The sequence below is a fragment of the Phacochoerus africanus genome, chromosome 10, assembly GCF_016906955.1.
Source record: "Phacochoerus africanus isolate WHEZ1 chromosome 10, ROS_Pafr_v1, whole genome shotgun sequence".
Classification (NCBI taxonomy): Eukaryota; Metazoa; Chordata; class Mammalia; order Artiodactyla; family Suidae; genus Phacochoerus; species Phacochoerus africanus.
In genome coordinates, this window is record NC_062553.1 from 32,336,521 (window position 1) to 32,905,101 (window position 568,581).

The window sequence follows — 568,581 nt, forward strand, 5'->3', positions numbered from 1 at the left end:
GAAAAATTCATATTTAGGTTAGCAAAGGCAGAGGAAATATCTTGTCCTGTCTCTGGGTCAATGTGGCGATGGACGAGAAAAACCTTCTCTTGCAAAATCTAGGAAAGCCATGCTGACATCCTTTAAAATATGATTTGCTACTAAGTAGCATCTGGTATGTATCAGAGAACTTCTGCCTTGTGTTTTATAACCCTCTCATTTGAGGTTTTGATTTAAAGAAGCACCAAGATGTAACACCCCATTATAGTCTGGAATATTTCTCAAGTACATCTCAATTCCAGGTTGGTCTTCCCTCTTGGCTGCAAGCTTCAGCTCTTCTCCAGGGATCTGTTGGTATCTGTGTTTGACTGTTGTTACATATGACTGGTACAGAGGATTTAGAATTATGTTACCTAAAAAACCTATCAACACTTACAAAGGTTTTCATTGGCCAAAGGCATTAGTGACGGACATCTCTAATAACCAGTCCTGTGAGACCTGTGCCCTTCCCACTACATGGCCACAGTGGGAGATGCCCTTTTCTTACAAGACCCCACCCCCCCTAAACTGAGCTGGGCCTCTTCCTTGAATTCATTGCAATATGGGGAAAGCCAGTCTTCAGTGACAGCCAATAGAGCCAAAGTGGAGAGACTGAGTGACCAACAGAGGCAGGGACCCTGGTTCTAGCCTTAGGCTCGGCCACATCCCTGCTGGGTTTGGTTGTTCTAACTCTTCTTGGGTTCTGCAAACCATTAAGTTCTGCTTTCTCTCTGTGTTGCTTAGAAAAGTGTTTCTATCACTTGAAACCCAAAAACACAACATGAAGAATAGTTCATGGTCACCACCAAGCAAAGTTCTTTCTCCAGAATTTACTTGAATGATTGGTATCTCTAGACTCTATTTGGTTGCTAGAAACAGTGTTATCGGAGTTGCTCTCTTCATTAGAAGTTGCTGATGGAGATAAAATGCGAGAACTAAGCTCTGTGAAGATTAGTTATCTCTTAATCCAAGAGAAGAAAGATGTGATTTCAGGCACATGATAGAATAACTTTTTGAATAACTTTTCTAACACAATTATAATTAACTCTCATCTAATTTAAATAAAAAGCCTACATGGACACCTACTATGTGCGAGGCACTGCACACACAGAGGTAAAAGGCCAAGGCCTCCTGTACGAGAAGTTCATGGTCAAGGGCAGTAGTGCTCGAAGTGTGGTCTTTGGGTTGGAAGACTCAGCATCACCTGGGAACTTGTTAGAAAGCCATATGATCAAACTCTGGAGGTGGGCCCAGCAGTGTGGTTTAACAAGCCCTCCAGGTGATTCTGATGTAGCCACAGCTGGCCTGGGACTTATTAATATACCCCCGATTGTCCAATCTCCCTTCTCACCAAGGGCACAGTTTGTGACTCACCTGAACTGTAATTAATGCAAACCCGTGCCTCACCCCTGATTTAAATGATCGAAAATGGAAATCACTTTGAACTTTTCTGAACAATAAAAACCCTGGGGAAATCTCTCTTCTCCTTGCTCCAGGGCCAACAAGAAAGGAAGGTATGTGCTCTAGGCCTGTCTGAAGTGGCTCCAGTTTATCATGGCAGATTAGACAACATCTGGAAATAACTGTGAATGGTTAGTTCCTGCCGGCCTGGACTCCATCCTGGCACTGCCTCACTCAAATCCAATCTATGAGCAGGGTCTGCGCCAGAGCCTCTGTGGGGAGGTATCTGAGAAAAGTCAGTGATACTGGCCCCCAAACCACATCACAGGGTTTTTCATCCTCTATGAAAATGTGCCACTTGGTTCAAAAAGAAATAGAGGGATAAATTTAGACCCAAAATCAAATTGTTTAGAGAATGTAAGAATTCTTCTACCTTGATGTGAGTTCTCGTTATGGCTCAGCAGAAATGAATCTGGCTAGTATCCATGAGGATGCAGGTTCCATCCCTGGCCTCAATCAGTGGGTTGGGAATCCAGTGTTGCCGTGAGCTGTGGTGTAGGTTGAGGATCCTGTGTTGCTGTGGCTGTGGTGTAGGCTGGGGGCTACAGCTCCCATTCAACCCCTAGCCTGGGAACTTCTATATGCCGTAGGTGCAGCCCTAAAAAAAAAAAAAAAAAAAAGAATTCTTCTACCTTAAGAACTTCTACTTTGTCTTTCTCAAGATTCTGTCTCCTTCTAATTTTTTTTTTTTGTCTTTTCTAGGGCCACTCCCAAGGCATATGGACGTTCCCAGGCTAGGGGTCCATTCGGAGCTGTAGCCGCCGGCCTACACCACAGTCACAGCAACGCCAGATCTGAGCTGCATCTGCAACCTACACCACAGCTCACGGCAACACCAGATCCTTAACCCACTGAGCAAGGCCAGGGATTGAACCTGCAACCTCATGGTTCCTAGTCAGATTCGTTAACCACTGAGCCATGACGGGAACTCCCAGTTGTTTTCTATCCTTTTGCTTTCTTGGTCCTTTACTTTTCTACATCCCATTGCTCAATACACCATGAAGACCTATCATGCTCCAGGCTCTGGACTAAGCACAGTGAGAGGAAGAATATTAGTGCCTCTGAAACTGTGGGTGATCACTAGTCAAATCCTTTGCACCTACCTTCACTCGTCTGGGTCGTTCTACTAGTTGATACAGAAGAGCTGCAGGTTCTCTCAGCAGCATGGAACCGAAATAATAAGTTTGCCCAAGTTGTTTTCCAGGAAGTTGGAGTCAACTGTGTCTAGTTCAAGTTGACCTGGTTAAGACTGGACCAGACAGTGTGGGGCGTGGCGGGGGGGTGGGGTGGTGGGGGGAGCCTCCCACTGTGCCTGCGTGAGTATCTGCTCAGTGATCTCTTGACGTCAGAGGGCCGGAAACTCCACCCTCGATCATGCTAAGTGCTTCCATTTTTAAATGTACAGCGGCTTGTAGCTCAGTTACACCTGTGCAGAAAGGCAACCACTATGCTTTTTTCCAGTCACCTTTCCCCAGCTCCCCACATCTCGGATTGCCCTACTTCTTTACTCTTTACGCCATAAACACTCCGCTGCTCCTTGCTTGGCTTCCCCCTCTTTGCTGCAAACCTCGCCTCTCAGCATCTTGGCTTGCTGGGTGGTGGGCAGGACAAACATTTCGATAACGTCAGCTCTCAAGGAGCACGGAGTTGCAATCAGCCGCCAGTGATGGCCAAACATGTCAGGCACTGGACTAGGTTCTGGGGGTTTACAAGTGAATACACCGTGGCCCCGGCAATGAAGGAGTTGGTGAGCAGGAGGAGAGGGGCACCAGCCAAACGTGGCAAGGGCTGTAGTGGAGACAAAAGTGGTTGACTCTCTCTGAAGGAAATGAGGAGGGCTGGAAGGAGAATTTACCCTTGGCTTATGTGAGGTGGGGTAGAAGGGAGAGGCATGGGACAGCATGGCGTGACCAGGGTAAGGGCAGATGCTTGAGGTGGCTAGGGTGCAGGTTTTGTGATTGATGACTAGGAGGGACCAGTAAGCAAGGGCTGGATTGCGAAGGGCTGCACATGCCACATGCCAGGCTAAGGAGCTGAGACCTGAGGCTGTGAAGAGAAGCTCATCAGGATTTTCCTAAGCAGGAAAGAGGGTCAGATACAGGCTTTGGAAAGAAAGATGGGATTGAGGGGATACAGGCAAGATGTGAGGGGTTTTTGGTTTTGTTTTTGTTTTTTGGCTTTTGTCTTTCTAGGGCTATATCCATGGCGTATGGAAGTTCCCAGGCTAGGGGTTGAATCCGGAGCTGCAGCTGCCAGGCTACACCACAGCAATGCCGGATCCAAGCCACGTCTGCGACCTATACCACAGCTCATGGCAATGCTGGATCCTTAACCCACTGAGTGAGGCCAGGGATTGAACTTGCATCCTCATGGATGCTATTCAAATTCATTTCTGCTGAGCCATGATGGGGACTCTGAGATTTTTTTTTTTTAAGTTTTATTGAAGTATAGTTGATTTACAAGGTTGTGATAATTTCTGCTGAACAACAAAGTGACCCAGTCATACATATACACATATCCATTCTCTCTCAGATTCTTTTCTCACCTAGATTATCACAGAATACTGGGTAGAGTTCTCTGTGCTATACAGCAGGTCCCTGTTGGCCAACTATTCTGTATACCTCAGTGTGCATATGCCAATCCCAACCCCCCCACCCCCATCCATCCCTCCCCCCACCCCTGTCTCCTTTGGTAACTGTAAGTTTTTCAAGGTCTTTAAGTGTGTTTCTGTTCTGCACATAAATGAGTGTTTTAATTCTTCCTGTACAAAAATTGATGCCAAATTTAGTGAATTAGAACAATAGTGACCTGATACTCATAATATTGTGACTTAGTTAGGTGGCTCTTCTGCTGGTCTCACCTGGGCTCACTCACGTGGCAGCGTTCAGCTGGTAGGTCAGCAGAGGGCCGGACAGGCCTCTTTACCCATATGGTCCCCAGGCCTTTCTCTCTCCTCATGAGTGGTTGGTCATCATTTAGCATTGAGGCCGTATTTTCTTACCTAGTGGTGACAGCACTCCAAAAGGCAAAAGCTGAAGCTTCAGGTCTCTCGAGGTCTGCCTCAGAGGTTGCTCAAGATCATTTCTACTGCAGTTGACTGGTCAAAGCCATGTGGAAGGGGACTTCACAAGACAGGACTACAGGGAAGCATGGTTTATTGGGGGCCACACAATGAGGAAGTTATTTCTAGAGAGTAGGCAGTAGAAAATGAGAGGCTAAACTAAGTTAGCAGTTGTGTGAGTGGAGAGGAGCAGATATATAGTAAGTTTAAGAATTAGTCGTAAAATTGGATGTTGTATTAAAGCTTGGATGAAAGTTATAGGCAAAGTGCTACGGCCAAACAGGTCGCAGGTGTAGGGGACCTGAGTGTGTGCTGTTGGTGCTCCCTCCCCCATCCTTTTCATCAGCCAACCCCCCATCATCCTCTAGCTGCTGCATGTTTTGGCCGAGAACAACCCACAGCTGTCTCTTTCTTTGGGAAATTGCTCTTGGCTGAACAGGAGCTGTCTTCCAGAGGGGGAGACGAACCCTAGCTGTTGCCTAAATGGCGCAAGGTGCAAAAGGCTGCCCTTTGCTTCCAGGATTGACTCAGTGGTGCAGTTTGTGCCCCAGAGCCTTCCTGTGGGATGAGACTCAGGCACATATCAAGTGAGATGACATCTTTGCTTAGCTGCTCCCCCTCCCCACCCACACCCTATGCTTCTTCCCTCGCACCCCCCCCCCCCCCCCCGCTTCTCCTGAGGGCATTGCCTGGATCTGCTTCTAGGAAACCCAACCTAAGAAGCAAGGAGAAAGTATTCAAATAGGCACTGGAATTTCTGATGGGCTTTGCTCCTCTATGCTCTCTTAGTTGTGCTATTTTCGCCATCTAGTTTCAGTTTATGTTTCTGTTTCTACTTTCTGTCTTCTCCCATATAAATTAGTTTCCTTTCTTCTTAGCAACATTTTTTTTTTTTTTTGCATAACTGGGCAGATGTATTTAAGAATGCTTAAATGAGTCTGTGAACTTGTACAGAGCTATCTGCAACAGATATGGCTTTTATAGAAGTAAAGCCAACAAGATAGGATAAACCTAAAAAAAATTAATGACCTCAGCCTTATAAAGTGGTGGTTGTCCCATGGACAAAGAATATGGACTATGAGTTTGAAGACAGGCCCCAGTAGACATCTGTTATTTTTGTTCTTTAGCATCCATTCTCCCTCTGGCAAAAGGCCTGATTCTTCCCCTAGGGACAGACAGCTTTCCTCCCCCTCGCCCCCCTACCCCCTCCCCACCAGCCTTAGCCCTTAAGCTCCTGTTCTTCAGGCAAGGCTGCATTTCCACTTCAGAGGAGAGCCATAGAGCCTGGATATGAACTAATCAGAACCTGGAGTCAATGATTGGCTCACAGATAAACAGCTCAAGTCAGGCTAATCCAAGACAATCAGACTGGATTCAGGGCTTGTCCTTGAGTTCTCAGAGGCGGTTTCCACTTTTTTCCCCTCTGTGGTTGTGAATCATGAAGCGTGTAACTCAGGAGCTACTGGCACCTATTGCTTGTTGGCAGGGGAGACTCAAAGCTGAAGGGAGTCAACACAGAGGAAACGGAGCTAAGAAATGGACCAAGTGGCCCTGATTCAAGCACATGGGCTCCTAGCTGTGCCTGGATTCTGGGTTGAGTTGGGTCCTGCCATGTGCAACCAGAAGAAACTAAAGCTCCAACGAAAACACAAGGAATTTTTTCTTTTTTTTTTTTTGGTCTTTTGTCTTTTTGTTGTTGTTGTTGTTGTTGCTATTTCTTGGGCCGCTCCCGCGGCATATGGAGGTTCCCAGGCTAGGGGTTGAATTGGAGCTGTAGCCACCGGCCTACGCCAGAGCCACAGCAACGCAGGATCCGAGCCGCGTCTGCAACCTACACCACAGCTCACGGCAACGCCGGATCGTTAACCCACTGAGCAAGGGCAGGGACCGAACCCGCAACCTCACGGTTCCTAGTCAGATTCGTTAACCACTGCGCCACGACGGGAACTCCCGGAATTTTTTTTCTTAATGAATCACTTGGCTTATTATACTCAGACATCTACTTTCTATTTGCTGAACACGTGCAGTGGACATGACGAGTTTATATGGATGTTTAAGTAGGGCTACAGCTTCTTATGTAGCCTATAAATAAAAAGAAGACAGTGTTTGCTGAAATGAAGGAAGACTGGCTGGTTGCGGAGGAAAATGCATGGATTCTTATCCTGATCTTGCCACAGAATCACCCTCAGACTGCTGGTTCAGGGTCTATCTTATCATGTGGCCACTCCATTCTAAAACATTTCTGTGCTTCTGCTCTACTTGCTCCCTTGTTTCTATTGAGTCTTTTTTTTTTTTTCTAATTAAAAAAAATTTTTTTTTTGGTCTTTTTATGGCCTCACCTGCAGCAGGTGGAAGTTCCCAGGCTAGGGGTCGAATCGGAGCTACAGCTGCTGGCCTACACCACAGCCACAACGCCGGATCCGAGCTGCATGTGCAAACTACACCACAGTTCACGGCAACGCTGGATCCTTAACCCACTGAGAGAGGCCAGGGATTGAACCCACATCCTCATGGATACTAGTTGGGTTCATTACCACTGAGCCACAATGGGAACTCCTCTTTTGAGTCTTTAGATATTTTTCCTCCTCCTTTCTTTTTAATCTCTATTCAGGGGATGGAGCTCCAAGTTTAAGGCATTCATGCAAACAGTTAAAGCCCTTAGCAAATATGAAAGCTCTGCTTTTCACATTCCTGGTCTTGTTTCAGTTATTTATCCTCAAAGTGCTCCCCACACTTGACCGTGATACCGCCGTGCACACAGCCTGCCCCACCAGTAACTTTTGAATGTTTTCACAGATGACCATCAATCCATGCATATTAATGCCTTCAATTCTCAGAGCAACTTGCAGAGTAGGTATTTCCGTATCCATCTTACAGGTGAGATTAAAGTTTACAGTAATTTGCCCAGAAAAGATGCTAAAAGCTGGTAGGTGAGAGGACTGAGTGAGTTCTAACTTCACGTACCATGTTCGTTCTGTTCCCTTCCAGGAGAATTTAATTGGTGGGATCTGGGTAATGTTTTATTTTGTGATCTAGGTGCTGTATAAAAGATTGTATCCTTTTAGGATTTGTACCCATTTCTGCCTGTATACTTCAGTAAAAGTTGGAAATGCTATATGACTTAGTTGGAAAGAAACGTCTGAGTTGGGATTACATGAATAATTTTCTGATGAGCTCTTGAAATCACTAGTGTATTATCTACTGCCGTTAACCATTATTCTAAAACTTAGTAGCTTAAAACCGCAAACATCATCTCACACAGTTTCTGAGGGTCAAGAATCTAGGAGTGGGTTAGCGGGGTTAATTCTAGCCCAGAGTCTCTCATGAGGTTGCATTCAAACTGTTGGCTGGGTCTATAGGCATCTGAAAGCTTAAGCGAGTTGGAGGATACCCTTCCCAGCTCATTCACCTCGCTGGCAGGTCTCGGTTCCTTGCCAGCTGTTGTCTGGGTTCTCAGTGCCTCACAGTGTGGCTGTTTCCATAGGTTGCCTGAGTGTCCTCACAACACCACAGCTGGCTTCCCCCAGTGTGGGAGAGCTGAGGGAGAGTCCATGATGAAAGCCACAGTGGTTTTTTAATGACGTAACTGTAGAAGTGACACAGCTCACTGCTGCCATGTGCTTTGGCCAGATAGATCAACCCTAGCACAGCGAAAGGAGATCACCCAAAGGCATGACCCCCAGGGAGGAGGGATTCTTGGGGGGCATCTTGGTGACTGGTACCCTCGCCCATCTTCCTCCCCACCTCTTACTAGAATATCTGTAAAAATTCCAAGATTCCCCAACTTGCTTTTTCTCCTGTTACAATTTCATCAATATGTTAGAGTTCCCGTCGTGGCTCAGTGGAAATGAACCTGACTAGCATCCATGAGGACACGGGTTCGATCCCTGGCCTCGCTCAGTGGGTTAAGGATCTGGAGTTGCCGTGAGCTGTGGTGTAGGTTGAAGATGCGCCTCGGATCCTACATTGCTGTGGCTGTGGCCGGCAACTACAGCTCCAATTCAGCCCCTAGCTTGAGAACCTCCATATGCCTCGGGTGCAGCCCTAAAAAGACCAAAAAAAAAAAAAAATTTCATCAATATGCACAACAATCTCCAGCTGCTGCTTTCAAACTGGTGACTTCAGTGGAAGAACTTGCAAGTAGGCGTGAGGAAGGGGGACAAGCTCTACCACTGCTGTCCCAGGGGACCTCTGCACTGTGAAGATGGCCTTTCAGGGCTGTGATTACAAAAATTCTACAAGCAGGCTTCCATGTCCCCATTACCTCGACATAACTTCTTTTGATCACTGATGCCTGAAATGTACCAGCAGCAAGAGATGGTGCTTTCAGGCTCAGTGCAGGTACATGATCGGAATAGCACAGCTGTTTGTTTTCTCTCCTGGCTGCTTGTGATCATGCCTTGGGAAGCTGTTAAAAGGACCAACTCCTGAGTCTACCCACATCCACCGATTCAGAGCTTCCAGAGCTAGGCTCTCAGAGTCCGGTTTTTTTGTTTGTTTGTTTGTTTTGTCTTTTTGCCCTTTGTAGGGCTGCACCTGTGGCACATGGAGGTTCCCAGGCTAGAGGTCTAGCCAGAGCTGCAGCCACCGGCCTACACCAGAGCCACAGCAATGCAGGATCTGCGACCTACACCACAGCTCACGGCAACGCCGGATCCTTAACCCACTGAGCGAGGCCAGGGATCGAACCTGCCACCTCATGGTTCCTAGTCAGATTCGCTAACCACTGAACCACGACAGGAACTCCAGAGTCCGTATTTTGAGAAAACTTCCCAGGAGATTCTGGAGAGAGTTAGCCAAGCATCTCACAGCGGATCCTGCCTTGGTGCCTGGAAACCACTGCTGTCCACCATTCATGTATGCGGATTTCAGAACCTTTCCAGAGAGCGAGTTTCAGGGAGAGGAAGCCGTGTGTTCACAAAGAGCCCATTTTCCTTGCTCCCGCCATCTGCTCGGTGTGTTAAGTGAGATAATGTTTCTCTACCCCTTGGAACGCTTTGTGGTTCCACCGCCTCACTGTGGTTCCCATCACGTCAGCCTCGAAGGTGGAGTGGCCTGTCAGCACCATGAACTTCTGCGTGGAGCCACGGAATCAACTTTATCTCCTCAGCTGCCGACTCTGCCGTGTGAATCCAGGCTAGGAGGGTCCCCAGGGCTTATGGTTAAGAGGTCGCATGGCCATCGCTTGACACGGCCAGGAGATGTTTCCTCTTTAGCAACAGAAGGACACAAAGCCTCCTAGAATTGCTACTTAATATCCAGGAGATGACAGTAAGCAGACAGGATGAATCTAGAGACTTTTCTTACCTATGGGAAGCTTGGCGAGGCATGTGAAAATCCTGTAAACTAAGTTTAAAAACAAGGGTTTGTTTTGTTCATTCATTCCCTTGACAAACATGTATTGAGCATCGCTGACCTTACCCTCTGCTCTCTTGTTTCTTCCATTTGAGCCACACTGTCCTGTTATTGTTCTTAGAACAAACCAGGCACCCTCCTGCCTTAAAGGATGGGCTCTACCTGATCCTGGGCGGGGAGCACTCTTACCCAGGTCTGCGAGGCTGCCTTCCTTTCCTCCTCCAAGCCTTGCTCACATGCCGCCTTCTCAATGAGACTTAACCTGACTACCCTCTTTAACTTTTTTGTTGTTGTTGTCTTTTGAGGGCAGCACCTGTGGCATAAGGAAGTTCTCAGGCTAGGGGTTGAATTGGAGCTGTAGCTGCCAGCCGACACCACAGCCACAGCAACGTGTGATCCAAGCTGCATCTGCAGCCTACACGGCAGCTCACAGCAGTGCAGGATCCTTAACTCACTCAGCAGGGCCAGGGGTTGAACCTGCATCCTCATGGATACTAGTCAGGTTCGTTACGGCTGAGCCACAACAGGAACTGCTATTTTGCTTTTTAACACAAGCAGCTTCCCTTCCTGATCTTGCCCTACCTTTTCATTTTTCCCTGGCACTTTTCAACTTTTAACATACCATGTACTTTAATTTAAAAATTTTTTTAAAATGGATGTATAATTGATTTACAATATTGTGTTAGGTTCTGGTGTGCTGCAAAGTGATATATATATATATATATATCCTTTTTCATATTCTTTTCAGTTATGGTTTATCACAGGATATAGAATATAGTTCCCTGTGCTATACAGTAGGAACTTGTTTATATGTTTTATATATAGTAGTTTTTTTTTTTGGTCTTTTTCTTTTTTTAGGGCTGTACCTATGGCAGATGGAGGTTCCCAGGCTGGGGTCTAAACAGCCACAGCTGCTGGCCTATACCACAGCCACAGCAATGCCAGATCTGAGCTGCGTCTGCGACCTACACCACAGCTCAAGGCAATGCCGGATCCTTAACTCACTGAGCAAGGCCAGGGATCAAACCCACATCCTCGTGGATGTTAGCCGGGTTCATTAACTGCTGAGCCACGACGGGAACTCCCATATAGTAGTTTTTAATCTGCTAATCCCAAACTCCTAATTTATCCTTCCTCTTTACCCTTTCTCTTTGATAACTAGAAATTTGTTTTTGTGTCTATGAGTCTGTTTCTGTTTTGTAAATACATTCATTTATATCATATTTAAATTCCACATATTTATCATATGGTATTTGCCTTTATCTGACATACTTAACTTAGTGTCATAATCTCTAGGTCCATCCAGGTTGCTGCAAATGGCATTATTCCATTCTTTTTTATGGCCGAGTAGTATTCCATTGTGTGTTTGTGCATCATACCTCACATCTTCTTTATCCTACCATGTTATTATAGTGTCGATCATTTATTATTTGAGTTATTGCTCTCAGCTGTAAGTTTCATCAGGTCAGGAATCTTTGCTTTGTTCACCAAGCATCCCAAGCAACTAGCACAGTGCCTGGCACACCAAAGACACTCGGTAAGTATTTGTTGAATTGGTAAGTTGGGTACGGGAATAAGGGCATACAATACAAATATGACCACTGCTGTCACAGAGCTTATGATTTATTGGCGGAGACAATAAATAATTATAGAAATGCTTATTTAGTGATCATCGTGATGGCTAGGATGGAAATATATGGAGTTCCATAAGACCATGTATGAAGGGTCTGACCTGTTAGGGTGTCAGGGGGTGGTTTGCCAAGGGAGCAACATGGAGTGGGAGCCCAGGAGGTTGAGTGGGGCCACCCAGCTGAAGGAAGGAGGGAAGGCAGAAGAAAGGACCATGAATCTTCTGGAATCCCAGATGTCAAGTAGTTTACAGTAGCCTCGCTTCTTCTAACAACTGAGTATGCCTGCAGCTACCTCATCTGGAGATGCCTCTCTTTTTTCCTTCATAGCTATCCAATTAAGTTTCCAAAGAAATCTGTAAACCATTTCCTCCACCTCTAGCATCCACATCTGAACACCAACGTCAGAACATTTCTCTTGCTGGAGATGGATATTCTTTGGCGAATAACATGCTTTATCTTCTGAACTGCTCCTTAATCGGATGAAAACATGTAAGTAAATATATTTTTACAATTCATAGATCAGTCCATTGAAGAAGTCAAGTTTAAATATGCTTGGCGATGAATCAAGAGTTTCAGAGATGTTGTCTCAGAAACAAAAGCAAATAAAGGCTGAGGTGAACGTGCTTCATACTGAGATGAAAGCCTTAGTTGATGAGATGAGTAATTCTCCAGGTATTCGTTCAAGCACTTGAAATAAAGTACTTTGCACAAGGCAACTGAACGAAAATGTCTGTGGGGATTCAAAGGTCAAAGTTATAACAGTTAATCACCTGCTGGAGGTCACCTGACTGCATGAGGCAATTTTTTTTTCCTTTTAATGTCTCAGAAGACCAAACACATTCACAAGAAAACACACAAGTATGGAATAATGAGTGTGTGGTAAATACTGTGAGAAATATTAGAAAGGCCCATGAACACTTGTAAAAATTATAAAAATTCACTTGTTGGCAAGGATGTGGAGAAAAGGGAAAGCTTGCACATTGTTGGTGGGAAATGAAATTGGTGCAGCCACCATGGAAAACAGTACGGAGTTTCCTCAAAAAGTTAAAAATAGGAGTTCCCGTCGTGGCTCAGTGGTTAACGAATCTGACTAGGAACCATGAGGTTGTGGGTTTGATCCCTGGCCTCGCTCAGTGGGTTAAGGATCCGGCGTTGCCGTGAACTGTCGTGTAGGTTGCAGACGTGGCTCGGATCCCACGTTGCTGTGGCTCTGGTGTGGGCTGGTGGCTACAGCTCCGAATGGACCCCTAGCCTGTGAACCTCCATATGCCGCAGGAGCAGCCCAAGAAAAGGCGAAAAGACAAAAAAAAAAAATTTGCTAAGAGAGTATGTCTTAAAAGTTCTCAACACATTCACAAAATTGTAACTACGTGTGGTGATAGATGTTAATAAAGTTATTATGGTGATCATTTCACAATATATATGTATATCAAATCATTGCGTTGTACACCTGGACTAATATGTTATGTGTCAGCTATATCTCAATAATAAGAAGAAAGACGAAGAAAAATCCACTTGTGAACTCACCTCTGGGAACTCAGTCTTGTAAATGGATGCAGGAGGCAAAACAAGAACCCTTCTTGAGCCTGTGTTCCCAGCTTCAGAGATGCTCTTTTGATCAAGCCATAGATGAGATGGTACCTGGGAATGAGGCTTCACACTTGCAGGAAGAAGATGTGGGATCCTCCCTCAAGAGGACCATGGCTCCATTAGTAAATTTTCTGAGGACTTAGCGTTCTTTTTGCTTTGCTTCTATTTTATTTTGTTTTTGCTCAGGTAACCAGGTTATGGAGAGGAAAGGCATAACTTAATTTGAGGTTCTGATGGTTGTGATCATTTCAAAGGAGGCGGTACTTACCTCATGATTTCCCTCTGTATCTGCCAGGAAAGGCTAAGTTATGCTGCTGTAACAAACAAGCCCACCATCTCGAGGGCTTAAAACAATTTTTCATATCACATAACATATCTGTTTGTTGGGTTGGGCAGAAGGGATTAGCTCATCAAACCTAGGATCTTTTGCTGATGGAGCAGCCCCTGTCTCTAACACTGTGGGTCCACAGACCAGAGGAAAAAGAGATCTGGAGCATTTTGCATTGGCAATTAATTGGTCATAACTCATTGCCCCAAACTAGTTACATGACCCCACCCAACCCCGAGAGGAATAATAGTTACACTCTTACCATATTCCTGGAAAGGAAGAAAACAAGAAATTTTGGCAAACAGCTTTAATAGCTATCATGCCAATCCTTGGGTGTAAAACCCTCTCTGAGATGGGAGTGATTTTTGCAAGGGTCAGAAAGAGCCTGGAAATTGTTGTCCTTCTGGCCTTAAACGAGAAAGATGGACTAAGTCTCTGCCAAGTCTTGGAGGGAATAACTGAAGGGGGATCCATCGTGAATCCACATTCTGTTTATACCCTTGTTTGTTTCTGATGAAGACTTGTCTTATGTTCTGGTCACCCATCCTTTTCTTAATATACTACACTGATTTTGGCCAGTTGCATCTGTCAGGCTAGACTTAGTTTTGCCGTGGTTATAAATAGTTTCCAGATCTCAAGTGCTCACTGTAACAAGTTTATTTTTCACTCATGGGACATATCCACTCTAGGCATGGCTAAATCTGCTCACCTTAGTCACTCAGAGACCCAGGAGCTCTGAGGCTGCATCACACATATGTTTCTACATCACCCTGCAGTTGGAGAGGAAGATGGTGATTCCCAAAACTGCTCTTCAAATTTCTCCTTGGAAGGGACACACACCACTTATGCTCCAGATTCAGTGGAGACACCAAGTCACGTGACCATGTCTGATTTCAAGAAGGAAGGAAAGTGCAGTCCTATCATTGCCTAGAAAGGGGGAAAGCCAGGAAAGTTGGGGAGCAATCCCACCAACTATGCCACCGACCAGACACAGAAAAAAGATTAGAACCCCTCTGGGATGGATTTGCTACATTAAACTCTAGGCAGGCCAGGATTGGTGACTCAGACATGGAGTTGAGCAGATGAGGAAGAACTTGACTTTCCCAAAGCATTGTAAAGTTCAGAACTATTTTCATGCTCCTCAATTTCTGTCTTTACAAAGCCAAGCATGAATTATTATCCTTATCTTAAAAGAGAGGCCTAGAGAAATGACATATTTTTCCAAATTCCACACAGCTTCAAGTGACAAAGGCAGAACAACCACCAGAGCTCTGATTCAGAATCATCTCCCCTCTCTCTGTGCCAGCCAGCGGTGACAGTGACTCCTGAGCCTTCATCTGTGTGCTAAAGGAAGGAGTGATGTGGGAGATTGGAGGGAGTGTCTAAGCAATAAGACTGGCCATTAGTTTGATGCTTTAAGTAAAAAGATGCCTAGTTCATCAAAAACCAAATTAGAATTCAATATTTAATATAGATTTTTAGACTAGCTAGGCATGGTCATTATAAACATTTGGAAAATATAAAAAATATTCAGAAGGAAAAAAAATTACCCACCCAGATATAAATACGTTTTTCAAAACCTTCTAGTTCAAACAAGAAGTTCCCACTGTGGCACGATGGGATTGGCGGTGTCTCCACAGCACCAGGACACAGGTTTGATCCCTGGCCAGGCACAGTGGGTTAAAGGATCTGGTGTCGCTGCAGCGGCAGTGTTGATCTGATCCCTGGCGCAGAGCTTCACATGGCACAGGGCAGCCCAAAAAAGAAATAAAACAAAATGACTTTCTTGTTCAAATAAAAATTTTAGGCTTGTGAAAATATGAAAGAAACCCAGGGGTACTGCCATGCAGCTTAAGAACAAGTCATCTTGGAGTTCCCGTCATGGCTAAGCAGTTAATGAACCTGACTAGTATTAATGAGGATGTGGGCTCAATCTCTCTTGCTCAGTAGGTTAAGGATCTGGCGTTGCTGTGGCTGTGGTATAGGTTGGCGGCTGTAGCTCCTATTGGACCCCTAGCCTGGGAACCTCCATATGCGCGGGTGTGGTCCTAGAAAGACAAAAAAAAAAAAAAAAAAAGAACAAGTTATCAATTGGTGATGCAAACCAACTATACTTTAATAAAAGATAAAAAGAACAAGTCATCATTGTAACTGCAGTTGAAGCCCCCCCCCACGCACCTTCCTCTCCCTTTTCCTCCAGAGGTAAGTAGCAGCCAGAATTTGGTGTTTATAAAATTCTCTGCACATCCAAATGTCTACTACATATAAATATACTCATAAAAATATATAGCACGATTGTTCATGTTTCCAACTTTTATTTAAATGGCATATGATACTAATTTCTGGCTACTTATATTTTTTTCTCCAAAGATTATGTTTTTAAGAGTTATCCAAGTTGACACAAATAGCCCTAGTTCATTCGTTTAAATAGAACAGCACTTCTCAAACTTTAAGGGGTGTGAAAATTATCAGGGGATCTTTTTAAAATACAGATTCTGGGTGTTCCCACTGTGGCTCAGGGGGTTAAGCGCCCAACATAGTGTTGGTGAGGATATGGTCTGATCTCAGGCCTCACTCAGTGGGTTAAGGATCCAGCATTGCTGTGGCTCTGGTGTAGGGCAGCAGCAGCAGCTCCGATTCTACCCATAGCCTGGGAACCTCCATATGTCCCAGGTGGGGCTGTAAAAAGACCAAATAAATAAATTAAAAAAAAATAGATCCTGTTTGGGTGGGTCCGGAGTTCTCAGGTAGAGCAAATGAGACTGGTGAGGAATCACATTTTGGGGTACAAGGCTATATAGCAGTCCTCTGAATGCGTGTGGCGCAGTGAATTCATCTTTTCCCCTGTGGATGGACTTTCAGCTTGTTTATATATATATATATATATTTTTTTTTTGCCACTAAAATGTTCAAGTGAGCATTTTTTTGGGCACAGCCCTTGGTACACCTGTGCAAAAGTTCTCCAGGCTCTATACGGAGGAAAACCATCACTGGGTCCCAGGGTCTGCAGCTGTTCAGTTTTATTAAGTACTGCTGAGCTGCTCTCCAAAGTGGTAGTTCCCATTGATCACGACCCGCAGCTCAGAAGAATTCCTTTGCTTCCACATCCTTGCTGCACATGATATTGTCAGCCGTGAGTTGTCTTTTCATATATTTTTTTTGGCCGTTTGACATCTTTTTGTCTTTTGTCTTTTTCCCAATCATGTGGTGGGTACTAGTCTTGTAACTCAAAAATACAATTTTCTTCACACAACTGAATTTTAATTTTGAACTTGTATTTTGGAAGACCGGTCGAACATGGATCGTGATCAGTTTGGGGCTCTCTCATCACTTCTTCCCCTTGAGTTTAAATCTAAATTCCAGGAGGTTGATGTAGTTCCAGGGGGCTGGGGGTGGACTCCGGTTCCTATCTCTGTGTTGACACTGAGAGGTTCCTCGTTCCTGCAACCTGGTCCTTCTGCATCAACTTTGAGTGCAGCTGAACTGTGGGCTCTTCTAGCCGTACTGGGTGAGGAAATGTACTGGGTGAGGAAATCCAGGGCCCTAGATTCTCCACGTAGCAGTTTTCTTTTCCCCGGAGGCTTTTGGCATCTTCTTACTAAGGAAAACATGCTGCCTATCCAACAGCCCCCTTGGATTGTAACTCCCAGTAACTCCCAGTAGCCGTCTTCTTAGCTCTTCTCTCCGGTCTCTGGCTTTCTCACCCACCCTGGAGGAAACTTCTCTTTGTGTCGAGGATGGGGTGGAGTTGAGTGAAGCGAGTCCTCTTTCTCTTCTCTTTTGTTGGTCCTGCCAGTCTTGACTGGTCCCCCAAGGGTGTATGCTTTTGGAGACGAAAGTCAGGAACACTCTTTTGGTTTTTCTTTCAGCCCTCACATCCTTCCCCTGAAGCGATGGGAAAGGAAAGGCTTGAATGGAGGGGAGGAGGAGGGGAGGTGGTGGCCCTGTGGAATGGTGCAGCCAATTTGGAGCACAATTTGGCAGTTTCTCAAGAGGGTAAACTTAAGTAGGGTGACCATGTGACCCAGCAATTTTTCTCCGGTGCATACACCCAAGAGGAATAAAAATTTATGTCCATACAAAACCAAATATTCACAGCAGCATTATTTATAATAGCCCAAAGTGAAAATAACCCAAATGTCCATCAGCTGAAGAATGGGTAAATAAAATAGTTTCTGTCTGTACAATGGGATATTATTTGGCAATGCAAATGAATGGTGAGATGCTACATGCTGCAATGTGAATGAACCTTGGAAGCATTATCCGAAGCGAAAAAAGCTCGACCCATAAAACCATGTTTATATGATTCTATTTATATGAATGTCCAGAATAGGCAATTCTATAAAGTATGTTAGTGGTTGCCTAGGTCTGAGGGCCAAGAGACCGGTGAGGAATGAGGAGTGACTGCTAATGGGCATGGGTTTCCCTTTTAAGGTGATGAATGTTCTAAAATTGATTGGGGTGTTGGTTACATAACCCTCTGAATATACTAAAAATCATTGAACTGTATGCTTTAAAAGGGTGGATTGTGCAGTGTGTGATTTATATCCCAATAGAGCTGCTAAAAAAAGTGAGCTGATTGAAAAAATACTGGTTACTCCCCACCAAATGATGTATTTTCCAACTATACGCACATCATATATATTACAGATATTTTAAAAATTGGAAGCAGATCCTATATACAGGTTATTCTACTTTCCCTCCTAAATATATATTCGGCGCCTACTTTGATCAAAGTACCATGGTGGATGCTGTGGAAATACAAAGATGGATAAGGCATGTCCCTTCCTTTGAGAAGCTTACAGTATGATTGTTTCCATCCGCCTCACTTCTAGCTGCTGCCGTCTACAGGTGGTGTCACTTATTCTTTTCACCTGTCCAAATTAACATCACAAACTTGAGTGAGTTCAGAGCAGCAGTTAAAATAATCAAGAGGATAGAAGGATTCTGTAAGAAGTCACAGTAAAAAGATTTAAATTTTTTCAGTCCATAAAAACAGATGTGGTGAAGGCTAAGCTGACTTGAGCTGCAGTGTATGCTCCCCGTCTAAGAATTCTCCACTTTGGAACTGTTGAAGAATCCCTGTTGCAACCTATATTCATTAAGCCGGACTCTGGGTGTGAGACACAGGCAGAGGTGGGTCTTTAAAATGTCTAAGCTGATTCTAACATGCATGTTGGAAACCACGGGCTTAGATGCTTGAACCGAGTGGTTTGTTGTGAATAAAGAAAAGTGCTGCATTATGAAGGGGAGGAGCAGGTAACATGGGGAATGCATTACCCACCAAAGAGTGTGTCTGAGGGTTAGGCTGTACTCGGTTGGACTTGCCTGGGTGAAGTGGTGATGTAAATATAGAAGATAGCTGCCAACATCCTCTTTGTGATAAAGAACTCTAAGAGGGACATGGGTGTTTACAAAGCAAGAAATGGAACCTTGGGTTGCAGTCCAGAAGAGACGATCATCCGACCATTAAACTGGAAAGGCTAAGGCAAAAACATACATCGAAGGATGTTCAAGAGGAATTGAAGAGGAGGAAGTAAGAGTAGCAGGATTTTCAGGAGTTAACTCCTTGAATGTTCTGTGATGACTCTATGTGTAACCCCTTGTAATCTGGCTGGGTCAAAGGTAGAAGTGCTATGTGACTGAGTTAGGTACGTGAGCACTTGTAGGCTATAATTAAAGGCAATTAGATGTATTTGGGATCTAGCAATACCTTTTGGGCTTAGATGTGAAAGACAACTACACTGTTCCTTAAAACACTCATTAATGTCCACTCTTAAAATATTGGGCTGATTGGATCTCCTTCTGGTCTGGCTCAGTGGTTCTAATATTCTAATGTCTTTTAATTTTCTATGTTTTCAAAAAAGGATCTATTTGTCCAACATGAGAAGAGAATTATAACTGGAAGTCTTTGTCCGCCATACAATAAAGCAAGCACAAAGGTTTCTGTGTTTGCTCAAGGCTCTATGCCGAACAGGATGCACTTTAGACATCATGGCTTTTTGTAAAGCATTATTCCTTTAGTAGCAGTGGAATTAAACACAGAATGTCAAACTCCATATGATTGTGGTCTTGGCATTGGAGTTATGTAGTCTTGGCACTAGGAGCCATTTCCTGGTACAGGAACCTAGAGGAGCTGCTTTCCTGTTATGTTTCAACTGTCCAATTTGTCTATCTTCTCTTCCAAAGGATCCATAGAGGCAGCCTAACTCAGCTATAGGAAAACCCCACCCAGGTTTTTGCACTGATAGGCAGAATTTCCATGGTAGATAGGGCATCTGCAAAGCCGGAAGAGTCCAAGAGAGGGTCTAATTGGAGAGCTATGGGGGACTCTGGCATTTACCTGGGAAGCCCCAAGGGCATTTGGATTAAGATCAAGTTAGCATTTATTCAGCGTCTCTGAAGTTAACCCTACATTGAATACCCGAAGCTGTCTTACAGGGGAGCCATTTGATAGTTCATTTCTTTCTTGACTGCATTTTGTTTTCTTTTTAGGGCTGTACCTGCAGCATATGGAAGTTCCCAGGCTAGGGGTCAAATCAGAGCTGCAGCTGCTGGCCTACACCACAGCCACAGCAACGCTAGATCTGAGCTGCGTGTGTGACCTACATTGAAGGTCATGGCAATGCTGGATCCTTAACCCACTGAGCAAGGCCAGGATTGAACCTGAATCTTCACATGGATATTAGTCAGGTTCATTACCACTGGGCCACGACGGGAACTCCCATCTTTGATTGCATTTTAAAGTATATTTTTTACCCGCGTTCCAATTCCTTATAGGATTTAGCTCTGGTACTTTGAAAAAGTCAGAGTATTTGAAATTTTATTTTTATTTTTATTTATTTATTTTGTCTTTTCTAGGGCTGCATCCATGGCATATGGAGGTTCCCAGGCTAGGGGTCTAATCCGAACTGTAGCTGCTGGCCTACACCACAGCCAGCCACAGCAACGTGGGATCTGAGCCATGTCTGCGACCTGCACCACAGCTCATGGCAATGCCTGATCCTTAACCCACTGAGCAAGGCCAAGGATTGAACCCACAGCCTCATGCTTCCTAGTCGGATTCATTAACCACTGAGCCACGACAGGAACTCTCATCTTTGACTGCATTTTAAAGTGTATTTTTTAACCCATGTTCCAATTCCTCATAGGATTTAGCTCTGGTACTTTGAAAAAGTCAGGGTATTTGAACTTTTAAAACCCACGTGCTGGGAAAGATAAGGAGTCCTAGATTTTTAGTTCTGCTAACACTGTCATAAGAGAAGATTGTACTTATCGCAAAAGGAAATGAAGTTTTGATTGGCTTGATTTTTGATATTAAAGTTGGAGAAATGGGTGAGATTTTGATATAAGAGACACTGGACTTGTGTTATTTGTTCTAATATTTTTGTTTGGCTACTGGTCAAATCTTTGAGCTGGAAAAATAGTCGTTAAGAGTTGGTATTGTCTCAGTTTTGTTCTTACTTTTATATGTTGACACTATTTGATTAAAGCAGTTGCACATTCAGTTTATTTTCTTAATTGTCTTGTTATATAAGAAACCAAAGTTCTGCAGATTTGTAAATAAATTATATCTAACTGTACATAACCTGGGTTACATTCTTGGGTGAATCATGTCAACACTGGCAGAATGTTTAAATAAACATTCTCGAGAAGGTTAAACAGAGGTTAAACAGTTTATTCTCCCCTTCATACCAAATTCCTTAGACATTTGAATTCACCCTTAAAGTTTTTATTTTACTAAACGAAAATTTCAAGATCAAAAATTTCAAGGTCAATTTTAGTAAAGAACACTTTGATATGAAAACATGTTAATCTTTCACTAATAACTCAATTGAAACAGATCCTTAAAAAAACCCACAGTGCCCCCCCCACCACAATGTCATAAAAAATATTTGCCATAGAGATATTCTCACTATAACATCAACAGGAGTTTCAATTTGTAATAAAGTGTATATGGGTGGAGTGGGCATTAGGGTAAAAGGGCTTAAATAAATGTTAGAACATTGGAATTTCTTTGTGTTTCTAGTGAAGTCCAGGATCCCTAACTTCTTTCTATAGTAGACTTTATCCCTTTGAACACGGGTGTTGACACAAGACATTTTGGTCCCAGCGTTCAGTCCAATGTAGACATGTGATCCAATCTGGACCTTCTTTGAAATTTTCTAGCCTAGCATTGGAAATAATCCTTTTCCCTCTTGGATCAGGGAACTTTGGGGATGTAAGTCCATCACCATGGGCCTCCATATTCCTCTTTGCATGGAGAATGAGATTTTAGAGTGGGGGAGAATGAGAGCAACCGGCACATAAAAGCAGAGAGAAATAGAGATGGATGTGGTCATAGGAGAACTGTAAAAAATGGGAGACGCCAAAGTTACTGAGGTCCAAATGGCTGCCCGCTAGGAGTGTTGGGAATGCCAGGAAACTGTTGTGTGTATTATTTGGAGGCCACTGAAGATACTTAAATCCCTCACTGTACTCTTTGTAAAGGAATATACTTCCTACTCCTCCTGTTTCCTTGTGGAGAGAGATCCCTACTCTCACACTCCTGGCCTCTCTCGGCACATTGGACTCTTGACCTTGACAAGAGAAGTGCCTGGTTTAACTGTGGAAGGAGAAGCTGGGTAGAGTCAGCCAATCTCGTCCCCCTTCTCTTTAGGGATCAGTGTGCTTTGAAGAGCCTGTGTTCTGGTTTGGTTTGATGCTATGCATCGATCAATGATGCTGCTATGGGAGGGTGGCGGAGAAAAAATAAGATGGATAGATAGGATAGACGGATGCTTCATTATAGAACAAAGCAAGAATGGTGAAGTGTTCATACAGTATTTAGGTAGTGAATATATGGGTGTTGAATGTAAAATGCTTTGAATTCTGCTGTTTAAAATTTTTTCAAAATGAAATTTTGGGAAAAAACCAACAGGCACTATGATATTGTAGCTGGATACAAGCATTGAAAAACCTTGAGAAGCCGGCAGCGATGATATTCCTTAAAAAGAGCCTGGCACCAGATACTAAGTTTTGCAGATCACATTGGTCTTACAACCAAGTGCGTCTAGTTGTACAGCTTCAAAAAGTGGCCAAACAGGTCATACTAGTGATTTTCCAGGGGCAGCAATTCTTCCTCACTTGGGAAAGCTGTTGCTTTATTCACTGGCAGCAATTTTGAAATGCTACTCTCCTTACCAGAGGCAAAGTAATCGAAACTGGATATTTGGGTACTGGATGGGAGGTGGGGGGTGGGGTGGGGGAAAGACATTTTGTAACATGATTAAGACAATGCTCATAAAGTGCTTAACCTAAGGCCCGAATAAGTTCTCAGTCAATGTTAGCTATAATTATATTAGCTCCTTATCTACAAAGAAAACCATACCTAGCTGTAATCATATGTAGGTTGAATTATGCCTGTCCCCCAAAAGATGTGTCCAAATCCTAATATACAAAGTACCCCTGGTACCTATGAATGGAACCTCATTTGGAAACAGGTTCTTTGCAGATACAGTTAAGTCTTGGATAAGGCATGCTGGATTTCTGGGGCATCTTAAATCCACCTTAGTGACAGGTGTTCATCTAAGAGACAGGAGAGAGAGACACACAGGGAAGGGTGTGTGAGGATGGAGGCAGAGACTGGAGTTACGCTGCCGCAAGTGGAGGGAGGGCAGAACCCCTAAAAAGGAAGAGGCGAGGAAGGATTCCACCCTAGACCCTCAGAGGAAGAATGGCCCTCCTGATATCTTGAGTTTGAACGTCTCACCTCCAGAATGATGAAAGAATACATTTCTGTTTTTTTAAGACCCTATATGTGTGGTGACTTGTTAGAGCAGCCCTCGGAAACCAATGCAAATGTTAAACCAAGAAAAAGGATGTGATAAGTCACTGTATGGTTTGGTACACCGGAGCAGTACAGAGGGGACAGTGTCTGGGGAGACATACTAGAATCCCCTGGAGGAGGTGTCAAGTGCCACCTTTCCAGGGAGGGCAGTTCCAGGAGGGGAGCAGGTTCTGCTTGAAAAACCACTGCCTTGTTTTGGGGAGTCCACGGGGCCCTCTCGACTGGCTCTGAATAAAAGCAGGAGAACCAGCAGCATAAATGAGAAGTGTGGTATATCAGATGGAGAGCAGATAACTATCACCTAAAAGACATGCCACTCCATATTCTGTTGCCTGGGCAACGGAGGCAAAGGAAAATAAATTATCTGTCTTTTTAACTATGTACATGAGAATAAAAATGTTTAGATAGCGACGACTCTGGTATTAATTCTCAAGTTCTCTGGGTGCCTGCTGAATGAACTGGTTCAGTCATTTTTCCAGTTATGTTGTTTCCTGGGATGTTGAGAAAAAAATAAAAATAAAAAAAAGCCTATGTGGTGGATATGGCAGAACAAACGCCAGTCTTTGAGCTCTTGATCTGATCCCTAAGTTCTTCTTCATTTCCCACCCTTGTCGCATATCCATGGTCATCGCAGGTTTTGGCCTTCCTCAACTACTTTCTTTTTTTTAAAAATAACATAAATAGTAACACAAGTACTCCATATCCACTGCAAAATAATTAGAAGATATAGAGAAATCAAATGGAAACAAAACTTAAATGATTCATAATCATGTCAAAGATTATCACTGCTAATACATTGGTGCGTGTCCTCACAGATTTTTTTCTTTTTTAAAACATTGTAATATATACCTTTTTTAGTTTAATGATTTTTTCCCATTATAGCTGGTTTACAGTGTTCTGTCAATTTTCTACTGTACAGCAAGGTGACCCAGTCACACATATATACATACATTCTCTTTCCCATATTATCCATCATGCTCCATCATAAGTGACTAGACATAGTTCCCAGTGCTATACAGCAGGATCTCATTGCTTCAGATTTTTTTTTCTATGCAAGTGTAAGTCTGTAGTTCTGAGAATAGGATCATAATAGACACATCTTTGGAAACTTGCTTTTCTCCCCTTTAACTGTATTTACAAGCACTGGATATGTTAGCAGAGAACTACTTAAATTATTTTTACTGGCTATGTATTGTTCCATTTTAATAATTTATTATATTTTACTGAGTAACCCCCTTATTGTTGGATAGGTTTCTGTAGTTGTTCACTGTTATAAGGGACATTGAAATGAACATTTTTTGTATATTGAATGCACATCCAATGATTTCCTTAGAATTGATACATGGTGCCAAATGCCCTCAAAACTCCACTGAGCCACGATGGAGTTCGTGGCTCATTGGAAACGAATCCGACTAGTATGCATGAGGATGCAGGTTCGATCCTTGGCATCACTCAGTGGGTAAGGGATTCAGCGTTGCTGTGAGCTGTAGTGTAGGTCCAGACAAGGCTTGGATCCCACCTTACTGTGACTGTGGTGTAGGCCAGCGGCTACAGCTCCAGTTCGACCCCTAGCCTGGGAACCTCCATATGCCACAGGTGCGGCCCTAAAAAAGCACCCCAAATTTGTTTATATTGGTTTACTCTTCCCTCAACAGTATTTATGAATGCCTGTTCCCCTACAATTTTATAAATTATCAACCTATTTAATGTTTGTCAGTTTTCAGGCAAAACAAATGGAATTTTGTTATAATTTGTATTTCCACAGTTATTAGTGATTTTAAAAGATGCTGTGACACTTGTTCCTCAGTTCAGGTATGCACTGGTTCCTTATTTTTCTTCACGCAGACTATTTCCTTAGCCTTTGAGTCCTCAGTCCACTGGGGAGATGGGAGCTTAATCTCAGTCCCACACAATTTTCCCTGGGATCTTAGCCAATTCCAGGGGACTAAGTGCGAAGGCGTCGGGTATGAGTATTGGCTCGTGTTTGCAGGACCCGACTGACTGGTGATGCCACCGCCCCACTCTAGGACCTACTGGATGAGATGGCCATCTATCCACTTGGTCATCGGTTCCTGCAGGACAGGGGACAAAATGATGTCAAGATGTCCTTGATTCCTGTCCAGGAGGAGCTTTTAGTTCTGACAGCCCACTTGGCCTGCTTGAGGCCCCCTATGGGACACAGCCATCACTGTGTTGCCCTTGGACAGGCTGGCACTTGAGAGGGATTGTGAGGCTGTCAGAGGCTCCACCTGCCTGGTCCCACCACCACCAGCTCCCGAGGCTGTTAGCATGAAATACTGAGCTGTTGAGATGCGGAGAAGGCAAGCCAAAGGGAGAAAGTCAATCCCATTTAAAAACATCTGCTAATATTTCAGAGAATTATCCAACCATGTTATTGGCCAATTGTACTCATCGTTTTGTGAAATGTCTCTTCTTGTTCTTTGTTCACACCAACTATTTGCAGTTTTCCCTAAGCACCATACTCTCTTGAACTTCCAAATGTCTTTGTGCATATTTTTTCTTCTGGTTAATCCCTGCCTCAGGTCTAGTTATTATCGTAGACTTTCTATTTCTCTCTCAAATAACATGTATTACTCTATCTGTAATTGCATATTTATTTGTTTGTGGGCAGTGGAGGCAATAAAACCTGCTAAAACAATTATACTTCTCTTCGAAATTCTGCCTTCCTTGAAAGAATGGACTGTGCCACAGACTTTTTTTTTTTGAACATATTCAAAACAGACATAAAGATACAGAAATAGTTTAATACACTATTAAGTATTAGGTGGTGAATACACTTACCTAAAACGAGATAAATAAGCTGTAGTGGTTTAATGTGCAGGCTCTAGAATCAGAAAGAATTGAGTGAAGCTGGAATTTGTTATTTCCTAGCTGTATGACTTCGGGCAAGATATTGATCCTCCTAAACCTCACTTCTTTCAGCTATAAAATGAGGTGCTTTTTAGTGGCTTGATGTGGAACTGATATAAACACAGTAATGCCACACGATAAGCAAACCACAGACACAGCTGATTATTGCTAATAACCGTTCTCAGGTGGAGAAGAGAAAGGCTTACAGTTTCCTACGTGGCCGACACCTGATGGACAGCATTGCAAATTATTTAAATCAAGTAACATGCTAGAAAATTAATACGAGATGAGCAAACAAAAGGGATTAATATCATTGATTGATTAGTGAAAAGGATTGATTATTTGCTGCCCTGCGTGTTAGGCTGGTAAAAATACTGTATTCTGTGAGTTGGTACGTGACTGGGTTTTCGAGTTTATGTGTTACTCTTTAGGAAGTGGGCACTGTGTGAATTTCAGGCAGGAACTGTGAAGCCAGGGAGCTACTACTAATGAATGAAGTTAGACAAATGTGAAATGGTCAGGAGTGACAGGGATTGTGGCAAATGGGACAGCCACACCCCTCCCAGGGGGCAGCCACTCCTACTTTGACAATGCTGGAATGCAGAGCCAGCCACATCTTCCAACTTTTTTTTTTTTTTTTTTAAGAGAAGTTGGAAATCTAGAGGGTTGTTTTCCTCTCATGGAGCTTCCCAATTTCTAGAAGTTGGCAACGAATTCAAGCATTGTTTTAAAACACCATGCAGGCAAAAAAAAACCCATGTCTGCTGGCCAGAGCTGATTCACGGGTCACCAGCTTGTGACCTTTGATTTGAGATATCATTAACATTTTCAAGAAGCACATAGACATTTGGCATTTTCAGAGTTTAAAGAGATGATAAAATATTACACAAACTTGTCCGATGTAATGCGAACTGTTTTTAATATCTCATCGAGTCAATTGATATTAAATGTAGGTTAATTTTTTCAAAAACCTCACAGTATTTTTAACTCCTTTCATCCTTCAGCTAATTCTGCACTCAAGTTCAGCTGGATCTGGTTTCAATCTTGACCTCCTGTTGGAACAGCCTGTGGAGTTCCGAAGTAAACTTCTTTCTCCTAACAGGCCTCTGCTTGATATTAGCTGGAGAAAGCCCTGTAGCTCAACAGGCAGATGGCAGTAAAAAATTAACTTGAACTTCAGCAAGGCTGAGGTTTCCATGGAAACAGAGGAAGCAGTCATACTGCCTGGCATTTGAACTGAATAGGAAACAGGCTCCCCATCGGCATAGTTTTAGAAAGGAGGGCACTATTCTATCACTCTCCACAGAGATGTTTAGTATTCCCTCCTAAAGTGCTTTAACTTCAGTTAATAACGGCATAATAAGTGATACTCAGATAATGCTCAAACAGGTTAAAGCATCTGTCTGTGAGTATCAGATACAAGAAAGTATAAGTATCTCATTGCTAACATTTGAAAATCATGGATAAGCTTTAGTGGTCTCCAGCACAGAAACTATATCCTTCACTAAGTGAGCCCGTGACAAGCAGAAATCATTGGCCCAAGCTTCATTTCTTATATAAAAAAAAGATATTCAAATAAATGTGATTTTCCAGTCCATGTAGTCTTTTTTTAGGAACAAAATACATCGTTAATATGGATTTTGTCTGAACCTACAACACCTGATTAACCTGTGAGCACTATGCACAGTGGAATTAAGGATAGAAGAGCGTTCATCTCGTTTGCGTCTGTCTCACATCCAAAGAGAGATCAACCCAGAAGTTAAGAGCAAGTTTATGCTTGGGTCCCCTCGCTTGTATTGGCCTCTCCCAAGACTCTGGAGGGACCCTTCAGAATGTGCAACATGGCCATATAATTTTGTAAAAATTTGTATAACGGTTGTAGAAGAGGTTTTTCACTTTCCCACCAACTTCCCCTCCATCACCATTCCCCTCCTATTGGGTGGTGAGGAAATGGCTGCAGGTATTTGGGGGTCTGAATAAGGAGCAGTTGAGTTGGGGGTACATTAAGTATGGCTTTAGTGGGATATATTTCTGTGGGTCACAGTTCTGTGTGTGGATGGGTTTCTGGCAGTTGTCCTGGCATAGGAACAACTTCTAGTAACATTCCTACTGTGCACTATGCCAGTTCACTCAGCACCATGACAGAAATGTGGGTCAGAGATGGGACTGAGATATGACCATGGCCTGTGGTGCCTGGCACCCTGGGTTGTGGGTGTTGGGGAGAAACAAGATGGAAGTGGAGCCAGGAGTGCTAGCCTGTGGAAAAATCTTTCTACCATCAGACTTGTAAAATTATAAATGGAGGATTTGGTTCTCAATGAATTCTAGTCCAACTGGAAGTTCTAGCCAGTCGGGAAAGAGTCTTGCTAATGCAGTGTATGTCATGATAAACACATTGTACCTTTTTTTTTTTTTTTTACAGAATTTGTATGATACAGAATTTATTAGAATTCCTGTGATTAAATTTCCAGCTGAATTAATGTGAAATACTGATGACAAAGGACCTGAGCTGCTGCAGTCACCTTCCTAACCCACTGCCCCATGGTGGGAACTCCAAATATATTCATGTTTAAGATGTTAATATATCCACAAGACAAGAATATATCCACAAGAAAAAGCAACACTCAAAGTGATATAGTTGCCGTTTCCTTGGTCCCCATCTTGCTGTAGCAAAGCATTGGAATGGCGGATGTTTTCCAAATTTATTAAAGTGAAAAGTATATTTTCAGAGAGGGAGAGAGAGGACTCACATGCATGCAGGTTAAAAAGAGGGTCTGACTATCTCTGCAATGGTCTTGTCTTGTCTTTCTTTCTTTCTTTCTTTCTTTTTTTTTTTTCTTAGGGCTGCACTTGTGGCACATGGAGGTTCCCAGGATAGGGGTCCAATCAGATCTATAGCTGCTGGCCTACACCACAGCTACAGCAACACCAGATTCGAGCTTCGTCTGTGATCTACACCACAGCTCATGGCAATGCTGGATCCTTAACCCACTGAGCGAGGCCAGGGATTGAACCCACAACCTCATGGTTCCTAGTCGGATTCATTTCCCCTGGGCCATGGCGGGAACTCCATGCAATAGTCTTTATGCCGTACAACACAGACCTAAGTGGAGACCCAATTTGGTCTTCTGATTTGTCTTGGGCAGGATACATTATCTGCATGGGGGACAGGTTATATAGTGGAGGGGTGAGACATGGGCGACATTCCTTCTCTAGTAGGGAGTGAGTAGCCCAGGATGGTCAAGATGGGGGAAGGAGCATTACAATGAGACATGGCCAGAGGCTTTTGGATTTAATCTCCTCAAAGGGGACTTGAAGCCTGTAACAAAAGAACACAAGCAAATTCTTAGTGATAAAATTATAGTTACTAAAATTAAAAATTCAATAGAAAGACTATAAAAATGTTAAGGAAGTCACCCAGAACATGAAGCAGAAAGACAAAGAGATGGAAAATATGAGAGAAAAGATGAGACATACAGGACCATCAAGAGAAACAACTCCAACAAACAGAAGTCCTAGAAGAAAGAAAATGGAAGGCGGGAAACTCTGAAAGAAATGACAATATTTAGACTTGATGAATGACATGACTCTTCAGATTTTAGAGAGTTACTCAGGACCCAGAAAATCAATAGTTTGGAAGTACTATCTCAGTGTAATGTTTATTTGCATTTCTCTTATGAAATCTCCTTAAACTTTTGTGAAAGAAATGCAATTGAAAAATTAAAAAGATGGAGTTCCCGTCGTGGCGCAGTGGTTAACGAATCCGACTAGGAACCATGAGGTTGCGGGTTCGGTCCCTGCCCTTGCTCAGTGGGTTAACCATCCGGCGTTGCCGTGAGCTGTGATGTAGGTTGCAGATGCAGCTCGGATCCCATGTTGCTGTGGCTCTGGCGTAGGCCGGCGGCTACGGCTCCGATTTGACCCCTAGCCTGGGAATCTCCATATGCTGCAGGAGCGGCCCAAGAAATAGCTAAGACAAAAAAAAAAGAAAAATTAAAAACATGAAAAACGATTGTTACAAGTGTATTTGACCTTTGCTATAGATTGGTTCAAACTATTTGCTCTAGACAATATTTACTCATTGTCATTCATTCATCCATTCAGCACTTACTTGATGTTAAGTCATGATAGTACCAGTCTCAAAGAAGAGAATTACTTCCTACTATCCATCTAACAACAGAACGGTATTCTACATGAAGAGATATGTAGAGAGAAACAGCTATCTCAGTGTTTTTCATCATCACTAAATAGTGTCTTTTAAAAATAAATATAATACTTTATCCTGGGCACTGTACTTTCTGAATCTAATGATTCATAAATTTCATTAATTCTAAAAAATTCTAGCTATTCTCTTTTGAAACATTGCCTCTCCTCACTTTCTCCATTCTCTCCTATAATTCCTAGGAACTGTTTTACGGGATATTCATATTCTCTTAACCCCTCTTGAACATTTTTTCCCATTTTCCTATGGTTCATTCCATATAATTTCCAGTTCACAAATCCTCTCTTTACTTGTGTCTAACCTGTGCAGTAACCCATCCTTTGCGTTTTAAGTTTATGACTGCACTTTTCTAGTTGTTCTTTTCATACTCTCCTTTTAAAATTATGTCTTGTTATTATTTTCTATTTTGATTCATTAGCCCATGTCTTTAATCATTTAAAATTTTAGTTTATAAAGTTTATCAGATAGCTCCCCTAAATGAATTTCTGGGGAACCTAATTTAGTTCTTTGTTGTGTCACTTGAATTTTGTTTGGGTTGCATGGTTTCTGAATGCATTTTGTACTTTTGAATTGCAAGCTCATTTCCAGCAGGGTATGTGGGGGTCCTGTGAGGCCTGGATGGAGGACATGTCTTCCAAAGGAATTTTGCATTTGCTTTTTTAGGTGGCCAAGAGGTCCTAGACCAAATACTAAGTTAATTTCATAGCTTGGGAGGCCATAGATCATGTGACTGTTGTCCGTAAAGTGGATTAGGCCTTTGTTTATACATTCTCAAGGGAGATTCACCCACCTCCCATCCAGAGATGAGGTCAAGACAAAGAAGTGTCTTTATCGTCTCCTTCTGCTGTGGCCCTGGCGGTGGTGGTGGAATTTTCTGGTTTATTCTGTGAGAGTATTGGGGGTGTGTGTATGTGTATGTGTGTATGCTGCTCATTTTCATTTCTTCATGTGGCACAGGCCCAGGGCCTCAACTTCTGGGACTAAAACCCTAGCCCTAGATTTCTGAGTCAGGCAGCCACTTTTCACTAGATCTCTCCATGGGGTGGTCAGGGGTCAATTCACAAGTTCACTGTTGAGTTTTTTTGCTCCTTCTCCATTTTGCCTCCCTGGGAATTCCTTTTCATTTCTTTCGAGCTCAGCTAGTCATGTAAAAAATATTTTTTATATTTATGTGGCATTTATAGGCGTTTTGTAGCAGGAAAGTTTTTAGTCTGTCATAGTCTGGGAAACTAAACTTGTAATTCACACTATTTTAAGTGGTTTTAAAAAGCAAAGAAATGATGAATTCAGACTATTTTACAAAACTCTTCCTAAAGATCCTCATACCTACTTTGTTACATTGAGAATCATCACATTATGGAACATAGAAAAAGAAGTAACTAGTTTTGACATGGTTGCTAAGGAAGTCATCAAAAAAGGTGATATTTAAATCAGATCTTGGAGGATGAGAAGTTTAGTGCAGTTATTTACCACCAACCATAAGCCTTCAAAGTATTAAACACAATGAAATTTAGAGTTAGTTTTTTCTAATTGATTCATCACAATTTATATGTGGAAAAATAGTTAACGCATAATGTCATCAAAGCTCTTATTAGCCCCAATTTATTTTTTTCCTTTAAAAATTAAAGTATAGTTGATTTACAATGTTGTGCCATTTCTGCTGTATAGGAAAGTGATTATATATATACACATATATATATTCCTTTTCTTGTTTATCTTCCATCGTGGTTTATCCCAAGAGATCGGATATAGTTCCCTGTGCTATATAGAAGGACCTCATTGCTATCCATTCTAACCCCTGATTTCTAAGTGCCAGGCAAGGAAACAGGTACTTTAAGAAGAAAACTGAGACTCAGTGAGGTTAAATTACACTTTCATTTATGTGACACGTGGCATCCATGAAATGCACCCTTCAGGGAGCTGAGCTGACCAGGGGCCCAAGCTGTTGTGCTCTGAAGTTCATTGCCATGTTTGCATCGAACAACACTTCTCATTGGGCTGATCCCAGCCAGTTGGTAAGCATGGCAGGGATGTAGAAGGGATACTAAGGCAGGTTTGTTCCTGGGAGACTCTGGACTCTTCTGGCCACTCACTTTGGTTCATGGACCTTCTGATGGTTTCTCTAAAGCGTCCTTGAACTGAAAGGCAGCCTGCAACAATGCTTCTACCTGAACTTCCTTTCCCTCTCTTCACTGGGGTCAGACTTGCATTATGCTCTGCTTTCCCAGCATTTTCTCTCGCAGTCCTTTCCTAATAAATTACTTGCACCTTTAATTCCATCTTGGTACCTGCTTCTCAGAGGACCCAGACTGTCACACCAGGTCTGTCTGACTTCAAAACCCATGCTTTTACAAAAAATAACTAAAAACAGATTAAGGATCTAAGTGTAAGAATGACAACTATAAAGCCATTAGAAAAAAACACAGACATAAATCTTCATGACCCTGGATTAGGCAATGCTTCCTTCGATACGATACTAAACGAACAAAAAACAAAAGAAAAAAACAGATGCATTAGATTTCACCAATATTAAAAACTTTTGTGCTTTAAAGGGACAGCTTCAAGGAAGTGAAACATTAGTGCACAGAATGGGAGAAAATATTTGCAAATCATATATTTGATAAAGGAGTCTTACCTAGACTATATGAAGAACTCTTTTTGAAAATTTTCTCTACTTTTTCAAGTATAGTTGATTTACAGTGTATCTAAAGAACCCTTATAACTCAGTGGTAAAAAGAGAAATGACTCAATTAAAAAAGGGACAATCACTTTGTTGTGCACCTGAAACACGACATTGTAAATTAAGTATACTTCAATTTTAATAATGGACAAAAAAAAAAAAAACCCAGGAGTTCCTGTTGTGGTTTAGCAGAAACGAACCCAACTAGTATCCATGAGGACATGGGTTTGATCCCTGGCCTTGCTCAGTGGGTTAAGGATCCAGTATTGCTGTGAGCTGTGGTGTAGGTCACAGACCCTGCTCAGATCCTGCCTTGCTGTGGCTGTGGTGTAGGCCAGCAGCTGTAGCTCCAATTTGACCCCTAGCCGGGGACCTTCCATATGCCATAGGTGCAGCCGTAAAAAGCAAAAAACAAAACAAAACAAAAAAGACAAGTTCTCCTGTGGCACAGCAGGTTAAGGATCTGGCACTGTCGCTGCAGTGACTTGGGTACTGCTTTGGTGTGGGTCTGGGGAACTTCTGCATGCCATGGGCATGGCCAAAAAAGAAAAAAAAATGGCCAAAGATCTGAATAGACATTTCTCCCAAGAAGATGTCCAAATGGCCATTACGGGCACGAAAAGATGTGTAACATCATTAGTCATCAGGGAAATGCAAATTAAAACTGAAGTAAGATATTATTTCACACCCTCAAGGATAACTGTAATCAAAAAGTTGGAAAATGACAAGGAGATGGAGAAATTGAAACCCTTTTACGCTGCTGGTAGGAATGTAAAATGGTGCAGCCACTTTGCAAAACGGTTGGTAGTTTATCAAAAAGTTCAGACCTAGAGTTATCAAATAACCCAGCAATTCGGCTTCTTGGCATATGCCCAAGAGAAACAAAAACATATGTCCACACAAAAACTTGTACATGAATGCTTACAGAAGCATTATTCATAATAACCAAAAAGTGGAAACAACCCAAGGGCTATCAAGTGATTAATGTATATATATATATATATATATATATATATATATATATATATATAAAATATGATATTGCTCTACAATGGCATACTATTTGTCTATAAAAAGGAATGCAGTATTGATACATTCTGCAACATGGATGAACCTTGAAAAAATTATGCCATGTGAAAGAAGCCACACACAAAAGGCCACGTGTTATACAATTCCATTTATATGAAGTGTCCGGAATTGGCAAATTTACAGAGATGGAAATTAGATTAGTGGTTGCCAGGGCCTGGGGACATGGGAGGTTAGGGGGATGACTGCTAAAGAGTATGGGGTTTCCTTTTGGAGGGATTAAAATGTTCCAAAATTAATGTGGGGCTACTTGCACAACCCTGTGAACATCCTAAAAAAAACACTGAACTATACACTTTAAGTGGGTGGATTGTATGGTATGTGAATGATATCTTAAGAAATCTGTTACCAAAAAAAAAAAAAAAAAAGTCCATGCTCTTTGAGTAATTCTATCCTTCATTTGGCATTTATCATAGAGTATGTTGTCTTATAGTTATTTTTTCTAATGAAAATATTGCTTCACACCCCCAAGTAGTGATGATGATCTCTGAATTGTGGGGTTTCTTCCAAATTCTTTATCTTCATTATATTTTTCAAAAATTTTCCGAAGGACACATGTTACTTTTATAGTTGAAAACTAGATTATACAGAAATGAAAATGTCATTTCACTACTAGAATCATCAGCCCCTACAGAGAAAAGTCTGCATGTCCCTTTGTGGATTCTTCTGAAGCCAGGACAATCTCTTACACATAGTAGGTACTTAATAATGATTTGTAAATATTATTGGTAATGGTTCTAGGGTTGAACTCTATTGTGGTTGGTAAGTCTTTAGGTCTTTGGTAACTTTGGTCAATTTGTTATTGGTGGTAGAGTTCAGGAAAAGCTGACCTCTTTTGTGCTTATAAACCTGAGAAGATAAAACAGGATTTTCACGGAAAGAAAAAGATCTGCTTTCGTTCGAAGGCCAATTTTGATAGCAGAGATTTCAGAGATATGGTGGATTTCATCTTCATATTCCTTTTCAAATGGATTCAGATATGTCACTTGGGCCAGTGGCCTTCCCCCATTCCTAGTTACTCCGTGCAGTGGATCTTGCCCCAAGTGGCATTTTCGTGTCAGTGTGCTGGAGGCATTTTGTCAATTATTTTACTTTTCCATGTTTCTTCACGTAGACAAGGTCATCTTCTGGCTATATTTTATTTTTCCTTCATTTGCCTTCTTTATAACTTCTCCTTGCTCCCCTGCTTTTTGGAAGGCAGGGTGGAAGGAACCATCAACACTGCTTATATGGCAGGCCCAGCTTTGGTCCTTTCCCATTCACAACTCCTGGTGGCCCCTCACAATGATTTCCTGAAATGTTGCCCTTTCAACCTCATTTGAGATAAGGAAACTGAGGCACATCTTGTAAGTGGCGGAGTCTGGATGGGGACCACTGGCCAGGCAGCTCAGTGTGCGGTTAAGCGCAGATCTGGCGCCAGTCTGTCTGGGCTTGAATCAGGGCTGTGCTGCTCACCAGCTGTGTGATACCCCCTTCTCTGTCTCCTGGTTTTTTCCTAGGGATGGAAATAGGCTATCTTACAGGGTTGGACTAGGGAATGAGTTAGTCAATTATTTGTAATGCACTTAAAACAGTGCCTGGCACAATTCAAGTGCCATATAAGTGTTTTAAAAGTAAATAAACTGAAGCCTGTCTGACTCCAAAGCCAGTAATAGTGGAATTTCAGGCCTGTTTTTTGTTCTATCCCCTTATTATAGCAGCAGAATTAGACAAAGGCTAAACTTGGACTCTGAACAGGAAGAGAGACTTAGCTGCTGAGGCACCCACGGACTTCTTGCCCTGTCCACTGGCCTGTCATTCCCGTCACACTGGCCTTCTGTGGATTCCATGACCTGCACCAAGTTCATTTCTACCTGAAGGCCTTTATACCCATCTGGAAATGTTTCTCCAGATTTTTGCATCGTTAACATCTTTCTTTCTCCTTCCTGTCACCTCACCACGTCATGTTGTCAGAAAAACCTTTCTTGATCATCAGTTGGGCTCTCATGCAAAACAGAAGGCAGGCTCATTTGGGGGTGCCTGAGAAGAGTTCATGAAGAGACCATTAGCAGGAAGTGGGCAGGCCAAAAATCAGCATGGGATGGGGCTGCCTTTGCTACCACTGGGCCTGGGGACACGCCGCCGTAGGACAAGAGGCGACAAGCACCTCAGAGAACACAAACTGCAGCCGTCACTGGAGTGGTGCAGCCAAATCCTCCAGCCTTTTGCAGTAAGAGGGGGCATAAATATCCCCATTTCCCTCTCCTCCAGCCTGCAGACCTCCTGCCTCCTTCCGTGGAAGGGAACTTGGGCTCCCAGGTCCCTCCCACCGTGAAGGTGGAGAGACTATTTGAAGCTAGTCAATGTTCTCTTCCCAGGTCATAATTTCTCTTCTCTGCTTTTACCTTCTTAGCATCACTCTCCACAATTACCTTCTTTTGTTTGACCCCATTTTCTCTAGGATATAATTATTTTGAGGGCTAGGTCCTGGAGTCCTCCCTCCCTCTCGTTCTTTCTTTCTGTCATCCCTGGGTCCCCAGCGACTACTTCAGTGCCTGGCACACAGTAGGTGCACAAAAATGATGAGTTAAATTAATCAACAGACGGGGACACAGGTAGCGTGCCTGGAGAGAAAAAGGCTCATAAAGGTCGCTTATCTTTTTTGTTTTCCCCCTTCCAAAAAGATCAGGCGATTGAACATCCCTGGCACCAGGTTAGAGGGCTGCCCCTCTTGCCACCACTGCCGCTGCTGCAGCGCGTAGTGGGAGGGGACTGCAGGTGCGGGCGGCCACCGTCCTGCTGCGGCAGCACTAGCTCCCCAGGGACGCGTGCGCCGGGCTCGCTCGCCTCTCCCGGGACAGCCCGGCGCGAGGACGTGCGCGGGGCGGCTGGCCCGAGTCCCTGTCCCGGTCGCGTCGTGGGCAGGGAGGGAGACACCCAGTGCTCACTCTCGGTTATTTTTAGCCGGTGGCTGACACCTCGCCCGGGGCGGGGGGCGGAGCGGAGGTGGGGGTAGAGGGAGCTCCTGGCGCCTCGGCGCTCGCTCCCGCGGGGACTCGCGGCGTGGCCGAGCCTGGCGGCTCTGGGAACAGCTGCGGCGGCGTCCTCGGCGGCAGCGCGGCTCTCCGCGGGGACCTGCGCTGAGCGGAGGAGGGGCCGGCGGGGGAGGAGAGCCGGAGAACGGGCGGGCGGGAAGGGGCGGGGAGCGCGCTCCTGCGGCGGCAGCGGCGGCGGCGGCGGCCGTCCTCATCCCGGCGGCCCAGCGCTCGAGTGGACGCGGGGCTTCGCAAATGGCTTGTCCCGCTCTTGGTCTGGAAGCTCTTCAGCCCTTGCAGCCCGAGCCGCCCCCCGAGCCCGCCTTCTCCGAGGCGCAGAAGTGGATCGAGGTAGGTGCCCGCGGCTGGCGGGCGGCCTTGCAGGGGCGCCCGGAGCCCCTGACCCGCGCACACACGGACGACAGGTCGAGCCTCGCCTCCCCCCACTTTCTTTTGCCAGCTGCGCCAGGTCACCCGCCAGGGCCTCGAGCGAGCTGTGATTCTCTGACGCTTTGGTACTGGCGACTTGGGTGAGGGTGGGCGCGAAGTGGGGACACTGCGCTCGCTGTGCATGTAGGGGGCAGGAAGCGGTCCCCTGCGCCTCCATCCCTCCTGCCCGCCAGCAGCGCAAATCTCAGCTCCTGCCGCTTCCAGGCGCTGCCACGGGAAGCGCAGTGGGAGCCCAAGCGCCGCAAAGGCGCATTAAGCGAGAGCCTCCGGAGTCCTTGCCGAGGCCGCATTTGGCGGGGGGCGGGGGAGAGGGCCTGCTCCACGTCCTATCTCTGCCGGTTGGTGCCCCCTCCCTGCCCTTGGGAAGCAGAGCTGTGTATATCACCACGGAAGCGCGTACCCACTGGACCCTCGGGCTGTATTCTTGGCACTGGGTCAGGTGTGAGGCTGGCATAGCACAGAGGGCCGGGGAGCCTGCTAGACCCACCTGCGAAAGCGCCATCCGCGCAGACCAAACATCGGCAGCCCCTGCTCCATCCGAGAGGCGGTGGGGCGGGCTCGCAGGGGCCGAGTACCGGGCCCCGTTGGCATATTTTACTTCTTAAATGACTCGGTGGCAGGCTAGGGAAATCACTGGAGCTCTCGGCTCAGTCCAGGAAGCGCTCCCTGGGCGATTCTGATTCTCGATGTCTATCTGTAAATGCAGCTTGGTGGTCCCGTGCCCCTGAAATGACGTGTCTGCGGGGGTCAGGACTCTTGCAGGGCGCGCGGGGGAAAGGTGACCCCCTGTGACCTGTGCAGTGAGCCTCTTTCCGCGGGCGGCCTTTCTTGAGGCTCAGCGGAAGGTGCATTTTGGCCCTCTTTCCTCAGGGACAAGCTGCTTTCCCTCCCTGGTAGTTTAAAGGAAGAGATGTACGGCTAAATCATGATCTAGCAACGGTGAAGCATGTTAGTACTCAGACTTATCACTTAACTGACACTCCGTGTGGCACCTCACATCTTGATGCTGCTGGAGTAACAGAGCTAGATGGTACAGATTTAAATCTGCTGAGCTGTCTGCGGAAACCACCCTCATTCAATGGTGCTCTGACCGGCCAGCCAGAGGCCTGCACCTTACAGGGTTAATCTGCTTCATGCAAACAAGAGTGCTAGGCAGAGTTTAGAAAGACCTATTTTTAAATAGGGTTAAAGACACAGAAGAATAAACTCAAGGCTCTTTGCTTTTAAAAGCCCCAATCATGTCTCTTATAATTTGATGGCTCATGACCAGATGAGAAAAAGACCTTGGCTTTTTATTGTGACATGTGGTTAGCATGGCTTGGGCTGTGACAGGTGCTCCCTCTGTGCTGCATACTTGGGCTCACAGGACACACAGGAGCCGTTTGTTGTCACCAGCTTGGTTGAGAATTGGAGTACTATGTTTTTCATGTTTTTGCACTTTAAAATGTTCTGGAGAGATTTTGGATGTGGATGGTGGTGAGGGGATGCCTATAATTCTCGAAGTCAAGTGGTTTATTCCCAGTTTCCTTAATTTGTAAGTAACACTGACATACACCACTTTTAAAAATGTATTGTGGTATAAGTCACCAACAGGAAGGGGCACACATGTTAAGTGCACACCTCCATGAATTCTGACATGTGTATACAGTACCGCAGCCCCCACCTAGATCACCATCTAAAACATCTTCTGCCCAGGTCACAGTTGGTTTTTAAGTGGTGGTATATTTCAGGCTAAATATTATGCAGGGCAGGCTCTCAGCTTCTGTCCTGGTTCCGTAGGTTAAAACACCACCACCACCACCACTGACAACTTCCTTAGGAAGCAGAGCCCCACTGGGCCCTATAGACAGTTGAGCATTATTCTTGGTGCTTTCCTGGTCTGCCAACTGGAGAATGTGAAAGCCACACCAGGCAGTGCGTGGCCTTAGGACGGAGCAGCCGTGGCGCTGTGCGTGTGCATTATTGAAGCTGCCTATCTCCTTTCCATCGCCGAGTAGGGTTTCACGGAAAGGAGAGCTTCCCCTCCCAGGCGGTATAAAAAGGTGTTTGCTCCAGGGAGAGATGGAGCCCGCCCTCCTTCCTTCCCGGAGATTCCTCTTGAAATGTAAATGCAGCGTCTGTAAACTGGAGGAGCCCAGGAGCAGTAACAGCCGGTTCTGCGCGTAGTCTCCCAGTGAACAAAGATTCCCCGGGCTAATATAGCAGCAATGCAGTCTTTAGTGCAGGCTGAGCTCCCAGGGGGACTATTTGAGACAATTGCCTCTCCTTTAGGGGCTGCATTGTCTTGGGCCACATCCTCATTGGTGGGGCTTTATCACTTTTTTTTTTTAGTCGGTGATTAAATTTCCAATGGGTTTTTTTTTCTTTTCTTTTTTCTTTTGAGTCATTAGGAACTTCACCTTTTCAGAAAAAAATGTTCCCTTGGGTGCCGCAGGCTAATAAACAAACCTTGCAGCTTGTCTCTTCTCTTTCGTCCCTGGTCTTCCTGGAGGCCCTGGATTGGCCAGAAAACCCTTCATTCTTCATAAAGAAAGGCTTGGGGAACGAGCTCCAGGAGCTAAGTTGTGAGTGAGGAATTTTCTCAGCCTGCAGCCTTAGCTCTTTGAGGGCTGTGTTCCTGGGCAGGAAACAGTGGCCTGGACACCAGGCCCCCACGTCGCCCCACCCCGCCCCACCCCAGGCTCCTGCCTTAGCTGGCAAAGGTGAAAGCCCTAACAGAGGTCACAGACCGGGAGGGAACAGTTCCCTCACACTTGCAGGGACTTTTTATAGCTGTCGGAGCCGGCTCCATGTCTTAATGGGGCTTTGGGGAGACTCCCTGAGGAAACAACAAACTTCAAGTATTACCGCTGGCTACCAGCAGGCAGGGGCCTAATTTCCTTCCACCTTCCTTTTGGAGGAGGCTTTCTTAAGCCAAGGGGCAGTGAGGTCAGACCTTGCACACCTGGGTGGGAAACCCAGGCCTACTGCCTTCAGGCTGTTTCCTCTCTTTGGTTCTGAATAGTTTCTTTGAAAGCTGGCTTTAGTTTTTAAAGAACAGCAGCCATAACAGAGATATTTTTGAAAACATCTGTGAAACAGGGGTTCTAATAATAGCATACCAACCTGGAAGGAGGGCTGTGAGAATGAAATAAGTGAGTACGTTGAAAGTGCTTAGGCCAGTAGCCATCACTTAGGAGGGCCGCCTAAGTAAGGGGTGTTATTAATATTACCATTAGATTACTATTGCTATTACTATTACTATTACTACCATTACTACTATAGTACTGCTCCCATCCCCATTGTTATTATACCACATTATTGCTATTACTGTCGTTTCTGTTGTTGTTAATAACTACCGCTGACTTTGAAAGAACATCTTCAGAACCCTGAATGGCTCAGTGTACAAAATATAATTCAGTTACCCACTGATCTCATTCTATTATCTTACCTTATTAGCTCCAGACACCTGGACTAGACGTCAGGGGCTTTGCGTTACTCTAACTTACCCTAGCTTACTCTTATTTATCTAAAAGATGTGTAGGGATCAGAGGAAAGCCAGGAATATCTACTGATAGGATGATCTTGATAGTCCATTGAGGATTAGAAAATTATTCCTCGATGTTACGTTGCCGATTTACATTTAATGCTCGGCCTTTGTTACCAGACTCTAAGCAGAAGGCTCAGTTCCTCTCGTTTTACAGACAATCCAACATTAAAGCGTTATACAAATGGTGGTTGTCTGAACATGCATCTCTAGCGTAGCAGTGTTTCGTTCATTGAAGTTGTGTGTCAGCTCCCTCTAGAAAAAGAATAATTCCCTCATTTATTTTCCTTTCTCCTTCTTCCTTTCTTACCCCCCCCAACCCCCATAACACACGGTATTTATTGAGTCATAAGACTCTGTTAGCAGGAAGGTGATTCTGATTTTCTTGGTACGCCCCCCGCCCCCCACCTTTGCCTCTGCCCGCAACAATATTTATCTGCTCTAATCTGTAGTTCTTCTCTGCAATGCCAAACACTTTTTGGAGAAACAGATGTCTCTCCAGCTTGGTTTCAGTTGTGATTTGAAACAAGTTGCCAGGCCTTTAGGGAGGGGTTGGAAATTTTAACCCAATTCAGCCTTACTTCTCAACTAAAGACATTTGTGGACTCCTTTAACTTTAATCATAGCATGCATGCCTGTGGGGCCTGGCGCTGAATGTAATCTCATTTGTGACCTAATCCATATTTCGCCTGAGTGGGAACTAGTGCTAGAAGGGATGTGTTCATCATTTTGGGTCATTTTCCCCTGCTCACATAGCGTTGTTTTCTTATGCAACTGCGACCTGATTTTGAAGACTCAAAGCACCGAGGGTACCTTAGCTCTCCAGGACTGAAAGCTGTTGTGGTGTTTGGCAGTTGGGAGAATTTCTCTGTAGCCTTTGAGAGAATCTAGCATGTAGTGGCCAGTCCATTTTCAGTGTAAGTAAGACATGACATTTGCGATGTAATGACGAATGAACACATGCCATACGTTATGCAGTCATTCTAATTCTTTTTCTTTGTCAGGACTTGAGGACTCTTACATCTTTTTTTGCGACAATAAAGATCGAACTTTGCATATGGTCCTCCAGCTCTGTATGGAGAGCTGAGGAAGGGGAAGAAGAACTACTCTGGCTAGCTCAAGAAGGGAGGGCTGGTCTGAATACATATGGAAATGAGAGCAGGCGGCATCTTTCTCACAAGGACATTTAAATAGTCCGGCTTGTTTGTATACAAGGGCTGCTGTGACACAATGCTGTCACATGGCTGGAGAACAGTGAGGTCCCACAGATTTGGGGAAAGGGGAAGTGGAGTGGGAGGTGGAGCTGGCTCTTCTGGCCCCCGCATTTCCTTGGAAACCGAGTTTGCATCAGGCAAGCTCCAAATGGGTAGACACAGCTCTGGCCACCAAGAGGGGGTAGGGTGGGGCATGTGTCCCCAGCAACTGGATCTCTGGGTCCCCTGCTCTCTGCTGACGGGTGACAATGGAGCCATGATGCAGACAGCTGGCCCGTGACTCTGTGGGTGGCAGTCAGTGCTGGGAGGGACCAGGCAGCTCTGGGAAATGGGCCTGGCAGCTTCTCGTTTTGCTTCGGACTGTTCTGAAACTTAAAAATGTCATCGCCAGGAGTAACATGATAATAATGATGATGGTGCTGAATGTGATGCTCGTGACGATCACAGCTGGTGTTTGTTGAGTGCTTACTATGTGTCCGGCACAGGGTGAAAAAGTCAAGGTTGGCATTTTAAGTAAGTACTGTTATTATCCCCATTTGCAGGTGAGAAAGTATCTTGCCCAAAGTCACGGGTAAGTGGCAAAAGTAGGACTTTAATCAAAAGCATCCTTTCTTAACTTCTACAGATATCCCAAATACCCAGATATCTAAAATTTATAGTTGAAGACCTTGGGGCTTCCAGGAATTAGGAGGCTTGCCCATGGTCACCTGCTCAGGGAGTACCTGTCAGAGTCAGGCTTCAAACCCAGACTGTCTGACTTTGCAGCCTTTGTTATCGGATCCCATGTACCGCTTCCTACATTTAGGGCCATGTGTGAAAATTCCTGTGAGGATTGTGCCTTCTGTTCCTGTGACCGTGCAAGGGATCTCCCCACCCCCACTTTTTTTTTTTTTTAAAGTCCTTGCTTTCTTTTTCTTTTCTTTTCTTTTTTTAACTTCTTTTTAGGGCTGCACCCGTGGCATATAGATAGAAGTTCCCAGGCTAGGGTTCTAATCGGAGCTGCAGCTGCCGGCCTACACCACAGCCACAGCAACATCAGATCTGAGCCACATCTGCGCCCTACACCACAGCTCACGGCAATGCCAGATCCTTAACCCACTGAGCAAGGCCAGAGATCGAACCTGTGTCCTCATGGATGCTAGTCAGATTCATTTCTGCTGAGCCCTGAGGGGAGCTCCGTGCTTTAGCATTTCTAATGGAGGAGGTGAGCAGATGCATTGTTCCATACTTTACCTTCCGCACAGAGTTTGAGTGAAGACCTGACATCTGTTTTGTGCTCCAAATAGGGGTGCAAAGGGCTGTCTCTTCACTGGGCTGATGTGTTTATGCGGTGTTGGCACATCTGTCTGAGGCTCCTCCCTCCTCCCCTGGAAGCTCTCCCATCTCTCACCTGAACCGTTTTGTTGTTGAGTTCAGCCAAGAGGCAGGTTGTTCCGAGAGAGGAGATTGGCAGCCTCTCCTGCAGGTATCTCGGACCCTTCTTAAAGAACTGAGGGGTCTGGACCAAGTAGCTCTGTGACGTCTGGGAGTCCTGGCTTGTAGATGACATCCCTGTCACCTGTATCCCCGTCTAACCCTCATCATTTTGGCCTTTCTTTTCATGGTCGAGGACTGAGTCACTTTGTTGATTTTTGACGAAACTGCTCTCACTGGTGCTAGATTTTATTTTTGAAACCCACTTCACCCTTCCGTGATTGAGAAAAATACCCAATGCAGTTTTGTACTGTTTCCCCTCATTTGTTCCTCAGGATGTGTGTGTGTTTACCTCTGAAGCAAAGGAAAGGTAGCAGCAGATAGGGTCTGGGGGCGGGGGAGGGGAGGATGGGAAAAAGGATGACTTCAGGGCAGTCGAAGAGGAAAGGATGACAACACTTTAAGTGCTGTATTTAAGTGAAATATCAAAATAGTCTAAATTAGAGGGTTACCACTTGATACAGGAAAAAAAGTAGGCCTAAAAAAAAAAAAAGAGTGATGGACTATTGAATGCCTTCTGCCCTCCCTCTCTGCAAGGAAGTATGATGTCTCGGAGCTCAGTTCTTGGCTGTGGTAAAATTCCGCATGTGCGGTGCTGAAAAGAACGTTCTGGAAGAGATGTCCTTACGCAGCTGACCCTGATGGGGTGGCCCTAGTATCTCAGGGAATTATCTTTGGCATAAGCGCAAAAGCCAAGGAGATGGAGTCATGTGACATGCACCAAAGAAATGTCTTGGCTGACACCTTTTCCCACTAAAATACACTATCAGCAAAACTGTCCTTTTATCTATGCTGGGCCTTGAAGGATAAAATTTTGGTTGGGCTGGGAGAGCTCCGTGTTTCTGTGACTCTGCATTCAGACTGTGACAGTGACAGCCATGGTAGGAGGCAGCTCGGTCTCCTGGTCAACCTTAGAACTTAGGGATGTACCCCACCCATCGATCCCTAAATAGCCCATTAGGAGACCATGTAAGAATAGACCTGCACTTGCTTTTATTTTTCATAAAGGTCAAGGGCAGAAGGGCTTGTGACTTTTTTATTTTTACATCCCAATACTATTATAAAAAAGTCCAAAGCCTTGTTTTTTTACCAAGTGAGTGCACAAGTGAGGAATTGAATTTATTTATTGTGGAGTAGAGGCTCTCTTTTCTTCTCCTAAGAAATATTTAAAAAATAAGGAGTTCCTGTCATGGCTAAGAGGTTAATGAACCCGACTAGTACCCATGAGGATGTGGGTTTGATCCCTGGCCTCGCTCAGTGGGTTAAGGATCTGTTGGGTAGGTTGCAAACTCAGCTCGGATCCTGAGTTACTGTGGCTGTGGCATAAGCTGGTGGCTACAGCTCCCAATTCACCCCCTAATGTGGAAACCTCCATATGCCATGGGTGCGGCCCTAAAAAGACAAAAAAAAAAAAAAGATATTCAAACAGTTGTTTTATTCTGATAGGAAACTGAGTGAAGGCTAGGATAGGCTCAGTCAAATGCTTCAAGATATGAAGGTAATTACTTGGGATGCTTGACTATCACTCGTAAGCTCACTTCACTGTAAACACTGAAATAAGCGTTAATGGTGAAAATAAGCATTAATGTGTACAAGTGTTTTAAACAACTTGTGAAATTCATTTCCTGAAAAGTGTTTACTAAGCTCCAGCAATGCACCCGGCATAGTGCTGAGAACCAAGGTTAGATGGCAAGCAAAATAAATGTGATTCCTGCCCACATGAAAATGCACCATGTCGTAGTGGGGGTGGGGTAGAGCATAAACAATAAATACATAATAACAAACTGGGATAAGTGCTATGTAGATGAAGAATGGGGGACTTAAGGGAAAAGAACTTCAAGCAGACAAGAACTCACAGTGAAAATAATAGTTAAGCTAAGACCATCAAAGGGTGCTGAATAGAGGAACTAGTTTGCTGCTAATTTTTTGAGATAAGGGCTTTCGTGTACACACAACACAGGCTTTTATGCTGTTAAAAATTTCCAGATGTGTTGAAGGGGTGTGTGTACCGGAGCGGGTGGAGAAGGGAGCCGAGTCAGAAATTCTCGAATATTCTTGTAGGCCACCCAGAGAGTAGGGTTTGCATGATAGTCCACTCTACTGCTTAGGACCAAGGTATAATCCATCTAGAGCCCCTCTTCTGAGAGAAATGGCAGGGAGGACTTGGGGACTTACACTTGAGCCTGGACTCTGCCATGAAAATTATTACACAAAGTAGGGCCTGTAGAGACGACACTCTATTCTGAAGTGAGACGAAGCTGCAGGAAACCTGCCTACTTTTCAGAGAGTAAGCTGAGCAATTTTGTGTGAGACTTTGAGTGGTGACCCACAGATGTCCTCTGATTGGGGAACATGCTCCCCCTAAATTCCTCTAAAAGAAGGTGCTTTATAAACTAATAAAGTCACATGTCATCTGGGAGCCCCATAAGTTGTAAATTCTGTGACTTAGGTTCCTCTTAACCCTCGAACCCATCATCTCTAGAACCCCCTTCCTCATGGTCCAACGTGACTGCTAGAGACACATCATCACGTCACCTTTCCAGGAAGCAGGATGGAGGAAGGGAAAATGAAGAGTGCATCCTTCCTTTATGAGAGGCCTTTTAGAAAACTTTTCCTGACATTCCTGCTTCCATTTTATTGCCCAGAATTTGGGTAACATGGCCACTCCTGATTGCAGGGGAGCGTGCCATGTTCCCAGGCAATAATCTGGGTTCTGTCCCTCAGGAGAAAGGGGAGAATGGCAACTGAGGGAGGGACAGCCTGAAATGCCCCCTCTCCAGGGACAAGTCCTTTCAAGACAGGGCTAAATATGACTGCATCTGAGGCAGACTCCCTGATTCCTCTAAGCCCCTAATCCTTCTCTGCGCACATCTGGCATTTAGAATTCACCTCTGTTAGAAAAGTTGTCACATCTCATTCTAACAAACATATCCTTCCTGGGAGCCACCTCCTTTGATAAACCCCAGAGCTCCTGTGGCCAAGGTCTGGGTCGCAGAGCTCATCCCACCGCTCTTCCGTTTATTCACCTGCTCCCCGTTGGGGCCTCGGAGCCACATGCCCCGCTGCCTGAGAGATGATGTCTCAGTGAGGCTGTGCCCAGCTACGATTGCCTGATTGGCACCTGGACTCTGCTGTGGCAGAGAAAATAGACTCTGTTGCTGCCCTGACGGGAAGCAAAGTGTTCTCTGTGTGTGCGTCTTTAAAGACTGATTAAAAAAAGCAGTTTACCCAATAGTTGCCTGGAGACAGTCAGTGATTGGTCCCTTGGAAAGTGATTCCACTGCTGGCTCTTCATGCAGGGGATCAGTTGAAGGAATTATTTAGGAGGCTGCCCTGGCCCTCAGGTTGGACTGGTGTAGGGCTCACTGCACTTGGCATTTCTGTCTTCAGGGTGGGAGAGCAGATGCCTCCTTTTTTTAAATAGACACACTCCCCGCCTTCTGCCCTGGCCTCCGCTTCTCTTTCTCTCCTCACCCCACTTAGCCTCCCCTCGCTCCCCCTGTTGTGGGATCTAGCTAAAGAAAAAGCACTGAGGGATTTGATTTTAGTGGTCCTCTGGATGAGTTCTTATTAGATAGGTTTTTTTTGGGGGGGTCTTTTTAGAGGTTCCCAGGCTAGGGGTCGAATTGGAGCTGTAGCCACTGGCCTACACCACAGTCACAGCAATGTGGGATCTGAGCCGCACATGCAACCTATACCACAGCTCATGGCAATGCCCGATCCTTAACCACTGAGCGAGGCCAGGAATCGAACCCGCAACCTCATATATCCTAGTCAAGTTCGTTCCCGCTGAGCCACGTCGGGAACTCCCTACATAAGTATTTTTAAAAGGGCAACACCCCACAAAAACAAATGACCAGCAGCTGGTATTAATAAGTGACTACGGCTGTGACCATTCATTGTCATGACCCAATGGAAACACTGAGAAATGGCATCCTCTCTGCCTTTCCTACAGAAAATGAAAAAGGGAGCTTGTGATCCGAATGGTGTTATCGACCAACAGATGTGGTTGCCGCCTGTTTCCTCAGGAACCTTGAAAGATGTCATAGAGGGGAGGGGTGGGTGACAAGTGGAAGCCTGAGTCATCACGTTGCAGGAGTTGACGGAATGTGATGATGTAACATGATAAGGTGGCTGGTTCAGTGCCACATAAAAAATAATAATAGTTACACTTCTAGAGCCCTTGTCATATGGCAGGGCTGGTGTAGGTGCTTGAGATATAATATAAAATAATATTATAATATCATATCATGTCATATCATATCATATCATATCATATCTAGCCCTGTACCTAGCAGATAATGTACTTCTCAGGTAAGCACCATTTTATGCCCATTTTACATGATGGGAAAACTGGAGCACAGAAGTGTTAACTACTTTGCCTGAAGTCACATAATTTATAACTGGCAGAGCTGGGATTTGAACCCAGGCAGTTTTGTTCCAGAGTTTGAGCTTGGGCTGAAAACTGCTATACTCTAGAAGCAGAAGCAAAATTTGTTTTTTTCCAGGGCCACACCCATGGCATATGGACGTTCTCAGGCTAGGGGTCAAGTCGGAACTGCAGCTGCCAGCCTATGCCACAGCCACAGCAACGTGGGATCCGAGCCTTGTCTTCGACCTACACCAGATCCTTAACCCAATGAGCGAGCCCAAGAAATGAGCCCTCACCCTCATGTATCCTAGTCGGGTTCGTTAACCACTGAGCACCGAAGAAAACTCCCTGGAGCCAAACTTCTAAAAGGATCCTGCTTCCCACTATCTAAGCAAGCAGATGACCTGCGCCTTCCTCTGCCTGCCTCTCCCCCTTAGCAGCTGTTTATTGAGCATCTTCTATGTGCGTGGTACTGTTAGTTGCTAGGCAACAGTTCCACCTCTATAACTCCAGCACATTTTTTCTGAAACTGGAGCCCTTTCATAGCTTTTGGAAAGATAAATTTTGGCAGGAGGCTGGTTAGAACGATGATGACAAAACATTATAGGAGCGGAATGAATGATAGTCGATGGGTGGAACTATTTTTACTCCCTTTCTCTTCACCTACCTCCTTCCCCTTGGTTGAGACCTGGCTCCCTGTCTGTATTCAGGTAGTCCTTGAACAGAAATTATTCCCAACAGGAGGCAGAAAAGCATGTGTCGTTAGGGTGTGTCCCTGCCAGGCATTGTGCTGGGTGCTCTACATTTGTCATCCTCTTTGGTCCTTGTGTAACACGAATATCCACTGCCCACCCAACCAGTTCAAGGATCGCTACTGTGCCTGTTCTAGTAAGATGTGCTCATGTTAAGACTGGCAGCGGAATCACTTTGCTCTACAGCAGAGAGCCATACAACGTCATATATTAACTATACTTCAATTAAAAAAAAAAAGACTGGCAAGCAGGCGGGTCAGGACTCTCATCCAATGTGACTCCAGGGCCCTCCAGTGATGCCCCTTGCAGTGGTATTTCTCTTGGCTGGGTTACCCATCTGGTATGTCCTAGTCGCAGCGCCACTCTCAGACCTCTCCCCCAACATGTTCCCTAGTGTTCTGAGCAAATACAGTTGGCCCTGCTCTTATTTATGTTTCTGTAGTGTGAATTATTATATGCGATTGGGAAATAGGGAGTGATGTTTTTATGATGCAAGTTGCCAGGGTTCGCGTGAGATTTTTCTTGGCACCTTAGTATTTTGCATCACCAGTTAGCAGCAATCGAAAGCAAAGTAGCCTGGTGGACGTGAACCAGGGAGGTGATGGCACCTGTGCTTGTTCTGGGCTCCATCGGGCTTTGCGTTTATTGAAAGATCTGATTTTCCCAGATCATTACGAGTTTTATCTCCATGTAACACAGCAGCTTTGGTCTTTCCTCATACCCTTTCCACCCTGCATCCTTGTCCTGCCCCACTTTATCAAATAATTAAAGTCCCACATTTATTCTATAATAGGAAATAGAAAACATCTTTTTTATCTGCGCTAGGAATTTTCAGTTTCTTATTTTTGTTAGAGGTCTGATTACAAAGTTAAATGGGATTTGAGCTTTCTGCTCCAATTCAAAATTTTCCATAAGCCCTGTTATTTTTCAGTGTGTGATTTTCCAAATATGAGGTGTTTGGTTGTTTGTCTTACTTTGGGGCATTATTCACCCATTTTCAGGGGTGGGGGTGTTGTTTTGATCTAGAGATACTTGGATCTTCGTGTTTCGTGCTGACTTACTACCTCTCGCTCACATGCTCATACACATAGATTATAAAACAACACATTGAAGATTCCTGATGCTGGAATTTAGGATCTTGGATCATAAGGAAGCTTTTTAAGGAACTTGGCATTTCCTAGCTCCTGCTGGCTAACCTTGGATGCCATTCTCCAGAGAAGCTGGTACTGTTTTCGGAGAGGTGGTGGAATAGTGCAGCTTCTTTCCTGAGGCATCTTTCTTTGGGGTTGTGTGCCTTGATCGTTCTTAAAGCAGCATCCTTCTCCCCAAGGGAACCTCCACAAGTGATTTGTTGCAGGTGAGAAGCTCTTGGGAGGTGCGTTGGAAATGAGGAAACTGAGACTTGAGGGTAAGTGTGAGTGGTTTGTCCGAGGATGGTTGTGGGCTTCTAGGCTGTTATTCGTGTGGATTTCCTGAAACAATATGTATGTATTGGCACCTTGTCTCAGTTGGGGACATTATTCATTCATTCATCATATATTTATTGAGCATGTCCTAGGAACGCAGGAGTAGCGGAGATACATGTGGTCCCTGCCCTTGCGGGGGGGTTACCTTCTACCAGGAGAGACAGACCCTGAACATAGGATTCTCTGTGTGATGCATGTTCAGAAAGGGAAGAGAGGATTGTGTGGACATGGGGCGGTCTGGACCTCCTTCCAGCCATGGGGACCTCGGGCAGCCTCTCTGAGGAAGTGGTGTTTAAGCCAAGACCCAAAGGATGCGCAGGAACTGGCCAGACGGAAGGGAGCAGAAAATTGTGTGCCAGGTTCAGGCTGAGGGATGCGCGAAGACTGCAAGGGAAGAGTCAGAGGAGCTCTATGAGGGGGGGATATTCGGAGGCGGGGCGAGGGGGGGGCGCGGAATGAAGCTGGGGGACGGCATGGAAGGAGGGCCATCAGCCCTGGTGCAGAAGCTGGGGCGTCCTCAGGGCTGCCCGGTCCTAGCCTGGGGCTGTGGCTGGTTCCCTCTGGGAGAAGGGATCAGATTTTCTCCAGGCTTCCTCAGATTATTGTAGTTCATGACCATCAGTTATGAGGGCTTGTTCCCTGGCTGGCTCTATTCTCAGCATTTAACTTCTCAACCTCCTGTGAGCTAGGTGCAAACCCGACGACTCCCATTTTACGGAGAAATAAGTCAATGGTCGAAGGTCACACAGTCATTAGGTGGTGGGGCTGATCTTCAAACCCAGGCAGTCTGGCTGCTTTACCTGTGCTTGGAGCCACCGTGCTGTGGGATAGGATACAGGCTCTTCACCAAGGGCAGCCTGGAAGGATGTTGGTGAAGGGAGCAATAGCGGGAGGGTGGGGTGGGTGGGGTTGGAGATGCTGCCTCAGGATGCTGTCGGCCAGTGTTGGCTTTAGACATGTTTTCGGTATTCTTTTTTCTTTTTATGACTGCAACTGCGACATATGGAAGCTCCAGGGACTAGGAGTCAGGGGTTGAATCAGAGCTACAGCTGCCGGCCTATGTCACAGCCACAGCAACACCATATCCGAGCTGCACCTGGGACCTACGCCACGGCTCGTGGCAACGCTGAATCCTTAACCCACTGAGCGAGGCCGGGGATCAAACCTGCATCCTCAGGGACACTATGTCAGGTTCTTAACCCGCTGAGCCACAGCTGAAAACTCTTGTTTTCAGTATTTTTAAAGAAACTTCCTAAATGAATCCCTTCACCCAGTATTCTACTTGATAATTGCTGCCACCTAGAAAGGAGAGTGATTTTATCCACATGAGGTACCAGGCATCTCCCCAACCCCACATTCTAATGCATATGGGGGCATAGGGGAACAGACTCCTCCCTCCCTAGTGGCCTGATGGACCTCAGGGGTTGCTCTGTCGTGATAAACCACTAACTTTTCACTTCCATCAAGAGTTGTGAAGTGTGTAATGTGTTAAAAATTTGCTTATTCGTTTCACTTTGTATGAGTGTGTGTTTAGCACTTTTTTCATCAAACATTCTTTTGTGTGTTTTGGTTAGTATTCTGATGGTGGCCACCAATAGAAATCCTACTTAAACCAGCTTTTAAAAAAGGGTGTTTTATTGGTATTATGGTCCGGAGATAGATTCCTACTTCAGGCAAGGCTGACTCAGCAGCTCAATGATGACAGTAAGGACAAGGATTTTCTCAGCCTTTAAGCTGTGCTGTGCATTGCATGGCTTCATGCTCAGGCTCTGTGTGTCCACACCTGCCCTACCCCATCCCAGAAAGTCTAGGCTTTTCTAGGCTTGGCTAGACAAGAGCAAGTCCAGTCCTCATATTCTCTTTACACCTTCTGGGCAGAGAAAGGAGACACATCTCTCTTTCGTGATCACTCGGGGAATAGATAAGTTGATTAGCTTTAGTCAATATAGATAAGTTGATTAGCTTTAGTCAATCAAGGTCCACCCTGGTCCATCCCTACCATTGACTGGTACCCAGCAGTGAAGTGGTGAATTCCCTAAAGGAAAATCTGGGGGAAGCAGAGGATGAGGTCACAAATGTTACTAACATTTTAATAAAAATGCAATAATACATAGGAATCCATACACGGATGGCAAGACTATAGAGAAAAGCAAGGAAATAGTTAAAAAAAACACAAACCCCTCAGAACAGTGGCTACTTCTTGGAGGTGAGCATGGGATTATAATCTAAGATTGGTTAAAAAAGACATTATTGTTTCATTCCTATTTTTATAAGACTGGAAGAGGGGCAGTTTTAGAAATATTGAGTGTCAGGCGCCCAACCCAGCACCTAATTGGTTCTGCTAGGTGTCCACATGTGATTGAGTGAATCAGATTGATTTTAAAGTGTTGATTGAAAGTAATATGACTCACACAACTCAACAGCAAAACCAAAAACAGTCTGATGAAAAAATGGGCAGAGGAACTGAATAGACATTTTTCCAAAGAGGACCTACAGATGACCCACAAGAAAAGGTGCTCAGCATCACTGATCATCAGGGAAATGTATCAAAACCACAGTGAAATATCACCTAGTGCCTGTTAGAATGGCTGTCCTTAAAAAGACAATAAGTAACAGGTATTGGCGAGGATGGGTGAAAAGTCTGGTGCACTTTGGGTGGGCATATAAATTGGTGCAGCCACTATGGAAAACAGTGTGGAGGTCCCTCAAACGATTAAAAATAGAACTATTATATGATTCAGCAATTCCACTTCTGGGTATTTTTCCAAAGAAAACAAACACACTAAAAGATTTATGCACCTGTATGTTCATCACAACATTATTTACAGTGGTCGAGACATGCAAGCAGCCTAAGTGTCCATCAACAGATGAATAGATAAAGAAGATGTGGTATATACAGGTACACACACACACACACGCACACGCACACGCAACACACATGCCAGAAAAAAGATAAAAAAGATGGAAATCTTGCCATTTGTGCCTACATCAATGGCCCTTGGGGGCCTTATGCTAAGTGAAATAAGCCAGACAGAGGAAGACAAATACAGTATGATCTCACTTATATGTGGAATCTTAAAAAAAAAAAATTGACTATGTAAAAACGAAAGTAGAAAAGTGGTTACCAGGGGTTGAGGGTGGGAGAAATAGGGAGAGGTTGCTTAAAGGGTACAAACTTTCAGCTATAAGATGAAGAAGATCTGAAGATCTAATGTATAACATGATGACTAAAATTGATAACACTGTAAAAGTGACATTTGCTAAGAGGGTAAAACTTAAATGTTCTCAGCAAACCCTCTCCTCTATATAGGTCTGTCTACCTCCCTATATACCTACTCTATCTATCTATCTATCTATCTGTCTATCTATCTATCTGTCTGTCTATCTATCTGTCTATCTATCTAATCTATCTATCTACATATATATATACATAAATAAATATGTGAGGTGATGGAATATATTAAGTGGGTGGGAGGAATCTTTTCACATTATATATGCATCAAATCATCATGACATACATTTAAAATATTTCGTTTGTCAATTATATCTCAATAAAGTTAAAAAAGAACATACGAAGTCCAACCTGGGTACTTCAGTTCTCCTTTCCTTCTCACTATATACCAATCTCTTTATAGAATTGTAAAAGCAAGTTTTTAAAAATTTTCTTTAAAAATTTTTTTTAAATATGATTTTTACTTTTTCCTTATAGTTGATTTACAGTGTTCTGACAATTTCTACTGTACAGCAAAGTGACCCAGTCATGCATATGTATATATTCTTTTTCTCACATTATCCTCCATCATGTTCCATCACAAGGGATTAGATAGAGTTCCCTCTTGCTCTACAGCGGGAGCTCATTGCTTATCTACTCCAAATGCATCTCTTAACCCCAGAACAACTTTTAAAAATTATTAGAAGTGAAAATATCCACTAGCAGAATCTGATTTGTCTTCTCCATTTAATTCTGTATTCCTCAGGTAAGATGTATTGTTTTGGACCCTGAAGCCTAGAAATAGCAAAACCACGCAGTTGCTATTTGCTGGACACTCTGGGGCTGGAGAATGTTCGGCTCGGAGCCTGCACTCCCCGGGTGTGTGGGCCTTCTAAAAGTGGAGGCGACGGCTGTCGCCCACTGATCCTCTGGTTGAGTGACCCAGATTGGCACAGCGCAGCTGGATCCTGTGCAGAGCCTGTACGGGAAAGAGGAGGGAAAAAATGCAAGCTCGTTGGACAGTTTAGGCGGAGTCAGGGTACTTGAAAGCTCTCTGGTTACTTTGCTGGTCCTCAGTCAGATCCTCACTTTTTTTTTTTTTTTAAATAATTTTTTAAAGAGGTAGTGGTGGTTACAGGGGATGCTTTTCTAGGTTTCTTAAATTTGGTAAAACAGTTTCATGATGCACAGCCAAAGCAAGTCTAAGGTACTTTTTCTCTATGTAGGGAATATAGTTTTTGGTGTTGAACATTTAACCCGTGACATGAATTTCTTATTTATCCCATTATTCAACATTCAATAAACTTTTGAATATACTTTAGTTTAATAAACTTAAACTTTAATAAACTTTTTTTTCCCAAAGGCATCTCTTTTATGGAATTATGCTCTGAAATAACCACCCTCCCCCATTTTGATAATACAGTAAAAATGAGCTTATCATTACAGGTTTTTTTTAATTTAATATATGGTTTTCTTTGTTATAAAGAGTAACAGTGTTTAAATCTGGTGCCGATTGCCCAGTGAGAATAATTTTTCAATCCTGTCATTTTTTGGATTTTGACATTTCTCTTTTATAGTGAGAAATTGCTAATTTTTGAAGCTCTGGTCCTTATAATTAGAAATTTTAGGATTTTTATTTTGGGCATTTGACCAAGATTTTTTTAAAGGACAAAAGCAGATTCTATGTCATGTTTTCCTCAATTACTGATAGCTTTGAACTATGTGAGATTTTTTTTCCTCCTGAATGCTTTGAGTCTTTTAATGTAAGCATCTCTCTGTGATCTGTAGACTGAAAATTAAATCCCCAAATGGACTGTGTCTTGCAAAAGCAATTTAAATGAGTATTACTATTAATATCTAAAATATATGAGAATGTGAGTATAAGTTATTTTAAAAATAAAATGAAAAAATGATCTTAAAATACACTAGTGGAGACATTTATGAAAAAGCATTTTTTTCTGCAATGTTTATTTTCATAATGCTAGTTTGGAGTAAGAGTTCTAAGAATTTTTATGTATGATTTGTTAAATTACTCATTATTTTAAAATTTATTAAGACTAATAATGGCTATGGGTATCTTTGGGGGCTGATGAAGATATTCTAGAATTAGATGGTGGTGATGCTGAATTATACATCTAAAAGAGTGAGTTTTATGTTAAAAAATCTATCAAGAGCTCTTGATGTTGTTAGCACTATTCTCAGTCCTCAAAACATGTAAAAAACACAAGAAATTAAGACTTCTGCATGTATATTAATCAGCTCTTGGTGCAGCAGTGCAATGTGAAACACCACCCACTAAAACTCACAGGGGCAGATAGCAATAATATTTTTTAAATTTGCTCACGAATCCAAGGGTCTGTTCGAGCAGTTCTGCTTCAGCTCTGGGTTGGTGGCACTTGGTCAAGGCTTTGGCTTGGCTTCAGATCTGCTTCATGTGTGTTTGTTCTCCTTGGACCAGAAGCTACCTGGGAGATGTCTCTGTGGCAAATGAATGACAGGTGCACCAGAGCCCAGCCAAATCATGCAACTGATTTAAAGTCTCCATTTGCATCACATCTACTCATATTCCACTGCCAAAGCAAGTGATGTGGCCAAGTCCAAAGTCAGTGGGACAGGGAAGGACATTCTTCCCACAGTAGGAAGGGAGGAGAGGGAATATTCTTTGAACAATATGCCAGTCTATCACAAAGTGTTTGTGCTTCCTGGTGGCCACAAAAGAAGAAGTGAACATTTCTGCCTGGGCAGTGATCAGTATCTTTGGGAGGATGGGCACTGGCTTGAGTCTTGATAAATGAGTAAGTGTTGTCAGTTGGATGGGGAGAATGAGGGCTGGAGGAGAGCCTTCTAGATGATGAGAGTAGCCTGAGCAGGGACATGAAGGTTTGCACAAGACCAGGGTATGCTTAGGAAGCAGCAGGGCTGCTGGGAGAAGAGACTGGGTCGTATCAATGAAGGCCTTGTGCACCAGGCTTTAAGCTTTGGTGTTGAAACTGAAAGGGCTGGGCTCTGGAATCAGGGAGCCTGAGTTCAAAGCTTGGCCCTTGCGTTTACTAGCTCTGTGACTCTGGGGGAACTTACTCAGCTTTGCTCTACTTTAGTTCATCACCTGTAGGATGGTAAAAGTATTTTCGGTGCCTACTTCAGGAGCTATTAGGATTAACGTTTACATAAGGCCCCTATTAAGTGCCTGACATATAGCCAAGGGCTCAGTAGGTGTTAACAGCTATTAGCATTTTTATTTTTTAATTAACAATTTTTAAATTAAAGTATAGTCGATTTACAGTGTTCTGTCAATTTCTGCTGTACAGCGAAGTGACTCAGTCATTCATCTGTCTTTTTCTTGTAACTATTAGTATTTTTAAATGAAGTTTAGATTTTAGATGGAAGCAGTGGGGAATCATCAAAAGTAAGGAAGGGACATAATTATGTTTTGGGACCGTGACCTTGGTGGCAAGGGCAGGAATGATTGTAGTGGCCAGTACTGAAGCAGGGAAGCCAGTGGGTTGTTGCAGGAATATAAGTAAGAGGAGATGGTGGCAGCAAGGTGGGAGTGAATGTGAGAGATGTTAGGGATGTAACAGGGATGAGAGTTAATGACTGAGTGGGTGGGGGAGGTGAGAGAAATGGAGAAGTTGAGAGTGACTCCCCAGTTTTTGGCTTGACCAACTGGGTGGTCTGATTTCCTGAGATAGGGAATATAAGAAGAGGAGTGATGAGAGGAGAGAGGATGAATTCAGGTTAGAATGTGTTACTGGAGGAGCCTGTGAGGTAATCAAGAATGTTTAAGGAGCAGGGTCCATTGGATGTAAGAGGACCGTGTGAATTGCTTTGAGTGATTTAAGGCGTGGTGGGAGGTGCAAAAGCTGAGAGGGAGTGTAGATTATTCTTTCATGGTGCTTGACAGTGAAGAAGAGAGACAGCTGTAAATAGCAGGGCGAGAGGAACTTAAGGTTACAGTAGGATTTGTTCTGTATTTGCAGATGGGAGAGACTTGAGCATATTAGATGGCTTTGAGAGAAGAGGAGGGGAGACTTGATTATATAACAGTGACAAGGGATGATTGATAAGACAAAGTTCCTGAGACATACAGGGAGGGAATTGAGAGAAGCTGTAAACAAGAGAAGGGATACTTCTAGGTATTTGTCAAGAAAACTTACAAGTCTTTTGATGATGCATTAGTTATCTTTTGCTGTGTAACAAATTAATCCCAAACGTAATAGCTTAAATCAATAAATATCCTTTCTCAGTTTCTGTGGGTCAGAAATTTGGAAAGATTAGATGGGTGGTTCTGTCTCAGGGTCTTTTTGGAGGCTGCAAACAAGATGTTGGCTTGAAGCCTCCATCCTTCATCTGAAGGCTTGACCGGGGCTGGAAGATCCCCTGCTAAGATGATGCAGTCATGTGAGCAAGAGCTTCAGGTCTTTGCCAGCTTTTGGCAGGAGGTCTTAGTTCCTTGCCATGTAGACCTCTCCATAGGGCTGCTTGTATGTCCTTTTAAAATGACAGCTTACTTGCTCTCTGAGTGTGTGATTCAAGAGAGCAAGGTGGAAGCCACAGTCCTATTATCACCTGGTTATAGGCTCCATAGGCTTTCATATCTGCCACATTTGATTCCTTAGGAATGAATCACTAAATATAACGCCCACACAAGAGGAGGGGAATTAGGCTTCACTTTTTGAAGGGAGGGGCATCAGAGCTTATGAATATATTTTTAAATGGCTGTAAATGGCTACAGAATCAACATGTACTTTTAACTGTAATTGATCATGTATCATGCTTTATATATAAGGAATTCAGTATTAAATATTCTGACATATACTTGTCCTAATCCAGTCTGTTTGGATAAATGGTGAATTTAAGATGTTCTCTTTAGATATGTTTTCCAAAATGGATCTAGTCCTATCAACTATAAAATTGTAAATAATAATAACAAACAATATAGGAATAAAAGAGCCTCTAGGTCCAGAATCTCACCCGATACAGATAATCACTGGTAATAGGGGCCATTTAGACCTAAACCCGTGTTACCCAAAATTTTGCTTGATTCAGGAGCTTTTTGTTCCAACACAATCAAACAGAGATTTGGGATTTTCTCAAATTTTATTTTTTTTTTAAGTTAGCATGCGAGAATAATTACTGCCTCCCTGTTAGCAGAGAGCTCGAGCTCGGCAGTTCCCAGCTCTGGCTGCACATTAGATTCACTAGGGAGCTTTTGATTTAAACGATCTGGATCAGGGCCTGGGCCCTGTTATTTCATAAAAGTTTTCCCCAAGTGATTCCGCTGTGCAGCCAGGGTGGAGAACACAGCAGAGGACAAAACAAGTGAGAGTAAGTTGCACAGGGTAATATTGGCAGATGTGAGATTTACAATGTATTTTAATGATGATTTCTGTGGGGGTGTATGAAGGGATGTGCATCCAGGGAACATCGTTATAGTTTCTGCCAACAACATCATTCCTAGGTCTTATGATGGAATAAAATATCAGTATTTCCTGGTAGACTCTAAAAGAAGAGTTTGAAATTCCAGATACCTGAGGAAATTTGACAACAGTTTCTTTAGGAGTATCTTTGTATTTGCTGCATCAAATCACAGATGTCCCAGGGTATAAGCTCATCTTGTAGTCCATGGTCCTTTGTGTGAATATATTCACTTATTTTATTGTATTTTTTTGGCCCCGCCTGTAGCATGCATGAGTTCCTGGGCCAGGGATCAAACCCACACCACAGCAATGACTTGGGCCGCTGCAGTGACAGTGCTGGATCTTTAACCTGCTGCGCCACAAGGGAACTCCATCATTTATTAAATAAAAAGTTCTTGCACATCTACAAGGTGCAAGATACTGCCAGGCGCTGAATGGCCAAAGAGGAATTCAGTGTAGGTTCTTCCTTCAAGGGAGTGACGCTTCATCACAGTGGAAAAGAGAAGCAGGCATACCAATAGGAGGAAGCAAAGGTGAGAAACTTTTAAGAACTATTGTTAAAACAGGGCAGCGTTAACCAATCAGAACAACACAGGTACATTGCCAGCCACAGGTAGTCATTTCAGTGCATACTGGCTGCCAGAATGTAGGTGACACAGACTATAATATTTTACACAACAAAAGAGAAATGTAAACAAGAGGGAGCAGAGAGAACACTTTTATAATTCCAACTTTATATTTTCCCTATAGAAAGAGGAGAATCAGTATGGTTGGTTGTCTCCATTCTTCATCCTGTCCAATATGCAGCCTTCGCCAAGGGAATGCAGTTCTTCTTACTGAAGAGGGGGAGTCTGTTCCCCTTTGCCTTGGATCGGGGAAGACCCTTTGACCTGCTTTGGCAAATAGATTGTGGCAGAAATGATGATGTGCCAGTTCCAAGCTTTGCGTGTAAAATGCATTGAGTAGCTCTCTTTGTTCTTGCTCCTCTGCCATCCCTATGATAAGATGCCCAAGACAGCCTGCAGGGAGGGTGAGAGACCAGTGGGCACAGCCAGGCCGCCCCGATTGTCCCAGACGAGGCCATCCTAGATCAGCTAACAGCCAGCTAACACCTGTAGCAGGGTCCCTCAGCATCAGCACTGTTGATGTTTGGAACTGGGTAATTCTTTGGTGTGTGTGGGGCTGGTCCATTTTAAGTTTGTTTAGCATCCCCTCTGGCCTCTAACCACTTGTTGCCAGTAGCGTCCACCTTCCTCCAGCTGTGACAAGCAAAAAAGTCTCCAGACATGCCAGACATCTCCCAGGAGACAAAAGTGCCCCTGAAAAAGTGCCCCTGATTGAGAACCACTGCCCTAGACTTAGGAGTTGGTCCACCCAAGGTCTGCAGAACCACCTAGCTACTGACCCCACATGGCTGAGCGATAAATGCTTTTTATTGTTTGCTGTTGAAGTTTGTGGTTGTTTGTTACATAGCGTTATCATGGACTAGATAGCTACTACAATGAGGGAAAACATGAAAACATGAAAATGGGAGGTAGAAGTGGACAAAGTGAGCAGTCCAGTGCTTTGAAAGCCTGAGAATGGGTTTGTAGGCAGAATAGGGGTTAGCATGAGGTAGAGAGAAGACCGAAGAGCTGGGTTGGTTATCCATGGAAATTTTAGGTGCCTGGGTATGAGTCGTGGTCACAGTCATGCATAGGCTGGGGAGAGCTGTCGGGAGTTTTCTGTATGTATTTATCGTTTCTTTATGGCAGAAAGAATAGCATCATCAGTCTGTACTTTGGGCAGCAGTAGGGAGGGGACATTGGAAGCAGGAGGGAGGAGTTGCGGTGGTTCAGTTGACTGGTGCAAAAGGCCTCAATTGGGGAATGATCGGTTTGAAAAGAAGAGCGTGATTGCCAGAGATCTTTGGGTGTAAAATCCATACAATTTGGGAATATGTACATTGCCGCCTTGGTGCATTTGGTTCCCTCAGTATGAAATATCCTCTTTCCTCTGGGGATTCTGTACTCAATATTCAGTCCTTAGCTCAACACTCAAAGTCTTTTTCGTGACATTGTCCATGTCTCATGGATGTAAAACTTTTATAGCTCTTACCACAGTTTCCCTGTCTCCCGATAGGACTGGGTTAATCTTTTTACCATTGACTTTTCCATCTTTTCACTAATCACTTGTTAAGTCTGTTTCTTAAACATTATCAGCTGCTAGTTCTCTTGTTTAGCATCTACTCTGTGTTTGCGTGGTAGTAGGGGCTTGGGAGACAGCTATGAATTAGAGAGGTATGTGCTTTCTTGGGGCTTATGGTCTGGCTCGTGGAATAACACACAGATGAATGGGCAGTCACAATACATGTGTGAGGAGGAAGGTAAGGACGGGCATAGGAGCATTGGAGGGACACTCATCTGGACAGGGGGTGATAATAAAGGCTTCTTGGCAGAAGGAAATGGCTGAGGGGTAGGATTTGGTAAGAGAGGAGTTAAAGCCTAGAAACTGTGGGTTTTATGGCTCTGGATTAAGAGGAAACACAGCACATTTGAGAAACAGAAGAAAACTCAGCAAAGCTTGACCATGAAGGACCTTGGAAATTATGATCAGAGCTGTGCTGGGGAAAATCACACTGATTGATTTTTAATCCTGGCTGCACATCAGAACCACCTAATGAAACTTTTAATAATATGAGTACCTGAGTCTCACCCCAAACTTACTGAATCATGATGGCCAGAGTATGTGGCTTGTATATTTTTGTGTTGGTGTTGTGTATGTGTGAAAGCTCCATGGGCTGTGCTGGTGTGTGGCCAGGCTTAAGAGCTGTAGGCCTGCCGTGGAGAGGAAGGACTGGAGGGAAGGGCAGAAATGGATCAGGGAAACCAGGAAGGCATCAAGTAATCTAGGTGGGTGATAATGGTTTAAGTGGGCTTGGCGAAAACATGTACCGAGTAAGAGATATTTAGAGTTAGAATCAATAGAACTTAAGATTGATTGGTTAGAGGGGGATGGAGGAATGTGGTTCAAGGAAGATGTCCGGGTCCCTGGTATGATCACAGAGAGGTATGTAGTCTATTCTGCTGATTTAGGAAGTGTTGGAGGAACAGGTGTTAAGAACAAGATAAGGCTTTCAGTTTTAGTTGAGTTTGAGATGCTCCGTGAAACCACTAGATAAGTGGTTATAAGAGCCGGGAGGAGTTCTCTATGGCTCACTGGGTTAAGGATCCTGTGTTGTTACTGCAGTGGCTCTGGCTACAGCTGTGGTTCGGGTTTGATTCCTCATCTGGGAACTTCTGCATGCTGCGGGTGTTCCCCCCCAGGCCCCCCCCCCCCCGCCGAAAAAGAGAAGGGTCTGGGGTTCAGGAGAAATATCTAGCCTGGGGACAAAAGAACTGTAGATCATCCCTGTCTATATGACCTATGAGAGTGGATGAAATTGACTAGAGAGTGTGTGAGAAGGACAAAGGGAACTGGGAAGAATGATAACATTTAGAGAGGAGTAGGAGAGGAATGAACCTCCTAGAAAACTAAAATAGGGAAATCAGGAAGTTGACCAATAAGTGGGGGGAGTCTTGGCAACTAAGGGAAGACAAGTTTTCAAGAAGAAAGTGGTGAACGCCATGGTCAAATTCATGGTCCAGTGCTGCCGAGAAGACAGACAATGAACTGAAAAGTGACCTCTGGCTTTGGTTAATGGAGCCTGTTGGCGATCTTGGCTGGATTCAAGGGTGTGATGGGGTAGAAACTAGACTGTGGCAGGGTGAATGGTGAGTGGGAGGTAAGAATGTATGGACAGGGAAAGGTCCTTCATAGTAGGTTTTGCCTTCCTGGTCATCATGGAGTCCTCTGCACTCATTTTAAATAGCTGCATGTACACATAATGGTGGAGGAAGGGGCTAAGGGGATGCACAATTTTCAGCCTGGCTGATTGGGCACCTGGTAATGGCATTTGTTGAGATTTGCAGCAAAGCAGGAAGAACAGTTTTTTGTGTGTTTTGCATATACAAGGGAGAAGAGGGATTTGGGGCATGTTGAAGTTGATGCTCTTTTTTTCTGATCATTCTATGAGTAGAACATTGTCTTCAAAATCCTTTCTAAATACAACCAGGGATAATTTGCAGGTGGCCAAAACTAAGGTTTCCCCTTAACTTTATAAGCTTAGGAATGTAACAGAGCCTACATAAAAAAGAATATGAAATTTAGGAACTTAAAAGATAAAAGAAATGAAAAAATATATTTCTGGGCATAAGTGAACTAGAATTTATGAAAGAGGGAACATGTCCTCTTTGGATGAGCAGGTAGGACTGCCTTTTTTTTTTTTTTTTCTTTTTTAGGGCCCCACCTGAGGCATATGGAAGTTCCCAGGCTAAGGGTCAAACCAGAGCTACAGCTGCTGGCCTATACCACAGCCACAGCAGCGCCAGATCCAAGCTGCGTCTGCGACCTACACCCATAGCTCATGGCAACGCCCTATCCCTGACCCATGGAGTCAGGCCAGGGATTGAACCTGCATCCTCAAGGATACGAGTTGGATTTGTTTCCACTGAGCCACAATGAGAACTCCCCAGGTAGGACTACCTCTGTTATGGTATTTTCAAGTCAAAAATTTGATTTTTTTAGTGTATTTAACTCCTCCGTCCTTTGAAATTGGGAACATTCAGTTATACTCTGGACCAGTGAATAATCGTGACCTGGCTGTGTTCCACTTGGGCAAACTGTGTTTCCTTAATGAATGCACTTCCTTCATCTGTTAGTGATAAGCAGGCAAGTGAAGAATTCTTATCTGCATATATGGGTTGAACATCTGTTTCTATTCTGCCGTTTCAGTATAGACCTCTTTGCTAGGAAATTAATGCAAAAAAGTAAGTCTCCTCTTATGTAAAGTCATTTTAGATTGAGAGTATTTGTTATCTGAGCCCCTTATATGGATTAAACTGATAATTCAGATTTCTTTTCTGATATTTTGAGTGATGCAGAAATCATTGTCACGGGTTCCTTAAATGTTGCAACACATTTAAAAAAAAATGTAATTTTGTGGATGATGACTCCCAGGCATATCCTATGCGTGTTCAAGTTTGTCAGAGTGCTATAACACATTTTATTCTGCCTATAAACAGTGTTCCAGAGAGGAGAGCAAAAAAATCACCATGGAAACTCAGCAGAATGCTCTTATTTGTTTTTCTGAAAGGAAAATTCTAAAACTAGATAATGAAGTACAAAAGAGCAGTGTAGATTGTGTCGCTGGCTTCCAGGAAGTGAGCTCAAAAAAGAATAGATTTGGTGCCCTGTGTAGGTCAGCATTATTTATGATCTCATTTCCCTTTTCTCATGAAGAAGGGCTATAAAAAGTCCAGCAACTCACTCGATGAGTTTTTCTTTGTAGTGCAAGCTTTTTGGAGACACCTGCAAGTACTGGGGCCAAGGATGAATGGAAGACTGTAGGAGTTGGCAGAGGAAGGCCCTTGAGATTCCAGTAGACTTCGTCTTGACCACTCCCAGGGTGACTTGATTAGAATGATTTTGAAAAGGGGGAGATAAATATCAAAAATATATAATACTAAGTCAAGGGACTGATGCATTGATCAGTAAGAACTAAAAAGTGGAATCAAGTCCAGCACCATTTTTGTGGGGGGAATGGTAGGCAAGCCTGCTGTCAACATGACATCCGGTTATAGCACCAAATCGGGCATCTGGCACTCAGTGTCTGAACTCCAAAAGGCTGCTACTGTAGGACTTCTGTGACCCCTCTTGCAGAAGCACCGTCAGACTTCAGGAACATCAGTACATGTACTCAGTGGAGGAGGAGGGAAGCACTCAGGCAGAGAGCCTGACTCACCAGGTTGGAATTCCAGCTAGACCATTAGTAGCTGGGAGAGCTCAGAAAGGTTACTCTCTGTCTGTCCAAACTTCAGTTTCCTTATCTATGAAATGGTTATGATAATAACACCTATCTCATAGGGCTGTTTTGAGGAATAAATGAGTTAATACCTAAAAGGCATGAAAAGAAATGTCTGAAACATAGACAGCACTAATCATTAGCTCTGATTATTCAAAATCTATGTGCACTGCAAAATCTTTTTATGGTCGTGACGTTTTCTATCTGTTTACAAAATGACCAGCCAAGCAATTCCTTGTTGTTATTGTTGGTTTTTTTTAATGATTTTAATTTTTTTTCCATTATAGCTGGTTTACAGTGTTCTGTCAATTTTCTACTGTACAGCAACGTGAACCACTCACACATACATATATACATTCTTATTTCTCACATTATCATGCTCCATCATAAGTGACTGGATATAGTTCCCAGTGCCACACAGCAGGATCTCCTTGCCTATCCATTCCAGAAGCAATAGTTTGCATTTATTAGTTATTGCTGTTCTTTAGCAATTGCTTTTGATGAGTTAACTTGGGATAGACACAAACGAGGAGGGAAGATATGGAAACTCAATTTTCAGTCATATGGCATCGTGTGGAATACTTTGTGATAAATGACAAAACATTCTGCCTCAAGTATTATGAAAAGGGTGGCTCTTTGGCAAAGATGTATTGAAAGGACGGCCTGGATAACCATCAGATCAGCTCAAGGGGGTTGGTTTCTGATGTGCACCAAACTCATGGCTGGGTTTTCTGGTGGGCATTCTAGGAAAAGAAACGGCATACATTTTTTTTTTTTTTTTTGCTTAAGAGCTGTTATAGCTGTGTGCTTTTGGTCTGGTATGCCCCATAGGAAAATAAATTGTATACTTAATTTTTTTTAAAAATAAGCAGCCATTACAGCCATGTTTCTATCATGGATGCTGCAGCTTTTGGTCCAAAGGAGATTTTTGGATTATCTGGGCTCTCAGATTCTGAAGAGTGATGAAGGATTGGCGCTCAGAAGGTGCAAAAAGAATAAAACAGTTTTACTTCTGAGACATGAATTGTTATCCATGATAATAAGTAAATACTTGTGAGTGATATATATTTTTTTAAATTAAACAAAACTCGTTTATCTTATTACAAAGAGATGAAATATAGAAAATACAGGTAAGCACAAAGGAGACTATTTGTATATTCTTTCACATGGAAATCTACTTAGCTAAACATTTTCTAGGTACATAAGCATATTTTTATTTAAAAGGGGATCATAGCATTTCTTTCTTTTTTTTGTCTTTTTAGGGCCGTACCTGTGGCATGTGGAGGTTCCTGGGCTAGGGGTCGAATTGGAACTACAGCTGCTGCCCTTCACCACAGCCACAGCAATGCCAGATCCCAGCCACGTCTGTGACCTACACCACAGCTCATGGCAATGCCAGACCTACACCACAGCTCATGGCAATGCCAGATCCTTAACCCACTGAGCGAGGCGGGGGATAGAGCCCGCAACCTCATGGATGCTAGTCAGATTCATTTCCACTGAGCCACGATGGGGACACCAGCATTTCTATTTTAAAATATAACACATTTTAAACACATTTTCTTTACCATGAATATACCTCTACCATATCATTGAGCAATTCATAAAAAAGACCAATAAAAAGTATTTAATTATTACTCTATAGTCAATATGGAAGTTTTTGTAATTTTTATAAAAATGTTATTAATAATCAGGACTGGCTGCTTGCCAGCTGTGTAGCAATGAAGCTGCTTAAGAATTGCCTGGTGGCTCGGTGAGTTAAGGTGTTGTCACTGCTGGGGCATGGGTTTGGTCCCTGGCTGGGGAACTTGTGCATGCCACTCTAAAACAATGAAACTCCTTCAACTTAAAAGATTATTTGTTGTAACAGCCAAAGAAGCAGCTGCCCTCTGCAGATATATCAGAGCAGGGAATTTTTCCTGATGGAGATATTTCATTTGATGAGGAATCTGTATCATTTTTGAAGGTGGGCATATTTAGTATTGTTCAGTGAGGACCTGAGTGATGAACAAAGAAACAGTATGTAATTACCTTAGAAATCTGCATTTGGCAATTATTTCACAACTTTTGCCACTAAAAACTGGATATTCAATTCCTTTTCTTTTCTTTCTCTTTCTTTCTTTCTTTCTTTCTTTCTTTCTTTCTTTCTTTCTTTCTTTCTTTCTTTCTTTCTTTCTTTCTTTCTTTCTTTTCTTTCTTTTCTTTCTTTTCTTTCTTTTCTTTCTTTTCTTTCTTTTTGTCTTTATAGGACCGCACCCACGGCATATGAAGTTCCCAGGCTAGGGGTCTAATCGGAGCTGTTGCTGCCGGCCTACGCCACAGCCACAGCAATGCCAGATCTGAGCTATGTCTGCGACCTACACCACAGCTCATGGCAACGCCGGATCCTTAACCCACTGGGCGAGGCCAGGGATCAAACCCTCAACCTCATGGTTCCTAGTTGGATTCGTTTCCCCTGCGCCACGATGGGAACTCCCCAGGATATTCAGTGTCTTAAAAACTTACTAGAGACCCAGGATTTCTACTCCTGGGTATCTATATAAGAGAATTGAAAACGTACATTTACACAAAAACTTGTGATGCATGGATGTTTTAGCAGCATTATTCTTAATAGCCAGTTAAGTGGAAACAGCGCAAATGGCTATGAGCAGAAGATGGATAAACAAAAGGTGGCTTATCCGTACCATAGAATATTATGCCACTTGGAAATAAAAGGGAATGAACTACTGCTGTATCCTACAACATGCATGAACCTCAAGAACATTATGTTAGGTGAAAGAAACCAGATGCCAAAGACGATGCATTATAAAATGCCATTTCTATAAAATGTCCTTTAAAAGTCCCATCTATAGAGGCTGAGATCAGTGGTCATCTGGGGCTGGAGATGAGAGTGGGCATGAGCCACAAGTGGGCCTATGGAGGCTTTTTGGGGTGATTCTAAAACTGGTTTGGGAGTTCCTGTCGTGGTGCAGCGGAAACCAATCCGACTAGGAACCATGAGGTTGTGGGTTTGATCCCTGGCCTCTCTCAGTGGGTTAAGGATCCGGTGTTGCTGTGAAGCTGGGGTGTAGGTTGCAGATGCGGCTCAGATCTGGAATGGCTGTGGCTGTGGCTGTGGCTGTGGCTGGCAGCTATAGTTCTGATTGGACCCCTAGCCTGGGCACCTCCATATACCCCGAGTATGGCCCTGAAAAGCGAAAACAAAACAAAACAGGTTTGTAGTGATGGCTGTGCAACTCCATAAATTTACTAAAAATTATTCAACTGGATATTTGGGTGAATTTTATAATGTGTAAGTCATTCACCTAGAAAGCTGTTTGTTTTTTTAAAAACACCTTGATGCTTAGTACTTGATTATGAATACTTGACAGTGAAATCTGAAAAGGTATCTGCAGCAGAATTTCCCACCCTGACTGCTCATCAAAATCATTAGGGAAATTAAAAAGAACGAGTCTTGGGCCTGCCCACGGCCTTGGGGTCCCTGCTTTCAATGACCTTCCTAGGTGGTTGTCATGGCCACCTGGGTTGGAAACCACTGCTTTGTGGCTTTAGTTCCTGAACTGTTATAAAAAATAGAGATGCATGGTCAGTAGGTGCTGATGCACCTTCCCTTCCAGTCTGTGTTAAGTACATGTCAAATCCCCACTGCCTTAGCTCCCTATGGTTTTCCTCCTAGCCTTTCTTCTGATACTTCAAGCTAGGCTTGGAGCTTCTTTGCATTGAGGAATTGACCCCTCAGAGGCATCAGAGCCATGGATTTTTTTTCATGTTGTTGCAAGTAGCAGTAGACATTTTATTTTCATTGTTGCATACTATTCCACCTTATGCCATACTATCATTCATATATCCACTCTTTTTTTAGTGATTTTTATTTTTTCCATTGCAGTTGGTTTACAGTGTTCTGCCAATTTTCTACTGTACAGCAAAGTGACCCAGTCACATATATATATATATATATATATATATATATATATATATATATTCTTTTTCTCACATTACCCTCCATCACAAGTGATTAGATATAGTTCCCAGTGCTATGTAGCAGGGATTTTTTTTTTTTTAAATAACATTCCTCTTCGCCTTAAATCCTGGGTGCCCTCTTTCTGTGATCCTGCTGCTGTAGGCTGCTCCTTCTACTACTTCCCAAAGCTTGAGTGACCCTGTGTATGCTTACTCTGCCTGCTTCTCTCAGAGAGGGCAGGCTTGTCAGGCTGGGCGGCCTCTCTGCCTACCTGGAATTCTGAGAATAGAGTTTTCTTTATTTTGTTGATGAGTTGCTGCTGGTTCCTTAGGTCTGCATATGTGTCCTGCTTGGTTCGACTCAGGTCATCAGGTAGCTCCAGAGGGAACGCCGTGTAGGAAGGTCTGCTGTGTCATGGTGTGTGGTGTGACCGTGCCATGGATTATCAGATGATATCAAGGTGTGGGAGGGCCTAAGGTTGCCAGATACAGCAACCAAAAATGCAAGGTGTTCAGTCAGATTAGGATTTTGAATAAAGATCAAAAACTTTAACATCAATATGTCCCTTTATCTGAAATTTGAATCTAACTTTATACCCTGTATTTTATTGGGCCAACTTTACATTTCCATCAGACTTGCCTTCACCTTTGGCTGCTCCACTTGACTAGTTAGGAATTCAGCAGGTGCCTTAGCATTGCTGAACCTTGGTTTCTTTATCTGAAAATTAGGGTAAATTAAAAAAAATTTTTTTTTTGGCCATGCCTACAGTATGTAGAAGTTCCCAGGCCAGGCACTGAACCTGTGCCGCAGCAGGGACTCAGTCACAGCAGCGACAACACCAGCTCCTTAACCCACTAGACCATCAGGGAACTCTTAAAAATTAGGACAAATATGACCTATAAGTTTGGGTTCCCCTTGCTCTCAGTGGACTCTAAGCTTGTGAGGGGCAGTGGTTAGCCTTAGGTGCTGAGTTTAGAATGTCTGCTTGTGTTTTATTGTCTGGAAATTAATCCACTGGCCACATCTAGCTCCAATGGTGGCTTGAATATGCTCTTCATTCTGGGTAACCCTGTGCCTAAACCACAAATTGAAGGTTCTAGTATATGGGAAGAATCTGGGGACAGTTTACAGTCTTGGCCACACATTTTGTTTTCTCTCTGCAGTACTGTTAAATGCTACTGATGAAACACAGTTAATAAAATGAAGGGCGTCACCCCTTTGCAACAAGCAAGGAATTGGATCACTGCCAAGGATACAGCAAGGGGGATTACTCTTGGATTCAGCTCATTTGTTGTTTTATCCTGTCATATTGGGAAAATATTTCAGTCCTTCAGTGCTCTACTTTTTCCATTGTGCGGTCATACTCTGCCAAAAAAAAAGGGGGGGGGTCTATGTTGATCAAGTCCACAGAAATAATCCTGTTATATAGCTGAGTATTGATCTCATTTTTGTCAGGCCACCTACATTTTTTTTTCTTTTTCTTGTTTAAGTTTTATTGAAGTGTGCTGTACAACAGAGTGATTCCATTATACATGTACACACATCCATTCTCTTTCGGATTCTTTTCCCACATAGATTGTTACAGAGTGCTGGGTAGTGCGATACAGCAAGGCCACCTACATTTTATATGCCTATCATCTCTTGATGACTGTGTGCAAGTTGAGGTGCATTTTTGCAGGAATCAGGTTCTAAAATCGGCACATAAAGCAACATCACGCGTAGTTAAAAGTATTCCTGAGTGTGGGCTGACATAGTCATTTCTAACAAATAGAATAAGGGAGAGGGAAAAACAGAAGCCTTGCAGTGGAGGGACCTGGCAGCACCATTTTTACCAAACAGTCAAGGTTAAGGTCAGTAATAATAATAATGGTGACCTCTTATGTCCTCTGATATGATGCAATGAGAAGGGTGCTTCCCCCTATGGTATTCTTCTCCACAGTCTACACCCCAGATTAGTCATGAGAAAACATGAGACAAACCCAAACTGAGAGATATTCTACAGTATATCTGCCCAAGTACTTTTCAAAGGTGTAAGATCATGAAAATCAAGGGAAGACAAAGAAGCTGTTGCTGGTTAGAGGAGACTGAGGGATCGTGATGACTGACCACGATAAGGGCATTAATGGAAACACTGGAGAAACCTGAATAAACTCTCTAGTTCAGGTAACGATATTGTACCAATGTTAATTTCTTAGTTTGAAGACATGCACATGGTTAGAGAAGATGTTAACATTTGGGGAAGTTGGGTGAAGGGCACGTGGGAACTTTCTTTGCAACTCTTCTTTTTTTCACATTTTTAAATTAGAGTTGATTTGCAGTGTTCTCTCATTTCTGCTGTACAGAAAGTGGCCCAGTTATACAGTTATATACATTCTTTTTCTCACATTATTCTCCATCATGTTTCCATACCGGTGAATGGATATGGTTCCCTGTGCCATACAGCAGGATCTCATGGCTTATCCACTCCTAATGTCTTTGCAACTCTTCTTACATGTAACGTTTCTTTTTTAAAAAAATGTTCTTTCCAGAAGGTACTTTTCACATTCTCTGGAAAATGTCCCATGTTGTGAGTGAGAACCGTGTGCCACCTTGAAAGAAGATTAGCATGTCTGTTTTGCTTCCAGTATTAGAGGAGATTACTGTTTTAACAACAGATATTTAACATGGGTTTTTCTGGTACTGGAGACACAGCAGTGAACAAAACAGGAAGAAAAAAAAAAAAAAAAAGAATCTCTGCGGAGTTCCTGTTGTGGCTCAGGGGGTTAAAAACCTGACTAGTATCCATGTGGATGCAAGTTCGATAAGGATCCAGTGTTGCCACAAGCTGCGGTGGAGGTTGCAGATGTGGCTCAGATCTGGTGTTGCTGTGGCTGTGGTATAGGCAGTTCGACCCCTAGTCTGGGACCTTCCAAATGCCACAAGTATGACCTTAAAGAAAAAAAGTCTGCCTTAACGGAGCTTACATTCTAGTAGGAAGAGATAGCAAATAATACAAAATTTATATGTTAAATTGTGTTACGTGATATTGAGAAAAAGGAAGCAGAGAAGAAAGAAAGAAAGTGTTAGAGGGTTGATAAATGTTTAGATTGAAGAATCAAAGAAGACCTCATGAGAAGGTGACTTTAATGTAAAGATACGAAGAAAGTGAGGAAAGGGGTCATATGGACCATATAGATATTTGGGGGAGAAAGCCTCCAGACAGAGGAAAGAGCGTATGTAAGGGTCCCGAAGTATCACATGCTCCTTGGTATATTTGAAGAACAGCCTGGAATGCTGTTTGCTTGTCTTAAATATATTTTTGCCTGTTATGCTTTCATCTTTTCCCCATTCATCTATTCAGCAAATAGTTTTTGAACACCTGTTATGTGCCAGGAAAATTTCTAGCTCCTGGGGAATTCCTGCTAGAGAGCAAAGATTAAAAAAAAAAAAAAAATGGAAAGATAGACTTCAGGTAGTGATAAGTGCGACGGAGAAAAATAAAGCCGGGTTATGAAAGAAATATTCGAGGGGAGAATATGCGTATATTTAAGGTGGTCAGAGGTGGTCTCATTGGGAAGATGACATGTGAGCAGAGACCTGAAAGGCACAAGAGAGAAGCCACAGGAACACCTTGGGAAAGAGCCCCCTCCTTTTTTTTGGAATTTATGTAATTTTTATTTTATTTTTATCTTTTATTAATTTTTTTTCTACTGCACAGCAAGGTGACCCAGTTACACATACATGTATGCATTCTTTTTTCTCACATTATCCTGCTCCGTCATAAGTGACTAGACAGAGTTCCCAGTGCTACACAGCAGGATCCCATTGCTAATCCATCCCAAAGGCAATAGTCTGTATCTGTTAACCCCAAGCTCCCAGTCCCTCCCACTTTCTCCCCTCCCCCCTTGGGAACCACAAGTCTATTCTCCAAGTCCATGATTTTCTTTTCTTTGGAAAGGTTCCTTTGTGCCGTATATTAGATTCCAGATCTCAGTGATATCACATGGTATTTGTCTTTCTCTTTCTGACTTACTTCACTCAGTATGAGAGTCTCTCGTTCCATCCATGTTGTTGCAAATGGCATTATTTTGTTCTTTTTTATGGCTGAGTAGTATTCCATTATGTATATATACCACATCTTCCTAATCCAGTCATCTGTCGATGGACATTTGGGTTGATTCCATGTCTTGGCTATTGTAAATAGTGCTGCAATGAACATGCAGGTGCATGTGTCTTTTTTAAGGAAAGTGTTGTCTGGATATATGCCCAAGAGTGGGATTGCTGGGTCATATGGTAGTTCTATGTATAGTTTCTAAGTTACCTCCATACTCTTCTCCATACCCTTCTGGGCAACAGGAATAAGAAAGAAGTGGCAGAGGGGAGGAAGGGAGAGGGTAGTAATAGGAGATCCCCTCGGAGAGGTCATGGGACAGGATCTGTAGGATCTTACATGCCAACGGAGAGGTTTTTAGATTTTTTCTGTGTGAGTTGTATCCCAAGGTGATTCTGCTCTTCTTCTGCTCAGACTCTTTCATCTTCTTCTTATACTATCCCCAGTTATTTTTTTTAAAACACAGCAACAGCAACAAAAACTGAACCCAAAGAACTTTGTGTTAAATGCAAAGCATTGAAATCTAGGGGTCTATTTCTATTAAAACACTCTTCTTTATATGTGTCATTTGCGTGGAAGGCAATGCTTGCTACTGACCTATTTAAATATTCTGAGCTCGGTGCCCGAAAGTCCAACATAATGTATTTAACCCTCCGTGGGAAAAGAAGGTTGAATATTGTATATTTTGTGATTGCATCATGTGTCTTCTGGTTTTGCATCTGGCTTTGTCGTTCACCTACATGAGGGTATTTTTAGAAAGTAGTCTCTGGGAAGACAGATATGTTTTTGATATAGTGGTTACTGAGCTTGACTTTCTGCCACCCAGTATGCCCACTATGGCCACTATGGTTGACACCCTTATGTCCAGCCCCCTGCTAGTGAGCCAGTCACAGCTTTCCTGGTTCCTTGCCAAATATTGGGTAAGGAATGGATGGGTGACCCGGTCATGGCCAAAGCTGAAGGTTCCCTGGCTTCTAAGAAAGGCAGGAAGGAGTTCCTGGCGTGGCTCAGTGGTAACAAACCCAACTCATATCCATGAGATGTCGGTTTGATCCCTGGTTTTGCTCCATGGGTTAGGGATCCAGCTTTGCAATGAGCTGTGGTGTAGGTTGCAGATGAGACTTGGATCCCATGTGGCTATGGCTGTGGTGTAGGCTGGCAGCTGCAGCTCTGATTTGACCCCTAGCTTGGGCGCCTCCATATGCTGCAAGTGACACCCTAAAAAGCAAAAAAAAAAAAAAAGGACAGGAAGAGAAGGTTTCCTTTCTTCTTCTGGTCTTGTGTCTGTAAGCGATGTCTGGAACCACTGCAGCCATCTTGCTACCAGCCTGAGAATGAGGTCAACACTTGCTGGGCTATGGAATCATCCAGCTCTGGAATCCACTTATACTGGGCTTTTGATGCTGTGAAATAATATATCTTTAGTTTTTGAAGCAGGTTTGTTTGTTTATTTGTTAGTTTTATTTACAGCTGAAAGTATCCTACCCAATTGAGGTTTGTTAATTCCCTTCCTGAAGCCCTTCTCTGAATACATTATATGGATTTACGCTAGTGTTGTCCAGTAATATTTAGCCTCATGGACTCCCAAGTTACTGAAATGATTTTGAAGATTAAAATGGGAATGTTGTTGCATTAAATTGGCCAGTATAATATCTGGAGCTTTGCATACGTGAAAGGACTGTGATAATTTTGTGTGTTTAAAGAGCAGGGAAGGACTCTTTAAATCAGAGTAATTTGTTTGAATGATTATACCCTGCTCTTTAATGGCATCTGAACTGACAATAGTGGTAAAGAAAAGGTCAATTTTAAGAGACGAACCTCGGCCCACATGCTGGAGTCTTTGAGGACTATTCTTACATACACCCACATATTCAGAACTTAAAAAAAAACTGTCCAAGAGCTTTGGTTGTCTTTGTATCTCATTCATTTACTGGACCTATTTGCCAGCACAGGTGCTACCAGCCAATTGTGACACCAATATACAAGGGTTTCAAGGTAGCCAGAACTGAAGTCTTATCAATTTCTTTTCTATCATCTGCCTGAGTATATGGATTGGGGACATCACTGCTTTATTTCTTGGAAGAAATACTCTTGGTGTTATGCCCTAACTCACACATCTCTTTTAGTAAAGGTTTGCCATGGAACCTTGCTTCTCACATGAGGGGTGAGCAGGTAAAATGAAAAGTTTGGCCGAGACCCTGGGAAATTGCTCACGGTGAGTGTCTCTTCTCCATCTGAACTGAAATCTGAGCGGTTCAGAGGTTCTGCACAGGGCAGCCCTGGGCGTATTTCTGATTGTTGAGCCTCCAGTGAGCTCCCTGACAGGCCTCCGATAATCAATGCCAAAGGACACTGTTCTCTTTCCAAATCTTGTAGGGCAAGGTGGACAAAAAAGTATTCTCTTCCCACGTACCCCCCAGTCCCAAGCAGAGCATCGCTGACAAAGACTTAAAAATACTCATCTGTCTGGCCTCCCTCCCCTCTGAATACAACAACGAGCCGACGACCCAAATGCCTGGTAGGAAGGATTCCTTTTTTTATTTTGGCAAAATCTAGGGACTCCTTGTGTTATGGTGTCTAGAAACATAAAGGGGGGATTCTATGAAAAGATTTCAGCTAATTAACATGTAACAGGGTCCCCATTGCTGTGCCACTGTGTGATGGGTTATTTAAGCTTTGTAGCGATAAATTAAAATTTGCCTTTGTCTCCTTGCCTGCTTAACGGGGGAAGCAGAAGCAGGAGGTGTTATTATACAGGAAGGAGGTTGATTTTCATGTGAGGCTTAGTGCAGATCAGCCTCATTGCTTTGTCTCATTGTTTATTCTGAGAAATGGCTGTTTTGCACAATACAGACTTCTTTATCTATTTGCTTGTTTCTCTTATTAAGACTGCTCCGTGGGACAAATAAGAGAAAAAAACACCCTGTAAAAATAGAAAGGATGAAGCGGATGGGGGGAGAGGAAGGAACTTAGAAGGAGAAGAAATAATATGATTTTGCCTGAAGGAGGCCGGAAAGTGAGGAGATGGAGGAAGTTGAGCTTGCATTCAATTAAAATAAATGAGGGCAGTTCTTGGTTGAGAGAAGTGAGACTCCCTATTACAAAATCTTGCATGAAGCTGGTCAAAATGTGGCAGATTCTAGATATACCTTTCAAGAGAGGAGGTAATTATAATAACATGGGCTCATGGTTTATGAATGCTCACCCTGTCTCTGCTCATACTGGCGGGCAGCAAGCTATTTCTTATGTAGTTCAACTACTTTTAATCTTAGCCATCATATAAAGTGAGGACAATTTTCATCTCCTTTTTTTTTTTTTTTTTTTTTTTGAGGAAAGAAGTGAAGCATAGAGATTAATTTTCCTAAAGCCTCAATTGATAATTGAGATCCAGGCTTTAATGGCTACCCTAGACTGCTTTTGAATACTTGAAGAAATAAAGCAAAATATACACCCAAAGTCACTTTGTATTTAAAAAAAAAAAATAGTAGCAGTAGAAGCATCGCATTTTACAGTTTAAAATGTCTTTCGTAGTCAGTTCATAGGAGAGTAAGCTGGCGTTCAGGGAGAGTGTCGGAAAGTTCTTAGCTGGTCCTGTGATACCATGAAAGAATTTCCACCCTTGTATTTCAACTTTGCAAAAGGGATAAAATGCATATTCTATTCTGTCATTTTTTTTTTTGCCACCTTGTTGTTCATTAGGAGTGTCAGGGAAGATTTAAATTTGGATCCTATTTAAAATTGGACCCAGCCTGAGTAATGCTTAAAGAATTATGTGCACTTTGAAATTCATAGTGAATGCAAAACTGGAAAGTAGGAAGGTTTTCTATCTTGTACTCTTTCGTTACACGTAGGGTGGGGAGAATAGAGCTCTAATACATTTTGTGCGGGAAGTGTAGAGTGCCAACAGTAGTTAAAATGATTATCATACTGAATACCTGAGGGCTCTAGATGTAGTTTCAACATTAATGGGTATTTCAAGATATATATATATAGACTATATAGAACTATATATATGTATATGTAAAACTATATATATATAGTTTTTTGTTTTTTGCTTTTTAGGGGTTCACTTTTGGCACATGGAAGTTCCCAGGCTAGGGGTCTAATTGGAACTGCAGCTGCAGGCCTACACCACAGCTCACAGGAGATTGGAGCCTCGTCTCTGACCTACACCACAGCTCACAGAAATGCCTGATCCTTAACCCACTGAGTGAGGCCAGGGATCGAACCTGCATCCTCCTGGATACTAGTCGGGCTCATTACCACTGAGCCACAAACAGGAACTTCCTCAAGATACATCTTAAAATAGATATCAATATAAAACAAATTGGGCTCCGGAAAAATTGATCCCAGAATATAAGTTCTAGGACATATATTGGTGAGAATGTGAGAAATTAGTCACACATCACTCAGCCTCTAGAAATTTGCAACAGAAATTTCAAAGCTAAATATATGTAAGTGTTCTTTGAGCCCACATTTTTTTTTGTTTTATTTAAAAGAGACCTATCCAAATGCTGAAAATGAAATGAGTAGGAATTCGATGAGGTGGAAATATTTCATGTTGACAATTTTGTGTAGTTATCAAGGCCTAAATATTTTCCAAGTCCAAAAAATTAATAAGCCTAGTGAATCAAATCTAGGAAAGGAGACTGAATGCTGTAAAAATGTCCCCATTGTCTATTAGACATTTCATTACTAAATTTTCTCCTGGGGTGTGGGTAGGAGATGGAATTTCCTACTTGATTTATAACATGAAATGTAAGCTGTAAGGAACTGCGGTGCTCTTTCTATTTTAAGGGGCCCACCAGAGTTCCTTTGTTTTGTTTTTCTCCACTAGTAACCCTGTAATGCCCACCTAGCTCCTGCATTGATCCTGCATATTTTTCAACTCAAAATATTTCACCTGACCTACTTGTATGTTGAATTCCCATGACAAGCTACCTTAATCTCATGAATTCTGTGCCCTTGTCAACTGCTGAAAAGAAAACTTGGAATCGAGATGGATTCTGCTGGATGAAAATGGAATGGGGCAACGGGATTGGCGGCGTCTTAGGAGCTCTGGGACACAGGTTTGATTCCTCGTCCGGCACGGTAGGGTTAAGGATCTGGCATTGCCACAGCTATGGCTTAGGTCACAGCTGCGTCTCAGATCTGACCCCTGGCCCGGGAACTCCATATGCTGTAGGGTAGCCAAAAAAAAGGGGGGGGGGGAAGGAATGGTGGAAACATTACTTCCTTTCTTCCTTCTCTCTCTCTCTCTTTCCCACCTTTCTTCTCTCTTTTTTGTATTCTCTTTTTCTATTCAAATACTTGCTTTAAAAGAATATAAAAACAAAATGATTTAAAATATTTGAGATTTAATATGTTGGGGCAACTAAGGAGGGTTTGATATGAGTTATGGTTACAGGAGAAATGGCAGGGGTTTTTATACACTTACTAGTGTGTGCCTGAGCCAGGGTGGTTAGATTATGCTTCAGTAACAAACAATCCAAAATCTTAGTGGTTGGCACAAAGGAAGAGTTTTTTGTTGTTTTCCATGAGGCTATATATCCAGTGTGTGTTTTCCTCCATGTTATCTGTTGCCCCAGTCATCCTTCTAATGGGAAGGGAAAGTGACTTTTTACTGGGAAGTGATTCACTGGCCAAAGCAAGTCCTACAGGATGCCCAGTAAGAGCCATCTGACCCTGTGTCTGAACAGGAAAACTGGAACCGATGACAGCTGGTCCTATTCTATGCCGTTCCTTGAGAAAGAGCAGTATCAGTAAAGTTAAGGTGGATGCAGTGCCAGCTAAAGTCTGCTGCTGCTCCTCTGAGAATGTCTTCTTTAAAAAAAAAAAAAAATCTATGAACAGAATTCAGTAAACCAATATTGCATATGGACCCATTGGTCAAATAAGTGATCCCAGGACATGTTTGTCTGCTCAGTCTTTTCTTCATTCCTTTGTTCCTCCATCCCTTCCATGAGTATTTATTGAACTATCATATATCAAACACATAATGCAAGCCTTGGTTTATTTCTTTTCTTTTTGTTTTTTTAATTTTTTTTAATTTTTATTTTTTTTGGACAGCACCTGAGGCATATGGAGGTTCCCAGGGGATGGGTCCAATCGGAGCTGCAGCCACTGGCCTACGCCAGAGCCACAGCAACACCAGATCCAAGCTGAGTCTTCGACCTACACCACAGCTCACGGCAATGCCGGATCCGTAACCCACTGAGCAAGGCCAGGGATCAAACCCACAACCTCATGGTTCCTAGTTGGATTCATTTCCTCTGCGCCATGACGGGAATTCCCTATTTGTTTTCTTGATTTTGATTTTATTTGTAAAATCTTTGGTGTTTATTTTTTAATACATTTTTGTTGTTTTGTTATTCTTTTGTATGTGTATTTATTTTGAGTCTATTATTTTTAACTTCCTTTGGGGTATAGACCTGACCTCTTTTCTTTATTGGACTGCCCAGATGTGTTCTTGCTAAATACTTTATAACTAGGGTGTAAGCATAATGTACTTGTATTTTTCTCAGCTTCTCTATGAAGGAGTTTCAGGAAGAGAAGAAGAAGAAGATGAAGAAGAAAAACACCTATCTTAATTTATTAAAATTGTATTTCATATCTTAAAATTATATCTTTAATATATTAGGATAATCTTTCCCTCACTGTTTCTTTGAAGAGCCATTGTCATTCAACTGACTCAAAAAAACCCCCCTCTGAATAGTAAATAAAATGATTCTAGGAGAGAGATCTCATTTAAACAGTGAAACATGGTGTGGTCCTTGAGTACAACTAAAGATTTTTTTTTTCCCCAGTGGCCACTGTAGCCTTGGTTCATCATTGCTCTGTCTTCCATGGTTCCATTGCGCAGCCTGATGTGTCATGTTTTTCTCTGATTTTTGTCTTCCTCAGAACTCACGAGCACAGGAGGTTGCTTACCTATCTTTGTAGCCTACCATCCCTCAAGCCTCATACCTTGTACGTAGGAGCTCTTCAATAACAGCTTGTTAAATGCATTTGTTTTTCCACATATACAGTGGGTGAGCTTTTGAAGTAATGCAGTGCTAAAAACAGAACCATAATTATTTAATACAGGAGGCAGTCGCAAAACTAAGTCTGAAAGGAGATGGGGCAACAGAGACTGCATTGAAGTTTCTCTGTGTGGAATGTTCTAGCCTGTTTAGATCATCTTGATGTGTTTCAAAGGGAGCAATGTGTTTCACTTTGCCTGTATACAATTAGTGTTCCTGAAATTGAAAGGAATAAAAAAAAAAAGGAGCCAGCTTTTCTGACATCATGAAGGGTCCATCAATCACTTGTACTTTCTTCTTCGTAACTTCGGAATCTTCCTTTCAGGAGGGTGGTTGAAGTAAATTCTTATGGGACCAAGTCCAGTGCTTCTGCCTTGAAGAAACATAATTAACTGACATTTGAAAAGGTGCTTTATAGGCCTATTCTGACCCTGAGTGAAGAATGTTGCTGATTTATTGTTATGAGAAGTCTGTATTCAGAATTGCGATGTGTTAAATGGGAGCTCTTTTAGTTGACTGCTTTCATTTTTATTCAGTAAATTATCTAGAACAGCTGTATGACGTCATCAGGAGCCTGACTTTTACTTCTCTGGGCTCGTAAGGCTGAAGCACAGGGGACCATGTCACATTGACTAGGAAGGCTATGCCTCTGTGCGCCAGGAGAAGGTGACTGCGGATGGTAGCTATTGTTTTTTATTTATTTATTTATTTATTTATTTATTTATTTATTATTTTTTATTACTCAAATGAATTTATCACATTTGTAGTTGTATAATGATCATAACAATCTGATTTCACAGGATTTCCATCCCACAGCCCAAGCACATCCCCCACCCCCCAAACTGTCTCCTCCAGAGACCATAAGTTTTTCAATGTCTGTGAGTCAGCATCTGTTCTGCAAAGAAGTTCAGTCTGTCCTTTTTTCAGATTCCACATGTCACTGAAAGCATTTGATGTTGGTGTCTCATTGTATGGCGGACTTCACTTGGCATGATAGTTTCTAGGTCCATCCATGTTGCCAAAAATGCTGGTATTTCGTTCCTTTTAATGGCTGAGTAATATTTCATTGTGTATATGTACCACATCTTCTTGATCCACTCCTCTGTCGATGGACATTTAGGTTGTTTCCATGTCTTGGTTATTGTAAATAGTGCTGCAATGAACATCAGAGTACATGTGTCTTTGCAAATCGTGGTTTTCTCTGGATAGATGCCCAGGAGTGGGATTGCTGGATCAAATGGTAGTTCTATGTTTAGTTTTCTGAGGAATCTCCACACTGCTTTCCACAGTTGCACCAATTTACAATCCCACCAACAGTGTACTAGGGTTCCTTTTTCTCCACACCCTCTCTAGCACTTATTGTTTGTAGACTTTTTGATGATGGCCATTCTGGCTGGTATAAGGTGGTACCACATAGTGGTTTTGATTTGCATTTCTCTAATAATGAGTGATGTTGAACATCTTTTCATGTGTTTTTGGCCATCTGCATGTCTTCTTTGGAGAACTGTCAGTTTAGATCTTCTGCCCATTTTTGGATGGGGTTGTTTGTTTTTTTGGTATGGAGCTGCAGAAGTTGTTTATAAATTTTGGAGATTAGTCCCTTGTCAGTCGATTCACTTGCAAAGGTTTTCTCTCATTCTGTGGGTTGTCTTTTTGTGTTGTTTAGGGTTTCCTTTGCTTGCAGAAACTTTGAAGTTTGATTAGGTCCCATTTGTTTATTTTTCTTTTTATTGTCAATACTCTCAGAGGTGGATATGAGAAGATGTTGCTGTCCTTTATGTCAGAGAGTGTTTGGCCTATGTTTTCCTCTGAAAGTTTTATAGTGTCTAGTCTTATATCTAGGTCTTTAATCCATTTGGAGTTTATTTTTGTGTATGGTGTTAGGGAGTGTTCAAATTTCATTCTTTTCCATGTGGCTGTCCAGTTTACCCAGCACCACTTATTGAACAAGCTGTCCTTTCTCCATTGTATATTCTTGCCTCCTTTGTCATGGATTAGTTGGCTGTAGGTGCATGGGTTTAATTCTGGGCTTTCTATCCTGTTCCACTGATCTATATTTCTGTCTTTGTGCCAGTACCATGCGGTTTTGATGATTGTTACTTTGTAGTATAGTCTGAAGTCTGGGAGCCTGATTCCCTCCAGCTCCATTTTTCTTCTTCAGGATGTCTTTGGCTATTTTGGGTCTTTTGTGCTTCCAAACAAAGTTTAAAATATTTTGTTTGAGTCCTGTGAAAAATGTCCTTGGTAATTTGATAGGGATTGCATTGAATCTGTAGATTGCCTTAGGTAGTATAGTCATTTTGATAATATTAACTCTTCCAATCCACGAGCATGGTATATCTTTCCATCTATTTGTGTCATCTTCATCAATGTCTTATAGTTTTCAGAGTACAGGTCTTTTGTCTCTTTAGGTAGGTTTACTCCTAGGTATTTTATTCTTTTGGATGCAGTGGTGAACAGGATTGCTTTCCTAATTTCTTTTTCTGCTCTTTTGTTGTTAGTGTATAGAAATGCCGTTGATTTCTGTGTATTAATTTTGTGTCCTGCGACTTTGCCAAATTCATGGATGAGACTCTGGTAGAGTCTTTAGGATTCTCTAGGTATAGTATCATGTCATCTGCAAATAGGGATAGTTTTACTTCTTCCTTTCCAATTTGCTTCTCTGATTGCTTCTCTGATTGCTGTGGCTAGGACTGCCAGAACTATGTTGAAGAGTAGTGGTGAGAGTGGACATCTTTGTCTTGTTCCTGATCTCACTGGGAATTCTTTCAGCTTTTCACCATTGAGAATGATGTTCGCTGTGGGTTTGTCATATATGGTGTTTATCATGTTGAGGTAGGTTCCCGTTACGCTCACTTTCTGAAGGGTTTTTATCAGAAGTGGGTGTTGGATTTTGTCAAAGGCTTTTTCCGCATCTATTGAGAGGATCATATGGTTTTTATTCTTCAGTTTGTTAATGTGGTGTATCACACTGATGGATTTGCGGATATTGAAGAACCCTTGCATCCCTGGGATAAATCCCACTTGATCATGATGTACAATCCTTTGAATGTATTGTTGGATATGGTTTGCTAGTATTTTGTTGAGGATTTTTGCATCGATGTTCCTCAGTGAAATTGGCCTGTAGTTTTCTTTTTTTGTGGTATCTTTGTCTGGTTTTGGTATCAGAGAGATGGTGGCCTCAAAGATTGCGTTTGGGAGTATCCCTTCCTCTGTGATTTTTTGAAATAGTTTCAGAAGGATAAGTGTTAGCTCTTCTCTAAATGTTTGGTAGAATTTGCCTGTGAAGCCATCTGGTCCTGGACTTTTGTTTGTTGGAAGTTTTTTAATCACAGTTTCAATTTCAGTTCTTGTGATGGGTCCATTCATCTTTTCTATTTCATCTTGGTTTAGTTTTGGAAGATTGTACTTTTCTAAGAATTTGTCCATTTTTTCTAGGTTTTCCATTTTATTGGCATATAGTTGCATATAGTAGTCTCTTATGATCCTTTGTATTTCTGTGATGTCCATGGTAGCTATTGTTAATTGAGTTCCCTCTTACCATGGGAGCCATGGGTTTCGGTCTTATTGAGAAAAGAATACTGAAATGTCAAGGATTTTGTTTTGTGACTTGGATTTTCTGAAGACTGACCCTGAAAGAGTCCAACAATGAATCCCCGTGTCTCAAGACACCAACAAGGATTTTTGCCAATAAATTAAAAAAAAAAAACTGCAGCAAAATACTGGAGAGTCATACCATCTTTTGGTGGTGTGTGCTAATAATTTTTATTCAAGTGAACCGAGGCAGGATATGCATTTATTATAAAAGATCCCAACGAGGATACAATTTTAAGTTTCGATGGAAAGATTCTCCCAGACCTACCCTGTAGCAGGAAATCCGATTAAGGGTTGGTGACATTTGTTCACAAGCCACAGGCATTCTTGGCAGTTTGAGAACATGGGTGTGTGTGATCTCTGCGCTTCCAGGCATATGTGGCTCTCGTTGCTGGGTGTTCTAAGGGTCTCGTATATCCGTTCAAGTCGATGTGTCTCATGGCTTTTGGCTGCTGCAGTGAAGCCCAACCCTGCTTTCATAATGGGTTTTTCCAATTTTCTTTTTTTTAAATTAAATTAATTTTTTAAATTTAAGTTTTATTATAGTTGATTAATAATGTTCTGTCAATTTCTGCTGTACAGCAAAGTGACCCAGTTATATGTATATGTAGATTCTTTTTCTCACATTATCCTCCATTGTATTCCACCACAAGTGATTAGATATAGTTACCTGTTCTGTACAGCAGGATCTCATTGCTTATCCACTCCAAATGCAATAATTTGCTTTTTTTTTTTTTTTTCCTTCAGGGCTGCACCTGCGGCGAATGGCGGTTCCCAGGCTACAGCTCCAATCGGAGCTACAGCTGCCGGCCTATGCCACAGCCACAGCAATGCCAGATCTGAGCGGTGTCTGTGACCTACACCACAGCTCACGGCAATGCCAGATCCTTAACCTCCTGAGCGAAGACAGGGATCAAACCCGCAACCTCATGGTTCCTATTGGGATTGGTTTCCACCGCACCACAGTGGGAGCTCCAATAGTTTGCATCTACTAATTTGCATCTATCTACTACTACTAGTTTGTATCTACTACAGTTTATTAGAAAATTGGTTTTTACAATTTTCTAATAAAGAGGATTTGTATGTATCCATGTGTTGGTTCGTGGGGTTTAGGTAAAAGAAACTCCTTTTCGAGTCCAGACTCCACAACAGGTGCTTCCTGTCACCTTCATCCTTCCTGAAAGGAGTCCTGGAGGGAGCAGTCAGTGTCCTCTGGTGAGCAGCGTCAGTGCTGTCATCGCTCTACCCATGCCCTCTGGGCAAGGTGCTGGGGGGGAGAAAACAAACAAATAGGCAGAACAAGACAAAACCAGATATCCCAGGTGTAGACTTAATATCTGAGTATTTGAAGCTATTAGCCAACAGCTACTACTTTCCATGTTCTCACGATGCACACTCCAGGCTAGACGTGCTCTGAATATTTTGTCACATAACAGATCTACGAAGTGCATACGGCTGGGCTTAGTTTTGGGGGTGTCCTTAAAAAGAGATCCTGGGAATAAAATACTCAGGAACTATTTATAAAGTTATTGGCTCGGCCTTATTTCCTCCCTCGCCTTGCTTAGGACCTCATCTGCAACTGGTGCTGAGAATGTCAGGTTGAATGGATGAGGGATGAGGACCAAGCGGATTGATTAATACAAGACAGGGACGCGAACAAGAGGCAAGTAAGTGGGCAGAGGGACTAGGCTGGGCCTGCTTAAAGGAGTCACAGAAAAGGAAAGCCTCTCTGGGCTGCTCCGGTGAGAGAAGGTTGAACAGAGTGAGAGGTGGCTGGGTTGTAGCACGGAGAGAAGAATATCTGATTTTTCTGGAAGCTGTCATTTTGTGAAATGTTCTTTGGAACATAGGCATGCTCGTGGAAAGGACAGGGTTTGGAGTTAGAGTTGGGCTCGTGTCCAGGCTCTATCACATATTGGCTGTGACCTTCAGCTGGCCATAAACTGTCTTTGGGCCTTTGGTACAAGTTTAATAATTGGGATAACTATGTTTTGCTCAGTGTTATCTTGAGGATTAATACTATTTGTGAAAGTGGCTAATAATGTGTGTGTGTGGATGTATAAAATGTCATTTATAATTCATCAAGTGCGGTATGATGCTAGTCAGTGTTCTCAGCATGTCCCAAGTATTCATATTTACTCACTTAATCGTCTCAACAACATCTTGGGTTCGTGTTAGTTTTCTTATTTTTCAGATGCATAAACCCTGGCCCTGACCAATAACATAACACACCCACACTTTAGCTAATGAGCAGTGGAGCTGGGCTGTGAGCCCTGAGGTCTAAAATGAGCCATACTCTAGGTGCTTGCAGCCACGCAAGACTTATACAATTGGAGTTTCTCTCGTGCACATCGATGTTGGTTAGACGCTGCAGTAAAAATACCATAGAGCGTCACTGAGTATTTTTCATTTTAGTCGTGGCCATTTCTCCTATCCCCTGTCCACTTTGAAAAAATACTTAGAGCCATTTTGGTGATTTAATATTTAGTATTAAAAGCTGGTTATATCACTAAGTCCCTTGGCCCCTCATTTCTTCAATAGTCAAATAGAAGCATTACGCATGAGCAGATTGCCAGAACATGAACTCAGGAGATTATGTGTGAAAACAGTCATCTGTGAGACAGCATAGAAATGAATGGCACTTGTCAATATTTAATGTATTGGCTTTGTTCAAGTGCATCTTTATTTCCCTAGTGGCAACATATAAAAATAATTACTTTGGCTAACATTGGTTGGGCATCTATGGATGTCCATAAGCACCTATGATATTTTAAATTCCCTTTCAAGTCTCGTCTTACGCAAGGATCAGGTTTTAAACTTTAAGTCTGTAGATAAGGTGAAAATGTGTATATGAAAATTATCCTTGAAATACCTTAATGGCCACTCTTCCTCAGTTCGCTTTTTTTTTTTTTATGAAAAAAATTTTTTTTATTGTTATTTCCCCAATATGATTTTTTTTCTACTGTACCGCATGGTGACCCAGTTACACATACATGTATACATTCTTTTTTCTCTCATTATCACGCTGCATCATAAGTGGCTAGACATAGTTCCCAGTGCAACACAGCACGATCTCATTGCTAATCCATTCCAAAGGCAATAGTTTGCATCTCTTAACCCCAAGCTCCCAGTAGTTGAGCTTTAGAATGTTACCTCCAAGGATTTTGTTGCTTTCCTTCCCTGCTGTATCCCAAGGCCAGGAAGAGTGATCAGTATACATGTGTTGCATGAATTAATAGGTGATTTGCACCAAGGGGCCAATTATATTGAAAAGGGGATACCTTGTAATGCTAGCATCCCACTCAGTGCAGTAAAAGGCTCATCCTAAGATATCCTCGTAGAAACTCCCTGTGGAATCTGTGTATCTGGATTTCTCTAACTTCATGCAAATATAACACAACTGCTGTGTGCGGTTTTGTACTTACCACAGGCTAACGACACCTAATACTATCCCATTTCAGAAATGAGGAAACTGAGACTCAGACTAGTCAAGAAACTTGTCCACATTTCTTGTCAAATTTCTCACAGCCAGTACTTCCTGCTGACCCTCAAAATAGGCACATTCTCACATTAAAATTGTTGGCTTTTCCATTTTTTTCTCCTGTTGCTAACTATGTAGTATCTATTTGCTCTGAGCAAAAGTAGGGAATGGATAAGAAATAAAAACTAAATAGGGTTGTTTCTTGTGTGAATCTATGGAATCAAAAAGAATAGTCGAGTCAATAGATGTTGCTTTTGCCTGAAATAGCATCTTTACTTTGTTTAGGCCTTTCTTAAACATCTGTGATGGTTTGAACTTTTGGGAGTTCACTTGGACTGCACTGAAGGTAAGCTTCCAAGATGGAACAATTGTTGGGCCAACAATTATTGCTATGGAATCTTCTAGCACTTAAATTGGTCCTGATGTTTCTCTGATAAATTCCAAGAATGATCAGCAAATTGGTCTTCGAATTAAGGATTTTCACTTTAGCTGCAGGAACCAATGGCCCAGAATAATTTGTCTGCATCTGTATCCTGATTAAAAGTGTTTTATGGCATTTACTAGCTCCGTCTTGGTCAGCATGGGTTGTGTAGGTCAGTATGGGAGAGTGTGCTTACTTCAATTGGGGAACTTTTTTTTTTTTTTAATTGCTTAACCTTGGAAACTTGCCTTGCAATCCTGTGATATGACTTCTTAATCTTGTAGTGATGCCAGGCCTTGACTTATTTTTCATGCCAAATTAAAAAAAAAGCAAACATTGTTAGTAAGCAATGACATTTGATTCATTATTACTCATGAGCATCTGAAATCCACGGCTTGAATTTTGAATCAGTTCATTAGGAAATATTCAGCAAACAACCTTCCTTGGGGCTCCTCTGGGCCTAGAACATCAAGGGGATTGATGCTACTAGTAGACTATTTCCATTATGACATTTCAGATTTGAACAATACACAATTTAGGTGAGTCAGAAAATGTATCCAGGGATAATGAGTAATAAACGGGGAACGGGTAAATATTGACTGATTTGATTAATCTTTATAAACAATTTAGGTCTCCTTGCTGTCACTCAAAAGCTGTCATTTATACCTAAAGGAGGAAGGGTAAAGATTTGATAGCTATAAATTGGTTGAGTTTTTGTTCAGAAATTGTGTTGAAATTAACCGATGGGCGGTTCCTATAAATTATGTCATAATACAGTACCACTGTAGTAATCCTTTAGAAGTCCATTCTTGGCTCTTTTCCTTCAATAATGTTGCCAGGTTTTACAGCTGCAGTGTAATTTGAAACAATGTGAAAATTGCCCTGTTTACTCATTCCGATCAGAAGGGCTAATGTTAAGTTAGTTTTCTTGTTACGAGTTGATTGAGGGGAGTAATAGCCAACTTGATTCCCTCTTCTGTGGTACTGTGCTTTTTATTATTCTAAACATTATAAAGTTGTGTGCAACTGTTTATGCTAAAATTCAACAGGGGTTTATCCTGGATTTTACTTACTTTTTCTCTCTTTTTGTTATTTTTAATTTTTGTCTTTTTAGGGCCTCACCCGTGGCATATGGGGGTTCCCAGGTTAGGAGTCGAATCAGAGCTGTAGCCGCTGGCCTGTGCCACAGCCACAGCAACGCCGGATCTGAACTGCATCTGTGACCTACACCACGGCTCAGGGCAGTGCCAAATCTTTAACCCATTGAGTGAGGCCAGGGATCGAACCTGTTCTCATGGATCCTAGTTAGATTCATTTCTGCTGAGCCAGGATGGAAGCTCATTTCCTCTTTTTCAAAAAGTGACGTAGAGTTGACTTACAATATTACATTAGTTTCAGGTGTGCAGTATAGTGATTCGGTATTTTTTATACATTACAAAATGATTACCACTAAGTCTAGTTACCATCTGTCACCACACAAAGTTATCACAGTACTGTTACTATATTCCTTAGGCTCTGCATTACATCCCTGTGACTTATTCTTTAACTGGAAGTTCTGGTCCTTTTAATTAAAGCCTTTCCTCCAGTGCAGTTGCTTTGATTTAAATTCCTTAAAAATGAAAGAGGAAAAAAAAATCATAATGGTGTCTCTTTAATCTGCTTTAGAATAGCTAAGAAAGAGTATTGTGTTAGGAATTGCTGAAAATGGAGCTATGGAAGGGCTTTATATCTTAGGCTACCAAAATCCTTTTATGTAAACCAGAAAAAAAAAAAATCAAATTCTGAATGAAAGCACAGGAAAAAAAAGTCAGGGCTGATTTAAGCAGAATAGCCCAAAGGTGAATGCATTTTGACTGTATTGCCTTCCAGAAAGAAGGGAGGTGGTGATTCAAGGCCCAGTTGATACCTTAGACTTCCTTGGGAGGCCGTGTTTATGATCCCAGGGCCTGTAGATAGCATCTGACACAGCATTTGATTCAGCTCTCCTGTCTTGGTTAACTCAGCCTTAGCATTCTCACTACAACTTCTCTTGGTTCAATTAAGATTTGCATCATCTCGGGTTACTTCTGCTCTTCCATTAGGGCCTGTGCTATTGGTGTGGCCGGAAAGAAAGATTTCTTACAGTTCCAATTGCTGTTGCTTTTATCAGTGGTTCCTCTTTGCCTTCCCCTGAAGAATCTGCCCTCAAACCACTTTACGTCTCGACCTGGTTGTGATAGCTCTGCTTGGCTGCACTTAAATAAAATGTGATGAAAAAGAGAAATCCTTGTATCCCCTACCAGACAGGCCTCCTCTCTGATGCTGTCAATCACTGCCAGCTGCCTCCTCCTTCATCCTTGGGATTCAGTGAGAAGTATTTGGGCCCCAGACATTTTGGGGTTAAGTTATGTACTTCTGTTTCTGCTACAAACTTGGTTCATTAGCTTGTGTAGGTGTGAGTTAGCCCATCCCTGGACTAGTGAGCAGTTTCTCTGATTTTTCCATACTTATTGCAAAACTCAAGAGAATTACTATCCTCTTTTTGTTGGACCACGAGTGTTTTTTTAAACCACTGTTGATTTTTTTCTTCTCTGTAGGAACCTACTTATAGCCAAGGGCTCTTAACCAGCTTTGTGCTCTGGACCCCTTTGATTGTCTGGTGCAGCCTGTGGACCTTCTCTCAGAAAGATGTTTTTTAAATGTATGGAATAAGGTAGATACATGTACAACAAAGGAAACCAGTTATATTGTAATAAGTTGTAAAAATGTATTTGTGATATAGTAATATATGTGTTTTTTAAACTAAATGAAAAGACAGTGGTGGCTCTAAGAACTACAATTTTAAAATATTGATGATAGTTGAAGTTTTTTTTTTTTTTTTTGTCTTTTTGCTATTTCTTGGGCCGCTCCCTCGACATATGGAGGTTCCCAGGCTAGGGGTCGAATCGGAGCTATAGCCACTAGCCTAAGCCAGAGCCACAGCAACGCGGGATCCGAGCCGCGTCTGCAACCTACACCACAGCTCAAGGCAACGCCGGATCGTTAACCCACTGAGCAAGGGCAGGGACCAAACCCGCAACCTCATGGTTCCTAGTCGGATGCGTTAACCACTGCGCCACGACGGGAACTCCTGAAGATGTTTTTGATGTCTCCAGTTACAACATGACCAAAAAAATCTTCTGCTAATCCTACTGTGGTTTATTCATGGAAAGAAATGTTAAATGTTGAATTTCAGAAATAAAGTTGTAACTTTTCAGAGTCCCTGCTATGGCGCAGTGGATTAAGAATCTGACTGCAGCGGCTCAGGTTGCTGTGGAGGTGTGGGTCCGATCCCTGATACAGTGCAGTGGGTTAAAGGATCTGGCATTGCAGCAGCTGCAGCATAGGTTGCAGCTAAGGCTTGGATTCAGTCCCTGGCCCGGGATCTTCCATATGCCATGAGTGCAGCCATAAAAAAAAAGATGTAATATTTCTTCTTCCAAGTTCATGGACTGCTTCAGTGTGATCTCTAGCCTCCCACCTATCTATGTATGATGCCCCATTGACTTTTTGCTTTAGTTGATTTCCTTGTGCCACAGTCCTTGTCTGCTTGAGGCAGTGGTACCTCCTTATCTTTTCGTCTCTCTTTCTCAGTCCTTGTGGCTCCCTGGCCTGACCCTGACCTGACCATGAGCTCAGACAAACTAACCCCATTTGGCAGTCTTGCCCATTGTGTTTGTAGATGTTTATATAGCCCAAGAAACTTCACCATCATGAGGTTATTTTCTCCCTTTCAGTGAGATTCCACATGAGACTCTCAGTCTTCTCAAACTCAATCCTGGAGTAATAGCCTCCATTTGTAAAGCATTTTTATGGTACGCATTTCATCTAGATGTCTTACTTGGTCCTAGGAGGAAAGAAAGCTACGCATTACTGTCTCGTTCATCCATCCATCCATCCATCCATCCATCCATCCATCCATCCATCCATCATTTATTGAGAGTCAACTCGGTGCCAGGTACAGATCTAGGCACTTGTGACAAGGTGGAGAAATGACATGTGACTGTACAGTATGGAGATGTATTTAACCTTAGGGGTCAGGGATGCCAGAGGCTGTGAGATTTAAAATCAGATCTGTAAGATCTGGTGAAAGGGGCTTGGGAGTGAGAACACAGAGGCGGGTGATCAAGTAGAATAAACAGTAGGTACTTGTCTACAGATGAGAAAGGAAACCACTCCTCAGAATTAAATGACTTGTCCCGAAGCTGCACAACCGGGAACCTGGGACTCCTTCTCTCCCAGGCTTGGAGATGACATTATCCCTGCAGTGACTATTTCAGTTCATAGCTACATGTGGCATTAGCCAGTCTGATGTGTCTATTTCTTATCTTTCTCTCTCAAGTTGGCTATGCATTGAGGAAGCCTGTGAGTATGTGTGTGTGTGTGTGTGTGTGTATGTGTGTGTTTTAAATCCTGATAGCAGTTAAAATTCTATGGTCTTGATTGCTACCCAAGGAATATTTTACATTGCATAATAATGATGTGACATAGTAATGCAGCATTAGCATGTAGACTTCCCTGAGTCCCAGGCAGTCTTCTGTATACTTTACACGTATTCATTCACTTAATCCTGAGACTACTCTTCCGAGATAGAGAATATTACTGAAGTACGCAGGGTTGGAGTGGCCCGAGTTTACAGATGGATCTAAAACATAGTCAGGCTGAGGTTTTAACCCAGTAGTCCGGCTCCAGAGCCGATGTTCTTAAATCACTAAGTTTCATACTAGGGCTAACAGAAGAAGTATTTGCTCACATCCTTTATCTATGACCTGTTCCTTTGCTCATGTGGCATTCTGATTCATCATGGCCAAAGGTATCATCAGACTCTCAGCCGAAAGTTACTGTGTTGCTGTGTTACATCTTCTCAGTGAGTTTTCTTGAAGATTTAAGAGGCCTTCACACTTCACATTTTCTTCTCTGGTTTGGACCAGACGCAGTTTCATTGTCTGGCTGACACTTTCACCACCCACTTCTGTGGACTATAACTCCTAGAGAAAGGAAGGCTAGCCTTGACACAGGTTGAAAAATGTCTGTTTCAAGTCTATTACAGTGAAAAAAAACCAAACCAAACCAAAAAGAAACCAAAAAGAGAGATTGCAGAGACTGTGCATTTTAAAGGAACAACTCCATTGACAGAGGTTATTAGCTTTTATGTTCCATTTAAATTAAGTTCTTTTTAAAAAATGTTTTCTTCCTCGGGGCTGTGATCCACAGCTCATACACTGGAGCTGATACAGTTGAGCAGCAATTTATTAGGTATAAACTGAAGATTTCATATGCAGCTTGGTTTTCCTTGTGCCTCATGGAGCCAAATGTTTTTAATTGTGTCTAAGAAAGGGTCCAGTTTAAAATTAGAAGATATTAGTAAATGAAATATAATTATGTACTGAAGATATCTGACAGCTGTTGTTTAGGTGCCGAATTGCCTATCTTGACCCCATATTTTTCCTTTGCTTTTCAGATTTGAAGACTTCTAGAAAAATCCCAGTATCTGTAGAGGTTACTTAAGGATACTGAGTGACTTGAGGTTTTACAGTCATTGGGGGAACTAGAGATAAAACAGGAAACTCTAAAATATTAATATTTAGGGCAGTATTTAAAAAAAGAATATGGTAATTGGGTCAGTTGATATATGCATACGTTGTGTATGAGAAGGACACATGCATTGGAAAAGGGAAAACTTTTGATATTATATTCTGATAACATCACATATTAGAATAGGTGCTTTACAGAAGTGGAATGAGCCTTAGAATTTTTCATGAGTTGACCAAGAGGCTATGGGGAGTGAGGACAGAGCCAGGCTTCAAACACATCCTTATGGCTTCAAGTACACTTGATCTTGCCTTCTCGCCAAACAGATGGTGAGAAAGATCCACTATGTCAAGAGAAAGAAAAAAAAAATAGAAAGAGGTGTTCATCTTGGGAACCAATGTGGTATAGTTGTCTCTGATTGGAAGAAAAAAAAAAAAAAAAAGGCTTAGTACCAGTCAGGGTTCACCAGATTTGTAACCTGTGTCCATTGCTGGACTTGGGGCATCAGGTTTGGAGGTTATCATACCTAACTTCCTAACCTGAAAGGTTTGGGGGAATGTGCTTACCCACCACCCCTGAGATTAACTGAAATCATGTACATGACAGTTTCTGGTGCTTGATAAATACAAAATTCCCTTCTCCTTCCTTTGTATACCGACCTATAAATTGTCTAAACTTTTCCTGTTGACACTGTTTGTTTTCTGCTGCGTCTTCTTTGTCTTATAAATCCCCATAAAGAACCATTTTATTATATGCAACCTGTAGACTTAATAAGTAAATTAAAAAAGCAGAGCTCTTGTACATTTAAGGTAATATTCCAGGAGGTTCTTATCTGGCCAAAAGCTTTGTGGGGCCCGGAAGATGCCCTCTCCAACTTAACTTTAAAAAAAATAGCAAAGAAGGGGGAGGGAGTGGGAGGGATCGGGAGCTTGGGCTTATCAGACACAACTTAGAATAGATTTACAAGGAGATCCTTCTGAATAGCATTGAGAACTTTGTCTAGATACTCATGTTGCAACAGAACAAAGGGTGGGGGGAAAATGTAATTGTAATGTATACATGTAAGGATAACTTGATCCCCTTGCTGTACAGTGGGAAAATAAAAAAAAAAAAATAGCAAAGATGTCATGTGCACATCAAAAGAAATGTGGAGGTGCTAACATTGTATCCCATTTATCCTGTGGCTGTGAATATTTAGCATGGCTGTGATTTTTGTCGTGGAGTGGTTAATGTCCAGATCAGTCCCATGTAACGGAAAGCTGACCTCAAGTAGGAGGAGGATAAATGGGTTAAAAAAAAAAAAAAAAAAGGGCTAGCAGAGGTTGCTGTGGTTTATAAAAAGGAAGTCGTCTGGGAGGAGATTGATGACTGAGGTTTAGGCCAGGGATAGCTGGTGCTGTGTTTCAGTGCAGACCCTGAGAGTCAGGGCTGGTGGGACGTATCTTCCTCCTTCCTGGTAGAATGGGAACTATCATTAGCGGATAATAAATATGTGTAGTTTACACTTTAGTTCTTTATGTTTATATGAGGAAAGATGAGATTACAGATTTATTATAACTCCTCCCCCCCATATCTGGGAGTGCATATAAAATGAAATAATCTTCTATTATTCATGTTAACGGGACGGAGGAGGCAGGAAGAGGGTGTGTGTGGATGATAGAGAACAATGACTACGATGATGGCTGACAGATTCCCACAGAATCTTCTCCTCTGTCTTCTGCCTGACCTTGTTGGCTGGACCACCCTGGCCACAGCTGAATCCTTAGCGTGAGGAAGGGAGATGGAGCAGAAGAGACAACTCACATACTGGTGAGCATTGATGATCTTAAATTAAAAAAACATTACCCCAACATCCCCTCCCTACAATGATTTTCCTCTCAACTTCCCACACTTGGAGAAATGCACTTAGAAGTCTCCAATGCCTTACTTGATCCTCACCCTAATGATTAGAGGCAGATGTTTAGACATACTAGGCTAATGTGCTTTGACTTGGCCACAGCCGAGTCCATAAATCCATATGACAGATACTGGGTGGCTGCCATTTTTGTTAGGGACATTAATTATGTTGGACCTGGAGCCTGATGTAAGATTGTGCTTTATGTTGCTGTGTCAACGCATCATCACGGAAGTCTTTGTTTGATGTGGGTCCTGATTGTCTAATTTCCAGAGAATGAAATGCAGTAAAATGTGCCAATTTCAGATTCAGATGTCAGCCAGCCCTGATGATAAAGTTTCCTAAATTCGTGCTTTAAGGCAACCGAAGTCTCGCAGGTGGTTCTCAATATATAAAGAAGAAAACCCTTCAGTGCTTTTAAAGCCTTGTGCACATATTACACTCAAAAGAGTCAAAGAGAAAGTGGTATTGGTGAATAGAAAGTAAGCATAATAGAATGATTAGGAGCATGGGATTTGAAATCAAACCTAGTTTAAATCTTGGTCCTGCCCCCTGCTAGCTGTTTAATCTCAATCTCATTTCTCCCAGGTATACAGTGGAGATAGCGCAATATCTGTTTCACAGAGATCTTGCGGCGATTAATTGAGATGGTGTGTAAAAAGGCTTTAGCCTAACATGTGGCGAGTGCTCAGCAAATGCTAGCTGCAATGAATAATGAGGATAGAAATAAATAATAAAGTTAGCACTCTTAACATCTTTGGTTTATATACGTTACTGCCAGTGGGGAGGGATCCATGTCTGTGGTTGTTCCTGATGTTGAAGAGCACGTTTATTTTTGTCTTTTAGTGCCTTTGACAGCAACGCGGAAATGCCAATAGTATGTCCTCAAGGTTTAGTGTTAGGAGGTGACCTGATAGTGATTTTTTAAGAAGTGAAGTGTTCTTTACACTTCACATCCCCTCTCTTGTCCCCCGCCCCTCCTTGAAGAGGACTTTGGTGGCAATGATACATATATGATTTTGTTGTTGTTGTTGGCATAAATGACCTCAATTCTTTGAGTGCATGAAATAGCATGTTGCAGGAGAAAAAGAACAGGACTGAAAGTCAGAAGTCTGAAACTGCTCTTGCCCACACATCTGTCTTCACCTTTGGAGGAAGATTTTGGAAACATCACCAGCTCTGTGCTGCTTCTGTGGCTCCGGTTAGTCATTGCTTTCTTTGTCTCTGTCTGGTATTGCTATTTGTGTACATGCCCACTAGGATGCTTGGAACACCATATGGTCATTTTTTTAAAAAATAGTGGTTGCCTACCCATGAGACTATGAGTTCTCTGAGGGTGTTTTATGTATCTTTATGTTCCCAGTGCCCAGCAGAGAGCCTGGCGCTGAATGCTGGCTTAGCAAACATTTGTTGAATGATTGCATGGCCGGAATCGAGGCATGACTTCAGGCTTCCTTGCTGGGTGGTCTCGAGCAACTTACTTTTTTAAACCCACAATTTCCTCGTCTCTCAAATGAGCGTCACACCTGATTTGTCTTCTACCAGTCATTGACGTGAGCTCAGGTGAATGCATGTGAATATTTTATGTATGTTGGAAAATGTTGGGCAATAGGAGATAAAAGATAGTCATATGATTGAAACCCAAGCTATAATCTTTATTGTGGTATAGTTTAGACTAGTGGGAATTTAATCACCAGAACATTTGCTAAATAATTGCTGCAACACATGTAATATTGGGCAGCTGATGATAATATTTATTGAGGTCCTATTCTTAGCATTTAGCAAATATCTCCTTGAATCCTGGAATGTCCCTATCAAATCTGGACATCGTTATCCTCCATTTATAGATGAAGTAGAACCACACTGACTAGCATAGAAAGAGGTCCCAAACATTTTGGACATGGATAAAAAGCAGCTTGGAGAACAGTTGTGCAAAGTATCATATACAGTTATCAAGCAGGGAAGGAACGCGCCTCGCCGTAGGTCATCCACCAAAAATCACCTGTGCTTGTCTCTGGGGACTGAAAGTATGGGGAAGCCTTTGCTCTCTGTAGGGTACTTTTCTGTTTGGTTTGAAAAAAAAAATTTATAGTGAGATGCACTCTTTTATACTTAATAAAATAAAGCCGTAAATGGTAGTTATCAGCAGAAGAACCTTTAGTCTTTCTTATTCAAAGCAAAGGGTACCGGAGATTTCTTCTTTGCTCCTCTCCCTGCCCATCATTTCCCTTGCCTCTTGGATCGCAGCAATTTCACTTGCATTTGATTCTCGCTTACCTTATTTCTGAGTGTGAGTGAAGTGTTCTCTGGTAAATACTCTGGTATGTATGGAACCTCAGTGACTGCGAAAGAGAATACAACTTTCTAGGCAGCAAATGCCTCTTTTCCATTAGGGAGCAAAGTCTCTACCTTCCAAACATTTAGTAGACGGAGCGACTCTGTCCTGGATTACAGGCAAGTTGGAAAACTTAATTAGACCCGCCTTCTCCACTCACCAGGTATGAGAAGGCCCTAAAGCTGGGTGAGCTGCTGGTTCAGCAGCCGTGGGGAGTCCTCTGGTCGCCCACATACCTAGACTATAAAACAGTGAGGGCTGCTTGGGGTGTCCATCACTAAAAGTGTTTATGTGCCAGGGCAATGGCCAGGCTTCCCAGAGCCACAATGGGGCAGCGAGCCTGCAGTGCTGTCATCTGGTTGGCAAGCCTCCTAGACTTGTTGCACCTTGTTGCCTGTGGGATTCCAACTCTCATTGTTGCCTCAGAAACTTTTGTTACTGCAGAACTTTCTCACACTCACTGGCCCAGATGTTTGCTGAATTCCAGGGCTAGTGTGTGTGGTCAGGCAGCCAAATTCCAATTTTAGAATGTTGATTGGGACCATGAAACTCTGTTAACTCAGGCTTTTAGAGGGCTGACAGGGTGAGAGAAAGAGAGAGAGAGAGAGAGAGTGAGTGTGTGTGTGTGTGTGTGTGTGTGTGTGTGTGTGTGTGTGTGTGTGCAGTGTGTATTGGGGAACGGACAGTAATGAACAGCAGTCAACAGAGAGCAAACATGTATTTTGATTTCCAGAGGTTTTGAATATTAGCAGTGAGGAAACAAGGTATCTGAAAGGTCGAATGGCCCTGGAGTTTTAAGCCACCCACATTTCACAACGGATTGCGCTAACATTTTTTTTCCAGAAAGACATAGTGCTTATTTCATGTCTGAATTTCTGGCTACTTCACAGCTTTCCTTGGTAAACGCACCTTAGAATTTGACATCATTTCTAAGTCCTAAAGTTCTCTCTGATGCCTAAGATAAGCCCTTTTCCTTCTAATATTTATAGAGGTGCCGAAAGTAACACAATGGCTTTTCTAGCAAAGAAAACCTTGGTTACTCCATTTTGCTCCTGTGACCCCCCCACACCCCTCCCTTTTCCCTCTTCTCCCAGTAATAATGTTTCAAATTAGCCAACCAGGAAGAATGTGCGCCCTGACCTGACCAATGGGAAGGGGACTGGTACATCACCTGCATTAGGGGTAAATAGGGGAGGGTCCTTTGTTCGGCGTGCGCACTTTTTGGGGTACCTGCACCCTTCTGCAGAAGTAAAGAGCCTTGTCGAGATCTCCCTGTGTTCATGTGTCTCATTTTTCGACACTGACGATCCGAGCCATGTCCCCAACAGAGGTACCTGCATTCCCTTCGTCCTTCCCTCCCTCCTTCCCTCATCTCTCTCATACATGTGTGCCAATTGCTGGCATTGGAGCTAGACCAGTCATGACTGGCATTAGAGCTTTGAATCAGACAGTCACGTTCCCTTGCTTTCAGAAACAGACATTCTCCTGGGGGGACAGATAATAAATACATTAAACAAGAATTTCCGATAGTATTAATCACTGGGAATAAGACCAAAGATCATGTGATGGAGAGGGGGCCTGAGAAGAGGAGGGCAGAGGGAACTGGCTTTCAACGGGGTGGCGGGGGGTGTGGGGGGGTGTTGAGAGAGCTTCTCTGTGGAGCTGACCTTTCTGCTGAGAAATTACAAGAGGGACCACTGGCTCGACCTGGGAACTTCATTTTCCCCAGTGTACATGGTGGCAGATGCGGCAGGCTGATGACACTCATCTCATAGGTTGGTTGGGATCAACTGAAGGAACACGCAAGAATGCCTGGCATAGCGTTTTGCATTATAAGTGCCTTAAATCATAATCGTAGGGCTTTCAAAAAACCGCCCCCCACACTGCAGTTCTGTTAGGCAAAGTGAGCATCATTATCATCTGTATACAAATCTGTTGGCAGTAGAGGCCAGAAGGAAAGGTCTACTAGAGCCCTGCTTTGGATTTACAGATTAGGATGGAATAAAATGATGCCAGAATCTAGCCTGGCCTCTTGAGATCGCTGGAGGGGTTCATTTCCTTCCATTATTTGCCAGGTTTATTTCAAGAGTTGGCTACAACTCAGTTATGTGATGGATGAGTTGGAGGACGTTGGACTTCACCATATGGACCACGCCTTAGATTTGCTTCACTCCAGCCCTCCTCCCTGAGGAGGTGAGTTGCAGGAGGCCCTGAAGGCAGGGCCAGCCATCTCGCCTCACCTCGGGAGGCTCCTGAGATATGCTCAACTCTTGGCAGGTCCTCCACTGAAATCCCCAAGTGCTGCAGTGTGGAGCATGGAAGAGATGGCTTTGGCTTGGGAAGATCTGATGGCAGGTGTTACCTCCAGGCTGCCAAGTGCTAGGTGACAGAGATTCCTCATTGCAAGAATGGCGTAGACAGCACATTTTACTGTATGTGAGCCAATTTGAATTTATTCTTACTAGATGTGATTATTGTAGGCTTTGCTTCGCCGGCAGCATTCAAGGCTTCCTGAAGTAAGATACCAGAAACTGATGCTCATATCGGTGTAGCATTGACACCTTGACCTGGCTCTTTGGGCCTTACGACAACCCTGGTCGTTGATAGGATCAGCCCAATGGTGTGGCCTTGTGTCAATAGGGGCTATGGATGCTGTGATGCTGGGCTTCCTGGGGTTGCAACTGGGTTTGCTCTCTAGCTGTGAGGTGCTGCTTGGCTTGTTGAACTACTCTGTGACCTGGTTCCTCGTTGTAAAGTGAGGCTCATAGTACTTGTCTCGAGGAGTGACGTGAAGATTGAGTTCATGTACATCAGCCCTTTAGAGCAGTGCCTGGGCCTGAACCAAGACCTTCTATGAGGGGAGATGGAGATTTCAGAAGTCGCATTACTGGCTGTGTAGACGCATTTGCAGAGCTGGGACCCTCCATGAATCTCTTGATTCTTGGTAATCTTTTTACTTTTTCTTGTGCTAAACAGTTGCTGATTATGGTTTTAAAACATAAACTCAGAAAGCAGCATATGAGGACATTCAAGATGATAGTAATAAAACAGCACATTAGGAGTTGTGCTGTCAACTCTGTTTTACATAAAGGGAAAATTGAGGTTTGGAGTAGTTATTTTGAAATGACTCCTGATGTTCTTTGTTGCCTTCTTCTTCTTCTTTTTTTTTTTTTAGTATGCCACTGGTCTTTTCCTGTCTGCCTCCTAATTTTATAATGAGTGTGAAAAGCATAACACTGAAAGTGATATTTCTAATAGGACAATCAAATGAACTTCCCTTGAGGCAAATCTATAAAAGAAGATGATTTAAAAAGTGAACTAGAAATGTGTACATCACGGGAGTTCCTGTCGTAGCTCAGCAGAAAGGAATCTGACTAATAACCATGAGGACGCAGGTTTGATCCCTGGCCTCACTCAGTGGGTTAAGGATCTGGCGTTGCCATGAGCTGTGGTGTAGGTCACAGACATGGCTCAGATCCCAGGCCAGTGGCTACAGCTCCGATTCCACCCCTAGCCTGGGAACCTCCATATGCCAGCCCTAGGGGGAAAAAAAAGAAATGTGTACATCACAATTTAGAAAGGCATTTTCCTTTCTAAAAGGAGGTTATAGACTTTTATCACGGTTGCTGTCATTCTGGAAATATATCTGAATCTCTCCTTGGAAATTGCCTGAAAAAAATCAATATTAGGCTTTTTTATTTTTAAAATTTCTTATTTTTTAGTAAAGTGTAGTTGACGTACAATGTTGTGCCAATTTCTGCTGTACAGCAAAGTGACTCAGATATATACATATATGTGTATATATATGTGTGTGTGTGTATATGTGTGTATATATATATACTCTTTTCGCATTGTTATTGTAACATTCATTTTTTAAAAAATAAAAAAATTGTAGACACATTGACTTTCAAATAATGGAGAAAAGTCACTCAGGTTTTTTTATTTTAGAAACAGAAAGTGACTTCAAAAGTAAAACAAGAAAGGGGTAGATGAGTCCTCAACTGGGGGTTAAAAAGCGAACAGCTGATAAAATTGTGATTTTCATATGAGATGCCAGCCGTTGGATAGAGAATTTCACGTGATGTTCTCTGTCACCCACGCTGCCTCAGTGCGAGAAAGGAATGCCCTCCCACGAGAGGGCTCTGAAGGCTGTGGGCATCCGCGGAGTGCCCGGTATTAACATCATCAGAACCCTCCGTGTGACAGGAAGAAGGAAAAGCATCAACAAATTTACAAACTGGCTTGAAGGCATCACTTTTCTTTCCAAGGGTCTTTACTGCAGGGAAGGCTTTTTGGCGTTGACTGCAGCATCTACAGATGGAAACGTGAATTTCATGGAGCCTGAGAGAGGGTTCTGGGTGGGACGCACACCAGCATGCTTCAGAGGCTGTTCAAATAAATTTTGCAAATGAGTTAAAAAATGATTAGTGGTAGCTACAAGTCTGTTGTCAGGGAGGTAAGAATAAATCCTGCGGAGCTTTGAGGAGAGCACTATGGTATTGCTTTGGGAGTAGAGGTTGGGGGGAGAGGTGAGAAATTATGGTGATGGATCGCTGGGAGAGGCAGAGGAAGGGGTAAATCCTGGCTTCTAGAAAATTGCCTGAAGGAAGCAGGAAGTAGGGTTGGCCAAGGGAGGGATGTCTTGAGGGTGCCCCCGACTAAATTGTTGTGATCCCCACCATAGACCCACACGGAGACGGATGGTGTCTGCTTGGAGTTAGAGATTGGGGAATATTTCACTCAGGCACATCCCTGCTTCAGGAAAACCCATACCGAACCCTGCATTTTCATCAGCCCTTCAGGACTGAAAGTGATCCCTTCATTGGCCTGAGCCTGGACCCTGGAGGTAGCACATGTCTTTGAAAGGGACACTTGTGCTTTATCCTAAAACTTGTTATCTCGCACGTACAAAAGTCAGACGTCTGTTTTACAGCTGATGGAACCTAGGATTTCCAGTTGTAGCCGGGACACTGGTTGTTAACTTTCCCAACTTACTTCACTTCTCTTTTCGATGGAGTCTGAGGTAGTTATTTTTGCAAACATCAGCTATGTGAACGCCTCATCTTATTCAGGAAATTTAAGCATCAGGAGATGATTTTAACTTGGTTTGAGATGAGCGTACATTTCTGTTTCCAGGTTGACATCATCATGAAGGATACAAGCCAGGAAAATGTGACACAAACATCTAAATTAAAAAAGACTTTTCCAGGTACCTGTTCTATTTGAGAAGAGAATTCTTCCGTCCAGGAAAAGAAACATGCGCGTTATTTTTTCTTGTTTAGACGGAAGCCTGAGCTGAGAAAGGGAAAGGAGAGCCAGCTTCTCTGTGACCTTGAATAAGTATCCAACTCTTCTGAGCTTTAGTTTCCTCGTGTCAAAAATAAGATGCATGAGAGCGTCTGTATTAGTGGATTTTTGTGAGAATTAAATAAAACACCTATAGCGCCTGGCATGTAAATACGCAGTGAATGTAAAAAAACAGTGTGAAGCTATGAAGTGCTGCGCTCAGTCGGTGAGGCAAGAGGCAGTCACTCTTTTTATGCTGGAAGGGGGAAGACTGGTCAAGTTCATGTCCTGTCCTGATGGCCACATGTTTATGTCGTGGTGGGGCTAGCCTTCAAACCGAATTTCTCCTGACTGCAGAAGTCCATATTCTTCTCAGATTCAAGTCCATATTTTTTTTTCTGATTAATCTTTGCTGTATAAATGAGTGAATAGTCGATTCATTAACCCCGTTAGCTTTTTTTTTTTTTTTGCTTTTTAGGGCCACACCTGTGGCGTACAGTATTTCCCAGGCTAGGGGTCTAATTGGAGCTGCAGCTGCCTACACCACACCCCCAGCAATGCCTGATCTGAGCTGTGTCTGTGACATACACCACAGCTCACGGCAACACCGGGTTACCACTGAGTGAGGTCAGGGATCGAACCCACGTCCTGATGGCTGCTAATTAGCTTCGTTCCCACTGAGCCACAATGGGAACTCCTCCATTAGCTCTTCTTGAATGTCATGCTCTGGGTCCCCTGTGTCTTAGCTGAATAAGCTTACACAGGTCATTTTACCTTTCTGGACCTCGGTTTCCTCATCTGCAAAATGGGAGTAAGACTGGTATCTGTACATGGGATTATATAAGCCTTCAATGAGTTTGAACACATCGAGGGCTTACCACAATGCCTGACACACAGAATATGCTCACGAAATGCTGGCTATTATCAATTTAATTATTAGCACTGTCAACATTATTGATCTAGTGTTGGTTCGTGGACTCTGTTTTTGGTGTCGGCTTCCAGCAGTCTATTTGATTTCTGCATCGGTGGAGAGGGTGGATCTAGCGTTACCCCTTCAGGGATGTGCCTTTTCCTGATATCAGCCAGCAGAATTGCAGAGTGAGTGTTAAGAGCAGGCCAGTATATTCACTTGTGTAACATAGTGTATATAGACAGTATTTACTTTTTAGTATCTGGAAAATTCTGTAATATGAAAGGTGTCTGGCCCCAAGGCTTTCAAATAAGGCTCTCTGTGGGCCTGTGCATGATAAGATTACCTTAAACAGTCAATAAGAATCTTTGAACCAGGACTCAGGATATTTTTTTTTTTGGACACAATTGTTAAATTAAGTACAAATAAAAACAATGGTTGAGCAATGAATAATCAAGTTTACTGGAACACTTTGTCTCTACTTAAGTTCTTTTATTCATTCAAGCAACCAACATTTTAATTTTTTTTTTTTGGTCTTTTTTTTTTTTTAGGGCTGCACCTGTGGCATATGGAGGTTCCCAGGGTAGGGGTCTAATCAGAGCTGTAGCCGCAGGTCTACACCACAGCCACAGCAATGCCAGATCTGAGCCTTGTCTGCGACCTACACCACAGATCACAGCAATGCTGGATCCCTAATCCACTGAGCGAGGCCAGGGATTGAACCCGCAACCTCATGGTTCCTAGTCAGATTTGTTTCTGCTACACCATGACCATGGGAACTCCTGTTTTTCTTTTTTAATTGCGGTATAGTTGATTTACAGTGTTTCAAGAGTACAGAAAATGATTCTGTCATATATCTATCCTTTTCCAGATTCTTTTCCATTATAGGTTATTATAGCTATTGAATATAGTTTCCTGTACTATATACAGTAGGTCCTTGCTATTTATCTATTTTATATATAGTAATAGGTATCCTTGAGTCACAAATTCCCAGTTTACCCCTCCTCCCTTTCCCCTTGGTAGCCATAGGTTTGTTTTCTATGTCTTGGGAGTCTATTTCTGTTTTGTAAATAAGTTCATTTGTATCATTTTTCTTAAGATTCCATGTGTCAGTGCGAGCATATGATACTTGTCTTTCTCTGACTTACCTCACATAGTATGACAATCTCTGGGTCCATCCATGTTGCTGCAAATGACTTATTTCATTCTTTATGGCTGAGTCGATTCCATTGTATCTATGCACCATATGTTCTTCTTCCATTCATCTGCTGTTGGACGTAGTCACCCAACATTTTGAAAAGGCTCCACTATGTGCTTGACATTATGTTAGACAAAAAGGTCCGAGGTTCCTACCTTTTCAAAGCTTACAGGTTTGTGAGTGTGTATAAGTTTTATAAACAGATACATTTAAAGATATTAGTGGTTGCTGTGATCATCCCAGACTGAGAGAAGTCTTGGTTGAAGACTGAGAATTGAGGCATTAAGGTTTTTTTTGTTTGTTTGTTTGTGTTTTTTTTTTGTCTTTTTGCCTTTTCTAGGGCCACTCCCGTGGCATATGGAGGTTCCCAGGCTAGGGGTTGGATCGGAGCTGTAGCCACCGGCCTACACCAGAGCCACAGCCACTCCGGATCCGAGCCGAGTCTGCAACCTATATCACAGTTCACGGCAACGCCAGATCTTTAACTCACTGAGCAAGGCCAGGGATCGAACCCGCAACCTCATGGTTCCTAGTAGGATTCATTAACCACTGAGCCATGATGGGAACTCTGAGACATTAAGTTTTAAGCTAAAGTGAAAGGCCTACCCTTCTTTCCTTCCTCCCTCCCTCCCTTCCTCCTTCCCTTCCTTCCTTCCTTCCTTCCTTCCTTCCTTCCTTCCTTCCTTCCTTCCCTTCCCTTCCCTTCCCTTCCCTTCCCTTCCTTTCCCTTCCCCTCTCCTCCCTTCCCTTCTCTTTCCTTCCACTCTTTATCAACATGGAACTCTGTTAATAAGTTCTGTAACTATAGTGTGACTCTTATTCCTGATCTTGTTTTACATACAAGGCAAAAATAAAATTGAGCCCTTTTAGAAATAAACACAGCAATACCTAGCCCAGTTTCAGGCACACAGTGAATGCTTTCCAAATGTTGGTTGAATGGAAGAACCGAGGCAAAAATTAAAAACTGTGTCATAAATTCTTGTTGGCAGCCTAAAGTAGTCTTGCCATGTACAGATCCACAGGTGTCCTGTAAACTCTTGGGGCCAAATACACTCATATTTCATCATTTTTCAGATTTTAAGGAGTTAGTACAGTGCAAATAACACAAGTTATGTACCATCTTCCGTAGCAACACCCTGTATTCCAAGGCATTCATATTGTATGAATGTCCACATTGGGTAATTCAAGATAATTCATAGTGTCAAGTAAGTTCAGGTCAGGTTTTATCACTAGTTGAGTTTTTACCAAATCCAAATAATTTTGATTTTTAGAGCTTTTGGAATTGTGAATACGGCATTAGGGACCCTAGCAGCTCTTTGAAGTGACTTCTTTTTCTTTTTTCATTTTTTTTAAGTTTTATTGAAATGTAGTTGATTTACAGTGTTGTGATTATTTCTGCTGTACAACAAAGCGATTCAGTTATACATGAACATACATCCATTCGTTTTAGATTCTTTTCCTGTATAGATTATCACAGATGTTGGGTAGAGTTCCCTGCGCTATATGGCAGGTCAGTGTGGGCCAGTCCTTCCATATACCTCAGTGATTTGCAACTACTTCTTGATTATGTTGCTGCTGGATGTTGTCCAGTCAGCCTTTAAGAAACTGAATTCCTCTGGGTCAGACAGAGTGGCCATCAATGTCCTTTTTCTGTTTCCTGCAGGAAATCTGTATTTCTTTTACGCTCCACTGTCAAAGAGAAAATCAGAGGAAAATTCATCTTTGGTCTTCCCTCTGGGTGTCTGTGTTGGATCCTGATTAATTCTGTTTCTCTGTTATGAAAATATTACTCTTGGCCACCAAGTGTCTCAGTCCCTCTCCTGGTCCCCACTTGAGGAATATGGTGATCTGCTTTTAACAGCCTGGTACAAATGGGTTCTTAAATGGAGAAGAGCCTATCTATTTTTCTTCTGAACATTTAAAAAGATTTTGAACATGAAACAGATTGTAAAGAGTGATTTGCTTGTTTTGTTATTTATTTATTTTTTTGCCTTTTTAGGGCTGAACCCGGGGCATATGGAGGTGCCTAGCCTAGGGGTCAAGTCGGAGCTGTAGCCTCTGTCTTATGCCACAGTCACTGCAACGCCAGATCCAAGCCGCATCTTTGACCTACACCACAGCTCATGGCAATGCCAGATCCTTAACCCACTGAGCGAGGCCAGGGATCGAACCTGTATTCTCATGGATGCTAGTCAGGTTTGTTTCCACTGTGCCATGACGGGAACTCCCAGTTTACTTGTTTTAATACAGAGAGATAATGCCTTCTAATGGCTTCATGTCTGTAAAGGGTTGTGATGCCATGAATGGTCCCAGCCTCATGTTTTGCCCTGTTTCTCTTCCCACTGGCACAGTTGCTACCCTCATTTTCATTCCTCTCTGGGGATCTCTTTCCTACCACCCTATCTCTATTTCTGTTACCTGCTACCTCTGCTACCTGCTGTTTTTAAACCAATTATATTGACTTCGAGTGCTTCATCCTGAAGACGGGTTGTCCATGGGACACTGGCTTGGACCACCAATTGCCAAACTCGAAAAACAGTTACCTACCAAGCACACTGCCTTCTTTTACCCATTCGTCATGTCAGAGGCTTTTCTGGGATTCTGTCCACATATGCAGACACTTAAATGTCTAGTTTCATGGCTGTTTCAGAGAATGGGGGTTTGTAGACAGCTGAGAGCTGGATGTCTGAGGTGCTGCTGTTTTTAGGAACATTTATGTCCATGTGAATAGTTTCGATCTGAAACCGCGCCTAACTATGAAATCTGAGAGAGTGAAAAGATTCCTATAAAATTGCAGGTGAGTCTGAGGTCTTTTTATGGTATGCATATAAAAAGGGTTTTTCTACATTCTTCTGTGTAATAGTGAAAGATGTATTTCATATTGATGTTTCATAGGAGACGTTAGTGAAATTTATGAATCATAACCATATCCTGGTCATTTTACTTTAGAAATATTACCTGCTTAGAGTAATTCTGATAACTCAGTCTTTTGAAGGTTCCCTACATATGACTGCCTTCTACGGTGGAGGAGAGGTTTGGAAAGGGTTGTTTTCTTGGTGCAAAGGATCTAATATGTACTGCAGTTGGCGCCACACAGAATTGTTATTTCCTGGCAGGGACTGTCCCCTTTAGACTTGGAGTTGGCACAGAAACATCATTGCTTAAGAGAGCCAGCCCATTCCTGAGTGCAGTTTGACAGGTCTTTGTAAACAAACTCCTTCAGCCTTGTTGAAATAAGGGACCATCTCAGCCCTCTCAGGTACAGTTCACAGTTATTGAGCAATTGTTGGCTTCCCTTTCATCTAAAATCATCATTGCAGGTAGGATGCTGGGTTACAAATTGCATCCATCTATACTCTTGGTACACAAAAGCACACCTGCCTGATGTTTTCTATGACATTCCAATGAGCTCGCACCTCTCATGAAGATGTGGTGTGTCAGGCTCCGCCCCCAATGCCTCGCCCAGTTCCCAGGCACAGAAAGCGGTGTGTTGTTCACACTGGGGGAATCAATGGATGAATGAGTTTTGATACCTCGTGCTTCCGACTGAGCATCAAAGAAAGGGGCCAGACCTCATTTATTTTACATCTGAGCCTTTCTTGGACAGTTTGGGGAGAGAGAGGTTTTGACACTGATTGATGGCTTGAGATCATTGGAATCTTTGGAGCATTTCCATTGCCCCTCCTGCTCTTTTCCTCTTTCTACCATGAACTGTCTGGGGTCTTCCTGTCTGCACTATTCATTTCTCCCGACTCACGGGAAGGCCCTGTCATGGGCATTTTAAGTACTGCATGGATTTTGTCCTCAAAGTAAAGCTTCCTTTGCCAGCTCACACATGATGGATTTTGTTTTCCTCCTGCCCGAGGGTCAAGAGAGTGAGCATTTTTGTATTTATCAGTCTGCCTGGCCATTTCCTCCCTCCTCCCCTGCTGCCCTCTCCCTGTCTTGTGCAAGAACTCAGTGGGTCCCGTGCAGTGACCTCCTCGGGGTCAGACCCAATTCTGGAAGCCTTTGTGTGCTCATTTCCTTAAATAAGTGGAAGGTAAAATGTTTGAAAGCAGGGCAGCTGTGGGCTGTTCCAAAACATCGATGCTGGTTGTTTGTTTTTCTGGATTTTAACAAAGGAGTTTTTTGCCAGAAGACCTTTGCACTCCTGCTCATACCACCACCACCCCCCAAGGTACAAAAATACATAGCAAAAATAAAACAGAAGCCAGACTTAGGGCTATCTTACCAAAACAGGACTCCTTCCTTCTTTAGACTGTACAAACAAATGAGTTCCCCAGTTAAGTTTCAATCAATCATTCCTGATGAATTCAGTGCAAGTTTGGCTTTATCTTTAACGCAGACCACATTGTCTAGTCCTTGGGGCTTAGCTCTGTTTTCGCACCTTGTTTACCCACCAAATGGTGAGTCCCTTTGGAAAAAAAGAATAGTTTACTGTTGGGTTCCACCCCCCCCTTTCCCGTGTGTTCAGCAGTTAGAAAAAAAAAAATCTCTCTGAAATGTGTGCAGGGGGATAATAAGCCGGTTTCCGTGGGTGGTCTTAACAGCTCCATGGCTAGATTGCTCTGAAATTGAGATTCTCAAAGGTGACCTCTTGATGGGGCAGGGGGACTGCTGACTTTCTAACCTTTGGGAGGGAAGGGGACACAGCAGTGGGGGAGACAGCGTGGAGGAACGGTAAAGAACAGAATTCTGAGGCCTTGAATCTTGGCTCTGCCCCTTCCCAAGAGAGGACCTTGGGCAAGTCCCTTAACCTCCATGCCCCAGCAGGGTAATGGGAGCGTCGGTAATAGTCCTCAGGCCATATTATAGTGATTGAAGGACTTAGCATGTCTTAGGCACTTAGAACAGAGCCTGACACTTAGTAACTGTGTTTATTAGAGAAATTGAAAAGAACTGGAGGTGGGACAATGCCAGGACAAATTGGCGTCAAGAACTCCAGGGGAGGGGATTGATTTCAAATAAGAGATAATCAGCGGGAATAAAAGTGGCAGAGACAGCCAGTAATTGAGGAGCCAGAGGTAGACAACAGGGAGTTCCCTTCGTGGCTCAGTGGCTAACGAACCCGACTGGGATCCATGAAGTGGTGGGTTCCATCCCTGGCCTTGCTCAGTGGGTTAAGGATCTGGCATTGCCTCAAGCTGTGGTGTAGACTGCAGATGCAGCTCCAGTTCGACCCCTAGCCTGGGAGCTTCCACATGCTGCAGGTGCAGCCCTAAAATGCCAAACAACAACAACAATAAAAACGAAAAATAAAAAAAAGGTAGACAATAAGGTGACTATCTGGAGACACTAAGCGGCTTCTAGCTATTCAGGTGTGCGACCTCAAGCAAGTCGCTTAACCTCCCCATGTGTAAAAGATGACAGTCTTTTAGCTTCATTGCAACTCCAGAAATCCAAGGACCTAGCGTCCATGGTTAGTGATATCCTAGGAGCCGAAGCTGGAGCGTGGTTTCAGGTAGGGTCAAGGAAAGATGATAGAGTTTACACCCGGTGTCTGAGCCATTTCCTGAGGGTGACTGTGAAGAGCGCATCACTGTGGGAAAGGCTGAGACCTGGAGGCATGGGGTTGAATGGCGTCATGATGACAGCGGCTCACTGCTGCCCAAGACTTTCATAGGTTTCTTGTGTGTATTCTTCCCATCCCCTCGCAAGCATCTGGTGCCATTTCCTACTTTTTGACCTTTCCTTTTCTAAGTTGCACATGGAAGGGCCTTGTTTAAAATCTCTCTCCTCGGGAAGGAAGAGTGGTGAGCTTACAACGCTAGCAGCAACATAAAAAGCAGGTGCCAGTCCTCCGGATGAGTTCCAGCAAAGGGAGAATGCTTAAGTGGATTGCTGAAATCGTTCTGCCTAACTTGGTGGCGTATTTTTGACATTATAATATTATAGTCCATCTGCATACCATTTTCTTATGGGTATTTTTTTTTGAGGGGGGCAGGGGATAGCTTTATTGTTCTCATTTTCCCCGTGGGCTCTTTAAATATTTCTATTTTACAAAGCAGCATTTGTTTTTGGTTTGTTTTTGTTTGCTTCTAGTGCTCTGACCCTGGATTGCTTGAATGTAAATTGATTGTGTTTAGCCACTGAGTGAAGGGTTCTCATTTCTGAGGAACAAACCTGTTATTCTGGCTTAAGATATGCAAACAGACTGTTCTCTACAGATTTCAGTATCTTTGAGAGGTGATGCTGACTACTCTGGCCTTTGGCAGCAAGATTTAAACACATATTCACCTTGGTTATAATAATATTTGTATCAGGTTGTGGTAAGACAGTGTTCCCAGATTTGAACCCAGAAAGAATTATGAAAGGAAGGTGCGTTCAATAGGCATGGTCATTCCACCTGTAGTCATCATGTTTTCCTTTCTTGGTTTTATTTTTTAAAGAATTTTTTTTTCTTTTTAGGGCCGCACCTGCGGCATATGGAAATTCCCAGGCTAGAGGTTGAATTGGAGTTTCAGCTGCCGGCCTGCACCACAGGCACAGCAATGTGGGATCCAAGCCGCATCTGTGACCTACACCACAGCTCCCCACAGCGCCAGGTTCTTAACCCACTGAGCAAGGTCAGGGATCGAACCTGCATCCTCATGGATACTAGTTGGGTTTGTAACGCACTGAGCCACAACAGGAACTCTCCAGAATATATTTTTTTAAATCTGTTAGACGGTGCTAGGTTATGCTGCAGTAACAAATAACACTCAAATCTCAGTTGCTTCAAACAACACAGTGGGTTTTTTGTTTGTTTGTTTGCTTTTTGTTTGTTTGTTTGTTTGACAGTGCCCCTGGCATGAGGAAGTTCCTGGGCCAGGGATGGAACCCACACCACAGCTATAACCAGAGCCACAGCAGTGACCATGCCAAATGCTTAACGCACTAGGCCACTAGGGAACTCTAACACAGTTCTCATTATTGTTTATGTTACATGTCCATTGAGGGTTGGCTTCTGGTGGCCGGTAGGCCTCACTCGTGGATGTAGGTTGATGGAGTTTTCACCACCTAGAATGATGCTAGTTACCATGGTGAAGGGAAGGAAATATGGTGACTCATGCCCCATATCTTGTGAGAACTGGCTTGAAAGTAATATTATTTCTACTCCCATTTTATTGGCCAGTAAACGGAAGGCAAGTCAAGGCAAGTCAAAGGGCCATGCCTAACTTCAAATGGGCAGAAAAAGCTTAATCTTGTTCTTGGAGGGAGGAGAATCAGAAAAATTTGGTAAACAGCACCAAATGCCTACCACAGACTTTACATAAGCCAGATACTGTCATGGATGCTATAGACACAAAAATGAATAGCGTGTGGCCTGGTCCTAGAGAAATTAAATTTTAGGGGAGCAGCTTTATATGGGAATTTCAAGAATATAACGATGAAGCAAAGCTGGTTTCAAAACCACCTCTGGATTAAAAGAGATTGGCAACGTCTCCTTCAGCAACCCATTTCTCCAGTTTTCATCATTTTTTTCCATACGCTACGAAGAGCTACGAAATAATCTTCAGAACTTAAACCTGGTTAAGAAAAATTAGCTTTCCTGAATTTCACATAATTTTAGGACCTCCTTTGAACTGTTATGAAACACACAGTTTTTGTGTTTTTGCCATGCTTTAGCAGTCTAAAAACTGAAAGTGCCTAAGGAGAATAACTTCTTTATTACATGCTGGCTGAAAACTCAGACAAAATTCCTTTAAAAGCCAATTGGTTTTCTGTTTTTTTCCTATGTGTCCTTCAGTGCCGAAATTGGAAATAAACCAGCATTATGGCTTCATAACTGAAAAGTGTAGCAATTCTGCACAATATACAAGCAAATTTGCCATTTCACATATCAGACATCTGTCTGAAGTTGGTGTTGACCTTCTAAACTGCAGCTGAATGTCCAGATTGTTATTTTTTCATCCTCCTCGGAGGCATTTTCAGTGCTGGGTTCACAGCCCATGCTTCTTGTCTGCTTCCTCGCGGGTTATGGGTTGTTTCCTAGAGTCTAGACATGAAATGAAAAAAAGGATTGTGTAATCCATTTCCTGTTCGTCTCTGCAAAATTCAGAGGGAGGTCCCCAAACATTGAGATGCACCACCGCCTCCTCCTTGGTAGAAAGCACAGACACTTGGGCTTCCTGGACACAGGTGCAAATCTTGGCTGCCCTCTTGCTACCTGGACAACCTGGGGCAAGTTGCCTCATCCTCTTTAAGGCTCAGTTTCCTTCTCAGTAAATGAGGAACATGAGAACTGTTGCCAAAGGTTGTTTTGAGAGTTCAGTATATGTTGTATATGAAATGCCAGCAATGTCTGACATATCATAAGCACCCAATAAATATTCCCTATTGGCACAGAGCTTACTGGTTTTCAAAGGATTTCATCGGATTTTTATCTCGCGGGAATAAATCAAGGAGGTAAAAGGTATATAGCTGAATTGGATTTCCATTCACTTGCCAAAAAAAAAAAAAAAACCAAAAACCAAACACTTTGAATTCTCTTGCACTCACAGTCACTGCTGACTTAGTAAATCTCTGATTTAATTATGATGTGTGTCTGTTTTCTCCTCTGTTCACAGTTCTCCGCACTCATCATCTTGATAGATTCCATAGACACTGAGTCCCTCTAACTACCATCCCTAACTTATAAATCTTTTCTGATTCTCTTTTGAGTTTCTTTTCCTTTTCTTTCTTTTCTTTTTTCTTTTTTGCTTTTTAGGGTCGCACCCGCAGCATGTGGAGGTTCCCAGGCTAGGGTTCCAATTGGAGCTACAGGTGCTGGCCTACGCCACAGCCATAGCAGTGCGGGATCTGGGCCGCATCTGCAACCTAAACCACAGCTCATGGCAATGCCAGATCTCCAACCCACTGAGCGAGGCCAGGGATCGAACCTGCACCCTCATGGTTCCCAGACAAATTCGTTTCCACTGCTCCATGATGGGAACTCCTCTTTTGAGTTTTGAGTGATTACTTGAGGAAGCAATGATTAAGGGCTGAGGGTCTGGGGACCAGTACTATAGGTAAAGAAAACAAAAACTTTAATAATGGTAATAATAAGGAGTAACACCGGTTGCATCTGTGCCCCACTAGTAACTGAAGTTCTCTTTTCGCACATGAAATCACAGTACTCCCTGGAGCCTGTAAGTTAGCTTCTGTTCGTGTGTTGCAGATGAAGACATTCAGGCTAGGACAGTAAGTAAGTCACCCTGGGCAACGTACTTAGTAAGTACTAACAAGCGCTCTTCCTGGAATTTGAATCCAGACCTTTGCCTCCACAATCGCTGGTTTTCCCCCACTGAGCTCTGTGGAACAGACGGGTTTGAGTTCGAAACAAAGAGGTTACGTTCCTGACGGGTTGACGTCTGTGTGAATGTTGCTCGAGGAGGTTCATCGTGTCTACCCCCCAAAATAACAGGGTGCATTATTGCTTTTCTGGACCATCTAAACGTGTTTGTCTGGTGACTTTAACATATAAGTGTGGTGCCGCCCTTGCTGCTAGAGGGGGAGTTTTGAGGCCTGGAAGCCTGTCCTTGGGGTAACTCTCCATTTGTGACTTCAGGTTTTGAGCACGCGTGGCCCCTTGTCTGCATCCAGAATGGAAGGGTTAGGAAAACGCAAAGAAGAAGGAGTGTGGACAGAAACTAGAAAAAGCAAACATGCTGAACCTTCCTGTCTCAATGACTCCCTCGTATCTTTTCTCCCTGACAACTTTCTAAACAAATTGACCTAGGAAGTAAATCCAGGGGTCCTCTGTCCTGGTTTGGAAGAATATCGTTTGGGCATGGCTTTGCAGTCAGGTTTCCATTGAAATACATTTCCTAAAAGTCAATGCGAAGGCCTAGGTGACGGCTGTCGGTCGGGACTTTTACTTTGAGTGAAGAGACTCACTTGGCTGGACACTGTCCTTAAGTGACAGTGATCGCTCATGGCTTAAAACCTAGTTACTAAAATGCAGGATGTTTGGGAGCTCTTAAAAGGATCAAGTTTCTACAATATATATACATATATTTTTTTTTAAGTAAGCAAAGGAGGCAGGTGCATAATTTTCCGATCTAGTTTCACGGTCCTTTTGATTAACCTCCAGTAAGACTGCATAGGACAGCATCTCTCAAAGGGTTAATACCCTGGAATTTCACACTGAACAATTGGCATTATGTCCTCTGCATTCTTGAGGAATTTTCTCACTGATGTCAAAAGATTTTGGTTTGTTATGCAGGACAGTGGTCCACTGACTTTGCATATCCCATTCTCTTGATCGGAAATCCCTGCATGCTAATTGGGGAAGAAAAAAAAGTAGTGTAAGTGGTTCTTTGGCTACAGATGAATTAAATGCGTGAGTGCACGTAGTTAAAAAAGTAAAGCACAACACAGCTTTTGCAAATGAGTGGGCATTCTGTTGAAATGGCTGCTTCCCACACGTGCGTCACTTTGTATGTGTCTTACTACTGTGTCACTGCGATTACATTTTATTTTATTTTTTCTATTTTCATTTTTTTTTGTCTTTTTGCCTTTTCTAAGGCCGCTTCTGAGGCATATGGGGGTTCCCAGGCTAGGGGTCAAATTGGAGCTTTGCTGCCGGCCTACACCACAGCCACAGCAACGCGGGATCCGAGCCGCATCTGCAACCTACGCCACAGCTCACGGCAAAGCCAGATCCTTAACCCACTGAGCGAGGCCAGGGATCGAACCCGCAACCTCATGGTTCCTAGTCGGATTCGTTAACCACTGTGCCACGACGGGAACTCCATGTGATTACATTTTAGAAAACCCTTTAATGGATTTATAGAGCGTGTTTTTCTATTTTTCTGTTTTAGGTACCTATTAACTGTGTAAGAAACCATCCTAATGTATTGGCTTAATATCACAGCAATTTATTACTTCTCAAGATGCCCTGAGTTGACCAGCTCAGCTGTGTAGGCCTGTCCCAAGTGGTGGTGGCAGGTCATTGTATTCAGCTGGTGTTGAGAGGCTGGGAGGAAAGGTCCAAGAAGTCTTCCCTGTCAATGGCTGGTACCGTAGTTGTCTCTCATAACGTGGTGCTGTCCGGGCAGTGGAACTTCCTCAGGTAGCTAGCTTCCAAGAGCCAAAAAACAGATGCCGCCGGTCCTCTTAAGGCTCATTCCAGAGCATTGCTTTCATACTATCCTGTTGGTCGAAGGAAGATCCCGAGTCAGGCCAGATTCAAGGTGAGGGGAACAGACCTCACCTCTTGATGGATGTGAGAGATGTGCTTACAGGGAGGGAAGGAATTGCTGGGCCAAACCGGACAGGTAGAGCAGGTACTGAGGCCCCAACACCTTGTCCTGGCTGATGGCAGTGCCCAAGGCAGAGGCAAGTTTTGTCCCATTTCCTGTTCAGGATTCTGGGTGGAGACTGCTACATGGGATAACCTCATGGCGACCCAGAAAGGAAGGGTAGACAGCCACAGAGAGGCTATGAAGATGAGGTCAGGTGGCCTCCCAGTCCCCTTCTAGCTCCTGTGGCACCAGAAGTTCTTAACTTCTCCAGGGGAGGACTCAGAAGGTAACTGAGTTAAAAGACAGTGGGCTTAGGCCAGGAGCTGGCTGGAGCCTGAGACCCAGAGCTGGATGTCAGAAGCAGAGGCCCACAGAATCTCAGGGGTAAGAGATCTGGCCAGTCTCACTCCTGTGGTTCTCAGGCCAGGCAGCAGCCCAGACTGGCCGCTTTGCTGCAGAGGGTAGCCAGGACTTTCTTTCCTCATCTCCCATGTCACCATAATAATGGAGATGCACCCCTTTCTCTCCATACATACACCTGGTTGCTATCCTGGCGAGAAGCAGGAGGAGAGCAAGAAAGCTGAGCAACTGATCGTGATGCCTAAAAAGACTGAACTTAATGGGACAGTTTAATTTCTGCATTGGACTAAATATTTGCCAGACTTGTCTACAAATAGGTCTCAATCCTTCTAGTAGTCCGAACAATACTATTAGGTATTCAAATATGTTCATGTCTTAATCCTCGGAACCTCGGAATATGTTATTTTACAGCAAAGGAAACTTTGTAGGTGTGATTAAATTAAGGGTCTTGAGATGGCAAGATTATTCTAGGTGATCTGAGCGTGCCCAGTGTAATCGAAAGGCTCTTTTTAAGAGCGAGACAGGATGACAGAACCAGATGTTCGAGTGATACACTTTAAAGAAGGAGGAAAGGGCCATGCGGTAAGGGGTGCAGGGAGCCTCTAGAAGCTGAAAGAAACAGGGAAAGCCCCCTGGGAAGCCTTGAAAAGGAAAGCAGCCCTGCCAACATCTGGACAGAAGAAGTCTGACCTCCAGAACTGTAAGAGGATACGCTGAACACTAAAGTGAAGGTGGTAATTTGTTATAGCAGCAATAGGAAACTAAATAAAGTCACTTGGAAACACTGAAGCTACAATTTCACTGTTCATCTGCGTGCAGAACAAAGCTAGAATTAGCTTTATTCTTTTCCCATTCATTCTCCTGGTAAGATATTGTTTCTGGCTCATGGCTAAATAAGAACATTGAAGGGTAGGGAGTGAAAATCAGTAACTGTGTCCAGCATGAATGGTTAATGATTGAACTAGGTTTAGAATTCAGGTCTTTCAGAGCCACAGGGAAGCTCTCTGGGAACATCCAGCAAGAGCATGGTCTTGTACTAAAAAGTGTCCAGTAGAAAACGACTGCAGAGAAAGCTTTCAGGATCTCAAAAATCCTACTTTCAAAAGGCCTTTCTTGGAGTTCCCTTTGTGGCTCAGCAGTTAATGAACCTGACTAGTATCCATGAGGATGTGGGTTCCATCCCTGGCCTGGCTCAGTGGGTAAGGATCTGGCGCTGCCGTGAGCTGTGGTGTAGGTCGCAGCTGTGGCTCGGATTCCGCATGGCTGTGGCTCTGGCGTAGGCTGGCAGCTGCAGCTCCAATTCAGCTCCTAGCCTGGGAACCTCCATATGCCTTGGGAGTGTGGCCCTAAAAAGACAAAATAAATAAATTAATAAATTAATTAAAGAAATTTTAGAAATCCTTTCTTATGACAACTTACTGACATGGTGATTCCTAGAAATAATATGAAAACTGTTGCCACTAGGTGACTAAATGATCCACACATCCTTACTTTCAAAGACTGACTCTTTGAACCAATATACCTGATTAACTCTGCTTTGGTGTAGGCAATCTTCAATTCATTTACATATATGTAATACATTAGGTATATAAAATATTATATTTATATATAATATATTGTATATAAACGATTATATATATTAGATATATAAAAATATAATAGTATATATAAAAATATTATATACGTATAATTTTTTTTCCAAAGTTCAGTTAGTCTGACCTCTTTTGATGGGAAAGGTAGCACCACAAGAAAATCCTTTGTTTTTCTGTTAAAAAAAACTACCTTCTGATTTCTATATTAGGATGCCAGGAATTCTTGTTGGCGACGTTGGTGGGAGTGGTTTGAGCCTCCCATTTCCTCACCAGATCTAGATGCCTAGACCCCAAGATGCTTCATTCTTTGCCCTTGGACATTGCTGTGGCACTGTTGAACAGAGGGCACACCTCTGGGTTACTTCTTCGTAAGCTCTGCTGACCTGGGAAGGGTGGGCTGCTGCCTGCACTCGTGGATCGAGATCGCAGACTTCCTCGGGACATGCTCCCCAGCTTGGGTCACTCAGAAATAATATCCATATGTTGGGGATAGCTTGTGTTAAGAATCATCTTTGCAAGCCAGTTAATACCACCAGAGATTTTTTCCTAACATTGTCACTGTGCTATTTGCAGCACAAGTTCCAGCAGAACGGCTTTTCCATTTTATCAGCGGGATTGTAGAGGCAGCATGTAAAGTAATTAAAATAATGGCGCCAGTGCAGTCTCTGTGAGCGATGCTGTCAGGACTGGAAGCGGAGTTCAGATATTTCTAAATTTCTGTGTGTCTGCTCTGGTCATACCCAAGGAGCTTTAGTGTGTGTTTTGTGCTTTATTTGTGGAGATGGGAAACATGGATTTGGTCAGTGTCCAGGGATGTATTGAAAGTGTGGCACTGGCAGAAAAAAGTCCCCTAAGAAGTTGCGTTATAAAGTGGAAAATTAGGAGTTCCTGTCGTGGCGCAGTGGTTAATGAATCCGACTAGGATCCCTGGCCTTGCTCAGTGGGTTAAAGACCTGGCATTGCCATGAGCTGTGGTGTAGGTTGCAGATGTGGCTTGGATCTGGCGTTGCTGTGGCTGTGGTGTAGGCCGGTGTCTACAGCTCTGATTGTACCCCTAGCCTGGGAATCTCCGTATGCCGCAGGAGCAGCCCAAGAAATAGCAAAAAGACAAAAATAAATAAAATAAATAAAGTGGAAAATTAATGTAAAAAGATATGGTTTCTAGCTGGTCTTGCACACCTCCAAATGAAAGGTGAATTCTGTTTTTTGTTTGTTTGTTTGTTTCTGCCACACCCACAGTATGTAGATATTCCCAGGCCAGGGATAGAACCTGGGCTTTGGCAGAGACCTGACCCACTGCAGAGACAATGCCAGCTCCTTAACCTGCTGCACCACAGTGGACACTGCTGAAAGGTGAATTCTTTAATCTGAGAATGAAATCCATCTCCAGTCCCCTAGGTGACATGTCAGATACTGTCTCGGCGCTGGGATCCCTTTAGTTACGCTCTTTGTTATTTCTGAACATGAACCTGACACAAAGATCTCCTCCTAAGAAGGATTTCCAGAAGTCCATCTGTAACTGCGTGCATGCTTTAGAATAAAAGTAAATCCGTTTCTCACTTAAAAAACATGCACACACAAAACCTAGTTTGTGTCCGTGAAAAATATCTCTGCATGTCTAGACGGTAGTGCTGATCGGTTGCTTTTCTTAAGGAAGGGATACAGAAAAACTATTATTCTCCCCAGAAACCTTGTAAGGTCCTGTGTGACCCGAGTGACCTCTCACTCAGCTAGTGTAACAGGAGCCAGAAATGTGTAAGGAGCTTGACGACTGATGGTATAAATCAGTCCTGGCTTTATGGAGGTTTCCTGCTTGCAGCTTCTTAAAGACTTATTGCTGATTGTCCTACAGATTGAGGGTGAAAAACTTCAGAACCCGTGTGAGTGGTGTCACTGAAGTATTTTTGGTTTCCAACCAGATGGCATTTACAACGAATAGAAAGGAAACTCTGTAATGTAATTAACTTACATAAAAGAAGGAAGCATTAAAGCACAATTTTACAGGCAAAAGTGGCAAAGAAGGATCAAAAGGGAATGTTTATTTGCTATCTGTCTTTCCAGATATTGTGCTCAGGGTGTTGCAGATGGGCTTTGCAATAATGAGAAAAGGGTTTTGTTTTTGTTTTTCATTTACAGCGTGGCTAGAATCGCCTGATACATGCTGGTTAGAAGGTATTTGTGTGTTTCCCTCTATTTTCCACATAAATTAAAATTTTCCCTCTTGTTCTCCCGGACATCTTCTTCCATGTTTATGACTGGAAGTCATCAAAGGCATCTGGAAAGCTGTTTTTAGGTCTCCAGCTGTTGTTGGACAGAGTTGAGAAATTTTTGCTTTCACAACAGCCCAAAATGAATTGTCACATGTGGTCAAGTCTGAACCTCGAAGTGACCACAGGATCTGGTCTGGTGCAGCCCAATATGTGCAGAATTTGTTGCCAGAGTATTTTCTACCTGGGCTATGGGAAGATGCTGGGACCCTCACTGTCTTATTGCAGGAGGGCTGTTGCCCAAGATAGCTATAAGTTCCGAACCAGCTGTGGAACAAACCGCATCCGAGGCAGATTCTATGTATGCTCGACCCTTGTGTTAAATACATATTGAGACCATCGCCCGTCACATGACACGGGGAAGAAGCAACTCATTTAACATACGCACAGCCTCCCGCATCCTGATCTGGTCAGATAAGAGGACAGAGGTTCAGCGAGGTTAAGTAACTTGCTCAGGTCACATGACCAGTCCAGTGTTAGAGTAGGACGACTCACTCCTGGGTCTGTCTGACTCCAGTGCCTGCCCTCCTTATCGGAGGGCTTCTCAAACTTCAGTGGTGAAGGATTACATTTTTGTCTTGTTTAATTGTTAAAATGTCCAATCCGTTGTAATACCGTACCCATTGCACTACATGTTGTGATCAGTACACAACTGGCCTCCCATGCCATTCACCCAGGCTACCTGGCCAACACTGAAACCAACCAACATGCTGCTCGGCAGGAGTTCTCTGATCACGTGCTTGGATGGGGTGGCAATGTCAGATTGCTCGCAAAGTTTCTCAACACTTGTCCTCAATGCTGGTCATGAATGACATCAGGAACTGGTAAGGATGAACGCACAGATCGCATTTTACGTAGCACTGCTTTGGTGTGAGGGTGAGGAGAGCATGTGTTTGGGGAAAGCCAGACTCTGGCTAAAGAGGACGCACTGGGGGTAGAGCGATTATGTGGAAGATGGACCCTTCAGCTGGCAGGTGGTGTGGTTTTTCTTCCTCTCTCTGGGACAAGCCTGGATTCTAGCAGGTCATGCCTTCATCCAGTCTACCCGGGTTACTGCTTTCAAGTCAGATGGGAACCCACTGCAACCACCTCTGCAGGAGAAACACCAAGAGATTTCTAACACCTGCAACAAAATTTACATTTTGGGGGTTAGAGGCAGGGAGATTCAAAAAGGGGAGGGCCGTGAAACACTTGTCCTTGTAGGTGTTTCTCCCAAAGTCCTTATTAGTCAATTTTGGCAATTTGTTCAGCACATGTATTGAGCCTCTCTGTACACTTGCATCTTGATAGATGTTGCACAGTTAAGGTAGTGTTTCTGCGGGTTGTAGTACACTGCTGTGGGAGAAAGGGAAGAAGAAGAAGATACTTACAAAATATGAAATAGGAGTTCCCGTTATGGCTCAGTGGGTTAAGGACCTGACTAGTATCCTTGAGGATGCAGGTTTGATCCCTGGCCTTGTTCAGTGGGTTAAGGATCTGGCATTACCATGAGCTGCGGCATAAGTCATGGACATGGCTGTGGTGTAGGCCCTCAGCAGCAGCTCTGATTTGACCCCTAGCCTGGGAACTTCCATATGCCTGGGGTGCAGCCCTAGAAAGAAAAAATAAATAAATTTTTGTATTCATTTGGTTATTAGTTGGTCCTCTATAAGCAACAATTTTAAGAAAATGTTTTGCGCTTAATTATATCCCTTATAGCTGATTAAACATGGTATTAGTAGTAATTTTATTCTTTTAAGGATATTAATCGGGAAACTAGCGTCTAATTAGAACAATGTTTTTATGGAGAACAAAAATCACATCTTGCTGAAATATTTTTGGACTTCAACACTTTCTTCAAGAATAAAACCTGTCAGACAGAAGTGTGAAAACTGCCTGTACTTAGAATAATTTGTTATGTGAGCCAGTGCTGGTTAAATGGTACAACATGGTACTGTTTGGGTTCCTTGGCCCAAGTAACCATAAAAAAAATTTAGAATTTTAGAGTCTACAAAATAAAGAAAAAACCCACTGTCTGTCTTTAGTCATATGGACAGATCTAATTCTATGGTGACCAAGTATTAAAAAAAATTCATGACATTCTCAAAAGCCTTTACAATGATGCTGGATATGAAGTGGCAGAATGAAAGTTTTGGTCTTAAGTCTTTGAGGCTCACTGTTCACAGATTCTTTCCGTTCATGTTCGATTTCACTCCTGTCTAATGGTTTAGAAGTCTGTGTCGCTTGGTGCCACATGTATAGGTGGCAATGACTTCAGTCCCTCTTCCTACGCCTTTGCCTTGGAAAGTCAGGGATGATATAGATTGCTGGGGATTCTTGATTCAGCTGATCTCTTGCATTGAAATCACTTGCACAAAAGTAGGGAAATACATAGCTAACTTATGATAGAAATCAATAAAAATGAAATTGAAAATGAAAATTGAATAGCTTCTTCTTATAAATAAAACCTATTAGTAATCGTGTAGTCAGTATAGTAAAAAATACTGGTATTTGTTGTAGATTCCTTGGCTCAAGTCTCTTGCTCTGTTTTTGAGTTTCTAAAGAGAAAGACTTGAGCACTTAGGGTGTGCTGTCTCTCAAATCTGTGATTTTTTTTTTCTCTCTCTGGTAAAGGCATCATTGTGCCTTGGTTTTAATATGAGGGAAAATGAAGGTGGGAGTGGAATTTGTATTAAATATTTGGAATTTTTCTTCCTCCCCACCCCCAGCATCTAAAATATGCATGGGATTTGGAAAACAAATTAGAAACAGAATCTTTCACAGATATTTAAAAAATGCATTTCTAAATGGTGAGGAGTTCTGATTTCTGAATAGTGCTAGTTCATTTAGGAGCTTAGGTTGCTAAGTGGTATGCAGTAATCTCTATTTTTCTTTTCCTCGGGTTTTATTTTGACTTCCTACAGAATGAAAGACCTTTTATAAAAATTAATATTAAATGTCCGCTTTGCTAATACCCGCTCATTGGCTAGTAGAAATTACTAACAGTATAAGCTACAAATATACGAATTTTACATGGGGAAGGGGTGGAGCCTCTGCTAAGGGACATAGAGAAGTAATTAGAATGAGAAGTGGTTTTGCTGCTTTGTTTCTCTCTGTCCCTACACTCTTGGGTTAATGGGAACTTGGAGACCATACAGGAAACAAGGGTTGTGAGTCCTTCTCTTAGACATTCATTTTAAAATAAAAGAATACAGATGGGCCAGAACAGACCACCAAAAAAAGCATTTTACAGAAGACAGGAGTTTGGCCACTTAGTCGAGTCTAGAAGAGACTCATGTTGTACACACGTGAGCGTGTTCCCTGGCGCACACATGGCTCTCAGTATCTTTTGGGGAGCAAATGAGTGAAATCAGAATAACAGATTTCGGGGATAGTTGAGGCTTTGCAAATCTGGATCACCATGGTGGGTTGAAATCACCTGTATTTTCCAAACAGACTTTCTGTCCTCATTTTGGTTGACTGTGTTGATGGAGGAGGCGACTTTCTAACACTCAGACATCCAAATGCAGCTTCTCACCAAGCGCCCATGTTATAGTGCTGCAATATGGAAATGCTAACAGGCTGAGTTTGAGTCGTTTCAGTGGTACATGTCTCCTTTCCCTCCTCATGCCATCGTATCACCTGCAGTTACATTCTCAGACATCAGTAGTTTAACCAGGATAAACAATAGTTGCTGGAAAACTACGGTTTTTAATTTGGAGAAAGGAATTGCTGCGGAAATGGAAGGGGCAAAAAAAAAAAAATAGGAACGTATTGTGTTTCATGATTCTTTTTGTGTAACTGTTTGTTTAGCAATTCAGGAAGTGACTTAAATTTTGCCTGCCAGTGTTTGATGCTAGATTTTTATCAAAGGAAAGGTCATATCGTTTTTCATGTGTGCTTAGCTCGAGATTTGTTTAAATGGAAACATAAGCTAGCAAGCGACAGTCTCACCTTTGGGAAATGAGTTCCTGCATAAAAGCTTTGTGTCTCATGCTTGCATGTAAAGAGAAAAAGAAATCATATTGGATGTCTTTTTCTTTCTGCTCTAGGACTGCAGTGACTGTGAGCTATGTGGTGAGTTCAGACCACCTGTGAGACTCCAAATTGCTTTCCTGAATCTATGTTGAATTAAGTAACAACATTTGATTATAGTATTTAAAGCAAATCAGGGAATATTCAGATGAATCAGTGGATAAACACATTTAATAGTAGTAGGGACCTTGCTCTTATTGCAGATGGATTATTATCCAATAAGACCATTCTTTCATGTTGTAAAGCTTTCCAGATTTCAGGAAGCCAGGGCAGCTGTATTTTTCAAACCCCTCACATGTGATCCCAAAGCACCATTTCCTTGGAGAAATGAAGTTCTGTTCATATACAGCATTTGTAAGCAATGGCTAAGCTATTTTCCGAAAACATCAGAAATACACCTGGTGAAGGAAAATTCTCCTGCCAGATAAAATGGAATGTTCTCAGTTAAGCCAGGGAGCGCTTGGCTGAGAGCGACTCGAGGAGCGGGTGCTGCTGGGTGTCTAATTCCAGCAGACAGAGGATGCGAGGAGATTTGCCTGGCCTCAGGGGTTGGGCGCTAATAATATAAGCTACTCAGCAATTTCCTTCTATGTTGCTTGCTTTGTGTTGAAGGAAGTGCCCGCATAAAATCCACTGACTCAAGGAGATGAGAGCTGACCTAGACCTAACTGATACTGTGATTGATAGAAAAGGCTGCATCCATCAGAGAAAACTCATCAGAGACAGTGCATATATTTCTGTCTATCTGTTGTCAATGGGACCCAAGGGAGCCAAAGCGCATGCAAGAGATACTCAGAGACAGAAGAGCTCTTCCCGTTTGTATGAGTCTGAAGAGTTCCCCAAACTTCGATACCCATTTGGTTTAAGATCTGGCAGGTTTTCTTTATACAAAATTCTATATTTAATGCTCCTAAACAAATAGCCTCTTGGTGATGTTTCAGAGCCAAATATCTATTTTTCTTCTCTGTGGTTCAGGGCATAGCATTAGTTTATTTTTGGAGTGTCTTTGAGAAACAATAAGGATGATATATTATTATAAAGTTTTGGGGGAGAATCCATGGGAATACATGAACTTGACCTTCCGGGTAAGTCCCTGGTCCTAGAACTGTTTGGTGGGTGTCAGGCCAGTTCATAACCTGTGCTTGTGGTGACTCCGCCTTGCCCTCCACAATGGCCTCTTTTCCTGGAGATGCCGCCCCTCTCATAGGCAGTCAACAGATCACAGCAACACCTCCTCCCCAAATAATCCTGGGAACAGAGGAGCTGACACAACCGCAAACTCTTGCCGAGTACAACATGAAATCCCATCTGCCCTAAGGCGGGGCATCCCCAGAAACCTCGGTGGCCCCCCACCCCGGGTTGACCACCAGCACAGTGGGGTTTTCAGTCTTGCTCAACACTGAGGATTTGAGGATCTCTTAGGATAACCTTCCCTTCCCTGGTGGTTAGGGATACCATCCTCATAAAATAAATCTTCTTGTGGACTCTATTTTTGCCCAGCTCTGCCCATCCGCTCTCTCTCTTGTGATGACCTTCACACTGAGGTCAAAGGGCTGGGTACTTTTATTGGAGATGTTGCCAATCTCTTCTGGCTCAGATGGTCTTGATCAAGAACCGACATGTGCTTTTGTACAGCTGAAGAGACTCCTCACTGTTTTTTCCATTCTTTATTAACTTGAAGGGAGCGTGTTGGGCTCTCGAACCTCTGATTGACAATAGTTCATTGGTTGCCCGTGAAAGGGGGACGCATCCTGTCCCATGGTCCCCAGTACTAGTTTAAGTGGAAAATGACCACAGTCTTCTGAAATGAGAGCCCCTGTAAGGGAACCATGAAGCGAACAGGGTCAGAGGCACCTGTGGAATTTTTGTCCTTAAATGTTTTTGGCAATAAATACTGCAATCGAAGCACTCTTCGCATTTTCAAGAAAAACAAAGGCAAGTACAATGGATTGTTACAATTGATTCCTCTGATTAGGTATTCAAGAAAAGCATGAAATTATGGGAAGTTTTTCTTACCCATCCAGTGACCTGTGTCTTTCCACAGTCATTTTCAAGTGGAATTTATGTAGCCTAAAAATGGAAGTTAATTTCACACAATGACCTGAGATTAGCATGTCTGTGCATTCTGCAGATGGGGTGGCTACGGACCTCGATGTCTTGCTTTACTGTCTGTTGGTCTTGGCAGCACCTTTCTCTTCAGGGCACATTCCCAGAGCGGTTTGGTAAAACAAATGCAATCTTTGGAGGACTTTGGTTCTTTGTGGCTGAGATAACTATATGTCAACTTAGAGTGGGTTTTGTTTCCTGTATAAATGAATTCCTAGAGAATTGTCATTGGGGTAGGAATGAAGAGTTCAAAAATAATAGAATGAAGTTTCCCAAAAGGATGATGGTGTGAAGCCTCAGTACACTGAGTAATTGTTCTAAAAGAGATCTTTTCTTGTCAGAGGGGTTGGGAGTTGCTGCCCGTCCATTTCCAGGCTGAAGATGAGGACAACAAGTCTAAACTGCAGACTCAGTTGGAACATAATAAGGAAGAAGTCTCCATTCTGGCCATCATTACTTGTTTGAAGCACAGATGGGACCTGTAAAATTTCAGCCGTGTGGGATGGGGGAGGTGGAGCAGAGTCTAAAGGATGTGGCCTTGCATTCCTATTCCTGCTGCCCTCTTGAAACCTCTGAGTCTCTGAATACCCTGTACAAGTGCAGGTTAAAATAGATGAAAAACTAGATCCCCAATCAATCGGGATGGGAAAATTCTCTAACAGATTCACACATACAGCTAGTTAGTGGCACCATAACTTTTAGGAGCCAGTATCCAGAGCACAGCCTGGAAAGAGCTGGAATAAAGTGAGTTTTGCATGCTGGTTGCTTTAGTTTCGTCCCAGCGAATGTGCCACACATCCTCTAACCTTTCTGGAATGGTGAACAAATGGAGAGATGTGCTGAGTAAGTATCAGAAGACAACGTGAGCCCTAAGGCCATTAGCCAGAATTTAAAGGAATAAACCATGCGTTTATGATTAAACTAGTAAGAGCCTGTATATAAATCTAATTGGTAATGCTTTATCTAAAGATAAGTGATAAAATCCCTAATGTTTTTGCTGGTCTTTCAACGTTTCTTTAAAGTGGAAAGTGGCTTCAGAAATTGAATTATTATGAGAAGAAAAGGAAGAAGGACATCTGTGTGTGTGTGTGTGTGTGTTTTATAAGGATTTTGATTTTGTGTGTGTTTCTGAGTTGAAGATTCTGACGCGGGTCAGTGTAATGGAAGCATCAGGGACAAATCTGCAGGTTACATCCATTCATTTCATGACAAGAGGAGCAAGTGTTGTGTGAGAAGACTATGGGGGTCTTGAGCAAGTTGGGCTAAATACTGATTTTTGCTTCTTCAACAGGCTCCCCGTTTGTGTCTGTGTCTGGAAAGAAGTAAGATGATTGTGAGGCAGCAAAATGCTGTTCTTGTTATTGTTGCAGTGATGTCAGTCCAAGCTAGATGGCTATGATTCATGGAATCTTCAAGGAAAACCAAATATTCTTTTTTTTTTTAAAATAAAGTAATGGAGCTGGGATTTGCACATCTGCTCTTAAAAATCTGTTTTTTATAATATGGAACATATGTCAATTGCTACATCTTTTATTAAACGGAGGGGGAATTCTTGTCCAGTGGATTAATTCTAGATCCTGGGTTGGTGGAGCAGTGCAGAAGAGCTTATTGAGACAAATGCCCCTTTGTCTCACCTCTTTCCGCAGAGCAGTGGTTTCTGAACTGCTGGTTGTAACCCTTATGAAGATAATAAAATCAAGCTAGTGGGTTGTAACTAGCATGTAAAAAAATGGAAATAGAAAATATCATAGTACACTGACTCTAATAAAAGGTCAGCACTGCTCTGCGAACTTTGTATCAGTGTCCCCCCAGGTGTACGGGGTCCTGACGTATTTTTCCTGTGTTCTAGAGCTTGAGCTTTGCAGGCTGCTTTGGGCTTGGCTAGATCAGAAAATTCCACCAATAATTGGAGCAGTGAGGCTGATACCGGCTAGAGCCCTGTCTGATTCAGAGGACTTGCCAACAATCACAGCTCTCCAGTCCTTTCTTCTGAAGCTACAATAGACCTGCAAGTTCAGTTCCTGACACGTGTCTATTTCCCCTCAGGTGAAGGGATGCTTTCATTGATCATAGTGCTCCTGGCTGCTTCTTGCTGTCTATTGGCTCACACCGATGCAGGAACTAGATGCAGCATTTGTCATGTATAAAGAAAAACACTTCTTGGAGTTCCCGTCGTGGCTCAGTGGTTAACAAATCCGACTAGGAACCATGAGGTTGCGGGTTTGATCCCTGGCCTCACTCAGCGGGTTAAGGATCCTGCAGCATAAGTCACAGATGCAGCTCAGGTCTGGTGTGAGTGTGATGTAGACCAGTAACTGCAGCTCCGTTTGACCCCCAACCTGGGAACTTCCATATGCCACAGATGTGGCCATAAAAAAAAAAAAAAAAAAGAAAAGAAATGCATCCAGGAGTTCCCACCATGGCGCAGCAGAAATGAATCCAACTAGGAACCATGAAGTTGCAGGTTTGATCCCTGGCCTCGCACAGTGGGTTAAGGATCTGGTGTTGCTGTGAGCTGTGGTGTAGGTTGCAGACGAGGCTCAGATCCTGTGTTGCTGTGTCTGTGGCATATGCTGGTGGCTATAGCTCCGATTCAACCCCTAGCCTGGGAACCTCCATATGCCGTGGGAGCGGCCCAATAAATTACAAAAAAAAAGAAGAAAAAAGAAAAACACTTCTTTAATTTTTTGACAACTTTTTAGAGAAATAGTTCATGTACCCTACATACAGTTCACCCATTTAAAGTATGTGAATCAAATGAGATACCACCTCATACCAGTCACAATGGCCATCATTAAAAAGTCTGCAAATCACAAACGCTGGAGAGGGTCTGTAGAAAAGGCAACCCTTCTACAGTCTTGGTGGGAATGTAAGTTGGTGCAACTGCTATGGAGAACAGTACGTAGGTTCCTCAGAAAACTAAAAAGAGAACTGCCATATGATCCAGCAGCCCTATTCCTTGGAATATATCTGGACAAATTATCATTCAAAAAGTAGGAGTTCCCTTCGTGGCTCAGTGATAATGAACCCTACTAGTATCCATGAGGATTTGGGTTCGATCTCTGGCCTCTCTCAGTGGGTTAAGGATCCGGCATTGCCGTGAGCTGTGGTGTAGGTGGCAGACGCGGCTTGGATCCCCAGTTGCTGTGGCTGTGGTGCAGGCAAGTGGCTATAGCTCTGATTCGACCCCTAGCCTGGAAACCTCTCTATGCTGCAGATGTAACTCTAAAAAGCAAAAAAAAAAAAAAAAAAAAAAAAAAATGGTACTTTTACCCCTTTCATAGCAGCACTATTCAAAATAGCCAAGACATGGAAACAACCTAAGTGTCCATTAACAGATGAATGAATAAAAAGATGAAAAGTAATGCTATTCAGGCAACATGGATGCAACCAGAGGTTATAACTTACTATGTGAAGTCAGAAAGAAAAATACGAATACTACATGATATCACTTACATGTGGCATCTAAAATATGGCACAAATGAACCTATCTATGAAGCAGAAACAGACTCTTAAACATATATTTTATCTAGGAAAGTTTGATATTTTTATTTATTGTTGTTATTATTTTTTTTTGTCTTTTTTAGGGCCACACCCACGGCATATGGAGGTTCCCAGACTAGGGGTCAAATGGGAACTACAGCGGCTGACCTACACCACAGCCACAGCAATGCCAGATCCCAGCCACATCTGTGACCGACACCATGGCTTAAGGCAACGCCAGATCCTTAACCTGCTGAGCAAGGCCAGGGATCAAACCTGCATCCTCACGGATGCTAGTCAGATTCGTTTCCACTGAGCCACAATGGGAATTCCTCTTTTTCCTTCTTGAAGTTAGTTTTCAGAAATACAGATGGTTGAAAATTATTTACATTACATGGAGAAAAGAAGTACCCTCAAAAGTTGTTTTAAAAACATTTATTTTCATGGTCAGAAGAAAACTCAGAGCCTACCTCCTGCCATCTACCCTATTGCATTTCCAACTCCTGGGAGCTTTTCCTCCTCCTGGGTCCTCCCTTTCCCAGCTTCCTGCTGGCTCAGGAATATTTGAGGGTTGGCCTATTGTGGTAACATGCAGCATTTTGTATTTCATCTCACATTCTGTAGCTGAAAGTAGAAATATTTTAAGTTTTGGAAGCATGGGAAACCTTTGCATTTCACAGACCTGGAGTTCCTGGTTTTAAAGCATTGCCTTGATATTGGCTACCTTATTACAGGGCTCAGGTTAAACTACTTTTTGGGTAACACTGCACATTCAGTTATTGCATCATTTGCTTTTCTTTCTTCTTTTGATGCTGTGCAAGAATTCATCTCTTTAGCTAAGCTCCGCCCAACCCATCCGCCAGCTTAGGGGGTGTTTCTCCAGGGAGTCTCCACTTGCCACTTTGCTTCCTTTTGAGCCCTAGGACAAGCTTTCTGGATGATCTCTTCTTTTCACCACCAAACAACCCAGCCTCTGCCAAGCTCTTCCTCCAAGCTCAAGCTCTAGTCTAAAGAACTCCCCCGCCCCGCTGCTTCCAGTATGGAAAGAGCTGCAAAAGGCAAAGCGTGCCTTTGCTACCATGGCAACCACTGCCTGCCACTTCTTAGCTCCTTTTTGAAGTTATTTCCTAGTTGTGAAGGCTAATTTGCATAAAGTTATCAAATGGCTGGGCTCAATGCTTTCACTGTTCCCAGTCCTCATTTGAAGCCTTGGCTTCGCTTCCTTTCAGACTTTTCTTATAGCTGTTTGGTGCATGGATTTCTTCACTGCAGACACCTAGTCTATTTCCCCTGCTGCCAGGGGCCTCTAGTGCATCTCACAGTTGCCTAGACTCACAAGTCCCTCTGTGTGAGGTGGTGTGTCAGCCTGTTAGGCACTCTCAGTTTGAAAATAATCTCCTGGATGATGAATTAGCTGTAAATCTAAAGTAGGGTAGTGTCTTTAAAAGTGTGGACTTAACACGTGATAGTTCACTTTGGACCATTGTAAAAGCAAAAATTCTTTACTCCTCCTAACAATGGTTGACCTACAAACAGCTCTCAGGGACCGCTTTAATTCCTACCATTAGTATGGATGGAGATGTCCAGAAGCTTGTGGGAAAACAGAATTGTGTGCAGGCAATGAAGGGGAGCACACAGATGGCTTCTAATGACATGGCTGGGAATTTGAGTTTACTTCTTTCGAATGATCATTGAAGCAAGAATCCTAAAGTCTTTGAGGTCATGCAATTCCTGAATCTCTTTTATAACTTTTGCACCCAGTGGATTGCTTACTCCACTATAAAACCTTCAGAGTTTGGAAAGTCTTTTTTTTTTTTTTTTTTTTGGCGGAGGAGGCAAGGATCCCATTCCATCTTTGGCCATCTCCTGTTTCAGGACTGTTTCTTACTGAGATTGCCATTCTAAAGGCTGTCATTGTGTCAACTTCTTATGGGGTGTCCCAACTAGTTACATTCCCTGGTGGTATGCAAACATTTGCATCCGTTGTACAGGTAGAATAGATAACAGAAAGGAGTGATGTGCTAGAGCAAAGCCATGGAGATGAGCATTCAAGCAATGCTCATGTGAAATATTGATTTCTTGACTCATTCAATGGACTTTTGAGGATTGATAACTTGTGGGGCATAGTGCGGGTTGCTGAGGATGTAGAGGTAAATGGTGTCATCCTGGCTTCAAGAGCTTCCAGCCAAGGGATGGACGTCTTATCATTTTTTTTTTTTCTTTGAATGCATGTCACTGTTGGAGGCAAAAGAAGGAACCGTGAACATTTTTGATACCCTTTTCTTTGGGGTAAGCTCTTGCTCCAGGCACTGGCTCTTCTCACCAAAACACTAATCCATTTCCCTAACCTAGTCAACCTGTAAACCCGAGGCTTCCCCCACCCCAGCTGAATTCTTCTGAACGTTATTCAGTGGGGGCTCTAATGTCACTGCACCTCATTTGCTGGACCAAATCTGGAGGGAGAGCCCCTGAGGTAGGTGGCCCAGGGCATTATCCCCAGCTGGGGGGAGCAGGGGAGAGAAAATGGTAGCCTTTTTGCATGGTTTTGTAGAGTCTTCATTGATTCAGGAAACAAACACAAAATTCTGAATAAAATAACTTGGAAACAGAAAAAAAAAAAAAAAAGAGCTTTCAGTCTATCCAGGGAAAGAAGTATATGTAATATATATTAGAAGCTCATTCTATACTGCTCCCCAATTCCATTCTCTTTTCATATTTAAAACAACCCTGACTTTGTTTTTTATCATTCCCATACATACTGTTCTATTTTTACTCTGTATGTGTATCCATAAAGTATGTATAATATTGTTTTGGATGTTTTTGAATCTTACAGAAATAGTAACACACTGTATCATTCTGCCAACTTTCTTTGTCTTTGAGATTTAGTCCTGTAATTCTAATTTATTCTTTTTGCTACTGAGTTTTATTTTATGAAAATGCCATTATTTGTTCATGCCATCTGTTAGTAAATACTTAGAATGTTTCAATTTGTCACTGTGGCGGACCTTGATGGATGGAGCCGTTGTGCACATGTTCCTGTACCAGAGTTTCTCTGGGCCTATTTGTGTAATTATTGAGTCATGTGAGCTGTGGTATCTTCAGCCTTTCTAGATTTCGATCAGTTAGTTGCCTCTCATGCCCACTTACCTTCCCGCCAGTGCTGTATTTAAGTTTTAGTTCCATATATATATTTTTTCTTTTTTTGCTTTTTAGGGCCACACTCATGGCACAGGGAAGTTCCCAGGTTAGGGCTCGAATCGGAGCTGCAGCTGCCGGCCTACACCACAGCCATAGCAATGCCAGATCCTTAACCCCCTGAATGAGGCCGGGGATCAAGCCTGCATCCTCATGGATACTAGTCGGGTTTGTTTCCCATGAGCCATGACGGGAGCTCCCCAGTTCTGTACATTTTCACTGACACTGGGATTATTGTCTTTTGGGATGCTTGCCTTTCTGATATTCTCATAGCTCTCTGAACTTTTGTCTTCTCATCATACTTGTTTAATATCCTTGCCAAAGGGTAGACTCTAAGAGGCAAGAACAGTGTCCATTAATTCAGTATTCTACCTGCAGGAGTTCCCTAAATTCAGCTCCTTCTTCCCTCTTCTGCACTGCAAGGCCAACTTCAGATGCCATCTCTTCCTTGGCCCCTCAAAATCAGACGGCTCTTCCTTCTTTGGGGATGAGTCTGAAGCATTTTCTTTGCCTCTCTTTCATGCTTACCACAGTCTGACCCATCTTGTACCTAACCGTGTACTTTCTGTTGCCCCCTGCCCAGAGATTAACTAGCTCTTGAGAATGGAGAAGCTCTTACTCATCTTTGCAGGACCCACACTACCCGAGCCTTGGATGTTTCAGGTGCTGGGTAAATATTTGTCCATATACTTCAGCGCCTGGTATGTTCTGAGAAATCATTCACATTCTTCCCACTTCATTATACTCTATTTGGGGTTGCTGACAAAAGATACGCACTTATTGTGTGCAGTTGCTCCGTGGCCACGTGGTGTTCTAGAAGGACTGCAGAAACAAGAGGACTTTTCACCCGACACCTGCCCCCGTGCTGGGATACCCAGTCTCTTTGTCAGCAGGACAGAGAAAAATTGGTAACTCTTTGCTTTAATTTACTTTGAACATTAGTTAAGTTGGGCATCTTATGAATATTAGTATATATGTGTGTGTATATGAAAAAATATATAAAAGGAATAATACATACTATTCCTTTTGTAATATTTCTCTTCCTGTCCTTTATTCTTGTCTCTTTGGGGGTGTTCTTCTTATTGTGTGTATGACTCCTTTCTACATTTTATTTATTTATTTAATTTTTTTTGGCCTTTTTGTCTTTTTAGGGCTGCCCCCCTGGCATATGGAGGTTCCCAGGCTAGAGGTTGAGTCAGAGCTGTAGCTGCCGACCTACGCTGGAGCCACAGCAACACGGGATCCGAGCCGCATCTGCAACCTACACCACAGCTCATGGCAACGCCGGATCCTTAACCCACTAAGCAAGTCCAGGGATCGAACCCACAACCTCATGGTTCCTAGTCAGATTCGTTAACCACTGCACCACGACGGGAACTCCCCCCTTTCTACATTTTAATACTCTTTCATATTGCCAGTTTATGTGTTATATAAATTACAGGTGCCTGAGCACCTCCACTCTTACTGTTTCTCTGGGAGGAACGTTCTTCCCTTTTCTGCTTTCCTCTTCCACCCTTTTCTCCTGCCCCTTCCTCCCCTGACACGCTTAACCTGGTCAACTCCTGCTCATCCTTCAGAGCAGAGTTTAAATACCAAGAGAGGCTTCTCTGCTGCTGTCCCCCCACCTCATGTAACCTCCCCCCATCATCCTTTTCCATCCCTGCCTTCACGCCCTCTTCATGGGCCTTATGACTATTAGCAATTACATACATCCGTAATGAGTTTATCCATCACTGCAGTGCAAATCCCTTGAAGAACTGGGGTGAAATCTGCTTGGCAAAAAAGGGAGTGAGTAAATTTTGCAGCCAAGTGATTCTCTTTGATCACTTCTTTATTAAATTAAACTGAAATTTAATTTCTAGGCCCATCAGTTGGTAGAGAAATTGTTTGAAGACGGCCACTTGCCTTCTGAAAACATTTTTGTATGTTTGTAAGGGGAAATTAATAAAAGCGGAGCTTTTTGCAAATGGGTGGATGATCATGAGAGAGGGACTGTGCATCTGGAAGCCAAACAGCTGCATATCTGGGAGTAGGTGCGGCCAGCTGTTCACCCCGTGCCCAGGATGCCGCACCCCTTCTGGGGCGTTGGCCCAGTAGGCTCTGGAGAAATCTGTAGCATTTGAACAGCCCTCCGAGTGTGACTCCAGGTGGTGTGTCTAGTGGCAGTGCACATTTTGCAGCTCTTTCTAAAAGATAAAGCGGAGCCGTCAGCTATGCCAGTCACGTCAACATTCACAGCAGGCTGTTTTCAAGGGAGCACTTGTGAATCTGATCTGATTATTAGGCTGTTCTCACACATGGTAGGTGCGCTTTAAGGGCAATCTCCTGCTCGGTGGTGAGAAAACAGGAGTCCTGACCTTCTCTGATTCTGCATCCACTGCTTCGATAGCACTGAAAATGTACTCTGGAGGGTTTTACAGCTGTGTGTGTGCATGTGCATGAGCGTGTATGTGTGTGTGTGAGTGCACATGCAAGGGTGTAGTCAGATTTAATGCAAATATGTTCCTTTAACTGGCTAGTTGGGAATTATTGATGTGAATACTACAGATCAGCCGTAGAATGTACTATAGCTCTCTGCAGGCTTGATTGTCGTAAATATTTTTGTGTAGTTTCTTTTCTAGAATACAATTTTCCCAGATTAGAAGGCAAACAATAGGAGTTCCCATCGTGGCTCAGTGGGAACTAGTATCCAGGAGGATGCGGGTTCAATCCCTGGCCTCACTCAGTGGGTTAAGGATCCGGCGTTGCCATGAGCTGTGGTGTAGGTCACAGATGCGGCTCGGATCCCCAGTTACCAAGGCTGTGGGCGGTGGCTACAGCTCGAATTCAAGCTCTAGCCTGGGAATCTCCATTTGCTGCGGGTGCAGCCCTAAAAGGACAAAAGACCAAAAAAAAAAAAAAAAAAGCAAGCAATAGCTGACTCTTCAGAAAAATGGAGAAAAGAAAGGCTGCTATCAATTATAGTGTTAAAAAGTATGACTTTAGGTAAAAGGATGAGTTGTTATGTAGTGTATCACACTGTATTGTGAGCAAATCCGGGTTGACCACATCTGGGTGTGTTCCCTTTGACCCTAAAAGGAAAAGGGTGAGCCAGGAGTGACGAGGTTGGAACCAGTCCCTGGGCTGAGAGGGTGGGGCTGGACTGTGTGCAGTGGAGGGAGGCGCTGCTTGCACTGGTCCTTACAGCTGAGCCTGGCCGTTGGGGGAGGACGCAGTGTTAGTCCAGCTGTGAGCAAGGTCAGCTGCACATGATCTTTAGTTATTACTTTAAATCAGCTTCTGAGAATGCAGCTTAAAGGCTCGGCTATTTCCAGGTGGCTGGCATCATCTATTTAGTCTTCTTTTAGATGTATTTCATACACTGCCCCAAGTGGTTTTTTAACAAACAGCCATCCTGCAGACATGCTGATGAGGATGCCTGCATGTGGTTGCTTTGACTCAATGCACAGATGCATTTCATGCTCTGAGTTTGGTGAATTATTCAAGTCGTAAATTATTAACTGCTGTGGTTAGTCTATAACGTCAGAGTTTTGTTCATCATTTTAGCTACATTAACCTGTTGTTAAGGACAGACTCTTTGGCTTCAGACAAGATAGCCAGTGATAGTAGTTTCTGACTTGACCCTAAAGACTTAGGATTTCCTTGTTCCTTTAGACTTACTAATTTAATGTAATTACTTATCCAGTTAATGACTTTGTATTTTACTATTTCTTTATTTCTGATTGTATTTATTTCCTGGATCTGAAGCATCTGCTTTTTTTTTTTTTTTTTGCCTACTTGAGTTTGAGTTCTTATAATATTGGTAGAACAGCTAGATCAATATCTTCTGTTACAGTAGTGATTTTGTCCATAAGCATATTTGGTCTATCAGAGTTTATAAAACATATGACTCAATAGCAGCAAGGTTTTATCAGGTCTAATTTTGAAACATGGCTATGTTTATATTTCTCACACAGCTTATTGATATTTGTTTTATGTTCACACCATATCATTTTACTACTGGAGAAAATGAGCGACCCAACTGGATTCTTTGTTCTCGTGGTTTTCAGAAAGCTGTACTATGACGCATTTTTTTTTTTTTTTTTGTGGCATATGGAGGTTCCCAGGCTCATGGCAATGCTGGATCCTTAACCCACTGAGTGAGGCCAGGGATCAAACCGACATCCTCATGGATATTAGTTGGGCTACTTATTGCTGAGCCACAAATGGGAACTCTTAGGGCATTTTCTTATTTTTCTTATGTTTATTTGATGAGTGTGTGTGTGTGTGTGTGTGTGTGTGTGTGAGATGTTTTCTTGTCCCAGAGAGCAACCACAAATCCCCCAGGTGCAGCAAGTGGTATACCTTGTCTTTTCTCTCTTTCTTTCTTTTTTCTTTTTAGCTCGCATCTGCAGCATATGGAAGTTCCCAGGTTAGGGTTGAATCAGAGCTGCAGCTGCAGGCCTACACCACAGCCACAGCAACACCAGATCCAAGCTGCATCTGTGACCTACGCTGAAGCTTGTGGCAATGCCAGATCCTTAACCCACTAAGCGAGGCCGGGTATCAAACCCTCATCCTCATGGACACTATGCTGAGTCCTTAACTGGCTGAGCCACAGTGGGAACTCCAGGATACCTAGTCTTAGTCAGCTAATTAAACCAATTAAAAACTTATCAGATATAGATTTAAAGTGACTCAGTGTGCCCTGGACCACCTTCTTTGACCAATGTTGCAGGGTTTTTTTTGTTTGTTTGTTTGTTTTAGGGCTGTATCCACAGCATATGGAGGTTCCCAGGCTAGGGATTGAATCAGAGCAGTAGTGGCTGGCCTACACTACAGTGATAGCAACGCAGGATCCAAGCCATGTCTGTGACCTGCACCACAACTCACAGTAATGCCGGATCCTTAACCCACTGAGAAAGGCCAGGGATTGAACCTGAGTCCTCATGGATGCTGGTCAGATTCGTTTCCACTGAACCACAACGGGAACTCCCAATGTTGCAGTTCTGAGGAAGGTACACTAAGGTAGAAGCAGGTACAGGTACTGCCTTTATCAGTTAGCTATTGCTGCATAAAATACTGTCTGCTCTAGTTACTATGCGTGCTTAACAAATTATCCCAAAACTTTGTGACTGGAAACAATAGCAGACTTAATTTCACACTCACCCCTGCCATTTGGTCAGAGGTCTGCAGAAATAGCTTGTCTCTGTTCCATTTAACACCAGCTGGGGCAGCTCAAAGGCAGGGCCTGGAATCTTCTGAAGCTCGTTTGCTCACCTGTCTCATGTTTGATGCTGGTGGTCAACTGAGACCCTGCCTAGGACTGTCACCATAGTGACAGCATACCGTAAGCCCATCATACCACCGGTTTGAAAGTGATGTCATGTTAATAAGAACTAATATTTATTGAGTACTTGGTATATTCCAGGCACTGCTGTAAACACTTTATATATAAATAGTTCATTTAATCCCCCCAGTAGTACTATGAGGCAAGGAGCTTTATTATTTTCATTTTATAGGTGAGAAAACAGTAGCCCAGAAAGTTAAGTAGCTCATCCCAAATCATACAGATGTTGAGTGCTGGGGCTGAGTTAAAACATAGGCCGTTTGGAGTTCCCGTCGTGGCTCAGTGGCTAATGAATCTGACTAGGAACCATGAGGTTGCAGGTTCGATCCCTGTCCTTGCTCAGTGGGTTAAGGATCTGGTGTTGCCGTCAGCTGTGGTGTAGGTCTCAAAAATGGCTCAGATCTGGCATTGCTGTGGCTCTGGCTCTGGCCAGCAGCTATAGCTCCGTTGGACCTCTAGCCTGGGAAGCTCCATATGCTGAGGGTGCGGCCCTAGAAAAGGCAAAAAGACAAAAAACAAACAAACAAACAAAAAAACATAGGCCTTTTGGCTTTAGAATCCATGTCCCCAACATGGTGAAGATAGAGAATTTGGGCAAAGCCTAGACTTCCATTTCTTCCAAGAAATCACATGAGGCTCCATCTGTGAAGAGTTGTGTAAATGAGTTCAACAAATATCTGCAAATCATCTAAAAGGGATTTTTGAAAGTCACTCTTAGATGCTGATGGGAGATTTTTAAAAATCTTTAACCCCCCCCCCCAAAAAAAAAGGATTGTGATTTTGTAAAGGTATTAAAATAAGAACACAACTAGAGTATAAGAAGGGGTAAATGTCTATAAGTCTGTTTCTGTTTTGCAGATAGAATATAAGAAGGGGTAAATGTCTATAAGTCTGTTTCTGTTTTGCAGATAGGTTCATTTGTGCCGTATTTTATTTTATCTTTAAATTTTTTTGCTTTTTAGGGCCGCACCCACTGAGTGAGGCCAGGATCGAACCCGCATTTTCCTGGATCCTAGTCAGGATAGTTAACCACTGAGCCACAAAGGCAACTCCCATTCATGCCATATTTTAGTGGGAGTTTGGGGTTAATAGATGCAAACTGTTACATTAAAATGAATAAGCAATGAGACCCTACTGTCGGTATAGCCCAGGGAACTATATCCAATCTCCTGTGAGAACATGATGGAAGATAATATGAGAAAAAGAATGCATACATGTATGCATGACTGGGTCACTTTGCTGTACAGTAGAAATTGGCATAACACTGTAAATCAACTGAAATAGAAAAATACAGAAAAAGAATGGATAAATGAATGAGGAGTTAGGAAATGGGGAACTGCAGAGAAAGGCAAAATGACCGTGTTTTGGAAACAGTAGACAATTAATAAATATTTATTATGCCGAGGGAGTTCCCGTCGTGGCTCAGTGGTTAACAAATCCAACTAGGAACCATGAGGTTGTGGGTTCGATCCCTGGCCTTGCTCAGTGGGTTAAAGACCCGGCATTGCCATGAGCTGTGGTGTAGGTCGAAGATGTGGCTTGGATCTGGTGTTGCTGTGGCTGTGGTGTAGGCCGGTGGCTACAGCTCCGATTAGACCCCTAGCCTGGGAATCTCCATATGCCGCAGGTGTGGCCCTAGAAAAGACAAAAAAAAAAATTATTATGCTGAAACTAAATCGAATTTTGAGAGGTCTCGAGATGTGCCTGAGGGATAGGACAGAGGTGGGAAAACAGCTTAGGGTCTGGATCTGAGTGAGGAGAAAGTAGGGCTGTGACGGGAAAGGTGATTAAAGCTGGACTGCTAAGAATCCGAGAATGGTTCTCGAAGAGCAGGCTGAGGAAGTTGAGCTTTTTCCTGAGACAAGTGGAGTAATTGACAGTGTCTGAATAGTGTCCTAGAGTGGGAGGAATTTGTATGACCTTCTGTGAACTCTCGAGGCACGCTGAGTCACTTAGCTGCTATTTAACCTGCTGACGTTCTCTCTAACCCTCATTAGACTCAGTCATAAAATGGGGATAAAACCACTGACCTCTTAGGGCTTTATAAGGAAAGATGAGCTATGATACGTAGAAATCCCAGTGCAATGGCTGGCATGCAAGGAGCGTATACCTGAGGATTTCTGATCTACATTTATATCATCAACTTTTTTTTTTTGTCTTTTTGCCATTTCTAGGACTGCTCCCGCGGCATATGGAGGTTCCCAGGCTAGGGGTCGAATTGGAGCTGTAGCTGCCGGCCTATTCCAGAGCCACAGCAACGTGGGATCCAAGCCACATCTGCGACCTACACCACAGCTCAAGGCAACTCTGGATCCCTAACCACTGAGCAAGGCCAGGGATCGAACCTGCAACCTCATGGTTCCTAGTCGGATTCATTAACCATTGAGCCACGACAGGAACTCCTATCATCAACCATTATGATGGTGAAGATGACAGTTATGGCTGGTTTCATGGCAGCAATGATCTGGATGAATTCGAATGAAAGAGGACACACCAGTTAGGATGGAGTATCAGTCTTCAGTGAAGAAAACAAATACCGTATTGGGTTTTTTTTTTAACAGGGGGAATTTAATAGAGGGAATTAGCGACATCGATGGTTTAAGGGCTAAGAAGCCAAACGGGACAATGAGCCAATCCAGAGACTCGTAATGGCACAAAGCTGCTGCTCTTTGGAGAGCTGCAGGGACCCAGGGAGAAGATAGTGTTGCTTGAGCCCAGAGACTGAGGCTGCTCAGTGGGGGATAGACCTGTGATGAAGGCTGCCAACGAGAGCTGGCAAAGTGGAGAGGAGGTGACTGCTGCTGGAGATGCCACCTGAGGCCAAGCTAGGAAGGGAGAAGCTCCCTGGCTTTTCTACTCCTGCCCTGGTCTTCACCTAAGCCTCAAACTGACAACTCACCTGGAAGCCACTTGTCAGTAGAGGCTGGAAATGAGAAGTCATGTGATGGAAAGCAGAGAGGGGGTTGGGCAGTAGGGAATGGATCTGAGAGCAAGCAGGTGGCTGGCACAGATGGAATTATAATTGGCTATATCAGTGCTATCCATTGTGGTAGCCAATAGCCACATGTGGCTATTTAAGTTAAATGACATTGACAATTCAGTGTTTTAGGTGCACTAGCTGCATTTCAAGGGCTGAATGGCCACATGCGACTAGTGGTTACCATATTGGTCAGTGCAGATACAGAACAACTCCACTGTGGCAGTAAGTTCTATTGGGCAGTACTGGTCTGTATGCTCTCATGAAGGGTGTTTTAGGGTAGTGCAAAGAGAAAGGTAGACTCAGACTTGAGAGGCAATGAAGGGGTAAAGAGGAACGGACCTTATAAAATTATGGAATGGGAGTTCCCGCTGTGGCACAGTGGTTAACGAATCCGACTAGGAACCATGAGGTTGTGGGTTCGATCCCTGGCCTTGCTCAGTGGGTTAAGGATCTGGCGTTGCCGTGAGCTGTGGTGTAGGTTGCAGACGCGGCTCGGATCCCATGTTGTGGCTGTGGTGTAGGCCAGCAGCTATAGCTCCGATTGGACCCCTAGCCTGGAAACTTACATATGCCGTGGGAGCAGCTCAAGAAAAGGCAAAAAGACAAAAAAAAGAAAAAGAAAAAAAGAAAAAAAAATATGGAATGATGTGGGGGTGGGAATAAAGAGAAGACAGGCACTGATGTTTGTCTCTGTGGCAAAGTCACTTGTAGTAGTTTTGGAAATGACAGGGAAACCAGAAGGAGAATCTGCTTTGAGAGGGGAGATACCAAGCTTATTTGGGGCCCTGGTGTCCTTGAGGATCCAGCAAGTGATATGTATGAAGCGATCTAGGCCATATCTTATTTGAATCTGGTTAAGAGTGGGTTTGAAATGTAATTTGAGGACTTCTCTGGTGGCTCAGTGGGTTAAGGATCCGGTGCTGTCACTGCTGTGGTTCTGGTTATCGCTGTGGTGCAGGTTTGATCCCTGGCCTGGGAACTTCTGCCTGCCATGGGCATGGCCAAAAAAATAAAAATAAAAAAAGAAATGTAAGTAGATGAACTTTTCTCCTTAGCAGGAGAACCACCTGCTAAGGATTGGTGAATTTGTTTAAGGGTACAGGTGCAGACAGGGTAGACCATGTGGTCCAAGCCTTGGCAAATCAGAGATGGTAATTCCATCTGAATTTGTCAATCATGCAGCTCTACTGCAAAGAAAGGTCATTAAAGCCAAAATGGAAGCCAGGGGATAGGAGAATAGGGCGACGGGAGAGCTCCATGGAAATAAAAGTTGGCTCAGTAGGTGTGAGGTGGTGTCAGAGTGAATGGCTAGCAGGGAAGCAGATGCTGCCGTTAGGGAGCATTGTGAGTTCAGGATCTTTCGGGAGAAGCTGCACAGAGTGGGGTCCAGATGAGGTTCGACGTGAGGCAGACATGGCACGGAGGAGCCTCTCCTTTGTAAAAAAAGAGATTCAAAGACTTATGTCCTTTTTAAAGTGTAAATTAATGTGGATTCATTCATCCAATATTTTTGAGCATTTACTGTGTGACCAGCACCGTGATAGGCACTGGGCATAGGAAATGAAAGATACAGACCTGCCACTTCAAAGAATGCCTAGTCGACTGAGTATGAATCTCCTAGGTGGGGGTGTGTGGGGGATCTTATTAAAAATGTTGGTGCTGGCTTATATGTAGACGAAAACAGAGCACAAATGAACCTGTCTATGAAAGAGAAAGAGCCTCACAGACATAGAGAACAGACTTGTGGTTGCCGAGGAGGAGCAGGGAAGGGAGATGGATGGACTGGGAGTTTGAGGTTACTACATGCAAACGATTGCATTTAGAATGATTAAACAAGAAAGTCCTCCTGTATAGCACAGGGAACTATATCCAGTCTCCTGGGATAGACCATGATGGAAAAGAATATGAAAAAGAATATGAGTCACTTTGCAGTATAGCAGAAATTAACACAACATTGTAAATCAACTGTATTTAAATAAAAATTTTTTAAAAAAACTTGATTCTGGGCCCATCCCCGGAGAGTCTGAGTGGTTGGGTGGTTGGAAGACAGAGGGAACGGAGGGCAGGCTGGACAGCAGAACTGGGAGGGTAGAAGTAATTCCCATTCTTAGAGGATTGTCCCAAATGCAGGTCTAGGCCACAAAAGCTTCTAAGAAGGAGGAAGGGCAGAGACACGAGGCAGGTCCTGGACTCACATCAAGGCAGGAAGAAGGCCAGAGACGTAGGTTTTTATCATTGGAAGAGTTTGCACAAGTAGCCAGCCTGAAACTTCCCTGAATAATTTTCTACCCATGCCTTTGAGCTAACATTTCATGAAGTGAAATATCTCAATCTATAGGGCAGGCTTAAGGTGGCTCGATCATGGCTTTCAAAAAATGAGATGGTTATTGCTTTGGATGTACGGTGAAGCTAGAGCTGTTACCAGCAAGCTCTGTACTCCTCTCGCAGCAGCGGCAGCCAGCTTCCAGGCCAAAGCCCAGCTCTGTGGAGCCCTCCCACCGTGCACTCCGGCTTAACTTTGCAAAAAGTGACCCGCATTGGTCACAAGTGCCTCTGCCCATCAGCCCTCTCCTGGTTCACTTGTGTGCTCTTCTGGGTGGCTGAGAAGGTGCGTCCTTTTCCTTTGGTAGATAAGCCTTTCATTTCAGTCTGTGGAGTTGATGTTTACAGCTAAAATGACTTGCTTGGCGGCGCGGAAATGCCTGCCCCGAGGAACTTCCTGCTCTTCTGAACTCCCTGCGGACCTGGATGTGCCAGGCGCTGCCCATTGGCCGTTAGGAAATCGCTGGGTTTTGTTTTGTTTTTCTTCCCAACAAACAAATCTTTTCTGAATGGCTCTCTTGTTCCTAATTTCTTTCCATTTGTTTAATGATCAAGTTGCAATTATCTGGTTTGTTTATGGTCTTGTGGAAGAGTAATGGCAACATTGATATAGTGGTTGCTATGTGCCAGGTTCTCTTCTGAATGCTGGTGCTTTCTGAGCACTTAGGAATTCAGAGACTTTTCACAAAAACGTGATGAATTGGGCGCTGTTGATACCTTGAGTTTACAAATGAGGAAATGGAGGAAGAGACTGTGTTTGAGTAGCACCTGCCCACAGGTGGTAAGTGGAGGAACAGGTTTCAGCCCCTGGCAGTCTGGGTCCAGAATCCATACTCTTGGCTGTGTTTGGCTCCCTTGAGGCCTAGCAATGCTAGAAGCAGTTTGGACTTATTTCTTTGACCGCTTAACACAATTAAAGGGATTTCACCTCATTTGATGTATATAGTTCTATTGGAGTTGCATAACGTTTTGCCTTTTGCTAAAAGGAAAAAAGACAAAAAGCTTAAAAGAAAATGACAGATGTGTTTTGAGACGCTGAGGGTCTGTGGTTCCATTTTATTGTATCGGTACCTCATCACATGAACGAGAGAAAGTCAGCTTATTGATTTTTTTTTTTTTTTAAGCACAAAAGCAGAAGAAAGGGGAGATGTGCTTTGCTGGGGTTGACTTTACTGGTGCCTGATTTCTGTTTAGTTCTGGAAAGCTTGGCAATTTCTTGGGGGCACGGCGGCTCTCAACATAATCTGGATTTTTTTTTCTTTTTTTTTTGAGGACTTAAATTGTGAACGCCATCAGCAAAACATTAGCCCGAGTGGCATTTCCCCCTTCACATGCAGTCCCTTTGCTTTGCATGGAAATGATTACCTTAGTTTAAATACATGAAGGAGAAGGGTCCTCAGACCTAAGTAAGGGTCTAATGAAATGAACGCACGCTGCTCATGGCCCTTCATTGGGGCCGAGACCGTGACCGATTGCCCTGCAGGACAGTCTAAATCAGTAGCACGTTTTTGGACAGCGTGCAGACGACCAGCATTGCCAAGGGGGCTGCCGCTTCAGGTCTGCACACTTCTCTTCCTATGATAAATAATTATAAAGAAAACTGTCCATGTGGGCATCTGGCTGATGGAAGGACTGACTTGCAAGCATGCTGAACTTTGGGTGTTTGTGGCCCCAACCTCTGGTATGAGGACTTGACGGATTTAGGAGGGGGGCGGTGTGTTTGGCATCTGTGTATGAGGTCCCAGAATGTGCTTTTCAAGTTGTTTATACCTCCCCAGTTGACTTGTATCCTTTAGGAAATAAAAAGGCAACTGCAAAAAGAATGAATTAGAATCCATATCTCCAGAAAAAAGATTTTTTTTTTTCCTTTTGGTAACTTGCAGTTTGAGACTAGAGTTTCATGGATAATGTAACTCCGCCTGGGTTTTACTTCCTCCTTGAACAGATTATAATTGAAGAGATGGCTCAGGCAGAGAAAAAACGTCCTAACATCATAAATGTAAAAAAGATAGAAGAAGAAGAGAGCAAAAAGCATCCCATAGGCATCATGAGAGCATTCGACATAGAAAAGCCCAAGTAATTCAAACATAAACTGAAAAAATGCTTTGAATCACATAGAAAAGCATACGTAAATCATCAGTTCCTGCGGGGTGCATCTTGAAATTCTGAACTTTTGTATGTAACATAAACTAAAAAGAACACAAGTTTTATCCCAGGGACCCAAACCACAAAGTCATTGACTTTTATTAACATTGGAGTAAATACCAGTGTTTGCTGGCTTGTGGCTTGGATATGAAACATAAAAGAGGAAAAGTCTGTTTGGTTTCTTTTCTCCCCAAAAACTAATAGAGCTGGCAAAAGGCAACATTTTGCCTCACTTGTAATTGCCTGGAAATTTAAAATAGACCTTTTATTTCTTCAGAGTTTATACTGGAATTCCATCTTTATGTGAAGTCAGTCAGCACAGCTTTAATAGCACACATTCACCTCTCATGTGTAGTTTGTATTATGCGAAAGGCCAGAGCAGTTTTGAGCACCAGCATGGCGGAACTCAAAATTCTCAGGATGAGGCTGTGTGGACAGCATTCAGGATCTTGAACCTCCTGAATATTGAGCAAAATATTGAAATATTGAACCAAAATATTGAACCACCCAGTTCTTCTGTGCTGCTGTAAGCATTCACTCAAAGGAACCTGTGTATCCCAAGAACCATTCTGAACGGTCTCAAAGGAACTTCTATATTCCAAGAACCTGTTGAGTAAAGTTCATGTTTGTTGTGTGTGTGTGTGTGTGTTTTTTTTCAACTACGAGGTTCTTTTCTAAAACCTCAAAGGCCCCCCAAAGAGCTGGGGCAGGGCCACTCAAGTATCAACTGTTTAAGATCTAGACGCAGCTGACTTCCTAGAGGCCCCTTTTTCTTTCTGTGATAAACTCCCATTTATGTTATCAGCCATAGCTGAGAGCAGAGATCATATTATTTGCTTTCAGGGCTCAGAGAGAACAGGAAAAAAATGAGAGGGGCTTCATGGTTTTACCTTTGCCAGTAAAATCTGTGACAGATATCTATCTTCCGGGACCCGGGCATTTCGCATTGGTAGAGATCTACCATTATGGGTTGATTGTGGCATGGTGTCCAGTTAGGGTTCTTTGATGAAAGCACCCAGTATTGTTCTGCATCTACTCCCCGCTTTTCCTTCTCCCCATCCTTTCTCTTACAGTGGGATCTATCTGACCTGTTACCCTTTCCCCAGTGTGCTTAAAACCATCCCATGACTTCCCATTGTTGCTGGACCAGCCTAACACCTTTCTTCAGATGCCCTGCAAGACTGCACTGGTCCTTGGCTCCACGCACATCTCTAGCCAAGTGTTGGGCTCTGCTCACCTTGCTCTCAGAGCTCCTGCCATCGATTCCTTCTTCCCGTCCCTCCCTCAGGCCATGTTTCCTTCCTCCACTGGGCTGTGCACATGCCAGTCCTTCTTCCCGGGAGGCTTTTCCCTCTCATTTTCCTTGTCTACTTCCTACTCATTCTTCTGATCGCAACTCAGAAGCCTTTTTCTTTCTTTCTCTCCCCCCCCCCTTTATTTTATTTATTTATCTTCCATCTTTTTAGGGATGCACCCATGGGGCATATGGAGGTTCCCAGGCTAGGGGTCAAATTGGAGCTCTAGCTGCCAGCCTACACCACAGCCACAGCAACATGGGATCCGAGCCGCATCTGTGACCGCAGCTCACAGCAACACACCAGATCCGTAACCCACTGAGCAAGTCCAGGGATTGAACCTGTGTCCTCATGGATACTAGTCAGATGAGTTTTCCCCAAGCCACAATGGGAACACCTCAGAAGCCATTTTCTTGAGCAGATCAAGTGTTTTCATCCTAAGCTCTCCTAGCACCATATATTTTTCCCTTCAGGAACTTAAAGGTTGCAGTTGTAATTTTCCATGTGTGTAATCTAATGACAATCTTCTCCCCTCTACATACCTCATCATTCTGTATCTAGCATAATATCTTTCACATAGTGAGTACACACAAATATTTGTTGGATCAGCAGGGTAATTCTACTCGGCAGGGTCAGTCTACTCCTGGACCAGTGACCAGAAGCCTACCCATCCACCTACAGAACTTAGATATTTGCAATGGTGGTGCCTCTCATCTCTTTGTGTTTTCTGGGATCCCCTGTGTCCTGTTCGGTATACGTTCTGTGTACTCAAAACCTCAAAATTTCAAACTTCTTTGGGACCAATATACTCCTGGCAGCCCAGGACTGAATCGAGTAGGCTACCGTAAATTCAGAGAAGGGAATTCTGCAAATTGCATTTCCCACAGTCTGTCTGCTGCTCCTTTCCGTTTTCCTTCCTGGCAGAGTCACCAGGCTTTCTGACCCCTGTGCCACCTTTGCTGCTTCCTCTTGGGAACTCTGTAGTCAGTCCCCTGGCGGGTAGTTTCCACCTGCCCTCACGTGGTTCCCATGTGAGAAATCAGCTCAGGGGTTTCTAAGCCGGGGGTGCCCGTGGTAGTGAATCCCAAGTGCCAGCTGCCAGCGTTCCAGTGAAGTTCAGAAAGTCGTTGGCCAAATGATCTTCTCAAAGGCCTGCCTTTCCTTAACCTTTGGACATCAGGCCTTAGATGAAGATGAATGCCCTGTTAATATGCCTTTCAACTACCTTGTCTGCAGCCTGGGCCATAATTCCTTTTCCTCTGGTGCTCCTCCACCATTTTTCTCTACAGTTCTTTCTTTCTTTAAAGAAGGACACAGACTTGCAACCTGCTTCTCAGGTTGCTTTGTTCCCACCTACACGTTCCCATCTGGATCAGCATATTTTCCTTCTTTTTATTCTCTTCCCACCGTTTTAGTTTTTAACACCCAAACTGGTATTTTATATTGACCCTATTCCTCCATGTTTGAGATTCTCCTTCCAAAGCCCAAGTAATTATTTTTATCTGTTTAGAACATCTGAAGCTTTCTTTCCCTATGCAGTGGAGGTGACTTGTGTCCCACTGCTTGGTTTTATAAATATAGTTTTATTGGGACTGCATCCATTCATTTAAGCTTGTCTATGGCAATTTTTGCACTGCAAAAGCAGAGTTGACCGAGACAGTTGTGGCAGAGATGGTAAGAGTCACAAACCCTTAAAAAATGTACCTTCTTTTTTCTTGATTACTTGATGAACTCTGCTTCCTGCCCCCCACCCTCCAAATTTATGATCATTATGGAGGCTTAGAAACAGGTTGGTTGCTTAGGCTCAGCTAAGAGATGGAATGAGAGGGTGAACCCCTGCTCGACGTCATCTCAGGAACCCCCAACCTGCACACTGAAGGTCACTGCAAATTCCTGAGGAGACAGTGTATTCAGAGGCAAACAGCTCAATCTTCTTTTCCTTTAGTCGTCCACGTAGCTTTCTGGCTCCTCACCATACTCTTTTTCTTATAATTGTGGACTCTTGTTTGTGTCATCGTGCAGGTTGTTCCGTATATTTTTTTCAGAGTGTATCTTCTTTTACTATTAAATTCCTTTATTATTCATTTTGAACTGTAAAATAACATATAAGACAAACTTTACCATTTTCACCAGTTTAAATGTCCACCTCAGGGTCATTACATGCATGCATATTGTCACCATTCCAGCTGTCCACCTCCAGAACTCTTTTCATCTTGTAAGGCTTGTTCCCATTAAACAATCACTCCCCAGTACTCTTTACCCCAGCCCCTTGGGACTATCATTCTACTTTCTGTCTCTATGAATTTGACTATTCTAGGGGCTTCATATGAATGGAATCACCCAATATCTGTCCTTTGGTGACTGGCTTATTTCATTCAGCACGCTGTGTTCTTCCATGTTGTAGTGTCTGTCACAATTCTTTCCTTTCCTGTGTGTGTGTGTGTGTGTGTGTGTGTGTGTATCATGTTTTGTTTATCCATTCATCTGTCGATGGACGTTTGGATTGCATCTGTCTTTTGGCTATTGTGAGTTATGCTGCTATGAATGCGAATTCCTTAAGGTATCTCTTCAAATCTAAAGGGAATCCTGACCTGACACATAGGAGATGATGTTCTTGGAAAGTCAAAAATAAGCATTGTCCATCTTGCAGCTCCACCAGAAAACAAAATATCAACAACATGCTTATGAGTGACCCTGAACTCAGAGGCCCAATCGCATTTAGCAGTGTCCATCATAGAAGTCAAAAGCACTGACACAGGCAGGGTACCATTCATACACTGTCACAAGTCACACTCCAAAGGTGGTGCTTGCCTTGTAATTTTTTTTTTTTTTTTTTGGTTTTTAGAGCCGCATCCACGGCATATGGAGGTTCCCAGGCTAGGGGTCCAATCGGAGCTGTAGCCGCCGGCCTATGCCAGAGGCATAGCAATGCAGGATCCGAGTTGCATCTGTGACCTACACCACAGCTCATGGCAATGCTAGATCCTCAACCCACTGAGCAAGGCCAGGGCTCAAACCCACAACCTCATGGTTCCTAATTGGATTCGTTTCCGCTGCACCACGATGGGAACTCCTTGCCTTGTAATTTTTAATATCTTATCTCCATTTTTTTTTCTATTTTTTTCATCTGGTAAAAATGACAGCTCTCTGGGAGCCTAGTAGTCTAATATAGTAAACTTCAGGCCAAAGCTTTCATGTTTGTTTTTATTTTTACAGGTTCATGATCACTTGGGCACAATTACAATACCCCAAAATCTTGGAGGAGTGGAAGTTTTCTTTTTAATTTTAGGTTAAAAATTTTTTTTTAAAATTTCCCTTCTTTCCTTCCTTCCATCCTTCCTTTTGTAATTCATTAACAAAACTCTGGCTTGATCTTAAATGACTTCAGGCTACTCATAATTTTAATTTTTCCCTTTAACGTGGCCCTCCAAACATTTGACCACAAAAATATTGTATTCAATTACAAGGTACTTCCCTAAACCTCTTGGAGGTGTTACAGAACAGGCAGTGTATACATTATATTACCATTCTAAAATCTAAGATATTAGAACTTATTTTCAAGAGCTTGGGATAAGGCTTGTCACTCTGCATTATCAGATGTCTGCTTTTCTCTCATTCAGATCAGACCAAAGTTGGTGATGACACTCCAGCCACCTTTTGGAGTCTCTTTACTTTCTACATTCTTACTGTCTGTTCTTTGGCCAGTGCAGCATGTGGGTAGCAGCTCAGATTTCTCATTCTGGGTTTTTGTCTGTTGGGATTGTGCATGAAACTCACCCGTGGAGACTCTAATTTTTAAGGAGATGCAAAGCTGTCACGTGACCCTAGGAAGCGCAGGCAAGATGTTTATCTTATTGATTTTCTTTTTTTGTTTTTTTCTCTTATTGATTTTCAAACGTTTCTTTCCAAAAGACTCCGCAGATGATTTGTCATCATGGCTCCTCTTAAATATGGTCACATGGGCAGCTTTCGCCATGAGATTTGTAATGATGTCACTGGGTCATCCTGTGAATTCACTGGGGCTAAAGCCCATGATGCCCCTTAGAGGGTATAAAGTCAGTGAGCCCTACTTCTTTGTAGTTGGACATTGGTATTTTTAACCCGCACTCCCGCCCCCTCCCCTTCCTCCCTCCCCCACAACAATTGAAATCAAGCCAACCGCATCTGAGTGACTGATGCCCAACAGGTAGAGACCTGTTGACATTGTTCCTTCTTCGGGGGAAATAGGATCCCTTATATTACTCCGGAATATACAAGTGTGGTTGCAACTCAGAAACCATACCATGCTGATCTGTTTTCTGCCTCCTCTTGCAGTGATAGATTTCCCAAGTCTCTGAAGTGTTGTTTCTCTGGAATGTCCCACTCATCAGTGACTCCCATGTACTTGTCAAAATGAGAAATGAAGGTGACTCTGAATGTGGCTTGGGGCCATGTTTGTAGTCCTAGGCATTTTTCAGAACATCCAAGGCATGGCTGGTAACACACCTTCCAGATAAGCCTTTCTTTTATTTTTAACATCCTTTTCAGCGTAATACCATGGCCAGTTTTGAAAAACTTGCCAAAAATCTTGTTTCTAAAAGAAATCAGACTCATCTTTAAGCACACATTCCATGGACAACAACTGCAAAGTGTAGAGGATTTTGAAGGATGAGACAGGAATGGGCCATCAAGTGTGAGCCCACACGTGATCACTACCCATATATCAGTTCACTAGCTCCCTTCGTTATGTTTTTCTCCTTTTCTCACGCTCAACAGGTGGCTTCTAAAAGCAATCTGATGAGAACTGCGAATCCATTCACCATCAGACTTATCGCTGCATCTGCACCCATGACTTTGCCTTCCTGTTGCAACGAATATCTCTCTCTGCATATCCAAGGCCAGACCTTGCCCGGTGATCTCCACCCGGTCACCTGTTCAAAGATTTACTCTTAGCTCCGTCGGTTGTCATCCCTCTCTTTCCTATCTCGTTGCCCTCTTTTTTTTTTTTTTTTCTTTCCCTTCCACAGGGATCATTCCTTTAGCTTGTGCCCTTTCTAAAGTACACATCCATCCCCGTCTGCTTCTCCATATCTACTCATCTGGAGTTGACTATGCTCTCCTTCTTATCCAATCCAGTACCTGCCTCAGGAGTTCCCATCGTGACTCAGCAGTAATGAACCTGACTAGTATCCCTGAGGACTTGGGTTTGATCCTTGGCCTTGCTCAGAGGGTCAAGGATCCAGCAGTGCCATGAACTGTGGTGTAGGTTGCAGATTCGGCTTGGATCCCATGTTGCTGTGGCCGTGGTGTAGGCCAGCAGCTGTAGCTTTGATTCGACCTCTGGGAACTTCCATATACCGCCTGTGTGGCCCTAAAAAGACAAAAAAAAAAAAAAAAAAAGCAGGTGCTTTGGGAGTTGGAGACAGACCTGGTTTACTAAGGGACATAGAGGCTGATGAGTACTTTAGGGAAATCTTAGAGTATCTGTGTCTTGAGATTTGGACATGGGATTGGACTTAAATAAGGAGCGAAGGCATTCCAGAGAGTGTAAATGGCATGAGCAAATGCAAAGAGGCATGGATGTGTGTGGCGAATTCACACAGGGATAGCAGATTCAAGCTGGTACTTGAACTTGGGGCAGGGACAAACGCTTAGAAACCTTTGAATCAAGACTGTCCCATGCAAAGAGGTTGTTGGGGATCCCCTAGCTTGGTGAGGGATGAGGGGAAGTCAGAGGGGAGGGAACAAGGGCCTGGGATGGAAGAACTTGCTCGGAAAGAAAGAGAGGCAATTCTTTGCTTAGAGGTAGAAAAACAGGTGCCAAGATTAGAGAAGATTCTGGTAGTTCCTGAGATTTTGGAGAGTGATTTTTTTTGTGTGTGTGTCTGAGGATGTTAGTGTTTCCAAAATAAGACATTGTTTTGAAAATAAAGATGGAAGACTAGTCAAGTCTAGGGGTGGGGGTTTGAGTTGACAGTAGAAATAGTGGAAGAGTCATGATGTCAAAAATAACAGTAATTAAAGAAGAGCAACAGTGAAACCTTAACTCAGATGAAGAAATGTGTTTTGAGCTCCTATCATATCTTAGATCTAACTCCTGAGTAAGAAAATATTTTTGTATCCTTTTTTTCTGTTTTGTTTTTGTGAATTGTGCTAATGGTGAAGTTTAAGTACCATGCCTCGTGACTTCGGGCAAGGTGAAGCTTTATTTTAGATGCTGACTCACTTTGAATTGGTTTTTAATAAATGTTCTAGGATGGTGGAAAGATCTGGGTGGAACAATGCTTAATATTTCAAAGTGAGCCCTTGAAAATCTATTTCTGCTTCTTAGTAATAGGATCTCCGAGGCTTGAGAATTATTTTTGAACGGGTTCACTGATTCTCGGAGGCCCTGCTACCCCAGGTCTGTGGAACTGGCAAGGAATTTGACGTAATTGCTTTTGCACCTGGCATTTGATGGGAATTGTTTGGGGAATCACTTAGTCATATAACTAAGAAATAGCTAGTGTTTATCCTCTTAGAGATTGGATTTAATGGCCAAGTGCCTTGATTTGATCCTGCCTATGGTTCAGAGCTATGTGATTGTTAAAATTCCCGACCACTGTGTTCCTCAATTAAATCGCAAGGTTAAATAAAACATGTGTGTTTTGCATCTATATTTTGAAGCAGCCTGTGATCTATTTTTATGACTTATTGATTCCAGCCTTGTGCTTTGTTCTCTAGCGCTGCACACATCCTTCCTTTCTTCCTGCCAGGGTGAGCTCACCCTCACTTTGGGAGAAGGCTTCCCTCTTTAATAGCCCATTCTCGCTTCATTTCACTTCTCTGAACACCTATACGCAAGTGCACTCGTAATTTTTCTTTCCTTAACTTCATTACAACCTGGATACGTTATATGGTTCGTTGTTAAAACCCCCTTCATAGTTTAAAATATTCTGCACAGAGAGGGCAACCCTGTGGGCAAAGGGTGCCCTCTTAGAGTCCCCCCCCACTTTTTTTCCCAGGAGAATCAAGAAAAAAACCTTTATTGTTGCTGCTCAAATATTAGCTCTTCTGCTTGTATTTTATTGATTTTATTTATTTATTTATTTTTTGGCTGTGCCTGCGGCATTTAAATGTTTCCGGACTAGGGATCCTGCCCAAGCCACCCTAGTGCCCGTGCCAGATCTTTAAACACTAGGCCACCAGGGAACTCCTAGCTCTTCTGCTTTTAACTTTTGGTAACTTATTCACATTTTTTAAGGTACCAGGGAATCCGATACAGTAGAGAACAAAGAGCCTGTGTGAGGGTCTGTGTGGTCCCCCCAGGCTGTGCATTACCAGCTTGCTGGAAAATCAGTTTCCTGATACATGTTCTGCAGAACATGGGTCCCACTCCCCAGAGATTTTCTTGCAAAGCAGTCTTGGTACAACAGATCAGGAAGCACAGTTTTATCCCCCACTGGGGGCTCTCACTGCACCATAGCATTTATTGGCTCTGAGAAACTCAAAGTTGAAAAAAGACAACCATTTTTTAAATGTAGCATTCCCCAAACTTACTTGACTGCGGAGCCTTTTTTTTCTACATCACATTTCTTCACATCCTGAGGAATTAGGATTCAGTGAGACATCCTTTGGGAAATGCTTCTGTCAAGTATTTCCTGTCTTAGGCAGGCCAAAGAGTAAATGTGAAGGCCAATCTTCATGAAATAACAATTTAATCTCCCTAAACACATGGTGTGAAAAACAAGTATTGTCTTTGCCTCTTAACTCCTCCCAATGCCATAAAATGATAATTCGATACATTTTGGTGTAAGCGGATTTTTTTTTTTTTTTTTAATTCCGAGAGGGCGAAGAGGAAGTGTGGGTTATCACTGCCTGTTCTTTGAGATGCTGGGTCTGTCTCTCTGTCTTTTGCAGGTTTGTCATTGTGTACAATGGCTTAGCCCAGTCCCATCCCCATCAACACGCTGCATAATGGATGAGGCTAAAAAGCCTGAGGCGGCAGGTGTTCTAACAATTAAAAAAAAAAGAAAGAATAGAGCTGTTGATTGTTGCAAACAGCATTAGTCTTCACTTTCTCGCTTTTGCAAACAACAGCTCTCTGTGCCAATCAGCGGCAAGATGGCAGCTGGTCTGTCTTGCTATTCAGCTTGTTACCCCCCGAGCAGTGTGGTTAAGATGCCCCTTTGGACTGTTGGTTTGTTTTCTGGCTGCACCCTCAGCATGTGAAAGTGCCTGGGCCAGGGATCAAACCCAGTCCATGGTAGCAACCCATGCCACAGCAGTGACAATGCCAGATCCTTAACTTGCTGAGCCACTGGGGAACTCCAAAAGTAAACTTTTTACATTTGGTTTGATTTTAAATGTTTGGGAAAGGCTTTTTTTTTTTTGAGCCTCACCCTTGGCACATGGAAGTTCCAGGCTGGGGGGCCAATAGGAGCTGCAGCTTCTGGGCACAGCCACAGCCATGCCAGATCCAAGCCATGTCTGCGACCTACACCATAGCTCATGACAACACCGAATTCTTAATCCACTGAGTGGGATCAGGGATCGAACCACATCCTCCTGGATACTAGTCGGGTCCATTCCTGCTGAACCACAATGTGGACTCCTGAAAGGCCTATTCTTTTTTTTTTGTCTTTTTTGTTGTTGTTGTTGTTGTTGTTGTTTTGTTGTTGCTATTTCTTGGGCCGCTCCCGCGGCATATGGAGGTTCCCAGGCTAGGGGTCGAATCGGAGCTGTAGCCGCCGGCCTAAGCCAGAGCCACAGCAACGCGGGATCCGAGCCGCGTCTGCAACCTACACCACAGCTCACGGCAACGCCGGATCGTTAACCCACTGAGCAAGGGCAGGGACCGAACCCGCAACCTCATGGTTCCTAGTTGGATTCGTTAACCACTGCGCCATGACGGGAACTCCCTATATGCTTTTTTAATTCGCTTTATAAAACATTCCACTTCATTTCTTCCCTACCGTTATCAACATCTCAAATCTTTCTCCAACTCTATTGCTCAGCTCTTGCCTTTTAAATTCTCTCTTAATTTTTTTTTTTTTGTCTTTTTGCCATTTTCTTGGGCTGCTCCTGCGGCACCTGGAGATTCCCAGGCTAGGGGCCGAATCGAAGCTGTAGCCACCGGCCTACACCACAGCCACAGCAACACAAGATCTGAACCGCATCTGCAACCTATACCACAGCTCATGGCAAGGCTGGATCCTTAACCCACTGAGCGAGGCCAGTGACCGAACCCGCAACCTCATGGTTCCTAGTCGCATTCGTTAACCACTGCGCCACGACGGGAACTCCCTAAAAGGCCTATTCTTAGGATTAGTGTTCCTGATCCAATTTTCCAGAATCTAGTGGAGACCTTTCGCTTCTGTTTTGTAATTGCCTACCTATAGCCAGGAATCAGAAACAGCTATCAGAAAGGCAATAAATAGGTTCATATCATCATAGTAGTTGTGTCTTTCTATAAGATGTTGACTTTTATAAATGAGAGTGTATACAAGTTTAGAAACATTTATATAGTTATATGCTTTGTTTTCAGTTGTTATTTGATAATTCTCCAATGTCATGGATATTGTAATATGTTTAAAACACATTAAGTTAACTGTTAGTCTCATGATGTGTATGTAATACAGATTGTGAGTTTGCAGGAGTATTTTGGAGCCAGGTCGTATGGCTCAAGGGAGAAGAGAATGTGTGTCTCCTCCTCACTCTGTGGTCAGTGACATCAGGCTGAGCTTGCAATCAGCCCCGGTGGGAGTATTCACCATGGAGATGGGCAAATGCTACCTATGCCTCAGGGCTCTTGTCCCCTCCTCACCTCAGGAGAACCAGTTGTTAAGCATTTAGCAAAAAACCAGTGATTCTAGGCCATCTCTCAGGATGGCTTGATTAAAAGGAGTTTTCAAAATATAACCATGGACTTCTTAGAACACATCACATATTCTAACAGTAACACAGTTACCTTTTTTTTTTTTTTTTTTGCCGCACCCACAGCATGTAGAAGTTCCCAGGTCAGGGATCACATCTGAGCCACAGTGGTGGCAATGCGGGATCCTGACCCACTGCACCGGGCCAGGGATTGAACCCGCACCTCCGCAGAGACAAGCCAGATCATTAACTCACTGTAACACAGCAGGTACCTTTATTTTGTTACTGTTTTTGTTTGGTTTTGATTTTTTTTTTTTTTTTTAGGGCTGCAGGTGTGGCTTATGGAAGTTCCCAGGCTGATTTTTTTTTTTAGGGCTGCAGGTGTGGCTTATGGAAGTTCCCAGGCTAGGGGTTAAATTGGAGCTACGGCTGCCAACCGCAGCCACAGCCACATGGGATCTGAGCCTTGTCTGTGACCTGCACCATAGCTCACAGCAATGCCAGATCCTGAACCCACCGAGTGAAGCCAGAGATGGAACTTGCAACCTCATGGTTCCTAGTCGGGCTCGTTACCACTGAGCCACACCAGGAACTTCCCATCATTACCTTTTTATACCACTTTTTCCGTTCATTTTTCTGGCCTTTTAGTTAATGACGTTTTTCAAGGCGATGTGTGGGCAGAAGGTCCTGTTGCTGGCTTTGTTTTGTTTTTTTGATTAAACATGGATTTTCCCTACTAGGTTTATATCAAATAGCCTTCTTGTTTTTTTCTTTAATTTACCTGGGGTAGTGTAGCATTACACTGTTCTCTTCTGTTTTTTTGTAACACCCTGAAGGCCGGATTCCTTCCTAGTTGATGTGGACAGCATTTGTGCTGGAAACTTTGTGCAAGGAGAGCTTCATAGCGTCATAGCAACATGCTTCATAGCAACTTGCTTCATAGCAACATGCTTGGAAACCAAGATGGCGCTGCTGCCTCAGTGGAGGGTGTCAGTGAGGCCCCTGGACCAATGGCCCTTTAGTGGGCTGGGATCACTACCTGCTGATTCCATCGCAAAGAAGCCCAAAGAACAGATTTCCTGCCATAATACATTATTCGTAAGCCTAAAGAACCAGAGGAAGATACAGAGGGGAATATTTTGTTGTAGAAACACTAGTGGTCTCAAATGAGGCATCTTATCTCTCTGCCTTCTCTTCCCTCTCCATTAGTGGATATTTATTTTTCATCCCACAGGGGATCGCGCTGTATGTAGGGTTATCTCAAGTTGGATTCTTTGGATACAAGTGTGATGATGTTTTAAATACAGAGATTAAAATCCAGAGATCACAGAGATTGTTAGGATTTCACCCCCGCGGTGGACAGTATCAGGCAGATGTTTTGACATTTCTCTGGATTGGGAGATTTATTTTCTTATGCCACATTTTGAGGAAGAGGCACACTGAAGAGAGAAGGCGGCATCGGCAGGGGGACATCAGGTCTTTATTCACCACTGATGGGAGGGAAAATCAGCGGGGATACAGGCATATTTAGGCAGCCTAGCCTCCTGGTTGGGAACATGGCTCGGGAACCAGATGGCCCACCTTGGACCCTGGCTTTGCCACCTACTGTATGAAATAGGGACAGTTACTTAATGGTCTATACTTTGGTTTCTTCTCCTGGAAAACAGGGGTGATAATAATAATACTATTTCTACCAGGGCCCTGAAAGCCCACTGAACACCTTCGTGTAAACTCAGAAATACATCACAGGGGGGACTCTATGGGCTTGGGTACAGACAGTGGCTTTATGTGAATTAGGAAGAGTTTGTGTAGTTTGACCAAGACTGCTCAGGCTGGCTTCCAGCCCAACTTGTCTCCTCAGCTGGGCACCTTTGTTCAGGGCACAACCTGTGCAACCAGCTGTGGTAGCTCTGACAAACATGCCAGAGAAGGGAAGAGCATGTGAGTCAATTAAGATTCCGTTAAAGATGGAGTTCCCATCATGGCACAGCAGAAACGAATCCGACTCGCATTATGAGGTTTCAAGTTCGATCCCTGTCCTCACTCAGTGGGTTAAGGGTCCAGGGTAGCCGTGAGCTGTGGTGTAGATCGCAGACGCAGCTCAGATCTGATGTTGCTGTGACTCTGGTGTAGGCTGGCAGCTGTAGCTCTGATTGGACCCCTAGCCTGGGAACCTCCATATGCTGTGGGTGTGGCCCTGAAAAGCAAAAAAAAAAAAAAAAAAAAAAAAGATTCAGTTAAAGATGCTGTTATTATCCTCATCAAAATTTCTTGAGAGGCTGAGGTGGAAGAGGATTCAGAGCATCTGTAGATTCGTGCAGAGTTTTCTTAGAGAACTGGAGTGATTTGCCAGAAGCCCTTGGTTATTAGAGAACTGTGGCTTGAGCCAAGTTGTCTTGACTTTCAGCCTCCAACCAATCCTGACTAGGGGTCTGTAGACAACCATTGAGATTCAAACTGCAGAACCCTTGATAGAAGATGGGGGAAGAGGCACCATGGCCATTTCCGACCCCAGGCATCTGCCTAGAATCATTCAAAGGGTAAAATCCCAGAAGATGGGATAACCATAAGTTTGTTTTCTGTGTTTGTGAGTCTGTTTCTATTTTGTAAATAAGTTCCTTTGTATTATTTTTTAGATTACACATATAAATGATATAATATCATATTTGTCTTTGTCTGGCGTCGTTCACACAGTATGATAATCTCTGGGTCCACCCATGTTGCCACAAGTGGCATTATTTCATTCATTTTTATGTCTGCGTAATGTCCCATTGTATGTATGTACCATGTCTTCTTTATCCATTCATATGTGGATGGGCCCTTCGCTTGCTTCCTGGTCTTGGCTATTGTAAATGGAGCTTCTGTGAACATTAAAGTGCAGGTGTCTTTTCAGATTAGAGTTTTTGTCTTTTCTGAATATATGCCCAGGAGTGGAATCCCTGGATCATAGGGTAACTCTATTTTTAGGAAGCTCCACACTGTCTTCCATCGTGCCAGTCACCATTTTAATAGTAGACGAGGAATATTATTAGATGGTGGTATATTTCTGTTACATGTGCATGAAAAACCTTTTACAAGTGGTATTTTCTTACTATAAAGCCTTTTCTGAGTTAAACCAAATGGAAAAAAAGAGAAAACAAAGGGGTTGCACCGCTATAGAGATGAGATCAACCTATATATCCCCAGTCCCTCCTTTAAATCTGTTTTGTTTGTTTGTTTGTTCTTTTAGCTTTTTTAGCACTGCATGTACAGCATATGGAAGTTCCCAGGCTAGGGGTTGAATCAGAGTTGCAGCTGCCAGCCTACACCACAGCCACAGCAACATCAGATCTGAGCTGCATCTGCGACCTACATCACAGCTCAGGGCTACACTGGATCCTTAACCAGCCTACACCATAGCCACAGCAACATGGGATCCTTAACCCAATGAGTGCAGCTGGGGATCGAACCCACATCCTCATGGATACTAGTCAGGTTTGTAACCTGCTGAGCCATGAGGAACTCCAAAATCTTTTAAATCATAAAATATAACACAACTAGGGAAAACCGCATAAATTTGTAGTTTAGTTAATTATTTGAGGTGAACAGTTTTAGAATCACAGTCTCAGGAAGTAGATCCAAGGAGTTCCCGTTATGGAGCAGTGGAAACGAATCCAACTAAGAGCCATGAGGTTGCGGGTTCGATCCCTGGCCTTGCTCAGTGGGTTAAGGATCTGGCGTTGCCGTGAGCTGTGGTGTACATCGCAGACGTGGCTCGGATCTGGCATTGCTGTGGCTGTGGCGTAGGCCGGCAGCAACTGCTCCGATTAGACCCCTAGCCTGGGAACCTTCTTATGCTGCAGGTGTGGCCCTAAAAAGACAAAAAGACCAAAAAAAAAAAAAAAAAAAAGAAGTAGATCCAATTCAAGAAGTACAATTTTGTCATCCTGGAAGCCCATCCTGGGATCCCCCCATTGATAATTCCTTCTCTCCTTTTAAAAGTCACTCTTCTAATTTTATGTTGACTACTTCCTTGCTCTTCTTCATAGTTGTGTTGCTCAAGTCATACCAATTTTTAAAAGGACAGAATGGAGTTCCCTGGTGGCTCGGTAGGTTAAGGATTGGGCATTGTCACTGCTGTGGTACAGTTTCCATCCCTGGCCCAGAAACTTCTGCATGCCATGGATGCAGCCAAAAATAAAATAATAAAATAAAATAAAATAAAATAAAAGGACAGGCTGTTTAAATCATGATCATCCTATCTGTACAATGACCACTTCTCATGTTTTATTTTCTCTTAGTAATCTAAAAACTTGTAGGGGCGTATTCTAGTAGTTTTCTAACTAGGCTTTGATGTGTTTTAAAATTCCAAGTACTGGTGAAATACAAGAGTTTTGTGGTTACTTTGGATTCTTAGCTAAAAATGATTCAGTTAGTAGAATATCAAATGGTGAAATCAATCAGTTCTTCAGACAGCCCTATAACTGTCATAGGACTGTGTGTCCTTGGCAGATCCTCTAGTTCCCGTTCTTTGCCTCAAACCAGGAAGCCAAGGGGCTTGGCCTGCCTTCCTTCCCATTCTCAGTGCTAACGTCATGTCGATTTGATGGCTGACACAAGCCATTTCGGTGTATTGAGCAGGTGAGAGAGTGGGTTGAGTATACATGAAATGACCGATAGTGAACTGTCATCAGTGACATCAAATATGAACAAGTGCTTCTAGAAACAGTGAGGAGGCACCGGACAGGTTTTTGACCTCAGTACTTTCCCTGGACTGCTGAATCGTTCTCAGACAGCATTTTATTATGAATATTTTGCAACATGAGAGGGAGGGAGGGGAGGAGGCAGGGAGAGGGAGACTTTTCCCTGGACTGCTGAATGCTCCAGACAGCATTTTATTATGAATATTTTGCAACATGAGAGGGAGGGAGGGAGGGAGGGAGGCAGGGAGAGGGAGAAAGGGAAAGAGAAAGGGCAGGGAAGAAGGGAGGAAGGAAGACAGGCAGGCTAGTTGGTCCAAATAGGTCATATGCCCTCCAACGAGTTTCAGTAAGTATTAATATTTTCTATATTTACCTCTTAGGCACATGGAGGCACACATAACCCTATTTTTTCAACCTTTTCAAAATAAATTACCAGTATCGGGTCCTTTCCCTCTAAATACTTTGCTGCACATCTCCAAGATATAAGAACATTCTTCTGCATGACCACTGTGCCACTGTCGCTCTTAATAACGCAAAGTCGTGCTCTGATATTTTGTGTATATTCAGCTTTCCCCAATCGTGCCCAAAACATCACCTATAAATCTTCTCTTAAACCAGGATTTCATTAAGGCACACACCATGCAATTTGTTGTCATGTCTCTGAAGTCTCTTAAAGAAAAGTCTCCCCTTTTCTTTACAGCACTTGGCTTTTTGAAGGCCAATTTTCTTATAAAATGTGTCATTTTTTGGATTTGCCCAATTGTTTCCTCATGGCCTCATTTCATCCAGACAGTGTGTAGAGGAGCATATGACATCGTGAGATTTTGTATGCAGCACCCACTGGCCCAGATCCATCTGTGAAGCAGCAGATGAGCTTCAACGATGCTTTCTCTTGAGCAATAGTTTTGAACGACAATTGCAACCACCTGATTTAGACACTGCAGGGTGGATTTTTTCCTCTCCTTAGAAGCTTGAGAAAAAATAGAACTTCCAGTCAGTCATAAATATATTATTAAATGGTTTCCACTCATGATTCTAACCTCAAACTACCTTGGAAAGTGGGCTTCTACAACCTTCTCTTAAAGCTGATGGATCAGGAGTTCCCCTTGGGGCTCATAGGGCTAAGAATCTGACATAGTCTCTGTGAGGATGCAGGTTTGATCCCTGGCCTCACTCAGTGGGTTAAGAATCTGGTGTTGCCACAGGCTGCAGCCTAGGTTGCAAATGTGGCTTGGATCTGGTGTTGCTGTGGCTGTGGTGTAGGCTGGCAGCTGCAGTTCTGGTTTGACCCCTAGCTTGGGAATTTCCATATGCTGCGGGTGTGGCCCTAAGAAGAAAAATAGTAATAATAACAAAAAAATAAAGATGATGGGTCAGGCGCAGAGAAATGAAGCCACTGGTCCAGTGTCATGTAGCTCCTAAGTGCCAAACTGAAATTTGGACCCAGATTTGCCTAATTCAGAAGTTTTGTATTTCACTGTGCTGAGCACCAGGTGACAGTTCTGTATACTATTCATCAAAATTAGCCATGAACTGAAGTATTTAAGGGGTGACATGATCCACAGGTAAAAATAACACCATGGCTGAAGCCTGTCTCTGCTCCTGGGGATAGAGGCAACACACACGTAGCCCAGAAGTTCTCCACTAGCCCAGTTTCTTTCCAGAAAATGGGCTACTGAAGAACTTTTTTGCTTCTTTTCCTTTGCTCTCAAATCCATTGTGCACACTTTAGGTTGTGTTAAAGCTCATGAGTGTTATTGTGTTTCTTTGCAGTCTCTCTTCTGTCTCTTTGGAAGGTAAGAACAGCCTGAGGATGTGCAAACATACTTATTGCTAAACCTGATCGCATGTTTCTGGACAGACCCATTTTCTGTCTAGTGCATACAATGGCTGGATCCAAGGATGCAGTGCTTCCATGGTGCTTTGGAGCATTTCTCATACTCTTTTTTTTTTCCTGGTCATTTTTGGCTGCCCTGAGGCATATGGAGTTCCTGGGATAAGGATCAGAGCCACAGTTGCGACCTAAGCTGCAGCTGCAGCAATGCTGGATCCCTAACCCACTGTGCCGGCGTGGGTGATTGAACCCGCTCCCCCAACGTGCCGCTGATCCCATTGTGCCACAGCAGGAGCTCCATTTCTTGTATACTTAATTGGATTTTTTTTTTTTTTGTGGAGTCTCTCAATCTGTGGCCATAAACAGTTCCTTCTGGTTTTCTGATGACATGATGAAAATGTAAATGAATTCTGCAGATTGCATCTTATTATCCTCAACATTAAGCACTCAGAGATAGTGCTGGAGAGGATCGTGGTCTGATAATGTTGATTAAATCACCACATGCCTGGGCTTCTGTGTTGTTTCGTTGCCAATCCAAAGTGAAGAGCTATGGTTATTAAGAGAGGGTAGTGATGGAATTGTCATAAGAATAGGTGCCTTTGGAAGGTGGTAGGTGGGACTGTGAAAGCCTGGCCTGGGTAGAGGGAGGCCTGGCTCTAGTCTCATCCTAATTGATGGCTGGCTTATGGCCTTGCGTGAGTCACTTAATTTGCAGGACGTTATTTTTTCTCATCTGTAAAATGAAGAGGTGGTATCTATAACTTGTACTTATTCCCGTGTAGTGAGAAGAGAATGGGAGGGATCTATAAAAAGATTTCTGGGTGCATGTGAGAGATGCTTGCGGGGGGCCAGAGAGGAAGCAGAGTGACCGCAAAGAGGGCTGGTGCCTTTCCTCGCTGAGCAGTGATGGAGGCTTGGACTAGAGTGGTGGTGTAGAGGCAGAGCGAAAGGACAGGTCTACAGAGCATTTTTGGAGAGAGGAACATAGATAGCTCTTCTCGATGGTCTGAATGTGTTTTTATGTCGTTGGCAATGGGAGGTGGTGGTGCCATGCATTGATATGGAGAAGACCAGAGGTAGAACAGGTTGGGTAGAGGATGCATGTTACAATCTTGATTTTGTGATGGGGTTTTGCTTTTGACGAGTGTGAAATACCTATTAGGTATCCAAGTGGAGATGTGGAGTGAGAAATTGGATGTTTGATTCTGGATGTTGGGGGGCGGGGTGAAGGGTCAATGCCACATATAAAGATGTGTAAGTTATTGTTTGTAGGATGTTTAAAGACAAGATAGTGGGAGTTCCCATCATGGCTCAGTGGTTAATGAATCCGACTAGGAACCATGAGGTTGCAGGTTCGATCCCTGGCCTTGCTCAGTGGGTTAAAGATGTGGTGTTGCCATGAGCTGTGGTGTGGTTTACAAACGCGGCTCGGACCCAGTGTTGCTGTGGCTGTGGTGTAGGCTGGCGGCTACAGCTCTGATTGGACCCCTAGCCTGTGAACCTCCATATACCACAGAAGCAGCCCTAGAAATGGCAAAATGACCAAAAAAAAAAAAAAAAGATAGTGTAACTCATAAAAATGAACGAGTTATTTTATGTGAGATACGTATAGACCTGGGACTACCCAGGCAAGAGGTGTGACTAAAGAGAGAACAAAGGAAGCAGAGCAAGAAGAAAAAGAGCCAAGTTTTACACTTAGGAACTGCATGGGCTAGAATTACTGACGGTGACGGAGAAAGGAGAATTTATTAAGTGAGGTAGAAGGAAAACCAGGAGTGTCTGGTCATGGGGAGGCACGTGATCTAAAAGATCTCAAAGGGAAGCAGTTGACTATCAAGCTGCTGAGACCTTGATCCAGATCAGATGAAACAGGGTCTATTGGGTCAGACAATACGGCGATACTACGATTCAAGAGGAGAACCGGTAAATCGTGGCATCATTTAAGATCAGGGAGAAAAGAGCTGCAAAGAGTACTGGAAAGAGAGAAAGCAAGAATGAGGTCTGTGACAATTCTAGTACTGTTGCCAATAGTAACAGTGAAATTTTGTTTTGTGTTGTTTTTGTTTTTATTTTATTTTATTTTTTCTTTATTAAAATAGAGTTGATTGACAATGTAGTCCCGATTTCTGCTGCACAACAAAATGACCCAGTCATCTATATATATACATTCCCTTTCTTATATTATCTTCTATCACGGTCCAGCCCAATGAATTGTGTTTTAAAATCTCCTTCGGGGTTGTTCTGTGGACAATCGTGATAGCTAACAGTAGGCTATAAAATTAGGCAGGTGTCTGATGAAGGTATTACTGTTATCCCCATTTATAGATGGGGAGGCTCAGAGAGGTTCAGTGAGCTATCCAAGGTCACACAGCAAGAGAAGCTGGGAGAGAACCCCAGCCCTCTGGTTCCAGTCTTCATTCCTAACCTCTATACCACCCGGCCTCTCACACACAGGGTAATGGTGACCAACTGCAGCTCTGACTCCAGTGCTCTTAATCACCAAAGCACCTTGCTCCAGAGCCTGTGGAAAACTGAGGCCTGGAGAGGTCAAGGTCCTCCCAAGGACACTCAGCTTGACCCTGATCCCTTGCTATCCTTCCTATCCCTCTGTTGCATCCTAAGTTAATTCTTTTTTTTCTTTTTTTCAGTTTGCTTTTTTATTTATTTTTATTTTTTAAATTCCCTTTATATGACAGTGACATTTTTTGAGCTCTTTCTATGGGTCAGCAGGTGCCGTGGGAAGGGTTTGACACATACTAGGTCATTTACTCTCATGCCATTCACTTATTCTTCCTGCATTTAGAGTAGGTACAAGTATCACATTGTAAGTAGGGAAGCTGAGAGTTGGTAGAAGTTTACTAACCTGCTGATGATTTAACTTGTGCTGGTGGATCAAAGCGTAAGTTGCAAGTCTTAACCCTTTGAGAAATTTCAGTGAATTAAAAGAGGCCAGGGAGCTGAGCTATGATATTAAGAGTAATGGGTACAGGATACTCATCTAGGGGGTTTGGACTGTGAAAGGAAAGAGAAAAGCAGGGTAATGGTTGAAGGGGCTGAACTGAATTAGAGCTTTTAGGAAAAAGAAGGAAATCATTATGCTGTCAGCAGAGAGATGAAGGATGCTGTGGACCGAGGGGTAAGTTGAGATAAAGGTAGCACCTGGGGCTGGGAAAGGATGCACCTCAGAGCCTTGATAGAAGAAAGAGAAAGTGTACTTCTTTCTTCTGAGCTGGCAGGAAAAGATGAAAATGTGTATGTTGATATGTTATATAAGGCGTTGTGCGGGGGGCTAAGGGTTGTTGTCCTAAAGGAAAGTCTGACCAGATGGGCTTGATCTCACTGTGATTCCAAAAGCAAGGTCCTTGGCTATAAAATGGGGTTGGAAGTATCCATGAGGAAGTCCTTCTGGGACTGTCCCTTTAGGCGTAGGGCATTCGTGGGAAATGGGGAGAACGATTGCCTAAGACCTTTCTCTTGTCCCATCTTCTGGGATGTCTCTGTTGTTTCAGGTTCAAGTACAAATAGTTCTGACTTCACACGTCCTTTACCACATGGGCTGTGCCTACTATGGCACCTTAGCTCCTGCTCCCCCCCCCCCCCCCCGCGCCCCCTGTTCTCAGCTCTTAGGACTTGCCGCCTTTTCTCAGATAAACCTGGGTTACAGGTCTTTGTGTCTGCCTGGGGTGTCCTACTTCATCTCCTTCCTTTGAGGGGTCCTGTCTTCTCCTCTAGGACCAATTCAAATGTTAGCCCCTCAAAGGCTTTCCTTGATTATCTCAGGCAGAGAGAGTTCATTTCTTTGCTTAGATGCTGCTCAGAGACACATGGATATAGGAGCGTGCACTCTGCAGTCATACTGAGGATAAATCCTGGCTCTGCTATTTACTTGGGCTCTGCTGTTGTGTCCTTAGGCAAGTTATTTAACCTCTCTGTGTCTAGGTTTCCTTGCCTTTTTTTTTTTTAATTTTTTTGGCCTTTTTTTCTTTTTAGGGACGCACCCATGGCACATGGAGGTTCCCAGGCTAGGGGTCTAATCAAAGCTACAGCTGCCTGCCTATACCACAGCCACAGTAATACCAGATCCGAGCCTCGTCTGCAAGCTACACCCCAGCTCACGGCAACACTGGATCTTTAACCTACTGAGCGAGTCCAGGGATCGAACCCTCAACCTCATGGTTCCCAGTCGGATTCGTTTCCACTTCACCACGACGGGAACTCCGGTTTCCTTGACTTTAAAATGGAAATAATAATAAGCAGACCCACCTTATAGGGCTGTTATGAGGATTAAATAAATTAATCTGTGGCAAACATTTAGGACAGAGAGAACATATGGAAATTACTGTATGGATGGGAACGACTATCTTTCAGCTGTTTCTTTAGTTGTGCAATTTGTGTTGATTGCTTGAACCATGCTTCTCCTCCAACACCAGCTCCTGTTTTGAAGTGTTTTATCTGTCCCCCTGGATTGTAGATTCTTCCTTGGGAGGGTCCAGATCTTGTTATTTTGATCTCACTCATGCTTTTTAACACTGCCTGGCCCGAAGTAGGTATGATTGTTGGTTGATTGCTAACTTTTGCTTAGATGAGTATGATTTGAGATGGTTTACGAAGTGTTTCCATAGAATCTTGGCTTGATTTTTTTCTAGCAACCTCATTAAGGAGACAGAAATAGCGGTGGATTTATTTCTCAAATGTGGTAAATGATAAGAGCAGTTCTGTTCTGCTTTGTTTTACAATTTAGATGTCAAAAGAAAGATTCTTTTTGTTAAATAAGGCAAATATAATCAGAAGAGAAGTGAGCATGATGAGCTGCAAATAATCTTCTGTAGTAAATTAGAGATAGTTGATAGGAGAAAATCAAACCTTCTAAAAAGTGCACCTATTTTTGTACAACAATTTAGAGAAAATGTCCATGTCTTTCGCAAGTTAAGTCAAAATTAGTAAATTTTGCAGTGTTTTCTTCAATTGCTTGAATGCAAGGACCATGATTTTGCCAGCCAATAAAATCTCTTCTTAAAGTCTTTAAAAACAAGTTTCCAACGTTTATTTCAAATTCTCTTCAGACCTGCAATTTATTAGTGGACTGCAGTTTGCCCACCAGATTGCTTTCAAAAAACAACTGAAGATTAATGAAAATATTTCTGAAATACAATTTGTATCAAGGGTAATAATCAGGCTGTGAGATGGATTCTTGGCAGTGGTTGACTGTTCATGACAATTTCTTAATAGTGATGGTAACAAAGTAATTAACGAAATGTGGCATTATGATATACAACATGTTACATTATAAACACATCGTAAAAACACTGCCATAAAATTGTGTGGTTTTCTTTATTAGACTTTTTCTTAAAAAGCCCTCCATATTTCAGTGATTTGAATGGTTTAGATCAGTGCCATTGACATGGACAAACTCAGAGGCATAATGACCTTTTAATTCTATGGGACGGAAATTGAATACCAATGAATTTATTACTCAATAATTACTTGCATAAAATAGTGTGTTGATACAACATGATGTCCTCTTCTGCTTTGGGTTTGATTGCTAAGGTAGATGAAAGCTTTTCCTTTAAAACCATTAAGGTTTTGGTAAATTATCCATTAATGGACTATTTTAATCTGAGACAGGGTGTCCCTCCAACAAATACTTTGGTTTGTAATGAAAGTGAATTAATCCTAAACCATACAGCAGAAAAAAATCTGGCATTGGGCTTTCCTAAAAGGCAGATAGGGCACAGCTGGTAATGTAATTGCCAACCATAAATGCTTCTGAGGAGCCCCATTGGGAGGGGTGTATATTTAGTTTCATTGTGTCCACCGTTAAAATCATGGTGGTGGTCAGTAGTTTTATCCATGCTCTCCTAGTAGGGCTTTCCTCCGTATTTGTTTTTATGTTGAATATCTGTAGAGAACTGTAGGAACTCTGGCTTTTCCCATAGTAAGATGGGGAAGTATTGAGGGGAGCAGTGTCATGATCTAACCTGACAGGGTACCCTGGCTGCTGTGTTGAGAATAGATGGAGGAGGCAAGGGTGGATGCAGTGAACCAGCTAAGAGGCAGTCTAAGAGGCAGTCACCTAAGTGTAAGATGATGATGGCTTAGAGTAAGGTGGTAGAATGGAGGAAGTGGGTGGATTCTGACAAAATTCTGAAGGGTGGATTTGTTGGTGGGTACCATTGGCTCTGAAAGATCAGGGTCAAGCATGACTAAGCTGAACAACTGCAAGGGTAAAGTTGCAAGGACTAATTGATCAGATGGGCGAGGACCAGCAAGGTGTGGAGAGCAGCCTTTGGAGGAGTGACAAAGTGCTTTTGACATTTCATGCTGCTCTTCTCCTGTTAGCCCCTGAATGCTCCTGAACTTGGGCTCTGTTCCCACCCACCCCACATCCCATACCTCTACCACAGATCCTCCTTAAGGGCTCTACTAATTTTTTCATCCTGTTCTGTGTCCTTGGAGAGTGATCACAAGCTGATGGCTTGGCCAGTGCCTTGTTTGGAAGGTTGCCAAGAGTCTTCTGTCATTTCCCCTGCTCATGGTCTGTTGGTAATGGTGGTTGGTCCTTGGCAGCTATTTTGTGTTTTTTTTTTTCTTTTTTTTTCCCGGTAGGAATGGTTTATGCTGCTATGAAGGAATAGTAATTATCAGGCTTTGTAGTTAAAATATATAATGTGTAACATTGTAAATACATCATAAAGATGTAGCTGAGAGGGGTTATTGAGACGGGTCATCCCAAATCCTGATTTCCAATGGAAGGTCCTCCTTTTCTGAGTCTGAACTGATGGCTTAGTTTAGTGTGCAAGGTAAGGGCTTTGTAAAATTTACTTTGAGGCTTTCCCGTCATGGCACAGCAGAAACAAATCCGACTAGGAACCATGAGGTTGTGGGTTCGATCCCTGCTCTCGCTCGGTGGTTTAAGGATCCGTTGTAGCTGTGAGCTGTGGTGTAGACTGGCAGCTGTAGCTCTGATTAGACCCCTAGCCTGGGAATTTTCATATGCTGTGGGTTCAGCCTTAAAAAGCCAATATATATACATTTTACTTTGCACCGGAATCACATGGGGATCTTTTTTGAACACTTGCTCTAATTAAGTAGGTCTTGGGGAGGGTGGGAGGACAGAGTCTTCAATTCCAGGTGAAGATGCTATTGCCACCGCTGCTGCTGCTAGTGGTCTAAGGACCAGAATTTTCAGTAGCATAGTCCTTGCTGAATTTCTGGAGTCTATTCAGATGTTGACCCTCCTAACAAAGGCACAAATGTCTCTATACTAGATAGTCTAGGCTTGAAAGAATGGATGACATTTGGACCAGTGGAAAGCCGTGTGAAAGCTATGCTGGGACCTAAAGGGTGCAGAAGGAGAAAGGAGAAAGAGGCAGAAATGAACGCTTCCTCCAAATGCATGTTGCCTACTCTCACCTCCAGAATTAGGAGTCTAGGAACTTGAATTTAATCAGACTCATCCTGATTAGCAGGCTGACTTTATTATTATTTGTTTTATTTTTTTTAATTTAATTTTTTTATTACTCAAATGAATTTATCAGATCCGTAGTTGTATAATGATCATCACAATCCAGTTTCACAGGATTTCCATCCCACAACTCAAGCACATCCAGCAGTCTGACTTTAGACTATTCAATGGACTTGAAATTTTTTGGTGGCTATGCATCACATGCAAGATAATTCATGGGTCACCAACATTTTCTTATAATCTTAATGGTATGTTACCTTCTGTTATGGTCAACATTTAGAGGTCTGCTTTCCTCCCCAGTCTGTGAGCTTTCTGCATGCAGTAGGCAGGTCTTGTTCATATTTCTATCTCCAGGCCCTGATCATCATCATCACTCAGTAAATGAGGAGGGACCTGGCTTAACTTAGCCAGAGGTTCTGTAATAAGTGTAGCTAAACTATCTTGGGTTCTGGAGTTCCCATTGTGGCTCAGTGGAAACAAACCCCACTAGCATTCATGAGGATATGGGTTCGATCCCTGGCCTCACTCAGTGGGTTAAGGATCTAGTGGTGCTGTGAGCTGTGGTGTAGGTTGCAGACATGGCTTGGATCTGGCATTGCCGTGGCTGTGGTGTAGTCCGCAGCTCCGGTTTGACCCCTAGCATGGGAACCTCCATATGCCACAGGTGTGGCCCTAAAAAGCAAAAATAAATAAATAAACTATCTTGGGTTCTCCATGTTAGCCCTATTTGCACTAGAATATAATACTTTTAACGAAAACTGTCAAGACCTGAAAAAATGTTTTTAAAATCTTCTAATCACTTCTTGGTGAATGGAAGTTAGTTTTTTAGAGAGTATTCGTCAGGTTTTGAGAGTATAAATCGGGACTAATACAGTTAGGAGAGAAAACGCTGTGGTGTTTAAAATCTGTGGTTAAATTTTTATCTTTATAAAGCCTTTCTTTAATTCCTTTGTTAATTTTTTAGTTTGGGAAAAAAGCTAGATATTTGCAAACTTTTTCTCTTTTTTTCCTCACCTTCCCTCAAATAAGAATGAGAGGATATTAACAAGGACTTTTTTTGAGGCAGTGTATTATACTGGCGTGTGAACTGTCTTTCTAGTGGAAGTGGTAATGAGGATGTTTCATAATCGAACTTGAACTTTGATTTATAAGAGCTGGGACAGCTTAGTTTCCCTAGACTGCTCTCTTAAAACAAACAAACGAACAAAACTTGTTTGGCTTTTCTGATGATTAAAGTATTATGTATGAATTGGGGAAAGTTTTAGAAAGATAGGGAAATTTTTAAAGGAGAAAATGAAAGTCTGATTTCCATGATGAAGAGATAGGTATTGGCATATTTCCTTTGTCTCTGTCTCTGTCTGTCTCTCTGTGTCTCTGTCTCTCTCGCTCTGTCTCTGTCTGTCCATCTGCCATTATATGTGTGTGTGTATCTCTATTATAATGTCTTCAGAAGGAAATGCTGCCCTCATAGAGTAAAGTGGGAAGTATACTTTCCTTTTCAGTGGACCGGAAGAGTTTGTATAGAAATGCATCACTTCATTCTTAAATATTTGCTCTAATTTACCGGGTAATCCTTTTGGGCCTGATATTTTCTTTTGGGAAGGTTATCTGCTTCTTTGTTGAGTGAACTTTGGTTGTTTGTGTCAAAGGATTTATTCGTTTCATCTAAGTTAGTGAAATTAGTGGCACAGATTTATTTATAATATTCTCTTATAACGAAAGATTATCAATTTTATTAGCTAAAGGTTTCTAAATTTCATTGATCTCAAATAATTAGCTTTTTATCTCATTGATTTTTTTTTTCCTCCATTGGTTTTTGGTTTTCTATTAGATTTGAACTCATATAATTTTTCCTTTTTCTACTTAATCTGAGTTTAATTTTCTTAAGTTGGGAGCAGAATTCATTGATTAGAGATCTTTTTTTTTTTTTTTCTGATATAGGTGTTTTGTGCTATGCATTTTCCCCAAATACTGCTTTAGTGTCTTTCCATACATTTTTTTGGCCATTCCTGAAGCATGCAGGAGTTCCCAGGCCAGGGATTGAACCTGTGCTGTAGTAGTGACTGGAGCCACAGCATGACAATGCCAGATCCTTAACCGGCTAGGCCTAGGGAACTCCATTTCCATACATTTTTATATTGCCATATTCTTTCACTGCAAAATACATTTTAATTTCTTTTGATTTCTTCCATCAATGGATTGTTTAGAATTGCATTACTCAGTTTAAAATGTTGGGGGATTTTTTTCAGAGACATTTCTGTTGTTAATTTCTGATTTCATTCCATTGTGGTCAGATAACGTATTTTTTGTTGATTGAATTCTTTTAAGTTTGTGGGGACTTGTTTTCTAACCTAGAAATTGGTCTATTTCAAGAAATGTTCATTGTGAACTTAAGAAAAATGTTTATTTTGTTGTATGGTGGAGTATTTTGGACTGTTAATCAAGTCAATTTGGTTGATAGGGTTGTTCAAGCCTTCTTTTATCCTTACTGACTTTTTCTCTGCTTATTCTATCAGTTATCAAAGAGAGATATTAAATCTCTGACTCTAGTTTTGAATTTATTTATTTCTCCTTGCAGATCTATCTGTTTTGGCTTTTGTGTCTTGAAAGTTTTGTGTGTGTATTTTTTTTTCCTTTTTTTTTTCTTTTTGTAGGACCGCACCCACAGCATACGGAGGTTCCCAGGCTAGGGGTGGAATCAGAGCTTCAGCTGCCGGCCACAGCCACAGCCACAGCAACGTGGGATCTGAGCTGCATCTGCGACCCACACCACACAGCTCACGGCAACTCTGGATCCTTAACCCCCTGAGCACTGAGCTAGGCCAGGGATCAGACCTGTGTCTTTATGGATGCTAGTCTTAACCACTGAGCCTGAGTCACTGCAGGAACTCCTGTGTTTTTTAATTAGGTGTAAAAATATTTAGAATTGTTATGCCTTCCTGATGACCTAAAACCTTTGTCATTATAAGATCACTTTCTCTGTCCCTGGTATTGTTCTTTGCTCTAGAAGTTAATATAACCACGTTAGCTTTCTTTTGATCGGTACTAGCATCCTATTCTTCTATTTTTAACTTATTCATGTCTTTATATTTAAAGCATATTTCTTGTAGGCATCGCATAAATGGATCTTGCTTTTTAAATATAATCTGATGATTTCTGTCTTTTAGTTAGGGTGGTTGTACAGCATTTATATTTAATGCTCTGACTGATATGGTTAGGTTTAAGTCTATAATGTTTGCTTTCTATTTATTCCATCTATTCTCTATTCCCTTTAACTCCCCCCCCCATTGTTAGAGTATTTTTTTAATGATTTGATTTAATTTTCTTTCTTGGATCGTTAGCAATATTTAAAAATTTTGTGATTTTAGAGGCAGCTTAGAATTTATAGCATGCATATTTCCCTGGCATATGGTAGATACTCAATAAATATTTACTGAATGAACAAATTAATGCCCTGGCGCTGACACCAAAGGGCTGCTGAGAGCCAGAGGCATCAAGAAAGGCCATCAGTCCTGAGCTGTCAGACACAGCACAGTTTATTGTTTTCCCAGCTTTTATTTTCCTCTTTCACATCATGTTATTACGGCTATTGGCTTTATTCATGCTGTCTTGATGTCAGTCTCTTGAGGTTTGGGGGTCTGTGTCCTTCTCTCCTCTGCCCCCTTAATGTTTTAACAAATAGAAATTTTATCCTTAGGTGGTACTTTCTGCAGGCTTTTTTGAAAGTGTGGGTTAGATCCTCAGGATGAAAGAGGCTGTGACCTTATCATGGCCAAACTCAAAAAGTAATATCCTTATCAGGAAGAACAGATATTTTTTAAAGGTGATAGATAGGGAAAAAAAGCTTCAAAGACATAGTCTAATTTTAAGATTAGCTGAACTAAGCAAAGCTACACACGAAAAGGAAATTCAGACCTAACAGATGTTCCCCATTCTTGAAATGCCACCACTTATTCAAGGCTCTTGAAGTAGCTTGGACAAAGAAAAAAAAAAAAAAAATCATTGAGCTTCCTTATTAAAAAAAGAAAAATTTATGGTCTGTTTTTCTTTTTTCTTTTCCAGCAAGTAACCGGCAGAAGTTTTGGTGATAAAGATTTTCGGACAGGGTTAGAAAATGGAATCCTTCTCTGCGAGTAAGTATAGCCTGTATTAAGTTGGTTTTATTTAAGAAAAATCACTAATGCCATTCAGTTTGTCTGCAGAATTTCCAGTGTTTTGTTTTGAATTTATTCATAGTTTGACTCTGAAATAAAAAAGTAATTACTGGGTGGAGTTCCCATTGTGGTGCAGTGGAAACAAATCCACCTAGGAACCCTGAGGTTGCCGGTTCGATCCCTGGCCTCACTCAGTAGGTTAAGGATCCAGCGTTACCATGAGCTGTGGTGTAGGTTGCAGATGAGGCTCAGATCTGGCGTTGCTGTAGCTGTGGCGTAGACTGGCCGCTGTGGCTCCGATTCAACCCATATGCTGTGGGTTTGGTCCTAAAAAAAAAATCATTGGGTTAGGCAGTAAATGTAAGCAATCTTGGTGTCAGTAGGGAGTGGTGGGGACTGCGGCAATTTCAAACCATGTAAAGAAGAAGTATCGGTAGATGCTCCTCAGCTCCAGCAACTTTTCTGATGTAGGAATTTGGGTCCAAGTAATTGGAAGGATATGGACCAAATTGTGGTAGGAGCAGCAGCTTGCCCCCCTTATTCCTCCCCACCCCCTAAAAACACAGCGTGGGCCAAATGAAAGCAGTGCCTCTGTTTACTTACAACATTGTGACACATGCCAGGTAATGTTCCTCACTAAGCCCACTTCCCTAAGTTATTTTGCATATATTAAATCTGTGCTGTTGACAAAATAAGTGTAGTGTTCAGGTTTTATGTTTTGAACCTGAGCTTTGCCTCTAGAGTGCTCCCGTGATGATGGATTTGAGAGCTTTTGGTGAAGTGGTTTCAGACACAAAATAAGCCAGAGCCTTCACACTTGTAGATGGATAGACATAAACTTCAAATTAAGAGTCCAAATATTAAATTAATTTAATAAATTCTATAATTTTGATACCGATATTTGTTTCATCGAGTTAAAATGTACATGCATGAACCATGCAGCTCCTAAATATACAAGCTGTTGGATGTTGGAAACTGGGTACATAGCATGTAACCTACACCCTGATCAGGATATAGGACAGAGGAGTTGCGATTGTGGCTCAGTGGAAACGAGTCTGACTAGCATCTATTAGGACATGGGTTCGATCCCTGGCCTCACTCAGTGGGTTAAGGATCAGGTGTTGTTGTGAACTGTGGTGTAGGTCGCAGATGGGGCTTGGATCTGGCATTGCTGTGGCTGTGGCATAGGCCACCGGCTACAGCTCTGATTTGACCGCTAGCCTGGGAAGCTCCATATGCCTCATGTGTGGCCATAAAAAAAAGATATAGGATAGAAATTTCCCTCATATCCCTTCCCAGTCAATTTCAACCACCAATAGAAAAGCGCCATTCTGATTCTATCACCATAGCATCTTTGTTGCCTTATCTTGGACTTCATGTAAATGGAATCACATAGGATGCATTCTTATTCTGGGGACTTGCAGAATTTTCTTTGAGACCCACTGATGCAGCTGAAAGAACAGGGAGTTTAGAGCCTGAGAATTGGAGACTCAAGTCCTTTCTTCAACCCTTAAATCATTTAGCCTCCTCAAATCTCGTTTATTTCTCTTTAAAATGGTAATAAAACATTTATCACTCTTGCATACTTCATACGTTCTTTGTGAATTTCAACAGGATGATATGGACAAGATGCTTTTAAAAATTACATTTGCTCTACAAATGTTGATTATTATGCAGCCACTTTCAACACAGTTCATGTCAGCATTTGTTTTTCCTGCTCTCCACTGCCCTGCTTCTTCAAAGGAATTTTATAGCCCCGATGCTGTTTCTATACTTCCTTCCTGTGGCGTCTCTCCTCTTCTCATACCTTACTTTCCTCACCCCCTCTTTTCCCTTTATTAAATCTAAGTCAGAACTCATCTCTTAGGAAAACCGTAATTAGTTTAGCATCTCATGGAGACAAGCTCAGACAGGCTCCAAACACTTGCCTCGTGTTTAACACCTGCTTCTCCAGTGATTCTGGGCTTAGCCCTCTCCTGATGTTAGCAGACTAGCCAGAATCTGATCTAATTTATGTGCATCCTGTTCTCTTCAGTCTGTTGAAGTGGAATCTTTGGTACCAAGTCTTGTTTACCTAACATATGCCCCAAAGATTCTTACACACATCCACCCCTCTGCTATATGATAAATCTGTCATGGAGTCCTAGCACCTGCCTGCCTGCCTTTGGGTTAGGTGGGCTCATCTGAAGACAAGGCTCCGGATCCAGAGACATCTGCCCACATGGACTTGGCTTCTTCCAGAGATGAAGATGTTGATTGGAGGATGGCATCTCCCATGTGTGGAGGGGCACTAACCATTGGCCTTTTACAAACACATCAGTGAATGTTGGGGTTGTTTAGAGCTGGAGAGGTGGGGTTTTGGTCCAGGCCATGGCAAGACGGCACAGAGGCACAGATTATAGCCAGGAGCCTCTTTAAGTAAATAAAGGGTTTTGACTGCGGATGGGCTGAGGGTGGAGCTGAGGGATGTGTCCAGCGCACCGGATGTGGACAGATGTTACTGTCTGGGTAGGTAGGACAAAACCCAAGACAAATGAATTGTTGCCTGACTCCTCTAACCACAGAGGATTAGACCCACTGGTGTATTTGAAGGAGTCTAAGGACCAGGGTCACGTCTTGGCTTCCCCGTGGGACTCCATCTGGCAGCCCCAACACAGTTTGTAAAAGTGGGACCAACTGCACTGATGGCCTGAGGCGAGGAAAGCCAGGAGCACAAGCTGCTGCTGGAGCCTTGGAGAGAAGCTGGATCTGCAGCCAGACAAACCAGATGCAAAGGTCTAAGTCCAGGGCCACAGAGCAATGACCGACAAAAGTGTGACCCAGGAGCAGTTCGCACTGCCTGTCAGGATGGATGGAGAAACTCTCCCTCTCTTTTCGGGTCGGGGCAGGGCACAGCTAGGATTGGGGCTGCCACACACTGAGATTAGCAAGTGTATTTTCTGAGACTCGTATCCAGAGAACATTCTGGCAAGGAAGGGGTCTCGCACTGTTCTAGGCATGGGGTTGGTTGGTTGAGGGCAGGGCCCAAAAGGCAGGAAAGTCAGTTTAGAGACTCAGGCAAGTGAGCCTCCTCCGATAGCAGATCCATGCTGGTTTCAAATGCCTGTCTTTGGAGAGCAGATGCGGATGCCTAAGACCGTGTCACCGTCAAGGCCCAGAGAGAGTTTTGTGGATGCTGGTGATTAGAAGTTCTAACTCACGACTGCCACCCATCTAGCAATACTTAAAAACATCAGAACTGGCAGTTGAGCTCTTCTGGTTGGACTGGCTTTAAATGTTGGTTGCAGCAACAAAGAGAAACCATGCATGCTCTTTGTTCAATAAAGGTTTCCTGAGTTATTTATGGGTCTGGGAAAAAAAAATACAGGAAAACCTCATAGTTCTTCTCAAATAGAAGGGCATCTTCTAGGCCTGCTTTTCCTCTTATCAGCCTGGTTCTGAGCTTACCTGTGGCCTAGGAGGCCTATTATGATACCTATTTTACAGAGCAAACAACTGAGGCACGGAGAATTCAATAACTTGGCTAAGGTTATACCAGATAAGAAAGATTTCAATTCAGAAGTCCGATTGCTTTTGCTCTTAGTCATTGTCCTGTGTCTGGAGTTGGGATTTTAATGAGAGAAAAGCAAGAGTTTGGGGGGTGGTAGAGGGATGGAGTGGGTGCTAGAAAACCCAGAGTGTTGAGAAGGGCAGTACAGAAGATAACCACAGGGTTTCCCCTGGACAGAGCAAGAAGAAGGGCTGAGCCAGGTTGGTGGTCTTGGAAAAATGTAAGCATCAAGGGTCTGGTGGTCCCTCTTAAGATAAGACGGCAAGTCCAGTGCAAGTGAGCTCATGAGCTGAGGGGGTAGGAGGCTACGGTCAGTGGAAAACATAAGGGTCTAGTTTTCTTAGGTAAGAGCCGTCAAAACTTGATGGAGACAAACGAGGTTGGTGGACTTGTAGTAAAGACAGCAGAGATGGGAGAGAGAAAAGACTGGCACCGACAGACAGCATATAAGGTGGAAATTAAGGGAGTTCCTGTTGTGGCTCAGTGGATCAAGAACCTGACTAGTATCCATGAGGATGTGGGTTCGCTGAGTGGATTAAGGATCCAGCGTTGTCGCAAGATGCGGTGTAAGGTGTAGATGGGCTCTGATCTGGCATTGCTCTGGCTTTGGTGTAGGCTGGTGACTGTAGCTCTGATTGGACCAAACCCTGGCCTGGGTATTTCCATATGCCTTGGGGTTGCCCAAAAAGACAAAAAAAAAAATTGACTAGAATCACCTGGGGAACTCTTTCACTTTGCCTATGAAATCCTCTTTCATTTTGCTGGTGCCCTTGCTTTTGCACCCCTGTATACAGCAATACTTATGCAAACATGCATAACTTACAGTAACAGCAAGAAGAAAATAGAGTGCGTGTGTCAAATAGAATTACAGGAGATGTGTTTTTGCTATATAGCCAACTCTCTCTTCCTCTTATTTTTGCCGAATCTGTGTAGTTGACGTTTAGGAGGTTAAAATGCACGCATGACCTGAGCTCTCTGCTGAGCATTAAATAAAGGTCTGGGGTCAAAGTGTAACAAAGCTGCAACAAGTGTGACACATGTCATGCTGTTAGAAACGTTAAGTGACTAGTGTGTTGTGTACTTGGCGACTTAAGAGTTTAAAAGGAAGGCTGTAAAGACCCTTCCCCAGGGAAGTTGCTCCCAGCGTAGAGCCCCTGATGCCTTCCATCTATGTCCCCGCACCCAGATCAGATAGACTTGTGAAATAATTCCTGAAAGGAAGGATTCTGACCTGTTTTCCTGGCTAAGACTTTATGACATAGATAGAGCTCTATGGAATTCCACCTCTATCAGGAGTTGACACATTCTGGCCCTTGGCTTGTTTTTGTGCAGGTCCTCCTTCTTGTGAAGAATGGTTTTAATTTATTTTTATTTTTATTTATTGTCTTCCCTTTTTAGGGCGGCATATGGAAGTTCCCAGTCTAGGGATCAAAGTGGAGCTACCGTAACCTGCCTACACCACAGCTACAGCAATGCCAGATCTGAGCCACATCTGTGACCTGCATTGCAACACCAGATCCTTAACCCACTGAGCAAGGCTAGGAATCGAACCCACATGCTCATGGATACGAGTTGTGTTCATAATCCGCTGAGCCACAATGCGAACTCCCAAAGAATGGTTTTTACATTTTTAAAGAGTTGTCACAAAAACCAAAACAAATTAAGACAAGAGTTTGTATGGGGCTCGCAGAGCCTAAAATCTTTACTACCTGGTCCTTTTTAGAAAAAATTTGCCAGCTCATTAGGACTACGGGTTTAATTTTGGTTGTAAATTGTTTACCTGCATGAAGTCAAGTAGTTGCGTTTGGGCAGTGCAAAGTGCCCTTTGGGTAAATCAAATACCCTTTCAAAAAAGGTTTTCTCAGGAGTTTTTTTTTAACAAGTCCCACCCCCTCCTTTTTTTATTTTGAAAAAAATTTATGTGTATAGAAAAGCAATAAGAATAATGTAATGATTTTTATCCATATACCCTATAGCTATATGCAAATAGTCCAGGAAAGAGAGGTATATATAGAAAGAGAGAAAGCTAGTATAGCAAACTGGTAATGATATTTGTATCTGGTTGTAGGGTATATGCTCTACCTTCTTCTCTGTGGTTTGGTTTCTCATCTTCACCCCCACCCTTTTCTTTCTTTCTAGTTTTTGTCCAAATGTATATGTTTAACAAAAGCCAGTTTAAGTCCTTCTATGGAGAGCATAGTGGAAAGTGAATGGATTTGGGAACTCCTAGCTTGCGTCCTGTGACGTTTATGGGTAGACAAAAAACAGATCACGGGATTTCCTATGCTTCGACCTAGTGGACAGTCCAGATCCTAAATTCACTTCCGGTGTGTCCTCAAGCAAATTACTCCACCTCCTTGAGCCCCAATTGCTTCCAGTACGAATGTCGAATGTCATCGTGCCTAATTCATTGGGTCGTGCAGAGGAGTAAATTAACTGATAATGTGTTTAAAACTCTTGAGTGTTTGGAACACAAGAGGCACTTAAGTGTTCACTTTCTCCTTCTGTCCATGAAATGGGGACGATTCCTCTGTGTAAGTTCCCTGAGGCAGGCCAGGGAGAGAAGATGTAAAGTATTCAGCAGTGTCTGGCACTAGGTTGGGACTCCGGATCTCTCGCTCTTTTTATTCTTATTGTTGGAAATAATCCCAAAGTCAGTTATAAGAATGACACAGTCCATGCAACTCTGGGTCGCTGTACACCCATCAGCTCTCTCACCAGGTTGCCAGCAAGCCACAGGATGAACCAGTTGGGAGTTTACTTTCCAGCTTCTCTGGCTCAGCCTGTGATCAAAAGCTGGGCAAGAACATTTGGGTCCCTGACAAACTTGATCATCTGTGAATAATGAACTTTGGCTGGCAGAGCTCAAGGCCTAGAGCGATTGTTTTGAAAACAGTGGCCTTGACCTCTGGGGTGACGTCATTTCCTCCTGCTCCCTCCAGTCTGTTGTGATTTCTTTCACTGGGAAGCTGTTCCAAAACCCTCCAGGCAGAGTTAGTGGGTCTCTCTGTGGTAGCTAAATACCTGGACCCCCTGGATACTAGTACTTATCACCTTGTCCCGCATCTGCCTCCTGTACCAGATTGAAAGCTTCCTAAAGACCTCTTCTATTTATCTTTGGATTTGCCCCATTGGACACGGGTCTGGTGCATAATACAGCTGTTACAAAGAGTTGTTGGATAAACTGAGACCATTAGTAAGAGTTCTGCCCAGGCAATCTAATCACCAGTGACCTTAACTTTCTCCCAGTCTTTGCTGTGATCATCAATATTACCCTCTGGCTTTCTACCTTCTCCCCTTCTCTCCTTTCCTTCCTTTGACTCCCATCTCACTCCCACCCCCCCCACCCCCCCACACATACAATTTTACATAAAGAATGATCCCATTCCTGAAGACTGGGAGTTCAGAGGATGGAAGTATTTCTTTCTTCACATGTAAGATCCTCCGTTCTAGCTCTATCTTCTTAAGGGTCACAGAGGCAAATGTCTGGGTTTTCTTCTGCAAACACATTTTAGTGGAATGCAAAGTCCAAGTATGTTGGTCTGCAAATGAGTGACCAATAAAGAATGTCTTAGTGGATTTTTGTCCCGGTTCTTATGTTGCTGAAATAATTTTCTGAAGATAAGAAATCTGTTGGCAAATACTTGCTTATATCATCGCTGATGAATGAGCTGCTTATTCTAAGGAGGAGGGCTTGTCTTAGATTCTTGTCCTGATTTCGACATAAGACGTGGTGTGCCATGGACATGCGCCCTTCTTCCAGGACGGGTTGGGAGTTGACGGCATAGCTTTCTGTGGAGACTTTTTGTCCTACGGAGGACTTATTGGATATCAACTATGTCCTGCATGGCCCCACATCAGGCACTGAAGGGCATAGAAAGGGAATGGAAGGCTTGATCCTTGATCTTCGAGAGATTTATAATGTGCTTGAGGATTAAACATACAGACAAAGCAGTTGTTACAGTGAAAACAGTGTATGAGTCAATGAAGAAGTGACCTAAGTTGAATTCCTAAGCTTTGATAAGAAGTTAAATAAGGGGAGATTGTTGTAGGTTTTTTCCAGGGTTTATGTAGTTTTATTTTTATTATTTTTGTTAAAGATTTTTATTTTTTCTATTATAGCTCATTTACAATATTCTGTCAATTTTTGCTATACAGCAAAGTGACCCAGCCATACATATATAGATATACACACACACACACATTTTTTCTCACATTATCCTCCAAAGATTGTTGCAGTTTTGGAAACAGTTATTGGAGAGCTGTTACACCAAGTGAATTTTAGTTAAGATGAGACTAGGCTGAGGGAAAGAGAAGGGACAAAAGCAGAGTAAAGTTTGGGGACAGGAATGAGGATGCTTTGTTTGGCAAACATAGAGGAGATCTGCCGGGTCGGCGGGGGGAGACAGACGTCTTTTTCTTCATCCAACTAGCCTTTTTAAGAAGCTGCTTCCAGGTGTGGCAAGTTCCTATAAAGATGAGTAAACTATGGGAGTTCCCGTCGTGGCTCAGTGGTTAATGAATCCGACTAGGAACCATGAGGTTGCGGGTCCAATCACTGGCCTTGCTCAGTGGGTTAAGGATCTGGCATTCCCGTGAGCTGTGGTGTAGGTCGCAGACGGTGGCTCGGATCCCGCGTTGCTGTGGCTGTGGTGTAGGCCAGCAGCTACATCTCTGATTGGACCCCTTGCCTGCGCCCATTTGCCACAGATGCAGCCCAAGAAATGGCAAAAAGACAAAAAAAAAAAGCAAACTCTGCCGTAATGTCATGTAATAGGGGTGCCCTAATCGGATCCGGGATCTAAATCCTGAGCCTATGTGAGATACTAACTTCGTGTTCCCTTGAGGAAGTGGCCTTTAGGTGGAGACCTGAACAAAGAGCAGAAATTAGCCAGGAAAGAAGAAAGAGAGATGCACATAGGGAGGAAAACATGTTCTAGCTGAGAAAATAACACATTTGAACTCCTTGAGGTGTTAGAGGAGTTGCAAGAAGGCTTACTTGGTGAAAATGTCGCAAACAGGGAGGAGGATGATATGAGATGAGGGTAGATGGAGAAGAGAAGTCGGCAGGTCCAATTGTCCAGCGCCTTGTACATCATAGGAGGAAATTTGGGGTGTTTTCTCCAGAGCAATGGAAATGAGGAGGATATAAAAGGGGTCCACAGAACTTGCTAGGGTATAGGGATAGATGAATGAAAGGAAAGACTCAAAAAATCCCTTGAACCTTTCAGTTGCTAATGCCAAGCAGGGTGGACCCTTGGTGTGAGCTGGAAGGGATCCTCTGTTTGATGGGAGAAGTTATGCTTTCAGTTTGGATAGATTGAGTTTGGGGTACCCAGGCAGAGAGTCTCAGAAGCTGTTGGGGACAAGGGCAGAACTTAGGGGTGAGACAGTGGATTTAACTTATTCAAATTGGGAGTGCCCGCCATTGTTGGATATCAGGGTGAAGCTATGATATATGGCAGCCTCTCTGAGGGAAAGATCACATCAAGAAAGAGCAGCACAACACTGTAAACCAACTGAACTTTAATAGAAAATAAATTAAAAAGAAAGAAAGAAGGAAGGAAAGAGCTGCAGAACAAAGTCCCAGTTTGAAGAATTCTCCTCCCTGGTCAGGGATGAGAAAAAGAGAAGCCCACGAAAAGGCTATTACAGTGACGAGACCCAGAGAGCATGTTGCCGTGGAAACCAAGGACGCTAGGAAGGCTTTTCAGGAGCTGGAGGTCACCTGTAGCTCATGGTCCCAGCAGATATCGAGGAACAAGACCTCTGAAAAGGCCCGTCTCTCTGGTGGAGAGAGGCACTGGAGGCCTTTGTCAGTTAATCGTCACCTCTGGGAACTACCAGTTAACTGATCATAATCCCACTTAACAGGCTTGGCTCGGGCTCATGCTTTTGCGTCATTTCATATCACTTAGAGACCTTCTCTAATGTGAACTACACATGCAATATTTTCCTCCACTATTGATAGGGAGATGAGATTAGTTTGACCTAATGGCTTATTAGAGGAGTGACCATAAATCAAACCAGATGCTCTGAGGAGTGAAAGAGGCTGTTAACCAGCTGAGATGCTGGAACAACAAATGAAACGACTATCCTCGGCTGACTGTATGTATGTATGTATGGGTATTATGCATGTGTGTGCACACATATGTGTGTGCACCCATGGTCGCCGCAGTGGTTGGCTATTCCAGATGGGTGTTTCTCATCATGATTACTTTGCTCGGCACTCAAAGACCCTTCTCTTATCATAGCCTCTCAGTAACTGCGGTGGGTGAACAACCTGGATCTGATCGCCCCACCCTCTTTGTCGAGGGGAGGAGGAGACCCTGGGTGGTAGAGCACAGTGTGTCTTCCAACTCTACGTCTAGAGCGCCTTTGCTAACCCAGATGCGCACTCAGAGCTCAGCAAACCTGGGTCCCTTTGCCCTCCCTGATTAGGCCTTAGCAGGTTGCTAAGAATTTGATAGGCCTTCTATGTAGGCTTTCCCCCTTGTCTTTCTGCCAAATCACAGTTGGCCTCACTGACTTGGCCTGTTGCCAGCTCTTTGGCACCAAGACTCATTAAGCTTTTAAGTTCAAGTGAGGACATTTCAACCCACTCTTTTTGTAAAGATCGCCAGTGAAAAGCTGCTTTTTGTTTGAAGATTGGCCTGGCTTAGGTGGGGACTTAGGCAAGAACTGAGTATCCCTGACGGCCTTCTGGTAGGAAAGATGAAAACAGATGAAGGACATAAAAAGTGAATTCGTAGGATTCATGATGAGCAAAATAGGCTCTCAGTGTTTTCTTTTTCTTCCTTTCTTTGTTTCTATGAATCCTCACTAAATACATAGCCCTTGGTTCCTATTTTAAAAGGGACTCTTAGCACAGTGTACGGGGGGGAGATTCAACTTGTCTCATTGAAACTGTGTTTTAACATCAATTATAAGAGTCTGGTGGGGGGGAGGGGACTTCTCTGTGCATCTGAAACATACCCAAGCTCTTCTGTCTTTGCAAATATTTTTTCCATTTAAAAGTATATAATCCTTCTCACAACTTTTCACTTAATATATAGTTTTACATGACCTAGACCAAGTTTGTTTTCATGATTCCAAAAATGTGCTTGAAACTTATTTTAGGATAATTGTCCTTCAGCAACCCCTTCCCTCAAAATAGAATTTCCTTCACTCTATCAATCTCTGCCTTAATAAATACTAAAACTTCTGCTCATGTAAATCACAGTCCTAATCTCTTTCCTCCTGAACAAATTGATTGCACATTTATTGGAATGACCAATTGATTTAAAAAAATGCATAGGTTACCAGTAGGCTTAAATATGTACTGCTTGTGTGGTACAGGAGAAACAAGCTATCCCATTGGCTGCCTGTGGGGTTACATGCTGGATTAGGCTTTGCTCGCATTTGAGAGGATTTAGTAGCTCCTTAATTGTATTTTCCTTAATAATCCATTTTTTGATTGTCTCTACTGGGCTGTCAGGCTGGGTGGGCTGGCCTCCCACAGGGAAGTGTGCAAAATTCCTGCCTGGAGCCTGCCATTCTAAGTGTTTCCTTTGGTTACTCACAGGAGAGGACCTTGTCTTAAACAGACCACCAAGGACCCAGGTTATAAATGATTCCTTTCTAAAGTTACCTATGCAGAAATAAACTTCCCTCTGATATTAAGGGGAAGAAGAGAGAGTGAATGAAAAGACAAATAAAATGTTTAGGGTTTAAGGCCGAGTGGTTAGCTCTCGTGCCTGCCTTTCCTTGTGCCACTAAAGACCCTGCCGCGAGGCTGACTGTCCCCAACTTGGCTTCATTGTGCCTGGTGCCTCTTCCTGCAACACCGGATATGGTTCAGTTTTCTTTGCCTAAAACCTGGCGTGCTTCACCGTCTGGGGGCAGTTTTTCCGTTTGGCTCATCTGAACTAGCCCTTTGCACTGACCACAGTGAAATCTTATCGTTCCCAAGATTCCCTCTGTGCTTCCGCATCTCCATGCCTTTGCAGCAGTTCATTCCAGCTGCAAAGGATACTCACTTCCCTGTCCATTTCCATCTCCCTAAACCCTAAACCCCCAACCCCGACAGTGGGCACCTTTTCATCCCCTAAGGTATCCTCCTGGATGCAGCCTGAATTCAGTACTGCCTTTTTCCTCTTAGAGCCCAGGGTGATGACAGCCACGCATCCTGGAGTGGAGATGACAATCCTGATTTCAAGCGATTTCTCTCTCGTTTCTTGTTTGAAAAGTATTTTGGCTTTGCCTAGAGAAAGTAACTGGTTTCACACATGGCACTGCTCAAGAGGTGTTTTGTGTGTGTGTGTGTGTGTGTGTGTGTGTGTGTGTGTGTATACAATCTTTTTATAAGACTATAGACTATATATATATATAGTCTTTTTAAGGCCACACCCACAGCATATGGAAGTTCCCAGGCTAGGGGTCGAATTGGAGCTGCAGCTGCCACCCTCTGCCATGGACATAGCAATACGAGATCTGACTGTGTCTGTGACCTACACCACACAGCTCATGGCAACGCCAGACCATTAACCCACTAAGCAAGGCCAGGGATCAAACCCGCATCCCCATGGATTCATTGTGTTTGTTTCCACTGTGCCACAACAGGAACTCCAAAGGTGTATTTTTAAACTTTCTATTAGAGTATGCATTCCTTGACATAGTAACAATACCTCACCTGTCTTTTCATGCCTAATGGTGCTTGCATATGTCAGGAATCCAGTAAGTTTTGAGAGAATGGGAAGATGAAAAATTATTCCAAAATGAACATTTAAAAATCTATTACCATGTTTCATCAAGAAATGTGTATTAAAACCATGCTGTAGTAACTCAAAATGGATCCTAGATCTAAAAATATAAAACTCTTAGGATGAAGACATAGGAGTAAATCCTTGGGATCTGGATTAGGTGATTGTTTCTTGCACATGATATCAAAAGTATAAACAACAAAAGTAAAAATAAAATTGGACTACTTCAAAATCAAAAGCTTTTGTCCTGCAAATAATATCATCTCCTAACCCATAGAATGGGAGAAAATATGATATGTGCAAATTATATACCTGAGAAGGGACCTGCATCAAGAATATGTAAGGAATTCTTATAATTCAATAATAAAAAGATAAGCAACTCAATTGAAATGGACAAAGATATGTGAATAGGTATTTTTCTGGAGAAGGCAGACAAATAGCCAATAAGCATATGAAAATATGTTCAAAATCATTAATCTTTAGAGAAATGCAAATCAAAATCACCACGAGATACTGCCTCATACCCACTAGGAAGCAATAAGAAAGGAATTCAGTAAGTTTGGCATGGATATGGAGAAATTGGAACCTTCACACATTGCTGGTGGGAAGATAAAATGTTACAACCACTTTGATGAACAATTTGGCAGTTCCTCAAAAGGTTTAACATTAAGTTAACATATGACCCAGCAATTATACATCTAGGTACATATCCAAGAGACATGAAAACATATGTCCAAACAAAAACTTGTGCACAAATGCTCCTGACAGCTTTATTTATAATAGCGTAATGTTGGAAACAACCCAGATGTCCATCCACTGATGAATGGATAGATACAATGTGGTATATTTATAGAATGCAGTGTTACTTGGCCATAAAAAAGAAATGAACTACCAATGCATGCTGCAGCATGAACCTTGAAAGTGTTATGCTGAGTGAAAGAAACCAGTCACCAAAGACCACATATTATATGATCCCATTTGTAGGAACTGTCCAGAAGAGATAAATCTATAGAAACAGAAAGTAGATTAGTGGTTGTTTAGGGCTGGGGATGGTGGGTGGTTGGCATGGGGGAGGAAAAGCTGATGAGGGAAGGAAAATGAAAGTTATTTTGCAATGATGATTATAGTCCTGTGAATATACAACAAAATCAGATTTAACACTTTCAGTGTGTGAACTGTGTGTGAATTATATCCTAAGCTGTTAAAACACACACACACACACACACACACACACACACACAAAATGGAATTAATTTTAAATTTTGCTTCAAGATATTTAAAATACCATCTTGAAGATTCATTCCAAACACCACTTAATGCATTTCTAGATGTACTACTATCATATTGTAATGTGCTGCCAGTATTTTAGAACTTCATTGAAGAGACTGTGCTATGGATTAATTCGATTTATATTCTACCTCCAAAAGGATGTAATGAAAATTACAAAATTAAAAATTGAAGCTACTTTCTTTAAAATGAGAACACATAACATTAGACAAAGAAAAGCCACAGCATGGGGAAATGAGAAGATATTGTGTTTAAATACTGCAGTTTTTCTTCACTTGAAGATCTTTTTCTAGCACAGATTAAGGGGAGTCTGTGTCATTCCTGCCAGAACTTCTGGCCTCAGGAATGCTTTTTCATTCCTCTGAATGAGACTGCGTTTTGTATTTCTGCAGCACACCCAGTAAAGTGGAATGATGATGCTGCCTAAAGGGGAGGTGACCATGGTGACCCCCGTACCCCACTAGCTCCCTTCCCATTTGTGTGTCCCATGGAACACTAAAAAGAAGGACCCAGAGGCTTTACTACCTCCTTTTTTTTTTTTTTTTGGTCTTTTTAGAGCTGTACCCATAGCACATAGAGGTTCCCAGGCTAGGGGTTGAATCGGAGCTGTAGCCGCTGGCCTACACCACAGCCACAGCAATGCAGGATCCGAGCCACATCTGTGACCTACACCCCAGCTCGTGGCAATGCCAGATCCTTAACCCACTGAGCGAGGCCAGGGACGGAACCTGAGTCCCCATGGGTACTAATCAGATTCGTTTCTGCTGAGCCATAAGGGGAACACATACTTCCTCCTTTGAGGCCAACCTGCTCCCAACGGTCCTTTGGGGAGGAATAAGGGGACTTATCCCATAGCCCATGCTTCATGAAATAACAGTAACTGGTGGAAGCCCAACAGATGATCCTCATGTGGTATAGTTGCTTCAACCCAACTTAAGTCTGAGAAAATGGATCAGATGGGTTAGCAACATTTGCAAAATGGACCTGAAATCCATTGGAGCTTCTAAACTGACATTTTAGGCTTTCCCAGTCTTTGCAATTGTTACTCATCTTGTTATCAATTTACTTAGCAAACACGAATTGAGGCCCTACTAATGACTGGCCCTTACAGGAAAGCTGGAGTTACAGTGAGGACTAACTAACCCTTTGCCTGGTGGGAAGGTTGGACAGTTTCTGTGATATGTGATAAATGGATAAATAGCCAGAGAGTGTTGGGATCTAGAGGTGGGAGATACGGTCTCTACTGAGGAAAATGATTTGGAGAGGAGGTAACCTTTAGGCTGGGTTTTGAAGGATGAATAGGAGTTTGCTAGGCCACAAAGGGGAGTGTAGGAGGCCTGTGAGAAGGGCATGTCAGACAGAGGGAGCAGCAAGCTTGTGACAGTGCTCAGCAATATGAGGGGGCTTTGCATACTCAAGGAAGGAATTGTGGCCAGAACCTAGGATGAAATGGGGCAGATTGGAGATGAAAGCTAGGTCTCAGGCCCATGTGCACAAAATCTGGAATAGCAAGTTAAGGAGCTTAAATGCATCCAGCAAGCAGTAGGCAGCCAGCATGGTGTCTATTCAGAGGAGCAATGCAATTGTGTTGCTTTTTAGGAAATGACGTCTTTGACAGTGGAGATTTTTGATTACTTTCTGCTGTGCACCAGACATGATTATTGGGCAAAAAAAAAAAAAAAAGACATGCTTCCCAAGGAGAAGCAGAAATGCTTCCTACACTTGTCTTGCTATGTCCGTTCTTTTTATTTATTTATTTATTTATTGCTTTTTAGGGCTGCACCTGTGGCACATAGAGGTTCCCAGGCTCTAGGGGTGGAATCGGAGCTGTAGTTGCTGGCCTGCACCACAGCCACAGCAACGCAGGATCCGAGCCATGTCTGTGACCTACGCCACAGCTCACAGCAATGCTGGATCCTTAACCCACTGAGTGAGGCCAGGGATGGAACCTGCGTCCTCCTGGATGCGAGTCAGATTCGTTAACTGCTGAACCACAACGGGAACTCCTGCTATGTCCGTTTTTAGTTTACAACTTTACTATGTGCATGTTATGTTCCCCAAAGTTCTCATCCAAGTCACTCATTTAGAACTCGGAAGCCATTTCCCCATACAAAGGTCTTACGTGTAACTCACACCACATCTGAGTGAAAGTCCAGTCTAGCAGGGGAGGTCGGGCTGGGCTGAGCTTGATACCTGGTGTGGGGTGATTGACAACATGGGGAGTGAATAGGCATTCGACTCAGAATTCTAACTAGCCAATTAGGAGCTGACCTCCCCTTTCTCTAACAGCAAAGGGCCTCTTCAGTGCTTGGCTTTTCCCCATTACCCTCAGGACGGCAAGCGAGATGGGTGGTTAAGAGCCTTGGCCGGAGTTAAAGGATAGTTAGACTTTGGCGGGGAAGGAGACCAGAGGCAGCTGTGGGCACAGCTGCAGTGCAGCCGAGGTTGCCCTTGGACTTCTTAGCCTTTGCTTGGTTGGCTTCCTCCCTTCCTCCCCGTCCCCAGCACTAAAGACCATGCCCATGTGGGCCTGCCTTCCAAAAGGACTGAATGATCTCATCCCCTGACTTCTCTGCTTTCATCTCTCCCAACTCCCAACCGTAGCCATAGGCAGATGCTTGGAAGGAGAAGTAAACCAACAGGCAATACATCTGATTTCCACCTATGGGCAGCGCCGGGGTCAAAACCTGCTTGGGGGTGTTCCTGTCATGGTGCTCAGTGGCTAACGAGTCTGACTAGAAACCATGAGGTTGCGGGTTCGATCCCTGACCTTGCTCAGTGGGATAAAGATCTGGCATTGCCGTGAGCTGTGGTGTAGGTCGCAGACGCAGCTTGGATCCCACGTGGCTGTGGCTGTGGTATAGGCTAGCAGCTACAGCTCCGATTAGACCCCTAGCCTGGGAACCTCCATATGCCACGGGTGCGACCCTAGAAAAGGCAAACAAAACAAAACAAAAAAACCTGCTTGGGGAGGGTGCAGGGAAGAGATGAGAATAGTAACTGCCACTTATGACGTGTACACGGTACACCAGGCCTATGCCAAGTGTGCTACTTGCGTTATTTTGCACTCTCATGCCATGACTAATAATAGGGATTATTGTGCCCATTTTTCAGAGGAGGAAACCAAGACTCCATGCTGCCTAGTGAGTTGCAGAGCTGGGATCTGTCTTTCTGTCTCTGGAGGCTCCTAGTACTCTTGGAATTTTGTGGGTCTCAATCCTGGAACTCCTGGTGCTGAACACTTCCTGCTGAAGGAGGGTGGAGAGCAAGGGGTGGCCGCTTGTCACACTCAAGTCTGGGTACAGAAGCTTTCAGAGCTGTATCCCAGCAGTTTCAAGTGCCAACTTTTCTCCTACCCTCCTGACAGTAAACCCAGCAATGTCGGGTTTTCTCTGTGCAAAAGGAATACTAATTACAATCATTTATACATAATTACTGCATAGCCCAATGATGATTACACATATCATTGCCTAGGTCGGAGTAACTTCGGTCTGCATTTTATCTGATTACGCTAAATTCTCTTCATGTATTGACAGTTTTCACAGTTCATTGATCACATGTGTCGTCTTAAACTTGTAGCTTGTAAAAGCAGGGAGGACATTGAATGGGAGGCAGGGTGGGAACAGTGGTTTGTGGGTGAAGGGCACAGTGAGTACCAGGCGATGACATTTGGAGGGCATCCCGTGGGCACTCAGGAGGCTTCCTGTCATCGGAGGAGGAAGCAGTATGGTCAAAGCCAGGGTTTAGGTGGGGTCAGTTTGGGTGCTTGGGGGGTGGGGGCTGGAGATTAGTTCTTGAAATGCAAGAAGTAAAGTACACTTCTCAGTGTAGAAACCTGAGCTTGTGGGAGTTCCTGTTGTGGCTCAGTGGTTAACGAATCCGACTAGAAACCATGAGGTTGTGAGTTCTGATCCCTGGCCTTGCTCAGTGGGTTAAAGATCCAGCATTGCCCTGAGCTGTGGTGTAGGTTGCAGACGCAGCTCGGATCCCGCATTGCTGTGGCTCTGGCGTAGGAAAGAAACCTGAGTTTATAATCTTAACTCTACCACTTAGGAGCTGTGACCTCAGATACATGCCTGATGACAGTTTCTTTTTCCCAGATTTTTAGTTGATTTTTCTACTTCTTCTAATGCAAAAATTCCATAAGTTCTAGACAGCAAGAATGGCCATGCAAAGATTGGGGTATGAGAGAAATTGAAAATGAGTCAAAAGGACTCCAAGATATTCAGGATATGCAGATAATTGCTAGAGGTTCTCTTCCATGTTTATAGATTATTTCATTACTTTTTAAAAAATTGAAGTATAGTTGATTTACATTGTTGTGTTAGTTTCAGGTGTATAGCAAAGCAAAGTGATTCATATATATATATATATATATATATATATATATATATATATGACTTTTTAGATTCTTTTCCTTTATAGGTTATTATAAAATGTTGCATATATTTCCCTGTACTATATATAGTAGTCCTTGTTTATTTTATATATGTGTGTGTGTGTGTGTGTGTGTGTGTGTGTGTTAATCTCAAACACTTAATGTATCCATCCCCTCCTCTTTGGAATAATAAGTTTGTTTTCTATGTCTGTGAGTCTATTTCTGTTTTATAAATAAGTTCATTTGTATCATTTTCTTTTCTTAAATTCCGTATGTAAGTGATTGCTCTTTCTGGCTTACTTCACTTAGTATGAGAATGTCTAGGTCCATCCATGCTGCTGCAACTATCGTTGTTGAGTATTAAGAGCAGAAGTGATAGGTAAGAAGACCTATCCGTTTGTTTACAGTGGTCCAAATTTCAGCTCTTCTCCCTCCTGCCGCCTCCCAACAAGACCTAAGGGAACGGATGGGTCCAGTCGTTGAATTTTGCATTTTAGGACAGGATCTTCTCGGGTACAGTTTGGCAAAATAAGGCCCCCTTTTATTGGGAAGAGACCTCCTGAAGAGCCTTAATAGTTAAGGCAATGCTTTGCTGTAACTAATAAACCCCGACCTCACAGTGGTTTAACACAATGAAAGTGTTCTTCTCACTCTTGTGTAGCCAGTTTTGGCAGCGGCAAATAGTGGAGATGACTCTGCTCCACATGGTTATTCAGGGACCCCAGCTGGTAGAGACTCCATCCTTAGAACATGACTTCTAAGGTCTTGGTGCTGACGTCTGACTAATAAATGGGGGAGGTGAGCGAGAACGGAGAATTGCTTGGGAGAGGTTTTGGGGGCAGGCCTGGTGTGACCTATATTGCTCTACCCACACTCCCTTGGCCAGAACGCTGTTACTTTGCTATGAAAAACTACAGAGGAGGCTGAGAGATGGAGCCTAGCTGTGTGTCCAGGGGGGGAAAGGAGATGAACTGATGAGCAGACTCTGCCTCAGGACCTGTATTAAGATCGTCACAGCACTGCTGGGCCCTGCAATTCACAGTTAAACCCAATTTCTTGGCATTTCAAGTCTGCAAAGACCATCTAAAGCTCTCGTGATCTTTTCTTTAGGGAAGTTCAAGGCAAGTGGCTTAAGTAGACCTGTACTTCACACAGTCTTGATAATGCATAACACCTCACCAACATTTGGTAGATATTAATGATGGAAATTTACATTCCAGCACTATTTTGTTCATGTGAAACTCCCCTGTGGTTTAGGTTTCACTTTGCCCCATATGAGTCGGGTTTTTTTTTTTTTTTTTTTTGACCTCAGAAGGTGTATTAACTTTCCTGCTTTTGCCAAGGCAACTCTGAGAAGATATCTCTAAAAATGACATCTGTAACAGGTTTATCATCAAGGTTAAATTGATCTCATGCTTAGGTTCAGAAACGGTTGCCATGTTAAATTATATGAAAGTGCCCACTCCTTCGTCCAGGGTACAGCGTTGAACCAGAAAGTGATTGAGGGAACCATGTAGAAAAACACAATTGAGCCAAATTAAAAGGGACACAAAGTAGGTAATTTTGTGATCATAGTTGCCCGTTGTAGCTGCACAAACCAAGCTCAATGAGATGATGATGTAATCTCTTGTTGCAAAGAATAAAGTGATTTCCCGTGAGATTAAGCATGAACTTCCAAACCCTGTGTTCAAGGTCTAGATCACTTCTCTGCTTTCCCCCAAACTCGAGGATAATTGCTGGACTTGCATTTCTGAGTTGACTGACATATAGAGTAAGCTGAATTTTACAATCCTTTAAAAATTTTACCTTTAATGTTTATTACAGTCCAATAAAAAAATAAATTGCCCATTGGCATACTTCCTAAAGTTTGGATGGTCTTGTAATGTGTCTTTTGTAGCAGTCCGCAGTATTGTGCCCCTTGAAGAGCTATTACATCAGCTGTTGGAAGAGTTAGTATGAAACAGAACCTCTCTGTCCCAGAATAGGGGTTTGAGTTTTTAAAAAATAGCAGTAGAGGAGTTCTCTTTGTGATACAGTGGTTAATGAACCAGACTAGGATCCATAAGGTGGCGGGTTCAATCCCTGGTCTTGCCCAGTGGGTTAAGGATCCAGTGTTACCATGAGTTGTGGTGTAGCTCACAGATGTGGCTTGGATCTGGCGTTGCTGTGTCTGTGGTGTAGGCTGGCAGCTATAGCTCCGATTCAACCTCTAGCCTGAGAACTTCTATATGCCGAGGGTGTGGCCCTAAAAAAGCAAAAAAAAAAAAAAAGAAAGAGAGAAAAATTGCAATACGGGAGTTCATTGGTGGCCTAGTGCTTAAAGATCCAGTATTGTCACTGTCGTGGCTCAGGTCACTGCTGCTGCTTGGGTTTAATCCCTAGCCCGGGAACTTCCGAATGCCTTGGGTGAGGCCAAAGAAATTGCAATAGACACAGATTTCTTCGGTTTGTATTTTATATCTGTTTTACAATCAATGTTGAAAGGCTACCATAAGCTAGATATTAAGTGTTGAAGAGAGTTATAAAATACAGCCTATGGTGGGATCAGAACATCAGTTTCATTCCTGGAGATCTCAACAATTGTTTCTTTAAGGAATCTAATCTTTGATCTTTTAGGAACTGGCTTCCACAGAATGCGTGCAGAATATGTCTTTGATTCACCTTCTCAGAAACCCAACATGGCCATGCGTTAGGTAGCATGACCATGCGCAATGCATGTGCACAGTTCTGGCCTTCCCGGAGGGTTTAAATTTCTCTTAGTGAGCATGCCCCATGAGGGAGGGACCTGGGGTCTGCCCCGTTCTCCTTTGTGTCCCCCAAGCCCAGCCTCAGGCCAGGACATCATGCACCCCCGAAAAATATTTGTTGAGTCCGTGAAGGAACACACAAAACAGCCTTACTGGAAATAGGTCACGGTGTGTTTTTCATTTAGAATGTGGGAAGTTAGTAGACACCATTTCATTTCCATCATATAAGAAGCACATGCATTTGTGCTTACCTTCAATGTCATTCACTTTTTTCATAATTGAGGATGATCCAAGAGCAAAACTTTTCTTCCTGGTTTCAGTCATTCCTCACCAGATGTACATGAGGCCAGCTATACACATCTGTTGGCTTGATTCATTTATGTGAGGTTTTTTATCCAAAGGTGGCCAGAAATGGAAAATAAGGAAAACCTATTTTAGGGTTTGGCAGCTGGCTAATGGAAAAGTTGAAACTGAAATAACTTGCATTTACTTAGCAAAAAGGGACATGCTCAGTATACTAATAAGTGTGAACATGCAAGTTTCCATTTACCCAAAGCTAGCGCCACACATTGTCACGCTGCCCTCTCACCATGGTCTTGGATGGAAGGTCAGGTTTTCAAAATCCCTGTTTTATTAAAGGGGAAACTGAGACTCTGCTCAAGTAACTTCCCAGAAGCCCATAGCTAATGTGTGTTTTACCTATTAAAACGTAGTCTCCTTATACCAAATTCACAGCCCTTTCCTCATTATAACCCTGCTGAGTATTATAAGTTATTTATGATGTTTTATTCATCGGATACCCATGATTTCCAGTGAACAAAATTTTTCGCTATACATATAGTCATAATTTGTATGAATACTACTTGCATAGGGTGATGTTTTAAAATTATGGATCAGGGAGTTCTCTGGTGACCTCGCGGTTAAGGATCCAGCATTGTCACTGCTGTGGTGCGGGTACGATCCCTGGCCCAGGAACTTCTGCATGCCATGGGCATGGCCAAAAATAAAAAAATAAAATTGTGGATCAGATCACTTCCGTCTTCATCTTCAAAATCGGATTCACTTCTAACTATGATGTACTTGGAGGAAAATCCAGGCACCTCACCTGGGCCTGGATGTGGCTTTTGCCTTGGCTGTCGTGTTATATATTTCCTCTTTCCACCCACTCCGCCTAGCCACCCTGACGCTTGAATACACTAAGCCCACTCCTGCCTTCAGGCCTTTCTTCCTGCTGTTCCGTCTGCCTGGGACTCTTGTTTTTAGTCTTTAGTCTTTGGCCAGTACTTTGGTGTCATCCTATTTTTTTCCCCAGATGTTACCTCCCTCGAGCTGCCTTCTGATCACCTGATTTAAGTACCACCTGCATGGGTTGCTTGGCTTGTCTTCCCAGTGCTTAGGCTAAAGGAAATTTTCCTCTCATTGATTTACTTGTTTGTTCTCTATTCCTCCCACTGCCCCAGACACTTACTTGTACTAAGAAGATATGTTCTAAAGGGCAGGTCTTTTTTGGCTCATCCACTACTGCCTTCCCTGGGCCAAGAGCCATGTGCAGCACACAGCAGGAGCTTGATAAATATTTGCTGGATAAATAAGCATCTGGATATTAGTTCATTCTGATTAGCTCTCATATCTTGTGTATATATATATATATATATAGATATAGATATATACCTATATATCTATATATATAGATATATTATGGCTGCACCCATGGCACATGGAAGTTCCCGAGCCAGGGATTGAGCTGCAACGGGATTGAATCTGTACCTCCACAGCCATCTGAGCCGCTGCAGTCAGATTCTTACTTAACCCACTGCACCACAGCAAGAACTCCCTCATGTCGCCAATTTTAAAGTGATCTTTATTTTTGTTTGTAGTTGTGGGTGTATCTTATGCACAAGACATGGAATAGTACCGATGTTTAAATTTTTGTTGTGTAAAATTATGCCAGTATCTTAGAAATGTCTATTTAAAAAATGTTTTAATTTTTTTTTGCCATGCCTGCAGCAGGTGGAAGTTCCTGGGCCAGGGATTGAACCCACGCCATAGCAGTGACATGAGCCACAGCCACCAGGGCCACCAGTGTATTCCCAGAGTTGCCTTTAAATGAGTGGAAAGAGGAGTTCCCGCTGTGGCACAATGAGGTTGGCAGCGTCTCTGCAGCACTGGGATGCAGGTTCAATCCTTGCCCCCATTCCTCCCCCCACCCCACCCACGATGAAGTGGCTTAAAGGATCCAGCGTTGCTGTACATTGCAACTGTGGCTTGGATGTGATCCCTGGCCTGGGAACGCTATGTCATGGGGTGGCTAAAAAAGAAAAAAAAAGTAAAAATAAAATAAAATAAATAAATGAGTGCCAGAGTTCCTATCGTGGCACAGTGGAAACGAATCCAACTAGGAACCACGAGGTTGTGGGTTCAATCTCTGGCTTCGCTCAGTGGGTTGAGGATCCGGCATTGCTATGAGCTATGGTGTGGGTTGCAGACGTGGCTCGGATCTGGCGTGGCTGCAGCTGTGGTGTAGGCTGGGAGCTGTCACTCCAATTAGACCCCTAGCCTGGGAACCTCCATATGCAGTGGGTGCGGCCCTAGAAAGACAAAAGACAAAAAAAATAAAATACAATAAATGAGTGCAAAGATAATCTGTTACCAGCCTGAGAGGGCGGACTGCTCTCCTCTTAGCTACCGGTTTGGGGGACCACAGGTGGGAAACTGGTGTGGGGTTCTGCTGAGTGGGGAGCCTCCAGCAGGTGAATGACCATCTCCTTTTCTCTGCGGTTCCTCCTGAGGATGTTTTGTGTTGTCCGGACGGAACTCAGACCCCTTGTGTCTTGCCCTTGACCATCTTCAGCAGACACCTGCTTCTCTTTTCCTTTTATTTTCACCTGGTGTTGATATTCTCCCATTGCATCTAGGTGGTGTTTATTTGGGTTTTTGCTTTTTGTTTGTTTTCAGTGTTTTTTATTTGAGGTGATTTCTGTTGTTGTTGTTGTTTTCATTGTGCTTTGATGATATACTCTGAAGGTGTGCTTTCCAAAGCTTCAAGCTGCAGTTTAATGACTGGACCAACATATGAAGGCTTTCCCAGCTGGGCTGCGGAGTAGCTATGTATGTCGCAACTTTTGGGGGCTCAGTCTTTTCACTATAAAGATGGTGGAGTGAATACATGACCTGTTTCTGTAGGACCAGACAATTGGAGAACGATGCATCTCAGGAGGCTCATAAATATGTCATCATCATCACTTTAAAGCATGTCATCAATAAGTGTTTATTGGAGTTCCCTGGTGGCCTAGTGGTTTAAAATCCAGCATTGCCAGTACTGGGGCTTGGGCTACTGCTGTGGCGCAGGTTCGATCCCTGGCCCGGGCACTTCCACATGCCAAGCATGTGGCCGAAAAAATATTTATTGAAAATATTTATATTTTAATATATAGGAGGGTAACCGTGATTTTTAACAAAACTGCAAGTGCATAAATAAATATCCTTGACTCTAACTCAGACCTGTATTGTTGAATTTCTCATCTGATTCTAATATATATATACAAAAAAAGTCCTCAGTTTAAGGCAAAATACAAGATAAGCAGGTGGTGGGCATTTCTGTGATGTGAATTCAGTGTTATCTTTTATTGTTGTGTACTGTAAACTGTGTATGGAACGGGGCGATGTTTACATGAAAAAAAATACAGTTGCCTTGGTCTTGAAAATATCCCAAATATTTAGGAGCACTATGGCTTTTTATTTTTATTTTTTACTCAAGTATTAACTATTTTGGTAGTAGTGGGTTTTTTTGGTTACTCTTTTAATTAAGGTCTATCATTATAACTTTTTTTAATGACTTCTTTTGCCAGGAAAGGTTTCTGCCATATAAATATGTTTCGACAAGGGATGGTTATAGTGAAGTCTCTAAGACTGTTTAAACATCTCAACATGTATAAAAGAGGAGTTGGTGGATCCATCATTACTAAAAAATAGTGTAATTCTTAGATGTAGAAGACACATTGGGTCCTCTTCAAAAGGATTTTTAATTTATGAATTTTTTGTTAGGGTATTTGTTATTTTTTTCTACGTTGGCTAATTAGAAGCAAAGCTCAGGATATTATATAATGGCATTTTATTTTATTAGAAAAATCTGGAAATGTTAGAGAAAGCAGTTGATTCAGAATGCTGTGAATTGAATTAGTATAAACAAATACACACAATGGAGTTCCCCTCGTGGCTCAGTGGTTAACAAATCCGACTAGTGAACCATGAGGTTGCGAGTTCGATCCCTGGTCTTGCTCAGTGGGTTAAGGATCTGGCATTGCTGTGAGCTGTGATGTAGGTTGCAGATGTGGCTTGGATCCCGCGCTGCTGTAGCTCTGGCGTAGGCCGGCGGCTACAGCTCCGATTAGATCCCTAGCCTGGGAACCTCCATATGCCGAGGGAGCAGCCCAAGAAATGGCAAAAAGACAAAACAAACCCAAAAAAACACACACCATGTAGGGAACCATTTACAGAGAACTTCCTATGCACTAGGCTGTGTTAGTGGTTCACGTGTTTTGTCGCATTCAAGCCCCATTGACCCCCTATGCAATTGCTACCATTGTTTCTCTATTACAATTGAGGAAACTACTGTTAATGGACCTGCTGAAAGGCATCTCCTCTGTGAGTGACCAAGCTGGACTTTGGGTTCCATCAGTAGGATGTCAAAGCTCTTTATTCTCACCTCCCCCCCCACCGCCGCCTCCCCCCCACATGAGTCTGTCTGCAGGTATTAAAAAGGACACTGGTCCACACTTACTGATAAGACACACTCTCCAAGGTAAATTCTTCAACCTCCAAGATACATTGCTAAATGGAAAAATAAGGTGTGGGGCAGTGCATACACCTGTATTTTATTTTTTTTTTCAATTATAACTATCTTTACACATTTTCTTTGGAAAGTGTTTAAGGTCACCTTCAGGGAGGAGTCTGGGGCTCTATGGGACCTGGGTGCCATGGAGACTTACATTTTCCTGGATATCCTTTTGGTTCTTTTTGAAATGTCAACACTGTTGTTGGTTGGCCACCTGGAGATTTCCCAGGGTGAAATTCAAACCTGGTCCCCAGACACGGAAGGCGAGGGGAGCCTGAAGAAAGAGGCAGATAGCTCCAGATTTGTAGGTGGCAGGGTTCACAAGCAAGGGAACTTACACATGATGCTTGTCTTGGGCGGCCAGAAGACGAGCACATCTCGCCAGGATCTTAAAGGTTTATACAGACGCTTTAACTGGGTTCAGTCACATGTTCAGTCCAGATGGTCTCAATAACCCAGTACTGTCTTAAGGCTGAGTGTCTGACAGTGGCTCCTGCTGTGGGGATGGTGGGCAAACCATACATTCCAAGGCCAGGGGAGGGAGCGAGGAGCCTCTGACTGCCCGGGGCCGGCTTGGGTTCGCCGACAGTCCACTTAATGATCTTTCCCAACAACTGTGGGAATATTATTTAAAACTCCAGTTTAGGAGTTCCCACTGTGGCTCAGCAGGTTAAGAATCCGACTAGTATTCATGAGGATGCAGGTTCGATCCCTGGCCCCACTCAATGGGTTAAGGATCTGGCACTGCTGTGGCTATAGTGTAGACCAGCAGCTGTAGCTCCAGTTCGACCCCTAGCCTGGGAACTTCCATATGCCATGGATGCGGCCCAGAAAAAAAAAGAAAAAAAAAAGACATAAATAGAGAAATAAAACTCCAGTTTAAGATGAGACTATTAAGGGAGTTCCCTTGTGGCACAGCAGGTTAAGGATCCTATATTATCACTGCAGTGGCTTGGGTCGCTGCTGTGGTGTGGGTTTAAGCCCTGGCCGGGGAACTTCCACATGCCATGGATGTGGCCAAAAAAATAATAATAAAATAAAATGACACTGTTAAGAACTCATGAGAAAAGTAATGTATTTTAAGAATTTTATACTACATGTAAAATCTGCTTTGGAGACATCACATCTGTCTGTTTCTTTTAAGTCACAAGATCTGGGATGTCAGGCCTACCCGAGGGAGTGTGCTAATCCAGAGAGCTCGGGTCCTGGGCCTGCCTGTACTACTAATCAGCTCATCATGGTCAGGCCTCAGTTGTTTCAGGCTTCAGTTTTCTAAACTGTAAAGTGAGAGGAGTAAACAAGCCGTCTTCCAACTTGAAAAACCAGTAATTCCAAAATAAGCACATGAAAAAGTGCTTTTTAAAGATTAAATTCATGGTTAAAGTTAAGTGGATTCAGAGTTCCCTGGTGGCTCTGTGAGTTAGGGACCTGGCATCACTGCCATGGCTCAGGATGGATCCCTGGCCTAGGAACTTCTGCATGCTGTGGGCGTGGCAAAAAAATTAAGTAGATTAATGAGAGGAGTGCCATTTTGACTCTCGGTCTACAGAAAGGCACTTGTGTCTACTCCGGATGTTACCTCTTGGTGGCAGCACTTGGAATTGGCCTGAAAGTTACCAACAACAGGCAGTTTTTAGTGTAAAACCATAATATCCTGTCTGTCGTAACCATCGTAGGGACATTTCTCAATGTATCAATACATAGTCATGCCCAAGACAAATACAGGCCGAATTCAAGACCAATTATTGAACCATTTCAAAAAATCTTTTGTTACTGGCTTGTAGAAATCTATGAAGCGTAAGTTCTTTAGCATGTACTATGTTCTTGGGCTGCATGAATTCTAACAGAGGTTGGCAAACTTTTTGCACAAAGGGTCGAATAGTAAACATCAGATGCTTTGTGAGCTGTAGGCTCTCTGTTGTAATAACTCAGCTCTGCTGTCATAGCACAAAAGCAGGTGTAAACAATACATAAATGAATGGGCAGGGCTGTGCTCCCGGAAAACTTGTTTAGAAAAGTATGTATTACGCCAAATTTGGCCTATGGTTCATAGTTTGCTGACCCCTCAATTATCCTAAACCCTGCCCCAAGTTTCTCTTTGCCCTGTGTCCTGAGATAAATCACCTTACTACGTCTCCTCTAGTTCCTGAATGTAAGACTAAGAGCTTCCACACTTCAACCCTGTACCTTCAATAATTCCTTTATGAATAACCTAGTGGGCAAATTCTACATTCTACCACATCACCCTGATGCCAACCCTATTTTAGTTTTTTAAGTTACCTTCTTTTTTTTTCTTTTGCCCAGCGGCGGAGCGGGGGGTGGGGGGAGGCGGGGGGCATGTCCACAGCCTGCCAAAGTTCCCTGGCCAGGGATCAGGTCCTTGCCACAGCAGCCACCTGAGCTGCAGCAGTGACAATGCCAGATCCTTAACCCACTGAGCCACAGGGAACTCCTACAAGTTGCCTTCTTTATTTCTTTTCACTCTGAACTGATATTTCCTGAGGACAAACACTTATAGTTGTTTCTTTTGCCTTCCCTTGCCTGGATTACCATTTTTACGCGATTTCAGCCTTTTCCCCAAAAGGCTCTCATATCTTTTATACCTAGGGAATTGTGGTCGGCCTTGTTTAAAATCTTCAGGATATGATTGGTTAACCTCTTGCTAAACATATTTTTCCCTTTCTTAAATGAAGCTCCCCACATTTAACAAGCCACTCTCCTCCAAGAGCAAGAAGGTTTGGAGGTAGAATTAGTCTTGGCTAATTATTTGCGAAGATAGATGTTGGTCTCTGGACTTGGTGCGTCCCCAGAGAGCCCCCTGCCTTAGCCAGGAGAGCCGGGAACAAGCCTTGCTGTGTAATAATAACTGGCTCCAATCCTAGACAATTCCCTCCCAACCTCGGTCCAGCTCATATCCTTGTCCTTTCCCCCAAAGCCCCTCCCAGTCTCCATCCTTTCTTTATTCCCGACACTTCTAAATTCTAAAACTCCACCTGCAACGGACAAACCTAATGTTGGCAAAGCTCTTCCCTTGGACGGGCGAAGGCTCATCGATGACTGAGGTTGACTCCATGCTTTCAATTCGCGGCTTTTCCTGTTCGGCAATTTAGCTGTAGCCCCGGATAAGGGTGATTTGTCTGATCCATCTTGCTTTATGTCTCACTTGACATTCTGCCTTTTTCATGACAGGTTGCTGAATGCTATAAAGCCAGGACTTGTTAAAAAGATCAATAGATTGCCTACCCCCATTGCAGGATTGGTGAGTATCCAGAATTGAGATTTATCTTCCAATAGTCCTTTGCTGTAACCTAAGCGTCATGACAGTGCCATTTATTACTGTTCGCTCCTGCAGTATAGATTCCACTCAAATGAGAATGCATTGAAGCCATTAAGCTGAGGTCACTTAAAAATGAAAGATTGCAGTTATGCCTAAATGGCATCTTAATCTTTGTTTGGATTTTCCCATGAGTGATAAGGATGTTCGTTCTTAGGTAAATTTGTTTGGGGATAAGAGGCTGATAATTAAGTTGACCCCAGGAGAGGAATGCGATTGTAATTACGGTTTTCTCATTTCAGTTCTTCTCTGCGTTTCTCTGGAATGAAGGGGGGAGGAGGTAGAGAGACAGAATTTCATGATTAACAAGCAGCAGTTTTACGATAAATTGCTGTTTTCAATCTTAAAAATCTACTTGCATTTACGTACCACATAAGTAGACCAACTTTCTAAAGACGCAGTGGGTGTGGAGGTGATTCTAATGTCCTCAGGAGGATTGTTTAAGCAAAGCCCTGGCTTTTCTGAACCTACCCATCCAAAGCCAATAAAGCTCAAATGTTCACACATAGTCAGATGCAGGGATTTTTCCATGCATTGATATGTTTCATAATTCTTGGCAACCAATTTTAATTACTTAATTGATGTTACCTTTTGGTAATAAGACAAGGTAGAAGATCTAAAATACAAATCTTAGTTCTGGAAGGAACATATGCTCATGCACGCCCCCCCCTCCCCCGCCATGTACACACGTGTACAGACACTTGTGTGCACAGAAAGCTGAGGATCACTCACTGACTGCTTCCATTGTGTCTGCCTTCTGAGCCTGTAGTCTTGCAGAAAACAATTAGAAAAATGTCAAGAATTTAGGCAGCCTCCTATGTAGACCTTAATGATTTGTTGTTAAAAAGTTTCTTAGTCATATCAAGATGACTAGTTGAAATTTGATGTAACAACAAAAAATTACGTTTGAGAACTGTAGGGGTCATGTAATTAGGTACATGGTTTCAGCACGTTATATGAAATGGGTTGGTTTTTTTTTAATTGTAAGAATTGTACTTCTGTGGATACATTTTATTTCCTATACTGGTCAGTAGTGTTTGTGATTAGTCATTAAAAATCTTTCTGATTTCGTTTGTCAGAATCATGTAGCCAAGAAAGTTAATATAGATAGTTAAATACATAGACAGTCAAATTGGGAAGGAATGGATTTGAATAACTTTATTAAAAATCGATATATATATATTATATATGTTAATGTGTACGTAGGTTAGCTAGTTCTAAATGTTTTATCAAATCCATCTCTTTCAAATGTTAAGGCTGTGGCTTTAATGATGCTGACAGATAACTGTTTGGTCCCAAGCTGGTGGCATCTCCAGACCCTGGAGGGCTGGGATTTAATGTTATGGAAACAAAACCTGTGTCATGAAGTCAGGGAAGGCTCCAGTGAAATCCACGTGAAGAGAAGCAAGCAGCTCTTAGTCCAGAAGCTGAGAAAAGAGCTTTGGAAACATTTTAAAATGTGAACCATAAATAATTCTAGAAAGATTAAAGATTTGGGATACATGCATTGCTCTTTATGTTGTCTTCTTATAGCAGATCAACTGTTGTTCTTTGCCTGTTGCCTCAGCTTTGGAACAGGGAGGCAATTTGATTCAAGACAACCAGGGACCTCTGTTGCTTTTTTCTCATTTTTATCCTGACTTCTCTTCCTTCTCTTTCCTTTTTCATTTGAATTTCCTTTCCATTTCGTCCTTGCCGTCATTTTTCCTTTTTGTTGCGCTTTTCAATTAATACTTCCTCACTCCCTCTCATCCTGTATCACATATTTTCTTTACTAATTTGTTATTGTAATACTGTGATTTGTAATAAGCAACATATATTTGGTCTTTGTCTGTTTCGGGCATAGAGCACCTAAAACATTTGGAATTTCCTAAACAATGGGAGTGATGGGAGCATCTTGGGTTGTAATATTTGGTCTTTTGTCATCAGTTCCTAAAATAGCTCCAGTTCTGTAAAAGTGAAGGAGTATCTTGTTCCTTAGAGCAAGCTCCTTTCAGCCACACCTGAATGATGTAACTTTTGGAAAGCTGCAAGGATGGGGGCTGGTTGCTGGGGGAACCAACCTTGTGATCAGAGGGTTGGAACGTTCAGTCCCACCTCACTGACCTCCAGGGAGGGAAGATGGGCTGGAGGTTGAATCAGTCACCAGTGGCCAATGATTTAACCAGTCATACCTGTGTAATGAAGCCTCCATTAAAAACCTCAAAGGGCAGGGTTCGGCGAGCGTTTTGGTTGGTGAATACATGGAGGTCCCAGGAGAGTAGTGCACCCAGAGAGCATGGAAACTCAGCTCCTTTCCACATATCTTGCCCTGTGTACTGCTTCATCTGGCTGTTCATCTGTGGCCTTTATAATAAATTGGGAAGCATAAGTTACTGTTTCTCTGAGTTCTGTGAGCCACTCTAGCAAATTAATCAAACCCAAGGAGCAGGGTCTTGGGAACCTCTGATTTTATAGCTCCTTGGTCAGAAGCAGGGCTGACAATCTGAACTTGAGATTGACATCTGAAGTGGGGACAATTTTAATGGGACTGAGCCCTTAACTTGGGCAATCTGATACTGTCTCCAGGTAAACAGTGCCAGGATTGAGTTCATTGCTTGGTGGTATTGGAAACACACACACACACACACACAATGGAGTTATCTTTAGTCCAAAAAAAAAAAAATCAATCAAACAAACCAAAAAACTTCTCTATGTTGAGTTAATTATGGCCCATACATCCTGAATGTACAAATCTGGTCAAATTCTTTTTCCTCTCCTCCATTTACCTCCAGGTCAACATTTCCAAAAACCAGTGCACTGGTCAGGGTCCCAGCGAGAAACAGAACTGTCACCTTTCTCTCCCCTGCCCCCATCCTGTTCATGTTCTTCCAGAATTCGCTCTTCAAACCTATCATTTGCTTCCTTTTTGTGCTCATGTGCTGATCTGTCTTCATGACCTCAGCTCCTCATAGCTTTGACCGAAGTCATCCTTTCTCACCGAGGTTTTTCTCCTGAACTCCAGGCCATTTTTTTCAGTTTATTGAACAGCTCCATCTAGATGTCCTACCAGCACCTTGAACTTAATGTATTCACATTAGACTTAAATGACCCCTCCTACCCACCAGTGCCGGTAAAGGCATCATATACATGCAGCTGTGCTAGTTGAACTATCAAGGCATTTGGCAACTTTCTCCAGTCTGTCTACTTTCCTGCGTTTCCTAAGTCCTTCTTCATCTTTTGTATGGATCATTACAGTCAATTTGTACTTCCTCAAATGTTATTTACTCTCCTGTGTGAAGCCTTTCCTCGTGACACTTCTTGTGAGTATGATACGCTCTCTGCTCTTCTTGACAAAATATGGTTTCTTTATCAAGACCCAATGCAGAATCACCTGCTTTGTGAAGCCCTTAGTGTTTATGTCCATGTGATCTTCTGGAATACAGTTAGCATCTCCTGGTTTATGAGAAAATGAGTTAACATATTAGAGACACAAAAGATAGCTACATTGAAATATGATGTGGAGGGTAAGATTTTTGAATAACTATCTGTTAACAGCTTGAAATTCAAGGTGTGTAAATGATTTAGTATTCACATTAAAGCATTATAGCTCTAAGTCGTTAATTGGCCATGCTCAAACTTACCAAAACCTGAAATAGGTGCAATGATTCAAGGTGTCCTAGTGATGCACTAAGAAGTCACAGCATCACTTTGATGGAGGGTGTCCCAAAATATTTAACCTAAAGCCATTTCATTTCTAAGGAAACAGAGTCCAAATTGAGGGTCATCTCCCAAAACAGCTGGCCTGCATTCCTTAACTCTGTCAAGTGTCATTAAAGACACCTCCCCATCCCGTACAACTGCTGCAGATGACAGCCAAATGCCATGTGTGATCCATGATTGAGAAAGAGCAACTACTTGATAGACATTATTGGACAACTGGGGAAAGTTGAGCATGGATTGACTATCAGCTAATAATATGCCTTCTATGTTCAATTTCTTTCACAAGATGTCTGTCTTGAAGATAGTTGCGGATGGAGGGATACTCTTGGGGTTTAGATGTACTCAATCTGGAGCCCTTAGACACGCTGTGTCACACCATGAATGTTGAGTGAAAAGAAGTCTGTGTATAGAATGTATGATTTTTATAGACCTACCCATGGAGAGATGGAGGGGGAGAGGAGAGATGGAGGGAGGAAGAAAGGAAGGAAGGAAATGTGGTAAAATTATGGATCTAGATAAAGGGTATACAGTTGTCATGATGCTATTCTTACAACTTTTTGATAGGCTTGAAAATTTACCATATGAAGCTTTGGGGAATAAAACATTCATTCTCCTTTAAAAATGTTATCATTTTTGGAGTTCCCAGCGTGGCACCGTAGAAGTGAGTCCAACTAGGAACCATGAGGTTGTGAGTTCAATCCCTGGCCTCGCTCAGTGGGTTAAGGATCTGGTGTTGCCGTGAGCTGTGGTGTAGGTTGCAGATGCCGCTCGGATCCTGCATTGCTGTGGCTGTGGTGTAGGCCGGCGGCTATAGCTCGGATTAGACCCCTAGCCTAGGAACCTCCATATGCTGCGGGTGCAACCTTAAAAAGACAAAAAAAAAAAAGTTATTATTTTTATTGAAGTGCATTTGATGTACAGTATTGTATTAGCGTGAAGAGGGAGGGGGACCTCAAATCAACAGTAGATTTAAAATGCTGAGACCATCTCAGGTGAACAGAGATGCAGCCTTTGGTGAGAGTGTATTTTTCACATGACAGTTCTTCCACCCGTATTTGTGACATTCAGCAAAGAGCAGACAGCATTCCTCTAGGGCTCCTAAAGACCTCTAGGTTGGTTTGTACTTTACCAGGAGGTTGACAGGTCACTGACTGTCTAGTGATCAAGCAGTCCTCAGTAGCAGGGACCACGGAGATCGAAGAAGTGTGGCCAGAGGGTTTTCCATGCCTGGAACCCATGCCTTTGTGTCTTAATGGCCTGGTGTTGAGAAGAATCCATTAAGATGGCCCAGCTGCTTGACTTGAAGATAAATAGAAAAGTGTGTTTTCACATAGCAATCCCAAATTATAAACATGTGCAGATTTACAAAGGCATGAATAGGTGTATTTTAGCCCCTGCGTTGAGCTGTGGTTACAAAGAATTCAGGGGTGAAGGTGTTAAAACAAAGTAGTCCAAAATCATTTCCTGGCAAGGACGCAAAGACCCTGGATCTGGGTCTGTGTTTCTTCGGTAACGACTGCTGACATGTGCAGCCGTGTGGAGACTGCCTGCAGATGCTTGCATTCTTTTTTAGGTGTTAGTGATCCTGTTAGCTGTTGCCGGAGAGAAAGACCCCAAATTTAGGTCTTGGCATACCAACCACTTTTTAAAATGCTGCCCTTTATTCCGCCAGTTCAACAGTGTTGCATAAGTAAGGCACATCCTGAAACTCAATTTCATGGTCACTAGAGATCAGATTAAATTCTATTTCATCTCAGAAACATTTGACTTTGTGCAAGGGACACAAATGTATGGAATTCTTGCTTGCAGTAGGAATTTGGGGATTAAGCCTTTTTCTCACCCGGATTTTAATTGTGACAGTGATTGTGTGTGTGTGTGTGTGTGTGTGTGTGTGCATGAAGTATAATTGGAAATAGATATTTGAAGATTCTGCCCTTAGGTGTTGAACCTTCCTAGAGCTGTCACGGAATATTTGCTTGCTCTTGCAGGTGAATCCGTGAGGATGAAAGCAATCTGAGAAATAAATAATTTTACAGCTGGAAGCACATCTTAGATCTATTTGTTTTACAGATGAGGACATGGGGGCACATCAAGGGGAAATTCACACAAATAGTAAAGCTGAGATGGATCCAAAACCTAGGCCCCCTTTCTCCTTGGTTGTATTACTCACCAATATCCCCAGTTGACAATGGAACACATGTAAATAATAATAATTTTACCTCTTGTGAGAAAGAGGGGAAAAGCAAAGACTCACTTTTTCAGTGCATCTCCTTTTTTCAATCTTCCTTGTGGCCAATACCTTCAAAATATCTTTCCAAGCTCCATGAAAGGGCTGACTCCACCGAACCTCTGTTCTCCCGATGAATGCTGGAAATTTGACCCTAACTGAAATTCAGTGGGATCTAGCAGGAATGTAACTGGTAGAATTATCCTACCAGTTAGTTACTCTAATCCACTCAAAAATTTATTCTTTAGGAAAAAAGATGCATTTTTTCTTTAATCAAAGATAAGATTTCAAATATGCTTAGAGCCGAGCTTTCTGAAGTGGATAAAAATGTAAATTCCTTTAAACTCTATGGACTTTAGGAAGGAAGCTTTCAGAAGGGATCTGCTTTATTTTATTAAACTGATACCAGAACAGTTGATGTTTCGTTTCATCCTTTGAGGGAGGTCAGGGCGGGAGAAATGATGAAAAGGCAGTGGAGATTTCCACATTAGGAGGAGATTAAAAATACTGTTTTGGACAGAGGTAGACATATGAAGCTGCTGAAAATGGAGCAGTAGGAGTGGAAAGCCTGGACTCAAACTTCATCATTTTAGGAAGATGACAATGCCATAAATTTGAGTCCCACGTGTTTGGGGTGTCTATCTGCCAAGAGGGGTTTTTTTTTTTTTTTTTTTTTTGCAAATCTTAACTCGAGATCAGCTCTTGTCTGTCTCAGCGCATCCTCACTAATGTCTTCTCTTTTAGGTTTAGATTTTTAGATTTTACAACTGCGTTGGGAAATTCTAGACTGTTCACCTGCCCTTCCACAGGGTATCTTCTAGGTTCCCCCTGGAAAAAGCGGGTCGGAGTTCTGTTCCCTGCCTCTGATTCTCTTCTAGTTAAAATGATCGTTTCCGTCTAGGAGGGAGCAGAGCCCGCAGAGGGAGACCAGAGGTGGAAGTTACCATAATGACAGCTGTCATCTGTTAATGCCCACCCGGTCCCAGGTGCAGTGCTAGGTTATCCTTCTCCGTCGTTACAACTGCCCTGCAGTCTAATTATTGCTATGCTTTTACTGTATCTCAGGAGACAAGGGTGCCAAGAAGTAAAATTACCAACTTTCCAATAAATAGGAGGCAAGATGGAGATGTGAACTCCGATTTGTCCAACTCCAGACCCTGTGCCTTTTCTGCTGTGTTACACCATCTCCCTCAGGCATCAGAAGAGACACGGAACCTCAATACTCCTGAACACCTGTTTGGAGGCACCACCCTCTAAGGAGATCGCATGGGTTTTTAGAAGACAGCCTCTCATCCCTGTCCTTTAAGTCTATTAATTTAACCAAACGGAGGCAGTGGCTGCTTTTAGAAGGCACTACACAGGTAACATTTCTACTGCCACCCCTAAAAAGCAAGCTCCATGTGGCCACACCTCAGGCATCATAGTCAACAAAGCACCCGTTCAACAGCAGATCCTAATAAGGGACATTCCCAAAAATGTCAGCGTGGGGAGTTCCCATTGTGGCCCAGTGGAGGCAAATCTGACTAGGAACCATGAGGTTGCGGGTTGTTCGATCCCTGGCCTTGCTCAGTGGGTTAAGAATCCAGCGTTGCCGTGAGCTGTGGTGTAGGTTGCAGACGCGGCTCAGATCCCGTGTTGCTGTTGCTATGTTGTAGGCTGGCAGCAACAGCTCCGATTGGACCCCTAGCCTGGGAACCTCCATGTGCCGCTGGTGCAGCCCTAGTAAAGGCAAAAAGACCACACAAAAAAAAGTCAGCGTGGTTCAATTTGTAACATGCAGTAAAATTTCCTAAAATACCCCCCCTTTTCTCTGTCTTTCTGTCTACATACACACACACACCTACAGTTCCAGCTCCCCCACAAATCTCTCCCCACCCCACCCTCCCCACATTGTCCAGCCTCACCCTGTCCTAGCTTTTGCCCCCTCACCTCTTACCCCTTTCTCTGCAGCTACCAACCCTCAGCCTTTTCATGTGCAAATCAACTCCAGCTTGGCTTAGGTCCTTTCTTTTTTTCTTTTCTTTGTCTTCTTCTTTTTCTTTTTTGGGCTTCTCTTTAGGGCCTCACTTGCAGCATATGGAGGTTCCCAGGCTAGGGGGTCTCATCAGAGCTACAGCTTCCAGCCTACACCACAACCACAGCAACGCCAGATCTGAGCCTTGTCTGCGACCTACAGCACAGCTCACAGCAATGCCAGATCCTTAACCCACTGAGCTAGAGCAGGGATCGAACTCACGTCCTCATGGATTCTAGTTGGGGTCATTACCGCTGAGCCACAGTGGCACTCTGGCTTAGGTCCTTTTAATGCCTCCCCAGCGTCGAGATTCTGCTTCCTGGCAACAGAATGGGGAAGACACAGGATTCTCCTTCATAGGCAGCGGGGAGGAGAGGCTTGGAAAACACACTCACCCAGTGTATTTTTGCTGCCACACGCTTCTCCTTGTGGTGGCTACACGGCTCAACCGGGGGGTCTCTGGAGGTGGTCTTGCTCTCCTTTGGGGGCCCAGTGGAAAGTGGCGTTGGCCTGTGTTCTATGCGAAGGAGGTCCATTGCGCTGAGAGAAGTGAATAGACCTGGTGAAGAGTCTCGGCCAAAGTTGAATTTGATGACACACGTTCCTTTGTCCTCCTCCCTGGCACAGTGAGGGACCCTTGGGGTTGTGTTTCCACACCACACACAGGAGGAGTGCTCAGTTTGCTGCCCTCGAGTTTGGTGCCAAAACCACGCCGAAGCAGGGATGGTGGTTAGCCTTTCAGTGGGTTTCAACATAAAAGAACACAGACCAGGGAAGACAGCAACAAAAACCACGAGGTCTGTGGAACACTCAATCCCGCGTTGAGTTGAATAGCAGGCTTTGAAGCTAGCAGGGGGCTTAGTTTGTGCAGAGTATCCCAAGCCAGAATGGCTCGGGTGCTGCCAGGTGTCACAGCCTCCACAGGTGGCTTCTATAAGTGCAGATGGTCTCGGGTCCCTTCCCAGGTCGGGTGACCTTACATAGCTGCCCACTGCATATAGGAATAAAGTCCTTACACCCCAGAAAGGTGTTTAAGGCTTTTCCCCAAGCAAAGGGAACATTCTAGGTGGATCTCCCACCACATATATCCCTCTTAGGAACTGGGACAGTAGTTAATGTACAACCAACACCAAAAGACTTGGCAATTGTGAATACAAAAATTGAAGTGTGTCAATGGTGAGAGCCATTCTCCATGGTGAGTTGGACCAGGATAAAGGGAACACTGGGATAGTCTGGCTTTTTGTTGTCTACTGAGTGCTCGATCAGACCAGTAAGTTAGTCCCTTTGTCCATTTTAAAATATATTTTTATTAGAGTATAGTTGATTTATAGTGTTTAGTCAATTTCTGCTGTACAGCATAGTGACCCAGTCATACACACATATGTGTGTGTATGTTTATACATATATATCTTCTTTTTCTTATATTATCTTCCATCATGTTTTATCCCAAGAGATTGAATATAGTTCCCTGCACTGCACAGTAGGACCTCCCTGCTTATCTGCCCTCAATGTAATAGTTTGCATCTACCAACGCCAAACTCCCTGTCCCTCCCGCTTCCTTCCCCCTCCTCTGGCAACCACAAGTCTGCTTTCTATGACCAAGATCTGTTTCAGTTTTGCAGATAGGATCATTTGTGCCATATTTTAGATTCCTCATCTCCAAAATATACCAACAGCTCATACATCTCAACAGCAAAAAACCAAACAACATAATCAAAAACGAGCAGAAGACCTAAATAGACATTTCTCCAAAGAAGACATATGGATGGCCAGTAGGCACATGAAAAAATGCTCAACATCACTAATTATTAGAGAAATGCAAATCAGAATCTTTGTCTTTTTTTTTTTTTTTTTTTGAGTACTTGGGGAGACTCTGTAAGAGTTTTTTTTTTGTCCTTTCCACTTGTTCTGTGTTTGGTATTTGTTTTCTGATTTTCTTATTTGGTGAGTGTATTAGTTATCCATTGCTGTGTAACAAATTTACCCCAAAACTTAGTGGCTTAAAAAACATTTACTATTCCAGAGTTCCTATGGCTCAAGAATCTGGGCTTGGCTTAGTTGAGTTCTTATTTCAGGATCTCTCATAAGGCTACCATCCAGGTATTGGCTGGCGTCATTTTCAGGCTTGACTAGGAAGGGATCTGATTCTAAGCTCCCTCAGGTGGATGTGGACAACGGTTTTTTGCAGGACATTGGCCATGGCCACCCTCAGTTCTTTGGCGTGTGGGCCTGTCCACGTAGAACAGCTCACAATGTGGCAGCTCGCTGGATGAGAGTGAACAGGCAAGAAGAGCCAGCAAGAGAAAGGGGGGAGAGGGAACGGGCTGGACATCACAGTTCTTTATAACCTAATCTCAGAAGTGGCATTTCCTGCCTTCTGCCATATTCTGTCAATCAAAAGCAAGTTACTAGGGCTGGCTTACCCTCAAGGGAGGAGATTACACAAGGACCTTCTAGAGGAAGGGATCACTGGAAGATGGTTAGAAGCTATCACCATGAATGAAGAGATCATCATAATACGAAGGAATCAGGGCATAGATTTCTTCTTCTCCTAAAAATGTGTCACTTAGAGTTCTTCAAAGATAAGACAAATTTTCCTTGGACCACCTCCCTTGCGTGACGTCTGAGGTCTGTTTCCACTTTTTTTCTGCACACAGACACTTAAGAGATGGTATGCTCTCTCTTGCCTTCCAAGTGAAAATCCACTATGACTCAAGTCATACTTCCTGCCTTTCAGGGAACCCCTTTCTAGGAAACAGGTGTACAAATGAGGTCTAATAAAAGTGTACTGTGCCATGTTAATGAAATATAATATATACCATGAGCGAAGACCTTGGAGTTGGGGAAGGACCTGCTGGCTTCCTGGGATGGAATGAGAAAAGCTCTGAGCCACAGGAACCTGGGTCTTGTCTGGAGGGGCTCTTATGTGTATGTGGCTACAGCTGGAACCCAGCGTTCCTGAGAGAAATCCATGCTGCGAAAGTGGAGCGGGAAGTGTAGGTTGAGACCAGAAATGCCATCTGGAGGTGTTTGGATTCATTTTATAGGCAGTAAGAGCCACCACAAACAAAGGAATCTTATGTTCTAGATAACTCTGGTGGCCTGAGGAAAGGAAATTATGGAAAGAGACCAGCAGCAAAAGTCAGTCAGGAGACAAGTGGTCCAAATGCGAGATAATGTCTATTACTAAACCTTAGCAGATGCAGTGAGAGTGGAGAGGAGGAGAGAAGATTTATGGTTCTTTGTTTTTCACTGAAAGTAATACGCCATCAATTATAAGACACACCATGTTTTAAAGTATAATTAAGTTTTTAAAAGCCATCGGTTAAATTATGACTCAGTGTTAAAATACCAGCAATGGAAAGATGCATCTTTATTTTAGTGGTAAAAAAAAATGTACCTCTTGGAATTGATGAAATGTGATAAATAATCTTAGGAAAATGACATCTACATTTTGGATTTGAGCAACTTGGCAAATAGCGATGCCACTAATAGGAATCATGGGAGCAGGGGATGAGAGATGGATTCCAAGAAAAAAGATGAACTCTCCTCTGGATGTATGGCGTTGGCTACCTTTAAGAGATATTCAAGATATTCGTGTGCAGATGTCTGGCAGACAATTGGGAAATGTTGGTTTGGAACACATGGAAAAAGTTATGAAAAATTGGACGAGGTTAATGAATTGCTTATTTTAAAGTTACATCCTTAGACTTAAGTATATATGAAGACAAATTATTTCTTTTTTTATAAATACAAACTTTGAAGATTTTCCCCCTACATGTCATAGTCTGATCCTTGGAGTGTTTGACTTTCTTTGGTGGAGACTGGGGGAGGGGGACAGGGGGAGGGGGGAGGGAATAATGAAAGGAGTTCAAGACCACAGGAGGAGACAATAGCAGTTGTACTTAGATGCGAAAATCAGGACAGATAGTGACTTAGATCTTCATATAATTGACAATGTATTGAGGTTAATATCCAACCAATCTCATACCCTTTAGCCTCTCTTATACCCCTTGAATCTTCACTCTTTGTCCTGGGTAGGCATTTTCATTTGCAGGGGCTGCCATGGCAAAGTATCACAGATTGGGTGCCTGAAAGGACAAGAGATTAATTTTCCTACAATTCTGGAGGCTGGAAGTCTGGGGTCAAGGTCAAGGTGGGGGCAGCGCTGGTTTCCTCTGAGGTCTCGCTGCTTGGCTGGCAGGTGGCCATCTTCTCCCTGAATCTTCACATGGTCCTCCCTCTGTGTGTTTGTAGCCTGATCTCCTTTTCTTACAAGGACACCAATCATACTGGATTCGGAGCCCCTCTAAAGGACCCCATTTAACATCATCGCTTTTTGAAAGGCCCTGTCTCCAAATACAGTCTCATATCTGCGTTACCTGAGGTTCTGACTTCAACATATGGGTTGGGAAGCTGGTGGATGGGGGGAGGCACGATTCGGCTCTAACAGTGGGTACGCCAGCCAAGTCCTTCAGCTCTTATTCACATGCCTAGACTTGCTAGCTGAACTCTAATATCCTCTTTATGCACCACACATTATTTTTCCAAGCGTGTTTCCATAATTATTTTATGTCTCTGCAGAGGTGGAAGGTTATATATAGCAGTGCTGTAAAACTTTATTTTCTGGGTCCCCCCCGCTTTCCTGTCCCTGGGGGGGAAAAAAAATTCTTTGAAGAAAGAAAGCACTTGTTCTCCCTTATCTTTCATTGAACAGCATTTAGCGGAGTTTGTGACATTACATCGGTTCCTCACATTTTTCCCGAAGAACAGACCTTCAGTGAGGAATTCGGAAGAAAAAATAATAATAGCAGGAAACACATATTTCAGCCGAAGTTTTACTTATTTTTTTTTTCATGGTCATAGCTTACCTAAAGAAGGAATTTCTATAGAACTAATTTTAGCATGTACTCCAAACCCAGGTTTGTAGGGATTGTGTGGTTTGACCATAGGAAAAAAAAACCTTCACCAAATATCTGAAAGTGTTGTATGACAGAGTGAGATCATGCTAAGTTGAAACAACTTCGCTTAAAATGTGCCATCATCTGAGATTATTTTGTAGGAAGTTTGTCTTGGCAAGCCCTTCAAACTAACTTGCTAGACACCCCTTCTGTAATTAGCCAGCTTCCTGCTGGAATCCTAGGTCTATGCTCCTCTCGAAGTGGATGCAAACGTTAATTTCCCCGTCTGTCATTCTCTCCACAAGATAAAGTACTGTCATTCTGAGTGCGTAGCTTGGGATCTAATTTATCTTTTCTAAAATTTACTTTATTCGGTTTTGATTGGATTGAAATATTTTCCCTATGTATAAAAAAAGAATGATTGATAAAATGTTATAGGAATAGTTATTTGAGTGGCCTTCATCCCTACACCACAACCCCAGGCTAATCATGAGAAAACTATCAGACAAACCCAAACTGAGGTACAGAGTACTGGACCAGTAATTCTCAGAGCTGTCAGAGTCATCAGAAAGAAGGAAAGTCTGAGAAACAAGGAAAGTCCAGAAGAAGCTTAAGAGAAACGATGATTATAATATGGAATCCTGGGTGGATCTTGGAGTGGAAAAAGTACATCAGGGGAGAACTAATGAAACCTAAATAGAACATGAAGCATACTAATGTTTATTCATTAGCTGTGATAAATGGTACTCTCCACTGGTTAGTAATATAAAATACAGAGTATGAGCGATACTGGAATTCTCTGGACTATCTTTGCCATTTTCTGTAAATCTAAAAACTCTTTCAAAATAAAACATTTAACTTAAAAACTAGAGTGATTGAAGATTAACATAAAGTAGAACATAAGGCAAGGATACTGCAAAATAGGCAAGGGAATACAGAAGTTACTAATAAATATTAACTGTCAGCCCACCATTGGATGTATGGGTGTCCATAAATGGCAGGATACCAGTGCATCAGTGGGCATATCAATCTAATAAACTTTTACAAATGATGAATTGGTTGTAAACACTGTGCTTTATAGCGTTTGAAAATTCCAAACCGTAAATCCACACATGAGGTTTCTGCTCACATATTTCATGATCCCCCGTTTCTAGAATCTGCACAAAGAAATATTTCATGTCCTTTAGGGAGGTTTAATAAAAAACAACAGGTGGGAAATGGGTTTTGCAGTAGCAAGAACGGCCATAACCATAAATATTAGTACCTCAGGATTCTACCAGCACAGGATTGTAAACACATTCATCACCCACCAGTACAGAAATTCCATCCTCAGATGTCATCTCAATTTCAGGCACAAAGATTAAATGCTTCCATTTAAATTCAAAACCCTGACTGGCTATGATGATCCTTTATTTTCATGGGGAACCATGGAGTGAGTTCACCAGTTTCCTCATCTATAAAATGGGGTTGATACATCTCATGTGGGATTAAGTGAGATGATATGTTTAAAATGCCTCATAGGGGAGTTCCCGTTGTGCCTGGTGGTAACAAACCTGACTAGCATCCATGAAGTTTCGGGTTCGATCCCTGGCCTCGATCAGTGGGTTAAGGATCTGGAATTGCCGTGAGCTGTGGTGTAGGTTGCAGATGCGGCTCGGATCTGACATTGCTGTGGCTGTGCTGTAGGCTGACAGCTGAAGCTCTGATTTGACCCCTAGCCTGGGAACCTCCATATGGCTGTAGGTGCGGCCGTAAAAAAAAAAAATTTGCCTGATAGGGTGGATGGTACATACTCTGCTTTCAACAAATTGTTGCTGTGCTTCTTATTTATCATATTCATGATTATCCTGATGGCCTTACAATCCCAGAACTCGGAGCTCTTTAGGGATTTATTTCTGAAACGCCGTTGTTTTACAAACGAGGAAACTGAGACTCAGAGGACAGTGACTTGCCTGAGGTCCCGAGGCTTCTTTCTTCCAGAGCTGGGACTTGAACGCTTCTCCCTCCGGTCCCGCTGTGTCCTATGCCAGTTCCGGGTTTCCTGATAGCCTTGGATGCCAACTCCATAGCAGCAGCTGTCTCCAGTTTCTCGTGCAGCGTCGCCCTGGACAGCTGAACCTCCTGGGCCTTCTGTCCCCCTTCCTCAGTGGGGACAGACTGCCCAGCCTCCCTCCCTAATAGGTGTGGCAATCACGCTGTCTTCCAGTTAGTTCTCTTTCACTGCATCAGCATTTCGGCTGCTGCAGCCTGCTCAGGGCAGAGCTGGGTGTGCTGTGCTGAGGGCTGTTTCTGGAAAGGGGCTATGAGGGCTCTTGGGCTGTGTCGGGGCTGACTGGTGGGGCCCTGCGGGAGAGATGCCCCACCCCTGCAAGTGTGGGGATGCTGGAGTTTTATGTGGAATATGAGGCCATGGAGGGGTAAGTAAAATCCATTATGAAAAAAATGCGTGATGACGGGTATCTGAGAGTGAAGGAAGGAAGCTATTTAGATTTTATCACTTGGGGGTTTTTTAAAGTTTCTTTTTACACACTTATGGTATAGCTAAAATGATACCAGAATGACTTTCCTATGGAGGTTACCTTGTCCCCTGATATTTTTACCACCTGTTGCTTTTAATTAAGCTTTTTTTTTTTTTTTGGTCTTTTTGTCTTTTCTAGGGCCGCACCCATGACATATGGAGGTTCCCAGGCTAGAGGTCTAATTGAAGCTACAGCTGCCAGTCTACACATCCAAGACGCGTCTGCGACCTACACCACAGTGCACAGCAACGCTGGATCCTTAACCCACTAACCGAGACCAGGGATTGAACCCGCAACATCGTGGTTCCTAGTCGGATTCGTTAACCACTGAGCCAGGACGGGAACTCCTAATTAAGCCCTTTTTTTAATGCTCTAAGGAAAGCCTTGTTTTTTTCTTTGGGGCTGTGTCATGGAAGACACACTAGTCAAAAGAACGAGGATTTGTCTTTATTTGTGAATTAGAAGCAGCTCTGCTCCATCTTCAAGGTTTATTCCTCGACAGCACGTGGTGTTCTGGAGAAAATGTGCCAACCGACCTGTGTTGTTTCACCTGAGGCCCCCCCCCCCCCATTCTGCTCCTTTCCACACCCCCCCTCTGCTTTCTAAAAATCTCCATTTCTTAAAATGAGGAGGAAAAGAGTCGAGGAGAAAATTGAGGGGCGGGGGCAGCGAGTCTGGGGTCAAGGGCTGTGCGACCCAGGCTCGCCCACTCTGCTCCCTTCAAAGTCAATATTTACTGCAGGCTAGGGAAGGAATAGAAGTTATTTCTGGAGCACTCTTTAATAAAACCCTGTCAGAACTGTCCGATTGCTAAACGCTTCATGGCACCGGGCATCTAGGGGAAGGAAATTTGCCTTGGTCGAATTTATGAGGCTGGGTCGCAAGCGAAGCTGCAACAGAGCCTGGCGAATCCCCATGGCAAAATGATTCATCTCCGTGGAGTCGGAAAATCTATTTTTATCACCTTTATTCAGCCAACTCCTCATTTTTATTCCCTCACAGTACGACTGCTATTTCCTTCACGGTGCTGAATAGACCAAAAGTCTCGGGAGTCTGAGGCTTCTCTTCGGGTTGGTCCCAGCGGGGCTGATTCAGCGCCTCTGGGAGAAGGGGATCGTTTGGCCCTGCAGGGGTGGGTGCTGAGCAAGGTGAAGGTCACATAACACAGAGGCTGCACCTTTTCCTTCAGGAATGCCGCTGGGGTGGGGTGAGGAGGGGAGAGGGGGCCACGTGCCACTCCCCTCCCCTGCCTTTTGTGTCACGTGTACAGAGGGCGACTAGGTGACCCCTACTCTTCTCTCCTAGAAGCACTTTCCAAGGGTGGGAAGAAGGGGCAAGAATCCAACACCCTCAGTGGGGCTTACCTTTTTCTTTTTTAAAAAATACATTTTACTGACATATAGTTGACTTAGAACGTTGTGTTTCAGGGGTACAGCAAAGCACATCACTTCTACACGAACATATATCCGTTGCTTTTCAGCTTCTGGACTGTTAACCAAGCCTTGGAAAAGTTGCCAATACACTCCATTTCCTAGTAGGGCAGAAATACCATTTTATTCATTTCCCTATGTCCGATTAGATCACTCCCTCTGCCACTCCAGGCTGCTGCACGGTCCCACTGACTCTTGCTAGACTTCCATGTAATGCTGGAAGATGGGTGATTGTTTTCAAGAAGAAAGTTTAGAAGACAGAAGAACAGGATTATATGAATGTGTATGACTGGGTCATAAATTGTGCAGAAATTGGCACAACATGGAAAATCAACTATACTTTAAGAAGAAGAAGAAGAAGAAGAAGAAGAAGAAGAAAAGACAGAGATAAGGAAAAAGAGCCAATGCTTACTCAATTTCCTCTTCTAGAAGATTCTGCACCAGCAGCTTCTTACTGTTTGGGAGATACGGCAAATAAGAACCAGGAAAGCAAAGGAATCTTGACTATTTATGAATAGTGTTCATGGCTGTCAAGGGTATTTTTTTGGCATCTGGCACATAGTAGGCATTCAATACATATTTTACTGACTAAATGGCCAGGAAACCATTCCTCATAGCCCTCAGTTATATGAATGTTCCCAAGCTTGGGGTCAAATCAGAGCTGCAGCCACTGGCCTACACCACAGCAACACCAGATCCTTAACCTACGAGTGATGCCAGGGATCGAACCCACATCTTCTTGGATACCATTCGGGTTTGTTTCCACTGAGCCACAGTGGAAAATCCCTCAGCCTTCTTAATAGCTGTCCTTCAGGAAGCAATGAAGTGTGTTCAGTAGGAGCTGGCATTCCGGAGTCCCACGGCCTAAATTCAATTCCTGGACTTGCCACTTCTTAGCTGTGTGCTTCTTGGGTGGTTGTTCTATCATTCGAGGCCTTTGTTTCCTTGTCTATAAAATGGGAATAGTATGCTAACTCCCTGATATGGTTTTCATGAGGAGTAAATTAGTTAATATGGGTAAAGGGCCTAGAAATTTCCCTAGAATGTGGTTCAAGATATGAAGAGAGGAAAAAGCATGAAGAGGTAGTGGAGGAAGATTGGTTATTGTAATGAATTTGGGAGCTTTTGAGATTTCGACCCTACCTTTTTGGCTCCTTCCCTTAACCCATGATTCCAGTGATTTGCAAACCTTCGTTTGTTCAGTAGAGAAAACATTTTGAGAATAAAAGACTAAAATGGAATTTAGAGGAAAAAAAGATTATTTCCCATCTCTCAACAAATAATTATGGAACTCCTACTCTGTGCCAGGCACTCAACGAAATATCGGGTATTGAATATTGAACCTAACAGTGGCAGTCTTTGCCTTAGTGGATGCTGCAAACTGGACTCTGTTGGGCATGATGAATTTATTGACTCAGTGAACCCAGCTGCTGTGTTTCTTTTTCTCTATTAAAATAGTATGTTGAGTAGACGTAAAAGAATGATGCTTTCCACTTAGCTCTGAGCAGTGAGTGGGGGTTAGGAAATAGAGAGTTGTGTGTGTATGGAGGGGCTCACAGAGCCCAACTCTATGGTCACTTAAAGGTAGTGAGAGATATATGGCATGGACGTTGGATTGAAATTGGAGGGAGAGCCAAAGCAGAGATGTGCCTAATCAGCCTCTGAAACATAGAGGATCACAGGTAAGCAGTAAAAGAATGAGAGAGCCAGAGCAGGTACGATGATGGGAAGTAGGAGTCACAAGCGCTGAAGACCCAGCTTTGAGAGTGTAGAGTGAAGACAGCTGGATTTTGTCAAGGTCATCTTCTCTTTTCAGCCTCTGGAACTGCCATGGCAGGTGGGCTTCTGTGAGGTCTTTCTTAGAACCGGGAACTTCCCCTCTCTTGGAAACACAAGGATGTGTGTGAACAACTGGTCTCTATATGGTTTTGCTGGTCTGGTAGAATGTTGATATTTTAATTTGGTGAATCCCCCTTTTTTTTTTTTTTTTTTTTTTTTTTACTTCGGAGGAAGACAGTGATCTGAAATCTGCCCCATACACTATTCACTCCCCTTGGCCCTATCTGTTTTTGAGGGGCAGTGTTAACCTTAGATGCCTTAGAGCCCAGACTAAGTCAGTCATCAGTGTGAACTATGGAATGGGATAATTAGTAACTTTTCCCTCTACTTTCATCCATGTGGCGGGGTTCATTCCTGGGGTCTCTGTTTTCTGGAAGCAGTCATTTCTTCCACAACAGCCGCCTGTGAAGAAACCGAGCTTACGAAATGACTGGAGCATGTTTCACATGGCTGAATTCAGATCCTTCTGTTTGATTCCCATGTAAGCTTTGGCAGTGATTTATACAAGCCTTTCTGTGGGTGGTGCCAGAGTATGACTTTGGTAAACAGCCCCCTGGCTGTTGTTGGCTGGGTCCCTGAAAATACCATAAAGGATACAACTTGAAAACTCCCTGAGGTTTCCCTATGCTTCCTGGAGCTGCCCCAGCCATACTGTGGTGTGAGCGGCGGTTGGGAACTGGTCTGTGTTTGCTGGCTTCTACTTGGCTGCTCTGTGATGGAGTGAAGTTCTGACTGAGTTTCCTCTCCTCTAATTACACATCCTGGGATTATCATTCTAGCCCTAAATCTGCTGGAAAGAATCTCATTTCATCGTCCTCATTTCTATTTAAATTGTTCATTTCCAGCACAACTAACCAAGCTTGAAGTTCTCGATTTATTGATTTTATTCCAGTTGCTGCTGCTGCTACTACATTTTGCTTTTAGGAATAGAACGAGTTTAGTAAATTCTTGGATGCAAGTGAATATGGATATGTATGGATATATATATATATATATTCTATAGGTATAAATATATGTGTATATATATATATATATTTTTTTTTTTCCTGAGAAGGTTCTAATGGTAGGAGGTTTCTGCTCTCAAACTATTCAACCATGGTAGTTGGTTAAAACATTTAAATACGTGCATTAAGCAGTAAACATTTGTATGAAAAAAAGTCCTAAGAGAAAAGTAGATTTAAGTAGACCTGTTTAAAAAAAAAAAAAAAAGACACAGACAGAAAGAAAAAAGGAAAAAAGAGGCCTTCCCACTGTAACACAGTGGGTTAAGGATCTGGCTTGTCTCTGTGGTGTTGCCAGTTCAATCCCTGGCCCAGTACAGTGGGTTAAGGATCCAGCATTGCTGCAACTGTGGCGTGGGTCATGGCTCTGGCTCAGATTCTATCTCTGGCCTGGGAACTTCCATGTTCCACGGGTATGCTAAAAAAAAGAAAAAAGAAAAGAAAGAAAAGTCTGATTGACTAGCAACTAAGCATCCCTTTGTTTCCCTATTTTCTCTCTCTGTGTGTGTGTGTGTGTGTCTCTCTCTCTCTCTTTTTTTTTTTTTTTGGCCCTTAAATCTCCCATATTACCTATTTCCTGACATTGACCTATTTTCCCTGTTGTTTCATTGCCATAGAACAAGATATTTATACTGTTTACTGACGCCTTGGTATTTCAGCTGCATCCAGAAATCCATCCCATCCAAGAACAATAGAATATAGCAGTTTACCTTCTGTTATACTGTGAACAAACCTGATGTCAAGATTCTCTTAAAGTAGATGAGAATCTTTCATCCATGCAGGTATTAACAGTAAGAGAAACTTTCTAGAGTGTATTTATATGAATGAGCTTCAACACATTGAAAATAATGACTAAATAAATTATAAAATATTCCTCACACTATTGCTAAAGAATTAGTATGTTTTGATGATGGCAAAACCGAATACTGTACGTAATGGTCAAAGGATCAGTTGACTTTTAAGAAATAATTAACTGGCCTGTCTTTTGGTCAATAACCTGCTGGTTCAAAGAAAGCTAATTCAAAAAGTTTGTGATCTGTGAGGGAGAGGGCAAGACATGGAACTGTGTCTAAGAGATTCAGGGATTCTTTCTAATTCAGCATGTCCTTCCCCAATGAGGGATGTTTGCCTCTCAAACAAAGGGGTGTCCTTCAAGGCACCGAATGTCTAACTCAGCTAAAGATAATGAGTTTTTACTATAAATATACATTTCATGTACTTTAATAGAAATATGTTAACCTATGTTTATAGGTTTAACTATAAAACAAAATAACATGAAATCAGTTTGAGTGTGGTATTAGGGACCTCTTTGCATTACTGCATAGGTAGTATTTTTGCCTCTACAAGAACTCATATTTAAGAAGGTTGGATTTTTCAGGAAGTTTACTCAAGTAAGACAACAGGCTAGGTTTAATATCTATTCCTCAATTGAAAATTTCTTCCTTTTCTTTGCGCCTCGGGATCAAGGCTTGCATACTCTCCCGTGGATTGGAATGTGTTCTTGTGGTCCTCCTTTGTCCTGTGTGAGCACAATTAATTGGATGTTATGTCAAGGAGCTCTGTCCCAATTATCTTCTCCTCTCCAGGTCTCAGGTCTCCTGGCAGACCCCTGAACCCCAGAGCAGTGTTTCAAGCCAGGGTCCTGACGTCTTGGTCAGGTTTCTGATAAAAACGAAGGTGTGTCTGTGTCATAGTTTCACAGAGAGCATGCAGTGCATATTTATTTTGTGATGGGTTTTTATCACTTGGTAGAAAGATGTTCCTGTATCTTAGGTGAATGTTCACTCCATCATTTCACAGAACCTAGTTGTTGTTTTTCTTTTGTGCAGGGGACAGATTTAGGGGGCGTGTCGACAGAACTGCCGTGGAAATATTCTTTCTCTGGATATTTACTTCTGCATTTTTATCTGAAATGCCCTCTTTTCACCCACGGACACACTTTTCCGCCACAAGCAACACGATGAACTCTTGGTGCTGCCCTTCTGACTCCCCATCATCAACCCTCCGGCCTCTTCAGCTCCAAACCTGTGATTATGCTGGATGCTTTCTGTTAGTCTTTGGCTTGCAGTGGACCAGCTGAAAGATAAACAGCTATTACATAAATCTACGACCCTTTTGAGAACAAATAGAGCTGTTGAAAGGGTTTAAGAACATGGCGACTCCTTGTGAGATTGTCAACATTCTTGAACCCTTTGACTGAATGTGAATTTTCTTCTCTCTGTGTGTGTATATACTGAGCGTTTTAAAAAGGAACCTCAGTAGCAAGATATTTGAAGGCTTTTGTGATCTTAACCTTGCAGTGTTTTTCTTGGCAGGACTTGAAGAAAACTTAGCTGTCATCTGCTTTCTGCTCCTGATGAGGGGAGTGTCAGCACTGAGAGTCCCTGAGGGTGGCAGGGTGAAGCCCCCAAGGCGAGAGGAACTCAGGAGCTGCTAGGTGCCCGGGGCTCATCTGGTTATTACACTGCATTCACCTTGCTCCCCAAGGAAAGGTCTTTCTTTTCTTTTTACATTTTCTCATGTGTCTCCATGGCTGTGGGGCTAAAAGTTGGCGCCTACCCTGGACCACACACATCTCTTGTCACCAGGTTCGATTCTGGATGCTAGATGAGCCCTTCTGCCATTAGGATGGGGATGCTTCCTGGGGAGCCTCGTTTATCTGTGCTGGGGCAGCTGGGAAGGACCCTGCAAACTTTGCTGTCATGGGTTCAACTTTGTGGGACTCCCCAGCTTGCAGAAGTTATCTCTGGGATCCTTGATCTAAACTCCAGGCACCAGGTAATGAACATGCAGTAATTTGAAGTGGTCTCTCTTCCCTCTTCTGTCTCTCTTGCTTCTATCGTGATAACAACTGCTCTCAAGTGACAGTGCCAATGGGGACTTCAGCGTCAAAGGACAGGCTACATGACTCTTTTGTGTAACCTCAGAGGCACTGCCTGTCTAAGGGAGAAACTGATTTTGCTCATCATCTTGAATTGCAGCATGATGTGAATTGGAATGCTGAGACCGACTTAGAGATATTTTTAGCAGAGTGAAATATTTTGATGCATATCTCTCACCTGAAAATTTTCCCAGATTTGCTATTTCTAGCTTCTTAGCAGCTTCACAAAGGGGCATTGTATTTGTGTCGGAAGAGAAAAATATTTTTATTTCCTGCCCTTGACTTTTAGTGGAATTGATGAAAAAGCATCAAGGCCCTTTGAGTTCTGGGTCTTCCACCAAAAAGAAAAAAAAAATGGAAAGAAAAAAAAAGAGAAAGAAAATAAGAAAAAAAACCAAACAAACCATTATGTAAGAACTAACTTGAGTGGTTTTTTCCTGTTTGTCAGTATGAGAGGAGGGTTGCTGTGGAAAGTGAGGGGCAAGCATCAGGAATGGAAAACAAAGAGTTTTGCTAAGAAAATTATAGCAAGAGAGATTGGGTAGCTACCATGTCATCTGGCTCTAAGCTTAACATTGACCTTGACTGATGGCTTTGACTTGCCCTCCCCAGCTTCCTTCAAAGTCTCCTTTATTCACCCCATTCCTGAAAAGAAATTGTTGCAATTTGTGTTGAATGGTATTGAGGCTACAATGCATTTTATTAAATGGTTATTTAATCAATCAATGAGTGAGTGATAGCCTCTTATGCTTGACCAGAAAATGTTAATTTAAAAATCACAGGTTTGACTTTTCAAAAAGTTAAGTAAACACAGAGTTTATGTATTTAAGCAGTCGGAAGACAAAATACTGCATTCAGTCAAGAATATCCATTTCATTTCATACTTATTTGGCATTTTAATTTTTCTGACCATAATTTAGCCAGAAATTATGTTATGTTGGTTATATTTGCCAAGATGAAGTATTAACAATGGGCTGAATGCTTTACAAAAAAATAAGAAATGATTCCTACTTGGCTTACCTTTTTACTCACTCACCAAGATTTCCAGACGTTGTCAGTAGATTTCTGTGAAGACACTTGGTGATTCAGTGGTATCAATGCAAAGATGACTGCCCCTATGTGGAAGAGAAAGCAGTACCCCGTCATCATTCTATTTTTTTTTTAGATAAAAAAATCTCTGGGAGACCTTGTTTAGGTTGTTGTGTTACACTTGCCTGACCATAGGATGAAATCAACGTGTAGATTTTTATTTCTCAACTTTCTTCATGCTTCCTCCCCTCCCCTAACACTCCTCACTCAGTTCCTTTCCTCATGAGTCTTTCAGGCACTTTCAGCATGCTCTTTCCATGCCCAATTTACTGTTCCACTTAGCATGGCATTCCAGGCAATGGACAGGTTGCTTCCCCTGGTGATGGATGAGGGCACTGAAAGAGTAGTGAGCTTTGGTATAATTGGAGCAAAAATCCCTCTCCTGGGGCAGCCCCCATTCTTCCTCTGCTCATCAGTGTGCTCTCTTAGCCTCAGAGATGCCGAGGGTTTCCCCTCCCCCATCTGGAGGAATTCCTTAAGGTCTTCGCCGCGGTATTTATACTTCCTTGTCGGCTTGGGTCTTTAATAGTGGAGGAGTCAAAGATTTGCAAATGGATTTTTTTTCTTCGTACTTTCTCCTTCCTATGATTCTTTTAAAATTTTTGGAGGTAATTGCCATATAACATTATGTTAGTTTCCAGTGTACAGCAAAACAACTCAATATTTGAGTAATTGCAAAATGATCACCAGATAAGACTAGGTGACATCCATCATAGTTACAATTTTTTTCTTGTGGTGAGAACTTTGAAGATCTCCTCTCTTAGCAAATTCCAAATACGCCACACTGTGTTAACTGTATGTCACCATACTCTAAATTATGTCCCCATGACTTATTTTTCTTAGAGCTGGAAATTTGTACCTTTTGACCCCGTTCTTTCATTTCACCTCACCTTCCACCCCTTGCCTCTGGCAACCACCAAGCCTGTTCTTCTTCTTTTTTAAAATTAAATTTTATTGAAGTACAGTTGATTTACAATGTAGTGTCAACCCTGTTCTTCTTCTTCTTCTTCTTCTTTTTTTTTTCTCCTTGTCTTTTTCGGGGCTGCACCTGCATCATATAGAGGTTCCCAGGCTAGGGGTCAAATTGGAGCTGTAGCCTTTGGCCTACACCACAGCCACAGCAACACCAGATCCAAGCTGCATCTGTGACCTACACCACAGCTCATGGCAATGCTGGATCCTTAACCCACTGAACGAGGCCAGGGATCAAACCCAAGTCCTCATGGACATTAATCAGGTTCATTAACCACTGAGCCACGATGGGAACTCCAACCCTATTATTTTTAAAGATGTTATAGAGGCCCAGATTTGCCTCCTGGTTTGACCACTTTCCAGCTAGGTGACCTTGGTCCACTTATTTAACCTTTTTTTTTATCATTAGTTTTTTAATAGTTATTTCCCCAATACAATTTTTTTTCTACTGTACAGCATGGTGACCCAGTTACACATACATGTACACATTCTATTTTCATACATTATCCTGCTCCATCATAAGTGACCAGACATAGTTCCCAGTGCTACACAGCAGGATCTCATGGCTAATCCATTCCAAAGGCAACAGTTTGTATCTATTAATCCCAAGCTCCCCAACCACCCTACTCCCCCCCACTCCTCCTTGGCCAACCACAAGTCTATTCTGCAAGTCCATGGTTTTATTTTCTCTGGAAAGGTTCATTTGTGCCTTATATTAGATTCCAGATATAAGTGATCTCATACGGTATTGGTCTTTTTCTTTCTGACTTACTTCATTCAGTACGACTGTAACCTTTTCTAAGCTTCAGCTTTCTCATCTGTAAAATGCAGATTAACTGTAGTACTGACCTCATAAGATGGTTACAAAGATTAAATGAGCTTCTGTAAGTGAAATTAGAATGTTTCCTTGGTGGGTGGTTCATGCTCAGAAAAAGATATTGACAGTAATGGTGCTGATACAAGTGCTAAAGTCACTCACATCCTTCCTGAAACATCTACTCTCTCATCTATAAGTTGGCATAATGATAGTACCTAATGCATTGATTTGTGAGGAATAAAATTTTATGGGTCCACTTGGTGTCTTGTCTGGCCTCTTATAAGCTCTGAATGAATGAGATGGAGACTTCTGCAATGAGATTGATATACTTCTGTTCATTTCTACTCTTTGTAGCTCATATTTTAAGCCATAAACCCATCCATGGGGATCTGAAACTAAACTAACCAAGTCACTTTGAGCAAGCCCACCTGTTCTGTTTCTAATTCTTCATTGTAAAGCGACAGTGTTGAACTAAATGCTCTGAATTGTTTCTTCTTTTAAAGTATTTTAGCAATGATTGCGACATGACTCAACTCAATTTTGAAAATACCTGTTAAAGAGAAATTCATTCAACAGAACTTTTTTGCCCTCTACCACCAAATACCTTACTAAATTAATCTCTTTAGTCTCTTAGTAAATTTCCTTATTTGAAAATCCAGGCTGTTTTGTTTATATGATTAATGACTTCATCAGCTAGCCCTATACAAAAGTGTAATTTATCAGTCTGTAATTCCCCAAAGCCATTCTTATTTCTCATGGTTATACTTTTAATCTATAAACCCTTGGCCAGTTTCACCAAAAATTGCATCTTGATGCCTTACAGATAGAGCCCATATTGAGGAATAGTATTCAATTTTGTCCCTTTGCCAATGGCTGCTCTCACTTTGCTCTACCCCCTAAATCCTCATCCAGTTTTTTTTCCGTTTGGAGTATAGACATGAAAAACTGGTTTCCATTACAATCTCCTGATCCCTGAGGCAGGAAGACTAAATGTATCATGTGATTTCAGGTCAAGAACATTGGACTGGAAGCCCGAAGACATGGTGGCAGTCCAGGCTCTGCCCCCAAAGCAGGGGGGCTTACTGTTGCTTTAGTCCTGGGTGTTCCCATCTGTCAGATGAAAGATAGGACAGAATTATTCCTAAGACTTTTCTGCCTGTGAAGATTTATGGTCCCTCTCCCTTCACATTTTGTCCCATACCGGGTTTTTTTATTTGTTTGTTTTGGCTTATTTCATTTCTATTTTATCTTGTTGTTGTTGTTGAGGTATAATTAACACACAACATTATATTAGTATTAGTCTCAGGTGTACAACACAGTGATTTGATATTTGTATATATTGCAAAATGATCAGCACAATAAGTCTAGTTAACATCCATCACCACACATAGTTATAGAACTTTTTTTTCTGGTAAGTTTTAATATCTACTCTCTTACAACTTTCAAATATGCCACGGAGTATTATTAGCTATAGTCACAATGTTGTACATGGCATTCCCATGACTTACTTTTTTTTATAACTAGAAGTTGAACCTTTTGACCCGCTCCACCCATTTTACCCACCCATCACCCCCTGCTTTTGCAACAAACAACCTGTTCTCTGTACCTGTGAGCTTTTTAAAAAAAATTCCACATATAAGTGAGATCATATGGTGTTTGTTTTTGTCTGACCTATTTCACTTAGCAGAAACACCTCAAGGTCCATCCGTGTTGTCATAAAAAGCAAGATTCCACTCTTTTCATGGCTGAGTAATATTCCATGATGTACATATACTGCATTTGCTTTATCCATTCATCTGTTGATGGACACAGGTTATTTTCATACCTTGGCCATTGTAAATAGACATGGGGTGCACATATATTTTCAAGTTAATGTTTCATTTTCTTTGGCTAAATACCCAAAAAGTCACATGGGAGTTCTAGTTTCATTTTTTTTTTTTTTTGAGGCAGTGCCATAGTGTTTTCCATAGTGGCTGCACCAGTTTACAATTCCACCAAAAATGCGCCAGAGTTTCCTTTTCTCCACATCCTCACCAACACTTGTTATTTGTTGTCTTTTTGATGACAGCTAGTCTGGCAGGTATGAGGCGATAGCTCACTGTGGTTTAGATTTGCATTTCCCTGATGATTAGTGATGTCAAGCATCTTTTTCAGACTGTTCATCTTAACTACCACTTATTTAGTGTCTACAGTATGACAAGCATTAATAAGTTAACATTAATTGAGTGCTCATTTTATGCTAAGCTCTTTACATCTATTATTTGCTTCCATAGGAACCCAAAAAGGTGGATACAACTAGTATCTTCCTTTTATAAGTGAGGAAGGTGAGGAGTTCCCGTTGTGGCGCAGCAGAAACGAATCTGACTAGGAACCATGAGGTTGCAGGTTCGATCCCTGGCCTCACTCGGCGGGTTAAGGATCAGCCGTGAGCTGTGGTGCAGGTTGAAGACACAGCTCAGATCTGGCGTTGCTGTGGCTGTGGTGTAGGCTGGCAGCAACAGCTCCGATTGGACCCCTAGCCTGGGAATCTCCATATGCCGCGGGTGTGGCCCTAAAAAGGACAAAAAAAAAGACAATATAAGTGAGGAATCCGAGACACAGGGATGGTAGGTGTGCACTCAAGGTAAATGAAGGATCAAGCTGGAATTTGAATCCAGGAGTCTGCTGTCATACCCTTGCCCTTTATCATTTTATTATACAGTATTCCTAAGCACTTAATTTTTTCCCCTTTTCCTTCCTACGACAACACAAGGGAGGATAGAATTGTACCCTCATTTTGTGAACAAAGAAACTAAACACAAAGAGGTTAAACATTTGCCCAAAGTAACCTCAATAGTTAGACAAAGTAACCCAGCTAGTTAGCTAGCTAGCTAGATTGGGATTCAAACCCAAGCCTGGTTCTTAACCACCACATCCCATGGCCCAAGTGGATTTCTACTGCTCTCACAGGTGCCTTTGTGAATAGTGAGAAGCTAAGTTAAGATACATTTTTAAAAGAAGAACGCTTTTTTAAAGCGTTTAAGATGGAAGCTTTTAAGCACGGGAGAGACCAGATTTACTTAAAGAGTAAGATGCAAGTCGCTTTGTAATCAACATGTTCATTTGCAAATTCAGACTTTTTATTAAGATATGACCAAGTAACCTAGTTTCTAGCTGATGTATTCCAAAAAATGCTGTCTGATTTAATAATGCCTCACCATGTACCCACACTGCTAGAGATGGCGGGCCTCACCCCCAGCATTCTCGGTGCAGCTCTGATTCCTCACATCCCCAGTTCTTCACTCTGCTGCTTAAACATCTATTTCCTCTTTATAGGAGGGTGAGACCCAAAATTTGATACAGAATCTAATTGATTAAATTTTTTGGCTAGGCGCATGCAGATCGAACCCTCACCACAGCAGTGACAATGCCAGATCCTTAACCTCCAGGCTACCAGGGAACTCTTCTAATTGATTCATTTTTATTGTATGTCTGACATGTAGTAGGAGCTCAATTAATGCCTGTTGACTGACTCAATAAGGAAAAATAATTAGATACCCTTATCTCAGTTTACTCTCCTCAGCATTAAAAAAAGTAAGTGTTTTAACTTTCTAAATGACCTGGAGTAAATGGCTCAAGGCTTTCTCATCCCACTATCTCTGGGTGCATCGGGTTGGAATCAATCACACACACTTGATCTGAAATTCTAACTAGGAGTTGACAGGAAGTGGGCTGGGACTGTTACTGTGCTTTTTATTGTTTGTATAAATATTAAGTGCCATGGCAACAAAAAAACAGCAGCCAGATGAAGAACAGAAACATATGGAGAAGTGGAAGGCTATGTTGAAAAACAGGAGGATATTTGAAATAAATGCTTCATTTGACTTATCTTCATGAGTGTATTGCTTCATTTTGGCTTATCTTGATATGAGTGTATTGCTAACATGGTTCATTCTGTCCCTGAGGAAAAATAAAGATATCATTGGGGGAAAATAAAAGCTTTGATTATGGACAATATCAATATAACCAAAGAATAAATATCTTATTTAATTTCTATAATTGGGGCACAAACTTGACTCTGTCCTGGCAGCCGCAGTAAAAAAGAAAACATGATTAATTATTAAGGTTTTCACTGCCATGAAACAGAGTCATATTAATTTATTTTGAGGAAAAAGTCTAATCTTAACATCTAGTTTTAGAAGATGAAATTCCTTGTATACGTCTTTCTATAGGAGACTCTTTTATTTCAAATGCTCAGGGTGTTTCTTCTATCTTTCCACCTCCATGAGAGGAAATTGACACTGTTCAAGATGGGAAGCAAATTTTTGAAGTCATTGATAGGTTATTGTACAATTAGATAAGAATGTAAATGACTTTGGGGGGGGGGGGTGTTGTCTTTTATCTCTCCAGCACTGTCTGCCGGGTTCATGAGTTCAGCTGAACTTGGAATCATGAGTATCTGTAAGAGCTTTACCTTACATTGCCAAGCTCATTAGAGACCATGCAAAACAGTGCTTGATCCTTGAATTTTCCTAAAGGAGACCCTTGGGACAAAGTAACCCTAGTAATATCTGCTTTTCTTCATGCAGAATCATGAAATTAAATGTTACTCTTATCAGACCAAAATGATCACTCCTGAGGCTCTTCCAGGGACAGTCTGTGTGGCCAGCGTTGGGCAGTAGAAGGACACAAATATGAGGTGAAATTGGAAGGCTCAAATGGAAGAGAGCTCGGCAGACTGTGGCCTGTCTGCCCAAACCAGCCTGCTGCCTTTTGATCAGGGCCTGCAAGCTGAGAATAGAATGTTTTTATGTCTTTAAGTGGTTGCAAAAAGTTTAAAGAATAATGCTATTTTCTAACCCATGAAAATTAAGTAAAATTCTAATTTCCGTGTCTGTAAATAAAGTGATACTGGAATACAGCCATGCTTGTTCGTTTACATAATATCTGTGACTGCATATGGCCCCCCCAAGCCTAAAATACGCATCTTTGGTAAAAAGTTTGCTGACTCCTGTTATGGTGGAGAAAGTGCCTTCCATGTGCTATGTGGAGAGTCTGAAAGAAGAGGTGTCCTTCTGGCCACGGTTCTCTCTGTGTGGTTCATCCCTTATATCCTTATGCAGTGACCTTTAAAACATGGCGTTGCAACAGGATCCACCTGAGAGGAAGAATGTTCTGGAAAGCTGGAATCATGGGCGTAAGGCCGAATATATTTATAATTACCATCACCTTACTTTCCAAGTCTTTCCCAACTTTTGTTCTCTTGGAATCAGTGCCTTTTCCTTGTTTCTTGCTTCTCATTCCCTTAGGCTGCTTTTCACTAATTCATAAAAGTAATAAACATGAATATTTTGGAGTTTTGTGCCATAAAATATTCAAATTACCGCACTCCTACTTCTCCTCAACCTGTTCTTTATTACCCCTGTTCCTTTTCTCAGGAGCTTAGAAAATAACTTTTCTAAATATTTCTCTAAATATTTTTCTAAATACGTGGTTAGATCTGTGTGCCTTTTAGACTGAGTTTCAACAATTTACCCTCTTGGATTGAGAGACTGGAGACCAGTTTTGCCATCTTCAATTCATTTTTGATTTAACACGTAATTATTGAACGCCTACTCTCTGCTAGATCCTGTTCTATTATCTGAATGGGTAAGGATGAAAAAACAAAATAGATGTGGTCCCTGACCTAAGTGAGTTCTCAAGCTCTTATACTATTAAGCCAGGGCAGGCCCAATCCAGGGGCCTGAGCCTGGTGAAACTGTGATGGGGTGGTTGGCTTTGCTGGCTTCCAAGCTCAAAGTCAGTAAAGCCCATTCTTTTGCTGGATGGCTCTAATCCTTAGAAAGCTCTGAGTGGTTCCTTTGTTTGTTTGTTTTTGTATTTTTAGGGCGACACCTGTGGCATATGGAGGTTCCCAGGCTAGGGGTCGAATCAGAGCTGTAGCGGCTGGCCTACGCCGGAGACACAGCAATGCAGGATCTGAACCGCGTCTGCAACCTACACCACAGCTCATGGCAATGCTGGATCCTTAACCCACTGATGGAGGCCAGGGATCAAACCTGCATCCTCATGGATGCTAGTCAGATTCGTTTCTGCTGAGCCACGACGGGAACTCTTCTGAGTGTTTTGTTTTGTTTTGTTTTGTTTTTCTTTAAGGGCTGCAACTGTGGCATGTGGAAGTTCCTAGGCTAGGGGTTGAATTGCAGCTGCAGCTGCCGTCCTATACCGCAGCCACAGCAATACTGGATCCAAGTCATATCTACAGTTTGTGGCCATGCCAGATCCTTAACTCACTGATCGAGGCCAGGAATTGAACTCGCATTGTCATAGATACGAGTCAGGTTCTTAATCTGCTGAGCCACAGTGGAAACTCCTAGAAAGCTCTGAGTTTCTAAGCCCCAATATTTTCTTCTTTAGGGCCACTAAGGATTTAAATCAACTCTTCTGTTCTCATCTTCCTAGGAAACAGAACTATTTTCTTCCTCTTACATAGGACAGACCTTCCACTGTTTCTCTCTGTATCAGTTGGCTGTTGTTGCAATGAAGCCATGTAACAAACAATCACAAAACCCCAGGGGGTGTAAAACAAGTGTTTGTGGCTCACATATCTGGGGTGGTCAGCTTGGTGGGTCAGCTGAGTTGGTGGGGTCCTCTCGCAGGTGATGGGGTGGCCCAGCTGTCAGCGGAGGTGATGGAGGTAATCCAGCGCTGCTCCCAACTCTTTCTTGTTCCCGTTGGCGATCCGAGGCGTGTCCTCATGCTCCCCATTTCCTCCTCTTTCCTCTGAGACTTAGTTCCTGGACTACCCATCATGATGTCAGAATTTTTCTGAAAAATATGCACCCACACTGGACAGCTCTCTTCCAGGTATGGTTTGACCAGTTGAAAACACAGAATTATTCTTTCTTTTCCTCCAGACTCACTGCTTCTGTTAATTGTTAATTCTGGCTAAAATGGAATGAGCTTATGTAGCAGATGAGTCGCCCAGTTGGCCCTCATCTCAGGTCAGGCTTGAGAAAAACAAAACCTCTCAGACCTTTGTCCATATATACTGCTGCCAAGTCTCATCCGTCCTGCTGGACAGTATCTTTAGTCCTGGACTGTGTCAGTTGGGTTTTGTTAAGGGTCTTGATGAAATATGTATTCAATTAACTAAGATGATTCATTCAGTGCATATTTCTCATGTGTCTCCGAGGTGCCAGGCGCTGTGCAGGGAACAAGATATTGCCATGGTCCTGCTCCTGTGGGATTTATGCTGTAAATACAGCAGCGTAGGGTAGAGGCTGAAGATTACACAGTCGGAATGAAAAGGCAGCATTAACTGTGTAGCATCTTTTTGCTAGGAAAGTGTCTCCCATCTATTCGAGAGCTCCTGTGGTTGATTAAAATTCCAGTCATTGCCATTTGAGTGATATTTTGGTGAGATGTTGACACATCGGCTTGAACAAGGCATGAATAGTTAGCGGATGTGGAACTGATCACAAATTTCAAAAAGCAGGTTTCTGTTGAACATTGTGAACTTGATCGACATCACACTCTTGGTGATGTTGATTTAACAAGAGTTTCCTACTGTTTTCAGGGAAATTTCAAACATCGTTCCCTTGTGCCGCTTGATGGGCATAATGTGTGAAGCGTTTTAGGCAAGGGAACGTGCCGTGAATACATAAGCCTGTCTCCAAGGGGCTTTCTGTCGCTCACGCTGCCGGGTGTGCTGGGGCCAGTTAAATGCCTTCCAGTGGTTCTGGGCACCCAGCTAGCTGTGTCCTCACTGTTGCCCCGACTCCAAAGCTGATCTGTAAGGGCTGTGAGGAAGCATTACTCTCCTTCAACCGACCCAGTATTCAGATGCAGAATGAATCTAAGCAAGGCTTTTCGTTCACTCATTCAACAAATATCAAGAAGCCACTAAGCCCTGAGAATGTGTCATAGGCAAAACAGACAAAAGCCCTGCCCTTGACAAGCTTTCGTGCTACTTGGAAAACATAGTACTACTACTAAAAATAATAAATAAAAAAATTAGAGCATATGTTAGATGATCATAAAATGTTGAGAAGTCTTGGAATAGAACATGATGAGAAAAAATATATATGTATGTATGACTGGATCACTTTGCTGTAGAGCAGAAATTGGCACAACACGGTAAATCAACTATACTTTAATTTAAAAAATTAAAAAATAAGTAAATAAATAAATTAAAATGTTGAGAGGAATGGCTATAAGTTGTCCTGTGAAATAGAATGAGTGGATGGTCAGTATAGGGCTTCTTGACAAGGTGATGCTTGAGCAAAGATCTGAAAAAAGGAAGTTAGTGGTACATTCGTTGGGAAAATATCATAATATGCAAAGTTAACAGCCAGTATTAAAATCCCTGGGTCTATTTTTATTATTTTTGTTTGTCTTTTTTTTTTTCAGGGCCACACCCTCGGCATATTGAGGTTCCCAGGTTAGAGGTCTAATTGGAGCTACCTACAGCTGCCAGCCTACACTACAGCCACAGCAATGCTGGATCCTTAACCCACTGATCGAGGCCAGGGATCGAACCTGCGTCCTTGTAGATGCTAGTCAGGTTTGTTTCCACTGAGCCATGATGGGAATTCCCCTGGGTCTATTTTTAAAATCATTAACTCTGCTAGCAGTTAGTCAAAAATATTAGCGAGCAGTTTTAAATAAAATTATTGAAATATAGTTGACTTACACAGTAGTGTTCATTTCAGGTGTACAGCAAAGTAAATCAGTTATACATTTATGTATATCCATTCCTTTTCAGATTCTTTTTCTGTGTAGGTTATTACAGTATTGAGTGATTTCCCTGTGCTGTACAGTAGGTCCTTGTTACTTGTCTATTTTATGTATAGTAGTGTATACATATCAGTCCTAACCCCTAATTTATCCCACCCCCCCATGTTTCCCCTTTGGTAAACATAAGTTGGTTTCAGAATTTTTGAGTCTGTTTCTGTTTTGTAAGTTCTATTGTATCATTTTTATTAGATTCCACATCTTAGTGATCTCATGTGATATTTGTCTTTTGCATGTGTGTATCTTTTTTTTTTTTGGGCCGCACTCACGGAACATGGAGGTTCCCAGACCTGGGGTCCAATCGGAGCTGTTGCTGCCAGCCTGTGCCAGAGCCACAGCAATGCCAGATCCAAGCCACATCTTCGACCTACACAGCTCACAGCAACACCGGATCCTTAACCCACTGAGTGAGGCCAGGGATCGAACCCGAAACCTCATGATTCCTAATTGGATTCGCCTCTGCTGTGCCACGACGGAAACTCCGCTATTTGTCTTTCTCTGACTTACTTCATTTAGGATGATCATTTCTAGGTCCATCTATCTTGCAGCAAAAGGCATTATTTCATGCTTTTTATGACCGAGTAACATTCCATTGTATATGTGTACCACTTCGTGTTTATCCAGTCCTATGTTGATGGACATTTAGGTGGCTTCCATGTCTTAGCTGTTGTAAATAGTGCTGTAATGAACACTGGAGTGCGTTTATCTTTTCAAATTGTGGTTTTCTCCAGATATATGCCCAGGAGTGGGATTACTGGATCGTATGGTAGTCTATATTTAGTTTTTTAAGGAACCTCCATACTGTTCTTCATAGAGGTTGCACCAACGTACATTCCCACCAACAGTGTAAAAGGGTTCCCTTTTCTCCACACCCTCTCCAGCATTTATTATTTGTAGATTTTTTGGTGATGGCTGTTCTGACTGGGGTGATCTGATACCTCATTGTAGTTTTGATTTGCATTTCTCTAATAATTAGTGACATGAGCATCTTTTCATGAGCTTTTTTGGCCATCTGTCTGTCTTCTTTGGAGAAATGTCTATTTAGGTCTTCTGACCATTTTTTAAAATTACATAATGAATTTTATTACATTTATAGGTGTACAACAATCATCACAACCAAATTTTAATTGAGTTTCTTGGTTTTTTTTTTGATATAAAGTTTTTGGAGATGTTTGTATGTTTTGGAGATGAATCTCTTGTTGGTCTTCACGAAGATTTTTTCCCCACTCTCTGGGTTGTCTTTTCATTTTGTTTATGGTTTCCTTTGCTGTGCAAAAGCTTCTAAGTTTAATTAGGTTCTATTTGTTTATTTTTGGTTTTATTTTTATTACTCTAAGAGGCAGGTCACAAAAACCACTACTGTGATTTATGTCAAAGAGTGTTCTGCCTACGTTCTCCTCTAGGAGTTTTATAGTATCTGGTCTAACATTTAGATCTTTAATCCATTTTGCATTTATTTTTGTGTAAAATATCAGCTGAAATGGGATTTGAATGCCTATGACTTTGAATTCTATCTCCCAAATTCTGAGTGCTTTCGCCCTTGTCATGCAGTTTCCCTCATGTATGTGACCTTGGTGGGAATAGACTGGGGAATTACCCATTGGGTCAGGCAGTTGAGGGAGTGGCCTTGAATCTAAGACATCAGGTTTCTAAGAGATAAAATTACATCACTCACATACTGCAAGGTCTGCCGGAGGAGCCACTTTTTCCAGGAAACCTTCCCTAAATAAGGCAAAGTATTCGGTTTGATCATCCAGTTAGGTTACTAGAACTCTTTGAATAACCTGTTTACTCTAAAGGTAGCCTTCCTGCATGAAATTCTGTTTATCTTGACTATCATTAGTGACTGCTGTTGGCGTCTATCTCTGACTAGTGATGGCTTGACAGTCTTGACCCATAATAAACACAACTTGCTTGTGCCCTACTATTGCGAAGTGTATCCTCATGGGGGCTGTTGTAAAGTGGTTCTTATTCTTTCCATAGCAACAGTATGAGGATGGGAGAGTTGCCTGCATGTCTATGGACTAGACATCGAGTAGTCACCATGACCAGCAATGCCCTAAAAGCAAAGATGACTGTAAAATTTTGTTCCAAGCCTATAAAAAAAGGGTTATACATAGGAGCTGCATGTACTGTTGAGTATACATTAAGAAAAATACAGCTCCACTCTCCATACATTTAAAATTTATAAGCATCTAGGTGACATGATTTGGAAACCTCAGGTCTCTTTTTAAAAAGATATCCAAGGACGTTTAAACTGATGCCTTTTCTTTCAATAAGGAGCCCTAAATCAAGCCAAGTACATCATATTTTAAAAAATTATAGCTGTCGTGTGTGTATGTGTGTACAATTAAAATAATAGTCTGAATCCTTAATAAGGTGTGACCAGCTGGGCAGAACCTGTAAAATTTTAGTCACCAAGGTGCTAAAACATCACTGGAAATTTAAAGTGTTGAGGAAAACTTGATTTAGTGGAATTCTCTCCAGGCACTTCATGCTTGGAGAGGATCCTGGGATATGCCCCATTGAGTGGGGATAGTGTGGCAAATTGAAACCCCAGGGAGGTTCTGAACTATACGCCAATGCAGGTGAGTCCATCCATGCGAAGCTAAAAATGGGGGCTTCAATTGTGGGCTTAAGATCTGAATAGAAGGAGTTCCCATCGTGGCTCAGTGGTTAACGAATCCGACTAGGAACCATGAGGTTTCGGGTTCCATCCCTGGCCTTGCTCAGTGGGTTAAGGATCCGGCGTTGCCATGATCTGTGGTGTAGGTCACAGATGTGGCTTGGATCTGGCATTGCTGTGGCTCTGGCGTAGGCCAGTGGCTACAGCTCTGATTAGACCCTTAGCCTGGGAACCTCCATATGCCGTGCGAGCGGCTCAAGAAAAAAAAAAAGATCTGAATAGAAGTACTGAAGAGCTGAAGTTGGCACCAATATATTCCCTTTTTCCTTGTGCTGAACTTGACCTTTCTTTAAAATTGATATTCAACAGATAGGTTTTAAAGTGGCAGATTCTTGGGTGTTCCCATTGTGGCTCAGTCCTAACGAACCCAACTACTATCCATGACGACTTGGGTTCGATCCCTGGCTCCACTGAGTGGGTTAAGGATCCGGTGTTGCCATGAGCTGTGATGTAGGTCGCAGACACAGCTTGGATCTCGTGTTGCTGTGGCTATGGGGTAGGCCGGCAGCTGCAGCTCTGATTCAACCCCTAGCCTGGAAACTTCCATATGCCATGGGTGCAGCCCTAAAAAGACAATACATACATACATACATACATACATACATACATACATACATACAGTTGTAGATTCTTACCTAACCTAACTGTGGTGCCCATCTATGCCAGCCTGGTGGTTTGAGTTCCTTAAGGACACACTCATAAGGACATGGCCGTCATGTTTATTTAAGGTTTCAAGAACAGCTGCCACCTACAGGTGGACCAAATAAAAGCTGGGTGTGCATAAAGGACACTCTTTGACGCTTTGGTGACAACTCTTACACCATGTCACTCTTCTTTAAAAAGTCATAAAAAATGAATACTGATATTTAGTAAATAAAAGAACTTCAAAACGCACCTCTCAGAGTTGTAAAGGTTGGAATGAGACAGCATCGTCCTGCTCTCTGTTGTGGGAATTCCCTAAAGAAAGGGGAGCAGGGGCTAGGAAGGTACCAGTTGAGGTACTGGCTAAGTAAATGGCTTGAAATAAATTAGGCAGTGATTTCTGATTATGCTTCTTCCCAGTTCATATTCTTCTATTGGTTCCATTCCCAGGCAGGATATAGGCCATAGTCTTCTCCATGGTCTTGTCCCAGACCGTCTCCTGCTCCCTCATTCCTGCTTCCCCCACCATCCAGAGAAGAGGCAAACCTGAAGTCCTCGCTGGAGGTTCAGCTCACATCACCTCTGAAGCCCCCTGCTAGGTGCCTCCCACTGGTTGCCTGCATCCCTTATCCCAGTTCTCTGCAAGAGCATCAACTATGTTTTATGTAGGAAAGACGTGTTTGTATGGAATTGAAGGACCATTTTCTATTTGTCCCTTCACTGTGTGGTATAATTCTTTTTTTTTTTTTGTCTTTTTGCCTTTTCTAGGGCCGCTCCCACAGCATATGGAGGTTCCCAGGCTAGGGGTCGAATTGGAGCGATCCTTAACCCACTGAGCAAGGCGAGGGATCGAACCCGCAATCTCATGGTTCCTAGTTGGATTCGTTAACCACTGCTCCATGACAGAAACTCCTACACTGTGTGGTATACTTCTAACTTATAAATAATTGAATTAATAATGCTGTAAAAAGGCAGCTTCCTGTGTGTAATCTCAATGCAAGCAGCATTCCTTTCTTTATTAGCATTACTAGATTTTTGAATGTTAACACTCATTTCAACAAACATGTCTTCACCATCTAGAAGCGGATGAACATTGATTTACCAATGCCCAAATGTAGGTTTGTTAAATGCACGTACATTTGTTGGTTGGTGGGTTGGTTGATTTTTGTATTCCTTCCCCAAAGCATTGTTTTTGTAGCTGAAGAAAGGTAAATCTTTTGTCTAGTTTGGCAGGTGAGTTCTTCAGGGCAGAGGAAAGGTTATGTGGTATATGCTGGAAGGCAGGATTTTTAAAATTTGTCCTGAATACAGTCCTCTAAGAATAGTAGGTTTTTAAGTAAAATACTCTTGCTGCTGTTGCCACTAAAACATAATGGAAATAAATCATAAGTCCAGCTTCTTACAGAAGTCCTCTTGCAGAAGCACCTTCAGTTTCCTTCCTCTCCATCTCAGTTGTTCCTTGGAGCCTGTCTCCTGTCTTTCATCCCCCAATCCTGTCTTGATCTTACTTTCTTCTAGAATCTTCTTGGACCAGACCCCACTTTTGTAGCCCATCCTTCGTTCCATCCCTCACCTCACCACCAGATTCTTCCCTTCAGTCTGCAAACCTACTCAGCTCTTTCTTGCTCTTTTTTCTTTTTTTTGATAGTTCTGTATCTTTATTGCAGTGGTAGTTACATGAATCTACCACGTGATAAATAACAGAACTGTAAGCATATATGGCACCAATATAAATTCCCTAGGTTTTTAAAATTATAGTTGATTTATAGTGTTGTGATAATTTCTGCTGTGCAGCATAGTGACCCAGTCAAAAAATATATATATGTATATATATATATACACCCACACACACATTCTTTTTCTCGTACAATCTTCCATCATGTTCTAAGCCAGGAGATTGGATATAGCTCCCTGTGCGGTACAGTAGGACCTCATTGCGTATCCATTCTATCTTCTTGTTCTGAATGCCTCCTTTCCTGCACCTGCCATCCATCCTTTCCATCTTCTTCTTCAGGATGTTCTATATTCACCTCATCCATTCCCTCAACATCTCCTCACATCCTCACCTTTTACTGACTCCCACCTCTAACCTGGGTTTTTTTTTTTTTTTTTTTGGTCTTTTTGTCTTTTTGCTATTTCTTTGGGCCGCTCCCGCGGCATATGGAGGTTCCCAGGCTAGGGGTCCAATCAGAGCTGTAGCCACCGGCCTACACCAGAGCCACAGCAACGCAGGATCCGAGCCGCGTCTGCAACCTACACCACAGCTCACGGCAACGCCAGATCCTTAAGCCACTGAGCAAGGGCAGGGACCGAACCCAAAACCTCATGGTTCCTAGTCGGATTCGTTAACCACTGTGCCACGACGGGAACTCCTAACCTGGGTTTTATACCTATTCTCTGAGTCAGCAGCCACCTTCCACGTGATCAACGCCTTGGATCAGTCCCTGCTTGAAATCACCTTTCCTCTGCACATCATGACACTACAGTTCCTCGTTCTCCCTTGTGTCCTTTGCATGGTCTCTGACCCAGCCCAGCGCAGGCATTTCCTCAGCTCTGTCCTTGGTCCTTTTTGCACCCTTCTCTATCCTATTTCCCTTGATAATCCTGCTTACTGCCCTCATTTCAGCTACTGACTACGTGCTGAGAACCCAGGTCCCTATGCCTGGGACTCCCAACCTCTCTCTAGGGCTTTGTCCCCCCCCTTTTTTTTTTTTCCCTGTGTTCCTGACAATTCCTCAATGTTCATTCCATTAAAAAAAAAAAAAAACCAAACAACTGATCCCTATATTAGCCTACCTTATTCCCCTTAGTAACCAATTTCCCTTAGTGATAACACCCGCGCCTCGTCCATCGTGCTGGAAGGCATTGCCAGGACTCGCCCCTACCTCCAGCCATTCCAAAGTCCTGTACATTCCACCCAAGTCCTCTCCCTCGCATCCATCATCTCTTTCTTTCTATTCCTTCTGGCCTTTGTCAAAGCTCCTGTCACACAGTGGGGATTATGTTACTCTCTCGCCCCTTCAGAACAACATTGAAAGACTTCACATTCCTCAGATTCCTTTACACGGCTTTCAAGACCACACGGCTCTGACTATAATTTATCTCGTATAATTATGAGGGCACAAGGGAAAGCAAAAGCCTGTTAAGGATAAAGGCCAGGCTTCTGAGGCTCCTAGGCGAGAACAAATACCTCCATCCTCCCCTCCCTCCCCCCACGCTTCATGCTCATGTGTTCCCCTCTCCACTGTCTTTCTGGGGTTGGGTACAAAACTATTCTGGCTTTTTATCCACCCCGGGATATTTCAGATCCATGGGAAGACCCAGGGGTTAAGTTGAATCTGAAGACGTTGCCAGGCGCTTCCTGACCCCCGTATTGCTTAATCCAGCAAATCTAAGGCAAACTAGAAAGAAATGGCACTGTCTTAATACGGATATAAGTCCTTTGTAAGTTATTCTCCCTTCCTGGTTTTCTCTCTCTGGTGGAGAAATACTGTGCTGAAATCCACTCTTGGCCGTATTTTCTTTTTTCAGCCCTGCATGGATTTTTCTGCAGGGGTTAGAATGTCTAGATTCCAATTAACTTTGCCACCGATTTGCTTTGTAAATCTTGATGTGTCAGGGCTGGTTCATAAATGATGATGGAAATTTTCAAGTTCTTTGAGCATGGTGATGCATGAGCAGAATACAGAGAAACGAATTAGAATGTATAGTGGCTGCACCCAGAAGAGAATGTATGCGTGCTTTTGAGAAGAAGCCCATAAATAAATATGGGGCTTTCAAGTCTTGTTTATGGGTCTCAAGGGGGAGTTTGTGTACGTTATCCTGTGTGCCAAACTAATCTGTAACATTTTCTAAATCTCTCTTCATCTTAAATTCTTATTTGGGGGCATTAAAATATGGAACAAGCATTGTGAGAAAAAAGAAAAAAAAGGAATGGCTATTCTTCCTGACATTGACTGGCTAAACTCCTACCAGGAATTTGATCAACCAGAGACTAAAGCCATAGCAGGATGGGAAACGTACCCAACAATTCTGTCCTTTAAGCCTCCTGATTATACAGTGAAGAAACAGAGGGATGTCACAATCACGTCCATAAACATTTGCTTGAAATGATATTTAAGAATCCTCAGAAATCTCCCCAAAGGCCTCTAAAAAGCCTCTGTCTAGAGAAAATTCTGATTATAAAACATTTTCTGCACGTCTAACCCTCTTTTACAGGCAGTGTCATGACGGCTGTGGGTTTGGGGTTTTACTTCACGTCTGCTTCTCTTGGGAGTCTCTGAGCAGCGTCAAACAAAAGCCAGAGCGACCTTACCTTTTCCAGGTGCTGTCAGCACCAGGGCTGGGCCTGGGGCAAGTCAGAGGCCAGGCTCTTTCTTTTGAAAAAGAGGCCCTCAGACCTCCCTTCCACTTGTCAGAGTGGTTCATAAAACCACTTCCTCACTTTCTGATCGGAACTTGCCACAAACTCTTTGCTTCTCTTTAAAAAATGGTACCCTGGGGAGTTCCTGTCATGGCTCAGTGGTTAATGAATCCGACTAGGAACTGTGAGGTTGCAGGTTCGATCCCTGGCCTCACTCAGGGGGTTAAGGATCCGGCATTGCTGTGGCTGTGGTGTAGGCCGGCAGCTACAGCTCCGATTGGACCCCTAGCCTAGGAACCTCCAAATGCCGCGGGAGTGGCCCTAGAAAAGACAAAAAGACTAAATAAATAAATTAATTAATTTAAAAAAATGTTATCCTGGGAACCTCCATATGCCGTGTGTGTGGCCCTGAAAATGGGTTGACTGATGGGGTATATGGGGAGTTTTCTGCTCAACGTGGTGAGGGCAGTCAGCCTTTCTGAGTTGTTATTTTAGCCATTCTTTGTCCCCAGTAGCATTCAGAGAAGTCAGAGATGGAGTTCTCCTTGTGGCTCAACAATAACAAACCCGACTAGTATCCATGAGGATGCAGGATTGATCCCTGACGCAGTGGGTTAAGGATCTGGGATTGCTGTGAGCTGTGGTGTAGGTCACAGACATGGCTTGGATCTGATGTTGCTGTGGCTGTGGCGTAGGCCGGCAGCTGCAGCTCCGATTCCACCCCCAGCTTGGGAACGTCCACATGCCACGGGTGCGGCCCTAAAAAATAAAAAAAATTAAAAAAGAGAAAAACCAAAAAAGTCAGAGACATGGAGTTCCTGTCGTGGTGCAGTGGTTAACGAATCCAACTAGGAACCATGAGGTTGCGGGTTCAATCCCTGCCCTTGCTCAGTGGGTTAATGATCCGGCATTGCCATGAGCTGTGGTGTAGGTTGCAGACGCGGCTCGGATCCCGCGTTGCTGTGGCTCTGGTGTAGGCCGGTGGCTACAGCTCCGATTAGACCCCTAGCCTGGGAACCTCCATATGCCACGGGAGCGGCCCAAGAAATGGCAAAAAAAAAAAAAAAAGAAGTCAGAGACAATGTCAAATAGCAAAGTTTCTATCCAGAAGTGAAAGGAAAGAGGAAATTTCAGTAAGTATGGTAGTAGGGTAACAGTTTGGGTGAAATGCTTAAAAAAAAAGAAAGTGTTGTTGGTTTTCTTTTTTGTTGTTTTGTTTTGTTTTGGGCCATGCCCATGGCATGTCAAGGTTCCCAGGCCAGGGATCCAACCCACGCCACAGTAGCAAACCAAGCTGCTGCAGTGACAACACCAGATCCTTAACCCACTGCGCCACAAAAGAACTCCAAAAGGTAGTGTTTTTTGACCTATCATGAAGATCAGCATGGTTTCAGTCATCCTATCCTAATAGAAATTAATTTAGCTGTTAAATAAATTGTGCAATCAGTTAGCAACAGCTCCAGCAAAATTTAAGGTTATTATTCTAATAGCTAGACTAGGGATATTCACTGTGGCCGTGATTATTGGTGGGAAAACATTTAAAATGGGAAAGTTTGGACTAAAGTCTTGAGATAAGAGCTGATCTCTTATGTGGGGCCAACGGTTTGGCAGAATTACCTTCCTATTTGATAGATACTTAAATATCTGTACCGGGTAGAAAATACTGCTCTCGCTGGGCCACTGGGGGCATTTCTCGGTTTTTGTTTTACCAGAACGGATAGATACTTTGTGGGAAAGATGTTCAAAATGACATGGCTGGTGATAAGCACTGGCAGAGTGTTGTGAAACGGTTTAATCCCCCAATTCTAGCATTCTTAGCTAGATTAAATGGAGCAGCACCAATTCTAATGAGGATGGATCTTTTTTCCTCTCCCAGTGGCACCCTGGGAAGACCTGTCTTGTAAACTTCCAACAGTGGGGAAGGGTCATCTTCTACCTTTAGAATGGGAAGGTTTAGAGCATGAACCGTGGACTGGAGACACCTCACTGAATGGGAGGTGTCTTTGATCTGAGAAACTTAGTGGTTATAAGTGCCAGGGACTCTAGTATGAATGAAAAATGACAAAGGGAAGGTGGCCTGTGGTGTGCGGTGCACAGTAAGCACTCGGTGTCCTGATGTCCGTACTCCAAGTGTGTTATTCTCCTCCAGGGATGTACCTTGAGCAGAGATCATTGTAGCCTTGCATGTAGCCTTTAAAGTGAAGGGAGTATCTTCCAAATGCAAGTAACCAGCCCAGATATTTGCAGATGGATTTTAATATCTTTCCTATACAAAGGAGCAGAGTTATTAAATTTCTCATAGTGACAGGAGTTCCCGTCGTTGTGGTGCAGGGGAAACAAATCTGACTAGCATCCATGAGGATGCAGGTTCGAGCCCTGGCCTTGCTCAGTGGGTTAAGGATCTGGCGTTGCCAGGAGCTGTGGTGTAGTTCCCAGACGTGGCTCAGATCCCACATGGCTGTGGCTCCAGCTGTGGCCGGCAGCTGAAGCTCCAATTTGACCTTTAGCCTGGGGACCTGCATATGCCGCAGGTATAACCCTAAAAAAATATATATATTCTCATAGTGATAGATACCAAGGAGCAGAGCGAATTCCTTTTCTCCGTTGTCCTGAGGCAATAGGGTTAACTGAGAAATTTGTTGGACATTCTGGGAAATGCGATAAACCAATGGCTTGAAAAGCAGCTGTGCATTGGAGAATAGCATCTCTCTCTCTCCTATCCTGCTGAGGTGCACAAACATCCATTATGAATGCTGTGCACACAGTGCTCCAACTTCCCGCCCTGTAAACCACCCACCTCCATGTCAGATCTCGTACGGAGCAGCTTTCCTTACTCTAGCCGGGTAGCTTGAGATTTTACCTCTTCAGTCCTAAGATATCCATGTTAGAGTTGGAAACCATTACGTTTCGCCTCCTTCCATATTCTTGTACGAACAATCAGAAACTTTTCCATCAAGGTCTTCCCATGGATTCCCCTAGGTCAGGAGCGCTGACCCCTTAGCCATCCCCTTCACTCCATCCTGGAGCAGGAGGACCTTTCGAACTGTGTTCATTCATACCCTTTGCTTTATGCACAAGGGAATGATGGGACAGGGTGGCCAAATGACTTACCACAGGCCCTTCAACTAGCAAATAGTAAAATGATAGTTGGCATTATACTGAGTTAATGATGATCCACAGACCAAAAGCTCTTCTTAAGGACTTATTTTTATTTTTGCTCTTTAGGGCTGCACCGCCACTGTATGGAGGAGGTTCCCAGGCTAGGGGTTGAATCAGAGCTATAGCTGCTGGCCTCCACCACAGCCACAGCAACTCGGGATCCTAGCTGTGTCTGGGACCTACACCACAGCTCACGGCAATGCCGGATCCCTGACCCACTCAGCGAGGCCAGAGATCGAACCCGCCTCCTCATGGATACTAGTCAGATGCATTTCTGCTGCACCACAACAGGAACTCCTCCTTAAGGAATTCATATATCATACTTACTTCTCATAACAAGCCTATTATCTCTAGTAATATTAATAATAATATTACTAACCCCATTTTACAGATGAGAACAGGAGCATGGAGAGGTGAGGTAACTTCTCCTAGATGGTAGACCTCGAATTAGAACTCAAGCGGTTGACTCCAGAAGCTTCTCGGATTCATTTGTTCTGCCGGCAGAACTGGGGATAGAACTCAGCTCATGGCTATTTCCAACTTTCTGTAGAAAGGAATTCTGGTTCCTACATAAGCCTTGTTGCTCAAGGTCTTTATAATGAAAAATAAAGATCTGCTTTTTTTTGTTGTTGCAATTCGGGAAGATTTATTCAGAAAATATTTATTGAGTACATCGTATGGTTAAAGGTGCTAGGTTCTGTGGGGGAGTACAAAGAGAGAGATGATCCCTGCTTTGTCCTCCAAAAAATGAATGTATTGTATTCCTGAAACTTCGCAGTGACGTGAATAGCAGGAATGATGTCAGTTTCACTATAAACCATTGAGTCCTTAGGAAACCTGCATTACTTGGAGGGTACATTGTTTCTATTTAAAACAAATAAGAGAATACTGTATGAGGAAAGAATGTCTCCAAATTAGGTCTTGGGAAAATGATGAAAGTGACTGAACGGTGCCTAAAAGCTTGTGTGCGTTTACAGTGATTTTGTTTTCAAATCGTCACCGTTCTGTCCTAAGTGAGGCTCAATCAGCCATCTAAGCCAAGATTTCCTTGGTTTATGCCTAGTGGTGTGACTGCTCTTCCATCATGGGTTGACATCTTAAGAAAGAAGGTTAGAAGTAACTTAACTCCCAGAAGGGACTTAGCGTCTTCTGTCCTTTTTTTTCCCCCCTCGAGCTGGTATGCGTCTTGCGTCTGTGTTCTTGTTCCAAACAGTCTTAATGGTTTTCAGAATTTCCCTTGTCTCATAGTAAAAAAAATACCACTTAGCTTTGATATCTTTCACTAAAAAGAATTCCATGATGTTTTACAAGGTCCGAGGATCTGTTACCACTAGTCTGTTTGGCGTGGTAAACAGTTAAATCTCCAAATCCCAGATAAGCGGTGTTGAGAAAGGGAGAAGCAGGCGTTTTGGCTCTTGCTCCTGGGACTGGAGTTACGACATGTGCCATGGGAGCTTAGGAATCAGAGTTTCTTTCCAGCCTGTGCTGTCCTGAAGCTGGACCAGAGTAGGTGTCACATTCCCATGTGTGTCCCCACACTCTCACAGCATCCAAGATGATGATGACAACAGCTACAAGCAGCTATATTTGGGGACATACCCTGTGTCCCAGGCAAAATGCTATGTGCTTGGGAATTTCTTATTTAATCCTCACAAGAATAGATGGAGGTGTTTTTCTTCCTCTTTCACAGATAAGAAAAGTTGTCTGAGGTCACGAAATGAGTAAGACAGAGCCAAGGTTCAAACCAATGGGTGTCTCACCCCATCCCTGAACCCTGAACCCTGAGCCACTGAGAGGTCATGGAGAGGTCATGCCATGTGCCTGGAAGCAGTTGTTGTGAGGCTTTGAGGGTGGGGAAGGGAAGACTGAGGAAACACGAGAGAAAAATCTCAAAATACTGAAGGAAAATCAGGTGGAAGACAGCCTAAGCATGATGTCGGCAGTTTCACGGAGGTGCAATTAGAACCAGTGAGGACAAATGGTCCAAGAGAAGAAAGTGTTTTCTATTGCATTCAGAGTTATCCCAAAATGGGCTGAAGAGCATCAACGCTCAGTCACTTCTTCATCAAAGAAGCCTTTCCGGCTCAGGCTGGACAGCTCCCCGGTGTGGATTCAACCATTGTCCATCCTCTAATTCTTTGATTCCAACCAGTAACGCACTAATAAGTGCCCCAAAGTGCCCAGCAAAATAGTTGCCTACTCTAGACTTCTCTGTTCTTAAACCTGCTGTTCCTTTCCACAAGGTCAGGGAACTACCACGGGCTCTGCCAAATGGTCTGTCATGGCATTGGACTGATAGGTATACACAGGTTCTGCCCAAGACAGAACCCAGAGGGTCCGGGTGGGGGGCTTGCCTGGGTGTGGACTCTGGCTCAGCCACTTGCTGTGATGCTACATGCTGAAGTTACTAATCCTCTCTGTGCTTTGGTTTCCTCATACATTATGCGATAAACAGGATAATATTAAAATGGAAGTGTTTTCAGGATTCATGCATTAACACATTTAAAGCCCTCAAAACAGTGCCTGACTTGTTTTGGGTCATCAGTGTTCGTTTCATAAGCGTGATGTGCTTTTGACTTGCTCTCAGCCGAATAAGTGAAGCATTCATTCAATAATAACCATGACAAGCTCAACAATAGAAACAATAATAGTTGTGAGTTATAGTTATAAGCCAGAATTAAATTCCAGAGCCCACACTTTTAACCGCCTGCTCAGTGTTGGGTACTAGCTGAAGAGCGCCTCCTGAACTATCTCATTTATTCCTCAGGAAAAGCTGGTGGATACATTTTATTGCATTTTGCAGGTAAGGAACCTGGGACTTAGAGAGGCTAAATCTTGTCCAGTATCACCAACAAGTGGGAAAGGCAAGATTAGAAGCCAGGTTTTTCTGTTTATCTTTGGGTATATTTCTACCCCCATGCATTTGTCCTAACCCCTTTTAAAAACTCCATGATAAAGTGGCATCAGAAATGATTATAAGTTGGTTTCACTTTGTAGGTAATGTCTTTAAGATTTGCAGCTCTGACATTTATTTAACCGAGGCAGTAAAATGGCATTTAAGAACAATGATCTATAGGAATCAGTATTTACAACTGAAAATGATGGTGAAATTACAGACACACTACAAAGAAAGCTTTCCTACCACTTTACAATACATCATGCGATTGGAAAATAATGTTTTTAAAATTGTCAAGACTGAGCCTTGGCTGGCTAATTCTACACACTGTTTGAAACACCAGGATTGCAGGACAAGAATTTCACAGTCCCTTGGAATGGGGTGTCATGGAATTCGACCCACACGGACACTGAGTTTGTGTATTCAAAACTCTGGTGACATAATGCTCTACTTATTTTTGGATCTGAGTTTCTTCAAACACCAATGTTAGAAAAATACCCTAAAATGGATTATTTCTTCTGGCTTTCCTTCAGAAAGACTGGGTAAGAAAAATGGGATGCTGCTAAAATGGGCCAAAATGTTGATGAAATGTCCATGGATGTTGTAGGATGTGATCGGGTGTGAATTGCCTTTCTTGTCATAAATTAGAGCCAGGGCTATGAGTCTAGGTGTTGGCATTTCCTACAAAGAGTAAGGATGCTTGACTTTGAAATCGATTGTAAGGATAAACATTTTAAAGTATTTTCTTAAATTCTCGGTCTTTGAGACATGTTATCTACATTTCTTTTCAGATTACCTTGCCTGTCCTTGCTTACTGGCAAGCTCACTCAATTTTTCTTCTCTTTCCTCCATTTGTGTTTGTATTTCCAGTTTCTCATTCTGTCGACCTTCCAGATAAGGTTGTAATAAAAATATAAACTGAATATAGTAGAGAAATGTGCTAAGTAGCTAAAAAAAACAAGTTTACGCTTCTTATCGTACTAAAAAAGGAATTGTCCACCCAGGGAAAGAGAGAATTGGTTGAATAAATGTCTGAGCCCAAACCAGCATAGATAACTGTTTAATAATTGTCTTTGTTTCTTATGATTAATACTGCCGTATCTCTCTTAATCTGTTTGAGAGATGCAGGAGTGAGACAGATAAAATTCAAAACACTCGCTTTCTTTCTTTCTTTTTTTGTCTTTTTGCCTTTTCTAGGGCTGATCCTCTGGCATATGGAGGTTCCCAGGCTGAGGGTCTAATTGGAGCTGTAGCTGCTGGCCTATGCCACAGCCACAGCAATGTAGGATCTGAGCTGTGTCTGCAACCTACACCACAGCTCATGGCAATGCCGGATCCTTAACCCACTGAGCAAGGCCAGGGATCGAACCCGCAACCTCATGGTTTCTAGTCGGATTCGTTAACTGCTGAGCCATAACGGGAACTCCTCGTTTTCTTACTGATAGGAGCTGGACTGAAGAACATGACTTGGGGCTGGCAAGTATGCTTGCTATGGATTCCACCCTGACTATACTAGGCTCACTCAGACAGTCTCAGGAAGAACTCACCATGCAGAGCCCTGTGTAGGAGCCGTGCCTGTAAGACGTAGAGTCTGGAGTAGAAGAGAAAGCATGCTTCCTGCCATCAGCTGCAGGAAGAGCTTTGGTGGGAAATACTGTCTCCTGGGCATTCAGAGAACTCGGGAGCATTACTCAAATGGAGCTCCCCCTTACCTGGAAATAGGAAGCAAAGGAATCAAAGGTTTGTCCTCAATGATAAACTCTAAAAGAAAGATGCAGCTGAAATCTAGGACTTTTTTTTTTTTCAACCCTGGCTGAACACAATAACTCCAATACATTGTGCTAACCAAGTAGTATGATTAATATGCCCACCTGCCCAGATGACCAGTGATGGGTTGTCGAGGTCGTAAAGCCCACAGCCACATGCGCTACTGGGGACAGTTTCAGAGATAATGCTACCTAAGAAGGACTCCCCAAATGCTACTAAAAAGCAGATGCCCAATTCTGCCTGTGCAACAACTTCGCCCCTGAAAAAGAACCTGTTCATTAGAGCAAAGTCTTCTTCCTTAGCATCATCAGGAAAGGGTTTAATGCAGAAAAGTCCCTACACTAATTAATCTGTCTAACATTTCTGTCACTCATGTGACTAGATTGCTCTTCAAGGGGGAAAAAGGGAGACTAAAGGCAGCCATCGTAGCACTTGGCTGAGAGCACGTTAGCCAAGTATTTGTATGATGGTGGCGTATCAGGCCTCAGTGTCAGGTGTGGGTGTCCCACTGGCCCAGTAACTTGCACATTTGCAGCCGTACCCTTGACAATATTCTCTGTACCTACAGGAAACATTAATTTCAGCTGCATCAGTGTGAATGTTGGAAAATGCTAAGCCTGCATGGCACTCACTATTCAGTAGCCATTCTGTGCTTGAATAGTAGTCCTAAAGCAAAGCTCTGACCTGAAGCATTCTAGTTAGACTCTAACAGAATTTTGTCTTCCAAGGCGTTTAAGTAAATATTCTCAAAACAATTGGTCCCATCTCTGCTTAATTAGTGCAGAGATTCTATGGCTTCAACAAGAGCTGTTGAATCCGAAGTTTAAGGCTCGATTTTGTTCTGTTTAGCCCACTTTTTCTTAGTGCAGAAAAACTTATTGCACTAGTATTGCAGTGGAGCAGAGAGAAACCCATATTTATTTCTGTTTGCATGCTTATGTTTAGGCAGAAGCATTAATTTTGGAGACAGAAAGAGTCGTGATTTTGGTCCTAGGCACCACAGGAAGGAGGAAATTGTCACTGAGCACCATCCATAACAGTGTCCATTTTCTGGGCACTTTATGGTGGCATAAAGATGTCCTGTAGATGGTTCTAGATGATCTAAAAGGATTCAAGGATCATAAATGCTTAGGCAAAGGATTAAAACCACACTACTGAGTAGTATTGCCCCAGAAGAGTCATCAGCCATGGGATATGACTTGGGGAAACTGGCTTTAAAAATGTAGAGAAAGAAGCTCAGGAAGAACATTAAGAAAAGGAGGCAGAGAAATATCGGAATGTGAATATTACAGCATCAACAGAAAGGACAATGTCTCCAGGACAAGAAGGTAATGAACTGTGTCAAATATAGGTACAGAATAAGCCCCATGGTAAGAACTGGAGAGTCTCTCTTGAATTAAAAAGTAGGGGATGAGGAGTTCCTGTCGTGGCTCAGTGGTTAAGGAATCCGACTAGCAACCAGGAGGACGTGGGTTTGATCCCTGGTCTTGCTCAGTGGGCTAAGCATCTGGCATTGCCATGATCTGTGGTGTAGGTCAAAGATGTGGCTCAGATCCTGAGTTGCTTTAGCTGTAGTGTAGGCTGGTAGCTATGGCTCTGATTGGACCGCTAGCCTGGGAACCTCCATATGCCGAGGGTGTAGGGGGCCCTGAAAAGACAAAAGACAAAAAAAAAAAAAAAGGTAAGGGATGACTGTTGACCTTAAGAACATCTGATGGTGAGAATTGAAGTTGTGATTGTGGATCTAATAGGAGGAGAGAAAGACTGTGACGGGGGACAGCTTTTATGGGCATGAGCACTGAGTAGGAAGCAGGGAGAACACGAGGAGGAAGGGGAGAGACACACAGTCGTTGGAGGCTCTTCCATAGGGTAGGAACGGCTTTGTCTTGTTTATAGGACAGAAAGAAGAAGATTGGTAAAGAAAAGAAAATAAAGAGAGAGGATCAAATAGGTAGAATGAAATCGTGGAAGATAGGAAGCCATGAGCTTGACAAGGAAGGAGTGACTTCATATGTCCCCACACCAGGCGGATGGAGGTGAACTTGGGTCCATAAATGAGGAACAGAGTGGGACAGCATCATTCTTGTGCAGCAGCAGGCAAAGGTATCTAAAAATAAGTGAGAGGAAGGTTGCATAGAAAGCACAGGGAGAGAAGAGGGAGGTTGGATCCGTTGCTGGGGGAATGAAAAAGAACTAGTCTTAATAATGAGGACTCTGCCGCGTTTGGAAACCATGACTTTATAATGGAGCCAACGTGTTCCATTGATTGGTCAAGGAGTTAGAAGCTGGTTATGAGGTCCAAGATCTAGTGCATTTTGTCTTTTGTGGTTTTTTTTTTTTTGGTTTTTGCTTGTCTTTTTTTTCTTTTTTTTTAGGGCCGCACCCACGGCATATGGAAGTTCCCAGGCTAGAGGTCAAATCGGAGCTGCAGCTGCCAGCCTACACCACAACCACAGCAACTCGGGATCCGAGTCACATCTGCAACGTACGCCACAGCTCATGGCACCACCAGATCCTTAACCCACTGAGGGAGGATAGGGTTCGAACCTGCATCCTCATGGATGCTAGTCAGGTTCGTTACCGCTGAGCCATGACAGGAGCTCCAAGAACTAGTATATTTTGAAAGTGAGAGAGATCTTGATGGACGATGGGTTTGACCGTGGAATATGGTACTGGGTTTTCTAAAGTATCCCTCAAGTAATGACAGGGTTCACAGTGGGTCTCCAAAGTGGAGCCTGGCCTCTAAGGAAGGTGACATAGATGACTCCTGGGTGGTCTGATGTCAAGGATGTTGAAAAGCCAAATCACCTCAAAAATTCCCTACCTCAGGTAGGTGTTTATAGGAGCCTGAATGTCTACAGGGATGCTTTGTACCTGCCTTTCTTGTAAACCAGAAATAGATGGAGACTGGTAGTATTTTCACCTATAATGATTTCTACTGAAACATGAATGAAAGATGAATAGGACCGTTCTCTGAAATATTTATTGATTGATTTTCTGATAAAAAGAGCAAGGAGAGAGAGTGAGTGTGAGCTCTGACCATGAGAAAAAGAGAGAAATTTTAGCTGCGAAACTGAATTCCACTTTCTTGAGATTTTTTTTTTTTTTTCCTCAAGGGCAGCTCCATCTGTAAATGTAATTAATAGTATCTTCACAGATGCGCAGATATGGTCTTGCAAGTGCCTCACTCAAATTATTTTAAGATGTATAGCAATACATGTAGTTTTAAAATCACAAAAAAAGAAGACTTGACAGCATTGTATTGGATTTAAGTAGATTGCCATCAGAGTTGGTTTTCTATTACATCTCAATGCCCCCGATTGGATATTCCACAACTTTTTACAGTCCTAGTTTTTTACCTAAGGAAGGAAAATATGAGACATCTTAATTCCTGGAGCAAAATTAAGGGTGGAGTTTGTGTGATAGAGAATTTGACAGGGAAGTAAATAAAGGAGTCTGTAAGAGAAGGCATTCTGGCAAAAGAAAGCAAGGCTCTCAATAGTTGATGTTAAATCAGCATAGTTAAGAAAAAAAAAAAACATGGAACAGATTCTTTTTTTTCAGTGGTTGGGGTTTGGGGGGAGCTGCTCCCAAAACATGTGGAAGTTCCAGGCCAGGGATAGAACCCGCACCACAGCAACGACCCAAGCCACTGCAGTGACAATGATCCTTAACCCACTGCGCCACAGGAAAATTCCTGGAACAGATTATTTTATAAGCAAGGAAAACACAGAAAGGAAGAACACAAGGTCAGATTGAAATGAACTGAAATCAAGAGTGTATGACAGTGTATAACCAGAATATTACCATGCATGTATTTTGATTTCAGTATCTTTTTTTTTTGTCTTTTGTGTTTTTAGGGCTGCACCCAAAACATGTGGAGGTTCCCAGGCTAGGGGTCTAATAGGAGCTGTAGCTGACAGCCTAGGCCACAACCACAGCAACAGAGAATCCGAGGTGCATCTGCAACCTACACCACAGCTCACAGCACCACCAGATCCTCAACCCACTGATCGAGGCTAGGGACCAAACTCACATCCTCATAGATGCTAGTCAGGTTCGTTAACCACTGAGCCACAGTGGAAAGTCCTGATTTCAGTATCTTGACAGTTGGATAGGACTTTGGCTTAGTTCCGGGGAAGGAACTAGTTAGTGAATCTTTGGTGGATTAAGGGCTATGCGATCATGAGGCATCAGGAGTGTTGAACTTGAAGGAAGAGGCAGACGAGTGTTCACATGGTAGAAATCAGGCACTTTACAGGGGCTGTTGCCATTCAGTGACATCATGGAAATTCTTAGCTGAGAGGTTCCTTTTCCCTCAGACCAAGATAGGGTTGTCTGCAGTAGTGGAACAATTTCTACAACAGGGGTTGCTCAGATAAAGGAAATCTCGAAGTAACTTTAGCCTGTGTTGGACTTTTTAAACCTCCAAACAAATGTATAGCAGTCTGTCTCTCCTACGAAAAGATGGCTTTGAGTTTCACGTTTCCCATTCTCTCTTTCTACACCAGTGGTGATACCAGTAAGCAGCGAACTAGTCAGACTGCTGAAGGCAAGAGAGAAGTAGCCCACATCAAAAGAGCTTGGCTGGAGTTCCTATTGTGGTTTAGCAGGTTAAGCATCCGACTAGCCTCTGCAAGGATGCAGGTTCGAAATGAATCTGACTACCATCCATGAGGACACAGGTTTGATCCCTGGCCTCACGCAGTGGGTTAAGGATCCAGCGTTGCCGCAAGCTTTGGCGTAGGTCACGGACTTGGTGCAGATCTGGCGTTGCTGTGGCTGTGGCTGTGGCTGGCAGCTACAGCTCTGATTCCAACTTCCATATACCACAGGTGTGGCCCTTAAGAAAAAAAAAAAAATTGGCTTGACTGTAACTGGAGAAGCCCCATAGAGAAAGTCATCAGCATCAATGATCAATTTAAAGAACTTTTTTTAAAAAAAGTACTATTTGTCATCTTTTTGTTGATTTAACTATAATATATAATCACTATATGAACATAAAAATCAAAAAATACATAGAAGGGAAAATAAAATTATGCATAAAAGCCCACTCAGTGACTGTTAGCATTCTGGGTGACAGTCTTCTGGTTTTTCCTCTGTACGTATGTATGTATTCAAACGACGTGGCTGAGGTTTTTTACTGCCCATCAGTTTTCTATCCTTGTCTTTGATCACGAGGGCTTCTGTGTTGTTAACTATTCTTTGAAAACACCATTTTGATGGCCGTATATTTTTCCCCCATGGACATCCAAGAAATTATTTCAGTATACCCTTTTGGTGGGCATTTGGGTTATTTCCACTTTGAAGTTGTTATAAATAAATATGTGATTAGCAACGGTGTATATAGATCTATTTTCCCAACCATTTAAAAAGAATAAATTCCCATAGTAAAATTGTTAGATCAAAGAAAACCCACAGTTTAAGATTTTTGAGACATAGCAGTCTCAGAAAGGTTGATAAATGCTAATGACTTTGGTTATTAGCTCTAAGAACTATTTAAATTTTTTGGGGTCCTGGACCTTTGCTATAAGCTCCCATACATAATATAATTAAGAAGACAAATCTCTCATATGCCATCTGTGAGGGAATGTGTGCCAAATTAAACAAACACATCTCTTTTTAGAAAGCAAACTCAGGAGGCAGGAATTATGGGTCGCATTGAACTGGCTTTATTCCAGCCAAGTCTTAAGTACAGTATCAGGTAGGATCTGGCAGGGGCCATTGGGTGAAAATTTTAGAAAGCAAAATGTGTTTAGGGGGTGTGGGGGGACCTTCCTGGATTTCACTGGTACCTGTGAGGGTCTATCTCTTTTTTTTTTTTTTTTTTTAATGGCCACACCCACAGCATGTGGAGGTTCCCAGGCTAGGGGCTGAATCTGAGCTGTAGCTGCCAGCCTACACCAGAGCCATAGCAACACCAAATCTGAGCCACGTCTGTGACCCACACCACAGCTCACGGCAACGCCAGATCCATAACCCACTGAGGGAGGCCAGGGATCAAACCCGCATCCTCATGGATCCTAGTCGGGTTTGTTAACCACTGAGCCACAAAGGGAATTCCTGTGAGGGTCTTTCTTGATATTGTAAGATCCAGACCCATCACTGGGAGACTAGTACAGGCCATAAGCCTAACTGCTTCTCCATAACTGCTGTCATTCTTTCAATTTGTGGAATTTAAGCTGTCAAGTCTTCAAGTGGGGCTTGAGATATCTTTTTTTTTAAATTTAATATTGGGGAGTTCCCATCGTGGCTCAGTGGTTAACGAATCCGACTAGGAACCATGCAGTTGTGGGTTCGATCTCTGGTCTTGCTCAGTGGGTTAAGGATCTGGCGTTGCCGTGAGCTGTGGTGTAGGTCACAGATGCAGCTCAGATTTGGTGTTGCTATGCCTGTGGTGTAGGCTGGTGGCTACAGCTCTGATTAGACCCCTAGCCTGGGAACCTCCATATGCCACTGGAGCGGCCCAAGAAATGGCAAAAAAGACAAAAAATAATAATAATAATAATAAAAATAAAATAAAATTTAATATTGGAGTATAGGAGTTCCCTTCGTGGCTCAGCAGTTAATGAACCTGACTAGGATCCATGAGGATGTGGGTTCGATCCCTGACCTTGCTCAGTGGATTAAGGATCCAGCATTGCCATGAGCTGTGTGTAGGTCGATGTGCCTCTGGGGAAATCATTCCACCTTTCTGATCTTTGCCTTTCATTTCCTTGTCTGTAAATTAGGAGCAAGGAGCCCAGCTTGTAAAGCTGTAGTGAGAAGTAAAAGAATAATGTCTTTGAAATACTTAGCATAATTTTTCTTCTGATTTTTTTAACCTTACAGATGCACTTCCACTTGTGACATATCACACACTCACACATTATTTATTGCAGCATATTTTGAAGTGGCAAAAGATTGGGAACAGCCTAAATGTCCATCATTGGAAGACAGATTATTCCATGACCAATAGCTAGTGTTACTGCTTTAAGTATGAAGACCCTAAGATCAGCATTTCTTTAACATCTCTGATTTTTAATGGCATTATGTTTGAAAAAGTGCAGTTTTGCCTGTTAGCTCTGAAGTATGTCATCAGGTGTGGGATTAATAGGCAAATATCTAGCTCACCCCAACTTCCGTCATTCAGAAAGTAGTTACGCTATGCCAGCATTATGCTATGGTTTCACATACTCACTAGAGGTTCAAAATTTCATTTTGGCATGTGGTCTTTTGGAAATAATTTTCAAATGCAGTTTCATGCTGTGCATAGGAAATCCTCCCTTGTAGGTTTGAGAACACTCTACACTCTGCACTTGGTCTTGCAACTTCTTGGCCTGCAAACTTATGTGATAAATACAAGGCTCATATTGGGGATGGCTTGTAAATAGCAGGAAGATGTTTAAGGCTAAGGCCTGAGTATATGAGATTATTAAAACACATTGTGGCAAGTGTGGATTGCCTTTCCTAAGTGAAAGAGTCTGTGGCTTTTCTCCCGGAGTTTGTACACACAAAGCAAGAATGAATCTACCTTGGAGGTAATGGATACTTGCCACTTGCTGCGCTGAGCTGGCACAGTTTTAGCAGATGCCCCCAAGCCTGTTGGCCCTCACAGGTTTCCCCACTACTTTTGGGTTTCAGGTCCAACAGCTGTAACAGATGCTGGTTGATACTACAATAGCTGCCCCTAAGTAGTAGACTTGCCTTCTGGAACTGTTTGTTCTCTGAGAAGAAGAAAAAAAGAGACAAGTTTCTTTCAGCCACTTGTTGTCACTTATTAACTTCAAATGCAAACTAACTTGCCTAGTTGGACAAAAAGAAAGATGTGTAAGATACAAAATCAAAGGAGGATAGGCGATGCACGGAGCCTTTAATAAAGTGCTTTTAAAGTGCTAAAAAAAGCACTATAAAGTACTTTTTAGTTTTCCCCCTCGGACTGCATAAAATCTGTTCATTTGCAGTGATCCGGGTGGGGTTTATGTTTGTTTTTGAAACTTCCACATAGGCTACATATGCTCAACGTTAATTATTTCCAGTCGTGTGTTTCTATATGTTCTTTAAGAATGCTTTAAACTTGCTAGATCTACATGTTTCACATTACTTTTAATTTTAAAAGCAATTAATTGTTTCCTCTCACTGTAAAAGCGATAGTTGCTTATTTCAGAAGAAAATGAAAATAATTGCAAACTTTTTGGACAACAGTCTGGAAATAGCTATCAAATAAAAACAATGGTGCGGTGGGTTAAGAATCCAGCTACAGCAGCTCAGGTCACTACAGGGATGCAGGCAGGTTCAATCCCTGGCTCAGGAACTTCATATGCAGTGGGTGTAGCCATAAAAACAAAACCAAAGACAAACCAATTAAAAATAGTGTAGATATCATTTTGACTAAGCAATTTCACTTCTAAGTATTATATCCTACAGGTGATACATATATAAAGTTTTTCACTGCAGCAACTTTTGCTCTAGGAAAAGATTAGAAATAACCTTGGTTCCATCAAAAAGGAACCAAGGCTAATAAGTTGTGGTCATTTATGGTTAGGATGATCCTCTTCTGTGTTTGTCTGAGACAGGCCTGATTTATCACTGCTCTTCTCCTATAATTAGTAATAGCATCTCTTTTTAAAGTATCTTTGTTTGGGCAATAAATTATATGTTTATCCTAATTTTGGTCTGCTCATGCCATGGAATACCATGTAGGCATAAAAAAGGAATGATGATGCTCTTTATCTATTGGTTAATAATACTAAAATTTAAAAAACAAAGTGTAGGTACTTTGGGTTAAAAAAGGTGGGACAGGGAGTTCCTGCTAGGAAGCAGTGGGATCAGTGATGTCTCTGCAGCACCAGGATGTGGGTTTGATTCTGGGCCCAGCACAGTGAGTTAAAGGATCAGTCAGTCATTGCCAGAGAGGCAACATAGATCAAGACTGTGGCTTGGATCTGATCCCTGGCCTGGGAACTCTGTATTCCGTGAGGCAGCCAAAAAAGGAAAAAAAAAAAAAAAAGGTGGGAGAGGGTATAGAATATACATACATTGGTTTGTATACGCACAAAGTACTTCTGGAAAAATATATAAGAGACTGGAAATATTACTTGCCTTGGGAGTGGGAATCTGGGTGAGTGGAGATAGAAGTAGGAAGGAAACGTCACAGTATATCCTTTTGTGTATCTTTTAACTATGTGAACAAAGCACCTACTCAAAATGCTCAGAGAAGAATTTTTATGGGGAGGAAAAATTACGTATCTACATAGAAAAAAAAATCGCTTTAAAAAGTCTATCTCCAGAGTTCCCGTCGTGGCTCAGTGGTTAACGAATCTGACTAGGAACCAAGAGGTTGCAGGTTCGATCCCTGGCCTCACTCAGTGGGTTAAGGATCTGGCATTGCCCTGAGCTATGGTGTTGGTCCCAGACTCGGCTTGGATCCCTCGCTGCTGTGGCTGTGATGTAGGCTAGCGGCTGCAGCTCTGATTGGATCCCTAGGGAGGAAACCTCAATATGCTGCGGGTGCGGCCCTAGAAAAGACAAAAAAAAAATTTTTTTTTCTCTCCTAATGCTAACAGTGCTTATTCTGAGTAGTTCCATTGCAAGTCATTTTTTTATAGTCATCTTTTGTTTTGTTTTGTTTTTTGTTTTTTGCCTTTTCTAGGGCAGCTTGCACGGCATATGGAGATTCCCAATCTAGGGGGCTAATTGGAGCCGTAGCCACCGGACTACGCCAGAGCCACAGCAATTCCAGATCCAAGCCACATCTGTGACCTACACCATAGCTCACAGCAATGCCGGATCCTCAACCCACTGAGCAAGGTCAGGGATCGAACCTGCAACCTCATGGTTCCTGGTCGGATTCGTTAACCACTGCGCCACAGCAGGAACTCCTATAGTCATCTTTTAAAATCTCTGTATAATTTGGCCTTCAGGATTGTATCGCCTGGACTCTTCAACCATTTTAATGCCTACCATAAGATACACCACAATAGTTTCCAACATGAGTACACACTGCAATCCGATTTAAGCAGTCCTCTGCTGTTGAATATTTATGTTGTTTCCGGGTTTTCATTATAAACAAGGTAAGGTTCCAGTGGATATTTTACAAAAATCTGTGTGAATGATTCAGGTATATGTCTTGAGAACATATTCCTGAAAGGGGAACCGCTGCATCCAAAAAATGCAAAATCCTAAGGCTTTTGGCACTTATTTCTAAATTGCCCTTTGGGGAGTTCCTTGGGGGCTCATCAGGTTAAGGATCCAGTGTTGTCACTGCTGTGGCTCTGGTTAGGCTGTGGCAAAGGTTTAATCCCTGGCCTGGGAACTTCCAGGTTTTGTGGGCGTGGCCAAGTCAATCAATCAATCAATTGATCAATCAATAATTTGTCCTTCTGAAAGGTCACAGAGAACCAATTCACTCTCTTGCTAACCGAATATGAGACTACCAAATTCATACCTCCCCCAACACCAGATCTTAATTGTATTCCTCCTGACCAATCCGATGGCAAAACTTTTTATGCTCTTGTTTTTAACTTCCATTAAAAAAATTTTTAGTAGGTTAACATTTCCCCCACATATTAAGCATTTGTATTTCTTATGAATAAAAGCTCACAAAAGAAAAATAAACCATTTTTTTGGTGGCACAAAGACCTTAAAAAAAATGCTCTGAGAGGATGGGGTTTTGCGCCCCCCCCCCCCTTTTTTTACTGGTCTAGCTACTCAGATTTAAAGCTGCTTTTAGTAATATCCAGTCTGAAATGACTGTAAGTCCACAGGCAGCCACTGTGTTATACCCAGCCTTGTAGCCCTTGGTGTCGGGGCTGCTCCCTGCATCTCACTGCCTGCCCTGTCCCGCCCAGTCACAGAGATTGACAGGCATAATCATAGCTCTTCCCCGGTGGTGTTGACACAGGCAGGAGATGTCTTAAAAATTAATTGTCATTTGCTGACGTTTTTGAACTAACAGTAGAACACTGTACCCTTAAACATGGGAGAATCACTTGTGTGAGGCTGGTTTGACCTTAATCTGCTTTTCAAATGGCGCTGAGTCAGATGTCTCGACACAGGCACAGTCCATCTGGCGTACAGACGGACATCATTAATCCAGCAGTTATCTGCATCATGTATATTCGTCCAAGCATCAAACAAATCAAACTCTTTTGATGTCCTGCTCAATCAGTCTTTAGTTTCAAAAATATTCTTTACAGGGCTGAGCGTAACAGCAAAATTGCTTTAAGTTTGACTTCTCCCCCCACCACACACTTTACAGTGTTTTAAGGGAATTAAAACACTTTACTGCCTTTCAAAGACCTTGGGCTGGGCTGGCTGCCTTTCCCTGGGATCCTCTCTTTGTGTGCAACATACAAGGGTGTGTGTAACATACATGAAGCAGGGTGTTCATTTCTTTATGCTGTGTATTCAGAGGTCTGCCTGCACGACCCCAATTGGAGGCTTTTCTGTTGCCTGGCTGAGCTGCACAGAGCTGCTTTTTTTTTTTCCTAGGAAACTTTCTGTTTAAATTTTTTTTTAACATTTTTATTGATCTGTAGTTGGTTTCCAATGTTGTCTTATTTTCAGGTGTTACAGCAAAGTGATTCAGTTCATTTATGTGTGTGTATGCGTGTGGAATATATAAATTTTTTTCAGACTTTTTCTGAAAAGAAAATCTATCTCTATCTATATCTATAAAATCCTTTTCAGATTTTCTTCCCATATAGGCTATTACAAAATATTGAGTATAGTTTCCTGTGCTATACAGCAGGCTTCTTAAGGGCAGTATTTGATAGCTAGCTGGTACTTTTAGGCATTGCATAGGGACGGAGAGCACACCAGGCTTATTTAATTTTCTTACTGGTAATATCTTCAAGCAGGTAAGCATGATTTACATTTTATAGATTAGGTACCAGAGACCCCACGGCCTATGAAGGAGGAGTTTTAAATCCCAAATCTCATACATTTTCTTAGCACATCGTGATAGGTGTCCTGTAGAACAACTTTTATGTGAACAAATTTCATATAAACGTTCAAAGGTTATGGCCAAATAGATAAAAACAGGCAGGGAAATCATTCAATGCCATCTCCTTCCCCTGAATCACACGCTTGACTGCAAAGAAAGCCTTCAAAAACTCGAAGAGAGAAGAGAGGTTTATCAGGGCATAATCCCAGATTATGATGCAATGAGAATAGAAAGAAAAAGCAAGAGGCACTTTAAAAAACCTTGTGCTCTTTCAAATCATGTAATGCACTCATTGATAACCCTGGGATCAAAGGGAAATCAAAGGGGAAATTAAAATTACTGGGAAAGAAATGGGAAAGAAACATTTCTTTATCAGAACTTCTAAGCATAGCAAAAGTTGTACTCGGAGGAAATGTTTTAGTCTTTATTAAGAGAAAGACAAATACCATATGATATCACTTATATCTGGAATCTAATATGTGGCACAAATGAACCTTTCTATAAAAAGAAAATCCTGGGCTTGGAGAATAGACTTGTGGTTGCCAAGGGGGAGGGGGAGGGGAAGAGGAGGGAGTGGGATGGACTGGGAATTTGGGGTTAATAGATGCAGACTATTGCCTTTGGAATGGATAAGCAATGAGATCCTGCTGTGTAGCACTGGGAACTATGTCTAGTCACTTATGATGGAGCATGATAATGTGAGAAAAAATAATGTATACATGTATGTGTGACTGGGTCACCTTGCTGTACAGTAGAAAATTGACATAGCACTATAATTTTTTCCAGCTATGATGGAAAAAATTAAAATCATTATAAATAAAAAAAGAATAAAGGCAAATAGTTCAACTTATTACTTACAAAATAAGAGGAACCAAAAAACTAAAAAAAAAAAGGTAGGAGAGGATTAATAGATGAAAGCTGAAATTAAGGGGCTAGATTAATGAGTACATAAATCCGAAAGCTGGTTCTTTGGAAAGACCGGTAAAATAGTTAAACCCCTTGGAGGCCCTCTTATGGGAAAAAAATGACAGCAAAAGAATACCAAACAAATAAAAATAGAAATGACAAAACAATAAATGCAGGACAAATTAAAATCACATTGAGACTGAATAAACCCTTTGGTGAGAAGTGTGAAAACCAATGTAAAAGGATGATTTCTTAGCAAAATGCCAATGATCAAAATTGACCCCAGGAGTAATGAAAACCTTGAAGATGCTGGATTACCATGAAGGGACTAGAAAGGTAATTAAAGAATTACCAGTGACAAGGGCTCTGGAACCAGTTCAGAGCTGACCTTTAAAGAACTGATAGCAACAATATGAGTTAAACTATTCCCAGTGAATTAAGAAAAAAATATTGGAGTTCCCTGGTGGCTCAGAGGATTAAGGGTCCAGCCCTGACACTGCCGTGGCTCACATCACTGCAATGGCATGGGTTTCATCTCCAGCCCAGAACTTTCACACGCCACAAGTGTGGCCAGAAAAAAAAAAAAATTTTTTTTTAAATAGAAGGCATTTGAAATAGTATTCCTAGCGCTAATCCTAAAATAATGGGTTACACGCAAGAGTGTGAATTCATGCGTGAGAACTCACAGCGGAGTGGGAAGTAGGTCGTAGACTCTAACCGTAATACAGAGCTGAGTGTACATGTTACCAGTATCATGTTTCGGGCAGTGCCAAGGGAGCATGGCCCGGTCACGTGGAGGGTTCAGTGGATGATGGTATTTAAACTATCTTTAAAATAGATGTCTCCAGGGATTAGGTCTAGTTCACATCTTATGTAATAGAATTCAACTCATCTAAACATTACTTATAACCTATTGACATTTTTGGTTTGTGAATCATCTTGAGATTAATGAAGCTTATGTCTTCCTATGCTGTGTAAATTTTGGTATAAATTTTCATACCAAGAGGCAATGCAGTCCATGATCGGGAGCAGGGGATCTGGGATCAGACTGGCTGGATTAGTTCTGTGCCCTGGAGGGAGCATCATTCCCTTTCTGTACTTCACTTTCTCATCTGGAAAACAGAAAAAATAATAGTACCCACTTTATAGGGTTGTTGTGAGAGCTAAACATGTAAATACACACAAGTTGCTTAAAATAGTGTCTGGCACAAAATAAACACTCATCAAGCCGATGATAAAAGTGAGAATGAGGAGTTGCCGTCATGGCACAGTGGAAACAAATCCAACTAGGAACCATGAGGTTGCGGGTTCCATCCCTGGCCTCGCTCAGTGGGTTAAGGATCTGGTGTTGCTGTGAGCTGTGGTATAGGCCGGCAGCTGCAGCTCTGATTCAGTCCCTAGCCTGGGAACTTCCATTTGCTGTGCGTGTGGCCCTAAATGAAAGCAAAAAAAAAAAAGAGAGAGAGAGAGAGAATGGGGATGATGATATTTATACTTAATTTATAATTACCATCATCATCTATGTCATTGTTTTGAAGAGATGTGAGGAAAGACAATAGATTTTGAGTCAGACCATCACACCTCTTAGCTTTGTCATGGACGCACTGTGCAACCTTGGGAGGCTTATCTTTTTTTCTTATGGTAAAATAGGCAGAACACGAAATTTACCATCCTAACCATTTTTAAGTTCAGTAACATTAAGTCCATTCACATTGTGCAATCATCACCACCATTCATCTTCAGAACTATGTTTATTTTATTTTACTTCATTTTATTTTATTTTATTTTTTAAGGTCGCAGTCAAGGCATATAGAAGTTCCCAGGCTAGGGGTCAATTCGGAGCTATAGCCTCTGGCCTATGCCGCAGCCACAGCAGCACCAGATCTGAGTCTCATCTGTGACCTACACCACAGCTCACGGCAATGCTGGATCCTTAACCCACTGAGGGAGGCCAGGGATTGAACCTGCGTCCTCATGGATACTAGTCAGATTCATTTCCACTGAGCCATGATGGGAACGCCTCATCTTCAGAACTTAGAACTGAAACTCCATACCCCTTAAACAATTAGCTGAACTTTATTTATTTATTTAATTTTATTTTTATGGCTGTACCTGAGGCATATGGAAGTTCCCAGATTAGGGGTCAAATTGGAGCTCCAGGTATAGGCCTGCACCACAATCAGGGCAACGCTGGACCAGAGCTGCATCTGCCACCCACACCGCAGCTTGCAGAAATGCTGGATCCGTATGTAACCCACTGATCGAAGCTAGGGATTGAACCCGCATCCTCATGGACACCATGTTGGTTGGGTTCTTAACCCGCTGAGCCACAGTAGGAACTCCAACAGAACTTATTTTAAGCATCATCTTTTCCCACACCTGTTAAGGTAGCTATACTTAGAGCGAGGTTGCCAGAATTAAATGTGTTACAAGTTGCAACGTCCCAGACACCTTATGGGGTCTCAGTACTTTTTGTCCTTTTGTTGCCGCCTCATGAATACACTTTCAGAGCCCTGAGGTCACAGGAGACGGTCCTTTGCAGCCGATTGGTGGCCTCTACATTTCTATGCTCAGCTTTCTACCCTTTCTGATTTTTTGTCTCAGACGTCTTGTTTTGTGAACATGAGCAGCATATGCAACATGTTAACTCTTTTCAGATGCCAAGAATGTGCTGGGTGCTATTTGCGAGAGATAACTTGCCCATTAGATTTATTGTATAAATTAGGCCAAATACTAACTTGGAAAGAGGAAGCCAGAATCCATGGAAAATTTATTATTCTGTATATCCTTTTTAAAAAAGTGTTCCTTGAAGATGAAATGTGGTTTCCACTTGTGCATGGTTACCAAATCGAGAATCTAGAGTTATTTGAAGACAATCTTTTCTCCACACCTTTTTTGAATTACACAGAAAAAAATTGGAATAGGAAAGGCGGCTCTGACTTGGGTTAAGAACCTGATAAACTTGAAAGAATAAAAGGAGTGGCCATGATAGTTTCACCAGATTTCTCTCTTTTGCTTCAAATTCCTACTCTGCATACCTCTTCGTCCTTTTCACACGTTTTAATATCAGCAGAACATTTTCAGTGAACTTTTCTCCAGCCAAAAAATTTAAAATGCTAAAACTACTTCAGGCCGTGTTGTATCTTGACAAGTGCAAAGGTTAGTTTTGGCTTTTTTACCTTGTGGTATTTCCTTTCTTGCTGACTTCTGTGCCTTCTCTGCAGAGAGGCTGTGACCTCTAAATATGATAGGGGTAATGGTATTTGGATCTATGGATATGGCTCCTGGTTTGCACACTCATTTGCCCCCGAAAAGCCTGTTTCTTTTTCTAATGTCATCCACATGTCTGACCTAGACTCTGAAGTACTTTGTTGCTGGGGTCACCCCTAACTAGTAAATCGTGGTCTTAACTTGCAGCCCTATGAAGACAAGGGTGAAATGTGTATCCTTATTGTTGAAGCTTAAAGGATGCAAAGATGAAGCAGACCCTGGCTGTTTGACTCCTGCTAGCCTGGCCTGCCTTGGGGGGTGGCATTGCCAGGGTAGGAGCCAATGGGAGGGTCTAACTGAAGGCTGGCAGTTTTAGATTATGAACCACAACCTGAGTGTGATGACTATTTTTTTTTTTTTGGTATCTTTTTGTCTTTTTGTCTTTTTAGGGCTGCACTCGAGGCATATGGAGGTTCCCAGGCTAGGGGTCCAGTCGGAGCTGTAGCTGCAGGCCTAGGCCGGAGACATAGCAACACCAGATTCGAGGCGCGTCAGTGATCTACACCACAGCTCACGGCAACACCAGATCTTTAACCCACTGAGCGAGGCCGGGGAGCGAACCCTCATCCTCATGGATGCTGGCTGGGTTCGTTAACCGCTGAGCCACGATGGGAACTCCAACTATTTCATTCTTATTTGTGTGTGATGTGAGGTATAACCTGTGTTTCAGTAGTTCATCTGGCTCAGCTTTTCTTGTTCTTTTTTTTCCCCCAGCATTTCTTAAACTATGTTTTGTGACATATTAAAAGATGAGTGGTGACAAAAAGGTTGTGAAGTCCGTGTGTTTAGGAAATGCTGAGTTAAAAGAATTTCTTAGTAAGGAATTTCTCAGAACTGTTACTCTAAGCATTATGAGCTCCAAGTAGGACTATTTTATGTAGTGTTTTCCAAGTTTTATTTGATCCAGAACCCCCTAGGACATATGTTCTAGGACAACGATTCTCCTACTATTGTGATAAAGAACAAACTTTTTTGTTGTGGATTGGCTTTTTGTTTGCATTTTTTATTGTGGTAAAATACACATAACATAAAACTGACCATTTCAGGAGTTCCCATTGTGGCGCGTCGAGTTAAGAACCTGACATAGTGTCCGTGAGGATGCAGCTTCAATCTCTGGCCTCCCTCAGTGGGTTAAGGATCTGGTGTTGCTGTGGCTGCAGTGTAGGTCTGCACCTGCAGCTCTGATTTGACCCCTAGCCCAGGGACTTCCATATGCCACAGGTGAGGCCCTAAAAAGAAAAAAATTTGACCATTTTAACCATTTTTAAGTGTACAATCCAGTGGCATTAAGTTCATTAGCACTGTTGTTGCAAACATCACCATGGACCATCTTCAGAAAGTTTTCATTATCCAAACTCTGTCCCTGTTAAATAATAACTCTCCATTCCTCAGACCCTCCAGCCCCTGGTAGCTTCATTATACTTTGTGTCTCTATGAATTTTCCTATTCTAGGTACCGCATGTAAGTGGGATCCAATAGTATTTGTTTTTGATGTCTGCCTTATTTCACTTAGCATGATGTCTTCAAGGTTCATCCATGTTGCACCATATGCCAGAATTTCCTTCTTTTTTTAAGTCTAGATGATGTGTCGTTATATGCCTCTTCCACATTTTGTTTATCCATTCATATGGACATGCCATTTGGTTTGTGTCTACCTTTCAGCTGTTGTGAAATGAACCTTGATGTACAAGTATCTGTTTGAGTCCCTGTTTTCAGTTCTTTGGGGTATGTACCTAGACGTGGAATTGCTAGGTCGTATTGTAATTCTGTGCTTTTGAGCAGCTGCCAAACTGCTTTCCACAGAAGCTACACTATTTTACATTCCCACCAGCAAGGCATAAGGGTTCCATTTTCTTCACATCCTAACCAACACTTGTGATTTTCTGAGTGTGTGTGTGTGTGTTTTAGTAGCCATTCGACTTGATGTAAAATGGTAGCTCCTTGTGGTTTTGGTTTGCATTTGGTTGTTGCTGTTTGTTTGTTTAATTTCTGATCCAGTTTGGGCTGATCTGTGACCCTCCTGCCATTAACTACACAGTTCAAACATCATTCGGGTTGGACAACATGCACAGTGGGGTGTGCCTTATCCAATGGGATGTATCCATTGATCACACACTTGGATGTGGTTAGAATGCCAAGTTGTTATAAAAGCCTCTCAATATTCTTTTTCAATTCTGCATTTATCTCATGATGAACCAGCACTAAACCCACAGCAGTCCACCGATCGCAGTTTGGCCATGACTCCTGTGAGAAATGCTGAAGTCGTATTCCATGTCAAATCATAGAGTATTATTTCATGAGGTATGATATATAATTTGAACAATTTTATTGCAACATAACTGAAAGCTAATTTCCATTTGATTCCCAAATACAATTCATAAATTATGCTGGAAAACAATGTGGAAATATAATAACATTTTGGGGGAAAGGGGAGTTTGGTCATTTTGGGGAGAGAGCGAGTCCTTGAAATCTAGACATTTTCTCTGTTAGGCTGGCGTCCAAGTTTTCCTGCGGCGTTGACCTTCAGATAGGCTTGAATGTCAAGTCCTGGAGAGATTCAGCTGCTATGTACGTAGATAGTCATAGGTCTGGAATCCAGAAAGAGATCAAATCGAGGAGCTCTTGGGGTTGGGCACTCTGTTTCTGAGTGTTCTGAGGGAAGAGAGCTAGAATCACGGTTGAAAAAACACTTCCCACGGAGTCAGTAAGTCACCTAGGCTTGCTTCATTCTGCAGTTGGTCCTCTTTGGCATCAAGCCTCTTACCTTTGGGAAACAGGAAGTATTGCAGCTTAGTGCAGAGATCCTTTCAAAAGAACATCTTTAAAGGATAACTAAACTTGATTGGTCATATTTAGAGTGCTAAAGATGGTAGTGGCAAGTCTGTATCCCGCTCTCTAAACACTTTGAGAGAAAAATCCGCCTCTGGTCCCCTCTGGGGAAGGGGCCAGTGTTGCTAGTTCTGTCTGCTGTGGGCCCCCTGCCTAGGGACCCCCTCTCCTTCTTTTGGAGACTGCCCCTACTCCTCCCCCTGTTGATTGAAATGATTCGTGGTTTCTTTCACTCTGTCCTATCAGTCGCTGTGGGAGGGGACCTGACCCGAGGCAGGCCAATAAGGGTCTCTTCTTTTCTCCTGGGGTTTTTTTCAAAGTGCAAGTGACAAAGAGTTAGTCTTCTTGGGAGGTGACAACCTTCATGTATGAGATTGGGGATCTGGGGATCCACGTGGAGGAGACCTGTGTGCAGTGAAAACAAATGAAGCAATTCCAGGTTCCAAATACATGAGGTCCTGGTTTCCAGGTGTTTCAAAGGGTCAGCTGTCCCCCTACCCCCTTATGTCTGGGATGCACTGAGCTCTGTAATCCACTATGAGCCTGTGTCTGCTGTACAGAAGAAATCAACAGAACATTATAAATCAGCTATAATTTTTTAAAAATCTTAAAAAAATGAGCCTATGTCCATCTGGGCCTCTCTCATTTACAAATAAGAGTCCCAGCTCTTATCATCACCCCTTCCTGCCCCAAAGCACTTAGCACAGTGTCTTTCTTTTCTTTTTCTTTTTCTTTTTTTTTTTTTTTGTCTTTTTGACTTTTCTTGAGCCACTCCCTTGGCATATGGAGGTTCCCAGGCTAGGGGTCCAATCGGAGTTGTAGCCGCTGGCCTACACCAGAGCCACAGTGACACGGGATCCGAGCCTCGTCTGCAACCCACGCCACAGCTCACAACAATGCCAGATCCTTAACCCACTGAGCAAGGCCAGGGATAGAACCCGCAACCTCATGGCTCCTAGTCGGATTCATTAACCACTGAGCCACGACGGGAACTCTGTGTCTTTCATACCATCTATGCAACTAGTATGTTTGAAGAAATTAAAAATTCAAGTAAAGATAATAGCTTGAGCTTCACTCTGACCCAGACCCCCACTTTGCTCCTATTGCTGAAAATATGTGAACAGATTTTTTCAAATGCCTTAAAATACTCAACTTTATATTCTTATTCTTCTTCTTCTTTTTTTTTTTTTTTTTTTTTAAGGGCTGTACCCGTGGCCTATGGAGGTTCCCAGGCTAGGGGTTGAATCAGGGCTGCAGCTGCTGGCCTACTACAGCCACAGCAACACCAGATCCGAGCCACGTCTGTGACCTACACCACAGCTCACGGCAACACCAGATCCTTAACCCACTGATCGAGGCTAGGGATTGAATCCACATCCTTGCAGTTACTAGTCGGGTTCTTAATTTGCTGAGCCACAGTGGGAACTCCTCCAGTTTATATTCTCTTTTTAAAGGTGTTTAGAGAACTCAGGGTGAGTGACATGAAGGGATTGAATTCTTAGGGACTCAGGACATCTTTCTGTTGATGGGGAAGGTGAGGGTTTGGCAGAGAGATTTTTAGAAAGCAGAGAAGCCGTGCGAAAACCTCTACAAGGATGGGGAGAAGGGCTGACCAGGGATGCCAGAAGGGTTACCACGTGCATCCAAGGAGCCCACAGAGGTGGGAGCTTAGAAATGTGTAGCAACTCCAGGCCCCATAAAGCGTCATTATTTCCAGTAGCACCAGGAGCAGAGCGCCAGGGATTTAGGGTGATCGGTCATAATACTCCTCTCTTCCCCTCCCAGCTGAGAAGCAAACAGAGGCATCAGCTGGAGATCAAAATGTCAGCTTTCCTTCTCATGAAACCAATAGGAGAGCATGGGTTTAGGGCTGCAGCCAAGTGGGTTTGCTAATCCTCAGTCCTGAATTAAACAGTCATCCACCCATTTGCGTCACAGCTGGACAACCACAGCCCCCCACCCCCACCCCCAAGAGAGAGGCCCCTTACCACATGACAGAGACAGACAGGACACATGTGTCCTACAGCCAGGCTGTCTTCCACAGAGAGGAAATCCCAGACCAGCCAAGCTGCGCACGCCCTGTTCTTTCTCCCAAACGAACCTAAGGGAGGAAGCTCGAGGGGCCGGGAGCATTGTTCCCCTGCGTAGACACACAAGGGGTGGGTGTACCTGAGCGCTCCTCTAGTGGCGACAGGAGGTGGTTGGCTTGGTCGCCAAGGCTCCTGGCTAAGGCTGACTGTTCCACCTGTGCTATTTCCTTTTCCCAGTCCTTGCTCCCTAATGGAAAAGGGGAGAGCTGAGGCTGTTGAAGGTACAGGCAGTGGAGCAGTCGAATAGACTGGTCTGCACTGAATCAGGAAGGAAATAAAGCAACAAGGGGAGAGGGAAATGGACTGAGAGGAAAAGGCAGAGTCTGGAGGCGACAGAGCAGGTGCCCTGGGAGAGAAGGAATGAGAAACCCGGGAGGAGAGGGACCCGGGCCAACAAGCAGGATGTTGGGGTTGGTGCTGCCACAGGGCAGGTGTGGGAAATGAGTATTCCTGAAAAGGAGTGTACAGGTAAAAACTAGTGAAATGTATGAGGAAGTCCAAGAGCTGTAAAGCCAGGCTGCTGAACAGGTGGCCGTGTAGAATGGAAAGCCACCTAGAATGTTGACTGTAGAAAGTGGTGAGCCTGGAGCCAGAGCCGTAGCAGAAGCAAGGAGTAGGACGGAAGGTCATTATGATGAAAACTGATGGCTCACACCTCACATGCGGTGAGGATTCCTTGAGAGGACTGTGACATCAGAGGTCTGGGAGGGCCAGGAAGCTCCAGGACAAGCAGGGTGCTGTGTTTCTCCTTACCTGCCGCTTTCCTAAAAGAAACCATCAGCCAACTTTCTCCTGATCCGCGATATTTTTTTCATAATCTCTTGTCTGCTTTCCAAAAGTGTCTCTTTGTGTTTTCTCCATTGTTTTTCACTCGCCACTGATTTCTTAACTTCCTGCGAGCCGGGTTTTACCCTATCATTCCACTGAAGCTGTCCCCAACGTCAGTACGTCCTTCTAATCAGAAATTCCATTCATTGATGATGTAACGGTTTTATCCTCGTAATAGAAACCAGTATCATAATGGAATACATTTCTTGTGCCAAACTCGATTCTCTTCTAAGCATCCTGGTGCTGCAGAGATGCTGCCGATCTTGCTGTTCCTCAGCGGGAACATCTATCCCCACTTTTGGGGTCATTCATTCGCCCCATGCATATTTCCTACATGTTAGCTTATGATAGACAAGAGATTATTTTAGGTATTATCTAGGTAAAAAGCAAAAACAAACAAACAAACAAACAAAAAGAGCAGTGCAGAGGCCCGGGCAGGGATCTGCTTGGTTTGGTTGAGGACCAGGAGGGAGCTGTGCCAGCTGCAGGGATGGAGGTGGGGGTGGGGTCCGAGAGGTAGAGGGTGGCAGATCCCAGAGGGCCTTGTAGACCATTGTAAGGACTTGGGCTTTGCAAGGGAAAGCTGAGACAGAGACCATGTAAGCAACTTGCCCAAGCTCGTCTAGCTGCTAAGCAGCAGACCTAAATATAAACTCCCAATGAGCTGTGGCTCTTTGCATATAGAATGTTCCAAATTGATTTATTTCTGTTTCTCACACATTTTCCCTTCCCTTCCTCCATGCTGTGTTTTTTTTTTTTCTCCTTTTTGAGGCTGCACCTGCGACATATGGAAGTTCCCAGGCTAGGGGTCGAATTGGAACTGTACCTGTCAGCCTGCACCATAGCCACAGCAACGCCAGATCTGAGCCGCACCTGCAACCCATTGCTGCAGCTTGCGTCAGCACCAGATTTTTAAGCCATCGAATGAGGCCAGGGATTGAACCTGCCTCCTCATGGATGGTAGTCAGGTTCTTATTCCACTGAGCCACAATGGGAACTCCCCCTCCCTCCATTCTTTAAGGTGGTCTCCATGGCTAAAAATCTCAGCCTCCCCTCCTTTTTCTTGCCTTCTGCTCCCAAAGCCACTCGACTGCCAAGCCAATGAGGGGAGTTTGCATCCTCTCTCTCTCCTGCCCTTACAGCTTCTGGATGAGTGCAGGCATTCCACGTCCGCCCCTGAGCTCTTGTAATTATCTCGTGCATGGACTCTGTCCTCCACACCATGGATCTCTCCTACTGCCACCTGATGCAGTCTCCTGAAAGAAAAGTCGGATCTGAGGACTCTTTCCATCCTCAAGTAGCTTTGATTCCCTACCCCCAGAGCACAGCCCAAATCCTTCTCAAGGCTCTCACAACTCTCCCAAGCTTCCTGCTTGTAACTCTCTTCCCTCCTCAGCCTTGCGTTCTCTCCCTGCAGCCCACTGTGTTTCTGCTCATTTCCCATCCATACATTTTTTTTCTTCTCCTTCAAGCTGCCATCCAGCTGCCACCTTCTGGGTCAGACTTCCCTGGGACTCCCCGCAAGCAGGACGAACTGCCCCTGCCTCTCAGGGGAAGGCCTGGTATCCTCATTAAGTGCTCCTGGCAAATTCAAATGCGTTGAAAGTCTGGCGAATGCTGGGTGTCGGCCAATTACTGGAGCTGGGCTGGAGCCCGTACAGTTAGGGGAGCAACCGTGCACATGCAGCAGGTACAGGAAATCCTCAAATTCTGTTAATTGTGGGGCAAGTTTCTGGAGATATTTTGATCATGTATTCCTTAAGTTCTGAATTTCAGAATTGTACTTCTGCTAAAGGCAGTTTGTTTGCTTCAAATGCTGGAACCCTAACAAAAACCTTTTTTTTTAATTGTTATTTTCCCAACACAATTTTTTTTTTCATTTTTTAAGCCTTATAGATAGAGCAGAAAAGTAGCATTGATGTTAGTTATTGATTTTCCAAAAAGATCTGGGTCTTCTCTAATCTGCTTGCAAATCTTTCTGAGATATCCTACTCCTTATTAAGATTTTTGAAGCAAATATTTATTGTAGAAAATGCTTCAAAATCATTAAATTCACGAGTTCCCTGGTGGTGCAGCCGATTAAAGATCTGGCGTTGTCACTTCCGTGGCTCAGCTCACTGCTACGGCTCAGGAGTTCGATCCCTGGCCCGGAAACTTCCACATGCCTTGGACTCAGCCAAAAAAATTGTTCAATTCACAAGCTATAGTATCAGTTTGCATTTTGATAGCTCCACCTAGTCTTTTCATATATAGAAACTGAAAAGTATAGAATGCTTTATGCACATTGCATTTTAAATACCTGGCAGTATAGACGTCTGGGTTCATTTGAAATCCAAAGGAGCATTACGTTCATTTTCTGTGAAGTCCAAATCTATCATCGTGTTACCCTTGCCCCTGTAGACTGCAAAGGAAATGAAGCCAAGGAGACTGGGCAGAGCAGGGGGCTTCTCACCACCAGTCTGGTTTTCCTAGGAAATCACTACGTGCTGGTTTCTCAGAGCCAGAAAGCTGCACGCTGCTCCTCAGTGGAGCAAGGAAAAGGAGAAGCTCCATCCACTTGGAAATGACAGCTGAAAAAAGGAAAGGTAGCAAGCCTGCCCTCTGAAGACAGGAGGGAGAAAGGCCCGGGGGAGAGTGATGTGTCTCGGGGGCTGCTGGGGAATGAATTGCTGGCCCCCCCTTTTCCTCTCTCACCCCTGCCCCTTCCGCCCGAGGGGCTGCCTTGGCTGAAGAAGCCTTTTCTATGGCCTCTGGAATTCTCCATGTGACTACAGCCTAGGACACAGACCAGGCAGTTCTGAATATGCCTGCCCACTGAGATGTAGTTCTGCTCAGCGGTTAGGTTCCATGACGTAATTAGGACTCCCCCCAGGGACATTTTGGATTAAGTAGGCTTTTGTGGCCTGAACTGGGAACCGCCATGCAAAAACTGTTTCCGGGAAATAATTGCCAAGGATGACTCACAAATGGACTTTTGGTACATAGTTTGCACCTAAATTTGTGGCAGCCTGTGTCAGTGTCAAGGTGGCAATTTATAACAGTAACTAAACAATTGCAACTACCCTTTTTAAAAAAACCATCTCCTATGTAATTCACAAGGGCTATATATACACACCATGTCTGGTTTTTGTGGAAGAATAAACTATTCTTTTTTTTTTTTTTTTGCTTTTTAGGGCCATACCATGGCATATGGAGGTTCCCAGGCTAGGGGTCTGATCAGAGCTACAGCTGCCAGCCTACACCACAGCCACAGCAACGAAGGATCCAAGTCATGTCTATGACCTACACCACAGCTCACGGCAACGCTGGATCCTTAACCCACTGACCGAAGCCAGGGATCAAACCTGCAACCTCTTGGTTCCTAGTCAGATTTGTTTCTGCTGTGCCACAACAGGAACTTAAAGAATAAACAATTCTTCATCTCACCTTGCATGGTTCCTTCTTGATCTAGGTTGATGATAATGTCACATTAAGACATAACTGCCATATAAGGAGTGCCTGGAAGGTACCAGACACTGGGCTATGTTCTTAATATAGTTTCTGTAATTCCAGCAGCCCTGTGAGGTTGATGACATCCTGCACCTTACAGAGTAGAAATTCAAGGATTAAAAAGGTTAGGGAGTTCCTACTGTGGCTCAGTGGTAATGAACCCGACTAGTATCCATGAGGACTCAGGTTTGATCCCTGGCCTTGCTCAGTGGGTCGGGGATCCAGAGTTGCCATGAGCTGCGGTGTAGGTCGAAGATGTGGCTCGGATCCCGTGTTGCTGTGGCTGTGGTGTAGGCAGGTAGCTACAGCCCTGTTTTGACTCCTAACCTGGAAATTTCCATATGCCATGGGCGTGGACCTAAAAAGACAAAAAAAAAAAAACCCAAAAAACAAAAAACAAAAAAAACCCCGGCTAAGAACCATACCCAAGGCCAGCATGCCCATGCTCATCATGTGGATGTGACTGGAATTCTAACTGGGATCCTCTCGACTCCAAAGTTGTTAGCCGAGTTCCGTGATCTATTTGCTCTCATCATCTAATTAGGCAATTTTTCATCAATAGACCTCTGTTTTTGTGTATCTTGAACAAATCCAGCCCTTTGACGGATCAGGAGGATTAATCCTGAAGATAAGATACTTCTGTTGTTAAATCCTTATTATTCCCTCTACTAGAATTCTGTAAGGAATTCTGTGGGGTTTTTTAAAAATCCTTCTAAGCACCTAGAATGTCGTAATTATTTTATTTTATTTTAAATATTTAGTGAGTACCTAAAACTCTGGGGGTGGAGACCCTGCTGGGCCTTCCTCCCTCTTGCCTTTGGTGTGAGAACAAAAAGAGTGAAGGACAAGTATTGCTTCAGAGAAGAGGACCTCAGGGAGGGCAGAAAGCTCGGGCTTCCACCCCCGGCCGCCAGGGGAGAACTTTTTTTTTTTTGGTCTTTTTAGGGCTGCACCTGCAACATATGGAAATTCCCCAGGCTAGGGGTCAAATCGGAACTTCAGCTGCAGCTGCCAGCCTACACCACAGCCACAGCAACACCAGATCTGGGCTGCATCTGCGACCTACGCCACAGCTCATGGCAATACCGGATCCTTAACCCACTGAGCAAGGCCAGGGATCGCACCCTCGTCCTCATGGCTACTAGTCGGGTTCATTACCACTGAGCCACAACGGGAACTCCAGGGCAGGTCTTCATACCCAGGGCAGGCCCACAAATTAGTGAAACGGGGATCCTGTGGACCAAGAACAAGGAGGAATGAATGCATGATAGTTACGTAAATAGTGGTATAAATCCATATATTAATATTAGTCGAGCACAAAAGGGACTTTTTTAGGAATTTTATGTTCCGCATCTGTGTTGAATTGAGACTCGTGTTACAGCACATTCCCGTTAGCCAGAAATAGTAACTTTCCATCAGTAGCACTGGAGCCTTTACCTCGGGGACTTTGCAATCGTTGTCTCTGAGGTGCCTGTTATTTTTCCCTTGACTTTTACGCAGTTGGTTTTACAAGTGAAGTCACAACCCTATGGAGCAGAATGGATTTGTACCCACTTAATAACCTTTTCTCCAAACGTTTTGGGGACAATTTCCAACGTGCAGATGGCAGAGTGAATACCTGAATAGTGTTCACCTAGAACAGGGCCAGTGGACCGCAGCCTGCTGCTGGCCAAAGGCAGCCAGACGCCTGGTTTGTAAATAAAGTGTACGGGGATGCTGATATTCCTGTTCAAGTCTCTGGCTGTGATGACAGAGTTGAGCCATTCTGACAGAGACCACCACAAGGCTCACAAAGCCATATTTACTATCCAGCCCTTTACCAAAAAAAATTGCCCACCTTCGAGACTTAGATTCACCAGGTATTAACGTCTTGCCATCATTGCTTTATCTCTTTCTCCATAACAGGCAGACATCACTCTCTCTCTCCCCACCCCATCTCTCCTATACACACATGCATGCGTGCAGGCACTCACACACAGGTTTTCCTTGAGCTGTTTGAAATTAGGTTATAGACATGATAACTTGTCCCTAAATTATTCATATGTTTGTCTAAAAATAAAGACATTCTCTCATATAACCACAATGTCGTCACCACCATGCCTAAGAAAATTAACGTCCACTCAGTAATATCATCCAACAAGAGTCCATATTTAAATTGGCCTCTTATAGCCTTATTTACTTTTCCCTTTTGGATCTAGGATCCAGTCAAAGGTCAGATGTTACATTTGGTCATCACGTTTCTTCAGTCTCCAATTTTTGTTTTATTGTGACACTGAATTTTTTGAAGCATCTTTAAAAACATCTTTGGAAGCCTAAGCCTTAATGAGTTTGCAGTGCTACACTAGTCAGAACCACCTAGACTCATCATTGTGGTCAATCAGTGTCTCCACTTGTCCCCCAGGACTGAGATGCTGTTGCACTGCTTGGCTTCTGAAGCTAAGATATTGAAGATGTTAGTTTTGCTTGGAGTTGTAAATGTGGAAAAAACTCAGTGTGAAGAGTAAAGCAGATGGGGATTTGCAGGATGCATTTTATGTAATTAAAGGCACAGCCCTCCCCACCCGCCCTGGCGCTGCCCTTGTTAGCTCTTGGCTAGCGGGCGGTGGGGTGGTGTGGGGGGGCTTTCCTTCTGGCTTTTCTCCTGACTGGGCTCTGGCCCCCTTCCAACATCATTAGGTTGCAGCAAGGAGCTGGAAGGAGCCCTGCCGTTAGTTAAATCTCCCAGCCCACACTGTGCAGCCCGGCTGGCAACACAATGCTTCTGTGTTTGCAGCCTGTGTGCTGAACATAGAGTGGTGCTCAGAACACACCTGGGAATGCGGCGGGGAAGAGCACCTTCTTGCCTTTCTTGAGAGTCTGAGGTGCCACAATCACGAACCTCATGGCAGTCACAGGTCCGGTCCTTTTTAATGTAGTCCCAAATGACTCCCAGAGAGTTCCAGGATCCACCCTTAGCTTTCCTCTGGGCAAGAAGCCCTCAGAGCTCATGGGCTGACCAGAAAGATGGTTGCATGTCCTAGAAAAGACTCAGCTGAACATCTCCAAACCTCTGGAGATGGGAGGGAAAATAGTGCAACTCCAAGGAGAAATTGGATGATTTTATCACACGTAAAATAATTGAAGGAGAGATGGGCAAGGGTATGGAGAACTTCAGACTCTGACCAGCTCCCTGTCAGTTGACAAGAGGTCTTATGAAGGACACAGGTCCCGTGAATGATGGCTCTTCTTGCCTACTGAAAAAATCCAGGGGGTGTTCCGGTTGTGGCTCAGTGGTAACAAACCTGTCTAGTATCGACGTGGACGCAGATTCGATCGCTGGCCTTGCTCAGTGGGTTGAGGATCCAGTGTTGCTGTGAGCTGTGGTATAGGCTGCAGGCACAGCTTGGATCCTGCATTGCTGTGGCTGTGGGATAGGCCAGCAGCTGCAGCTCCAATTCACCCCCTAGCCTCGGACCTTCCATATGCCTCGGGTGCAGGTGCAGCCCTAAAAAGACAAAAAAAAAAAAAAAAAAATCCAGGGGCACAGGAAAGAAAACAGTCTGGGCTGGGGAGACGTGAGATGGCAGTTATCTCCTCATTGGTCCCCAGCCTCTTGCCTCACTCATCGGAAGTCCTTCTTCACACTCTCACCCGCCCGCCCCTCGCCCCCTGGCCTACTCCCAACAATCTACTTCTGCAGCAGATCTTGGCATTTGTTTGTCAGATTCCCACCCCTCTGTGACCATCATAGCCTGCCTTCCATGGCCTTTGAGGCCCCTGTGATCAGCCCCTGACTCCATAGCCTTCTGTCCCAGCCTCCGATTTGAGGCTGGAGTTCTTCATATGGGCCATGTTCTTTTGCACGTCCATCCTTTGCTGGCTGCGTGGCCTTGGGCAAGAGGCTTAATTGTTCTGTGCCTCACACTGTTCATCTGTAGAAGGAGGATGTTGGTACCCGTCTCATAAGGTTGTGCAGGGATGAAAAGAGGTAATAGATGTAAAACTCTTGGAAGAGTCCTTGGTGTTTCATGAAGGCTATACAATACAATAAGGCTATTGCTCTTATTGTTTTGAGCCTGGATCTCCTCATTTTTTTATTGCTACTTAAAAAATTACTATCAACTTCGCATCCTCAGTCGATACCCAGGGATGATCTTAGTTTCTGGAGATCAGAAGTATGGACATGGTGTGACTGAGTTCTTTGCTCAGGGTCTCATGGTGCTGAAATTGAGATGTTGATCGTGGCTGAAGTCCTAGCTGAGCTTCTTCCAAGCCTCCTCCCGAGCTCATGTGGTTGTTGACAGGATGCCTTTCCTTGTACCAATAGAACTCGTGGCCAGGAGAAACTCTGACTTCACCCCTCTTTGATAAGCTCCCCTGATTAGTTCAAGCCCAATCCGATCATTTTTCTTTTGATCAACTCAAAGTCAACTGGTTAATCACAGAGTGAGAGTCCATCACATGCACAGATTCTACTCACACTCAAGGGGAGGTGATTATACAGGGTGTGTTTACCAGGGAGCAGATTCATGAGGGTCATCTTAGAATCCCATCCACACTAGTCATTGGGAAATACTGTGCTTTTCTGTTCATTTTGTTGAATTGCACCAGGGTAGATATATAATTCATTTACTACCACCGCCATCACTTCAGATTATTGTTAACATCTTTCTTAGAGCCTTTAGACGGTCACATTGATCTGGCTTCTGGAATCAGCTTCATCATTCCTTTCCTGTAATCTGAACCACCTAATGGGGCCAGTTAGCTCATCAGAATCTTTTAGAAAGAAGATAAGTAGAGACTGACTATTGAAGACCCTGTTGCTAACAGCCCAGAGTTCTAAAAGAATGACTCACCACTTACAATCCCTTCCAGAGCCATTTGTTTATTCTTGATGACTCCCAACAGATGAAGAACCTTCTTCAGTTGAGGATTGTGCCTGCTCTTCTGCCAATTCAAAGTAAACTGGATTTGCTAGAGAAATCTGTTACTATGAGGAGGGTCCTGGACATTATTTTAAAAAGATTTCCTTGCCCTTTCTTTTTCCGCCTTTCCAATTAAGTCTAGATTTTTTTCCCATTTAATTCAGTTGATAGTCACAAGTAGTATTATTGCTCAAAACCCACTGATCAAGGATATATTTTGGAAGATCAATTAACGAGAAAAACCTATTGAAGATGACACTTGGGTAGAAACACTTACTTTTAAAAAAAATCAATTTTGAACCAGATTCTGGGTAATAAGATGGACAAAATTTTGAAGCAATAGGAAATTCCTGGTTTGTGAGTACTAGTCCCCCAAAATTGCCAGTGTCCTTTAACTTACAGTTAAAGGAAAGGAAAGAAAAATGAATGGGAAAGGAAAAAAAAATGAATGTGACATAGCTGTGAGTTTAGAAGTTTAAAGTGTCTATTTACTCCTAACGAAGTACGATTTTATTATCCACCAAACCATGACTCACACCTGACTGTCTCTGTTTAATGGCTGACATCTCCGTAGGAATTTAGACTATTAAAGAGGAAAGGCTGGTTCATAAAGATAATATAAAATAATTCAGATTTGGATTTCTTTTCTTTCTCCCAGGACAACATCATATTATTCTTGAGAGGCTGTAAAGAGCTCGGCCTTAAAGAATCTCAACTTTTTGACCCGAGTGACCTGCAGGATACATCCAACAGAGTAACAGTCAAGTAAGTAATGTGCAATTTATGTTTAAGGGCAACCCATTTGTGGTTTGATTTGCAGTTTTGTGATGATGTTGTCAGGTGTAACAGGCAGAGAATTGGACATGCCTAATAAAATAAAAATGAAGGGAAAACGTTAGCTTTCAAAAGCAAGACACATTGGCTTTCCCTTGCGCATACCTTTCATTCGGATCAACCATGGTTTTTAGAAAAGCCCAACTTACGCATATAAAGTTGGAATTTTAAAGAAAAGGAGAAAAAAAATGTTAGGTGAAACTTAACAGAGGGAAAGGCAAGTGAGAAATATGCACAGAATCTGTTTGGGTTAGACAAAAAGCTTTTATTGGCTCCAATTGGGCATATGAATAGGCTCTTGGAAGACTGCAAACTCAGTAAACAGATCTGAACTCTGTTTATTATGCAAAGAAGGCAATAGATTATGGAAAAATCTCTTCTTCATTTACACTTGTAACTGTTTTCTCATATGTGTCAGCGATCAAGTTCTTGGAAGATGGATCATTTGGCCATTTGGCTATTGTTGACTGTATCTACTCAGTGAGCCATGTTTGGGGCCCAAGAATTCTTGGGAAAGAATGTTGTAGTAAAAGAAAAGGCAAATGTGCTTCTTTTGCAAAGAAATAGCCAGTGAACAGAGTAATGAGACGAAAAGTCCTTATGAGATGGTAGAGAGAACTTTCCTGTAGCTCAGAAGTCCTTTAGACTCTACCAAATTCATAGAAGACATTTTCCAAACTAGACAAATGGTATTTGGCCTAAATATGCTTTAATAATAAGCTTGATTACACAGGTAGGATCTTTGGATTGGCAATATGTCTCCCTTTTGATGACTTTTGGGTCACTTTATCATAGGAGGACAGAGAAGAGAGAGAAATCAAAATTCAGAATTGTTCATTTCCCGCGATTGGCTGGTATTGCCTTTTTTAAAGATGAGGAAAAAAATTGAGAAAAAAATGGAAACCGCTAAATGAAATCAAGTTGGAGCTTCTATTGGATTTTATGATTCATGACTGGGAATAGGGAGAGTCAGCCATGATTGGCTGCATGACATCACTTCTCGGTTGCCAGTGTGCCTTTTTTTGGAAGTATTGTTGACATACATCATTGATATATACCATTATATCGGTTTCAGGTGTACAACGTGATGATTCAGAATTTGTATATATTGCAAAGTGTTCACCACCCTAAGTCAAGGCAACATCTGTCACCCTATAACTTTTTATTTTTCATGTGATGAGAACTTTTAAGATCTACTCTCTTAGCAACTTACTCCATGCAGTATATAGTATTACTAGCTATAGTTGCCATGCTGTATATATATACATCCCCATACTCATTTATTTTATAGCTGGAAGTTTGTACCTTTTGACCTTTCTTTAATAATTCTCGTGGAAAAATCTTAGTTGAGGACCTAAATACCAGAGTAAAAGTTGTGATATTTGAATACAGAAACCACCATAAACCTCATTTTTGTCCTCACTGCTCCATTTATTTCTGTACCTAACTCCAGCCTCTATAACTCATTACTCATTTGAGGAAATTGTTTCAGGTTCTGCCTCATCTCACATTCTTAGTTTCACCTGGGTGGCAAGTGACCAGAAACAATAGTTGACTGTGTGACACGGTAGGTAATCATTAGTCACATGCGCGTTGCTTGGAGGGTGAAGGAAAGTTCACGTCAACAGTGTTGGCAGCTGCATTCATTTTCTTTTTTTTTCAAGTGTCACTCTAAATCAATATGCTACTAAACCAGGAGAATGCTGAGACTGATGGGTTTTGGAAATTCAGGACTCGTATTCCCTTTATGGCTTATCTACAAAAAACTGGGAAACTCAGGAAATCTGGGATCTATTCCTGCATCTGCTACCTCCTAGGTCTATAATCCTAGGCAAACTTCCTTGCTTCAAGAGGGCTCTGTCTCTTATCTATAAGATGGAATTGGACAGAATCTCCTTACATGTATGATTCTAGCTAAAGCTTGCTCAGTACAGGTCCAGAAAGATGGTTCCATCAACTTTTTTTTTTTTGTCTTTTTGCCATTTCTTGGGCCGCTCCCGCGGCATAGGGAGGTTCCCAGGCTAGGGGTCCAATCAGAGCTGTAGCTGCCAGCCTACGCCAGAGCCACAGCAACGCTGGATCCGAGCCATGTCTGCGACCTACACCACAGCTCACGGCAATGCCGGATCCTTAACCCACTGAGCAAGGGCAGGGATCGAACCCGCAACCCCATGGTTCCTAGCCGTGTTCGTTAACCACTGCGCCACGACGGGAACTCCCCGATTCCATCAACTTCTAAAGAAAGAGATTTTAATCCAAAGGTACGGAAGGCAGGGGAAGGAAAAAAAGTCACTTAGACCAGTGGCACATAGACAGTTGCTTCTCAATGACCGGACCATTCTCCCCTTCTCCTGTTCTTTTCTCGGCTCTTTTTCTTTATCCTCCTCTCTACTTCTTTTCTCTGTCCCCTTCTCTTCCCTATGCTTCCTTTCCCTTCTTTATCTTATCTTCCCATTTAGCTCCCATTTTGCATTTTTTCTCCTTATTTTCTTCCCTTTTAAGTGTTTTCTTCGCTTGAGCATTATTATTTTAGTTAAGCAACACTTTTCCATGACCTTTCCCTTTGATTGTTATTTTTCTTTTTTTTCTTTTTTTTTTTTTTTGGTCTTTTTAGGGCTGCACCCACAGCATAATGGAGGTTCCCAGGCTAGGGGTCCAATCGGAGTTACACTGCCAGCAACCTACACCACAGCACACGGCAACGCTGGAGTCTTAACCCACTGAGCGACGCCAGGGATTGAACCCGCAATCTCATGGTTCCTAGTCAGATTCGTTTCTGATGTGCCACAATGGGAACTCCTGACTTATTTTTCATTCATTCCACAAAGATTTAACTGAGCAGCTACTATGGGGTCAGATACTTTCCAGTCACTAGAGAACAGGCCCCCTGTTCACATGGAATTTATACGCTGTGTCAAGAAATGGGAAGTAAAAAAGTCAACTTTTAAAAATTGCAGAGTGATAAATGCTGAGAAGAAAATAAATTAGTAATAAAATAAATCGTGTGAAAGATAGTGACCATTGCAATATATACATATATCAAATGTTGTATACTCTAAACTTCTTATAATGTTTTATATCGATTATATCTCAACAAAACTGAGGGGAAATAAAAAAGAAAGCTGGTCAAGATGGTCTCTCTAAAGAGATGGCATTTTGGCTGCGGACTGAGACACAAATAGGAAGAAGAACCAGCCATGCAAAGATCTATAGGCTATTCAGGGTAGAGGAAGGGCGGATAGAAAGGCTGGGGAGGATAAGCAAACTTGATGTCTAAAAAGAGAAAGAAGGAGTTCCCGTTGTGGCACAGTGGTTACCGAATCCAACTGGGAACCATGAGGTTGCGGGTTCGATCCTTGGCCTTTCTCAGTGGGTTAAGGATCTGGCGTTGCCGTGAGCTGTAGTGTGGGTCGCAGACACGGCTCGGATCCCGCGTTGCTGTGGCTCTGGCATAGGCCGGTGGCTACAGCTCCGATTCGACCCCTAGCCTGGGAACCTCCATATGCTGTAGGAGCAGCCCTAGAAAAACAGCAAAAAGACCAAAAAAAAAAAAAAGAGAGAGAGAGAGAGAGAGAGAGAGAAAGAAGAGGAGCCAGTGTGGTAGAAGGGTAATGAGTAAAGAGGAGTGTTTTGGGAGCGGTGGTCCACAAGCACTGTAGGATGCTGAATTTGGAAGAGTTAGGGAGAAAACATTTTTATTTTCTGGTATGAATATGTAGAAGAACATAAAGAATTTTATATTTAAAATTATGCCATAAACTCATTTGTGGTACTTAGAAAATCTTTTCTGATATCACGGAGGATGGGGGCATGGAATGAGCTATCTGCTTCACAACTTTTCCGTTAAGTAACACTGGTTTCATCTGATACTGTCCAGGCGACTTTGTAACATACACAGATTTCATAGCTGCGGTAAATGAAAGGAGAACGGCTATGTTTTTCTCCTTTCCCCTCTGAAAGCTGAGCCGAGCATTAGCGGAGATGAATAAAACACCCTGGATACCAATTAATAGCATAAGCATAAGGTCTGGGAGTGGCTACCAAAGAGGACATTTTTGATGCCGTTCTGAAATTGTCTCTTTAAAAAATACTCTTTAGAGTAGCTTTCATTGTGGGTAATTTTTGTTACTTTTTTTTTTTTTTTTGAGAAGTAACTTGAGTAGACTATAAAGGAAAAAAGAAAGAAAGAAAGAAAGAGAGAGAGAGAAAGGAGGGAAAACCTGCAAATGATTACTGAGTGTGTAATTTCGTGAACTTTACCTGTAATGGGTGCCAGACAACCTTGAAGGGAAATGAAAGCATAGTCCAGAAAGGCATGCAGCAAATAGCATTCCAGGGAATCGTAGCAATCGGATGAAAATGAGGAAAGCCTTTGAATTGTTCCTGAGGATGTCTGACAATTTTGGAAGCATTTTCACATAAGTGGTTGTTACGTGGAAACCATTTAACAGATACTCTGTGAGCTCCTGCTATGTGCCAAGCATGATTTTTTAGAACTGGATCATAATTTTAGTCAAAAAAATGTTTGTTGTCAATGCAAAAAAAAAAAAGTTTTATGTTCCCTGTTCTTAAGCTGTTATTCACAAAAATTTCAAATCTGGAGTTCCCGTCGTGGCACAGCGGAAACGAATCCATCTAGGAACCATGAGGTTGTGGGTTCGATCCCTGGCCTCACTCAGTGGGTTAAGGATCTGGTGTTGCCATGAGCTGTGGTGTAGGCTGCAGACGAGGCTTGGATCTGGCCGTTCCTGTGGCTGTGGTGTAGGCCAGCAGCTGCAGCTCCGATCTGAACCCTAGCCTGGGAACCTCCATATGCCTCAGGTGCTGCCCTAAAATGACCAAAAAAAAAGAGTCATATCTTTTAGAGCTTTTTATTTGTTTTCATCTGTTATCCTTGCGGTTGTTGTTAAACTTTTAAAAATTATAGCAAGTATCTAAGCAGATCAATGACATGTTATTCTTTCTGTTAATAGGGGTGAAATATGAAAACATGCTTAGTCAAATTCAAATTGGACCACTGGGTCTTTCAACCTAAGTCTCTGTTAATGGTTTAATCTCCTTAATATATACTGTTTTATTCTCCCCTTCTGTCAAAATTTTTTTTTTTATGTCGTTTTGTCTTTTCTAGGGCAGCACCCAGCATGTGGAGGTTTCCAGGCTAGGGGTCTAATCGGAGCTGTAGCCGCCGGCGTATACCACAGCTACAGCAAGGCCAGATCTGAGCCGTGTCTGTGACCTACACCATAGCTCACGGCAATGCCAGATCCTTAACTCACTGAGCGAGGCCGGGGATCGAACCCAAAACCTCATGGTTCCTAGTCAGATTCGTTAACCACTGCGCCATGACAGGAACTCCTATTCCTGTCAAATCTTAACTGGCTTGAAATTGTGCACCTATTCATTGATATGTACTCTGGGTGAGAATATGCAGCAATAAAGTAGATGGGACCTAAATATCTGAAAGAATTCTTGACTTGTTTACGTAAAAGAATTATATTCTGCCTCCCCCCTCCCACTGAAGTTTTGTGGAAAAAAAGAAATGTATCATTTGTTTTCCTAGTATTTATTTGTTGACCTGTTGAATAAACTTTGGAATAATTTGGGAGAAATCTTGGTATTTCACTGAATGAGTATTTAGAAAGTACCACCAAGTAGCTTTTTTTGTTTATAGTTTGAGAATAAACATTTATGTATATTTAAGAATGCATGTGTGTATATTTGAGCATAGCATGCATATTTTTTCTGCTTATGGCTAATTTTCAACACTAATTTATGTCCAGAGCAGAAAAGAATAAATATTTGGATAGTATGCCTCTTCTACATATATTTTCAGGTCTACTTAATTAAGTAAGGTTTCAGACCTTGTTAAAATTACTTGTATAAAGACGACTTTGGAAGTGCAGTCAGATTTCAATTTGACAGTGATATATAACCAAGGCAGAATTTTACTTTAACAGTTAAGCTTTGAGAATACAAATATAAACAGTCCTAGTTTTAAATGGAATTCTTCATTTTCCAGATGTTATAGAGCATTCATCTTTCCATGGTGTACTATGGAGGTTTAATCCTACCTTACCCTTCTGTATTTTGTTTTCTAAATGATATTATTTACTACCCGAAATCACTCATCATGGACCTTAAAAATAATATATTCTGCTGACTTCATTATATTTGTTAGCTTTCGAGTACATCTTAGAGGCTTGGAAAGGAAGATCACAGTGAAGAAACTGCTATACTAATCATATTTTCTTTTCCTTTTCCTTAAATAGGAGCCTTGATTATAGTAGGAAGCTGAAAAATGTAAGTGTTTAACTTCACTTTCCAAACTTTTTTCCTTCTAACTTTGATGGTTCAAGTGTAAAATTTAGCTCGTAAGTACAATGCCTCTTGGCATTTCATCATAGGAGTATTTAGAAAGTACCATCAAGTAGCTTTTTGGTCTTGCTAGAAAGACTCTTCCTTAGAAAACAAGTATATGTGCCTCTGATAGAATAATTAATGATTGTAATAGAAATAAAAATGGCAGGTTGGGGGAGGGGTCCTCTTTATTTAGATAAGGGTTCCACCCAGAAATAAACAAATGAAAGCTTGCACTCTATTTGCAGTTTGATTTCTTAAACCCAAAATGATCTGTCTCAGCAGGAACATTAGTTCTCTGCCATTGGTAGGCACAGACGGGATTATTAAATTAAGCAGTTGGGCAAATTGTTTGGCGGAAAAGATTAGCATCATAGAAGTAGTGTACAATTGTGGGCCTGCATCTTTTGTGGGTTTTTTTTCCTATTAATCTTATGAGTTTTTGTTAGTACTTTCCAAAATCAACTTTTTAGAGTTAGATATTATTTTCCAAGTGCAACTATGTTAGTACTCTTTTATTTTAAGTTCAGATTGAAGAAATTAAGAAGTGACTTTCTCTATATAAAATTTTTTAATTGGCTTTGACCCTCCCCTTTTATAAAAATTTCAAAAAAAAAAAAAAGCCCAGAGTGCGATTATATTTGATTGACATTCTCATTCTTATCTCCACTTTCTTCCTCTATAAAACCAGGGATAAATGCCTTTTTTTTTTTTTTAGGGCCGTATCCGAAGCATATGGAGGTTCCCAGGCTAGGGGTCAAATCAGAGCTATAGCTGCTGGCCTGCACCACAGCCCATGGCAACGCTGGATCCTTAACCCACTGAGCGAGGCCAGGGATGGAACCTGTGTCCTCATGGATGCTGGTCAGATTTGCTTCCACTGAGCCACGTTGGGAACTCCAAATGCCATTTTTCATCATACAGTTTTAAACAGAAAACCCATAATTAAAACACAACACAATGGAATTCCTTCATGATGTAGTGGGTTAAAGATGTGGCATTATCACTGCAGTGGCTTGGATTGCTGCTATAGCACAGGTTCCGTCCCTGGCCTGGGAACTTCCTCATGCCACAGGTAGCCAAGAAAAAAAGTACATATATATACAACACGAGTTTTACCTTCCATTCTATTACACGTTGCAAGACAGCCTCATACTTTTGGCAACCATGAGTTATTTTATGCCTCTAGTTTGTGTCCTGACATATGTAATTGTCTGTACTGTGGCAATTTATTTGTAAGCAATCAGTTAAAAAAGAATTTCTGGAAGTTTTGAAAGATTCCTGAAGCAGCATTTTCCCACTGAGGTAGACAACCAAATGGCATCGCAGCAACAATGCTCACAAGCATATTTTGGGCCTGTTACCATCTAGGAGCAAAGTACACGTATCACATTGTCCGAAGCTTTTTCTGGCCTAGCCAGTAAAGCGAGGTACCATGAATACTTCTGGGCTTTGTTGAAGCAAGAAGACCAAGTGTGAAAACAAAGTAATGATTCAGTTTTAAGGATCTCATCTTCAGCGGAGCCCTGCTGGGTTTTATGGGAAAGTCAATGTAAAGAACATTTGCTTTTCTGGATGGTTTCTTTGGAAAGACAGAGCAAAATTAACTTAGGACTGTAGCTTCAGACCTGTGAATATTTATAAACATTCTTAAACATCCACGAGTGTTCATTGGCAGTAGCATTGTCCAAGCTAACAGTTTCGCACTCAGACAACTGGGAATCTAACTGTACCCCAAAGCTAGGCATCTGCACATTGCACGTTTCATTATGTTGCTGTCTTCTGATTAGACACATTGTGTTGATCTTATGCTGGAAATCACTAATCAACTTTTATCACTCCTTTGAAAAATGTTTGCCATTGGTCTTAGCAGAACCTCCGTGCCCCCCAAGTAGAAATTATGGGCCTTTAAAAGCACCTCTTGGAGTTCCCATCGTGGCTCAGTGGTTAACAAACCCGACTAGGATCCATGAGGATGCGGGTTCAATCCCTGGCCTCGCTCAACAGGTTAAGGATCTGACGTTGCCATGAGCTATGGTGTAGGTCCCAGATGTGGCTCGGATCCCAGGTTGCTATGGTTATGGTGTAGGCTGTCAATTCAACAGCTATAGCTCCAATTCGACCTCTAGCCTGGGAACCTCCATATGCCACAGGTGCAGCCCTCAAAAGACAAAAGACAAAAAAAAAGAAAGAAAGAAAGAAAGAAAGAAAGAAAGAAAGAAAGAAAGAAGAAAGAAAGAAAGAAAGAAAGAAAGAAAGAAAGAAAAGCACCCCTCTCACATGGGAAATTGACAACCTGTTTCATTGTTTGTCTGGGTGGCGACTCTAGGGTCTCCAAGAAATTTTGCTTCCTGGTTATGAAACCTTCACGAAGAACATAATTTTGAAGGACCTATTTTTCCTTCTTGTTGTCTTATAGATCATATTCTTACAACCAAATTTTCCATAAAACTAGAGTCTTATTTTAACTACTGAATTGTGTTTGTGTGGACTGATGCAGCATTGGGTTCTTATTCAAATGATTTTACCTGGAATGAATACCTCATGGATGGTGGTTTTCGTAAATTAATACTGCACCTTCTCTTCTCCTGCTTTCCTGTTAGGGGAACATTGCTGATTCCTTAGTTTAAAAGTAATTCTTTGTGTGTGGTTCTGTTTCACAGGTCCTAGTAACCATTTACTGGCTGGGCAAAGCAGCAAATAGCTCTGCATCTTATAGCGGGACGACACTGGACCTGAAGGAGTTTGAAGGCTTGCTGGCTCAGATGAGAAAGGTAATGGCTTTTCTCCTTCATCCCATGAGGTTTTGACAAGGCGGGAAAACGACACATTTGCTGGTTTTAAAGAGGACTACAGTTCCACGTGGTAAAATTGCACAGACCAAAGATGTCATATGATCAAGGAAACCACCTCTTGCCTTACGGATATTGTCTTTGCCTTGTGCAGGCACGCCTACCTGAACTTTTATTACCTTCTGAGAATGGGAGACCTGAGCTCTATGCAACTTGAATTCTAAAAGAGCAAATTCAATCTGTCAGTATATGGCTTTAGAGACCAAAGAATTCAGGGCTTATTTTCTTGGGGGAGTAATGCCTGAATTAAACAATACCATATTATACAAAAATGAAGACTTGCTCTGCACTTGTATCCTAAAGGTCATTTTGTTTCCCTGTCAGGGCCTTGGTGTGGGTGAGGTAATGCCAGCCAAGTTCTTGCCTGGGCATCAACTCTGGATGGGCTCTGAAAAATTAGAAGCATTCTCTTCTAAGATGCACCTTTTACGATCATTGTATTTGGATGACCTGGAAATTTGGAAATCCTGTTTTACAACAGCCAGAGCTTTGTTTATTTAATTATGGGAAAGACTGATCTAAAGTAGGAGTTTGTCCAAGAATCAGTGGAGTATTTTGCGGGGGGCTACCTCTGTGTTCTTTCTTAAGATTCAGCAGCATATGGGAGTTCCTTTCGTGGCTCAGTGGTTAACGAACCCAACTAGGATCCATGAGGATGTGGGTTCAGTCCTGGCCTCGCTCAGTGGGTTAAGAATCCAGAGTTGCCAAGAGCTGTGGTGTAGGTTGCAGATGAGGCTCGGATCCTACATGGCTGTGGTGTAGGCCAGCCTCTGTAGCTCCGATTTGACCCCTAGCCTGAGAACTTCCACATGCTGTGGGTGCAGCCCTAAAAAGCAAAAAAAAAAAAAAAAAAAGACTCAGCAGTGTACCTTAACTCACCCAAAGTACTAAGATATAGTATAACTCAGGAACAGTACCACCCAACAAGCCTTCATGAATAGGTAAGACCCATTTGTAATCAGTAGCATCCATGGGTTTTGAATAAGACCCATATTGCAACAGATAATTAAGGCCTTATTCTCTCTCTTCTCTAACATGCAAACTAAATGCACTAATGAGACTTCATTGAGAGACATTATGTACTTTACAGTTTTTCTTTTAATACTGACAGCAAGAATTTGCTCCAACTTTCTAATGATTTATTTTTTCCCTTGAAACTAATCGTTCTAATAGTTCTTTGCATTTGGCTAGAACCAGGCTGGCTCATGTATGTATAAATGGACAAAGCTTTTATATTGGTCATAACACATATAAACAAAGTCCTTTAAGCTAAATTCCTTTAAAAACAAAATAAACACACCACTCAATCAAATACAATACGTCATTTCTTACTCTTAACTCTTATTTGTCCTTTTATTTTTCATCTAGCTTAATAGGGTTAAGGATGTTTAGGGGAAAGTCAAAGGTAAGTTTTGGTCTGGATTTGTGAAATCCAAATGTTTAGATGGATTATCTTTTGTAAACTATTTAGAAGCTCTGCCTAAGATTTTCCACTGGATTCTCTTGGAATCTGATTTCTTCTCATTATTGATGTCTTACTACTATTCCAGCTCCTGTCAGCTGAACAGCTATTGGTCTCTGCAGATCTCTTAACTTCCCTTTCTATTGAGATAGTTAGTTATTACCAAATGCCTTGAAATGATGTGTTGTTGTAAACAGATATTACCTTTTTAATGAATATAGACAACATCATAGGACACGAGGGAGCAGTTAGTATCACTGGACAAGGCATGACAATTAAAAATGGCCAGCTGTGGTGCCCCCATATCCCTATATAAAGTAGGAAATAATTGACCTGAACTTCACAGGTCTATCCAATGCCTGAAATATTAGATTTATCTAGAGTGTATATTATCTCATTTTATCAATTAGGATTGAGTTTGGCTGGAAAATGCAGAAAACTCTATGGAGGTCTTAAATAACATAGAGTTTTATGTCAGCCTCACATGCATAGGTCTGGACATGAGTAATCAGAGCTGGTGTGGGGGTTCTTTGATCATAAGGGGCCCAAGCTCCTTCTGTATTTTTATGACACCATCCTCAACTCATGGCCTCTTACCTGCTGGTCCAAGATGGCTGCACAAGCTTTAGCCATCACATCCATCTATGAGCCAGGAGAGAGGAGGGATGAGGAGAAGAGAGATCTATGCCTTCCTTTTAAACACACTTCTGGGAAGTCATGCATTACACCTCTGCTCACATCCTATTGACCTGAACTTGGTCACATAGCCATACCTAGCTGCAAGGAAACACGTGGGAAAAGGAGACTTTATTTCATCTAAAAACTGCATTTTCACCAGAGAAGAAATGGAGAACAAATATTGAGGGACAAATGGAACCTCTTCTGCACATATACAAGCTGAAATAAATTTGAAACGAAAAGTTTCTCTTTCACAAAGGAGGCTGGCCAGAAATTGTTTCATATTCATTTTTTCTAGTGGTAGAAATGTGCATAGAGATGATTAACTATGGTACAACTTATTAAGTTCTATATTGCAAGTAACACATGTAGAGCCCTTAACATAAACATTTGACACACAGTAGATGTTCATAGCAGGTTGCTATTGCTACAGACGAGAAAAGGTCTCTGCAAGCATAGCGACAGTGACCTTTCATGGGCCCTGGATATGTCAGAGAAAGGCTCCCAAGGGAGGGGACACTTAAGATGAACCAAAGGGAATCACTTTGAGAATAGTGAGATTAGGAGTTCCTGTCATGGCTCAGTGGTTAGTGAACCTGACTAGCATCCATGAGGACACATGCAGGTTCAATCCCTGGCCTCAATCAGCAGGTTAAGGATCCAGCGTTGCCTTGAGCTGTTGTGTAGGTCACAGATGTGGCTTGGATCCTGTGTTGCTGTGGCTGTGACATAGGCCAGCGGCTACAGCTCTGATTGGACCCCCTAGCCTGGGAACCTCCATATGCTCCGGGTGTGGCCCTAAAAGACAAAAAGACAAAAATCATAATAATAATAATAATAATAGTGAGATTAGAGGGAGAATCATGCGGACTAGGGGGGCCCTAGAGATCTCAGGGCCTGGAACTAGGTTCTTCTTTTTTCTCTCTCTCTCTTTTTTTTTTTTTTTGGTCATCTCCCCTAGTTTCTCCTTGAATTCATCCTTTCCTCCAATAGGCACATATTCCCTCATCGCAGAGACCATGGCCAACAGCATGCTCAGGATTACCTGTGTCTAGCTCCTGGCCCAGAAAGGCAAAGGAATTCTCCTCCCTGGCCCCAGCCGTAGAACACCTAGGGTATTCTCTGATCCAGTGTGGGTCCTCTTCCTGAACCAGTGAGTATGACCAGGGACAGGGGCTACCGTGATTGGCCTAAGGCACTACTGTTTCAGACCGTGAAGGCTATCACCAGAATAAGGAGATACAGAGCAGAGAGCTTGATGGGCAAACAAGTCCAAGACCTTGGCCTAGAACAGCAGCAAACCATCAAATTTCTCTTCCCTTAACTTACTTTCTTTTTCATGACACTTGCCATCCAACTTTGTTTCATCTATCAGTGTTTCTGTTTGATTTTTGTCTTCCCTGCTTGAGCATAAGGCCCCGGAGGACAGGTATTAATAGAATTTGCCTAACATTGTGTCCCCGGCACATAGAAGATGCGCACATTGTGCCACATAGAAGATGCTCAGTCGGTACCTATGGGGTGAATAGCTTCCCCAGCCAGAGTGCGGTGGGTGGACCTGGATCACCAGGCTGGAAAAGGAGAACCTAAAACAGTCCAGAATAGGATTTAGCCACCTTATAAATCATAAAGGAAGCGGAAAATGGTGCGTGTAAAACAGAGGCATCTGGAGTGTCTCAGATACCGTAAGTCGTTCACCAGCCCTAACTGGTTCTCATTATCTCTGCCAAAGGAGGATGAGAAGAGGACAGCTGAGTGAAATGGTCCAAAAATACTGTGGAAGCTGGTAGTTCTCACCCCATTCATCAGCACACTTTTATGAGAACAACCGGCAGTTAGCACGATGGAGAGATCTGAGGCTTACCCTTTCTCCCTGGAGTGTTCTCTGTAGAAGACAGGATGCCCCTACTGGGCCTGCAGAGATGATGTAACAGACTCCAAGAAAGGAGCATTTAGGACTTCCTGTGTGGGTCAGAGAGTTAAGAACCCGACTAGTATCCATGAGGATGCAGGTTCTATCCCTGGTCTTGCTCAGTGGGTTCAAGGATCCGGCATTTCCGTGAGCTGTGGTGTAGATCACAGACGAGGCTCAGATCCCCCATTGCTGTGGCTGTGGTGTAGAGAGGCAGCAGTAGCTCCAATTGGACCCCTAGCCCAGGAACTTCCATATGCCACAGGTACAGCCCTAAAAAGGCCAAAAAAAAAAAAAGCCTTTGATCTGTGCTAGCCTTTGCGTTGGCTTATGTCTTCTAACCCCTTTCCCAAAGCTTACCTTGGGTGACTTGATGGACTCCAATAAAATTATTCCTCCTGCTGATGCCACATTTTTATTTCTGGATGAAGAGCTAGCCTCCTGCGTCACCCTGAGGTTTCTAAGGGGCCAGCTTGGCCAAGGATGGCCACAGGTGGCCTGGTTTTCACTTGTCAAAGTGGCCCTGCCCTTCAGCTTCCAGCTCTCACTCAATCCAAGGTTTTATTCTTAGCTTTCTACAAAGTCATGAACAGACGGCCTTTCTGTTTTTCTTTCCCATAAGAACATGCTTCTTGGAGCTTCTTGTGAGAAAGCCGCTGAAGCTCCAAGAAGCATGTTGACTTTCTCTTTTTCCCTTTCTGTTCTGTGGACTGTCGGGAAGGGTGGGGAAGCCCTTTGGGTGTCAGGGAAGCTTTCCTGTCATTATGTTCTTGGAAAACCCAGTTTTGTAATGCTAGGCCAAGCAGCTTGCAAAATTGTGTCATTTCTAGATCTGACCAGTGGATCAGCTTCCTGAGTGTCTGCCCACCCCATGAATTTGGGCCCAAGGCATCTCGTTATGAATTATAAATGGAGAAGGAGATAGAAGAATTGCAGCGTATATATAAGATTGTATCCTTAACTACGTTTATAAATTTTATATGACTTGTATATTGACACTTACATGCCCAGTGAATACAAATTAGTGATTATAACATAGCTAACATTTTTTGAGCACTTATGTGTCAAGGCATTTTTCTGAATGCTTTCCATATAGTAATACATTTAACCGTCCCAGCAGAGCAGTCCTATGAGATAAATATTATGAGCTCCATTTTACAGATGAGAAACCTGAAACCAGGCAAGGCAAAATAACTTGCCCAAGGTCAGACAGCTGACAGAGGGTGGAGCCAGGACTTAAACTGTCAATTGAGCTTCTGAGACCATGCTCTTAACCTACTCTAAATGCCACTCTTTTGCAACACATATGGTTTGGTGATCTAGGCATAAACAGTGTTTAGTGAAGGGATATAATCCAGGTTACGGTCATCCACAAAGTATGGAAGCAGCAAGCATCTGGCAGTTGGAAGAGGTGATGCTGATGGTGACAACTGTAACGACACCAACGTTGATCAGACATTGTCAGGTTTTACCATTTGGTACTTGCAGAGAGAGTCCTGGGTTGGAAGCACATTTTTGCTGATTACTGTGTGACATCAGGCAAGTTACTCAACCTCTCTGATTCTTTTCTACAAAATGGGGACAATGCTAACCATGTCATTGAGGAGTGAGTTGTATGGATTAAATAATAGAGCATGCAGAAAGCATCAGGCAAAGCCCTAGACATATACTAAGGGTTCAATAACATTAGCCATTCGGCCTATTCTCGATGGATAAATAATCCAAGATAATTACTTGCATTTCCAAAGAAACTAAATACAAAACCATATCCAACTTAGATGTATACTTTTCAGTTAGTCATGAGTTCTTCCTTTTCCAGCTAGTCAGGCCTGGCTTTTGTACAAGTTCTGGTTACCTTTTGACCTACAAGTAAACTACCTTCATTTCCATAACCAGAATTTCTGCCTTCCTCTGGGGGTCATGGACTCCCCCAGACTGTTTGACACCCATTCCTTAGGGCCACTAATCAGGTCCTCAGTGTGGCAGCGACGGGGCGCGTCTCTCAACCCTGCCCTTCCCATCTCCCACTCCCTTTTCCTGATACGAGACCTGCCTGTGCCTTGTGAATTACAGCTACTCTGTCCCCCTGAAGTCCACCCCCCCTCCCCCCCCCGCCTCCGCCCAAGCTGGGGAGTGTGTCAGAGGATCTGGTTAGCATTGATAGAAGCAGCCAGCAAAGGCACCTCCTATGAAGGCGTTGGCTCCGGTGGGCATAAGAGTCAGGTTAGCCAGTTTCCAAAATTGCAAACACGGAGAATATTTACTTATTTGTCCTTTTTACTGGGAATGTGGAAGGGACCTGCCTGAGCATCCCAGGAAAGCTGCAGTGGGACATTCTCATCTTTGCCGATGTCGTTCACAGCCTTGATTTTAAGCAAGTCTGGGGGAGATTAAATTGAGGTTTATCTTTGAGTGACTGGAGTTATTTCTGTTTTCGTCAGCTCGGACTCTCATAATTAATGCTAAGACACTGGCGGGAACAAGGCTTTTATTATAATACGAGGGTGAGGATGGCTTTGACTGACCTTTCTTCTGCTGGAGTTTCAGTGTTTTAGTATGTGCTGCTTGCGCTGGAAAGAATTTATAATCACAGGCTGTCAAAGACAGCCATTGTTCTCACTGCTCTGAACATGTGGGTCAGCCACAAGTGCTTTCAGCTCCCCCAGCGCCAAGAGCTGGCCGAGAGCGAGAGCATGCCTGGATTCTTCTGAGGCATCAGGAAAAGCATTTTGCATATTTTTCATTGCTCTTTTTTTTTTTTTCTTCCAACTTTTTGTCCCAGAAAGACAGCTCCCTTTCAGAGCAGGAATTTCCCTTCAAGGTAGCAGAAGATGGAAGCATGCCGCTCCAGGATTTTACAGCACTGATTCCGCTGCAAAAACAAATGCTGTGTGCATTAGCCAGACAGCATAAACAGAAGCAGTTGTGCAGCTTAATAAGGGGCTGGGTCCCAGAACAGACATGCAGTTATGGATTCCAAAAGACGGGTCAAGGTTAAGGTTTTAGTTTCTCATTTTTTGTTTTCATCTGTCATTGTATTCTTGTGAATGCAAACCTGATGATCTGTTTTTCTTAATTCTTTAGATTTTTTTTTTTTTTAAACATTGTGGAGTACGAGATTCTTGGGAAATTTTTTTTTTTTTTAATTTGTGTGATTTTCCAATTGAGAAAGTTGAAGCAGGGAAGGGTTGAAGACTGAAATGTTGACTTGGGGCTGATCATCAATTTGACAACGGGTTGCCATAGCCTTTCCAAACTGATTCTGTAGGCAGGACTTTTTAGAGATCTCCGGAGACTGCTTTTCCTGATATTTGCTGTAATGTCTGTAATCCTTTCATTTTCTTTCCGGACAGGAGACTGATGACATTGAGAGTCCCAAATGCAGTATCCGAGACAGCGGCTACATCGACTGCTGGGACTCTGAGCGGAGTGACTCCCTCTCTCCCCCTCGACATGGCAGAGATGATTCCTTCGACAGCCTGGACTCCTTTGGCTCCCGTTCCCGGCAGACACCTTCGCCCGATGTAGTCCTCAGGGGAAGCAGTGATGGTAGGTGGGAGCCTTACTAAACGTCCCATCTTAGAACTCTCCCTTGTCCCCAGCTGAGAGATTGGCACTGAGAAGGTGGGCTCCATCGCCACCTTGCTGGAACCTGGGAACGCTAACCTGGCAGCCGAGAAATCTCTTTGTGGTGTTTGTCATGGTCCTGAGAAGTTGGGTTGGCATTGCCAGCGGTTTGTTTGAACGTGGCCTCAGTGAGCATATCTTCTACTGGAAAATGTGTTACATCACTCCTCCCCCGGTCTCAGGGAATCAAGGCGCTGTGCAGACCGTGAGCTCATAAAGTGTCCCGGAGGCTTATGTGCTCCAGGCGCGAGGAAGGGAGATGTTTGAGTGAGTACCACACCGTAGAAGTGAAAGTAGATCAACATTCAACAAACTGGAAACACACTGCACACACTTAGGAAGGCTCTGAAGCTGGGGATTTGTGACACTTTAATTGGCACGGTTTTGGCAATCTGTCTGATGCTTGTGATCCCTGACCACCGACTAGAGCGATGCAGGTGGCCGTTAATGGATAGACCACAAGCCACACCGCCTGTTTCTTCTGAGGCTGGGTTTGATTTAAATCCCTTAGGTTTTATATCCCCTGAAAGGAATGATCATTTTTCTTTACAAAAATGTACAGTCACGCAACCTGATGTAAATTGAATGTAGATCTTCCAGAAGCTGTGTGCCGTACTTCTCTGGCACCTTTGGGCTTTGAGGAAGAAAACGTGGCTTGGCTCTGCATGTGTAAACTTGCAGAACGACCCTAAGGCTGGTGGGGAATTTTTCTATTTGTTTCTATTTCTTTTTAATGTATTGCTTGACTGAAGCTAATGTTTCTAGAGATTTTAAGTCTTCTGTCTGAGATGAAAATTATCCTTGATAGCGAAAAGATCCCTTTTAGCTCTAAACGTCTGTGTTACAAAATCCTTGGGGACTTAATGTGCCCAGGCCCTGAATTAATGACTTGACCCCTGGTATCTCATGCAATCCTCAGCACAGATTATGAGATACTCAGTATTTTACTTAGTCCTTCCATAGCGCTGTGAAACACTCCTTATCCGTATTTTACAGATGGATCTTAGAGAGGCTAAGTAATCTTCCTAACATAGTTTAGTGCCCCAAATCACTGTCAGTAAGTGCTGTCACAATCTTGGCCTCAAGAAGTGTGGGTCCAAAGCTTATACCCTTGAGCTTAATTTACCCACACTTTTTTGTTTGCCTAATAGATTTTTCAAATTCTAGAACGACTGAACTAATGCTTTTGTTTAGTACTTAAACTTTCCAACAAATAGATTAGCCTCGGGGCCACATCGTATGTGACTCCAAAAGAATTCTATGGTGCATTGTGAACTGCTTGAAAAACATTTCTAAAATTTTACATGACATCTTAAGTACCACCCACAGTATTAGAGGTTACAATACCAACTGCATGACCTAATGGAGCTTTAAGCTAAGGGAAAGGGAGATTTTTACTTTTATGAAACATGTCTTCACCAAACGATTTCATCCATATAATGTTGATTGTTTTAAAATTTTTTATTGTCTTGTCCTAGTTTTTCATAGCTGGCAATATTGATCCTTTATTCTGTCACCTGCTTCAAGGGACTCAGAGTTTATACTGAGCCACATCTTGAAGGGATTTGAGATGGTAATTACTAATATTGTACTAATGTGCACTGGAGGCACAGTTTTGTTTGCAGCAATTAAGATTGATAAGCTAGCATCTTTACATAACAGTTTTTTCCATATAAGAAAAACATGAAACTGAGCTTCACAAAACACCATCCATGAAAGTATCTTTTTTTTTTTTTTTACTTGCTAGAATTTTTAATGTTTTGAATTTTCTTTTTTTCATGAAAGTCTCTTAACTCACAGATTTCACCATCACCAATCAGCCTGATGCCTTCAGGCTTTTGTTCCTGTAAACTAATCAAGACCTAATGAGGTTTTAAAGAAAAACAACACTTTAAAAATATCCGTCTTAAAAAGTGTGGTACAAAAAAAAAAAAAAAAAAGCGTGGTACAATTTTACCCAAAGAGAGGTTGTAGTTCATTAGAGTTTATGGTCTATTTTTTAAGGGGTGATAATTGAGAAGATTGCTAGTCCTAAGAAACACTTCCAAAGTTAGAAGAACTTTTTTTTGGGGGGGGGCGGTTCTTGAAAATTTATTTCCTAGGGTTCACAATCAACTAGGAAAAGTCTTACCATGAAATTCTCCAACTTCACATTGGGTCAGTATGGATAGTTTTCATGTTATTGCTATTGAGGCCCACTCATCCATGGAATAGGGGCAGTTAAGAGCCACACTCCTAAGAGGTGCCATGATTCTATGCGTGGGACACAAGAGCCACCCGGTAAGGTTGCTGTAGGTCCCCAGAGCCAATCTGTCTTACTAGATAGGGGCCTGGTCCCTTTCTCACCATCACTGCCATTTCTGCTGAGGCCACTGATGGGCTTCACTGAAGGGGAAATACAAAACCTTCCACTCGGGCGCTTTTTCAAATTACGAACATATTTTTTAAATATTTTGTTAAAGGGATATTCTTATCTTTTGCAACATTTTTTTTAGGGCCACACCTGCGGCATACGGAGGTTCCAGGCTAGGGGTCCAATCAGAGCTGTAGCTGCCGGCCTACACCACAGCTGCAGCAACGTGGGATCTGAGCCACATTTGCAACCTACACCACAGCTCACGGCAAGGCTGTATCCTTAACCCACTGAGCGAGGCCAGGGATCAAACTCACGTCCTCATGGATACTAGTTGGGTTTGTTAACCACTGAGCCACGACAGGAACTCCCAGGATATACTTATCTTTTAAATAAAAGATAAGTTAAGGGAGAGAAGTAGGTAATGAGAGAAATCAAAGTGCTAGAGGAAGATGAAAAAGCAAAGGGTCGGTGGTGTGTATGGCAAACATACATTTAAAAAAGAAGAGCTGCTAGTTGCTGGAAGGGAGAGAAGCAATGAGTAGGGGAAGGGAAGGATCAGACTTTGATAAAAAGATGTTGTTGTCATCATCACATCCAAAGTTGGGCATAGATGGACTAGCCACCCTAGTACATTTTCATGTTTTCTGGATGAAGTCAAGTCAAAATCTTTTGAAGTCTTGGCTTGAAATAAGAGGCATTCTAACACTTACGGAAAGTGTACCGTGTCAACCACCATCTAGCTGCTTTATGCCCTCTCATTAAATCCTCACAACAATTTACCAGAGTTGTATTAGCAGCTCCTTGTTTCCACGAAGGACCCTGAGGTGCAGAGGGCTTACATTTTGCAAACTCACACAGCTAATAGATGATGGAGCTGCAATTAGGTCTTTAAGTCCAGAAGGTTGCATTTCTCTCAACTGAGACCTCAGGCCACTGGCAAATTAACTCTTCTTTTTGTTTGTTTGTTTGTTTGTTGTTGTTGTTGTTATTGTTGTTGTTGTTGTTGTTGTTGCTATTTCTTGGGCCGCTCCCTCGGCATATGGAGGTTCCCAGGCTAGGGGTCGAATCGGAGCTGTAGCCACCGGCCTACGCCAGAGCCACAGCAACGCGGGATCCGAGCCGCGTCTGCAACCTACACCACAGCTCACGGCAACGCCGGATCGTTAACCCACTGAGCAAGGGCAGGGACCGAACCCACAACCTCATGGTTCCTAGTCGGATTCGTTAACCACTGCGCCACGACGGGAACTCCAATTAACTCTTCTTGAAATGTCTGTTGGAGACGTTCATCACAGGGCAATTGGGGCAGTGGGGGGAGAGGGGCGAGAAAGATGATCTATTTGTGTTGACCTTTTTTGAGACTCTCACTCAGTATGCTTTGGAGAAAGTGTTTTTAGATATTGTACAAAAGTAAGTTTCATAGATAATAGGATTTTAGAACAGAGGAAACAGAGGCAGCTCTAATCCGTGCTAAACCTTCATCGTGGATTGAAAAATCATTTTCTCCCATTCATTTATACAACAAAGTACAGGGCTTCCCTTGTCAGGATGCTTTACGCAAAGGCCATTTATCTAAGAGCAGCCTGTCACAAAGGAAGGAACTATTTATTCTCTGCTTATGCCCAAAGTTAGGAAATGGCAGCAGTGCACCTGAGGATGATGCCATCCTTTTAGCAAAGTCTGATCCTTCCTTCGCCCAGGGTTACATCCCTCTCCCTTCCAACAACTAGGGGTCTTTCTTAGGCTGGAATCTAAAGGACAGAAATTGGAGTCCCAAGCTATTACTTATTAGCCATGGAGAAGGGACTCTTTGGGTCTCTCTGGGCCTCTGTTTCCACTTCTGTAAAATGGGGATAATATCAAATGGGGAAACAAATCCAGACGCTTGGCAAGGTAAGATAGTATGAGTGTTTGTTAGAAAGCCATTCGCAGGGGACTCTAATATTTTATGATGACCCTGAGACAGATATACTTGATCAAAGGCTTAGGGATAGAAAGGGAGCTAAGTTTTGAATCAAAAACCGACAAGTAATGAAATGGTCAAAACTTCAGAAGGGCGCCTGAAAGCAAGTGGCATGAATAATTCATAAACTGAATATTTCATCTGCAACAATGAACAACTTGTTTATGTTCAAGGCTTTTAACTTTTACCGTCTTTTAAAAGTCCTTAAATCATTGAATCTCCAGAGGAGGTCATTTCATTCCTACTTTTAGAGAAAAGGACAGGCAAGCCTAGGAGCACACAGCTCATTTGTGACAGATCCAGAACTATTAGGACATAAAGAATAGTATGCACTTGTTAAGCGCTTACTCGGAGCCAAGTACGGTACCAGTAGTCTTACATGTGTCCTCCTAGCAGCCCTACAAAGTAGGTGGTATCACTTTCTTCACTTTATATTGGAAAACTGAGGCTTGGAGTGGTAAAGTGACAAGTGCCAAAGTAGCATAGCTAGTGAGTGGCAGAGATCAAAATAAATAGATCTGACTTAACCCCCCCCCCACCCCCCTGCCCCGCGCTGCCCATTCTGCTCAGCAGCTCCTTGTCTCTCGACTTGGATTTTAAGATTCTTTTCACAAGTGTCAAGAGATCAATTTCCTTTTGCTATCAGCAGAGTGGAATAAGCTATTCAGAACGCTCTCATTGATTACGAGTTTTTAACCACCATTGAGATAGTGGCTGCCTCTAACGGTGGTGTGTGTTTTCATGGATCTTTAAAGAGATGAAACTTGGGAAACAAGGATACAATATAGTAATGGGGGCTATTCCCCAACAAAAGACTGCTGTTGGTAGCCCTGAATTGCTTTACATTCCAGCCAAATTAATTCATTGACTCATCAGATCATTTGAAGATACCCACTGTGTGCAAAGACACCGTGATAAGTACTGGGGAGGATATAATGCCCTTGTTCTCAAAATCCAAGGTAGAAAGCAAAATGTATCAGAGGAAAAAAGAGATCATCGGGCCATAGTGTTCACAGAAAAAAAAGATTGTCTCTACCTATGGGTCCCAGGAAGGGCTCCGAAGTAGAGGAATATGCATTTATTATAACTTGCACCATTTCCTGGAAGGCAAACCCTTGGTATAATCCATACTGATCATCTTTGTGAATTACTATGGCTCTTATATTGTCTGTGCTCCTTGATGAGAACTAATATTCTCCAGGTGTTTTGTGAGTTGGTTAAATACACCTCAAAGACAAAGGATCATAAATCCTTCATAATTCTTATGTGTCGGAATCCCTAGCACAGTGTAAGACATGCAACAACAGGTGCTGGGTAAAAACTTCATTGGTAAATTTATGTGGTTTTTTTCTTTTTTTTTTCTTTTGAGAGTTGCAGAATCTGAGCAGGCATATAGTTGGATTGCAAACATGTTGTTAATTGTAACACTCGGCTACAGTTAGGCTTACTTCTATTTTTTTTTATTTGACTTTTTTTTTTGTCCTGATTAGGATTGAGAGCTTTTCCCAGAGTGGGCTAATTTAGACTGATACTTTAGATTGGTTGAGTGAATAATTTAAGGAAGTAATCCCCGAAACCCACAGATTTAACCACATCCCTGGTACAGCATACTTGCCAATGGGAACTTTATTGCGGGCCCAGCACACTTTCTCAGCACCCATCCTTCTCTTCCCAGGGAGAGGCAGCGACTCTGAATCCGACTTGCCCCATCGGAAGCTGCCAGATGTGAAGAAGGATGACATGTCTGCGAGGCGGACTTCCCACGGTGAGCCGAAATCAGCAGTGCCTTTTAACCAGTACCTCCCTAACAAAAGCAACCAGACAGCCTATGTCCCCGCGCCTCTGAGAAAGAAGAAAGCTGAACGAGAGGAATATCGGAAGAGCTGGAGTACCGCCACCTCCCCCCTGGGTGGGGAGAGGCCCTTCAGGTAAGGCCTGGGCTGCGCTGCCCCCGACCCTGGCTGGTGGTACTGCGGGACCCACAGCCCCTGGCCACAGATGAGCTCCACGAGCCACTTTAGACCTCTGATGTCAGGGGACAGATGGGGGCAAGACAGATCTTGGGGGAGAGATTGTCATGATAGACTGTAAGCTTCATGAAGGCGCCCGGAACAGTGCCTGGCACACAGTAGGTGTTCAACAAATACTGGTCTAACAAGCAGATCTTTGAAACCAGCTTTACTGGCAGGACGCTGAGATCTGCCATTCATGTCCTTCTCTGGAGACTGACTCCCACTCCTGTTAGATTAGGTGCAGTAAGACTTTTTATCCAGATGCAAACTGATCTACATACAAGCTCAAGCATTATGTAAGGGAGGCATGGATGGTTAGTAGATGCAAACTATTGCATTTGGAGTGGATATGCGATGAAGTCCTGCTGTATAGCACAGGGAACGCTGTCCATTCACGTGTGATGGGACATGATGGAGAATAATGTGAGGAAAAGAATGTGTGTGTGTATATATATATATATATATACATATGACTGGGTCACTTTGCTGTACAGCAGAAATCGACAGAGCATTGTAAATCAACTGTAATTTTTAAAAATCTTAACTAAAAAAAGTCACATGGAAAAACAGTTGTGATGAAATGGAAGAAACATTGGACTTATCTCTGTAGAGAAACAAGCCGTCTTTCCCCCAATCTCTGATTGTGTTTTCACATTTATGCATTCATTTATTCAGTGGATAGGTATTTATTGATATCTACTATGTGCTTGGTGCTATCTGTTAGGTTTTGGGGACCCAATGACAAATAGAATCCCTGCCTTCAAGAACCTTATAGTCCAAAAAAAAAAAAAAGAAAAGAAAAGAAACTTACTTACAACCTGGTCTAATTCTTTCAGCAAAACCACCCCGATCATGGCATGGTTATTCTTTATAGTCTATCTTTATTATCTATGACTTTTCCCATTGAATAAACCTTGTATTATACGTTTTCATTATTGAACAAAACGTGAATTTTACCGTCCTATCAGGAAAAAGTTTTTGCCTTTCAGTGTCAATTTCGAAAAGCCTCTTTAATCAATATCGAGTTTATGATGCATCGTATTAATTAGCAAATGGCAGTATTTAATTTCCTTCCCATTAATTACCAGGCTCATATTGCATGCTATGACTTTTTGTTTTAAGTGGAAGTAATATCAGAATGACCAGGCCATCGATGACATGTGATCTGCTCCTCAGCCCAGTCAGTTAGTTTGGTCAATTTATGTTATCCAACTCACTAGCTATCCTGAAACAATAGAGGAAGAGGGAAGTGAAGTGGGGTCTTCTTGTGAAGAGGACCCCGTTGGCCGAACGGACCCCCGTGGGAAGCCTCCTGATGGTGGGTTAGAACTCCCCCCCAGCCATGGTAAGGAACAGCCTCCTCCAGAGGGGGCCACGGTGGCAGCAGCTCCCAAGGCTGAAGAAAAAGATGCTGCTGAAATCCAAAAGCGGAGAAGGCTAGAGCAAGCTGGAATCAAGGTCATGCCAGCAGCACAGCGCTTTGCCAGGTTAGCTCTGCAGGCCGAGGGCTGGCCTGGCTGGCTTTATGCATGCCTAGGGGTGTGGAATCTGGCTGATGTGATGGTGTTTCCATCTTGTTTTCCCACTTCCTGCTTTATCCATTGCATCGTTATTTCCCACCTGGAGCAAATCGAAACAGCTAATATTCCTTGCCTTGGGGCCTGTCTGCTGCGTATTTGGTTATTTTAAATGGAGGCGAAGAGTGAGCTTCATGCTGCTTGAGTAGACCTTGTCCTGGTCAGTGTGGATGGTTAGGCACCTGTGCGCTGCAGGATTGACCGAGTAATAACATCTGATTTTTCAATTGTTTATGGCTTGTTAATTTTCACCCTACTCCTAAATGGCTCTCACTTTACACATCACTGGAAAATAGTGCCTTTGGAATGGGGAACACTCTCTTGAGAAAGAGTGGCTGACTTACAAAAATCCACCTAATTCGTTGTCCCAAAGGAGCAGTAAGGTCAGGTGTATTTGACTCATTTTCTCAAGCATGTTGATTCGAAAACAAAGAATGGAGGAATTACTTCTCTTAATTGTAACAAAGGCACTAGTATTCAGTCCCGGTCGCTTCATATTACAGGTGAGATGGAGACCTTCAACAAATAAAGTCCCAGAAAATGAGAGTTCCACAGTTTGTGGAGTGTTTGGGGAAGCTGATTCGTTTTTTCTCATGGAATAACCGCAAAGATCCTAACAAATCATAGTGACACAAAAATGTATTGGATAAGGTGAAATTCACAACAGTTTGGCGATTGAATTCTCTTGCCACTTGCTGTTTTATTTAATCCTAAAAGGCAGGTGATATACCCATTTTCAAGCCAAGTAAAGTGAGGATCAGAGAAAGTAAGTCTTGACGGTCTCAGAGCTGGTTACTGTTGACTTGGTGGCCAGATCAGGTGTTCTGACCACAGCACTTGACGAAATGTTCTGCCTCCAACGCACTTAACGAAATGTTTCCATTCCTCTGTACAACTCCATGTGTGGTGATTGCTGTGGACCAGGTCTTCACCGAAAGTTCCAGCCCTGACTTATACGGATGGAATGCCAGGGTAGCTTTGTATTGATGCAACACTAAAGATACAATTCCTCCTGTCAGTGGTACCCCACCGAGAGGCATGTCTGCCCTAAACATGTACGTGCTTCTAGAAAACGCTAACATAAAACCAGGCCTGTGTTATAAGCAATTCTCTGGTTTTCTGAAATAATGAAGGGTAATATCATAGAATCTTAAAATCAGAAATAAATCCAGATAACCTTTAAATTTTGGTTCAGAAACCTTGTCAGAAACATGCTTTTGCAACATCATGTGAGCATCTACTTGTATCAAAGACCAGACTAGACACGGAGAATACAAAAATGAAATATGTCCCCTTGCCATTTTTTTCAGATTTTTTCCTGCTTCTGTCTTTAAGCCCAGAGCACAGTAGAAGTAGGCAGTAGATGACGCAGATAAGAGTATGAATTTACAAGAAATTTTAATCTTAATATTCTTGACGCACATACCTTCATTTTCATCACAACTATGAAATCTTTAACTAAAATTAACCAAAGATACCAACATCTTTATGGTGCATTTTTTTTCAAATTGCCAATCTGCTTGATTTTTTAAAATCTCATTTTGAAAAATGGATTTTTCCATGATTACCTATGCTGTTGGATGTCATAGCATATGTATTGGCTTCTCAAGATTCTTCTATAAATTCCCTCATATCCTTTGCCATTTATTCTTTCCTTTAAAGAAATTGCTTTATTGTGGTAAGAACACTTGGATGGAATCTACACTCTAAACAAACATTTAATACAATACAGTGTTCTTCATTACAGGTACAATGTTGTATGCCAAATCTCTAGGATTTATTCATCCTGCTCAACTGAAACTTTGTTGATGAGCAATCCCTAATTTGCCCTGCCTCAGCCCCTGGCAGCCACCGTGCCACTTTTCAATTCTATGGGTTTGACTATTTTAGCTACTTCATATAGGTGGAATCATGCAGTAGTTTTCTTTCTGTGACTGGCTTATTTCACTTAGTTTAAAGTCCTCAAGTTTCATCCACATTTTCACATATGACAAAATGTACTTCTTTTTTAAGGCTGAATAATATTCCAGTGTGTGTGTGTGTGTGTGTGTGTGTGTGTGTGTGTGTGTGTATTATCTCATATTACCCTTATCCATTCATCCCTTGATAGACATTTAGGTTGTTTCCACAGTCTGGCTTTTGTGAATAATGATGCAGTGAAATGGGAGTGCTAAGATTTCTTTGGGATCCTGGTTTCAATTATTGCGGCTATATACCCAGACATGGAATTACTGGATCACATAGTGGTTCTGTTTTTAATTTTTTGAGGAACCTTTGTATTATCTTTAGAGCATCCAAAGAAGCTGGGGGAGGTGATTGGGGAGAAACTTTGAGAGAATTCAGCACACCCAGGAATTGTGGTACCGTAGAAAAAAGAAGAGCCTGGGCAAAGGCTGGTGATTCCACGGGCACACTATGCCTCCTCAGTAACTGGGAAGCTTATTTTTAATAGAGCAGTGAAGTCTTTTATGCCAATTTCCATTCTATGGACAAACATAGGCGTTCCCCTTGTGGCTCAGTGGTTAATTAATCTGACTAGGAACCATGAGGTTTTGGGTTCGATTCCTGGCCTCACTCAGTGGGTTAAGGATCCAGCGTTGCCGTGAGCTGTGGTGGAGGTTGCAGATGTGGCTTAGATGAAGGCCAGCAGCTACAGCTCCAATTAGACCCCTAGCCTGGGAACTTCCATATGCCTTGGGTACAGCCCTAGAAAAGACAAAAAACAAAAGCACACACAAAAACCCCCCATAGAATCATGGTTAGTCTACAGATGTAAGTCTAGTTGATGAATAGCATGTTTCTATGCTAATTTTTCTCCTGTCCATATTCCTGTTATCTGGCTTCATTTTTGCCATGTTTTGTCTAAGTTAGCTATACTAAGTGGAAATGTGCAGGTCAGCCAATGTCTGCACCTTGGAGCTACGGACTTAGCATTTAAAGTGGAGTTTAGAGAGTTCCCGCTGTTGCACAGTGGGATCAGTGGCATCTTGGGAGTACTGGGACACAAGTTCCAATCCCCTGCCAGGCACAGTGCATTTAGTATCTGGTGTTGCCACAGTTGCTGCTTGGGTCGAGACTGTGGCTCAGATCTGATCCCTGGCCTGGGAACTCCATACACTGAGGGGAGACCAAAAAAAAAAAAATGGATAGAATGTATGTTCCCAGCGAATGTTCCCAATATCGACAAAACACAGCTGCTCCAAACACCCAGAATTCATTTGTTAGACAGATTTTTCAGCTGCTAGGTCTCTCATAAAAGCTTTATACAGACCATGCTACTAGCCTGTCTGTGTCCTTGTCGCTGACTTTGTGCAGCCCACAACAGAGCCGAGAATCATTCTAAGTTTATCCACATTCAGGGTCCTGCTTTTAATGTGGCAGAAATTCACGTAACTGGAATGAAATGCATATCATGAAGAAGAAAGGGATTCTTGGTGCCTGGAAAATTAAAATGTAAAACACTTAAATATGCCAATGTCTCTGTCTTTCTTTTTTCTTTTTTTTTCTTTTTTTTTTTTTTGCTTTTTAGGGCCGCGCCTGCCACATATGGAAGTTCCCAGGCTAGGGGTCTAATCAGAGCTACAGCTGCCAGCCTACGCCAGAGCCACAGCAACGCAGGATCCGAGCTGCATCTGCGACCTCCACCACAGCTCATGGCAACGCTGGATCCTTAACCCACTGAACAAGGCCAGGGATCGAACCTGAAACCTCATGGTTCCTAGTCGGATTCGTTTCCACTGTGCCACGACAGGAACTCCTGCCAATGTCTCTTAAAGCATTTGAACCTCAGTTTCCTCTCTTTGCCATCCAGATGAATTCTGGCCACCACATCCCGAAACCCAACAAGAGGCCCCAGGATACTTCCTGTGGTCCATTTCTTAGCCTGGAAAGTGTGTGTTTGCAGAGATGGTGAGAGTACAAGGCATAGGCGAGAAAGGGGGCATGTGAGTGACGAAGAAGGCTTTACTCCTGTAGGCTGGTTTTTTGTTGCTGTTTGCCAAGTATCCTCAAAGGCCTCCTTGAATTATTTTTAATACAATATGTAAGAAGGAGCAAAAGTGCGCGTTATTCCATTGTCACATGAGAAGTCCCAAACTTTCTATCAAAGAAGATATTAGGAGGTACCTTAGCACCAAGGGACAGAAATAGCTCTTCTTCATAAATACGTGGAGTTAATATTTATTAGAGTTGCCACTGAAGTCAGAAGTGCAGGAACGAGTTTTCCTTCTATTTTCGTTTATGATGAAGCTAGCTTAATTACCGCTCCCCCCCCCCAAATATGGGACTCGGCCAAAGAAGGCAACATTTCTGTGTTTAAGAGGATAAAATAAGAACCAAGATTCCCTTCCCCTGAATTAAAATGCCACGGAGATTTGAGTTCTCTGACTTGGTGTTTCCCATTGGAGAAGTAAACTTTTTCTTGAGCTGAATTATAGGTTTCACGTGATTGGACTTCTTTTCTAATTGTTTTCATATGTTTCAGCACTCAGTCTTTTCTGCTAGTCTGTGGATCTTCTCAAGCACATAGTAATTAATTACAGAGGGAGAAAGAAACCCTCCAAGGAACAATAGACATTTTAGACATCTTTAGAGGAAGAGCAGATCCAGCCAAGTGCCAGACACGTATTCTTCACCCTCTGTCCTTACCAGATGTCTGTGTCGCTAACATTGCTGAACAGAGTCTTGGGGATCCGGGTCCAGGCAGACGTGTCACTTGCATGAACCTTTGGGACTCTGGATGTAGCTGCCTTGTTTGGACCCTGAGTGAACAGGGAGCTTTCTGGTGTTGCCTGTGACATTCCCAGGGGGCCTAACAGGCTTTTCTGGAGAGCCCGGTTTCTTTCAATAGAACAAACTGCCTGCCAGTCTGAGATGGCTGCCTGTGTGTTGCCAAGTAAAAAGGGGGTGAAAGAAAATGCCAGCTCCTCCTTAGTTTTAAATCATTATCTCATTTGCTTTGAAATAGATAAGCCTTGGAAACTTTGAGACAAGAGTTTTTCTTTCCGCTCACCTGCTCAGAGCCCACAGTCCCTCCTACCAAGATAGCCTTACTTGTCTTAGGACAGGGTTGCCAGGGTGGAAGCAGGGCTGGGCATTTCTCATTTCACAGCGGACTATATTCTTTCTAAGTAAAGCAGCGAGCTGTGCCCACTGGGCAACTTCTTCTTCCTAAGACAACTCATCTTTGAATGACTCAGACAAAATAAAAGTGCCAGACCTCCCCAGAAATATCAAGCCAGCCAGCCAGGGTCTGCTACTTAAATTTACTTGCTTCACGTAAGTTCAGATGACCAGAACTAGAAACCTTAACATTCCCCTCTGCAAAGTGGGTGTCATGACTAATCTTACAGGGTTGTCATAAAAGTTTTAGTGTATCTGGAATATATTAGCTGTTCAGAGAGTTGTAATTATTGAAAAACAAAGTGGACTATCCTGAAGCTTCGCAGTAGGCTGCCCTTCAGGTTGTTGAAAGGAAAAAGAAAAGTGCATTATAAAAGTCATTTAAATATTTAAATATTTTGCTTACTAGACACCTGTGTACACACTCCTACATATCTGCCTTATTCACATTATTCATTACTTCATCACCAATAGTGCCAGCCCAGAATTTGTATCATTATATTTTTTCTCTGAGTCTGCCTTGAAGCTCTGAATTTACAGGATTCCAGCAATTAGCAGAAAATCAGTCCTCATGATCATTTTTCAAGTGGGCAGGGAGTGGCTTCAAGTGGCCAATGATATGGAAAGATTTCTTCACCACCACCCCCTTTAAGTCCACATATCTAAATTGAGATCACTTGAAACCAGTCCTGCCAGGCTGGGCATTTAGCCTAAAAAGAAACACCCCAGGGAGTTTGTAGCCTGGCTGGACTGCCATGATGTATAAGGCGCTAGATTCTCCCTGCTCAAATTGGCATCACAAATTGGCATGGTCATTTGCATAAATGCATATGTTTTAGTCCATAGAATTCTGCTTGAATTAGGGGAAATTGAAACCCAGGACCCCTGGTCAAAAAATGGAAGGAGTGTTGCTTTAGGACTTAAAGAGTTTCAAGCTCAGGGTTTGCTCCTTTACTGGAATTGGAGCTGGATCAGCTGAGATGAGATAATGAGTTTGAAAGGGCTTTGTAAACTGTAAAGTGCTGCGCAAGCATTGTTAGGTATGATTAGTTAGCATTCCACTGTCATTAATCCTGCCTGAACATCGCTGTCTGTAACCAGGAATGCAAATCACAACCCCATTCTAAGCACAACTCACAGGATCCCTTTATTTAGTAACCAAAATGCTTCTCTTTCTCCTACTTCCATAGTAATGATAATGCCTTATTTTTTTGTATGACGCTCTGCTTTCAAAACTGTTCCCGACCGTGCTCTTTGTTTAATGAATACTGAGTGGTTAGGAGCAGGACCTCTGGAGCCAGACTGCCTGGGTTTGAATTTTAACTGCAGCAGTGGCGCTTTGACCTTGGGCAGATTTCTTAACCAAATCAAAGTTTCCACCCTATAAAATGGAATGCTAGGACTGTACTTTCGGGGACCCTGTCTATAGTTTGTAAAATGGAGATGCTAATGACAATGACATTGCAAGGCTAGTATTGGCGCCAAACGGATTAAAGCTAGAAGGACGTGCAGCACGTGGCATGCGGTCTGTAACGGTTAGCCACCTTCTTTGTCATCATCAGTGTGCTTGAAATAATGCATTTGCAAAGAGATTCATTTAGTGGCCTATCATTTCCCACTGACCATTCTTTATGGTCACAAACCATCAACAACCAACCAATACCAGTTCGTTCTTGCCAGAAACATTGGCTAAGGAGCCAGGGAGAAGGGTGAGCATGAGTGGAGTGAGTCCAGGAGTGGCCAGGCGAGAGACCAAGAGCCAGGAGTGCAACTCGAAGGGCAGGATTTCATATTTTAAGAAATAAATTTATTCAAGGAGTAAAGGACCATCCTCCACCTCTAAATTCCAGGATTTAAACTTTTATGCAGTTTTATCTCCATGGTCAGCAAGGAGAAGGAGTTTTCTGGGCATGACTAATGATGGTTTGATTTTCCAAAAGCCAGATGGAGTGAGGGCTTGCTGTCATCCTAAGCTGACAGCAGCACCAGGCCATCTGGTCAACTAAAGTAGACAGCATTTCCTTGATCGTATTACTCTTAGACAGGCTAATTCCTCCTGCCTTCATTTTTGAGATGACTATCCCTGGACCATGAAGAATTTACTCTTAATCCTCTCTCAGAAATTGGATACAAAGTAGGTGAACTTTCTTCAGAAGTCAAGATGTTTTGTTTACTTCTCATCTCGATGAACCGAGAAGATGATTTTTCTAAAGTTTTATTTTCTTTACTATGACTTAGACCAAGGCTGATCTTAGGAGTAGGGGGAGGAGTTTGTTTGAACACCAGATAGGTGCCATCAGCTGTGTTCCCACCTACTCTACCCCCAACAGAAATAAGAAACAAAGCATAAAAATCTGATATTCCACCATTAAATTGCACTTCTCTAAGAATTTCACATCTGGGGCCTCTGAGATTTCTTTGAAAATGAAAATAATCCTAAGTAAACATTTTGGCAAAATTCCTTAACACAACGTATTTGACATCTAGCGTATGGCAAGGAAGAGCTGGGGGCTGGAGAGGCATGTGGTAAAAGATGGAATAAAAAGTTGCTGATGGGAGGGTGCAGGGCAAGATGAGCTTTTGTGCCTAGGTTCCAGCCTACAAATGGTCATAAACCGTTCTAGATGTTTCAGATTCGCCCAGCTCTGCAGAAAGACCGTCCTTACTTACATTTTGCCATCTGGTACACATTCTAGGTGTGCTGTCGCATAACTGCATTCCCCCGTTTCCTGACGGCGCAAGTTTCTGCCCTGTCAGTCAAAATCAATTGAGTACCCATTGGGTGCATTACTAATATGCTAAAGAAAAAAAATAACAACAAAATGCTTCCTACTTTTCCCAATTTCATGAAAAGAATTTGGATTGTCCCTTTCAGAGCCATTTAGGATCCTGTCTTTCTGATGCTGATGGGGCCCTGTGAGTTAAATGAATTTTTTAGTATTGCTAGTAGCTGGCTGAAGTCAAGGTTTTGAAACCCGCCCTAACGATGCTGCCACTCTGGATGTCAATGGCCTAACAGTAAATGGATGTCATCCGGCCTAACAAAACTGAGAAGATCCTTCACTGTCTTTCACTAACAAGACAGCTGTCTGCCTGGAGATGGGGATTTAGAAACTGTTTTGGTCTGATCACATGTGGAGTTCCATTTCATTTTGCTCTATCAGTCAAAAGCAATTAAGTGACGAGAGAGAAGCTGTTCGAGACATTATCCTTCGCAGAGAAAACCCTTTCCTGGTCCACCAAAGTGGCCAAGATCCAGAATCAGAAGACGAAGTTGCATGTCGACTGCCGGATCTGGAGAAAGATGACTTTGCTGCCAGAAGAGCCAGGATGAACCAGACCAAGCCAATGGTGCCACTGAATCAGCTTCTCTATGGTCCTTACCGGAAAAAAGAGGCAGAGAAATCAGACGGCAGCAAACAACTCTCGAAGGGAATCTCAGAAAAGAAAAATCTAGAACATAAAAGGTGTGCACTCTGTGTGTGTGTGAGAGAGAGAGGAGAATTAGGCAAGTGTGATTTGTATCATAACCCCCGTTCCTTTCTTTCCAGCCCTAATTGCATATAATGACTAGTCTTGGTTCATTTTGAGGTGGAACTCCAACTCCAGGTATCCAATCTCCCGGAAGGAAGTGCAGACGGCAGGGGAGTGGCCGTGTCCAAAGTAGAGCTGAATTCACCCAATAAATGCAGAGCTTCAGTGTGCAGATGTGCTGTATTTGGGCACATCACACATACAGGTGCTGGTGTCATAGACTGGCATTACTGGGGTAAATAAACACAGGCCATTGCTGATCAGAGAACAGCCACCTCTCAAGGCTGCTCCAGTCCATCCATTGCAGACAGAAATCATAGTTATTCCTTAGGGATGAGCTCTTCTCTCTTTTTAGCACCTTTCAGATGTTAGGAGGGAAAAAAAGGAGGCTTTCCATTTCTTCTCTCACTCCACCACAACCACCCAGCCATCTGACAAGAGATTTCTCATCCAAAAAACTTCTCAAATATGGGGTTCCCGTCGTGGCTCAGTGGTTAACAAATCTGACTACGAACCATGAGGTTTCAGGTTCGATCCCTGGCCTTGATCAGTGGGTTAAGGATCCTGCGTTGCCGTGGGCTGTGGTGTAGGTCGCAGATGCGGCTCGGATCCCGTGTTGCTGTCAACTACAGCTCTGATTAGATCCCTAGCCTGGGAACCTTGATATGCCCCAGGAGCGGCCCTAGAAAAGGCAAAAAGACAAAGAAAACAACAAAAAAAACACCAACTTCTCAAATATATAACACACTTCTATTTGTTCTATCAAAGAAATTATTTTTAAGTGAGTTTCCCTTCTCCCAACTTTTCTCCCATCCTCTTACGTAAGGAAAGGGAAATTAAATGAAATGGGATTTGGCCAGTGATTTTCACCCTAAGAGGGATATGACTGCATTCAATCAGTCAGCCTGCTAACTTTCAGTGTGCAGAGTTCATCATTCTTGTATTTTTCCTTATATTAAAATCAGTTAGGAGATCCCTGGTGGCCTAGGGGTTAAGGACCTGGCTTTGTCACTGCTGTGGCTTGGGTTCCATCCCAGGCCCAGGAACTTCTGCATGCAGTGAGTGCAGCCAAAAAAAAAAAAAAAAATTCACTTTGAGTTCATATCTGTATTATTTAACTGCCATGTTTTTGCCTATCACTTAAGAGGTTTGTAAGTATATGGAACTAAGAATATAAATATCTCAACTGCGTTCTATACAATTAAAATGGTCCTTTGGGCAGAGCCACTGAAATCAGTGGAATAGTTGGTGTTTTTTACAGTTTTTAATTTTTTTTTTTTTTTTTTTAGTGTAGGAAGTGCCAGGTACAAAAGACATGGAAGGTCTCTGGACATTAAACACAGAAGACCTGGCACATTTTTAAATAGGACACATTATAGCTTCAGGAGGTTCTTGGTCTTTGCAGTTCTGGTTGGCATGCTTGTCTGTAACAGACCATCCTCAGAAGGCCTTGTGGGAGGGATCAGTTGTTGCAAGTGAAACAAAGGCTTCTGGATAACTGACCAGCATCAAGTCATATTGATGGGAATCAGCAACTTGAGTGAGGAAAAGAAGTAGCTTTTGTACCTCCGTTTTTTCCTGTCCCCTCCATGCAATTTTAATTCCTGATATTTCCAGCCCCATTTATCTGTTGTCACCTGACGCTGTGTTTGGGGACACAGCTGTGGGTCTGGAACAGCCCATGATCTCTCTAGAGCGCATCAAAGAACTGATTTTTAAAACAGAAGAACGCTCCCTCGTGGCTCTTTGCTACACTGTCTCTTGATGCCCTTCCCCAACCTAAAAAGTCAGTGGAAAGTTCTGTAACCTTCGTATTTGCATAGGCTCTGTAAATACACCACATGGCCCAGGTAACAAAAGAATACTTTCTGGTTTTCTGGCATAGAAGATATATTTTGGGGAAAAAAAAAATTGAGCACTATTTATATATATTTTTGAGCTTTTTCTATCTCAAGAAACATATTTAGTTGGAAAATGACTCTGAATGTGACAGAGTGTGCCTTTAGAGGCCACAGCTTCGGTTTAAATGACAGTGTTGTCAACATTAGCCATCTAATGTTCACTTCTTAGGAAAAAAGACTGAAAAGATCAGTTTTAGCATTAGTAACGTTCCCGACACAAGAAACAAGAAGGAATTGCCTCTGTGGATCCAGGTAAAGCAGACAGCCTCTTCAGTTTACACTGGCCACACCTTATCAATGCTCTCACGAGACAGGGGCCGAATCTGAACACTGAAGCTTTCTCTTCAGCCTTGACCTACCCGTACTTTCTGGCAGTGCGAGGGGTGTATAGCTGAAACGTTTAATACGTGAACAATGTCCCAGCCATCTCCACTCTAATCCTAGAATTTGGATCATGCAGAGCTCGTTACTAACATTTTACTGCTGCAGTAAAGGACATTCCAGGAGGGCTCCCGGCTTCAATCAGAAAACTTGAATTCATTCTAGTAACTTGAATAGTGTGGGAATTGGGCATCGTTGCTGTTAAACCGACATCCCATTACCATTCTTAATAGTCTTCCGCGAGCCCTGGCTTCTCTTCCAAAACCAAACTAGAAATTGTCATCTGGTGAGAACACTGTCTCGTTACAGTGTCAAAAGGGTAGCAGAGACCCGAGGAATCGAGCTTGCAATTGATCCTATGTTTTTGAGAAAGGGGAAGGTGCTTCCCTCATCCCGTTCTGTCCTCCGCCTCTGAGTTTCCGTGCCTGACATGCTGTTTGTCTGCTCCCCTTTCTGGAACCTGATATTTCCGGTGACGCGGGGAAATTGACTGGATCAAATTGACAGAAACCAGGGCCACACTGAAGAGGTGAAGCCAAGGGTGACCTGTATTGTGCGGGCTCAGGAGCATGAACCTGCAGGCGAGGGACTCAGGAAGGTCCCCGATCTTTACAAGGATGACCTGGCCCAGCGGAGAATTCAGGGCAGGCTTGGTCCTCACCGCGAGGCCCTGAGCTTTGTCACCGTGTCCAATATAACAGAAGCCGACCTGGAGACGTGGGAGAGGCTGAAAGTGTCAGGAAAGACGAGGTGTGTCATATTTTCTCTGGTTTCTCCCTAACAGTGGTTTCATTTAACTTTGAAAGAATCAAATGCTTATCCTTCTATTATTTTTAAATTTTTATGGCCAGGAAAAAGTCCCTCTCAAAACACAGGGCATATGCTGCATGAGTGGAAACGTGTTAACACTAAAAGTTACAAGCCACCAGCACAGAAGACACCCTCTTTAATTCCACTGACTTACTGTGAATGCTGAGTTTATAGGCTTGTTTACTGAAAGGAATTTAAACTTGATTTTTAAATAATTTTAATTACTCCATTGTACCTAAGGCTTTCTTATACCATCATTACAATGTTGCAAGTGATGTTTTGAAAGCACTGTTTACCCAGGCAAGACAAGGATCGTGTCTTCACTTGATTGATTAATGGAAAAGTGATTCTGCTTTTGCCATTGAAGTATTTTTCATACATCCAGTATTTCTGAAAAACTTCAATGGGAGTTCCCATTGTGGCTCAGTGGTAACAAATCCGACTAGTATCCATGAGGATGCGGGTTTGAGCCCTGGCCCAGCTCGGTGGGGTAAGGATCCAGCATTGCCGTGGGCTATGGTGTAGGTTGCAGATCCCGAGTTGCTGTGACTGTGGTGTGTATAGGCTGCCAGCTGCAGCTCCACTTTGATCCCTAGGCATGGGAACTTCCATGTGCCACAGGTGCTGCCCTAAAAAAAAAAAAGAAAGAAAGAAAGAAAGAAAAGAAAAAACAAAACTCTTCAGTGATTAGTACTCACTTTGAAACCTTTGGCACTTATTTCTGGTTCTGACCAGGGACGGCGATGTTGAGCACACGTGTGCTCCTGAGCCTTCACCAGAAATTAAAGCAGGAAACTGCCATCCGTGATGACTTTGCCAGTCGCAAGACAAGGGCCTATGAGAAAGCTTCCGGGCCTAGGCAAAAGTTTGTGCACTTTGGACCAGTGACAGAGATAGATCAGCAGACATGGAGGCGGCTCAGCATTGGCAAGGCTGGGCCGAGGGAGGAGGCAGAGGAAGTCATCAGTCATGGCAGCAAGATTCAAACCAACTCTGTGTCCCCTGCCTCGCCGGCCACGTCCAGCCTAAAGGAAGAACCCGTGCTCAGTCCACAAAATGACCACAGGTATTTTTCACCGTTACACAAGATCTGCACGGGAACCGCTGCTGCTTTTAAAGAGCTTGCTGAAGCCCGTTACAGAAACCGCCAGAGAGGACGTAGTTTTAACAGGCTCTTTTGCTGCTTAGCGGAGAAGTAACATTAGTAAATTCCCCCCAGGGGGAAACGCGTGTGAAGTTAAATGACAGGCATCCGTTTTGATCCTGCTGTCATCAGAATCACAAATTTTGGACATCTACGTAGGGACACAAAAAAAAGGAAACATCTCCCCACCCCGTACTTTTTAAAACTCTAGCACAGAGCTTGAGTGGAAAAAAGCCTCTTTTCCTGAGGGTTCCTATGAGTCAGGAATTTCCTTGGGTAAATCACCATCCAAATACGTGAGGGATTCCCTAGAAGACGACCTTGCAGGCCTGTCACCAGTCCTTGTCCTCTCTGGCGGCCTTCCAGCTGTGAATTCTGGTTCTGTGAGCTGGCCTTTCTTCCGTGAGGCAGACATAGAACATTGATAAGATTCTGGATTCTCCTGAGCACCTCCTACATGGTGGGAGCAAAGTAGAGCCCTCCGTGGCAGCAGGAAATGTTCAGGACATTCTCCCTCAAGCTTTGCCCTTGACATCCCAAGCTCACAGTGGACGGCCCATGACATACAGAGGGGTTTCTTTGGATCCCATACTATGAATGACATCATAGAGGAAGCTGTGCATATAAATAATCCTAGGACTTAGAAATGCACCCCTGGGTGCATCAGAGGCTGATGGGGCCTGGGGGCGGTAGGGGTGGCAGGTAGAAATCAGTAAGAAATGCCTCCTGGAGTCCTTGGCTGCTCAGCCCCCTGGTGACAGAGTCATGCCAACCTTCTCTGACTTTCTCAGGTCCTTGCCAGGGTTCCCATTCCATTACCCCTTTATAAGTGTGTCATCCTTACTAACCGGCTTCTGGAACAGCAACCGAACTTTCTCCCTTAGCAGTTCAGTCTCAGCGACTTTCATTGTCTCCCTTCATAACGCTTTCTCCTCTTCTCTCTGACCACCACCACTACTGACCTGATCCTCAACAGAATAGTGACTTCCAGTGTAGATGACTGTCCTACAAGGGTCTCGCGGCTGGCTCCGGTGCCCGAGCCCCAGGAGGAGCCTAGCTGCAGTTTGGGCAAGCGCCCGAGGAGAACAGAGGAAGGTGAGGAGGTGACGGGTGACAGGTGGGGTCAAGGCTGCTCGGGTGAATTCTTTCCTGCTAGTAAAGCTGTCCTGTCTGGCTTTAGTTACTTGCAAGCAGCTGCCACAGGACAGCAAAGAAGAGAACGAAGGAACTGTGCAAAGAGATTCTGAGAAGGCGCCAAAGGCTGAAAGATCCGCCGAGGAGAGCGGCCAGCCACTGTGAGCGCCTTGCCTGCATTCCAGGGTGTGCTGCCTCTGCTGTGTGTGGCTGCTGTGTTCCCCCAAACAGCTTAAAGCCACAGTACGCACTTGATGACTGACTGTGGCGTGGAGCGGAGTCACTTAAAGGAATGCGTCCACCCCAGGGTCAGAGTTCTGCTTTCAGTGCCTCCCTGGGTAGAGATTTTAGCCTTTGCATGTGGTTGGGTGCTGGCCCAATTTCATTCTCAGGAATCAGGAAAACCAGAAAGGGAAACCCATTCCCGTGTAAGTATCAGTTGCATGATGGTGTCCACAGTGTTAATACCCAGTTGTTACGTGTGTTGCTGCCTCCATGAACATTGGCTACTTCTGTCTTGAGTTGATGCCAAGTGAGTGATGCTACTGAAAATATCTTTAGCAATAAGTGCCTCTGACTGGCTCGACTGAATGTGCCCTAGTTCATGTCCTCTGACCTCTAAATGGGAGGCTTTGGAGAAAGAAGAGAAGTTGGAGAAGATGACAGCTCCTGCCTGGAGTGGCAGTGGACTGAAAGGCCAGAGAAAGTTGTCTGATTCACAAAAAGATGACATGACAGCCAGGAGAACTGGGATGTTTCTTAGACACACTGGATCCAACCCAAACCAGTTCCTTCCAGTTCCATTTGCAAAGCAACACAGTATGGAGGACTCTGCCAAGGGCCCACCAGTGAAAGATAAGAGGTCAGAAGATTATCCTGAGCTGTTGTGACTTAGTTTCTCCAATCTAAGCCTTGATAAATGCTTTGAATATGTTGTTAATGCTTTATGGTTCTTCAGTGCTACTGACTTGCTGTTGCTAGTAGACATGAAATGATTAAATGATTGGTCCAGTCTGCCAAGATTTTTTTCCCCCCTTTTTGCACGTAAGCAGGTGTGGAACGCATAGTTCAGTTTCGAATTGTCCTGTTCAACATTCTTTCTGACTTTCATCTTAGGGGCAGCCTAAGTGGGAAACTCTTATTTCTTCCTAAGTCGCATAAGAGCCTTGGGGCAAAGGAGCTGAACTTCTTTCGACCTACTTGATTTCTTTCTGATTCTGGGAGGGTCTTCAGGTTCACTTTTACTTTTCTATTTTCCATAGGACAACTGGGGAAACCACATGACGTCCAAACTCTACTTATCGTCTCCTTAACAGCAAAGGCAGTTCCGCTTAAATTGGTGCCCTCTTAAGACTGACTAGTCTGAGAGGATAGTCCTTAGGTGTACAGTGAACACATAAATGAAGGTTATCATCGGGGACTACACTGTTCTTTTCAATTTCCAGAGTATCCAATACGTTTTTAATAATACTTATTGAGGGCCTAGTCTGGTCACTATCAGAGAATCCCAAAAGAAAAATCCCTACCCTCATGGAGCTTACATTGCCATGTTAATCTACCTTTTTTGGCAGAAATAGCCACAAAACGCTGTTGAGTATTTTGTGTGGAGGCAATTTAAATTCAAATATATCTTGCATGCAACAACATAGCTGAACCTTATAAACAAAATGTGCTAAGAAAGCCAAACTCAAAAGAGTGCCTACTCTATGAGTCCATTTATATAACCCAAACTACTCAACACTCCTCTGTGGTTTGTGAAAATTCATCGAGGTGTATGTGTACATTCTGTGAGGTTTCTGTATGTATGTTTTACTGTAACAAAACATTCACTAATATATTCAAATAGAGACAGAAGCCCATACCACTGTCATGTCTAGATTAACCATCCATTAGGAAGAATTCCTCTGCTCTCTCCCATAGATAATTTAGAAAACACTACGTTTGAATGTCTATTCCAACAGGCTTATTCATTAACTGGGAAACATTTATCCAGGCTTCAGAATTAACACTGTTCATGCACTCTTTCTTGAGGGGAAGGAATCCATCTGCCTCCATGTGGTGGTGGTTTTGGAAAATTGAGTGTATTAAGTTAAACTTTAGCACCTTCTGAAACTAGCCCCCGGAGAAGCAGAAAATGGGTCTTACTTCCAGAAGAGAAACATCCACAAACACTTTCCTTGTCTTGCTTTTGGCCATTTCAGTGGAAACTTTGGGTTTTGCCCTGGTGTGGTTGCCTTCCCTGTGAATGAAAACAATTATGAATGAATGCAGACTGTTGTATGAATGATAAAGGCATAAGAGAGAAGGGTGCGTGTGTGTGCACACTCGTGTGCTCTGGGGTGTTTTTGCTAAGATTATAGAAAGAGATCTTTAGACATTGCTCTTTTCCCCATTAAATTGTTATGAAACTGAACACGGGATCAGGTAATTTTTGCTGAAAACCCCCACGTGTCATTTATTGAAAGCAAGCAAGACATTTTTCTTTGTTCAACTAATTCTTTGTCCACCATCAGGATGCAGGAATGAACAGCCTTTAACGGTGTGGGTAAGAACCTTCTCTTAAAATTCCCCTTCACTGAGGAAACAGTCATATGTGGGAGCTGCTCTTTTCAAGTGTGCTTAAACTATGCCCTTGTAATGTTCAATTTTTTTTCCTAAGTTGACCTTTTTCTTCATTTTATCAGATACATTAAAACTGAAAATCCTGGATATGCAAATAGGTCCTACTGTAGACACAGGGAACTCTAGCCAATCTCTTGTGATAGAACATGATGAAGATAACAAGGGAAGAAAATGTATATGTATGACTGGGTCACTTTGCTGTACAGCAGAAATTGACACAACATTGTAAATGGACTATGTTGACTACAAAAAATTAAAAATAAATGTGATTGTAACTACAAAAAAAAACCTGAAAACACCTATATCGAAGAAGTGCAACTTTGTAGATCTAAATAATCAGAAGACTATAAAAGATTGTAAAAAAAAAAACTTTTTTTTCAAGTTATGGAATATCATCCAAGTCTGGTTTTGATTAAGGCTGCCAGTTTTCTAGGAATTGTGGTTTTTGTCAAATGCATGCGGAAGGCACTGATTGGGGTTCTGGTTTGCTTTCAGAAAACTGCAGAAACTCTCTTTGATGTTATTTGTGCAAATGCATTAACACATCAGGAAGAGGGTCAGTAAGCGTGTGCTTCAATGTTGGGTTTCCATTACAGCCCATTACTCTGCCCAGAAAGGCAAAGAACAGTTCAACCATTTGCGAACGACCGTAATACATTTGGCTTTTTCTAAGCTGCCTTCTCTAAACATTGTGGGTTGCACCTAAGCCTTTTTTGTGTTTATTTTGAACAGATTCTTTCTTTGTGGGGAGCATGGGGATCTCTTCATTTCTCCTCTGAGTTTTACTCCCAATTTTTGCATTCTTTACATGTCAAGACTGTGGTTTCATTTTCAGAATTAATGAATATCGCTAATTGCATAATGACACTTCTCTTCCAGCGTGACCAGTGGAAAGGGTTGGGCACACATACATTTCACTTGTAGTTTTTATTTCCAGCTTGGTTTGCAGTGTTTACCCTTCTGTCTTGCCAATCCTCTAACTTTGTATTTGGTCTTAGATACGGACCGAGAACTCCTGTGTCTGATGACGCAGAGTAAGTTTTTCTTGTATTAGTAAGAATACATTAATTACTAGCCTAAACTGCATGCTTTCAGTACTCACCACTAATTGAAATGCAATTAATGCAGCAGGGGACTGAAGAGCTAAGAGACTCGTGCAGCCTCAGAAAAGCACTTGAAGTTGGAATGCAGAACATAGTTCTGTGCAGGAGAGACGAATGAAAAAGCCACTTTAGCATGATTCTAATATGCAGCTGCTGCTTAAAACTTAACATTTGCTTTTCATAGACAAGGCATGTGAAAGGCGTTCTTGTTAGGGTTTGGAACATTGGAAGCCCTTCTGAACTTCGGCATTGTTTAAAAGGCTATTTTGCACTTGGCGTTGAATTCTTGACATGTGAAGGCTTAGAGTTCACCATGAAGCAGTCCTTCCCGTAGCCACATTTTTTTTTTTTTGTAAGCTGAGAAAATAAATCCTAAACCACTAATGATAGATTCAGAAGCCCAAGTTCCTCCCAGGTTGTAGTAGGATAAACTGTGGGATGCTTGAGACCAAAACGCTGTGGTTTCGTTCAAATTCTATGGCATGGCCAGGGGTCAAGATGTCCAGCCTGACACGGGCTGCCTCTCCTTGGTCTCTGCTCCTCTCAGAGATGCAGTCCCATCCCCGGCCTCACATCCAAATTTGAGAAGCATCCACTCTCTCCCATATGGGACCACATTGACTCCATTACACAAATGGATTTCCCACTGGCTGAGCATCCTGAAACTGATATCTGAGGCAGAAGGTTTCTCTGCAGAGTGCTAAGCTTGCTCAGATTGGAGTCACTGGTGTTTTAAGAAACATGATTAATGTCTCATTCCAACATCAGTGGCCCGCTGAGCCCGCTGTCTGTCCTCTGGGAGAGGTATCAGCTGGCCTCGTGAGAATCTGGGCCAGCATAAGAGTGAAGCCCAGCATTCCCTCTGCCCCTTTGCCTGGCCTGAGCCATAGTTCCAAGGCACGAAATGAGGAATCTAAGTAGCAGTGTAGACAAATAGCAATGTAGACGTCGTCAGGGGGTAGACCAGACAAATAGCACTTCCCCCAGTGACAGTGAGATCAGACTACGACTTTACTATTTTTGAATTTGTGCTGTTTCCCACGTTTGTGTTCAAGTTGTCTGCTTAGTCTGTACTTTTAGCTCGAAGCAATCTGACTCTAGGGCCAAGGCTATCAGTTTTCCGATGTGTGATCTATGATTGCTTTGTGGGCCAATGCCGAGCATTCACGTCTCAAAACCAGATTTCAGCCTGAGCTTGACTGACTGCACAGAGTTAAGGAGTCTATAAAACTGAGCCCTGGTTATTACTTTTAAAATCTACAGTGGCAGCATTTAACATTCCCTGAAAGGAGGATTATATAAGATTGATAGGCAAAACACTACTTTGATTTGGTTAGCAAAAACATTTTGATAGAATGGATTTACTCTTCATCATTGCAAAGCTGCCAAGCAATTTGCCTAATATGGATCTCTAAAAAAAACCCTGAGAGCTGAAAGAAAAGAAGCTACACTAAAAAGAGCTTTTGAATTTCGCCTGTACCTGATATGAAACCTCACCCAAAGTTACTGTTTTTTTAAAGGGTGGGGTGGGGATTCCTCTACATTTATTTTAACAAGCAGCCTCAAGGAGCAGGAAGAGTAAAAGGAGCTTCTTTTCCAAAGGTCTTATCTAGGAATAGCCAAAGGGCTGAATTTCCTTCTGGAATAGACCCAATTTACATGAAACCAGTGGGAAAAAACAAAAGGAAGAGTTTATGACAGGAGTGTGTTTGTTTTAGATAGAAATGTGTAATAGGTTTTGTTAATCCCCCCAGTCTCTCCCCTTTTCAAAACCTTTAAGAGCAATTATTGGCACAGTCTGTGTTTATTCATATTGACACATTCTTAAAATACAACCCAATCAAAAAAAGATGTGCCCTTTAAGGAAAATGCAGGTCAGGGGCAGACCTACCACACAGGCAAACAGAAATTTCCGCCTCCTGGCAAGTCAAGAATGTTTCCATGGATGTATTTTCACCTTCTTGCCCTTCTTTTTGCTTCCACGAGCCTCATTTCCCAAGGGTCCCCACCGTGGAGCCTGGACACTGTGAGAGCCAGAGGCCATTTTAGTCTGAATTCTCTTACCCTAGACTTGGTCCAGAAACAATTTCCAGGCTCCCCAGGAGGTAATTTAATCCTGGCCCTCAGAAATGCCAACCCACCATGGAGGGAGACTCCTAGACCCTGCAGCCAGAGGCCCTTGTCCCACAGCCCAGGACGTGGCTTATTGTGCTGAGAAGCACCAATTTAGGGCAGGTCATTAATATTCTGGAATCTAGGCTTCTCCAGGATCCACCACCCTGTCCCCAGACATACACTTCCTTTTGGAGGCTGAGTCCAACCTCTGAATGAGGGAACATTTTCTGAATAGTGACTCAGCTCATTTTCTGTCTTGTATCATCACTTCTCAACTTGCTTAGTTCCTTTATTTGACAGAGCATAAAGGGATTGCTCATAGTTTTACTCTTTCTTTTTCTGGCCCGTTTGCTGGTGGTATCTGAGAAGGAAAATGAGAGTTTCTCTTTTTATGCTAACCAGTTTTTGGCCATCTTTGGGTTGAGGTAGTTAGACCTTCGTAGGGTGGGGAACAGAGATAGGAAACCAGGTCAGGGAAGGCAGTTTTGAAGGCCTTGCTCCCATCATCTTCATGCCAATCGAGGGAGATCAGTCAATACCTCCCTGGAGGAAGCTTCCTCCTGGGTCCCAGAAGAAGACTTGCTCTATGGCCAACCCTTACAGCCTAAACCAAAATTTTGTCCTTTAAAAAATTATAGACGACAGTGAGCTCCCATCATGGCTCAGCAGTGATGAACCCCACTGTATCCATGAGGACAAGGGTTCGATCCCTGGCCTTGCTCAGTGGGTTAAGGATCCAGCATGGCCATGAGCTGTGGTGTAGGTCACAGACATGGCTCAGAGCTGACATTGCTGTGGCTGTGTTGTAGGCCGGCAGCTGCAGCTCTGATTCAACCCCTAGCCTGGGAACCTCCATAGGCCACGGGTGTGGCCCTAAAAAAAAAAACAAGAAAAAATTAAAAAATAAATATTATAGATGACAAAGTCGAAGGAAGGGACCTCCTTTCTCTTCCACAATCTCTCGACTGTTTAGTAGATTACAAGAGAATCCCAGCTCAGAAGGGTTTATATGTTCTAAGATCTTCATGAAGACTGTAAATTGCCTTAAAAGATGAACTGACTGAATTGGATATAATTAAAGGTAAGATTTTTTTTTTTAGAATGGAATAAATTCTTCTCTACTCTCTGAAGAGAAGAATGGAATGAGTTTTGGTCTTTTTCTCAATAGCTTATTTAAGGGAATTTTGATCCATGAAGTTTCCAAACCATTGGGTTAGACTTTTCCACCTACCTCTGCAAAGTCCCAAATCTTCCTTAAACCACCTTCACAAATAGCATAAAACAAGTGAAAAATCGCAGCCCCCCTCCTCCCTGTGAGGACGACTGTTGATCTTTCCAGAAGGCACAGCTGCCACAATCAACCCTGAACACGGTGGTTTTAGTGCAAATAGAAGCCTCGGATCAGAGAAAGGTCTTTCTATGCAGTCCGAGTATTAGACTGCTCTTGAGGAAAACAGACCAGAGGTACAATCTTCAGTTGTAGCTCTCTCAGGTCATCCTTAAAAGGTCCGTCATCTAGAGGTAGGGGAGAGGCGCCCACACTTCCATGCAGTTTCCTTTACGTGGATGAAATGAGCTCAGCCATTGCTTTGGGGCCACCTGCTCCTTCCAGAGAGCTGCCTGCTGCTGTGCATTGTCCGGCCATGAGGATAATGATTTTGGACATTGCTGATGATGTCTGGAACGAGTTGGTGTCTAAGTGCATGGCTTTTTCTTTTTCTTTGTGTTCGGCTGGCTTCAGAAACGGACTGGCACAGTCTTCTGTTCATAAAGGGCCCTCCACTTGATCTGGGGGCTCTACAATCCATTTGGTCCCAAAGCTAGTCATTTGCTCAAGAAAAAAAAAAGAGGGGGGGTAGATTTTGCTTTGTTTTTATTTCTTATTTTCATCTTGCTCCTTCAGCTTTGCTATAACAAAGGTCTGTATAAGCATTGCAGAAAAGGTCCTGTGGTCCTCCCCAATATTTAATAAGCTTCTATAGACTATGTCCATTATATGTGTAGCCTTAGGGTTTTCAAAAAATCACCTCTTGCTTTTAAAAGAGTAAATTCAGAGGTGTCCTGCCAAAAATAAAGTGAAATGATTGTGAGAATTTTAGGATACACAGTATATACCAATTTATGTATTTTCTCCTTTAATATTTCTTTGAAATACCTTATTTTCTTGATTCCAAGATGCCATCAATGTACTATCAATTTACAGACAGTTTACAGGACATCAAATAAACCACATCAAATAAATGCATCATTACTGTATAACTGTTGGATGCATCCAAAATTCGGAAAATGTAATATGAAAAGGTAGAGTCTTAGACTTGAGGCTGTGTGGTATGTTTTTTTAATGGTGAAATTGCCCCAGTCAATGTACAAAGCATTATGCTAGCCCTTTACACAGAGAAACATGTAGTACAATCAGGTTTCACTTCAGGCGACACCACCGTCCCTCCTCACAAATTCTCCCCAAGTTGTTTCAACTCTCTTCATTTTATTTTGTAATATATTTACAAGTGAGAGGAGCCCAGAGCCTCATAAACCTTTTTCTAGCCCTTTCCTTTAAGCATATTTCGGCCCCCACATATAAAATTAGACTGCCTTGGTTCAGCCATCACCGAAGACAAAGATGGTCACATTTTGGCTTTTGCAGCAAAAGAGGAGGTGAGGCTGCTAGCATGCCCTGTGCCAGCTGAGGGATGCAGCAGACCTCAAATCACACGGCTGCACGAATCTGCGGAGGGAAAGGGGCAGTTTTCCAAACGCGGTAGCGCCCCCACGCGGCGGCACGCCCCAAATGCGCAGACGCTTGCGATGTCCATCCCTGCCCACTGTTGCCTCTGCTCTCTCCACACTCAGGAGCACCAGTATGTTTGACATGCGGTGTGAGGAGGAGGCCGCGGTGCAGCCGCACAGCAGGGCCCGCCAGGAGCAGCTGCAGCTGATAAATAACCAGCTGCGGGAAGAGGATGACAAATGGCAAGATGTGAGTGCCGGCCAAGGCTGTGGGCGGTGGGGAGGCTGCTCCGTGCGCTGGACTAGACGCCCTTTGGGGCAGAAAATCAGATGGCGGGTTAGACCTGGACCTGACAGCCAGGCAGAGGAAGGGGACCCCTAGAGGGCCTCAAACGGTGGCACAGTACATGCGGGAATGAATGAAGCTACCCTTGCTGGAAGTTTGACCGCAAAAAAAGAGGGGAGCGGAAGGGAGGCAACTGGCCAGGGATGCAGAATTGAGGATGCTGTATCTTTTGAGATGATATATATGGAATTGATCATGATAATGACGATAATGACAACAATAATTGCCCTCATAGAAAGCGTACCAGTAATGGGTACTGTTCTAAGTGCCTTGAATGTAGTAATCCTTTTAATCCTCTTAGGGACTCAACAAGCTTGCAGCTATTATTGTCCTCAGTTCCACAGAGGAGTCCCAGAAGAGCTAAGTAGTTTGTCCAGAGTCACACAGCAAGTGAGGAAGAGAGTGGGTATTATAACCAGGGAAGGAAGGCTCCAGGGCCCGATGGAGGCTTTGGGATTGTCTGTGTGCTGACAGCAAAGAACCTCGGCAGGAAAGGAGCTTGAAGATCAGAATGAGAGAAGGGAGATGATGATTTCATTTCATCCTCACAGAGTGCTCGGTGGTAGCTACTACAGATGTGGCTCAGCCTTTAGTTTAAAAAGTGCTCCAATGTTGATAAAATGTGCTAATAATTATGTCCAATATGGGGAGCACTTATGGGGTGCCTGGCACCTTATAGGCACTGCTACATTTCACCCTCACACCAGGCTTCTCAGAGTAGGTATTATTATCATCTCCTTCTTTTTTTTTTTTTTTTTTTGTCTTTTGTCTTTTAGGGCTGCACCCACGGCCTACAGAAGTTCCCAGGCTAGGGGTCTAATGGGAGCTGTAGCCACCACCCTACACCACAGCCACAGCAACACCAAATCTGAGCCACGTCTGTGACCTACACCACAGCTCATGGCAATGCCGGATCCCTAACCCACTGAGCATCGAGGCCAGGGATCGAACCCGCAACCTCCTGATTCCTAGTCAGATTCGTTTCTGCTGTGCCAGAACGGGAACTCCTCCTCTCTATTTTAGAGGTGAGGAAACTGAGGTGCAGAGAGCCTAAGAAACGTGCCTAGACTCCAAAGCAAAGAGGTAGAGCTAGGGTTATTTCCCACACCCACAGCCCCAGCCATCTGCCTCTAGATTCCTAACTCTTCATTATTATGCTTCATTTAATAACTCCCTAGAGGATGTGTGCTGAGGTTGTTGTAAGGATCAGGCGACTTAATACATATAGAATCATTGGTTCTAGAAGACCCCAAAGCCAATGTTTTTCCTGACTTTTCTTCCTTTCCTGAGGGACTTGTGTAGGTCTGTGGTTAATTCCTACTGTTCTATTGTCAGCAAGTTCATCTACAGTACAGAGGTCATAAATAAGAAGAAATGAAGTTTCGGAGTTCCCTTCATGGTGCAGTGGAAACAAATCCGACTAGGAACCATGAGGTTGAGGGTTCAATCCCTAGCCTTGCTCAGTGGGTTAAGGATCTGGCGTTGCCATGAGCTGTGGTGTAGGTTGCAGACGCAGCTCGGTTCTGGTGTGGCTGTGGTGTAGGCTGGCAGCTGTAGCTCCAATTAGACCCCTAGCCTAGGAATCTACATATGCCCCAAGTGCGGCCCTAAAAAGACAAAAAGAAAGAAAGAAAAGAAATGAAGTTAGTTTCTCACAATACTCTGCGAGGCAATACTTTAAACTTTGGCAACTGATATGGAATGTGATTGCAGATTTTACCACATTTAAATAAATGTGCTGCCCTGCTATGGATAATGTAGATATTTCCAGAGGTTTCCTGCCTTTGAGGTTTTCCTCTTCAAACCAGACTTATTGGATTTCGTGGAAATTTCTTAGCCTGGCCACAAGTCAGTGCTCACTAATCTCTGAAGAGTAGAAATGGAGTTATGTTCAAGCCTGAAGAAGAATGTTCTATCTCCTCCCTCCTACCCCCACAGGACCTGGCTCGTTGGAAAAGCCGGAGAAGAAGTGCTTCTCAGGACTTAATCAAGAAAGAGGAAGAAAGGAAAAAAATGGAGAAGTTACTGGCTGGAGAGGATGGGACAAGTGAACGAAGGAAAAGCATCAAAACCTACAGAGAAATTGTCCAAGAAAAGTGGGTTCTTTCCGTTGTTGTTGAATGGGTGCTATTGTCTAGATGTACGTTTTCTCTAAAAATGTTGGTTATCGAAGGCTCTGGCACCAATTGTATACTCTCTACTTGGTCCTTCAGCTCTCTCTTGGTTCCTACCAAGGTCTCCTTTGCAATTTCCCCGACTGCTAACTCTGTTCTTGCTTCCCCTCCTATGCCCACCCTTTAGAGAGCGGAGAGAGAGGGAGTTGCATGAGGCGTACAAGAACGCACGGTCCCAGGAGGAGGCGGAAGGGATCCTTCAGCAGTATATCGAGAGGTTCACCATCAGCGAAGCTGTTCTCGAACGTTTGGAGATGCCAAAATTCTGGAAAGAAGCCATTCAGCAGAGCCAAACTCATCCTCCTTCCTGGACGACCCCAACCCCATGAAATACCTGCGGCAACAGTCACTGCCTCCACCCAAGTTCACTGCCACTGTGGAAACCACCATCACTCGTACCAGCGTTCCGGATGCCAGCATGTCAGCAGGCAGTGGGTCTCCGAGCAAAACTGTCACTCCCAAAGCCGTGCCTATGCTGACACCCAAGCCTTACTCCCAGCCCAAAAACTCTCAAGAGGTTCTGAAGACCTTCAAGGTAGGCTGAGTCCTGTAAGGATAGAACCAGAACTGAACTCCAGGTAGTCACTGGAGAGAAGCATCTTGGCTCAAGAAGATGCAGTTGTTTTTATCAAACAAAAGTAAAATATGTTAACAAGTACACTCGTGATGTTTACGTGTCTCTGAAGTTTGGTTTGTAAAGAGTTAAGGGGTAGAAGATTCCCCTCAATTCCTGTTAATATCGATGGGCTCCGCTGGGACTGGCATTTGAGTCATCCCAGTGAGCAAGGTCTGTTGCGTAATTTGATATGCTGCCATGGTCTCTGCAGGAGTGCCAGCTATCTGGAGGTATTGCAAATGCCTCAAAACAAAATTTTGATTGCCTCTGGCTTAAATAGGAGTATATACAACTATCTCTCTTGTAGGAAGAAACTGACATCATATCTAAAAAGATGCAACAATTGGAAAAATAACACAAGGAATACATGGGATGTACTTGGTCCCCAGATGAGACATATTTTTAAAATTTGGGGGGAAATGAATATGACTAGTATCCGTGAGGATGTGGGTTCGATCCCTGGCCTCACTCAGTGGGTTAAGGATCTGGCATTGCTTGTGAGCTGTGGTGCAGGTCGCAGACGCGGCTCTGATCTGGCATTGCTGTGGCTGTGGTGTAGGCTGGCAGCTGCAGATCTTATTCGACCCCTAGCCTGGGAACCTCCATATGCCCTAAAAAGAAAAAATATATATACATTTTTTGAGTAGAAAGACACACCTTGGGGACCACCAAGGAAAAAACACCTTTTTTTTTTGGTATTTGGTTTTTGCCAAAGAATGTGTAAAATAATGTTCTGTAACCAAGGAATCTATGACAGCCAAACCTCTTTTTACCTCCTCAAATCCTAGTATTTTCCCTCGCACCAGGAGAAGCCCTCATCCTTTGTCTCAAGCTATGTTGTCTACAAAGAAAAATCAGTCTCTTTGTCCCTGCACACCACCCGGGTTTGTAATAGAAGACAGAGGTGGAATTCATCAGTAGCAGACGCAAACATGTGACCTAAAGAAAGTTTGTTAAACGCATTGAGCAGCGTGAGGCCGTGTATTTTCCTATTGAATTTCAAAGGGAACCAAACCACACTTTCTGACTTTTGCTTGGATAACTCTGAATGTATCTTAAAACTCTGTGCCTTAAGCTTTGCTCGAACAAAAGGCAAGAGTCCTGGCTGTCTCATCTGGGTTGAATTGAGATATTTGTCCCTTGAAGGGCAGGGGCTGTGTCTTTGCTGTTCACAGCTTCATCCTGAGAGCCTGGCATAGGTGCCCAGGCACTGAGCAAGGGTTGATTGAATAAATACATGAATTTTTCTCTAGAAGTTGGGCTGCTCATCATGCAAACTGACGCACACACAGATGTGTACATGATCACACGTGCTGGGCAGGCCACCTAAGTACTGTAGCAGCTTCCCTTCTAGGGCCCACGACAATAGCCTTCTGATAGTTCATGAAGGACAGTGCCATGCTGAGCTGGCCCAGAGCAAGGAGAGGGAATACATTTATTTAACTTGGTATCTAAGGCATCTGATCAGTTAATCTATTTTTTTTTTTTTTTTTTGGCCATACCTGCAACCTGTAGAAATCCCAGGCCAGGGATCAAACTTGAACCACAGCAGTGACAATGCCAAATCCTTAACCTGCTGAGCCACCAGGGAACTCCTGCTCAGTTTATCTAGATGTCCACTTATCTGCCTTTATATAAAGAGTACAATGTGATAATTTACCCAGAAAAATTACGATAGATGACTTCATGGCAAGACTTTGGCCATTGTGCCAAGATGATGTAGAGGCCTCAGGAAGAGTGTTCGTGGAGCGGCGGACTGAGGAATTGGGGTAAATGTCCTTTTGGAGCTGGGGCTCACCAGTGAGCTTTCAACTCATCGTAGGTCTTGAAAGCTGTCAACCCTATTCATAGCCTGACCGTTGAGTGGGTGGGCCCATGCATGGTCAAAGGTAGTAGGTAAATGGAACACTTGTTACCAGATAACTCCAGGACTGAAGCTACTCTCTGTGTGTGTGTGTGTGTGTGTGTGTGTGTGTTCTTGTGGGGAGGAGGTAGGATTGGGGGGCAGGGAGTACAGCCTCATTTTCTTAGTACAGCAGATTTAAGAGTAAAGGAAGAGCAAGTGAAGTGGTTGAAACATTGTTTTCAAATGGAGAGGTGCCGCCTGAGTTTCCATTGTGGCTCAGCAGTAGCAAACTTGACTACTATCCAGGAGGACGAGAGTTTGACCCCTGGCCTTGCTCAGTGGGTTAAGCATCTGGCGTTGTATGAGCTGTGGTGGAGGTCGCAGATGCGGCTTGGATCCTGTGTGGCTGTGGCTGTGGTGTAGGCCAGCAGCTGCAGCTCCCCTTTGCCCCCTAGCCTGGGAAGTTACATATGCCACAGGTTCGGCCCTAAAAAGCAAGTAATAATAATAATAATAAAGAGTTATCACCTATTTCTAGGCTATGAAATCAATTTAGAATCAGCATTATTTTTTAATGAGGTAGAATAGAATACAATTTTTAAAAAATGGCATAACGGGGGAGTTCCCGTCGTGGCTCAGTGGTAACGAATCCGACTAGGAACCATGAGGTTGTGGGTTCGATCCGTGGCCTTGCTCAGTGGGTTAAGGATCCGGCGTTGCCTTGAGCTGTGGTGTAGGTCGCAGACTCGGCTCAGGCCGTGGCCATGGCGTAGGCTGGTGGCTACAGCTCCAATTCGGCCTCTAGCCTGGGAACCTCTGGCCCAGAAAAAACAAACAAACAAAAAAACAGCATAATGCATCACAAATAATAAAGGTAAACATTATTTTGCAAAACTTATATTTATGTTGTGTGTTTGTGGTGATTTAAATTTTTATGGATCACAGACAATAGGGTAGACAAGCCACTGACTTAAGGTAAATAAACTATAACTAATATCTGACCTATCATTCCTTTTAAAAGATTTTCAGGAGTTCCTGCCATGTCACAGTGGGTTAAGAATCTGACTGCCGTGGCTTGGATTGCTGCAGAGATCCAGGGTCAATTCCCAGTGGGGCATAGTGGGCTAAAGATCTGGCTTTGCTATAGCTGTGGTGTGGGGTGACAGCTGCAGCCCAGATTAAATCCCCAGTAACCTCCATATACTGTAAATGTGGGCTTTAAGAAAAAAAAAAAGGAGTTCCAGTCCTGGCTCAATGATAACAAACCTGACCGGAATCTACAATCATGGGGATTTGGGTTCGATCCCTGGCCTCGATTAATGGGCTAAGGATCCAGTGTTGCCATGAGGTGTGGCATAGGCCGGCAGCTGCAGCTCCTATTCGACCCCTAGCCTGGGAACGTCCACATGCCCTGAAAAAAAAAATTTTTTTTTCAAAGGTTTAGTAGTAGGAATAGCTAATAGCTGATATTTATGTAACTAAAATTTGCCAGATACTGTAGGTCTAAATTCTATACATAAAATCACCATAACAGCAGGAGCTAGTGCTCTTACAAAGATGAGGAGACTGAGGTTGAAGACAATGTGGTTCTTGAGTGGTAGAGCCAGAACTCGGTCTTGGGCCATCTCACTTTCTCTCCTGACTGCTGGACACACTGTCAGACTTTAAGACAAAGATGTCTAGATGCCTTTCAATAAGCCCGACTAACCACCCTCACTCTCCCTTTCTTGCGCTCACCATCCTCCCTAGACACGTGTGCAAAACAAAAATATTTTAATGGGCATGGCCACTTTCTCTTGAAAACAAACAAACAAACAAACCTGGGATTGTCCAATTGACTAGAAATAAGAATTTACTGTAACATAGTGTAGTAACAGGTTCCCTGCCCCCTGTGATACCTTCCAAAGAGTGCTCATTGCCCCTGACCATGATAGGATAGCCTGAGAAATATTCCTGATCAAGAATGGGTTCCACCTAATGTAGATGCTCATGGGAAAACAAAGATCTCAGAATTGTGGAATAGCGGTCGGAATGTCAGTGGAAAATTACTGGAACCCAAATATGTCACCTGTATTTATACCCAAGATCTCTTGATTGTCTCTACTTCAAAGTAAAAGCAGACCCTCAGTCGGGGAAGCGTGACGTGTAGTCTAATGTGAAGTGGCCTGAAAAGGCGGGTGACCTTTTAAAGAGGTCCTCAAAGATGGCTTTTGGAGGAGCCCTGATTTTTAAAAGTGACCCAAAGAAGTTCTGTAGAAGAGGTCTTATTCTTTGTTGGCCTGTGATTATTAAATGCTAGTGATTTAAGGTGGTTCTGAGTGTGTCATTTGTTACCATCTTTCCTTGGGGCATAAGCATGCTTTTGTTTATCTGGTTTCCATAGGTAGATGGAAAAGTCAGCATGAATGGAGAGACAGTTCATGGTGACGAGGAGAAGGAAAGAGAGTGTCCTCCGGGGGCACATACTCCCTCCTTGACCAAATCCCAGATGTTTGAAGGTGTGGCCAGGGTGCACGGGTCCCCCGTGGAGCTGAAACAAGACAACAATAGCATTGAGATCAATATAAAGAAGCCAAGTTCTCTTCCCCAAGAGCTACAGGTAAGAAGCAAACTTCCTTTCCCCCTTTGAGATTCAATGTGAAATGATCTGTTTTTTTTTTTTTTTTTTTTTTAAGTAGGTCTTTGAGAATGATCATTTCTTTCTAGGTGGGTGAGTTAGTTTGCTAAGGCTGGCATAACAAGGCGCCACAAATGCAGTGGCTGAAACCAGAGAAGTTAAGTATCTCATACACCTGCTGGCTGGAAGTTCAAAGTCCAGGCGCTGGGAGGGCTGGTTCCTGCTGTTGCCTATGAGGGAGAATCTGTTCCTTATTCCTCTCCTAGCTTCTGGTGGTTGGCTGGCAGCCTTCAGCATTCCTTGCCTTAGAGATGCACCGCCCTGATCTCTGCCCTCATCGTCATGTGATGCTCCCCCCTCTGTGTTGTCCGTGTGTCCAAATCTCCCCTATTTTATAAGGACACTAGTCCTACTGCATTAGGGGCCCACTGCACTCCAGGATGACTGCATCTTAATCCCAGTCTGCCCAAATCCTATTTCCAAATCACATTCTGAGATACTAGAGTTTAGGTCTTACAACACCTAAGTTTGCGGGAGGACCTGATTCAGCCGTAACAGGCGCAGCACAGGTGTCACATCAGTTTTGAATAAAAAGCCTTTTCTTGTCTCCACGTGACTGGTATCTAGTGTTATAGAAACATAAATAAGTCTCTGAGATACCTTCTTTTCTGTTTTTTCAGGACCCCATCAGGCATGTTAAAACCATTTGAAAATAATTGGTGCCACCAGAACCTGACTCTTCATCTTTGACATTATATATAAAAGGCTATCTTTCTTGTTAGTTAAAGAAAAAAAAAAAAACCTCATTAAAGGGCGCTCCCTGATGGCCTAGTGGCTACGGTTCTGGCATTGTCAATGCTGTGACTCGGGTCACTGCTGTGGTGCAAATTCAGTCCCTGGCCTGGAAACTTCCACTTGCTGCAGGCATGGCCAAAAAAAAAAAAAAACTTCATTTAAGATCAAATTGATTTTTTACTGGTTTGGTCCTTGAAATCCAGAGTAATTAGAAGTACAGTTGAATGACACACTGCGAAATGTAGGGTAGTTCAAGAATAGCAGAAGCAAGAATTCAAAATAACCTTATATTTGCATCTTCGGAGTATAAATCATCAAGAAGATTATACTTTTTCTTAGATCTCTTGCTGGCGTTCATGCTGGTTTTGCTGATCAAACCTAAGCTGTCACTACCACAGATGCAGCCTGGCTTTGGGGGCAGAAACAGACTCTGTTCGACCTCATTTGTCCTCACCCGAGACTGATTTCCGCAATTTTAATTTATAGTGTTTGGGCTGGTATTATAAAGGATGGGAGAAATTGTCAAGAATTCTTCCCCCAGCACCTAGAAAGGTTTGGTTCAGAGGGAAACTTGTCTTCCAGCTCCAGGACTAAGTTAAATGACCCAGCTCGCTAAACCCACCCAGAGGATTAGATATTATTGTTCTTATCTCTGGGATTTGTCCTTTGAAGAATAAAATATGTTTTCTCAGAGGAGTTGGGAGGATGCACGTCTTCCCTGCAGTGCTCAAGCCCTAGAAAGGGATTTAAGTTGGAATAGACCAAAATAACTTCCTCACCATGGGACCATGTTTGCTGGGCTCCAGGAGCAAAGCTTTGGGATCCAGGCAAAGGCTGAATCTCTCCACCGGGAATTTAACTCCGATTTTCATTGGCATCAATGTTACCACCTCTGAAGGGCTCTTCCAAATTATCATGAGATAGGATGTTGAGCTCCGCTAGCAGTGTGGAAACGTTACTGGTAGAGTCACCGTGAACTTACGCTCTTAAATATCAATGAGAAGTTCCCCAAATGCATTAGCCATTACCCAGGTGGAACTGCCACCCTTGTCCCATTCCAGAGCCACGCTGGCCTTGGTCAAGCCCAGTAGGTTAATTATAAGAACAAATCCTAAGGGCTCTGCTATCAGGCAGAGTGTCTACTCACTGTCTTATCTCTTCTGCCCTGTGACCATTTTGTGGTTTAAGTTTGGGGGAACCCTGCCTTTAGATGAAGAGATTTTTTTTTTTTTTTTCCCAGCAAAATCTAAAAGGAATAAGTGAGGAGACCAGATGACGTAAGGTCTAAACTTCCTACACCAACTATTAAATCTCTCTTGTTTAAACCTTTTAACCCTTTTGTGGGGGGAAAAAAAAAAAGCTTTCCCCATCCTGTATGGTGTCTAAACAGAGGAAAAGGGGGTTTTGTTTGTTTTTTGGGGGGTTTCACTAAACCTCTGTTTGAAAAAATACTCATTCTTGGAGTTCCTGTTGTGACTCAGCAGAAGCAAATCTGACCAGCATCCATGAGGATGCAGGTTCGATCCCTGGCATCGCTCAGTGGATTAAGAATCCTGCGTTGCTGTGGCTGTGATGTAGGCCAGAGGCTACAGCTCTGATTGGACCCCTAGCCTGGGAACCTCCATATGCCGAGGGTGCGGCCCTAAAAAGATAAGAACAAAAAACACTCATTCTCAATAATGACTAATTTTCTTATTTTTACAATGAGCAACATAAAAATAAGGGCCTATTCTCTTCTACTGCCAGGCATTTTCCACTTTAATAGTGTTATACTACTAACTCTCTAATGGCAAAGAGAAAAGGGTTAAAAGATATTACCTCCGTTACATAGACCCCAAGTATCCTGTTTCAAAAGAAGCAAAATTGGATGATCTGAAAGACATCGTGTTATTTCAGAAGTTTATACACTATAACAAGCCCCAAACAAAAAGTGGCCTTGTGGACTTTTTTTCTGGAAACCAGCCTAATCCCGGGCAGCCCCAGGATGTAGATCTAAACTCATGGAAGATCCTGGGAGCCTGTTACTCTGGGGGGAAGGAAAAAAAAAAAAAAAACTGCCTAGTTTAGAGTAGTTTCTAGTTCAGTAAACTCTAGTGCTGATGGAGAGGTCATAGCGTTTATTTACCCCATCTCTACTACTTAGGTGCTTGAATTAACTGTGGCAGGGTTATTACAGTATTTTCTGGGTAGATAACTACCTGTATATCTACTAGACTACAAGCTGAGGTATTAACTGCACTACACAAAATTTTGGCGCATTACCAAAACATTCTTCATACTCGCTTACACCTTAATGACATTCAGAGTATCTTATCCTAAGAATGATGTGAAAAGAATCTCTTCTCCAGGAAACCTCCTCCTCATTTCACTTCCTTCTCCATATCCCAAGGAAAGCACCTCTTGACTGTGTCACAGCCAGCATATGCCCATTGCAAGGGTAGAATGCACTGGTCATGGCAGAACACGGTGCCTGGCTTAAAACAGGAGCCTGTATGTCACAGCCTCCCAGGGCTTTTCACCAGCTCGGGCTTGATTTGCTGTTTTTAATTCATCTGCCCCGCTCCGTGGGGCTGTCAAAGGAATAGTGTTCTTCTTTTTAAATGGCGTCTTTCTTCCAAAAACTGCATTCCCAACAGATACACTTTTTACAGAGGAGTAGCCTCACCCACCACTAAAATGTCACAGTTCCTTCAGGGCGAGCTGGAACGGTTGAAAGGGCACAGCGGCAGGAGGCAGGAGCATTAATTCAGACTCAGAGGCAGCGCAGCCCCCAGGGGTGGCCGCCAGACTCCAGTAGGCGATGGGGAGCGGGTGGAGTGTCCGCCCCTCGGATCAGCATGACCACTTCTGTACGACACTATGTCATGTCTTCAGGTTCCTTCTACCTCATCTTTCTCATTTGAAACTCTTGGGACCCTGAACTCTTACTTTAGAAATAGATTCTAAATTAAGGTTGGCTTGTTATTAATATTGAACACCCTGGCTGTATCTATGGATACCAACAAACTCCAAATCATCCTCAGTTGACTCACCTTTAAGGTAATGGGACTGTGATAGCAGTTGCTTTCCCAGTGATTGCATATTAACTGATAAGCATGAATGAATGACCTACCCTGTGCCCCATTTTTTTATTAAAGTATAGTTGTGATTTACAATGTTGTGCCAATTTCTGCTGTACAGCAAAGTAATATATATATATATTCTTTTCCTCATATTATCTTCCATCATGTTCTGTCACAAGAGACTGGATATAGTTCCCTGTGCTATGCATCAGGATCTTGTTGCTTATTGATTCTCAATACAATAGTGTGCATCTACTAATCACAAACTCCCAGCCCATCCCATTCCTTCCCCCTTCCACCTTGGCAACCACAAGGCTGTTCTCTATTTCTGTAAGTCTTTCTCTTTTGGTAGATAGCTTCATTTGTGCCATATTATAGATTCCACATGTAAGTGATATGTAGTATTTGTCTTTATCTTTCTGACTTAGTTCACTTAGTATGAGCATCTTTAGTTGCATCCATGTTGCTGCAAATGGCATTATTTCATGCCTTTTTGTGGCTGAGTAGTAGTCCATTGTGTGCGTATATATATGTGTGTGTGTGTGTGTGTGTATCACATTTTCTTAATATATATATGTTAAGAGTATATATAATGCCTTTTAATGGCTGAGTAATATTCCATTGTGTATATTCTTAATCCATTCATCTGTCAATGGACATTTAGGTTGTTTCCATGTCTTGGCTATTGTGAAGAGTGCTGCTGTGAACATATGGGTGCATGTATCTTTTTGAATTATAGTTTTATCTGGATATATGCCCAGGAGTGGGATTGCTGGGTCATATAGTAATTGTATATTTAGTTTTCTGAGGAACCTCCATATTGTTTTCCATAATGGTTGCACCAGTTTACATTCCCACCAACAGTGTAGAAAGGTTCCCGTTTCTCCACACCCTCTATAGCATTTGTTATTTGTAGACTTACTAATGATGACCATTCTGGATGGTGTGAGGTGGTATCTCATTGTAGTTTTGATTTGCATTTCTCTAAAATAATCAGTGATGATGAGTATCCTTTCATGTGCCTACTTCTGTACCCCATTTTTGAAAGAGGAAAAATAAACTCAGGAGTTCCCGTTGTGGCTCAATGGGTTAAGAACTCGACTAGTATTCATAAGGATGCAGGTTCGTTCTCTGGCCTTGCTCAATGAGTTAAGGATCCCGTGTTGCCACACTCTGCAGCATTGTTTGCAGACGCGGCCCAGATCTGGTATTGTATGGCTGTAGTGTAGGCTGGCAGCTGCAGCTCTGATTTGACCCCTAGCCTGGGAACTTCCATGTGCCATGGGTGCAGCCCTCAAAAGGAAAAAAAAAGAAAGAAAGAAAAAGAAACTCATAAAATTGCTGTGAAAGCAGTTTTCATAAAGCAACTGGGAAAGTATTTAAAGTAATATTTAATGAAGTGCTAGATAATAGAGCCAGAAGACTAGAGGGATATAAGATGGCACAGGACAGGGGAGATCACTCTAGGTTGGGGTTAGTCTAGTCGGGAATGTTTTATGTGAAATGTGGATTTTGAAACGTGTGGGATTTGCTTTGGAATGGAGGAGAGACGCAAGCTCTTCCATGCACTGGAACTGGCAGAAGCCAAGTCATGGACAGTGGTGAGGAGCCCACAAGAGGACCCTGAGAGGGGACCGCAGGGCAAACAGGTGAGGAGGACTAGACGCCACGCACTGCCATGGCCCCCTCCCGGTTTTCCCTGAGACTTTTCCAAGTGGAAATCTCACACTCACTTCTTTTACATTTTAAAATATTGGCTTCATTAAGAAAACCGTATCATAGCCCACATACTAGGCTCCTAGACTCCAGGATTGGAAAAGAACTTGGAAAGTCTTCTAGTCTAAGGACTCATCTTTTAAATTTTATTTTATTTTTTATATTTTAGGGCCACGTCTGTGGCATATGGAAGTTCCCAGGCTAGGGGGCCAGCCAGAGCTGCAGCCTCCGGCCTACAGCACAGCCACAGCAAAGCGGAATCCAAGCCACATCTGTGACCTACACCACAGCTCATGGCAACCCCAAATCCTTAACCCACTGAGTGGGGCCAGGGATTAAACCTGAGTCCTCATGGATACGAGTCAGGTTCCTTATTGCTGAGCCACAACAGGAACTCCAAATCTAAGGACTAATTTATCCTATTTAGGGACCTGCAGAGGGATGTTTTGAAAGATGTTTGATGTCTCCCTTAAAGCTAATCCAGGTTTTCTTGATCCACGTGAGTTATACTTGTGTTTGAATCCCTTCCTGCCTTGATGGTGCCAAAAATGACCCTTTCCTAAAATAACTAAAGTACACCACACAGGAATTCCCTGGTGGTTCAGTAGGTTACGGATTTGGCATTGTCACTGTCGTGGCTCGTTGCTGTGGTAGGTTTGATCCCTGGCCCGGAAAGTTCCATATGCCACGGGTGTGGCCAAAAATAATAATATAATACCCCATGCACTAAGTCAAAGGTCAAACCCCACCTGAGCCTGAGCTTATATATATATATATTTTTTTTTTAAAGTGTAATAATAGCATAGGCAATATTGTGAGAGTTCAGGTATATAGAGCCCTTAGCATAATGTCACGGTGACTCAGACTTGCCCTTGAATTGTTTGTAACAGTGTCATTCAACTAACAGAAGAGAGAAAGTTACCATATAGTTTTTCAGAAGCCTGAAAGAGTGATAGGTGCAAAGTTTTTAAGGTTAAAGTAAGGTCGTTAAAATCCCCGTCTTGAACAGATGTGAATTTCAAACACATGGGATGGATTCCCTGTCATCTTCCAGCTCTGCCCGGCAGTCGTTCCAGCGGTAATTCTGGAGGAAGCATGCAGACATGAGCAGATTTTTCCAGAGGATGATCGCCCTTGCAGATGTGCACATGCTTCCTCCTGCAGCTCATTTTGCTTCTCCTCTTATTCACTTTTCCCCGGTTGTGGCTTCCCTCTGCCACCTAGACCGCACCCCGCGACCCCCAGGACTCCCACCACTTGACCCCCTGTCCTCTCCCTCTTGCCAACTCATCCCAATCGATGTCCTGCACACCCTTCCCGCCGGCGGTCACCTCCCCCCAGATTTGTGGCAATTCTCCCTCTTGAACCAACAGCCAGACTCAGCTGTTAGGTATCTAAACGACTTCACCTGCATTTTCCAAGCTAACTAACAAGATAGGTCTGTTTTTTTCCACCTGGACAAAGCTCTAGGCCCACCTTTTAAAAATTCAGTTCTTTGGTAATGTTTTCAGATTCAAGAAAACAGACAATCAGATCTTTCTTGAAGCATTTCATTTTGCACTGAGAGCAGGGTGAAGGCATTTGAGTAGGTGCTGTTTTCCTTACAACTGGGACCAACTGCAGATTCCTTTGAGATGGCTAATGTCAAGAGATATTTCTCTAGAAACTTTTTCTCAACACAGAAATAGTTGCAAGAGCATTAAATTGAATGCTCTTTTAAAAGTCATTAGAGATATTTAGGATGCAGTGGGTTAAGGATCTGGCATTGTCTCTGGGGCGGTGTGGGCTGATCCTGGCTCAGCACAGTGGGTTAAAAGGTTACGGCGTTGCCTGCTGCATCTGTGGCTCAGCTTCGATTTCTGGCCTGGGAACCTCCAGAGGGAGGGAAGAAAGGAAGGAAAGAAAGAAAATGTGAGGTTCGTCTTCTCTGCACTTTCTTTTCCTCGGTCCTTGCCTACACACAGCAAGGATTTGGAGGTTGCGGGCTGAGAAGCACAGCAGTGGAGCCAGGTTTAGAACCAGCGGGCTTTGTTCCCCAAGAATGCAGGCAGGTAGGCTGGCAGGAGGTTGTGCTGGCCTGGAGGAGACGCAAGAGCACAAGGATAGACCCACCGGTCTTGCCACACAGGGATGGAGGCAGGCGGTCTCTCCAGGCAGGAGCAATCAGCTCAGGATGGGAGCAGTTCTGGGTTGAAGGGAATTTCCTCTAGAACCAACACTGCAGTGTAGCAGCTCTGACCTGGGCTCTTTTAATGAGTGGCTCCAGTCCACTGCCCTGAGCCCGTTGCCTGGAGCGAAAAACGCTCCTGCTGGTTGCCTCGGAGTTTGCAATCAAGAGTCAGGTAGCAGGAGTTCCTGTCATGGCTCAGAGGTTAACGAACCCAGCTAGTATCCATGAGGACACAGGTTCAATCCCTGGCATTGCTCACTGGCATTGCCCTGAGCTGTGGTGTAGGTCACAGAGGGCTCAGATCCCGCGTTGCTGTGGCTGTGGCATAGGCTGGCAACTACATCTTGATTCCTAGCCTGGGAACCTCCACATGCTGTGGGTGCAGCCCTAAAAAGACCAAAAGAAAAGAAAAAAGAATTATGTAGCAATGTACAGCAAGTTTTACCGATGCCCTCAGAGAGAGCAGGCCACCTTGGGTAGGGACTGGCCCTGGCTACAGCTGGGTCTCTCCTTATATTCCTATATCGTGGGTCAGTTTGGGGATCCCTATTCTCTTGCCCCAGGCCACTAATTTCCCCCTACACCCTGAGTGTCTAAGGGGGTGCATTTGGATCCTCTGATGGGTTTCAGGCAAGGACCCCTTATTTGTATGGGAAAAAGATTCCAGGGAGATGCTCCAAGAGCATTCCTCTGGTATCTGCATGGCTTCATTGTTTGATGGCAGGGTCTCCTGTTTTTGGTAACGATAAATGGCCCATTTTGAATCACCCAGGTCAGTGTTCTTATCCTATCCTGCATAACAAAAGAAAGGAAGGGAGGAAAGAAGGGAGAGAGAGAAGGAAGAAAGAAAGAAAAGAAAGGGAAAAAAAGAGAAAGAAAGCAAGCAAGAAAGGGACAATTAAATAAATAAATAAATAAATAAAAATAAACAAAAAAACCTAGTCCATCTGACCTGGATCAGACCTGCACATGGTTTGAAAGTTTGAGGAGTGGGGAGCTTAGGGCTGCATGTAGCTCCTCTTTCGTCCAGTGAAAATAGGTATTTGGTGACACAAAAGTGAAAGGGGGAAAGACACACGTGGCTTATGTGGCACCTGAGTCCTGATGCCAAGACATAAATAGTCTGGTTTTCCAGGCTGGTGTCCAGATGAGTTATCCAAGACTAGAGCCGGGAAATCACTCTGAGTCACCGAATAGTAGCTCAGGAAAGGACCTCGGACATCTCGTCTTCCAGCCCGCGGTGGTGTGAAATGATTCCTGCAAGCTCCATCCTCTGTCCTAGAAGCAGGGCCCCTCAAGCAGCCCCATTCTTCCTCTCCTGCCCCGTATTTCCAGTTCATTCCTCAGAGTTGGGCTCTGGACTGGTCCACCAGTAAGGTTCTTGTTAAAATGAGCAGCCCGTGCCAGGTAGATTTGTGGCGGGAAGGACCACGTCCCTCTCAAGCCAGGAGACTGTCACCTCCCACTCGTGGCCTCAGGGCTCGGTCTGGCACCAGAGCCAGTTTGGATGGTGTCCTCAGTCAAGGGAAAGCCAGCTCCTGGCTTGGGCGCCCGTAACCTCTCTATGCTCTCATTCATTCGTGTCCAGGGATCTGTTTTTATTTACTTGCTTTCATTCTTGAGGCAGTGTTACCAGTTGGAGAAGGGAAAGCATCTCTTCTGTTCAGATGTAACCGAAGGGAAGTGTGGGTCAGAAAGCACATTTCCTAGCGAGGCGGGTGTGTTTCTCCCACGTCTCTTCGCCCTGGTTAAAACTGCCAATTTCGAACTCATTTCCTTTGCAGTAATGATGGGAGTACAGAAGTAACAAGCCTTCAGGATGGAGGATCCAGACAGAAGTTAATTCAACTGGCTTTGGGGATTTCCTTTGATTCCATACAGTCTATGTGCCTATGTAACAGAATACATAAAACCATACGGAGAATGGAAGCTCCCTCTTACTCCAGCCACTCCGAAATCAAGAGTTTCAATAATGTGTCCTTCTCTTCTTTTTCTCGGTGTATTTATAATATTTTTTTTAACATGGGCTCATTTTATTCACATTGTTGTAACTTGCCTTTTCTCTTAATTTATCCTGAATATTTTGCTAGTCATAGCCTGATTTGGGTGCCTAGGATGCATTGAAACGAAACCTGTGAGTATAATTGCCATAAGTCTTGTATCTAACATTGGCTTACCTGGCACGGATTCCATGTTGGCTCTTTGCCAGATACAGTGCTGGGCCCCCAGACATCTCCACCCCCACCCCTAACCTGGCTTGGATGGAAAGCTCCAAGACGCGGGGATGGCTGCGGTGGTCTGGCCTCAACTGCCCTGTGAAGTGAAGACATGGCTAAATTGCCCCCCTGTCCTGAGAGATTCTGGAGGGTTCTCATCTTTTGCATGATAAATGGATGAGAGGTCGAATGGAAAGGGTGAGCCCGAATGGATGAGAAGGACAGGGTGTGGCAAAGGCAGTTTGAACCATTGTAGCAATAAACTTGGGATGCTCTGGTTCTGGCCCGATTCTTATGGGTCAAGAACCTTTAAATACCTGAGGATGACTTGGAAGTGGGTGTGACTCCCAGCCCAGATGGTGGAGCATTGAGGCTACCCGCACAGGTCGGGGTTCCCACCTCCCCACCTACTAGCAGCATGACACTGGGTAAGTCGCTTAGCCTCCTGGGCCCCAGCTTCCTCACCTGTGTATAAAGGGAATATTATTGGTACAAACTTAATAGACTTGTGCTGAGAACTAAGGAAGATAACTATACTGACACGTGTAAATACAGTAAATATTGATTGTGGCTACAGTGACAATAGTATGTAACCTTCATTTTAAGCGAAGAGAAATTGGGTCATCTGGGTGTTTCAGTGTTTGAGTGTTATGCCACAGAGAATGCATCCAGAGGAGTTCCCATCATGGCTCAGCAGTTAATGAACCCAACTAGTACCCATGAGGACCTGGGTTTGCTCAGTGGGTTAAGGATCCAGCATTGCTGTGAGTGTGGTGTAGGCTGGCAGCTACAGCTCTGATTTGACCCCCAGCCTGGGAATCTCCATATGCCACGAGTGCACCCCTAAAAAGACAAAAAAAAAGAAAAGAAAAAAATAAATACATCCAGAAACATGAACATTCCTAAAAGTGGCAGTTCTGCATTACTGGAATGAGGTGTGCTAGTAAATAGTCCCTTAGTGAAGTGGTGCTTGAGGATTTTGTCTCCTTTGCATTATAAATCACGTCTAAAGGACTTCATGAATTATGGGACTTCATGTACACTTGCCACATTTGAGCATCTCTAAATCAAATTATAGCTTATAAAAAATAGTGTGTCCTGTTTAACAGGCAGTGTATTTTCTTTCTTAATAGTACCTAAAATAATATAATTAAAATTGATGGCATCTAGGATTTAATAAAATATGACCATTCATTTGTTCCTGTTTGGGCTGGGAAGGCTTTGGCTCAGTCTTTATAGTTATTTATTTCTATTCATTGGAAACACCAGTGTTCTCAAGAACTTTATTATTATGTTTTTTTTTTCCTTTTTTGGCCACCCCATGGCATACGGACTTCCTGGGCCAGGGATCAGATCCAAGCCGCAGTCGTGAACTAAGACGCAGCTGCGGCAACACTGGATCCTTAACCCACTGTGCCGGGCTGGGGATCGAACCTGCGTCCCAGTGCTTCCAAGATGCTGCTGATCCCGTTGTGCCACAGTGGGAATGCCTCAAGAACTTTATTCATCAACATTTATCTGCAAATTTGTTTCCCAACCTCAGATAGTTTTCTATAATCTAACCCATTCAGGGAGAAAACCTAAAAATCATTTCAGACAATATTTTATATATTAAAAATAAGTATCTCTGATAGTATTCATATATTTACATCATAAAACAAATATCAATATATTAATAATGTTAATATTTCTCTGTATTTTTTGGGGGGGACACTTTAAATTATAAAGCCCAGATTATTCTTTTGTAATCCTGGACTGGTTGATCTTCACATGCTACTATCATATCAGTAGTTCATATAAAGTGTATACACACACACATACATACCGTTTATATATATATATATGTAACTTTATTATTCTAAAAAAAAAGACTTTGGTTTATTTAACTATTTATACTCATTACGTTTCTTAAGGGGCTTCAATTCAGGCTTATTGATATATTAAAAAGTTACAAGTTCCCATCATGGCTCAGTGGATAACGAACCTGACTAGTATCCATGAGGATGGGGGTTTGATCCCTGGCCTTGATCAGTAGGTTAAGGATCTGGAATTGCTGTGAGCTGTGGTGTAGGTCAAAGATGTGGTTCTGATCCGGTGTTGCTGTAGTTGTAGTATAGGCTGGCAGCTGCAGCTCCAATTCGACCCCTAGCCCAGAAGCTTCCAGGCATGCCTGTGGGTGCAGCCCCCAAAAAGACAAAAGACCAAAAAAAAAGTTACAAAATCCATTAAGTAATATAAATGTAATGCTTATTCCTGCCTAGGGTTTTAAAGGTGGATTTTAATTTAATATTCTGTTCTTCCAGAATTGATGCATGGTTACTCATCATTAGAAAATGACCATTTAGTTATGAAATGTCAAAACCACCCCCATCCTCCAAAAGGAAAAGCACATTTTTGCTGCTAGATGTTATTATTAAATCCTTTAGCAGCTTGAAAGGCTTACTGCTTAAAGTTTGTGTCTTTTTTTCAACTTTGAAAATTTGCAAATAATTTTTTTTACAAATTTTTCCCATTTTTAAAATTGTGCTAAAATATACATAAAATAAAATTCACTATCTTAACCATCTTAAAGTGTACAGTTTGATGATATTAAGTACATTCGCGTTGTGCAACCACTACCACATCCACTTGCAAACTCTTTATCTTGCAAAATTGAAACTCTGTACCCATGAAACACTAACTCCCCATTATCCCCTCTCCCCAGACCCTGGCAAACAATCATTTTACTTTTTTTCCCCCCTCCCCTTTTCCTCCAGCCCCAGTCTCTGGTAACTACCACTCATGTTACCGTGGGTCTGGCTTTTCTTTATTGTAATCTTTTAGATCATGCGATATTTTTCTTTCTGTGTCTGGCTTATTTCACTGGGCATAATGTTCTCCAAGTTCATCATATTATCTCAAATGGCAGGATTTTCTTCTTTTTTAAGGCTCAGTAATATTCCATTGTATAGTGTGTATGAATTAATCTGTATATACAAATTACATATGTTTATAACTTTAATATTTATATATCGCAATATATGAATTGTATATTATGTAGTATATATATATATACTCACACACGTCTTCTTTATCTATTCATCCATCAACCTGTAAGTTGTTTCCATATCTTGGCTATTGTGAATAATGCAGCAATGAACATGGGGGCATAGATGTCTCTTCAGGATAACTGATTTCATTTCCTTTGGATATATACTCAGAGGTGGAATTGCTGGATCGTATGATAGTTCTATTTTCATTTTTTTGAGGAACCTCCATACTGTTTTCCATAGTGGCTGTACCAATTTACATGCCCACCGTCAGTGTACAGTGGTTCCCTTTTCTTCACATTCTCAACACTTGCCATCTTTTAACTTTTTGATAATAACAATCCCTAACAGGCGTGAAGTGATATCTTTTTGTGGATTTGATTTCCCCAATAAGTAGTGATGTTGAGCATCTTTTCATATACCTGACTTCAGTTGGCCATTTGTATATCTTCTTTGGAAAAATGCCTATTCAGGTCCTTTCCCTATTTTAAAATTGGGTTATTTTCTTTTTTGAGTTGCAAGAATTCCTTATATATTCTGGATATCAATCCCTTATTGGAAGTATGACCTCCAATTCTATAGATTGCCCTTTCCTTTTGTTGTTTCTGTTTCTGTGCAGAAACTTTTTGGTTTGATATAATCCCACTTGTTTGTTTTTACTTTCGTTGCCTGAATTTTTGGTGTCAAATTAAAAAAAAAAAATCATTGCTGAGAACCAATGCCAAGGAGATTACCCCCTATTTTCTTCTAGGAGTCTTATAGTTTCAGGTATTACTTGTAAGTCTTTAATCCATTTAGACATTGATTTTGGTGTATGACGTATGATAAGAGTCAAATTTCATTCTTTTGCTGTGGATATCCAGTTTTCCCAACACCATTTATTGAAAAGAATATTCTGGAGTTCCCATCATGGCTCAGGAGAAACGAATCTGACTAGTATCCATGAGGACACAAGTTCGATCCCTGGCTGTGCTCAATGGGTTAAGGATCCAATGTTGCCATGAGCTGTGGTGTAGGTCATAGACTTGGCTTGCATCTGGCATTGCTGTGGCTGGGGCATATGCCAGAGGCTACAGCTCTAATTTGACCCCTAGCCTGGGAACCTCCATGTGCTGCAGGTGCAGCCCTAAAAGACAAAAAAAAAAAAGGCTATCCTTTATCCATTTTCTAATCTTGATTCTTGGTGGCTTTATTGAACATTAGTTTACCATAAGAGCATGGGTTGATTTCTGGGTTCTCTATTCTATTCCATTGATCTTTGTATCTGTTTTTACACAAATACCAAACTATTTTGATTACTGTAGCTTTGTAATATAGTTTAAAATTAGGAAGTGTGATGCTTCCAGCTTTGTTCTTCTTGCTTAACATCATTTTAGCTGTTTGGAGTCTTTCATATTTCCATATGAATTTTAGGGTTGTTTTTTTTCTATTTCTGTGAAAAATGCCATTGGAATTTTGAGAAGGATTGCATTGAATCTGTAGATTGCTTGGGTAATATGGATCTTGTGTCATCTTCAATTTCTTTCATCAGAGTCTTATAGTTTTCAGCATACATATCTTTCACGTTTTGGGTTAAATTTATTCCTAAATATTTCGTCTTTTTCATACTTTGGTAAACGGGATTGTTTTCTTAATTTCTTTTTTGATAATTCTATATTGATTTTGGATCCTGAAGCTTTACTGAATTCACTTATTAGTTTTAACAGAGTTTTTGATGGGGTTTTTAGGGTTTTCTCTGTATAAGATTATCTCATCTGCAATCAGAAACAATTTTACTTCTTCCTTTTCAATTTGATGCTTTTGTTTTTCTTACCTAGTTGCTCTGGTTAGGACTTAAAGTACTATGTTGAAGAGAAGTGATAATGTAGGCACCCTTGACCTGTTCCTGATCTTAGAGGAAAAGCTTTTAACTTTTCACATTTAAGTACAAGTTGTGAGCTTATCATTTATGGCCTTTATTATGTTTAGATACATATTTCTATAACTAATTTATTGAGAGCTTTTATTATGAAAGGGTGCTAAATTTTGTCCATTTTTTCTGTATTCATTGATATGATTTGTATCCTTCACTTTATTAATATGATGTATTATATTTATTGATTTGCATATGTTGATCCATTCTTGAATCTTTGCCTAAAGTTTCTTTGTTTTTAAAGAATTCAGTGACAGTTTCCACCAAACCATTGGCTTAAAGGGCTTTCATTTTGGTTACTTAAAAGGGAAATTTTATGAGTAAAATATATATATATTTGTGAGAGACCAATAAGTTTATGGGTTTTTGAGAACCCACAGGGATATTTATAAAGCATTTAATAATTAAAGCCTTTTCTAAAACCAAGTTTATTCTTTATCTTAAAACCTCTTAAAATTTACAGGATATTTATACACACTTTAAAAATTCGATGTTAGCCCTTTACTGTAAGACACTATTCTTAAAAATTGCCATAGTCATTAACTTATTCTGTTTGGTTGCTGAGGTATATTCCAGCCAGTATTTAAATCAACTTTTATTTACTTTTTCATTTACTATAATATCAGTGGCAGAGTCTTGGAATTCACTCTAGAGTCAGTTGGCTCCCAACTAAAGATAATTTAAAGTTACATTCATTTTATTTTCTGATTTTGGAAGCAATACACAGCATAGCCATCGTGGAATATTTTGGAATATGTTTTAAAAGAAGAAAAAGTCATCCAAAATTTAAGCACATTAAAAATAATCACTATTAACCTTTTAGTGTATTTCCTTAATGTCTTTTTATATACAGTAATAGCAACTATATTTGTGCATACACATAGCATATATAAAGTTTTATATATGCAGGCATCATACATTTTTTACATTTTTTAACTTAACATGAGATAATAGGTATTCTCACGTATTATCAACTATTGTTCAAGCCCCTTTTTATGCATGCATAATATTGCCTTTTATGGATATACGGTAATCCATTCCTCAATTGTTGGACATTTAGGCTGTTTCAGATTCTCTTCATGTTACTAATTCCATCAAGCATCCATTCTCACCGCTGAAGTACTACTGAGAGAGAAGAGCCTCATGGTGAGACGACTGTGCCTAGTAGATTAGACAACACGGTCCAAATCAGAGAGACCCCTTAGTAGAAGAACAAGGGAGTAGAGGCCAAACTTGGGCCCTGGCTATAGAGACAGAAAGGAAGAGATAGTTATGAAGACTGTTGTATTAGAACCTTGGCAAGACGTAGCAATTGATGGACACTCAGGAGGTGTGAGTCAGGAAACCCTTGAAAGTGTAATTTATTTCATGGGGAAAACTAATGCCATAAACTGAATCATCAGAGTTAGAGGAGGGGCTTGTTTGAAGGCAACTTTTAGCATGTTGAGTATGAGCCATTTACCAGGACACTGATGGTCAGCTCAGCTGCACTGAAGCTTTGGTGGATTCTCCGGCCTGGAAAATACAAGCCTTAAATGGATGGAGAATGTAATGGTGAACCCATGGGAATAGTGGATACATTTGCAGGTGATCCTGCACATGTGGAAGAAATAGTTGAAGTTTTTAAGAAGGACTCATTTTGAGGAGAAGAGAAGGAATAAGAACCAGTAAGAGGAGAGAGGGAGATGGGAGTTGGGGAGAGGGAATAGATGAGAATGAATGGGAATAAATATTTGGGTACTAGAGTTGTTGAGAGCCCAGGAAGAGACCTTCAAGAATAAAATCCTTGCCACCAGCATCTAGGCTGACGACAAGCTCCTGAGAGGTTAATGGCAGCCTTAAAAAATTTTTTTTGCCCACTGGTGCTATGATCTTAAGGTAACTTGAAAGGCATTTGAGAGCAAGTAGAGGGAAACATTGATTTTGAAAATTTGGTGGCAAAAGGAAGGAAAGGCTGGGGCTATGCATCTGAGGCAGTCAGAGAAGGGAGAGGTAGTGGGTTGTGTGAGCCTTCATGATATGGAGCTGCTTTAGCCCTTCTTATCCCCTAGCGGAATGCCTCCTTCCAACAAACCCAGCCTTTCACTACGACACTGCCTAGGAAATGGAAAAGAATGAATTCCTATAGGTAACTTCCCTTGTTGGTATAAAAGTTACCATTCAAAAAACGAAAGGAAGAAATCCTTTACTGTTTAGAACCTTCCAAGGAATCATGTATTCAAGGCAGAAAAAAAATCTTTCTTTCAGGCAACCATTGAGGAAACTGATGCAAACCGTCAAGAAGATGAGAGTGATGGTGAAAAAAGAGAAAAAGGGAATACAGACATTGTCTCACCAGGTTTGTTTTTATAACGGACTAGTTTTAAGGTAAATCATAATCACTCAAGATATACTGAAAATAGGTCCAAAAAAAGCAGTTAATGAGGCTCTATAACTGGTGTGATTGTGCTGCCACCTAGTGGCATGATGGGAGAAATGCTGACTGTGCGATGTATCTTGCTGTGAAAAACAGGAACCTATGTTTTTGGCTACCTTGGTTTCTTTTGGGTTTTTTGGTAAGCTTATCTCCATCACTATGAAAAGATAAATATCATCTTTAAATAAATAATGCTAAAAACTTAAAGTTATATTTAACACACAGTAACAGCAATAGATAAGACATTTAAAATATATCATGAAAGTAGATACTGAAAGGTAAAGCTGGTGATTACTTTGAAAGAATAAAGTGGAGTTCCCATCGTGGCGCAGTGGTTAACGAACCCGACTAGGAACCATGAGGTTGCGGGTTCGGTCCCTGCCCTTGCTCAGTGGGTTAAGGATCCAGCGTTGCCGTGAGCTGTGGTGTAGGTTGCAGACGCGGCTCGGATCCCGCGTTGCTGTGGCTCTGGCGTAGGCCGGTGGCTACAGCTTCGATTCGACCCCTAGCCTGGGAACCTCCATATGCCGCGGAAGCAGCCCAAAGAAATAGCAAAAAGACAAAAAAAAAAAAGAATAAAGTAATGCCTCAGATATGAACAGTGAGTACAGAGACCCACTCTCCCCTAAATTAATAGTTCTTAATATTTTAAATACATTTTTCTTTTGATACACATAAATCTTCTCCCTCTCTTCTAATACCAATTTATTTTCAAAGGACACCTTAAAATAAATTCAATATCATTACTAAAAATTTTAGCACCTACTTTTTCAAATTCCACTGCACCTCCTCATTTCAATAGACCCCCTCAGGTGGTGGCTTTTGCACACACTTCAGAGCGTACCAAATTCTTCTTTATGTATCCAAGAACACTTAATTTTCATTGCATTATATAAACCACACACTCCTTAACGCATTCCAATTATGAAAACGCATGAAATACAAAAGGAAGAGTCAGGCTGCCACTCATTTGGATAGAAATTCTATACCTGTTCTCCCATCCAACCCACCTATCATGATATTTCGCATCAGCATTTTGTTTCGTGTAGTTATTCGTATGTAAACTGTGACTCTTATTTAGAACTTAAGTTTTTCATAGTGGGGTTCTTTGATGTGTTTTATGCTTGATTGTTTAATAATGTCTTGAAAAAGCCTCGAGAACTCCAGCATCTGAGGCTGTTTTGTACCTCTCATCTCACTGTCATCAGCTCATGTTGCCTAAGGCAAGATATGTACGCAGCGTACTCTGTGCCGTGGAAGGACCAAGGGTCCTTTATGTGGCTTTCATCGTCTTTATCTTTCTGCATATAACTCCGTTTCAGAACCACAGCATTTTACAACAACTGTGACGCGATCCAGCCCAACCGTGGCCTTTGTGGAGCTTTCCTCCAGTCCTCAGCTGAAGAACGAGGTGCCAGAAGAGAAAGAGCCGAAGAAACTGGAAAATGAAATGAGCGGAAAGGTGGAGTTGGTGCTGTCACAAAAGGTGAGGTGGATGCAAGTTGTTATAGCCACAGTTAGTGTGATTTCAATTGCTATCGGCTGCTATGGCAGCACCGCTTCATAATGAATTTTTTTTAATTGAAATATAGTTGGTTTACAATGTTGTACCAATTTTTGCTATATAGCAAAGTGATCCAGTCCCATATATATATAATATATATATATATATTCTTTTTCTCGTATTATCTTCCATCATGTTCTAGCCCAACATAATGAGGATTTATTTTCTCTCCTGATCTTTTTTCTTATCTTTAATTTGTATTTTTGTCTAAGTACAAATATAATGATGTTCATCGTAAAAATTAAATACATATAGAAAGATGTCTGTATTAGTCCATTTAGGCTGCTATAACAGAAAACTGGGTGGCTTATAAACAGCAGAAGTGTATTTCTCTCAGTTCCGGAGGCTAGGAGGCCCAAGATCAAGACACCCAAAGATTTGGTGTCTGGGGAGAGCCTGCTTCCTGGTTCACAGATAGCCTCTTCTTGCTGTGTCCTCACTCTGCAGAATGGGCAAGTGAGGAGTTCCTGTTGTGGCTCAGGGGGTTAAGAACTGGACTACCATCCATGAGGATGCGGGTTCGATCCCTGGCCTCGCTCAGTGGGTTAAGGATCCAGTGTTGCCACAAGCTGTCACAGATGTGGCTCAGATCTAGCATTGCTGTGGCTGCAGTGTAGGCTGGCAGCTGCAGCTCTAGTTCAAACCCTAGCCTGGGAACTTCAATATGCCACAGGTGCAGCCCTAAAAAGCAAAAAAAAAAAAAAAAAAATTTAATTAAAAATTAAACAAAAAGGAGGGGGCAAGGAAGCTCTCCTGGGTCTTTTATAAGGGCGTTAATCCCATTCAAGAGAGCTCCACCCCCATGACCCAATCACTTTCCCAAAGGCCCCACCTCCAAATACCATTACTTTGGGGGTTAGGGTTTCAACATATGAATTTGGGGAGGACACAAACATACAGTCTATAGCTATGTAATTTTAATGTATATTTCTATAATGATTTACATATAAATATATAGCAGATCTATTGAGTAATATGTGTAAATACATAACAATAATGTATAAATTAAAAACATAGAAACAGAGCAAGAGAAAGAAAAAGTCACTGAAACCTACCTCTATTAATAGTAACTTGTATTACTCTTAATATATACTCTTTAGACATCTTTAGTTTTTCTTTATTTTAGGGCCACACCTGCAGTGTATGGAGGTTCCTAGGCTAGGGGTCGAATTGGAGCTGCAGCTGCAGGCCTACACCATAGCCACAGCAACACGGGATCCAAGCCAAGTCTGCAACCTACACCACAGCTCATGGCAACGCCGGCATCTTAACCCCCTCAATGAGGCCAGGGATCAAACCTACATCCTCGTGGATCCCAGAGGGGCTCATTACTGCTGAGCCATGATGGGAACTCCCAACGTCTTTTAAATTGTATTTTAAATAACTCATTTTTAATTATGATGTATGATATACATTTAAAAGAAAAATGTAATACAGATGTTATGGAGCTTTGCAGTTAAGTTTTAGTTTGCCGTGCATGAGCTTGCTTATTTGCAACTTACTGTGTGTTCTCTTTTTAATATTTGCCTGTGTTATAGGATGGTATTTCTCTTTTGTTGTGATGTGCAATATTATATAAGTTACAGGTGTACAATGTAGTGATTCACAATTCTTAAAGGCTATACTCCATTTATAGCTATTAGAGCATATTGGCTGTATTGCCTGGGTTGCACAATATATCCTTGTGGCTTATTTTATACGTAGTAGTTTGTACCTATAGCAATGGTATTTCTGATACCTTTGAACTTGATTAAGAAGAAAATTAGAAAATTATTTTTCTGATATAATGGGTTTTACCATCTTGTTTTTATTAAGTGTTCTGTTCATTTGGCATCTCATCTCATTCATTAATTGGTTTGTTTTCAGGCACAGAGTCTAAAAGGCATCATCTTTTGTACCAGTTGTCCTCAACTTTGGCCACTCTTTAGGATTTCACAAATACCAAGCACACTCCAGATCACATAAATCAGCATCTCTAGGGGCAGGGCCCAGACATCTGTATCTTTAAAAGCTCCCTGGGTGATTCTGATGGGTCATCAAGATAGAGAATAACTCACCTGCATTCTGGACATTTTTATGCGCTAGTTTGATTTCTCTGAAAAACTGACCTCTAAATTAATGTGGAAAAGCATGAAGGGGGTTTGGAGAAGGGGCAGAAGTTTCCATTTACAATGTAAATGTGCGCTTGTTGACTTATATAATAGCCACGGATCCTTACGTTTTATTTCTCTGGTACACTTATCAGTGGACAGTACCTGTAACCTGTCTGTCTGTTGCCCGTGATCCAGGTGGTAAAGCCAAAATCTCCGGAACCAGAAGCAACCCTGACGTTTCCATTTCTGGACAAAATGCCCGAAACCAACCAATTACATTTGCCAAATCTCAACTCTCAAGGTAAAAAGAAGGAAATGTTTGGCTTTAATTCTGCATGTTCTGCTTAGCCCAGCTGTAGGACAATACTCTTTCTTTTAAAGGTCGCTGGCTGGAGTTTCCACTGCAGCTCAGCAGTAATGAACCTGACTAGTATCCATGAGGATGCGGGCTTGATCCCTGGCCTCATTCAGTGGGTTAAGGATCGGTGTTGCCATGAGGATCCTTAGGTCACAGACACAGCTCGGATTCTGAGTTGCAGTGGCTGTGGTGTAGGCCAGCAACTGCAGATGTGATTCGACCCCTAGCCTGGGGACCTCCATATGCTGCAGGTGTTGCCGTAAAAATTAAAATAAATAAAGCCAGTATTTAAAAAAATAAAATAAAAGGTAGATTATTTCCTTTGTGTGGACATCCCTTTCGCCATGGTGTTTGCTGGAATCCATGATGGCTGAATTATTAACTTTAGAACGGAAACGTGGGCCTGAATTCTCTCTCTAGCTTAGCCAGATACTCAGACCGTTTTGTCAGCCAGGCACCACCAGCACTGCAGGATCTGTACAAGCATTTGATACCTTAAAATAATTTTTTTTGGTCTTTTTAGGGACATACCTGCAGCATATGGCAGTTCCAGGCTAGGGGTTGAGTCAGAGCTGCAGTTGCTGGCCTACACCACAGCCACAGCAACGCAGGATCCGAGCCATGTCTGCTACCTACACCACAGCTCTTGGTAACACCAGAACCTTAACCCACTTAGCCAGGCCAGGGATCGAACCCGCATCCTCATGGACACTAGTTGGATTCTTAACCACTGAGCCATGACAGGAACTCCTAACAACAATTTTTATTGGCCCCAAAATGTTAAAAAAAAATTTTTCAAAATAAAAAATCAGTAACTTTAATATATTTATTATCTCTGTCAACTTCATTAATTGTCAATTGTCTAGTCTTCCTAAAATATCCAATCAACTTGACAATGATTTGGGAAGGAAGTCAGATTTTCCTACCTCAGAATCGTTCCTAGGTGTGCATGATGATTATGAGAAATCGTTCATGATCATAGGTGAAATATGCTATAGCTGAAAACTTTAATCTTTCTAAACATTTTTTATGACAAATATGTGTGTATATATATATATATAATATGCACATATATAATATAGGCCGAGGATATACTTAATATGTTTCATATTTTTGATACCTTTTAACATGTTAATTATAATGTGGGGAGGGGTAGCTTCTGCAAATATAGGCATTTAGGACCTATGAAGGTTTTAAAATAGCACTTACCTTGCAAAATCCCCAAGCGCCTTTAGGCCATGTCTAGGTTGTGAATTCATCCCTTTACTCTTTTTCTTTTTTTTTTTTATTTTTTGTCTTTTTAAGGCCAGTCCTGTGACATATGGAGGTTCCCAGCTGTAGCCACAGGCCTACGCCAGAGCCACAGCAACATGGGATCTGAGCCGCATCTACGACCTACACCACAGCTCACGGCAACGTCGGATCCTTAACCCACTGAGCGAGGCCAGGGAGCGAACCCACAACCTCATGGATACTAATCAGATTCATTTTCACTGCGCCATGGTGGGAACTCCCCCTTTATTCTTTAAGAGCCCAGCTTGAATCCCTTTATCTTGGTGAGAGCCCCAGGTGCCCACAACCACCAGAAAGGAGCCTGTGGGATGTGAGCAGTGGGGACGGGTCCTGAGGATTCTGTGGTCTGTAGGGACCGTGCCTCACAAGAGACAGACCGCTGGGCTTTACTGCCGTGAGTTCTCTCTCTTTCCTGGTGTGACGTGTAAACAGCTAGAGTTCAGGAGGCAAGAACTGTAAAGTTTCTTGCCTTTCTTTTGTAATGTACTTTCCCCGGGACTGATATATGTATCAGTCCAGGCAAAGCGAGGATGTCCCGGAGGCTGGGGATTTCTTTTTGCTTTTCTTTTCAAAGATGGGCAGCTCTTTGGCAGAAACGGAGTTGGCTCCCATTCGTCTTTGCTGACGGCTGGGAGAGAAGCTGGGCTGTATCTGCAAAACAGGACGTCCTTGGGCAGGAATCCTCTCACTACATGTATTGATGCTCACCAGTCTCTTACTGTGGAAACAAGTTCAATTCGCTCTTCGAAGCATTTGTTGTAAATTTGTCAGCCCTCCTGTCCTGAAGGGAATTGACAAAAATAAGTTCTCGAAACGGGGCCAGCAGCTGGCCATATTTAGGTTTTAATCCTGCCCTATTTCTAGCACTTTTTAATTGTGTAGATAGGTAATAGAGAGAGGAAATAGATATTTTAAGCCACATTAATTAGTGTTATTGTCTTACATGCTTTAGCATCTCATGATCTGTGGTGAAGCACGTCGATTTTGAAAAACATACTGTTGAGTTAAATGCTTTATCTGCAGTGAACGATTAAAAAATAAAATTCAGGAAGTTCCCTTGTGGCACGTCGCGTTAAGGATCAGGTGTTGCTGCCATTGTGGCGTGGGCGGAAACTTCGGTGTAGGTTCGATCCCCGGCCTGGGAACTTCCACGTGCCTCAGGTGCTCCCCCGCCAAAAAATAAAATAAAATTCAGTCGCACTAAAGCATTTCTAAAATTATTCTTTAAGATGCAGTTATGTTTGTTCGATACGTTTGTCTGGTTCGTGGAAGCTGTAATTACAGCTATAGGCTCTGGAGACAGAAGGCCTGTGTTCAAATTCTGGCTCTTCTGGTTCTTGTCTGTGTGATCATGTGATCTTACTCACCAAGTTCTCTCCAATCTCTGTTGCCTGTAAACTGGAAATAATGACAATGCCATCCTCATAGGGCTGTTGAATTACACGAGATAAACCAAAAGAAAGGAAGGAAGGAAGAATTTAGCTTAACACCCAGCCCAGAATAAGCACTAACAATAGTACCTGCAGCATAGTTGCAGTAGTGGAAGTATAGAGCAAGGTACCAGACAAGAATAAACAATTTTTTTTTTGTCTTTTTGCCTTTTCTAGGGCCAGTCCCATGACATATGGAGGTTCCCAGGCTAGGGGTCGAATCAGAGCTGTAGCCGACAGACTACGCCAGAGCCACAGCAATGCAGGATCCAAGCTGCGTCTGCTACCTACACCACAGCTCACGGCAACGCTGGATCCTTAACCCACTGAGCAAGGCCAGGGATCAAACCCGCAACCTCATGGTTCTTAGTAGGATTCATTAACCACTGTGCCACGACGGGAACTCCAAGAATAAACAATTCTTAAATGCACCACTTAAAATAGGAGTGCTTATATTGGAGAGATACACTTTCAAGCAGTCATTTTCAAACCTGAGTCTGTGGCAGGGTCCCCTGCAGGACTAATTAAAACACAGGTCACTGGGCACCTCCCCCGTCCCGTACAGTGTCTGATTGAGTAGGTCTGGGCGGGGTCCACAATATTTGCATTTCTGATGAGTGTGCAAAGGTGATCCCGATGCTACATATCTGGAGACCACACTCTGAAACCCACTGGCTTGAACCGTGTGTTTAAATTGTACACCAAAGTCATCGCCAGTAGGTGTGAGGATAACAGTAATACTTGTTTGGCAGGTATGAAGTTCCTCTCTTTCAAGAAGCAAAAGGCCTGTAGTAAACGTAATCTTTTAAAAGAAAAATGTATGGAGTATAATTGATTCACATTATTGTGTTAGTTTCACGCAAATAGCAAAGGGATTCAGTTATGCACAATAAATGTAATTTTTAAAGGCATAGTTTGTCTTTAACCGGAGGACGGGGATGTATAGGGCTTTGCGCAGATTTAAAAAGTCAGTACACATGTAAGTGACCAGGAGTTCCCACCAGAGCACAGTGGGTTAAGAATCCAATTGCAGGAGTTCCCATCATGGCTCAGTGGTTAACGAATCCGACTAGGAACCAAGAGGTTTCGTGCTCAATCCCTGGCCTTGTTCAGTGGGTTAAGGATCCTGCGTTGCCGTGAGCTGTGGTGTAGGTCTCGGACATGGCTCAGATCTGCCGTTGCTGTGGCTTTGGTGTAGGCTGGCAACGGTAGCTCCGATTGGACCCCTAGCCTGGGAACCTCCATATGCCTCGGATTTGGCCCTACAAAGACAAAAAAAAAAAAAAAAAATCTAATTGCAGAGTAGGTCACAGCTGCATTCGGATTCAGCCCCTGGCCTGGGAACTTCCATAGAGTAGCCATAAAGTAAAATTAAAAATAAATGAAGTGAGTGATTCAGAGGCTGCACACCCAAAAAAGTATAGGGTCAAGATCAGGAAACCAGGAGCCACACCTAATACCCTGTTCCCAAGACAGTGATGCTGCCACCCCCTCCACACGCATCTGTTTCTCCCCTGATCATACAGACAACTGAAAATCTGCCAGGGGGCCCTCTTGATGCTCCACAGATTTCCTTTAAACATACACACGTGCATCAAGAGTCTTTAAATACTCCGATGACATTCATAAAATGCATTTAAAGATGACAAATTTCCCTCTCTCAGCTGTCTCCCAACAGGAGAAAGATAGCTTAAATTGACATTTCAGAAGACTGTGTGCACATTTTAAAAACTGCTGTCTTTATTTGCATCGAGAATGATGACAGACGAGCACAGCGCACAGGCTAAGCATGCACATGTTTGCGTGAGCCTCTCTCTGTTTGATGGCGCTCATTACCGAGAGACATATACACGGCCTTTTGCTACTCACATCTACAGCAGCCGCCACAGACCTCCATAAACCACCTTTAAAAAGCAAATCAAAAATAATTGAACTCAGCGCTGCTGTCTTTTATACTTTACTAGTGTTCTCCAAAAGCAGTGTACACTGTGCGTCTCGCCCTTGCGTCGTACATCAGACTCTCGTTTTGAGAGTCTTAGCAATGTCACCTCTAAGGATGTGCCCTTAAAATTCCAGCCAACACCAAAGACGACGAACAAGAGCATAACCTGCCCCATTCATCGACTTTTGTCCATGTCTTCGGGTTCTGTGTGCGTTTTATTGAGATGCTTTGTCCTTTAGTTTCTTTCACTCTGCAGCCTTTGCATTGACGACACCCAGACCTCCGTTAGTAGGGAGTGTGGTTTCATTCAAGTCTTGCCCCGTTTTCATGGTTTTCTGTTTGTTCTGTTCTGCCATCTGATCTAGAGTCCCCTGGCACTGCCAGCGTCCCGCTGAGAGTTCAGAACTCTTGGCGACGTTCCCAGTTTTTCTCCCAGTCAGGTAAAATGCATCCTGGGGAGCCCTGTTTCTTTTGTGCAAAAATCCATGTTGCGGGTAACCAATGATATCTGGTCCTTTTCTTCATTTCTGATTCCAGGGGGGAAAGAACGCTTGTTTCTGGCACACAGTTAGCTAAGAGCTAGTTCTTTGATATCAGGATCAGTTATGCTAAAATTGGGGGAGTGGTGCACAGAATTTTACTTTGATTTTGAAAATCCAAAGAAATAATAATAGTCACCTCTTCCTTTATGGCCCTTTTCTTAAAAAAAAAAAATTAGAAGCACTTACCAGGAACTGGTAATAGTTCTCTTGTTAACTGTGTCACCCCCTCTGCCTCCTGGATGACATCTGGCCTCTGTGTGAGCCGTCTCCATGTCAGACAGTGAAGGAATGGGTCAGTCAAGCCAGAATGCAAGGTGCATTAAAACCAGCACTTATAGGAGTAGATCTTGCTTTCTGTAGTCTAGGACCTGATGCTAATTGATGTGATCAATCCTATTACACTGGTTATAACTTCTCTTGGTGATGGGTCCCAGCTGCTTCAGGGATCTGCTTTATTATGATTTTCTAATGTTCTTGGCTTACGAAAAAAAAAATTGGTTTGAAGCTGACATAGGAACCACACTCCACTGAGAGGATCAAAAAGAAAGACAATTAGAAGCTACTCACGCTGTGGTCTTTTTTCCTTTCTTTCTGTACAGTGGATTCTCCAAGCAGTGAAAAGTCCCCTGTGACTACACCTGTAAGTAACTCCTGTTAAGGAATAAGATCATACATTTAGTGTGATTTTTCACTTGTAAGGTATTTGATTCACTTAAAGAGGAGTCAGTCAAAAACAGGCTCCAGTAGTTTCTGTTGTGGCACAGCAGAAACAACTCCGACTAGGAACCATGAGGTTGCGGGTTTGATCCCTGGCCTCACTCAGTGGGTTAAGGATCTGGCGTTGCCATGAGCTGTGGTGTAGGTTGCAGACGTGGCTCGGATCCTACATTGCTGTGGCTCTGGCATAGGCCAGCAGCTGTAGCTCCGATTCAACCCCTAGCCTGGAAACCTCCATGTGCTGCAGGTATGGCCCTAAAAAGCAAAAAAACAAAACAAAACAAAAAAGCGGGCTCTAAACTTTTAATTGTAAAAGAATACTTATAAGTTGTGTATAATGCTGTCACTTGAATCACGAAGAAAGACACGGATTGTCATTATGCAGAGTTTTTATTGTGCCTGGAAACAAAGTGGTCAGGCAGGAAAGTAAAGTCTAAAAGAAACAGCTGAGCAGTTCCTGTTGTTGTGCAGTAAGTTAATGATCCAGCTTGTTTCTCTGAAGGCGTTGGTTCGATTCCCAGCCCAGGGCAGTGGGTTAAGGAGCCCACATTCCTGCAACTGTGGTGTACATAGGTTACAGTTCCAGCTCATACTCAATTCCTGGCCTGGGAACTTCTGTATGCAGCAGGTATGGCCAAAAAAATTAATTAATTAAAATAAACAACTTAAATAAATGTGACAAAAGGAATTAGTAATAAAATATACAACTTTTGTAGGCATTCAAAATCATTTTTTATTTTATTTTATTTATTTATTTTTTTATTTATTTTAGGGCTGAACCCATAGTATATGGAGGTTCCCAGCTAAGGATCAAATCAGAGCTACAGCTGCCAGCCTAGGCCACAGCCACAGCAACTCGGGATCTAAGCCACATCTGTGACCTATACCACAGCTCACAGCAACACCAGATCCTCAACCCTCTGAGCGAAGCTGGAGATTGAATCCACGTCTTTGTGGATCCTAGTTGGGTTCGTTAACCACTGAGTCATGAAGAGAACTCCAAAATCATTTTTTATTTTTTAATTATTTTCCTTTTTTCAAAATCATTTTTAAATTTTTTAATTTAATTTTTTTTCAAAAGCATTTCTTAAAGGAGGCCAGTACTTTAACACAGCGAACTATTGGCAGACAGGGCCCAGGCTGAACTCTCTCTGGGGACCCAAACTGTCTGTCTGAGTTATACTCCTCCTCACCGCCAGTATCTTGAACTCTATTATCTGTACATTTCGTTTTCAATTTTTTTAATAAAAAATCATTTGTTAATTAAAACATCAAGGGACATAATGCCGTAGAGATTCCTTGCTGCTGAATTATACCTGAACGCTCTGTGCAGACCTGACCCTTGAAATTGAGTGGTCCCAGTGCTAGCCTGTCATCTTTATTCACCTTCTGAAATTCCCACTGGATGTGGAGCTTCCTCCATGGCACAATCAACTGTAGCATTTTCCGGGCCCCAAGGGTAGCCACATAATCATTGTTGCATCTTTTTTAATCTTTTTTTTTTTTTTTCATTTTAGCCACATCCTCGGCCTGTGGAAATTCCAGGGCCAGGGATCAAACCCACACCTCGTGTGTCACAGTTGTGGCAATACTGGACTCTTAACCTGCTGCTCTCTGTGGGAATTTCCTGTTGCCTTTTGATTAGAGCTTTATTAACCATATGGCCCTGAAAGTGCTATGTAACTTTTTTTTTTTTTTTGGTCTTTTTAGAGCCGTAACCACAGCATATGGCAGTTCCTAGGCTAGGAGTTGAATCAGAGCTGCAACTGCCAGCCTACACTACAGCCACAGCATCGCGGGATCCAAGCCATATCTGAGTCCTACACCACAGATCACAGCAATGTCGGATCCTTAACCCACTGAGTGAGGCCAGGGATCGAACGTGCATCTTCATGGATACTAGTCGAGTTCATTACTGCTGAGGCACAATAGGAACTCCAACTCTGGATTTTATGCAAAAAAAATAGTATTTCTCTCCATAACTTATTAGAGCCTTTAGTACACGATGTGCAGTGTGAATCCCAAAAGTGGCCTATAGGAAATGCATTTCCCTATCTGGTTTGCCCATCTTTCTTTGAGTTTTTTGTGGCCATTCCTACCATATGTAGGAACTGCAACAAGAGTATCAATTGAGGCCCACATTTCACATGTCTACATACTTTAAGGCCATAAATAGTTATAATGCTATAAGTCAAGCAACAGCCATGGCCTGGCCTGATTTCTCAGCCTGGAGACGCTTCCCTGGGCCAGCCCAGCCTTCGCGCCCCTGAGTGGTAGCGTGGATCTCCTGGGGGCAGGTGGGCTGGCCCAGGTGTCTTGGGAAGTAGCTGAACCATCGAAACCTCAGACAGGACTGACTCTATCCAGCTTTGCAGGCAGCTGGAGGAGGTCGAATCTGCCTGCACCTCACTCTGCCCCAGACTCTCTCCTCCCCCCACCTCCTCCACCCCCCACCCCCCCCACCCTGCTCTCTCTCAGAATTCCCAGAAGGTTCCAAGTGCCTCCCCAAACTGCCACATGAGAACACAATGAAGGGAAGAAGCCCGGTTATAAAGGGGCCTTGGTTTGCCTCAGCACCTACTCTGGGGGACAAGGGAGGTCAACTTTATTTTTTATTTTATTTTATTTTATTTTTCCTTTTTAGGGCCACACCTGCCACATATGGACGTTCCCAGGTTGAATCAGAGCTACGCTGCCAGCCCACATCACAGCCACAGCAGTCCGGGATCCGAGCCACGTCTGCGACCTATACCACAGCTCATGGCAACCCCAGATCCTTAACCCACTGAGCAAGGCCAGGGATCGAACCTGAAATCTCATGGATACTGGTCGGATTTGTTTCTGCTGAGCCATAATGGGAACTCCCTGGAAGCCAACTTGAAACACAGCAGTGCCTCCTGTGGCTGGTTTCCCAGAGACCAGCTGTGATTCGCTTCCCTCTTGGACCCTGTCCATCTCACATTCTGTGGTCTAGGTGCCCACTTTGGTTCGTGCATCCTTCTCCCATTGTTCCCGTTGACCCACATGGTTCCCCAATCACAAAACCCATTTTTTAAAAGACCAGAACAAAATGAATGCTTGCTATGCTGGGATCCAGGCAGGGGTTCCCTTTGCCAGGATCTCTGGTGAGGCTGATGGGCACTGGTGAGTTAAATGACCCACTTGAGAGGAAGCTGGTGTGGAAAAGCAACAGCAGTGGAAAACATTAGTTCTCTAGTGCAGCAAACACCACTTCTCATAAAGCGCAGTTCTGCTGAAAGAAGCGTTTCTATTTGGATCCAGGATCAATATGCAAAGTAAGTGTCTTATGCTCAGGAGCCTGACTCATTGAAGAAATCACTCCTAAGAGAAATGAAGCCAAAGCCTTCCCGTGCTGGTGGCTGATGACTTCCTGTCTTCATGAGTTCCAAAAAGGTTCACAGACCCATACCAGCATCTTGGAAGTGACCCAAGGAGAGACTAAGATTAGAAAGTGGTTTCTGCCAGCAAAGAACGCCTTTAAACTCGGGAAGGCTTTGCTTCCTCACGGCCATCTGGGTGTCAGGCCAGGAGCTGATTGTGTCCCTTGCTCTGGCCTGGACTTGAGGATATGGCCCAATTCTGATTATGGTTTTATTTTCCAAGCAGTTTAAGTTCTGGGCATGGGACCCGGAAGAAGAGCGCAGGCGACAGGAGAAATGGCAACAGGAGCAGGAACGTTTGCTCCAGGTAGGACTGGGTTTGCTGTCTTTTTTTTTTTCTTCTTCTTCTTTAAGGTAATGCTTTCTTAATTTCTGTTATATTTCATAGACGTTTAGCACAAGAAATGCATGGGATCACCTTCTTGTCAGAAGTCATTGAGTCTAAGTCCATTCATTTTGTGTCCATGAGACAGAATGCACTATATCTAATTCCTCCTACCAGAGGTCATGCTGATGAACCATAAGGAAAACGTGTTTTGCTTAGAAGAAAAATCCAAATGTTGATTAAGGGCCAACCCAGCCATTCGGCACCTCCTTAGCCGCCTATCAAGGTCCCATCCAACTTGGAGCGGGGGAAAAAAATAAAAGCCATTTGATAGCATCCATGTGCAATAAAAATTTTTTTTTCTTTCTATAGCTACACCCAAAGCATATGGAAGTTCCCAGGCTAAGGGTTGAATCAGAGCTGCAGCTGCTGGCCTACACCACAGCCACAGCAACGCAAGATTGGAGCTGCATCAGTAACCTATACCACAGCTCACGGCAGTGGTGGATCCTTAACTCACGGATTGGGACCAGAGATCGAACCTGCACCCTCATGGGTACTATTCGTTATTGCTGAGCCACAGCGGCGCAACAGCCGCAAGGGCAGCACCATGTGAAATAAAATTTGACTGGGGTCTTGTTCCTTAAGAAGAAATGTTTGCTCCATCTTTGAGCAAAAGCTGCTAATTTTCAATTCTAGAAAAATTCTGGGAGTAAATTTACCATGTTCCTACTTGTTTCATGCCAGTTTTGTAGCGCAACAGGGCTCCAAGACGTAACCTAGTAACCTTAGAACTAACCTATGCTGCACCTCGGGGTGTGCCAAAATGGGCATGTTTGTAGGTGTTTGATATGTTTTATCTCATTTACCTCATATAAAACTCTTCAAAGTATATCTTATTAGTCTCAATTGAAGAAAAGCTTAAAAAAAGTGAAATCATTTGCTCGAAGTCACACCTCTAACAGCAGAAAATATGGCTCTCCATTGGGTGTTTAATATCCCTAGCATGTTTGAGTACCACCTGATAGTGTTTCCTTTTTGTTTCATGAAGAGGCTAGATCCAGAAAGTTACAGCAAGAAGATAGTCTTGCAACATATTGCACATGATGGTTTAGTGGGGGGGGGGGCGTTCCAGTGATGAATGCAATGGTCAATTCAGAACAAGCTGTGGAAATTCCGTAACAGGAGAGATACCAGAAGGAGCAGGACAAGCTGAAAGAAGAGTGGGAGAAGGCCCAAAAGGAGGTGGAAGAGGAAGAACGCAGATACTATGAGGAGGTAGGAAATAATTCCCCAGAAGGGATTTGGCCCCAAAGCCCCAGTTCCTCCAAGATACTTCCTGTGTCTGCACTGTGTGCACGAGGGGGCTACGTCCGATTCTCTTTACTCACAGCAGAGCCTCATTAACCTTTTAAAGGAGTCCTATCCCATGGCTCGAAAAGACCACTATTCTCTCAAATTTAGTTTGTGGTAAAGGTGTGCTGAGTCATGGGCAAGGGAAAGAATATAATTATGGCTGTTCCTTGATCACAGAGTCAGATTCTTGAGTTATCTTACAGAGATGACATGAAAGTCTCAATTTACTTTTTGTGTTTCTTTGAGGCAAGCACGTCTGATACCAAATTCATGAAGTAATGTTAATTTTATGAGGCCTTTAATGAATCTGTACTACTGCATTCACTGTATGGTACTGAAGAGATTTGGAAAAGAGTATTTGGTTTTGTTTGTTTAATTTTTTTTTTTTTTCTTTTTAGGGCCGCACCCATAGCACATGGAGGGCCCCAGACTAGGGGTTGAATTGGAGCTACAGCTGCTAGCCTACACCACGGCCACAGCAACTCGAGATCTGAGCTGCATCTGTGACCTACACCACAGCTCATGGCAACGCAGATTCTTAACCCACTGAACGAGACCAGGGATCAAACCCTCAACCCCATGGTTCCTAGTTGGATTCATTTCTGCTGTGTCACAATGGGAACTCCTGTTTAATTTTTTTAAGTGAACAAACCAGACCACATTTGAGAATTTGAAGCAACGCTTTATGTATATTATCCAAAATTTGTTTATGATTAATATTGTTGTGAATTTTATCTACAACAATAACATTGTGCATAATCCTCTCCCTAACAGCATTTCTAATTAGGCTTCTGGAATCACACTGACTAATCCATTTGCAAATACTTTATTTTTCTAAATTAAATGCTAATTTCTAAATCACTGCCCATAGAGACTATTATCTGATTTACATGCTTTCTAAAAATAGGACCTTTTTTAAACGCCCTGCTTATTTGCATGTAATTCTGATGTTTTTCCCTAAAGTTCCTTAATGAAATTTTCTCTTGACAAATACGATTTTTCACTTTTCCCCCTTTTGCTAATTCTGTCTTTCCCCTAGGAGCGCAAAATAATTGAGGACACTGTGGTTCCATTTACTATTTCTTCAAGTTCTGCAGACCAGCTGTCTACATCCTCCTCCATGACTGAAGGCAGTGGGACAGTGGTGAGACCACAATTGAAAGCAGTTCATGAAATGAATAAACCAAATTAGAAGTTCAAAACCGCAAGACCAAGTTTTCCAGCAGTTTAAATCCAGGACTGGCTATTTTTCTAGAATGATATCAGCTACTACATTTCCATTGTACCCCATGGTACTGTCATTGCCGTGGTCACACCCTAGAGTCAGTTCCTGAGAAGCAGTAAAGACGTTACTGAGGCCAGCTCTGCCCTCACAGGCTGGCAGCCAAAATTTCTGCCCTGGTTGGCAAGACCCTGGTTAGCGACCATTCCATGTGCTAGAATGTCTTTCCCTCACTGCCCATCATTCAGTCATTCAACAGACATGTATTTCTCTCTCCCAGACCATATGTCTCTTTACCCTGGATGGTGGCACTAGGATCCACCAGCCTCCATGAAAGTTTCTTCTAAATCACTCAAAATTCCACATGAAATGCCTATGTGTCTTCATGAACCAGAGAGAGTCCAGAAAGGCTGACCCACCTTCGTATCCCCCCAGTAAGGTCACGGAGGTAGTGGACAGAAGTCATACCAAGACCTGGATGGTCCATCATTTGCGTTTTATTTTTTGAATGAGATAAATCACAAAATAAGTTCATTTGCATTAGACATAATATATTATCACTTGTGTAGGTATCATATCTGCTGATTCTGTAGTCATTTAGGGAATGCTGCAATACACCACAAATTTTTTAAATATCCAATTTTAAGAGTACAAATTAAGATTGTACAAAAGTAACTCATTAAATTCAATATTGCCTAGTCACTCAGGAAGCTCAGATTATTGCTTATCTTTGCTAATGTATACAAAGATTATCACAGAAGATCTCTTATATCTCTTTCATATATTGCAATGGTTAAAATAGACATTTTCTAGACTTATAAAATAAGTTGTTAAGGAGTTCCCATTGTGGTGCAATGGAAACGAATCCAACTAGTATCCATGAGGACGCAGGTTCAATCCCTGGCCTCGCTCAGTTGGGTTTGGGATGTGGCATTGCTGTAAGCTACGGTGTAGGTTGCAGACGCAGCTCAGATCTGGTGTTGCTGTGGCTGTGGTCTAGGTCGGCAGCTGTAGCTCTGATTTGATCCCTAGCCTGGGAACCACCATGTGCCATAGGTGCAGCCCTAAAAAGAAAAAAAAAATATATATATATATATATGTATAGTTAATATATCACAATCAAAGGAGTTTTACACTGTCCAATAACTTTTCTATATCCACTGCCATTTTCAAATACCAAATCTTGAAGTACAATTTTTTCAATTTAATTTTTTTAAGATTTTTATTTTTATATGAGTTTTAAAGGTTATACTCTACAATCTGCATTTTAAAATAACCCATAGCCCCTAGAAAGCCACTTGTGCTGAAATGAGCAGTCCTATGACTTTGCTTTATTTTGAAAAATAGGTTTTCTAACCAGAAACCTCTTACAGTAACTTTTAAAAGAAATCCAGATTACACATTCATTTTAAATCATTGGAAATCAGTTGCTATGCAGTTGATTTGAATGACTGTCCTTTAAGTTGTAAGCAGTGCAATTGAAAAAAATGCTTCAGGGAGCTGCCATCCTGGCACATCTGAAATAAACCCGACTAGGAACCATGATGTTGTGGGTTCGATCCCTGGCCTCGATCAGTGGGTTAAGGATCTGGCGTTGCCGTGAGCTGTGGTGTAGGTGGCAGACACGGCTCAGATCCCGTGTTGCTGTGGCTCTGGCGTAGGCTGGCAGCTGTAGCTCCAAATGGACCCCAAGCCTGGGAACCTCCATATGCCACAGGTGCAGTCGTAAAAAGCTAAAAGAAAAAAAGAAAGAAAAAAAAATGCTTCAAGTATTCCATGGCCAGACATGAGTGTTGTCCAGTGTGTTTAAAAATTGTATTCAAGGTTATGCTTGTTTTCTTCATTAGACTAAGATGGACTTGGAACACCATCGAGAGGAGGAACAAGAAACAAGACAGAAGAAACCACTCCAGGGGGATGACAGTGACTTGTTGCTTAAGACAGGGGATGGTGACCCACTGGAGGAAAAGGGCAGGTAGGAGCCGTGCCAAGCTGTCTGTCCACCTGCGCAGAGCCAGGCTGAGCCCCTCACTCCCAGAAAGGGTCCCCATGGCTACTGCACATCGTGTTCAGCTTTGAAATTATCATTCCAGTAATACGTTATACGTAGATTACTGCCCATATATATTCTAATAGCTCCAAAGTCAGTGTCCTTATGCTATTGAATATAAAGAGGCTTCTTTTTAAATAAGCGAAACTTTTTTTTTTTTTTTGCCTTTTAGGGCCACACCTGCGGCATATGGAGATTCCCAGGCTAGGGGTCCAAATGGGGCTATAGCCACTGGCCTACGCCACAGCCACAGCAACCAGGATCCGAGCTGTGTCTGCAACCTACACCGCAGCTCATGGCAGTGCCGGATCCTTAACCCACTGAGCGAGGCCAGGGATCCAAACCCTCATCCCCATGGATCCTAGTCGGGTTCATGTACTGCTGAGCCACGAAGGGAACTCCGTGAAATCTTTTTTAAGTAAGGTAAGATGGTATAGATCATCAAAAGAGCCTGCTGTCCATTCAAAGCCTCCAAACATCACTCACCTGAAATGGTTCCTGTGTCTGGATGGATAGAGGTTAAAATGAGGCGGTGGTGTCCCCCTCGCTGTGGTTTTACTGTGGACCTGATCTTTGCCTTTAGCATCCTCTGACCTGTGAGAAGCTGCGTTTACCCTGGGTGATGCTGTAAGGGATAACCAGCAAACCGATGGGTTGTGGGTAATCACCCTGCCCCATGGGCCCCAGTGTGTTCCGTGGGAGGTCAAAACAGGGTACCCAGAAACCCTGGAGTATTCAGCGTTAGCTCAGCCTGGAGCACAGTCCAGGCTGTCGTGAGTTTCTGAAGCCATTCATCCTCTGGTGGGATTTGCTCTGAGACTTTGCCATGCTCTGCAGCGAGAAGCCTCAGTGAGTCGTAGGCTAGCAGAGTTTTCGGCCCTTGTCCAGTGTTTGCAGAGCCTTTGGAGCAGCACATCTGCTTCCAGTTAACACTATGTAAGGAGATGTCCCAGGTTTTGAAATGAAAGCCACTAGTCAGAAATATTTGAAAGATGCTACTCAGCATTGTAGGTGAATTATTATTGCTAGTTCTCCAGACAGTCCCTGTTGTCAGCAGACACTTTAAAGAACTCCCCTCCATCTCTCCTTCTTGGCACATAGAAGCTACGCAAAGTAATGAGTAAATTTTCATAGGCGGCAGAAAATCCCATGGGGCCCAAGTGATTTCTACAAGAACTCCTCTCAGAGGATTAAGAACCCGACATAGTGTCTGTGAGGACATGGGTTCCATCCTTGGCCTCACTTAGTGGGTTAAGGATCCAGTGTTGCCTCGAGCTACAGTGTGGGTCATAGATGTGGCTCAGATCTGGCGTTGCTGTGGCGGTGGTGTCGCCTGGCAGCTGCAGCTCTGATTCGACCCCTGGCCTGGGAACTTCCTTATGCTGCAGGTGGGACTCTTAAAAGAAAAAAAAAGAAGTCCCCTTTGGTGAAAATCTGGAAGATTGCAGTTAGCTCTGACAACCCTTGAAATTATTAGAATGAAGAGCTTTGTGGACAAGGAGGTAGAGAAGACATCAGAAATGATGGCTTTTCGAGTTTGTTGAATTGATGGATAATGAAAATGCACAGCATTTTGTAGTATTTTTAATCCATTTTAAATCTAGTTTACAACAAAGAAAATAAAGATTTAGTGAGCCCTGTTTCTTTTCTCAGATTGTAACTAGTACTTCCCTGACCTAAGGGATAGGATCTATAAGTTTCGTTTGCCTGCTTGTATCTCTGTTCTGAAATACGTTTATTTATTTTAACAGCCTGACTCAAGGAGTCTTGACTCATTCAGAGAACCCTGCATCAAAAGGAATCTATCAGGACCATCAGCTGGATGCAGAAGCTGGGGCCTCACACTGTGGGATGAACCCACAGCCAGCTCAGGGTAAGCGTGGAGAAGACCAACCCCCATGTTTCAATTATTGTAAGACCCCCCCCCCAACACCCCGCCCTGTGATACAGACAGATGTATCTAAGTACATGATCTTGGCCTCAGATCCGTCGCAGAATCAGCAGGTATCAAACCCACCAATGCACATTTTAGAAGATGTGAAGCCAAAAACCCTTCCGTTGGACAAAAGCATTAACCATCAGATTGAATCTCCGAGTGAAAGGCGGAAGTGAGTAACCAAAAACATGAATGTGGAATTTCTTTCTTTTTTTCCTTCTTTTTTTTTTTGACTAAGAAGAGGGGAAATGAAAACATATGAGATGGCAGGATGTCAGCAGCGTTTTTGTGCTTTCACTCCATTACTGGCACTGACAAGTGACACATATTTATAGAAATTTGGGACATTCTTCCTGGCAAGTAAATATTTACTTGGAATTTCGCAACTTAACAGAGGCAAAGTGATGTTTTTAACCCACAAATACAAACATTGGAAAGACTTTGCAAGCCTATTGCATCAGCAATTTATTTAAGTGAATTAAATTGTTTCAGAGCCTACGGATAAATGTTCTTTCAAGGGAAAAAAATGTTTTCCTTTCCTTATCATTCTTTCCCCTTGAGTGACTACCCCAGGCTCTATTCTATTTTTGTAACAGTTGTATTTTTTACAATAAAAATTATTGCCATCATTTTTGATGCATGTCAGTATAACGGGCACTGTGTTGAAGGGTTTACATATATCTCTTTCCTCTTATTTTTATGCATTAACTCGAACTCTCCCAATAATGTTATTAGGTGTTTGTTCCCATTTTACAGATGAGGAAATTGAGGCTCGCAGAAATTAAATAACTGCTATCTAAAGTACTTGTCTGGATGAATGGTAAAGGGATTCAAAGTGAAACCACAGTTCCAAGATAAGATCATAATTGAGCCAGAGGTTCCTTATAATCGGTTTTTAAAAGATAATATTCACTATATTTTAACCAGTCATTCTACCTGGAGCCATAATTTTGAATCCAGACCAAATGTATTCAGAATTTCAACTCTGTCACTTGCCTGCATAGAACTTTGAGCTAGATGCTTAATCCTTCTCTGCCTCAGTTTCCTCATGTATAAAATGGAAATCATAGTAGTACCTACTTCATAGGGTTTTGTGTCTGGCAAATAATAAGTACTATACAGTGTGGGCAGGGATAATGACTACAATAAGTTGTTCTATAAGTTCATCTTTTTATCGTCTTTTCCTTGTTACATTTTTTTTTCAATACAGTTTTGAGCTACTGCCCCCTTTTCTCTTAGGTCTATCCAATTTCATTCTCTCTGTCTAGATGACACGCAGAATTAATAGAAGGTCAAATCATATAGAAGGAATCAGAGTTATTTATCATCGTGGTGATTTTCAACTCTTTCTAAAGCAAAGGTCCTTATAATTTAGGGTACTCCGTGAACAGCTGATATTTTGGAGAAGACCAGCTCTGTCTGGGGTGGGAGGCTTGCGGGGGTCAGGGGCTCAGGGAATTATTTCGAAAGCAGTTACAAAATTGATGGCCCTACACTCTGTTGGCCTCTATTTTGGCATTTCTCTTTTTCCCTGTTCTTTTCTGAGTTCTATTTCTTTCTTTACAAATGAAATTAACTTTTAAAAGCAAGAGCCCAGAACTGACAGCTGAATCACAGACAGGGCTCATGTGTTACCAATAGCACCTATAAATCCACGCCAGCAGGTGCTGGCTGGGGACCATTCTGCTTTGTACTCGTGATGTAGTGATTATTAGATGTTTTGAACATCACCCTGAATCACATGCACCCATACAAATTTATGAACAGGAATGGAAACCACCTCACTGCAAAGACCTCCTATGCCCTGCCCTTATGTCTGGGGTCTCTTCAAGAGCTCGTCTCTACATCCCCCCTCAGCTCTCCCCTCCCACCCCTTTTATATTTGTCTAACTCAGCGTGCAATTTTAACTATTTTCTGTCAACAATGCCAGCCTATTGGGGGGGGGCATGTTTTTGTTTTGTTTTATTTTTTTGTCTTTTTTAGGGCCTTATCCGTGGCATAAGGAGGTTCTCAAGCTAGAGGTTGAATTGGAGCTCGCAGCTGCCGACCTGTGCCACAGCCACAGCCACAGCCACAGCAACACCACATCCGAGCCGCATCTGTGATCTACACCATAGCTTGTGGCAATGCCAGGGATCGAACTTGCATCCTCGTGAATACTAGTCAGATTCATTTCCACTGAGCCACGATGGGAACTTCAAGGCCAGCCTGGTTTTGATAACAGCCAATGTCTGCACAATTTGCTAGGCAGAATTTTTTTTTTTTTTGTCTTTATTAAAAATTACCACTAGGACACACTGTGGTCTTTTATTTGGTTGTCAAGGGAACAGAGGGTTTTTATTTTTTTCCTTATCTAAAATAATTTTTCTTGTGGGATTGGGCTTCTCTTTACTTGTCATGATGTCTGGCTCCTTTCCCATATTATAGGAAAAGCCCTCGAGAGAACTTCCAGGCCGGGCACTTGTCCCCCTGCTCCCCTACCCCTCCTGGCCAGTCACCAAACAGGTACAAGAGGTCAGCAAGCCTTGCTGGGGCTGCTTTGTTTTGACTAGAGCCTGCGGAGCACAGTCATAATCCATGCTCGCCAGATGATCGTGAGCGATCTGTCCATCCAAGTCTCTTCCTACCCACACAGGCGAGAGTGAAACACACATAACACATCCTCATCCCTCTGAAGACTATCAGCCCACGATCCGAAGAGCCAAGTGTGTGACGCTGGCGTGGCCGGGGCCATGGGGCTTTAATTACATTGTGTGGAACCTATAATCTAATAATAAAATCCGCCAGACAGTTGCTGGGCTCCTAAGTCGGCGCCTTTCCCTCCAAGACAGCTGGGTCCTTCAAGGCAGGATGCGCCGATGGCTCTTACAGGGAACCAGGCGGGGGCTGAGGAGAGAAACCTCATCCTTCCTCTGATTCCACTCAAGCTCTCTAACGATTGCATATGGACATTAATTGGGCCCCGTGACATTCGTAAAAGCTGCCTGAGCTCCATCCCCTGGAGGGACAAACTACTGAGTACCCAGAGGTTTTCTTTGATTTAGAAATTTCATTTAACTACTGGATAAGAGGGAAATCCTAATAAATAGAGCTTGCTAAGGGCAGCTCTTCCTTTTTTCTCTTGCCTTCCTTTCTGTTTCTTCTGTCTCTTGGTATCCTGTTTGCATCCAAATGATAGTGCCTATTTTAAGATTTCTTAGGTAATTCTAAGCGCGTCCCAACAGCTGGCATCACTGCCGTCTGATCTTAGTGGTGGGAAAGCTGCCTTAGGGGGCAGCCATCCTGGCTAAGGCAGGTGAAACAGAAACCAATGTGAGTTCTTCACACCAAATCCCAGAACTAGGTGACAGCAGAGATTTAATCCCATAGCTGCCTGGTAGCTATTGGGCTGTCTCCTCTTAACTTTTGAACAACATCCAGAAATTTTTTTTTTTTTTTTTTTGCTTTGTAGGGCTGCACCTGCAGCATATGGAGGTTCCCATGCTAGAGGTCAAATTGGAGCTACAGCTGCCGGTCTCCACCACGGCCACAGCAACGTGGGATCCAAGTCGCATCTGCGACCTACACCACACCTCACAGCAACGCCAGATCAATAACCCACTGCTCAGGGCCAGGGATCAAACCCACATCCTCATGGATACCAGTTGGGTTTATTACTCCTGAGCCACAAGGGAATGCCCAGAAAATTTTTTTAATAAATAAAAAAGAAATGCCCCGGTGAGCCGATGAACAATTACAGAAAAATTTAACCCACCATTGAAATGTTAGTAAAGCTAAACTTGAATGTCTCTTAGGAACCTAAGGAAACGTGATAAATACATCGAGTCGTTTCAAGGCATTTGATCACTGTTGTTGAATAGACTATGACATGAACTTTTTATAACAACCAACAGAATCACACACACACACACACACACACACAGGCCTATTATATTGACTCTGTCAATTGTCTGCATCTTATATCTAATGCTTAATCCCTACTCATCATATAGTAACTGTCATTTCATTCATGATGTTTTAAAAACCCATGGTTTTTTTTTGTTTGTTTGTTTTTTTGCATGAGGCTCCAGATTTGTGTGTTTGACCAACAATGGTAAATGGAACAGCTTTTCATGATGTGTGTTTCGCCACTTAGGTCTATAAGTGGGAAGAAGCTGTGCTCCTCGTGCGGACTCCCGTTGGGTAAAGGAGCCGCCATGATCATCGAGACTCTCAGTCTCTATTTCCACATCCAGTGCTTCAGGGTATGTCTTCACCGCCTCCTCCCTAAGCCCAGTCTCGGGATGGCCTTGGAGGAAAACCTCCTGGAAGTCCCGACGGCCTTTGCTCGTGAGGCCCCCTCGCCTCTGGACCGCCCAGAAGTGCGTGGGGGGGGGTCCATCCATCCCGGCAAAGCGCTCCTACCCTGCATCCCTCTGGGATGTTGGCTTCGGAGGAAGCAAAACAGGTTTGCGTGACGACGTGTTTTTGTAAAACAGTTTTTGTTGCTAAAGAGTCCACACTCTAGCAGGCGGCCGAGAACTCCGGCCTGGGGGACAGCCAGCCCTCAGATTCTTTTAATGCCAGAGAGATCCGTTGGAAGATAACATCTTTTTTTTTTTTTTTTGCTATTTCTTGGGCCGCTCCCGCGGCATATAGAGGTTCCCAGGCTAGGGGTCGAATCGGAGCTGTAGCCACTGGCCTACGCCAGAGCCACAGCAACGCCAGATCCAAGCCGTGTCTGCGACCTACACCACAGCTCACAGCAACGCCGGATCCTCAACCCACTGAGAGAGGCCAGAGATGGAACTCACAACCTCATGGTTCCTAGTTGGATTCATGTAACCACTGTGCCACAACGGGAACTCCGGAAGATAACATGCTTGTGAGAAGCGAGAATTCAGAGTTTTTTTGGTCTTTGACCTAATGGAAGGTTTGATGCCCACGGAGAGGTTATGGCTGGTTGCAAAATTGTAGGTCTTCAAAGCAGTATGTCTGTAATCACAGACCGAGTACCACTCCCTCGAGAAGCTGCCCTGCTTGCCACACCAAGTTGCCTTTGTCACAGGTCCTTAGAGAACCTTCTGTTGTCCTCATCACTCTCTATTGAATTAATTATCATCTCCTCTCATAAACAACAAGCTCTATGAGGTCAGGGACCATGTCTGTCTGGCTCATCTCTCTGGTTCCTCTGTCGCTAGCCGAGGTGTTATCACTAAATATTTTTAGCTGAATGAATTCATGAAAACTGAAAATGAGGAGACCTGAATTCTAGTCCCCAAACTCCTGCTGATAAACAGGGGAGCTGACCACTCATGTCTGGTGTATTATAAAATTTACAAGTCAGACGCCATCAGCATCTCCTGCTTTCACCCACGAATGTGTTTTAAATCAATATATCATTTTCGAAGCCAAACCTTCTCTCTCTGAAAAAGAATCCTTTCTTTCTCTTTATAATTCTGACAGGCTTTCTTTGTCCTTCTTGGATTTTGGCCACACCCGCAGCATAGGAAGTTTCCAAGGCTAGGGGTCAAAATCGGAGCTACAGCTGTCTGCCTGCACCAGGGCCATGGCAATGCAAGATCTGAGCCGCATCTGCAAACTACACCACAGCTCACAGCAATGCCAGATCCTTAACCCACCGAGCGAGGCCAGGGATCGGAACCCACAACGTCGTGGGTCCTAGTTGGATTCATTTCTGCTGCGCCATGACAGGAACTTCTGTCCTGTTTTGTTTTTTGTTTTTTGTTTTGCCCCCTCTCCTACAAAGTAAATGCAAGGATTTAAAATAACTCCCAGTTTGGAGTTCCCAGCATGGTGCAGTGGGTTAAAAGGATCCAGCGTTGCCACAGCTGTGTCTCCAATTCAGTCTCTGGCCTGGGAACCTCCACATAGCATGGGTGTGGCCATAAAATTAAAACAATACAAACGAAACTTCCCAGTTTACCTATAAGCTGAGAGAAAGTGAGTGAAGCTGTCCCCAAATTATGAATTTAGCAATGTCAGAAATCACTAGAAACCAAAAATTATCATCGATGAAACACAATACTGATACTAATTAGACTCGAGTTAATAATGTTCATATTGTAAAATTACCATAGATAAGGTATATCCTAAATTGTCTAGGAGTGTTTGGAGGCTCAAAGTATATACTTTCTAAAGTTTCGTGGTAATACCAAAATACTATGTTCCAAGACCACCGTTTATTCTCAGCAATTTTACCAGAACTCAAAAGAATCAAGGTGGCAAAGAGTCTGCAGAGTCTCAACAGATAGGGGACTTCTCTTAGCTGTCAGGGCCTTTGTTCCCTCTCATCACTCGCTGCCTGCAGCTGACCTGATGCTTGAAAGTGCATCACCTCTTAGCTTCATCCCCTACCCTTCTGATGTAGAGGCAGCTTGTGACATCATTTGGATGAAGCCTCCCTCTGCCTCAGGTGACCTGAGAGCACCAGTCTGGGGCTGCCCCTGTTTTCCTGGGCTGGATGATGATGATGATGCCCCCCTAATCCCTGCAAGAAGCTGACATGAACCAACCCCCACGGCCCCCCTTCTTTGGTTGCGCCAGTACAGTGTATCCCCGCAGCCTCCTTCTGCACTCGGCAGATATGTTCCTCTAGGTATCACCACCTTTAACGTGGAAACATAAGGCGGAAAAGCTATTTCCCAATAATTTCGGTCAGGTAGAACTTAGCGACAATGCTGAGATGCATTTGAAGAGTACTCAGAGGCAAGTTTCACTACATAATTCATTGGCCATGTGTTTATTTAAAACCACTAGGATTTAATCGGTTCAAAACGGTCCTTCCACCTTGATTGAGAACTGGTATGATAGGCTTTGGGATCAACCCGATACCACCTACCACTGTCATAACCTCGGACGAGTCAACTAACGACTCTGAACTGGTGTCCTTCTCTGCAGAATGCCAGGAGTTAGGATAAAAGGCTGAAAGTATATTGTTGCTGGAAGTCAACGCTTGTTGCAACATCTAACACAGAGTAGATACTCTACAACTGTAGAGGTTGTAGAAGTGACTATTATGCTATTCATGTGAATAACAGCTAAGCATTATAAAGAAACAATTCCTGGTGTTCTCTGGTGGCTCAGCGGGTTAAGGACCCAGCATTGTCACTGCTGTGGCTCTGGTTACAGCTGTGGCACGGGGTTCAGTCCCTGGCCTGGGACCTTCTGCATGCCACAGGCATGACCAAAAATACATAAAAATAAATTTAAAAAGTAAAGAAACAATTCCTTATGCATCTTGTAACCTCTGTTCTTTCTCCCCTACAGTGTGGAATTTGCAAAGGACAGCTTGGAGATGCAGTGAGCGGGACGGATGTTAGGATTCGCAATGGTCTTCTAAACTGTAACGATTGCTACATGCGATCCAGAAGTAAGTCCTGAGCTGGGGGTCGGGCATGGGGGGGAGGTAACCTTGAGATGAATGAGCGCAAGCATATGTGCCTTTCATAGGATGCAATTTAGGAATGCAACTATTTCTTCCTATCAGTTGGCGATCCCACCCTGAAGGATTTATTAGCATCCAGGTAAAAGAAATAATAAATAAACAATAAAATAAACAATTATTTACCACGCATTTCTTCCTGGAAGTTACGGTTACAATGTGGCCAAATCCTTTTTATCCAGAAGGACATTAATACACCAGCAGACAAAACAGCAGACGAGGTTTGACATGGCCTGAGTTCACCATAGAGAGTTCGGCAAAATACTCGGCTAATACAACATATCTGACACCCTCTTCATTCGTTGAGGCATCTCTTTAGAAGACCAGCAGCCTTTGGAGGCTGGTTCAAGTGTGAAGAATGATTCTCCACCATTCATCAAATCCAGCACCACCTCCTCAGTATCTACATGCCTGCATTCAGAAGTTTTACAGAATAATGTGGGCTTGTTCCCAACTAAGTTGAAAGTTCTTTGAGAGGCAAAATGGCGAGTTCTCCTCGGTGAATCCATGCCCTTCTCCAAAATACCTCGATATATGCTAATCAGAACGGATCCAGTATGTGCTGCCTTGAGGCTCCCTTGTGCAGCCTGCCCTCCCATCCTGGTCTGGACCTCCTACCATAGAAAGTGCATGTAATTTGGGGGAGCCACCAGGGGGTGCTGTTGCCCAGCTGCTGTTTAGAAAATCTGAAACTCGCTAGTGGCTGGCCTTGGAATCCGTTCTCATTGCTCATCATTAAGTATGGAGGATAACCTTCTGGTGGATAACCTGGATGGCAGGTTGATTCTTCTATTCACATTCACCAGTCAGAAACTCTTTTAAAAAATGAGAGTGAAGAGATGAAGTTAAATTCAAGATTTTTTTTTTAATTTCTCAAATTAACGAAGCGGCACTTTTGTAGGTCTCTGAATCTGCAAGACAAGATTTTAAGAGTAAAAATTGAAACGAAGTTGTTTTATAGCTATAGATTCAGTAAATTTGGAAGAATGTGTGCCTGTTTTAACAAAATGATGGGAAATAAAAATGTAATCAAACTTTGATGGTCTCGATCGATGATATACATTTGACTTAGGGTCTGAACAGTCCCAACTTAGAGCTGCTGCCATCCAACTGGACTAAATATTAGTAATAAATATAGACATTAACTTTTATACTATGTATTATACATACAAAATATGGGATAAATGGTATACTATGTATATATATGTACATGCATACATGAATACATATATAGTATATAATTATATTCTATTTAAACTATATTTTTATTTGTATTGTTTTTATACATTAAAAAGGGAAACTAAACACTTTTTTTTTTTTTGCTTTGTAGGACCGCCCCTGCGACATATGGAGGTTCCCAGGCTAGGGGTTGAATCGGAGCTACAGCTGCCGGCCTACACCACAGCAACAACAGATCCGAGCCAGGTCTGCAACCTACACCACAACTCACACAACACCGGATCCTTAACCCACTGAGCGAGGCCAGGGATCAAAGCGGCAACCTCATGGTTACTAGTCAGATTCATTTCTGCTGCGCCACAATGGGAACTCCAAAATTAAATCCTTTTGCCCCGGGATTTGAACTGATTTTTGTCTATTATCTAACATAAAAATTAGTTTTTTGCAACCCCTGTGACCTACTGAATGTGAGTCATAGAGCCACAAGAGGGCGCTGTTGGGTCGCAGGCCTGTTGAGCCAGATTTGAAAAGTGCTGTAAATCTGAATTTCTTTCATAATTCGAAGTGCTTGAAGGATACTAGCAAAGTACAAACCTGAACCCACCTCTGCGTGACAGTGACTTGTTTTCATCCAGATTTTTATCTTAATTGAAAAGTTAGGCGGGTTCAGGTCATTTCTTTTGGAATCTTTTCAGTTCTAGGCCAGCAATCTTTCTCTTGTATATACAAATGCAAAGGGCATTAACTGCTTTCGATTCCAAATCTGAAGGCAAGACCTGTGTGTGGAGTGCCTGTACCTGTCTTGTAAGATAAAAAATAAGGTGATTGGAGGTAGACTAAAGATAAAATGATTTTTTTTCTTCGTGTGTTTAATATTTTTGATGCGATATTTTACTAGGATGTTTTTTAGAATGCCAAGGTACTAACAAGAAAGCAAAAGGCCCATTATCTCTCTGCCTGCATAACCAAAATCAGTAATCAAAAGAATAAATAGAAATTATAACTGGTAAAAGTTTAGAAAAATTGGCTTGTTTAGAGATACCAAATTAAAATTCTCAAAGTTATCCATACTGATTTTTCTACTAATTTCTCGGGAAAAGAGGCAGCACATATATTTGTATGTGACACACACTACACATACACACATAGATGCGTATGTGTCACACATATACCTGCATATGTGTTGGGTTTTATTTCACAAAAGTAATGGCATAGCCACAGTGGTACTTAATTTTTGTTGCTGTTGTTTTTAACTTAATGATATATCCTGACAATTTTTCCATATGGCATGTTCTTTCTCCTCATTCTTTTTAATGGTTTTTTAATAGCTCCATACAATCCCACTGTGTGGACTTAGCATAATTTAATGCTCTATAAATGAGCACTTGAGTAATTTCCAGTTTTTTTATACTATTTTTTAAATGCCCCAGTGAACATCCTTGTATGTATGTCTTGATGATCATTTTAAAGCATTTCCACAGGGTCCGTTCCCAGCAGTGAGACTGCTGAGTTAAAAAGCATGTGCTTTTTAAATTTTCAGGCAGCTTGCCTAATTATCTTCCAGAAAAGTGCACACTTCTTGCAAAGCATATAAGAGAGCCTCTTTCTCTCTCCATCCTTATGTCAGCTCTGGACATCATCAAACTATTAAAAGTTTTTTTTCTCTGCCAGGCGAGGAAAAAAAAAAAAAAAAGCAACTCGGCTTTGATCTGTAGTCTTTATACATGAGTTTAAACATCTTCTCATAGGTTTGTTCATCATTTATTTTTTTCCTGTTAAAACATTTATATTTCTTAGTCCTTTGCCCATTGTTCTACTGGCAGTTGATATTTATGAGTTCTTTGTAAATTAAGGATATTTTCCTTTTATTTTATATTTACTATTTTTGAGAGTTATCATTGGTCTTCCCACTTGGTGGTGTTTTTTTCATAGAAAAGATTTTCATTTTAGGTAATTAAACATATCTCTTCTTTTTTTTTTTCCTTTTTGGATTCTGGGTTTTGTGTCCTGCTTAGAAAAACTCTCACTACTCCAAGGGTACAGATAAATTTAGCTGAGATTTCTCCTAGAATTGTTTTTTGTTCTCTTTTTGGCATGTAAACATGTGGGCATCAGGAATGTATTTGATAGTAAGAAATGAGGTAGACATTAGCTTTATTTTTTTTCCAATTAGCAAATTATATGACTATAACTTAATGAATAACTAATTTCTTATTGATTTGAAATGCCAGCTTTTTTCATAAACTAAGTTCCCATACATATTTGAGTCTATTCCTGGGTATTTTATTAGGGCTCATTAACCTATTTATTCTCTAGTATCAGTATTAATTATTATAGCTTCATTTGGGGGGGGGGGTTTAGGGCCACAAGTGTGGCATATGGAGGTTCCCAGGCTAGGGGTCCAATCCAAGCTGTAGCTACTGGCTACACCACAGCCGAAGCAACTCAGGATCCGAGCCGCATCTGCAATCTACTGCACAGCTCATGGCAACGCCAGATCCTTAACCCACTGAGTGAGGCCAGGGATGGAACCTGCGTCCTCATGGATGCTAGTCAAATTCGTTTCCGCTGAGCCATGACGGGAACTCCCCAGATTATGTTTTAATATTGAGCATTAACAGCTACCTTGCCTCCAATGATTTTTCTGAATTTTCCTAACTTTTCTCTCATGTTTCTTTTTCCAGCTAAATGTTAGTATCCTTTTAGGCCAAACTTTAAGTTAATACGTGACAGGGAGAAAGACCAGCATTTCTGAAAATACTGCTTATTCCTTTCTCAGCGTCCTAAAGGAAAAAAAAACTATACCTTCAGAGTGAATAGGGGGAGAGGAAAATAACTGGCTGGGGAAAGTCAGTCAATACACTGGAATTGGTTGAATATAGCCAGATGCAATGAAAGAGTAAGAATGGGAAAATGGCTAAAAATATATATATATATTTTGTTGTTGTTGTTGTTGTTGTTGCTATTTCTTGGGCCGCTCCCGCGGCACATGGAGGTTCCCAGGCTAGGGGTCGAATCGGAGCTGTAGCCACCTGCCTACGCCAGAGCCACAGCAACGCGGGATCCGAGCCTCGTCTGCAACTTACACCACAGCTCAGGGCAACGCCGGATCGTTAACCCACTGAGCAAGGGCAGGGACCGACCCCGCAACCTCATGGTTCCTAGTCGGATTCATTAACCACTGCGCCACGACGGGAACTCCAAAAAATATATATATATTTTTAATTTGATTTTGATCTGAGAAGAGGGGAGATGGGTAGATGTGCGGGGCGGCTTACGTCATAGGCATCCTAAGCGAAACAAAATAATATCATCGTGCGGAATAATAAAATCTGAATATATAATCCTGTTTTCCTCAAGTAACTTGTCGCATTTCAATGAAATTTTTCTCTTGGAGAGGAAAAATTGCATAACAGCATATTAGAATGCAATTCCTAAAAGCCATGTAAACTGTTTTTAAGTTCATATGTAAATGGCAACCGAAGTGCAAAACAAATTACCTGTCGAGAATCAAGCTGCCCCATGTTTAACTGGTGCCATTTGTGCTTGGGTGTTGGATGACTGTGTCTTTGTGTCTCTTCCATTGTTCACGCTCATGAAATGCACTTAAAGCAAAATCCCTGGGGGTCATTTCCAATGTTGCAATTGCCTCATCACAACTGTAGTGCCAAAAATGAAGGCGAAACTTTGTTCAGGTTTCATCAGGACATATGGAACCCAAACCATTCTTTCAAGATAGGGTTGCCAGATAAAATACAAGATGCCCAGTTAAATGCTTTTGAATTTCAGATAAACAATGTGTTGTTTTGGGGGGGGTTGTTTTTAGTATGCGTTTGTCACAAATATTGCATGCTCAGGATTTAGCACAAGCATATCCCAAATATCCCAAGGCTATATACTTTTAAAATGTATTTTTTGTTTACCTAAAATTCAAATTGTATTGGGTGTTCCGTATTTTATTTGCTAAGTATAACAATTCTATTTATAGATATTTTGTCAAATTCTTCTGCTGCAAGATATCTATTCTTAGAGTTCCCACTGTGGCTCAGGGCGTGAAGAACCCAGCTAGTATCCATGGGGATTTGGGGTCGATGCCTGACCTCCCTCATTGGGTTAACGCCTGACCTGGCGTTGCTGTGAGCCCTAGTGTAGGTCGTAAACACAGCTTGGATCTGGTGTTGCTGTGGCTGTAGTGTAGGCCAGCAGCTGTAGTGTAGGCTGGCAGCTGTAGCTCTGATTCGACCCCAAAAGATATTTATTCTTAAAGAAATCAAATCAAAACCTAAGAAAATGAGAGAAGAGAGATTATTTTCTTGCTTATTTGCCCCAGAAGACAAAGTAAACAACTTGTTGGAGGTGAACACGTTTTGGGTTTAGGGTGAAATCCAGAGGATTTCAACCAGATTTTACAGAGCATATGAATCACCTGGGCTCCTGGTTCAGTTCTGGCTTGGGGCTCAAGAGTCTGCATGTCTGGGAGTTCCCATTGTGGCACAGTGGTTAATGAATCCGACTAGGAACCATGAGGTTGCAAGTTCAATCCCTGGCCTCGCTCAGTGGGTTAAGGATCCGGCATTGCTGTGGCTGTGGTGTAGGCCGGTGGCTACAGCTCTGATTCGACCTCTAGCCTGGGAACCTCCATATGCTGCGAGTGTGGCGCTAAAAAAAGACGAAAAGACAAAAAAAAAAAAAGAGTTTGCATGTCTAAGAAACTCCAGGTGATGCCAAAAACTGCTGGTCCCTGGACCACACTTTGAGTAGTGTGGTGGGACAGGCTTACCCTCCCTTGAGGGAAGAGACTTTGGCAGAGGTCACTGCTAATTTCAGAAATGTTAAAAGCTCCAATGCCAGAGTGGTTGACTGCCTAAACCAAGCATTGCTCTGTTTCCTTTCTCCCAGGTGCTGGCCAACCCACAACCTTGTGATGTGGTTTTCAGGCTTCCAGATCACTCACCGTTTCCTTACTGAGGGTGTCCGCGGGCAATTCCCTGTTTAACAACATCCCCAATTCGGGGGATCCTCAGCATTCATCTAATTTCTGAAAGGCTATCCTAAAAGATGGTATCTGTTCTTTTGCAGCACAGTGTTTGTGTTTTTCCTGGTTTCTTTTTCCTTTTTTTTAATTTTTTAATTTTTTTTTTTTTTGCATTTGCACAACATATACAGAAAAAATACTGAATTGTGATGATCCTGAATAGTTTTTTAAAAGGTCTTAGTGTGGTCACACAGGCTTACAGTTTAAAATTTGTTATTCTCTTTGGGAGTTAATGAGATTCATGATGCAATAAACCTGTTTTTCTTTTTAATAGCATTTCTAGGAATGAAACACTTTATGTTTACAGAATTGAGCTGCAGAAAATGCAGGACATGCCAATTTGAGACATGCAGTCTTCTGAGACAGGCGCATACAATTAATGCATTTCAGACACTAAAAATCACATTGTCTAGCTCCGAGCTATAACTTGTTTTTAATGCAGAGATGCTAGTCTGATAATATATACTGTAATCCTGAAACGTTTGTGTTACTTACCTTTTGAGGTGGAAGTCATACCAATAAATTATTGCACCATTAGTATTAGATTTTGTGTACTTTGGAAGTTATGCCATTACTACAGGCTGACCCATCCAATAGAGAGAACCCTTGCGACATTGGCTAGACTTACACTCTGGGACATTGCCCGAGGATAGGATGAAACCAGAGGGACATAATTCAGTCATCATTTCCCAACTTATTACCAGAATCGGTGAGGAAGTTTAATCTGCTCAAGAGTCGTGAGTCAGTGATGGCCATTCTCATCGAGATTAGCCCATCTTTGGGTGTGACCACTGCTCAGCTTTGCCTGCATGTTCTCTTTGGGGGGACTGAAGCCCAGATGGCTAAAGAAAAGCATTAAGTCCATCCTCATAGAGTCCCAATGACACATGATGTGATAAGCCACTAGCGCGTGATCAAAGCGTGATCAGCAAGAACCCACCGCTCACGCCGTGCCCTGGCCACCCTCATGGACACCTGCCAGCCCTCCCTCACTCTCCTCCATCACCAACCAGCTCTCTTCGCCACCAAGAATTCTGGACCTTGCTCACAGAGAAGTTTAGCAAGGAACTCTCGTGGAGAGCGGGTTTAATTTTTTTTTTTTTTTTTTTTTGCCCTGGGTGATGAGTTTCATCTGGCCAAGAAAAGCATCAAGTGACTAGAAAGCATCACGCTTTAGATCTCCAGGCTGTTTTCTGTAAGACTGGGGAAAGGGGAACTATTTATTCTGCCTTAAAAGGATGGCAAATAAGTGAAGATGACATTTTGTGAATGTAGACTCTGGATAGACTCCTAATAGTAGTCATTAAAGGAGATCGAGTAGATGTTTTTTTCTGTTCTGTAAGCAATCCTTTTTTTCCTGTGTCCTATTGAGTATGGCTAGCAATTATTTATTTACATGCTAGATGCTCCTCTGCATGCAGATTCCATGTTAAGTGCAGAAATTTCCTCAGCCCCTGGAGATATTTTGACCATGTTGTCATTTGGATGAGCTGTCGTTAGATTGGAATTTACACATCATTTCATTACAAATTGTGCCTTAGAAAATGCAAAGCTGTTGCACACAGTCGGTGATGAATTATGGATGCAGTACTTTGAAGAGAAGTGAAGTCACTTCCAAGGTCTCAAGACTTCCCATAGAGGTGTTCGCTGTTTTACAAGGGGGGAAGGGGAGATTAAAAAAAAGAAAAACAGAAAAAACTAAAAAAAAAAGTTTTGCAAATGTACAGATTAAGTCCAATATTTTGATTAACCACCTGCATGTTTTATTAAAGATTTTGATAATGTGGATGTTTACACTTTGCATGATCCTAGCCGAGTACTTTACCCCCGATGATGCGCAAAACATATACAAGATGATCATTCATAACTGATTTTTATAGAATACTTTTTACATGCGGGACTCCATCTGTTATGTAAGGATTATATGACTATCGCACATTCTCTTCTGGTTTCACAAACCCATTTATACATATTTCTTAGCGAGACTCATTGTACATGTATTGAAGCTAGAATCAAGTCAAGAAAAATAAAGCCCCGTTCTCCAACTGCGAAATGTGCTTCTCCATAATGAACAATAGTCACCAGCACAGAATAATCTCCAACATTTTCTAAATTCTAATTGCCAACTGTTTCTATTTCTATTTGATTTATATTTCATTTGGAGTCTGTTACATGGCAGCTCCGGCAGACTAGATCTTGTTTTTTCCAATGCAGCGTAATGAGGATGATCTATTTCCTTTCAAATAATCTTTGAGATCCCAGGGAAAAAAAAAAAATGCTCTGCTCTATGGAGCTGCAATGTAAATGTGTTTGTTTAAAAAACAGATGGGGCAAGTGAGTGAGTGATTGTTCCTGAGGAAGTAGATCTTTTTTTTTTTTTTTCTTACATTTCACAAGCTAGCCCTTTCTCTTTCTTAAGGAAAATAAAGGAGTAACTCTGTTTTTCACTTGCAAACTTCCACGACATTTCTTCACTCTTTCTATGTAGTGTTGTTAATGCAATACGTATTATAGTTATCTATACACAGTGTAAGACTTAACAAGCTGAAATGATCCACCTTATATGTGAGTCCGTCCAAAAAATGTTACTGTTCTGGGTGGGCCGATGTTCTAGATCAGTTACACTAACCTTCATTTAAAATATTTATTCTAAAATGCCTCCGAGAAATAGTAAAAGGAAAAAAAAAAGTTGTCTAAAATGCAACAGCTTTTATAGTAAATGTACATTTATAAATAAAATACTCAAATCAACTTTGTATTTCATTGGGTTTTTTTGAGGGGTGGGAGGTGGGTTTTCTTACTTGGTGGAAAAGAATCAGACTCTCTCTTGCAGCTTTTGGTCCAGAATCACAGTCAGAGGATGGTGACGATGCATATTTGCATTTGCATAGGGAGGCATTTTGAGGTCAACTATTTAAGGCAAATAGAAGTTACCCACTGATTGTAGGAATCACTAAGGAAATGCCTTCCATGGAAGGATTCAAACTCCTTGACATGAGACACACAATAACCAGGGGAGACCATGCAGAGGTCAGTGAAAATTGTCTAAAACAACCAAACGATGGTTAACCTCCAGTACTTGCTAGAGAAAACCATGTCAAATCCTTTAAAGTTGCTGTGTTCTGCCACTTTTCCCAGCACTGCCCCAGTGCTCCCTGTCACTGGGTAAAAACAGTCTGTTCACTAAGGACCTTTTTCCCCTTTGTTGAATCTGAGAACATGCTTCAAAACTGTGGCATCCTGTGGATACTGTGAACTTCCAAAATAGCACACGTATCTTGCCTAGCACTGTGTCCTAAGTTTGTAGATGGTGGTTAACAGCAATCAAATTCCTTGAAACTTTCCATCATTTTAAGATGCAATATTCTAAGTGCCACTGCAAGTTATATTCTGCTTTTTTTTACAAAGTTTAATATGCAGTTAGTTTCTACTGTTTCCATAGAAAGGTGAATTCCTTGCCTTTTGTGAGAGTTTTAACAGCTGCTAGAGTAGGTCTGTCATTTTAATTGTTATTTAAATGAAAACTTATTTAACTACAATGCATTTCAAAACAGAAAAGATTAGTATGCTAACATGCCATCTATGAAGACTGTCTTTATTAAAAGAAACACATTGTAGGGAGTTCCCATTGTGGCGCAGTAGGAACAAATCCAACTGGGAACCATGAGGTTGTGGGTTCGATTCCCTGGCCTCGCTCAGTGGGTTAAGGATCCGAGGTTGCCGTGAGCTGTGGTATAGGTCACAGACACGGCTCAGATCCAGAGTTGCGGTAGCTGTGCTGTAGGCCGGCAGCTGTAGCTCCGATGCAACCCCTAGCCTGGGAACCTCCACATGCCGTGGTATGTGGCCCTAAAAAGAAAAAAAAGAAAAAAATATTTTACCTTGGATAATGTTGAACTAGCTTTTTTCCCATTGACTCTCTTCAAGACCTAAGGACTCATTTTTAGGGTCCTAACCTGGACCACAGAGGCTCTCTCCCCATCCTTCAGCCTTATATAAGTCAGGGGTTACAAACGCAAGTGACTCGAGGCATCGTAAATGAGAAGCCGAGGAGGGTAATAGAGAGTGGTGCAGACTGTGGCAAACTGAAAAAGAACAGTTCTGTCTAAAGGAGGAGGCAGCTATCTGGCTCTATCCAATTGTTTTCACATGAAATCCCCAGCTTTTTTAACATTGACAACAATTCAAAACATTTTCCCACACAGTGCCAGCCAAAACTGTGAGACTTTACAAAATACAGCCACAACTCCAATTTTTTCTGAGGCCACCAGTCCTCAACCTATAGCTAAAGCTTCCTTTGCTTTTCCTATCAGCTACTAACTTATTCTGCTGTGAATCATTTTATTTGACTAATACAAAAAGATTTACCATCCAGGGAACTGTATCCAGCCTCCTGGGATAGACCATAATGGAAAATAATGTTTTTAAAAAAAGAATGTAGGAGGTCCTGCTGTGGCCCAGTGGAGCAATGATCCAGCTTCTTTCTGTGGAGGCACTGGTTAAATCCCTGGCCCATCACAGTGCGTTAAGGATCCAGCATTGCTGCAGCTGTGATGCAGGTCACAGCTTCAGCTTGAATTTGATCACTGGCCCAGGAACTTCTATATGCAGTGGGTGTGGCTGAAAAAAAATAAAAGAATGTAAAAAGGAAAAAAAAAAAAAGATTTACCACCTGAATTTTTATTTTTGGAGGGTCTGGGGTCATTCAGAGAAATCTAATAGGGCCATTAATCAGCAGGTGATATTGCTAAAATTCATGACACTTTTGGGTAGCATTTTTTGTGTATTATTATCAAAACTGCAATTTTACAAGCACTCGACCATGTTCAGCATTTTGCAGAACTATGCCCTTCCCCTTAAGAGCTTCCTTTGTTCTTCTGAATGCCTCAAAAGGACAGAAAAGTGTGCAAATATACAAAGTAGAATTTTTTCTCAACTTGTTTAGCACCGTCTTATCAACTGTACTTTTGCAGACATTGTTTCAGTTATCAAAAAGCTCTTGTGGCATGTGAGAAGACGAATGTATGCCTCTCAATTTCATAGATGAGAGTAGAAGAGGAGTAAGCACTTCCTCTGGATGAATGCAAGCGTTTCCGTGATCATATATTTCACCAACTGCCTTCAGTTGGTGTCCACTGTGCCTGGCCTTAGTGTCTGGGACTTCATGTGAGACCAACGAGGAGGAGCCCTGAGCATAGTTAGACTTTGCAGGGTTTAGTCTGAACTCCTATGGGGATCAGAACCCTCTTTTTATAGTAAGTTTATCCTTATAAACTCCTAAATACTCAAATAGGAGTTCCCACAGTGGCGCAGTTGGGGTAGGGATCCAGCATTGTTGCTGCAGCAGCTCGGGTTGCTGCTGAGGCAAGTGTTCCATTCCCAGCCCAGGGCAGTGGGTTAAGGATCTGGCATTGCTACAGCGGTGGCATAGGTTGCAGCTACAGCTTGGATTCAGTCCCTGGTCTGGGAACTTCCATATGCCCCAGGTGCAGCCAAAAAAACAAACAAACAAACAACAAACAACAACCACCTCAGGTAGATTTAGTATCACATTTTTATCCATTGGGGTTGGACTTCTGACTCTGGGATGAAAGACTGGAGCTGCCCCTGGTGGCATGACCATTGTGTTTGCTGGAGAGGAGGCTGAGGTGTCTCTCCAGGCCATCTGCACCCCTGGCCAGAGCCCCGCCGACCTCTCCCCTGACACACACACCTCCAAAGCCTCCCTCCCCCAACCCCAAGTCTGGTCTCCCAGACCTGGGGAAACTAACTCGGGTCTTTCACTCTCTCAAACTCAACAGCCAAGGCCTCAACAAAGGTATAGCGTCTGTCTAACCACTCTGATGGGGAGAAGGCACTGAGGGCCCACCATATTGATTCCTATACAACAAAGTCATCCCACCATAAGTGAATTCAGTGATACATTCAGCAGGGCAGTTCACTTTTTCAGCAGGAATTATGATATTGTCCACGAAATCCTTGAAAATCTCTTTTCTTTATTGTCCACCAAGGAGACAGAGAATTATGGCAGCAGGCCCTGTTGGTTTAGAAAATGCCTTGGCTGAAAAAAAGAAGAAAAAGAAAATGCCTCAGCTGAAAGTAAGTAAAGTGTAACAGTGGGATCCCCTCTCAGACCCTTCATCAGGCGTAACACCCTCCCCCTCAATGGTACAGCATTAATTACTGTCCCAGCTCTGATCTTGGAGCTTCAAAAATTCCTCTCAAATCCATAAAAAGCTGGGATGAAAGTATTTTATGTTTTCTGACACTTTGAAAATTGAGACGCTGCATCTTGTTTACATGCTATCATTCTGGGAAATAAGTAAAATATTTGATTAGACAATGGAGAATGCCTATTCTGTGATGGCCCAGGAAAATTTGAAAATAAGGACTAACCAGGAGTTCCCTGGTGGTTCCGTGGGTTAAGGATCCCACGTTGTCACTGCTATGGCTCAGGTCACTGCTGTGGTTCAGTTTCGATCCTTGGCCCAGGAACTTCCTCATGCCACTGACATGGTAAAAAATAATAACAGTAATTTTAAAAATTAAAAGTAGTGAAAAACTAGGGGAGATACTCCCAACAAACATGACAAAGGGTTACTACTCTTAACATACGATGTCCTTTGCAAATCAATAGAAAAATGGGCAAAAGCACATTTTAAAAACTGCCAAAAAGTAAATATAAATCACTAGTAAACATAAAAAATGTTCAGTCTACTTATGATCAAAGAAATGCAAATTAGAAAGCAGTAAGATAAGACTCTCCCTAACTCCCACAAAATAGAAAGTCACTCAACTACATTAAGAATTAGATATTAAGAATTATCATAGGACTTCCCTTTGTGGCTCAGTTCCTGACATGGTATCCATGAGGATGCAGGTTTGATCCCTGGCTTTGCTCGGTGGGTTAAGGATCCAGCTCTACCGTAAGTTTTGGTGTAGGTCACAGATGCAGCTTGGATCTGGTGTTGCTGTGGCTATGGTGTAGGCTGGCAGCTGCAGCTCCAATTCAACACCTAGCCTGGGAACTTGCATATATTGCAGGTGTGGCTGTAAAAAGAAAATAAAAATTTTGAAGAACACAACACTTAAAAAAAAAAGGAATTATCATAAAAATAAAGTTTTTTTAAAAAGACACAAGGCAAAAAAATTTGTCACACATACAAACAACAAAAAGTTAGTATACAAACCATATAAAGAACTCCAAAATAGGAATAAGAACTGGTCAATAGAAAAGTGGACAAAAGACATGAACAGGCATTTCACAGAAAACATGAGTAGCAAATATATATATAACATATATATTTTCAATTTTATGCAGGAAGGAAATGCAAATTAAAATCATTGCAAATAAACCAGGTCCTACTGTAGAGCACAGGGAACCGTATTCAATATCCTGAGATAAACCATAACAGAAAAGAATATGAAAAAGAATGTATATGAATGTATAACTAAAGCACTGTGCTGCACAGCAATTGACAAAACACTGACTCAACTATACTCCAATAAAAAATAATTAAAATTCTAACATAAAAATTATGAGATGCTATTGTGTACCCATGAGATTGATAAAAATGTAAACTTTGATAACACCGCGTGTTCGTGAGGATGTGGAAAAGCATACAGAGCTGATGAGATATGGGTAAACAATTCTGCATTATCTGGTAAGGCTGGTGAAGCTGATGAAACATACCCCTTGATGTAGCAGTTTCACTTCCGGAACATAAACACCTTAGCCTAAACTCCAGAGAAGCTCGAGAAGCTCTCGCAGGTGTCCACAGGACATTTTCAAGAATGTCCCTCACGGCATCTCTTTAGCGGTGAAAACGAGTGCGCCACGAAGGGCGCACATGCATTTGATGAATCGCGGAAACCACAGCATTAGGTGAAAGAAGCGCGACTCCAAAGATCATATACATTACGATACCAAAGACATTAGAAAACAAAGCAATGGAGTTCCCCTCGTGGCGCAGTGGTTAACGAATCCGACTAGGAGCCATGAGGTTGCGGGTTTGGTCCCTGCCCTTGCTCAGTGGGTTAACGATCCGACCTTGCCGTGAGCTGTGGTGTAGGTGGCAGACGTGGCTCGGATCCCTCGTTGCTGTGGCTCTGGCGTAGGCCGGTGGCTACAGCTCCGATTCGACCCCTAGCCTGGGAACCTCCATATGCCGCGGGAGCGGCCCAAAGAAATAGCAAAAAGACAAAAAAAAAAAAAAGAAAACAAAGCATTATTGTCTCTACGGGCATGCAATATGTGCTAAGAAAGCAAAGCAAAGGATTAAAGAAAGCAAATTCAGGACGGGGGGTTGAAGGAGAGGAACGCTATCAGGAAGCGCTCGGGGGAAGTATCAACTTGATTGCCCTTCACTCCTAAGCTCTATTTTGTCATGAGCAGCTTCAGACTCTCTAGATATTAGATAACTGCTTTCTAAGGTGATTGCTCCATGTAGCCTGAAATCAGTATATAGAATCCTATTTCCCCTGTTACACCCAAAACATGCTATGTCTGGTTTCTTAATTTTTACCTTTCTTTTTTGGGAGTGGGGGCGCACCTGCGGCACATGGAGGTTCCCAGGCTAGGGGTCGAATCAGAGCTGTAGCCGCAGGTCTACACCACAGCCACAGACAGCAACTCGGGATCCGAGCCTCATCTGTGACCTACACCACAGCTCACAGCAACACTGGATCCTTAACCCACTGAGCAAGGCCAGGGATCAAATCTGAGTCCTCATGGATAGTAGTCAGATTCGTTTCTGCTGAGCCATGAGGGGAACTCCAATTTTTACTCTTCTGATGGAAGGGAAATAGCATTTTTTTTTTTTTTGGCCTTAATTTGCATCCCTCTGACTAATGAGGCTGGGCACATTTTCACATATTTATTGGACAGTCCAGTTTCACATCCATGAATTACCTGTTCATTTCCTTTGCCACTTTTCTTAGTGAGTGGCCTTGCTTTTGTTTTTATTGCTTTTTAATGATTTTGTAAAAAGTCTAGACCCTAAATCCTTGATCAATCACATGCATTGCAAATGTTTCAATATATGACTTGTCTTGTAAACTTTATTATGTCTTTCAACAGTCAATTTTTAATTTTAACCCAGCAGGTATATGAACAATTTTATGTTTTGTGCTTCTTGAGTCTCATTTAAGAAATCCTTCCTGGAGCTCCTGTTGTGGTGCAGCAGAAACAAATCCGGTTAGGAATCATGAGATTGTGGGTTTGATCCCTGGCCTCGTTCAGTGGATTAAGGATCTGGTGTTGCCACGAGCAATGGTGTAGGTTGATGACACGGCTCAGATCTGGCATTGCTGTGACTGTGGTGTAGGCCAGCAGCTGTAGCTCCAATTCAACCCCATATGCTGCGAGTGCGACCCTAAAAAAAAAAAAGAAAAGCTTCTGTACTCCAATTTTATAAATGTATTCTGCTACACCATCTCTGAAAAGTTTTTTAGATTTTGAATTTCGTATTTAGATCTTTATCAAGCGAACTACAGATCTAATGCTTTTTTTTCCCCTTTGGATAGTTGATTTTCCCAGAACCACTTATAAAATATCTCATCCTTCATCTGCTGATTTGTAATGTCACTTCCGTGGGAGACTGTCTTGCAATATCTGAGAGTCTGTTTCTGGGCATTTGTTCCATTCCTTTGGTCTATTTGTTTATCCCTACATCACTATAACATTGTTTTAATTGCTATATATTAAGCCTTGATATCTGGAAGGGCAAATCTCTTTCTTCCTTGAAATTTTTTGGCCATTTTTGGAATTTCATTCTTCCATATGAACTTTAAGATAAGCTGTAAAATGCTTGTTGGGATTTTAATCAAAATTGAATGTATAGGAGTTCCCATTGTGGTACAGTGGAAACGAACCAGACTAGCATCCATAAGGATTCGGATTTGATCCCTGGCCTTGCACAGTGGGTTAAGGATCCAGCATTGCCGTGAGCTGTGGCGTAGGTCACAGACGTGACTCGGATCTGGTGTTGCTATGGCTGTGGTGTAGGCAGCAGCTACAGCTCTGATTTGACCCCTAGCCTGGGAACTTCCGCATGCCCAAGGTGTGGCCCTAAAAAGCCAAAAAAAGGGGGAAAATTGATTATAGACTGTAATTTTCTAATCGGTATTGTTAGTATACAAGATACCACTGATTTTTTTTTTTATGTTAATCTTGGGGCCAGTGACTTTGCTGGACCCTTATTTGTTCTAATACATTGTTTATCATTTCTCTTTGATTTTTATGGAGTTAATGGTCATCTACAGAAAAAAAATTTTGTCTCCTTCCAATTATGTCTTCATTTTTTCATGTCTTATTACACTGTTAAGATGTCTAGTGAATGGTGATAATGGGCAGTCTTATCTCACACTGCAATTTACATAGGCACAAAAGTTGAAAAATATCCTAGATGTAGATCTAACAATAGGGAAATAGTTGTGAAAATTATGGTACATCCTTATAATGGTATTCTGCCATTGAAAAATAGCATTTTCAAAAATATTTGATTTAAACTATTAAAATACCACAATAAAATGCTCTATAAAAAGCCACAATCTCCAACTATATATGTATTATATTCAAGTTTTATAAGTAAAATATAAAGAATATGCTTTGTATTGTATATTTGTTTTGTAACTCAAGTATCCTCAGTTTTCAAGACTGAGAGGATTACGATTCAAGTTTTGTAAGTAGGAGTTCCTGTCGTGGCTCAGCGGTTAACAAATCTGACTAGCATCCATGAGGACACAGGTTCAATCCCTGGCCTCACTCAGTGGGTTAAGGATCTGGCATTGCCATGACCTGTGGTGTAGGCCGAAGACGAGACTCGGATCCTGCATTGCTTTAGACGCGGCGTAGGACAGTAGCTACATCCCCGATTTAACCCTAGCCTGGGAACCTGCATATGGCACAGGTGCAGCCCTACAAATACAAAAAAAAAAAAAGTTTTATAAGTAAAACGTATTATAAAACATATGCTTTGTATTGTATATTTGTGTTGTAACTCAAGTGTCAAGACTTAGAGGGTTGAGCTTCCCCATAATATCTAAATATAAACCCATGCCCCATCCTACAGGTCTGCAGAAAGTCTGGCCCTCTCCACAGTTACTTATGGTAATTTTCAGCAGGTCCTGGTGTTTGTTTTCCACCTACCCTCTGCTGCCCCCGGCTGCTGCTGCTTCTGTCACTTTGCCTGTTTCATCACTCCTTGTACACTTAAAGCCTTAAACATGAATACACCCTGTCATGCCTGTATTCTGAAGAGACCAGCTGACAGAGGGCTCTTGCGGTTTCATAAATGTAAATACGGCTTGAAGATAACATAGCCAAAGTACAAGGCAAGAAAGAAAAACCGCAAACTGGGATTCATGCACCATTGCTCTTAAAATCCATTGGCCTCGCCGGTTTGCAGGGAGGCATGTCCTCCCTTCCTGCTTAGCGCCCCGCCTCTGGGCACCGCTGCTGCGTTCAGACTCATTCCTCTCCTCTCCGCTAGAAGATGCTCTCTCCTTCTCTCTCGTTCCTGCCCTCACGCCCCACCTCTGTCCCTTGGAGTGCCCTGTTGTATCCCCAGAGGAATCAGAATCAAGCCAGTGATGTTATGGTGATTTTTCAGGGCCACGCTCAGCCGGCAATGAAGGCAGTCTTTCTCCTCCTAAACGCCTCCTAAACGCCTCCGTCTACACCTCAGTTAGTCTACAGGGGGAGGACAGAGCCTGGAGGTACAATGTTCAAACAAACCCTAGCGCCACCACTCACTATTTGAGACCTTGGGCAAGGTGTTTATCCTCGCCATGCCTTGGTTTCTTACCTGGCGGGGTGATAACAGAACATAGTTCTTTGAAAAGATCGAGGACACTGCATGTAAAATTGAACATATTCTAACATATAGAAACTCTTAGCAGTTTCCATTAGTTTTGAGATTACCATGTGTTAGTAAGAATGGAGTTGAAGTTGTAGGAGTGAAATTATCAATATTCAGGGCTACAGTAGGGGGAAAAAAAAAACCCACCACCTCTTGCTGAACTTGTATCTCCATGGTTACTCTCAACAGCGCAGCTCTTCTGAGAAAATAGTCTGCCCCTAAAATAAATTCCAGCCTACAGCAAGAGGGCCCCAAAGCGTTCAGAAATAGTTTCAAAGCATCCTGTGAAAGAATTATGTAACAGGAGTTCTCCTTGTGGCGCAGAGGAAACGAATGCAGCTAGGAACCATGAGGTTGCAGGTTCGATCCCTGGCCTCGCTCAGTGGTTAAGGATCTGGCATTGCCTTGAGCTGTGGTGTAGGTTGTAGATGAGACTCAGATCTTGCATTGCTGTGGCTGTGGTATAGGCTGGCAGCTGTGCTCCGATTCGACCCCTAGCCTGGGAACCTCCATATGCTGCTGGTGTGGCCCTAAAAAGAAAAAAAAAAAAGAATTAGGTACCAACTCAAAGAGAAATAAAATATTGATGTAGATAAACCCAAATATCAACATCAGGGTTTTTTGGGTTTGGTTTTTGTTTGTTTGTTTGTTTGTTTTTCTGGCTGCATTCATAGCAATTCCTGAGCCAGGAATTGAACCTGTACCATAGCAGCAACCTGACTGCTGCAGTAACAACACTGGATCCTTAATCTGCTGGGCAAGTTTATTTATTTTGCTTTTTAGGGCCACACCCAAGGCATATGGAAGTTCTCAGGTTAGGGGTGGAATCGGAGGCTGCCAGCCTACACCACAGCCACAGCAAAGTGGGATCTGAGCAGCAGCTGCAACCCATACCACAGCCCACAGCAATGCTGGATCCCGCCCACTGAGCCAAGCCCAGGGATTGAACCTGCATCCTCATGGATACTAGTTGGATTCATTTCCACTGCGCCAGGATGGGAACTCCCTGGGCAAGGTTATTTTCATTTTTTAAATTTTTTAAAGGTTATTTTTAATAACCTCAATAGCAGTTACTTTTTTATTAGTGTGATTATTTTATGAATGATTTTTATTCTATCTGCACACTTTTGTTTGTTTTGCCAACACTTACCACCTATTGCTGCTATAGCATGAAAACATAAGAACTGTATAAAATATAGAAAGAAAGCCTTTAACAGAGTTTATTAAAATTTATTTGATTACCAAAATTCTACAGTGAAATGTAGTCCAGGCTTAAATAGAGAATTCATCTGGGTACTGAGTCTTGGCAAAGCCTCGCCATCACCATGTGGCCATGATGCTGCTCTGGGAAGGGCCTGGGAGCTTTTCAGCTGCAGCCCCTTAACGCATATAATCAGAGTTCTTTTCCCAAGGGGCAGACTGAGATCTGGACATGAACTTGTGGCTGACACCAGATCCTCATCCCCATTTGCAGTTTATGCATGCAGCCTTGACCCTCGCCTTAAAAGTCGGCTGCAAAAAAATGCTTCCCTAAAACTGACGTCAGTTGTCTAAAACCATTGTGTTGCTACTTTCCAAGTTTATTTTGACCTGGTATTTACATAGCAGAATGTACTTTAAGATGAGGAAAAGGATCCAGTTAGAGGTTAATGGCAAATGTCCTGTGCCCTCAGAAATACAAAATGAAGATGAATCAGAGGCTTCTGATTTTGAATCAGATCTACTCTCCTTGAAAAAGAGCTTTAAGCCTTTTTCCATCCTATTGCTCCTTGAAAAAAAAAAGACACAGCTTTCCTTGGATTTTGTCATGCAATAGAATCGAAGGAACATCCAATGACAAAAGCCAACAAAGGGCAGGCAGATAATAAACTCCCAGAAAACATGGTAACAACATAAATGAGCATTTCCTATAGTGTGTTCCTCAGATGTGCTGTAGGAAATCCTCCTTAGGAAAAGGATTCCACGGTTAAAGAAGTGTGGAAAGCAATGAATATCCTTCTTAGAGATAAAGAATATATACTGGAATTCTGACACTGTTAACCAACTATAATGGAAAAAATTAAAATCATTAATAAAAAAAAAAGAAAATCTGCAGGAGTCCATTTGAACTTGTTAAACTCACATTTTCCTAAATATATTTCATCAAGAAACTATTCTGGACTCTTCTCAACATTCTCTGGCACTTTGGAAAATATTCATTGAATGCATTGAATACATTGGGAAATCATGCAAGTAACTTGATAACATTAGACATGTTTTTTAAAATTCTTAGACTGTTTAAAAATTCGTGATGCCCAACTATAAGAATGGCAACGATAAAAGCAACTGGGAAATGTCTGAAACTGTGAAAGTAGGAAGTGGAGCCTCATGTGAGGTAGGGGCCAGGGAAGCAGTGGGATGGCTGGAATTCATTAGCATTCTTTCTTTATTGGCATATGGGGGTTCCAGGGCCAGGGATCGAATCCACGCTGCAACTGTGACTTAAGCCTCAGGTGTGGCAATCCTTAACCCGTTGTGCTGGGCTGGGGATCAAACCCTCGCCATAGCAGTGCTCCAAGCCACTGCAGAGTTACTACTGGATCCTTAGCCTACTGCCATAGCGGGAACTCCCATTAGTGCTCTTTATTCAAGGTTTCTCCTGAGAAATTTCCAATGGAAGGTAATGTTTTCATTAGGAACCCTGACAATAATGCGGCGGAAGTTATCAGTACAGGATCAATAAATCTTTTGTGATGTCCAGAGACTAAATATTAAAGGAGAGAGTAGGAGTTCCCATCGTGGCTCAGTGATTAATGAATCGTACTAGGAACCATGAGGTTGCGGATTCAAGCCCTGGCCTTGCTCAGTGGGTTAAGGATCCGGCGTTGCCGTGAGCTGTGGTGTAGGTCGCAGGTGCAGCTTTGATCCTGCACTGCTGTGGCTGTAGCGTAGGCCAGTGGCTACAGCTCCAATTGGACCCCTAGTCTGGGAACCTCTATATGCCTCAGGTGCGGCCCTAAAAAGCAAAAAAAAAAAAAAAAAAATTAATTAATTAAATTAAATTTTAAAAAAAGGCCGGGTGTAGTCAAATACAAACCTATGGTTTCCTGCCCCCAAATCTAACATTTGCTTGATTTTTCTAAAAACAATATTACCTCCTCAATTGGCCTTTCCTGGACCAGGAAGGCTCATGGCTATGCGGAAAGATTACAATATTTAATATTCAACTATTGAAACCTGGTGGGGAGGGGCCTCTATCGACAGGTTTCTCGTGGATCCTTTGGAAAGCACATCACAATTTTCCATCTTCAAGCCACGAGGCAAATCTCCAACTGACAGGATTCGGATCAAGCAGCAGAAAATTGATATGGAAGAGGACACGTAAGTACTTAACCCAGAAGATAGTCATACTCTTTATTTCGGAGCCAAGGTGATTCCCTTCAGCAACCTGAGCTGGAGTCGGTGGATAGGTTAAAGGGCAGAGTGAGCGAGAGGTTAAAAGAGTTATTTCTACTTGGTGACTAACCCCATTTGATTGTCTTAAGTGTGTCTGGCTTCCAGAGGGTGCTTTTATTTCAGATGATTATGAATGTTCCAAGTGGATTCAATGCAACCACCTGGCTTAAGGACTGTAAGGCACTTCGGAAATCGAATTTCAGGAGAGAAGATTGGTTTGAGAAACAATGAACAAGGAGAAATCTTCTCTTTGCAGAGCTGCTGTGTGTCAAAGTTTATCCTCATTATATTATGGTAGGAAGAAAAGAACAAATTAAGACATTTAACTGCTTAAAATTTGAGACCCAATTGCATTTAACACAGCAAATCTTGTTACCAGACCTGTGGGCTTACCTTTTGCCTGTGTGAAGTCTGGGATGTGTTAGCAAATAACATTTTTTTTTTTTTTTAAATCAGGGAATGGATCTGGGCTAAGTGGATAACCGTGGCTGCACATTCTCTGCTATATAAGAGAGGATCCTGTAGGATCCAAAAAGTTTTAAAATTAAATCAGAAATGCTTATAAAGAAGAACACCTCAAAAGAATCTTACCTGCCCACCATTGCTCATACCAGCATGCTTTAAATTAATAACAATTATATAACTTCACGAGGTCTCATTTTTAATATAAGGGGTCATTTAAACACTTAAGCTATCCTTTCAAATTGGCTCCCGTAACGAATGCACCATTAAGAGCTTAGTGATATTCCAAGAAGTCTTCCCCCAAAAAGAGAGAGAGAAGTTTGGCTCCTTTTCTTTGGCCAGTAACCCATGTTTTAATTGAATTTTGATGAGATGATGGACGTTGCACTGTATTCCAAGTCTATATGCTAAATTAACAAGGCTGTCTGCTTAGTTTCCTCTTCTGAAGGCACACTGAGATAAGTTTTGGCTAATTCCCTTACACTATGTGGACATCTCAACGTCTTGTTTGGTGCCTGGAGTTGCCCTCCTCTCCAAGCTGGTGCGAGGCTGGAGCGCAGGCCATCTGGTTTGAGGAAGAACCCCTCGCTGGGTGATATTCCATCAGCCAAGAAGAATACATTTCCATATTTCAAAAGCCTCCACTAAGGCATTTAACATTTTGTAACTGTGTTTTGAAAGACTTATTTGTGCATCTATAGGGAGGAAAAAGGCACCAACGCTGAGCACAGGTAGTCCATATTTGGGCCATAAAGTAAGAGTGATGAATGGAAGGATCAGGAAAAATAGGTCATTTCAGCAAATTCTGACACACGATTGTTCATCCACTTCCCTGGCTTTGTGCTTTTAGAAAACTTGAGGGGTTAAACTCTGTAACTCATTTTTCTCTTTATTCTGGAGAGTTTCAAAGCCACAGTCTTGAAGGTTGACCCATTCTTTAGAAATATGAGGGCTCAGGAGGGAGGAAGATGATTGAATTTTGCTATTTGGAGTTTTGAGAACTTTTTTTTTTAACATTTTTCCATAATGGCCATTTTACTTTTTAAATTTCTAGATGCAATAAACCTGCCCAATGAGCCAAAATAAAATATATGTTCATTCATCATTCTAGTGCCAAAAAAAATTGCAAACCAAATAGCAACTATCTACTTCTTACAGACTAGAAGGGTCAGACACTATTTACCACTTGAGAAGCCCAAAAAATGAAGTCTGGACTTGAGGCATGGCAGTCACAAAATCACCAGGTGGCCATAGAGAGACATAGGCCCAGGACTTGGGGATGCTCTAGAAGAAACTGATCCCAAGGCATCCTGAGACCAGGTCCAAACTTCAAGCAAACTCTTCACAGATACTTTGGTCCAAATCGCATCCTGCAAAACAGATCAGTCACTAAGGTTTTTTGCAATCAATTTATCCCATGACCTTTTCTGTGATAGTAACTCAGATGGGTTGAATTCTGTCTTCCCAAATCTATGTTTTGAAGTCCTAACACCAACAACATGACTTTGGAAGTAGGGCGATGGCAGATGTAGTTAGTTAAAATGAGGTCACGTTGCTGTGGGTTGGACCCTTAATCCAGTATGACTGATATCCCCATAAAAAGGGGAAATTTGGACACAGACATAGGCATCCAGAGAGAACGCCTTTGATGATGAAGGCAGAGATGGGAATGGTGCTTCCACAAGCCAAAGATCACCAAAGATTGCCAGCTTAGCACCAGAAGCCATGGGAAAGGCACAAAACAGATTTTTCTCTCACAGGCAATAGACATCACCATGCCCACATCTCAATCTCAGACTCCCAGCCACCAAAACGCTGTGACAATAAATTTCTATTTTTCAAGCCACCCAATTTGTGGCACTTTGCCATGGCAGGTATAGCAATTGGTACACGAACCCAAGCTCTGTTATTCAAATGTCTCAACTGAACTGTGAATACTCCAAGTACAGGTGTCTGACATGTTTACCTTTAGTGATGAGCCAATTTCTCATGGTTGATGGTAGAGGAAAAGGATAGAACAGTATGGCCAGGGAGTTCCCTTGGTGGCACGGTGGTTAACGAACCCGACTAGGAACCATGAGGTTGCAGGTTCAATCCCTGGCCTTGCTCAGTGGGTTAAGGATCTGGCGTTGCCGTGAGCTGTGGTGTAGGTTGCAGACGCGGCTCGGATCCCGTGTTGCTGTGGCTCTGGCGTAGGCTGGTGGCTGCAGCTCCGAATCGACCCCTAGCCTGGGAACCTCCATATGCCGTGGGAGCAGTCATAGAAAAAGGCAAAAAGACCAAAAAAAAAAAAAAAAAAAACCAGTATGGCCAGAAAGCCAAAGTTCTCCTCTGTTCTTGAGGAATAGAGCTATCGTTGACATTTAATTGAAAATATTGAACAAGCCTCACTACTGGCTTAATGTTTATATATCTCATCAGAGATCAAGTAAATTACAGCATCTCTGCATCTTCCTCAAGTGGATGATGACAGTCTCAGACAAAATAATTATTAAGGTCTCTTCTACCTCCATATTCTATTAATTATTATAATGTCAGCTCTCATTGTAAAATAATATTCTTTTTTATTAAAGTGTAGTTGGTTTACAATGTTGTGCCAACTTCTGCTGTCCAGCAAAGTGATCCAGTCACACACACATATATGTACACATTCTTTTTCTCATATTATCCTCCGTCATGTTCTGTCCCAAGAGATGGATGTTTTTCCCTTGCTATAAGGCAGGACCTCATTGCTTATCCATTTTAAATGTAATGGTTTGCATCTGTGAAACCCAAACTCCTGGTTCATCCCACTCCCTCCCCCCTCTCCTTTGGCAACCACAAGTCTGTTCTCCAGACTCCCTGTGAGTCTGTTTCTTTTTTGTAGGTAGGTTTACTAGTGCATATTTTAGATTCCACATATTAGTGATATCATAGGGTATTTGTCTTTCTCTTTCTGACTTACTTCACTTAGTATGAGAACCCCTAGTTGCGTCCATGTTGCTGCAAAGGCCTCATTTCATTTTTTTATGGCTGGATAGTATTCCATTGTGCATATGTATTGCATCTTCTTAAATCATTCATCTGTCTATGGGCATTTAGGTTGTTTCCATGTCTTAGCTATTGTGACTGGTGCTGCTATAAACATATGGGTGCATGGATCTTTTTGAATTATAATTTTGTCCAGATATATGGTCAGGAGCAGGATTGCTAGATCATGTGATAGTTCCATTTTAAATTTTCTGAGGAACCTCCATACCATTTTCCTTAGTTGTTGTACCAGTTCGCCTTCCCACCAACAATGTAGGAGGGTTCCCTTTTCTCCACACCCTCTCCAGCATTGTTATTTGTAGACTTATAAAGTAATATTCTTAATGCAAAAAAATTTCAGAAACCCTAAAAAAATAAACACATATTTCCAGCACTCAGAGAAACCACTCTTTGGAATTTAGCCTGCATCTTAGTTTCATAAACAACTGATACATGAAATGTTTGTTGGCATTCAACACACTTTCAAAAAGGACATGAGGTGGCTTCCCATAAATACCTAATACCCAAAAGGACCACAGAAATCAGGCTAAAAATACAAAGGCTTTATAATGCTCACAAGGACCACTTTGTCTTTTTGCTATTTCTTGGGCTGCTCCTGCGGCATATGGAGGTTCCCAGGCTAGGGGTCGATTCGGAGCTGTAGCCACCGGCCTACGCCAGAGCCACAGCAATCGGAGCTGCGTCTGCCACCTACACCACAGCTCACGGCAACACCAGATCCTTAACCCACGGAGCAAGGGCAGGGACCAAACCCGCAACCTCATGGTTCCTAGTTGGATTTGTTAACCACTGCGCCACGACGGGAACTCCACAAGGACCACTTTGATCAGAGATAGTGAGGCTAACGAGGACTGAGCATGATCACTATATGTATTCCAAGGTGGTCGCCTCTATTTCCTTTTCCATTTGTCTGCCTCTCTGCCCTTTGTTCGCTACTCCAGCTTTCTTGCAGAAATTTCCCTAAAAGGAAGATAAGAACCAGAGGCAGTTATTGGAAGACTTTTGAAGATGATAAGCTATTTAAGGAAACTGGTCTACCTAGTATTTCTAGGCTTTCTACAGCAGCGGAACAGAGGAAGTCACTGCTGGTGGTGACCACAAGCACAAGGTCTGAGCACCCTGGAAACCACTCATCTTTGAGGCATATTTGGTCTTCCAGAATGGATGAAGATACTCCTAGCACCATGTCTCTTTGTAACAAATATATTCAAGCTGTTTTCGGAGCACTAGTATTCTCTGTGAGATAAACAATGTAGTGATTTAGAGGGGTGAGCTTTCCTATCTAGCCTGATGTTTGCAACTGTGCAGAACCAAAGCTACCACAGCCCTCTAATTTGTGGATGACTATGATATAAGAAAAACAAACTGGATTTGAGTTTGGGTCCTAATTTGTCATTGAAAATTGTGTTTTGCCCTTAGCAAACCATGAACTTTTTCCTCTTGCTAAAGATTTACTAAAATATTAAGTGGTATGTTTATCAAAAAACAGTACCTAGTGAATAATGATTTTCTTCCACTAGTTTACCATCTATCCAGACCAAGTTTAGTTTCACCCATTCATTACATATGTATTGAGTATCTATTATGTGCTAGACATTGGGCCTACAAGGTGAAATGAGATAAACATGGGCCTTTTCTTTGAAGAGCCTACAGCCTAGGGGCAGAGCTAGACAAACAAATAATTACAGAACAGGATGATGAGGTTATTATAGGGGAAGAGTGACACAGTGTATGACTCATAGTATAAGCTCACAAAAAAACTGATGAATGAAAGAATTAATGAATTTTAAGGCAGCACTTGGCAAGGATAACTAATCCAGTCTTGGAAGATCAGAGATGGCTTCCAGGAGGAAATGATATCTAAACTGAGATCTGGAGGATGAGTAAGAATTTGAAAAAGGAGAAAGAGAAGTGGTGACCATGGACCAAAGTATTTTAATTAGAAAGAACCAACAACAACAACAAAAAAACAAGGAGTCAAGAGGCAACAAGGGCACCCTGGAGAAACTGAAACAAATCCAGGAAGATTGAAATGTAGAATCGAGTAAAAGTCTAGAAAATAGGCAAGGACCAGAGCCCGCACATATTTGGAAGCAATGTTAAGAAGGCTGAATTTTATCCTAAAAACAATAGGGATCCATGGGCTGGGTTTAGGTGGCTGGCCAAGATCTTAACCATATTTGCATTTTAGATGATCCTTCTTGCTCCAGGAAGAATCTAATAATAGAGAAAGGGATGATGATAATCTGGACTGGGAAAGGGCATATGGAAAAAAGGGTACAATTCAAAAAAGATTCAGAAGGTATAATCAAAGAGGCTGGGAATAAGATGTGGATAAAAGAAAGGAAAGATGATCTCCAGGTTTCCAGGAATATGGTGTTTCAGTTGTCTGTGTTGCTGTATAACAAACCACTCAACAGTTGGTAGCTAAACAAATGACTGCTTTCTGACTTCTCGTGACTCTGTCAGTGGATGGTGCTCGCCGGGTCGTTCTGCTGCTGCTCCTGCTGCTCCTCTTTCACGGGCTCATAGCCAGAGGGCAGCTGGGGCTACAACACCCAGATGTTCCATCGCACATCTGGGGCCTCTGTGCAGACAGCTGGGAAACTGACTCAGCTGAGATGTTGGGAGGGTTGGGCCTCTCCATTCTTTCCATGTAGACTCAGGGCCTCACTGTCTCTGTAGGGACTTCCTAGGAGAGTAACTGGACATCCTAGGTGGTAGTTCGAGGCTCCCAAAAGTGCAAAGGTGGAAGCTGCCAGTGCCATGTCTTCCTTTTGCCACTTTCTGAGGGTTAAAATGGGTCACAGAGCCAGGAAGATTCAAAGTGGGAGGCTCTAAACATGAGTATGAATATGGGGAGTTCTGACTCCTTGGGGCCCTCTTGGCAGAATAGCTATAACATGTGGCGACACCATTCCATGAGGATGAAAAAACTGGAGGAGGAATGGGTTTGGGGTAAAGAGAGCTTTTAAGTTGAATTTTGGATAGATTGAGGTCAAGATGCAATGAAGACACCCAATAGGTCAGTAGATATATATACACACAGATCTATCAGTTAAGAGGGAAGACTGGGCTAGAGATACAGATTTGAAAGTCCTCATCATATGGTAAGTGAGACAGGAAGACTGAATACAACAACAGAAGAGAGTCCACGTTAGAAAACTAAGAAACTCCAACATTCAAAGACTCGGATTCAGAAGAGCCTTAAAGGCAGACTGAGAAAATGAAGTCAAAGGAGTAGCCAGAAAATCAGGAGGGCTCTGAGTGGCATAATCCAAGGAACGTTGGCAGAGTCAGATGCCTCCAAAGAGACTGCCCGTCAGAATAAGCTATAGATGCTGCAGTAATGAACCAACCCCCCAAATCACAATAGCTCTCCACAAGTTCCTTTCCTTCTCACACTCAGTAGGCTGTGGGACTCAGAGGATGCTCACCCTGAAGAGTGGCCCAAGGGTCCAAGCTGTTTCGATCCTGAAGATAAGGCATCAGAACAGAGTAAGAGCCAGTATGAAGAGCTCACACACCCTCAGCATTGAAATGACACATCACTTTCCTCGAGAGGTTCTGGCCCAGATGTAAGTTTCAAAGTAACTACAGGGGAGACTGGAAAACGTTCTCTTCCTGTACACTCAGGAAGAAGAACATAAAATAGAACCTAGTGAAAACGTGATATTGTCTTTGCCACAAAGATCGAGTGGAGTGAGGAGTGAAAATTGTCTTGGATAATATAACAAAATTACTTGTATCCTAAGCAGCTCACCATAATGAGTCCTCAAAAAAAAAAAAAAAGATGTTTATTGAGATGTGTAAGCACCTATTGCATGTTTACATGTGCCTAAACCCATTCTGAAATAATATCTAATAACTCTTCTAAACCCAAAGACCTTGGCTTTTAGTAATTAGCTTTCCCAGTCTAGATAATAACACCCACCAAAGACATGAAACATCTGCAAGGTGTCCTCCATCCTGGTAAAAGCCAATTTGGATGAGTGTAGGGTCCATCTGTCTGACTTGGCCTTTTCAGACAGTCAACAATATGAATCAACGGAGACAGTGGCTGTGTGGAGGCTCTAGTCCAAGCCAGAGTCTTTAATTGCATTGTCTTCTCTTATGACAAGTAATTAGAAATGACTGTTTCCTACCAGTCTGAATTACAAGATGATTATGGCCCTTTAACATTCACTGACTGCTTGGCATTGCAAGACTGGGGTATTATTTAAAAAAAATACACTAATTATTGGAGAAAGTGGCCAATAAGGAGCAATTTTCCAGCTCTCAGGGTTGATTTTGTTACAAGGAATAGGCTTAGTGGGAGGGACTAAGTATTCCAGGAAAACGCTGCTTTATGGGTTTTTCAGAGGGTGGACCTCCGTTATGGAAATGCCACTGTCCAAAAAAAATCTCCTTTTTAAATTAGCTCTCCTCCTTATGGCTTAACTAAGCAAGAATTAAAACTCATGCAAGGTGAAGTAATGACAAACGAGAATGAATATTCCTCTTTCAACAAGTAGAAATGTTCAGTCAGTCCCAGTCCAAGGATGAGAACACCCCCTTTACCAGGGAGGAAGAATTTTGATTTTTAGTAAATGAAAAAGAAAGAAGCCTGGAGAAAATCAGCCCAAGGGGTTATTTTAGGGCAGTGGATAAATGTCACATTGTCTTGTAGGCACCATTCACCCTAATGATGAGAAAAATCATTTATTTTAAAAATATTAATTTGGGAGTTCCCGTCATGGCTCAGCAGAAATGGATCCAAATGGGAACCATGAGGTTGTGGCTTCGATACCTGGCCTTGCTCAGTCAGTGGGTTAAGGATCTGGTGTTGCCGTGAGTAGTGGTGTAAGTCGCAGATGTGGCTTGGATCCAGCATTGCTGTGGCTGTGGCGTAGGCTGTCAGCTACAGCTCTGATTAGACCCCTAGCCTGGGAACCTCCATATGCTGTGGGTACGGCTATAATATACATATATATATACACACACACACATACATATATATATATATAAATTTGGAGAGTAAAATATGCAAATTACAGTTCTATTCTCCCTCTGGCAAAAATCATTAGAAAAATAATTCCCAAGTAATAGGAACACCTAATGCAGAGAAACTTTTCACAGGATAAATCCTTCATAGTTGCAACTAAGAACTATTATCATTAATAATATAATACCTTCTCCTGCCTTTGTGACCCATCTCCAGGGAAGAACATTGAGAGTTAAAATTTTACAATGCCAACATTTTTGCTTGATCCTCTCTAATATATTCAGGTTTCAAAAGACAGTCTGGTTTCACAAACTTGGCAATTTCTTCGACATGGGTATCTGAACAGGCAAGGATTTAAAGAGGTGGGTCCACACAGTGAAAGCAGTTGATCTCACTGGGTAACAGAAAGTTAGATGAAGCATCAGGATGTTCTGTGCAGACTATTTGCAAAGCCAAATATGTGTAAGGAACAGCAACCAGGGAGAGGCAGACACATCCAGACATTTTGTGACCTTATAACAAGGGCTTGCAGCGGGCCGTGCAGTGGTCATAAACCATCATTGTAGGTGTATAATAAAGGGACAGTGAAAAAGTGGAACTGTAAAAAAAAAAAAAGAAAAAAAGAATGGTTTTTCTCTTGGGTAGGACAGGAAGCAGCATCTTAGGAGTGATGCTGGTAGCATAGCATAGATCCACAAAGGTGGGGCGACTGAGGAAGAAGTACATTTGAGATTTCAGTCACTACTTCTTTATTTTCCTTTGGCCATGCCCGAGGCATGCAGAAGTTCCCAGGCCAGGGAATCAAACCAGAGCCACAGCGGTGACAATGCTGGAATCTTAATCCATTGAGCCATCAGGGGACTCCAGGAGTTTTGAATCCCTCTGATTAACAAAATCATATTCATTAACACAACATTGTAAATCAACTATATTTTAGTAAAACTTTTAAAAATGAAAAAAAAAACCTTGAAATAGAATGTTTATCCTGTTTGAAAGTTTTAGAGAATTTTAAACCCATTTGTTGAAGCGTAAAAATATAAGATCCCTTTTCAAGAGCAATTAACAGATGTCACAAAAGGTAGAATTTACTACTAGGTTTTTTTTTTTTTTCTGGCCACACCCATGGCATATGGACGTTCCCAGGCTAGGGGTCAAATCAGAGCTGCAGCTGCCGGCCTACACCACAGCCACACCAGATCCAAACTACATCTGTGACCTATACCCCAGGTTGCAGCAGTGCTGGATCCTTAACCCACTGAATGAGGCCAGGGATGGAACCTGCATCCTCATGGATACTGTGTTGGGTTCTTAACTTGCTGAGCCACAACAGGAACTCCTACTACCACATTTCAACAATAACAATTACATAATTGGCAGAGGGAAAAGAACATAGGTATTGTAATTATTAAGTGCAGCCAACAACATAACTCTTCACTTTGAGTTTGTCTATCTGTAAAGAATTTTATTCAACCATTACAGTCACTAAAACCAAGTTTGAAGTAAAAATGGACCCAGAACCTTTGGACTGTTGTATTGCAACTAGTGTGGAATCAAAATTTTTTAAAATATTGAAAGCAAATTAATCATTCTCCTCTCATCAAAAGTTACTACTCTCGTGAAAGAAAAAAAAAGTTGCTATGTTATTAACAAGTGCAATTAAATTTATTTTCAATTAGGATTAACTTCAGATTTATCTCATTCTCTTGATGATTTCATTACCATATATCCCATAATATATGCACATAAACATGTACATATGATGGTACATGTGTTTATAATATAATTTTTTAAGAAATCACTGGATGAGGGGATATATTGCTCAAAGTTTCATGGATAAAAATAAAAGAAACAATCTTTAAAAAAAAATCACGCTTAGAGTTCCCTCGTGGCTCAGTGGGTTAAGGACCTGGTGTTGCCACTGCTGTGGCTCTGGTCACAGCTGTGGTGCAGGTTCAGTTACTGGCCAGGGAACTTCCATATGCCACAGACACAGCCAAAAACAAAGACTCATGCTCATGTTGTCAGTTACTGTGATAAGGTAGATGACTAGAAATTCAGAAAAAAAAGACAGGCCACAACTCAGTTCTATTTGTCAGTCCTAGGAAGATAAACTCAGTCATGTGTAGTTTTTCTTTAAAGTTGTATGTGCTTGGCTTCCAATGAAGTGTTAAAAAAGAGAAAAGAAAAACGCATTGGTCTTTTGTCATTTACACATAAAAAAAGCCTGTATAGCTACCTTTAGTTATTCAGTCTCAATTGTTTCTAGACCCCATGAATGAGATAACCTTTTAATGTAAAGAAGTGTCAAAATAAAAATCACAGAGCTCCACTTGATATGAATGTGTTACTGTGCAAGAAACAAACTGTAAGTAGGGAGACTTCAAAACCAAAAGCAGTAAGAAGCTGACTCTCAGCAGTCACAGCTCAGTTTATAAACTTCAAGTAGGAAGTGCAACTTTTTTTTTATAGCGGCACCCATGGCATATGGAAATTCCTAGGTCGGGGATTGAATCCGAGCTGCCGCTGTGCAGCTGTGACAATGCCAAATCTTATAACCCTATGTGTAGGGCTGGTGATCAACCCCATGCCTCCAGATAGACCTGAGTCGCTGCTTTTGGATTTTTTTAACCCACTGCACCACAGCAGGGACTCCAGGAAGTGCTTCCTTTTATCATTGTTGTTGTTGCGGTCTTTTTAGGGTCGCACCTGTAGCATATGGAAGCTTCCAGGCTAGGGGTCAAATCAGAGCTGCATCTGACTTACACCACAGCCACAGCCACTCTTGGGATCCGAGACGCGTCTGCAACCTATACCACAGCTCACAGTAACGCAGGGATCCTTAACCCACTGAGCAAGGCCAGGGATCACACCCACAACCTCATGGTTCCTAGTTGGATTCGTTAACCACTGCGCCACAACGGGAACTCCTATTTATTTATTTTAGATAAAGATAACCATGGTAGTTGAGGGCAGGGGAATTGTGAAGAAGTAACTCTAAAAGACCAACTAAACTTGCAACCAGTCAATAAATAAGTCCTGAAGATACTATGGCATAGTGATTATACTCAACAACATTGTATCATAAACTTTAAAGTTGCTAGGAGACTAGATCTTAATTGTTCCCACCACAAAAAAGAAATGGTAATTATGTGACATGATAGAATCGTTAGCTAACACTCTGGCAGTAATCACATGGCAATATATAAATTATACAAATCAACACATTTTACCTTAAACAACATTGTTCTATGTCAGTTGTCTCTCCATATAAATAAATAAAGGCAAACTAATTTTTGTCATACAAGATAGCCTTAACTTCCAGTGTGTTGTGACTTAAAAGTTAGTTCTTTGTAACTCAGAGCATACATAGAAATGTTAGCCTAGGAGTTCCCATCGTGGTACAGCAGAAACGAATCCAACTAGGAACCAAGAGGTTGCAGGTTCGATCCCTGGCCTTGCTCAGTGAGTTAAGGATCCAGCGTTGCCATGAGCCATGGTATAGGTCACAGACCCCGCTCAGATTCCATGTTGCTGTGGCTGTGGTATAGGCAGGCAGCTGTAGCTTTGATTAGACCCCTAGCCTGGGACTCTCCATATGCCATGAATGTGGCCCCTAAAATAAATAAATAAATATCAGCCTATTTAAAACAGCTGAATATTGTATATTGAGAACTAAATAGAGGAAAAATTATTCATTTTTAAATTAATGATTCAACAGGAAAAGCATCAGATGTGAAATAAGTATCACTTTAAAGGGTTTAATTAGAAGCAGTTAAGCCTAGGATTTATTGTAGCGAGCCTAAAGAAAACGTAGTACACCAAAGGGCCTGGTGACACTGATTTCTCATTATGTTGTTTACAGTTTCAATGTTTGATTTTTGTTTTCCTTATTACTCCCAGAACTATTCTCACATATCTTAGAGAGCTGTTTGGTTTTGGGGGTTTTTCCATGTGATGAGAAAAAGAGAGAGGAGGTAGAGGAAGTTATATGGAAAGATCAGTAGGAATCACTCAAAAAGAAAAAGAGATTTCTAGGTAATTGACAATAATTTAAGAGACAAAGAGAAATGTGTGTAAGAAGATCTATATAGATCTGGCTCGATGGGGGGAATTAATTCAATAGACATAATTGTGCTATAGCTGTTGAAAAACTGATCAGGAGGCAGTTTAGACAGTTGTTGACTCTTCAAGAAACACGGCGGGATGAACATGGGTTCAAACAATTCCATAGTTTTGCCAGAAGGTGGAGCAATTGTCTTAATGTGGCTTAGTTGCTGTCCTTCATGAAGCTTTGAGAGGGTAGGGAAATTTAAAAGCAAAACAGGAGTTCCCGTGGACATGGCTCAGTGGTAACAAACCTGATCAGTATCTATGAGGCTTTGGGTTGGATCCCTGGCCTCAGTCAGTGTTAAGGATCCAGCGTTGCCACGAGCCATGGTGTAGGTCACAGATGCGGCTCAGATCTGGGGTTGCTACTGCGGCGTAGGCTGCTCGCTGCAGCTCCCATTCGACCCCTAGCCTGGGAACTTCCATATGCAGTGGGTGTGGCCCTAAAAAGACAAAAAATAAAAATAAAAGCAAAAACAAAAAACACCAGAGCGCAGCAATCTATTTGCATTATACCATTTCCTAAGTGTGGATTTTATAACTTGAGGAGTCCTCGTCACTGATTCTCTAGTAGCATCAACCATGTTGGATGTGACTATGGAAAATCTCCATTAATCATCTCAAATTGCAAAGAGAGCAGAGAAGTTGACGTCCTAAAATCCGAAAGAAAAGCCTTTCAACCCCACCAAAAGTTGTAACAGGGAAAAATACTCTGCCCTAGAATTAAAATCATTTTGGACAATGCCTGTTGCATCAAGAATATTCAAATACTCTCTGAGGTGGTTATTCATCAGATCTTATATTCAGTGGCTATAGCTTCTAATATGACTTTAGAAGTTTATAGGACAGAGTCTTTAAAATTCATCTCTATTGATAGATACACAACGATATTGATTCTACTGTATTAGATTGAGTGTTTTATTTTAAACTACAGTGCAGAGAGCAGTAGTTTGCTTGAAAACAATAAAATAATAATGATAATCATTTTTCCTCTCCCCCTCTTTTAAGCTTTGACCAGGAGAGAATAACTACAAGAAAGTACTAATTTACAAAATGTGCGGATGACCTAGTTTATTCATAACCATAGGAGTTTTAATTTATTAAGCAACAATTTAATATAAGCAGTGCCTAGTAATTCTAGGTCGCTGTGTGTTTTATAGGAGAATAATGTATTACTTAATGGGGAAGATAAATCTATTATTGGAAAATTTTAATAATGAACGAAATTATGTTTGGGTATTTTCATGGGAAGTAATTAGTTGCAAAGTGTCCTTCCCTGAAGTGTGGTGGTATCGGTGGCAATTGCTATTTAGTGGTGAATTAGCAACTAGATGACCTACCCACGTCTTGCTAGAGGAGGGGGGCGGGCAGTGTGGGAGGACCAGCACAGAAGGTCCAGGGCCTGGAGGATAGCTCATTAAAATAAATTTCTGACATCCCTTAGCTCCAACCCCCGCCCCCAGCTACCTCAGAGAGCATCTAGAGATGGAGCACAGGTCGCAGTAAAGGGTTCTGCTCTCCATGGCCTCAGATGACATGAGAATCAGCAGACGGCCCAGGTACCCTCAGCAAATCTCTCTCCCTTTGGCTTGCCCAACTGCCTATGACTTGTTCCCTCCTTGGAAAAGACGCCTCTGTATCACAGTGTTCGTTCCAGAAGAGCCTGGGTAAAATGCAGGTGTTAAACCAGATGAGGATCCTCCTAATTCGTGGGACTCTGTGGGCACTAAGGAGTAATTTGGTCATGAATACGCTTTGGGAACCGATGGTGTATCATCAGGACCCTGCAAGTAACAAGAGCTCCATTCAAACCAGTTCAAGCCCATAAGGAACTCGTTGGTTCACTGAGCCGAGAAGGAGCCTGAGGTGGCCCATGGGATTAAAGGGGCAACTTCAGGAATAAGGCCACGTGGTCTGGAACCAACAACTCAGACCCCACCAGAATTCTCTCCACCCATCTCCCCATTCTGTTTCTGTGTGAGTGTTGATACAATATTCTATGACTGAAGATGGCTTTCTCCATAGAGCCAAGGAAGATTAATGCAGACAGATCTACACTTGTTTATCACGGCTTAGCAACACCAACAAAGGAGGGGTCCCTTCATTCATCAAGCATCAATGTGTCAGTCCCAGGGAAGACCATGAGTGGCCCAAAGTGTCACATACCCATCCCTTGGACCAACCACTATTGTCAGGAGGAAGGAGCACATGATTGGTTTAAACTGGGACATGTGCCCAGTCCTGTGGCTGGAGAAGGGAGCCATGAATGAAAGCCCAGTAGAGTCCCTTGAGGCAGAAAAGAACTTTTGCAGAGTTCCCGTCATGGCTCAGCGGAAATGAATCTGACTGGTATCCATGAGGTTGAAAGTTCAATCCTGGGCCTTGTTCAGTGGGTTAAGGATCCAGTGTTGCCATGAACTGTGGTGTGGGTTGAAGACATGGCTTGGATCCTGCATTGCTGTGGCTGTGGCTGGGCCTTAGGCTGGCAGCTAAAGCTCCAATTTGACCCCTAGCCTGGGAACCTCCATATGCTGCAGGTGTAGCCCTAAAAAGACCAAAAAAAAAAAAAAGGAAGGAAGAAAGGAGGAAAGAAAGAAAGAAAGAAAGGAAGGAAGGAAGGAAGAAAGGAAGGAGGAAGGAAGAAAATTTAAAAAATGTTAAAATATAGTTGTACTGTTTGGTAAAGACTCACTCCCCTGCCATCTCCTAAATGCGTGCCTGCAAGCCTGACCATCTCAACTCCTCTCCTGGGACCCCTTGACTTATTCTAAGATCCAGCAGCTGAAAGATTAATGTCTGGCACCGAGAAGGACCCAAGAGATCAGATCCTCTCTGCTGGATAACCCATGAATTGGTGCTGATGGTTGATAGTTTGCACATCACCCCTGGCCAGAAGTCTAACACCCAGTGGCCTTCCTCAGCCACTGAATCCACTCCAAAAGAAAGACAACAGACAGAGGTTACTGAACCCCGTCTTTGTTTTCTTTTTGAGGTCCTGCTTTTGATGCATAAAACCTGAAGCTGAGTCAGATTTCCATGACCCATAGCATAAGTGGCCATGACCCCTGTGGGCGATGTTTACTTTGTTAGAGGAGAAGAAAGCTGAACTCAGGTGGAAGAGAGGCTCAAGTTATGTGTCCAAAGCCAGGCAAACAAGACTTTAAGAATCAACCTGTGGGAAAGCCACAACTCATCTAACAGCCTATCCAAGGGCATCTCTGGACCTCGGAAACTTTCCTCCAGCTGGGTTAGAGGTGTGATAGAATGGAAAGAACACTGGATTTAGGGCTAGAAGGCCTTGGTACTCGCCCAGAACAGTGGAGAGAACAGATTTGTAGGCTGGTTTCCTGATTGTCATCTGTACAACCAGTCTCGACAGCTGTAAAATGCGAGAGAATAATTCTTTTTTGTTGTTGTTGTCTTTTTAGGGACTCACCTGCAACATGTAGAAGTTCCCAGGCTAGCAGTCGAATTGGAACTGCAGCTATGGGCCTACGCCACAGCCACTGCAATGTTGGATCCAAGCTGCATCCACAACCTATGCCGCAGCTTGTGGCAAAGCCGGACCCTCAACCCCCTGATCGAGGCCAGGGATCGAACCTGCATGGTCGTGGATACTAGTCAGGTATAACCCACTGAGCCACGATGGGAACTCTGGTATAATAATTCTTATCTCAGAGTTGCTATGAGGATGGAAAGAACTAAGGTGTGCCAGGTGCTGGGCATACAGTAAGCACTCAATAAAAGTAAGCCCATGTTTCTTTTGCTTTCTTTCTCCTCTCTTGTTCTCTATCTTCACCCTCCTCCTATCCCCACCCATCCTCCCCACCCCCTACTCACATTTGCACAGGGATTTGTAGTCGGACCACAATCAGATCACTTAAAACATGTTTCAGTTTTTCAATATGAAAAGTAAGGATTATACAGGATTTCTTGTGTGATGAAATTATAATGTGAAGCAGGATGCAGATGGGGAGGAAGGCTATTTGTGGTCAAGAGGTACAAATGAAGGTCAAAGATTTACATAATTTCCCATGCCTAGTACCATAGCTTCTGTAACATAACTTGCAAAACCATCGACACAAAACATTTCAAATTACCTCTGGATTAAAGCAAAGATCTGTGATATTGGTTACGTCAACCGTTTGTGTCAAATGATCCCATCTTTCAGAATGTGCCTGGTCCAGAGCACTCAGTGAGTATTTGTTGAGTAGAAGAATGGATTTTTTTTTTTTTTAGAAGAATGGATTTATAATGAATCCACTGGCTTTGTAAGGCAGGCAGCATAAAGTAGAATGTACTTAAGGTAAATGTGGGCTGATTTCATACCAAACCCAGACTAATGTTTGAAGAAAGAAAAATGAACCAGCTCATGAATTATGCTGAAATTTACACTTCTCCTCAAACTAGTAATTGCTCTAAGAAGAGCCTTGTGCTTCAGTCACCATCAGCTAATAGATGAAAATGTATGCTGTCCTAAACATATATTTGAATTTCTAAAGTTTTGCGTTTCACACCATGAACCAAATTTCAGTCAACAGTTTCACTTATTGAAAGGAAGAAATCGATGAATAAACTTTGTTTTTAAGAATTACCTTTGGGAAGGGAAGTCAAAATCTATGCATAATTCATGAATTGGCAAATGATTTTTTTCAGTGTTTCTTTAGCATTGCTCGCATGAAACACCCGGCCCAAGGGTGCTAAATACCTCTCTTCTCTGCAGATCCATCAGAAAGTATTTGTCGGGCGTCTCCCAGACCTGTAAGGTGGTGGCAAGAAACTCTTAGGGATGAAATCAAGCATCAAGTCCTAACGTTACAAATAAAACATATCCCTTTAGGAGTTCCCATCGTGGCTCAGTGGTTAACGAATCCGACTAGGAACCATGAGGTTGTGGGTTCAATCCCTGGCCTTGCTCAGTGGGTTAAAGGATCCGGCATTGCCATGAGCTGTAGTGTAGGTCGCAAACGCCACTCGGATCTGGTGTTGCTGTGGCTGTGGCATGGGCCGGCAGCTACAGCTCTGATTTGACCCCTAGCCTGGGAACCTCCATAGGCCACGGGAGTGGCCCTAGAAAAGACAAACAAACAAACAAAAAAAACATATCCCTTTAAATGAGATGCTTTGGGGCAGGGCGGGGTGGTAACATTGGGAAGGTTAGGAAAAGAAGAGGCATGTAAGTATTGCCTCATGAAGAGCCCTGTGGAATTGAGGAATTTATACTTGATTCTATAGTATCCATTAAATATGTTGTGTCCCACGGAGTGGCAGAGATCTGTACTCTAGAAAGATGAGACAGGCACCTCGTGGGGAATGCACTGGAGGGGATTCGCCTGGAAGGCAGGCGCTGGCCAAGGAAGCCACTCTGAGAGCGCTGCTCGTCCTCAATGGGGGGAGAGGTACTGAGCTCAGACCACTTCCTCGAGGATGCTCATTAAAGGCAGATCCAGGTAATGGGAAGGGAGGGAATCAATACATTTCTGAGGGCAGGCAGGGGAGAGCACTTAGGAGTCAGGACTGACAATAGGATTTAAATGGGTCTTAAACACATTTCAACAGCAGGTTAATCTCCGGGGTGAAGTTAGACATGTTCCTGTTGAATCCTTGCTGCTTCTCCTGCTGTTTTCATTAGAAGGTTAGTTAATTCCTGTTTGGTATGCAGAGAACACTGCTCTGGTTTTTCTTTGTTTAAATAGTATTATTTGGAATTTTTCATCGCTCATCTTCAGGTTTCAGGAAACAGACCTTGGTTTACCCTCTCCAACAGCTCCATTCCCCTGGGCCCGTGACCTGGGGTGAGGCCTCTGGGAGCAAGAGAGGAGAGAAAACGTCCTCTATTTGGCCTAAAACTTTAAATCCTTTCTCACTGTAGAGATAAAGTGAATCTTGTTCTATCAATTTTGCAAAACACGACAGAGCTCACGGTTTAGGGCCTCAAAACTTAAAATTACTACATTCTTATTCCTCCCAAAGGCCCACAGTATAAGAGTGTTCACAATGTACAGTTTAGGTCCCACTGGTAATGTGAGACATGGGCACATATGGTTTTTTCCTTTTAAAGATTATACATTTTTTTTTTTTTGTCTTTTTGCTATTTCTTTGGGCTGCTCCCTTAGCATATGGAGGTTCCCAGGCTAGGGGTCGAATCGGAGCTGTAGCCACCGGCCTACGCCAGGGCCACAGCAACTCGGGATCCAAGCCGCGTCTGCAATCTACACCACAGCTCATGGCAACGCCGGATTGTTAACCCACTGAGCAAGGGCAGGGACCAAACCCGCAACCTCACAGTTCCTAGTCGGATTCATTAACCACTGCGCCACGACGGGAACTCCAGATTATACAATTTTTTTAATGATTTCTGTTTACAGTAAATCATACTGTTTTCATTTATAATAGTGATAGGAAATTTCTTTTTAATATAACTTTGTTTAGGTAAAGAAAACTAAGTTAATGATAAGAAAAGTAGAAATTACAAGGCGATCCTCTGACGTATCAAAAATGGTGAAAGTGGGAGTTCCCGCTGTGGCACAGTGGATTAAGAATCTGACTGCAGTGGCTCAGGTTGCTGCAGAGGCACGGGTTCAAACCCCAGTTTGTGGGTTAAAGGCTCCACAGTGGCCACAGCTGTGGCATAGATTACAGCTGCAGCTCAGATTCAGTTCCTGGCACAGGGACTTCCATATGCCGCAGGTTTGGCCATAAAAATTAAAATAAAAATTAAAAAATTGTGAAGGTGGTAAAAAGCAAATGAAGTTTGGGGAACACTAAGCAAGTAGGCAGAACGAGGGCTTCCAAAGCAGAAGTTTCTAGTACCAGCTTGGTTATAAATAATCGTAGTTTTAAGCCAGTTGGATAGTTTAGATTTACTGAATCTCATCTGTGAAATGGGGAAGGTAACATCCCCCCTGTAGGGTCTTAATCAAAAGAGACAAAGTAGGTGATGGCACCTTGAAACCTGCCAAGTGCATTGAGAACGTTAGCTTTTGTTGTTGTGACAGGGGCCACGGATGCTAATGTCCAGCTGCTGATTTACAATTGTTTTCCAGAGACAGAGCTATAGCACAGGGACCTCACCTCCCCTGCTCCATGTTCTGTGCCCTAAAAGGCATCTGTTGCTTCCTGATGATGTTATCAATCTTTAGGGGAAGGAACTTATTGATTTGTTTCTCTTAGAAGTGCTTCTGCGAATTGATCTGGCCGTTTTGATATTGCAGGCTTGCTAATGCCTCGCGTCCCTGGCTGTGGTTGGAAACGATCCTGCTGCAGGGAAGAGGCCGGATCATTCTGACACTCTGGGGTCTGGCCTGGCTCCTCCAGGTCTGAGCAGCCTCAGAGCTGATGCTTAACTCCTGCAGGGCCCTTGCTCAGTAACAACCAGTGATCTCAGAATGTGCTTCTGCTCCCAGCAGTAGCTGGGACTGGAGGCCGGGGCTCTTTTTCAGGCGTATTTTCTTTCTTTTAAATAGCCAAAGGGAGAGGGGCAAAGAAAGTCAGATGTCTCCCAAATAAGTAAGTCATTTCCGTAAATTTTCCATTCCAAACCTAGATTCAACCAAGTCAGCAGAAGCATTAAATAAAATGCATGGGGTTTTGAATCCAAGTTGAATCTCTTACTCCCTGAGCAATCTCATGCAAGTTTTGCAGCCCCCTCCCAGCCTAAGTTTATACATCTGGAAAATGGGAGTGATAACGAAATGAAATAACTCATTCACTCAGGCACCTGGGCAGCACAGCAGGTTCTGAACCTATCAATTAGTTTCTTGAGACATTTTTGGGCTTTGATTAAATATAATCTATTTAATCACCCGCAACAGGTGTCCCCAGGCTCAGATTAGAAAGTGTTGGCAGGAGTTCCCATCGTGGCGCAGTGGTTAATGAATCCGACTAGGAACCATGAGGTTGCGGGTTTGATCCCTGGCCTTGCTCAGTGGGTCGAGGATCCGGCGTTGCCGTGAGCTGTGGTGTAGATTGCAGACATGGCTCGGATCCTGTGTGGCTGTGCCTGTGGCATAGGCTGGTAGCTACAGTTCCGATTCGACCCCTAGCCTGGGAACCTCCATATGCTGTGGGAGGGGCCCTAGAAAAACCAAAAAAAAAAAAAGAAAGTGTTGGCAACCCTTGGGGGTTCCCATCATGGCTCACAGGTAACGAATCTGACTAGACCCATGAGGATTCAGGTTCGACTCCTGGCCTCGCTCAGTGGGTTAAGGATCTGGCGTTTGTGGGCTGTGGTGTAGGTTGCAGATGTGGCTTGGATCTTGCATTGCTGTGGCTTTGACATAGGCCAGCGGCTGCAGCTCTGCTTTAGCCCTGAGCCTGGGAACTTCCATATGCCATGAGTGCAGCCATTAAAAAAAAAAAGCGTTGGCAACCCTGAATCAATCTACTGCAATGTTTATTCAAAGGAGATCATGACAAAGGGGAAATGTTGGGGGGAGGAATAAATTAGGAGGTTAGGATTAACATATACCTACTACTATATATAGTATACTATACTATATATACACTATAACTATATATATATATACACACACACACACAAACACACAGTATATTGTATACTATACTATAACAAGGACTGTAGAGTACAGGGAAATCTGCTTAATACTCTATAACCACCTATATGGAAATAGACTCCTAGACATAGGGTACAGACTTATGATTATTGGTCGGGGGAAGGAGAGGGATGGACTAGGAGTTTGGGGTTAGTAGATGCAAACTACTACATTTATTTATTTGTTTGTTTGTTTATTGTTAGCTGTGCCAGTGGCATGCAGAAGTTCCTGGGCCAGGGACTGAACCCAAGCTACAGCAGTGACAATACCAAATCTTTAGCCACTAGGCCACCAGGGAACTCCAACAAACTATTACATTCGGGAGTTCCTGTCATGGTGCAGCAGTTAACAAATCCAACTAGGAAGCATGAGGTTGCGGGTTCGATCCCTGGCCTTGCTCAGTCGGTTAAGGATCCAGCATTGCCGTGAGCTGTGGTGTAGGTTGCAGACGTGGCTCGGATCCCACGTTGCTGTGGCTGTGGTGTAGGCCGGGGGCTACAGCTCTGATTTGACCCCTAGCCCGGGAATCTCTGTATGCCTCGGGTGTAGCCCTAGAAAAGACAAAAAAAGACAAAAAGACAAAAGACAAAAAAAAACACACCAAAAACCAAAACCCAAAAAAACTATTACATTCAGAATGGATAAACCACAAGGAGCTACTCTATAGCAGAGGGAACTATATCCAGTCTCCTGGGATAGACCATGATGGAAAAGAATACAAAAAAGAAGGAGTTCCTGTCGTGGTGCAGCGGAAATTAATCTGATTAGGAACCCTGAGGTTGCAGGTTCGATTCCTGGTGGCAACAGCTCCGATTAGACCCTATGCTGCAGGTATGGCGCTAAAAATCAAAAAGACAAAAAAGAAAAAATATATAAACGAATATATATATATATATATTTACAACATTGTAAATCAACCATACTTTGCTTTTACAAATAACCTATATGAGAGGAGAATCCAGAAAGTAACGTATATGTGTGTATATATAACTGGCTCACTTTGCTGTACACTTGAAACTAATACAACCTTGTAAGTCAACCATTCTTCAATAAATTTTTTTTAAAAATGAGATGGTGACTTGGGCACCTCACTGGGGAAGAGGCACTGACCCTCTGCTCCTAGGAGAAAGTCACAAAGAGGGAAGTCCTAATGACGTCATCTGTGTCATTTGGCGACAACCTCCTCAACTCACGCCTATATGGCTGCTTCTGTACGGTTCACTTGCGGCCATGATCCGGCGAACTGGACTCTGAGGAATGCTGCCTGAAAGAGAAGTGCCAGACAAGGAGAGAAGCATCCAAAATAGATGCCACGGGATCTCACCCACTCCCAGAGCACCATGAACTCCTTCCTGCTCCAACTCCTTGGCTCCAGTCGGCACCTGGCAGAGCTTAACCCCTCAGGAAGCATTAGCTGGCAGAAGGATGTGGGTTACAACACACTCGGTGACAAAATGCTCTTGAAAACTAAATCATACACAAAACTATGCCCAGTTAAGATGCTTATAAAGGATGGTCCTTGGTTAGTAAGCCGAGTGAGCACAGGAGTGCTGCGTATAACCAGGGGCAGTAGAGCAGAGTGGTCTCTGGAGTCGGGGCTGACCCGAATCCAAATTGGATTCCAGTTCTGCAACTTAACAGCTGTGGGAACTTGAGCAAGCTATGTAATCTCTTTTAAGTCCTGGTTTCCTTATCTCTAAATTGGGGATGATCATAGTACCCATCCCATAAGGTGGGTTGCCAAGATAAATTGAGATAATGCATGTGAAGAGCTTAGCACAGTTTCTAGCACATGATAAACCCTGAATAGAAGTTAAGCAGCACTGTTATTCTTATTATTGGCTGCTAGTAGTGGGTTTCCCTTTTCATGAAGGTAAAGCATATTTCTAGACCTGCTGCAAGGAGGTTATTTACTGGCCACCCAATCAAGTCCTGAGGAAGATTGCTTCATAGTTTCCTTGTAAGGTCTTTTGAGACATACGATGGTGCTTTCATATATGTTTTTGCAAGAAGACACAAGTTGCATTTTGAGGAGTTGATTTTTTGACCTAAAACTTTCATTCTTTTTATTATTATTATTATTATTATTATTTTGTCTTTTTAGGGCCGCACCCACAGCACATGGAGGGTCCCAGGCTAGGGGTCTAATTGGAGCTACAGCTGCCAGCCTACACCACAGCCACAGCAATGTGGGATCCGAGCCATGTCTATGACCTACACCCACAGCTCACGGCAACGCCGGATCCTCGAGCCACTGAGCAAGGCCAGAGATCGAACCCACAACCTCATGGTGCCTAGTCGGATTCGTTAACCACTGCGCCACGATGGGAACTCCTGTTGGTTCTTTTTATTAACCTAAGATTCTCCCTACTCAGAAAAGTTCTGCCGAGAAAGAGGAAGCCACATCTAGATGATAGTCCTGCGGCAACTTTCTCTTTAGGGGACTCTCCTTCAACACTGTTAGCACGAGGATGGTTAGGATTGACTTTCATGTCGTTCTGCTGAAAAGACCTGTTCTGAGGGTTCCCAGTGAATCACAAACAAATTAGGCAATTCATGAAGGTAATACCCAAGTCCATCAACATTTCTCAGGGACATAAAAACCTTAAATGAGTATCACTCTAATGGTGCTGTGAAATGATTCTGGGCTTTGATGACAACAGACCTGAATTATCTAATCCAACTGCCACTTACTGGCTCTTTTCAAAAAGCATTTAAGTTTCTCCAAGCTTGTACATGGAACAGCCTGGACTGTCATTCTCACACCCTAGTCCATCTGGGGAATCCTACTCAACATCAGCACAAACATCAACCCTTCATGTATATGTGTTCTGTTTGTCAGGATAGTGATTCAGCTGTTTAACACAGACCAAGTGGTTGCTGGTGGAAAAATTTATGTATTTCTCTGTAAAATTTGGTAGAGAATAATTAGCGTGGGTTCTACTCCAGGAAGTGGTCCATGGGCTCAGGCCCCTTCTATTTCGCCGTCATGTCTACAGTCCATCCCAGAGCCAAGGGAAAAGCTTTCTACAAAGTGCATGATCTAGATGGGCACAGGTCACTTCTGCTCACTTCCTATTGACTATAACTTGGGCATATGGCCATGCCTAGGTTTGAAGGAGGCTGGGAAATGTAGTCTCTACCTACATAGCCATGTCCCAGCCAGTCAAAGAGTCAAGGGGTTCTTCCACTAACTGGAAGAAGAGCATGCTTATTAGCAACAGTTAGCAGTCTCTTATCCCCATCTTTCCTTCCCTTCAAGATGCCATTAGGAGTGTAGGAACCATGTTGCATTCCTTTTTGGAAACCAAATACTATGAAGCCATTAAAATAAGGCAAATCAACAGGTGCTTTCTTTCTTTCTTTGGCCATACCTATGGCATATGGAGTTTCCCTGGCTGGGGGTCACATTGGAGCTACAGCTGCCAGCCTAGCCACAGCCATGGCAACTCAGGATCCGAGCGGTGTCTGCAAACTACACCACAGCTCACGGCAATGCCTGATCCTTAACCCACTGATTGAGGCTGGGAATCAGACCTGCATCCTCATGGATACTAGTCAGATTCCTTTCCACTGCACCACAGCAGGAACTCCCCAGAGCATCTTCTAATCATGTTTACTTTGAGGGAGCAAAGGTAGGAAGAAGATGTACTATTCATCGAATAACCTTTAACTCATTTGAATTTTTACCTTGTGCATGTATTACCTATACAATTCTTTAAAACTTTGAAATCACTGAACTATTCATATATGGTTCTATTACTTATCACAAACTACTTTTTTGACAGGTAGATGTGAATGACATGGAAACTAGTCCTAACCAATCTTCATCCTAACAGTGTGCTGAAGGATATCCCACCAAAGAGAAAGTCACCATAGGACAATCATCTAGATGTGGTTCTCTCCATCTAAGCAGAAACTTCCTGAGCAGGTGAATCCTGGGTTAACAAAAAGACCCAATTGTCTTAAGGCCAGAAAATCAGTTCCTCAAAATGCAACTTGTGCCTTCTTGCAAACTCATAAACTAGCATCATCTGTACTTCTCAAAAGACCTAACAACAAAACACAAAACAACCTTTCGGGTGGGCTACTTTGATTTCTGCTAATAAGTGTATACTGAGATTTAGCCTTTTGAGAATTTTAAGAAATGACCTCTTGTTTAAAATGTTTGATAGAAGGCAAGAGTGTCCCTAGAAAGAAATTTCCATGAATGATTTTCTGAACATTTGGTGAAGTATAAGGATGGTTAAAATGTCTGATTATTTTACCAGCTCTGTGGATTTTCATTGATTAGATTGAAATAATTACTGCAATGTAAGGGTTCACCTTAAGAATTTTTTGCCTACTTTTAAAAAAATCAATATTGAAGAATATACTTTCACTAGTCTAAGAAAAGGATAATTGCTTAAGAACACAGTAATATTTTCTTTCTTTCTTTTTTTCTTTTTTTTTTGTCTTTTTGCCTTTTCTAGGGCAGCTCCCGTGGCACATGGAGGTTCCCAGATTAGGGGTTTAATCGGAGCTGTAGCCGCTGGCCTACACCAGAGCCACAGCAACATGGGATCAAAGCTGCATCTGCAACCTACACCACAGCTCACAACAATGCCAGATCCTTAACCCACTGAGCGAGGCCAGGGGTCGAACCCTCAACCTCATGGTTCCTAGTCAGATTCATTAGCTACTGAGCCACAATGGGAACTCCAGAACACAATATATTTTTCACCCTCTTCCCTCTCTTAATTTATGTTGCTCTGACTTAAGACTAAGATGAAGGTGCATATGAATTATACCTTCAAGAAATCAAGGACATCATAGAGGAAGACAAGACATAAGTTTCCTGTATTAGTCTGTGTTTTAATTTTTTTTTTTTGAGAAAAGATATTATGCTTCAGGATTTCAAACTATACCACAAATCCATAGTAATAGAAATAATATAGTACTGACACAAAAATAGACACATTGACCAATGGAACAGACGAGAGAACCCAGAATTAAATTCCAACATATACAGTCAAGTAATACTCAACAAGGGAGCCAATGATGCCCAACGGGGAAAAACATGTGCAGAACAATGAATTACATTTCTCACATCACTCACAAAAATGAACTCAAAATGAATCAAAGACTTAAACATGAGATCTGATGCCATGAAACCCAAGATGAAAATGTAGGAAAGAAGCTCATCGATATCGGTCTTGGCAATGATTTTGTGGCCGTGATGCCAAAAGCATAAACAATTAAAGCAAAAGTCAAAAAATGGGATGATATCAAACTCAAAAGCTTCTACACAGCAAAAGAGGCAATTAACTAAATGAAAAGACAACCTACGGAATGGGAGACAAATTTCGCAACTCATATAGCAGATAAGGCGTTCCTATCCAAAATATATAAAGAACTCAGTCAACTTAATTAAAAAAACCCAAACAAACAATTCAGTTAAAAAAAATAGAAGATGGGAGCTCGAGTTGTTGCTCTGGAGGTTAAGAACATGACATAGCGTCTGTGAGGATGCAGGTTCCATCCGTGGCCTCACTCAGTGGCTTAAGGATCCAGCGTTGCCATAAGCCACGCTGTAGTTTGCAGATGTGGCTTGGATCCAGCATTGCTGTGGCTGTGGTGTAGCTGCAGTTCCGATTCAATTCCTAGCCTGGGTACTTCCATATGCCACAGGTTCGGCCCTAAAAGAAAGATTTAAAAAAAAAAAAAAACTTAAAAAAAAATAGGCAGAAGAGCGAAATAAGCATGTTCCCCAAAACTGTCAACAAACTTATGAAAAGACATCCCTAATCATCAGGGAAATGTAAATCCAAACCGCCCTGAGATATCGCCTGATACGTGTTAGAATGGCCATCAAGGAAACAGGAGACAGCAGGTGCCGGTGAGGATGTGGTGGAAAGGGAACCCTTACGCATTGTTGGTGGGAATGTAAACTATTCCAGCCACTCTGGCAAACAATAGGGAGGGGTCTCAAAAAAATGAAAAAGAGATCTACCATATGATCCAGCAATTCCATTCCTAGGTATGTATCCAAAGGAAACGAAAAGAGGATTTTGACCAGACATATGCAGCCCCATGTTTATTGCAGCTTTATTCACAATAGCCCTGATAAGGAAAAAACCCAAATGCCCATCAATGGGTAAGTGGATTAAAAAAGATGTGGTACATATATGCAATGAAATATTATTCAGCCACGAGAAAGAAGGATAGCCTCCTATTTATGACAGCGTGGATGGACCTTGCAAGCTAAGCAAGAGAAGTCAGGCGGAGAAAGGCAGGTACTAAATGATATCACTCATATGTAAAATATATTAAATACAGTGAAATGGTAATTACTGGGAAATGCGGAAGAGTGAGGGGATAAGAGTGATGGTGTTTAAGTTTACAAACTTGTAAAGAATAGTAAATGAGCCATAAAGGCCTTACACACAATGCAATGAATATAGACAATAGGAGTTCCCGTCATGGCTCAGCGAAAACAAATCTGACTAGCATCCATGAGGACGCAGGTTCAGTCCTTGGTCTTGCTCAGTAGATTAGGGATCTGGCGTTTCCGTGAGCTGTGGTGTAGGTCACAGACACAGCTCAGATCTGGCATTGCTGTGGCTGTGGCATAGACCAGTGGCTGCATCTCCTATTCGACTCCTAGCCTGGGAACCTCCATATGCCACAGATGCGGCCCTAAAAAAAAAAAAAGAAAAAGAGGACAACAATAGCATTGCACTATAATTATGTAATGTGATAAACATATACATCTACATTGGCGATCATATTACAACATAAAAATGTACTAAAGTAACATAGCTGTATACCTTAAATTTATACAATGTCACATATCAAATTTATTCAATTAAAAAATTGATATGATTCGCGTACCATAAATTGCACCCTTTTAAAGTATACAATTTGGGAGTTCCCATCATGGGGCAGCGGAAATGAATCCAACTAGGAACCATGAAGCTGCGGGTTTGATCCTTGGCCTCACTCAGTGGGTTAAGGATCCACAGTGGCTGTGAGCTGTGGTATAGGTTCAGACATGGCTCGGATCCCTCGTTGCTGTGGCTGTGGTGTAGGCCAGCAGCTACAGCTCTGATTTGACCCCTAACCTGGGAACCTCCATATATTGCAGGTGTGGCCCTAAACAGACAAAAGACAAAAAAAAAGTATCCAATTTGGTGAGTTTTAGTATATTCACAAAGTTGTATAGCCATCACCACCATCTAATTCCTGAACCTGTTCATAACCCTCTCAACCCTTTTTAACACTGGCTTAGGGCATCAGCAGGCAGGCTAAGGGCAGTGCTGGGTTCTAGGCTATTACTGCAGTGACTCCTCTGGATTCTGGGACCTCTTAGAGACAGGGGCTTTGTGATCAAAGGGACCTAGATTCTGAGCTTGGCTCTGGCATTTACCAGCTCTGGGATCTTAAGCAAGTGGCTCGACCTCTCTGTTACTTGGATTTTTTTTTTTTTTCCACCCATAAAATGAAAACAGTAATAGTTACCTTAGGAGTTTTGAATAGTTGTAATACGTAACAAATGCAAAATGGCTAGCCAAGTATCTGACACAAAGTAAATACTCCAACAGCACAATATCTTATGTCCCAGACAAACCAGGTTTACACTCCACTTTTGCCCAAGGGGGCCATGCCACCGTGGCCTTAAAGAAATTAAGGTTTACACACAGGCTCTTCCTGTTCTGAAAATCGTGGCTTAAATCATTGGATAGCAAATAGCAAACAGTCATCCCACTTGGTTCTCTAATGAAATTATGTGCAGGTAAGAAGGCTTTATTTCCCCTTTGATGTCTGACTTTCCCCAGGGGGAGGTCTTTGACACCAAACACTAGGCTAAAGTAACATCTTGTTCAATCACTTGGCCTTGGGGTATTTTAACCAACTAAATAGCCTCAGGTTCAGACAAAAGATAAAGTGAGTGACAGCTGAGCAAACGAAGAATTCCTTACTCATTTTTTTTTTCAAACTTTTTAGCATATTGGCTAAGAGTCAGGACTGTGGATTAAATCCTTTCTCTGTCATTGACTGGTGTCACTTGGACATGTGACTCCAAATCCAAAAGCTTTGGATTTCAATCTTGTAACATAAGGGAAGCACCACATTCATCTCAGGGGCTGCTCCGTGGTGCACCCAGCACAGGGCCGGGCCTGTGCACACAGACAGTAAGTAGGTGGATATTCAAGTCCTGCAGAAATCTTTGAATCACCTTTGAATCACCTTCCGCTGCCCTGTGCTGTCTCACTGCCACCTCCACCCAGCAGGGGTCTTTAAAATCCTAGAATTTTCTTTGTTCAGCTTTGGGGGCTTATTTTATTCAATTTCATCCTTTGAAGGAGCTTGTGATAGGACTTGGCTAGTATTTGTTTTCCACCTATAGTGTAAAATGATTACATGCTGTGGCCCTGATGACAGGTTCCCAAAGTCAGAGACTTGCAGAGGGGTGGAACGTCCTGCTTTCATAAATGAGCCAAGAGCTCCTAGCTTGTGTGTGCATGCTCACCTGCATGTGTGCGCGTGTGCATGACCGTGTGTGTGTGTGTGTGTGCGCGCGCACTCGCACACATGCGCCATAGACCCCTTGGCAGCTAGGGATACCCATGAACCCCCTCAACATCTTTAAAGGCAAAAAAATAAAATGCATGGGATTACAAAAGAAGCCAATGAAAATAAAAACATGAAAGAGGTTTTGAAACAAATTGTCATAAATGTGTATCTTTATTAATGGACTAAATAACAAGATCTAGTGGCTGGTTTAATAACTACCATAATTTCAAATGAATGATGAATGTCAATGACATATTTAAATAGTTTCAAAGACTCTAATGTGAAATGAAAAGCACCTGTGACTTCTCTGGTGTCAGTCACAGGCACTAGTACTACTACTGTGGCTTTGTGGCCTGCATTCATCATTGAACAAATGCTAAGTTTCGAGTAGAGATTAGTACAATTTTATGTGTATTTTTCCCTATCCATCTCGAATTCTTTTTTTTTTTTTTTGCCTCTTAGGGCTGCACTCACAGCGTGTGGAGGCTCCCAGGCTAGGGGTTGAATCAGAGCTACAGCTGCCCGCCTATACCACAGCTACAGCAACACAGAATCTGAGCCTCATCTGTGACCTACACCACAGCTCACGGCAACACCAGATCCTTAACCCACTGAGCGAGGCCAGGGATTGAACCCACAACCTTATGGTTCCTAGCTGGATTTGTTTCTGCTTTGCCACAATGGGAACTCCTCCATCTTGAATTCTATCTGTGTCCCCAAGGTTCAGAATGCCTGAGTTAACCCAAGATGTCAGCTGTGGTGATGGGGACATGGTGGTAGACTGTTTTCAGATAACTGCCATGGCCTGAGAATGTCACATGGAAGGCAAATTGAGTGAAGAAGGCATGTGGGCATTATAATCCACAGAGATCCGTGAGCAGCTGCTCTGAAATTAAGGCTGGAAAGTTAAGAATTCAGGTGGGCTTCTGCCGCTCAAGCCGTTCTGTCATGGTGGTGAGAAATGAGCCTACAGGTTGACATCTATTCCCGACATCCAGTCTGTCCACTGACCAGCAGTCCACACTTCATCAACGTGACTGTTGTCTTGCTTTTTATGAGCCAGCCTCTGACCACTCTTTCTTGTTCATGGACCCGAAAGGAACCGAGAGTGGTAGCCACATCGCCTCGCAGAGAACAGCCTCCCTCCTCCCGGGGATCCCAGAGCCTTCTCCCTCTCAGGCCCCACACACCATTCTGAATCCAGTTGGGGGTCTCAGCCCATTACTGCTCCCCCTGTTCCCCTTTCTAACTTCCACCTACTTTTCAGGGTCTTTTTGCAAGATGAGCTCTCCTCCCAGATCTGGCAGCATAGGACCCTGTGGCCTAAAATGATTTTTTTTTTTTTTCCTCTTGCAGAGAACAGTGGTTTAAAGATACAGACTACGAGGAAGTTCCTGTCATGCCTCAGCGGTAACGAGCCTGACCAGTACCCATGAGGATGCGGGTTCGATCCCTGGCCTCGCTCAGTGGGTTAAGGATCTGGCGTTGCCATAAGCTGTGGTATAGGTTGCAGACACAGCTCAGATCCTGCATTGCTGTGGCTCTGGTGTAGGCCAGTGGCTACAGCTCCGATTCAACCCCTAGCCTGTGAACTTCTATATGCTGCAGGCGGAACCCTAAAAAGACCAAAAAAAAAAAAAGATACATACTACTATATATAAAATAGGTAAACAACAAGAACTCAATGTATGGCACGGGGCACACTATTCAATATCTTATAACAACCTATAATGGAAAAGAATCTGAAAAAGATTCTGTTTCTGTTTATGTTTACTATACACCTGAAACATTGTCTATCAACTATACTTCAATTTTCAAAATTTAAAAACAATACAAAACAAATACACACAAAAACCCCACAGTGGTTACAGCAACATGGCCTTGGAGACAAACCAGCTGGGGTTGGATTCTGCTGCATGACCACCACTTCATGACCTGAAGCTGTTCTCTAACTCCTCTCTGCCTCAGTTTCCTCCTAAGAAAAAGCCAAGAACATCACTTTTCCAGTAGGGTCGTTGTGATGACTGAATACTTTAAAGCTCATATACTTAAGGGTACCTGGCATATTATAAGCACTCAGTAAATATTAGTGGTTATTACTTGTCAGCCCTTGGCTGATCCCAGGCTGTTACTGTCACCCGCAGCACAGTTCTCCAATTCCATCCAACCTTTGCATATTCTCTCACATTCTGTTCCTGGGCCATTGACTTAAGTGACAAATGAGGGCTCTTTGTAATGTTCTGAGGCCTGAGCTAGGGAGATCAAGAAACTATCTAGGAGTTAAGTAATAAAATAACATTAAAAATAGTATCTGACATTTGCTGAAAACTTCCTGCTCTGCCAGATACTTACTGTACATCTTACTTAATCCCCCCAACAACCTCACACGTCTGTATTATTATTTACCTTAAGGATTGCTGAATCAGACTCAGAGGGATTAAGTATTCCCTATCCAAGGTTACAGAGACCCTTTCCCTGAATTGGGGGCCATCTCTATCTAGATGAAGGCTGCCTTTCTTGAGGACATGAGGTGGCCACAGAGAAACATCTGGGGTGAGTAATAGACAGCTACTGTGTGCTGGATGGTCAGCTCCCCTCTGAAGCCACTCTCTGGTTCCCTGTACTTGGCCATGGTGAAGGAGACTTGGCTTAGAGGTGGCTGTCTGGCAGTGGCTCATGCAGGTTTTGTGAAGTCACATGTGGTCCCGGAGTTGCCAGGAAAAAGGATGCCTTGATGAGCCAAAATGCAAATTCCTTAGGAGAGGAAAAGTGAAAGTGAGCTTGTTCACACTGTGCAGGGCTCCAAGGAAATGACACAATCTGAGACACGGTGTCCTGCCACTAGACGCCATCATATTACAGGAGCATTATTCTGCATTTGATCATAAACTTGCCTCCCGGTACTTTGCTTCTTTGACCAGAGGCAGAGGTGACCCAAAGTACAAAGAAGTTGATACTGAAAATATTCAAGCTGGGGGCCTCCTGACATTTCAAATGCACTCTTCTGGGAAGCTGGGGAGAGGGTGGGGAGTAGGGGTGGAGAGAGGAAAGCTTGTTTTCCTCATTATTTTCCAGAATTTCCCTTGTCCTGGAGCTGAGTCTCTCAGAGCAGGTCAAGGCCACGAGAAGGGAATTTGAGGTCACTTATCTGGTTTATTCACATCTGGAAGGATTTCTATGGCCTTCGTTGGGGTTGCCAAAAACTCTTCTTTGGCTGTTTGTTTTTCTTCTTTCTCTCTCTCTTTCTTCCTTCTCTCTCCTTCTTGTTTTCTCCCTCCTGGTCTTGCCTTCTCCAAAATGCTTGTCCCATGGCCTGCCCATCAGCTCACAGAGGCTTATGTGGTGGCCCTTAGCATGAAAGGGAAGACTAATTTTCCTCCAGGCAAGGCCAGGACTGGGTTACCTGCGGTCTGGATGCTCTTTTTGTCTGTACATCCCTTCCCTTCTTTTTGCCTCTCCCAGACCTTCTAAGTTATATTTACAACCAAAGATTGACATCTAAGGGATCTGGCAACTGCTGGCCTTTTAGACCAGCACAATTAATGTCATTGTTTATGGAATGTTGTCTTGGAGAATTTCCTGAAGACCATTAAGAGACAGATTTTTTAAAATTACTTAATGAATTTTATTACATTTATAGGTGTACAACAATCATCACAACCAGATTTTATAGCATTTCCATCCCAGACCCTCAGTGCATTCCCCCATCCCCAACCTGGAAAGACAGAATTTTTTAAAAGACTATTTAAAAAGCCTTTTAGAAAAAACTGTTAGAAGTTCGATGAAACCCAAAGATTTCAACATTTTTTAGATGAAACCTGCCTAATCTGATGCAAACCACATTTGGATGCTTAAGCTGAGAAGCCCCTATAAATTCCAACCAGGTCAGCTGTTAATCCCCAGACCAGAGGAGGCAGACTGTGGCCTCCCATCAAAAGAGGGAAGCTGATTGGTCTATTGATAAAGCCCAACCAGAAAGGTACCAAGGTAAGGATCAGAAGTCCACCAAGCATCTGAGAGGTAGGATTCCACCTTTGGTCTGTGGTGATGACCCCTTCCTTCCAGAAGTGGGTCATTGAAGCTTCCAGAACCACCCCCACCTCCACCACACACAAACACACCTGTTCCCAATGTAGTTCCAACCTTCCCATTTGGGTTCCTTAAAGTGAAGTTCGGTGGTTCTCACATCCTCCACAGGGCTTGTGAAACACAACTGGCCAGGCTTCACTCCCAGAGATTCTGATTCAGTCAGTAGATCTAGGATAGGGTCCAAGAATTTGCATGTCTAACAAGTTTCCAGGTGATGCTGAGGCTGGTGGTCCGGGGACCACACTTTGGGAACCATTATAAGTTACCCAGCAGGCTCTAGAATCAAATTTCTTAGGTTCAAAGACTGGCCCCATCACATATCCACCAGGGCCTTTTAAGCATTAACCTCTCTGTTGCCTCAGCTTCCTCATCTGTTTCCAAGAAAATAAGGACAGGAATTGCACCTGCTTCCCGAGATTGTTTTGAGGGGTAAATAAGATAATGTATGGAAAGCACAACCTGGTACACATAAGTACTTGACAATCCCAGTTGTTGTAGATGTCATTTCTCCAAACACGTGCACGTTGCAGAGCTGTCCTCCGACAGGGGCCTTCCTGATGCACCTACCCAGGCAGAGACCCTCTGGGGTCCCCGGGAGCCAGCGTGATTTGGGGCTTAAGAAAGCTGGACCACCTGGCCCATTCCGAAGGCCATCAGTCCTGAAGATGCCTGCATGCTGCACTTTCGAGTCCTTCTCAAAGCCAGGAATCCTGCCTAATCCTGCCTTCCCTGCCTCCCCTCAGACACCCTCATGTTCTTTTGTGCTCTCTGACTGGGAAAAAAAAATTTAAAAAGAACCAGAAGAATTCTGCCTGCTACCCCAAGCACTAAGTTTTATATTGGCTGAATTTCACTGCATCAATTTAGACTACCTACCCACCTAGGTTTCCAGAGCCACGGCAGCTTTTAGGTATTTTGTGCAATTTCCTCTGTCCTCTTTTATCATTTTTAAATTAATTTTTAAAAATATCCAAACCAAAAATGAATCATGGAAAAGTCAGAAGAGTTCAATTGCTAGACTTGCTTTTTGTTTTTATTATCAACAATCAAGTTAATGGTACACTCTTGGAAAACTATATGCACATGTAGAAATATTTCCCTTTTAAATAGAAGCATTCATTATAACACATATAAATAAATTCGAAAATCTGAAACATAACTTATGATGCTTATGTTCACAAACATAGTCCAACAAGAAGAAAAAAAGAAGTCAGACAGACATGCACCTGATGACAAAAATATATACCATTGCCTGAATTGTGGTCTCTCTAAACACAAAGGAATTGAACCCGTGAGAACCTTATTATTTCATAAAGACACGCCATAGAGACTACAAGAAGAGAAAAACATTATACGGTCACGTAGAGGAGACGGTCTGTACTGATATTAACACGATACAATTGAGTCACAGAACACAGCTGTAGAAAGACACCAAAAAAGTTAAAGCTTCAACATCCAACTAATATCTATAGCTTGTGCCTTTTAAAATAAAAAAACAAACGAACAAAAAAATCCCAACAGAGATGTCTAAACTGCGCGAAGAATGGAATCATCAATATACAGTCCATCCACCGTACAGGATGTGAGTCCATTTCGGATCAAACAGAAGTGCAGGCACTTCCGCAAACTTGTGTGCACGTCTTTTCCTTGCTGGGTAGGTTTCTCTGCAGCCAGTTGCGTGGACTGCAATTGACTCCAATCCAAAGCAGTGCCAAAAAGTTCAGTAAAAGCTGGTGGAAGAAAATGCCGATGTGGGGATGTCAGGAGAGAAGAAAACAGGGAAAGGTTGAGAAATACGTGACATAGTTTGCAGAGGCTGCGGATGAAAAGGCATCTCATGTATAGGGCATCTTTCAGGGCCGAGTGGCTGCACAGATTCAGGTGGAGAGTTGCAACTGTGTGGGGGTTGGATGCGCAGATGGCGGGATGGTGTTCCACGAGGTGGGACAGGCAAGCGGACACGAGGAAGTCCCCTTGGCCGCGGGGACAGTCTGCAGGATTCGGCGCCTCGGCGGCCCGAACCCCAGGACTAGAAGGGAAGGGGGGCTGGAAGGCATCCCTACTCTTCCCTGAGGAGGGGCCCCACGTGGAGAGTCTGTGCTGTCCCCAGAGTGCGGATGAATTTAGGGGACTCGCAAGACAGAACCTCGGCGCCCGCTGCAGCTTCCCTCTTCCCCCTTTACTTTAATTTTTTTCTTGGATTTTTAAACTTTCGGATTTTTTTTTTAACGTTTTACTGCCTTCCTTTTTTTCCCCCCTTTAATTTGGGGGAGTTTTGTTTACTTTTCTCTTTCTCAAAGCAAGTCACTGAGTTGGTTGTGGCCTCCCACCCCTCTCTCCCTGTCACCTGCTCGGGCCACAGACACACATTCCCCGAGACAGACATACAGCGACACGCAGACACAGCCCCCTGAGAGTGCCCCCAAGTCCAGGCCGCGCCGCTCACACCTCCCAGTCGGCAGGCGGAGCCCGGGCCCGGCCGCGTGGCCCCGAAGCAGGTGCGAAGCCGGAAAAGCATTTTGTTTCGATTCGTCTCGTTGGGAGGGTTGAGGAAGGGGGTAGGAGTGGGGTTGAAATGGGGGCGACGCTGTTTTCTCTTTATTCTTATCGCGATTACTTTAGGCTCTCCAGGAAAAAGCCACGGCAGCAGCGACAACAATAGCCTTGGGCCTACCCGCTCGCCCACTCGCCCGCCCGGACCCGGCTCGCCCGCCGCCGCCGCCGCCGCCGCCGGATCCCAGATCAGAACATACTGCTCTTCACTAAGGCGGCTTTGGCACCGTTGGGTCTTTGGAGCGAAGATAGGACGCTGGCGAAGGGGCCCCCGAGCGAATCCGGGATGGAAGTGATGGGGCCAGGGCCGGGAGCCCAGCCTTGTCCAGGGCCCCCGGCTGCTGCCAGGCCTCCGGCCGCCGCCGCTGCTGCTGCCGCCGCCGCCGCCGCCGCCGCCGCTGCCGCTGCAGCCGCGCCGCTCTTGCCGGGTTCGCCTCCCGGACCTCCAGGCCCCGCAGCCCCCGGGGCTCCTGCGGGACTGGGCCCGCCGCCGCCGCCGCCACTCGCCCCGCAGCTGGGAGTAGGGTTAGGGTTGGGGCCCGGGCCCCCAGTGCTGTCCGGATCGGTGCTCTTGGCCTCTTTGCTTTCGTCGTCCCGGGAGGAGTCAGACTTCTTTCCCGAAGAGCCGTTCTTGGCCGCGGCTGCTGCGGCCGCTGCCGCGCGCTCCTGCTTGCGGAACTTGGCGCGGCGGTTCTGGAACCACACCTGGCCGGAGAGGAGAAGAGAGGCGGTGAAGCAAGGGGAGAAAGAAAGAAACGGGAAAGAAAAGCCGTTAGGACGGCCTACGTTCCATTTTAGCTGGTTTTAAACTCCACGCGCCGCGGGTACTCCCGCGCGCATCCAGCCCAATAAATCTGCGCCGCCTGTGGCTGGTGCATCTTTGGCAACACTTTCTTAGGGCGACCTGAGCATGCCCCGGAAATGGTGGCTTGCAGGAGAGGTACAAAGGCCACAGGTCCCAGAAAGACCCTCTAATGAAAGCCCTTATTTTGGCGGACCTTTGCTCTGCTTCCCGAGTCATCCCAAACTCGCCATCACCTCTAGGCCTCAGGTCTCAAGTTAAACTCTAGTTGATAGACGGAGGAAGGAGTCTCAGGGTTTGGTACCTGCTGCCCATCCTGGCCTTTGGGCCTGGTGGAGCTAGCGTTGGTGCATACTGCCCCTCCATTGGGGGGATTCACCCGGAGAGGCGCCGGGCGCCCGCTCCTGAGAGCACCTGTACTCCTAAACTGTTAGAGTAAGCCGCGGATCTTGACCTTCGGAGAATTCCAGCCCCTTTGCAAATATGCTGCAAGTCACAGTTCCCGGGAATATGCACCTATACTTAGACCGTTAGCTCCGAGTTAAAAGCTCTTCAGTTAGGAGGTGTTTGGCGAATAAAATTACCTATAATACGGGCGCAAAGTCTGCACTCCTACCCCTGGGCACTTTCTGTCCCCGAAATGTCTCTCTCATTCACGTCCCAGGGCCTCTGCAGCGCTGGCTGCGGCGGGTAACAGTAGCATCTGTGACCTTATAGCTAATAATGCACTCCCTAACCCTTCCCGGCGCGTAGCACCTCCGAACTTGGCCTCTCAGGAGAGATCTGGGAACTTGAACCTTCAGTAGAATCACCTGCACCCCCGCCCCCGCCCTGCACCCCTGCCCTGAGCGATGCCGCAAAGCCGGGTCGATTTCCTGGCGCGTGTACCTGGACTCGCGCCTCGGTGAGGTCGATCTTCAGCGCCAGCTCCTCCCGGGTGTAGATGTCAGGGTAGTGCGTCTCGGCGAAGACCCTCTCCAGCTCTTTCAGCTGCGCGCTTGTGAAAGTGGTGCGGATGCGCCGCTGCTTACGCTTCTCGTTGAGGCCGCCGTGATCCGTGAAGAGTTTGTAAGGAACTGGCGGACAACAGAGGGGACAGAGTTTGAGCAAAATGGTCTAGAGCGCGCGGGCCGCGGAGCCGGAATGTGGGGACTCCAAGGTCAGGTGGCACTGGAGCCGCCGCCGACACCCGCGCGGGAGAGTGGCCGAGAGGAGCTGGCGAGAAAACCGAACAAATCAGTTATATACGGAAACAGGGGCGCACACTTTGGGCTTTAGCGGGGTCCCTCTGGGCACAAGTGCCTTTGGGTGGATTGAAATAGCGCAGTGGAGACAGCTGAGGGCCAGGGACACGAGAATGCTTTGAGAAGCAAAACCCAGAGAGGAAAAAAGTCTGAAAACCTCAATCGGAATAAAAGGAAGCCAAGGAAGAAGTTACCAAACACTCCCACTGTTGAAACTTTTTAATTCTCAAAAGTTGGCCCAGCCTAAAAGTTGGGGGAAAGCGCTGCAAAAAATAATAGTAATGATAAATTTAAGAAATAATCATAAAAATGACCAGCCAAAGAGGTGTGAGCCGCTGTCGGTTCTTAAAAAGAGAGAGAGACACTGCCAGTAATGAGCTTTACTCTTTGTTATTTAATTATTTTCTAAGCTTTACGTCTCATCGCAAAGTAAATAAATTATGCCTATCATTTTGGCAGCTTAAGATAATTTTGTTGGCGGTTCGGGTGTGACTAGGATAGTGTAACCCTGTAAGTGAATTACCCCTCCCTGCAATCGCTTCTAACGTGATAAATTCTTTCATTTGTGTAAGCAAATTTCGTTTGGTAAATACTAAACACATTTCCATTTTCAAATGCAATCAAGGCTTCCTATATACGAGCGGAAAGGCGGCTTTCTCCGCTGAGAAAGCTAGCGGTCCTTACCTGCGGCGTACGGACTGCTCTGGTGGTCCCTGAGGGTGCCGAGGCTGCAGGATCCCGGCGTGAGGGACGGGCAGCCGGACGTGGCCCCAAAAGTGGTCCTTATCGGGTTATACTGGAAGCCACTGGCCTGGCTGCAGGAACTGAAGTCAGCATAGGCTGAAGCCAGGCTCGAGGTGTCCATCCCAGCCATACAGGACTCGTAGGCAGAGGAATTGAGGTAAGAATATTCCATTTTATACATTGAAAAGGCTCTGGATGGCTCAGCCAAGTGGAAAAATGAAATAAAAGATGGGTATGGAGAAGGTGGCTGGAGTGGGGAGATGTGCACAGCTCAACGCCTGCCTCCAAACTGGCCTCCTTACTACCAGCAGAGCCTAGTTTTATGAAAAAGCCTCCTATGAGATGCCTTGTCTGAGGTCTCTAGAGCATATAGTCCTCATAATAAACTTGGCTCTTTCCACTTGGACAATAGCAAAGCGGTTGGTCTTATTGCTGGCGCTTTTTACATGACAATAACTCATCCGTCTATTGGGCTGGCACTGGGGAACTGAGCTGTCCAACCTCCCTATCATTGATTCCTGCATCTCTAATTAGAATTTAATACCACACCATTACGCACTGAGCCCCTGATCCTCCCTTCTAACCAGCTCCCTGCCCTTTAATTCAATCACACTACTTGGAAATAATGAAAGTTGGGTGACGATTCTCCCTGATCCAATTTCCCCGAGCTTTTAAGCCTTTTTAACTGATCATATACCTTAGGCATAAATTGAGATAGTGTGTGTGTTTTCCCCCTTCCTCCTTCCCTCTCTCTCTCTCTCTTCCTCTCTCTCTCTTTCTCCGTTCGGGAGAAGAAACCTTGATGTCATAGAAAACCTGTTTTGTAAGAGCGTTACACGCTCAATTTAACAACAAGCCTACCCCCTGAAGTGCATGAAATGTTATAAAGGACTGGGACATTGGCAAGACTCAGGCGCCCTGTAACATAGAGTAAGTGGGCCAAGGGGGTTTATGTGAACGATAAGCGGATTTCTTTAAAATACACCTGGTAGAGGTTTGTTGCCTTTTTTTTTTTTTTTTCTAAGCATCTTGTAAATTGCATTTCTTGTCGAGGCTTAATGTGCGCTCCTAGAGACTCCGCTTACACAGCCATTTTAAAAGTAAATGAACATCCGAGTAAAGCTCTTGAATGTAAAACATCTGGATTGTCAACCGCTGGCTACTTTGCGCTCAGTTCTGGGTTCTCCTGCATTAGCTCAAGGTTTGCGTTTTGTTGGCTTGTGTGGTTGTTGGTTTTAATTCTGCTGTTGAGCTGGCAATCAGGCACGAACTGTCCCCACATGTGTCTCCTCTTCTTTCTTGGGTGCTCTCTCTCTCTCCCCTCCCTCTCTCCCCTCTCTCTCTCTCCCTCTCTCTCTCTTTTTCCACCTCCACCTCCACTTTCAGGAGCCCTCAATTCCCCAAAGATCAGAAGCTTCGACTAGAGGACTGCTGTCTGCTTGCCCTTTAGGTTTGCTGACTGCAGGGAGTGAAATCTTTGCTCTTTAAATGGCCAGGCTCTGGGTCGGGGACTTTTCGTGTCCAACTCCCCAGGCTCTTGGGTGCTAGCAATAAGGCACAGACCAAAAAAATAAAAAATAAAAAAATGAGCCATGATTTGTGGACCTCGGGAGCCCCATGATTTAAGCGGAGGGTAATTTTCATTTGGTTGTTAGGCTCTAGCAGAATAAGGGAAACTATTTCATTAAATCCTTCCTCTCGGTGGACAAGAGGAGGAATGCTTAGTTGATTCGCCGTGTGGTGTAAACAAACCCTGGATATTTTATATGAATTAAATGTGTAGATAATTAGTTTTATTGCATTCATTACCCCCTTTATGTGCTCTGTAACAAGTCAGTAATTAAAGTAACAAACTCATAAAGTCTTTATAGGGGCATTTAGGCGTTCAGTGTTTGCCAAACTAAGTGGTTTAATTCGATGCTAGTGCCGGGGAGTGGATGGGCGCCCGCTCTCCACTGCCACGGTGTTTTATTGCGCACTAAACTGCAGTGGACGCTGTAATGGATTAAACAGGGACAGCGGCCCCCCAGCCTCGCGCTTCTCCACTGGGTGAGTTTCAGGCTGGTTTCAGGTGATGGCGGGTCCTCTGGACGTGAGAAAGCACCGAAGTCGGGAGTACAGGCAGCGGGACCGCCGAGGAGCCTGGTGATAGTTTTATGGGGAGAGCTGATAGTTTTATTGCAGTTGTATGTTGTACAATGTGTATTTGATAAAGAAAGGCCCTTGGTGACCAGTGTGCACTTTTTTGTGCACGGGGGTGAAATGAAAATAAATGTGTACAAGGTTTTACTGCGGCGGGAAACAAATTGCAATGCTCTAAATGGTTTTTCTTTATGGGCACCAGACAAGAGGAGAAAAGAGATGCAAACATCTGTCTTCAGTCCCCTAAACCTAAAGGCCAGCAAAGACGGATGGGGATCCAAGTGTTATTACAGTGGGGATTTGTCTTTATTTATCCCGCTCTCATGAATATGAATCTGCATTTGGATGGAGAGGTGGCTGTGCCCCTTTGGACGCTACACATAGGACCCCCCCGCCCCCGCGGCCTGACTTATAACTACCCCCCCCTCCCCCCCGCCAGAGGTGGGAGATAGGTTGTCGAGCACAAGGCTGCGATTGTCCCAAGTTTCTTGAATTCCTGGGACTTTTCAGGGGAGCTTCCTATCTCTCCCAACGCTACACAAACACAACCGCCGCCCCAGGCCCACACTCGGGGGTATGGATGAGGAGAGCACAGGCCCCTGGCATCCCGCTAGCCCTCTCTTCCTGCTTATATGGGGTTTAAGCGCTTTTCTCTGCAAAAGAGAGTGACACGGTGGTGTCCGAGAGTGCATGCGTTTTTGGCTCCAAGACCCATGCTTTGCAGTAACCACGTTCACACCCCTCTGGGCGCCTGCGCCTGGGTGCACCCGGGGTGGTGTCTTCGCTGGGTACCGAGCGCGCGCTCTGCCCAGGAAGCTCCATCCCAGCCCCGCGGGGTGGCTCCGCGACCGGACCCGACCCTACGCCCAACCCGAGTGCAGGGCCATTCCTCTTTGGGTCCTAATTTGTGGACAGTCCCTAAGCCCCACTGGGGCGGAGGCGGATCGCGAACTCGGAGTGTGGGGGGAGCTCAGAGGAACAGGGTGTCTTTCGGCAGCTTTTGAGGATGGCTTCCGCGGAGACGTAGAACTTTGGGATTTGGTTGGTGCCCGGAGGCAGTTCCTGCAGGCTGGGGACGTTGGGGTGGGGAGTGCGGTGTGCAGCTCTTGGGTGTTGACCGGGCGTCGGAGGGTGACCCCGGGGAGGCCGAGGACCTGGGGAGGGGGCAGGACTCCGCGGAGGGGCGCGGGCTAAGCCAGAGCGAGGCCTCCGGGGGCGCCCGAGGGAGCCGGCGAGGGGCCGACCCAGCCCTAGCCAGGCAGGGCACCGCCTCGAGCTCCCCGCGGCCTCCCGGTCCACCGGGTCTCTCCGCGCCCTGTGGTCGGGGGCTCCCCTCGGCCTCGACTCCCCGCCTCCTCCGACCCACCGCGTCAACCCTGGCCCAGGTGCCGGGCCCTGACCCCCGCCTCTCCCCAGGCGCCCCCTGGTGCCCGGCCTTGCGGGGTCGGGATGCTGTGCGCCTCCTCTTTGTACCGGGAGACCTTTCAGCGCCGGGACCGCACGGTCGGATGAACAAATGCGCTTGACTTCATTTTCCCCTTTGTAGGCCTTGTAGGTTTATTTTGTTCAGTGTCACCGTCCCTCTCTTCACCCCACCCCCCACCATCCCTGGCTCATCGTCCCCTCTGCGGGTCTTTTGTGGTCCGGGGTCCTGCTTCTGCTCCGAAGATGAAAGGAGTGAGGGGCTGGGCCAGGCCGGAGCCCCAGCCCTAGCGCCCTGTTTTGTTCGAGTTGTGCTTTCTACACGCGAGCTCTCCCCTAAAAGTTGTACCAAATGGTTAATTTAATTATTCCAACTATAGACCAACTGCTTCAGCAGCCTCCACCACGCGTCTGGGAGGAAAAAAGAAACCATCTATAAGAAATAATCTAATAAAAGTGAAGTGTAGAAAAACCCCTCCTGATTTTCAACCGGCACAAATAGAATTAGAGCTTCAGCATCCTTTTCCCAAACAGACCTTTTGTCCAGATCACAACTTCAGCCAACCAGCAATGTGTACAGTGCCCGCTATTTATTTTAATAGAGGCAGTGGGTAGCGAGATGGATTGATAGATAAATGGCCACATGGATAGATGGATGGTTTGATCCATCTTCCTCTGACTTCTCTTTCTTAATATGTGTACACGGTTGATTTTTTTTTTCCCTGCTGATTTTTTGAATCAATAATGGAAAGGCAATGGCGGGGGGGTGGGGGTGGAGGCCATTTAAAGCACAAAAAAGGGAAGAGACTACCCGCATATATACCATGAGAAAAAAAAAATGTTTACATGCTACCCAGTACCAAATGAAAAACGTTGAAAGTTTAAAAGAAACTTTTCTTTCCTTTTCTTTGCCATTCATAGGAGGGTTTCTTTTTCTTCTTCTTTTTTTCCTTGAAAGTCAGAAAGAATGTTAGGAGACAAGGAAACAAAACACAAAACAAAATGCCATTGTATTGTAGTAGCAATTCATGGGAAAACGCTTGTCAGCGTCCTAATGCCTGACTCCTAGGAGGCTGTTTGGAGGCTGTTTTACCACAGGCAAAGCACAATAACATGGGAATGAATAAAATATTAAATACCAGTGAGAGTTGCAGAGGAATTTTCTGTTTGATTGCTTTATTTGATGCTGCATCTAAATTATACCAGCACAGCAAGGCCACTGCCTGCCAAAGGCTCCACTCGGAACCAACAGTTCCCTCAACCGGAGAATTAAAAGACAAATTTGTCCTTGGGTTTCTCCAAAAAGATTTCTGCAGGCAGAAGTCTTTCCCACCCACCTGCGCTAGGAAAATAACCTCGGCAGGATTTACTGGGACACCCTTTCCCCAGAACATAAAGGACACCAGCCACAGCATCCCCAAGCATGAAGATCCACCCCTATGGAGACACTCTCCTAGCATTTTGGAATTTTTACCACCTTTTCCACTTGCCTAGTAGCTGTAATACACATGTTTCATAATAGATACTTCTTTATATTTCTGGTAACTAACCTCCTGGCACTATGAGACAATAGTATATGCAGAGCAATGAACACAGTAGTGCTTGGCAACTGGGAAGAAGTCAGTGGATTCTTTGGCCACCGGTATTGTGATGGTGGTGGCAATGATGACGAGAATGATATTGGTAGAGTCTCCTTGAATTACACATTAATTGCTTGACTTTGGAGTGTGGATGGTGCATGGACAGTGTCTTTTCTATTGTATATTTATAATGCATGTGGAAGAGGGAAGACACACCACAGCATCCTCTAGGACATCAAATGGGAGAAAATAAAGCAACCAAGCACGAACACTCCATTTTTTAGGAATTTACCAAAAGGCATGTATGTATATAAATTAATTCTGTGTTTTGTCTGACATAATGCACAGTATTTATGCATGATTAAGGTGGGTGTTTACTCCTGTATGTAAATATTGTATGTTCAGGGTCATGTCACTTTAAAAGGGACTTGCCCTGGGTTAGCTGTGTGAGTTTGGGTTAGAGCCTTGTGGCTAACTCATAAGTGGTGTTTCTGTATTGGAATTAACGTTGGAGGCACCCCCATGTGTAAGTACTATCCTCTATTTAGGTGATGGGGTACAGATCCCCAGTATCCATCCTTTTCAGGACAGCATCATGGAAGAGCCTAGCTCTGCTCCTCTCCCCACCCCCCAACCTCATTGCTATGACTAGCAGAAGGGGCTGCCTGTTACCTTTTTTGCTGGAGTTTAGCTAATAGTAGCAACATCTGCTGGGCTGGTGGTGGAAGAGACATGGGGTATTTGATCAGAGTCACAGATGTAAAAGTGACATCTGCTTGTAACAAAGAAAGGAGAAACAAAATTAAATTAGACAGGGAGGCCTCTTTGAACCAAAAAAAAAAAAAAAAACCTCTTTGAAAAAGGAAGGGAAAAAAATGCGAGCCCTGATCAAGCTTGCAAGGTGCGAGGATCATGATTTTCCAGACCAGCAGCTGCCAAAATAACCAGAGTAGCAACATCCTAAGGCAGCAATGTCCTGAAACTTCAACGGCATCTTTTTACGCTCCAACGAAAGAGTCGAGTAAGATAGTCCTTCTCAGCTGAGAATGTCTTAACCTGTGTGAGTGAGTATAGTGTGGGCTGAGAAATCATCTTCAGGTTGAAAACAGGAAGACTGTAAGGTTAATAATAGCTCAGTATATCTTGGAATGAGTTTGGACAGAAACAGATTTCCCTCTCACAGCTCTGTTAAAACCCCTCCTGCCAACTACTAAGAATGATCCCCTTTTTTGTGTGTGCCTGTGTGTCTTTTTGCCATTTCTTGGGCCGGTCCCACGGCATATGGAGGTTCCCAGGCCAGGGGTCTAATCAGAGCTGTAGCCGCCGGCCTACGCCAGAGCCACAGCAACGTGGGCATCCGAGCCACATCTGCAACCTACACCACAGCTCACAGCAATGCCGGATCCCTAACCCACTGAGCAAGGCCGGGGATCGAACCCGCAACCTCATGGTTCCTAGTTGGATTCGTTTACCACTGAGCCACGACAAGAACTTCAAGAATGATCCACTTTGTACTAGACTTAGAGGATTGTATTTGGCAGCTAAAACCTATGTGCCTGAAGCAGGGCTCAGTTGAAAGAGGGGGGTGGGACAGAGTGTGCTCAACAGCTTCCCAATCATTGTGCTAGTGATACAAAGGGGCACCCTCTTCCCCCCAGCTGTAATGGTCTACATCTCTCCACGCGGAGCAGATTGTCATAGCTTTATATAAATTAATTTCACGATGACAAAAGAAATCACTGGACAAGACACCCTCAACTTTTGACTTCTCAGTCCATAAAGCAGTCAACATCGGCACCCACTTGCTCCTCTGCTGTTTCTGCTGCATGCGGGAGGAAAGCCTGTTCCGATCTAAAGACAGTTCCTTCATAGTGTCTTGGAGTCCAGTCTTTTCAAGGGCTCAAGATCTTACGCAGTTCTTCCTCTCATGGCTCTTCAAACTCTCATGCTCATCTGGATATACCCTGTTGTCATCTAACAAGCTCGGGCTACACTCCTACTGATAACCAACCAGTGAACAGTGTTTTCTCCCTTGGCTACATTCGCCGTCACCACCTTGGATCTCTCTTCTCCCCTTGACAGCCAATCATCTCAAAGCAGTTGTCTCTTCTCACTGTATTTCTTTCTTTCTTCTCAGTCACTCCCTAGCTTCCTCCAAAATGGCTTTCACCACCCTCACGCAAAATTCAACATCTCTCCTTAAGATCACCACATCCACTCGATTTTCTAAGCCTCCGCTTCCTTGAATGTCCACTAGGGCTATTTCACGAATATTTCCCGTTCTCCCTATTTCTAGGCACACAGTATAGGGCTTCACGTCCCTTACCCCCCCCTATTGGGTAGATATGGCCATGACTTTAGCCAATGAACATTGAATGGAAATTTAAAGTATGAATTCAAGGGGGGGCCTTAAGAGCGGGTGTCCAAGTCTCTCCCTTCTCTTTTCACCCCATTTAATGAAAGCTGCCAGAGTTCCAGGTGGTGGCTGCTTTGTCAGCCTGAGTTCTAAGGTGAGGGTGACATGGAGAAGAGATCCCAGAAGACCCATATGGACATGTAGTTTCCTAGAGTGTCAGAGAAGGATCTGGAAGAGGAGGCCACCTCCAGGCTGGGTGCTAAAGGGTGAGTAAGAGGGGGCAAAGGAAATGGTGCAGTATGGAAAAGGAGAAAGTGGCAGGCAGAGGAATCCCGCCCTGGTCAGACTCCAAAGCCAGAGACAGCACGGAATGTTTGGGAATATATAAAGAGTTCTGTTTTCTCATAGAACGGGAGATACTGGAGGGGCACAGGAAGAAGGGTTTGATGAGAGAAAACGAGCGAGAGACTGGAATTGGGTCCTGCAGGACCAGGGCTGTGGTGAAGCATGATTTGGGAGGGAGGGAGCAGGGAAGCCGAGGGATAAATTAGGAGGCTGTGATCCTAGTCTAGGCAAGAAATGATGGATGCCAAAGCCAAGAGAATAGCAAGAAAGGACAAAGAGAAGCAATGGAATTCCAGAGAAGTGACGGAAGTGGAGTCTTAGAGCAAGCAGCGTACACCTCTGCCCAGTGCTGGGATTTCAGAGGGTCCAAGAGGCCATCTCAGAACAGAAGCTCTCTTCTATGTCTGCTGGCAAGAGCTTCGCTTCTGGAACTTGGGCCTAGAGAGCCCCATCAGCACACTTACGTCTCTGGGTTTGGGAGCTTGTGATACCGCCAACCATTCCTTCATTCACTCCCTTGACCGTATTTATCAAACACCTGCTATGTCCTAGAAATCTGTACGTTAGAGCAGAAGTGGTTCAGATAGTGTCTGGAAAGCTGACTTCTGAGATGGAGGAAACCCGAGGTCTGGTTTGCAAGTTTCTGAGCAGAGGGGGTTGGTGGACTGAAGGTGGAGACCCACATTGTGCAGGTGTGGGTGCAGGTGCAGGTGGAGACTCTCCGCTGGACTGGCCCTGCTCAATCCGGGGAAAGACCTCAGTTACCTCCAGGATTGGGATAAGAGTCTGTGTGGTCCTTTGAAGTCCTACCATTCTGGTGGTTTTGTGGTGGTGGTGGTTGTTTCAGGGCTGCCCCTGTGGCATACGGAGGTTCCCAGAGAGGGGTCACATGGGCTCTGCCGCTGCCAGCCTACACCACAGCCATAGTGACACCGGATCCGTGCCACATCCGTGACCTATGCCGCAGCCCTAACCCACTGAGGGCAGCCAGGGATGGAACCCACATCCTCATGGATACTGGTTGGGTTCTTTTTTTTTTTTTTTGTCTTTTTGCCTTTTCTAGGGCTGCTCCGGCAGCATATGGAGGTTCCCAGGCTAGGGGTCTAATCGGAGCTGCAGCCACCGGCCCACACCACAACCACAGCAACGCGGTATCCCAGCCGCGTCTGCGACCTACACCACAGCTCACAGCAAAGCTGGATCCTTAACCCACTCAGCAAGGCCAGGGATCGAACCCACAACCTCATGGTTCCTAGTCAGATTCGTTAATCACTGAGGCACGACGGGAACTCCCTGATTGGGTTCTTAACCTGCTGAGCCACAATGGGAACGCCCTGATTTTTTTTTTTTTTTTGCCTGAGAACTTCCTCCTCATATATTCCTATATGAAAGAAAGAACGTAAGGGGCCATGAGTTAGTGAAAAAACAGAGGTTAGGGAAGAGCTCAGCGTGGAGACAGGACAGAGGAGAGTGACTGCCTTTCATTCCTCACCCATTACATTAAGGTCTTAGGAGTGCGTGTGTGTGTGTGTGTGTGTGTGTGTGTGTGTGTGTGTGTGTGTGTGTGTGTTTCCCGCCTGGGAATATTTTCAAAGGATGATGCCAAGAGCGGGTATCACAGAGGAAAAGGCAGTGATGGTGGAATAAAGGCATTCTAGAAGTGGGATAGAATAAAAGCATTCTAGAGAGCTGGCTCCTCCCTATGTGACTCCTGTCACACCTAGTAGGTGTTCACATCCTCCATCCTCAAGGAGAACCTGCCTGGTTCCTGTCATCAAGGGCTCTGCATTGCCGCTGCCATACACAGGGTTCATTTCAATCACATGGTCTTGTATTTGAGTCAGCCCCGGGGAGCCAACGGAGAGCCATCTTTCACTAGCAGCCGCGCTCAAGTCATGCACTATCTCCAACTGCTCAGCCTTGAATGGCATATCAAAAGGCCTGAAAATTCTGAAACTTCTAAAAAAAAAAAACAACTTCTCCTTTCTGGATTTTCAAAAGCGCCTATTGTTTGTTTGTTTATATTATTTTGTTCTATTTAGGAAGTTCGTGGGGTTTGCCAGTAAGATGCTGCAGCATCATGCATTTTAATGTGAATTTCAGCTGATTCAGAATTTAGAAGCAAATGGAATCCAGCTCTCAGGGACAGGCACCACGTGTCCTAGACCTCAGGAGCCAGAAGACAATAAAATGGTTCCAGTGATGCACGTTTGTCGTATTTCCCCAGTTAGATGTCATGGAGTGTATTAATTTTCTTTTGAAACACAAAAGATTTCTTCTCTGTCTTTCTCTCTCTCTCTCTCTCTCCCCATCCTTCCTCCTTCTCCTCTCCCTCTCTCTAATCTCTCTTTCTCTCTCCCTCCCCTTGCTCTACTGGGATAGGTTACACCGCAGCCTAGAGATTTATAAGCAGAGGGTTCTAATCATAAACGCACTGCTAACTCTCCTGCTTATTCATAAACCTTCACTGTCTGAGATGGGGGCTGGGGAAAAGGAAGGGGAAGAGGGATTTTCAAGAAGAGGCAGGGAGGCTGCTAGGAGGGAAGTGAGGCATGATAATGGACAAAACAGCACAGCAAGTCACACAAGAGACTATGGAGCAGAGGCCAACAGCTTTAACCCAAACCCCAGGGAAACGTCTTGAATGAACAGTGTACACCGCTGAGAGGTGAGCTGCCAAGCACAAGCCCAGGATAAGGCCAGAGCCTGCCCTTGCAGAGACTGTGCTGGGGGCCACACTGGGCTTCTGGGGCTTGTCTGGGCCAGGCCCACGTTCTTATTTAGCAGCCACTGGACAGCAACCTTCTCACCATCATGAAACTCCCTTCTATTTGAGGGAGCCACGGATTGTGCCCCTTGTCTCTGGGCACCAAAAGGGGACAGCAAAAACCCTCCAAGGGAGGTTCGTGATTGCTCTTGGGAGATGGCCAGGCCTGAGCAGACTGCACCCAGCAATGGAAGCACCACAAAGTGGCCAGAGCTGGCCCTGGCTGCCTTCTTCCTATTGTTATCGTTAATTATTTTTGTTCTTAGTTCAAAGTACTAAGTATCCATTATAGAAGTTGTTATGGCATGTATTCTTTAAAAAGAGATAAGTACTTTAGAGGTTCCCGTTGTGGCTCAGTGGTTAACGAACCCGACTAGCATCCATCAGGATGAGGGTTCAATCCCTGGCCTTGCTCAGTGGGTTAAGGATCTGGCGTTGCTGTGAGCTGTGGTGTGGGTCGCAGATGCAGCTCGGATCCTGCGTTGCTGTGTCTGTGGCATAGGCCAGCAGCTACAGCTCTGATTCAACCCCTAGCCTGAGAACCTCCATATGCTTCGAGTAAGGCCCTAAAAAGACAAAAGACAAAATAAAAAATAATAAAAAGAGATACGTACTTTAACTTTTTAATATAACTTTTCAGTTTTTTTGCATGTGCAAACCTTTTTTTCTAAAATGGGAAGCATACTCTACAGACTGCTTTGTAACCTCATTTACCCCCTGAATTATGTATCATGAACATCTTCCTATTTCATGAAACAGTCTAAGATATTTTTACAGCTATGTGGTATTACACTGCATGATAAGCCATAGCTTATTTAGTCAACCCTATTCTGCTGGACATGTAGGTTTTTTCTAATTATTAAACTCTATTAAAAACACTGCTCCGGACACTTTATTAGCTAAATCTCTGTGCATGTCCACGTGCTGGCTTAGCATGAAACCCTAAAAGTAGAATTCCTTGATCAAAGAGATATATTATTCAAAAAGCTTTGGACACACGTTGCAAAATTGCCTTTCAGGAAGGTGCTCTTGGTTTGTATTTGCAGAGCAGAATATGATAGTGTCTGCTTTCTAATATTCACCCGCATCATATAGCGCCGGTAAAAAAAAAGTTTTTCCCACCTTCTTCTTACTGTCCTCTTTTCTATGGAAAATAAAGCAGAGAGAGGCTAAGTTTAAGGGTAACAGCGACTTGAAAGAATAGAGTCAAAATGCCAAAGTCCCGTTATATTTTTTAAAAAAAAATTGAATGATGACAAGGGCTTTTTTCTTATCTTTGGAATGAGATGATAAAAAAGAAAAATATAAATTCAGTACCTGGTACTATTTTTTTTTTTAATATTGAGAAATGATCAAGAAAGCTGGATAAAACTTCAATTTTAATTCTGGCTCTTCTGTCAAGGAGAATGAGCTTCAGAAGAGAAAGGACTAACATGAACACGAGTGACAGGGGCCAGAGCCCCATGTGGTTAGAATGATTGGGAAGGGTCCTGCCCATGTCAGTGAATTCTGAATTCTGAAGGTGTCTATCCTGGGGGCCAGAGCGCATGCGCCAGTGACATCACTGTATGGGGGTTGGTGCTTCCTGCGGACTCATGAAAGATGAAAGAGGAATGAAAAGACTGCTTTTTTGGCAAAAAAAAAAAAAATTTCAGACAAGGTAAGCACGTGGGTTCTGAAAACAACAGACTGGTGAACTCACAAGTGCAGGTAAAATTCTAGGTAAGACTAAAACAGTATTATGAGGAGTTCCCTGGTGGCTCAGTGGGTTAAGGATCTGGTGTTGTCAGGGTCACTGCTGTGGTGTGGGTTGCTTCTGTGGCAAGAGGTCAATCCCTGGCCTGAGAACTTCTGTGTGTTGTGGATGGGTGGGGCAAAAAAAGAAAAAAAAAGTATTATGAAAATGTCCCACCTACGAAGGAAAGAGAGCAATAGAAAGAAAGTGCCATGAACCTCTCATCCAGACACAACCACCCACTCACGGCCAACCCGGTTTCTCCTCCCCCAACCCTGCCACTCTGACCCCCATGGTCTCCCTGACTTGGTGGTTTTGAGACAAATCTAAGACATCATATCATTTCCTCTTTAAATATTTCAGTGTTATACCTAAAAGATAAGAACTTTTTCCTCTAAAAATGCATAGCCACAGTGTCATCATTACACCAAAATATTAACTATATTTTCTTACTGTCTTCAAATATCTGGTGTTTCTTTTTCCCTGATTGTCTCAGAAAAAGTATTTTTTATGTTGGTTTGTTTGAATCAAAATCCAGACAAGTCCTGCCCATCGCTTTTATGTCCCAGTCTCTCCTGGTCTGCGTGTCCCTTTTCCCAACCCCCATTTTTTTTCCTTCTCCTTCCAATTTATTTTAGAGGAAAATGGGTCATATATGCTGTAGAATAACCCACATTCTGGGTTTGGCTAATAGCCTTACCGTGTGTTGTTTAATCCTAACCCCTTTTATTTCTGGAAACTGGGATTTGAATTTAGAGGCTTTGTTAGATTCGGGTTGGATTTCTCAGTGAGGATCCTTCACAGGTGGTGCTATGGACACTCTGTTGTGCCATATCCTTGTCTCTCTCTCTCTCTCTTTTTTTTTTTTTTTTTTGTCTTTTTGTCTTTTTAGGGCAGTACCCATGGTATATGGAGGTTCCCAGGCTACGGGATCCAAGCGGAGCTACAGCTGCCATTCTACACCACAGCAACGCCAGATCTGAGCCTTGTCTATGACCTACACCACAGCTCATGGCAATGCCAGATCCTTAACCCAATGAGCGAGGCCAGGGATCGAACCCGAAACCTCGTGGTTCCTAGTCAGATTTGTTAACCACTGCGCCACAATGGGAACTCCCTTCTTGTCTCTTTTTACAATGTCAGATTTGACCTGTTGGATTGGGGTCTCATCAGCTGTAACCATCCATTATAAAGTTCCCCATGGGCGTTTTCACCTAGTGACTTTAGAAGCCATTGATTAACATTGCCTGGATTATAGGATTTTATTCCTTTAGAAAGTGCAAATGGAGTTCCTGTTGTGGCTCAGCAGGTTATGAACATGACTAGCATCCAAGAGGATGCGAGTTCAATCCCTGGCCTTGATCAGCTGGTTAAAGATACCACGTTGCTGTGAGCTGTGGTGTAGGTCACAGATGCAGTTCCAGCTCCAATTCAACACCTAGCCTGGGAACTTCCTTATTCTGCAGTGCAGCCCCAAAAAGGGAAAAAAAATGCAAATGATAATATTCTAATTATATCTTTTTTTTTTTAGTTTCTTAGCTAGAATACTTCTCTAAGGAGAAAAAAATCTTCCTTTATTAATTATTGGTTACCTAAGGTATGATAAGGTACAAAAAGTTAAGGAAAATACTGAATTTTTTCCCTTCGTTTACCAGTTTTCAGAAGAGTGAGTTTGATCCTGGCTGTCCTTCAAATATCTTTAATGGGTTTTTTTGTTTTGTTTTGTTTTGTTTGAGGGGGGGTTGCTTGTGTTTTGTTTTGCAGCATTATTTACTCATGGATCTAAATACGCTTTATGTATTTCCTTTCTTTTATTTTTAAATTTTTTAATTTTTATTTTTATACTTATTTGTCTTTTTAGGGATGCACCCGCAGCATACGGTAGTTCCCAGGCTAGGGGTTAAATCGGAGCTGCAGCAACTCAGGATCCCAGCTGTCTCTGCGACCTACACTATAGCTCATGGCAACACTGGATCCTTAACCCACTGAGCGAGGTCAGGGATTGAATCTGTATCCTCATGGATACTAGTTGCGTTCATTAACTGCTGAGCCACAATGGGAACCCCTATGTATTTTCTTTTATGGCAGTATTTATTCTTACTTGTGCTCAAATTATCCAAAATGGGACCAGTGAATGGAAGCCTTTTAATTTGGCTTCTCAGTTCTTTTGACAGGACCCTAATTTTTTTTGCTAGCTTCCTTGTAGCTTGTATAACCAGACCTCCCAGGCTCATCTTTTCCACGTTTTGCTTAGACCCGGTATCAACCATTTCTCCAAGAAGCCCTGGTTCTTTTTAGTGGCAATTGGTATTTAGAGACCACATTGCAGGTCCTAGATTGGATTTTGGCATGAGTGATTTATGAGCATTTTGGAAAGGAAGTGATGGTCACTAGGCACCAGGGTCTAGTTAAATTAAAGTCATCATACATTTATTAAATAAGACACAGCTCATTTGAGATGAGGGAGAGGAGACAAGGCATAAACAAACAACTGGGACATGGTACTATGTATAAAGCGCTTTGGGGAAATAATTATGTCTGGCGTTAAGTTATAAAGCCACAGCAAGGAGGTAATATCTGAGCAATAGAAATAGGCAGGCAGGTGAGGTGGAATGGAAGGAGATTTGGACAGAGAAAAGAACACAGCAAAGCTTCAGGATCATCAAAGTGCACCAAGTGTTTGAAGAAGAGTCAGATGGGCTTCATTTCCTCTGACAGGGACAGTGGATGTAGAGAGCAGCCAGCTGAAGCTGACATAATGTATCTGGACTTCAGCAGGGCATTTCTCCAGACCTATCATGATATCATTGTGGACAAGATGGAGAAATATGGACCAAACGATAGGACGATTAGATGAATTAACAACAGTTAGGTGAGTAAATGAACCCAAAGAATGCTGATTAGTAGACTGACTTCAGCGTGGAGCATGGTCTCTAGTGGAGGGACACTGGGCTCTGTCTCGTTCAACTTTTTCTCAATGATTTAAATAAAAGCATAAAACACACTTAACACATCTACAGATTCTATGAAGCTAAGTGGAATATTGAATAGTCTTAGTGATAAAGTCTGGATTTGAAAAGATATTATCAAGTTAGACCCATTGAGATGAAATTTCTAGGGATGAGTGTAAATTTCCAGAGCTGAGTAAAAAGGTCAAACACATACACACACACACACACACACACACACACACACACACACACACACACACGCACACACGCACACACGCACACACGCACACGCACACACGCACACACGCACACACACATACACAACCACCTAGGAGAAGCATGCTTAGTAGAGCATCCATGAAAAAGATTTAGGAGGTTGGATCTGCATAACATTTTTGTTTGTCTTTTTAGGGCCACACCCTCAGCATATGGAGGTCCCCAGGCTAGGGGTCCAATCAGAGCTGTGGCCACTGCTCTTTACCACAGCCACAGCAACCTGGGATCTTAGCCGATCTTTGACCACAGCTCATGGCAATGCCGGATCCTTAATCTTCCGAGCGAGGGCAGGGATCAAACCCAAGTCCTCATGGATCCTAGTCAGTTCATTAACCATTAAACCATGATGGGAGCTCCTGCATAACATATTTTAGTGAGCATGGGCAACGGCGGGGTACACAGCATGCAGTGGTGGTGCCTGGCAGTGGGATGTTCCACTCTCTCTCGGAGAATACTTTGAAAGAGAAAAACTGGCCAACTGGAGTAGTTATTAGGAGAGTGTCCTGATTGGTAGGGGAAATTTTAAAATTATAATGAAGAATCAGAAACCCAGAATGAAAGAATTCACGGAAACTGCAAGAGCTATAATAGCTATAGAGCTGCATGTATATGTCTTCTGAAACATTAGCCTAGGGCAATGCAGGCATACCAGTGGACCCACTGGGTAGAGGCTAGAGGGAAACAGATTTTTGCTCAGAGGGAAACCATTGTAACCATCAGAGGCAGGATAGGCTGCCCCACAAATCAAACCTATGTTAAAAAGACGGAAATAACTGTCAGGGGAGATCGTTGAGGAGAGTGGGGCATCTTAAGAAAGAATGAAGTTCTCTTCTGTATCAGAGAGTCCACGACCTCTGGCCCCCTCAGCAGCCTCCCTTTCAGGCTCCCAAACGCACATGCCACTCACACGGATGCTTGGATTCCACCTGAACTGTCTTTCATTCACACAGTGCCCCCACCTTTTGGTCTCTTCATCTTCCTCCTCTGCACCACTGTCAATGTTGCCATACTGCACGGGGCTCCGGAGAGACAGACTCTTAGTTCTAGTTCTTCTAATGCTAATTCTAGGTCCTCAGATGGCCGAAAATGGGTGCATTGCAAAACCACAGGGAGGTCTCTGGGTAAGGGTCTCCCGTTCCGTCCACTTCACAGGTCTCTGCCCTCTCGGCCTCCACTCGATCTGGCCCTGGACAGAGAAAACCTGTGGCCACAAGTCTAGACTCATCAGAGAGGAGAAGAGAGTAAACATGCAGATGTGTTCAGGTCATCCAAGGCGTAACTTCTAGAGACTCTTATCTTTTTTGCTTTATGGACAGAGAAGGGTTCTACGAATGATTAGCAAAGAACTTAAGATAACTACCTCTCAGTGCAAGTAGACTGAGTTCTTCATCATGTTGGAAACTACACCAAGGGACGGTTGTAACATGGAGGTAATATGCTTGTTTATTTAATGAAATTATTGAGAATCAGAAATGATATTATATCTAGCCTTTCCTAGAAATGTAGACATTTCCCAGAACTTTTAGCTGCAGATTTTTAGTAATTGCATTGTGCTAATCAACTAAAATGGCCCAGGATAAATGTTAATAAATAAACATAATCATAATCATAATCCTAGACATAGTCTATTGCCAAGGACTTCGAGGAGTCATCGAACCCATCCCTCTGCCGCTAGACACGCTTCACCATCCCATCAATTCTCAGCAGAAAGAAGCTCAAAATGTATGTTCTACAATGGGTTACTTCTTCCCACCTTCTTTATATTCTTTTTAGATATTCTAGTGCAGAAAAACAAAGATAATTAATTCAAGTTACTTTAGAAAATGTTAAAAAGATGGAGATATGAGAAATTTGTTTGAAAGAAGATATTTAATGAATCTCTTTCCTACAAATGAGATAATGGGTATACCTTATACATAAGATCTCTGAAGACCACACATACTGAATATGATTTAAGCTGTTTGAGGCCTGAGTTAAAGGATTTGATTTTTTCATTTTGGTAACGACAAATTTATTTTTTATTTTATTTTTTATTTTTTATTTTTGCTGTTTAGGGCTGCACCTACGGCATATGGAAGTTCCCAGGCTAGGGGGTTGAATTTCAGCTACAGCTGCTGGCCTACACCACAGCCACAGCAACAGCAACCGGGGTTCTGAGCCGAGTCTGTGACCTACACCACAGCTCATGGCAATGCTGGATCTTTAACCCACTGAGCGAGGTGAGAGATTGAAACCACATCTTCATGGATCCTCATCGGGTTCATTAACCACTGAGCCACGAAGGGAATTCTGGTAACAACCAAATTTTAATAAGTGATTACTTGGCATTTTCTACCTAGTTCCACTAGGAGTTAAATATGTTATGTAACCTCCAGAAAACTTCACTGCACACCTAAGGGAGAATGAGTCTGCACCAGGTAGGCATTTAGATTTGAAAAGCTATATAGACTGTATAAGCTAGCTAATATTTCTCTGGGAAATTACTCAAATGATCAAAGATTTATGCAGCATTGAAGTATCTGTTTTGTTACCCTCAGAACTAAAAAGATTTATGAGACAGAGTCAAATGACAAAAGGTCAGGTAGTGTCCTTTAGTCTTGGTTTTCTGAAATTTTCTTAAAAGGTAGTTCCTGATTTATCAAGGATTCTCAAAATAATAACATAATCATCGAGTGAACTCTCCACATGTCCTAAGATCTGTAGAATAATTCCTTCTTTGATAGTCTATAAATTAAGTTCGGCCCCAAAGCCACAAACATTAAGCAGATGTTTTCAGAGCCACCATCAAAGATGGAAGTACATACCCTCTGTCCTTTAGCGTGTCCTTTGTCCAGGCCCTGGATCCTCAGGGACTGTCTCCTTCCTGCCTGCATCTCCCTTCCCGATGGTCAAGTTTGAATGTCACAGCTAAATCTTCACTCTCTGGAAATTTGTCCTCAAACCCTGCACCAGCTGTCAAGTTCACTCTGGAGGGCTTATTCTTCAGTCTTGAGTGGCTGGGAGACCTCTAAGGCAGTGCTGGAGGAGAAGAGCATGCTGGTTTAAAGCACCAATTTGGAAGTCTGATTCTAAGCCTGCTTCAGCACTAACTAGTTCTATAACCTTGGGCAAATTAGCCTCCCCAAGTTTAAGAATTTTTGTGGATAAAGTGTGATGGTGTTAGTCTTTCGGTTGTAAGAGAGAGAAAATCGAAATCACACTGGCTCATTTAACACACGCATGCACGCCCTGGGAGTTGTTAGGTACCATAACAGCATAACCACAGGAGCAGAGGCAGATAGCTGAAGAGCTTGTTTCAGGTGGGGCCAGTTCAAGGTTCTCAAATTCTGGCAATGGAACTGTTTCTGTATGTCTGAGTTCTGTTTTCCTCTCTGTTGGCTATATTTGAAGCTAGGATGCCCCCAGCAGGGACAAAGGTGGCCACAACAGCTCCCAGTTTCCATCAAAGCAGCTCTAACAAACTCAGTAGAAACAGTGCCTCTTGGCCAAGAGTCCCAGAACAAGTTCCATAGTGGTTCTCATTGCTTTTGATTGGTCTAGCTTGGGTTCAAGCCCAAATTTAGACAAATTGGTGTGGCCAGGAAGATGCATGCTTTCATTGGCAAGGCTTGGGTCATATGCCAGCTGTTGGAGTTGGGGATGGAATCAATCTCACCTGACTACATAGACTGAGATTGCTCTTGGGTGGTTCTTGGAAGAAAAATGGAGTTGCCGCTGGTAGATGAAGGGATAGTAGGTGCCGGCGAGACTGAAAATAAAGCTAATCTGTAACTGTCTACTACAGCGGATAATAGCATCTATGTTTACCTCATAGGGTCTTTATGAGAATTAAATAATAATGCAAGAAGAGCACTTGGCACAGTGCCTGGCACACTGCAAGCTCTCCATAACATTAGTTATTACATTGGCTGTTATATTCTTCAATAAATCTTTGTGGAATGAATGTTGATTGTTAGCAAAGGCTCAGCAGTAACTACTCTGGGTGGATGGATTTTTCACACATTTTGTGAAAAAAAAACTTAGAAGAGAGGTGGCAGCTCATATGTTGAGTCCAATAGTGACTGTTTAGAGCATTGGGTTGAGAAGGATTCTGAGGCTAAGTCTCAGCCCATCAGGAATTAGAGCCATGCTCACTTAGGAATGCCTGTAAACCCTCAAGTTCTCTCTTCTATAACAAGACCTAGGGAGTTCCCATCGTGGCTCAGTGGTAGTGAACCTGACTAGTATCCATGAGGATGCGGGTTCAATCCCTGGCCTCGCTCAGTGGGTTAAGGATCTGGCATTGCCAGTGAGCTTCAGGGGTAGGTCACAGATGCGACTTGGATCCTGTGTTTCTGTGGCTGTGGCATGGGTCGGCAGCTACAGCTCCGTCCAATTCGACCCCTACTGGTAACTTCCATGTGCCGCAGGTGTGGCCCTAAAAAGCAAACAAAACAAACACAATTTAAAAACAAAAACAAAAAACCTAGTCCTTAAGCTTACTTAGAAGGCTCTTTTTCAGTGACAATGAGGAGATTCTAAATTAAATACTCGAAGAGAGAAAAAAAAAAAGAAAGCTCTTTGACTTAACTTTGGGTTGGAGAATTACTATAATGAAGAATGACATATAGATTTTTCAATCTGTATTAGAAAGTTTAATAAGGACCCCATCAAATATGGAGCGGGCCAGCATATGCCTTCTGCCTGCTTGTAGATTCAGTGCCTAGCACAGAGTCGATGTTTCAGTCAGTATGTATATATATTTTTGCACTGAACTGAAAATAATTATGTTATGCTGAATTTCTTCGCATGGAACCCAGAGGATATTGGTCAAATTAAACTTGAGTAGTGTTAATGTTTTGTTCACAGGTTTCACTTATTTTTGCACATATCTCATGGCATTTATATTAAATTCATAAATAAAATATTCCTCTGTTTGTGCGAACTCAATAAGGCATTTTAAAATAACAATAAAAATGTCCTCCTGCCCTCTTACATATTTATTGGGAATTTCCATGATTTCTCAGCTCTTTAAGACTTAATGAAAGAACTCTGCAGGGTGGTACGTTGGTGACAGCAGATGTGGTCTGCCTGGTCAGAAACAGAAAAAAAAGCCTTAGGTGATGTGTGTGCGGGGCTGCAAACAAAACTGCTCTTCTGACCTATGCAGTCTCCCACTTCCCATCTGACAGGATGCCCAGTCATGACATCATGAAGCGCATGCTCTGTTTTCACTACACGCTTTGGGGGATGTATTTGAGAAATGCCTGCATTACTGAACATTGCGTGAGTCAGGCACAGCTAATGGATAATGCCCCGAGCAGTGTCAAGAACATGGGTTTTGAAGCCAGACTGAGGTTCAAACCTGAGCCTCAGGTTCTTCACCTGCAAAATGGAGCTAAAATATCTTTTTTTTTTTTTTTGTCTTTTTAGGGCCACACCAGAGGCATGTGGAGGTTCCCAGGCTCGGGGTCGAACTAGAGCTGCAACCACTGGCCTACACCACAGCCACAGCAATGCCAGATCTGAGCCAAGGCTGCCACCTACATCACAGCTTACAGCAATGCTGGATCCTCAACCCACTGAGCAAGGCCAGGGATTGAACCCACGTCCTCTTGGATACTAGTCAGATTCATTTCCGATGAGCCACGACAGGAACTCCTAAAATATCTTAAAAATAAAGAAATGGCCTCATAAATTACTGTAAGAGTAAACAAGATACTGGTCACTGAGGCCTTAGCATATGGTAAGTGCGTAGTAAGTAGCAGTTTGTTGTTGTTGCTGATGTTTTGTTTTTAAGACACTACTCAGAAGATATTAGTGGGTAAAATCATAAATTGAATGAAATCTTGCAGATTCAATTAAAGGTAGGCACAAACATGTATGCACGCATAATACTGCGGATTACCTAGTGCTACATTTTATTGTTGTAATTCTCTCCAAGATCTCAGGCCAAGAATTTCTGAAATGTTACCCCCATTAGGGCGTGATGTAAACATAGTCCATTTCATTCTCTTTGAAATACTTTTTGAAGATTTATTCCCTGTTAGATGTCCTTAGAAATCCCCTTATGTCCACTGGGTCAGGATTGAGCAAAAATTCAACCCCATAATAGTATTCTGTAAAAGCAGATAAAAACATCAAATCACAGCTCTTGGAATACTCTGTACAAACAATGTTACTAAACCCAAGAGGTATCATCAATATACTTAAACTACTCAAACCCTGCTTTGTAACCACTTTCTGTCTTTGATGTATTAGGAATACCATGCCAGAGTGTAAGGAGAATTCCTGTTCCTATCACCTGACTGCTGAGGCCATAGAGCATCTGGCCCTTGGCCAGGAGCTGACAAAGAAAGGTGATATATAAGGACAAAAAAAGAGAAAGTATTAGAAGCAGCTCCCTGCAGACTAGAAAGTGCCCCAGCCTGGAAGTGCATAAAAGAGGGGTGCTGCTGGTCTCCCCCAGCAAGCTACCTGCCTTGGACCAGTCATTTCTAATAGCTCTCCTTTGTAAGACATGAATTGGTTTAGGAAGCTTTCTTACAATGGGGAACTTGCAACATATACACACAAAGGAATCCCCAGGATTTCTTATTGCAGTACTTAGCAATTTGACTTTGCATTGGCCCATTATTCCAACATCAGGTGTACACAGAAGTCAATTACAGAGCCCAGCATTCAACCGAGGTCCACTTTGCTATAAGAATTGAGATCATACCCAAGCCCCCTAAGGGTTTTAGATGGAAATCATTCACAGAAAGAGGAGATTGAGATCATACCCAAGCCCCCTAAGGGTTTTAGATGGAAATCATTCACAGAAAGAGGAGATTGAGATCATACCCAAGCCCCCTAAGGGTTTTAGATGGAAATCATTCACAGAAAGAGGAGATTGCAGGAGTTCCTGTGGTGGCTCAGCGGTAGCGAACCCGACTGGTATCCATGAGGACTCGGATTCGATCTCTGGCCTCTCTCAGTGGGTTAAGGATCTGGCGATGCCGTGAGCTGAGGCATGGGTTACAGATGCGATTCAGATCCTGCATGGCTGTGATGTAGGCCGGCAGCTACAGCTCTGATTCAGCTCCTAGCCCGGGAACTTCCATATGCCTCAGGTGTGGCCCTAAAAGAAAAAAATCAGTCTCGGCCTCCAAGATCAGGTCACCTTCTCTTCTGACTAATCTCCCCCTGCCTCTCTCTTAGAGGAATCCGTGTGATTCAGACCTTGATTCTGACCCAGCAGTCAGGGTTTCCAACTTTGGTGTCCAGAACTGTGAGAGTAAATTTCTGTAGTTTAAAGGCACCAAGTGTGTGGTGATGTTTAGCAGCCCTAAGAAACTAATTCATGTTCCATGCCTTGTGCAGGGTGTGAGTATGTGACAGTGTGTGTGCATGTTCTCTGGTCCTTACACTGATGCTGTGAAACAAGTATTATATGTTTATAGATGAAAGAAGAGAAGCTCAGAGAGGTTACACAAATAGACTAAAATCACACAGCAATTATATAGCAGAATTGGGGTTTTGAGTCCTGGTCTCTATTCCTCCCACTGCACCATGTCCCCTCCCTCATTAGTTACTAATACACTTAAAATGTTTGAGTAAGCATCTGAGAATAAACATAGGAAGATTGTTGGAGGTTTTTTTTTGGTTTTGTTTTCTTTTTTGTCTTTTCAGGGCTCCACTTGTGCAAACAGAAGTTCCCAGACTAGGGGTTGAATTAGAACTGTAGAGGCTGACCTACACCATAGCCTCGGTAAAGCCAGATTCAAGCCGTGTCTGCAACTTACATCACAGCTCTTGGCCATGCCTGGTCCTTAACCCACTGAGCAAGGCCAGGGATTGAGCTCTCGTCCTTATGGATACTAGTCAAGTTTGTTACTGCTGAGCCACAATGGGAACTCCCGAAGTTTTATTTATGAAAGGAATTTCAAAACACTTGGTGGTATATTCTTTAAGATCCCAAACTCTCTGAGGCCAAGACTGTATAATCCACAATATATCACATGCACCTATGTGTCTACACCAAAGGCCATAGTAAGAGATGTTCTATAACAATTAGCCCTCCTGGGAGTTCCTATTGTGGCGCAGTGGAAACAAACCTGACTAGTATATGTGAGGATGCAGGTTCGATCCCTGGCCTCGCTCAGTGGGTTGGGGATCTGGTGTTGCTCTAAGCTGTGATGTACATTGTAGACACGGCTCGAATCCCCAGTTGCTGTAGCTGAGGCCAAGAAAAATCCATCCCTTGATGGTGAAAATTTTCTACATCCTCCTAAAGGAAATGAATACAAAAGCTCAGACTAGACCCATTAGCTGGGGTTGTTTGTTTGTTTTGGGGTGCAGTTGCTGTGACCCAGGCATATGGAAATTCTCAGGCCAGGGATCCAACACCTGCCACAGCAGTAACCAGAGCCACAGAAGTTGAAGGTAGAATTTTTTGAGAAATCACAGTTTGATATAGCCTAAATTCTATAACAGCCTTAACTGAAGAAAGAACGTTAACTTTGAGTGGTGTAGGTTTCAGGTGCCTATTAAAAGCTGTGTGCTAATGGCCCTTCTTAAATGTTGCTGCTGCTGCCTGAGCCCTCCCTGTGGATAGTTTCTTTCAGTGAGTAAGAAGTCAAAAAAAAGATACCAAGTAAAGAGTCTGTGCCTCAATTACAATCATCTCATCACTGATGTTTATAAAAAACTCGTCAGTCTTTGGTTTCATCAATGACTGGATTCAATACACAGATTATGAGAGCCTTCTATTTGCAAAGCAGCAGGCAAGTTGCTGCATTAATGCAAAAGCAAGCAATCCTAGATGAGTTTACAGGCTAGTCATGATCATCACAACCCCTGCAAGGCACTCTCTCTGTTCTGCTGTTGTTCTAAATGCTTCACATGGATGCATCGTTCCGTCCTCACAACAACCCTATGAGGTTATGTTCTGTTCCTACCACTCCCATTTTACAAATCGAGGAAACAGTGTTTAGAATCATTAAAACTTATCCATAGCCTTCCAGTGAATATACAAGGGAGCCAGGATTTAAGCCAGACAATCTGGTTAAGAATCCCATGCTCTTAACCTTTCTCCAGTCCTGGAACCAGACCAGGGTAGAGCTGACCAGAACATAAAGTGGGAAGAGAGACTAGGCATAAGAAATACACATGAAAGTTACCTAAATGCTCTGGGATAAGTGCATCTTCTCCTCCTCCTTGAGCTTGGATTAGCCTTCTTCCAGTTCTTCAAGTACATAGCACACAAAAGCCAAGCTCCTATGGCTCAGCACCTTTGAATTACTGTGTCAACTCTGTCTGAAATGATTTTTTAAGTATCTTAGAATTCACTTAATTACCTTTAATTTAATGTAAAATCATCATATTGATTTTGTTCATTATAATAATTAATACATGTATTTATTATTTATGAATTAAATTTCTCTTACGTGCTCGTTTAGCAGTTTGCTCATTTTCGTCATCAGATCCCAGCTGCATGAAGGTGGGGCTCCCTCTGTCATATTCAATATCGACTTCCAAACAACTGCTGCATAGTAAGTCCTCAATTCGGGTTTGTTCCTACGGCATGGTTATAGGGAACTTAGAAAGCCTTCATGCAAGTGATGGTTTTGAGGCTGGTTTTGGAAGTTAGCTAAGATTTCAACTTGCAAAGTAGAGGGGGAAGGAGATTCAGGCTAGAGGAAGCAGGCAGCATCAAATCTCCCTGGCATGGTTATTATCAAGCTTAAATGAGAACACGTATAGGAAACACTTTTTAAAGGGTTGTGCATTTTTGCAGCAGTAGACTAGTAAGACTGAAAAAATAGGACGATGTCGTCTGTCAAGAGTATTGCATCCTCATTTACAGATGAGGAAATCAGAGGCCAAAAAGTAAGGTCAATGTACCAATCTGGCCACAGCTGGTGAGCAGCAGAACCAAAATTTGTACTTAGCACTGGCCAGCTCTGAGCCCACAAAGTTAATTATGAAACCGTACTACCTCCCAAAGTCAAAAAATCCTACAATGAGGAATTTGCATTTGATTTGAACCACAGGGCAGGGCTGAGACTAGGGTGAGGCCAGCAGAGCACTGCCTTGGGCACAAAAAATTTTTTGACTTTTTAAATTATAGTTGATTGACAATGTTGTGCCCATTTCTGCTGTACCACAAAGTGACCCAGTCATACATAGACATACATTCTTTTTCTCACATTATCTTCCATCATATTCTATCCAAAGAGATTGGATATAGTTCCCTGTGCTATACAGTAGGATCTCATTGCTTATCCATTCTAAACGGAATGGTTTGCATCTATTAACCCCAAACTGGGAATTTGGGTGCAAAATTTAAGGAGGCACCAAAAAACTCAGTAGTCAAGATAGATAATATTATAATGCAATTTTGAAAAAACCCAAAATCAGCAAATAAGGCTGCCAGGTCCTCTTTTGCTCTTTTTGTAAATAAAGTCATTGAAACCAGGCATAGGATGAGAGTGAGGCAGGATTATGCAAGCACAGGGTTGAATCCTGCTCCATATTTTAAAATTTGATGTTTGATCATCATGAATTTCTTCGGCATTTAATCTTGATGTTAAAAAAATATTGCATTAAAATAATATTTATCTTAATTCCTGAGTGTTTTGGCAATCTAGTCCCAGCCTAGCCTGAATTTACTGTCAACAAGTGTTATCTGACAGTAACATGTGATGGTTCAGAGTGGGGAGCTGAAATAGCAGGCTAGAGCAAAAAATATGGACAAGAATGAATCAAAGTTTGTCAAATTACTGTTTTAAAATTTTTTAGAAGAGTTTCCTTCTGCGAGGTTATGTCACAGAGCCAATACATACTTAGCTCAATTTGGTTAATTCTGCTTTTGAATCAGTGTTCTTTTCAAACTTAATTTGTTGGATAATCATGTAAAATACATGATTCCAAAGTCAAATCTATAAAACAATCCAGCAATCCCACTCCTGAGCATGTATCTGAAGAAAACTATAAGTTGAAAAGATACATGCACCCCAATGTTCACTGCAACACTATTTACAATAGCCAAGACATGGAAACAACCTAAATGTCCATCAACAGAGGAATGGATAAAGAAGGTATGGCACATTGACAGTGGAATACTACTCAGCCATTAAAAAGGATGAAATAATGCCATTTGCAGCAAAATGGATAGACCTAGAAATTATCACACCAAGTGAGGTAAATCAGAGAAAGACAAATATATGCAATCACTAACATGTGGAATCTAGTTTTTAAAAAAAGATACAAAAGAAACTTATTCACAAAAGAGAAACAGATTCAAAGATTTCAAAACCAAACTTACCCTTACCAAAAGGGAATCGTTGGGAGGAGGGATAAATTAGGAGGTTGGGCTCAACATATACACACTACTATATATAAAATAGAAAAGTAGGAGTTCCCGTGGTGGCTTGGCAGAAACGAATCTGACTAGCATCCATGAGGACGCAGGTTTGATCCCTGGCCTTGCTCAGTGGGTTAAGGATCCCGTGTTGCTATGAGCTGTGGTGTAGGTTGCAGATGTTGCTGGCTGTGGCGTAGGCCTGCAGTACAGCTTTGATTTGATCCCAAGCCTGGGAACCTCCACATGCCACCACTGCAGCCCTAAAGAGACAAAGGACAAAAAAAAAAGATAAAATGAAATAAAATAGACAAGTAACAAGGACCTACTCTACCGCACAGGAAAATCTACTCAACACTTTGTAACAACCTTATATAGGAAAAGAATCTGAAAAGGAATAGATGTATCTGAATAACTGATTTGAAACTAACACAACTTTGTAAGTCAAGTCTACTTCAGTAAGATTTAAATTTAAAAAGAGATAGTTGGAGAAACCTAGCTTCTAATTCTGTATCTTTCACCTGGGTCTTTACCTACTACTTTAAGTAACCATAAAGAAAAGATTTGCTTTATCCAAAAAAAAAAAAAAAAGATCAAGACCCAAATGAGCGAATTGGGAGTGAAGATAGAACACACGGGGAGAACTTTTTCAGAATTAGCATCTATATATCTGACAATAGGTATGGCAATTGACGGCATGGCGAGAAGGACAAGGACAAGACCACACCACGATTTAGAGGAGTTAAAGATAAGTTTCAGAACTGTGCCTCTTTGGTCAGAACTGGGAAGTCAAGAGCAAATCCTGGTTTGGGAAGAATAATGTCCGTTTCAGGTTGGGGGTATGTGACAGCCAATGAGCATTTGCATTTGTCATCCTGTTGTTAGGCTGTTGACATTGTTGAATAGCAGAGGTCGTGAACAAAATATTTGAAATAATTGGGTCCATTATGGGAACCTGAAAAATAGTTTTGAGGTTTTTGATGATCTATTTGTGTTATTTTGGTAATAAGATTTTGCCTTTTGGAAGATAAAATGACCATAATGTCAGTTTCTCCTCCCTTCTTTGAGGAAAATAAAGACAGGATTTATTTATTTGCTTAATATCTAGATTTTCCTCTTCTGATCTCACATCGGGCATCTTAAATGCTAAATATCTTTTCCCTCTCTGGGGGGTTTTCTGCCTTCATAAACACTCGCCCAGCTACTATATTAGCTAATTTTTCTTTCTTGAAATGCTCTCTTACCTGAATTATTTAAAACGGATCTTTTCTGAACTCCCTCTAAGTATCGGGCTCTTTCATAAAGCAAAGCGTTTTAGAATGTGTCCATGTACTAGAAATGCCTTTGGAAGCCCTTTCAGCTCATTGTGTGACACAATACCCTATTGTGTGTGTGCAACCCAAACTAGTTTCAGGCTATTTCTACCACACACGCTCACAGTGGTTTGAGCATTTTAATTAAATCAGACCAACAACCAATCCCTAACTGAGTCAGTAACCCTTCACTGAAAACCGTCGGACAGATTGTGTCTGTAGCTAGAGCCTCAATCTTTTTGTTAACACAGCCATTTTGGTTTTCTCCACTTAATCTCATAAAGGGTGTCCTCCCCCCCCCCCCGCCCTGCCCCCACCTGACTTGTGACTTTCTAGGTTTCCCTGGGCCAGTGACTGTTTAGGTTTCCAATTACATGTCTCCAGATGCATTTATTCTGCCTTTGCTCTTTTTGTTCTTTGATTTCGATATACGTACTATATCTGGATCCATTGTGTTTTGCATTGGTCACAACTCCTTATTACATGGCTTTCCAGTTTAGGGTCTTAGCATTTTGGTATTAGGTATGCATACCATCTGTGTGTGTTAGGGATTATAACATCCTTATCTTGGCCTGCTTTCATCCTTCCCTGATCCCGGGGATGGACGAAGGCCTTGTGTCTAATAAGTCATTTGCATCAGCATGTCCCAAATGACCAAGAGATGAGGATCGGAGAGATTAGCATGGTAATCTCATTCTGATGGATAAAATTAGCAAAGATATTCCCCACAAATGGAGAGCTGCCATTGGCGAACCGCTGTGCTTAGAATCAATTACTAAATTACTTTGAGCTCTAAGTTGACATTAACAGAAAAAAATTGCCATCGACCGAAGGGAAATAAGATAAAAAATATGCGATCATTAAATCTCTCGCTACTATTCACGAATGTGACTCACAAGAATGGTACACAAAATAGGGCAGAATTTAATTTCTAACAGTGCCCCCCTGTCAACATTTCATCCTCAGCTTCCCCGTGGCCTATGAGCAGGCAGTGGCCTTTCCCACTCAGTCTTTGTAGAGGAAAGAGAAGCAAGCAGGAAGCGAAGGAGAGAACAGGTGAGAAGAGGTCTGGTTCCGCTCCTTCACTTTCCTCCATGGCTCAGCAGCCCACCGAGGAGACCCCAGGGCGACCTCTGCCTCCGTAGCTGCCAGTCACACCAAGCGGGGACTGGTGGGCTGCCCCTTCCTGTCCAAAGAAGAACCACACCAGAGATGCCCCATGGACACCCGGAATGCTTTCTGATCCTCGTCGACAGTAACAAGGTGAAGCTAGTCCTCTCTCAGTTCCTACTAGTCCAGCCTGCCAGGGAAATAGTGATTCTAAACATTTCCTCAGGAGTTCCCGCTGTGGCTCGGCGGGTTAAGAATCTGACCAGTCTCTATGAGGGTGTGGCTTCAATTCCTGGTCTCGCTCAGTGGGTTACAGCATCCGGCCTTGCCGGAAGGTGCAGTGCGGGTCGCAGATATGGCTCAGATCCTGCGTGGCCGTGGCCGTGGCTGTGGGTTGGCCGGCAGCTATAGCTCCGATTCGACCCCTAGCCTGGGAACATCCATATGCCTCAGGTGTGGCCCTACAAAGACAAAAACAAAAACAAAAACCCCACGCCCTCAGACCAGCACCCATACCATCAGTTTGTCTAGAAAATTGTTTAACCCACACAGAATTTCTTAGAAACATAAGACACCTACATGAAGAAAGCCCTTCCTCTTTGAGAAGCTCCTCCTTGTCTTATCGGGGAGGTGGTGCTGCTGATGAGTATAAACAAGGAAATCAGCTCCTATAAGGGAAGAAGCTTTAACATCGCTTTTTTAAAGTCAGAGCTTGGGGAATCCCAGCGGCACCGTAATTGTTAATATTATTAGCACAGTATACATATCAGCTGTCGAGATATTATGAGGACTTGAATTCAATCTCTGTTGGGGGAGTCAGGGTCAACATCATTAACTATAGATCTTGTCTCGGTTTCCATATAGATGCCTCAGGGCAAGTGTCTGCCAGATACATCTCTATAGATAGGCAGAACCATAGGACCTACAAGGGGCCCATCACACGCATCAGTAATAGACAACAAGCTTTTGTTTATCTGAAGGTTTACTGGAATTAACTGATTAGTGTCAACTTGACACAATAACTTTTGTCTACAATGCAGTAGATCATTTTGATGGTTTTATTGACGGAGTGTGTTGTCTAATGTAAATTATAGGGGGACGTTGAATTTAGATAAAGTCTGGCACATTTTTCTTAAGAGGAAACTGGAAAAGCTGTTTGTACAGCCCCCCCCCCCTTGACAGGACACCTTCTGCAGTCTTATGGATATTACAATGGTAATTGTGATATTAATAATAATAATTATGAGGGAGAGTTGTAATTGAAATGTATGCAATTCCGGCCTCGGCAAATGCATCTTTAAGAGGACACATTTTGTGCTCTTACAGATATTACAACAAAATTGTGATATTAATAACAGTGATTAGAAGGGAGATTTGTAAGTGAAATGTAAGCAATCCATTTTTAAATTAAACTCGGAACACAAAACCATGAAAAGGAAATGAGAAAATAAGTCTAGGTTGTTAAGGGTGACACGGTTTTCATGTAAAAATTGCCTGTGAAAAAGGCAGAGAAATTAAATGAGAGCAAGTTGGAGTTTATATATTTACATAGAATTTTAAGTAACTGCAAACAAGTTTTGTTCAAAAGCTAAATTCTAATTTGGGGGGTGGGGAATTAAAAACCGATCTTGAGCTTGGAGGGATTATTTGCGTTAAATACCGTCAAGGCGGCAACCCCAGAAAACTGTATGCACAGTTAATTCTGAGATTTGGGGACACGCAATTGCTTCTAGAGTAATTAGTTGTGACCATTACCAATGATTTAAAATCCCCTAAAATCAATCATTTCTAGAAACTATCTAGCACTCTATTTTTTTTTTTTTTTAGTTTTGTCCTAAGATTCTATGCTAAAATTGTCAACAATTACAGTTTTCTGAACCCATGCGTTCTAGAAAGACGAAAGACTTGCTATAGTCACAGGAGAAAGGACAAGGTTTATCTTTGAAAGTAGAAATAGGGTGAGTGCCTAGGAATTGAGGAACTTCTTAAAGGAGTGTAAAGATGAAGCAGACAGCTGGCACACGGGCACCACTGAACCCTAACGTCCCTCCCTATTACTGGGACATAAGTTTTCGTCTTCCATAATAACGTGTTTTATTGAAATACAAGACCGACCCTCCTTCTTTCCTTCCTTCCTCCTTCCTTCCCTCCTTCCTTTCTTATCTCATTGTCCTAAACCCTCTGCAGTCACATCGTATTACAAATGACAACTGCACACATCACAGAGTCCTGTTAATTCCCATCCGGAATGATTGGGTTACACTTTCCTCCCAGGGTCACACAATTTCCTCTTCTGGGGGTCCCAAGACTCAAATAAGTAAGGAAGGAAATACGGAAATAAATAAAGGAATAAATAAATGCATAAATCCTACAGAATTTCTTGTCCGAGAAAGGAGTATTTCACTCGCTTCACCAGCAAAAGTGAGGGCAGCTTCTATACACATGCTGCAAAGAAGAGCATACGCCTTTAAATGCTCTGGAACAACAGCGAAATCACAAGTGGTCCCTGTGCCTCCCACCCACGTCTCTCCAGCTAGATTCTCTGACAGGAACAGAAGGTCACCTGAGGGTCGCTTCAGGCCCTAGTAGCCTTCAAACAAAAAGGACCTACGTCTCCTTTCTCCAAGCCCTGAACCTAGAAGAACAAAAACTTGGGGTAGGGGCTGGGGGGGGGGCGGAGGGAGGGTTAGGAAATGCATTCATCCAGCAAAAATGAACCAAGTTCACTAAGGAGAAGATGATGACACCACAAATAGGAGTGTTTTCAAAATCGAGGCAAGCGGTTCCTCGCGCTGTTGAGGCTGACAGGGTCCGCATTGGTGAACGTGTCTGGGTCGGCTAGCACAGTCCTTCGATTTTATTTAATCCTTTCGGCGATGCTGTAAGTTAGGGATCATCATGACCATTTTAGAGACAGGAAAACAGAGGTTCTGCCAGAGGAAGTAACACGAACCAAAGCTACACAGATAAATGGCTGGGTGGGGATTTTAACCCAGAGTTCAAAAACACCCTCTGATTTAAACAGGCTCTTCTAACTCCCTCCTTATGCCCTCCTGCACTAGGGTCCCCTTGATCACCCACCCACACCCCACCAGGGGTGGCCCTGGGGACCGCTGGGAGAGAAGCTGAAGGGTCTTCATTGTGTAAGAGGCAGGGCCGGGCTGGGAGGCCGGTGAGCTGCCCGGAGGAGCTGCCCCCAGGCAAGTGTCAGAAGCAGCAGCCGATGGTGATAGTGCCAAGGTTTCTGAGGGCAGAAAGACCCAGCCCCGAGGGGAGGACAAGAGAGGAAGAGGAGCCTTTTTCACCCCTTGCTAATCATCCTCCAGATCCCCCAGATGAGAGAGAGAGCGAGAGAGAGATCTGTAGCAGCAGATCAGAATTTTGCAACAGATCACAATTTGATGGTATTTCCCACCTCTGCCCCTGAAAACCGCTGATGGTCAAACCCTCATAAGATGCCATGTAATCTAGATGATAAGAAGTGTCCAGATAGGTATTGGTGGTTCGGTGGTAGAATTCTCACCTCCCACACATATAGGGAAAATGCCAAAGTCTTAGATCCCCCTTCTCCCCTTCTGAAGCCCCCTCCTTCAGTGTTCCCACCACTTCCTGGGAGCCAAATATGGGGTCCTGCCAAGTGGCCAGTCTCTTAGCACCCAGCTTCCCCCTGGTCCCTTTATGCCAGCAGGCTCTTATTTTGCCCCCATCTCACTCCCTGGGCTCTACAACAGGATGCTCTCCCTGACTCTGAATGTCCAATGTTGGGTGTCTCTGCTCTGATATTCTCTGCACCCCGGGTGTCCAACAGGGTGTGGCAAGACCATTGAGTAAATTATGATACATCCACCCAGAAGATTATTTCAACATTTTAGAGGTTGCTGCTGAAGGTAATAGAATAGGTAAATGCTCATCATATAAAGCTAAGTATAGAGGCCAATATGCAAAATTACACATAAACCCTGGTGACCTGGATGACAGCCATCAAGGTGGTGGAAAGCATGGAATTTAGAGCCAGACCTTGACTAGAATCTCCCACTTATAAGCTGTGTGACTTTAGGAAACTCATTTCACCTTCCTAAGCCTCTAGTCCTTTCAGCTATAAAATAAGAAGTGATGACCAGCACAAAGAGTAGTTATGAGGATAAAATGAGATAATACCTGCTTAAGGCTTGGCCTAGGACCATGCCTATTATATGTAATAAGTGGTGCCTATTGCAGAGAGAAGGAATGTTGAATTGGACTGCAGAGTCCCATGCATTTGATTGCAACGTTCTAAGATGTTTGCAACATTCTCCAAATGGTTGAAAGAGGAGTGTAAAAAAAAAAAAAAAAAAAATCTCAGGAGGAGAGATTTCTGATTCAGACCAGGCCAAGGGACCCACTAACCCATGGAGCCTGGAGCAGAAAAGCCAAGAACAGGTCCAGTCACTTGAGATCCATCCACTCAGCCCTCAGGATCCAGTCCTATGAGCACTTCTCGGGCTGTGGGTCCACAGATGGGCAAAACGGGGGACTGTGATTCTTGGCACATTTCAGATCTCCTTGTATTCACAGCTGGCTTTAAATTCAATATTTTAGAGGGCTCAATTAAGTGAAACAGCCGTGAAAAGATATCTACCTGACAATTATGATCCCCAGTGGGCTCAGAAATATATTTATACACCTGATTGTAAGCCACTCATCTGACAACTCTTTTTTTTTTTTTTGCCTTTTTGTCCTTTTTTTTAGGGCCGCATCTGCGGTGCATGGAGATTCCCAGGCTAGGGGTCTAATCAGAGCTGTAGCCACTGGCCTACACCACAGCCACAGCAATGCCAGATCCGAGCCACGTCTACGACCTACACCACAGGTCACGGCAACGCCAGATCCTTAACCCACTGAGCAAGGCCAGGGATCGAACCCGCAACCTCATGGTTCCTAGTCGGATTCATTTCCGCTGCGCCAAGATGAGAACTCCTCATCTGACAACTCTTTACGAGGACTCTCCTGTACCAGGCACTGTACCTGAGAGGGTCTTAGAAATGAACCAGGCAGACTCACCCTGCCTTATGCTGCTTACTCACCTGGTGTGCTTTGCAGAAAACCTTACAAGGGGCAGTTTCTGAGGAATGGAAACAAACATGGTTTGCTTTGCTGGGTTATTCTATGCTTTTCTATGTTTCTACAATAAAAGTGTATTATTTTTGTTTTCAGGGAAAAAAAAACAAATGTTAATTAAAAATCTACCTGTGAATCTTAGAAAATAAAACAAACTATTGAATACAACAAGAAAGAAACAGACAAATATAGAGAACAAACTAGTGGTTACCAATGGGGAGAGGAGAATGGGGAGGGGTAAGATGGGGCAGAGGATTAAGAAATACAAACTACTATGTACAAAATAAATAAGCTACAAGGACATATTGCAAAGCACAGGGAATTCTGCCAATATTTTGTAACTGTAAATGAAGTAAAATCTACACAAATTTTGAGTCTCTATGTTGTGCACCTGAAACTAATACTATACTGTAAATCAACTATACCTCAATTATATATATAGGTATGTTTATATATATATATATATATGCTTATGCATATATGTGCATATGTACATATGTACATATACATATGCGTGTGTGTGTGTAAAACCTTCCCCCAGAATCTACCTGCTACCAAATAACCAGTTCAAGCAAATTTCTAATTTTCACTTGGTGGGTTGATATCAGGTAAGCTGACTGCAGAGTTCCATGCATTTGATTGCAAACTTAGCTCCACAAGCTTCCAGCCATGCACCTCCCTGCGCTCTGGGAGATACACTTGGCAGGAAGGTAGGAGCTGCAAGTCTTGATTTTCCTGTCTTCCTCTCTACATAAAATGCACAGGAAGCCCTGGGGATGTGGTTTTGGTTACTTTCAAACATGGTTGTTTTATTTTATTTATTTATTTTTTTTGCTTTTTTAGGGACCCACCTGCAACATATAGAAGTTCCCAGGCTAGGGGTCAAATTGGAGCTGCAGCTGCCGGCCTACACCACAGCCATAGTAATGGGGGATCCTAGCCACATCTGCCACCTACACTGCAGCTCTTAGCAGTGCTGGATCCTTAACCCACTGAGCAAGCCCAGTGATTGAATCCGAATCCTCATGGATACTAGTTGGATTCTTAACCCACTAAGCCACAGTGGGAACTCACAAAAATGGTCATTTTAAGAATTGATTTCATTTTAGAAATTCATTTCTAGAACTTAAAATTATTGCTAGCATTTCTGGATCAGCTACTTTCCACTAAGCACTATGTATGCATTGTCTCCTTTAATCTTCACCAAAAAACCTAAGGAATATGTAGTAGTATCATCATTCCCATTATGTAAGTTATCCATGATTATAGAACAGGAAATACCTTGGCGCTCCCTCTGTGGCGCAACTGGATCTGCAGCATCTTGAGAGTGCTGGGCCACAGGGTTCGATCCTCAGCCTCACAGTTAAGGATCCGGAGTTGCCGCAGCTGCAGCTTAGGTCTCAACTGTGGCGCGGATCCAACCCCTGGTCGGGGAGCTCCATATGCCGCAAGGCGGCCAAAAATTAAATACATAAATAATAAATAAATAAAATGCAAAAAAGAGAAGAAAACAGAAGATAATTTACATAATAAAAATAACTTCTAAGTGTTTTTAAAGAAAGAAATTCCGGAGCCAGATCCAAACACCAAAAATCAGAGGCCAAACCTAGGTTTTCCACTGCAGCATTTCACTGCATCCGGGAAAACAGCATACCAAGTGAAATGAGGTTTGGTAATATGTCCTAGAGGTGGAGTCAAACGCTAAATGCTGGACACCTGACCACAGGTTTCTTGTTGCTTGAAACTCACACGAGGAATGAGTAAATCCCCAAGGTGAACTCAGTCCCTTTCCTTTTGAAGTTTTCCTTGGTAGTTGCTACCAGGAATCATGTCGGGCTCCAGAACTTAATGAGAATTGGTAAACCACCGGGAAAGTGCAGCTTCTTGAGATCTGTGTTCAAATGTGGATCAGGTTCTAGCATTCACAGCAACATACAAGATAAAACATTATGGTCAGTCAGCTTTTTTGAGCATGTTGTCTGTACCATGTTTTTACACGTGCTTTAGACGTGCTACCTTGTTGATGAGGAAACTGAGAGCCACACGGCTTAGGTAGCTTGCTCAGGGTCACAAAGTACCTGGATTCTGACCTAGACCGTCTGGCTCCAGATCCCTTGCTTCATGTTTTTGTTTTTGTTTTGTCATTTTTAGAGCCTACCCACGGCATATGGAAGTTCCCAGGCTAGGGGTTGAATCAGAGCTGTAGCTGCCAGCCGACACCACAGCCACAGCAACAGCAACCCAGATCCAAGCTGCATCTGTGACCTATACCACAGCTCACGGCAATGCTGGATCTTTAACCTATTGAACTGAGCTAGGGATCAACCCCCTGTCCTCATGGTTACTAGTCAGGTCATTACCACTGGGCCACAGTGGGAACTCCCAGAGCCCTTGCTTTTAAGCAGTGCAGCTGTATCGTCCCTCCTGACCAGCATAGCTAGGGGAAAGGGTAGAAAAGAGAAGGATTTCAGGCTGTTCTAGGAAAAACTTCCAGAAGCCTGGAGGTGTCCAACGTGGTGAGTCACATTAAAATAATGAGCCCTCTGCCGGAAGTGGAGTCAAGGCCGGGTTTACATGCTCCAGGATGCTGAGCAGGGGATCCCTGTGTTATGTGAGAGGCTGAAATAGCCCCAGAGGAGAATTCGGGAGGTTGGCAGCTTTCAGATCTTGTGCTCCCTTATAACAGGATCCAGCCTCTACCTTCAGATTACTAATATGGGACCTCTGTGAATTCCAGACAAACCAACATTGATTACGAGGCATCCATCTTATTCTTACCCACCCCCACCAAAATCCAAGCTCCCACAAGCCTGAAAACGCAACCAAGTATCTCTGATCTCACTCCTTCTCCACTAGACATCCTGCCTCTAAGAGCCCTTCCAACTCTGAGTTTCCAGCACACCTTTTGTAGGATATTGATCCGTGAAACTGACCTGGTGTGTAAGAAGGGAACTCATTAAATTGCACAAGAAGCCAGTGGATCTCAGAATTCGTATAAAAGCCTTCTCCCCCAAACACATCCAGAAGTAATATTCTCCCCCACTTCCATGGTCACCACCTTGAGCCAAATCACCATCTTCTTTCATCTGGAGAATTGCAAGAGCTTCATTATTGCCTTGTATTCTTGTCCCCTATATCAAATCTCCATCTTTCAGAGTCTTTACATACACACACACACACACACACATACATACATACATACATATATATATATATATATATATATATAGAGAGAGAGAGAGAGAGAGAGAGAGTCTTAAAATATATATATGCTGCACTCGTGGCATATGGAGGTTCCCAGGCTAGGGGTTGAATCAGAACTGTAGCTGCTGACCTACACCACAGCCACAGCAATGCCGGATCCAAGCCATGTCTGCGACCTACACCACAGCTCACAATGGATCTTTAACCCAATGAGCAAGGCCAGGGATCGAACCTGCGTCTTCATAGATGCCAATCAGATTCGTTTCCGCTTAGCCATGATGGGAATTCCTGTCCTGAAACATACAAAGGAGGTCCCCCCTCAGTTCAAAACTCTCCACCTCCTTTTTGTTTCCATTAAGATGAAAGACAAAGCCCCTGCAACAGTTTCCCAAACCATCTGTGCTCTGTCCTCCTCCACCCCAGCCTCACCCACAACCTGCCTGTCACTCGCTCTGCCCCAGCTGCTGGCCTCGCTCCTCTCACACACCAAGAAGCTCTTGCTTCAGGGCTTCCCGTTGCTGCTCATCTGCCTGACTGCTGTTGACTCGCTGCCTCATTTCCTCCAGGTCTCCACTAAAATGTCACCTTATCAAGCCCCAGCATTAGTCTGAATGGACAAATTAGAACAAAGGTACCCAGGAGTTCCCAATGTAGCTCAGCAGGTTAAGAACCTAACTAGCATACCCAAGGATGTGGGTTTGATCCCTGGCCTCGCTCAGTGGGTCCATGATCTGGCGCTGCTGTGAGCTGTGGTGTAGGCCACAGATGTGGCTCAGATTCTGCATTGCTGTGGCTGTGGTATAGGCTGGCAGCTGCAGCTCCGATTTGATCCCTAGCCTGGGAACTTCCATATGCCACAGGTACAGCTCTAAAATAAAAATAAAATAAAATAATAATAGAAAAGAAAAAAAAGGTACCTCTTTCTCAAATACTTTGACGCCATCTGCCAGAATACATTCATAACCACGTAAACGTATAACAACCATAAGGAAAAAGGCACCCGGGAGCTGTGAGAAGTCCAGCCATCAGTAGTGGCCCTGGATGTGGGCTTCCCTGCTCCCTCTTTACAGAGCCACACCCTCACCCCCTGCTGTTCTCCCGTCCTTTCTCTCCTCTCCATTACTTACTACCATCTTTGTGGACAGTGTCTCCACCCCGCCACTAGAGTGAGAGAAGCCAGGGCTTTGTTTTGGTCAATGTTGGACCAGGGCACCTACAGCAGTGCTTATCACGTAAGAGACACTCTAAAATATGTGCTTCCTGCCTGAAAGACCGAATGACCCAGCGCCTTCCGGAAGAGAGGGTGCCGAATCAGATGCACCCAGGCAGAGGTAGAGAACAGCAAAACATGGGGAGGGAATTATGGCTTTAAATAGAACAAGGTAGTTATAAGGCTTCACCCCCAACTGACATAGACATGGAATGATTGTGTAAATCTATGCAAATGATGGAGCAAAGTAAAGAAAAGGAGGCGGAGTTCCCGTCGTGGCGCAGTGGTTAACGAATCCGACTAGGAACCATGAGGTTGCGGGTTCGGTCCCTGCCCTTGCTCGGTGGGTTAACGATCCGGCATTGCCGTGAGCTGTGGTGTAGGTTGCAGATGTGGCTCGGATCCCGAGTTGCTGTGGCTCTGGCGTAGGCCAGTGGCTACAGCTCCGATTCAACCCCTAGCCCGGGAACCTCCATATGCTGCGGGAGTGGCCCAAAGAAATAGCAAAAAGACAAAAAAAAAAAAAAAATAAAAATAAATTAAAAAAAAAAAGAAAAGGAGGCAAGGAGAGATGTCCGGAACAGAGGGCTTGTCACGACAACAGAGTCCAAGGTGTGGTGACTTCAAGGCAACGGGATGCTGTTCTAGGAACGTGTGCGTGGTTCAGAACTGAGGCTGTGTCTGTGGACATGAGGGTGCAGAGGCTGAAGAACAAAGCCAGTCCTCCTCCACTGTCCCTCTGCTCCCCATTCCCTCCACCAGCCCCCGTACACCCACATCAAGGAAAAGGAGAGGGAATCAAACCTAAGTTGTAACAGGAATTTAAATGCGCAGCCCTAGAGTTCTCTAAAGAACCAGAGCTGTGGGCTGGGCTCAGCAACCACCTGTGATGAGCCAATAAACAGCTCCACTCCTCAGGACTGCACTGTCTAAAAGGGCATCTGAGGACATCATATCAAGAGGGACGTTTAAGAGCAGCTGGCTGTTCAAAACAAAAGCGTGGGAGACAATTGAACAGAGGCAGACTCCTCCTTTGCGAAACGCAAAGAAATATGGAGCGAGATTGGGGCCACTTCTGCTTTGATGATCTGTAAGAAAAAGGCTCAGGAAGTAAAAGCCATACTGGAGAGAGTCTTGTCTGCACATTTTTCACGGAACATAAACATACATGGGAGGATTTTTTTTTGGGGGGGTGCTTAGTGACAATTGAATCATCCATATTTGATGCTCCTCTTCAGGGAAAAGGGGATGTAAACTCTCCCAAGGTCACAGCTGATGCAATTTGGGGAACAACGACGTCCTATCCATTTCTGAGGCACAATATATTTTGTTCTTAAATAATTAAAACATTTCATGCCAGAATTTCTTTTCTGCCCCTAAATATGTCATCTCATTAACCAGGGCTTTGTGAGCAATAGCAATTCATTGAATTGCATTAACAATTGTTATGGTAAAACAATATCAGAACTGTATGTGATTGAGTATAATCCATTTTCTGTCAGGCATTTGACTTAATGATATTCCTTTTCTACTTACTTATGCATTTCATTATCTGTTTTTGTGTCTTCAGAAACACAATAAACGATAACCAACAGGAAAAGATGGGTACATTTTTCAGAGCATATTTCATTTTTCATCTCTAATGGCTCTTTTTGTAGGGTTCTTGCAACCAATTGAAAGAGAATGAATCGTTTCCCTGCCTCTCACCAAAGATCCTGCTTACACTTGGAGCAACCTTTGGAAGGGAAACACTTGGCTCCTAAAGTCTGGGACAGGGAGTGATGGAGAAAAAGGGAGGTGCTGGTGCTTTGAGGAAGAGCGGCTCCCCTCCAGCCACAGACACTGTAATTGCCACCCCTCTTCTTATTTCCTTCCACCTTCTCCCATCCGCCTTCCTTTCCTAGGTACCCTGATGTTTTGGTTCAATTCTAATTGCATTTGTGTTGCACACTAAAGCACACAGTATTCTTTCTCAACTGACATTATTGAGGAGATAAAGTGCGGTTTTCTTCCTCTTCTCCCTCTAAAATATTTTGTTTCCTCTCTCTCTTTAGAAATGTCCTAAAAGTAAAGAAAACTTAGGTCCAGTCACTTGGGACCATGCTATTTAAAATGTGGCTTCGGGAGTTCCCCTCGTGGCTCAGCAGTAGTGTCCATGAGGACTCGAGTTCGAGTCCCTCGCCTCGCTCAGTGGGTTAAGGATCCAGGGTTGCCGTGAGCTGGGGTGTAAGTCGCAGACATGGCTCGGATTCCCTGTTGGTGCGGCTGTGGCGTAGGCCAGCATAACTGTAGCTCCAATTGGACCCCTAGCCTGGGAACTTCCATATGCCACCGGTGTGGCCCAAAAAACAAAAATAAATAAAATGTGGCTTCAGACCACCAGCAGCACCTGGGAGCTTGTTAGAAAGGCAGAGTCTCGGGCTCCACCCCAGATCTACTGAGCCAGAATTTGCATTTTTAACAAGATCCCCAAAGTGACTTTTTGGCGCATTCAGGTTTAGAAAGCAGTGATGAGAAAAAAAACAAAAACAAAAACAAATACTGTAGGATATCATTTATATGTGGAATCCAAAAAATACAGCAAACGAGTGGATAAAGCACAAAAGAAGCAGACTCACAGATAAAGAGAAGAAACTAGTGGTAACCAGGGGAGGGGAGCAATACAGGGGCGGGGGAGCAGGAGGTGCAAATTATTGGTTGTAAGATAGGCTCAGGGATGTATTATATCACACGGAGAATATGGCCAATGTTTTATAATAACTGTAAATGGCAAGTAACCTCTGAAAATTGTATAAAAAATTAAATAAAAATGAAAAGCACCGACTTAGATCACACTGAACGGAATAAATGAAAGCCATATACAAAAGTTTAGATACAGATAGGTAGTAATGCACAAATGACTTTGCTCTCCTAAGAATGCAGTAAAAGAAAACATTTGTTCCAATCTTAATCTCTTTGCTCAAATGCCTAAAGGTATAAAAATGGAAATCCAGAGAGTTCCCTGGTGGCCTAGCAGGTTAGGAATCCAACGTTGTCACTGCTTTGGCATGGGTTTGATCCCCAGCCTGGGAATTTCAGCTGTGAAGGCAGCCAAAAAAAATAAATAAATAAAAGGAGGGGTATAAAGTGTTCCAAGAAAACATTCATAAAAATCTGTCTTATATTCTTTTTTCCTTATCTGAAATTAAGGACACAGAAGATAATACATGCCCACATGTGGTGAGTCAGTGTGGCATGCCTGGATGCTGGATTCTGCCCCTACCCCCACCAGGGTCCTCTTACTCTTGGATAATTACAAAATAAACAGATCCCCCGTCCCCACTTTGAGGAGACCCCCTTTCAATGCGTACCCTACTAAGATTTTTTTTTTTGTCTTTTTGCCATTTCTTGGGCCACTCCAGCAGCATATGGAGGTTCCCAGGCTAGGGGTCGAATCAGAGCTGTAGCCGCCAACCTACGCCAGAGCCACAGCAACTCGGGATCCAAGCCAAATCTGCAACCTACACCACAGCTCATGGCAATGCCAGATCCTTAACCCACTGAGTAAGGCCAGGGGTCGAACCCGCATCCTCACAGTTTCTAGTCGGATTTGTTAACCACTGAGCCACGAAGGGAAATCCCCTACTAAGATTTTAAATGCAGAAACTCAGAGTTTATTACGTTGCCCCACTTTCCAATTCAGCAGGACATTCTTGACTTGATGCGAGGCAAAGGACCTGGTACAGTGACAAACCATCCTGATCTGTCTAGGAAGGAGAGCTTTTCCCAGGATGTGGAGTTTCCACTTTTTAAAACAAGGACAGTCTCAGGATAACTGAGAATCACTTCTTATTTTAACATCATTTGTGAAACCCAATTGGCCTAATGAAATTGGCACACAAACACGAACTTGTTAGAAGCAAACAGCTTTCATAGAAATAATTTACTGTAACTGCAGGCTAATTCTCTGAGCCCTCCCACTGGAAAGCCACCGAATGGAACAGATCATCTGAGCAGATTTCTTTAAATTGGCTGGAAGTGCACAGCTCTTGTTTCAGCATCAATAGATGTGTTCAGTTTCAACTAGGCAGTTCACTAACTGCATTGATTTTTTTTAAGGCTAGGCTCAAGGTATTGAGCAACTATCCAGCGGACACAGAAACTAGGGTGTTTGGAGGTGATGGGCAGAGGAGAAATTTTCCTCTTGCAGCTCATTCCTGGGAGCTCCTCTGGCTGGGTGTAGATGTCTCAGGGGACAATAGTAGTTTTAACCTTTGGCCACTTGATGATTGAACCGTTCTAGTCCAGCCCAGTGCCTAGGGGCTCTCAGAAGACTCCACGGGTACAAGTTCTTGCTCAAGGTCCAACAGCTGTCAGAGCAGATGGCTGGGGATTTGTTTACCGTGGTCCTAAGTATCACCCTTTAGCTCTCAGGCACTGGGAACAATTTGACAAATTTGATTAACTGAGAACAATATGATGCTGGCCTGGGAAGCTCCCTCTACACTTTCACAGAGTTCCTTATGTTCTTTTCATGGTCGAGGGATACAGGATGCTATTAGCTAGCTCCTCAGTCCAATGAAGCTAACAAAGGACAGTCGCCCTTGGCTACCTCTTTTGTCTTGCAGCTGAAGGGTTTGGCCAGTAAGGTTTGAGTCACCCGGGCAGCCAGCTGTGCCATCAGAGAGGCTGGGCGCATGCCTCATCCCACCTCCAAGAGATGCAAATATGGCTTCCTGGCTTCCTCGTCCAAACCGGTCCATCACTTGTTCGTCACTGGCAAACGATCTGCTTTGTGAAACTAACAAGAAGCAGTCGTTCTGCTGGAAAATTCTATCTAGCTTCTGCCCTCCCAGCTTGCCTCAGCCTCCCCTCAACTTCCAGGAATTTCCTTAAGGAACTCCTGGTGGATGGTTAGCAAAGCATATTGTGCTTTGAGATGGAGCGTATGCCCTTGCGTCTATGAAAGGCCCCGCCGCCGCTGCTGGGTGGGGAGACCACCAGTCAGCTCTGGGAGGTCGGTCTGTGGGAACTCCTGAGGGAGCAGCAAGCTGCTATGAATAGCCCGGCATTTGGGAGAGAAGATTTGCAGAGGAGTCTCCCTCTGTGCCCTCCAGCTCTCATCCTGATGAACGAGACAAGCCCAGAGCCCAAGAGGTTGGGAAGGGCTCGGGGAGGAGGCCCATTAGGGCACAGGCTTTCTTGTGTCCAGATTCCACTTGGGTGACCCTGGGGAGAGAGACTCTTTTCCAGAGCCACAATGCTCCATTTATAAGCTGCAATTAGTTGCAAACAAAATTTGTGCATCCACCACTAACTGTCAGCTCAAGAGGTTGAAAGTTCAGTCCTGGGGAGGTCAGGACGTCTTCGAAGGGGCTGATGACTTTGCTCACAGCCTCCCCTCCCCCACCATGGTGCTTGGGGACCCTTCCCTGGGGAGGAGAACCGCATTCCAGATTAGGACTGCCTGCAACACGGAACCATCAGCAGCGTCAGAGGGCCCCTGGCTCTGAAAGTATTAGTACAGCAGACAGATGGACCCGTTAGACATGACCTTTCTGCGGCAGAATGTTGACTTGGTTTATAATAAATACAGCCATTTGAGAAGAGCAAGGCAAGGAATGCTCCAGTGATTATTAGAATTTAGCTGATGTTTGAAAGTTCAGCCAGTTTTGCTTGCAATATTCCATGTGGAATAAAAAAGCCAGAAGGGCCCAGAAAAATGAGCTGTTCTTTGCCAAATCAAAATGTGTAAATAGTTCTTCTGAGAGCATAACAAAGGGCCTATTTTGCCTTTAAACACCAGAGCCAAAAACAGGAAAGGGCTACAATTAACTAAGGGCAGCACAATGTGCAGTTAATCAATAATGGAGTGATTATTACGAAGCTGTCGTGCATTCACCATACCTACTGCCTGAGTGCTTCTTTCAGAGTGTGCACATCCTTTCCAATTCCAGACACCCTCTTTTTTCTGTGTGATGACATATTTTCATTTTCCATTGTGTCCCTAATTCTCATCTGCAGTCCTCTGAACCTCGGTGCAAACCGTGCCTGAGCACACCATGTGGGCTGTGATGTTGGAATCCCAGGATGGCACTGTACTCCAGAGAAATGGAAGACACTTCCATTTGGAGACGGGGCTGGCAAGGATTGCATCCTTTATCTCCTTAATGGGCTCAGAACGGCCGCTCATTACACCATGTTGACTCTCTTGGATGAAAGTAAAATTAATGCTTTCATCTACATTGAGTCAATCACTACAGGTCTTCCCAAGTTTCCATTCAGAACCCTCAAACGCCCATGTCAGGTCTAACCTAGAGACGCTGGTGGCTTTAGAAGATTTCAGGCAGCACCAAAGCAGATCTACCAACAAGTCTACCTAACTAGCCCATCAGTGGAAGCTGGAACATGGCCCTGGATGGGAGGGAGGCTAGCAGGCCACTCCATCCCGGCACCATGGCAGAAACTACGAAGCACAGAGGCAGACAGCACATGTTTAGGCTTCTCTTGCAGGGTCCCCTTTGGATAAACCCAGACTTCCAAATGCAATGCCATCAGTGAAGGTGGAGGGAGTGTGATGAAACCAGACACTCAGAGAGTCTCCTCCAGCCCCACCCCACTCCCAACAGAGCCTCTGCTTCCTTCCCTCCCCTCTCCCTTCAAAATCACCAAAGCCACAAGCTGATGTGCACTGCTCCCACTTTGAGGGAGATGTGTATGGGGGGGGGGGTCTCTCTCTCTCTTTTTTTTTTTTTTGTCTTTTTGCCTTTTTCTAGGGCCACTCCAGTGGCACATGGAGTTCCCAGGCTAGGGGTCCAATCGGAGCTGTAGCCACCGGCCCTCACCAGAGCCACAGCAACACGGGATCCAAGCCACGTCTGCGACCTACACCATAGCACACGGCAACACCGGATCCTTAACCCACTGAGCAAGGCCAGGGATCCGAACCTGCAACCTCATGGTTCCTAGTTGGATTCGTTAACCACTGCACCACAAATGGGAACTCCTGGTCTCTCGTCCAAGGATGTTGCCCTAGGAAACAGTCTTTCCCTTCGCTCTTCCTACATCTCCCTCCCACCACACTCCCTATAACACTTACCTGGAGTCAGCCACTGAGAACACAAGAGTAAGCGCCTCAGCGGACAGAGATCTTGAAGCCAGACTATGATGCCCAGTGATAAATTAATGAGAAACTTCACCTGGTGGGTAATTTTTTCCTAATTAAGTTAATTGGATTTTTTATTATAAAAGGAATGCATGCTCATTATTAAACATTTGTAAAATACAGAAAAGCAGAAAGTTGGAGGAAAAATAGAAAGCCTACAGGTGGGTAATTATAGTCTCAGAATTATTAGTTATTTTGACTGGGCTATGGTTAATCCATAAATTAGACTTTTAGAGTCAACCACGGTTCCACTTGCTAGTTTAAGTACTAGTGTCTCCCCCAAGTCAGCACCACAGGTATTTATCACAGCTCCTTGGGGAAGGCAAAATCCTTTCTGTCTGGACTTCAGACCCACTTAAGATGCCAAGGCAACCATGCCCTCCTCAGAGTCACCCGAGATGCACTGCCTGGAACATTTTTATTTAGACCTGGGGGCTTCTCCCTTAGACCTCTTTTCCCAGGCCAGCTCCCTGGTTATCAGCTTTCATGGAGCACAGAAGTCTTATTCTGTCCCCACCATCAAACCTCTTCAAATTTCTCCGAAATTGGTTTTTACAAAGAGTCCAACATCTAACAGAGTTTCTGGCAATGCATCTCTTTAATTCCCTCTTACAAAGTGTGACTGTTTCTACAGAGGGCTGAAAGCAGAATTATGAAGCAAATATCAGGCAAGATTTTGGTTCAGGTACAAAAATCAAATACCATCCACACCAGCTACAACAACCCAGGAAGGAAGCAACAAATGAGCAGGAAACTTTCTAAGCAGCCAAAGCAGCACCCTAACATCCAGTTCCAGAGGCCAAGTCTTCTCTCATTTCATCCCTCTATTGAGAACCCGATTCGAGAAAATAAGCGTTCTCAGCTCTCTTAGCAAATTGCCAGGTGACAGCGGATTCTGGATCGAAAGTAACAACAACCCAGCTGGCACAAGGGAAATAGAAAAGCAAAAGTAGACGAGAGAATTCGAAATGCATAGCCATCCAAGGCGGGGCAAAACATTCTCTGCACTTCGTTGGCCTTTGACCGCTTACTGCATTACTGCATAGTGCAGTTACCATGCCAACGAGGTAAAATTGTGTTTTGTGCTGTGAGTCTAGGGAAAAATGGAAATCATGGCCCATTTTAGAAATACTTTTTTTAAACTTTCAGTGGGATATCTCCATTCTATGGTAAATTTCATCATCAGAACAATTCATTGTCCGGGGGGTTCTGGACACCACCAACAGTCACAATGGCTGGCCCAGGGGCCTCCTGAGGCCACTAACTTCTCTAAGCTGTATGACCGCAGGGCTTGCTCTGTTTTGTTCATGCATTTCAGCAATGCCTGTAACACGGGTGGTACATAATTGATGCCCAAAGTTGTATTTGTTTACTAAATAATGAAAAGCTGATGGCAAGTCCCTGGACAGAAGTGAGGATGGGTACAAGGAGAACTTTCAAGACACACTCTGAAGAGAGGTTAGGGCCTGACGCATACTGTACTATGGATATCATTTTAATATTGAAGATGTCTCAAGAGATAGAAAAGTGTTTAGTTTTTTTTTGTTTTTCGGTTTTTGTTTTGTAGCCAACAGAATAGCATTAAAATTTTTTTGGGGGGGAAGGAGTTCCCACTGTGGCTCAGCACTAAGGAATCCAACTAGTATCCATGAGGATGCAGGTTCAATCCCTGGCCTCACTCAGTGAGTTAAGGATCCATTGTTGCCATGAGCTGCAGTGTAGGTTGGCAATACAGCTCTTATCTGGTGTTGCTGTGGCTGTAACTGTAGGCCAGCAGTGAAGCTCCAATTCGACTCCTAGTCTAAGAACTTCCATATGCCACAGGTGCAGCCCTAAATGACAAAAAAAATTTTTTTTGAAGTATCTTGAAAAACATAGCAAAACCTATGTATTATGGACTAATTACTGTAACAAATAGACCAACAATATGTAATTATTATATATGATATATATAATTATTATAATTATAGTATAATATATCACTTATATAATATATAAAAATGACTCAAACACAATGAAGTTCATTTATTATAATAATGGGCAGGTGAACAGGTCAGCCCTTCCCTACCAGATCACCGAGGGCCTCACACTGATGGAGGCTCTGCCATCTTCAAGGAGGAGCTTTCTATCACTCATATCCATTTCAGGCTATGGAAAGAGAAAAATAATAATGTATAGCACTTTTACTCCCATTGGTGAGAGCACAGTCTCAAGGCAAAGGAGGCTGGGAAATGCAGCTCTTTGCTGGGTGTCTAGGAAGATGAGAAAAAGGGCTTTGGAGAACGCCTGGCAGTCTCCGTTACGAATTGATTTGCTGAACTTAACCTTTACCCACCCTCAACCATCTAACAAGTATTTGTACCTTGATTCCATAAGGAGTAACATAACCATTCCACAGTGTACACAACCATCAAATCATTATGTTGTACACTTGAAAATAATGTATGTCAACTGCACCTCAATTTAAAAAATAATAGTAAACTTTTAAAGAAGACTATATCCTATATGGTTCCATTTATATGAAGTTTAAAAGCAAAGCACAACAAATTCAGAAGTTAGCGTGTTTGTTCCTCTTGGTGAAGAGTGGGCAGTGACTCGGCTGGGGACATGAGGGGCTCCTGGACGGTGTGTAATATTCTATTTCTTGTATGTACGTTTTACCAGGTGTGTTTCCTCTGAATAATTCATTAAGCCATCTATATACTATGATTTTCATACTTTTAGGTATGTATGCTATGCCTCAACACACAAGTTGGATCCAGAACTTTGTTTTCTACTTAGTTTCATGGCAAGAGGGCATAGTGTTTGGCTCAAGACTCTGGAATTACAGGGTCTAGATTCACATCCAGGATCTCACCATCTCCTATCTGAGAGCTCTTGGCCAAGGTATGGACATTCTGAGCTTCAGCTTCGTCATCTGTAAAATGGGCTGATTGTGATACCTTATTCATTGTTTTCGAGAGAATTAAATCATCTCAATAAACATTAGTTCTTGGGAAGGTTTTTGTTGCTCTTCTTCTATGGCCATGGAGAAGATACAAATGTCCAGGGAACGAGGGAAGCAGGCAGATGAAATTTGAGTTAAGATAAACAGAGCATCCGTAAGGATTCAGGTTCGATCCCTGGCCTCCTTCAGTGGGTTAAGGATCTGGAGGTGCTGCGAGCTATGGCACAGATTGTAGATGTGGCTCAGATCTGGCATCGCTGTGGCTGTGGCCTAGGCCTATAGCTGCAGCTACAATTCAACCCCTAGCCTGAAACTTCCATATGCAGCAGGCTTGGCCCTAAAAAGAAAAAAAAAAAGAATGGGGGGGAAATTATTGTGTTGAGGTGAAGGAAAAAGAGACCAAAGACTTGGCTTTCATTCTCCATTCCAGGTCTCTCGTTTCGTGTCCATCAATTAACAAGAAGGTGGACCGACCAGGTGATCTTTAGCTGGTTAGTCTTTCTGGCTATAAAAACACAGAAATGAGAGGGCAGGGCAACTGTCATCCAAAAAGCCAAACACAAATTTCTATGTTCGATTTAAACTCAAATACAAAAACTAGAACTTCGAGAGTTAAGGGAGGTTAAGTTCTTCGTGGTGGAATTATGGGTTTTTTTTTTAATAAAAGAAAAGAAATAACTTAATCACAAGCAAACACAAGTTCACATAAGAAATTTATGCATAGAGGGTTTGCCTTGAATTTATTACAGATGTAGTCTAACCTCCTGTACTTTTAAAATAAAACTATAAAACCAGAGTCTCAGAGCTGGAAATCTCATAGAAATCATGTAACTCCATCCCTTCCTCTTGTGGACGAGAAAACAAACAGCAAAACCTTCTGTGACTTGCCCAAGATAACAAAACTAGTTAGCTTGTGACAGAGCTGGGGCTAGGACCCCAACTTGATAACAATGGAAATGGAGGACGGTGACCCTGAGTTTCTGAAAGTCTTTGAATCATTGAGGAGACGATATCCATTATAATCTACTTGCAGGACTAATATATTTTTAGAAACATTTTCATCAACAAAGGTTGAAATCAAAATGATTGCTTTCTGAGTTGATTAAAGATGATGGGTTAGAGACAGTCTACTCCTCCAATGAGAGGCAGAGTCTGTTTCTTCTCCCTTCAATTCTCGAGTGGCCTTTTGACTGGCTGCAGGCGACATAGGACATCTTCCAAAGCTGAGTCTCAAGCAGTTGGCAGCTTCTGAGGTTACAGGCTCAGAACACTCCCTCTTAGAACCCAGACCCCAGGCCATGAAAAGCCTGATCCACATGATGAGGCCAGTGGAGGAAAACAAAGGCACCCTGGGTGACAGCCCAGGCGAGCGTCCAGCTTATAATCACACCTCTGCCAGTCCCTCGAGTGAACTTGCATCGTGCTCAGCACAGACTTTGGAATCATGAGAAAATAAACTGTTTTAAACCACTACGTTTGGGGGTGGCTTGTTATGTTACATAAACGCTCACTCCAGCCTGAAGTTTATTTATTTATTTATTTATTTTGTCTTTTTGCTATTTCTTGGGCCTCTCCTGCAGCATATGGAGGTTTCCAGGCTAGAGGTCTAATAGGAGCTGTGGCCGCCAGCCTACGCCAGAGCCACAGCAACGCGGGATCTGAGCCGCGTCTGCAAACTACACCACAGCTCACGGCAATGCCGGATCATTAACCCACTGAGCAAGGGCAGGGACTGATCCCGCAACCTCATGACTCCTAGTCGGATTCGTTAACCACTGTGCCATGACGGGAACTCCCCAGCCTGAAGTTTAAAGAGGCTTCACAGTAAGTAACAACTTCATCATCTTAGTGGAAAAAACATTCCAATGTTTTAAATAGAGGAGAAAAGGGAGATGGATTATTTCCCAAAATCCCTAGAAATAAATGACAGTGGGGGGAGTTCCTGTCGTGGTGCAGCAGAAATGAATCCAACTAGGAACCAGGAGGTTGCAGGTTCACTCTCTGGCCTTGCTCAGTGGGTTAAGGATCCGGCATTGCCATGAGCTGTGGTGTAGGTTGCAGACCCAGCTCGGATCCCACATGGCTGTGGCTGTGGTGTAGGCCAGCAGCTGTAGCTCCAATTAGACCCCTAGTCTGGAAACCTCCACATGCTGCGGGTGTGGCCCTAACAAGCAAAAAAAATAAATAAATAAAATAAAATAAAATAAAATAAATGACAGTGGGATCTATTTGATTATGAGTGGTCAAGGTAGGTCTCCCTAATAAGGTGAACTTTGAGCAGACATCTGATGGAAGAGGGGGTCAAGTATGTGAAGTCAGAAATGCAAAGGCCAAGAGGCAGGTGAGGAGGGCTCGGTCAAGCTACAAAGAATTCCCTTTACCTGGGCCACCTTGGGTTCAGACAGCGATGGAAAAGTAGATTGGGATTTTTTTCTCTGTCAGGTCATTTACTGATTTACGCATGCAGACATTCAACAGTAGTCTCTCAAACACCTGCAATATGCCAGGTATTGAGATAAAGGCTGAAGACATAGATGCTAATGAATAAGAGAGAGGAGGGTTAGGATTAAGGTTGGGGTCAAGGTGTCCAGAGATGGGAAGATGAAAATAAGTAAACCAATGAAGAGACAAGATATTTTCAGAGCGGTAAGTGCTCTGAAGAAAACTAGAAAGGATAAAATGACAAGAAATGATCAGAGAGAGATTTAGATTTCGAGCTCAGGGAAGGGCTGAGAAAATGACATTTGTATGAGACGAAAATGACAAGAAGGGTACAGCCACCCAGATGTCTGAAAAAGAGTATTCCAGGCAGAGGGAACAACAAATGCAAATGTCTTAATCCAGGAATGAATTTAGCATCATCAAGACACAGAGAGAAGGTCAGAGTGACTGAGGAAAGAAAAACAAAGCAGGCGAGTAGCATCAGATGAAGTTAGAGATAGACAGGGGCCAGCTTCCTGTAGGAACCTGTTAGCCCTGACAAGCCTGGATTTGATTTTCAGTGCAATGGAAAGTCATGCAAGGGTTTTAAGAATAAGAGCTTCTCGATCTGATTTGTGTTCTTTGAATATCACATTGGCTGCCACAGGGGAGAGGGACAATAAGTGGAAAATGATGGTGGCATCAAGTAGGGTGGGCTCTGCAGCAACAGCAAGAGGTATCCATGTTTGGAATAAGTTTTGGACATAGACTCATTCAAACTTGCCATTGGGCTGAAGGTGGGGGTCAAAGGAAAGAGAGAAATCAAGAATGACCCCTTAACTCTTAGCTGGAACAACCGGGGTGATGGTGGTTCCATTCCTTGAGATGGAGACCTTGTCGTGAGAGTGGGACCAGTGCAGGAAATCAGGAGCTCTGTTTTGATCATGATAGGACTCATTAGATATGGATGTGGCAATGTTAGGAAGCCAAGGGGTCTTTGGGTCTGGGCTTCGACAGAAAGGATGCAACCAAAGGAGCAGGAACCATTGGTCATATGGATGGTATTTAAAGTCTTTACCAAGGATGAGAATTCCTAGTGAGAGACTGTAGATGGAAAAGAGAAGCCAAAAATCCAGCTCTGGGTTACTTCCACATCCAGGGTTTGAGCATAGGAACGACTGCCTTGAAGAGTGAATTAGAGTAAGCCCACATCGGTGTATTCTTTTGGCTCTAGGGCAAGCTTAATCTCTCTCATGCTCTTGCCATCTTCAGATTTATATAGAATTGAAAAGAGACTTCACAATGACTTCCAGCAAGCCTCATCTTTCTCAAAAGAGACTTCTCTGCAAACAAAAGGAAACTCCTTGCAACACCAGGATCGTGCCTGCTTCCTACAAGCACATCCCACACAAAGGCTGACCACGGCAAGTAGGTTGGCGGAGGGGATCTAAGCCAGAGGTGAAGTCTTTACCAAAAGGCAACAACAGTGTCCACCTTCTCTGGGGAGGCTTCAGAATGTAGTGGAATGAGATGAGCGGAGACTCTCCAAGGAGGTGATGGTGGGCAGTGGGGCAATGGAGGACCAGTTAAGTTGGAAGGTAGAACAAGGAAGAGCATTTAATCCTGATGCCTGAAGAATGCCAGCCATGGGGATGAAGACTGTGTCTACTGACAGTCCACCTACTCTTGGCCCAGTGGTCTATGGCATTTCTGTCCAAGAGAGCTTTCTGTGATGATGGAAAGGTGCTCATCCCACACTGTCCAATGCAGTAGTCACTAATCATGTGTTGCTGTTGAATAGTTGAAATGTAGTTAATACAACTGAATTTTCTTTCTTTCTTTCTTTCTTTCTTTTTTTTTTTGTCTTTTTGCTATTTCTTGGGCTGCTCCCTCGGCATATGGAGGTTCCCAGGCTAGGGGTCGAATCGGAGCTGTAGCCGCCCGCCGGCCTATACCAGAGCCACAGCAACACGGGATCCGAACCGCGTCTGCAACCTACACCACAGCTCAAGGCAACGCCGGATCCTTAACCCACTGAGCAACGGCAGGGACCGAACCCGAAACCTCATGGTTCCTAGTCGGATTCGTTAACCACTGCGCCACGACGGGAACTCCACAACTGAATTTTCAATTTAATTTAATTTAAAAAGCCACACATGGCTAGTGTCTACCATGTTGGAAAGTGCAAATCTAGAGCAAAAGAGGGTCTTTGGAATCAAAAAAGCATGGATTTGAATCCTGGCTCTAGGAGTTCTCATTGTGGCTCTTCAGGTTAAGGACCTAATGTTGTCTTTGTGAGGAAGCATGTTCGAGTCCTGGCCTCACTCAGGGAGCTAAGGATCCGGTGTTGCCACAAGCTATGGCGTAGGTCACAGATGCAGCTTGGGACCTGTGTTGCCGTGGCTGTGGTGTAGCCCAGCAGCTTCAGCTCTGATTCAACCCTTAGCCCAGGAACCTCCATATTCCACAGGTGCAGCCACAAAATAAAATAAAATAGTAAAGTAAAATAAAATAAAATAAAATAAAACTTCTTTCCCATGATGCAGTTTTCGAAGTAAAGAAATTCCAGAGATTTCCTCCACCAATGTATAGACCAGTGGTTCAGCGCTGGAGGTGATTTTGCTCCCCAGAGGATATTTGGCAACATATGGAGACATTGTGAATCACTACAAATGGAAAATACTTGGAACCAAGTGGATAGAGAGCAATGATTTTCCTAAGCATTTCAAAGTGCCCTGAACAGCTTCTCCCACCCACCCTTAACAATGAACTACCTGCCCAAAATATCAACAGCGTCAAGATTAAGAACATCTGATGGGAGTTCCCGTCGTGGCTCAGTGGTTAACGAATCTGACTAGGAACCATGAGGTTGCAGGTTCGATCCCTGGCCTTGCTCAGTGGGTTAAGGATTCGGCGTTGCCATGAGCTGTCGTGTAGATCACAGACACGTCTCGGACGCTGTGGCTCTAGTATAGACCGGCAGCTACAGCTCCGATTTGACCCCTAACCTGGGAACCTCCATGTGCTATGGGAGTGGCCCTAAAAAAGGCAAAAAGACCAAAAAAAAAAAAGGAAAGAAAAGAAGAGAAAATCTGATGTCGACACACCCTAAGAATGAGATCATGGAGCTAGGGAAGCCATGTATAGATCTCACCTCATCATTCCTTTAAGCCGCCTCTGCTCCTTCAGACTCTGCCCATCCCCACCCCCCACATCTTTCATCAGCCATCCTCCAAATTTCTACTTTTACTGAAAGCCCCATGAACATGGCAAATTCTCCAAGGAACCATGTTCACAGAATAAAATTGCTCTTGACGAGACTCAGTGAATAGAGTCACGGTCGAGAACTACACCATAAGGTCTGCTGATCTCTCTGCCTGGAGAGCTCCTCCCCCAGATGTCTTCAGGGCTTGCTCCCTCACTCCCCGGTGCTCATGAACCTCATCTGTTCAACCTAAAAATGCCCCAAAAAGCCTTCTCTGATTGCCCTTTCATAAATAGCTCAGCCCTGTCATTTTCTAGTCCCTGCCTTATTTGCTTCTCAGAGCATCTGACATCACACTCCATGTTTATGTGCTTAGAATGGAAGATCCTCAGAGCAAGGATTTTGGTCTCTAAAACTGTATCCCCAGGGCCCAGAACTGTGCCTGACACATAATTACTGCTTAGGAATTATTTGTCAAACACATGAAAAAAAATTTGTTTTCTATACAATCCAATGACACTCATATTTCAGGTAACAGGCAATGCAACGATTTCCTCAAGTGGAAAAAAAGAGTATTTAAGGAGTTGCTGTGGTGGCTCAGTGGTTAACGAACCCAACTAGTATCCATGAGGTTGTGGGTTCGATCCCTGGCCTTGCTCAGTGGGTTAAGGATACAGCGTTGCCATGAGCTGCAGTGTAGGTCACAGACTTGGCTTGGATCCTGTGTTGCTGTGGCTGTGGTGTAGGCCGGCAGCTACAGCTCTGATTTAACCCCTAGCCTGGGAACCTCCATATGCTGCAAGGACAGCCCTAAAAAGACAGAAAAAAAAAAAAAGTATTTAAGACTCTTGGAGTTCTCAGTAATAGAATCTGGCCTTTGTCAGAGAGTAGCATAAAAAGAAAGACACGGAGAGAACTGACCCAAGTCTAAGTCTTTCCAGCTCCAATTCTGGTTCTGACCCTGAAATTTACCACATGAGTAAATTGTGTGCATGAATGCAAAGGAAGGAGGGAGATTTTTATAAAATTCAAGTATTAGACTTGTTTACCTATTAACCACAACGACAATCACAGCTGCCATGCATCGGGTATTACTAGCTTCCTGGCAAGATGCCTTGAGTTTCAGCATACTCAGCTATTTAACTCAAGCCCCTTTACAGCCTCCTGTTAACATTTAACACCCGACGTCAAGGTCTTACGAAGTAAAGCAACTTGCTGCAAGACACACAGCTAGCAAGTTGCAGGACTGGAGCCAGAACCCAGGCTGGTGACATGAAATCCTGTCTTAAATGTTTTATCGCCATGCACACACCGGCTCCCCCACATATCTGAACTAGGGGGAAATTTGTAAATTATAAGGAACCATTCCTGCTGCAGCAAAATGGGTTTTTTCTTTTTGCTCCCTCTTTTATTTTTTCTTTTTTCTTTTTTTTCTTTTTGGCTTTATTTTGAAGCACAAAATGTTCTCTTATAACTAATTCTTCTAACCACCCCAATTTTACAGACTCATACAAAGAAGTTTGGACAATGTTATCAAAATGGGTTTTTAAATAGTACAATGTCTTTTTGAACTCATCATGTTTCAGACTGTTTCCAATGCAGAAGAAACTTTGCCAAAGAAATGGGATCTCAGAGTTCCCATCGTGGTACAGTGGTTAAAAAATCTGACTAGGAACCATGAGGTTGAAGGTTCAATCCCTGGCCTTGCTCAGTGGGTTAAGGATCCGGTGTTGCTGTGGCCTGGTGTAGGCCAGCGTCTATGGCTCTGATTCAACCCCTAGCCTGGGAACCTCCATATGCCACGGGAGCAGCCCAAGAAACGGTAAAAAGACAAAAAAAAAAAAAAAAAGAAAGAAGTGGAATCTCCCCTCAGTCCCCAGCTGGCAATTGCTCCCTGGAAGAGAGACCACCCTATTCCCTTTGGGCCCCCACGGGGAGCCCAGGCTCTGACCCAAAGCAGGAGCTCAGCCAGTGCCTGGCCCTCCCTTCCTGCCGCTCCGTCTCTTTCACCTATGAAGTGAGGGGTCTCGTCTTAAAGGCTCCTTCCTGGGCACATGGTCCTGGGTAAGTGTCTGCTAAGCACTCCACAGCGCTTGGTCCTGGCCTCCACTTTCTCTCCCTTCGTCCACTCAGCGACAGGGCTGCTGGTCACCTGCCTCCAGCTCCTTGGCTCTCCCAAAGGCTTGCTTCAAATCCAGCTGCCCTTCAAACCATGGCTGCCCCTGCCAGGTCGCTGCTGCTGCCACCATCTCCTGTCAATTGTGAGGGATTTAAACTCCCCTTGAGGCCTTGTTTGACTCTGACTTTGGCCCTGCCTCTTCCTGCCAGGATCTGCCAACAGCGCTGACTGAGGAAACGTGGACTAACATTCAACGCCTCTTTTTACCACCACGGCAAAGACAGGTCAACAGGCAAAACCCTCTCTGCAGAGCTCATTTAGTGAGGACGTCAAGGACTCCCAACTTGAACTTCTTTTGCCAGAAATTACAACGTGTAGAGACCTTATAGCTTTCTTGTTTACCCTCTGGCATAATCTCAATGCTATTTTTTCTTTATTTTTTATTTTTTGGTCTTTTTAGGGCTGTACCGTGGCATGTAGAGGTTTCCAGGCTAGGGGTCCAATTGGAGCTGTAGCCACTGGCCTCCGCCACAGCCACAGCAACGTGGGATCCGAGCCTCGTCTTCGACCTACTCCACAGCTCATGGAGTTAAGCCGGATCCTTAACCCACTGAGCAAGGCCAGGGATCGAACCTACAACCTCATGGTTCCTAGTCAGATTCATTTCCCCTGTGTCATGACGGGAACTCCTCAATGCTATTTCAAGGTCACTTAATTGGTCACAACTATTGGACTGATTTCATGGTGTTCTATCCACATAAGGATTCCTAGTATCTCTAACTCTCATCCGAAAATCAGAGCATGTCTTTTTTCTACCTGGAAATTACATTCGTATTATCCTTTGTATTGTTAAGGTGTCTTGTACTTGTCAACAGCTTCTTTTTTTTTTTTCTTGTAAGATTTTTATTTTTTCTATTATAGTTGATTTATAATGCTCTATCAATTTCTGCCATACAACGAAGTGACCCAGTCTCATATATTTTTTTTTTCAGATTATCCTCCATCATGTTCCATCACAAGTGACTAGATACAGTTCCCTGTGCTATACAGCAGATCTCATTGCTTATCCACTCCAAAGGCAATAGTTTGCATCCACTAACCTCAAACTCAACCCTGTTTTCTTATCCGATCTCAGTAATAAGGCAGAAAAAGACTCTTAGCTTCTCGAGGGCAGCAACTATCTCTACCTTATTCATCAGAGAGTAGGTACTTCCAATATGTTTGCTGAATTAATAATTCATTCTGGATTCATGCAGGAGTCCTGGGTTCTAATGCTGCCTTATCTATAGTCTAAACCAGAACTGTCCAATAGAAATAGAAATTAAGCCACATACGCTTTAAAATTTCCTAGTAGCCACATTTTTAAGTGAAAAACATAAACTCCCTTTAATAACATTTTTTACTTAATATATCCAAATATTGTCTTCCTATCAGATAATCAATATAAAAGTATTAGTAAGATATTTACATCTTTCTCTTTATACAAGTCTTTGTAATTCAGGGTCTATTTTATAGTTACAGCACATCTCAATTTGGAAGAACCACATTTTTAAAAATTAGACTTTATTTTTTAGAGCTACTTTAGGTTCACAACAAAATCAAGCAGATTTCTCTCTTTCTCTTTGGCCACCCCATGGCATGCAGAATTTCTCGGGTCAGGGATCGAACCCTTGCCAGAGCAGTGACCCTTGACCATTATGAAGCCACTAGGGAAGTTCTGGAGATTTCTCATATAATTCTTGCACACACACACATGTGTGTGCCCATATTCACACACACACAGCCTGCACTACTGTCAACATCCTCTCCAGAGAGGTACATTTGTTAGGAATGATGAACCTACAATGACTTATTTTTATCACCCAAAGCCCGTAATTTATATTGGGGTTCACCCTTGGTATTGAAAATTCTATGGATTTTGACACGTGTATAAGGACATGTATCCAGTATTATGGTATCACACAGAGTGGTTTCACTACCTTAAACATCCTCTGTGCTCGGAGTTCTTTTTGTGGTTCAGTGGTTAACAAACGCGACTAGGATCCAAGAGGACGTGGGTTCAATCCCTGGCCTCACTCAGTGGGCCAAGGATCCGGCATGGCCATGAGCTGTGGTGTAGGCGGCAGATTGCGACTCGGATCACTCGTTGCTGTGGCTGTGGCATAGGCCGGTGGCTACAACTCCAATTCAACCCCTCGCCTGGGAACCTCCATATGCCATGAGTGTGGCCATAAAAAGCAAAAAAAAAAAAAAAAATCCTCTGGGCTCTGTCAATTCATCCCTTCATCCCTGCTAACCCCTGGCAACTACTGATCCATCTACTGCCTCCATACTTCTGCCTTTCCCAGGATGTCCCATGGTTGGAAATATACAGTATGGAGCATTTTTAGATTGCTTTTTTTTTCACTTAGTAATATGCATTTAAGTTTCTCTCACACCTTTTTGTGGCTTAATAGTTCATTTCTTTTTAGCACAGAATAATATTCCATGGTTTGGACATACCACAGTTTATTTATCCATTCACCTAATGAAGGATATCTTTGTTGCTTCCATGTTTGAGCAATTATGAATCAAGATACTATAAATATTTGTATAGGTTTTTGTATGGACATTAAATTTTCAGTTCATTTGGGTAAACACCAGGAAGCACAACTGCTAGATGATATGGTTTTGTTTTGAAAAAACTACCAAACTGTCTTCCCAAAGTGGCTGTATCATTTTTCCCTCCCACCAGTAATGAATAAGAGCTCCTGTTGCTCCACATCACTGCCAGCATTTGGTGTTGTCAATGTTTTGAATTTTAGCCATTTTAATAGGTGTGTAGTGGTAATTTGTTTTAATTTATAATTCCCTAACAACATATGATGTTAAACAAGTTTTCATATTTGTCTTTTGTAGCATTTGTCTTCTGTGAATCTTCATTGGTGCGGTGTCTGTTCATGTCTTTTGCTCATTTTTAAACTGGGTTATTCATCTTTTTGTGGTGTTTTCAGAGTTCTCTGCATGTTTGAATAACAGACCAGATATGCCTTTTGCAAATATTTTCTCTTGGCCCGTGGCTTGTCTTCTCATTTTACTGATGGACTAGCTACATTTCTAGCTACTATTACTATTGAGAGCTACTCAATAGTACTTAATAGCAATAGTACTCAATAGTCTTAGTGGTCACTATACTGTGTTAGCACAGCTTTCAATAGATTATCCTCGTAATGGGATATAGTCCCTTAACTTCTGAGACGGGATACCCAAGAGGAAATACCTAATTAGCCATTGGAGCCAGAAAGTTGAAGATCAGAAGAGAAATTCAGGAAGAATTTAAAGACTTGAGAATACTCAGCAGTGAGATGGCAGCTGGTGTGTGTAAATATACAAGACTACTATTGCCTGGGAAGGTAACTACTTTCTGAATAAGCTGCCAATGAAACATCTTCACTTGGGATGATGGGGAATAGTCTCACATTCAGAATAGTCTCAACTCAATTCTTTATTTCCCCTCTCCCCCAACTCTCCCTACTCATTCACCAACTTGCACAAGCTGGAAATCCAGAAGTCATCCTCAACCCCTCCTCCAGTTTCCAGTGCTTATTCCATGGCCAATTCCTCCTGCTGATTCTATATCCTAAATTGTTCCTGCATCCGTCCCCTATTGTCATCCTCATTTCATCATCTCTCCCCTGGACCACTGCCATGGTTCTCTAACTGGCTTCTCTATCTCCAGTCAGGCCTGGCTCCACCACATTCTGCACACTGATGTCACAGTGATCATTTAAAAGGTAAATCTGATCATGTCACTCCTCCCGACTTAAATCCTTCAATGACTCCCCATTACATTCAAATAAAGTCTAACTTCAACATGGCAGAGGAAGCTTTCACTCTTATCTCTCCAGCTGCATGCATGTGTCCCCTGGCCTCCAACTTCAAGTGCTTCCCTGTCATTTTCTCTTACTCTCATTATTGCTCTTGCATCTTTACCTGCACACATGCTTTGCACTGAAGGTTTGTGTCCCCCTTGAATTCATATGTTGAAGCCCTCATTCCCCATGTCCTGGTATTTGGAGGTGGGACTTTGGGGAGGGAATTAGAATTAGATGAGGTCATGAGGGTGGAGCCCCCATGATGGGATTAGTGGCCTCATAAGACTGAGCAAAGACCAGAGACCTCTCTCTAACACATGAGGACACAGCAAGATAGCAGCCATGTACGGACCAGGGAGACCAGGGAGACACTGAGTCTGCGGGCACCTTCCTCTTGGACTTCTCAGCCTCCAGAATCATGAGAAATAAATGTGTGTTGTGTAGGCCACTCAACCAATGATGTTTATTATGGCAGCTCAAAGGAACTAATACATGTTTCCCTCTGCCTTCCCTCCACACTCCCTTCTCTATCCTCTTTTTCTGCCTGGATAACTCCAGTCTTTTCCTATTTTCCCCCCACTTTTTTAGGACCACACCCACAGCATATGAAAGTGCCCAGGCTAGGGATTGAATTGGAGCTACAGCTGCCGGCGCACACCATAGCCACAGCAACACCATATCTGAGCCTCATCTGTGACCTACACCACAGCCCGTGGCAACATGGGTCCCCCGACCCACTGAGCGATGCCAGGGATCCACCCCGCATCCTCACAGATACTAGTTGGATTCATTTCCACCGTGCCACGATGGGAGCTCCCAGTCTTTTGCTTTAAGACTTAGCACAGTGTATCCTGTTCCAAGTGTCTGTCCCTATTGCCCCATACTAAGCTGAGCGTGACTCCTCTCTTCCCTCATCCTATTGTGACATGCCTTTAACATTATTTTGTCAGTGTGTAAATTCATCTGCCTTGCCACCTAGATTGTGAACTCCCTGAGGTCAGGGATTGTCTCTGTCAGCTCTGTATCCCCGGAACTTTGCCCCGAGTTTGATAGGAAGTACTGGATACATTTTATGAAATAAAAGAACAGCAGAAGGGCCACTCCAGGACCCTGAGAAGAATCATACCGTCTCATAATCTTACCCAAGGAATATCTTCAGGGTTAAACTGTTGGGTGAAAGGAGCAAGTATCTGAGAAGTATGGAAGGAGCAAACTATGTAATGCTAAGTGATAATGGTTAGAATTTTCATGGTTTTATTATCACTTAATGACCACATTAGAAAGGTCATAGTTGGGGTTTTTGCGATGGCACAGTGGGTTATGAATCCAATGCAGAGTCTTGGGTCACCACAAAGGCATGGGTTTGATCCACAGCCCAGCACAGCCAGTTAAGCATCCAGCATTGCTGCAGGTTCATATTTGATACCTGGCCCAGGAGAGCAGGCATCACTTGACTTATGATCTCTCCAGGTCAGTCCCCAGCACTGTGGTCACATGGTCTTCTCCCAGCCTGTGTATTACATGTCCCTCCACTTTACCACCTCAATAATATCTGAGGACTAATATCATGGCACATGGGGCCCATCTGATAATCCAGGATAATCTCCCATCTAAACATCCTTAACCTAATCACACTGCAAAGATCCTTTTCCCAAAGCAAGTGATGTTTCCAGCTCCTGGGGATTGGGACTTAACATCTTTGGGGACACCAACATATTCCCCACCTGAATATGAATTGTTCTTGTTTATTTTCTCTCTTGGAAAGCAGGACTGAGACTTAGGACTTATGCAAGTAGGATCTGGGGGGTGGGGGTGGGGGAGTGATCTCAGGGAACAAGAGGGGGACTAGGAAGGTGAAACAGGGCAGCAAGGAAAATCAGTGCATGCACAGGGCATTGAGCTGGTCACAGGGGCTCCTGGGGCTCCATCTGGCTGGGACCCTCTGAGAAATTGTGTAGACCTCAGAACTGTCCTTTTGAGAGCTAGAAGAGGGAGCACTTACCCACTATCACCTCCCTCCCATTGCCCCCCGGCAGCTCCCTCGTACTCTCATTGCTGAGCTCAGGGCAGAAAGCTGAGCAGTTCCACAGGTGGAGTTCTTGGCGGCAGCAGTGAAGCCCCAAGGCAGGAAGTGAGCGGTAAGTGGGGTAGCTGAAACAAGATACTGCCAGGTTATACCTGGAGGGAAACTGGTTGTCTAGCAACAGCTGGAATTTTAAAAAAGAATCAAAGTGATGCGGGGTGAGGCGTACAATGGTCTTGTACATTAAAGGTTGTTGGAGGGAGTAAATGCAGTCATGTGACTATCACACGGCAAACGCACAAAACAATACTGGCCACTTTTTTGGTCGCTGCTATTACTAATACCTGTTCTTATATTACTTGCCTAGCATCGTTCCTAGAATATGGGCAACTATATCTTTGCTGGCTAAAGGAAGGGGAGGAAGAGAGGAAGGGAGGAAGGAAGGGAGGGAAGGAAGGAGGGAGGGAAGGTGAGTGAGTGGACAGACAAAGCAAACAAACACACCAATTTATACTTTGAAAAAACACTTTGGTGTTTTCTCAGAACAAAAACCATAAGTTTCTCTCTGACTAATAAATCAGCTAGTCAGATGTGGGTGGCTTTGAGGCATGAAGTGGATACAACAAAACACAGGGCTAGCGCCCAAGATTAATGTTCTTTTCACCTAACTTATTCATTTTTTTTTTTCTTTCACTGCCACCAAAGTTAAAAGAGACTTCCTCAATTCACTTAGAGTTTTCACTGCCCTGGGCAATTTTGAGATTCAGATCTCAGCTATTTCACTCTGGCTTAAGTAAATTAGAGCCATCATGGTGTGTGGTGCTGGAAGGGACTTAACTTTCAATCGTGAAGTAAAATATTTTCTCAGGATCCATGTGCATACTGTTCTTGTCCTAATTCTGAGGTAGAGGATTCAGGTCCGCAAGTTCCATCAGTCTTTGGGAAGAGAAGATGCACTTCCTTCCCGCATCACCATCACCCTCATCGTCATCCTCCTGAACGAACACTTCATGCTTCTCTAGACATTTACCTGGAAGCACCCCCTGCACTGGGTGCTAAGAATAAAAGATTCAGAGTTCCCATTGTGGAGCAGCGGAAACGAATCCGACTAGGAACCATGAGGTTGTGGGTTCCATCCCTGGCCTCACTCAGTGGGTTAAGGATCCAGGGTTGCCGTGAGCTGTGGTGGAGGTCGCAGATGCGGCTCAAATCCACATTGCTGTGGCTGTGGTGCAGACCAGCAGCTGTATCTCTGATTCCACCCCTAGCCTGGGAACTTCCATATGCTGAGGGTGAGGCCCTAAAGATTCATATTCTTGCCCTCAAAGAATGTATATTCTATTTAGTACAGTTACATAAAAATAAATAATGCTGCTAGGCAACATATCCCGAAAGCCTATGGAATGCTCCTGACAAAACCCCTGAAGTTGGGGGTGGAAGTACTCACATGTTAGTGCAGCTCATCAGGTCTTCCTGGAAGAGATGGAACAAGTTCAGACTTGGAAGGGGGTGTAGGACTTGGATACTTTGGAAGGGAGAGCAGGAGGTGATTCCAGGGAGAAGGAACCATATTGGATAAGAGCTCATGCTCTCTAGGGGAGCTCAGACCAGGGCCAATGAGCCTACAAATGGGAAAGGAAAGAGTTAGTCCTGATGCTCCCATTGCACCATAACTCTGCAGAAAGAAACACTGCACCCCAGAGCTGAGCTGGTCCTCTTATTCGTGAGCTGGTGACTCGAGTACCAAGAACAACTTCATGTGAGGCTGAGGCTCGGGAGATCACACTTGGCCAACTTTGCTCCAGCCAGACCATTGTTGGCAGATGCTCTCTGGCAAGAGTGCCAAGACATCAAGTCCCTCTTCACCAAGTGCTTGCCATCTTCCCCTCCCCTGCCTGGTTCTGCAGTGAAATGGAAAGCCTCTCCTCTTGGGTTCACTCATGTATTCATCTGTTCATGCAACAAATATTTATTGAGCACCTACCAAATGCTTGACTCTCTCCTGTGTACTGGGGAGCAAGACATGGGCCTTGCTCTTGTGGAGCTAAGAGTCTGTCTAGTGAGCATGGCTGGGAATTTTGTTCCTGGTAGGGTGAGGAGTGTATATACAAGTATGGATCTGGGAACCATTTTTGGAATTCTAAACTAAATAGAAATCTCCCTAAATTATTCTAGGCTCTAATACATGCAAGCATAGATCAGTCAAGAGTCCTGCTCATGAGACTTGAAAGCCACTTCCGGTCTACAAATGATTAATTATTTAACATTTTATACTTACTCTCCTCCTATTGCCTATAAACACTTAGCCTTGTAGGTTCCTGGGGGTACCTTGAGTGCAACCTGAGCGGTGGGGAGGTAGAGGGTCTTTTGAAGAGAACCACACAGCAAGAGCACCAACCAAATAGAAAGGACTGCCAAGTAGACCCCCTACTGTGCCCAGGTTTAACTGTTTAGTTGCTGAAACCTGGAAAGGTGGGAGGGGAGTGCTAAGGTTTGGGCTGAGAAAGCCAGGTTAGCAGAGATGCACTCTGAGGGGCTCAGATATTTTAGCAAAGCATTTGACTACAGAGTTGCACATCGCTTTATGTTAGCCCTGGGCATGGTACCCCCATGGAGCATCTCTCAGAGAGCCAGCTATTACCCCAGTCACACGCGGGATGTGTGATGCTGAGGAGAGTGAGGCTACCAATAAAGTGGAGATAAGGCGAAGGACAAGGGTGGCAAGATGGAAGACTAATGCATCAGGGAGTGAGAGGAGGAATCCAGTTGCAGGGATGTAGGGTGAGAGCCACGGAAGAAAGGAAGACCTCAAGGAAGTCAGGGGGCTTATGGCTCCTGCAGCCTGAAGCTGCTGGCATCAGATCCCTTGAAGATGTTTCTCTGTAGCCCCTTCAGTCCTTTCCAGTCTTGGACTCATGGTTTTGAAAAATGAGGAGAACCAGACTTCCGGTATGGCCGGAGTTTTCTAGCTCAATCCCTGATGATGCCGAGGGGACAGAAGCAAGGCAAGGACGGTGCCAAATGTGGCTGTCACCCATGAATGCTCACAGCTGGCGCAGGAGAGGAAGGTCCAGAAAAGAGCTACTTATGTCAGGCTGGCTGTGGCCCCTTCTCCAAAATGCGAAGTGGACAAAAGGAGGCCATTGTGCATCCAATCAACTCTCAATTATCTGGGGGCAGATTCTCCACTCTGTGGGTCCCCCCTACTCCCTTTGAGTTCCCTCCAGCTGTCTGCCCTTTGACCGTGTTCCTGCCCATCAGAGCCACAGTCAGAGGGTGGGCAGGCAGAGTGAGGGGGAGGAAGTAAAATTCAGATCAGTCATTTTATAGCTGTTCCTTAGACGCTCTTGCAAAAGGGGGAGAGTCATTGGTTAAACCAACGTTCGGTTTATTTGGGGTTTTAATTTATCAGGGCTCTGTCTCATCCTTCATTAGCATGGATAATTGGTAATTGGTTAAGTGATATTTATTCAATCTGTGGCGCCTCTGCTATTGTATCTGCCTTGTTTCATTTAAAAAATCGTCTGCATTAGTAAAAGCTATATTGAAATGATTTTCTTAATGCACTTAGAGCTCTGCTATTTTAGCATAAAACCTACATCTGCATTCTCTATTAGGGGAGGGGGAAGTTTGGAAGTGGTTGGAGTAACCACAGATATTTGGGGGGGGCGGTCATGTCCATTGACTATTTGAGTAAATGCTTTAAAGTTACATTTAATCGCCCTTTCAAACATAAGCAACCCAAATCTGAAACAGATTGGTATGGGTGTTTTTAAAACTCTTCCCAAGTTTTTTCTAGAGTCAGGTGAAGACAGAAAGTAGATTTTCGATTCCTCTCCTCTCACTGCCCCCTCCCTTTGGATATCTAGGTTTACTCAGCTACCCTAAAACAAAGCTAATTCCTTGCCTCACCGCAGTTGAGAAAGTTGAACTAATGTCTATAGAAAAAATGCATTATATTTGGAGGCACCGTCCAGGTTTACAATGGCATTTAAAATGAAATCTCAGGAGTTCCCATTGTGGCTCAGCAGAAAGGAATCTGACTAGGATCCATGAGGACACGGCTTCGATCCCTGGCCTTGCTCAGTGGGTTAGGGATCTGGCGTTGCCGTGAGCTGTGATGTAGGGTGAAGATGTAGCTCGGATCTGGCCTTGCTGTGGCTGTGGTGTAGGCTGGCAGCTGCAGCTCTGATTTGACCTAGACTGGGAACTTCCATAGCCATGGGTGCAGCCCTAAAAAGCAAAAAAAAAAAAAAATATATATATATATATCATAAGTAAGAAAACTAGGCAGGGTAGGTGACTCAGCTTTATTTACTAAACTCCAGTCTGAGGGGAGCAGGATTTACATAATTAGATTTACATTTCTAAATTAAATTTACATTACAATTCACATTTATTTAAAAATAAAACTTTCATGGTGATTTCTTGGGTATTGTTTATTATGGATATTTCTTAATTGTTTGAAATTGTCTAGAGTTTTATATATATATATGAGCAGGACCAGCCACCATTAACCACAAAAGAGGCTGGGATGTGGACAGGCGACTCAGGCTTTGGATTCAGAATAGAGCAGCTTCGCTGTGAACAGGGCTGAGGGGTTGCTTATGAACACAAATCTGCCCTCTCAGGGGGCGGGGTGACCTCATCTGCTCAAAGAAGCTCTAGGCTTGACTCCTAACTTTGTCACTTATTTGCCATCAATTAGTAGCCATCTCTAAGCCTCAGTTTCATCATCAAACAAAGGGGAGCAATAACGGCACCTACTTCTCAATATCTGGGGAAGAACTGATTAAAATGAGAGTGGGTGCCATGTTGCCTGGCACATAATACGTGCTTAATAAACATTGGATCGATTCAAGCCTTGCAGAGTCTTGGCACCTTGACACTGATCAGAAGTGAAAACAAAGTGTGTAAAAAGAAAGGATTTCAGGGAGTTCCTGTCGTGGCTCAGTGGTTAACAAATCCAACTAGGAAGCAGAAGGTTGTGGGTTCGATCTCCTGGCCTCGCTGAGTGGGTTAAGGATCCGGTGTTGCCCTGAGATGTGGTGTAGGCTGGCAGCTACAGCTCAGATTGGATCCCTAGCTGGGGTACCTCCATATGCCAAGGGTGCGGCCCTAGAAAAGACAAAAAAAGAAAAAAAAAAGGATTTCAGTTACCTAAAACAATCTCCTCCAAGACAATGGACTCACTTATCTGTTCATTACATAATAAACACAGTTAGATCACAAGCTTAGCAGGTGCATAGCTTTATTTTTACCTTCATGCAGAGACATGGCCTGGGTTAGGTTGGTGTGGAGAAGTATATTCACCGTGTAGACAGATTTTTGAGGGGGATCCTGAAATGGTTGAAACCTTAAAATAGTCCCATTTCTCAGCTAGCACAGCCTGCTACGTGGCGCCAAAGATGCGAACGGCGAACGGTCTGGTGAGCGGTCTGAAGAGACGTTTGCCTGGTCTCCTCCCAATGTATGGAACTGTCGCCTCCTGTTTGGGCATTCCAGAAAACCTCTGAATTGCTTTAGATGTCTTACCATGCTAATTAAATAAAATATGACTAATTAAATGTCATAAAGCATGATGTAAACTTGTTAATGTCAGGGGACATCTTTAAAAACAACTATCAAGACGGGCAAATTTGTCACATGTCAACATTTTGAGTTAATTTTCGGTGGTAAATAAGCAAATTTTATTTAAGAAATGTGAAAAACGGTCTGCGATGCGATGAGGGCATCCTCTATTTTGCGCCTGATGAGACTGTGGCTTATAGGGGGGACTGGAGAGTCCTCTTCTGAATAGCTAACTACCCATTTTTTCAATTAAACGTAATGTTCTGTTAACATCCTTAAAGAGGTAAATGATGGTACAGTAAATCCAATTAGAATACATACTTACAACTGGATTCTCTTGCAATTTTCCGAAAGCTGATTGCATTTTACATCTTGCCTGCTATTGTCAGAGCGGCTTCTAGCACAAGTTGGCTGCACCCCCGCCCGGTGCCTGTGTCTCTTCATGGTGACCTTTGCTGGAAGAGCTACTGCAGACATCACAAACTCTCACATCAATTTGCCACAATTGGATGTGGCATCTTGCAGCTAATTTGATTTGGGAAGACATGCACCTGGCTCTGTTTTTTCCCTATAGAATGTGGAGGGAGCTCGGAGTCCTCACAGATGCCATCCACCCGAGGAGCCCATGTGTTTTTCAAGGTCTAAGCAGTTTGTCTTCATCTCCCCAAATACAACCCTTTACAAAAGGAAAGGAGCTGAATTATTGAATGCAAAAACAAATTAGATTGGAGGCAGGGAGGGAGAATGAGAAACAAAGTAGCCTGAAAAATACAACTGTTGATATAACTTCCCGATTTCTTCCCTTCAAGAAAAGCAAATCTTTTTTCTCTGGCTATTCAAGTCTCCCTTACCTCCCTTTGCATTTATCACATCAATTAAACACACACACACACCCCCATCAGAATTCTAAAGCAATGCCAACCTGTCAAGTTCGTGCTTTTTAAAAGACATACAAACAAATATAGTTGTTTGGTTTCTTTTTTAACTTTCAAACTGATTTGAGGTTGTGGAAAATAGATAAAAGGGTAATGTGCTTAATCTATTATTGATGAATTTAAATAGATCAAAGGGCTGCTTGTTGAAGGAAAAATACAAGTCCCCAGCCTTTTATTCAGTGACCTACATTTTATCTCAAATATATTCTAGATATTGAAAAGCAAAATAATCAACAACAACAACAAAACCTACCTTGTAAATAGGATTTACATTGAGTAAGTAAGGATGGTAAGGTAAGAGGGGAGAAAAGGGATTACTGAGTATTTGCATGTTAGGTTTGATTGGTATGGAGAGAGTGGGTCATTGCCTGGAAAGGTAAATAAATGTTAATTGTACAGCATGTACAAGAGCAGCTCACATCTGTGATCTGTGCCTTATTGCCTTAAGAATACATACACCATGGCTCACGTAAAGCGGGGGCATTCTTTGGAAAAATAAATCTGCTATTTTAACAATGAGTCTACACCAGCTCATAAGTTGAATTGAGGCAGTTTTCCACATGACTCCAGTTTTAAGGGACTAATTGCTCACAATATATGCACGTTTGAAGTAAAGATGGGTGGGAATTTGAATGCTTTTTGTCCAGGGAAGGAAGGGAGCTGTTAAAAACTGAGAAAGGCAGGAGGGCAAGGACCATTCTGATCCCTGGTGCCAAGTCTGTAGCTGATACTCAGTAAGTATCTATTGAATGAGAGCCTGAAGCTTTAGAATTTCCAACACACAGCTTCCTTCTGCATAGACAGGCCTAACCTAAATATATTTATTAAAAGCAGCCTGGAGTTGCCATTGGGGCTTAGTGGATTAAGAACCCAACTGGAATCCATGTGGATGGGGGTTCAATCCCTGGACTCACTCAGTGGGTTATGGATCCACCGCAAGCTGCGATGTAGGTTATAGATGCAGCTCAGATCTGGTATTGCTGTGGCTGTGGTATAGGTCAGTGGCTGTGGTATAGGTTGGCAGCTGCAGCTCTGGTTCGACCCCTCGCCTGTGAACTTCCATGTGCTGCAGGTGTGGCCCTAAAAAAAAAAAAATTGTTTTAATAAATAAAAAAATTAAAGCAGCCTGACCTCTCAAGAGATAACTAAAGGATTTCTGTGCCTCATAGACTGTCTGGAAATTTTTGCTTTAGAGATGGAGAGTGTATAATTATTGTTCTCACAATTCCTTCATATACTTCTGTATCTTCTTCCCCTGCATCGTAAGAATAGAAAGCTTTACAGGAACATTCATAATTGTAGAGATAAAGGACAACTCATTTCCAGCTGGTGAGGGTGAGACATGATGTCATTTCCAACCAAAGGTGGAAACAGGGAAGAATTCAGAGCCCAGGAGCAGGAAGGAAAATCAGCACAAGTTTCCAGAACTCTCTGAACCTCACAATTACTATCACTTGAGGTCTTTTCTGTGCAGCTTCACTCTCTTCCCTGAACTCGTGTGAATTTGCAGATCATTAAACAGCTCCATTTTCAAAAACAGGAAGAGACTCTAAAACGCACACACAACCATTTTGTATAATTTTCCATTTGGGTTTATTGAAGCCGCAACTCATTTCCATGAGACCCATGGAACTTGGAGCAGAAAATATTCCAAGAGGCTGTTTTAACTCTTCAGGGCCTACCACAGAGTAGGACTCAATAAACATTTGAATGAAAACTATTACATTTAGACTGGATAACCACGGAGGTCCATTCTCTTGTGATAGAACACGATGAAAGATAATATGAGAAAAAGACTGTACCTATGTGTATGACTGGGTCGCTTTGCCGTACAGCAGAAATTGACAGAACAATGTAAATCAACTATAATTAAAACAAATTTTTTTAAAGAATGAATGAATACAGAAACTAGCAGTTATGAGTCAGGAGAGGTTGTCTACAGGTCGCTGATATCAAGCAAGCAAAATTATGATGGCTTCACCAAGAAAAAGCTGATTTCACTCTCATGTTAGAGAATTCCAGAGTCAAATTGTAGGAGGCTGATACAAATAGCAGTTCTGTGCCACCTTCAGAGACACAGCCTGCTGTCTCTGCAGCTCTTCATAGAGTGTGGCTTGTCCCTTCATGAGCTAGGATGGCAGCTGGAGCTGCCACTATCACATCCAAATTAGGCTGCAATTTAGGAAGGCAGGAGAACGAAAAGGGAGCCCCTGGAAGCTGGGACAGCTACTGTTCAGCAGCTTGCAAGCTTTTCTAAAACATAGTCAGAAAGCCATGCCTAGCTGCAAGACAGACGTAGAAATGTGGTCTTCTGTCCTCGCCTGGAATTCAAGTTCTAGGGTTAAGGAAAAGAAGGCGAATGGGTATCAGCTGAGGCGATCACAACATCCGCCACGTTAGCAAACCCCCTGCAACAGAGGCAGGAAAGGAAAAGGAATTATCCTTCCATCTAGCCTCCATACAACTGTCTGGAGTAGAAGAGGAAGAGGCAAATGATTTTCTTAAGCACAAATGTCAAATACACTGAATAAAAACACAGGGTTGCCATGTGCCATATTAGTTCATTGAATCCTTACAACAGGGAGTTCCCATTGTGGCTCAGCCGGTAGTGAACGCAACCAGTATCCATGAGGACTTGGGTTCGATCCCTAGCCTTGCTCAGTGGGTTAAGGATCCAGCATGAGCAGTGGTGTAGGTCACAGGCATGGCTTGGATCTGGCATTGCTATGGCTGTGGTTTAGGCATAGGCAGGTAGCTACAGCTCCAATTCAAACCCTAGGCTGGGAACTTCCACATGCCGTGGGTGCAGCCCTAAAAAGATAAGGAAGGTGCTTTTATTATCATCATGATATGGATACAGATAAGATTTTAAGAATCAGAAAGGTTAAATGACTTGCCCAGTGTCACACAGCAAATTGGTGACAGGGCCAAGATCCAACCCAGGCACTCTTACTCTTAGTCTACTGATCAGAACTTGCCAAATAAACAGTTTAACATAAAGTTAGAGACCAAATTCTTAGATTTTCCTTGAAAAGCAACATATTAATAGAAATACGGGATGAACATCCTCATCCAGTCTCTTACTTTCCATTTTGTGGTTAATATTTTCTGAACCTAAAGCTTCTAAAATATTTTTTTGCATCATGTTTTCATTCATATTAGACGATTCAAAGGAATAGATGTTAGGAAAACTTAAAATATACTTTTTGGATGAAATATCTCAAAATAAATTTTATTCCCCTCCTGGTTTTAGCCATACACTTAGGAATCTCAAGGCTAAATATTTAGACCCTGGAAAACATCCTGTTATGTGAAAGAAGCCAGACACAAAAGAATATATTTTGTATGATTCCAGCTCTCTGAACCATCTAGAACAGATAAATCTCTAGAGACAGAAAGTAAAGCGGGGGGTAGGAAGAAGGCATGGAATTGACTACTTATGGGTGTGGGGTTTCTTTTCTGGGTAAGGAAAAAATATATATATATATATATTTTTTTTTTTTTGTCTTTTGTCTTTTTAGGGCTGCACCTGGGGCATATGGTGTTTCCCAGGCTAGGGGTTTAATCAGAGCTGTAGCCGCCAGCCTACACCACGGCCACAGCAACTTAGGATCCGAGCCACATCTGTGAGTTACATCATAGCTCATGGGAACACCAGATCTTTAACCCACTGAGCGAGGGTCAGGGATCAAACCAGAGTCCTCATGGATGCTAGTCAGGTTCTTTAACCACTGAGCCATAACGGGAACTCTGAGAAATATATTCTAAAATGAGACTGCAGGTTGAGCAACTCTGAATATATTAAAAACCTGTAAATCCCATAATTTAAATGGCTAAGTTTTATGTACATGAACTATATTTCAATCAAACTATTTTTAAGGACAACAAAAAGCTAAATACATAATGGTCAATTCAAAGTTCTAAGGATCCACCATGCTAATGGCTCTGTGGCTGTGTGGGCTGCGAGTTCCCATATTTACATTCTAGTTTCTCCCTCCTTTTCTGTTCATACCCTTCCCTCCAGGCAAACTGGTGGACCCACTGCTCCTGAACACAAGTTCAAGGTGTGTTTTTGTTCGCTTTCCCTCCATCCTGGAAAGCCTCCCCCACTGCTCTCTGCCTGTCCTTCAAGATCAGCTCAAATCCTACCACAAAACTCTTCACCCACAAACTTGCTCCTCCCTCTGTTCTTCACATCATTAAAGCCATCATCACCCAGTGACTTAGTTCCTTGTTCTCTCCCCTCCCCTGGTCCTCTGCACAAAGTCCTATTAATTTAAACTTCAAAGATGACTTGAATCTGTCCCCCTCTCTTCAATGGCCATCCCCTTCCCTAGGCTGCCAGCAATAAACTTTCTAAAACTGGTTTCCCCCGCTTACGTTCTTATTCTTTGGGCTCTTTATTAATCTCCTGTTTCTCACTTTCTAAACTCCAGTTTCATTTGCCGCAAACCACACTTCTGCTATGTAGAAAATGGTGCATGTAGGGTCTACCAATAGAGGGCACTCAGGAGAGACGCAAAGGCAGAAGGTGGGGAGAAGTGAATCAAAGGTGCGGGAAGAGGACATACTGCACAAGATTGTTGCAAGAATAACCTTACTCTTATCCCACCAGCTGATTCCATTCCATGGGGAGGCCCAGAGGAAACAGCTTTGCTAAAGCAATAACCAACGCAGCAGTAAAACGAGAAACCTATTTACAAAAGCCAAGACATGGAAGCAACTTAAATGTCCTTTGACAGAGGAATGGATAAAGAAGATGTGGTACGTATATGCAATGGAATATTACTCAGCCATAAAAAAAGAATGAAATAATGCTGTTTGCAGCAAGATGGATAGACCTACAGATTATCATACTAAGTGAAGTAAGTCAGACAGTGAAAGATAAACATCTTATATCACTTTTATGTAGGATCTTAAAAAAAGGTACAAATGAACTTATTTGCCGAACAGAAACAAGACTCACAGACTTTGAAAAACATAGTTACCAAAGGGGACAGGTGGGGGTGGGGGTGGAGAGATGGACAAAGGGTTTGGGACTGGCATTTACACGCTGAGGTATATGGAATGATTGGCCAACGGGGACCTGCTGTATAGCACAGAGAACTCTACCCAATCTGTGATAATCTATGTGGGAAAAGAATCTGAAAGAGAATGGATGTGTGTACATGTATAACTGAATCACTATGTTGTACAGCAGAAATTGTCACAACCTTGTAAATCAACTATACTTCAATAAAACTTTAAAAATGAAAAAAAAATCAAAAAACAAAAAACAGAGAACCAGCATTATTGAGATAGCTATTCTCTACAGCAGGGACCAGCAAACTTTTTCTTCATAAGGCTTGAGAATAAATATTTCAGTCTTTGCAAGCCATATGGGTCTCTCCCACAACTGCTCAACTCTGCTGCTGTAGCACGAAAGCAGCCGTAGATAATATGGAAACAAAGGAGCATGGCTGTGTGTTCCAATGAAACTTTATTTACATAATAAGTGGTAGGCTGAATTTACCACATGAGTAGTAGTTCACCAGTTTCTAATTTAAAGGTTAGTGTTGATGGTAGAAATTGTTATTGAACTGAGCCATCAATAACATTGCGGGTGATAGAATCTTAAAATAATAGAGCCCAGGCAGTGGCACTTAAACACCAAAGCAAAGTTGAGTATAATTGTCATAATAAGCAGCAAGGTTAACATGTCAGCTAGGCAGGCCTGACCTACAGAAAGGTATGGAGATGGTTAATGGAATATGGTGTATCTAGGGGCAAGATGAAGGGGTAACCCATAAGAGTTTTGCTCAACTCATACAATCAAAAGAAATCAAACATGGATAATCAGGAAATTAACAGCAGCTCCCCTAATATACAGTCATGATCTACCCAATTTTGAACCTGAGTCGGTTGTCAGATCCAGAACCCATTGCCTAAGGAAGACATAGGGGAGTTACCATTATGGCACAGTGGAAACGAATCCAACTAGTATCCATGAGGATGCAGGATCGATCCCTGGCCTTGCTCACTGGGTCGGGGAAATGGCATTGCCATGAGTTGTGGTATAGGTCGCAGACTTGGCTCAGATCCTGTGTAGCTGTGGCCGTGGTGTAGGCCGGCAGCTCCAATTTGACCCCTAGCCTGGGAACTTCCATGTGCCCAGGTGAGGCCCTAAAAAAAAAGAAAACATAGGTCTTATGAGGAAGGGCCCTGGGACAGAATGGCAAGAGAATACAGTAATGACTCCTTCAGTCCTTACCCAAAGGGACCTATGGCCGTTTACTCATGTAACCATATCCTTAGGGAAGCTAAAATCTTGATGTTTGGTAAATTCCATGGTGGTGCAGTGTGTTGGTGATCTGGCGTTGCCACAGCTATGGCGCAAGATGCAACTGCACAGGTTTGATTCCTGGTCTGGGAATTTCCACATGCCATGAATGTAGCCCCCCCCCCAAAAAAAAAATCCAGATGTTGAGGACTGTTAGACAACGGGTCCACATTTTGTGGACTATACCTGAGAATCTGGAATGTTGCCATGGCTGCACTGTTAGACTGGAGTCCAAGTAAGTTCAGACTAGTTCTGGTTACAAAGAGTCTGCTGAGTCCACAGATACCTCTGATGGTTATTGCCCTGGTCCCCAAATGTGTTACTTGCAATGGGCATACTTGGTAGTTGGCATGGGTTCTTGGCCAGTGGTCTAAGGATTATCATAGTGGGGAAAGACTCATGAGATCTGAGAAACAGGCTTGCCCAGCCGAGGTAGAGCAAATAACAAAACCAATTTCGCATCACAGAGAGAATGGCAAAGAGTTGTACCAGCCTAAGATCTACCAGTTCAATCCCTACAAAAACCAAATGTGTACTTGTGGACAACAGTGGCCAACTATGAACTCAACCAAGAAGTAGCTCCAGTTACAGTTATTGTGCCAGAAGTGTTGTCATTCTTGGAGCAGCTTTACGAATGCATTCTTTCCATCCACACAAGGAAGGAGGATCAAAACCTGTTCGCATTCACATGGAATGGGCAGCCGTATATTTTTATAGACTTGCCTTGAGCTATGTTAATGCTCCTGTGCTATATCATAATATATTCCAAAGGGACCTGGATGAGCTTCACACTCCGCAAGGCATCAGATTGATCCACTATATCAAGGACATAATGTTCAATAGACTGGATGAGAAGAAAGTAACAAGTATGTTGGAGACTTTACATAAGATCCATGAATTCCAGGGAGTGGGAGATAAACACTATGGGAATTTAAAGGATAACGCATTAATAAATGTTATAAAGATTTAGTATCCTGGGACTCAGAGAGAAATCGTCTTCAACGTATGCCTCTTATACTGCCACCTCTAGAAAGAAACTTCTTTTGGGGTTCTGGAACAAGCATATTCTACACTTTTGAATATTATCCAATTAATATACCAGCTGACATGGAAGGCTTTTAGCTACGATGGAGCCCAAAGCAACACAGGGCATGAAGTAGGTTCAGTTGCAAGAAGCTGGTACTTTAGAAGCTCTGTCCTTTAGACCACATTAATCTGGCAGACCACATGCTAGAGGCATTGTGTGTTGAGAGATAATTCTCCGCGGGTCTTTTGCATTTCTGCGTATCATGTGATTGAGGCACTGGCTGCTCTTTGTTCTGGACTACCATTTCAAAGATGTTTGTACAGCAAAGAGCCTTGAAAGATATCGCATCTTCTTCCAGAGCTTAGGGCAGGTTTACTTATAGCCCTGGAAGATAAAGATATCACCTTCTTCTGGAGCAAAAGGTGGGCATACTCACTGCCCATTATAAAAGACTTGGGTTCCTTAAACTTAGGGTCCCTCTACTGTAATGCAAATAACTGTGTGTACAAGTGTGATGTGACCCTCTTCGCATCACTTTATGGGAACTGGGGCTCAGGGCACCAATTTAAATGCTGATACAGCTGTAGCTGTGAGTAAGAAACTTACTCTTCACCTCTAGCCCAGGAGCCTCATGGCTTCTACCAGAATCCATGAAACTATGATAGGCTAACTTGCTAGCTTGTAAGTAGGATAAAAATCTCAGACCCTTCACAATTCTTGACACTGTGATGGGAACAGATGGTGTGTGCAGTTTGTGGCAAACCCCAATAGAACAATCATAACATAGACCATTAGGGTTTAATCCCTAGACTAAGGAATTGACACACATGTCTGTGGGAGCTATCAAGTCTGATATTTGTAGGGCAGGCTGGAAATTCAGGTGAGAGTTGATATTGCAGACTTGAGGTCAAATTTCCAGCAGACCGGAAACTTTGGCAGGGTTTTTTATGTTGCAGTTTTTTTTTGTTGTTTTTTTTTGTTTTGTTTTGTTTTTGTCTTTTTGCCTTTTCTAGGGCTGCTCCCATGGCATAAGGAGGTTCCCAGGCTAAGGGTCTAATTGGAGCTGTAGCCACCGGCCTAGACCAGAGCCACAGCAACTCAGGATCCAAGCCGCGTCTGCAATGTATACCAAAGCTCATGGCAACACCGGATCCTTAACCATTGAGCAAGGCCAGGGATCAAACCCGCAACCTCATGGTTCCTAGTTGGATCTGTTAACCACTGAGCCACAGCAGGAACTCCTTATCTTGTAGTCTTAAGGAGATTTCCTTCTCCTTCAAGTAACTTCAGTCTTCGCTATTGAGGTCTTCAGCTGATTGTACGAAGCCCACTCACATTTTGGAGGATAATCTATTTTACTGAAAGTCTGCTAATTTAAATGTTACTTACATCTAAAAAAAAAAGAAAAAAAAAACCACCTTCACAGCATTGTCTTGCCTGGCATTTGACCAAACGAATGGGCACCACGGCCTGACCAAGTTGACACATAAAATTAATTGTCACACCATCCAAGCTCTAAAGTTCCTCGTAGTATTGGATGAGGGCTCTGTTGTCACTGCCCCTCAGTCCAACTTCTCCCTCTGCCCTACTCCGCTCACTCTCTCACTCAAATTGTTCCCAAGAGCACCCTCCAAAAAGCCTCCTGCACTTGCAGCTCCTCCAGAGAGTCAGTTTGCTCAGAATCCTGCCATACGACAGAGATACTGTAATAAACCAAACATGCTACTCAGAATTACTACCAAGTCTAGCAACTAACTCCCAAAGGTTTTCTTGTTGCTTTTTAAAATATTTGAAATCACGCAGTCTGTTGTCTTTGAGAGAGATGAGCCATTTGACTCCAAGAACAGAGCAAGTGGTCGATTAAACAGAAAGCACATGATGGTTTAAAAAAAAAACTCTCAAAAACCCTCACTTACTTGTTTTTTTCTTTATCTGCTTTTATGTCTAAGCAAGAACTGCTCAGAGTTTCGGAGCTGCAAGCTGTCGGTCTGTTGTTACTCTTATGCAGGCACATGTTTGGGGAGTGCGTGCCCACAGACATTCAGCAGATGGTCTTGGGCTGGACATCTGGAAGTCTCATCATATTATGGGGCACAAATTTGTGATAATAGGTTTAATTCAGTTTTTGCTTAACATTTTTTGGCTGGTAGAAAGACCCTGGGGTCAGTATGTAACTTGGCGAGGGTTTTTCAAAAATCATTCTGAATTTACCATCAATGGGCCGATCTTATACAATATTTTGTTTGTGCAACTCAGACCAGCTGGGTAAAAGCTAATGAAAGGAATGCAATTATGGGGGGGCAGTGAGAGGTACATGTAAGCCTTATTAATGCGTTAGTCATTCTCTGCGTACCCCTGACCATCCCACATGTGCTGCTGCATAATGAGTGCACGATAACCTTGGGGAAGCATAGCCACCTTCCTTTATTTTCTGATTCTAGAGTCTAGAATAGATTTCTTATTTGGACAATTAACAGCAATAGAGCAATCATTGTAACCACATAATTTTGTATTTTTATTAGGAAGAGTCTGAAATAAACCTTAAGAGCAAAGTATATATGAAGTACAGATTCATCCTAATACAACTCATGTAATACGTTGAAGAAGAGCGTTCTCTTCTTACCATCAAAAATAGTATAAGTTGGAATTCCTGTTGTGATGCAGCGAAAATGAATCCAACAAGGAACCATGAGGTTCCCACCTTGCTCAGTGGGTTAAGTAAGGATCCAGTGTTGCCATGAGCTATGGGTGTAGGTCAAAGACGCGGCTTGGATCCTATGTGGCTGTGGGCTGTGGTGTGGGCCGGCAGCTGTAGCTCTGATTGGACCCCTAGCCTGGGAACCTCCATATGCCGTGGGTGTGGCCCTAAAAAGCAAAAATAAAATAAAAAATAGAAATAAAACATAGTATAAATTAAGCATTTGCATGTAATATTTTTTTCATGATCCTTTCGTAATATTGTTAGATTTTCACTTAAAAAATGTTGAGTGGACAGATGGATTTCTTTTTCTTATTTTTGTAAAGCTAAGAGGGGAATAAACCAAAAATAAAAAGGCTAAAAACCCATTAAGAAAGTGATTAAAGGATATAAGGAGTTCCCATCGTAGCTCAGCGAAAACAAATCTGACCAGTATCCACGAGGACACAGGTTCGTTCCCCTGCCTTGCTCAGAGGGTTAAGGATTCTGTGCTGCCGTGAACTGTGCAAGTAACAAATACAGCTTGGATCTGGTGTTGCTGTGGCTGTGGCGGAGGCCAGCAGCTACAGCTCCACTTCAACCCCTAGCCTGGGAACCTCCATGTGCCATGGGTGCGGCCCTAAAGAGACCAAAAAAAAAAAAAAAGATATAAATTTTTACTAAGAAGAAAGAAAACCTGAATGGCCAGTAAAAATATGGAAAGATGATCAGCCTCAGGATTAAGTAGGGAAATCAAATTAAGGAACAATGAGAAATCATTTCACAGCCTTTCAATGGGCAAAAATTTAAAGAATGACAACTCCAAAGATTGGCAGGAAGCTTCTTACACTTATGATGGGATTGTAAGTGGTACAATCACCTGGAAGAATTGACTATACTTAGTTAAGCAGAAGATATACTTAGCCTATGACTCAGCAATCCCACTTCTAGACAGAGGTACAAGTTCAAGAATGTTCACTGTAGCATTATTGGAAACAGCAAAAACAAAACTGTAAACAACCTAAATGTCCATCAATGAAGAATGGATAAATAGGTTGTGTCATATTTATACAATGGAATTCTATATAGCAGTCAAAATGAATAAATCAGAGTGACATCTCTCAACACAGATAAATCTCAGCAACCATCCCCCCAAAAAGCAAGTTGCATGAGTCTGGGGAAATAATCCCCAAATTTATCAAAAATTTAGATGCTTATTGTTGCAAAACATGTAGAGAAATTACTAAAACATTCACAGGAAAGATGAGCGCTAAAATAATTAGCATGGTTAAGTCTAAGAAGGAAGATAGGGAAATGGGATTGAGGAAAGGGTTCAGAGACGGCTTCAATTGTATCTATAATAGTTGTATTGGGGGGGAAATCTGAGGAAAATGAGATATTTTTAGCAGCATGGATGGACCTAGAGATGATCATACTAAGTGAAGTCAGTCAGAGAAAGACAAAATATCATTCGATATCATTTACATGTGGAATCTAATTTCAAAAATGATACAGATGAACTTATTTACCAAACAGAAACAGACTCCCAGATTCACAAACAAATTTATGGTTACCAAAGGGGAAACATGGTGGGGAGGGATACATGAGGAGTTTGAGATTAACATATATACACACTACTATATATGAAATAAACAGCAAGGTCCTACTGTATCACACAGGGAACTTTACTTAATAGTCTTTAAAAACCTAGATGGGGAAAAATATGAAAAATAGTGGTTATGTATATAAATAGTGGTTATGGTGAATCAAGGCTGATTCACCTTGCTATACACCTGAAACTAACACGACATTGTACAGCAACTATACTCCAGTAATTGGCCCCGAATCAATGCCAGCAGTTTGCTAAAGCTGTTGGTTTCAAGCGAGAGTCTAAAGAAGTGTCTTTCTATAGTCTGTTGGCCATTTCAGAACTTGGGAAATCTGGAGTTCCCGTCGTGGCTCAGTGGTTAACAAATCCGACTAGGAACCATGAGGTTGTGGGTTCGATCCCTGGCCTCGCTGAGTGGGTTAAGGATCCGGCTTTGCTGTGAGCTGTGGAGTAGGTTGCAGATGCAGCTCGGATCTGGCGTTGCTGTGGCTGTGTCATAGGCCAGTGGCTACAGCTCCGACTCGACCCCTAGCCTGGGAACCTCCATATGCCATGGGTGTGGCCCAAGAAAAAGACAAAAATAAATAAATAAATAATAAAAAGTCAGAGATTTAAAAAAAAAAAGAACTTTGGAAATGTAGTGGTGAATTCATTAAAAAGAAACATTCATTAAAAAGAAACATGAGTCATTGGTATTAGATGTGGGCTAATACTTATCTGTAGTTGATTAATACTGGAGTTCCAAAATTTAGAGATCTCTGATTTAACTTGTTCATTAGAATTATAATACTGGGAGGTCCCATTGTGGCTCAGCAGTAATGAACCCAACTAGTACCCAGGAGGATGTGGGTTAGATCCCTGGTTTCGCTCAGTGGGTTAAGGATCCAGCATTGCCATGAGCTGTGGCATAGATCACAGATGCTGTTCGGATCTGGGGTTGCTGTGGCTGTATGGTAGGCCAACAGCTGCAGCTCTGCTTCAACCCCTAGCCTGGGAACTTTTTTTTTGAAAGAAAAATAAGGCAATCAAAAAACTCTGTTATTTCTATAATTTTCTATTTTTTCAAGTGGGTTTTAAATATACAACAATTTTAATACAGTATTTAAAATAAAAAATCAACTTTTTGTAATAGTTTATTACAAGATATCGTATATATTTCCCTGTGCTATAGACCAGGACCTTACTATTTATCTATTTCATATATAGTAGTGTGTATATGTTAATCTCAAACTCCTCATGTATCCCTCCCCACCACATTTCCCCTTTGATAACCATAAATTTGTTTGCGAAATCTGTAAGTCTGTTTCTGTTTGGTAAATAAGTTCATTTGCATCATTTTTTAAAATTAGATGCCACATGTAAGTGACATCAAATGATATTTGTCTTTCTCTGACTGACTTTGCTTAGTATGATCATCTCTAGGTCCATCCATGTTGCTGCAAATGGCATTGTTTCATTCTTTTTTATGGCTGAGTAGTATTTGATTGCATATATGTACCACATCTTCATCCATTCCTCCACCAATAGACATTTAGGTTGCTTCCACATCTTGGCTATTGTAAATAGCGCTGCAATGAACACTAGGGTACATGTATTTTTTAAAGTAGAGTTTTCTCTGGATAGATGCCAGGAGTGGGATGGCTGGATCACATGGTAATTTAAAAGAATCAGCTTTTATTTAAAACCTGAAATTAGAGATCAGCTCTCTTGAGTCCCATAAATTCAACAACCTACATGAGAGGAGACATGGGGCAGCTCTAACACCAGCCCGGACCAGGCCTAACACCAGAAAGTATTCCAGCAAGCAATTCTCCCAACTGCCTCTTTTCCAGATTTCTTATGAAAATTGACAAAGATGGCCTGATTTGCTTAAGAGAGCTGAACTCATCTTCTTCCTGCAAGTGTACTAAATTTCCATTAATGTCATTGTTTAAACACACACACACATAAAACCTAAAGTTGCCTCTTCAAAAGGGATGATTGGAAAATTCTTCATTGGGAAATCCTACGAAGCTACCCAAGTTCATGTTTTTTTTTCTGCCACATAATGTAAATGTTTTTATTTAGAATCATTTTCCCCTGGAGCTGACATGACCTGATCCAGACTTTTTTGTTTCTTAAAAAACACAACAAATAAAAATCCCAAAACCTCTCCAACCAGTTCTGATCATGACAGTAATACATGGTCTTTGTAGAAAATTCCGAAGTATGGAAAAGCACACCACAAATTAAAAATTACCTAGAGGAGTTCCCATCATGGCACAGTGGTTAACGAATCCAACTAGAAACCATGAGCTTTCGGGTTCGATCTCTGGCCTTGCTCAGTGGGTTAAGGATCTGGCGTTGCCGTGAGCTGTAGTATAGCTTGCAGATGCGTCTTGGATCCCGCGTTGCTGTGGCTCTGGCGTAGGCTGGTTGCTATGGCTCCAATTCGAACCCTAGCTTGGGAATCTCCATATGCCATGGGAGCAGCCCTAGAAAAGGCAACAAGAAAGAAAGAAAGGAAGGAAGGAAGGAAGGAAGGAAGGAAGAGAGAGAAAGAAAAAAAAGAAAAATTACCTAGAATCTCCAGACTCAGAAATAACCACTATTGACATGCCAGCATTATTTTGTTCAAATTTTGTTTATGCATGTACACACACACACACACACACACACACACACACAATTGGAATCATACTATGTCTATTGTTTTGTATTTTTCTTGCTCAACAACATATTCCATTTCATTATTTACCTAAGCATTATTTTTATGGTTCACATAGTATTCCCTTGTGCAATGTTCCATAATTTATTTCAAGAATCTCCCTCCCATTGTAGGGCATTTACATATTGCCAGATCTCCATTCCTGAAAGCATGAAGCAATTTAGACCCCTCTCAGCCCTATCAGCAGTACATGCAAATGGCCATTTCCCTGTTCCCTTAGCAACATTGCTGACTAAGTCTTTTTTCTTCCACCACAGAAAGATAATAGGAGACTCCCATTATGACACATAAGTTTGGAGAGAGGGATTTACTTCATTGATGACACTTTTAATATTCAATATTTTAAAAATTACTGTTTAATTACCAGAGAATTTTCATGCACTTTCTTTCTCTTTTGCATGAGATATTAGAGTCGTGGTTAACACTGGTGAAATTTCGGAATAATGTTTATTTCCATTAACACTCTATTCCCACTATGGAAGCTTCTTGAGGCCAGAAGCTATGGTTTATTTTTCATTGCATCTCCAGAATCTTACACACAAAGGGCTTTCAATAAATGTCTATTGAAGTAACGAGTAAAAGGCTCAATCAATGCCAAACAAACCAATGATCATGCCATGGAAATCACTGTGGGTTAAAGTCAAAATACCATGAAAATTGGATCCAATTTTACTTTTAATACTTAAGTTCTCAATGTTCATCTTCTCAACTGACACTAGACCCTGACTGCACCTGTGCTGTGCAGTGGGGAAACATCAAAGTGAAATAATGGGAAAACAACTCTGCACAGAGACATGTTCTGCCTCGCAACACCTTTTCAAATGACTTGGCTGTTGCCCTCAGACTCTGGTCTATACTGAGAATACTCATCTTTATGGTGGTACGAGAACACTATCTCAGCAGCCAGGAGCGATTTCAATTGAGAGACTCGGAGCACTGGCTTCCCACTCTCAGACAGCGAGAAGCCCCCAACTTCAGAACACGGCAAGTCAGCCTTGACCACAGGCCAGACCAAGAATGGCACTGTGTCTTCCCAGCAACTCCCAGATGAACACAATTCCAGGAATTTCTTTTGGGGTAGATTTGCAATAAGCCCCGGAATGACTATAGAAACAGTCACAATTGGTGTTCTATAGCAAGACATATTTTTAGATTCAACTTTCAACTCTGGTCACACAGAGCATGGGCTCTGGACATTGTCTTCCGCCTCCTCTTTCCCAGGACTTCTTAAATTGCTTGGGGGGTGGGGAAAGGGTGAGGTCATGACCCCTCTAAGGTCACAGAGAGGAAAACAGCAAAGCAGCAAGTAGCGTTTTCTTGAAACTGCTGGGGTTGGGGGTGGAGGGCAGAATTCTCTTCTATCCGTGGTTCCTGGTGATGCCCGTTGCTGTCAAACTGCTGTCTCTGCTCCATCTATCCGTCATGACAGCCACTTCTGGTTGAACGCTGACTAACTGCCAGGCACCGTCTAGGTGCTTCACTTTCTGGTGCCTTCCTAAAGTTTTTCATATCATGGCACACAGAAAATGACGCTGTTTGTGCAGCCTACACATAGGCATGGTTGCTTGTGGCAGGAGGCCACTGGGTGAGGATCTGGAAGCCCTAGTCTCGCCCAATTGGTCTGTAGATTGAAAAATACAATATTATGCCACACATGTAATCCTTTGGTGGCATGCCACTGGGAAACTCTTCTTTAAAGGGATTACATCATCTAATAAATACAATCTTTTTTTAAAAATAAATACAGTCTTAGAGGCTAAATGTATTATCTCAATTTATAAATAGGCTCAGGAAGGTTAAGAGCCTTGCTCCTGATCACACAGCTAGATGGGACTTCAAAGTCAGGTGTCTTAGACTATATTATTTGTTCACAATTTTTTATTCCTCTCCTGCCCTTGCAAGTCTTACTTATAAGATGGAAAGTACCTTCTCCCTGTTATTGACTTTGGCTTGGCCATTTGACTTGGTTTAGTCGATGAAATGTGAGTGGACATGCCAGATCCAAACAGAGGCTCCAGTCTCAGAGAGATATGTGCATTCTCACAGTCACTGCAGCATTACTCACAACTGCCAAATATGGAAACAACCTAAGTGCCCCTCAGTGGATGAATGGATAAAGAAGATTCAGTGCTATATATACAATGTAATATGACTAGCCTTGAAAAAGAAGGGAATAGTGCCATTTGTGACAACTTGGATGAACTTGAGGGCATTATACTAAGTGAAGTAAATCAGACAAAGACAAATGCTATATGATACCACCTAATATATGGAATCTAAAAAGTCAGACTCAGAGTACCATAGTAGAGTGATAGTTCCCAGGGGCTGGAGGTAGGGGAAGTGAGAAGTTATTGTCAAAAGGTACAGACTTCCAGTTATAAGATCAACAAACTTGGGGATCTAATGTATTGCATGGTGATTATAACTAATAATACTGTATCATACATTTGAATATTGCTAAGAGAATATGCCTTTTTTTTTATCTTTTGCTTTTTAGGGCCACACCTGCGGCATATGGAGGTTCCCAGGCTAGGGGTCAAATCTGAGCTACCACTGCCAGTCTACACCACAGCCACAGCAACACCAGATCCTCCACCCACTGAGAAAGGCCAGGGATCAAACCTGCAACCTCATGGTTCCTAGTTGGATTTGTTTCTGCTGTACCATGACAGGAACTCCTTTTTTTTTTTTTTTTTTTGTCTTTTTACTTCTTGGGACTGCACCTGAGTCATATTGAATGTTGCTAAGAGAATATATCTTAAACGTTCTCACCACAAAAAGAAATGGTAAACCATGTTGTGACAGAACGGTGGCCACAGGCAATATTACTGAGGTAAACACTGCGACGTATGTAGGTGTACCAAACCATCACATCTGTACACCTTAAACTTACACAACGTTATTTGTCAATTATGTATCCGTGAAGCTGGGGAGGAAAAAAATAGAAGTTCCAAATGCACTTGCATGATCTAGAACATATGGAGGTAGAGGCACCAGAATAAAAAGTTATAGGGAGCAAACCCAGGAAGTGTCTGGCCAAACCCTGCAAAGCTCCTGCCAACCCACAGATCCGCTAGTAAGAAATAATGCTGTAAAAGACTGCCTTGGGGGTTATTACGAGTTGTCTAATACAACAGTCCAGGCCTTTTCCACTTTGTTCCATGGCTTTTCATTCCTAGATATTCAAGGAGCTTCCCCCATCGGCCTATTTTTCCTAGTACTTTCATTTTTTATATTCTCCGTAAAAATAGTAGACATTTTTTTATCCTTTTTCTAGCCCTCGGAAGATCCCAAAATGAAAAGAAGAATGGTCCCTTGAAAGTGAAAGATGAAGATAGATAGACAGACAGACAGATGATATCCTTTTCAAAACCCTTCCACTTACGGTACGATTGCCTTGCCACTTACTACCTGAGAGAGGCAGGACCCTCTTGTCACAAGGTCAGTACTCAATGCCTGTTTACTGAATGAAACAATCAGTCAATATTCATTTTGCTTAAAAGAAGACAAAAGACTTAGAGATTGAAGAATAATGATGATGATCTTTGGGTTTGTAGTTTAGCCAATGGCCTGGTTTTATGCCCAATAATGTTATTTAATCCCTATCCTATTCTTGTCTCCCTTTAATAATAGAAATCTGAAGCTAGGCACATGGCCACCAGGAAATACTACATTTTCCATGCTCCTCTGCACTTTGCCACAACCATGTGGCTAAAGCTGGCCAATGGGATTTAAACAATTTCCAAGTCAGGATCTTAAAAGGAAAGTCATGTGCCTTCCCTTTTCCTCATTCCTTCTTGCTGGAATCAAAAATAATGGCAGTCACTGAAAGAGCCATTTGATCATGAGATGGGGGCCCAGTGTATATAAACTTTATGCACATGTAAAAGTAATGCTGTATCTTTGCAAGCCACTGTATTCTGAGCTACCCCGCCTCTGTTTGTTTTTTTTTTAAACAAGAATCTAACATATATCCTAATTAATGCCGCAAGTATTATCACTTTTTTGAGATGAGGAAATTGAAGTTCAGATTGATTAATTTATGTTGAGTTCACACAATTAATAAGCAGTAGAGCCAGGACTTGCATCAAGGCCTGACAGATGTCACAGCCAGGTTCTGGGCCCCAGTGCTCACCAGCCTCACCAGGCACAAGCTTTATTTACACCTGCTGCTCAGTTTTCTCTTGCTCAGTTGCTAAGGTTTCAATTACAAGTTATAGTTCAATTATGTATTACAGAAAGTAAAATTCTCTTTCCCATTAAGAAAGAACACTTGGCCCTCCCATTGTGGCTCAGCTGGTTAAGAACCCAACAGTTGTCTCTCTGAGGGTGTGGTTTTGATCCCTGGCCTCACTCAGGGGGTTGAGGATCCGGCATAGGTGCAAGCTATGGCGTATGGATGGATGCAGCTTGGATCTGATGCAGCTTGGATCTGATGTTGCTGTGGCTGTGGCGTAGGCTGGCAGCTGCAGGTCCAATTTGGCCCCTAGCCTGGGAACTTCCATATGACTCAATGCTGCCCTAAAAGGAAAGAAGAATTAGAAGGACAAGGAGGGGGAAGAGGGGGAGGGAGAGGGGAGGAGAAGGAGGAGAAGAAGAAGAAGACACTTTTCTTCAGATCTACCTGAGCTGGAAAAGAGAAAAATATTCAACTGCAAGAGAATGAATCAAGACTGTCTACACTGTGCCCAGACAGGAGTAAGATGAGGGCACCACAAGGTCCTTTGGATGTGCAGGAAGAAAACATTACAACTTCTGCTTGCATTTACAGTTTTAGCTTTAAAAGTCAGACATGTAACTCAAGTCACATATAAAATGGACATCGCTGCCTTAGTTCAGTCCCTCTGTCAGAGATTCATGTGTCCAATTGTTTCTCCCAGGGGCGGGCAGGAACATCCTTAGGAGTCTTAAAACAGTTTGCTTGAGTTCCTGACATGGCTCAGCGGAAACGAAACTGACTAGTAACCATGAGGACGCAGGTTCAACGCCTGGCCTCACTCAGTGGGTTAAGGATCCAGCATTGCCATGAGCTGCGGTGTAGGTCGCAGACACAGCTCAGATCTGGTGTTGCTGTGCCTGTGGCATAGGCTGGTGGCACAGCAACACCAATTAGACCCCTAGCCTGGGAACCTCCATATGCCGTGGATACGGCCCTAAAAACACACACACACAAACAACAGTTTGCTGGTGGCATAGTGAAACATATTACAACCCAGAGTGTGCCAAATTTAATGGATTAAGAGTTACATTCTCCATTTTCAACTAAACTAGAAAAAGAATTTAGCATTAAAGTAGAAACTGTGAACTGAAAATCATTCTGATGAAGCAAGCACAAATAATTTAAAAAATGACAAAATTTACACTTCCATCACTAGAAAGACTTTTCATCAACTACAGTACAAGGTTTAATTTTTTTTTAAATATGATCTAATCAGATCTGGCATAAGTAGGAGACAGAATTTTGAAATTATCAAGAAATCATGTTATTTAAAATATGGCTGGAAGTTCCCTGGTGGTCTAGTGACTAGGATTTGGTGCTTTCACCACCACGGCCCAGGTTCAATCCGTGTCCTGGGAACTGAGATCCCACATCAATCTGTTGCATAAAAATAAATTAATGAATTAAATAAAAATTAAAAGAAACGAATAAATTAAATAAAAATAAATTAATGAATTAAAAATAAAATAAAATATGGTTGACACATATTCTCAGTAACAATGAACCTCACCTCAAGTGTATACTGCGCCTTGAGTTACTGGCTATCACAATTAGGAATATATTTTAAACTATAGGTAATTTCCTTTATTTCACCATGCTAAATTTTTTACTCTTGTGTATGCATTAGAATTTCACACTACTGGAAAAACTAAAATCTTTTAAAAATTATAAATCAACTATAATAAAAAATTAAAATCTTTAAAAAGAGAATTTCGCACCAATAAGAATAGCGTATAGTATATAAATATGTATACTTACAAAGTGGATGTATAGTACTTATTTTGAGAGTGTATGTTTTGGAGTTCCCGTCTTGGCACAGCGGAAATGAATCCGACTAGGCACCACGAGGTTGCTGGTTTGATCCGTGGCCTTGTTCAGTGGGTTAAGGATCCAGCACTGCCGTTAGCTGTGGTATAGGTTGCAGACTCGTCTTGGATCCTGTGTTGCTGTGGTGTAAGCCCGAAGCTGCGGCTGTGATTCGACCCCTATCCTGGGAAACTCCATATACAATGGGTGTGGCCCTAAAAAAATTAAAAAGAGAGAGAGAGTGTGTGTATGCTTTAAGATCTTTTACCAATAAAGGACAGAATCAGAAAGGAAAAAATTGTTCTATCTGAAAGATGATTCTTCCTATCAGTTTTCTCTGGGGACAAGCATGTCTGGCTTTAATCCTAAGAGTTTGGTACACAGGGCTTGGCATGCAGCTAAGTATGAGTGGGGAAATGTGATACAAAAACGCTCTGTCTCTGGTCTTGGAGAAGACAGATTTCTTTCTATATGCTATATTTTTTCTCAATGTAATAACTTGTTAAACCCTGGAATTAAATTATTTCACATAGGACCAGCCCTTATTGGATAAACTGAAATGGGTTACAATGAAATTTCTGGATGATAGGGTATTGTGCATTTGGAGAGTGTCAAACTAAGATTCTGTCATTTTTACGTATAAACAAGTATTGCCAAACATCTTTGAATAGCTCACTATCACCATTGAATAAGAGTCTGCAATGTGGGTGAATTTTTGTCCATATTCTAGGGAATCCTTGCAACAATAACAAATAAACATTTATATCTATCTTGGTGGCAGGCACAGTTCTAAGAACGCTGCATGTATTAACCCACTTGACTGTCATGTTAACTCTCCCACAGGTTTGCCATCATCCCCACCTTCCTGATGAAGATACAGAGCAGAGAGAATTTAAGCATCTCGCCCAAGCTAGTGATGGCAGAACTAAGGTTCAACCCTTGGCAGCCTAACCCCAACTTCATACTTTTAACTATTCTGTTTTACTGCTAATAGCCTAACTAGGTGCATATTATTAGCTCTGTTTTATAGATAAGAAAAATGAGGCTTTTTTTTTTTTTCCGCACTACCACGGGTGGTAAAACCAGGACTTGAACTCAGCCTAACTGAATCCACCATCCCCACAATATCTGCTGCCCTCCTGGTCCAGTCTCTGGAAAATATTGGGCGGGCAATACTTGATCTTGTTAGCTGAACTGTTCTTTTTCTTTTTCTTTTTTTTTTTTTTTGTCTTTTTAGGGCCACATCCTCCACATATGGAAGTTCCCCAGCTGGGGGTCATATCAGAGCTGCAGTTTCCAGCCACAGCCACAGCAGCTCCAGATCCAAGCCGCATCTGCAACCTACGGCACAGCTTGAGGCAACACTGGATCCTTAACTAACTGAGCAAGGACAGGAAATCGAACCCACATCCTCCTGGATACTAACTAGGTTTGTAACCTGCTGAGCCACAGTGAGAACCCTTCCTTATCAAAAATATTACTAGTAGGATGAAGTTCCTGTCATGGCTCAGTGGCTAACGAAACTGACTAGGAACCGTGAGGTTGAGGGTTCTATCCCGGGCCTTGCTCAGTTGGTTAAGGATCCAGCATTGCCATGAGCTGTGGTGTAGGTCACAGACACGGCTCAGATCCCGTGTTGCTCTCATTTCCCTTGCTTGCAAAAGTCAGAAAGTTAAAATATTTTTTTCTTTTGAGAAAAAGTTTAATATACATTCAGAAAAATGCAGGCATCTTAAGTACACAACCCAATGGAGTTTCACAAACAGAATTAGCATTCTCTTCAAACTGCAGGTTCTCTTTTTAAGACACATTTTGGTGAGGGTTTGTTTAGTTGAATGTGCATTAATAGTTGCAAACTCAGGAGTCCCTATTGTGGCCCAGCAGGTTAAGGATCCAGTGCTGTCTCTCTGGCAGTGTTGGGTTTGATCCCAGCCCAGCACTGTGGGTTAAGGATCCAGCGTTACCCCAGCCGTGATGTACAGCACAGCTGTGGCTTGGATTCAGTCCCTGGCCATGGAACTTTCATATGCTATGGGTGGGGCTGAAAAAGAAAAAAAATAGTCACAAACTCAAGCCATGGAAGCAATCAGATACTATAGATATTTATTTCCTGCTCATGGAAAGATGAAAAAAAAGAAAAAAAATTTGGGAGCTCCCACCATAGCGCAGAGGAAATGAATCTGACTAGGAACCATGAGGTTGCAGGTTCGATCTCTGGCCTTCCTCAGTGGATTAAGGATCTGGCATTGCCATGAGCTGTGGTGTAGGTCATAGACGCAGCTTGGATCTGGCGTTGCTGTGACTCTGGCACAGGCCAGCAGCTACAGCTCCTATTCGACCACTAGCCTGGGAACCTCCACATGCCGAGACTGCCGCCCTAAAAAGACAAAAAAAAAAAAAAGGGAAAGATGAAAAGAGGTGTTCCTGATTATCAGCAGCTCTCCCAAGTGCCATTCGGGACCTAAATCCCTTCATCCTGCCATCTTCCACATGTGGCTTCTAATGCTGTGGCCTCAGGGAAGCTGGGACAATCCTGGGTCAGAGGTGTTCATGGAGGAGACCTGGAAGCGGCATGTGCTACCTCTGCTGGTGCTTTTCAGCCAGAACACACGACCACCCCTCCCTGTGAAAGAGACAGAGTCTAGCCATATGCCCAGAAAGAAGAGGAAACCAGCTTAGCCTCTGAGGCCAGTCCTTGCCACAAGTGCCCTTCAACCAACTGCAGAGAAAATTCTAAACAATTCATAATCTAACTTCAAATCCCCTTTAATCCGTCACCAAGCCCCATGAAAAACCTCCACTAACCAACATGAAATTTCTCATAAATCGTACTGTATTTGGTTACTTTAAACAAAACTACCTTTTCTTTTTAACGATTTAGAATTCATATATTTAAAGTAATTCAAGCCAAGTTTTCCTCCCATTAGATGAAATTGCACAATTTATGGAATTTTCGTTTTGAAAGAAACCTAGTGCTTCTTTCTGGTTTTGCAAATGAGAAAACTGGAAACAGAAGGGATGGGAGGCTTGGCCAAGGTCACACAACTACTTACAAGGTCTCCCGACAGAGCTACAAGATTTTCCTGTTATAAGCTTTAACTTCCTCAAGTAAAATGTCCTTCATGTTCAAATATCATTTAAACTTTTCTAAAGCCTTTTTTTTTTCCCGTTTCCTCCCATTAGGGAAATTACTTTTACTCTTTGTTCAAGGAACGGATATCTCAAAGGGCAAAACATCCAAAATAAGAAGAACATACTTAAGCATTCCTTTTATCCGTATGTGAATCCTAGGAGCGTTCGGTTCCCTTTTAAATTGAAAAACATTTTGAGGCTCCCTCACTTATTCTGTTACTCTCTAAGAGTGAAACAAGTAGGATAATCTATTCAGCACACATGTTTTAGAGTAAGAAGACTGAACTTCCAAAGGCAGCTATCAGTTCTTTCCTGGCTGTTTTTTGTAATGAAGAAACCTGGTCAAGGAGTTCCTGTCATGGCTCAGTGGTTAATGAACCCTACTAGTATCCATGAGGACTTGATCACTGGCCTCGCTCTGTGGGTTAAGGATCCGGCGTTGCCGTGAGCTGTGGTGTAGGTCGAAGATGCAGATCGGATCCTGCATTGCTGTGGCTGTGGTGTAGGTCGCAGATGCGGATTGGATCCCATGTTGCTGTGGCTGTGGTGTAAACCAGCGGCTGCAGCTCCAATTCAACCTCTAGCCTGGGAACTCCTGTGTGCCAAGGGTGCAGCTCTAAAAAAAGAAAGAGACTTGGCCAACTGGTAACTCTGTGTGTTTTTAAAAAATAATAATAATTAAATTCCAAATTCATGGCATCTACAGATACTATTGAGTGCTTAATCTGGACCAAGTGCTATGCCAGACACTGGAGAGAGACTATCAAGCCAAACCAACACTGCCTCCTGCCCATCCCACATTATGGCCAACCACTTACTCTGACCACTGTTTTTAGGTGAAAGAATTCAAAATGCTGTATAAAGTATTTTTCCTTCTTTAGAAAAGTGTGTATTTAGAAAAAAGCAGGTATCTCAGATGTCCAGCACAATGAATTTCCACACACTGAAATTCATTGTGTAACCAGCACCCAGAATAAGAAATAACAAATGATGGCCTTCCCATCATGGCTCTGCAGTAATGAACCCAACTAGTATCCCTGAGGTTGCAGGTTCGATCCCTGGCCTCACTCAGTGGGTTAAGGATCCAGTGTTGCTGCAAGCTGTCGAACAGATCAAAGACATGGCTTGGATCCCACTTTGCTGTGGCTGTGGTGTAGGCTGGCAGCTGCAGCTCCGAATCGATCTCTAGCTTAAGAACTCCCATAGGTCATGGATGCGGCCCTAAAAAAAAAAAGAAAGAAAGAAAGAAAGAAAGAAAGAAAAAAAAAGAAATAGCAAATGATCAGCTCAGCAAAGGCCTCTCTGTGCTTCCTTCCAGTTGCTCACCCTCCAAGAGTAATCATCTCCCAACTTCCAACAGCACAGATCAGTTTGCTGATTTTGAACTAATTTATAGAAATGAAATCACATAATATGTTCTCTTTTGTGTCTGGATTTTTCAGTTACTCTTGTGAGTTTATTCCTATCATGGCATATAATTGCAATTTGTCCATTCCTAGTGTTTCTCTAGTACTGTAAACACTATGCATGGTATAAATACTCCCCAATTTATACAGCCATCCTTCTGCTGATGGGAATTTGTGTATTCCTAGTTTTGAGGCCATCGTGAACAGGCTGCTATGAACACTCCTATAAGTGTCTTTTGGAGAATTTATATATGTATTTCTGCTGGTTCTATAACTGAGAAAACCACTATTGGGTCATACATAAGAAGTACATAGGTTTAGCCTTAGTATATACTGCAAACAGTTTTCCAAAGTGGTTTTACCAATTTTCATTCCCCTAACCATCTGGGAGAGTTCTTGTATCAAGTATTTTTTGACTCCATCAATAAGTAAGTCAAATAAATAAGGACTATTCAGAGGCCAAAAATTAGCTAGTAAAGCAGGAACCCAGAAAAGTGCTTTGGGCTTGAAGTCAGCCTCCACCAGGAGGCTTTTGCTGAGTACATATGATTTGAGGGTAAGAAATTCCATAACCTTAAAGTGACAGGGGGTTTGAGGGACAAAGTGCCCAAGTAAAGGTGAACCAGAAATCAACTTATTCCTGAAGCAGATAGCAAGAAAATCGCTTTCTTGAACCTTGGTCTTGAGTGCCAGAGGGTAAAGAGAAATCCACCCTGATAATTCATAACAAAAAGCTGGCCTTCATAAAGGTCTGTAGCCCAAATTCACATCACCGTAGAGGTCTGAAAAAACCTCAAGACTAAATTTACTTTAAAGTAGTTCTAAATGGGTAGTTCACCCAGGAACCTAGAAAAAAAAAAAATCATCCTGGAGTTTCCATTGTGGCACAGTTGAAAGGAACCCCAATAGTATCTACGAGGACGCAGTTTCAATCCCGGCCTCGTTCAGACAGTCAAGGATCTGGCACTGCCATGAGCTATGGTGTAGGTCGCAGATGTGGCTTGGATCCCGAGTTGCTGTGGCTGTATGTAGGCTGGGAGCTCCAATTCGACCCCTAGACCAGAAACTTCCATATGCCGCGGGTGCAGCCCAAAAAGGAAAAAAAAAAAATCATCATTTTAATGATGTCTCATAAAAATTCCCAAAAAATTATCCAAGGAAAAAGAGCTCATGATTTAAAAAAAAAAATCATAAAACACACAAGAAATCAAGACACCATGAGTAAGAGCTAGCAGAAGCAATGTACAGCAACTCTGGAATTATCAAAGATAAATAGAATATCCTTAAGGAGTTCTCTTGCGGCACAGTAAGTTAAGGATCCGGTGTTGTCACTGCAGCAGCTTGGGCTACTGCTGTGGTACAGGTTCAGTCCCTGGCTGGGGAATTTCCATATGCCACAAGCTCAGCCAAAAAAAAAAAAAAAAAAGATGGAAAGAAAAAGGAGAAAAGAATATCCTTAATATCACTGATGTTTCTGTAGCAAATAGTTTCCATTTCTATCACTTAAGGCCACTATTGTGGTTTTTCTGTCACTTGGAGTGGGAGGAAAGCTCACTAAATGATTTTCTTTCTTTCTTTCTTTCTTTTTTTTTTTTTTAGGGCCACACCAAAGGCATATGGAAGTTCCTAGGCTAGGGATTGAATCTGAGCTACAGCTGCCAGCCTACACCACAGCCACAGCAACGCCAGATCAGAGCTGCATCTGCGACCTACACCACAGCCCACGGCAACACTGGATTCTTAATCCACTAAGGGAGGCCAAGGATTAAACATGCGCCCTCAGAGATCCTAGTCGGGTTTGTTACTGCTGAGCCATGATGGGAACTCCTAATTTTCTATTTCTTTAGCAAAAATTAATCTATCCACACTTTCCCAATTTCAGTCCTTGATGAAACACCTTGCATGATTTCTACCATTATTGTACTACCATTATACTACAATATACTCCATATTTTATTTAAATTGGCCTATTCTGAGAAAATGCACATTCCTACCATGGGCTAGCCCTGAGCAATGATATCCTAGGACCGCAGTTGTGATCTACAAATTATATTTCTAATAGAACTTAAAATAAATACTTAACCATTACACTTCAAACATTTGTGTGGGTGCTATTTAAAATAACCTTGAGGGAGTTCCCGTCATGGCTGAGTGGTTAACGAATCCGACTAGGAACCATAAGGTTGCAGGTTCCATCCCTGTCCTTGTTCAGTGGGTTAAGGATCTGGTGTTGCCGTGAGCTGTGGTGTAGGTTGCAGACGCGGCTCGGATGCCACGTTGCTGTGGCTCTGGTGTAGGCCAGTGGCTACGGCTCCGATTAGACCCCTTGCCTGGGAACCTCCATATGCCACGGGTGCAGCCCTAGAAAAGGCAAAAAGCCAAAAAATATATATATATATATATCCTTGAGCAGTATCAGGGTTACATGAGCTACATTTTACAAAACTGGGCTGAAATAGACCACATGAAATTGGTCAAGCTCATTTTGAGGAAAGAAAAAGGCAGGGGCAAGGTCAGGGCTGAAGACAGATGAGAGTATGGATATAGGTGGAAAGGGCAGATGAAATGCAAAAAAAAAAAAAAGTAAAGAGCAGAGAAATAACAAAGATGAATTTACCCACTGACACGTGAGTCTAGGGACAAACTCATGCTCACTGATTGTCACAGATAGAAGCTAGTTCTCCTGGGGCAGCGGTTAACTCTGTATCAGCAGATGACACTCTCACGGCTGACATGCTTCCATTCCCAGAATGACTGCAAACACCATTCTGTCTCCCTCACTCAAAAAATCACAGTTGAGTTGCTGGTGTGGCTCAGCGGTTAGCAAACCTAACTAGCATCCATGAGGACGCAGGTTCAATCCCTGGCCTTGCTCAGTGGGTTAAGGATCTGGTGTGGCGGTGAGCTGTGGTGTAGGTCGCAGACGCATCTCGGATCCCGTGTTCCTATGGCTGTGGTGTACGCCAGCAGCTGTAGCTCTGATTAGACCCCTAGCCTGGGAACCTCCATATGCCGTGGGTGCAGCCCTAAAAAGACAAAAAGGCCAAAAAAAAAAAATCATAGTTGAGAGTACATGAATGCAAAATTGCTCTCATTTATTTTTAAGGTAAAATTAAGATTTACAAACTTCTATGCATTACTACCCATTTCCAATTACTTCAACACATTTCACAACTGAAGACATAATCTAATCCAATGATTCCATTTTACAGATGAGGCAAGTGAAGCCTGAGGAAGTCGATTCTTCTGATTTGCCTCCTATGCTCCTTGCCCTATGGCCTCTTCTCAATCAAAGATTTAAACCTAGGAGTTCCCAGTGTGGCTCAGCAGTAACGAACCCAACTAGTAGCCATGAGGATTCAGGTTGCATCCCTGGCCTCGATCAGTGGGTGAAGGATCCAGCATTGCCGTGGCTGTGGTGTCAGCCAGTAGCTACAGCTCCAATTCCACCCCTAGCCTGGAAACTTCCATGTGCCATGGGTGTGGCCCCAAAAAGACAAAAAAAAAAAATTTTTTTTTGAACTTAATAGATTTGGATTTTAAGCCATTTGTCACATTTCCTTAAGTAGCAGTCTTTTCAATTAATGAGCTAATTCTATCAATGAACCAGATCTCCATGACAGGATCCAGACTTTTCTGGCCTGCATATGTCTCTCTGAAAGTAAGAAAGCCTATATTTGACTCCCAAAGAGTCACCTTGAGAAGATACGCTTGGGTCTATTTGGCTTCTGGGTCTCATTTCTTTCTTTTTTTTTTAATAATGATTTTTTTTCCATTATAGTTGGTTTACAGTGTTCTGTCATTTTTCTACTGTACAGCAAGGTGACCCAGTCACCCACACATGTATACATTCTTTTTTCTCACATTATCCTGCTCCATCATAAGTAGCTAGATATAGTTCCCAGTGCTATACAGCAGGATCTCATGGCTTATCCATTCTGGGTCTCGTTTCAATGCCGAGCTGGCACTCAGACTCATGGAGAGATGCCTGTCTGACTTAGCAACCTAAGATTCCTGACTGCATGAAAGAGGTCAAAATGAGAGAGGACTTCAGAATACAGCCAGACCAAATTCCCATTCGCCCACTCCTTCCTTTAGGCAGATCCAGTCCCATGGTAAATGCCTCCCCACAGTGGTTTTGGAAAAGTCCACATGGAGTGGAAAAAAAATTAGGGGCTCTGCTGCACTGAGAGCAGGGGGAAAAAAATGGAACCCAATGGTTCTTCCTCTCTTTCTATTTCTTTTTTTTTTCTTTGCATTTCTTTTTTTTTTTTAATTTCTTTATATATTTTTTTTCTACTGCACAGCATGGTGACCCAGTTACACAAGCATGTATACATTCTTTTTCTCACATTCCGCGTTCCATCATAATTGATTAGACAGAGTTCCCAGTGCTACACAGCTCTCTCTCCATTTCTGTCTTCTCTCCTTTGCAGAAGGAAATCGAACAGAGACCATTCAGTAATGGCTTTCAGGGTTACACAACACTAGGGGGCACTATTCCCACTGCATTGTATGACAATGACCCCAAGAGCCTAGAATATAAATGGAATCTCTAGAGTTCCGCAATGCAGGCAAGGTAGCAGCCTCTAAGGTGTGGAAGCAAGAGACTGAAGTTTTCAAGTGAAAGCTAGAATGCTCCTACCTTGGGAAAACGGCCCACCACCACAAGGCTTTAATTTTTCTTCATCAGAGCAACAAATTCTTGCTCTATTAAAAAGATGAGTTAGCCCTTCTACAGTGTAGGCACATAATTAATTGCATTTCTTCCCAAGCTCAGCTAACAAAGTTTGAAGCGGTTAGGCTACTCCCAGCATTGGAAGCCAAAACCCTGCTGCCAAAGGCAGCCGGCCATGTGAATACTCCCACAAATCTCCATCCTTGTTTGAAACCACCTTTCTGATAGCCCACAGGAGCCTCTTGCTTCAATCAGAAATTATACATTTCTAGGAATGCTGCTTTTCTCTCCATCGACTGCCACTTCCAGGAAAAGGTTTTCCTTTTTTCTTTTACTGCACTCAATGGCAGTCTTTCTGCTGACATGGTCCATAATTAAAAATCAAAGTCATAAAGTAATATTCTCAAATTTGAATACTGGGTACAAAAAGCTTAATTGCCAGTCCTCCTTGGCAAACAGCGCAGTGGCTCCAAGATTAGGTCACAGAGATTTTCAAGAGAGTAATTAGATAGGACTTTAAAAGTGCACGCATGTAATTTTATTAGAATGAGTTTTAGAACCTTAAGACAAGCTGCAAATACTGAATTACAGGTTTTTTCCTTTCCACATTTTATTTATGGGAAAGTTAACAAGTGCCTCTGTATCCACGTGGATATATGACTGTTCAAAGGACAAAACTAATAGCCAATGTCATCAAAGTTTTCTGGGTTTAAGGTGATGTTTCCATGATGACACATAAAAGTGAAAACACTGCAGAAGCTTGTAGCACCCCAAGTGCCCAGTGCCCAGTGCCTGACTTCATATGACAGAAGAAGGGGTTACTAAGCAAATGATGATTCTTCACAGAATGAAATTTCCTCAAGTCAGTTTAGTTAACCACGTCATTCCCTTCCCAGAGTATTAAGTCAGTTTAACAAGTAGGGAAAAAATTAAGAGTTTGATTTTTTTTTTTTTTTGGACCCCAAACATCTCTAAAACAGTTATCTATAATAAATTAGAGCTGTTAAGTCCTGGTACCTTTTTTCCTAGGATATTACCAATAGAATATTATGGGATTCTAAATATAGATGAGTTAGCCATATATACAATTGAAATTGACTTTAAGAATTGAGACTCATATAACTTCTATTAGACCATGGGCAGAAAAGGGTTCAGAATTTTCATAATCTGGGACGTTAATTATTTATCAAATGTGATGTCTTTTTAGTAAGTTATCATGATGTAGAAAAAAAGATTTAAGTGTGTTTCTAATGTATTCTTTTCTAATTTCAGTGCTGGAAAAATGATTTTACTGAACCATGTGACAGAGTGGTTAGACTTGCTTTTATTTCAAGCACGGAATCTGTATTAAAAGTCACACCATTTCATGTCCTTCTCTCTGTATTTTCTCCCAGCACAAGGGAAAAAACACATTCCCTAATATATTTTCCGGGCGCACTCTCTTTGTAATATTTCCTTTGCAAAGGTCCTGTTCATATTTGTATCTTATTACTTTTCTTATACTGGATTTATTGATAGTTTCTAACAAAAATATGATTTCAGTATATTTACTGAACAAAATCCAATATAACAGACCCCAATTCAATTTTTTTCATCAAAATGGAGAACAATAAAGAACCGAAAGTCCTCAGTTCAGACACATAGCATCAAAAAAACTTATATTGTTTAAAGAAATAACTCAATAAGGAGGAAGTGATAGATATTACTTAAAGAACAACATTAGCTTTGTTTGTTTATCTGTGTTTCTAATAATCTTGCCTCTAACTTAGTAAGCGACAAACATTTTTGGTGTTCCTGGGTTATTGGATCTCATATAAGTAGAGTCATTTTCTAAAAAGAGGGGGGACATTGTGATTACACATTCTGAGGTACCCATGGTCCATAGTCACTGTTAATCATCGTTTCATGCATTCAATTTAATTTCAGAGAATATTTTAAAACCTGACGGAGTCTGTTGCCCAGATTATTTTGCTATGGTGCCAGTATTTTTCATAAGTTCATCATGTTTATGCCTTTGCATGTTTACAAGTGTTTGTGTTTGGAATCACTAATGCCTTGCCTTTGAAGACCGATTACAGAGGGTTTTCTTCATTGACCCTTAAGTAAAGGGTTGAAAAATAACTTCGGTTTAGAATAGATTTTTACTTTCGGGGATGGGTGTATTCATTATTTACCTGTTTGCAGTCTCTTGTGTATCCCCTGGTGATGATGAGAGTTGTTTTAAAGATGATGCTCATTTCTGGTCTATTGCATCATCCTCAGAGTTAGTAATGATTTTAGATTTTCCCCCTAAATTACAGGGCACTTTCCACTGAAAATGGTAAACAATATTACAAACGAAAAAAAAGAAGTAATCTGATTTCTGGGAAGAGGGAGCCCAGTGAAAGATGTGTGCTTTTATAAGGATGGACAATGGAAAGCAAAATAATAACTCCTAACTTTGATTGTTCAAATATATTCTGCAATACAGAAAGCTGCATGCAGGCTGGAGCAGGCATGGGGCAGGAAGGTTAAGTAGAAGAGAAGGCACAATACTTCAGATTGGCAGTAGACTGCAGCAAGAATAATCTAATCAAAACGAAATTAAATTATCTCGTCCAGGGCAGGCTCCTGGGACTGCCACACTGAATGCTAGCAGAACTCCTCCTAGACATTTTTCCCCAGTCAAACTCACATGATGAATGCAGATGAAATTTGAAATATGAAAATCTGAAATAATTTATGGAAGTTGTCAGAAATTTGGCCTGCTTGTGGTGTAATTTCCTCTGAGACGAGGCAGGCCGGCTCACTGCTGCAGGACTTGGAGCGGCTGCTGGCCTTCCAGTGGATGGATCAACCCCTTTAAAATGCTCTGCCAGACAAATTACAGCTCATTACACACAGCCTTGCACCATGCCATTATGTCAGAGGAAATCTTTTTTCATTTGCACAAATTTGCTTGGAATTCTCATATTTATTTGAGCATCCATTATCGAATCTGAACATTGAATTATCCACAATTATTTTCTGGGTACGCGGATGTTTGTGTATATGGAATAGATGGTGACTGCGGAGCTATAAAAATATTACCGTGTGGCAGAAAACCCCACGTACTCTGCAGCTATGTTACAAAGAGCACTGTTTGACTGTTGAAAGAGAATTGACTTTTGCGAAGATAGTCACAAGGTTCCTTTTCTTTTTGAACATCCTCGGAAGGAGACTAACTCTGCTTTCAGTGACTCGTTCTCTGCTCTGGGATGTATAAAAACTACAAATTGTGTTTTACACCTGGGTTAAGATCCTCGGCTCCCTCCCCGTGCCATTTGGGTTTTGATGGTCATTTTCCTATTAATCATATCCTGACGTATATCCTTGAACAAAGCATTTCGTCTGATTGCTGAGGAAAACAAAACAAAACAAAAAACGCCCTCCTGAAACTCATTCCTTTCTTTGTCATTTTTCTCATCATGTTGCCATAGCAAAAGTGGGCTCTACTGCAACAGAATCATGCAATTAAATAATTGCCTAAAAAAATTAACTGGTTTCATACAAGTCCTAATCACAAGAGTGTTTGTATCACGGCTTTTAAATTGTTACTATTGTTCAGCCTAATAAATCTCTGCTTTACATGATATTTCTAAATTGAGTGCAGTACTTCCCAATATTATTTTACCCAGTCATTCAGGCTTGTATCTAAATGCCTCGTCAACCTTTCCAGTGACTAAATAATTAAATGTTCTCTATTGACTTGTTGACATTTCACTCCTTATGGCAGGTGTAGAATCAAAAGAAAAATGCAATCATTCTCCAAAGCCGACTTTTATTTTCTCCAAGGCTTTGATATGTGGATAAAAACAACTTGGAAAACCTCTAAGGCAAGTATACCTTTAATTGCTCACTATGGTTTTGTAAATCCGATTCGGTCACAAGAAAATAAGATGTACTTTGGCATATAGGATTCGTTTTGGTTCAAGAATCGGTAGTACTTCAACGTCAAGGTGAGTAAACATCCTATTATTTTGCTAGCTATAAGTCATACACATTAGCATATATACTTTTTTAAGTAAAAAAGAAAATCAATTCTACAGAAGTAGTGCCTACCAGAATTTAGGAAAACAAAGTGGGTTATCAAAGTAACGGAAAAGCTGGATTCTCGCATGATGCCGAAGCAACGGCACTCTAGGCTTCAGCCCTTCAGAGCTGCGACTCCTATGAGATCCACTGCGGGGCTGGAACATGTCACAGCCTCCCCAGCTTCTCCTTACTGCAGGAAACTTTGTAATAGCACTCAAATAAAGAAAGAAACTGGGTTGGAGATTATTGCTTTCATTGTGCTATTGTATATGTGTATTATATAGCCCCTCCATCCTTTGACACAATCAGTTGAATGTGGGACAAGACAAACGTTGTATATGACAGTGGGGTAGTATTGAAAGATGACCCCATATCTAGAGGGCTAAGAGTTATGGATGCATTGATAGCTGCTACTAACATTTTGAAGCGTGGCTGTTAAATTTTGCCTGCTGGCTTCTGGCTGGAGGCCGGCCTGCCTGGGCAACGGAGCAATTGAAAGGAACGGCAGGCAGCTTTTTTTTTCAGTCGACATCAAGGAACTTTGTTCTTCCTTTATTATAACTGACCACTGACAGGAGTGGCTTCTGAAGAAAGCAAGGCAAACAAGGCACATTGAACACTTCCCAGCTAATCTTTGTTGGGCATTTTCTTCACTTCCAGTGGGCACTTTTTTTTTTTTCTTAAATAACTGTTGGAAAATTTGAAAGACACAATCCCAAACCAGAATATAGCATGAAAGTCACATGAGAGACTGAGAAGATATAAAGAAAACATTTTCTGTTGATAGAGTAGGACCTACCGAGAAAACAGTTTATGGGAAGAAAATGAGGTCAATAGCATTCCTTATAAAGACCTGTGGAGAAATTATGTAATAAAAAGAGTCTCCCAAATGTGTATTTAGAATGTTTGGAGGCTAGATTGTGAGTGACGTTTATTTTTAAAACATTAAAGAGATGGAAATTCTTTGAAAATAGGGGGTAGATTCTATTGGGCAAAGGAAAATGAATCACGTGAACATTAAGCTTCCAAGTTTGAATGAATGATATATTTAAACAATTGCGTTGCTAAGAGGTTTGTAAAACATTACTAATGAGCATCCTCTTATAAGTTAATTTGGGGAGAGTACATTTTAGGAGCTGGGAAGATATCTTACCATTTTCCATATGGAGAAAGATATTTGACACTAGAGCCAAACTTTTTAATGTCCTGCTAGTGTGTTTAACTTAATGACCTTAAAGCTTTATCAAGAGGCCCAGGGAAGTTGGACTTGACTTAAGGCCATGAAGTTTCTCTGTTTTGACTTGCTGTTACCATGGAAGATAGAAGAAATAAAAATAAAAAGAATATGAATGCAGCTATCTACAGCATCACTTAAATATACAAACAAAATCCGCCTGCATCACTATCAAACAAATGCACTAAAACTATAGCCATGTAAATATCAAACATCAATACTTCCTGCTTATGAAACTCTATAGTCATATAAATAGTCATGTAAATCCCAATGTTTATGAAATTCCATCCTACACTTGAACAAATGCAATTTTTCAGTCACTATAGCTAGTTATTTTGTCATTTCTTTCCAGATTTCCCTAGAGATCCAGTGAGGACAAAGTACATAAAAACTTTCATCATTTTTGTTCCACAACCAGCCAGTTTTCAGAGGAGGAGCAAAATATTTCTCCTTGCGCTTTTAAGCAAATAAAATATTTCTGGAAAAGTATAAGTGTAAAGAAATAGCTATGCAAATATGTGCATAGCTTAGTAATGATACTTGGACAAGCTAATAAAATAATATTTATCATGAAAAGAAAATTAAGTAAAAATTCAGCCTCTGCAAATTTTAAATGCAATTTTAGGCTCATTTCCTTGACCTTCCTTAAAACAAAGTAAATGAGGAGGTAATAATCAACTATTTTCTTTTTAATGAAAAAACAAAACTTGAATTAAAGTGGGAGAGGAAAGGGAACAGAGAGAGAGACATATTTTACAATGTCTAGAAGAGGGTGGGTTTTTTTTTAGCTCACTTTCAGGAAATTTTTCTCATAATTAACATCTTTATTATGATTATAAAAGTATTCCCTAAGTACAAATAATCATACACACTTAAGTGAATGCTGGGATATTTTCTTGTGTCTTTTATTATAAAATCATTCCACTTTTTAATGTTAAAGTTACAAAAGTGCTGATTCACTCATCTGCACAAACCTCCTTTGTAATTTTTCTTAAAATCCAGTTAAACAATAGGAACTTAGAACAATAAAAAAGACAATAAGTGCTTTTTTCTATATAGCAGCTAATTAAAGTCCACCTTGTAGGTGCATTTATCTCCAATATGTATTAGAAAATAATTGCATAAAAAGTTAACCAGGTTTTGTGTTGAGTAATTTCTGGAAGCACACTGCCTGCAGGGTTCCCATAACAGCTGTGAGAGCTCCTGGGACCCTCAATCAGAAATTTGGTGAAAATGGATTTGCTCTATCCTTAAAGTAACAATAGTGGAGACTTCTACTTAATATCAGGGGCCCAGAGACACACATGTAGTTTCTTTTGTTCATGGACAAGAAGTTGAGAACTAAGCAGTTATTTAATTAACTCGAATAAATGACAGCGTTTGGGCTCAAAATCTCTTTCTTTTTCTTTCAGTGATGTGCATGGAGCTGTCTACAACCTCCAGTCACTATAAAAGTACTTTTAGGGAAAAGTTTTTACATTCGCCAAATGTCCACTCAGCTGAATCATATAGAGAATTATCTCAATTCTACAACCCAATTTGGCACATGATGTGGCCAACAAAGATTTTATATCGTTTATGTGAACAGCAGTTAAATGTGGTTTTTAAAAGATTATGGTTTCCCTCTAATCTTCTGTTCAAGTTTAAATTTTCATCCCTGGTCTCATCTTCTTCCTTGAAAGGTTTCTGTAAATGTATAACATTTAGGAACTTCAAAAAGAAAGAGCAAAAAGGCAAAAAAAAAAAAAGAAAGAAAGAAAGAAAGAAAGAGCAGGATTCCCTTTAATACAATACATTGAGGAATGTTTTCAAGGGAATGTTGTCAAGAAATGTGATCATAAAATTTTCTTTTCTAAAGAACCCTAAAATAACATGTGCCAAAACCTTTAAAAACAACACGTATTGCTTTGCAATCTGAGGAAAGGGTTATTTAAAAAAATAACCCTTTCAGGAGTTCCCGTCGTGGCGCAGTGGTTAACGAATCCGACTAGGAACCATGAGGTTGCGGGTTCGGTCCCTGCCCTTGCTCAGTGGGTTAAGGATCCGGCGTTGCCATGAGCTGTGGTGTAGGTTGCAGACGCGGCTCGGATCCCACGTTGCTGTGGCTCTGGTGTAGGCCGTTGGCTACAGCTCCGATTGGACCCCTAGCCTGGGAATCTCCATATGCCGCGGGAGCGGCCCAAGACCAAGAAATAGCAAAAAGACCAAAGAAAAAAATAATAATAATAACCCTTTCCTCATCTACAGGCGCGAGGCCACAATTTTCCACCTTTTCTCTTTTAAATGATAAGTGCACATGATTTATTTATTAAGCTCTATTTGCTTGTAATGCCATACATGATCATTCAATAGACAGGATACCTATACTCCAGAAGCTTACCTGCTAAGTTGGAAGCTCAGGGACAAAAGAAGAAGAATGGCCTGCTGTTGATAGGCATGAATAGTAAAGATGGACAGAATAAATCATTACTTTACACAAGGCTCTCTGATAGGGTAGAAGGCTAATGTCCAGGCAAGTTCCTTTCAAAAATCAGACTGGTTCTTCCCACGTCATTCATAGGGGTCTTGGGTCTTTGTGGGGACCAGCGACATGATCCTATTTAGCCTTTGAAACAGAGAATATGATAAGATGTAACTTCTACATCCATGAGATAGACATTGAAGAGAAGTTCTGGTCAGGGACTAAAACGTACAGGTAGAAAGGGATACAGAAAGACTCACGTCAAAATGCTGCCTCTATTAAAACCGCAAACTCCCATTCCACGGATGAAAATATTCCTTAATCTTTCCAGACCTATAAGTAAGTGCTTATGAATTGACATTGGATTGGAGCAGGGGTGGGGGACTGTGTCTGCCCACCAAGCCCTGAGACCCAGGAGGAAAAAAAAAGATAACATTTCACCCTATTCTCCCTCAATGTCTCAGGGAACTGAAACAAGCTGCACTGGAAGGTGTCACCTGCTATAAGTATGTTTATGTTCCTTCCGCCACCACTGCTTCCCCAGTCACTGAGCGCTCTCATTCCAAAATTATTTCTGGCCAAATGACTGTTATCTTAAATTGTGGTATAAACTGCAGTCCATCCACTCAAAAATAATATGTATAGGAAAAAAACTAGTTTTGTTTTTACTCTAAGTCAATGAATCTTGTTTGATTTTAGTTTTGTAACAGAGAAATAGAATAATGTATTTTCCCCAAAGTCCCTGGGTGGGTTTGGGACTTCTTTCACTTGCTTTCACAGATGCGAACCTGTGGTTTTCATGCTTACTTTCTAATAGCGAGAAAGAGAACCCAGAGGTGCCCTAACACCGAGGGATGCCTGCCAAGTGACTTCTGCTCCTCTGGGACCCTTGCTCCCTCTTTCTGTGCCTCGTGGAAGGGACTGCCCAGGGCCCATGCTGAGTACCTGGACATCGGGAGGCTGAGGCTGATCTGGTCTTGGCTAAGCCAGAAGGGAGAACCGTGTGTGTGTGTGTGTGTGTGTGTGTGTGTGTGTGTGTGTGTGTGTGTGTGTGTGTGAGAGAGAGAGAGACTGTGTGTGTGTGTGTGTGTGAGCGCTCGCAGAGGTCTGCCTTTCGCCCTCCCTACTTCCTCTGCAGCCCTCCTCTGCTCTCTGTGGCTGGTGGCTTAGCGCCTGAACTGATTAGGTAACAACAGAGCACCTTCCCTCCCTGTTTCCTCTCAATGCATTTGGGCCACCGCTTTTGAAGGAGTCCAGCCCTGCCACTATCCTGCCTTTATCACGGGCTGTATGGGGCTTTATCTGGAAACGCCTGGGCTTTGCCCCTGGCTTCATCAATCATTTGGACCAGTTCACATCCCCTTCACGGTGTTCCGCCTCATTAAACCCATCAAGGGCGCTGCCGAGAGGCTGTGGGGCCAAGGGATGCCTGAGCACTCCTTCCCACTGCTCACACCCCAGGGATGGAGAGGTGCAACCACCGCCATCGTGGGGGACAGGGGCACAGGATGGCCTACATTGGATGCCCAGGCCTTCTTGCTGCTGCTCTAGGACGTTTCTCAGAGGTGTGCTTGGGAAATTAGATGATCCACTTTTAAAGAACTCATTTCTTTGCTGGTGGAACTGGAGACTACTGCTTCACAGAAAGTGAAGTGTTTTAAAATGGAAAGATATGAATGCTGGTTGTGAAAAAAAAAAAAAGTCTGGGGCATCCAAGTTCCAGAGAGAAGACTGACACTAAATATAGGACCTCTGAGGCAAAGTGAATCATGAAGTGCCATTCAAGAAATCTCAACAGAATCCAGTTCTAAATTTGGGGAAAAGAGACTTCTACAATTTTCCAAAGTTCTCTTCTACAGACTGATGACTCATTTCTATTTTTAGGCTTTTATAATGATATTTTATTTTTATATATTAACACATTACAAGGGGTTTTCTTGCACATTACCTCAAAACAAACTTTGGAGGCATTTTATTTTATTTTCCATGTCATTTGAAAAGTGAAAAAGCCAAGGCTCAGAGATGGAATTTAACCAAGATCACACAGCTGGTAATGGGTGGGTCCATCAATTCTCTACACAACTTTGTTGACTTGATAAAGAGAAGTTCAGGAAGGCTGTATTGTTTGAGTTTTTTTGTAAAGATGTCTAGGACAGGACCTCAGACGTCTAGATACAAATGTACTTCCCTTAGGGGCGTTCCTAGTTTATTGGGAGAAAGAAGAGAAGGGAGAATAAACAAAAACCATAGATATGTTGTTGCTCTGGCAAAAGCAGCCTCTTAGAAGCAACTAGCAGTTGAGGAGGACATGCATTTGACGAATAGGCGAGAAGTAGGGGTGGGGTTGGGGGCTGGGGACAGAGGCAGGAGGAAAGGGACCAGGCACCTGTATGCCCTGCGCAATTACTTTCAAACATTGTTAAGAAGCTAAGGTGGCTCAACCCTGGCCCCTCCCATCTGCGCGCTGCCACCTGACAACCGACAGCTCCTGCTCCGAGATTCGCTGTCTCTGGGCAGCCTCTGCGGGAATCCTGGGTCAGGGACAGGATTACAGAAACCCTAAACCGTTCTGGCCTCGCGAATCCCAGCGGGCCTGCAGCTCCAGCCCGCAGCCCACGCACCCACTGGCCTTTGCGCCTCCGCGCCAATTTGCATCCTCAATAACCACGCACTGCGCGGATCCCCGAGCACTGCGGGTATTAATAATCATAAAAGATTGGGAGATTACAAAAAGAGAAAGTGCTAAATGTCAGGAACTGGGACAAGATTTTAAAAGCCAACGTACCGAATCCAAGTCTATACTTTAACTTTTTAATAACGATTTTTTTTTTCCTGGGCTGGAAGCTCGCACCGACTCCTGGAGGAATTGCTAAATCAAATTAAGGTTATATTTTGCAACAGACTGGATGGAGCAATAAAGGAGAGCGCGCGGAAATGGGACTTCACCCATCAATTAGATCTCTATTAGCAGCCAATGCAGGCTTCACCACAGGAAATGTCACATCCCTGCCCAAACGGTCCTTTTCGCTATCCACCCGTAGCTCTCACCTCCCCTCTCCCCTAGAGTCAAACTATTCGGGCGCACACACTGGAGCCAAGCAAATCCCTTTGTTTGTACGAGGGGTTTTGTTCTGTTTTGTTTTTCTTCCCAGTCTTGTTTTGGAACCCGGCGCCACCTGCCTCCCGAAGCACCAGCACCGAGCACTAACCCCAGGACACAGTCCTGGCTGGCAGAACAGGTTGCAGCGCGACACCTGCGCTGTCTGCTGGGTCGCTCACAGAGGTGCGGGGGCTGGAGCGCCGGGCCTTATTAATATTAAAAGCTTTATGATGGTCCTGAGCAGTCCATAATGAAAGGTGATTAACAAGACAATGGACAGAGTTCTGAATGGTGGGGCAACTCAGCTGTTATAATAGATCACACCCGCCTCGGGGCCCCAGCGTGCGAATTTCGCCCCAGGATCCAGAGGAGTCCGAGGGCCTGGAAAGGAAGACTGGTTTGGTAAGGCCTGACTGGGAGTTAAACCGCCGAAATGGCGCGCCCTGCAGGCTGCGAGGAGACCTCCGTGCCGGGTCCACTCTGACTTCGGCTCGGTCTCGGATGCCCTTGCAGGTGTTTGCTCCCCAATGGAGTCCAAGATATCTGGTCCCCGCCCAGAGATCCGAGGCCCGGACCCGGATCCCCGAGCCTAGAGGTGTTCGCGCCTTCCCACCCGGTAATTCCAGATACCGGAATCCGAGCTCTGAGATGGGAAAACGCCCTAAAAATGGCTGCTCCGGCTTGACACACGTACATGACCCCCGAGTCCACTCCCTTCCAGCCTCCGGTAAATGCACCCAGCCCTTGACCAATCCCCAGCAGAACAGAGATTTCCTCGGGACCCGGATAGCCTCATTTATCATTCCCGTGGGGACCCGAATGACAACGCTCCTTGTCCTAATCGGGCTGCGAATTGCGGCCCCCCACTTCTGCTCCCTTGTCTTCCCCGGCCCCTCCCGCTCCACACCCTTGCCCATAAGGAGACAAGGTGCAACAGCCCGGGAATGAGCAAGCAGGAGAAGTGGCCGGATGGATAAAGGAGGCACTGTTGCCGCTGCCGCCGCCGCTGTCCCCCATTCAGGGGCCGAATTCAAATGGATATTTCCCCCCTCCGCCCAGCTGAACGAGGCTCAATGCCTCAAAGGTGCAGAGCTGCCTCCGTGGACATGCTCTGTGGCTGATATTATAATTTTCATAATGCGCTTTTATGTCGCTCCAGACTCCTCCAGTGAGGAGCCCGCAGAGCTGCTGAAAGGGGCTTTGAGAGGCCCGGGCGCGCGGCTGCTGCGAGCTGCGCGCCCCCCGCCGGCCTGAGTGGCACCGCGTGCCCCGGCCGGGGCGCTGCTCCTGTGCTGCGAGCGTGGCGGTGGCGCCGGGTGCTGCCCGCGCTGCTCATTAGCATGCACCCGGAGTGCGCCCCGCCAGCTCCCGCCCGCTTCCAGGCCTCTCTGCGCCCCTAGGGGGTCTCTGCCTTCCGCCTGGGTGCGAGGTCCCTGGCCTCACCCCTGCTCACACTCCAGCTCCAGTCCAGCGGACCAGGGGCCAGCCAGGCCTAGAGAAGGTCAAGGTGTTAAGATGTGAGCAGATCCCGGGGGGCAGTCAGGGGTAGAACAGCCTTCAGACCCGGTGGAAGCTCTTTTCGCAAAGATCTGGAAGCGAGGGCAAGTTGGCTGTGAGGGGTTTCTCAGGGAAAGCAAAGAGATTGAGTGGATCTTCCTCGCTGCACCGAGTGTGGTTAGAACTATCTTATTCTAAGCGTTTAGTGTCATTATTGATCATTTACGCCTCCTACCAACCCAAGAAGGAAAATGAGTGGCAGAAAAGTAGTTTGCCCAATAGCACCGCTGGTAACGGGGGTGGGAGTGGGGCAGAGTCCAACCAGCTGGTCTCAGAGTTTTTGCCTTTAACCCAGCTAATGGCTACTCTCCTGACGTTGGTTATGTGTTCCCGACACAGCAACCTGTTCACCTGAAAACTCAGGTTCCAGATCTGTAACAGGCAATACAGGTCGATTACAGATTAATCTGAACTCCTGGTCCCCACCTGTACTCGGCCATTAGAGCTCATTGCTGTTGGATAATAAATAGCTCAAGTTACTTCTCTTTTGTCTCCTTCCTTTCAGACTCACAGTAGGAATTACAAGAAATACTCAGGGCCTCTGAAGGTTACTTAGTCACCAACAGACGCATTAAAAATTAAAGAATATGTGAAAAAGGGAGGCAGTAGGGGTAGGAAGAAAGAAAAGATGGAGGAAAAAAAAAAAAAACAACCCTGCATGCTCAAAGAACTTCCCAAATAAACTCATCACTTTAATGGCCCTGGATGGAGAATTTTAAACTACAACTCCAGTTTAACATTAATATACATTACTGTAGGCCCCACTTTAGCTGATTCTGGGCCACCCAGCTTAAAAGATTCCCTCTGCAACACTTGGGAACCATTCACAAGAAATGTTAGGTTAAAGTTGTTAGGCTGTAGTTAACCCTATCCCCAAGGCCAAAGTTATGAAAAAGTTCTCATATTTGCTCTCTAAAGTAAGGAGTTTATTATTAAGATCACCATATACCAACTTTATTCAAGTATGAGAAGCCCAGCATATGTATTGACATTGAGAGAAAGCAATGTGTTTTCCCCCCATTCATATCTGATTGAAAGGCAGACATGTACCAAAGAAATAAGTGTATTTACAAGCCCTAAATCCCTTGCTTTAAATAGGGTATAAAATGAGTCATGCATTCATGGCTAGATATCCTGGCTGTAAGAAATAGCTAGAGCTATTTCCCCCAAATCCTCTGGACCATATCATAGCTTCAGCTGTCCTTCGCATGGTTAAAGGGGTATTATGGCATTTTTAACACCCACCATGCAGTGGGCAGCAAAAATTAGCCCATATGTCCATCTGCAATAATACCACAAGGTCAGTCAAGAATCTGGGTCAGATTGGATTTTTATTTACCTATGCAGAAGCCTTTTAGGGCTTCATCTAAACTCGAAAAATTCTTATGACCTAGAAATATAGCAATAGATTTGAAAGCACGACCCACAGAGTTTTTATGTTTTCTTCTTTAAACTAGCCTCATCGCTTTTGTTTATGAATCTACTGGTGTAGCCCTGCCTATCTAATAGAATGATCCCACATTACAGCTAAAATGTGTTCTTCTTCCTGATATGTTGCAGCACAATGAAAGAAAACTACCTCTAAAATTGGGAGATAGCAGCTGCTCATACATGTCTTCATTAAATAAACATCAAGATACCTGCTGATTGAAACCATTTTGGGGTTTTGATGTGAATGGCTCTTTAAAAACCTTCCCATATGTTAGCCTCTCTTAAATCCAACAACTTTGCTCTACTGCTTCTAAAGCAGAGGTTATAAAATCCTTATTAAAACTTGAAAATGTTCTAAGGTAAAATCGTATCCCACTCTTGTAAAGAAGTGATAAGGTACCTTATTTTAAACAATTTTTAAGTCATGTGCATGGTAGACTGGGATCAGAAGGTCAAATCACTCAGAAAATTCATGACACCTGCTGTTCACATTACCCAACTGATTAAGGGAGGAGAGAGAGATTTGGTTTAAATTATTTACCTGGTATTGGCTTTGAAACCCCTAGCCATGTTTCATTGAACCATATCACTTTCAGAAATTGTAAGATTTGACAATAACCACCAAAATTATCACCTTCATAGAAGAGGGAATGAAAGCAAGTTAATGAATGCCATTATTGAAAATAGGGAGAATCTTATCCCTAGTTATGGTGCATGTTAACATAAGCACTCAAAGATTTTTGAAAAGCATACTTGATAATTGTCAAATTATGGATTTCTGTCAAATGATGGATGTAAAATATTATAGTGTTAGGAAAATAAGTAAATTCTATATGATTGCTTAGGGTGTGGTGGTGGTTATCCAGAGAAGTCAAGAGTAAAATGAATTACACAATAAATTCAGGATTGGTCCACAGGCAACCTGGACAATTGTGAGGACAAACACCTTCTTTTCCACTCCCCTGGGGGTGTGTTTCCTCTTTGTGTGAACAGGCACGCGCCCCCCCCTTTTTCTTTCTCTCTTCCTTCCTTCTTTCCTTCCTTTCTTTTTTCCTGTTTAACATATTTTTTATTTCCTTCATTTTATTGCAAGTAGGAAACAGAAATGGGAATATCGAGGGAACTATCCAGATAATTCTAAAAAACAAAAGTCTTCCACGAAAGGAGAACTCCTGTAGCCCAGCTCCCAAATGGGCTGTAGGCATTGAGTTAACTAACTTTGCTTCCTTTGGCCTGAGTAGACATTAGCTTATTAAAGGTAAGCTGTAAGGGAGAGGAGGCTCTTGCAAGAATTAGATGTAAGAGCCTATGGGGTTTTTTTTTCCTTGCTTGCTTGCTTTCTTTTTTTATGGATATGGAGAAGAAAGAAGGAGAACTATGGTCCAGATTTGGTAAAGAACCAGACAGGAGGTAAAGAGAAAGCTCAGGTGCCCTTGTAGTCCTACCATCAGTGAACACTGGGACCACCATTTTATCTGCACAGCCTCAGTTTTCTCATCTGAAAAATGGGACGTTGAATTGATCCAGACATTCCCTCTCTGGTGTATGGTTCTGATCTTCAGAAAAACAGGACCTGAAAGCCCAAACTGTTTTCTGCTTGGTCATAAACTCAAATTTATGTTTCCAGAATGTACCTTCCTATCTGAAGCTTTGTGTTTATGCTTCACCATTCATCCTGGGCACCACATTTTATTATAGAACATCATGCACCACAGAGAACTGCTCGATATTTTCCTGTTCCTCAATAAGAGTTCTGCTTGACAGTAATCAAGTGGATTTCACTGTGTATACAGAACATGACCAAATTCCAAAATAAAAAATATTTATCAGTGACTGGTGTGGTAGGTGGATTCCTGAAAGACGTTATATAAAACAGACTTCAATTGCGAACAAAATTCTGCCCTTCCATTTCTTTACATAATAAATTCAGATATGCTTTTGTGCTATCCTAAAATTGGAAGTAACCAATAAAATTTCAAAAAAAAAATTTTTTTACTGTACTTCTCCCCTTGTCCTTCCTTGCTAAATAGATCTCATAGATACTGTGGATATATCAACAATAAACATGAAGAGCAAAAGAGAAGGACATTGGGGAACATGTTAAACAAGATACATAATTATTTTTCCCTTCATGAATTTACTATCTGGAATGGCCTGTATGAGTTGCAGAAAATACTTTAAATTTATAATAGCAGTAGATTTAGTCGATATATTTTCCACCTTATAAAATGCAAAACTGGTAATAAAAGACATTGAAAAAGTGAGATAAAGAGTCATTCAGATAACTATACATTAAGTTAAAACGTTTACTACTTGACAGCAAGATTTATTAAAGGCAAATGAAAGGTGGGATTTTTTTCTGAATCTCCAATTGCCATTTTCAATTTTGCATAGTGAGAGTGAGTCCAAAAATTGCAAATTATTTTAGCTAATAAAGAGGGTTTAAATAACTGTGGCCACAGCTATGTGCTTCATTCACAACTAATAAAGCCAGTAAGTTAATAACACTAATTAACTCCCACTGTACCATAGTCTCTTCTATAGATGCTTTGTAACATACATTTGATATTGACCTGGGAAAAATGGACAAGCAAAGCACAAAGAGGAGACAATCTTCTTGTGATGAATATAGAGGAAAAAATCTTACATCAAGAACTATAAATACAGTTGCTGCATAATTGTGTACACCCCACAAGAGCTATGAGCTCGAGAGGACATGCCAGATATTTCATTCATAAGTGCCCATGTCAAGCATCGTTTCTCAATGAAGAACCAGCACTGTTCAAGAACTTTTTAAGACAACTAGTTAGCTAGAAACATTGCATGAAGGGATTATCAAAATGAAAACATTTTGAGGGGAAGGATCAAGACGATTTCAAAGAAGAGGGACTTGAACCCCAATGACCAGTGATTAGCATATGATGTGTAATATATGCTAAATAAACAGATAATTTTCTTCATAATGAAGAGGAAAAAATGTAAAATGTTCTTCACTTAGAAAGTATTTCAGCTAACCCTTTGAAAGGTCTCCAAAGGTAGTGGATTAAATACCCTTTGGGACTTTCTTTCTCCTGCATCTTTTAGTGTTTCCTTTTATGCACCTGATATAAAAGGCCATTCGTCAAGTTCAAGAATGGGAAGGACACAGTGCCAGTGGGTGTTGTTGTTGTTGTTGTTGTCCTTGTTGTTGTCAGGAAAACGAGTTTACATCCCAGCATGGTGTCTAAGTGGTATCTGAAGTGCCTTGTGAGCAACCACCAAACAAATGGAATTTCCACACCAACTCAGGGGCTCCAGCAACCAGTCTATTGGCTGAGAATTAGCTCCCGGAGACCCATATTCTATTGACTTGAGCAATAAAAGGAAAAACCTTTTCTCATGTGTTTTGGGGAAACACACACACATACACATCAAGAAAAAAAAAAAAATCCAAAGCAGCACACTTAGCGACTCAGTGGGGGAACAAGGTCAGGCTACTATTGACAAGTATGTAAAGACACCGTCTATGCCATGGGAAACATGTATAAATCGTTTCGACTCACTGCATTCAGAACCCATGGAAGGGAATCACAAAACTGCACTTTGGCATTGTTGGCCTGAAAGGATATCTATTTATCATCTCATAAGACAGCTCGAATGATCTTTATCTACTTTGCCCACTTTCTGACCCAAATTCAGGGTTTTTATGGAAAATTGCAGTCAGTTTGATTGATGAAATCCAAAGATGTCTAAAATGGCACCAAAGATCTCCAACTGTGCAGACTCCAACCGAGGGCTTCAATGTTGGCATTGTTCCTGAAGGAATAAAAAAAGAAAAAGGGAAAGTTGAGAAAAACAGGCAAAACTTAGGGAATTTCTGCTTTAAAACTTCAAATTTCAAAGAAGATCCCCAAACCCTTTATCCCTGTTCACACGTGCGAACCGGGCGCACATCAAAGTATTTCCCACACATCGCAACAAAACCGGGTTCCTTATGAACCACTAAACCTTCTTTGTGACCCGCTGAATGGCTGTATCTGCGGAGCGAGCGGGTTTCAGAAAGGCGCTCAGGAGGGCAACCGGGACCGGGGAGCTGGGAAGCCGGGGACCGGGCGGCGCGCCTGCCGGGGCGCAGGAAGGAGAAGCACGTCTACGCAGTCGCCCTTGCCACGGGCCGTTTGGGCCCTTAAAACCCGCTAACGAGGAGTCCGAACGGTCACTGAAGGCCTCAGTGTTCCCGGGCAGGGCGGGCGGACGCACTCCCGGCTCCCTCCCCAGCCCGCCGGCGGCGCCTCCATTAACCCAGAGCCAGACCCGGGCGGAGGCACCGGCGCCGGGGCTCGCGGAGGCAGGAGGCAGCCGTGGTAGTCGGTCTGTTTTGGGGGGCGATGCCTTGGAGTGGAATATTGTCACCTGCCTAATTGTTCGAAGCGGGCCTCCTCCCCTCCCCCATTAGTAATAATAGCTGGAGCGCGCCTCCTCCCTGGTTACCAGGCCCGGGAGCTGATGAATGAACCCCCTCGTAGGGGAAAATCTTGGGAGCTGTCTTCTGTCGCATTACCCAAGGGGGCCGGCTATAAATCTTCCTTCATTTTAACCACATTTACCCTCATCCTCCTCGGGGCTAGGGATGCTGCGTTAAGATTGCTCTGATGTGCCAACGCTCTGGACCAGCTGCTCCTAAATACAGACAGGTCCTTGTCAATTAAGGCTTTGAGAAGCAGGTCCTCGGGGCCCTGGGGCATTGGAGCAGCCAGCAGCGTGCAGCCCCCACAATTAGTATCCATTTGGAAGGGACCTTCAGGGCACAAATGCACAGGCAAAGGAAGAATCAAAACACCAGGCAACTTCAATTCTGGAAATTGGTCGTGTAAGTGTGGTGAAACTGAACAGACGGCCCCCAAGAAGGGAGCTAAGATTTCTGGTGCAAGGGGGCCCTCTCTCCCCCACCCACCCCCCTTCCCAATATTTTCCCTTTGTCTTGTTTCCAGCCAGGCCGTAGATTCAGTTTGTGGGTAGGTGTGGGGGGAAAGAAAGATAAATGAATACATTCATTTGCCTGCTTCTAGCTGAAGTTGTCTTGTGGTGTCTTTTGTGGCCACCTCAAGCAGCTGGTCAACCCTGCCTGCACCCTGGCCTTTGGCCCACAGGGCACTGGACAAGGCAGGCGCTCCAAGGAGAAGAGCTGCGATGTATCAGGTCAGGGAGGCCAAGCCTGCCGGTGGGCCAGGCTGAGCATTAGCAGCTCAGCTAAACAAAACCCAAAAGGCTCAGGGGGCCGGGGGCACCATGAGGGAAGGTGTTTGTTTAAGCGATTAGGAGCAGTTGGTAGTTAGGGGCGGAGAAAAGGGCAGAGCTTGTGACACAGGGCAACTTCGCTGGACAGCAAGGGTGGACATTCAGAGAACATCACTGTTTAAGACTGTGTGACCCCACCAAGTTCAAGAACAGAGCAAACAGCCCAGGCTATTAGGGACAGCCGTCAAACGGATGGCAACAAAGCCAAGAGGGGCATTGAGAAAAATGTTTCAATATTAAATATGGGAAAATATGGGGGACCGGGGCAGGGGGTCAATGAAAGTCAACAAGAGCTTAGGCTTAAGGAGAGAAAGAATTTAATATCAAAAATGCATAAATCTGCAAGTGAGGCAGCCCCATAATAGAGATAAAAGAACCAGTTCGGTCAACATTCTGTGATAATGGCACCATAATAGATAGCATCAGGTTGTGAACATTTAACACAAAAGTGAAGAGAATGAAAGGAAAGGCAGCTCCCTTAATTGAGGACCTGCTGGAAGATTTCCACATGCCACCAGGGATGGATACGTTGCTAACGAGCTGCCTTATCAACATTCTGACCCTCACAGGAAAGGGGGACCCACTCCTTCTTAGAATTTCACCCCCACCCCACTTCTCCCCTTTCCCAAGCTTTCCATCCCGGGGCACACACACACTTTCTCTAGAGTCAAAGTCCTTCCTCTTGGAACCCATTGTGACTTCCTCCTCCCAGTTCAGCAAGAAGGTGAGGTTGCTTTGAACATGCACCTCACTTTCCTGAGTGAATGAGCCAAGTTCTTAGCAAGATATTATCATTAACATTATGGAAAAAAATGATTTGGGTTCTGTCTTATTTTTCCTGCTGAGAATGAAAGAACAGAGGGTCCACCAAAAAGCTTCAAAAGAATATCTCACTCTGCTCACTCCCCCCCCCCGCAATCAATAAATTTTATTTTCAAGGAAACTTCCAGAAGTAGAGCCTAAATAGTCAGTGAGGCTTCTTGAAGCCAAGTATTCTGGCTGTATGCTAATAGATCTCTAGGACTCTGCCTATGTGTGAAAAGAACTTCTCTTTAATATCCACAGGTGGGCGCTGAAAATCAAGGAGGGACTCTAGTATTCTGACAGCAACACAGCAAGGGGGTAAGTCATTCCAGTCGTGGGCAGCTGCTGCGTAAGATAGCATCCTCTCATTCCTGCAGAGCCAGAAGGCAGAGCCCACCTTCTGGGCAGTCATCATTGGGGGTGCCTCCTACAGAGGGAGCCTACAGAGAGAGGGGGTCCCTGGTCTCAGCAATGCTTACTGGTTTTCCAAACACATTTAATACCTTATCAGAACTGACCCTTACAACTACTTCGTGGGGTAAGTAGGGTAGCTAATTATTATTCCCACTGCTGGGGGAGGACACAGATTTAGAAAGATGAGATGTCAACTTATTTTTCATGAGATTTCTAAGCTAGAGTGTTTCCCATACCTTATACTCTGCCCTCCACTAGTTGGAATGCAGGGGCACAGGGAGAATCTGATGTCATCCTCAAGCCTCTTCAGGCACTTTGATGCTCAATCTTATCTGGGCTGTGAATAGGACGTGTATTAGAACGTCTGGAGAATTTATGGGATTTCCAGAGCATGTGTCCAAACAGGTTCATTCCACACATGAGAAAATGGAAGCTCAGAGGCTTTCAGTACCCAACCCAGGTCCCAGAGGCAGGATGTGGAAACTCTAGGTTCAGCCTGAGTCCTGAACCTCAAGAAGCCCTTCGGTATCCACTACACTTGATTTTTCTTCCAAGAAAAGTACAAGTTCCTTGAGTGCAGTGTTTTCTAGTTCTCTTGCATCTCATGTGAAACTCTCCTTCACAAAGCGTTTGTAGAATTAATTAAAGACTGACTCATAGCTAGTAAATGAAAGGATGTGATTAGGAACGCTGATCAAAGAGACACCAGCTTGGGTCTACCTCTGAGGCCATTGCCAGTGAAGGGGTGAAAACCGCACTCCGGAGCCTGGGACATTTAAATGATAATTTTGCAAAGGAAATAAAACATATTCTGAGGAAAACTGGCCCCACACTTTTGGCATCTGGAGATTACTGTTTAGTTTGGTTGGGTTTAATAACTGCTAAGTCAAGGTCTTATTCCTGCAGTTGCAACTTCCTTCGAGCTTCTCTTGAGCTACAGTCTCAGCTGCTGACGTCTTCCTGGGCAGGTAAGGGAATCAAAGAAGTTCAGGAGGCCACACTCGGATGAGGGTACATGAGACCTTGCCATACCTTCATACTGAAAGGTCACTGTAACCACCAGACCTCTAGGAGCCCTTCCAGCTGGAAAGTCCTGAGATGCTGTCCTGATCCTCTGACTCACAGCTGGCTGGTAGGGCCAGAGTAAGCCAGAGATGACTGACAGGAAGTAATGGCACCCGTCCCTCACCACCCATCCAGAAGAAGCCTTGAGCAAGGCTGGCTCTGGCATCTTCGGGCCATCTCCAGCGGAGGATGCACGCTGGACACGAGCCTGGCCAAGCTCCTTCCCTGGAATCTTCAGAATCATCCCCTCCACTCTCCACCCTCCACCATCCGCTCCCTGCAGTCTTGGCGCCTGGACCACAGCGCGTGGCGCCAGCACAGGCACTTCCGGGGGCGTCCCCCTCCCCATCGTCCGCCCCCCTCCTCGCCCCCTCTTCCCCGCTGCTAGATCAGGTCAACCCGAGCAACACGCCCGGCGCCAGGCTGCTCTGGCCGGCTGGCCAGGCCCCAACTGCGACCTCAGAGAGCCCAGGACCAAAGGAGTGGTTGGACACCCACGGAAGCTTGGATTCCCTCATGCTCACCCAAGGACGGGCCTGGGGAGGGGATTTCGGAGGCGGGACCACTGCCTGTAACTCAAGGTGCCTTCCGGTCACCTTAGAAAGCTCGGGATGCCTGGAACAGCGCGACCCAGGTCCGAGGCATAAGCAAGGAGGATGCTGTCTTCGCAGAAGCATATTGGTTTTCCCCGCAACAACGTAAATGCCAAGACACACCAGACCCCAATGAACGGTGGACAAGATAGGAAGCTAGAATTCACAGCTCTAAAGCTTTTTTTAAAAATTATTATTATTATTCTAAAGAAAAATGTCATATAGCTAAATGCAGCAAAGATTTTCCACGGGTTCAGGAGGTCAAGCAGATGTAGACAAGCGCACGGGAGTTATTTATGTCAAGTCGCGTTATTGTAAAGGCGAGAGAGCAAATCGCCGAGGCGGCGCGGGCAGCCAGTAGGCCTGCGCGCTGGGGTCAGGGTGGCGGGCAGTGTGTCCACCCTGGCGGGACAGTAATTGCCCGGGGTCTGACACGACGCCGCCAGGGGCTCCAGGCGCCTCCATCCATCTCCATCCAGTTAGCGACATGCCCCCCGACCGGGCGGGCGGGAGGCCGGATTTGGGTCTCGGCTTCAAATAATGGGAAGAATTGTCTCCCTGCCTGGCACTACCCTTCACTGCCCGGGGCTCGCTGCCCCTCTCCTTTCTCTGGCCCTACTCGTCCCTCAGCCTTGGCGAGCGGGTGGGGTGAGAGGTCAGCTCGAGATCAGGTGTGCCCAGAGCGCACAGCGCAGCCGTAGTCAGAGTGTCTGGGACGAGACCTAAGCTTCGGCGCCCCACCAACCACCACTCCACTTCCACCGGCCACTAACCTGCTGCGTCCTTCAACCTGCCCGGCTCACCCAGCCACCTGGCCCTCCCTTTTCACCCCAAACCCTCTGGATCTTGCCTGGAATTTTCCGGCATTGCTGGGGGCTGGTAAAGATCCCTCCCCCTGACAATTTAATAGTTCCAAGTCATCATCTGCGTGACAGTGGCCATCCATCTTCTCCCAGGGGAGGACAAAGCCAGGCCTCCCGGACTTCAGGCCTCTCCTCCCCGGCTCTTTCTATTTTGGGAAGGCCTCCTCACAATGGCATCCTTATGAACCATAATGGCGATGTTTATGAAGGCCGCAATACCAGTGTATGAAGACAATTTTATGCCTCATTAGAAAATGATGTAACCAGAGAGAAGACAAAGAGAGGCTGTCCCCCCTCCCATTTCTCTCTCTTCAATCACACCCCAAATTTCCTCGGGCCTATCTCCTTGCGAGCGGTCTGGTCCGGGCTCCGGGCCTCTGTTTTGACAGCAGCTCGGCTGGCCTTGGCCACACGGCAGGCGGCGGCCCGCACGTCCCCACGGCGGTGGCGGCGGCGGTGGCGGAGGGCAAAGGCTGGGGGGCCGGACGCCGCGGGGAGGGGACAGAGGCGGGCGCAGAGGCTTAAAGAGATTTGGGACGAGCGCTCTTGCACTTTTCTCTTCCCCACGAGCCCTCATCCGAGGGGACTTCACCCCTGGGAAGACTCCAATAAATGCAACCCGGCGCCACTCGATTCCGGGATAATTTTTAATATATATGCAATAAATGTTCACTTTGTTAGATTGAATGACAGACAATAATATCGGCAAATCTTCATATCCATCCATTACCAGCAAATGAGCCACACAAAGGACAGATTTGCTTTTGATTAATTTATTTGCAGACTCGGGTTGATAAAGCAATAACTATTTGGTTAAACTTGACATTTGGTCTTCGGGGGGTTATCAGACAAATCCCTGTCGTTCGGGAGAGATAATAAAGCTGTTTAAAGGGGATTAATTATTAATTGGCTGCAATTAATTTCCCCCCTTTGCTCGGCTGCTGCCACAATGCACATCACTCACCTATAAACAAAAGGCAGTGGTTTGGCCCCACTCCGCCAACCTGGGGCGAGGAGGGGCTTCCCAAAGCCCTGAGCAGAGACGTGGCCTCTTGCACCCCAGTAATTCTTGAGCAGACTAGTTAATGAACCCCTATGCTGGACCAAGCTTGTCCGTTTGGTGGCCATGAATTCTGCATGGAAAAGCTTTGGCATCAAGGACCTGAATCGAGCACCCACTTGAGTATTATGGCTTCTGCCCAGTTTCCCTCGTCTAGATATTTTTGAGGATAGCAACGTCACCTCATGCCTGTTGTTTTATCTGAGTGCAAGACCCACAGTTTGTCACCTTAGGGCGACAGCTCAGGGGCTGAGCCAGCACCGGGCATGGGAGAAGAGACCGCCCAGCTCACGGTGTGGAGAGGATTCACTCTTCCCAGCGCCCGGGTGCCGAAACCCTTCCCTTTACTTCCCTGGCCTGTAACTCGTCTCTGGCAGCTACGGGGTGCCGGGAGACCAAGGCCAGACCTCACTTCGACGCAGAAACCGAACCACTGAGGGCTGCGGCCGAGCGGGTGCGCGGGGCCAGGAGGAGAAACCATCCAGCCGCAGTGGTCTTGTCCCCCGAGCGTCCGGCACCTTCGTGACCCTGTGGGCCCCTTCCTTTGCTAATAACCTGTCACAATTTTACAGAACACACTGAGTCAAAAGCCGACCAAGCCGTGCCTGCTAAAGCTCAGGCTGCCACAGCCTCCCCGACCTCCACCCTCTTCCAGGGTCCTGAACCTTTCTCTAGGGCGCGAACTCCGGGCAGTGGCGGGCAGAGTTCCCTCTAGCTTGGAAGCTGCTGGAGTCTGTACCACTGTCCCATATATTCGTGGCTCAGACGACAGCCAGGCTTTGACCCCACAGCCGGGCAGCTGGGGAAGGGCCGGACTTCACTTCCCTGTCGGCTCTCAGCAAAGAGCACACTTAAGAAGAGGATTCTTTTGCTCGAGGA

At 43.1% G+C, this 568,581-nt stretch overlaps 2 protein-coding genes and 1 non-coding gene across 3 annotated transcripts; 2 read left to right on the top strand and 1 right to left on the bottom strand.

Moving 5' to 3' along the window:
- Positions 1-37,169: 37,169 nt before the first annotated feature.
- LIMCH1 (LIM and calponin homology domains 1) lies at positions 37,170-393,489 on the top strand. The gene is given in 36 exon segments (XM_047799516.1): positions 37,170-37,497; positions 174,829-174,899; positions 203,647-203,716; positions 284,372-284,478; positions 290,817-290,847; positions 293,568-293,678; positions 301,162-301,357; positions 307,430-307,682; positions 308,987-309,253; positions 317,629-317,931; positions 320,788-321,030; positions 321,826-321,880; positions 321,882-322,156; positions 323,211-323,329; positions 323,415-323,529; positions 323,970-324,230; positions 326,989-327,024; positions 332,059-332,185; positions 334,220-334,377; positions 334,583-334,716; positions 334,719-334,990; positions 339,301-339,516; positions 356,682-356,772; positions 358,173-358,336; positions 360,703-360,808; positions 366,672-366,712; positions 370,417-370,497; positions 371,701-371,793; positions 372,911-373,015; positions 374,941-375,068; positions 376,895-377,016; positions 377,128-377,251; positions 379,508-379,585; positions 381,216-381,324; positions 384,350-384,452; positions 390,603-393,489. Coding segments are annotated over 36 exon segments (4,887 nt in total). The 5' UTR covers positions 37,170-37,401; the 3' UTR covers positions 390,629-393,489.
- A 48,625-nt stretch (positions 393,490-442,114) lies between these two features.
- On the bottom strand, positions 442,115-445,701 carry PHOX2B (paired like homeobox 2B). The gene is made up of 3 exons (XM_047798943.1): positions 445,101-445,701; positions 444,061-444,248; positions 442,115-443,075 (listed from the first exon to the last, which is right to left on the bottom strand). Exons 1-3 carry the CDS (start codon positions 445,339-445,341, stop codon positions 442,560-442,562), a joined length of 945 nt encoding a protein of 314 aa, XP_047654899.1. The 5' UTR covers positions 445,342-445,701; the 3' UTR covers positions 442,115-442,559.
- An 80,367-nt stretch (positions 445,702-526,068) lies between these two features.
- Positions 526,069-526,222, top strand: LOC125110421 (small nucleolar RNA SNORA2/SNORA34 family). Its single transcript, XR_007130606.1, has one exon. It is a non-coding gene; the product is annotated as a small nucleolar RNA SNORA2/SNORA34 family (small nucleolar RNA).
- The last annotated feature ends 42,359 nt before the right edge of the window (positions 526,223-568,581 follow it).

What these genes read in the sequence shown, in the direction of transcription:
- PHOX2B (XM_047798943.1), bottom strand. Translation starts at nt 445,341, where the DNA reads ATGTATAAAATGGAATATTCTTACCTCAATTCCTCTGCCTACGAGTCC. An exon ending in GAGCAGTCCGTACGCCGCAG is followed by an intron (nt 444,249 to 445,100) that starts GTAAGGACCGCT and finishes GTTGTCCGCCAG; the next exon opens with TTCCTTACAAACTCTTCACG. An exon ending in TCACCGAGGCGCGAGTCCAG is followed by an intron (nt 443,076 to 444,060) that starts GTACACGCGCCA and finishes CTCTCCGGCCAG; the next exon opens with GTGTGGTTCCAGAACCGCCG.